Here is a 576,716-nt window from a genome sequence, read left to right as displayed (position 1 = left end):
ATTGGGGGAAAAAATAGTTTATTTCTCCCTTTCAGGTACATAACAGGATTTGTGGATAAAGCAAATAACACTGAAATGCCACAACACCTCCTGTGCTCTCTCCTCCAAAGGAAACAGTGACACAGAAGCTATTAAGAAATCGAAAGTTTCTGTATGTTATCATCTTTCAATTAGTACAGATAGGAAGAAAAGAATGAGATCCTTGCCAAAATGCACTCCTGACCATTAGAACCATCATTATTACTAATACGCTACAATAACCAATAAGATCTCTAACACTGTGTTCATCCCTCCCTCTTCCCCTCTCAATCTCTTTATAATAGTGAAAATGAAAAGTGTGAAATAAAGGTAAACCAAGAAAGACTTACTGGTTTTATCTTTCTGGTCTGGTGAGAGCAATGTTCTGACCAACTGACAAGGGTCAACTGTCAGTCAGCCAACTGACAACCAAGGGACTATGATGTCAGAGTGTGATGTCACAAGAAGACCATCACACCACCATGATAACCACTGCTGAATTCCAACACAGTGGGTCCAGGCCAGTCTGGGACAGTGATTTTCAACGTTTTTCATCTCATGGCACACTGGCAAGGGACTAAAATGGTCACGGCACACCATCGGTTTTTTGACAATTGACAAGGCACACTGTGCTGCCAAGGGCGGGGGGGGCTCACATCCTCAATGGCCCTACTAATAAATGACCCTCTCCCAAATTCAACTGGCACACCTGGGGACCATTCACAGCACACCAATGTGCCATGGCACAGTGGTTGATAATGGCTGGTTTAGGCCATCATACTACCAGGACACCTGCAAAATCCCAACACAGTGGGTCCATTAGACTAGCGCCCTATTTTGCACAATGACTAATCAAAGGCTTCTCTGGAACCCAGGAGATATCAAGGCAAAAGAGCAAGTGCTATTTAGGGGCCTCTGACCCAAGAGGTTCCACCTGGCCGTCTTGATTAATAGCCATTGATAGGCCACATCTCCATGGAATTGTATGCTCTCCTTCTAAAGCCATCAAACTGGTAGCCATCTCCACTTTTTGTAGCAGCAAATTCCAGAGGTTCACTTTGTTCCTTGTCTTTGTATTTGTTTCATTTGTTTTATTCATAAGGACAGTTGGCAACACACTAATAACAAGATACTGTACATCAAATTCTTATCCCAGCAAGAAGTCTGGGAGCATAATGAAATCTTATAACCAATAAGATGTCTAATGTTCTCTTCATCCCTCCCTCTTCCCCTCTCAATCTCATTATAATAGTAAAAATGAAAACTGCGAAATGTGACTGCGAAGTGACTGCAAAGTGAGTCACAGAACTGCAGTCACAGAACTGCGAAGTGACTGGCCCAAGGTCACCCAGGAAGCTTTGTGGCTGAGGGGGGATTTGAACCTGGATCATCCAGGTCTAAGTCCACCTCCCAAACCACTACTACTATACTACAATAATCAATAAGATCTCTAATAATCTCTCCCTCTCCCCCCACAATCTCTTTATAATAGTAAAAATGAAAACTGCGAAATGTGGGTAAACCAAGAAGGACTTACTGGTTTGGTCTTGTCTACTCCTTCTGGTCTGGTGAGAGCAATGTTCTGACCAACTGACAGTTGGACCAAGGGACTGGGATGATGTCACAAGAAGTTTGATGTCTCAAGTAGGCCATCACACTACCATGACAACCCCTGTAAAATCCCACCATAGTGGGTCCAAAAGCCTACCATCCTGTTTTACTTGGCTGAAATATTTCTACCATAGCCTTGCAGCCCCATAGGGGCCAGCAGGGTGCCTCTCAGCAGATATTAAGCAAAGGAGCGGCAGCCCATTCTTCATATGATCAAGGCCTTAATTTCCTACTATCAATTCCCCTCCGATCTCTGGCTTCCTTTCCTTTGGCCCTGAATGTTATCATATTTCAATCAGTACAAAAACAATGCGATCCCTGTCAAAATGCCCTTCTGATCATTATTTATTTATTTATTTATTTTATTTTTCACATTTTTATACCGCCCTTCCTCCAAAGAGCTCAGGGCGGTTTACACAGCTGCTCCACCCCTCTTTCTTGTCCTCACAACAACCCTGTGAGGTAGGTGAGGCTGAGAGAAAGTGACTGGCCCAAGGTTACCCAGGAAGCTTTGTGGCTGAGGGGGGATTTGAACCTGGATCATCCAGGTCTAAGTCCACCTCCCAAACCACTACTACTATACTACAATAACCAATAAAATCTCTAACCATCTCTCCCTCTCCCCCCTCAATCTCTTTATAATAGTAAAAATGAAAACTGCAAAATGCGGGTAAACCAAGAAGGACTTACTGGTTTGGTCTCATCTAGTCTTTCTGGTCTGGTGAGAGCAATGTTCTGACCAACTGACAGTTGGACCAAGGGACTGGGATGATGTCACAAGAAGTTTGATGTCTCAAGTAGGCCATCACACTACCGTGACAACCCCTGTAAAATCCCAGCATAGTGGGTCCAAAAGCCTACCACCCTGTTTTGCACAACGACTAGTTTAAAGGCTTCTGTGGAGCCCAGAAGCAAGGTGTCAAAGGAACAGCAAGTGGCATTCAGGGCCTCTGAACTGAGAGGTTCCACTTGGGAGTCTTGATTAGGCCACCTCTCCATGAAATTGTCTCCTCTCGTTTTAAAGACATCAAACTGGTAGCCATTGCCACTTTTTGTAGCAGCAAATTCCAGAAGTTAATTTTGTTCCTTGTCTTTGCATTTGTTTCATTTGTTTTATTCATAAGGACAGTTGGCAACACACTAATAACAAGATACTATACATTAAATTCTTATCCCAACAAGATGTCTGGGAGCATAATAAAATCTCTGACTCGTTCCAAAAAAAATTATATGTTGTGTGATTAATTCCTCTCTTCTGAATCAACTTCATTGTGTCACCTGGAATTATGGGAGATGGAGGAAAACTCCAGCCACTTTCTCCATAGCATGTGTGCTGAATCCAGGTATTTTCACTGGGATCCCCACATCTTTTCTGTGCCTTTGGGTCTGTTTTCTCATATTTTGGGCAAATTGGACTCACCAGCAGCTCCTGCACATTCAGCAGCTGAGAGCATTACAGTTAGCTTTTGGCCCTTTCTTTTATAAGTGCCATTTTATACGCTCTTTCTCTTCTGTTTGAACCAGAGAACCTGCGAGGGACTGGGATATACCTGCTAATTGGCACACTTTTCAATTTGTCCAACTCCAAAGGGGAATAGACAGGTATCTTTCCACTAATCAGGTAAACCAGTGACATCATCATAGCCAAATCTTAAAACTTGCAAGCCCACCAGGAACTGAGTGGTCTTCATGCCAGTTTCCTGAGAACCCAAACTGTGGGTCTCAGAGAGAAGTACCCACTCACAGGCAGCAAGAGAAAGTGGTCTGGAAGTTCCATCTTCCAGGTAATTAGGACAGGGACTAGCAGTGTAGCAGAGATCTGTCATGTTCTGATTCATTTCAGTTCTGTTTTTCCACTGGTTTACAAAATTTTCCTAAATGAGGCAAGCAGAATAGTAGCCAGAGCTCCTTCTGCACATTTTTATCTAGTTGCCTTGTTCTTTTTTGTTTACTCCTCTTATTTAATGTTTTAATACAACTAGTTACATTTGAACCCTTGATCTGCCTGGAACTTGTTTCATTCCTGCATTATCAGGTTTGCTTCGAGCATATTAAGCTCTCTTTTATTCCTTCCTTTCATTCTTACATTACCAGGCCAAAATTCACCACTACCTACCCATATCTTATTCCATTTTTTTCTTCCCATCAATGAGCTCTTCCAGCTTTTTGCCCTACATTATCAGGCTCAGGCTCATTCATACCTCTCTTTTATTATTTCTCACATGTTCTGGTTCAAATTGGCCATAGATTGCCTCTATAGCAGTCCTGTTTCAATTTCGTACCATCCTCCTCCCTTTATTTCTTCCTTATGTGTTTAGTTGAAATATTTCTGCCACAGCCTTGCAGCCCCATAGCAGCCAGCAGGGTGCATTTCAGCAGACATTAAGCAAAGGAGTAGCAGCCCATTCTTCATATGATTGAGGCCTTAATTTCCTACCATCAATTCACCTCCGATCTCTGGCTATCTTTGGCACTGAATGTTATTATATTTCAATCAGTATAGATAGAAGGAAAACAATGAGATCCCTGCCAAAATGCCCTTCTGATCATTAGGACCATCATTACTACTACGCTACAATAACTAATAAGATGTCTAATGTTCTCTTCCTCCCTCCCTCTTCCCCTCTCAATCTCTTTATAATACGTAGTAAAAATGAAAACTGCGAAATGTGGGTAAACCAAGAAGGACTTACTGGTTTGGTCTGGTCTGGTCTTTCTCGTCTGGTGAGAGCAACTGACCAACTGACAGTTGAACCAAGGGACTATGATGTCAGAGTGCGATGTCACAAGAAGACCATCACACTACCCTGACAACCACTGCTAAATCCCAGCATGGTCGGTCCATTAGACTACCACCATGTTTTGCACAGTGACTAATCAAAGGCTTATCTGGAGCCCAGAAGGTATCAAGACAACAGCAAGTGGCATTCAGTGGCCTCTGAACTGAAAGGTTCCACTTGGCAGTCTTGATTAATAATCATTGATAGGCCACATCTCCATGAAATTGTCTCCTCTCCTTTTAAAGCCATCAAACTGCTAACCATCACCACTTTGTGTAGCAGCAAATTCCAGAAGTCGATTTTGTTCCTTGTCTTTTTATTGTTTTATCTGTTATTTTCATTGCCTTGTATACTGACCTTTAATACAAATCATTAGGACAGTTGGCAACACACTAAAATATGTGGTCCCCACATCTTTCCTGTGCCCTTTGGTCTGTTTTCTCCAACTCTGGGAGCAGCGCAGGTAGCTTTTGGCCCTTTGTTTTGTAAGCGCCAAAAGCTCTGTACCTTCCATTTGGGTTACGTTCCTGTCAGGGACTGGGATGTGCCTGCTAATTGGCTCACATTACTATCTGACTCCAAGGGAGGACTTACTTGGTAATCCCTTTCGACTAATCATGTAAACCAGTGACATCATGATAGCCAAATGTTAAAAACTGCAAGCCTACCGGGAACGGGATGGTCTTGATTCCTGTTGCCTCTGTGGGTCTTGGAGAAAAGTACTCACTCACGGGGCAGCAAGAGAAAGTGGTCTGGGAGTTAAGTAATTGGGATTGGGACACAGTCTAGCAGAGATCTATTAGGCTCTGATTTATTTCAATTTTGTTTTCCCTGTGAGTTAAAAAACATTCCTGAATGAGTAAAGCGGAAAAGAATCCAGAGCTGCTCCTGGCCATTAGCAGTAACCTTCCATTAATGTTTTATATCACACATTTTTATGTAGTCACCCTGTTCTTTTTCAATTTTATTTACTTCTCTTATTTAATCTTTTAATAAAGCTGGTTATATTTTAACCCATGAACTTCCTGGTCCCTGGATATGGGAAAAATAGAGTGGATTGTCACATTCCCTCATTCTGCAGGCACTGCTGTGAGAGTGATTGTGATAAGAATCACTAAGGTTCAGTATTCTCCTGGGAGGGGAGTATTGGTCAGGTGCCCTTCGCCTAGTCTGATTGGGCTGGTGGCAGCAGATATATTCTACTAAGGTTTTACCATATTCTGCTGACTGTTCAAAATAGAAAAGAAGGGAACAGGAAGGGAATGAGCCTGCTAACCACTAGGCTCTACTTCCCTGGGTCAACCTGCAGTCCCTTGGGGAGTCCCATCTTCTTCTTTGACAGTTAGTATAGTTTTAAAGACCTCACTCATGTTCCCCCTACATGCAGCTCTCTCTCTCTCTCTCTCTCTCTCTCTCTCTCTCTCTCTCTCTCTCTCTCTCTCTCTCAATTAAGAGATCATAAAGACTTTAATTTCCTCAGAAGCAAGATGCTCCAGCCCCTTGATTATTTTATTTGTCTTTTTCTGCATTATTCTAAATGTGACCACACCATAATTTGTATAAAAGGTATTGCAATACTGGCAGTTTTGTTTTCAATTATTTTTTTCTCAATAATTTCCTAGCACGGAATGTGCCTTCTTCCCAGCATCCCTCATACATGATCAAAATGGTCATTGAGATATCCACTGTGACCCCAAATTATTCTTCTTCCATAGTCATCACCATTTTGGACCCCATCAGTGCACGTGTGGCGGTTGGATGTCTTGCCCCAATACAAGTCACTTTATGTACTCACAATGAACGTCCTTTGCCATTTTGTTGATCATTCACCCAGTTTGGAGAGGTTTGCCAGAACTCACTGCTGTCAACTTGAGACTTCTGTGGGAGAAGTGACAGCATGTGAGTGGACACAGAAGTGCTTTGCGTCTGCTTGCCAGGGCTGGGCAGGGCTCCTTGCACCTCCTGCAGGCCTACATTGTCAAAAGTAAGTGCAAAGCACCCCCCTCGCCCCCCTTAGTGCCTCCCTCCACTTCCCCGGCTCTTAAATGGACGGGAAAGTGTTACACAAACTGGTGGGTCACAACCAACCAGTTTAAGAATCACTGATCTGAAGTGTCACTCACAATAACCTCTCTGAATTCCCTGTTAATAAGTTTAATACCATTCACTCACACTCTTAACAGTAAATCACAAGATAATACAAGCAAATGCTTCTAGTTGCTTGGTCTCTCACCTGGTTCCAACCGACTCCTCTTCCCCGACACTCCTTAACTGCCTCAGAATGCTCTTGCCCATCAAATGCAGCTCCGCAACAACAGCTGAAGATGTGACAAGTTCCAATTCCAGTTCCATGATATCCTCCCAGCAGCCCTAAGAAATATTTAGGCAGAGGACTAAACATACATGCAACTGTCCAGAGGGACATAGGCTCAGTTCTGGTCCCAGCCCTTAGCCAACCAACCACTGGAGGATGCCTTGTTTAAAGTCTCAGGTCAGCTGCCTCTGGACCTCTTGATTCCCCCTGCCATCCTCATGTTCCAGTTAGGAAGCCCCGATAGCACCTTTCATCGCCCAACAGGAAAAGGGACTGTGAAATCACAGAAACCTAATCTCCAAGAGCCTTGTCGAAAGGGCAGGGACTTTGTGTAAGCATGTTGGAAAAATGAGGTTCAACTGTATGAGTTGGGCAGCCTGCCCAGTTTAGGAGGTGAACTTGTTCCTTCTAAGTGGAACTTAGTGCAGGGACTGTTGAGTTATAAACTGGCTTTCTTTTCTTTTACTTGGCCTGTAAAATCAAGTACTATATTTGATTTTGCTGGTGTCATCCTATGCCCGTTCTTTCAATCTTATAATACATCTTTTCTATATTTTGAAAGCATCTTGCCTATCTGGTAAAAGACAAGAGCCAAGAGCTATTTACCTCCTTGTTTACCAAAATACTGTTTTGGCCAAATGCTACAAGATCTCAGAGTGTGGCCACGAGCAGAGAACAGGCATTAGCACCTCTTTCTCACCCCAGCAACACGTTCAGTGCTGAGAGATGCATAGGTCAAAGGGCTGCTCACATACCAGTGGAAAGACATGAGAGGAAGTCTTAACCCATCTCTGCTGGCAGTGAATCTACCTGCCCCCTGTACTGTCGTCGTCGTCCCCACTACTGGGGCGGGACATAGCCATGACAGCCAGAACAGGTGTATGCTTCAGTCTTCCTTTCAGAAACCCAAGAGTGACTGCAAGGTGAGACACACAGGCCAACTGGCAAATATCCCAAGTCATTCTGGCCTGATGTCCTGCCCTCTCAACTAGCTTGCAGTCTCTCAACTTAACATCAGATCCTATATGGTTCCTGCAAATGATCTGCTAATCTACTTATGTCCTTACCTGCAGGCTGCTGCACTGTTTGCTTGTGTTATATTCACTCTTATTTCCCTGCCTCAAGCTGCACAAAAACAAATACATTTTTTTTTGTTTAAAGATTGATCCTTGGTGTGAGAACAGGTGTCAAATATAAATATAGACCTGGCCTCCCTGTCAGTGTGTGCCTTTGTCCAAGGGGCCAGGTCTGCTTGTCTAGGGGGCTCACCCACAGGCATGGCAGCTGTACCCATGGCCAAGGTCTCCCCTCCTCCTCTGTCGACTGCAGCAGAAGAGGCTCCAGAGCCCTGGTCTACCAGGCTTCCCAAAGCAGAGTCCAATCTACCTGCCTGGTAGATATGGCCTCCTTTTTGCATTGGCAAGGAAATGTCCAGCTCCCCTTCTTTGATGTCACCCCCTTCATATGTCACCCAGTGCAGTCTGCACTCCCACTGTGATGTCACTGGTCACCACACAGACAGGGTGATCAGATGTCATAACTGCAAAAGAGGACCCCAAAATGTAGGATATCCAAGAAAAATGAAGGACATGACAAAATAAAAGCTAAAAATACTCGTATATTGATTTTGCATGGTTAATTTAAACACTATATTGCTTATTATTTAAAACTCTATTACATACAACTTATGACATATAATTTATTCATCACAAGAAGGCTATGTGCTACCTGCAAGGGTCATTCACAAGGAAAAGGAGGACATTTAAGTTCTTTTCCAGGACATGAAGCTAAAAACATGTCCTGGAAAATGAGGACATCTGGTCTCCCTGCATACAGATCCTTGGGGATCCCCACTACTGTCCCTTTTCTCCTACCTCCTGCTTCCTGATGAAGACCTTTCCTCTTATCCCATGATGGCTCAGTTCACTCAGAAGCTTTTAGAGCCTGAGTCCTGTAGCTATGAACGTTTGACCCATCTGAGGAAGAAGCGACACTTTGGGCGCAGTCCTAACCAACTTTCTAGCACTGACATAGCTGTGCCAATGTGGCATGCACTACAACCTGCAGTGGGGAGGCAGTTAAGGGGACCTCCTCAAGGTAAGGGCATGTTTATTACCTTACCTTGGGGCTGCATTGTGGCTAAGTCAGTGCTCAAAAGTTGGTTAGGATTGCACCTTTTGAGGTCCACTCCATTGGCTTGGTTGAAACCAATGGCAGTTTCGCTCCTTCCCTCCAGACTTGTCTTCTTTAGCAGCCCTTCTTACCTGGCTGCCTCTGAGAGAGAGGCAGACAGCAACACTTACTCCACCAGCGGTCATTTGACCCCTCCCTCTCTCAGAACCTTCATCCTCAGTGGACATTCCATCTGGGCATTAGAACAATTGTGTCACATTATTTAAGAACTGATAATTGCATTTGCTTGCTTCCATATAGGGCTGAGGAATGAGATACAACATTGGTTAACACAGTGCCAAATCTTGGAGGAAACTCACCTGCTACAATAGCTCATTGGCTTGTAGATCTGCTTACCATGAAGGAGTGTATAGGAGCTCAGGGACACAGCTGTGGGACTACAGCTGCAGCAAAAGTGTGTTTTGGTACACATAGGACACTTTCCATTCTAATGTGAGCCTAAAATATGATTCTGCAACTATTTTGTATATTTAATAGATTTTAGAGAGACTTAAGAGTGTGTTTTCTGTATTACTGTATCTAGCTGCCGATGCTGTGGGACATTGGGAAGCCCTGTAGACCTGGGCCCCTAAAGACTTTTCTGGCTGTCCTCATCCTCTCCCTGCTCTGTTCTGCTCCCTCCCACCCTTTTTGCCCACCCCTGTCACCACCCTTCCATTCCCCCTTTGCAATGGGGTCCAAAAGAAACTTGTATCCCCTGATAAAATTCCTCTCGGAGGCCCTGTTCCAATGTCTTTGTCTCTGCTGAAAAGCAAAAGCGGGGAGTTCACTTTAGGCTGGGGCATGTTGTGATTAATCCACTTCCTCCATGAAGTTTCAATTTAAATCACCCCCAAGCTGTTAAGATTGGAAGGGGAGAAAGCATTTTATAGCACCTGTCCTCTCCACTACCAACAAGTGATCAGAGTGGGTCTGATCCTGGCTTTCGAAAACATGGCAATGGGAAAGCAAAATGGGCCTTTTCAGGCCCAAATGACAAGACAGATCGGGAACATCACTACAATCTGCCAAATCAATGTTTAGTAGTGGTATATGGCTAGTGTGTAGAATCAAGTTGGGTTAGGGAGGTCCATAAACATATACGGTCCTTGATACACACACACACACACATATATAGCGCCTATATATGCCTTTATATATGCCATGTAAAAGTCTTTGCTGGGGGGGGTGAGCCTCATTTGCAAATGAAATAAAATGGGGTCTGATTGAACTGCTGCCAATGTTCGGTGCCTCTCTGAGATCCTAGGGTTGTTTGAGTCATGCAGAAACAATAGGGTTCAGCTTAAGTGACCCCACCCCACTTCCCTGCTGCCCACCCATGGGCTCACCTGCCATCTGCTCTTCCCCCACCCTAAAACGCCTCCCTCCCACCCTTCTCATGCTCCCAGGCCCCCCTGTGCCTGCTGAGCTCTGCAGGTGTGGACTCACCTGTTGCCCCGGCCAGGCAGGTCCTGCGTCTGCCTCCAGAGGCCGCCACACTCCATGCGCTGGCCTCCCTCCTCAAGCAGTGGCGCAAAAGTGATTTACGGCACTTTTGTGACACCGGTGGGCTGGCGCCCTTCATATTATATTTAATTATATTATATTAAATATTATATTAATATTATATAATTAATATTGTAAGATTTTGCAGAAGAACAAAGCCATTCAGATTCTGAAATCTGCACTTGCTACACAACTTTCAATATCTGCTTTTATTTTTATTTCTATTTTTCTGAGTTTGTGTTTGTTAATTTTTGTTGTTTTAAAAGTAAAAAAGAGGGGAAAAGAGGAAAAAAATGTGGAAAATCGCTGGTCTATGGCAATGGGACTTGCCAGCAGGCTGCATGGAGGGATGGGGTTCCTCCACCCCAGACCACGAGTTGCTAACCAGAGTCTGCCCAGGCTGCTCCCAAATCATGGGCAGCCCGATCCAGGGGAGTCAGTTCTGCTGTTGCCAGGCAACCTGGACCCTTCCTAGGCCTCAGAAACAGACTTGGGGCAATGTAACCTCTTTGCTTCAAGGGAAGTCCACATCTTGGAGCCCAGACAATTGGTTCTGATAAAGCTCTTACCTTGGTAAAATGGAAGCGGATGAAGCCACCTTGAAATGAGGTTGTTATAGATGCCTGCCTGTTTCCACATACCCCTGTTGCGTGGGTGACATTGGGATCAACATTAAGATATTCAGAGTTCTGCTATGGAAGAGAAAGATCAGAGCAAGAATTGTAACACAGACCAACACAAAAGGTGTCCCTTTGATTGCTTCGGAGTCCCACTCTTATGAAAGGCCTCACTTCCAGCTGCACTTTCAGGAGCCACTCCACACGTAGCATGGATCAAGGCTGACCCAAAAAATTCATGGACACTTCCCTCCACACATTGCCATGGTTAGAGGCTGGTGCAGGCAGAGTAGTATGAAGTTGACAATTAGTAAGTGGTTTTATTCAGCATACGGGATGTGTTGCTAGTTTGCCTCCTCAGGGTGCACCCTGGATAGCACGAAAGTGTGAGCTAATGACCTAGCAATCAGCTGGCAGCCAGACCACATCGTAGATTTCCTGGCTTTCGAAAACATGGCAATGGGAAAGCAAAATGGGCCTTTTCAGGCCCAAATGACAAGACAGATCAGGAACATCACTAGAATCTGCCAAATCAATGTTAAGTAGTGGTACATGGCTAGTGTGTAGAATCAAGTTGGGCTAGGGAGGTCCAGGTTCGACTCCCCCACTGAGCCACAGAGCTTGTTGGGATACTTCAACACCGAGGCACCATCTTTCACCCTAATCTACTTTACAGGGTTGTTGTGATTATAAGAAGGGTAAACCTTCATCCTGAGGTCCATTAAGGAGGGGTAGGAGGATCAAAACATAATGAATAAAACAAGGGATCAGGAACAGACTACAGAATCATGTTTCTCTTTACACACAAATCCCTTTCCATTTTTCCCAATTTAGTATCTGACCTGTACATCCTGACAGACTAACCCAAACTGAGGGGTGCTTCTAGAGTAGCTTTCAGGACCCAGAATTAAAATTCCAGGTTTAATCCGATTGCTTAGACCTGTTAAGAGGGGCTGGAGGGGAAAGAAAAGTTGATCCTCAGTCTCTGGCTGTTTCTAACCATCATTGTCAAGCCGATCCGCACTTTAATACACTGTGCAGTTCCATTATGTTCCAGTTGTGGCTGGTGATGGTTTTGGTGCCAGGACTGGCCCAACCGGGGCTGTTGGCTTGGGAGCCATGGTTTTCCTCTGTGCATGAACAGATGTCCTGTTGCTGTGGGCCCATGAATTTGTCATTCGGGCCGTAGTCAGGTGTGCAGTTTGCTTATCAGTTGTCTTAGCTGCATTTTCTGTAGTCGAAGACATAGCAGGAGTTGTCCTCTGTGCAGGCTCAGTCGTTTTTTATGGCCATAGGAATTCCAGTTTGATCAGCTGGTAGTTCAGAAGATGTGACAAGTGTCCTCCCAGCAGCGATTGTGGTGTTCACTACTCCATGTATTACAGCTTGTTTAGTTGTCTGTGTGAGGTTTGCCGGTTCGACCTTAGGAGCGACTGTCATTTCTGCCTGTGCATGGCCTGTGGTTTGATTGGCTGATGGTGTCGACTCTGCTGTTATCACCTCTGGGATTACTAGAATTGAATGAGTTGTTTGGTTAGCCAGTTGTGTGCTTCTGTGGCCTAACTGTGTGGTTGAGGGTAATGCCAATCCTAGGCATGTCTCCTCATAAGAACAGCCCCACTGGATCAGGCCATAGGCCCATCTAGTCCAGCTTCCTGTATCTCACAGCGGCCCACCAAATGCCCCAGGGAGCACACCAGATAACAAGAGACCTGCAAGGCCTCCTGGGAATTGTAGTTTAAGAACATAAGAACAGCCCCATTGGATCAGGCCATAGGCCCATTTAGTCCAGCTTCCTGTATCTCACAGCGGCCCACCAAATGCCCCAGGGAGCACACCAGATAACAAGAGACCTGCAAGGCCTCCTGGGAATTGTAGTTTAAGAACATAAGAACAGCCCCACTGGATCAGGCCATAGGCCCATTTAGTCCAGCTTCCTGTATCTCACAGCGGCCCACCAAATGCCCCAGGGAGCACACCAGATAACAAGAGACCTGCAAGGCCTCCTGGAAATTGTAGTTTAAGAACATAAGAACAGCCCCACTGGATCAGCCCATAGGCCCATCTAGTCCAGCTTCCTGTATCTCACAGCGGCCCACCAAATGTCCCAGGGAGTACAAAAGACAACAAGAGACCTGCATCCTGGTGCCCTCCCTTGCATCTGACATAGCCCATTTCTAAAATCAGGAGGTTGTACATACGCATCATGGCTTGTAACCCATAACATATTTTTGCTCCAGAAACTTGTCCAATCCTTTAAAGGTGTCCAGGCCAGATGCTGTCACCACATCCTCAGAAGTAAGTCCCATTATAGTCAATGCAGCTTATTCCTAAGAAAGTGTGGATAGGATGGCACCCTGAAAATTCTAACCTACTGTACAGAAAATCAGGGATTAGGTAATTGGAAGCGGGAGATAACTGTGGACACCTGGTTCTCTTCAGTTATGGTCCCAGACCTCCTGGTGCCTGAGGGAGTGTGCCTAATGCTGCTTCTCCTTACCTGGTGATGTGCCAGTCTTTAATTCTCCCATTTCCTGGATTGGAAAAGGAAGGAGACAGAGCAGAAGGGGAAGTGTGGAGGAAAGGGATGGGTGCCAATCCATCCTTGCCATTCTGCCTACCTTCTTCTACTAAGTACCCCCTTCTACAGGAAAAAAAAAATTGCTGCAAATAAGCACAGGATGCACTTGCAGCACCATCCTTTGCATGTCTACTCAAAAGCCAGTACAATTGCATTCAATGGGGCCTACTTCCAGGAAAGTATGTATACCGGGTCCCCAAGTTACAGACTTCCACCCCCTTTGCAAAAGATCAATTCTCCATGTAACTGACTGTGCTACAGCAGTGTTTCTCAAACTGTGGGCCATGACCCTCTAGGTGAGTTGCAAGCCAATTTCAAGTGAATTGCATAGCACCTAGCTCAGCCACCATTAAAACTATAGAGCTGAAAATACAGGGTACAGAGTTGCTGGGCAGAGAGGGCTCCCGGAGGGAGAGAGACATGGTATGTTGACCTAAATAGATGGGAGATGGAACACTGGAAAGAGGGAAGGGCTGTGTGGTTGGAGAAGGATCCGTGTTCCACTTTGACTTCTGAGCTGGAATGTTTGAATTCTGAACTATGCAAAATAACAGCACTAACACCCTGTGCAATAGTCTTTTGGCTGGTTGCAGCTTAGCTTTGAAGCCTAAAATATGTCACCTCCAGCCATGACATCACTTTCAGGTTAATGACATCACCTTCTCCTGGGTGCTGACAGCTTATCATTCTAAAAAGTGGATCTAAAAACTTTGAGAATGCTAAAAACTTTGAGAATTACTGTGCAGTGGTATGGAAGTCCTTTCTCACAGGTATGTGCATCCTCCAGGTGCATCATTTAGGGCACAATGGTGAAAGCCAGAGGCATTTATCACAAAAACTCAAAGATGGGGTAGAATTTTTGAGCTGAATGTGGTCACTAGAGATGCCCATTAAGTTCTTTTTGACCAGATGCAGGCAGAAGTCTTCCTTTTTTCAGGAGGTATGTCACCTTGGCATGACAAGCCATAGCTGCTAAAGTTGTCTCTTCCACCCAGTTACTGCCCTTAATTTCACCAGAACCCTGCTTTCTGCAAGATTTGGTGGGCTCTCTACATAGATCTAACATGCAGCTGTAAGGTCAGATATCTGTCTACTTACCACCAGCTGCGATAAGGAGGAATTCCACCAGCAGGTTCTGCCAACTCATGGTGAAGAGAGACAAGAAGCTTGCGGCTGCTCCTTTCTGAAGAGCTTTGAGCAAAGAGGAAGCATAGTACAAGAATTGCAAAGTTTTGGACCGTGCAAGCAGACACATGCAGAGAAAGGAAGAGGCAGGGGGGCGGAGAAAATGGTCTTGAACCATATGTCACCACGGTGTGAAAATAAAAAATCAGTGGTACTCAGAATGGAAGCACACTTTGCTGAAGTTCTCAGTGCATTTAATTTTCTTTGAGGAGTTATCCTCAAAACCCTGCAGGCAGGAGTCTGGGACTAGCATAGGAATGGGGATTTGAAAACAGACCAGTCCATAGTCTCTGGATCAGTGGTTCTCAAACATTTAGCACCGGAACCCACTTTTTAGAATGAGAATCTGTCAGGACCCACCGGAAGTGATGTCATGACTGGAAGTGACCTCATCAAGCAGGGGAATTTTTCACAATCCTAGGCTGCAATCCTACCCACACTTAGAGCACAATCCTAACCAACTTTCCTGCACTGACATAGCTGTGCCAGTGGGGCATATGCTGCATCCTGCGGTGGGGGGGGCAGTCACGTAGGCCTCCTCAAGGTAAGACAATGTTTGATCCCTTACCTTTGAGTTGCATTGCCCTTATGTCGGTGCTGGAAAGTGGGTTAGGATTGCGCTCTTCTTTACTATCGTTGTTGAAAGATTATACATAGTAGCTTGTTAAAAGTACAGGTCTGTAACATTTCCCCAAATGCAGTCCCATACCATGGTAGCATCAAGTCTAATATATTAAGAATAAAATATTGAAATGAATGGGGACCCACCTGAAATTGGCTCACGACCCACCTAGTGAGTACCAACCCACAGTTTGAGAAACAGTGCTCTGGATCATCTTGCCATTGCAAGGGTGTAAATGACAGAAAGGAGGAGTCAAACCATCTCAGGGTGTAAAATGCCTTAGACGCCCTATTAGTGTAACCTCCAGAGTTTCACAAAGGAGAACAGGAACACTCCTGTATACTTATAATACACCTCTGCTGCCGTGGCAGCCCACTCTTCTGTGGGCTGCTGCCGCCAGCACAAAGCCCTGATCCCGTCACTGTTTCTTGTGCACACAGGTGACACCAGCCCACAAAACCTTGCAGCCCAAACTTGCAGGCCTGATCCTTCAATGATTTTTTTCACGGCTTATTTCCCCCATGGTTTAGTTTTTATGCTTTTAATGTTTGTTTTTAGATATTTGTTTGTACGCTATTTTTTGTTGCATTGTTAAGAAAGTGAGATATATGCTTGTTTTAAATAAATAAATATTAAATGTTAATTCATGTTACCAAACAGGTACTACGGTCTATCTCCCAAGAGATCTGCAGCCCTCTAGTGGACAATGTGTTATATTACAGAAATCATAGCAATTGTGTAATACGACTTGCTTGTTGATTCCCGGTAGTGCTGCAAGGAATCTTGAATACAGCTGTATCTTTAAAAGTTTGTAAGTTGAATTTTCATAAGCCTTAGGAATTTTGTCAGTTTCATTATCGTCAGTGAAACTGAGAAGTGTGTTTATCCTGTACTTAGGTGTGTTTATCCTGTACAGGAGATGTTGAAAAGTGGAGGAAAGCCATTCCCAAATATGGTCATCATTGGCATCATTCAGTCTCGGAAGACTCTGGTATCGCACTCTGAAAAGTGGTTCTGGAACAGCGTCTAGTGTGGCTGAAAAGGCCGATTTGGGAGTGACAATCCCTCCCACACTGGGAGCAAGTATAGTCTGTCCCTGATCTGTCTCCCTGGCTACGAGCCTTCCTTTTTTGCCTCTTTGCCTCAGTCTGTTGGGCAAGTGTCTCTTCAAACTGGGAGAGGCCATGCTGCACAGCCTGCCTCCAAGTGGGATGCTCAGAGGTCAGGGTTTCCCACCTGTTGAGGTCCATTCCTAAGGCCTGCAGATCCCTCTTGCAGATATCCTTGTATTGCAGCTGTGGTCTACCTGTAGGGCACTTTCCCTGCACGAGTTCTCCATAGAGGAGATCCTTTGGGATCCACCCATCACCCATTCTCATGACATGACCAAGCCAGCGCAGGGGTGTCTGTTTCAGCAGTGCATACATGCTAGGGATTCCAGCTTGTTCCAGGACTGTGTTGTTTGGAACTTTGTCCTGCCAGGTGATGCCGAGGATGCATCGGAAGCAGCGCGTGTAGAAAGTTCCTCTCCTGTTGTGAGCGAAGAATCCATGACTCACTGCAGTACAGAAGTGTACTCAGGACGCAAGCTCTGTAGACATGGATCTTGGTATGTTCCATCAGCTTCTTGTTGGGCCAGACTCTCTTTGTGAGTCTGGAAAACATGGTAGCTGTTTTACTGATGCATTTGTTTAGCTCGGTATCGAGAGAAAAAGTGTCGGAGATCATTGAGCCAAGGCACACAAAGTCATGGATAACCTCCAGTTCATGCGCAGAGATTGTAATGCAGGGAGGTGAGTCCACATCCTGAACCATGACCTGTGTTTTCTTCAGGCTGATCGTCAGTCCAAAGTCTTGGCAGGTCTTGCTAAAACTATTCATGATCTGCTGAAGATCTTTGGCAGAGTGGGTGGTGACAACTGCATCATCAGCAAAGCGGAAGTCATGCAGACATTTCAGCTGGACTTTGGACTTTGCTCTCAGCCTGGAGAGGTTGAAGAGCTTTCTGTCTGATCTGGTCCGGAGATAGATGCCTTCTGTTGCAGTTCCAAAGGCATGCTTCAGCAGGACAGCAAAGAAAATCCCAAACAAGGTTGGTGCAAGAACACAGCCCTGCTTCACTCCGCTTTGGATGTCAAAGGGCTCTGATGTGGAGCCATCGAAGACAACAGTGCCCTTCATGTCCTTGTGGAAAGACCTGATGATGCTGAGGAGCCTGGGTGGACATCTGATCTTGGGGAGAATCTTGAAGAGGCCATCCCTGCTGACCAGGTCGAAAGCCTTAGTAAGATCTTCGAAGGCTATAAAGAGTGGCTGTCGCTGTTCCCTGCATTTCTCCTGCAGTTGTCTAAGGGAGAAAACCATATCGGTGGTGAACCTGTTGACTTGGAATCCACACTGCGATTCTGGATAGACGCTCTCTGCAAGTACCTGGAGCCTCTTTAGTGCAACTCGGGCAAACAGCTTTCCTATAACGCTAAGGAAAGAGATGCCACGGTAGTTATTGCAGTCACCCCTGTCGCCTTTGTTCTTGTACAGCGTGACGATGTTTGCATCCCTCGTGTCCTGTGGTACTCCACCTTCTCTCCAGCAGAGGCAGAGGATTTCATGCAGCTCAGTGGCGATTATCTCTTTGCAGCACTTTAGGACCTCAGCAGGGATGCTGTCTTTCCAGGATGCTGTCTCTCCCCCCTTTTTGCCCTCCCCTATGCCAAGAAATGTCTGCTTCCTGCCCTCCCATCACCCTCCCCCTGCCCCACCACTGCTTGGCACATACCTGCTCACCACCAGTGGCTGGGGGTTGATCTGCGGCATTGATGGGGTGACACAGGCCTTCCGCTGGTACTGCTTCCCCTCCAGGTGGCACAAACATGCCTTACAGCATGTTTGCAACACTCACAACCAGTGCTGGGGCTAAGGCACCAGTGGTAGGGCAGCCTAGGATTGGGCTGCCCATCATAGATGCTTAATTAGTCTAAGGCTGCAACCTTATACATACTTACATGGGAGTAAGTTCCATTGAGCTACTTCTGTCCACATGTGTAGGACTGCTCTGGGATTCTTGTGTGTGAAAAATGCCACTCAATGTAAACTGAGTTTATGCTTCTTACTCTTATGTGTGTTAAAAAAATTATGCAGGTAGTTTTGTAATACAGTATTTATATTTTTATAAAGTCCAAACAAAGGGTTGGTTTTACACAGTCCATAGTGGTCTATTTACAGAAAGTCCAGCTCCACACACACACACATATGTAATACATTCATACATTCGGTCCTGATACAAGAAAGGAGGAAAGAGAAAAGAGCAACTTTTGTGGTTCGTCATCCTCTGTCTGTCTTTCACCTGCCATATTTGTAATCATCATTGACCTCAACATGGAAAATGGGTAAAAATTATACTTTAACCAAATAGTAGCTAATTCTAGCAGCGGCTGCAGTACTAGCTGCTAAAGGGAATACAGGACAAATTGGATTATTTTAAATACTATAATCTTCAAAAGTGAATCAACTCATGAGCATTTTTAAAGAGATCATCTATTCTTAAAACCCCTTTCATAGTTTTTTTTCTGTCTCCCTAAGACATGGAGCTGAGAGTCTGTATGTCATATCTGAAGTTAATTCAAAATAAAACATTTTTATTTGGGGCCCAATCCTCTCCAACTTTCCAGTGCTGATGCAACCATGATGCAGCCTCAAGGCAAAGGAATAAACATTCTCTTACATTGAGGAGGCTTCCATGATTGCCCCCACACAGCAGGATGCAGTGTGAGCTCCATTGGCAGAAATGCATCAGCACTGGAAAACTGAATAGGACTGGGCCCTTAATCAGGAAACGTGTAACAGGGCAAAAAGTGTATTTCCCAACCATACTGAGATTTTGATTCCCAACACTTAACCCTCTAGCCGGTAGTTCTATACCACAGAGCTGGTGGAAAGGGCATGGAGGAAAAGTTAAGAGAGTACTACTCTCTACTGAGTTTTAATTTCATAACGGACGATGTCAAGTTCATCTTGTGCAGAGCTAGCCCAAGACCTCGTGGTGTCAGAGGTGACTTGTCAAATGCTGCTCCACATTCCCTGGTGACCTCTGTCCTGCCCACTCCTTGGATTGGAAAGGCGTGGAGAAGAAGAGAGTGGCGGGCTACAGTATCCTGCTGCCTGAAGCAGCAGCCTCAGCTGGCCTCATGGATGGCCGAGTCCTGCAGCTGTGCTGCAACTTATCATGGTGTGTCATTCATGATGCTGCAAGTGGCATGGCAGGGGTGGATCAGCCCCTTTTGCATGCATTCACTGGCAAGTGCTGCAAACCTTAGGATGGACCCATCACATCAATGAGTTTTTAAATGCATTTTCTAGAACATGATGAACGTGTGAAAAAATTGTTTGGAAAATGTACCCAAAACCTGAAGTCCCGGGGCCTACTCCTGCTCTAATTCCAATGCACAAGGATGACCACAGCAATAACTACTGGCCCATCAAAAACTTCATCTATCCTTTGGCACTCTGAAGAACATCACAATGTGGAAGCGAGTGGCATTGGCTACGGGCACAGAAGCCAGCTTCTGCACATGACTCTCCCTTGCTGGATTGGATTGGGGTGGAGGTTCTCTTCCTTTCAAGCCATCTCAAAATTATTCTCTGCTTGAATTCTAAAGCAGAAAAGGATTTGTAAGTTAGCTTGCAAAATAAACAGCACCGGTGCATGCGGACACAAACAACAAAGCTACTGAAATAATGTATAATAATAAATTATGATGAGCACGAAACAAGACTGTCTACACTCAGCTTGACTTGGCTGAGCATCAGGAGGACTGCGGTAACAGATAAAGTGGTTGAAATGAGCACCAATGGCAAAAAAAAAGCTCATTCAAAAAAGCCCCGTCACAAAGAAATCCTATTGACTTCTTTGTATACAAAGGGGCAGAGTTCTCAAGAACATTAATCTCCTGTCCCGTCCCACCCCCCAACATGCAAATGCACTTACACTTACCATTACTGTTTAGGGAAGAGGAAGCAACATGGATATATATGATTTTAGCTGAGTTTTTTTTGTAACCAGGGCACAAAACTTTGCCACTCATAGAAGAGAGACCTGGAATATGAACTGATGCAGTCATGTGCAATCAGTTATGTACTATGGCTTTATGGAACATCACTAGAGAACAGAGGGGGTGTCAAAGGCTGTCCATGGTGGGCACTACTGAGGGCCCATGCCCATCAAAGAGTCCTAATGCTTGCTCAGGACAACCCTTGGAACCCTCAGTAGTGGTGTCAGTAATACAGTGCAATGCACCATTAAAGGATAAGCAGGGGGCTCCATGGGCAGTTCAGTGCAGGGCCGCAAATATTACTGGCATTCTTGAGAGAATATGCAGAGCAAATGGTTTTCGCACAAACTCTCAAATCAGTTTCTACTCAAACGACATCTTCTTTGATCTAAGCTCTTTAGGGTTAGCGATTTTCAATCAGTGTGCCGCAGAACATTGATGTGCAATGAAAGGTGTGGCACAGGAGTTTGGAGCACAGCGGTTGAAAATAGCTGAACATCTCTTCTGGGTTCTGTGGCTCTGGTTCTAGGGCAACCGTCTGTCATAACAAATTGTCTTTCCCTCTTCCTCCGCTGGCAGACAATTCGTTACTACAAATAGTTGCCCTACAAACAGAGTCACAGAACCTGGAAGCGTTTCCTGGAAGCCAGAAATGACATCAAAAGAGGCAAAGACCATTGAGGTCAGAGTGCCGCGAGAACAAAAATGCTGAAAGGTGCTGCTTTAAGGTTATGAGGCGAAACATGGCAATAGCCTTAGCGTTTATGAATAATCAGAAATGTCAGTGTAATTCCCAGTAGTCTGGGGGTGAACTATGTCGATTTTCATAACCACCTCCTCAACAACCACAATTTAGAAGGTGAGCTAATTCAAGACATTTGGCCACTTGGCTGAACTTGCCACACAAATCATCCTTTGATTCGGACTTCATGGCAGGCTTTTTGGGAGGAAGTAGCACCTGAATTGGAAGCACACCAATCCCTGCTAATATGGTCTCTGAAAAATTATGTTGGTGTGATCACAGCAATTGCTTTCAACTGGATAGGCATGTGCTTCAAGTTTACAGGCTGTTGCCTTCACATGAATGTGGGCAAATGTGGATTAGACAAGATCAGACAAATTAACAATGTACTGTGATAATGTCAGTGCGAGCCAAGTTACAGAGTACAGTACTATGCTCCAGAAGCTACACTCAAATTCCTTCCCATATACTGTATTGACTAGCTGTGGGAAGTCCTCATGTCTGAGACACCTGAGCGCAGGTTGACAGAGCAATTCATTGCTGGGCTCTACCACTTTGGACTTCTAGTTTGGGACTGAATGTGTGAACGCTGCCCAAAAGCTCACTGCACATACAAAACTTGTTAAGAAAAAGGGTTTTTGGCTAGCATTCTTCTTGCTGTGTTAATTTTAGGCGTGTAGGGATTTTAAACACCCTTCTTCCTAACCAGTTTTATATGTGCAATGAGTGCATGTTTTATATGTGCAACGTTCCCAGAAGCCCTGTGGAGAGCGCAAACCACAGATAAAGAAATCTGTGGTTTTCTGAGCCAACCTGATCTCCAAATGCAAACCATCCAGAGCTGTTCTGAAGCCCGCAGAGGCTGTGCATGTCCACTCATGGCCTCCAGAATTCCTTCTAGAGGCAAAAAAAAGTCTTTTCCAGTTTTTTTTTTTTGTTAAAACCAGAAGTGATGTTTTTAAGGCACAGCCTCTGCAGGCTTCAGAAATCCCTCAGGAAGCAAATGGAGTGCAGCTCTGGTTGCCTTCAGAGGGCTCAGGTTGGGCCAAGTGTGGCTCGAGTCCATTGGGCCAGATCTGTGGATGGAAAAACTGTGGATGAATAGGACCAACCTGTACATAGGAAAATATTCAAGCTTTCAGTCCTTCACCTGAAATTTAAAGTAGGACTCTCCAGCAACGGGCACATCACATGAAGCTGCTGCTGATATAGTGTAGGTCTTGAATGAATTTTCCCCTCTGTAAGGTAGCCTCCTTTGCAGGAAGGAAGGACTGTAAGAGATTCTTCAAGACACATCAGAAGTGGAAGCAATCACTCTGAATTTGAATCAACATGTTGATGAGTTGATGAAAACAGCCCCTAGTTTCAGATACAGCCTTGCTGTGTGAAGGAGCATTTCTGCAAAGCCCTACCATAACTGAAACACTTGCATAAATTCTGGGTTTTTTCCACTGCACAGCAAGGGCCAGCCCAACCGTGCAAGGAACCCATGGGGTGATAATATTTTTGGGAGTGCCAATCAAGCAGCATCCAACTGGAGAGGGACATCCCAGCATCCTTTGCATGATCACTAGGGATCCTGGGGCTCACCTAGGGATAATGTGGCGTAGTTGCTTTGGGGATGGCAAAATGCCAAAATGCAGGGGGAGGTTTGCTTTATTTGGATTTTTCTCCATTTGCCAGCCTTTCATACAGCATTCCTCACTGCATAGCCCTATTCCTAGATCAAGTTTCATTTAGCACATTACATTTCTAGCAGCTTTATAGGATCTAACTTTCCCATTCACCATCGTTTCCATCATGCAAAAAAACCTTTATATATTTCTCATTCCCTCTGGAACTTGCATATGTCTTGCATCCCACAAATCAGAAGTTGCAATATTGTAGTAAGGGATTGGTATACTCTTTCCTAAAATATCACAGCAGCAACCCTTTGACATGACAGGTGATCATGTCGACTGTAGATCCATTTGGAAATACCTACGCAGATCGGGGACATCAGACAGGGATGCGTTAAATCTTGGGGCAGGCGGGGACACTGTATCCTGTTTCACCATCCAGCATATGGGTGTCTAACATGCACTCAGTCAAGTGCAGAACATTGAACAGCAGCATCAGACAAAATGGTCAGCACCAAATGCAAAGGGATGAGTTCACTCAATCATAAATTGGGGAAAACAGAGGCAGCCTCCTAATACCACAAATAACCCTCTGAAATTGACCCCACAGTACAGCAGTTGTCCCCGCTTCTTGGCCTAACTCATCCTGTTTTTCACCCCAAAGATGCCTATCTGTTTCTAGTTACCCTCCAACACAGTCTGCAGACAGAAAGTCATGGCCAAAAATATGTCACTCCCTTTGCTGTTGTACACAGGCATAATGGTTCACTATGGCCCAGGGTCAGGAATTGCATCTTCTCGATTGTCACCCAGCCTGTTTTTGCTGCTCTTGCAGTTGATGATTGTCTGGAGATAATCAAGCCCGCAATGACAGAGCCACAGACCCTGGGCAGCAGAGCTAAAGGAATGGTGAAATCTGAGATGGTCTCTGCACCGACGATCATCTGGAAGTTCTATTGATCAGTCCTTAAATAATCCAGCTTTCAACCGGCTCTGCCAGAAGGCTGAAGGCAAAGTAACCTTTCACTGCCGTCAGTCTCACTTAGTCAACATCCCTTCCAATGGCAGAAAACGGGTTAAAAAAAGAAGCAGCATACCGCAGGTGTATTTGTCAAATACTAAGACAGTTTTAATGCCTTTGCATTTCCCGTTGTCCTTCAGTCTTTCTACCTCATCAAGATTTGTTTTTTTTAAAGACTGTATTCCATGCTGATGAAATTTCACAGGATTCTGAAGTTCAGAGCTTGCAAGAAAGGCGATTCGATCCAGCATCTGTCAGTAAACACAAATAGGAAGGAGTCCTGAGGAAAAGTTTCAGGGTATGTTCAGCTCCCAGCTTTCTGTTCAGCTGTTAAACTTCTGGCCAGCTCACTCTCCTTCATTTCGGAGTTGGTGGATGTGGTGCTGCGGGTACCACTGTAGATGTCTGAAAGAGGAAGGCACCTGTGTTAATGACTTAGAGCTCAGTTCTACTGTGTGTGTCCTCCCGCTGATGCAGTGGTGCCAAAATGGCTACTGCTGCATCCTGTGATGCAGTCTAGGAGGCAGCCCAGTGGTCTAGGTGGGTACTCCAAAAGTGGCTACAACACAGATTTGTTTACAGAAGTCGGGGCCCCTCCCAGATGCCCTGACCCCCGACTTACCTGGGAGCAGGCACCCCATGCCCAGGGTAGGGAGGCTTCCCTGCCCTTGAAGGGGGGCAAAGAAGGTTGGCTCACCCCAACCAGCCAGAGGGGGCTGGCAGGGCAAACAAGGAAACAAGCCAGGAACAGGAAAGGCCTTTTTTGCCCCACCTGGAGGAAAGGGAGGGGCCAAAGGGGGCGGGCTTGCTCCATAAAACAGGGAGGCCAGGGATGAGAGGCAGTCAGTGTGAAGCAGGGAGCTGTGAGGTGAACAGCCCCTGCTCCTAGGCCGGGTTTGGCAGCTCTGCTAGGGAGGAGGACAAGGGTGCTGGAACCCCCTCCCCCTCCAGCCAATCTGAGGCCTCCCTGGGGAGGAACAAGCCTGCTCCAGGCCCCTCCAGGGGAAGGCCCCTGCAACGGACATTATCATAACAACAGTTTTAGGACCTAGTCCTATTTGACTTTCCAGCACGGATGCAGCCAAGCCAAGGGGCATGCGCTGCATCCTCCGGTGGGAGGGTAGTCATGGACAGGGCCAGCTTCAAGCCATTTGGACCAAATGCTCGCACTTGGGCCCCACATCTAACAGGGCCCCTTGTGAGGGTAATCCAGTCTTGTCAAATACACACAACACATTGCGATGGAGATCTAACATCGCATTGCAGGTTTTACAGCAACAATTTTAATTTTCTTCTGAATTTTTAAAAAGTCAGTAGCGTTTGTTTATATTGTTTATACTTTGAACTTTTTTCTTCCACTGTACTTGAATTACAGAATATGTTAATTAGTTATAGAACTCTAGGATTCTACAGACCATGGCTGGGAATGCAGGGCCCTGCCAAAAATGTTTCCAATAGAACCCTGCAGCTCCTGAGGCTGGACAGAGGCCTCCACAAGGTAAGGGAACATTTGTTCTCTTACCTTGGGGCTGCACTGTGGCTGCATCAGTGCTGGAAAGTTGGTCAGGACTGGGCTGTTATATTTTCTACCCCTTTCCTAATGATCCCTAACATGGAATTTACCTTTTTCACACTTGCCACACAGTGGGTCAAAATTTTCTCTGAGCCATCCACCATGACCCTAGAATCTCCCTCACCAGCAGCTCAGATCCCCTCAGTGCGCACGGGAAGTTGGGATTTTTTTTTACCTCTTTAGGCTTATTTATACTGAAATGTTTTGCCAACTGTGGGTCTTGTTGATGAAGATATAGGGAAATGCCTGCATATGGTTTTATGCCACATAACCATTTCCCACCCACCCATTCACCAGGTGGTAACTTTTACCTTTCAGCCTTGCAATGAAGACTTCCACACATAATCCCCAGACCTTGTTAATTATTGAAACCAAGCCTAATATACATGTAACTGCATTTACTCACTAATGTCCCTTATTGCCCTCATCTTTCCCTTTACTCTTCTCATTCTGTTGTCTTGTTACTGTTGTCTCTCCTTGCAACTGAAGAAAGAGCCCTTGCTTCTTAGCCTCTCTCATGAAGAGCAGGTGCTTCCATCAGGACCCTTAATAGCCAAACAAGCTCATTTTGATCTAATAAGCCTCTGGGGAAGGAATTTCAATGGGTATCTATTTGGGTGGTGGGTGCTGAAAGGGACAGTTTGCCCAGTTTAAATTCAGAAACAAAGGGCGCAATCCTAACCAACTTTCCAGCACTGGCATAGTTGTGGCAGTGGGGCATGTGCTGCATCCTGCAGTTGGGGAGCAGTCACGGAGGCCTCCTCAAGGTATGGCAATGTTTTGTTCCCTTACCTCGGAGTTGAATTGCTCTTATGTCAGTGCTGGAAAGTGGGTTAGGATTGCGCCCAAAGAGAAAGGTTTTAGAGCCTGTGGGAGAAGTAGTTTGGACACGGGGACTGGAAAGGAGCTACTACAACATGCAGGAATTGCTGCTATTCCAGAACCACCAAAACCACCCTATGTGTGTCTGCTTCCTTCCTTCTGGCTCCACCTGTATATTTGTAAGCACATTAATGTCACAAAACACCACAAGTCTTCAGTACTTTCTCCTCGCAAAGAAACTGCGGCTGCAAAGGTGAATTGGAACTTCCTATTACTTGGGGGGAAAGTTGAAAAAAGGAGACAACACAACACTAAGAATAGATGTGTCTGTTTAGGTTACCTGTGTTGCTTTTTCTGTGGATGTTGTTGGTATCCCCTTCTGCTGGCTGCAGCAAACTGGAAGGGACCCAGTCAGTTTTCTCAGAAACCAGTTTCTTCACTAGCCTGAACATTGAAAGGAAATCATCACTGCCTTTTCCCCATTTCTGAAGCAAAGGCAGTGACAGTACAGAAAATTCACACAATGAAGCCAATTTCTTCATGTGGACACAGGGCCAGCGTGCCTGGGTTAGGAGACCGAAGTACTCATCATAAATACACTGTAGGCAAGGACAGTGTGGATCTGATCAGCAGTTTTTCCAGCTTTCCAGGACAAATCTGAGAATGTGGCGTCTTGCACAATTTTAGTCCACATTTATTGTCTAGGACAGCCATTTTCATTGGTGCACTGCAGCATGTTGGTGTGCCACGAATGGTCCACAGGTGTGACGCAGGAGTCTGGAGCACAGTGATTGAAAATAGCTGAAAACTCTTCTGGGTTCTGTGGCTCTGTCTGTTGTAATGAATTGTCTGTCCCTCTTCCTCTGCTGTTGACTGACAATTTATTAGTCCAGACAGTTGTCCTAGAAACAGAGCCACTGAACCCAGAAGTGACATCAAAAGTGGCAAAGACCTTAGATAAAGACCATAGAGGTCAGCGTGTCGTGAGATGAAAAACATTGAAAATCATTGGTCTAGAACAGGGGTGCCCAAAGTTTTTGGCAGGAGGGCCACATCATCTCTCTGACACTGTGTCAGGAGCTGGGGGAAAAAAGAATTAATTTACATTTAAAATTTGAATAAATTTACATAAATGAATATATTAAAGATGAACTTATACGAATGAATGAAGGTCTTGCAATAGCTCAAGGCCTATAAAAGACCTTGCACAAAGCAAGGCCGGCCTTTCCTTCTCTGCCACTGCTGCATCACAGACGTGAAACAGCAAGCAGTGGAGGGAGCCCTCATCCCACAGCTCATGCAAGAGGTCACAGTCACCCTCACGCTGAGAGCAGTTGCGTTGGGCCAGTGCGGGCTCCAACAAATCTCCGGAGGGCCAGAGGCTCATTGGAGACTGGGGGCTCCCTGAGGGCCGCATTGGGAGGCCTCAAGGGCCGCATGTGGCCCCAGGGCTGGGGTTTGGGCACCCCTGGTCTAGAAGGTAGCAGGGATTTTTCCTATGCTACATTTTGCTGCATTGACCTTAAGTAATGATGAGCTAAGGAGACCTTTGGCCAAATCCAGACCCCGGAGAGGGGCTATCTTTCCCCAGTTCCCAACCTAGAGACAAAAGCAGAATGTGAGGAAGTGGTAGATCTGGAATCGGAAGTTTTGCTGGAAAGCCACAGTCTGGGTTGGAGTTAAGGAGGCGGCCCCATGGCCGCCCCTTAGCTGATATGAATGATGCAGATTTTGTCAAGCAACGGATTGCAGGGAGTGGCGCGTGGACCCAGGATGCATTTAACCCTGAGTATGCTGCTGTTGCCTCCTTCCCATCCACCACAGATGGAGATTCAGAAGTTGTGAGATGCCCTGAGAGAGATCCCAGTATGGTCCATACTTCCTGTTTATTCAGAGGGACCATACACAAATGCTGGGTAGGGAAGCCAATGGGTGCTCTCTGCGTATGTTTTTTCTTACTACTGCCGCTGCTTGAAGGCAAGGGGATGGGGTGGGTGAGGTGGTGGCAACAGTGAATTTTCTACACCTCAGGCACAACCTGCCCTCAGACTGGCCCTGGTACGCAACACTCTTTCCTCCCTTATCAAACTGCCCTATCAGGAAAACTAGTTGCTGTCCAGAACCATCTAGTAAACTCAGCCTCCTCTGCACTGTTTCACACAAAATGTGGCAGCAAATGTGTGAAATTGTTTGCTATAGAATGTATCCATCATGGAGCCACAGCTAGTCCTTGATCACTGATGTCTACTGGGATGATACACGTGCTTGGGGGCGAGGGAGGGTGGTGACAGGGGAGGGGGCGGGCAGTTTGGACCCAGGAAGGGGGCAGGATTGGCAGTGCCAGCACAAGCCATATCTTATCCCTTTCCCTGGGCACAGAGGAACTCGAACCTGCACCAGCAATATCACTGGCGACGTCTGAGTTGGCCCATTGCGGTTGCTTGGGTTTACCCTGGGGAAATGGGACAAATGTCCCCTTAACCTGAGGAGATCTCCAGCAGCCGAAACTGTGGGATGCAGCAGAGCCCACTCCAGTCCCTCTATGCCTGCCTCTGCTTCTCCAGTTCCTCAACCAAGGCTTCAAGGCAGCAAATCTATTCCCTGAGGGCCTGGGGCTCCTTTCAATGAGGGCATGCCCATGACTTATACCCAAGAGGCATATAGTCATACATATGACCCTCTGTGCAAAACACTGAATAGTCCCCACCCTGCTACCAGCTGCCTGACTGCATAGCTTTGTTTGTTTTGGTAGTTTGCTGCCTTTCTTCTCAAGGGCAGTGTTTGGGGCACTCGCTGCCTTGCCCTGCTGCTAAACTTGCACAGATGCTTAACTTGTTGATCTTGGCACTTCGTCCCAGGAAGCTACTTGCAGCTTGTGATTACACAGCCCTGATTCAGGCACCCGGTTCAGTTATGTACCACCATGTCATACGCTGCCGTGGAAACTGTGATTGTAAGGCAAGGAATAAATATTTTCTTCTTTCTAGCAAAGGGTTGGACTAGATGGCCATGAAGGTCCCTTGCCAATTCTATGGTTCTACCATTTTAAATAAATAAATAAACTGAGTGGCATAGACCATCACATATGTGGAAGGACAAAGGCACCCAATTCTTCCCCTTCAAAGAGGGAGAAAGTTCACATTGTCTAGAGCAGGGGTGCCCAAACCCCAGCCCTGGAGCCACTTGCGGCCCTCAAGGCCTCCCAATGCGGCCCTCAGGGAGCCCCCAGTCTCCAATGAGCCTCTGGCCCTCCGGAGATTTGTTGGAGCCTGCACTGGCCCGATGCAACTGCTCTCAGCATGAGGGTGACTGTTTGACCTCTTGCATGAGCTGTGGGATCCCTCCACTGCTTGCTGTTTCACATCTGTGATGCAGCAGCGGCAGCAAAGGAAAGGCCAGCCTTGCTTTGTGCAAGGCCTTTTATAGACCTTGAGCTATTGCAAGACCGTCATTCATTCATATAAGTTCATCTTTAATATATTCATTTATGTAAACTTATGTAAATTTATTCAAATTTAAAAGGTAAATTAATTCTTTTTTTCCCTGGCCCCCAACACAGTGTCAGGGCGATGATGTGACCCTCCTGCCAAAAACTGAACTATCAGAGGCTACAGAATGTTGATTCCCACCCCTCATTGCTGGGGAAATCCCAGTGTTCAGTTCTTCTCTTCTCATGCCACACAATTTATTCTCCTTTGTTTCAACAGTTATCAAATACTTTAAAAATTACCATTAACCTCTTGGATACAGCTACAGTGTGTTTATGTGTGTGTCTGTTCTCATGAGCTGCCACACTTACCATTGTCCGTCTTCACCTTCCTGTAAAAATTGCACTAAATCTCCATCTTCTAGAGTGAGGGAATCTGGATAACAGGTGTCATAACCGCCTTCCACCCGGTAAAGATTGGATCCCTAAAAATGAACGAAACAATTATTATTGCAATTATTGTGCAATTATTCTGGAGGGAAAGGGCAGGTAGTAGGGTAGGGGAAGGGGGGCATTCTACTAGCAGGCCCAAAGGATGCATTTCAGACATTCAAAATTATATGGTACAGGTCCTTCCTTTTTATCCGCGAATTCGGGATCCATGGATATAACCCACTGTGACTTCCAAACCCATGGTGGAGGACCAGACCTGAGCTCCTGGACATCATCAGAGGTGTTCTCTAGTTGCATCTAGGAGGCTTTAGGAGGCCTGGAGAGGCCACCAGAGATCATTTTCAATTGTGTCCAGATGCCATCTTGGACCAGACCCGTGGATTTGCTTATCCATGAGTTTCGGAATTCACGGGAGACCTGGAACGGATATCGAGGTATAGCTGCTTACACTCCTAGAAAAACTGTGTTTTTTAAAAACTAAAACCTCCAATCCTCCTTGGGCCCGTGTTTAGGGCTATGTGCGTTCTACTGTACTGCACAATTACAGAGTAAGTGTGGAATTTGATAATGGGCAAAGAATTCTGCATCACGAGAATAACTTTTGTGACTTAAACAACAAATGTACAACCTCTTAGGCTTAAAAAGCAAGCCATTCATCTACAGTGGCTCAGTTCAGACATAATTCTAAATCATGTTTTTGCATCAGGAGAAGGAGCAATGGGTTCCTACTCGCTCCTTCATGTGTCAGAGGGTATGGAAAGCTTCTGCTTTTACTTTGGAACAAGCCAGTTCACTGTTATGCCCAAGCCTGGGGAACCTTCGTTTGTTCTAACTGTAGTTCAAACCAGAATCTAACAGCAATTTAGACATGAGAAGAAACTGCGGTTTGTTCAAAAGTGAAAGTGGGAACTTTTGACTGTCCTCCAACAGGACAGAAGATGAGAGGGGAGGGAGGGAGCATGTGAGTCTGCAGCTTGGCAAAGCTCAGTCTTGGAGCAGTAAACCACAGTTCATCTTATGTTTGAACTGGGTCAAGTCTATTTTTGTGTTTTTATATATTTATTCACAAGGATTTTTTTAGTAACTTTACAGCAATTTAAGTGCTCAATGTGACACACAAAATTTAAAAACAGCCACAATAAAATCCAGTGGAACAGATTAAAATCGGATTTAGCAGCATAAACAAGAGTCAGGCAACAGACTCCAGTAAATGCAGGGCTGGCCCATCCATGAAGCCAACTGAAATGTTTGTGTGGAGCAACACCCATGGGCATCATTAGTTAGGCAGCCTCCAGTCGATCAGTCTATCACCTGCTCCAGCCAGCTACTCCACTGGACGCTCCGATTCTCTTCCAACTTGCTGAGAGCAAGCTGGAAAAGAATTGCTGCAGCAGCAGCAGCCTCCTTCTCCATCCAGTGCTGCTGGAGGAAGGAGAAAAAAACCTGCAGCTCCAAATCACGTAGCCCCCCCCCCCCAGTCTCCTGGTTGCTTCTGAAGCACCAAGAAGACAGGGATAGGCAATTTGGAGCCCACCCAATACCTGCCTCTTCCCCGTACTTGGAAAGATTGCTGTGTGCAGCCTTCCCACTCCGCCCCCTTCTGTTTACATCGGGCACAGGCAGGGGATGGGGATGGGAGGTTCTCAGCATTCCCTGCACCAATTGATTTCAAGAGATGCAGGCAGAGGAGGCTGCGCAACATGTCCTATGTAAGTAAAGGGAAGGCAGGATGGGAGCTGTTTGCTCATCAATCCTCCCCTCACAGGAGGGGTGCACACAGGCATGTACAAGTGGGGTAATGGAGCAGCCAATTCAGGCAGCACAGAAGCACATGCTGCCTCTCAGTGGCAATGAAAGATAGAGACAGAGTAGGAAGGGGGCATATCCGATCTGCGGGCTCTCCGAAGCATGGGTGCCATGACAGAGAAGGCCCTGAGATGCAAAGCAAGGTGATGTAATGAGTTTAGAAGAGCACATGGGAGAAGGCTCTTTCTGATGGATGCCAGATCCAGGCCCGAATGGATACAAAATGTGTGTGTGGAAAGAGAGAGAGAGATGGGGGCTGAGGATGCTGAAGGCTGCGCTCAGTGTCAATTTCTGCACTTGCACTGTGCAACCACACAGACTGCTGCCTTTGGGATGGTGCAAGCTACCAGTTAAAATAACAGAGACCATCACCAAGATGACTGCCCTCTGCCCTGCCATGTGAAACTATTCAGAACATTTAAGAATGCAATTTCGCCAGTGACTCCCGTCTGCCATTCAGGGCCATGTTTCGAAACATGCCTGCAGTCTGAGAAAGAGCAAAGCAAAACGGTTTCATATCCGAGCCCAGCTGGCTGCAGCTTTGGTGAAAGGGAGATGGCGAAAGGAGCAGGATTAAAGCTTCCAAGGCTGTTACGTACATTGTTTGGCTGGTTCTCTTCCTCCATATCGGAAGAATTTGAGAGCTCCTCAGCACTGGATGGGATGACTTCAAAATCCTCAAACGTATCTAACGATGGCATCTGCCGGCTTGGCCAACCTTTGCAAAGGAAGCAAAATTATGGAGTTTAAATACAAACCAGTGATATTTTCATGGCAGTGTGGGGGGAAAAAACTCGTCTTTTGAAAACAATTGCCCTCAAGCTTAATTTATTACATTTGTATCTCATACTAAAGAGCTCAATGTAGCTTCACACTATCCCAGTGAGGGAGACCATGCCAGGAGGATCCAAAGGGCTGGGGCCAGGGGAGGATCCCTGCTCAGACTCAGAAAGGCACTGTTCCTCCATGTAGTGGGCTCAGGGCCCAATCCTATCCAACTTTCCAGCACCGGTGCAGCCACAATGCAGCCTTCCCTTACCTTGAGGAGGCCTCTGTGATTGCCTCCCCACCAAAGGATGCAGCTCGCATTCCACTGACACCACTGCACCAGCCCTGGAAAACTGGATAGGATTGGGCCCACAGTTGGCTCCTCTTAAGGAGGTATTAGTGAACTGTTCCCCTGTTTATCCCGGCCAGTCTTATGGAGCAGCCCATTTTGATCCAAAGGCACATGATATCATGACTTTGCTGAAACTAAGCAGGTCTAGGTCTGGTCAGTGCCTAAATGGGAGACTGCTTAGGAACCTCATAAATACTGCCTTGATTCAGAGCACCAGTTGCCCCACAAATCTGTTTGTGTGGAAGGACAGTCAGTGACCTGCCTGTTTAATGACTGAGTGGGAAATCAGAACCCCCCGCCAAAATCAGCCCTCTAGCCAGGGCTGAGGTGACATGTGAAATGTTGCCCCCTCTCACCTAGTGACATCCCAGCCTCTGCTCCTCCAGGGCCCAATCCTAGCCAACTTGCCAACACCAATGCAACTGCAATGCAGCCCCAAGGTAAGGGAACAAACATTCCCTTACCCTGAGTAGGCCTGCTTGACTGCCCTACCGCACCACAGGATGCAGGGCATACCACATTGGCATGGTTGCATCAGTGCTGGAAAGCTGGATTGGATTGGGCCCTGGGTGGAGCAGGGTTGGAAGAACACAGACAGTAGCATATATGACAACAGCAGATATTCAGTCAATGCCCGAACAAGAGGCAGAAAATAATTTAATATGGCCTTGTAAAAGGTAGAAACTACAAAGCTTAGCTCAGGTAACAAGTTTTTCTTCTCACACCCACATTAAGGGCAGGGCTTTTGGCTTATCTTACAGGCCAGGAGTTATCTCTGGGCTTCCCTGAGCTTTCTGTGTGGGGCTTAGGAGAAAACATGCGCAGGTACACCCCGCCAGCCTCTATCTGCTTTTCAAATGCCTTGACGTTTTTGCAGAAAGAGAGGCTGCACTCCCATCAGCTCTTGCCTGCTCTGACGCCCCACAAGAGATTGTGTGGGCTAGCAAGGGTTGCGGTGAGAGAGGTTTAACACTGCTCCGTTCCCAAAAGGGGCTGTTGGAGAATAATGAAGCAGTGCAAGCCTAGCCACTGTATTCTGAGGAGCCAGCGTGAAGGGAGTCTGATCACTTGGGAGAGAGGTGCCCGCCCTTGGGCAGCTGGCAAGGCACACTGTAGAACCCTGATGAGGAGGAACTTCAGTTATTTCCATTTTACAGATGATGGATGAAGACTGAGGCCACAGTTGCACTGCACATGTTCAAAACATTTTTTTTTTTAATTAAGGCACACTGTTATTTTACAAGAAAACAACACAGGGGGGAAAACAACAACCAATCACTGGTCTCCTTGCCATACACATACTTCATTTCTTTTTGACCCCTCTCCCTGCCTAACCCCAATTATAACATTGTCATGTTGAAGAATACAAAGGGAAAAGGAAGGGGGGATGAGACTGATTGCTGAACAATTAAAATAGAACTCTAATCCTGCAACAAGATATCATAAGACGCTTCCAGATATTCTCTCCATTTTTTTAAGTGTCCTACAGATCACTACCTTCTCAGGCAGTGCTTCTTTCAGCGTGTTCTGCTTCCACTCGTGCATCAGGAGGATTTCCGCCTCCCATGCCAAGTGCTTGGCACTCAGCAGGTGCTTTCAAAAACAAACCAAAAACCCTTATGATGTTCTCTGTAATACCAGAGCTGTATACCAGCTCTGTAATACCAGAGTATGTCTAGCCTTTGGAGGTCTCCACCACCAGCAGTATACAGTTTCCCATTCTTGCAAATCTTTGGAAGTCCCATAGGTACAATCCTAAGCAGGTCTACTCAGAAGTAAGTCCCATTGTGTTAAATGGGGTGTACTCCCAGGAAAGTGAGGTTAGGCTTGCAGCCATATTTCAATTGCAAGTCCAGTGAGGACTTCAGCTACCACCATCACCCCACGCCCACGCCCGCCCCACCCCCACACGGCCCTTTGAAGAGTCTGGAAAGCAACCTGGAAGGAAAAGGGAGGACAACAACTAAACCTCTTGCCAGCTCTTGACCAGCAGGTGTTTCAGCCGCCATCACCCCCTTTGGATTGCTTGCGATGGCCTTGCTGCACAACATCTTCAGCCACAGAATTTATTAGCCTACAAATGATTTTATTGCCTGCCTGCCCTTACATGTTAGCCATGTGGAGCACAACAACAGCCTCAGAGGGGGAAAAACAGACAAAGAGCGTCATCCAAGTTACACAAGTTTGTACAAGAATCTCCTAGAAGTGATCCTTCCCCATAACTGGCAACCAAGCGGCTGTGAACAAGCCCAAGGAGACCTCGTATCAGGTAACATGGGGACAAACTACACATGCATGTACTTTGTCAAGAACAGGATCTCTCCCCCCCCCCCGCCACGCAGCATCAGCATCTGCAAACTAGAATGGTCGATGGTCATGGAAGGCTCTCACCCTGCTTCCCCTTGTGCCATTTTCCAACTGAAAATCACTCCCGAACTGCATTTTTTTCCCCTGTAGGAAGAAGATACAGCTACTTGTATTGCATGAGTATCTTGTGTCATTTGGCCCTTGAAGAATCAAAGTTTATTCATGAACACTACTGAAAAAGTGCAAGTATTTAAAATAACTTGTGGCCCAATCAGTGGCGTGCCTAGAGGGGGTGGAAAGAACTAAGTTCAGCAGGAAGCCTCACCGCAGCATGCAAGCGGCCCCTCCCCCTCTCCTTCAGAGCCACTCCAAGCAGCAGGTACAAAACACTAGAATGCTCCAAAAGGGAGGGGAAGGGGCCACTTGTACGTGGTGGTGAGACTCCCTGCAAAACTTAGTGCTTTGCACCCCCCTAGCTACACCACTGGCCCCAATCCTATGGGGCATCTGTGCCACCAGAACTAGCATAACGGCAGCACAGCATGCGCAGGGCACAGCCAGGCCACTGTTGCAAGCAGTGAGCAGCCACAGCCACCCACCAGTTGATCAAGGAACAGCCCCAGTTCTGGAAAGTCAGTGCAGGCTTAGGTAGAGGTGGGCAGGTGGGCATGGAATAGGGTGGGATGGGGTGGAGAGGGGGCGTGTTGAGGTTGGGAAGGGGGTGGTATTGGCATCAGCAGCACCACCAATATCCTACCCTCCTTCCCAGCTTTCATCTGTACCAATCCACCTTCCTGGGTCCACTCCGGCTTGCTCCCCAAAAATAACTAGCACAGGTCTGAGTAGACTCATTTGGGAAGTAGAGACTTATAGCTGGGAACAAATGTTCCCTTTCCCAGAGATCTCTGGGACTCCCCCCCCCCCCCCCGGTGCAACAAGCGCTCCGGTGGCACGGCTGCATCAGCAGGGCGGTTTAGTTAGGATTTGGCAGTTATTTTAAAACCCCCCATCCCTTGCTTTTACTTGATTCTGTTTTTATGTTTCCATGTAATCAATGGTAAATTCAATACAGATTTTGAATTTAAAATTGATTACATGGAAACATAAAAACAGAATCAAGTAAAATATTTCAAATATGGGGAAAGAAGGATTCTGCTCATAGCTGGAAACCAGTAAAATGTTGAGACTTTAACCCACCAGAAAGTGTTCCTGCACAAGCCCCAATAACATGAATGGTGCGCACAGGCATCTGCCCCTATTCCATTCATCCAGAGCTTCATTTCACACAGATCAATGGCATAGCTAGAGGGGGTGCAAAGCACTAAGTTTTGCAGGGAGCCTCACTGCAGCATGCAAGGAGCCCCTCCCCCTCGGAGCCATTCCAGGAGGTAGGAGCAAAATGGAGGCGTAAGCCAGGCTCGGAAGGGGAGGGGCCCCTTGCACGCTGCGGTAAGGCTTCCTACAAAACTTAGTGCTTTGCACCCCCTTGAGCTACACTGACACAGGGGCTCTTTTTCCCCTTTGCCTGCTATGACACTTTGAACAGCATAAGGACTGCATCTCAAATATGACATTTTCATTCTTTTTACCTGTCTGTGAAGCAGATCTAGGGACCGACCTTGTAGAAGGAACAGCGCTGCATTTAGCTTGAGCCAAGAAGTTGGTTTCAAAGGCATCTGTGATAGGAAGTAGGACATTTGGGGTTGATAGTTGGGATGCACCTTAAACTGGCTAAACCGATGAGCTCTCTAAGGTGACTTTGGGCGCAATCCTAACCAACTTTCCAGCACTGACTTAGCTGCAATGCAGACCCAAGGTAAGGTAACAAACATGCCCTTACCTTGAGGAAGCCTCCTTGACTTCCTCTCCACTGCAGGATGCAGCGCACGCCACAGTGGCACAGCTATGTCAGTGCTGAAAAGTTGGTTAGGATTGCGCCCTTCCCTTACTAAGTGGACTGGAGACCTTCCATGCCACCACCTACTCTGGCTTAATTAACTTAGCGACCCAACTGGCTGTCTCATATAGTCACATGAAGAGTGAAGGCAGATGTACTGTTCTAAGTGTGGTCACAAAGGTTCTTTACCTGCAGGGTAACCTCAGCTTTTAAACCTGCATTTCGGACATACATATTAGCAAGCTGAACACTAGCTCAAGGAATTGCTTCCCAAGACTAGGGAGGGTGTCAGTGTCAACCATGCTGTTCATCTTTTTCTTAAAGTATTTAAAGTGAATCATATACATTTATAATCCCCTCTCTGTGTACAGACAGGCAGATGACCTGTGTCTTATTTTTAAAAAAAACAAACACACATTTTCTTTAACTACTGTAAAATTACTTCAGAATGGTGTGTGTGTTTGTGTGTGTGTGTGTGTGTGTGAGAAAAACTGTTCTAATTCCTCAGGCACTAACCAACATAAGTTTCCCATGCTACATTTCTTTTTCTCAGTTCAGCTGAAAGAGTTTCTTCAGAGTTTGTCACAGGATTGAAAAATTTATTATTAATTATTATTAACAGTATTTATATACCGCTTTTCAACGGAAAGTTCACAAAGTGGTTTACAAAGAAAATCAAACAAACAACTAATGGCTGCCTGTCCCAAAAGGGCTCACAATCTAAAAGGATGCAAAAGAATACCAGCAGACAGCCACTAGAAAAGACAGTGCTGGGGTGAAGCGGGCCAGTTACTCTCCCCCCGCTAAATAAAAGAGCACCGGCTTAAAAAGTGCCTCTTACTCAGTTAGCAGGGGTAACTGTGTACCTGTGTACACAGGGGTAAAAATGTACTTGTGTTTGGACTGCAAGGTCAGCCTTATGCAACAACCTCCACCATCCTTAAAATGCTACATCTGCCTTCACTCTAAGCAGCTCTCTAAAGTGGCATAATCGGACAGATACTTGCCATACTGGGGACTGCTTGCAACTCTGGGTTTGGCCTCTGCTTTTGACATGGCCAGCTCCGCCTGCTAATAGAGGGTGCACCCCTGAAACCTCTAAAACATGACAATGGGTGCTGGGTGCACTTGCAGCTTACAGGAGCAGCCAGCTTTGAGACAGCAATGAGACAGCCCCAGCTCTGAAACCTTGGTTCAGCTCTGTCTGGATTAACTACCCCCCCTCCCCATTCTGCTTATTAGAATGCCCTCCTCCTCCCACAAGCATGCAACACTGACATCATCACCAGTTACTTCTGAGTTTGGGAGGTCAGATGAGATGTGACAAATACCAGTAAGAGGCGAGGGGTGGATGGGAAAGCTTTTCTGAGTGTGGAAAAGCATGCTTTGGAGCTCTGTCTGCCGAGCTGAGGCTCCTACCGCTGTTTGTGGTGTCACATTCCTGGTCTGGCTGCCAGGTGGCAGGTGTCCAGGGTCCCGTAAGTGCCACCAGACACCACCTCAAGTACCACTGGTGGTACCCATACCACTGGTTGAGAAACACTACAGTAGTATATTAGCATGCAACGAATCATGCACAGAAGCAATAGAAAAGTAGCAATCAGCAAACTTGAGAGAAGAAGGAAAAATATGCATTCACAGAGATAAAACAACTGAAATGAAGAAATGGACGGAGTGATGACAAAAGAGCTGCAGATGAATGTGGACGGCGCTATAGTATACTGGGATATCGTCTCCTTAAGATTAATTCTGTCGCAACAACAGAGGGCCTAATTTTGACCCCCACAGTGTAGGGCCAAATGACACATTTTAATACATGTGTGTTTTACCCTCCCCCCTTTTTAAACAGCAGCAGTGTTTTACCCTCCCCCCTGACCAGCAGTGCATGTAAAGCATGATGGAGTGGGAAGCTTTAGAATCTAGCCCCCTAGGCCACTCACATCCCTCCCAACATGCCATTAAGAGCCAAAAAAAAGAACCCTATAAAAAGCACGAGGAGAGGCACAAACTGGATAGGAGCTGCAGGGAAGGCTAAGTGCAAAAGTCCCACCCCCCTGCCAGAGTCAGACCATTTGTCCACACTGTTTAAAAATACACAGGGGGGGATGGACGGACGCCAAGGGCTCAGCACATAATTTTATTGCAAAATAGTTTGGTCCTTATACAGTTTCGCAAATGATGCTGCTATGAAGGCCTTACAGTCATCTTATGTCCCAGGCAAATGGAGCACAGAAAGCAGAACGGGGGCATTTTTAAATCAAATGTAATGAGGCAGAAAGGAGGGCTGCCTCACATCAGTTACTGCAGTTATCAGTACTTGTATTAACAATAACACTTTAAAAAAAAATTGCTATGTGATTGAACAGGCAGCCACGTTTCAGTCTAATCAGCCAATTAATTTAATGGTGCAGCCTGAGGATTAAGGAAGGTGAGTTCTGACTGGAACCAGAAGCAGAGCCAGGGGGGCGGTGTGCTAAGTACGCCAGGCGCCACCATGTGGCTGCCCCTCCCACTCGCCTTGGGAGCCACCTGGGGCAGCTGTTGCTCCAAACGGCTTCAATGGTTGGGGAGGGGCTGCTTACTCAGCGTGTTGCGGCACCTGCCATACTTAGCATGCTGTCCTTGTCCCCTGATTATGCTACTGACGAGAACCATTTTCAGGCGTGAAACTTCAGTCGCTTCTTTGCAGTTCTGCATTTAAACAGAACGTGAAAGTGTCCATGACTGAAAAGTACATTGTGCCTGGTGTGCAAAACATGCAGTGGACATATAAAAGTGGCTTTATGTACAGACAGTTTCATGTGCATGGGCATTTCATACAGTCAGGAACCTTGCAATTCCAAATGCTTGTACAATGGTAGGGGCCACCCGGAGCATTTTCACGCTTCTGCTCAGTGTGTGAAGGGTGGGGAGCGGTCCCGCAGCCATGATCCCACTCGTCCATCTATGCGTTCAGTGAACATGTGGACAGAATGTCTGCAAAGATCTAATGTGCGTAGCCTTGCCCAGAGTCCATCCATAAATGGAATCTGGCAGACAATTCTGAAGTATGTAGATCAAGCATTGAAAGGATGACTTAGGAGTTTTCCAAAAACCAAAAATTATTTGATATGCTGACTCATAAGTTCTTATGGATTAATATAATGTGCTGGTGATGATGAAAATACATGCATTCCGTGAGCAAAACCAAAGGACTGTTGTGAAGAAACTCCATGCAGTGAGTCAATACATATACATACAATATACATGTACATATACATACAGTACATATACCTTCGAAACCCAGAGGGGTTGGATCACTTTTTATTTCATGTCTCTTGACTTTAACTGCAGGAACAAAGGGACCTGTGTGAAGTTTGCAGATAACAAGGTTGGAAATAGAGTTAGAGGTTCACGCTTCGTGGCCAGGCATGGAAGGTAATGGGGTTGGCAGGCAATGGGCAGCGATTTTAACCTTTTCAGAAATCGGCTTAGATGGAAGGGAAAGCAATTTGTGATATATAACTAACAGCACAATCCTAACTTGCGCTGGAACAGGGAGGCTGGCAGGCCTACCCCTCACCCAGTGAGAGTTTCGGGCTGCAAGCGGCTCAGCCTGGGACAAGGGGCAATACTTCCCCTTACCCTGGGGAGAACTGCCACAGCCTCAGTGGTTCAGCTCGAATCTGCGCCAGGATCCAAGCAGCCCAGAGACGCGCCACGCTGTCTAGGAATGAGGACAGGGCCTGGCCACACAAGTGCCAGGTCCTGGCCCCACCCCTTGCTCTCCCACTGCCCACCCAGGGGCCCGCCTGCCATCCACCCTCCTTCTGCCCCAGAACGCCTCCTCCCACCTCCACACCCTCAGCCCCCCCCCCCCGATCCCCATGCCGGCCAAGGTAGGCCGGCGCAAACCTACCTTGTTTTGCCAGTGTGGAGGCTGGAAGCAACCTCGGTGGGCCAGCACACATCCTTGCACCAGCCCGGCCAACACTCAAGGAGGCACAAACATCCTTTATGGCATGTTTGCAACCCTCCCAGGCCCGCGCAAGAGACTTGTGCCAGCTGAGCACACTATTAGGATTGTGATCGGAATTGTAGCAATTCCAACCTTGTTTAATGGAGTTTTTTTTGTTTGTTTGTTTGTTTTTGAGAACAGACTTGGGACCAATTGTGCCGTTACCAATTTGACTGAAACAACTCACTTTTACTGTACAAATGTTTCATTTTTTTCTGCATTTTTTTTTGTAACCAAGGTTTACACAATGCTCATTTGACATCACGTGAGATGACTCTTTTCTGAACTAAAATATCTTGATGCAACAAGCCACCAAGAACTGCTGTCAAGTCTCCTGCAATAATCGTAAGTTACTCAGTAGTAGATTGCCACAGCTGCAGAACCACTCACCTGATTAGTGAAATTATTTAGTTGCTAAACTAAATAATTTCTACGTAATTACGTAAGATCACTGAGGAGTCCATTCCTTCAGGATGGCCCATGGGCCACAAAGGGGCACATCAGGTCCACCCTGTTCCCTTCTATTCTTTCTCTCCCGGCCATTTCATTGTATCTTTCTCTGAGGTTTCATAAGCACTAGACTGCCAGTTCCCAGCATGTCTGTTCCATATGATGCTGCCCATTCTATATAACAAGGAAATATAGCTAGAACTGGTGGCAGATCAGGGACAGGCACTGGCTTGCCTAATCACACCCTTGGCCAACACAACCTTAGACCATGTTTGCCCAGTGCAAATCCCCGAGCCGTACCCACATTAGGTGCTTTCCTGTGCTTGCCTATCTGCAATGTATAGCATGACCACAGATACACAAATGCTGCAGTTTAAAAAAAAAACAAACTTCAAAATTCTGTGCCAGGGTAACTCAAATTTTGTGACTGGCATATATCATGCTGGCGATGCATTTTTGTGGTCTGAGTAATTTATTCCTCATTAATATCACATTCTCCTGCCTTATACACAGTCTCTAATGCGCAAAAGTGTTCTACAGTCCTCAGAGTGGCTTCATTCACAAAAACCAGGTGAGTACGATCAGCTTCTCTCTTATAGAAGGAGAACAAAGTTAGAGAGACATAAGGCAACCCGGATAGTTTGTGGCACCAAACTGTAGAGACCCACTTTTTCAAATGACACTCTATCGGGACCCACCTAGGTTTACTAGACTTTTAAAAAAGGAGATCTAGAAAGACATTTTTTTATTTATTTATAAGTAATAATAACCAGAAAAAAAGAACCTCAAATATTTATCTCCCTATATTTACAAATGCTTGCAAACTGTAGGAGCTGAACTCTTTGCAGGGCAATTAGCAGCTACAGTATCTGATTTTTGAAAAGCCACAGGACTTGAAGCAATTAGTTATCTAATCTTTCCATCATGCTTAGGTGACCCACCAAAAATCAGGCTGCAATCCACCAGTGGGTCCCAATCCACAGTTTGGGAACCACTGATCTACTCCAAACCGGAAGGACAGGTTCCCCTGAGAACAATCCAGGCAAGAAGACCGTTCTTGTGTCAGAAAAGCTGTGAGTTGCATTTCCACAGTGGGCTTACTGCTGAATGCGTAACTGAGACCAAAGTGTATGCACTCTCTGTATGCACAACTGAGACCAAACTGCCTCAAGCTATAGCTGCACTGGAGCAACTCCACAGCTCATAGGTTTGAACCAGCTTTGCACCTCTCCCTGTTTCCTCTTTGCTTTGCAAGAGGACAAGTTTGGGCTAGAAGATCTCAAACACCATGGAAAGTGTACCAACTTCAGTAGAGAAAGAGAAGGCGCTCAAGCGTTAACTGTGACTGTACCTTTGGTTAGAGCAGATGTGTTAGTTGTGGTGCTGATGGAGGAAGCTAGGGAAAAGCGGCGGGTAACATCTCTCTCTTTAGAGTCTGGATCTGGGAGGACAGATAGATGCAGGTCAAGGAAGGGTTAGAAGCCAGCAACCAAAGAAGGGTAGACAGGAGAGATTTCAGCTGGGAGAGGAGTCAAAAAATAGTAGCACATTCCCTTTAAAAACGGTCATTAAAGTGTGTTATGGTTTTGTTCACATGAAGTGGTTTGACACATTGATTCATATCTTGCCATACTGAGGGTGCAATCCTCACCCACTTTCCAGCACTGACATAAGGGCAAGGGAACAAACATTCCCTTAGTTTGAGGAGGCCTCCATGAGTGCCACCCAACTGCAGGACTCGGCACACGTCCCATTGGCACAGCTATGCCAGGGCTGGAAAGTTGGTTAGGATTTGGAGCTGAGCCACACATTCTTGTTCACTTTGAAACAGCTATCAATTACCTACGAATGAATTAACATGTCCTGAATCTAGGTGGCTTTTTACAAAACAAAAAAACAAAAAAACAACTTGGCAAGCAGTAGGTTGGTGTGCTGCTAACATCAAAGCTCCTGTCGGTCCAGGGAATCCCTGCAAGACTGAACCACACACTCATGTTCGTTCACTTTGGAAGAATCCAGACACCTGGGGCAAGAAGGAGACAGGGGAGGTAGAGGCGTCAGGTTTTGATTGCTCTTGGAGTGCTGTGCCCCTTCGTTGTTTCTTTCTCTAGTGCTCCTGCTGTGATGGCTTGTGGCAGCTGCACTGGAAGAAAAGGTGAGCTGCCACTACCCCAGTAGCGTAGCTACAAGGGGCGGCAGGCTACGTATTACAGGCACTGCAATGTACTGTGTAAGCGGCCCCTCCCCCTCGCCATTGGAACCATTTTGGGCATCAACAGCAATGGGCATGTGCACACTGAGTGTCTGCATGTTGCTGTCACTGCCCCAAATGGTTCAGTTGATGACAGGGAAGGGCCTCTTACACAGCACATTGCAGTGCCTGCAATACATACCCTGCTGTTCCCCAGAAGTTATGCTACTACACTACCCCACTCCTCCTCTGGCTCACTTTCAGTAAACAAGGTCAGAGGATCAGAGAGCACCATGAAACGGCTCTTTGGGCAGCAGACTGGAAGAGGCAGCAGGCAGGCATGGAGGGAGGGAGGCAGTGCATCCCTCATCAGTTCACTGCCTGCTCCCACCTGCAGTTTGAAGAAGTCGCTTCAGTCCACCGTAGAGCTGGTTTGGTTCTGTTGCTAAGGACTACCTTCTCGCACCTGATTGTGTCCATCCACTGCCAACCCATCCAGGCGGTCACCTGGTTGTGTGACCAGGTTGTGTCAGCAGCGGATTGTGAGGGGTCTGAGGTGGCAGTGGATTCAGGGTGCCACCCAAAGTCTGCCACTGCTGCTGCCTCCCTCCAACCTGCCACCAATGCAAGCCTCAGTGCCTCAAGCTTGAGCAAGAAGCAGACCATTCCCCTTCATATTGTGCTTCTTGCACACTCCTGTGCAACCCAGAAGTGAGGACTTCCGGTTTCACAAGAACAGCCCAGGAGGAGCATGGGAAAAGTTTTGGCCTTTTTTGTAGGGCAGAGGCAGAAGACCCGAGACAGCATCAGGCCAATGGCCCAAGTTGCACCACCCTCAATTTCACCTGTTAAGATCTTTTGGTAAGACTCTTCTACGCAAGCCAACACAGCTGGAAGTTCAACTGGCAAGCACACACAACAGGCCCCCCTCTGTACCTGTGCCCGGACTCTGGAATTTCTTGCCTTGGGACATTCATGTGGTCTCATCTCTCCAGGTCTACCAACGCTTAGTGAACATGTTGTAGCTATCTCACTGTGCTTTTGACTTCACTTGAGTGGAAAAAGAGGGGTTCTATCTGCACTTATGGGAGCCTTTGCGGGCTCCTTTGTGGGAGCCATTATTAAACTGTTTTGGATTTGCACAAGTTGCTGTGATGCTGAAAAGTAGGGTGAAGACATGACACAAACAGACAGCTCCAGCAGGTGTAGCTTTTTTCACCACTTCTATCTCCATACAAGGAAGCAATTTCTCCTGGGTGGCTTCAAACAACTTTGAACAGTAAAGAAATAAATTTGTCCGTGTCTGGCTGCTGTTACACTGCCTGCAAGCGATTCCTTTTTTTAAAAAAAAAGACTGGAGGAGATTGGGGCTGTGATGGAATGTGGCCACACCTGCAGAGAAGTAATGTATAGCGGGATGTGGAATGAGGACAGCATTTCAGAGACAGGTGGCTGCCAACCAAATGCTGCAAGTGGTGATCATTTTACCTTTGGGTGGAGCTCTGCGGTTGGAAAGCCCTTGCAAAGTAAACCGCTTTCTAGCAAGAGCTGAGCGCTCAAGATTAAGGCTGGTGGCAGAATCAGCTAGGAGGAAGAGAGAAGTAAGGCAGGAGGGGTCAAACCTTGCAACTTATGGAGAAAGCAAAGGTCAGAGAGTGAGAGAATGGGAGGAAAGGGAGAGGGGAGACAGTTAAAAAGGTAAAAACTCGAGCGGCTGCAGCCCATGCATTACGCAGCAGGTAAGCAGTTAGAAAGGGGATCATGAAATCATGAAAATCAAACTAGCTGAGCCAAACTGATCTCTCTCATCCAAGGGATGAATTTGACTCGCTAAGTTTCAACTCAGAGCAAAATGGAACCAGGAAGGGCTAGGGGAAATGAACTCTTCTGAAAGGAAGACAAGCTGGCAGCAAAGTAAGGGAAGATTAATGTTCTAGTGCCATGTGCCCAGAAAATGCCCCAACGCCTGCTGCTGGGAAGGTGGGCAATTGAGCTCAATGGCACTCTTCAAAAAATATCAAGAGCTGGTTGGTATGCAGAATATGTTTTAAGTAGAGCCTCAGGTGTAGTTCAAGGCATTACCCTTTCAGATAAATAAACCCCCCTAGAAGTGGCGTAGCTAGCCTCTGTTTTGCTCCCACCACTCCCAATGGCTCCAAAGGGGAAGGGGAGAGTCGCTTACACACTGCAGTGAGGCTCCCTGCAAAACTTTGAGTTTTGCACCCCCTCTAGCTATGCCACTGCCTCATCGAAAGAAATAACCCCTCCTTACATGATGCTCTCATTGTGGCTAGTAGCCTTCTGCATTCACTCCAAAACATATATTTGTTTCACAGACCACTTTTCAATTAAGAAAAGCTCCCAATGTGACTTTCAAAAAGAAGCAGCATATTAAAAATCTCTTTTTAAAAAAGAATCATTACAAACGACACTGTAATTCAAACAATGTATAACATACCAGTTAAAGATTTAAAAACCAAACACAAGCACACAGAGAGACAACGGCAGCATCTCTATCAAGTGTGGAAAGTTTTCAAATGCGAACATTTCCTTTTTGCATGCTGGTGGAAGGAAAACAAGGAATTGAATTTTGTTGGGCTACAATAATCTCTATCCGTATACTGAGCTCAGGGTGGTTTGCCTGGTTCCTTCCTACCTTCTGCCCTCACAACAACCCTGTGAGGTAGGTTTGTGATCGCCCCCCCCCCCCCCAAAAAAAAGCTTTGTGGCCAAGTGGGGATTTGAACCTGGATATTCCAGGTCTAAAACCAACACCAGAACCACTATGCCATGTTAGCTCTCCAGGATCTGGAGAGATTATCCACAGAGAGGCCATCATAACCTTTCTGCTGCTTGAGGCTGTGCTTATATAAACTGTGCATATAGCGCAGTTTCTTGGAATTCATGCTCTATGGTAGCACCTGGGAGGGCATTGCTCTTGTTGCCTTTCAGGCCATATGTGATCATTCTTCAAATGTAAATATATTTCTGGCCAACTCATTATTCTTATATGCACTGAGTGATTTTCATTATGAAGAATTCAATGGGCCCATGTGCTAGATACGCACCCAACAGAGGCATTTCTTTGCTTGAAAAATAAAATAACAAACCAGGGCTGACTGTTTGGGTTTGACTTGTGTTGATAATGTTGCCAAAGATATATTAAACAGTAACCACAACAAAGGTCCTTAAAATCACTGCAGTTTGAATATATTCACAGATAGGCCTTCAAACCTTGGTAAGGATCTCCATCTCCCATACAGAGAAACGTCTTTCCCTTTCCCTCATTTTTGAAATCTACCATAGCACTCATCTTGGTGAGTGTCTCCACGTGGCAGGTGTAGTGTGAAAAAGGCTTCCCTGGTCCTCCCTCCTTTTGTACAAGGAATAGGTTATCCAGGCTTGAACAAGGCGCTTCACCCTCTAAAAATATATTGTTTGTCTTTATGATGCGTCTTGAACTCAGTCATTCTTCTGCAAACCATTTGTTTCTTGACTTCAAGAGACTGTGTCACAAACACCACTGAGGATCCCTGACATTTCAAAGTAAACCTAAATCTCATGATAGCCAGTAGATGGCGAAAAAGAGGCACCATGCAAGCAGTTGGAAGTATGAAACAGCACATGAAGCAGCAGTGTTAACACCTCTCCCACCACTGCGAACTTCTGAAATATGTCTTCAGAGACCCCAACCTCAATAGAGTAAAACAACTAGTTGTCCAAATGCATGATGTACAGCTCACATTAAAAAAAAAAAAAAGGCTTGTTGCAACAGAACTTTTCAGTTCTATTTCAGAAGTATTGAAATATTTTGCCATACTGAATATTTCAGCTTTCCAGGTTGATGAAATTGCTGTGCGTGTACTGGGGAACAAATGGAAGATGTAGACAACTTTGCTTTTTTCATATGGGGTTTGGTTTATCCTGTGCCAGCTCTACCCATAATAGTCTTCTCAACAACGGGAGCTCTCTATCGGAGAGGGCTTTGCTTGTTGTGAACATATTGCCATGGGAATGAGCTGTCAGTTGAATTTGCTCCCTGACACCTCCAATTAAAATGATTTCAGGTAGCAGCATTGGGGAAAAATCCCTGCCTGAGATTTTGGAGAGTCATTGTCAATGAATGGAAACAATACTGGTCGAGGTAATATAGACCATTGATGGTCCATACTCACTATTCCAGCTTTGTACCATTGCAATGGGCAAGGGCCAATCCTCACAAGCCAAAATTATAGCTTGGCTTGACTGAGGAGGAACCATGCATCTCCTCCATGGAGAGGAAGAGTAGCCATAGATCAGTGGCAGAGTACATGTTTTGCATGCATCTCTTCCACTTTGCTTTTGCAGCCACAAATAGCTCTGAGGATGAGGGGGAGGGACTACTTTACATAGGCATTCGGGCTCCTGTAAAACTTAGCATTTTGCCCCCCCCCTTCCAGGAATGCCAGTGTTTCCTCATCAAGGGGAAGAAGTTTCAGCTTGCAGTTTCTATGTACCTCTCCCACCACTGCGGGAGATCATTGTTCTTTAGCTGCTTGGATCTTTAGGGGTTTTCTCCCTCTTGCCAAACTGCCAGTGTTCAAAAGGGAAATACTCACAGGAGAGAAAAGCAATGTCCACACCATCTCCTCCACCCTCTCCCAGACTCTGCCTATGAGTTGTCCTTCCATACCATCACAACATCCTACCTCTTTTCTGTCTGGCGTTGGGACTGGTGTTCTTGTCCCGATTGCTTGGTGCCTCCAGGCTTGAGAATTCAGATTTGTTTTCACACAAGCTCATAGACTTTCTGCTGTACCTTTAAAGACAAAAAGAATGGAACAAGTATTAGGTGGCAAGCAGAAGGCATGAAAAATATATTTCATAGCTCCTGTGTAGTACAACTGAAAACCAGTGCTTTGGACCACTGCTGAATAAAGACAAGTTGGGAAGGATTTTTAAACGTCACTATTCCTATTCTACAAGGAACAACCGGGATACAGAAGGAAACTTACCTGTACTGCAGGTAGCACTGCAGGTGAGCAAGCCACAGATGCAACTGCCCTGAGGAGAGAGCCAGGCAGTAAGCCCACATAAGAACATAAGAACAACCCCACTGGATCAGGCCATAGGTCCATCTAGTCCAGCTTCCTGTATCTCACAGCGGCCCACCAAATGCCCCAGGGAGCACACCAGATAACAAGAGACCTCATCCTGGTGCCCTCCCTTGCATCTGGCATTCTGACATAACCCATTTCTAAAATCAGGAGGTTGCGCATACACATCATGGCTTGTACCCCGTATTGGATTTTTCCTCCAGAAACTTGTCCAATCCCCTTTTAAAGGCGTCTAGGATAGACGCCAGCACCACATCCTGTGGCAAGGAGTTCCACAGACCGACCACACGCTGAGTAAAGAAATATTTTCTTTTGTCTGTCCTAACCCGCCCAACACTCAATTTTAGTGGATGTCCCCTGGTTCTGGTATTATGTGAGAGTGTAAAGAGCATCTCCCTATCCACTCTGTCCATCCCCTGCATAATTTTGTATGTCTCAATCATGTCCCCCCTCAGGCGTCTCTTTTCTAGGCTGAAGAGGCCCAAACGCTGTAGCCTTTACTCATAAGGAAGGTGCCCCAGCCCCGTAATCAGCTTAGTTGCTCTCTTATGCACCTTTTCCATTTCCACTATGTCTTTTTTGAGATGCGGTGACCAGAACTGGACACAATACTCCAGGTGTGGCCTTACCATAGATTTGTACAATGGCATTATAATACTAGCCGTTTTGTTCTCAATACCCTTCCTAATGATCCCAAGCATAGAATTGGCCTTCTTCACTGCCGCCGCACAGTGGGTCGACACTTTCATCGACCTGTCCACCACCACCCCAAGATCTCTCTCCTGATCTGTCACAGACAGCTCAGAACCCATCAGCCTATATCTAAAGTTTTGATTTTTTGCCCCAATGTGCATGACTTTACACTTACTGACATTGAAGCGCATCTGCCATTTTGCTGCCCATTCTGCCAGTCTGGAGAGATCCTTCTGGAGCGCTTCACAATCACCAGTGCTCCCACCAGTGACAGCAAAGTGCCTGGAGGCACCGATATCACATTACAAGGACAAGGTAGGACACAAGGGAGGCCACAATACATGACCAAACTCTCCTAGTCAGTCTCCAGGTAGTTCCTGCAGCAGCACACAGGTAGTTTAATCCTCTGACAGGAGGAGTGAGGTGAGCCTCCACTCAACAAGAGTGAATTGAGCAGGGGACAGCCTAGAAAGGTGGGCTCCTCAATCTCTCCAGCTTTGGTAGGTTATAAGGTGAGAGGCCTTAGTAGTAAGTGACTGGCACACCAGGGAAGTCTGATTAGAAACTTGTTGATTCTTCTTTTAAACGATGTTATCTCTGATCTCAAGTACAGAATCTGCCAATTTGTCTTCTGTCTTCCCTTTTGTGTCTTAATGCAACAATCCTCTTAAATCTAGGGTTCCCAGCCCGTGGTCCGTGGACCACTAGTGGTCTGCAGCGTCCCCCCAGGTGGTCCGCAGCGTCCCCCCAGGTGGTCCACAACGTCTCTGGTGAAAAAAGAAAAAAATATGCCCTTCCAGGTAGAAAAAAAGCCTCTGCAGTGCCAGCAGCCAATCAGAGCAGCTCAGAGCCAATCAGAGCATAGCCTTTCTCCATCTCCTGCCTCCCCCCTCCACCTCCCTTCCCTCCCTGTCTGTGAGTGCCCAGACAAGCAAAAAAGTGAAGCGCACGCGCCTTGTAAGGTGCGCGCGTTTGTGCAGCCTCGTGGCTCAGCTGCATGCAGAGGAGAGGTGCCCTGCCGCCCGCTGCCTCCAGCCTACTGCCTCCATTCCTTGACCCTGTGCGTTCAGGTGAGCCCTTGTAGCCTGGTTTCGCAGATTAGGGGGGCCTGGGGAGGGGGGATCCTGGGGAGCGGAGGAGGTGGGGGTCCTGAGGAGGGGGAGGAATGAGAGAGGAGGAGAAGGAGCAGGCTCCCAAAGGCATGGCTGGCTGGCTGGCTGGCTGGGGGAGTTTCTCTGGGAGTGGGTTTCTCTGGATGTGATTTCCCTGGGAGTCTGGACTCCAGTTGGCCAGGGTAGGGAGTCAGAGGCAGTGTGGCAGCAAGAGAGGGGAGAAACAGTATGCTCAACCCCCAACCCCCAGTTGGCAGGATTGGGCTCCTGGATGTGCTCTTCTAATGCCCAGGGGTGGAGCAAGGGATCCAGGCAACCAGGTTTTTGCACCCTTTTTGGAGAGAGAAACAGGCAGCACCTCAGCTGTCTTACTACAAGCTGCCCACCTGGGGAGAAGCAATCCCAGAAGTTGCAGAACAGGCACCACCATAGCCAAGTACAGCAGGTGTAACCCCTGACTCTTCCTCCTCAAAGAGTAGCAGCAGCAACTTTGTCCATGGGAAGCCCTCCTCCACCCTTGGCCAGTTCCCCGATCTCCTCAGATTGCAATCCTATGTATGCTTACCTTGGAGTAAGCCCCATTGACTATAATGTGACTTACTTCTGAGTAGACAGGCCTAGAATAGGGCTTTTAGTCACACTGTGGCTGTGATGAACTTCTCCAGAAATTTCTCCAATCCCCTTTTAAAGGCATCTAGTCTAGACACCCTCACCACATCCTGCAGCAAGGAGTTCCACAGACTAATGGCAGAGTGGGCAGTTGCTGTTTTGTGGCTGCAGCCTATCAGCTTGCTCATGCTCTCTTTGTCCTAACCAAAGTAGTCCACAGCTAGAGAATGACAGCAATTAGAATAGGAAGTGAAGAGAGGCTCTTTTTTCCTCTAAAGACCTTGCAGTGCACACCAAAAGGACTTTTCTTCCTGGGACATGCAGCAGCCATTCTGAGACATTTCTCTGAGCTGGTGTTTCCTTCACATGTCTCTTCTCCTTCAGGACCGACCTGCCTAAAGTGTGCTGAACACTTTCCTAAAGACTCTGGACTCACAAGTAAATTTGGGTGGTGTGGAGAGGGGGGAGCAGGGCCAGGGCTGTGCAACAAAAGGACCTGTGGAGGGGTGTGTGCGCTTTTTGTTGGCTCATTTAACTACCTTGCATGACTTGTCTATAATCCCCTTGTGCTCACCCTCTCCCTTTTTGGGATGTTTTTCCACACTTAAAAGAGGCAAGGGCTGTGCGTAATGTGGTCTGGTGTGGAGAAAAAGAGACTGGATTGAATTGGGTGGGTGGGTGTGAAAACCTCTGAGTTGGGGGGGGATTATTTGTGTTCCATGTATTCCTCTGGATTCATGTAAAAATGTTCCAACAGCTAGCTAATGGTGAAGTTTTCTATGTGTTGTCTTTTAGAAAATGGCACCAAAGAGGAAACATGACAGCAGTTACATCAAGTTTGGATTCACTGCGGTTGAAGTAAATCGAGAAACAAGACCCCCAGTGTGTGATCTGTGCCATTGTTCTCAGCAATGAAGCGCTACAACCTACAAAGTTAGAATGTCATTTGAAGACCGCCCATCCTAATTTGAGTGATCGACCACCAGAATTCTTTGCAGGAAAATTGGAGACTTTGAAGGAAGTGAAGCCTGGAACAGGTGGTGCAAGATACACAGCGTATGAAAAATTACTTTCTGCGTCATTCAAAATGGCACAAATAATTGCAAAAACCAAAAAACCACACACACTCAGTGAGTCAGTAGCGAAGCCTTGCTTGCTGACCACTGTTGAAGATGTTCTTGGTGAGGAAGCAAAAAAAAAAAAATGCAAGAAATTCCATTGTCAAACAACACAGTGAAGGTACGAATTGAAAAAATGTTGCATGATATTGAAGAGCAGCTTCTGGCAAAAATTAAAAATTCACATTATTTTGCTCTGCAGTGCGATGAGACTACTGACATGGAACAGTGTTGCCAATTACTAGTCTTTGTCCTATTTTTAGACAAGGACAACACAATCAAAGAAGAATTACTACTGCCGCGAGAACTAGAAACTACATCAAAAGGATCCAATGTTATGAAAATAATCAGTGATAATCAGTGATAATCAGAAAATAATGTGGGAAAAGCCTGCTGGTTTTTGTACAGATGGAGCTCCTGCTATGCTAGGATCATGCTTGGGTCTAGCAACATTGGTGAAAGAGAAGAACTGCTTGATGTTGACAACACACTGCATCATTTATGGCCAAGTGTTAGCTTCCAAAACATTGCCAGAAGACTTGGCTAATACAATGAAACTGGCCATAACAATGGTGAACACTGTCAAAAGCAGTTCACTTAATACATGTGTGTTCAAAAAATTGTGTGCTGATTTAGACGCTGAGCATAAAATACTACTTTTTCACGCCAAAGTTCGTTGGCTTTCCAAAGGAAACATGTTGGGACGATGAGCTCAGGAAGGAACTGAAGGTAATTTTAATTGAGAAAAACATGAGCAGTTGGAGCAGTTTTGTGATCCAAAATTCCAGATGCGTCTGGCCTATCTTGTGGATATTTTTTCCACATTTAAACAAGCTAAATTTGCAGCTGCAAGGTTCTGGAAATAAAACATTGGAAGGCACTGCAAACATCTTCATGTTTCAAGACAAACTTCGCTCATTTGTTTGCAAAATTGAATTATGGATAGATAAAGTCAAGGCAAAACTATTTCTTTTTTCAGACGCTGAAAACCCTTGTTGACGACAAGAGTTATACTTCTATCATAGCAGAAGTCCAAGGAAGCATTCTGCACCACATGCAAACACTTAAAGATGAATTCATTCGATACTTCCCAGAATGCTACAGAGTTGAAGTGGAAGCGATCTGGAAAGTGATTCGAAACCCTTTCACCCTCAAAGTTGGGGAACTGCCTGATAAAATTCAGGAAGAGGTCATCGAATTACAAACTGACAGCAACCGCAAGGAAGCTTTTGAATTTGGCACAAACCTCGAGGAATTCTGGTACAAAAAGGCAGTTTCTTATTCTCAGCTTGGGAAAATCGCCTTGTGGTACTTTGTTGTGTTTTCAGCAACTTTTTTGTGTGAACAGGCATTTTCTAGTCTGCTAATGATGAAAAATAAGCAGAGGAATCGGTTGGACCCTAGCGATGACGAGCAGCAGTATAAAGCCAAGAATTCCACAACTAGTGAAGCAAATGCAAGCACAACCATCACGTTAATTATGAAATAATCTTATGTATTACAAATTTAATTGTATTTTTTGTGTGTGGGGGTGCGGGGGTTGCATGTGGTCCCTGCTGTCTCCAAATTTTGCTTTAGTGGTCCCTGAGCTCCTAAAGGTTTGGAACCACTGCCTTAAATAAACAATTTGCCTTCTTCTTCAGCCTAGGCAGCAGTTTCTTGCATGGTCAGAAAGAGGAGCCCAAAGAGCCAAAAGTCTGTTGGCCTCAGAAGTTTCCCCGACCCTCTCCGAAGGGCAGCACTGGGAGGAATGCATTGAATGTCACCTTTGGTTTCATCCTCTCCCCCCTCCTTTCCCTACATGCTCCTGGTAGCAGCAACCCGTGAATTATCATTTCATGCATGGTCCTGGCAAGTGGTGTGTTCTTGAAGGGAATCCAAAGGTGAGGGACAAGTCAGGTTCATGGAGGTGAGCCAGACCCCTTTTCAGTTTTGGATCACCGCACATTATTAAACAAAATGCCCTCCCAGCATGGGCAAACCTTCTCCTCCCAATTTACTTACTGAGTGTTTGCAGAGGCACACCCAACTTGTTTGCATAGAGGTTGCCTGAAGTCTATCACTTCACCCAAACATGGCATTTATGCAAGCAGCAGTAAAAATTCTTGCAGAAATTCCTCTGAGAGCCCTTCAGCCCTTTTGGGATTGTACTCAGTGGGTCACGGTCAAGTTACATGTGAAGGGGAAGTTTTTTTAGAGGACTGCCCCATTTTGGCACACTGTATAAAGCAACAGGGGGTGGGGAATCTGATCCCTATAAATAAAGTTGCAAACCAAGCTCAAATCCTGCCCTGCCCATACTCTGGTTACTTAATGCATTTTTTTTTCACCAGCCTAGTTCCATTCCAGTATTTGAGACAGGCTAGAACAGGGATGTCCAAACTTTATGGCAGGAGGGCCACATCATCTCTCTGACATTGCGTCGGGGGCCGGGGGGAAAAATAATTAATTTACATTTCAAATTTGAATAAAATTATGTAAATGAATAAAATTATGTAAATGAGATGTAAATTATGTATTAGAGAGGGAACTTACATGAATGAATGAAGGTCTTGCAATAACTCAAGGCCTATAAAAGGCCTTGCACAAAGCAAGACTGGCCTTTCCTTCTCTGCCACTGCTGCATCACAGACGTAAACAGCAAGCAGTGGAGGGAGCTCTCGTCCCACAGCTCACACAAGAGGTTGAACTGTTGGCCGTCATTCTGAGAGCAGTTGTGTCGGGCCAGTGTGGGTTCCAGCAAGTCTCCGGAGGGCCAGAGGCTTATTGGAGACTGGGGGCCCCCTGCGGGCTGGATTGGGAGTCCTTGAGGGTTGCAAGTGGCCCCAGGGCCGGGGTTTGGGCACCCGTGGGCTAGAATAATGATTTTTGAAGTTTTTTATTTTCCCCTCACAGCACACTGATCTCTATGGTCTTCACCTATTGTGATGTTACTTCCAGCTTTGGGGAGATTCTTCCAGGTTCTGCAACTCAGTTTCGAGGGCAATTGTACATAGTAACAAATTGTTTGTCCCTCTTCCTCTGCTGGAAAAGGGGCAGACTATTCTGGACTACGGACAGTTGCCCTAAAAACTGAGTCACAGAACCCAAAAGAGTTTTTTCAGTGATTTCCAACTCCAAACTTCCAAGACACACTCGGGGATCTTTCATGGCACATCAGTGACACACTGGTTGAAAAATCGCTGGGCTAGAAAGAAAGCGCCTTTAGCGACACCATGAAAGAAGAGACATTTCAGCTCCCATCGTCTGTACATATCTTCTGTGGTAAAAATGAGACCCCTTTCATTCTGCTGCTTTATAAGCAGATTGGACAGATGTGTAGACAACAAAGGCAGGTGTCTAGTTTCACCCTTCAGCATACAAGAAGAAAGCCCTGCTGGATCAGACCACGTGCTAGGGAGGAAGTTCCCTTGAATAAGTGGGTAGAGAACAGTGGTTGGCAGTTGCAAGGCGCTAAAGAGGAACATTCTGCAGCTACCCACACTTTTCTTTTGTAGGAAACTGACACAGGTGTCAACATTCAATGACAGGCCTGTATGTCTTGTGACTCACCAAGCTAGACATGGCCACAGCTGCTGTGTATATATATGGAGCCAGGGTGAATCATGAGCTTGCATCACTGGGCAGCTACCAAGGCCCTGCTGCTGATCCCTGAGACCACCTCTGTGCCTAAAGCCGTTGCGAAGTTGTGGCAGAGTGACTCTGTCGGGGCATGCCTTTGGAAAAAGGTGCCCACTGAAGGCAGTTTGTCCAGGCCTTTCACACTGGAGGCCCACAATGGGCTCAAGTTTCCTGTTTTGATTGACTGCCTGGGTTTGTAAAAACAGTGGTGCATCAAACATCTGGCAACCATAATCCAGGGCAGGAAGTCTGTGTTCAGCTTGGTGGGTCACAAATTATGCAGACCCCTTCTATAACACTGCCAAGATAAAGAAGACATAGGGGAGCCGTGATTGTGTATGGTGAAGCATTAAAAATTCCAGTCCCTTGCAAATATTGCTTAGGTGGAGTCCTTTATAGTAAACCTGATCTTCCGCTACTCATATTTAGAAAACCAATTACACATTGCTCCGGGCCTCAGTTTCTTTGCACACATTTCCTAAATAAACAAAAGTACATCATCCACGCAAATGGACATTTTGTTACGTGAAAATCCCCCTTTTTGCCTTTTAGCTGTGATTTTCTCTATATATATCTGGTTATGCTATTATGGATTATAATATCATACAAGCTAAACTGTTCTCCCAGCATACAGGGCACATTTCCAGGACTCTGGTCAAGCCACAAGCTCATGGTTACACAACCACAACCCCACCCCCAATAGTCACACATTATGGGAGGAAGTCTTGTGTCTAATCCAATCACTGTTTAAGCATCTCCTACATTACTGTATGCAAACTTGAAATGCCTTCCAGCTTTTGGTGTTGAAATTCTGTTGATAAGTGATAAGTACATCCTGATCCCCATTCAAATGTATAAGCATTACTCCAAGCACCCAGCATTGTGTTCGGATGAAGCTACCTTCCAGCTCCGTCTATCTCCCAATCTCTTATAGGAGAGGTCTTGGCCCTCTCACAATCCTGCTCGCTCTCTCTCTCTCTCTCCAAGGCCCAACACATGGCCTGTGCTTCACCCCATGTAGTGGGCGGGGCAATGCCCCAGGTGGTGGGTGTGGTGATGTACCATCGAGACTTAAGGCATTATCCCTACATACCTTTGGGTTTCTGCCTTATAGGTAGATGAGATGAAGGAGACTGAGTGCTAACTTGCAGAGATATAAAGACCTTTCCTGCCCCTCAGCAGAGGCAAATCAGTAATATAGTCCTTTTTCTCTTCTCACTCAGCATTGGCCCTGATCATATCTAGTATATCCTATTAGAATGGATGTTTCATAATTTCTTAGGGATGTGTCAGGATTTATTTGGACAATGTAAATAGTGGCATTAGGATGAGTCACTACAAGATTAGTCCGATCCACTTGTTTACTTTCACATGAGCCTGCCTGCTTTGTTGAAAACTACCAACTTGCAGCTCAGAAGTCACTGAGTTAGTGAAGGGTGAGACTTTGCAGACTGATGTGACTCCTGGGCTCCTCAGCCCCATAACATCCCAAGCCTGTACCTCCCCTGCCACGACACATAGCCCTTCCTTGCCACAGATCTTACACGAAGTCCTACACTAAGAAGTCTGGGTTAGAACCAAAGCATGGTAGTTACCCAGAGTCCCAAATAAAGATGGGATAGTGTTCCTTACACAGTGCAAGGAACAGCTCAGCCAAACTATCAAGACAGGATCCCACAATGGGTTCTGTAGGAAAATACCTTCCTGACTTCCAGCTGAACAATCTCAGTCACTGGCTTGTCTCTTGTCACAGCAATCTCTGATAGACCTTGTGGTGACGTTCATTTCGCATCACCTGTGTTCTATCACAACACTCCCTACAACAGTGTCCTGGGAAAAGTAGCCATTGAAGGAGCAATTACCTGGAGGAGTTGGATGAATTCATAGGTGCATGATAAACACTCTCAGTGATTCTTTGGTGCAGCTGGCTTGCCTCTGTTGAAGAAAACAAGAAAAGGTGGCATCTGTATTAGCATTTGGGCAGGTGCATGAGACAATAATGTAGACCAGCAGTTCCCAAATTTTGTGCTGCAACATCCTGGGACACTCCCCTGCATTGAGACATACAAAATTATACAGGGGATGGACAGAGTGGATAGGGAGATGCTCTTTACACTCTCACATAACACCAGAACCAGGGGACATCCACTAAAATTGAGTATTGGGAGAGTTAGAACAGACAAGAGAAAATATTTCTTTACTCAGCGTGTGGTCGGTCTGTGGAACTCCTTGCCACAGGATGTGGTGATGGCATCTAGCCTGGACGCCTTTAAAAGGGGATTGGACAAGTTTCTGGAGGAAAAATCCATTACGGGGTACAAGCCATGATGTGTATGCGCAACCTCCTGATTTTAGAAATGGGTTATGTCAGAATGCCAGATGCAAGGGAGGGCACCAGGATGAGGTCTCTTGTTATCTGGTGTGCTCCCTGGGGCATTTGGTGGGCCGCTGTGAGATACAGGAAGCTGGACTAGATGGGCCTATGGCCTGATCCAGTGGGGCTGTTCTTATGTTCTTATGACACTGCAGTGAACTCAAAGGGATGCCACAGGATATTTTGCAGGAAGTTCCTGCTGCGTCTCTAAGATTGCAGGCTGTACAGCAACAGAACTGTAGGGCCTCTGTGAAGGAACTACTCTAAGGGTGCCAAGAACAGTGTAAGTTCGGGACACTCTGCACTCAAGTACTTGGAACCTATGAGGTACATTCCTCATACACAGAAGCTTGCATAGATTCCTTTGTCTGGGGTGCAAAGCAGGAGGTATACACAGTAGCCAGCACCAAGACAGGACAGGTCAGTGACAATCTAATGAGTGGTGACTGGGAAGGCCATTCTGTTAAAAGCCTTTAAATGTGGTTGTTTCACTTGATTCCTTCCATGTGATGACTACAATCCTCAGTGCTTTAGAAATTATAGGTAAGGGAGAAATGATTACCTGAATTATTATTATTATTATTATTATTATTATTATATCCAACCATACTTGTGACTCTGGCCAGGCAAACCACAAATCTGGTTCACATCGCCACCCCAGAGCTTTCATTTGCACTGAGGACTAAAGGAGATAAAAAACACAACAGGAGTATCTCCCTCTACTTCTTAACATTTCGAAACCACAGTGTAAAAACCCCGTGTTTTTCTTAAACTTGTGCCAGCTCATTTATTGGTGGAGCCTTGAGGAGCCTTCTGGGAGCAGGGGTTCTGATCCAGGTCATTCAGATATGTCGGGTGACACTACCACCAAGATCTGCCCTCCAACCTGCTTCTGATCTGCCCCTGTCCCAGTCCGATCCCCACTCTAATCTACCACCACTCTGCCAGTCAGGGCCTAGGAGAGGGGGGTAAAGGGGGTAATTTGTACCCAGGTCCAAGGTCAGAAAGGGGGCCCAGGAGCCAAAGGTGGGGGCCCAAAAATTTCCCGGGATCTTACGTTTTCCTATCTCATCCAGACTCACTGCCCACATGGGGTGCACATGGCACATGGCAGCAACTACTGCCAGAAGCCACATGCAGCAGGGCCAGGAATGCATACATTCCTTAACAGTGTCACGTCTGGGAGGAAGCTGGCTTGCTCCAGGAGCTCTTTGGCTTGTGGATCTGCTTACAAATGAAGGAGTGGATGAGAGCTCGGGGACACAGCTGCAGGGCTACAGCTGCTGCAGACGTGGTGCCCACCCCCATTGCCCCCCCACTCTGTTTCCCCTCTTTGGGAAACGGCCCTTAAGAAACTTTGTACCCCCTGATAGAATTCCTCTTGAAGGCCCTGCTGCCAGTAAAACCATGCTAGCAGTCAATTTGTGGGGTGCTGTTGGCAGCACACAGCCTTCTGGGCCCTGCATTGGTGGCAGTGCTCTGCAGACTGGCAAAGAGACTACTGTGGATGAGAGTGGGCCATTAATCTTATTTGTGCGATGGGTTTGCTCCTCTAACTGGGCAGAGGCTCCTCTTTAAATTGTGAATCCCTTATATTGAGCAGAGGAAGAACAGTAGCACCCCATTGTTACGTGAAAATCTCCTTTTCCCTTCCAAGTTGTGATTTTGTATGTATTATGGACTAAAACTCATGCAGGTCAAGCCTCAGAATACAGGACACCCTTCCCCCCAGTACACTTTTCCAAGGCCCTGGTAGAAGTCACAAGTTTGCACAACCTCTAGCAATGCAGGGATGCCTCCTGATTCAATCACTGTTATGCAAAACAAGCATGCACCTCCGGAGGAAGAAGTCTATTGTTCTATTGTTGTAGCTTTATCACTCTTAAACTCCTCATGCAAACTGCCTCCCTCCCCCAGTCATGGCTGATACCCAGTCTTCATGTTCTTGCATGCTCCACGTGTCCTACTGTGTGTAATGAGCATGCACATCTAGGACAGCTCTAGGTCACATCCGGGTCATTCACATCCAGCTTCCAGGTCAGCCAAGCCCCTTTTAAGAGAGAACTCCGCCACATGGCTCTCTCTCTGGCTGCCCCCTCCAAGGCAAAAGGTCCTCCACGGGACTCTCCCCTCCCCAACTGCTCCTCAGGACAGGTAACTATCTTGCGTTTCTGAAACTCTTTCCCTTCTTCCCCATCTATTCCTCCCTTCTTTCCCCATCTTTAGTTAGCAAACTGGGTTTAGCAGATTAAGGGACTCCTAAAATCCTTCCCTACAACCTATCCATTTCGGATTCCTTCTCGGATGCACCAAATACATAGCACATGCAACCACCATAAAAGCTAGGTACATTTTTCAAGTACTAGAACCAAGAAATGTATTATGTTTACCTATGTGTTTTTGTAATAAAAATATTACATAAAATAACGTTATCTTTCTCCCAGTCTCCTCTTTAAGCTATACAAGGGATTTTCTCTGTATTACGCTGTTTTGTTATCCAGCCTGCAATCCTATAAAGTTTCCAAAAGGGGTAATATAATAATTCCCCTTAAAACATAACAGCCCTTTTTGGTAACACCATCCAAGTGGATGCTGTGAGTCTCCTCTTGTGCCTTGTTAAGACTGTCCATTTCTTTGCAGAATCAACCAGTTGCTCATTCTTTTTGCACTTGAGAACTTTATTTTTAATGTGGAGAAATGGTTTATAATTATTCTAAAAATAACACTGATTATGGTGTTTTGGGTGCTCTGTCATCCGCTGGCCATTTTTAATTGCTGTTTGTATATTTTTAATAGTTATGTGTTTTAAACATACATATATTTGCATTTTATAGCCTGATTTTGTCTGTGTTTTTAACACAGTTGTAAGTTGCTTTGGGTGATTTTGGGAGAAAAGCAGAAAATCAATGCAGAACCCATTTTAATTCCATACATGATGATCTAACAAAAACTTTGAAAAAAAAACAACAACACAACTCCATTGAATGATGAATACCTTGGCAGCTAGGTTTGGCCTAGATACCAAATTATTTCTAAGGGGAGTGCTCCAAAGGCTAGGAGGGAACAACAGATAATACAGAAACAATGAACAGCAAACTTAGAAAGTACTTGCTAGGCAATATCCTAGTATAACAAACCACATCCTGCATCACTGGGGAAGTGTAGCAGTGCTAGAATATTCCTCCCACCCTTGCAGCATTGCCTTGGAAAAAGCACTGCACTGAAGCTAGCCCAGTTGGGTATATGCCCTTGCCTAAACATCTCTCTGAGAGTATGCATGTGTGCTTCATTTCTCAATCTGAAACTATCAGAGGGTCCAGAGCCAGCGGGAGATTCTGTGCCTCCACTGAGTCAGAGCCCAGAGGAGGGACGGCACAGTAAGTACAGCAGGTGATGCCTATGCATTGCCAGCACTGGCTTTGGGAATGGCTTGGATGGTGAGTGATGGTGTGCTTACATGGCACATTGTGGCGCCTGCTGTACTTAACACACCACCACCCCTCTGGCTATGCTACTGTCTGCCTCTGTGGGGTCCTTGAATACATGGCTGACCACTGTGGATTACATTACAGAAAACCATTGGACAGCAAAGACGGAAAGTTACGTTTTGGTCTCCAATCACATAACTTTCCCCCAAGAAGGTCTATCGGGTTCCACCTCATCCTTGGAATAATCATGGCATAGCATCACCCGATTGTTGACTTTACCTCAAAACAGGTAATTTTTGTCTCATGCTCATTTGAGGATGTCCTCCTTGATAGCATACTGCAGACATTTAATTATGAAGGCCTGTAAGTGATTACCTTCAAATGGTACAGGATTTGGAGATCTGTGGATGTGTTCTCGGTCAAGCTGCTACCCCTCTGGGAGTTCATGTATAGAGAGGGACAGGGTACTAATAAATGCTATTATGTTGGAATGGCTGTTGTTTTGCTGTTGCAATCTGCCTCTGTGAAATAATAAGCTTTTACGCCACCCTGAGATCCTTGGAGGAAGGGCGGTATAAAAACGTGAGAAATAAAACCAATAAATAAAAACATTCAGAATTCACTGGTGGGTCCCAATGGTGGGTGGCAGCAGATGACCAGATTTGATTTGGTGGGTCATAAATTACAAAGGTTTGTTTTAACAGCTGTGTATGCATGTGTGTGTGAGAGAGAGAGGCAGAGATTTGATAGAGGGAGCCTAGCCTGGCAAGCAGGGAGAGTGATAAACATAGCTACATATGTTGTGTTTCTGACTCAGAGGAAAGACACAGGAGGAAAAGGAAAGGAAAAAGATTCTTCCAAGGAAAAAGATTCCCGCTAAGGGAAGGGAGGGAAGCCATTTGTTATCTAGCTACCTGCCAATCTTAATTTTTTTTTCTTTTTATTTCCACAGCTTCCCACCCCAATGAATATGGTGTGCAATAACGCGAACCTGGCATGGACTTTCACAGCTTGATAAGGAAGGAAATCCAGCCACTGCTGTACCACCTGTACAGAAAGCCTAAAGGAAGGATGAGCACACTTGCCTGGCCCCCCGGTTTGGAAGCTCCAGGACACCATACATTTCAGTTTCCTTACAAGGGATGCCTGCCCCGTGGGGCTGCACAGGCAGAGGAGAGCAACAAGGAGCCCTACCTCAAGTCAAGCCTGTGGTCCATCCAGGTCAACTTGGACTGGCAGCAACTTGTCAGGATCTTCTTTACCCTACCTGGGGTCTACATGGTAGGCCTATGCGCCATCCCTCAGCCAAGGCCTTGCAGGCATGACAGACAAGCCACTGACAGCAAAAAGACTTCTCTTTTGCTGGCAGGTGCTACTGCTTGCTTGTACAATTTAGGAGATCAAATCTACTCGTTTATTGCACAATTCCTTTTCAACAACACACAAGATCTGGCATAGAGTTCCGCCTTTTGGGAAGGGTGAGAACATACAATAGATTGACATGATTTCCCACTTTTGAACTGCTTGAGGTTGCATCCGGTGTCTGCACTGACAGCAGAAACATTTGGCAATTTCAGAACTGCTGCTGCCCCACAGAGCTGTAGCCCTTCCCTCAGTCAGCCAAAATTACTAGTTATCAGTTCCACTTAGCATCAGAACTCCTATCCCCCTTCCTGGCCTCAGTCCACCTTCCTGCATCCAAAATTGCCACCGCACATCTGAGCAGACCCATTGGGACAGTAGAGGTTTATTCCCTGCACAAGGGAACAAGTGTTCCTTTTTCTGTAAAAGACTTCTGGGACTGCCTGCTCCTGCAGGATGTAGTGTATGCTCTGGTGGTGCAGCTACAGTGGCAGGGAGGGGTTAGGTAGGACTGGGCTGTTTGTGCGTTTAGCCAGTTCTCTTGTGACACATGGATTCAGAACTATTGTAATCAGTGCTTAGCAAAATGGGGATGGGGGAAACGGCTGTAATTTACTAATGCGCACCAGTTCCTCCTGCAGCATCCTACCTCTGCAAGCTTCCAGTTGTCCCGTCAGGACTCTCCTAATTTCGGAAACCCAGGTGTTTTTCAGCTCCACAGAAGCAGCCTGTAAAAACAGTGTGGATGCAAATTGCAAATCAGGCAGAGATCCAGGGAGTCACCCTGAACATTCAGATGTCCATGTGGAATTATTTTTGCTGCCTTATAGCCTGTTTCATGAGCCTATTGCACTGTAGATATCATTCTCTCCTGCTGGATCCTGAGCAAAGTATGTTTGTTGTCAGACAAGGAACAAAGGCAAAGAAAAGCACAGCTTGCCTAGCAACAGAAGAAAACACACGCGCGCACACGCACGCACGCACGCACACACACACACTATCTCCTGCAAGTAGATACAGGTGCATGCATCACAATGTCTGTGAAGCAGTCAAGAAATGGAGTATAAATATTAACTTCTACATCTCAAATGTGGAATCCCAGATCTGAGCAGCTAGGCTCAGAGTTGGGGAAGGGGAGTGGCAGGTGGGGGAAGGACTAAGCACTTCCTCTTTCCACCTGCTGCCTCTCCAATGTAAATCATTCCCTCCCAACACTCCCCCTGAGATAAGAAGTGCTGCCAGGGGTGTCAACATGTAGTTCTATTCTGAAAAGATAATTGTTTGGCCATCAAGCAAGTTGGTGGCTTAGGCAATTGTTGAACCAGGAACTTCTTAGCTCCCAGCTCACACCCCTATGCACTGAGGCAGCGTGATATAATGGTCAGCATGTTGGACTATAACTGGAAAGTCATCCCCACTGTACTATGATGGTCACTGGTTGGCCTGAGGCCAGTCACTAACTGTCAGATTAACCCACCTCAAAGGACTGCTGTGATGGGGAGAAGTATGTCTTCTGCCATGAACTCCTTGGAAGAAGGCAGCACATGAGTGTAATAAATAAAATTTACCCCAAGACAGGGACAAGCAAAGCACAATTTTTCATGGAGTCTCCCTTTCACAATTCAGTACAGTAACATATACATAATTAAATACATTTTTAATTTATAGATTCCAAAAGGAAAAAAGAAGTAAGCCAGCAGGAATGTAAAAATAGGGGTCTATAAGTACCTGGATAATATATACTTCTTCTCTGCCATTGTACCAAATCTCAAATTTCTTGTTATCGCCTTTGACATTTTCAGTTATCCCAACAGTGCTCATCTGTTAAAAAAGAGGGTTAATGTAAATATGATATTATGTCTTCTTCACAATGTATCCCACTTCTTTTAGTTCACTTCATAGAACACATAAATCCACTACAACACAGACCGCTTTTATAAAGCCTCAACCCATCTGTCAGAATGCCAGACACAAGGGAGGGCACCAGGATGAGGTCTCTTGTTATCTGGTGTGCTCCCTGGGGCATTTGGTGGGCCGCTGTGAGATAGAGGAAGCTGGAGTAGATGGGCCTATGGCCTGATCCAGTGGGGCTGTTCTTATGTTCTTATGACACACATGCTTGTTGCTCTAGTAACCATATGTTCCCAATCCCACCATGTCCCAATCATGCAATCCTTGTCATTGACTCAGCTGCTGTGATGCTATGAAACATTCACAAACAACACAGGTTTCGTCAGGATAGTGAAGGGTCAGTTTGGATTCAAGAAAATGTTCATATAGGCCCATGAGACAGGAGGAATTGTGTGCAATTGTTAGGAAGCTGCTCAAGAAGCAGGCAGTTGAACAGGCATTGCGCGTGAAGAGGGCTGGAGACCTGTGGTGATTTCCTGCTTCCTAGCAGTCTCTCAACCATAATACCTAAAGTTTGGGCAAGGGGGATGAAAACTGCTGCACATTCAGAAGTACCCACTGCAATCCTGTTTTCACAAGGATTGGTGGAAGTCTGTATATTAGAAGCTGTTTTCTATGGAGTCAGATCCATCTAGCCCAGCACTGTCCACTCCGCGTGGCAAAAACTGGCCAGGGTCTCAAAGCGGCATACACCAGACAAGGAGTCACAGCCAGTTCCAGCTCCTTCCCCCAGCAAATTCTTCCTCGATTGCATTCACTCAATTTTGAATCCTGAAACCCTTTTAACTAGCGACAACAGAAATTGAATTTAAACCACATACACTCAGAGCATGTGATCTGCCCATTGTAGGCATCAATGCTCCTGGTCTGGGAACTGGATGTGAGATGACTATATCTGTTAGGGATCCAGGAGGACAGAACTTTTCCATTTGCAACTCTTACCAATTCTGTAATTATTTACTGGTTTAAACGTGAGTTTAGTTTTCATAGATATTGTATTCATTGTGTGTGTTTCATTTAATTCTTATCATCTTCACTCTCATCAATGTCACATGCCGGATCTTATCCCCTCCCTTTCAAATCTCTTTGCCCCTTTTCTCTCCCCGGACATTTTTTTTTTTTTTTTGTATTGGCAACCTTCAGTCTCGAAAGACTATGGTATCGCGCTCTGAAAGGTGGTTCTGGCACAGCGTCTAGTGTGGCTGAAAAGGCCAATCCGGGAGTGACAATCCCTTCCACACCGGGAGCAAGTGCAGTCTGTCCCTGGTCTGTCTCCCTGGCTATGGGCCTTCCTTCTTTGCCTCTTAGCCTCAGACTGTTGGCAAAGTGTCTCTTCAAACTGGGAAAGGCCATGCTGCACAGCCTGCCTCCAAGCGGGCCGCTCAGAGGCCAGGGTTTCCCACTTGTTGAGGTCCATCCCTAAGGCCTTCAGATCCCTCTTGCAGATGTCCTTGTATCGCAGCTGTGGTCTACCTGTAGGGCGCTTTCCTTGCATGAGTTCTCCATAGAGGAGATCCTTTGGGATCCGGCCATCATCCATTCTCACGACATGACCAAGCCAACGCAGGCGTCTCTGTTTCAGCAGTGAATACATGCTAGGGATTCCAGCACGTTCCAGGACTGTGTTGTTTGGAACTTTGTCCTGCCAGGTGATGCCGAGGATGCGTCGGAGGCAGCGCATGTGGAAAGCGCTCAGTTTCCTCTCCTGTTGTGGGCGAAGAGTCCATGACTCGCTGCAGTACAGAAGTGTACTCAGGACGCAAGCTCTGTAGACCTGGATCTTGGTATGTTCCGTCAGCTTCTTGTTGGACCAGACTCTCTTTGTGAGTCTGGAAAACGTGGTAGCTGCTTTACCGATGCGCCTGTTTAGCTCGGCATCGAGAGAATGAGTGTCGGAGATCGTTGAGCCAAGGTACACAAAGTCATGGACAACCTCCAGTTCATGCTCAGAGATTGTAATGCAGGGAGGTGAGTCCACATCCTGAACCATGACCTGTGTTTTCTTCAGGCTGATTGTCAGTCCAAAATCTTGGCAGGCCTTGCTAAAACGATCCATGAGCTGCTGGAGATCTTTGGCAGAGTGGGTAGTGACAGCTGCATCGTCGGCAAAGAGGAAGTCACGCAGACATTTCAGCTGGACTTTGGATTTTGCTCTCAGTCTGGAGAGGTTGAAGAGCTTTCCGTCTGATCTGGTCCGGAGATAGATGCCTTCTGTTGCAGTTCCAAAGGCCTGCTTCAGCAGGACAGCGAAGAAAATCCCAAACAAGGTTGGTGCAAGAACACAGCCCTGCTTCACTCCGCTTCGGATGTCAAAAGGGTCTGATGTGGAGCCATCGAAGACAACAGTGCCCTTCATGTCCTTGTGGAAGGATCTGATGATGCTGAGGAGCCTGGGTGGACATCCAATCTTGGGGAGAATCTTGAAGAGGCCGTCTCTGCTGACCAGGTCGAAAGCCTTTGTGAGATCTATGAAGGCTATAAAGAGTGGCTGTCGTTGTTCCCTGCATTTCTCCTGCAGTTGTCTAAGGGAGAATACCATATCAGTGGTGGACCTGTTGGCTCGGAATCCACACTGCGATTCTGGATAGACGCTCTCTGCAAGTACCTGGAGCCTCTTTAGTACAACTCGGGCAAACAGCTTTCCTACAACGCTAAGGAGAGAGATGCCGCGGTAGTTGTTGCAGTCACCCCTGTCACCTTTGTTCTTGTACAGCGTGATGATGTTTGCATCCCTCATGTCTTGAGGTACTCCACCTTCTCTCCAGCAGAGACAGAGGATTTCATGCAGCTCAGTGACGATGATCTCTTTGCAGCATTTTAGGACTTCAGCAGGGATGCTGTCTTTTCCAGGTGCCTTGCCAAAGGCAAGGGAGTCCAGGGCCACGTGAAGTTCTTCTAGGGTTGGTTCACTGTCAAGCTCTTCCAGCACAGGCAGGCACTCAATGTTGTTCAGTGCTTCTTCGGTGACTACATTTTCTCTGGAATATAGCTCAGAGTAGTGCTGCACCCAGCGTTCCATTTGCTGCGCCCGATCCTGGATGACCTCGCCTGTGGCAGACTTCAGAGGGGCAATTTTCTTCTGTGTTGGACCTAGGGCCTGCTTGATACCATCATACATCCCCTTGATGTTGCCCGTGTCAGCTGCTATCTGTATCTCGGAACAGAGCTGGAGCCAGTAGTCGTTAGCACATCTCCTGGCAGTCTGTTGGACTTTGCTGCGAGCAGTTCGGAGGACCTGCAGGTTGCGCTCACTGGGAAAGACCTTGTATGCTGCTTGAGCTCTCCTCTTTTCCTCAATGACTGGTGTCAACTCCTCAGAGTGGGCTTCAAACCAGTCTGCCGCCTTGTTGGTCTTCTTGCCGAATATGGACAAGGCGGTGTTGTAAACGGTATTCTTGAAATGTTCCCATCTGCTGGATGCGTTTGCGTCGGCCGGGCCTGGAAGAGATTCCTCAAGCGCTTGTGCAAATTCCTCCACTTTTCTCTGATACCGGGTCTTGCTGGTATCAATGCGAGGTCTTCCTTCCTTTTTCGTGTGATACAGTCGCTTTGTTTGCAGTTTCACTCTGCTGCACACCAGGGAGTGGTCAGTGTCGCAGGCAGCACCATGATAACTGCGTGTGATCTTGATGCTGGGAAGGCTGGAGCGTCTGGTGAGGATCAGGTCGAGCTGGTGCCAGTGCTTTGATCTTGGATGTCTCCAAGAGACTCTATGTTGGGGCTCTACCCCTGGGGGCTGGGGGCCAAGAATAGGCCCTCAGTTTGGCTGTACTTGTCGTAAGAGGCGACTAAACAGCCACCGGGTAGATGGGACTCGTCAGCCTAGGAAGGCAGCTCATCTAAGAGAAGGAAACTCTGATCCCAAACCTCCACTGCCTTGTGGCTACATCCAGTTCTGGAAAAGGCTTCAGGAGTCAACCTCGAGGCAAAATCAGGAGCCGGAGTCCCTTAGGCAGTTCATGGCTGAACACAGTCACGTTCTGGCAACTCCTGCGACGCCGCTGGAACCAACCGTATTGGCTTCTGCCTTTCCATTGGACCATTCCAGCGACGTGGAGAGGGGGGATTTGCTGCATGGGTAACAGCCTATCCTCCATACCTTCTTTACCCAGGCTTCGCGCACTGGAGAGGACACTCCAACTTCGCCATACGGCGTCGGCACAACACGGGAAGCAGCAGTTTACCGGTTATAAGTCTTTGCTCGATTGGCGTAGAGCATGACGCCAGGGGCTGCTTCCGACGGTGGGAGAGATCATTGCATCTCATTGGGCAGCTACCGCCCGCCTTAAGCTGGGCAGTCCCCAGCCAGTAAGGTGTTGCCTCGCCACGGTCCGTTAACCTCATGGGGTGCGTGGGGTTTAGGGTGAAAACCGACAAGCGGATCGACAACTCTGCACCATGCAACAGAAAACAGAAAACTACTGCCCTAAAGCTGGGCACCTGGAACGTTAGGACAATGACACCTGGCTTCTCTGATGACCTGCAAGAAATAGACGACGCACGCAAAACAGCTGTCATCGACATGGAGCTGAGCAGACTGCAGATGGACATCGTCGCCCTTCAAGAGACTAGGCTGCCAGATTCCGGATCTGTCAAGGAGAGAAATTTCTCATTTTTCTGGCAGGGAAAACCACCAAACGAAACCAGGGAACATGGCGTTGGCTTTGCGGTCAGAAATACCCTGCTGAAATCCATCATCCCACCTACTGTGGGAAGTGAAAGAATTTTGTCCCTGCAGCTCCAGTCATCAGCAGGACCTATCACTCTCATCAGTGCTTATGCACCGACTCTGTCGTCTCCAGCAGAAGCCAAAGACAAATTCTATGATGACCTGGCCACCACTGTCAAGAAAATCCCTGTAAAAGAGCCATTGTTCATCCTCGGCGATTTCAATGCTAGAGTTGGTGCTGATAACAGTTCATGGCCCACTTGCTTAGGTCAGTTTGGCACTGGGAGGATGAACGAAAATGGCCAACGCCTGCTAGAGTTTTGCTGTCATCACGGTCTCTGTGTCAGCAACACATTCTTCCCCGGACATACGCCACCACCAAAATAGGTGGCAAAGGAGACCCATTGGCACTTGGGCCAGGATTTTAAGTACAAAATGTTTGTACTTTCCTCCTTCAAGCTATCTGATCACCCCACCACCACAGAATGCTGCATGCACCTTTTGGGTGCATGTGCACTGGGGGAAGCTGTTATGGACAGGATTGGGGCCAAAGTAACTTTCCAGCACTGGCATAGCAGTGCCAATGGCACGTGTGCTGAATCCTGCAGTTGGGTGTCACTCATGGAGGCCTCCTCAAAGTAAGGGAATGTTTGTTCCCTTACCTCAGAGCTGCATTGCCCTTATGAAATGAATATACACTTATTCAATTTTGCTGTGAAATGTTTTGCATCTGCTTTAAGATTCTTGGTAGTCTATGGATTTCTATGTCTCTTTTCTTCAACTACAAAAAGACACTTACCTTTAAAGAGTTTTTAAAGCTGTATGAAGGAGATTTTTCATGACTATCGGTATTTTCTTCCCGCTTCTTGCAGAAAAGCAGAATTTTCGCATAAAGAAAGAGATGCCTTTGCATTGGCTTGAACCTGGCCAAATCTTTAACTTTATTGTGTCCCTTCTTGTGATCTGTCCAAACATGGAAGGAGCCTTGTAGCAGCAATTTACCAAGCTCATGAACATCTCCCTAGAGAAAGAAAAAAGAGAAACAAATAAAAGCAAAGTCCTAGCCCTTACTGACCCCATTATACTTCAGTTACATCTCATTCAGTGTCAACATCAGTTATTTGGGGGCCCTGGGGATAAAGTCCTGCATTGGACTCCCCATAATGCCCCCAAACCCCTCATGATGATGCATTGGGCACTATCACCGGCATTGGTACAAAGCAGTCAGAGGTTAGCACTACCTAACGTGGCTGGCTCACAGTACCAGCACTGATCGCATTAATTTTAATTGCAATTCTTTCCTTAGTGCTTATATTGAAAAGTGATTTTTTTTCTCCTTAGGTGGTTACTGGCTCTTGTCAATTTTCTTGTCAATTTTCAGAGTTGCACTTTTGACAGTAACTGATTCCTCTTACTGTTTTGCCATCCAGCAAATGTGAACATTGCACTGATCTGAGATGCTGTTGTCTTCTAGGTGCCCAAAGCACTTTGACCAAAGTAGAATGCTATGTGATTGGCTAAACACATACCTCATAGCCTGTAATCGCAATCTGGTGCATGGAGTCATTGGCTGACTTGATGATGTCCAGCACTGTGGCAAGAGCTTCTTCGAGTTCAGCAGTGCCTTCTGAATTCTTGCTGCATTTCAACATCTCCTGTTTTTTGTTTTTTTAAATGGACATAAGATGTGAATTATGAATCAGAAGACCTGCATTTATGCCTTGTGTAGAAATGATGGAAATTTGTCTTATAAGTATTTTATTTTGTTATGTCCGATGGTAAATTCCACCATAGTAATATATGGTAAGAATCAGGGATATTACAAGAGTAAGGAGGGGCTATGTTTATATTTATATAATATAAATTATATGTAATACAGTTTTAAATGTAATATTATAGTATTATTAATTACAAGAAAACCATGCGCTGCCTGTTCACGGGGAAAAGGAGGATATTTCAGTTCTTTTCCAGTACATGAGGCTACAAAAGAGGACATGTCCTGGAAAAAGAGGATGCCTGGTCAGCCCAGGCAAGAGAAAAACGGAGGCTAATGTTTTGCTCTTGCTGCTCCGAAGGGGAAGTGGAGGGGCCCCTTGCACGGTGCATCCAGGCGCCTGCAAAACTTAGTACTTTGAGCCCCCTCTAGCTATGCTACTGGTCTGGCCCTGCAGTATTATGGCCTGCATAGTCTTCTAATTCACACACAGCAGTTGCTGAAGGTCTGTTGAATTGTTGGTAATACAGTATTGAACAATGGTTTTTTTCTAATATATTTTACCAAAAGAAGCGTTGGCCTCGCAAGTTTTCAATCAGCAGATAACAGACTATTCTACAGTAAACAAGCAAAAGCATACAGCAGGTGGTGAAAACCTTTCTGTCATGTGAGATGGCAGGACTTGCATTGTGGACCTTGGCATAGGAGTGTCACAAGCAGCACACTCCTGTTTTCATCTGCGAAATATTGGAAACCGTGGCTGTTGAGGCAGAGCGCATAGCCTTAGCCGTCTGTTGTCTCATGCTATGCTTAAATCTCATAGGTCTCCATTTCCCATGTACTTAAAACATCACAGAAAGCACACGCAGTTTAAAAATTATTCTTGCATATGTTTTTTCTGGCACCGTATGAATAGTTGGGTGTTTATACAAAGGGTGTTGAAAACACTGCAGGTGTCACTTGGAATAAATGGCCCAGAAGATAGGTTCACCATTTTCTGGACTTCTACAGCCCAGGCCAGCGCATACTTTTGCACGAACCTTGCCTTAAGGAGAATGGCACCACAAATGGGGGTCAGGAAGTTGGAGACGTAGCTCCCGTGCTGTTCATAGATCTATCTCATCAGTAAGTTGTCCCAGGGAAGTGAAGACATACCCCTGCTTGACAAGCAAGTCCTTGGATTTATATGTCATTTTACGGTAATGGGAGGAGGCATGGAGATGCAGGAGAAGGTTACCTGAGAATCCTCAGATCAGGGGCCCAGACCTTTGGCATGAACATAGGTGGCTCAGTGTGCAGTTTAATACTCCAGCAAGAATTAAACTGATGCATAGCTACTGGCTCCTATTGAAAAGCGTTGTAAGGATTCGCAGAGAACAAGACAGAAGCAGCATCTAGAAGTTAATGACCAGCACTTACCTACCTACTCACCACTTCACCTTTCTGCAATGGTGTAGCTACAGGAAGGGTGCCATTGGAGTCATTCTGAGCAGTGATGGGAACGTGCAAGTGCTCCTGCAACTGCACAGAATGGCTTTGATGGTGAGTGGGAAGGCAGGTTACACAGCACATTGCAGTGCTTGAAGAATTTACCATGCTGCCCCCCCTTGTAGCTATACCACTGCCCTTCTGACTGAGTAAATTGGGCATGAAGTGGGAAAAGGTCACTCTTACTACAACCACCCAAAGCTAGAGAGTCCAGATAGGAGACCATCCTGAGAAAATCTCAGTTAACGGTGAGCATCCTTAAATTCAAACAGTAGCAGAACAGCTGGTCTGAGAGATGTTGCAACCTGCTCTTGCCAAAGTAAACAGAGATCAAGCAGTTAAAACAATAAAGCTACAGGCTGCAAATGATATCAAAAGCAATAAAGAAGAAAATGCAATGATGAAAAAGGTACTGATAAGGGGAAAAGATAAGAGGGGTAAATGGTTGACAAGGACATGTCTGGCCTGTGCATGACATGGGCTATGTGACCCACATTGAGTGAGAAGTTGTGGGGAGTAGCAAACACTCAGGATGCCTTTGATCTCAAGTCTGCCATTGACTCCCTCCAGCCCACCAGGGGCAGAGCTGCTCCAATCAACTTCCCACTTGCTAAAAATGCGCCGGGAGTGATTGGAAAAACAGCAGTCCCCTACCCCCTCACACTGCTCCTTCCTTGAACGGCCTCTTTAAACAAAACAGGAGGTGCAGGACTTGACTCCTGGCATATCCCGCACTTTCTGTTTGTTAAAAGAGACCACACAAGGAAGGAGCAAGCTGGGGACACAGGGGTCAGATGGATTTCCACCTTCTGCAGTTTTTTTGGGAAAGCAGTGGCAGAATTGATGGAAGGATTTTAAGATGCAAGCAGCAAATAAAATAAAACCTGATGTGACCTCTCTGGGTAGTTTCTTTATCCTACATGTTCATGCTATTCCAGGACCTTGGCCCTTGCCTTCTTGCACAAGATGGGCAGGAGAGATCTCCTTGAAGCATCAGATGCTCTCAATCAAGGACTCAGGCAAATGTGTCAATGGACATGATGACCTCACTTTTTATAACCTGCAGATGATAAATTAGTTGTACCAGTGAGATGGATACGGAGTTATCTGAGCCACTGACATTTCCTGCTCCTGGAAATCAGGTGAGCTCATGGTCTAATCCTTTGTTTAGCTGCTAACTGGGGAAGAAAGAGAAGGTCAACCAAATGATAAAAGAACAATGGCTATATCTGGATGACTCAGAAGCCCATGATGTGATAGAAAATTTCAAATTGTTCATGTGAACAATAGGCAAAAAATAGGGTGGAGACTGATTTTTATGCAAGGATGTGAATTTGGATGAAATTTGTATGGACCATTGATAGCACTTCATGAAATTAACCTACACCAGAGGCTACATTACAAGACTGTAATACTATACTTTCTTTCTTGGGATTAAGGACTCAATCCTAATGAGACACAGCACTGGCGCTGAGCTCCAGTATCATAAACATCATATCATAAACTGGGTATCATAAACATGCTGAAAAGCACATTTACAACACTCCCGGGGGAAGGAGCCAGCACCTCTCAGTGCTGGGACAAGCACCAGAAGGAAGCCACCCAGAGGAAGATAAGAGCTCAGGGTGGTGGTGCAGTCTTTTGGAGCAGGGGCAGGTGTTCTGGGGCAGGGGAGGGGAGGGTGGGGGAGGACCTGACCCAGGAAGGGGTTGGGATTGGCATACTCCACCAGATCCTATACTCCTCGTTTGGCTAAAGAGCCCAACATGGAGGTTCCCTCATCTGAGCTGGCAAAATAGCCAATGCAGATGTGAGACACCCCATTGTGGGACCTGAGGCATTCCTCAGGGGAAGGGAACAAAAGTTCCCTTCTCCTGAGGAGACCTCCAGCAGCTTCCTGGCACCCATGGGATAAAGTGGTCGCCATTTTGGCACCACTCCTCCTCTGGGCACCGTAAAGGATAGAATCGGGCTGCCCATTTCATTGAATTCAGTAGGTTTTACTTCTGGTTAACTATGCATACGATTGTGCTGTAAGGCTACAATCCTATTCACCTTTGTAGAAGTAAGTGCTATTGAACTGAATTGGGGTACTTCTAAGTAGACATACACACAATTGTGCTGCGCATAAGTTAAGGATATCTGCTGGTAAAGAAAACATTGATTTAGTGAACTGTTTATTAGCCACAGCTATGTTACTGCTTGCAAAGTGCTGGACATCAATGAAATTCCTACAAGAGAGGGATAGCTCAGGGAAACTGAAAGGATGATGATCATGTGGAAATTGAATGCATTAATTAAAGTAAGAAATGACAATGTAGAGTGTATGCATATTTTGCTAATATTTTGGGAGCAAATTCCTGACATATTGGAACAAAGAGTATGTGCAGGAAAACTTACACGTGCAAGTACTATCTTTCAGTTCAGCATCTGACATGTTTTACTGGTTAATGATTAAATGATAGGTCTGAATAAGTGAGAACAACATGACATGACGTGGTATGGTCCTTAATCTGCATTTATTGTACATTTCCATTCAGGATATAAAGTTTAGTTCATATGATTTGTATTACAATTGTTTTCAGTGGGAAAAAAGAGATAATGAACTCTTAGTAGCAGGTAAGCTTGCATCCTGGAAGACCCCAATATGGACTTGTGCCAGTTACATTATTCAAAAATAGCACAGAGGTATCCTGGAAAGTTTTGTGTAAACAGATCCCTAGCACTCACTGAAGTTGGCTGAGACCTGGATGTAGATGAGCGGTGGGGTAGCTAGAGGGGTGCAAAGCACTAAGTTTTGCAGGGAGCCTCACCGCAGCGTGCAAGGGACCCCTCCCCCTCCCCTTTGGAGCCATTCTAGCATATGCTCTCCCCACCCAGAATGGTTTCAAAGTGGAGGGAGAGGGGCTGCTTGCATGCTGTGATGAGGCTCCCTGCAAAACTTACCACTTCGCACCCTCTAACTATGCCACTCTAGATGAGCAATGCTTAGCAGCTAATTCTAGTGAAAAAACCTTAGCAGTGCAATCCTATGCAGAAGGGTCCTACTGTGTTAAATGAGGCTTTCTCCCACTTAAGCATGTATAGGACCATAGAAGTTATGGGATTTCTCTAAAAGAAACAAAATATACTGTATATAGATGGTAATTTTTTTAACACATCAAAGTTATTGAGACTATTGACACACCACCAGCTGTTGGCAACCTTCAGTCTCAAAAGACTATGGTATCTTGCTCTGAATGGTGGTTCTGGAACAGCGTTTAGTGTGGCTGAAAAGGCCGATTGGGGAGTGAGAATCCCTTCCACACTGGGAGCAAGTGCAGTCTGTCCCTGGTCTGTCTCCTTGGCTATGAGCCTTCCTTCTTTGCCTCTTTGCATCAGACTGTTGGCCAAGTGTCTCATCAAACTGGGAAAGGCCATGCTGCACAGCCTGCCTCCAAGCGGGCCGCTCAGAGGCCAGGGTTTCCCATCTGTTGAGGTCCACTCCTAAGGCCTTCAGATCCCTCTTGCAGATGTCCTTGTATCGCAGCTGTGGTCTACCTGTAGGGCGCTTTCCCTGCACGAGTTCTCCATAGAGGATCCATAGAGGATCCTTTGGGATCCGGCCATCATCCATTCTCACAACATGACCAAGCCAATGCAGGCGTCTCTGTTTCAGCAGTTCATACATGCTAGGGATTCCAGGACTGTGTTGTTTGGAACTTTGTCCTGCCAGGTGATGCTGAGGATGTGTTGGAGGCAGCGCATGTGGAAAGCGTTCAGCTTCCTCTCCTGTTGTGTGCGAAGAGTCCATGACTCGCTGCAGTACAGAAGTGTACTCAGGACGCAAGTTCTGTAGACCTAGACCTTGGTATGTTCCGTCAGCTTCTTGTTGGACCAGACTCTCTTTGTGAGTCTGGAAAACGTGGTGGCTGCTTTACCGATGCGTTTGTTTAGCTCGGTATCAAGAGAAAGAGTGTTGGAGACAGTTGAGCCAAGGTACACAAAGTCATGGACAACCTCCAGTTCATGTGCAGAGATTGTAATGCAGGGAGGTGAGTCCACATCCTGAACCATGACCTGTGTTTTCTTCAGGCTGATCATCAGTCCAAAGTCTTGTCAGGCCTTGCTAAAACGATTCATGAGCTGCTGGAGATCTTTGGCAGAGTGGGCGGTGACAGCTGCATCGTCAGCAAAGAGGAAGTCACACAGACATTTCAGCTGGACTTTGGACTTTCTTGAAGGGCGACCATGTCCATCTGCAGTCTGCTCAGGTCCATGTCGATGGCAGCTGTTTTGCGTGCGTCGTCTATTTCTTGCAGGTTGTCAGAGAAGCCAGGTGTCATTGTCTTTACGTTCCAGGTGCCCAGCTTTAGGGCAGGAGTTTTCTGTTTTCTGTTGCATGGTGCAGAGTTGTCGATCCGCTTGTCAGTTTTCACCCTAAGCCCCATGCACCCCATGAGGTTAACGGACTGTGGTGAGGCAGCACCTTACTAGCTAGGGACTGCCCAGCTTAAGGCAGTCAGTAGCTGCCCAATGAGATGCAATGATCTCTCCTACCGTCACTGTATAATTTAGTAATCATAGTGAATCATATAGAAGGCTGCTTTTCATTATTCTATCACCTCTTCTAAGACACTGTAAATGTTTGTCTCTTGCTTATGGCTTTGATATGCATTGGCTGGAGCATAATTAAGAATTTAAAATACAAAAACAAAGATTCAAGAGATGCGCTTGATCCTAGAACATGACCCAAGAATCTTCCTATTCAAAAGCAATGTACATCTGAACTGAGCCATGACTAGGGTGGAGCCTGAGGGGCACATAATGGAGGGGTGCTCCATTTTGCGGGGGTGCATGCCCGCCCCCAGGTTCCACCCTATTTACAGAGGATGCAACTTCGTACACCTCGTAGTTCTTTCCAAAGGAAGTACACCCAGTTCCTTCTCCTCCCAGAAGTGACTGCCTTGCACCGCTCAGTCACTTCTGTGCTCTCCCCAGAGGAGGAGTGCTGGTGGCTTCATGCATCCTGTTCCTTCTCTTCTGGAGTCTCCTAGCCTCCATGGAGAAGGAATGGAGCATAGAAAGCGGCCACGACAAGCACCCTCTCCTCCACCACAGTTGTCCCCTGCTATTTGTTCTCCAGCCTGGTTTTCAGATGCAGAGTCTGGAGCAGTGACATCATGTGAGGCCAAGACAAGTCTCTGCGCCTCCTTCCTTTTTTCCTACATGTGGTGATGGAGGGGCAGGCGACCAAACTTGCTGGCAATGAGCAGCAGGGGGATGAAGTGCATACAGAAGCTGAGCATCTCAGAGCCCAGTCCTGTGCGTGTCTGCTCAGGTTAGCCCCATTACAGTCAATGGGGCTTACTCCCAGGACAGTGTGGCCTTAGAGCCCAATCCTAGGCATGTCTACTCAGAAGTAAGCCCCATTATAGTCAATGGGGCTTACTCTCAGGAAAGTGTGGACCCGTGATCCAGCAGGCTGGTTCTTCAAGGCCCCTACCCCTACTACGAAATGCAAATGAGTCCAAGTTGCCAGATTTGCAAAGAAATGAAATATCAACAGAAAGAGGTCAACAAGTCAATTTCGGGCAGGCTGTTAAAACTGAATGGAAACACTTCTGTTTCCAGCTGAAGGCATTCACCTGCTCACCTGTTTACTGAAACACCATAATTGCTTGTTGCCAGGAGAAAAGACAAAGACATTCATGTGTCATCTTTGGCCGGTTCAATAAATCCATTTCTCTTCAACTTGCTCACTGGTTGCTGTGGTATGAATCTATTGTAGCCCCCAGAATAACCCATAGTGGAGAGAGACCCCGCAATGCCCACTTCACTACAGAAGCACCAATTGCCTAAGGGGAAACAACAAATAATGTTTTTTACCCAACACTGTTGGAGCTTATCCTTTCCTTATGAGCTTATCTTTCCTTATGAGGAAAGCTTTCCTTGGAGCTTATCTTTCCTTATGAGGAAAGGCTACGGCGTTTGGGCCTCTTCAGCCTAGAAAAGAGACGCTTGAGGGGGGACATGATTGAGACATACAAAATTATGCAAGGGATGGACAGAGTGGATCGGGAGATGCTCTTTACACTCTCACATAATACCAGAACCAGGGGACATCCACTAAAATTGAGTGTTGGGCGGGTTAGGACAGACAAAAGAAAATATTTCTTTACTCAGCGTGTGGTTGGTCTGTGGAACTCCTTGCCACAGGATGTGGTGATGGCGTCTAGCCTAGACACCTTTAAAAGGGGATTGGACAAGTTTCTGGAGGAAAAATCCATTATGGGGTACAAGCCATGATGTGTATGCGCAACCTCCTGATTTTAGAAATGGGTTATGTCAGAATGCCAGATGCAAGGGAGGGCACCAGGATGAGGTCTCTTGTTATCTGGTGTGCTCCCTGGGGCATTTGGTGGGCCGCTGTGAGATACAGGAAGCTGGACTAGATGGGCCTATGGCCTGATCCAGTGGGGCTGTTCTTATGTTCTTATGTTCTTATTCAATTCTGCCCTCCTAAACATAAAGACATTTATCCAAATCCATTTGTCTTTTAAAAATTAATTTCCATGACTGAGTATTTTATTCTCCAGACAAACGAAACAGAAATTTTACCAGTGAAAAGAGGTAAATGGCCTCATCCAACACCACCAACCTGGATTTATAAACAACTCCATTTATTGAACATCTGATGTAGTCTGAAGCACCAGTTCTTGAAATGTCCCCAGAAACGTGGAAAGAGTCATCCTGTATCTGAAAAACCATGTACAGGTTTTAATCCATTGGTCCGTGTATTGCTTTAGAGCAGGTAAGCTTGGGACACATGTTGCATTCAAAGCTGTAGCTGTACAACCCTGCAGGCATTCATACATGTACTCCCAATATGCACACACTGGCCAGGACCCAAAGAACTATGCAACTAGGACTTCTGTTTCTCAAACAGCTACTCCCCACACTGCCAGAAACTTAGTGTAATTTCTAAGCCAGTTTGCCATAAAACAAGATTTTGATGTTTCCTCTTCTAAATTTCACACAAACACACAACCTGGTTAATGCCTCAACATATTGATATACTACACGTATGTGTACTGGAATCGTGGAAGATCTGGCGAGGAGGTAGATGTGGTGTCAGCAGTGGTCCCTTTAAGGGTTAAGGCCTGGACATTAAAGCATGGAGTGTGTTGCACAGCTGCAACCACTAGAGGCAATGAGGGCCCTCAGGCATAAAAGCACCCGATGAAGGGAGAGTTTGGTGTGAGTAGCAGAAGGAGGAAAGCTTTAGGAAGGACACTGGATTAATGGTGAATGGACTTTGGAGACTGCTGGAGACACTGAGATTGGTGTTGGGCTGCCATGCCCAAGGCCTGCTGAGGATCAAAGGCAGGAGAGGGAGAAAGGAAGACCTCTGTAGGTTAAACAGGCAAGCTACCCTGGTGGTGGGGTCCAGCAGTGCTACAAGGCTGAGCTAGGGTCATTTTTAGGGAACAAAGGACAGCTAATTAGCTGAAAGTGGGCATAATTCTCTAGGCAGAGCTCGGCCTTGAAATCTGGCAGAACAGTATGCAAGCAGGCTCATTTCTTCTGCTGCGTAAGTCCTGCAGACACCCTACAAAAGGAAGCACTAAAGTGAAGTGCAAGAGAAACCTCAGCTCCTCTCTTTTGGGCAGGAGAAAGCACCACATCAAGAGCCATTTTTTTTCTCCTTTGCCCCCACCCCACCTTGGGAAGTTGCAATTATTGTAGTGGGTCTGGCAAGATTCCAACAACAGAACCCACCCCACTGCTTCTATGGTAGAATCCCCCAGACTTTCTCAGACAGACAGACAGACCCTTTTAGCTTGTGAGTACTGCTTCATTTCGTAGAAACTCCATTCTGGGGGAACAGGGTCAAATAATTAATGGCCAAGAGTCACACAGAGAAGCTAAGACTGCAGCGATGACCTCTAAATAATTCAAATTATATATGATAGAGAAGCTCACCTGCATGTCATATGGCCCATCATGCCGACAGGTTATAGTCATCTTTATTTCTGTTAATAAAAAGACAGGATACTTAGAAGACTTGAAGTAACCTATGCTACAAGCCTCATAATTATATGACAGTCCAATTGTGCCTCATTTAAATCTTCACCTCTATTACCCCCATTCTTCTCTCTGTTTTGCACAGCTTATGTTGTCAGCCCCCTCGTTTCTAAGCAAGCATGTATAGGATTGCACTGTAAGTCGTGTTCAGCAGGCTTACACCCAGGTAACTGTGTAAAGGATTGCAGCCTGATTTTCTTCCACAACCATCTCTCTGTCAAGAAGAATTTTCTGCTCTCTGTTCACCAGTTTTGTGGTTGGTCCATATGGAGATTGGAAACAGATAATACAGTGGGCTCTCAGTATTCATGGGGGATCTATTTTTAGATATTATCAGAGGTGGTTTGAAAGAGGGATCTCTATTCATCCCATTCCTGATAATAAACACAATATTTTATTAATAATCTAATCCTGGGCATAAACAGGTTTGGTAGATTTTGCGCTGCTTCAAAACCTTGCTTGACCAGAGATGACAGTGAAACAAAAGGAATACTTTATTATGCCAGGAGAAATGTTGCCTTTCTCAAATCATACAGTGGGCCCTACTTATTCATGGGTGCCGAACCTGCAGTAGGAGGGCCTCAGAGTACTTTCCAGACGTGCCCAGAAGTTCATTCCAGTTGCATCTGGGAGGTCAACCTCCCTGTGCCTCAGAAGGTCCCCCAGATGCTGGCCTTCCAGGAGCATTTAGGAGGCTTCTGAGGAGGCTGGGAGGCCACATGGACCTCTGGAGGGCTGAGCGTAGATAGGTATAATTATAGTGCCACATGGACCCCCCCCCCCGCCCCAGATTTCATTATCCATGGAATTTGGTATCTGTGGGGGTTCCTGGAACAAGGAAATTCACAACTATCTCCACTACCCAGACTTTCTTACAGATACAATTCCTCGGCAAATAGTGTACCATCCTTTCTCCAATAGTCACTTAAATACTTTTAACTTCTCCTCTCCTCTATCTTGTCCAACTAATGCAGGGGTCAGCAACCCATGGGCCCGATATGGCCTGCTACCTGAAGCCATCTGGCCTGCCAACCAAAGCCTGGCCCTCTGTGAACTGAGGCAGGCAGCTCTATTATTTCCCATCCAGCAAGCCACAACTGTAGGAGACTTTGTCTCGCAAGCCAAGCACTGTGTAGGTGACTTCCTGGTGCTTGGTAATTAAGACGTTCGACAGCAATGTCATTGTCAAATGCCTGGCCCCTTTAAAGGGAAAGACTGCCGATCCTGATTTAATGCAAGTCCTCAGCAGCTCACTGAAAGTACAGTTGAGTGTTTGAATATGGATGTAATAGCACCTGCAGGACTGGGGGGCGGTGTGCTCTCTGGCTGCCTGAGACTCCTTTGCCTGCCCTCTAATGGTACCTGTAGGAGGGGTGCCCCTTTGTGCAACTTCCTTTCTCACACATATTTCTCTCCCACGCTCCTGGCCATCGAAGGGCAGCACGCAAGCCTGTTGCGTTCCATCCCCAATGGTAGGCTGCCATGGCTGATCAGTGTCCGCTCACACCCACACAAAGAGAAGTGCTAAAGATTTCTCTGTTCCCTAAGTTACAGAAGCCTCTGATAGCTCAGAAGATGGATACATTTGAGAAGTTTTTGAACCTTAACTGCCTCTGCTCCTGTGAGTGTTTACTGAAAGCAGCAAACATGCTGAGTGGTGAAATTTACTATGGGAAAAAGTTTCTTCTGCAGATTGCCCTGCTTGCTACAATCCCCTAACCCCCTATTCCAGGGGTGTCAAACTCATTTCATACAGTGGGCCGAACAGCATTCATGATGCCCGCTGAGGGCCAGAAGTGATGTAAGTAGGTAAGAAGTGATGTCATTAAACAGGTCATAACCTTAAATAACCCATTTTTCCTCACTTAGGAACTCAATAGCTGCAAATGACGGAAGAGAAAATACACAAATCTTGAGCATATTTCAAGATATGGGAAAGCCCAGTTATCCTGCAGGTTGCTCTTTCAGCAGTCACACCTCAACACTAATCAGCAGCTGAGAGCCTGAGGGCCAGATAAAAAGTTTCTTCGGGCCACATATTTGACATCCCTGCCCTATTCCAACACTACATAAGCATGTAGCTCAAGATCCCTAAAGTTGGGCAACATCAACTAAGTAGGCCTTTGCAGAAACAACAAGGGGCAGCTTTGATGCAACAGTGGACCAGACTCAGCCTAAGGGAGGTTTCTACATTCCTCTTGGTTTCTTCAAATATACACAAGGGGAATAAAAACTATTATTCAAATTCTCTTCGAGTCACTTACTATTTTCACCATCTAGGAGAGTCAGGTTTCTGCTGTAGAGTATATTTAGTCTTCTGCCACTGCTGGATGCGAATGGAGAGAACTTATCTAGAACATCAAAAAACGTACAAGAAGAGATGTTGTTAATTCTGTATATTGCTTCCATTTATTAGATGAAGTTAACAACATTCATCCCCAATGCATGTGCCCTGATCACACTTCAATATGTAAGCAGGGCTCTTGCAAGCAGCACTTTCTCAATCCACCTGTATACTGTGGTGTGCATGCTCCACTGAAACAACTTGTAGGCAGATAACTCTGCGTGCATCCAGAGTCTCAGTGACTGCAACAATCACTGGATCAGAAACACACATTGTTAATGACCGTGAACCAAAAAAAACAACCAGGTTACACATTGGATACTTTCGCAGTCTTAACAAGTAACGTATTCTCACAGGAAAAAGACAGCAGAACCTTACCTCTTGATCGGACTCTAAAAGCCTCTGTCGCAATTTTCTCTTTCAGCAGGAGTCCAAGGGCTGCCTGACATAAGGCCACTTTCGATATCGCCTTTTTGGGTGGAAATAACTCATCATAGTACTGAGGGATAAAATTGGTGTGAACATTTCCAGCCTCAAACTCCCGGTGGCCCGAAAGGCTCAGTAAGAAATCCACATTGGTGCTCAGTCCTACGATCTGTGGAGAGAGAAGAACAAACACATCTGATGAAATGTAAGAAAGAGAGAAATCAGCCACAGAGCTTCATGCTAAATGTTCAGATAGGCAGATATGCCTTTTAACAAGGCGGTGGTTCTGACAATGCTGCACTGGAATGAGGAAGTTAAGTGTATTTTAAATTTATTTTGGAAATATGGCAAGGGTAGGAGTTTCCAAGAGTGTTCAGCTCTGACTGAACAACATGTGTTGAACTAGACAGTAGAATAGCTGGGGGGGGCAGTACAGTAAGTATGGCAGGCATCACAATGCGTCATGTAAGTGGCTCCTCCCCCTTCCTGTTGGAGCCATTTGGGGCAGTGAAGGCAATGCACAGGTGCTCGGGTGAGCACCTGCGCATTGCTGTTGCTGTCCCAAATGGCTCCAACGGCAAAGGGGAGGGGCTGTTTACATGGCGCATTGCAGTGTCTGCTGTACTTAAATGAACACGTGGGCCCTCTCTGGGTTACAAGAAGCTCTGCCAGCACTGGGGAGGGGAAGCCTAAGTTAGCAAATCTTGGAGATTACATTAGACGCTGGACCCAAATGAAATCATATCAAATCTTACTTGAAATATCCAAAAGGATAACTTTGGAATTTTAGGGTTGCTATTCTGCGCTAATCCTGCAAGTTCAATACTAGGACAGAAGATGGTTCTGGAACAACGTCTAGTGTGGCTGAAAAGGCTGATTCGAGAGTGACAATCCCTTCCACACTGGGAGCAAGTGCAGTCTGTCCCTGGTCTGTCTCCCTGGCTGTGGGCCTTCCTTCTTTGCCTCTTTGCCTCAGTCTGTTGGCCAAGTGTCTCTTCAAACTGGGAAAGGCCATGCTGCACAGCCTGCCTCCAAGTGGGCTGCTCAGAGGCCAGGGTTTCCCACTTGTTGAGGTCCACCTGTTGAGGTCCATATTGAGGATTTCAATAGCTCTCAGCATATAAGGACAGCTACTGACATAACTAACTCAGAGCCCAATCCTGTGGTCTGCACTGCACCTCCATGGCATGGACCATAGTCGCAAATGTGCCATAAGGCACATTTGTGGGGCTTACCGCCAGGCTCCCACCGGAGGTGGCTCAGCTCCGGCCAGTGCTGAGCCACTGCCCGGTGGGTGCCTGCGTTCCGCAGCTTGGCGGTGCCTGCGACCACTGGGCTGTGGAACGGCAAATGCGGCAAGGACGGGGGCGTTCCAGGGAGGGGGGAGGCCAGCGTGAAGCAGGGAAGGGGGCGTGCCAGAGGCGTGCCTGGGAGGGGGGTGTGCCAGAGGTGTGCCTGGGGGTGGGTGGGAGGAGGATCTGCGGAGCTCTGCACCGCGGGATCCTAAGCGCTCGTGCAGGCTGCGTGCCTTACACGAGTGCCTTTACTTTAGCGGTGCCCTTTGGGCACCAGTAAAGAGAGTAGCCCCACTGCGGGGCTGCCTCCCTTACCCAGGGGAAGGGGACGAATGTCCCCTACTCACGAGGTGTCTCCCGCGGTAGCGCGGAAGGCGCTGGATTCTGTGGCAGCCCTCGTGGTGCCACAGAGCAGGGGTGCCCCGGGCAGCTCAGGAATGGGTTGCCTCTTAGGACTGGGCTGCCAGACACTGAAAAACATTTGCAATAGCATTTACTTACTGTGTACTCTCCATTAGACAGACTCAAATCCTGCTAGACTTCTTATACTTACATTATACTGTTGAAGGCAGTATCTTAGTCTCCTCAACGCAGCTTCACGATCCTCTGCCCAGACAACCAGTTTAGCAATCATTGGGTCATAGTAAATAGAAACCTCATCTCCTGCATTAGGAATTTATGAAAAATAATTAGAACTTGTTGCCAGCATTAGCAACACACACACACCCCATCCATCCTTGTCCTTTTGTTCAGGTGTGAACAACCTGGTCTAGGGAAGCAGCAAACTAACCAGCTCATCAAAAACCAATGCAAAGCCCTTCCCATTTTGACACTATCAGACAGACCAAAGAAATTTATTTTCCTTGGTTCTTGGGGACCATAAGCAGAGCTTACGGCCCAATCCTATTGGGCTCCACCACCAGTAGAACGCATGTTCCACTGGCAGCGTCTGTTGCAAAACGGCCAAAAAGTTAACTCCAGCAGCACGCTGAGTAGCGCTGGCAAGAAGGGCAGAGCATTCCCATGTGTGCTGCCAAAACGCTGGCCACCCACTGAAACAAGTAAGTCAGCAGGAGTGCTGGAAAGGGGTGGAGGACACCATGGAGGGAGTGGGTCTGGTGACGACAGCACATGCCGGATCCTTTCTCTCCTTGAACTTTTGCCAGAGAAATAGCTGGTGTAGGTCTGAGGAGACCAACTGCAGAGCAGGCAGCTTATGGAGTCATAAAGGGATTTAAATCCCCTTTAAAAGCCTTTCAATTGCACACCCCACACACACTCTGGATACAATGCACCTGTCTTTGTCACAGCTGCACCTGCAAGGGGGAGAAAGGACAGGATTGGGCTGTTAGTCCACCACATTTGCCACTGCAACCATCTCAGCAGAGTAACCTGTCGGGGTTCCCCTCTTCCCACAAGTCCCCAGCTTACCCAGGGAGAAGGCTTCTGGGCCAGAGGATCAGGGAGGAAGCCGGTAGAACATGGGGCCACCTCCCCATAGGCTGCCTGGGCACTCCTGTAGGCGGCAAACTGCAGCAGAGGGACACGGCGCACTGAACCCCCCGCTTCTCCCTCTGCCTTGGAGGAGGGAGGAGGAGACAGGACGCAGGTCATACAGCTGCTGGGCAATCGCCCCTCCCCTGCCTCGGGGGAAAAGGGGAGCACTCCCTCGCCCAGTCAGCCAGGACCTGCCTTACCAGTCAGGGCACCTGGCTATGACATCGGGGGACCACAACTGGACCTCCCGATGTCATCTGCAGAGCTACAGGGCCAGCCCAACCCCAAAGGCAGGGACCAGAGCAGAGGCAGCAGCCTTCCCAGCCCTCTCAGGAACAACCCTGGCAGCTCCAGGTGAGAGAAGGTGGGAGGGGAACAGAGAGAGGAAGAGGAGGAGTTGTGGTAATCCCAGGGGAGGGCAGTCCCAGAGACAGGCCCTTTTTGTACCATCCCTGTGAGGGAAGGGGGAGGGGTCTGCCCTACATAAACCTGGAGGCCAGGGATGACCAGGCAGTTGGGAGTCAGAAGAGCAGCCAGGAGGATCTGCTGCTAGCAGCCCCTGCTCCTGACTGGCAAATGTTGCCAACCCAAAGAGGGGGAACCGGGTGGCACAACCCCCCTTCTTCTGGTGAACTGTTCTGAAGCCTCCACAAGGGGTTCCCCCTCAGAAAGGGAGGGCGGGCCCTCCCCTCCCCTCCCCCCACAGGGAGGCCTCACATAACCATAAAAAGATATTTGGTGCCATGCTGTGACAATACAGCTATACAGATTAATATGGAGGGGAAAGCCAGTAAGAATGCAGAATTGCCTTGTTGGATAAAACCAAAATGTCCATGTAGCCTAGTGCTCTGTCTCCAAAAATGGATCACTAGATGCCCCTGGAAAGCTCACCAACAGAATATGATTGAGATTGTCTCCAGCATCTAGTCACCAGTTTATAAGGAATCCTACAGTAGATTTGTAGGATTATTAAAGCGTTATTATTGTAACGCGCTTTATGTGGGGCTGCCCCTGAAGACGGTTCCGAAACTGCAATTAGTGCAGAATGTGGCGGCCCGTGTGGTCACTGGAGGTAGGCGGTTTGACTCTGTCAGCCCGCTTCTCCGGGGGCTGCATTGGCTGCCCATTCATTTCTGGGCCCAATTCAAGGTGCTGGTTTTGACCTTTAAAGCCCTATACTGCTCTGGGCCAGGGTATCTCAGAGATCGCCTACTTCCGTACAATCCAGCTTGTCCTCTTAGGTCATCAGAGAAGGCCTTTTTACAAGTGCCGCCGCCTAAGGAGGTATGTGGGGCAGCGGCAAGAAATAGGGCCTTCTCAGTAGTGGCACCAACGTTATGGAACTCCCTTCCCCTTGACTTGAGAATGGCTCCCTCTCTTGAGACTTTTCGGCGAGGCCTGAAGACCTTTTTGTTTAAACAAGCCTTCTGAGTTCATGGCCTTTTAAACATCTTTTTTATATCTTTTAGTATTTTTACAGGCCTGATTCCTCTATGATTTGCTGTGTTTTGCTCTTTTTATCTGACTTTTTATCTGACTACTGTTTTTATGGTATCTGTTAATGTGTTTTAATATGTTTTTATTCGCTGTTAAATTATGTTTTGAATCTGTTTTTAACATGTTGTAAGCCGCCCTGGGTCCCTTTCGGGGAGAAGGGCGGGATATAAATAAAGTTTATTATTATTATTATTATTATTACTATTTGGGGGTTGCCATGCAACGGAGTTCAGGTCTCTTCTAGTATCACAATTCTATTCCAAAAGCATTCCTTATGCCAAATCCCAGATACAATGGATGAGACAGAAGGAATTCAATACATATACAGATAAATTTCTAAAGAGAACTTCAAATAGAGATTTATCAATAGACATGTCTAGGGTTTTTCCAGAACCAAATGCTTCCTAAAACTACTTTAAAAAGAATCTTCTGTGTAGTATATGAAATCCTAAAACAGTATTCCTCATACATATTTGTAATGCCGAGTTTTGGTTTTACCTTGTCTTACCCCAGTTTCAATCCGAGTGCAGCTGTCGGCAGGCGGTGTGGACAAATGCAACAAGGGACCAGCTCCTGGCATGAAGTTGTTGTTGGGATCCTCAGCATAGATCCTAGCTTCAAATGCATGCCCCTTGAGCAAAATGTCTTCCTGCGTTAAAGGGATCCTCTCTCCTGCAGCAACCTGTAAAGAAAAGCAGTTCTGCTTATTTCCTGGGATCCAGAGTGCCATCTTTATGATATCGAGGTATCACTGGTTAAAAAAATATATATAAATAGAGAAAAATCCTGAATATACTGGCTAGTCTTTACATAATGGCTTGAGGTTCTCTGTTCCTAGAAGAGCACATTTCAGCTCACCAAATAAACTTACAATGTTGAAAACCATTCCCACAGTGAATCATATTGATCACATCTTCTGTTTAAGAGACCAGGGCTTTTCAATCTATCTATTTTTCCAAGTGTCTGTTTTCTAAGTGTCACCTTTTGTGGGTATCACTTTTGTGGTGTACCACCTATGCCATCAAGGAAAACAGTTCTGCCCAGGAATGGGCAAAGTACCTGATCCTTCAGAAGAAGCATGATTTGGGGAAGGAAGATGCAGAGCAAAGTCCCAACCTTAATGCAACTGTGCGGTCACATCATACTTGCTGGTTTACTTTGCCAATCAGTCATCTCCACTTCAATTGAGGACCAGGCAGGTGAGTGCTCACCAGAGCAGCAGGGCCAATGACCACTTGCAACATTGTGGGGTATCGCTAGTGGTACATAAGAACATAAGAAGAGCCCCACTGGTTCAGGCTACAGGCCCCACTAGTCCAGCTTCCTGTGACTCACAGTGGCCCATCAAATCCCTCAGGAAGCACACAAGACAACAAGAGACCTGCATCCTAGTGCTTTCCCCTGCATCTGGCACCACTGGTTGAAAAGCACTGCTCTAAACCTTCCAATCTCAAGCCCAGCTTTTTGCTCTTCTAGTTTTAAACCGAACCTCTCTCGAGAGCTACCCAGATGCAACCAGTACTGAGCTTCACTGACAGGCTACAGGCAGCAGTGCAGGTGCATAAGCTCTGTATACCATGCAGGCAGCTCACCACAGCCTCTCAATTACAGTCCACTTCCTAATCAGGTCAGACAAAAAGACTGAAGATTCAATATTTCAGGTACTGGATTTTCTGCACAGGTAGCAAAGGGTTTTGCCACCCAAGATTCAAACTGATGGCCTCTGCCCCTTATAAGTCCTTACCCGAAGCTGCCACTCGACAAGGTCAGTCCCCGTGACCATCTCTGTAACTGGGTGCTCCACTTGCAGCCTGGTGTTCATCTCCATGAAATAGAAATTATGTTCACTATCCATGATAAATTCCACTGTTCCTAAAACATTTAGAGGACATTACATTCCACAGATGTGGGGATGCTTTGTCTAAACAAGTCCCAGAAAAACTCAGGATTCCAGCATAACCTACAGCATCCCTATCACAGGATTCAAATTGAATTTTTTCAATAAACCACCTCAGAATATCACGAAACTGCTTGATGATCCTTCAGAATGGCCAGACCCTACCCTGGTTCCAATATTTCTCTTTCTAACTATATAACCTTAAAAAGTGATTCAGATGTGTTAATTTTTTTTGAAGCTGTTTCCAATCACTACTGTATGGCACTTGGGACCTTTTTTTTGTGCTCTTCAGCTTGCCTATTAACAGAGAAGCTGGGTACAGGAAAGTCTTCAGTTAGTGGTGGTGCCACTCTGGTTAGGAAAAGGGGGCATTCAAGGAAACTGAGACCAACATGCAGAAGTCGGAAGTGACTGATTTTAAAAGTTGTGTTTGCTGATGAAACAATTTTTTTCCACTCAAGGTGGAACTAAAATCAGTTAATTTCCTCACACTGCCTATCATTTTTGGGCAACACTCATGCCGAAGCGCTAAACATGACAAAATGTTAGAAAGCCACAATCAGATCTTTTGTAAATCCTAGCTAGGGTGGGGCTGAAAAGGACTGGGACTGCAATGTTATGAGAGGTGGTGCATGTAGCTTTTCTCTTGGACTGTTTTCCTGGTGTCAATGCCCCTCAAGTTGCTGCTTGCCTCAAAAGGGCAAACAATAGCTTGCAGGGGGATTTAATTCATATCAGGCAAATGTTATGTGGGAAACCCTCCTCCAGCTGCATGGTCCTGATCTAATCCTCCCCTGGCTCCAGTCCTCTCTTTCACAGAAATCTGAACACAGCATCAGAAGTAACCAAAGTTTGCAATACCTGCTCCAACATAGTTCACGGCTTTAGCTGCCCTCACAGCTGCTTCTCCAAGTTTCCTTCTCACTTCAGGTTTAATCCCTGGCTAAGAAGGTTTGAAATAATGTTACATTTATTTAAAATATTTATATCCCATCTTTCCTCCCCTAAAAGTGGGATGCTCAAGGCAACTAACACAGTAACAGCCCAATCCTAGGCATGTCTACTCAGAAGTAAGTTCCATTAGAGTCAATAGGGCTTACTCCCAGGAAAATGTGGATAGGATTGGGCTGTCAGCCTCCAAGCCCCAACCCAGTCAACTGGCCCAGAAGGAGACCACAGTCGCTGATACTGAAAGCCACCAAGAGGTCCAAGTGGATGTACTCTCCCTGTCAAGTCCTTGGTGCAGATCATCTACAAGTTCTTTATGCAATGCCAAAAAGGTATCAGCACCAGCTGAGCCTCATTGGGAAGACCATTTCAATGCTAGGACACCACAACCCTAAAGGCCTCTCCCCATCACCATCTGCTTCACCACAAAGGCAAGGAATCCTAGAGGGGATCGTCCAAGGATAATCTTAATATTCAGGTGGTTCATGTGAGAGATCCCAAGCTGTTCAGGGCTTTCAAAATTTATAGTATTTGAATTAGTATTAAAAATACTTTAAACTTAAAATATTTACTAGTTTACTTTAAGTAAACTTACATACTAAATAAAAGTAAACTTTAGTTAAATTAGTATTTTGAACTGTGTCCCCAAACAGACTGGGAGCCAACACTGCTACTTTAAGATTTACACAAAATATGCCCTAGATTAAGTCTTTTTTATTCCCCTCACACACACACACTCTGGGGGATTTTGGCAGTGTCAGTAGTCCCACAGAACCACATTCAAAAAATAAGTTTTTATATCCGATTTTCCAGGGTAGATAGTATTTAACTGTCATTTATTGGCTGCGCTACTGTTTTATTAATTGCTTTGTTTTAAAAGACTGTAAAACTCAATAAATAAAACAAATGCATAAGCATTCTGGAAGCGGTTCTGGAGCTGAACCAAAGGGTGATATCCAAAGGGTGATAAACAAATAGTTTAAGTGGATATCTAAAGATAAGGCCGAGCTTACACGGTGATCTGCCCCAGACCACAATCGCTGAACATCCCTGCCATGGTGAAATCAAGTACTTCTATAAGTACATTTTAGACTTGTTTAGATGCCAGGAAATGCCACTGATAGGGCAGTTCTCAAGAGGTAGACCCCATCAGGTTAGAACAAATAGCTCTCCCTGATGTTTCAGAAAAAGGAAGGAAATACTGAGCACTGCCTGAAGACAGAATACTAGGCTAGATGGCATGCTAGAGTGGTATGTGTGTGCATGTATAACCTGTATATTCTGAAGTCTTTGAAATTAGTATAACTTTACACCAGCACCACGTGAACCCCGACCCGGGGGCCAGATCCACTCACCAAGTGATGGACCTTTCAGTTCCACCCAGGAGCCACACAGTCCCCCTTAATTGGGGAATAGGAACGCTCTGGGTAGTCATGTCTGCCCAGATGTCCTGGCATGTGGCCTTCTGGGACGCTGGGCAGACAACGTGACTGCCCAGAGAGTCCCTGTCCTCTGAAACGGGCCACTTACCCCTGGAGCTTCCTCAATAATTTTCTGGTGTCTTCTTTGTACACTACAATCTCTTTCAAACAAATAGACTGCATTGCCATGTTGATCACCAAATACCTGGACTTCTACGTGCCTGTTTTGGATTGAAAAAACAAAACATGTATGACACAAGGCCTACTGATGTACACAACCTGTTACACTAAGCCCCTACTTAAGTACAGGTCAGGTCCCAGAGATCTGTACTTAAGTCAAAACATCCAGTTCTTGTTGCTCCAGCATTATCGTGTCTGTGCGAAACCACCACCAAAGTGCACTGAGCCTGTGTGAAAGCACCAACACAAGCATCTTTCACTTGGGGAGCCAGTGTAATGACAAAGACTTGCCTATGAGCAAAAGCAAGACTCCTGGGTACACACTGGGCCAAAGCAATTACAACACAGAACAGCGCTATCATGTTCCTCTGGCCTTAATTTTAGTCACATTAATCATAATTACACTGTAAGATTTAGGCTGCAATCCTATGCACACTTTCCTAACAGTAAGCCCTACGGAATATATTGGGACTTACTTCTGACCAGAAAATCCCGGGCTCGCGTTCTGAGACTGTAAAGTTTTTCTCAGTGTTTGCTCTCTAAAGAGAGTAGATGCCAGCTGTAGGGTGCTTCGATCAAACTCAGCTTTAACCCTCACCTTCCTCCTTTCCTGCTTCGTGATGGTAAAATGTGGCTTTGTTTTATTATTCTGAGTTGCCTCCTTTCAGGGCCCACTTTTTATCTTACAGTACATCAGGGCTTTTCAGACTGGGGCGTCACAACACCCCAGCCTGTGGGCCCTGGCCTGTTTCCCCTTAAGGGCGGGGGTAGCCAGGGAGGATGTAGTGGCTATCTACACAGGCACAAGCCTTACCCTTGGTATGTTGGCAATGAAGCAAAGCACACATTGCACATGCGCAAGAGCAAACTCGGCGCGGCCTTGGTGACATGCTAGGTCTGAAGCTTTGTAGCCTGTCAACAAGGCAATGTTATAAAGAATCATATCTAGGAATGTGTTTGTGGTTAAGCTAGAAGGTTACAGCCAGTGTGAGTCTCATCATCCTCTTGGAAATTTCCCTGTTACGTAGACTGTTGACTCATGGTTTAGTATTGTAAACAAGATCAGAGAATGGAAAACCCCAGCCTGTTGTGAATTGTATGAGAAGGAATGAAAGGCAGAGAAGGCTGAATCCCAGAGCTCTTCTTCTGCATCTGGCCTTCCTTCTGCATCTCACTACTATACTTGTCTGTTGTTTTATTCATTGCTCTAACGCTTTGCTGCCTCAAGATCTAACTTTCAAACCCTCAGAGTGCTTCTGCTTTTAGCACTCTCCCATCAGGCCACAAAATATAGTCTTGTGTGTCTCCCACCAAGCACCAAGGCCCTCAAAAGCCTTGGGTGCTCCCCAGAGCAGCATCTTGCGCTGCTACAGGAGGAGGCAGCGGCACGATCCCCAGCATCGCGCTGCTCAGGGGGGATGCAGGGGCTTGGGTACACTTACCAGAGCCTCCTGCAGCCTCCCGGGGGTGCAGGGAGCCCTGCGTGGCTGTCCGCAGGGCTCCCCGAAGCTTCACAAGTGAAAGTGGAGTGATCGCTCCACACTGACTGCTTCCTTCATCTCCTCCCTCCCTTCTGCACCCAGGAACCCTCAGATTTTCAAAGTTACTGAACTGCTTGGGTTGCCTCCAAACAGTTTCTGTTGTGTTAGGGGCACTTACATCAAAGCTCTGACTGAGCCTATTCATAAGTCAGATGTCCTTAATGTGAATGTCTGTAAGTTGGGAACCTTCTGTACATGGCCAGAGAAGCCCTGAGAAGGTGTACCCTTGACTAGCTGAGGATCATAGCTGAGTGGGTAAACACTGACAGCCTTACTCCCCCATTTCCTGCACAACTCCTAAAAAGATTACAGATACACTGATGTTCTTGTCACCTTGGTTTATCTACAAATTTCTCTATCAACATGGCATCATCATTGAAAGATTTTTTTGCTTCTCTCCTGGCTGATTCCAGTTGCTCCTGAAATTCTTTATCCGACAGAGCAATACTCATGCCCTAGCATAAAGGAAAAAAGCAATTTGTTAGGGGGGGGGGAAAAACAAGAAAATAAGTATAGAGAGAAAAAAAGCAAACAATTAAGATCTCAGTAACCTTCTCATTATAAATCAAACTAACAGGGAACACCGTCCAGGCTACCTTCAAATCAGTTACTGCTAAGAACATCACAGTGAAAGTGTCCCCAAGTACATCATATGGATATATCTGCTACAATTATGGAGAAACCCCAAACTGGCAACTACAGTTTTTAAGTTGACCTCCTTAGGTATCTTGTGACCTTATGGAAGACACAGTAAGATGAAGTTTGAAAAACCAGATCCTTCATGCTTGGTGCCCTGATCTAAAAACAGGACAAACATACACTGGTGCCTTAAGTGATAATAAAGGCAAGTTCAGAATGAAACCATGATTTGAGTTGTAGCACTAGCAGAATGAGATCACATTCTATGTGTTTCTTTACCAGAGCAGCAAAACTGTGGAGTGTGATATTGTTTAGGAATATCAGATAAAGAATACATTTCTTTGTCCCTACCTTTCCTCCACCTCCACGAACAGCTTTGATCATGACCGGATACCCGATTCTTTGGGCTTGTTCTTGCAAGCAACTGTCAGACTGATCTTCACCATGGTAACCTTCAACCACAGGGACTCCAGCAGCTGACATGATGACCTTGGAAGTGCTTCAAAAGAATATTATTTTATACTAGCAATGATTAACTAATTAACTTTTATTGCACACCTCAAGGTCTACAAGCATGTGCTTCATTTTACTCATGCAATGTGGCATTGTTTCAAATTTTACAGTTTTCTTGTGTGGAAACAACCAATCCAGGTGTGATCAGCACATGATGCTTATCTATGCAGTTTTAACATATTTTTCCATTTTCTTATTATTCTCTGACCTATGAAAAGCCTATAAAATTAGCTCTATGTAAATTGCTGCACGCATTTTCAAAACAAAGTTCAAACTCACAGTCAGGATACAAAATACACTGTAAAGCTTAACATTTCCACTAAGCGACTAGGTACAATAGACATGGCCATGCAACAAAACTGGGTACCTCTTAATGCCCATATCTCAGATGGCAGATGAAGGTGGACCTATAAAAATGATTCCATCTTGGTTGCACAGTTCTGCAAACTCTGTGTTTTCTGACAAGAAGCCATAGCCCGGATGGATAGCCTAAAATAGAGAACACCAATAACATATGGTATGAGACTTGCCTGCCGTAAGGTGATGTAACATGTAATGGTCTGACCCTGGAGCCTGTTCAGAAGCTGTACTTGACTTGAAAAACAGCAACCTTTTCTCTGGGGGATGCAGCCTACTAGGACTGCATTATGTGGGTAGTCTACAGTGTGCCCTGGTTTCTCGTAGTTTCTTAAGAAAGCCCACATAGAATTAAACATGGGAAACGCAGTCTTGTTAAGTGTTTACAGTGCATGATGCCCCATATTCCTGTAACAAGAATATGCATATTTACAATTGCTTTCCAGAGTGCTGAGTCATGTTGGTGAAACTAGAAAGTTGGGTGAGTTTATTCAGCCTAGCGAGATCCATCAGCAATTAAAAAAACACAACTTTTCCCAGTCTATGTATTTGAATCCTTAGTAGATGGAAATAAATGCCTATGAAACAAATACATAGCTAAAAATATAAATGAACATACAATCCACACTAAAAGTTTTTAAAAATCTAAAACTAAAGCTAAAATACCAGCAAAAGTTTAAACCAACAAAACCACTCAGAATGTCAATCAAAAGAAGACACAATATTTTAGCTAAATGAAAAGGCTTGTAAAAACTAACACGCTTTTGGTTAGCCCCGAAAAGACAGCCCAGAGTGCGCTGGGTAGATCTCACACAGAAGCAAATTCCACAGTGCAGGGGCCACCATGGAGAAGACACTGCTCTGCACCCTCACTGAAGGATAGGATATGAAGCAGGTCCTCTCCAACTGATTCGCGCTTATGGGAAGAACACATGTGGGAAGGAGCACTCCCCATTTAGTTCCGACAAGCCACTCGGGAATATTGGGGAAAAAATCAGGAGCAACAAAAGCAATGAGAACTGGGGCCTAGGTTTGGTTCCAAAAGGACATCTGGAATTTTCAAAATGAAAAACACAAAGCTGAAGTAGCATGTAGGACTCAGATGCAGCTATAGGCTGCTACTTCAACAGTAGTAGAACAAAACTCCATACCTGCAAGAGCTTCAGTTGCTGCTAAAGACATGTCCGTCCAACAGAAACTCAATTTTGAAGGCCAGGCAGACTTTGCTCCAAGGTGACCTCTTTCAATGATGTATAAGCACCACAGAGGTAGTTGTGGCCAGTTGAGTTACAGTCCCAGCCACCTGAGCTGCTGATCATACCTGAGCTGCTGACTTTTTGGCCACCTGAATGATCTTTTCCATGGCCAAGTAGCTTTGCTGAGATGGTGCTGGGCCAATGTAATATGCTTCATCAGCCTGTAGTGAAAGAAGCAGACACACTATTGTATTTACGTTACTACTGGACTTTACATCAGGAACAGAAAGGACAGAATAACTCTAGAATTCCATTCCAAAACAACTTTAGTGTTCACAAAAAGCAGAACTTCATTGGCTGGACAAATAGTACCACAATTTACAGCCTATTCTTACATGTTTACTCAGAAGTTATTCCCAATGAATTCAATAAAACTTAAAGCGAGTAAAAACGTGCAAAGGACGGTAACCTTATGAAACAGTTTAATATGTCCGCCCCTGCCCTTCACCAAAGACTGGAATAGCCCTTAATACAGCATGACTCATATCCAACTATCCGGGCCTGCTGCACTGCTGGAACCCACATTCCAGCAGCACAGCATTCTTTGCAGAGATCACAAAGCATGACCCATCATTCTGTGCGGTTAGGCCACCACTGCAACTAGCCATGGCCACGCACAAGCAGGAAAGCCCTGGTGCTGGTAAGTCAATGTGGGGACGGGCGGTGTGTTGGGGGTGGGCGGAATGGGGCAGGAAGGGGGCTGTGTTGAGGCCAGGAAGAGGCTGGTAGCAGCGGCAGCAGCTTCACTAATATCCTATCCCCCTTCCCAGGTCCAGCTTGTGCCTGCTGACAGTAAGTACACCCACCACCACTAAGTACACCCACCACAGCAGTGGAAACTTACCCTCAGCCAAGGGAACAAACATTCCTTTACCTAGAGGAGACCTCCAGGACTCCTCCTGCCCCACGCAGGATGCTCCTGTGGCACAGCTACATTGCCGTAGAGGTGTTTAGGTAGGATTGGGCTGTAGATCTGTAGATTGGTTTTCCAATAACTACAGGGACCCAGAACAAATCTAAATCCACTCCGCTAGACAAGCCACACTTTCCCAGATACAGAATTCTTTTGCATTAACGAATGCAAACCTTCACAGCTCAGCTAAGGCGTTCATTAAAAAGCGATTTTCATTTAGAGTTCAGGAGTCCTAGTCCAGCAAACCCTTCTGTAATATCTGTGAAAACTCTGCCACATGGGGGGAGGGGGCGCAGCACAGCTCAGTGGCAAAGCACATGCTTTGCATGCATGAGGACTCAAGCTCAACATCTCTACTGAAAGAATTGCAGGCTGCAGAGCCTCCAACCCAAGACATAATAATAAATAATAATAAACTTTATTTATACCCCGCCCTTCTCCCCAAAGGGACCCAGGGCGGCTAAGACCAGAAAGATGAGAGTGGACCAGACAGTACAACAGTCTGATTTAGCGCAAATCACGTAGGCACAAATGTGTAGTTCCACACCTGGCCTTAAAATTCTTAACCAACATTTTACCATTGCTACGTGCATTGCATTCCTGTCGGCATCACTGTAAACAGCCACAGACTTCACCCCCATCTTCCTGGCAGTCCGCATCACCCTGCAGGCTATTTCTCCTCGGTTTGCAACAAGGACCTTCTCAATATTTCTTTGTTCTGTGTTTTGGTTTATTTTTAAAGTAAAATAGAAAAGAAACTGTCAAAGGAACAGGACATTATTTTTACAGCTTATAACTAGTAGATTAGAATACTGGAGCATACCTTTCTAAGGGCACAATCCTAACCCCTTACGTCAGTGCTTCCCAGCTCTGGCATAGAGGTGCCAATGGGACATGTGCTGCATCCTGCAGTTCTCATGGAGCCCTCTTCAAAGTAAAGGTATGTTTGTTCCCTTACCTCATAGCTGCATTGCCCTTATGTCAGTGCTGGAAAGCACTGACATAAGGGGTTAGGACTGCGCCCTTAGATTATCCTTTACATGTTCTTCACAAAATAAATCAGACTCACGCAGAGGTTACAAAGTGGAATTGGTACTCAAAGTACATAACACTTGTTGCCCTTTCATCTCTACTAAGCAAGATATTTGCAGGTTTGCAAAAACATCCAAAGCAATTCAAGCAAAAGTGACAGAAGGAATGCGTGTGTACAACAAGAGAAGTGAAACCTCTCCCAAATTATTTATTTTTCGCATTTTTATTCTGCTCGTTCTCCAAGGATCTCAGTGTGGTGTACATGCTTCCTCCCCTCCTTTTGTCCTCACAACAACCTTGGGAGGTAGGTGAGACTGAGAGTGAGAGGCCCAAGGTCACCCAGAAAGCTTTGGGTCTGAACCTGGATCTTCCAGGACTAAGTCCAACTCCAGAACTGGTATACCATCTTGGCTCTCAATAATACTAAAGGAATCATTTAACAGCTAATGTTCCAAAAAAGTTGGCACTAAAAATATTTTCTATGAAGAAAATAACCAAAACCACTTACTTGTTGTAGAAGCATACCTCTTGCCTTCAAGTGCCCAAATCCATTTTCTGCATGGAAAGGAAAAATAACAGTATGCAGTTGTAGTGAACAAAGGTACACATTCATCAAATGAAGCTTTTCCTGAGATGGAAATAGTTATTAAAGACAGGAAACATTGTTTAAAAAAAAGTTGGCCAATCTACCATAACAATTTTATACTTGTTATCTGGTGTGCTCCCTGGGGCATTTGGTGGGCCGCTGTGAGATTCAGGAAGCTGGACTAGATGGGCCTATGGCTGTTCTTATTTTCTTAAGGATTCTCAGACTGTGGGTCCAAGGCCCACCACTGGATCGCCACCCAATTTTTGATGGTTCACGAAACTGACAGGGTGAACTCACATGGTTTACTCTTTACAGACATTACCAGACACTTGGAACTAGCACCAGTGGCACTGAAGTAACGGATGAATCCACTTTGCACACATAGTAAGTGGCTTGTAAAATTCTAGCTGTGTGGCAGTCTGACCCTTGCAAGCCATTCATGCGCTGCAGTTCAGCACTCAGAACAGTCACTGTCACCACTTCTGGGCAAGCAAAGTTTCTCTGTGGCATTGTTCGGTATTGGTAAACTGTGCCATTTGGTAAAGGATGACTCTCTGCTGGCAAACACCAGACACACAAATTCTGCCACCCCAATCTCAACACTGCTGGCTGTTCTTGTGAACACTGGATCACACATACACACACACACCCTAGGCTGCCATTCGATGGTGGCTCATACAGTACATAGATTTCCATGATACTTGCCTTGGCTATACTTGGCAGAGTTTCTGGAAAAGGCTTCAGGAGTCAACCTCGAGGCAAAATCAGGAGCCGGAGTCCCTTAGGCAGTTCATGGCTGAACACAGTCACGTTCAGGCAACTCCTGCGACGCCGCTGGAACCAACCGTATTGGCTTCTGCCTTTCCATTGGACCATTCCAGCGACGTGGAGAGGGGGGATTTGCTGCATGGGTAACAGCCTATCCTCCATACCTTCTTTACCCAGGCTTCGCGCACTGGAGAGGACACTCCAACTTCGCCATACGGCGTCGGCACAACACGGGAAGCAGCAGTTTACCGGTTATAAGTCTTTGCTCGATTGGCGTAGAGCATGACGCCAGGGGCTGCTTCCGACGGTGGGAGAGATCATTGCATCTCATTGGGCAGCTACCGCCCGCCTTAAGCTGGGCAGTCCCCAGCCAGTAAGGTGTTGCCTCGCCACGGTCCGTTAACCTCATGGGGTGCGTGGGGTTTAGGGTGAAAACCGACAAGCGGATCGACAACTCTGCACCATGCAACAGAAAACAGAAAACTACTGCCCTAAAGCTGGGCACCTGGAACGTTAGGACAATGACACCTGGCTTCTCTGATGGCCTGCAAGAAATAGACGACGCACGCAAAACAGCTGTCATCGACATGGAGCTGAGCAGACTGCAGATGGACATCGTCGCCCTTCAAGAGACTAGGCTGCCAGATTCCGGATCTGTCAAGGAGAGAAATTTCTCATTTTTCTGGCAGGGAAAACCACCAAACGAAACCAGGGAACATGGCGTTGGCTTTGCGGTCAGAAATACCCTGCTGAAATCCATCATCCCACCTACTGTGGGAAGTGAAAGAATTTTGTCCCTGCAGCTCCAGTCATCAGCAGGACCTATCACTCTCATCAGTGCTTATGCACCGACTCTGTCGTCTCCAGCAGAAGCCAAAGACAAATTCTATGATGACCTGGCCACCACTGTCAAGAAAATCCCTGTAAAAGAGCCATTGTTCATCCTCGGCGATTTCAATGCTAGAGTTGGTGCTGATAACAGTTCATGGCCCACTTGCTTAGGTCAGTTTGGCACTGGGAGGATGAACGAAAATGGCCAACGCCTGCTAGAGTTTTGCTGTCATCACGGTCTCTGTGTCAGCAACACGTTTTTCAACACAAAGCCCCAACATAGAGTCTCTTGGAGACATCCAAGATCAAAGCACTGGAACCAGCTCGACCTGATCCTCACCAGACGCTCCAGCCTTCCCAGCATCAAGATCACACGCAGTTATCATGGTGCTGCCTGCGACACTGACCACTCCCTGGTGTGCAGCAGAGTGAAACTGCAAACAAAGCGACTGTATCACACGAAAAAGGAAGGAAGACCTCGCATTGATACCAGCAAGACCCGGGATCAGAGAAAAGTGGAGGAATTTGCACAAGCGCTTGAGGAATCTCTTCCAGGCCCGGCCGACGCAAACGCATCCAACAGATGGGAACATTTCAAGAACACCGCCTTGTCCATATTCGGCAAGACGACCAACAAGGTGGCAGACTGGTTTGAAGCCCACTCTGAGGAGTTGACACCAGTCGTTGAGGAAAAGAGGAGAGCTCAAGCAGCATACAAGGCCTGTCCCAGTGAGCGCAACCTGCAGGTCCTCCGAACTGCTCGCAGCAAAGTCCAACAGACTGCCAGGAGATGTGCTAACGACTACTGGCTCCAGCTCTGTTCCGAGATACAGATAGCAGCTGACACGGGCAACATCAAGGGGATGTATGATGGTATCAAGCAGGCCCTAGGTCCAACACAGAAGAAAATTGCCCCTCTGAAGTCTGCCACAGGCGAGGTCATCCAGGATCGGGCGCAGCAGATGGAACGCTGGGTGCAGCACTACTCTGAGCTATATTTCAGAGAAAATGTAGTCACCGAAGAAGCACTGAACAACATTGAGTGCCTGCCTGTACTGGAAGAGCTTGACAGTGAACCAACCCTAGAAGAACTTCACGTGGCCCTGGACTCCCTTGCCTTTGGCAAGGCACCTGGAAAAGACAGCATCCCTGCTGAAGTCCTAAAATGCTGCAAAGAGATCATCGTCACTGAGCTGCATGAAATCCTCTGTCTCTGCTGGAGAGAAGGTGGAGTACCTCAAGACATGAGGGATGCAAACATCATCACGCTGTACAAGAACAAAGGTGACAGGGGTGACTGCAACAACTACCGCGGCATCTCTCTCCTTAGCGTTGTAGGAAAGCTGTTTGCCCGAGTTGTACTAAAGAGGCTCCAGGTACTTGCAGAGAGTGTCTATCCAGAATCGCAGTGTGGATTCCGAGCCAACAGGTCCACCACTGATATGGTATTCTCCCTTAGACAACTGCAGGAGAAATGCAGGGAACAACGACAGCCACTCTTTATAGCCTTCATAGATCTCACAAAGGCTTTCGACCTGGTCAGCAGAGACGGCCTCTTCAAGATTCTCCCCAAGATTGGATGTCCACCCAGGCTCCTCAGCATCATCAGATCTTCCCACAAGGACATGAAGGGCACTGTTGTCTTCGATGGCTCCACATCAGACCCTTTTGACATCTGAAGCGGAGTGAAGCAGGGCTGTGTTCTTGCACCAACCTTGTTTGGGATTTTCTTTGCTGTCCTGCTGAAGCAGGCCTTTGGAACTGCAACAGAAGGCATCTATCTCCGGACCAGATCAGACGGAAAGCTCTTCAACCTCTCCAGACTGAGAGCAAAATCCAAAGTCCAGCTGAAATGTCTGCGTGACTTCCTCTTTGCCGACGATGCAGCTGTCACTACCCACTCTGCCAAAGATCTCCAGCAGCTCATGGATCGTTTTAGCAAGGCCTGCCAAGATTTTGGACTGACAATCAGCCTGAAGAAAACACAGGTCATGGTTCAGGATGTGGACTCACCTCCCTGCATTACAATCTCTGAGCATGAACTGGAGGTTGTCCATGATTTTGTGTACCTTGGCTCAACGATCTCCGACACTCATTCTCTCGATACCGAGCTAAACAAGCGCATCGGTAAAGCAGCTACCACGTTTTCCAGACTCACAAAGAGAGTCTGGTCCAACAAAAAGCTGACGGAACATACCAAGATCCAGGTCTACAGAGCTTGCGTCCTGAGTACACTTCTGTACTGCAGCGAGTCATGGACTCTTCGCTCACAACAGGAGAGGAAACTGAGCGCTTTCCACATGCGTTGCCTCCGATGCATTCTCAGCATCACCTGGCAGGACAAAGTTCCAAACAACACAGTCCTGGAACATGCTGGAATCCCTAGCATGTATTCACTGCTGAAACAGAGACGCCTGCGTTGGCTTGGTCATGTCGTGAGAATGGATGATGGCCGGATCCCAAAGGATCTCCTCTATGGAGAACTCGTGCAAGGAAAGCGCCCTACAGGTAGACCACAGCTGCGATACAAGGACATCTGCAAGAGGGATCTGAAGGCCTTAGGGATGGACCTCAACAAGTGGGAAACCCTGGCCTCTGAGCGGCCCGCTTGGAGGCAGGCTGTGCAGCATGGCCTTTCCCAGTTTGAAGAGACACTTTGCCAACAGTCTGAGGCTAAGAGGCAAAGAAGGAAGGCCCATAGCCAGGGAGACAGACCAGGGACAGACTGCACTTGCTCCCGGTGTAGAAGGGATTGTCACTCCCGGATTGGCCTTTTCAGCCACACTAGACGCTGTGCCAGAACCACCTTTCAGAGCGCGATACCATAGTCTTTCGAGACTGAAGGTTGCCAATACAATATACTTGGCAGGAACCCTCACTGAACAAAGAGTAAATATGCACAGTATGGCATTATTAGGATCCTCCAAGAGGTCAAAACGCCTCCTTACTTAACAGAGGGTGAAGGGAGTAAAATCTTTCCACTGCCCTCCTTCCAGAATGTATTGGCAACCTTCAGTCTCGAAAGACTATGGTATCGCGCTCTGAAAGGTAGTTCGAGCCCTTCCTCTGCCTGTCTACGCAGGCTGCAAGGCTATGACATTTTCCTGGGAGTAAGCCCCATTGAACACAATGGAACTTACTTCTGAGTAGACATGCTTGGGCTCTCAGGCTGCAAGGCTATGCACCCTTTCCCAGGAGCAAGCCCCATTGAGCACAATGAGACATACTTCTGAGTAGACACACCTAGGCTCGTGCTGCATACTGGCACGGGGGCTGCACCAACCAGCTTCCTTCCCCTCCTCCTCCGCCAAGCCAGTACCTGGGCGTTGCGTGGGTGCCGCAGCCCATCTCCTTGGTTGGCTGGCTGGCTGGCTGTCCGTCCTCCTCCTTGGCATTGGCGCGTGTCCCCCGCGCCCTCCACCGGCTTGGAAGCTGCGCTGGGAAGCAGAGCGCGGGGGAGGGAGGCAGGCTGGGCTCAGGCAAGAGCTTGGAGATGGGGGCAGGAGGGGGTCGTTGTGCAGTCAGGCAGGGGCCAGACAACCGCCCACCCTGCACCCCCCAGCACATTCCTCTATTTTGCTCCACCCCTTCCTGGAATGCCTCCAAAGGGGAGGGGCCCCTGCAAACGGTGCCGGAACTCCGCCCCCCCTTCCATTAGAAAAAAAGCCCTGCTTGGGGCACACCGCTTTTCACTTCTCTCCATTGTGAAAATTGCCCATTGACACCCACTCTCTGTTTCCTGGGCTTCAACCAGTTCTCAATCCATGAGAGGACCTGTAATTCCCTGACTGTGGAGTTTTTTCAGTAGCCTTTGGTGAGGGACCATATCGAACGCCTTCTGAAAGTCCAGATATATAATGTCCACGGGTTCTCCCGCATCCACATGCCTGTTGACCTTTTCAAAGAATTCTAAAAGATTTGTTAGGCAAGACTTACCCTTACCTTACAGAAGCCATGCTGATTCTCCCTCAGCAAGGCCTCTTCTTCTATGTGTTTTCCTATCTTTGATGAGGCATTCCACCATCTTACCCGGTATAGATGTTACGCTGACCGGCCTATAGTTTCCCGGGTCCCCCCTCTTTCCCTTTTTAAAGATAGGCGTGACATTTGCTATCCTCCAATCTTCTGGCACCGTGGCTATTTTGAGGGACAAGTTGCATATCTTAGTCAAGAGATCTGCAACTTCATTCTTCAATTCCTTAATAACTCTTGGGTGGATGCCATCAAGGCCCAGTGACTTATTGGTCTCTAATTTATCAATGAGGTCTGAAACATCTTCTCTTTTAACCTCTGTCTGACTTAATTCCTTGGTCAGGAGGGGCTGTTCAGGCAGCGGTATTTGCCCGAGGTCTTCTGCCATGAAGACAGATGCAAAGAACTCATTTAATTTTTCTGCCATCTCTAAGTCTCCTCTTATTTCTCCTTTCCCTCCCTCACCATCCAGAGGGCCAACAGCTTCTCTGGCAGGGTTCCTGTTTCTAACATATTTGAAGAAGCTTTTATTATTCCCCTTAATGTTGCTGGCCATGCATTCCTCATAGTCTCACTTGGCCTCCCATATCACCTTCTTACATTTCTTTTGCCACAGTTTATGTTCCTTTTTATTCTCCTCATTAGGGCAAGGAAACTAAGGCAGCTGTTATCAATCCCCTCCCCTCCGTACTCAGCCTTCCCCTTTGCCAGCTGCCCGGCTTCTTTCACAGTTGGGATGCTGATCTTTAGTGATGAGTCCAGCACTATGCATTTCTACTCAGAAATAAGCCTCATTGTAGTCAATAGGGCTTACTCCCAGGAAAGTGTGGAGAGGATTGTAGGCTATATCTCAAGCTTTGCTTGGTGGGAAGGCTTGCTTGTAGTAGCCTGCACCATGGGGGGGATGGGGGTTGCTTGTGTCAGTGATTGCCTGCACCATCTCAGGGGGGGGGGGAATTTGGCAAACACTCCCAGGGTTTTTTAAAGCAATCCCCTCTGTTGCTACCACACCTGCCCCTGTGTGAGTGAGTGAGAGCACATGTTCTGGCTACAGAGATTTTCACCCCCCCCCTTACCCTCTTCAGCCTCTTTGCTGGCTCAGGGGCTCCAGGAGTGTTACTGTTCCTTTGCAAGGGGAACCTCTTCCAGGGCTATTTCCCTGCCTGGGCGAGACAGAGCTTTTTTGCAGTGTTTTGGGCTGCCTGGAAATGGAGCAGCCCAAAACACACACCTTTTGCAGGGCAAAGGTGTGTGTGACTTTCGATTCCCCCACCCCAATGATTTGTTGAGACAAATCTGCAGATTAAAAAATCCGTGGATAAATAGGCTGCACCTGTAGTCTGTGGAACTCTTTGCCACAGGAAGCAGTGATGACAACTTGCCTAGATGCCTTTAAGAAGGGACTGGACAAAGTTCTAGAGGAAAAGTTCATTACAGGTTACAAGTAATAGTAGGTAAAAGATGTTAATGTATGACAGACCAATCCTATGCATGTCTACTCAGAAGTAAATCTCATTAGAGTCAATGGGGCTTACTCCCAGGAAAGTGTGGATAGGATTGGGCAGTGAGTTGTTTTTTCTAAACTAAAACCTCAGTATTCAGGTGAAATAGCTGTGTTGGCACTTTGCAATAAATAAGTGGGTTTTGGGTTGCAGTTTGGGCACTTGGTCTATAAAAGGTTCGCCATCACTGGTATAGACACTATACTGTGGTAATTATATGCACAGGTGCTGGGCTTAGTATTTGTATGTGGCAACAACGACAGCAGGCCCGCCTGCGTCTGTTGCGCCTGTGCAAGAGCAAACTCTTGGCCTTGGTAATATGCTGAGTGTCTGAAGCCCAGTGCAGTAAACAATGGGAGGTCTTTATCTCAAGAATATGCTTTGTGGTTAGCTCAGGCCCAGCTAGCTGTAACTAGCCTCTTATCAAGTATTGCCTCATGTGTTTTGAGATTCAATAAAAAGCTTGGTGGAGGCGGGTGAGGAACTTAGATCTGTTCCTGCTTCAAGCCTCCTTGATGCATCTCTACATTCAAACCTGTCTGCCGTTTCTCTTTCATTGCTCTGCTCCTTGCTGTTCATGTTCATAGTCTCAACTTTTTCAGTGCACTCTGCACTCCCTCAGGCATAAGGCCTTAAGCCTTGGGTGCCTCCCAAGCAGTGTAGCGCTGCTACACTGCACCTCATTCAGCCACTAGATGGGGGTGAATAATGGAATCTATTGAAATCATTAACAGCCCAAAGCTGGGAAATTGAATTTTGGTGTTTTTCCCCTTGTTACAAGGCATTTAAAGGTGGACCTCGGTATCAGTGGTCAGTCAAATCAGTGGATACCAAATCAGTGGATACCAAGTTCCCACCTATATTTCATATTTCATGTCTATAAAGTTTTGAGCCCTTGACGTTTGTGAAAATTACTTTGAGAATCTGTTTTAAAGGAAACCAAATCAGATGGCAAACTGTTTCCTCCACAAAGTCCATCTTTCAAATGCCATGCTACTTAAACCCACGTTGATGTGCGGATCCATTGTTTTGCTCATATGCCAATCAAATGTCAAACCATTATGCACGTTCTTTGTTTTACTTAAATGGTAAAAGTTATCTTTGGAGTTATTTTTGGGCTTAAAAGTTATCTTTGGGCTGTCACATTCGTCCCTTTTTTAATGGATCAAAATTAAGTTACAGAACAAGTCTATGCATGTCTATTTGGAAGTAAGTCCTATTCAACCCAATGGGACTTTGTTCCATGAAAGTGGATTGTATACTTAGTGTTGGAAGCAATCAACGTGACAGTGAAGTATTTTCACACCCTTTTGTTGCTGTCTTTAAAAAAAACAACCTTTCACTTTCTGTCATTCCATTTGGAAGAAAACCTATTTAACAGTGACATAGTTACATCTGTTATCAGTTATGGTCTGTAGAAATCACTTTCACTCTTATCCAGGGTGACCAGATCCAATGGAGGACACAGTGCCTATGCCTTTAACTATTGCGTAGAAAAGAGAATTTTGGCAGGTGTAGCTAACATGGAAGGGTTTAAAAAGCAGCACCTGCCAAAATTCCCTCTTCTATGTGATATGTGCAGAACTTGGGCTCAGTTGACTGTTGTAAATTGGCCCGAGGGGATCGTAGCCTGTGCCTTTCATGAGCCAATAGACAGTCAGTCTGAGTTTGTCTGGGGAGGACCAAATGGAAAACTGCTGCAGGAGAGAAGGCTGCAGTACCAGTGGAGGAAAGGTAGAGGCTGCTGTGTGCAGAGGAACTGAGGCTATAAAAGGGGCTGCACCAGCAAGAGCTCAGGACCACCAGGGAAGCTCTGCAGAGAAGGAGCTAGAAGAGCTCTGGAGTGAGTACCAGGGACAGAGCTGCAGATTGGAGCTGAACCCTGAGCTCTGCAGGAGAGCTGAGAGAGCTGTTGGAAGGAGCCCTGAGAGAGAGTGCCCCTTACCGGAGCTGAGAACCAGAGAGGAACTTCCATTAAGCTTCCAGCCCTTGGCCTGCCTCAAGTCCTGCTGCCTCCTGCCTGCCAAGTGCCTGCCTGCCTGAGGTCTCTTCTCAATTGGAGGAATTTGGAACAAGATCATTTTGTTTTGTTTGGTTCAGGTTCCATTCCTCCTAATAAAAGCCTTAAACTTAAGTTTGGTGTCAGTGGTCTCTTTTGATCCTGCATAACATATGCAGTGGTTAAAGGTATAAACACTGTGTCCTCTGTTGGATCTAGTCACCTTGCTCTTTTGTCATACTCACCTCTGTGTGATCAGTCGGGACGGAAGTGGGATTGCGCTGGTTAGTTCCATTCCTGATGTTTGTGTGGCCTCTGGATCCCAGCTCTGCCTCCATACAATGGGTAGGGTTCATTCCTAGCTTCCACTCAGTGAGCTCAATCCTACCCAACTTTCTAGTGCCAATGCAGCCAACGGGGCACGCACTGCATCCTGTGGGGTATGTGTGTGTGAGAGAGTCACCAAGGTCTCTTTAAGATAAAAAAATTTTGTAAGTTTGTTCCATTACCTTGGGAGAGCACTGCAGCTGCATAAGTGCTGGAAGGCTGAATAGGATTGGACCCAATGTGTGAGAATAGAATGTGGAAGTAGTAATCACATGCTGATGGGCAGTGGGGACTGGCCAGTACAAATATGCTCCCTTTCACACATTGCTGGAACTCATGAACGAGAGAATGAGAAGTGGGGTGTTGGAGTATTTTCCTCACACTCACACGCATTTTGGACAAAATGAAATATTCGGTCATTTGAGAGACTGATGATTCTCAAAGTCAGTATCTCTCTCTCTCTCTCTCTTGCGCGCGCGCACACACACACACACACAGGGGGAGAGAGAGAGAGAGAGAGAGTAAACCTTCCACTTACCTACTACTTTCTTCCCCATCCAAGCACTTTTCCCCTACCTAGTGTTTAGCAATGTACAGTGTTAGCTTAATGCTAATTCATTACAGCTCTCTTTGTGGGTTCTAGAACAGTTCTAGAACCCACAGGTGGGTTGTGACCTGATTTGTGGTGGGTTGCCAAAGGGTGATGGAAAGATCAGATAACTAATTGCCTCCAGTCCTGAAGCTATTCAAAAACCAAATACTGTAGCTGCTAATTACCCCAACAAAGAGCTCAGCTCCTGCAGTTTGCAATCCTGTGTAAATAGAGGGAGTTAAATGTTTCAGGTTCTTTTTTTCTGGTTATTCTTATTTCTAAATAAATAAAATATTACAGTATTTCTTTTTAGATCTCCTTTTTAAAAGGTCTGGTAAACCTAGGTGGGTCCTGATAGAGTGCCGTTTAAAAAAGTGGGTCCTGGTGCTAAACAATTTGGGAGCCACTGTCCTAGAATGATTGACTGCTATTCCAGCCAATGGGAGAAGTGCATGCAGGGCTACTCAGCTCTTGTTTCCTGCCTCACAAATTAACAATGTGTTCTATAGCACTGTCTTGTACAGTGCTTAACTTTCTGGAATGGATTCTCTGCATCGAGAGGTGTTGCCGTACTTGATGTGGGGAAAAGCACCCAGTTCATGAAATTGGATGACCCAAGGCAAAATCAGCTGCTTTTATGGAGTCATCAACACCTGAAAGTTTTATTTGTGAATCAGGAACTAACGAATCCCGCCACAGTCAAGGCTCATGAATTGAACTTTGAACACTGCAGGGAATTATATGCAAGAGTCACTGGTTCTGCTGTCGTTCCCCACTTTTATGCATGTCCGTATCAGCCCTGAAGTGGATGCCGCCTGTGAGAGAACCAATGGAACATGCAAACCGGGCACATTATTTTTGCTGTTTTAACTGCCATTGGCATTTTTATAGCTTTGAACTACATAACAATGACTTTTCATGGAGAATTTTCTCTTTAATAAGCTGATTAATTCTGGGAATGAAAACTATCAAGTGCTTTCTCTCAGCAAGACAGGTTGTGGGTGCCATGAAAGAGAAATACTACAAGGGGCAGTCAGAGGCATTCAGTATATATTTCTGAGATAGCATCTGGAAGAGAGAGAAACATTGCAGCTCAAATATGCAGAGCATTGGGTTTTTGCTCAGAACTGTTCCTGAGCATATATAGGGCACAACTAGACGTGCTGTGGCAGCCGGTAGACCTGGACTCCAAGGACTATTCTAGCTGTTGCCACCTGTCCCCTCCCCCGGTTCTGTTTCACCTGCTTCCCCTTTGAGAAGGGACCCAAAAGAAACTTTGAACACCCTGATAAAACTCATGGAAATGTGTACCCCAGGCTTCACAAATCCTTTCTTTCAATAATCATCTTTCAGGCAGAAAGCAGACTTGACTATAGTTTGCTGTGGATCTTAACTCCATTGAACTCTATTCCCATAGCTTTGTGGGATTAATAGCCCCATGGGCAAAGATAGGAAGAGTCAATCACATCTTCCAAGTAAAGCAAGTCCTCTCCTGCTTGCTCTCTTCTCTGCATCAGGGGTAAGTCAGTTCTTATGACAACTTCTTGTGTGCCTGGGCAGAGATGTTGAATGGAACAGAACATGCCAGATGAGACCATCTTTTCTCTTTTGAGTGATCCATTGTACTGGAGAAGTTAGTGTTCTGTGATGGAAAGGTAGGAACAATCTAATAAGACAACAAGCAGTGTAAAAAATAATCACTTTTGATTAAGATTTAATACAGGAGTTTCCATTCTAAACCAGAGTACGTTTGTCTATTTTTATCCAACAGCACTGTTGCTAACTTTGATAGAAGGCCAACTTGAGATTGTGTGTTGTGACAACTGTTGTCCTTGCAGGAATAAAGTCTCTGGAGGTATACACTGTTGAAAGTGTCTGTTCAAATATGCGTTGAACCAATTCCTGATCAAATGGGAATGACTGGATTTCTATAATCCCTCCATGCTTTTCTTCAATCGAATCAGAGGAGTCAATGAAACTATATGGATGCTGGTCACATAGACCTGCTGTAAATTTTTCCTCTCTCATCTGCTGTGCATGGACAAAGCTTTGCAAGAAAGAAGTTAGGATGGAAGCAGCCAGAGATTGCTCAGACTGCCATCCTTGATGTCTTCCAGCTGGAGCAATGGTAGTCACCCTATAAGAATATTGTATTGCAGGCAAGGGGAAGTTGGGCATGAAGGGCCCAATCAGTAGGGCCTGCAGGCCTGGCTGTGTTTGCCTCTGTCCAAGAAAAGTACCAATGTCTAAATAAACACAAACTCCTTCCCACAATTGGGAAGGCAAGGACTCCATGAAAACAGGAGTGTACCTGTTGCCACAATATTACTATAGGAAGATAGAGGAAGAATGGAAATGGGACATGAGAGTAGTTTTGACAATGCTCTAATTCTTGCACTGCTTATTCTCTTTTCCACCTTACTTTTTTGTTTGGAAAGAATTGAAAATCTTGAAGTTGTGTTAAAAGTTTCTCTGCACATAAAGGTGTTCTTTTCTTTTCCTCCCCATTTCACTCTCCTATCACTGCCTCTGTAATCTCAGATATGAATTTTTTAGTCTTTCTTCTGACTTCTGCCTCAGTTTCCCCAATACCCTTTCTTTCCTTCCTTCCAGTTCGGCTCTCATTCTCCCATACACAGTTTCTGATCACCCCCCTCAGTTTTTTTCCCCCTTTCCTTTCCATTTCTCTCTTATTCATTCTTGCTTTCATGATCACACTTTTCTACTCCTTGGCTTTTTAATTCCCTTTCTCCACTCTCTCCAACCTCCTCCCTAAATTCACCACTGTCATTCTCTTTTATTCCTCCTCCTCTCTTCACATTGAGATGAGCTTAACTTGGCCACCCTGAGCTATCTTCTTTCAGCATTTTCTTTCTTAAAGTATCAGGCTCAATCTTGTACATCTTGGGTCTATATTCTTTCTTCTTTCCTGTCTCTAATTATACAGGCCTACAAAACTGAGGGCCAGAAAAGTTTTACCCAAAATGTATGGTGGTTTGATATGAACTTGGGGTGCCAATTCCAAAAATGGCATCTATTTTGCCCTATCACCTCCAGTTTTGGAGATACAGTATAGCCTCATTAGTGAATGGTTCAAGCAGCTTCCTCATGAGGTGAGGAAAGGGTCAAAGTGGCCACACTGAGCTCTTTTTTCTTCCTTCTCTTTACATTATCAGTCTCTATTTGGACACTAATTATCTCTCCTTTATTCCCTTTCCCCCCCCTTTCCCACCAGTTCACTCCGTTTTATTCCTTGTCTTCAATCTTTCATTGCCACGTTTGATTGGGCCACTACTTACCTGTGTCTCAATCCCCTTTTCCCCTTTCCACTGAGCTTTCCTTATTCCAACTTCCCTCCCCATGTTATCAGGCTCAAATTTGCCACACTTAGCTCTCTTTTATTCCTCCTTTTCTTTCTTACCTTATCAGGCTCAATTATTAGGCCAACACTTACCTGGGTCTTACTTATTTTTTTTCCTACTGAGCTCTCCCTCATTCCATGTTTTATGAGTTTCCATTTCTCCCCACTTACGTCTCTTTTATTCCATCTCCTTGCACTATGAGGCTCTATTAGGTCACCACTTAACTCTCCCCTTTCTTCTTTCCAACTGAGAGATTCTGTTCTCCTTCTCTTTTTTCTTACTTTACTTGAACATTGTACATGGAACTGCACATCTGTTCGCTGTGCTTGATCAGTTCTGGAGCTCAATCTTCCTTGCAAATCAGCCTCCTAGCCCTTTTTCTGTGTTGGCGCCAGATGGCTAAGCCCATGGGCAGGGAGAAGTAATGTGTTGGAAAGGTCTCGTGTTCCTCGCAGTGGCAGGAAGTCGTCAAGGGAAGGAGCTGGTCGTGTTGGGGTCGGGGCTACTGTCCGAGGGAGCTGGACTTGCGTCTGGGCTCTGGCGCAGCCCCCTCTCCTGCTGTGCGCCGGGATTCGTTCCTTTCCCTTGGCCAGGACAGATGGCTTAGCCTTCCTGGGCCCTGGTCACTGAACCTGCTCTTGGACAGTCCTGGAGCTCTAGAACAGGTTCGTCCTCTCCATTTGACCTCCTGACCCTTTCTGATGCAATCAACAACCTACCAAAACCCACCTGCCTCTTTTGCATCCTGCTCACTTTTATGTAAGCCCCAGGAAACCAATGGCAGGATAAATCATGTGTTACAATATGGTGAAATAATAATATAGTAATCATGTGAAGTGATTTCTCTTATTCTCAGCATATGGGGAGTGAACTGTCCCAGTCCAAGGGGGTATAATGGCCAAGCCCAAATTAAGAAGTGGATTTTTATTAAAGGCCGGAGCCAAGTGTTTGCTCCAGGGAGTAGGAACCGGACCCGATGCAATCAGGTTATTCCACGGGAGGAGAAGCTGCCAGTATCGGGAACAAGAGAAATCATTTCACATGATAACTATATGAATATTTCACCATAATATAACACACGATTTATTCTGCCATTGGTTTCCTGGAGCATACATAGAAGTGAGAAACATGCAAAACGGGTAGATGGGTTTTGGTAGCTTGTTGATAGCCTCAGAAAGGGTCAGGCGGTCAAACGGAGAGGAGGCACCGGTTCTAGAGCTCCAGGACTGTCCAAGTGACCAGGGCCCAGGAAGGTTAAGCCATCTGTCCTGGCCAAGGGGAAGGAAGGAATCCCGGCGCACAGCGGGAGAGGGGGCTGCGCCAGAGCCCAGAGGCCATGCCAGGTCCCTGGGTCAGCAGCCCCGCCCCCAAGACGACCAGGTCCTTTCCTTGAGGGGTTCCAGTCACTGCGAGGAGCAGGAGAGCTTTCCAGCACATTAGTTCTCCTGACCCGTGTATTTTGTGGGGCTGGGGGAGCGGTCAGGAACGATGTGGATTTGCCATCTGGCACCAACTCTGAAAAAGGGCTAGGAGGCTGGTTTGCAAGCAGGATTGAGGAATGAGCTCCAGAACTGGCCTAGAGCAAGCACGGCGAACAGGACAGCATATGGGGATTGAACAGTCCCAGTTCAGGGGGAGGAAAATGGACTAGCCCAGATTAGGAAGTGGGTTTGCACTAAAGGCCAGAGCCGAGTGTTTGCTCCAAGGGAGTGGGACCCGGACCCCAATTCAATCAGTTTTTCCCCAGGAGGGGGCGCTGTCAATCTCGGGAACAAGATAAATCATTTCTCATGATTGATATATTATTATTTCGCCTTCATGTAGCACATGATTTATTCTGCCAATGGTTTCCTGGGGCATACATAGAATCGGGAAAGATGCAAAATGGGTAGCTGGGTTTTGGTAGCTTGTTGATAGCCTCAGAAAGGGTCAGGCGGTCAAATGGATAGGTTACTGCCTCCGCGAGGAACAGGAGAGCCTTCCAACACTTTAGTTCTCCCGACCCATGTCTTTTGTGGGGCTGAGGACTGAGGGAGCGGTCAGAAACTATGTAGTTTTTCCATGCACATTGAACGTTGTACATGGAACTGCACATCTGTTCGCTGTGCTTGGTCAGTTCTGGAGCTCAATCTTCCTTGCAAATCAGCCTCCTAGCCCTTTTTCTGTGTTGGCGCCAGATGGCTAAGCCCATGGGCAGGGAGAAGTAATGTGTTGGAAAGGTCTCGTGTTCCTCGCAGTGGCAGGAAGTCGTCAAGGGAAGGAGCTGGTCGTGTTGGGGTCGGGGCTGTTGTCCGAGGGAGCTGGACTTGCGTCTGGGCTCTGGCGCAGCCCCCTCTCCTGCTGTGCGCCGGGATTCGTTCCTTACCCTTGGCCAGGACAGATGGCTTAGCCTTCCTGGGCCCTGGTCACTGAACCTGCTCTTGGACAGTCCTGGAGCTCTAGAACAGGTCCGTCCTCTCCATTTGACCTCCTGACCCTTTCTGATGCAATCAACAACCTACCAAAACCCACCTGCCTCTTTTGCATCCTGCTCACTTTTATGTAAGCCCCAGGAAACCAATGGCAGGATAAATCATGTGTTACAATATGGTGAAATAATAATATAGTAATCATGTGAAGTGATTTCTCTTATTCTCAGCATATGGGGAGTGAACAGTCCCAGTCCAAGGGGGTATAATGGCCAAGCCCAAATTAAGAAGTGGATTTTTATTAAAGGCCGGAGCCAAGTGTTTGCTCCAGGGAGTAGGAACCGGACCCGATGCAATCAGGTTATTCCACGGGAGGAGAAGCTGCCAGTATCGGGAACAAGAGAAATCATTTCACATGATAACTATATGAATATTTCACCATAATATAACACACGATTTATTCTGCCATTGGTTTCCTGGAGCATACATAGAAGTGAGAAACATGCAAAACGGGTAGATGGATTTTGGTAGCTTGTTGATAGCCTCAGAAAGGGTCAGGCGGTCAAACGGAGAGGAGGCACCGGTTCTAGAGCTCCAGGACTGTCCAAGTGACCAGGGCCCAGGAAGGTTAAGCCATCTGTCCTGGCCAAGGGGAAGGAAGGAATCCCGGCGCACAGCGGGAGAGGGGGCTGCGCCAGAGCCCAGAGGCCATGCCAGGTCCCTGGGTCAGCAGCCCCGCCCCCAAGACGACCAGGTCCTTTCCTTGAGGGGTTCCAGTCACTGCGAGGAGCAGGAGAGCTTTCCAGCACATTAGTTCTCCCGACCCGTGTCTTTTGTGGGGCTGGGGGAGCGGTCAGGAACGATGTGGATTTGCCATCTGGCACCAACTCTGAAAAAGGGCTAGGAGGCTGGTTTGCAAGCAGGATTGAGGAATGAGCTCCAGAACTGGCCTGGAGCAAGCATGGCAAACAGGTCAGCATATGGGGGGTGAAAAGTCCCAGTCCAGGGGGAGTATAATGGCCAAGCCCAAATTAAGAAGTGGGTTTGCACTAAAGGCCAGAGCCGAGTGTTTGCTCCAAGGGAGTGGGACCCGGACCCCAATTCAATCAGTTTTTCCCCAGGAGGGGGCGCTGTCAATCTCGGGAACAAGATAAATCATTTCTCATGATTGATATATTATTATTTCGCCTTCATGTAGCACATGATTTATTCTGCCAATGGTTTCCTGGGGCATACATAGAATCGGGAAAGATGCAAAATGGGTAGCTGGGTTTTGGTAGCTTGTTGATAGCCTCAGAAAGGGTCAGGCGGTCAAATGGATAGGTTACTGCCTCCGCGAGGAACAGGAGAGCCTTCCAACACTTTAGTTCTCCCGACCCATGTCTTTTGTGGGGCTGAGGACTGAGGGAGCGGTCAGAAACTATGTAGTTTTTCCATGCACATTGAACGTTGTACATGGAACTGCACATCTGTTCGCTGTGCTTGGTCAGTTCTGGAGCTCAATCTTCCTTGCAAATCAGCCTCCTAGCCCTTTTTCTGTGTTGGCGCCAGATGGCTAAGCCCATGGGCAGGGAGAAGTAATGTGTTGGAAAGGTCTCGTGTTCCTCGCAGTGGCAGGAAGTCGTCAAGGGAAGGAGCTGGTCGTGTTGGGGTCGGGGCTGTTGTCCGAGGGAGCTGGACTTGCGTCTGGGCTCTGGCGCAGCCCCCTCTCCTGCTGTGCGCCGGGATTCGTTCCTTACCCTTGGCCAGGACAGATGGCTTAGCCTTCCTGGGCCCTGGTCACTGAACCTGCTCTTGGACAGTCCTGGAGCTCTAGAACAGGTCCGTCCTCTCCATTTGACCTCCTGACCCTTTCTGATGCAATCAACAACCTACCAAAACCCACCTGCCTGTTTTGCATCCTGCTCACTTTTATGTAAGCCCCAGGAAACCAATGGCAGGATAAATCATGTGTTACAATATGGTGAAATAATAATATAGTAATCATGTGAAGTGATTTCTCTTATTCTCAGCATATGGGGAGTGAACAGTCCCAGTCCAAGGGGGTATAATGGCCAAGCCCAAATTAAGAAGTGGATTTTTATTAAAGGCCGGAGCCAAGTGTTTGCTCCAGGGAGTGGGAACCGGACCCGATGCAATCAGGTTATTCCACGGGAGGAGAAGCTGCCAGTATCGGGAACAAGAGAAATCATTTCACATGATAACTATATGAATATTTCACCATAATATAACACACGATTTATTCTGCCATTGGTTTCCTGGAGCATACATAGAAGTGAGAAACATGCAAAATGGGTAGATGGATTTTGGTAGCTTGTTGATAGCCTCAGAAAGGGTCAGGCGGTCAAACGGAGAGGAGGCACCGGTTCTAGAGCTCCAGGACTGTCCAAGTGACCAGGGCCCAGGAAGGTTAAGCCATCTGTCCTGGCCAAGGGGAAGGAAGGAATCCCGGCGCACAGCGGGAGAGGGGGCTGCGCCAGAGCCCAGAGGCCATGCCAGGTCCCTGGGTCAGCAGCCCCGCCCCCAAGACGACCAGGTCCTTTCCTTGAGGGGTTCCAGTCACTGCGAGGAGCAGGAGAGCTTTCCAGCACATTAGTTCTCCCGACCCGTGTCTTTTGTGGGGCTGGGGGAGCGGTCAGGAACGATGTGGATTTGCCATCTGGCACCAACTCTGAAAAAGGGCTAGGAGGCTGGTTTGCAAGCAGGATTGAGGAATGAGCTCCAGAACTGGCCTGGAGCAAGCATGGCAAACAGGTCAGCATATGGGGGGTGAAAAGTCCCAGTCCAGGGGGAGTATAATGGCCAAGCCCAAATTAAGAAGTGGGTTTGCACTAAAGGCCAGAGCCGAGTGTTTGCTCCAAGGGAGTGGGACCCGGACCCCAATTCAATCAGTTTTTCCCCAGGAGGGGGCGCTGTCAATCTCGGGAACAAGAGAAATCATTTCTCATGATTGATATATTATTATTTCGCCTTCATGTAGCACATGATTTATTCTGCCAATGGTTTCCTGGGGCATACATAGAAGTGAGAAAGATGCAAAATGGGTAGCTGGGTTTTGGTAGCTTGTTGATAGCCTCAGAAAGGGTCAGGCGGTCAAATGGATAGGTTACTGCCTCCGCGAGGAACAGGAGAGCCTTCCAACACTTTAGTTCTCCCGACCCATGTCTTTTGTGGGGCTGAGGACTGAGGGAGCGGTCAGAAACTATGTAGTTTTTCCATGCACATTGAACGTTGTACATGGAACTGCACATCTGTTCGCTGTGCTTGGTCAGTTCTGGAGCTCAATCTTCCTTGCAAATCAGCCTCCTAGCCCTTTTTCTGTGTTGGCGCCAGATGGCTAAGCCCATGGGCAGGGAGAAGTAATGTGTTGGAAAGGTCTCGTGTTCCTCGCAGTGGCAGGAAGTCGTCAAGGGAAGGAGCTGGTCGTGTTGGGGTCGGGGCTGTTGTCCGAGGGAGCTGGACTTGCGTCTGGGCTCTGGCGCAGCCCCCTCTCCTGCTGTGCGCCGGGATTCGTTCCTTACCCTTGGCCAGGACAGATGGCTTAGCCTTCCTGGGCCCTGGTCACTGAACCTGCTCTTGGACAGTCCTGGAGCTCTAGAACAGGTCCGTCCTCTCCATTTGACCTCCTGACCCTTTCTGATGCAATCAACAACCTACCAAAACCCACCTGCCTGTTTTGCATCCTGCTCACTTTTATGTAAGCCCCAGGAAACCAATGGCAGGATAAATCATGTGTTACAATATGGTGAAATAATAATATAGTAATCATGTGAAGTGATTTCTCTTATTCTCAGCATATGGGGAGTGAACAGTCCCAGTCCAAGGGGGTATAATGGCCAAGCCCAAATTAAGAAGTGGATTTTTATTAAAGGCCGGAGCCAAGTGTTTGCTCCAGGGAGTGGGAACCGGACCCGATGCAATCAGGTTATTCCACGGGAGGAGAAGCTGCCAGTATCGGGAACAAGAGAAATCATTTCACATGATAACTATATGAATATTTCACCATAATATAACACACGATTTATTCTGCCATTGGTTTCCTGGAGCATACATAGAAGTGAGAAACATGCAAAATGGGTAGATGGATTTTGGTAGCTTGTTGATAGCCTCAGAAAGGGTCAGGCGGTCAAACGGAGAGGAGGCACCGGTTCTAGAGCTCCAGGACTGTCCAAGTGACCAGGGCCCAGGAAGGTTAAGCCATCTGTCCTGGCCAAGGGGAAGGAAGGAATCCCGGCGCACAGCGGGAGAGGGGGCTGCGCCAGAGCCCAGAGGCCATGCCAGGTCCCTGGGTCAGCAGCCCCGCCCCCAAGACGACCAGGTCCTTTCCTTGAGGGGTTCCAGTCACTGCGAGGAGCAGGAGAGCTTTCCAGCACATTAGTTCTCCCGACCCGTGTCTTTTGTGGGGCTGGGGGAGCGGTCAGGAACGATGTGGATTTGCCATCTGGCACCAACTCTGAAAAAGGGCTAGGAGGCTGGTTTGCAAGCAGGATTGAGGAATGAGCTCCAGAACTGGCCTGGAGCAAGCATGGCAAACAGGTCAGCATATGGGGGGTGAAAAGTCCCAGTCCAGGGGGAGTATAATGGCCAAGCCCAAATTAAGAAGTGGGTTTGCACTAAAGGCCAGAGCCGAGTGTTTGCTCCAAGGGAGTGGGACCCGGACCCCAATTCAATCAGTTTTTCCCCAGGAGGGGGCGCTGTCAATCTCGGGAACAAGAGAAATCATTTCTCATGATTGATATATTATTATTTCGCCTTCATGTAGCACATGATTTATTCTGCCAATGGTTTCCTGGGGCATACATAGAAGTGAGAAAGATGCAAAATGGGTAGCTGGGTTTTGGTAGCTTGTTGACAGCCTCAGGAAGGGTCAGGCGGTCAAATGGATAGGTTACTACCTCCGCGAGGAACAGGAGAGCCTTCCAACACTTTAGTTCTCCCGACCCAAGTCTTTTGTGGGGCTAAGGACTGAGGGAGCAGTGAGCTCCCTTCTATTCCTTTATTGTTTCTTATATTAGGCTAATTGGGTCTATTTATCACTTTTTTACCTCATTAAGCTCTGTTAGACCACTCCTGGTTCTCACTTTTTCTTTCTTTTCTATCTTGCATTATCTGTCTCATTTTGGCCACTTCTTATTCCTTTCCCACTGAGTTCTTCCTCGTTCCTTGCTTCTTTCCTACAGGCTCAGTTTGGGCACACTAAGCTCTCTTTTATTTCTTCCTTTCATTCTGACATTACCAGGACAAAATTGACCATCACTTACCCAGATCTAATTCCATTTTTCTTTTCCATCATTGAGTTCTTCTGCCTTTTTGCCCTACATTATCAAGCTCAGTGTGGACACAATGAGTTCTCTTTTGTTCCCTCATTTCTTTTTTCAGTTATGAAGCTCTGTTTGGCCATTCCTGACATGTGAATTATTCTTTCCCCCCCCCCTTCCCATTGACTTCTTCCTTATTCCACCTTTTCTTTCTACATGAGCAGGCTCATTCAATGTGGCCTCGCTTAGTCGCTCTTTTTCTTTTCTTTCTTGCATTATCAGGCTCTGATAGTCATACAGCTATGACTATATCTATGTTACTCTTTTTTCCTTACCACTGAGCTCTCTCCTTTCCTCCCTTTCACCCTATGTTTTCAGGGTCTGTTAGCTACACTGAGCTGTACTTTATTTCTTCTTGCATTATATGCATCATACATCCATGCTTAGCTCTCTTTTATTCCTTCTTTTCTTTCTTACTTTATTAGGCTCTACTTGGCCACTGCTCACCTGGATCTTATTCTTTTTTCCTTTCCCACCTGTTAGCTCCCCTTTGTCTTGTCCTTTCTTTTTTACATTACCAGGCTCCATTTGGCTACTGCTTACTTCTCTCTCATGTCTCTTTTTGTCCTTTTCCTACTTCAATTTTGCTTCTGCTCCCCACTGCTTAGCTCTTTCCCCCCTTTCCTTCTTCAGTCCTGTTTCAACTTCCCACCACCTTCCCCTCTTTTATTCTTTCTAACATGTTCACGTTCAAGTTGGCCACAGATTGCCACTGTATCAACCCTGATCCAATTCTCTACAATCTGCCTCCCTTTATTCCTCTTTATTATGTGTTTATTTAGTGAACTATTTCACTAATTTAATTGAAATCTTTCTACCACAGCCTTGCAGCCCCATACGGGCCAGCAGGGTGCCTTTCATCAGGCATTAAGCAAAAGAGCAGCATTTTTTTTTTTTACCCATTTTTCATATGATCAAGGCCTTAATTTCCTACCATCTATTCACCTCCTTTCTCTGGCTTCCTTTCCTTTGCATAGCTTCCATTTCCCAGCACTTGCCCCTCTTGTCTTCCCTTCTTTCTTTCATCCTGCCTTAATTTCCCACCTTCTAACTCACTTGAATTAATTTTTCTTCCTTTCTCTCTTGCAAGTTTTGACATGGCCTCTTTCTTTCTCTCTTTCTTCCATTTTTATTTCCAAAACCCTGTGTGTTTTCCTCCCCATTTGCCCTTTTCTCTCTGTCACTGTATTCTGTTTTACTTTTTCTACCTCTTTCTGAATTTCTCCCTATTTTTTCAGTTGTTCTCTAGTTCATTCAATGTTCTTTTTAGTTTTTTTTCCTTATGGGGAGAATTGGTTTCTTGGACAGAGGAAGAACAGAGTCTGAGCTTGCCACCTCTAGGCTGTGAGAACTTCCAATTTTTCCCTGATTTAAGGAAATCCTAATTGCCTACTTGCTAGATGGTAGACTTAAAGTCTTCGTATTACTCCAGCTGGAAGATCTGAGGTATGGCAGTCAGCTTCTGGATGTTGGCTCATATCTCCTTCTTCTTTTTCATCAATGTCTTTTTATATAATGTCATCTGGGGAGAAGAGAATTGAAGAGAATAATTACTTATGCTTTTCTAAACTTTAATTTGGAAAAGGAGCTGGGGGGTGTCACCAGAGAAGTGGAGGAGGCTGAGTTTGATGGGTCAGGGTTGTGTGCTGGGGTTCCCAGAACAAATGATAATGTCTCCTTCTGTACTTGCCTTCTGGCTGTGAATTCTTCCCAGAATGGGCCATATTTGTTCTATGGCACAGTTGGGATTTTGGGAGACAGGACATTGCTACCTGGACCCAAACAGGCATGACTTTGATCATTTTATTGGCCCCTACATATTGGTATCCACATGGATAAATACCATGTGGGCCGAGGACAATCCAGAGAAGGGTTGCAGTGAAAGGCAAGGGAGGTTTTAAGCCTAACTTCTGTTGCAGTTTCTATCAGGGCCTCCCTGTGCATGTTCCTTGTCCTAGGAAAAAGAAGCTTCTATTGACTTCAATGGGTAAACAGCATGCATAGAACGCCCGGTTACTATACAGATAACAGTGGTAAGTAAGGCCTAAAAAATGACCAGCCCTCTCCACAGTCCCACACAAGATCAGAAGGACCAGAAGGTGAGGTTGAACCCTTCTCTTTGAATATCTTAATAACCCATGTCCAAAGATTTCCATTTCCACATGCAGCTGAAGGGGAACAGTCCCTGGGGAGACTTTCTCCATCCCTGCTTGAAATGGAAGGCACATTTGCTACGCCTTCTCCTCTGTGCGCTTACCTTGTCAGTTCCCACAAGGTGTTCTGTCATTGGGTCCTGTAGAATGCTGAACGTCCCAAAAAGGAAGCTATCGTCCTGCCACTTTTCTTAGTCTCTTCCTTCTCTGTCTGGAGCACACAATGCCCCCTGGCCAGCCAGATTGTTTTTTGCAGTGCTGATGAGAGATGTCCTGGTTAAAGTCACCATCAGGTCTTGAGAGGATGGGAAGGAGCATCCTTAGAATCAATCAGAGGAGTGCAAGCTCTGTTCCCATTCGAGGGAAGGCTGGAAGGAAGGGAAAAGAGGACATTGTGTGAGGAGCAACAGTGATCCAGGTGCTAGTTTAGTGTTTCTCAAACTGTGGGTCAGGGCCCACTAGGTGGGTCGTGAGCCAATTTCAGCTGGGTCCCCGTTCATTTCAATATTTTATTTTTAACATATTAGACTTGATGCTACCATTTGGGGAAACATTACAGACCTGTACTTTTAACAAGTTACTCTGTATATGTTTTTAACAATGATAGTCAATGGGACATACTCCTGGGTAAGTGTAGGTAGGATTGCAGCCTAAGGGCCCAATCCTATCCAACTTTCCAGTATCAGTGTAGCTGCTATGCAGCCCCAAGGTTAAGGGAACAAATGTTCCCATACCTTGAGGAGGCCTCTGTGACTGCCTTCCCACCACAGGATGCAATGCACACCCCATTGGCATGGCTACACTGGCACTGGAAAATTGGATAGGATTGGGCCCTAAGATGGCTAAAACTTTTCCTGCTTGATGATGTCACTTCCAGTCATGACATCCCTTCTGGGAGGTCCCAACAGATTCTCTTTCTAAAAAGTGGGTCCCAGTGCTAAAAGTTTGAGAACCACTGTGCTAAGTGCATTGAGCAGTGGCAGGGGATTGTGAAACCCCACCTGCAGGTAGACTCTCTGGTACAAACCTTTAAGCTCCAAACACCGAGAAGTGGTTAGATCAGCAGTGAAGTTTCTTTGATTACAGAGGATTCCCTGGTACAGATGAAAAGGAAACAAAGTTAGATTTTTAGACACTCAGGAATGGGGGAAATTAAATGCTCTTCTCTTGCCCTCTCAAAGTCAACATTTCCCAACTCTTTTCATTATTATTATTATGGCCCCAACCTATCCAACTTTCCAGTGCCAGTGAAGCCACAATGCAGCTCTGGGGTAAGGGAACAAACATTCCCTCCCTTGAGGAAGCTTCCATGACTGCTCCCCCACCGCAGAACACAGTGCACACATTGGTGCCACGGTTGCATTTGTGCTGGAAAGTTGGATAGGATTGGGCCCTTACTTACTAAACTGCCTGTGTAGAAGCCAGGGCATAGAGACAGCCCATCCTTTCTTATAGGGTGCTAGTTTCCTCAATGCCTTTTCCCATAGCTTGAACTGATCTTTTGCTAGGCTGCAGAATGAAACATTCCTATATGCTGGTTCATCCTTTACTCCATCCTGATAATGCCTAATTGCTGTGAAGAGATATTCACTAGGGACTAAGGACCCCTTCTATACTCAGACTATAGAGGCTATACTCAGACCCCACAGGATGAACATCATGGTATAGGGGAGGTCAGCTGCCCCCCTCCCCATGGCCAGAAGTTCTAGCTGCAAGTAACTCATCCCCTCTACCTGAAAAGAACTCTGTTCTAACTTCCAATTTGCCCAGTGACTGGCAAGGGGAACGCAACAGAACCACAACCTCTGGCATCTGTCACTGCTCAGAGGACTAAGAGGCTCCTGGTTTGCTTTATATTATTATAAGCTGCCATAGGAATAATTTTGATTGAAAGGCCAGGTATGAAGCTATACATAATGAACTGCTCCTCAGCCTCTTTAAAAGAGATATTTCACCTCTGCTCACATGTGATGATCCTTGCAGCCAGGATGGTGGGTGCAGACTCGGATCTCAGCAGGGTATCTTTCATCACTGCCTGATGATGAACTGGAACTGGAACAGCGTCTACTGTGGCTGAAAAGGCCAATTCGGGAGTGACAATCCCTTCCACACCGGGAGCAACTGCAGTCTGTTCCTGGTCTGTCTCCCTGGCTATGGGCCTTCCTTCTTTGCCTCTTAGCCTCAGACTGTTGGCCAAGTGTCTCTTCAAACTGGGAAAGGCCATGCTGCACAGCCTGCCTCCAAGCGGGCTGCTCAGAGGCCAGGGTTTCCCATCTGTTGAGGTCCACTCCTAAGACCTTCAGATCCCCCTTGCAGATGTATCGCAGCTGTGGTCTACCTGTAGGGCGCTTTCCTTGCACGAGTTCTCCATAGAGGAGATCCTTTGGGATCCGGCCATCATCCATTCTCACAACATGACCAAGCCAAGGCAGGCGTCTCTGTTTCAGTAGTCATACATGCTAGGGATTCCAGCTCATTCCAGGACTGTGTTGTTTGGAACTTTGTCCTGCCAGGTGATGCCGAGGATGCGTCGGAGGCAGCGCATGTGGAAAGCGTTCAGTTTCCTCTCCTGTTGTGAGCGAAGAGTCCATGACTTGCTGCAGTACAGAAGTGTACTCAGGATGCAAGCTCTGTAGATCTGGATCTTGGTATGTTCCGTCAGCTTCTTGTTGGACCAGACTCTCTTTGTGAGTCTGGAAAACGTGGTAGCTGTTTTACCGATGCACTTGTTTAGCTCGGTATCGAGAGAAAAAGTGTCGGAGATCATTGAGCCAAGGTACACAAAGTCATGGATAACCTCCAGTTCATGCGCAGAGATTGTAATGCAGGGAGGTGAGTCCACATCCTGAACCATTACCTGTGTTTTCTTCAGGCTGATCGTCAGTCCAAAGTCTTGGCAGGTCTTGCTAAAACTATTCATGATCTGCTGAAGATCTTTGGCAGAGTGGGTGGTGACAACTGCATCATCAGCAAAGCGGAAGTCATGCAGACATTTCAGCTGGACTTTGGACTTTGCTCTCAGTCTGGAGAGGTTGAAGAGCTTTCTGTCTGATCTGGTCCGGAGATAGATGCCTTCTGTTGCAGTTCCAAAGGCATGCTTCAGAAGGACAGCAAAGAAAATCCCAAACAAGGTTGGTGCAAGAACACAGCCCTGCTTCACTCCGCTTCGGATGTCAAAGGGGTCTGATGTGGAGCCATCTGCGATTACAGTGCCCTTCATGTCCTCGTGGAAAGACCTGATGATGCTAAGGAGCCTGGGTGGACATCCGATCTTGGGGAGAATCTTGAAGAGGCCGTCCCTGCTGACCAGGTCGAAAGCCTTCGTGAGATCTATGAAGGCTATAAAGAGTGGCTGTCGTTGTTCCCTGCATTTCTCCTGCAGCTGTCTAAGGGAGAATACCATATCGGTGGTGGACCTGTTGGCTCGGAATCCGCACTGTGATTCTGGATAAACGCTCTCTGCAAGTACCTGGAGCCTCTTCAGTGGAACTCGGGCAAACAGCTTTCCTACAATGCTAAGGAGAGAGATGCCACAGTAGTTGTTGCAGTCACCCCTGTCGCCTTTGTTCTTGTACAGTGTGATGATGTTTGCATCCCTCATGTCTTGAGGTACTCCACCTTCTCTCAAAGGGCTTTATCCTTCTTCAAACTGCTACTCTCTGACACTACAAAGACAATCCTTGAATTCCTTTGACAGAGGCAGGATTCAAGAAGGCTCACATCTAGAACAGAGCAATGGGGAGAAGGTAAACCATGGAACTGGCAACTTCTTCTTTCGCTGGGCTTGCTGGCCATCCAGAGCTTGTGTTAACATCCTGAGACAAAAATCAGATGAGAAGTGCTCTTCAGAAGAGATTCCTCACACAAGCATCTCCATTGCTTAGGGCTGAGAGACACATCACACTTCAACAGTATGTCTGATAACACCTCAGAGTGATACACTGTCTGGGGAACATGGGGAATGAGGAGGCCAAATATGTCCCAACACCCATGCAAAGCTGTAGAACACAAGTGAATCTTAGACAACAGCAATGAAGAGTTGTGATACCAGAAGGTAGCACTTGCAAATTTGAGACAGACCCCCCCCCCTCCATTTTGATGGTAAACTATTGGGGGGGGAATCCACATCTCCCTTTCAGGTACTTAAAAGGATTTGTGGATAAAACGAATGCATCTGAAATGCCACAACATCTCCTGTGCTCTTTCCTTCAAAAGACACTGAGCGAGAGCAAGTTTGCCATCAAATTTTCTTGCTGCTCAAGAAAGTGGGGAGCCTGTCACAGTGCAGAAGAAAAGCCTCTTTCACCACCACCTTGCCTCACCTGATGGGATTTGGAAGATGCCCACAAAGGAAAGGTTTGACTGCCTTGAAGCGTTTAATCTGGTCTTGAGCATCACTTTTCAGATAACTCTCCCCTGGCTGCCAGGAGACGACTTCCTGAGAGTGCCTGAAATATCAGAGAGATTCAGAAGCCATTAAGAAATAATTCTTAGACGTTTCTGTATGTTATCTTTCAATCAGCATAGACAGGAGGAAAAGAATGAAATCCCTGTCAAAATGTACTCCTGATCATTGGAACCATCGTTATTACTTCTATGCTACAATAACCAATAAGATTTCTAATGCTCTATCATCCCTTCCTCTTCCTCTCTAAATCTCTTTTAAAATAGTAAAAATGAAAAATGAAGGTTAACCAAGAAAGAATTGCTGGTTTGATCTGGTCTAGTCTTTCTGGTCTGGTGAGAGCAATGTTCTGACCTGCTGACAGTTGAACCAAGGGACTATGATGACAGAGTGTGATGTCACAAGAAGGCCATCACGCTGCCAGAACAACCCCTGAAAAGGCAGTCACAGAGATCTCCTCAAGGTATGGGAACATTTGTTCCCTTACCTCGGGGTTGCATTGCAGCTGCATCGGTGCTGGAAAATTGGATAGGATTGGGCCCATAGTGAGTCCATTAGTCTAGCATGCTGTTTTGCACAGTGATTAGTCAAAGGCTTCTGGGGAGCCCAGAAACAAGGTATCAAGGCAACTGCAAGTGCTATTCAGTGGCCTCTGAACCGAGAGGTTCCACTTGGGAGATTTGATTAATAGCCATTGATAGACTTCCTCTTGAAATTGTCCCCTCTCCTTTTAAAGTCATCCCAACAGAGTGGGTTCATTAGTCTAGCATGCTGTTTTGCACAGTGACTAGTCAAAGGCTTCTGTGGAGCCCCGAAACAAGGTGTCAAGGCAACAGCAAGCGGCATTCAGTGGCCTCTTAGGTAGCACTTGCAAATTTGCGACAGACCCCCACCCATTTTGATGGTAAACTATTGGGGAAAAAAATAGTTTATTTCTCCCTTTCAGGTACATAACAGGATTTGTGGATAAAGCAAATAACACTGAAATGCCACAACACCTCCTGTGCTCTCTCCTCCAAAGGAAACAGTGACACAGAAGCTATTAAGAAATCAAAAGTTTCTGTATGTTATCATCTTTCAATTAGTACAAATAGGAAGAAAAGAATGAGATCCTTGCCAAAATGCACTCCTGACCATTAGAACCATCATTATTACTAATACGCTACAATAACCAATAAGATCTCTAACACTGTGTCCATCCCTCCCTCTTCCCCTCTCAATCTCTTTATAATAGTGAAAATGAAAAGTGTGAAATAAAGGTAAACCAAGAAAGACTTACTGGTTTTATCTTTCTGGTCTGGTGAGAGCAATGTTCTGACCAACTGACAAGGGTCAACTGTCAGTCAGCCAACTGACAACCAAGGGACTATGATGTCAGAGTGTGATGTCACAAGAAGACCATCACACTACCATGATAACCACTGCTGAATTCCAACACAGTGGGTCCAGGCCAGTCTGGGACAGTGATTTTCAACGTTTTTCATCTCATGGCACACTGGCAAGGGACTAAAATGGTCAAGGCACACCATCGGTTTTTTGACAATTGACAAGGCACACTGTGCTGCCAAGGGCGGGGGGGGGGCTCACATCCTCAATGGCCCTACTAATAAATGACCCTCTCCCAAATTCAACTGGCACACCTGGGGACCATTCACAGCACACCAATGTGCCATGGCACAGTGGTTGATAATGGCTGGTTTAGGCCATCATACTACCAGGACAACACCTGCAAAATCCCAACACAGTGGGTCCATTAGACTAGCGCCCTATTTTGCACAATGACTAGTCAAAGGCTTCTCTGGAACCCAGAAGATATCAAGGCAAAAGAGCAAGTGCTATTTAGGGGCCTCTGACCCAAGAGGTTCCACCTGGCCGTCTTGATTAATAGCCATTGATAGGCCACATCTCCATAGAATTGTATGCTCTCCTTCTAAAGCCATCAAACTGGTAGCCATCTCCACTTTTTGTAGCAGCAAATTCCAGAGGTTCACTTTGTTCCTTGTCTTTGTATTTGTTACATTTGTTTTATTCATAAGGACAGTTGGCAACACACTAATAACAAGATACTGTACATCAAATTCTTATCCCAGCAAGAAGTCTGGGAGCATAATGAAATCTTATAACCAATAAGATGTCTAATGTTCTCTTCATCCCTCCCTCTTCCCCTCTCAATCTCATTATAATAGTAAAAATGAAAACTGCGAAATGTGACTGCGAAGTGACTGCAAAGTGAGTCACAGAACTGCAGTCACAGAACTGCGAAGTGACTGGCCCAAGGTCACCCAGGAAGCTTTGTGGCTGAGGGGGGATTTGAACCTGGATCATCCAGGTCTAAGTCCACCTCCCAAACCACTACTACTATACTACAATAATCAATAAGATCTCTAATAATCTCTCCCTCTCCCCCCACAATCTCTTTCTAATAGTAAAAATGAAAACTGCGAAATGTGGGTAAACCAAGAAGGACTTACTGGTTTGGTCTTGTCTACTCTTTCTGGTCTGGTGAGAGCAATGTTCTGACCAACTGACAGTTGGACCAAGGGACTGGGATGATGTCACAAGAAGTTTGATGTCTCAAGTAGGCCATCACACTACCATGACAACCCCTGTAAAATCCCACCATAGTGGGTCCAAAAGCCTACCACCCTGTTTTACTTGGCTGAAATATTTCTACCATAGCCTTGCAGCCCCATAGGGGCCAGCAGGGTGCCTCTCAGCAGATATTAAGCAAAGGAGCGGCAGCCCATTCTTCATATGATCAAGGCCTTAATTTCCTACTATCAATTCCCCTCCGATCTCTGGCTTCATTTACTTTGGCTCTGAATGTTATCATATTTCAATCAGTACAAAAACAATGAGATCCCTGTCAAAATGCCCTTCTGATCATTAGGGCCATCATTACTACTATGCTACAATAACCAACAAGATCTCTAATCATCTATCCCTCTCCCCTCTCAATCTCTTTATAATAGTAAAAATGAAAACTGCAAAATGCGGGTAAACCAAGAAGGACTTACTGGTTTGGTCTCATCTAGTCTTTCTGGTCTGGTGAGAGCAATGTTCTGACCAACTGACAGTTGGACCAAGGGACTGGGATGATGTCACAAGAAGTTTGATGTCACAAGTAGGCCATCACACTACCATGACAACCCCTGTAAAATACCAGCATTTGTTTTATTCATAAGGACAGTTGGCAACACACTAATAACAAGATACTGTACATTAAATTCTTATCCCAACAAGATGTCTGGGAGCATAATGAAATCTTCGGCTCATTCCAAAGAAAATTATATGTTGTGTGATTAATTGCTCTCTTCAGAATCAATGTCCATCAAAATCATTGTGTCACCTGGAATTATGGGAGATGGATCAATCCTGTTTCAATTTCAAACCAATCATCTCCATTTATTTTTTCTTCTTATGTGTTTACTTGGCTGAAATATTCCTACCATAGCCTTGCAGCCCCATAGGGGCCAGCAGGGTGCCTCTCAGCAGATATTAAGCAAAGGAGCGGCAGCCCATTCTTCATATGATCAAGGCCTTAATTTCCTACTATCAATTCCCCTCCGATCTCTGGCTTCCTTTCCTTTGGCCCTGAATGTTATCATACTTCAATCAGTACAAAAACAATGCGATCCCTGTCAAAATGCCCTTCTGATCATTATTTATTTATTTATTTTATTTTTCACATTTTTATACCGCCCTTCCTCCAAAGAGCTCAGGGTGGTTTACACAGCTGCTCCACCCCTCTTTCTTGTCCTCACAACAACCCTGTGAGGTAGGTGAGGCTGAGAGAAAGTGACTGGCCCAAGGTCACCCAGGAAGCTTTGTGGCTGAGGGGGAATTTGAACCTGGATCATCCAGGTCTAAGTCCACCTCCCAAACCACTACTACTATACTACAATAACCAATAAAATCTCTAACCATCTCTCCCTCTCCCCCCACAATCTCTTTATAATAGTAAAAATGAAAACTGCAAAATGCGGGTAAACCAAGAAGGACTTACTGGTTTGGTCTCATCTAGTCTTTCTGGTCTGGTGAGAGCAATGTTCTGACCAACTGACAGTTGGACCAAGGGACTGGGATGATGTCACAAGAAGTTTGATGTCTCAAGTAGGCCATCACACTACCATGACAACCCCTGTAAAATCCCAGCATAGTGGGTCCAAAAGCCTACCACCCTGTTTTGCACAACGACTAGTTTAAAGGCTTCTGTGGAGCCCAGAAGCAAGGTGTCAAAGGAACAGCAAGTGGCATTCAGGGCCTCTGAACTGAGAGGTTCCACTTGGGAGTCTTGATTAGGCCACCTCTCCATGAAATTGTCTCCTCTCGTTTAAAGACATCAAACTGGTAGCCATTGCCACTTTTTGTAGCAGCAAATTCCAGAAGTTAATTTTGTTCCTTGTCTTTGCATTTGTTTCATTTGTTTTATTCATAAGGACAGTTGGCAACACACTGATAACAAGATACTGTACATTAAATTCTTATCCCAACAAGATGTCTGGGAGCATAATGAAATCTTCGACTCGTTCCAAAAAAAATTATATGTTGTGTGACTAATTCCTCTCTTCAGAATCAATGTCCATCAAAATCATTGGGTCACCTGGAATTATGGATCAATCCTGTTTCAATTTCCAACCAATCATCTCCATTTATTTTTTCTTCTTATGTGTTTACTTGGCTGAAATATTTCTACCATAGCCTTGCAGCCCCATAGGGGCCAGCAGGGTGCCTCTCAGCAGATATTAAGCAAAGGAGCGGCAGCCCATTCTTCATATGATCAAGGCCTTAATTTCCTACTATCAATTCCCCTCCGATCTCTGGCTTCCTTTCCTTTGGCCCTGAATGTTATCATACTTCAATCAGTACAAAAACAATGCGATCCCTGTCAAAATGCCCTTCTGATCATTATTTATTTATTTATTTATTTATTTATTTTTATTTTTCACATTTTTATACCGCCCTTCCTCCAAAGAGCTCAGGGCGGTTTACACAGCTGCTCCACCCCTCTTTCTTGTCCTCACAACAACCCTGTGAGGTAGGTGAGGCTAAGAGAAAGTGACTGGCCCAAGGTCACCCAGGAAGCTTTGTGGCTGAGGGGGAATTTGAACCTGGATCATCCAGGTCTAAGTCCACCTCCCAAACCACTACTACTATGCTACAATAACCAATAAGATCTCTAATCATCTCTCCCTCTCCCCCCTCAATCTCTTTATAATAGTAAAAATGAAAACTGTGAAATGTGGGTAAACCAAGAAGGACTTACTGGTTTGGTCTCATCTAGTCTTTCTGGTCTGGTGAGAGCAATGTTCTGACCAACTGACAGTTGGACCAAAGGACTGGGATGATGTCACAAGAAGTTTGATGTCTCAAGTAGGCCATCACACTACCATGACAACCCCTGTAAAATCCCAGCATAGTGGGTTCAAAAGCCTACCACCCTGTTTTGCACAACAACTAGTTTAAAGGCTTCTGTGGAGCCCAGAAGCAAGGTGTCAAAGGAACAGCAAGTGGCATTCAGGGCCTCTGAACTGAGAGGTTCCACTTGGGAGTCTTGATTAGGCCACCTCTCCATGAAATTGTCTCCTCTCGTTTAAAGACATCAAACTGGTAGCCATTGCCACTTTTTGTAGCAGCAAATTCCAGAAGTTAATTTTGTTCCTTGTCTTTGCATTTGTTTCATTTGTTTTATTCATAAGGACAGTTGGCAACACACTAATAACAAGATACTGTACATTAAATTCTTATCCCAACAAGATGTCTGGGAGCATAATAAAATCTTTGACTTGTTCCAAAAAAAATTATATGTTGTGTGATTAATTCCTCTCTTCTGAATCAACTTCATTGTGTCACCTGGAATTATGGGAGATGGAGGAAAACTCCAGCCACTTTCTCCATAGCATGTGTGCTGAATCCAGGTATTTTCACTGGGATCCCCACATCTTTTCTGTGCCTTTGGGTCTGTTTTCTCATATTTTGGGCAAATTGGACTCACCAGCAGCTCCTGCACATTCAGCAGCTGAGAGCATTACAGTTAGCTTTTGGCCCTTTCTTTTATAAGTGCCATTTTATACGCTCTTTCTCTTCTGTTTGAACCAGAGAACCTGCGAGGGACTGGGATATACCTGCTAATTGGCACACTTTTCAATTTGTCCAACTCCAAAGGGGAATAGACAGGTATCTTTCCACTAATCAGGTAAACCAGTGACATCATCATAGCCAAATCTTAAAACTTGCAAGCCCACCAGGAACTGAGTGGTCTTCATGCCAGTTTCCTGAGAACCCAAACTGTGGGTCTCAGAGAGAAGTACCCACTCACAGGCAGCAAGAGAAAGTGGTCTGGAAGTTCCATCTTCCAGGTAATTAGGACAGGGACTAGCAGTGTAGCAGAGATCTGTCATGTTCTGATTCATTTCAGTTCTGTTTTTCCACTGGTTTACAAAATTTTCCTAAATGAGGCAAGCAGAATAGTAGCCAGAGCTCCTTCTGCACATTTTTATCGAGTTGCCTTGTTCTTTTTTGTTTATTCCTCTTATTTAATGTTTTAATACAACTAGTTACATTTGAACCCTTGATCTGCCTGGAACTTGTTTCATTCCTGCATTATCAGGTTTGCTTCGAGCATATTAAGCTCTCTTTTATTCCTTCCTTTCATTCTTACATTACCAGGCCAAAATTCACCACTACCTACCCATATCTTATTCCATTTTTTTCTTCCCATCAATGAGCTCTTCCAGCTTTTTGCCCTACATTATCAGGCTCAGGCTCATTCATACCTCTCTTTTATTCTTTCTCACATGTTCTGGTTCAAATTGGCCATAGATTGCCTCTATAGCAGTCCTGTTTCAATTTCGTACCATCCTCCTCCCTTTATTTCTTCCTTATGTGTTTAGTTGAAATATTTCTGCCACAGCCTTGCAGCCCCATAGCAGCCAGCAGGGTGCATTTCAGCAGACATTAAGCAAAGGAGTAGCAGCCCATTCTTCATAAGATTGAGGCCTTAATTTCCTACCATCAATTCACTCCGATCTCTGGCTATCTTTGGCACTGAATGTTATTATATTTCAATCAGTATAGATAGAAGGAAAACAATGAGATCCCTGCCAAAATGCCCTTCTGATCATTAGGACCATCATTACTACTACGCTACAATAACCAATAAGATGTCTAATGTTCTCTTCCTCCCTCCCTCTTCCCCTCTCAATCTCTTTATAATACGTAGTAAAAATGAAAACTGCGAAATGTGGGTAAACCAAGAAGGACTTACTGGTTTGGTCTGGTCTGGTCTTTCTCGTCTGGTGAGACCAAGAAAGACTTACTGGTCTGGTCTGGTCTGGTCTTTCTTGTCTGGTGAGAGCAACTGACCAACTGACAGTTGAACCAAGGGACTATGATGTCAGAGTGCGATGTCACAAGAAGACCATCACACTACCCTGACAACCACTGCTAAATCCCAGCACGGTCGGTCCATTAGACTACCACCATGTTTTGCACAGTGACTAATCAAAGGCTTATCTGGAGCCCAGAAGGTATCAAGACAACAGCAAGTGGCATTCAGTGGCCTCTGAACTGAAAGGTTCCACTTGGCAGTCTTGATTAATAATCATTGATAGGCCACATCTCCATGAAATTGTCTCCTCTCCTTTTAAAGCCATCAAACTGCTAACCATCACCACTTTGTGTAGCAGTAAATTCCAGAAGTCGATTTTGTTCCTTGTCTTTTTATTGTTTTATCTGTTATTTTCATTGCCTTGTATACTGACCTTTAATACAAATCATTAGGACAGTTGGCAACACACTAAAATATGTGGTCCCCACATCTTTCCTGTGCCCTTTGGTCTGTTTTCTCCAACTCTGGGAGCAGCGCAGGTAGCTTTTGGCCCTTTGTTTTGTAAGCGCCAAAAGCTCTGTACCTTCCATTTGGGTTACGTTCCTGTCAGGGACTGGGATGTGCCTGCTAATTGGCTCACATTACTATCTGACTCCAAGGGAGGACTTACTTGGTAATCCCTTTCGACTAATCATGTAAACCAGTGACATCATGATAGCCAAATGTTAAAAACTGCAAGCCTACCGGGAACGGGATGGTCTTGATTCCTGTTGCCTCTGTGGGTCTTGGAGAAAAGTACTCACGGGGCAGCAAGAGAAAGTGGTCTGGGAGTTAAGTAATTGGGATTGGGACACAGTCTAGCAGAGATCTATTAGGCTCTGATTTATTTCAATTTTGTTTTCCCTGTGGGTTAAAAAACATTCCTGAATGAGTAAAGCGGAATAGAATCCAGAGCTGCTCCTGCTGGCCATTAGCAGTAACCTTCCATTAATGTTTTATATCACACATTTTTATGTAGTCACCCTGTTCTTTTTCAATTTTATTTACTTCTCTTATTTAATCTTTTAATAAAGCTGGTTATATTTTAACCCATGGTCTTCCTGGTCCCTGGATATGGGAAAAATAGAGTGGATTGTCACATTCCCTCATTCTGCAGGCACTGCTGTGAGAGTGATTGTGATAAGAATCACTAAGGTTCAGTATTCTCCTGGGAGGGGAGTATTGGTCAGGTGCCCTTCGCCTAGTCTGATTGGGCTGGTGGCAGCAGATATATTCTACTAAGGTTTTACCATATTCTGCTGACTGTTCAAAATAGAAAAGAAGGGAACAGGAAGGGAATGAGCCTGCTAACCACTAGGCTCTACTTCCCTGGGTCAACCTGCAGTCCCTTGGGGAGTCCCATCTTCTTCTTTGACAGTTAGTATAGTTTTAAAGACCTCACTCATGTTCCCCCTACATGCAGCTCTCTCTCTCTCTCTCTCTCTCTCTCTCTCTCTCTCTCTCTCAATTAAGAGATCATAAAGACTTTAATTTCCTCAGAAGCAAGATGCTCCAGCCCCTTGATTATTTTATTTGTCTTTTTCTGCATTATTCTAAATGTGACCACACCATAATTTGTATAAAAGGTATTGCAATACTGGCAGTTTTGTATTTTTTTTTTCTCAATAGTTCCCTAGCATGGAATGTGCCTTCTTCCCAGCATCCCTCATACATGATCAAAATAGTCATTGAGATATCCACTGTGACCCCAAATTATTCTTCTTCCATAGCCATCACCATTTTGGACCCCATCAGTGCACATGTGGCGGTTGGATGTCTTGCCCCAATACAAGTCACTTTATGTACTCACAATGAACGTCCTTTGCCATTTTGTTGATCATTCACCCAGTTTGGAGAGGTTTGCCAGAACTCACTGCTGTCAACTTGAGACTTCTGTGGGAGAAGTGACAGCATGTGAGTGGACACAGAAGTGCTTTGCGTCTGCTTGCCAGGGCTGGGCAGGGCTCCTTGCACCTCCTGCAGCCCTACATTGTAAAAAGTAAGTGCAAAGCACCCCCCTCGCCCCCCTTAGTGCCTCCCTCCACTTCCCCGGCTCTTAAATGGACGGGAAAGTGTTACACAAACTGGTGGGTCACAACCAACCAGTTTAAGAATCACTGATCTGAAGTGTCACTCACAATAACCTCTCTGAATTCCCTGTTAATAAGTTTAATACCATTCACTCACACTCTTAACAGTAAATCACAAGATAATACAAGCAAATGTTTCTAATTGCTTGGTCTCTCACCTGGTTCCAACCGACTCCTCTTCCCTGACACTCCTTAACTGCCTCAGAATGCTCTTGCCCATCAAATGCAGCTCCGCAACAACAGCTGAAGATGTGACAAGTTCCAATTCCATGATATCCTCCCAGCAGCCCTAAGAAATATTTAGGCAGAGGACTAAACATACATGCAACTGTCCAGAGGGACATAGGCTCAGTTCTGGTCCCAGCCCTTAGCCAACCAACCACTGGAGGATGCCTTGTTTAAAGTCTCAGGTCAGCTGCCTCTGGACCTCTTGATTCCCCCTGCCATCCTCATGTTCCAGTTAGGAAGCCCCAATAGCACCTTTCATCGCCCAACAGGAAAAGGGACTGTGAAATCACAGAAACCTAATCTCCAAGACGCTTGTCAAAAGGGAAGGTTGGCAGGGACTTTGTGTAAGCATGTTGGAAAAATGAGGTTCAACTGTATGAGTTGGGCAGCCTGCCCAGTTTAGGAGGTGAACTTGTTCCTTCTAAGTGGAACTTAGTGCAGGGACTGTTGAGTTATAAACTGGCTTTCTTTTCTTTTACTTGGCCTGTAAAATCAAGTACTATATTTGATTTTGCTGGTGTCGTCCTATGCCCGTTCTTTCAATCTTATAATACATCTTTTCTATATTTTGAAAGCATCTTGCCTATCTGGTAAAAGACAAGAGCCAAGAGCTATTTACCTCCTTGTTTACCAAAATACTGTTTTGGCCAAATGCTACAAGATCTCAGAGTGTGACCACGAGCAGAGAACAGGCATTAGCACCTCTTTCTCACCCCAGCAACACGTTCAGTGCTGAGAGATCCATAGGTCAAAGGGCTGCTCACATACCAGTGGAAAGACATGAGAGGAAGTCTTAACCCATCTCTGCTGGCAGTGAATCTACCTGCCCCCTGTACTGTCGTCGTCGTCCCCGCTACTGGGGCGGGACATAGCCATGACAGCCAGAACAGGTGTATGCTTCAGTCTTCCTTTCAGAAACCCAAGAGTGACTGCAAGGTGAGACACACAGGCCAAGTGGCAAATATCCCAAGTCATTCTGGCCTGATGTCCTGCCCTCTCAACTAGCTTGCAGTCTCTCAACTTAACATCAGATCCTATATGCTTCCTGCAAATGATCTGCTAATCTACTTATGTCCTTACCTGCAGGCTGCTGCATTGTTTGCTTGTGTTATATTCACTCTTATTTCCCTGCCTCAAGTTGCACAAAAACAAATACATTTTTTTTTTGTTTAAAGATTGATCCTTGGTGTGAGAACAGGTGTCAAATATAAATATAGACCTGGCCTCCCTGTCAGTGTGTGCCTTTGTCCAAGGGGCCAGGTCTGCTTGTCTAGGGGGCTCACCCACAGGCATGGCAGCTGTACCCATGGCCAAGGTCTCCCCTCCTCCTCTGTCGACTGCAGCAGAAGAGGCTCCAGAGCCCTGGTCTACCAGGCTTCCCAAAGCAGAGTCCAATCTACCTGCCTGGTAGATATGGCCTCCTTTTTGCATTGGCAAGGAAATGTCCAGCTCCCCTTCTTTGATGTCACCCCCTTCATATGTCACCCAGTGCAGTCTGCACTCCCACTGTGATGTCACTGGTCACCACACAGACAGGGTGATCAGATGTCATAACTGCAAAAGAGGACCCCAAAATGTAGGATATCCAAGAAAAATGAAGGACATGACAAAATAAAAGCTAAAAATACTCGTATATTGATTTTGCATGGTTAATTTAAACACTATATTGCTTATTATTTAAAACTCTATTACATACAACTTATGACATATAATTTATTAATCACAAGAAGGCTATGTGCTACCTGCAAGGGTCATTCACAAGGAAAAGGAGGACATTTAAGTTCTTTTCCAGGACATGAAGCTAAAAACATGTCCTGGAAAATGAGGACATCTGGTCTCCCTACATACAGATCCTTGGGGATCCCCACTACTGTCCCTTTTTTCCTACCTCCTGCTTCCTGATGAAGACCTTTCCTCTTATCAGTTGGCTCAGTTCACTCAGAAGCTTTTAGAGCCTGAGTCCTGTAGCTATGAACGTTTGACCCATCTGAGGAAGAAGCGACACTTTGGGCGCAATCCTAACCAACTTTCTAGCACTGACATAGCTGTGCCAATGTGGCATGCACTACAACCTGCGGTGGGGAGGCGGTTAAGGGGACCTCCTCAAGGTAAGGGCATGTTTATTACCTTACCTTGGGGCTGCATTGTGGCTAAGTCAGTGCTCAAAAGTTGGTTAGGATTGCACCTTTTGAGGTCCACTCCATTGGCTTGGTTGAAACCAATGGCAGTTTCGCTCCTTCCCTCCAGACTTGTCTTCTTTAGCAGCCCTTCTTACCTGGCTGCCTCTGAGAGAGAGGCAGACAGCAACACTTACTCCACCAGCGGTCATTTGACCCCTCCCTCTCTCAGAACCTTCATCCTCAGTGGACATTCCATCTGGGCATTAGAACAATTGTGTCACATTATTTAAGAACTGATAATTGCATTTGCTTGCTTCCATATAGGGCTGAGGAATGAGATACAACACTGGTTAACACAGTGCCAAATCTTGGAGGAAACTCACCTGCTACAATAGCTCATTGGCTTGTAGATCTTCTTACCATGAAGGAGTGTGTAGGAGCTCAGGGACACAGCTGTGGGACTACAGCTGCTGCAGAAGTGTGTTTTGGCACACATAGGACACTTTCCATTCTAATGTGAGCCTAAAATACGATTCTGCAACGATTTTGTATATTTAATAGATTTTAGAGAGACTTAAGAGTGTGTTTTCTGTATTACTGTATCTAGCTCCAATGCTGTGGGACATTGGGAAGCCCTGTAGACCTGGGCCCCTAAAGACTTTTCTGGCTGTCCCCATCCTCTCCCTGCTCTGTTCTGCTCCCTCCCACCCTTTTTGCCCACCCCTGTCACCACCCTTCCATTCCCCCTTTGCAATGGGGTCCAAAAGAAACTTGTATCCCCTGATAAAATTCCTCTCGGAGGCCCTGTTCCAATGTCTTTGTCTCTGCTGAAAAGCAAAAGCGGGGAGTTCACTTTAGGCTGGGGCATGTTGTGATTAATCCACTTCCTCCATGAAGTTTCAATTTAAATCACCCCCAAGCTGTTAAGATTGGAAGGGGAGAAAGCATTTTATAGCACCTGTCCTCTCCACTACCAACAAGTGATCAGAGTGGGTCTGATCCTGGCTTTCGAAAACATGGCAATGGGAAAGCAAAATGGGCCTTTTCAGGCCCAAATGACGAGACAGATCGGGAACATCACTACAATCTGCCAAATCAATGTTTAGTAGTGGTATATGGCTAGTGTGTAGAATCAAGTTGGGTTAGGGAGGTCCATATACATATATGGTCCTTGATACACACACACACACACACACACACACACACACACACACACACAGCGCCTATATATGCCTTTATATATGCCATGTAAAAGTCTTTGCTGGGGGGGGGGTGAGCCTCATTTGCAAATGAAATAAAATGGGGTCTGATTGAACTCCTGCCAATGTTCGGTGCCTCTCTGAGATCCTTGGGTTGTTTGAGTCATGCAGAAACAATAGGGTTCAGCTTAAGTGACCCCACCCCCACTTCCCTGCTGCCCACCCATGGGCTCACCTGCCATCTGCTCTTCCCCCACCCTAAAACGCCTCCCTCCCACCCTTCTCATGCTCCCAGGCCCCCCTGTGCCTGCTGAGCTCTGCAGGTGTGGACTCACCTGTTGCCCCGGCCAGGCAGGTCCTGCGTCTGCCTCCAGAGGCCGCCACACTCCATGCGCTGGCCTCCCTCCTCAAGCAGTGGCGCAAAAGTGATTTACGGCACTTTTGTGACACCGGTGGGCTGGCGCCCTTCATATTATGTTTAATTATATTATATTAAATATTATATTAATATTATATAATTAATATTGTAAGATTTTGCAGAAGAACAAAGCCATTCAGATTCTGAAATCTGCACTTGCTACACAACTTTCAATATCTGCTTTTATTTCTATTTCTATTTTTCTGAGTGTGTGTTTGTTAATTTTTGTTGTTTTAAAAGTAAAAAAGAGGGGAAAAGAGGAAAAAAGTGTGGAAAATCGCTGGTCTATGGCAATGGGACTTGCCAGCAGGCTGCATGGAGGGATGGGGTTCCTCCACCCCAGAACACGAGTTGCTAACCAGAGTCTGCCCAGGCTGCTCCCAAATCATGGGCAGCCCGATCCAGGGGAGTCAGTTCTGCTGTTGCCAGGCAACCTGGACCCTTCCTAGGCCTCAGAAACAGACTTGGGGCAATGTAACCTCTTTGCTTCAAGGGAAGTCCACATCCTGGAGCCCAGACAATTGGTTCTGATAAAGCTCTTACCTTGGTAAAATGGAAGCGGATGAAGCCACCTTGAAATGAGGTTGTTATAGATGCCTGCCTGTTTCCACATACCCCTGTTGCGTGGGTGACATTGGGATCAACATTAAGATATTCAGAGTTCTGCTATGGAAGAGAAAGATCAGAGCAAGAATTGTAACACAGACCAACACAAAAGGTGTCCCTTTGATTGCTTCGGAGTCCCACTCTTATGAAAGGCCTCACTTCCAGCTGCACTTTCAGGAGCCACTCCACCCGTAGCATGGATCAAGGCTGACCCAAAAAATTCATGGACACTTCCCTCCACACATTGCCATGGTTAGAGGCTGGTGCAGGCAGAGTAGTATGAAGTTGACAATTAGTGAGTGGTTTTATTCAGCATACGGGATGTGTTGCTAGTTTGCCTCCTCAGGGTGCACCCTGGATAGCACGAAAGTGTGAGCTAATGACCTAGCAATCAGCTGGCAGCCAGACCACATCGTAGATTTCCTGGCTTTCGAAAACATGGCAACGGGAAAGCAAAATGGGCCTTTTCAGGCCCAAATGACAAGACAGATCAGGAACATCACTAGAATCTGCCAAATCAATGTTAAGTAGTGGTATATGGCTAGTGTGTAGAATCAAGTTAGGCTAGGGAGGTCCAGGTTCGACTCCCCCACTGAGCCACAGAGCTTGTTGGGATACTTCAACACCGAGGCACCATCTTTCACCCTAATCTACTTTACAGGGTTGTTGTGATTATAAGAAGGGTAAACCTTCATCCTGAGGTCCATTAAGGAGGGGTAGGAGGATCAAAACATAATGAATAAAACAAGGGATCAGGAACAGACTACAGAATCATGTTTTCTCTTTACACACAAATCCCTTTCCATTTTTCCCAATTTAGTATCTGACCTGTACATCCTGACAGACTAACCCAAACTGAGGGGTGCTTCTGAAGTAGCTTTCAGGACCCAGAATTAAAATTCCAGGTTTAATTCATAAGAACATAAGAACATAAGAACAGCCCCACTGGATCAGGCCATAGGCCCATCTAGTCCAGCTTCCCGTATCTCACAGCGGCCCACCAAATGCCCCAGGGAGCACACCAGATAACAAGAGACCTCATCCTGGTGCTCTCCCCTACATCTGGCATTCTGACTTAACCCATTCCTAAAATCAGGAGGTTGTGCATACACATCATGGCTTGTACCCCATAATGGATTTTTCCTCCAGAAACTCATCCAATCCCCTTTTAAAGGCGTCTAGGCTAGACGCCAGCAGCACATCCTGTGGCAAGGAATTCCACAGACCGACCACGCGCTGAGTAAAGAAATATTTTCTTTTGTCTGTCCTAACCCGCCCAACACTCAATTTTAGTGGATGTCCCCTGGTTCTGGTATTATGTGAATTCGATTGCTTAGACCTGTTAAGAGGGGCTGGAGGGGAAAGAAAAGTTGATCCTCAGTCTCTGGCTGTTTTTAACCATCATTGTCAAGCCGATCCGCACTTTAATACATTGTGCAGTTCCATTAGAAACACTGTAAGTTCCAGTTGTGGCTGGTGATGGTTTTGGTGCCAGAACTGGCCCAACCGGGGCTGTTGGCTTGGGAGCCATGGTTTTCCTCTGTGCATGAACAGATGTCCTGTTGCTGTGGGCCCATGAATTTGTCGTTCGGGCCATAGTCAGGTGTGCAGTTTATCAGTTGTCTTAGCTGCATTTTCTGTAATCGAAGACACAGCAGGAGTTGTCCTCTGTGCAGGCTAAGTCGTTTTTGTGGCCGTAGGGATTCCAGTTTGATCAGCTGGTAGTTCAGAAGATGTGACAAGTGTCCTCCCAGCAGCGATTGTGGTGTTCACTACTCCATGTATTACAGCTTGTTTAGTTGTCTGTGTGAGGTTTGCAGGTGCGACCTTAGGAGCGACTGTCATTTCTGCCTGTGCATGGCCTGTGGTTTGATTGGCTGATGGTGTCGTCTCTGCTGTTATCACCTCTGGGATTACTAGAATTGGTTGTTTGGTTAGCCAGTTGTGTGCTTCTGTGGCCTAACTGTGTGGTTGAGGGTAATGTCAATCCTAGGCATGTCTCCTCATAAGAACAGCCCCACTGGATCAGGCCATAGGCCCATCTAGTCCAGCTTCCTGTATCTCACAGCGGCCCACTAAATGCCCCAGGGAGCACACCAGATAACAAGAGACCTGCAAGGCCTCCTGGGAATTGTAGTTTAAGAACATAAGAACAGCCCCACTGGATCAGGCCATAGGCCCATTTAGTCCAGCTTCCTGTATCTCACAGCAGCCCACCAAATGCCCCAGGGAGCACACCAGATAACAAGAGACCTGCAAGGCCTCCTGGGAATTGTAGTTTAAGAACATAAGAACAGCCCCACTGGATCAGGCCATAGGCCCATCTAGTCCAGCTTCCTGTATCTCACAGCGGCCCACCAAATGCCCCAGGGAGTACAAAAGACAACAAGAGACCTGCATCCTGGTGCCCTCCCTTGCATCTGACATAGCCCATTTCTAAAATCAGGAGGTTGTACATACGCATCATGGCTTGTAACCCATAACATATTTTTGCTCCAGAAACTTGTCCAATCCTTTAAAGGTGTCCAGGCCAGATGCCGTCACCACATCCTCAGAAGTAAGTCCCATTATAGTCAATGCAGCTTATTCCTAAGAAAGTGTGGATAGGATGGCACCCTGAAGATTCTAACCTACTGTACAGAAAATCAGGGATTAGGTAATTGGAAGCGGGAGATAACTGTGGACACCTGGTTCTCTTCAGGTATGGTCCCAGACCTCCTGGTGCCTGAGGGGGTGTGCCTAATGCTGCTTCTCCTTACCTGGTGATGTGCCAGTCTTTAATTCTCCCATTTCCTGGATTGGAAAAGGAAGGAGACAGAGCAGAAGGGGAAGTGTGGAGGAAAGGGATGGGTGCCAATCCATCCTTGCCATTCTGCCTACCTTCTTCTACTAAGTACCCCCTTCTACAGGAAAAAAAAATTGCTGCAAATAAGCACAGGATGCACTTGCAGCACCATCCTTTGCAAGTCTACTCAAAAGCCAGTACAATTGCATTCAATGGGGCCTACTTCCAGGAAAGTATGTATACCGGGTCCCCAAGTTACAGACATCCAAGTTACAGACTTCCACCCCCCTTGCAAAAGATCAATTCTCCATGTAACTGACTGTGCTACAGCAGTGTTTCTCAAACTGTGGGCCATGACCCTCTAGGTGAGTTGCAAGCCAATTTCAAGTGAATTGCATAGCACCTAGCTCAGCCACCATTAAAACTATAGAGCTGAAAATACAGGGTACAGAGTTGCTGGGCAGAGAGGGCTCCCGGAGGGAGAGAGACATGGTATGTTGACCTAAATAGATGGGAGATGGAACACTGGAAAGAGGGAAGGGCTGTGTGGTTGGAGAAGGATCTGTGTTCCACTTTGACTTCTGAGCTGGAATGTTTGAATTCTGAACTATGCAAAATAACAGCACTAACACCCTGTGCAATAGTCTTTTGGCTGGTTGCAGCTTAGCTTTGAAGCCTAAAATATGTCACCTCCAGCCATGACATCACTTTCAGGTTAATGACATCACCTTCTCCTGGGTGCTGACAGCTTATCATTCTAAAAAGTGGATCCCGGTGCTAAAAACTTTGAGAATTACTGTGCAGTGGTATGGAAGTCCTTTCTCACAGGTATGTGCATCCTCCAGGTGCATCATTTAGGGCACAATGGTGAAAGCCAGAGGCATATATCACAAAAACTCAAAGATGGGGTAGAATTTTTGAGCTGAATGTGGTCACTAGAGACGCCCATTAAGTTCTTTTTGACCAGATGCAGGCAGAAGTCTTCCTTTTTTCAGGAGGTATGTCACCTTGGCATGACAAGCCATAGCTGCTAAAGTTGTCTCTTCCACCCAGCTACTGCCCTTAATTTCACCAGAACCCTGCTTTCTGCAAGATTTGGTGGGCTCTCTACATAGATCTAACATGCAGCTGTAAGGTCAGATATCTGTCTACTTACCACCAGCTGCGATAAGGAGAAATTCCACCAGCAGGTTCTGCCAACTCATGGTGAAGAGAGACAAGAAGCTTGCGGCTGCTCCTTTCTGAAGAGCTTTGAGCAAAGAGGAAGCATAGTACAAGAACTGCAAAGTTTTGGACCGTGCAAGCAGACACATGCAGAGAAAGGAAGAGGCGGGGGGGAGAAAATGGTCTTGAACCATATGTCACCACGGTGTGAAAATAAAAAATCAGTGGTACTCAGAATGGAAGCACACTTTGCTGAAGTTCTCAGTGCATTTAATTTTCTTTGAGGAGTTATCCTCAAAACCCTGCAGGCAGGAGTCTGGGACTAGCATAGGAATGGGGATTTGAAAACAGACCAGTCCATAGTCTCTGGATCAGTGGTTCTCAAACATTTAGCACCGGAACCCACTTTTTAGAATGAGAATCTGTCAGGACCCACCGGAAGTGATGTCATAACTGGAAGTGACCTCATGAAGCAGGGGAATTTTTCACAATCCTAGGCTGCAATCCTACCCACACAATCTTAGAGCACAATCTTAACCAACTTTCCTGCACTGACATAGCTGTGCCAGTGGGGCATATGCTGCATCCTGCGGTGGGGGGGGGGCAGTCACGTAGGCCTCCTCAAGGTAAGGCAATGTTTGATCCCTTACCTTTGAGTTGCATTGCCCTTATGTCGGTGCTGGAAAGTGGGTTAGGATTGCGCTCTTCTTTACTATCATTGTTGAAAGATTATACATAGTAGCTTGTTAAAAGTACAGGTCTGTAACATTTCCCCAAATGCAGTCCCATACCATGGTAGCATCAAGTCTAATATATTAAGAATAAAATATTGAAATGAATGGGGACCCACCTGAAATTGGCTCACGACCCACCTAGTGAGTACCAACCCACAGTTTGAGAAACAGTGCTCTGGATCATCTTGCCATTGCAAGGGTGTAAATGACAGAAAGGAGGAGTCAAACTATCTCAGGGTGTAAAATGCCTTAGACGCCCTATTAGTGTAACCTCCAGAGTTTCACAAAGGAGAACAGGAACACTCCTGTATACTTATAATACACCTCTGCTGCCGTGGCAGCCCACTCTTCTGTGGGCTGCTGCCGCCAGCACAAAGCCCTGATCCCGTCACTGTTTCTTGTGCACACAGGTGACACCAGCCCACAAAACCTTGCAGCCCAAACTTGCAGGCCTGATCCTTCAATGATTTTTTTCACGGCTTATTTCCCCCATGGTTTAGTTTTTATGCTTTTAATGTTTGTTTTTAGATATTTGTTTGTACGCTATTTTTTGTTGCATTGTTAAGAAAGTGAGATATATGCTTGTTTTAAATAAATAAATAATAAATGTTAATTCATGTTACCAAACAGGTACTACGGTCTATCTCCCAAGAGATCTGCAGCCCTCTAGTGGACAATGTGTTATATTACAGAAATCATAGCAATTGTGTAATACGACTTGCTTGTTGATTCCCGGTAGTGCTGCAAGGAATCTTGAATACAGCTGTATCTTTAAAAGTTTGTAAGTTGAATTTTCATAAGCCTTAGGAATTTTGTCAGTTTCATTATCGTCAGTGAAACTGAGAAGTGTGTTTATCCTGTACTTAGGTGTGTTTATCCTGTACAGGAGATGTTGAAAAGTGGAGGAAAGCCATTCCCAAATATGGACATCATTGGCATCATTCAGTCTCGGAAGACTCTGGTATCGCACTCTGAAAAGTGGTTCTGGAACAGCGTCTAGTGTGGCTGAAAAGGCCAATTCGGGAGTGACAATCCCTCCCACACTGGGAGCAAGTATAGTCTGTCCCTGATCTGTCTCCCTGGCTATGGGCCTTCCTTTTTTGCCTCTTTGCCTCAGTCTGTTGGGCAAGTGTCTCTTCAAACTGGGAGAGGCCATGCTGCACAGCCTGCCTCCAAGTGGGATGCTCAGAGGTCAGGGTTTCCCACCTGTGGAGGTCCATTCCTAAGGCCTGCAGATCCCTCTTGCAGATATCCTTGTACTGCAGCTGTGGTCTACCTGTAGGGCACTTTCCCTGCACGAGTTCTCCATAGAGGAGATCCTTTGGGATCCACCCATCACCCATTCTCATGACATGACCAAGCCAGCGCAGGGGTGTCTGTTTCAGCAGTGCATACATGCTAGGGATTCCAGCTTGTTCCAGGACTGTGTTGTTTGGAACTTTGTCCTGCCAAGGTGATGCCGAGGATGCATTGGAAGCAGCGCGTGTAGAAAGTTCCTCTCCTGTTGTGAGCGAAGAATCCATGACTCACTGCAGTACAGAAGTGTACTCAGGACGCAAGCTCTGTAGACCTGGAACTTGGTATGTTCCATCAGCTTCTTGTTGGACCAGACTCTCTTTGTGAGTCTGGAAAACGTGGTTGCTGTTTTACCGATGCATTTGTTTAGCTCGGTATCGAGAGAAAAAGTGTCGGAGATCATTGAGCCAAGGTACACAAAGTCATGGATAACCTCCAGTTTATGCGCAGAGATTGTAATGCAGGGAGGTGAGTCCACATCCTGAACCATGACCTGTGTTTTCTTCAGGCTGATCGTCAGTCCAAAGTCTTGGCAGGTCTTGCTAAAACTATTCATGATCTGCTGAAGATCTTTGGCAGAGTGGGCAGTGACAACTGCATCATCAGCAAAGCGGAAGTCATGCAGACATTTCAGCTGGACTTTGGACTTTGCTCTCAGCCTGGAGAGGTTGAAGAGCTTTCCATCTCATCTGGTCTGGAGATAGATGCCTTCTGTTGCAGTTCCAAAGGCATGCTTCAGCAGGACAGCAAAGAAAATCCCAAACAAGATCGGCGCAAGAACACAGCCCTGGTTCACTCCGCTTTGGATGTCAAAGGGCTCTGATGTGGAGCCATCAAAGACAACAGTGCCCTTCATGTCCTCGTGGAATGACCTGATGATGCTGAGGAGCCTGGGTGGACATCTGATCTTGGGGAGAATCTTGAAGAGGCCATCCCTGCTGACCAGGTCGAAAGCCTTAGTAAGATCTACGAAGGCTATAAAGAGTGGCTGTCGCTCTTCCCTGCATTTCTCCTGCAGTTGTCTAAGGGAGAAAACCATATCAGTGGTGAACCTGTTGACTTGGAATCCACACTGCGATTCTGGATAGACGCTCTCTGCAAGTACCTGGAGCCTCTTTAGTGCAACTCGGGCAAACAGCTTTCCTATAACGCTAAGGAAAGAGATGCCACGGTAGTTATTGCAGTCACCCCTGTCGCCTTTGTTCTTGTACAGCGTGATGATGTTTGCATCCCTCGTGTCCTGTGGTACTCCACCTTCTCTCCAGCAGAGGCAGAGGATTTCATGCAGCTCAGTGGCGATTATCTCTTTGCAGCACTTTAGGACCTCAGCAGGGATGCTGTCTTTCCAGGATGCTGTCTCTCCCCCCTTTTCGCCCTCCCCTATGCCAAGAAATGTCTGCTTCCTGCCCTCCATCACCCTCCCCATGCCCCACCGCTGCTTGGCACATACCTGCTCACCACCAGTGGCTGGGGGTTGATCTGCGGCATTGATGGGGTGACACAGGCCTTCCGCTGGTACTGCTTCCCCTCCAGGTGGCACAAACATGCCTTACAGCATGTTTGCAACACTCACAACCAGTGCTGGGGCTAAGGCACCAGTGGTAGGGCAGCCTAGGATTGGGCTGCCCATCATAGATGTTGAATTAGTCTAAGGCTGCAACCTTATACATACTTACCTGGGAGTAAGTTCCATTGAGCTACTTCTGTCCACATGTGTAGGACTGCTCTGGGATTCTTGTGTGTGAAAAATGCCACTCAATGTAAACTGAGTTTATGCTTCTTACTCTTATGTATGTTAAAAAAATTATGCAGGTAGTTTTGTAATACAGTATTTATATTTTTATAAAGTCCAAACAAAGGGTTGGTTTTACACAGTCCATAGTGGTCTATTTACAGAAAGTCCAGCTCCACACACACACACATTTGTAATACATTCATACATTCGGTCCTGATACAAGAAAGGAGGAAAGAGAAAAGAGCAACTTTTGTGGTTCGTCATCCTCTGTCTGTCTTTCACCAGTCATAAACTACAAATATCATCATTGACCTCAACATGGAAAATGCGTAAAAATTATACTTTAACCAAATAGTAGCTAATTCTAGCAGCGGCTGCGGTACTAGCTGCTGAAGGGAATACAGGACAAATTGGATTATTTTAAATACTATAATCTTCAACAGTGAATCAACTCATGAGCATTTTTAAAGAGATCATCTATTCTTAAAACCCCTTTCATAGTTTTTTCAGTCTCCCTAAGACATGGTGCTGAGAGTCTGTATGTCATATCTGAAGTCAATTCAAAATAAAACATTTTTATTTGGGGCCCAATCCTCTCCAACTTTCCAGTGCTGATGCAACCATGATGCAGCCTCAAGGCAAAGGAATAAACATTCTCTTACATTGAGGAGGCTTCCATGATTGCCCCCACACAGCAGGATGCAGTGTGAGCTCCATTGGCAGAAATGCATCAGCACTGGAAAACTGAATAGGACTGGGCCCTTAATCAGGAAATGTGTAACAGGGCAAAAAATTGTATTTCCCAACCATACTGAGATTTTGATTCCCAACACTTAATCCTCTAGCCAGTAGTTCTATACCACAGAGCTGGTGGAAAGGGCATGGAGGAAAAGTTAAGAGAGTATTACTCTCTCCTGAGTTTTAATTTCGTAACGGACGATGTCAAGTTCATCTTGTGCAGGGCTAGCCCAAGACCTCGTGGTGTCAGAGGTGACTTGTCAAATGCTGCTCCCCATTCCCTGGTGACCTCTGTCCTGCCCACTCCTTGGATTGGAAAGGCGTGGAGAAGAAGAGAGTGGCGGGTTACAGTATCCTGCTGCCTGAAGCAGCAGCCTCAGCTGGCCTCATGGATGGCCGAGTCCTGCAGCTGTGCTGCAACTTATCATGGTGTGTCATTCATGATGCTGCAAGTGGCATGGCAGGGGTGGATCAGCCCCTTTTGCATGCATTCACTGGCAAGTGCTGCAAACCTTAGGATGGACCCATCACATCAATGAGTTTTTAAATGCATTTTCTAGAACATGATGAACGTGTGAAAAAATTGTTTGGAAAATGTACCCAAAACCTGAAGTCCCGGGGCCTACTCCTGCTCTAATTCCAATGCACAAGGATGACCACAGCAGTAATTACTGGCCCATCAAAAACTTCATCTATCCTTTGGCACTCTGAAGAACATCACAATGTGGAAGCGAGTGGCATTGGCTACGGGCACAGAAGCCAGCTTCTGCACATGACTCTCCCTTGCTGGATTGGATTGGGGTGGAGGTTTTCTTCCTTTCAAGCTATCTCAAAATCATTCTCTGCTTGAATTCTAAAGCAGAAAAGGATTTGTAAGTTAGCTTGCAAAATAAACAGCACCGGTGCATGCGGATACAAACAACAAAGCTACTGAAATAATGTATAATAATAAATTATGATGAGCACGAAACAAGACTGTCTACACTCAGCTTGACTTGGCTGAGCATCAGGAGGACTGCGGTAACAGATAAAGTGGTTGAAATGAGCACCAATGGCAAAAAAAAAGCTCATTCAAAAAAGCCCCGTCACAAAGAAATCCTATTGACTTCTTTGTATACAAAGGGGCAGAGTTCTCAAGAACATTAATCTCCTGTCCCGTCCCACCCCCCCAACATGCAAATGCACTTACACTTACCATTACTGTTTAGGGAAGAGGAAGCAACATGGATATATATGATTTTAGCTGAGTTTTTTTCGTAACCAGGGCACAAAACTTTGCCACTCATAGAAGAGAGACCTGGAATATGAACTGATGCAGTCATGTGCAATCAGTTATGTACTATGGCTTCATGGAACATCACTAGAGAACAGAGGGGGTGTCAAAGGCTGTCCGTGGTGGGCACTACTGAGGGCCCATGCCCATCAAAGAGTCCTAATGCTTGCTCAGGACAACCCTTGGAACCCTCAGTAGTGGTGTCAGTAATACAGTGCAATGAACCATTAAAGGATAAGCAGGGCTCCATGGGCAGTTCAGTGCAGGGCCGCAAATATTACTGGCATTCTTGAGAGAATATGCAGAGCAAATGGTTTTCGCACAAACTCGCAAATCGGTTTCTACTCAAACGACATCTTCTTTGATCTAAGCTCTTTAGGGTTAGCGATTTTCAATCAGTGTGCCGCAGCACATTGGTGTGCAACGAAAGGTGTGCCACAGGAGTTTGGAGCACAGCGGTTGAAAATAGCTGAGCATCTCTTCTGGGTTCTGTGGCAACCGTCTGTCATAACAAATTGTCTTTCCCTCTTCCTCCGCTGGCAGACAATTCGTTACTACAAATAGTTGCCCTACAGAGTCACAGAACCTGGACGCGTTTCCTGGAAGCCAGAAATGACATCAAAAGAGGCAAAGACCATTGAGGTCAGTGTGCCGCGAGAACAAAAACGTTGAAAGGCGCTGCTTTAAGGTTATGAGGCGAAACATGGCAATAGCCTTAACGTTTATGAATAATCAGAAATGTCAGTGTAATTCCCAGTAGTCTGGGGGTGAACTATGTGGATTTTCATAACCACCTCCTCAACAACCACAATTTAGAAGGTGAGCTAATTCAAGACATTTGGCCACTTGGCTGAACTTGCCACACAAATCATCCTTTGATTCGGACTTCATGGCAGGCTTTTTGGGAGGAAGTAGCACCTGCATTGGAAGCACACCAATTCCTGCTAATACGGTCTCTGAAAAATTATTTTGGTGTGATCACAGCAATTGCTTTCAACTGGATAGGCATGTGCTTCAAGTTTACAGGCTGTTGCCTTCACATGAATGTGGGCAAATGTGGATCAGACAAATTAACAATGTACTGTGATAATGTCAGTGCGAGCCAAGTTACAGAGTACAGTACTATGCTCCAGAAGCTACACTCAAATTCCTTCCCATATACTGTATTGACTAGCTGTGGGAAGTCCTCATGTCTGAGACACCTGAGCGCAGGTTGACAGAGCAATTCATTGCTGGGCTCTACCACTTTGGACTTCTAGTTGGGGACTGAATGTGTGAACGCTGCCCAAAAGCTCACTGCACATACAAAACTTGTTAAGAAAAAGGGTTTTTGGCTAGCTTTCTTCTTGCTGTGTTAATTTTAGGCGTGTAGGGATTTTAAACACCCTTCTTCCTAACCAGTTTTATATGTGCAATGAGTGCATGTTTTATATGTGCAACGTTCCCAGAAGCCCCGTGGAGAGCGCAAACCACAGATAAAGAAATCTGTGGTTTTTCTGAGCCAACCTGATCTCCAAATGCAAACCATCCAGAGCTGTTCTGAAGCCCGCAGAGGCTGTGCATGTCCACTCATGGCCTCCAGAATTCCTTCTAGAGGCAAAAAAATGTCTTTTCCAGTTTTTTTTTTTTTTGTTAAAACCAGAAGTGATGTTTTTAAGGCACAGCCTCTGCAGGCTTCAGAAATCCCTCAGGAAGCAACTGGAGTGCAGCTCTGGTTGCCTTCAGAGGGCTCAGGTTGGGCCAAGTGTGGCTCGAGTCCATTGGGCCAGATCCGTGGATGGAAAAACTGTGGATGAATAGGATCAACCTGTACATAGGAAAATATTCAAGCTTTCAGTCCTTCACCTGAAATTTAAAGTAGGACTCTCTAGCAACGGGTACATCACATGAGGCTGCTGCTGATGTAGTGTAGGTCTTGAATGAATTTTCCCCTCTGTAAGGTAGCCTCCTTTGCAGGAAGGAAGGACTGTAAGAGATTCTTCAAGACACATCAGAAGTGGGAGCAAACACTCTGAATTTGAATCAGCATGTTGATGAGTTGATGTTGATGAAAACAGCCCCTAGTTTCAGCTACAGCCTTGCTGTGTGAAGGAGCATTTCTGCAAAGCCCTACCATAACTGAAACACTTGCATAAATTCTGGGTTTTTTCCACTGCACAGCAAGGGCCAGCCCAACCGTGCAAGGAACCCATGGGGTGATAATATTTTTGGGAGTGCCAATCAAGCAGCATCCAACTGGAGAGGGATATCCCAGCATCCTTTGCATGATCACTAGGGTTCCTGGGGCTCACCTAGGGATAATGTGGCATAGTTGCTTTGGGGGTGGCAAAATGCCAAAATGCAGGGGGAGGTTTGCTTTATTTGGATTTCTCTCCATTTGCCAGCCTTTCATACAGCATTCCTCACTGCATAGCCCTATTCCTAGATCAAGTTTCATTTAGCACATTACATTTCTAGCAGCTTTATAGGATCTAACTTTCCCATTCACCATCGTTTCCATCATGCAAAAAAACCTTTATATATTTCTCATTCCCTCTGGAACTTGCAAATGTCTTGCATCCCACAAATCAGAAGTTGCAATATTGTAGTAAGGGATTGGTATACTCTTTCCTAAAATATCACAGCAGCAACCCTTTGACATGACAGGTGATCATGTCGACTGTAGATCCATTTGGAAATACCTACGCAGATCAGGGACATCAGACAGGGATGCGTTAAATCTTGGGGCAGGCGGGGACACTGTATCCTGTTTCACCATCCAGCATATGGGTGTCTAACATGCACAGTCAAGTGCAGAACATTGAACAGCAGCATCAGACAAAATGGTCAGCACCAAATGCAAAGGGATGAGTTCACTCAATCATAAATTGGGGAAAACAGAGGCAGCCTCCTAATACCACAAATAACCCTCTGAAATTGACCCCACAGTACAGCAGTTGTCCCCTCTTCTTGGCCTAACTCATCCTGTTTTTCACCCCAAAGATGCCTATCTGTTTCTAGTTACCCTCCAACACAGTCTGCAGACAGAAAGTCATGGCCAAAAATATGTCACTCCCTTTGCTGTTGTACACAGGCATAATGGTTCACTATGGCCCAGGGTCAGGAATTGCATCTTCTCGATTGTCACCCAGCCTGTTTTTGCTGCTCTTGCAGTTGATGATTGTCTGGAGATAATCAAGCCCGCAATGACAGAGCCACAGAGGCTGGGCAGCAGAGCTAAAGGAATGGTGAAATCTGAGATGGTCTCTGCACCGACGATCATCTGGAAGTTCTATTGATCAGTCCTTAAATAATCCAGCTTTCAACCGGCTCTGCCAGAAGGCTGAAGGCAAAGTAACCTTTCACTGCCGTCAGTCTCACTTAGTCAACATCCCTTCCAATGGCAGAAAACGGGTTAAAAAAAGAAGCAGCATACCGCAGGTGTATTTGTCAAATACTAAGACAGTTTTAATGCCTTTGCATTTCACGTTGTCCTTCAGTCTTCCTACCTCATCAAGATTTGTTTTTTTTAAAGACCGTATTCCATGCTGATGAAATTTCACAGGATTCTGAAGTTCAGAGCTTGCAAGAAAGGCAATTCGATCCAGCATCTGTCAGTAAACACAAATAGGAAGGAGTCCTGAGGAAAAGTCTCAGGGTGTGTTCAGCTCCCAGCTTTCTGTTCAGCTGTTAAACTTCTGACCAGCTCACTCTCCTTCATTTCGGAGTTGGTGGATGTGGTGCTGCGGGTACCACTGTAGATGTCTGAAAGAGGAAGGCACCTGTGTTAATGACTTAGAGCTCAATTCTACTGTGTGTGTCCTCCCGCTGATGCAGTGGTGCCAAAATGGCTACTGCTGCATCCTGTGATGCAGTCTAGGAGGCAGCCCAGCGGTCTAGGTGGGTACTCCAAAAGTGGCTACAACACAGATTTGTTTACAGAAGTCGGGGCCCCTCCCAGATGCCCTGACCCCCGACTTACCTGGGAGCAGGCACCCCATTCCCAGGGTGGGGAGGCTTCCCTGCCCTTGAAGGGGGGCAAAGAAGGTTGGCTCACCCCAACCAGCCAGAGGGGGATGGCAGGGCAAACAAGGAAACAAGCCAGGAACAGGAAAGGCCTTTTTTGCCCCACCTGGAGGAAAGGGAGGGGCCAAAGGGGGCGGGCTTGCTCCATAAAACAGGGAGGCCAGGGATGAGAGGCAGTCAGTGTGAAGCAGGGAGCTGTGAGGTAAACAGCCCCTGCTCCTAGGCCAGGTTTGGCAGCTCTGCTAGGGAGGAGGACAAGGGTGCTGGAACCCCCTCCCCCTCCAGCCAATCTGAGGCCTCCCTGGGGAGGAACAAGCCTGCTCCAGGCCCCTCCAGGGGAAGGCCCCTGCAACGGACATTATCATAACAACAGTTTTAGGACCTAGTCCTATTTGACTTTCCAGCACGGATGCAGCCAAGCCAAGGGGCATGCGCTGCATCCTCCGGTGGGAGGGTAGTCATGGGCAGGGCCAGCTTCAAGCCATTTGGACCAAATGCTCGCACTTGGGCCCCACATCTAACAGGGCCCCGTGCGAGGGTAATCCAGTCTTGTCAAATACACACAACACATTGCGATGGAGATCTAACATCGCATTGCAGGTTTTACAGCAACAATTTTAATTTTCTTCTGAATTTTTAAAAAGTCAGTAGCGTTTGTTTATATTGTTTATACTTTGAACTTTTTTCTTCCACTGTACTTGAATTACAGAATATGTTAATTAGTTATAGAACTCTAGGATTCTACAGACCATGGCTGGGAATGCAGGGCCCTGCCAAAAATGTTTCCAATAGAACCCTGCAGCTCCTGAGGCTGGACAGAGGCCTCCACAAGGTAAGGGAACATTTGTTCTCTTACCTTGGGGCTGCACTGTGGCTGCATCAGTGCTGGAAAGTTGGTCAGGACTGGGCTGTTATATTTTCTACCCCTTTCCTAATGATCCCTAACATGGAATTTACCTTTTTCACACTTGCCACACAGTGCGTCAAAATTTTCTCTGAGCCATCCACCATGACCCTAGAATCTCCCTCACCAGCAGCTCAGATCCCCTCAGTGCGCACGGGAAGTTGGGATCTTTTTTTACTTCTTTATGCTTATTTATACTGAAATGTTTTGCCAACTGTGGGTCTTGTTGATGAAGATATAGGGAAATGCCTGCATATGGTTTTATGCCACATAACCATTTCCCACCCACCCATTCACCAGGTGGTAACTTTTACCTTTCAGCCTTGCAATGAAGATTTCCACACACAATCCCCAGACCTTGTTAACTATTGAAACCAAGCCTAATATACATGTAACTGCATTTACTCACTAATGTCCCTTATTGCCCTCATCTTTCCCTTTACTCTTCTCATTCTGTTGTCTTGTTACTGTTGTCTCTCCTTGCAACTGAAGAAAGAGCCCTTGCTTCTTAGCCTCTCTCATGAAGAGCAGATGCTTCCATCAGGACCCTTAATAGCCAAACAAGCTCATTTTGATCTAATAAGCCTCTGGGGAAGGAATTTCAATGGGTATCTATTTGGGTGGTGGGTGCTGAAAGGGACAGTTTGCCCAGTTTAAATTCAGAAACAAAGGGCGCAATCCTAACCAACTTTCCAGCACTGGCATAGCTGTGGCAGTGGGGCATGTGCTGCATCCTGCAGTTGGGGAGCAGTCACGGAGGCCTCCTCAAGGTATGGCAATGTTTTGTTCCCTTACCTCGGAGTTGAATTGCCCTTATGTCAGTGCTGGAAAGTGGGTTAGGATTGCGCCCAAAGAGAAAGGTTTTAGAGCCTGTGGGAGAAGTAGTTTGGACACGGGGACTGGAAAGGAGCTACTACAACATGCAGGAATTGCTGCTATTCCAGAACCACCAAAACCACCCTATGTGTGTCTGCTTCCTTCCTTCTGGCTCCACCTGTATATTTGTAAGCACATTAATGTCACAAAACACCACAAGTCTTCAGTACTTTCTCCTCGCAAAGAAACTGCGGCTGCAAAGGTGAATTGGAACTTCCTATTACTTGGGGGGAAAGTTGAAAAAAGGAGACAACACAACACTAAGAACAGATGTGTCTGTTTAGGTTACCTGTGTTGCTTTTTCTGTGGATGTTGTTGGTATCCCCTTCTGCTGGCTGCAGCAAACTGGAAGGGACCCAGTCAGTTTTCTCAGAAACCAGTTTCTTCACTAGCCTGAACATTGAAAGGAAATCATCACTGCCTTTTCCCCATTTCTGAAGCAAAGGCAGTGACAGTACAGAAAATTCACACAATGAAGCCAATTTCTTCATGTGGACACAGGGCCAGCGCGCCTGGGTTAGGAGACCGAAGTACTCATCATAAATACACTGTAGACAAGGACAGTGTGGATCTGATCAGCAGTTTTTCCAGCTTTCCAGGACAAATCTGAGAATGTGGCGTCTTGCACAATTTTAGTCCACATTTATTGTCTAGGACAGCCATTTTCATTGGTGCACTGCAGCATGTTGGTGTGCCACGAATGGTCCACAGGTGTGACGCAGGAGTCTGGAGCACAGTGATTGAAAATAGCTGAAAACTCTTCTGGGTTCTGTGGCTCTGTCTGTTGTAATGAATTGTCTGTCCCTCTTCCTCTGCTGTTGACTGACAATTTATTAGTTCAGACAGTTGTCCTAGAAACAGAGCCACTGAACCCAGAAGTGACATCAAAAGTGGCAAAGACCTTAGATAAAGACCATAGAGGTCAGCGTGTCATGAGATGAAAAACATTGAAAATCATTGGTCTAGAACAGGGGTGCCCAAAGTTTTTGGCAGGAGGGCCACATCATCTCTCTGACACTGTGTCAGGAGCTGGGGGAAAAAAGAATTAATTTACATTTAAAATTTGAATAAATTTACATAAATGAATATATTAAAGATGAACTTATACGAATGAATGAAGGTCTTGCAATAGCTCAAGGCCTATAAAAGACCTTGCACAAAGCAAGGCCGGCCTTTCCTTCTCTGCCACTGCTGCATCACAGACGTGAAACAGCAAGCAGTGGAGGGAGCCCTCATCCCACAGCTCATGCAAGAGGTCACAGTCACCCTCACGCTGAGAGCAGTTGTGTTGGGCCAGTGCGGGCTCCAACAAATCTCCGGAGGGCCAGAGGCTCATTGGAGACTGGGGGCTCCCTGAGGGCCGCATTGGGAGGCCTCAAGGGCCGCATGTGGCCCCAGGGCTGGGGTTTGGGCACCCCTGGTCTAGAAGGTAGCAGGGATTTTTCCTATGCTACATTTTGCTGCATTGACCTTAAGTAATGATGAGCTAAGGAGACCTTTGGCCAAATCCAGACCCCGGAGAGGGGCTATCTTTCCCCAGTTCCCAACCTAGAGACAAAAGCAGAATGTGAGGAAGTGGCAGATCTGGAATCGGAAGTTTTGCTGGAAAGCCACAATCGGGGCTGGGGTTAAGGAGGCGGCCCCATGGCCGCCCCTTAGCTGATATGAATGATGCAGATTTTGTCAAGCAACTGATTGCAGGGAGTGGCGCATGGAGCCAGGATGCATTTAACCCTGAGTATGCTGCTGTTGCCTCCTTCCCATCCACCACAGATGGAGATTCAGAAGTTGTGAGATGCCCTGAGAGAGATCCCAGTATGGTCCATACTTCCTGTTTATTCAGAGGGACCATACACAAATGATGGGTAGGGAAGCCAATGGGTGCTCTCTGCGTATGTTTTTTCTTACTACTGCCGCTGCTTGAAGGCAAGGGGATGGGGTGGGTGAGGTGGTGGCAACAGTGAATTTTCTACACCTCAGGCACAACCTGCCCTCAGACTGGCCCTGGTACGCAACACTCTTTCCTCCCTTATCAAACTGCCCTATCAGGAAAACTAGTTGCTGTCCAGAACCATCTAGTAAACTCAGCCTCCTCTGCACTGTTTCACACAAAATGTGGCAGCAAATGTGTGAAATTGTTTGCTATAGAATGTATCCATCATGGAGCCACAGCTAGTCCTTGATCACTGATGTCTACTGGGATGATACACGTGCTTGGGGGCGAGGGAGGGTGGTGACAGGGGCGGGGGCGGGCAGTTTGGACCCAGGAAGGGGGCAGGATTGGCAGTGCCAGCACAAGCCATATCTTATCCCTTTCCCTGGGCACAGAGGAACTCGAACCTGCACCAGCAATATCACTGGCGAGGTCTGAGTTGGCCCATTGCGGTTGCTTGGGTTTACCCTGGGGAAATGGGACAAATGTCCCCTTACCCTGAGGAGATCTCCAGCAGCCGAAACTGTGGGATGCAGCAGAGCCCACTCCAGTCCCTCTATGCCTGCCTCTGCTTCTCCAGTTCCTCAACCAAGGCTTCAAGGCAGCAGATCTATTCCCTGAGGGCCTGGGGCTCCTTTCAATGAGGGCATGCCCATGACTTATACCCAAGAGGCATATAGTCATACATATGACCCTCTGTGCAAAACACTGAATAGTCCCCACCCTGCTACCAGCTGCCTGACTGCATAGCTTTGTTTGTTTTGGTAGTTTGCTGCCTTTCTTCTCAAGGGCAGTGTTTGGGGCACTTGCTGCCTTGCCCTGCTGCTAAACCTGCACAGATGCTTAACTTGTTGATCTTGGCACTTCGTCCCAGGAAGCTACTTGCAGCTTGTGATTACACAGCCCTGATTCAGGCACCCGGTTCAGATATGTACCACCATCTCATACGCTGCCGTGGAAACAGTGATTGTAAGGCAAGGAATAAATATTTTCTTCTTTCTAGCAAGGGGTTGGACTAGAGGGCCATGAAGGTCCCTTGCCAATTCTATGGTTCTACCATTTTAAATAAATAAATAAACTGAGTGACATAGACCATCACATATGTGGAAGGACAACGGCACCCAATTCTTCCCCTTCAAAGAGGGAGAAAGTTCACATTGTCTAGAGCAGGGGTGCCCAAACCCCGGCCCGGGGGCCACTTGCGGCCCTCGAGGCCTCCCAATGCGGCCCTCAGGGAGACCCCAGTCTCCAATGAGCCTCTGGCCCTCCGGAGATTTGTTGGAGCCTGCACTGGCCCGATGCAACTGCTCTCAGCATGAGGGCGACTGTTTGACCTCTTGCATGAGCTGTGGGATGAGGGCTCCCTCCACTGCTTGCTGTTTCACATCTGTGATGCAGCAGCGGCAGCAAAGGGAAGGCCGGCCTTGCTTTGTGCAAGGCCTTTTATAGACCTTGAGCTATTGCAAGACCTTCATTCATTCATATAAGTTCATCTTTAATATATTCATTTATGTAAACTTATGTAAATTTATTCAAATTTAAAAGGTAAATTAATTCTTTTTTTTCCCTGGCCCCCGACACAGTGTCAAGGCAATGATGTGACCCTCCTGCCAAAAACTTTGGGCACCCCTGGTCTAGAGGAAAGGGTGTGCTCCCCTTTTTCACAGGCAAAAGTATCAGCCTTCCTAGGTAATATTTTGAACCAGGTCATAAATTCATCTTGCATCATTTCTACGTCAGAGTCAACTAGTTTGTTTTTTTTTGCGGGGGGGGAGGACAAACCTAGAACTATCAGAGGCTACAGAATGTTGATTCCCACCCCTCATTGCTGGGGAAATCCCAGTGTTCAGTTCTTCTCTTCTCATGCCACACAATTTATTCTCCTTTGTTTCAACAGTTATCAAATACTTTAAAAATTACCATTAACCTCTTGGATACAGCTACAGTGTGATTATGTGTGTGTCTGTTCTCATGAGCTGCCACACTTACCATTGTCCGTCTTCACCTTCCTGTAAAAATTGCACTAAATCTCCATCTTCTAGAGTGAGGGAATCTGGATAACAGGTGTCAGAACCGCCTTCCACCCGGTAAAGATTGGATCCCTAAAAATGAACGAAACAATTATTATTGCAATTATTGTGCAATTATTCTGGAGGGAAAGGGCAGGCAGTAGGGTAGGGGAAGGGGGGCATTCTACTAGCAGGCCCAAAGGATGCATTTCAGACATTCAAAATTATATGGTACAGGTCCTTCCTTTTTATCCGCGAATTCGGGATCCATGGATATAACCCACTGTGACTTCCAAACCCATGGTGGAGGACCAGACCTGAGCTCCTGGACATCATCAGAGGTGTTCTCTAGTTACATCTAGGAGGCTTTAGGAGGCCTGGAGAGGCCACCAGAGATCATTTTCAATTGTGTCCAGATGCCATCTTGGACCAGACCCGTGGATTTGCTTATCCATGAGTTTCGGAATTCACGGGAGACCTGGAACGGATATCGAGGTATAGCTGCTTACACTCCTAGAAAAACTGTGTTTTTAAAAAACTAAAACCTCCAATCCTCCTTGGGCCCGTGTTTAGGGCTATGTGCGTTCTACTGTACTGCACAATTACAGAGTAAGTGTGGAATTTGACAATGGGCAAAGAATTCTGCATCACGAGAATAACTTTTGTGACTTAAACAACAAATGTACAACCTCTTAGGCTTAAAAAGCAAGCCTTTCATCTACAGTGGCTCAGTTCAGACATAATTCTAAATCATGTTTTTGCATCAGGAGAAGGAGCAATGTGTGAGAGGGTATGGAAAGCGTCTGCTTTTACTTTGGAACAAGCCAGTTCACTGTTATGCCCAAGCCTGGGAAACCTTGGTTTGTTCTAACTGTAGTTCAAACCAGAATCTAACAGCAATTTAGACATGAGAAGAAACTGCGGTTTGTTCAAAAGTGAAAGTGGGAACTTTTGACTGTCCTCCAACAGGACAGAAGATGAGAGGGGAGGGAGGGAGCATGTGAGTCTGCAGCTTGGCAAAGCTCAGTCTTGGAGCAGTAAACCACAGTTCATCTTATGTTTGAACTGGGTCAAGTCTATTTTTGTGTTTTTATATATTTATTCACAAGGATTTTTTTAGTAACTTTACAGCAATTTAAGTGCTCAATGTGACACACAAAATTTAAAAACAGCCACAATAAAATCCAGTGAAACAGATTAAAATCGGATTTAGCAGCATAAACAAGAGTCAGGCAACAGACTCCAGTAAATGCAGGGCTGGCCCATCCATGAAGCCAACTGAAATGTTTGTGTGGAGCAACACCCATGGGCATCATTAGTTAGGCAGCCTCCAGTCGATCAGTCTATCACCTGCTCCAGCCAGCTACTCCACTGGATGCTCCGATTCTCTTCCAACTTGCTGAGAGCAAGTTGGAAAAGAATTGCAGCAGCAGCAGCCTCCTTCTCCATCCAGTGCTGCTGGAGGAAGGAGAAAAAAACCTGCAGCTCCAAATCACGCAGCCCGCCCCCCAGTCTCCTGGTTGCTTCTGAAGCACCAAGAAGACAGGGATAGGCAATTTGGAGCCCACCCAATACCTGCCTCTTCCCCGTACTTGGAAAGATTGCTGTGTGCAGCCTTCCCACTCCGCCCCCTTCTGTTTACATCGGGCACAGGCAGGGGATGGGGATGGGAGGTTCTCAGCATTCCCTGCACCAATTGATTTCAAGAGATGCAGGCAGAGGAGGCTGCGCAGCATGTCCTATGTAAGTAAAGGGAAGGCAGGATGGGAGCTGTTTGCTCATCAATCCTCCCCTCACAGGAGGGGTGCACACAGGCATGTACAAGTGGGGTAATGGAGCAGCCAATTCAGGCAGCACAGAAGCACATGCTGCCTCTCAGTGGCAATGAAAGATAGAGACAGAGTAGGAAGGGGGCATATCCGATCTGGGGGCTCTCCGAAGCATGGGTGCCATGACAGAGAAGGCCCTGAGATGCAAAGCAAGGTGATGTAATGAGTTTAGAAGAGCACATGGGAGAAGGCTCTTTTTGATGGATGCCAGATCCAGGCCCGAATGGATACAAAATGTGTGTGTGGAAAGAGAGAGAGAGAGATGGGGGCTGAGGATGCTGAAGGCTGCGCTCAGTGTCAATTTCTGCACTTGCACTGTGCAACCACACAGACTGCTGCCTTTGGGATGGTGCAAGCTACCAATTAAAATAACAGAGACCATCACCAAGATGACTGCCCTCTGCCCTGCCATGTGAAACTATTCAGAACATTTAAGAATGCAATTTCGCCAGTGACTCCCGTCTGCCATTCAGGGCCATGTTTTGAAACATGCCTGCAGTTTGAGAAAGAGCAAAGCAAAACGGTTTCATATCCGAGCCCAGCTGGCTGCAGCATTGGTGAAAGGGAGATGGCGAAAGGAGCAGGATTGAAGCTTCCAAGGCTGTTACGTACATTGTTTGGCTGGTTCTCTTCCTCCATATCGGAAGAATTTGAGAGCTCCTCAGCACTGGATGGGATGACTTCAAAATCCTCAAACGTATCTAACGATGCCATCTGCCGGCTTGGCCAACCTTTGCAAAGGAAGCAAAATTATGGAGTTTAAATACAAACCAGTGATATTTTCATGGCAGTGTGGGGGGAAAAAACTTGTCTTTTGAAAACAATTGCCCTCAAGCTTAATTTATTACATTTGTATCTCATACTAAAGAGCTCAATGTAGCTTCACACTATCCCAGTGAGGGAGACCATGCCAGGAGGATCCAAAGGGCTGGGGCCAGGGGAGGATCCCTGCTCAGACTCAGAAAGGCACTGTTCCTCCATGTAGTGGGCTCAGGGCCCAATCCTATCCAACTTTCCAGCACCGGTGCAGCCACAATGCAGCCTTCCCTTACCTTGAGGAGGCCTCTGTGATTGCCTCCCCACCAACGGATGCAGCTCGCATTCCACTGACACCACTGCACCAGCCCTGGAAAACTGGATAGGATTGGGCCCACAGTTGGCTCCTCTTAAGAAGATACAGCTACTTGTAGCATTTTCCTTACAGGGCAAAAAACCAGCCTGAAATGTGTGTGCAATTTTAGCAGAAAAATGAAATAAACTGAAAGGGATAAGTACACCGTCCTTCTCTGTACCACTTTCCCTCTATTGTTTGCAGCCTGTATTTTGGCAAACAGAAAAACATAATGTGCAAATTGCATGAGTATCTTGTGTCATTTGGCCCTTGAAGAATCAAAGTTTATTCATGAACACTACTGAAAAAGTGCAAGTATTTAAAATAACTTGTGGCCCAATCAGTGGCGTGCCTAGAGGGGGTGGAAAGAACTAAGTTCAGCAGGAAGCCTCACCGCAGCATGCAAGCGGCCCCTCCCCCTCTCCTTCAGAGCCACTCCAAGCAGCAGGTACAAAACACTAGAATGCTCCAAAAGGGAGGGGAAGGGGCCACTTGTACGTGGTGGTGAGACTCCCTGCAAAACGTAGTGCTTTGCACCCCCCTAGCTACACCACTGGCCCCAATCCTATGGGGCATCTGTGCCACCAGAACTAGCATAACGGCAGCACAGCATGCGCAGGGCACAGCCAGGCCACTGTTGCAAGCAGTGAGCAGCCACAGCCACCCACCAGTTGATCAAGGAACAGCCCCAGTTCTGGAAAGTCAGTGCAGGCTTAGGTAGAGGTGGGCAGGTGGGCATGGAATAGGGTGGGATGGGGTGGAGAGGGGGCATGTTGAGGTTGGGAAGGGGGTGGTATTGGCATCAGCAGCAGCACCAATATCCTACCCTCCTTCCCAGCTTTCATCTGTACCAATCCACCTTCCTGGGTCCACTCAGGCTTGCTCCCCAAAAATAACTAGCACAGGTCTGAGTAGACTCATTTGGGAAGTAGAGACTTATAGCTGGGAACAAATGTTCCCTTTCCCAGAGATCTCTGGGACTCCCCCTCCCCCCCGGTGCAACAAGTGCTCTGGTGGCACGGCTGCATCAGCAGGGCGGTTTAGTTAGGATTTGGCAGTTATTTTAAAACCCCCCATCCCTTGCTTTTTCTTGATTCTGTTTTTATGTTTCCATGTAATCAATGGTAAATTCAATACAGATTTTGAATTTAAAATTGATTACATGGAAACATAAAAACAGAATCAAGTAAAATATTTCAAATATGGGGAAAGAAGGATTCTGCTCATAGCTGGAAACCAGTAAAATGTTGAGACTTTAACCCACCAGAAAGTGTTCCTGCACAAGCCCCAATAACATGAATGGTGCGCACAGGCATCTGCCCCTATTCCATTCATCCAGAGCTTCATTTCACACAGATCAATGGCATAGCTAGAGGGGGTGCAAAGCACTAAGTTTTGCAGGGAGCCTCACTGCAGCATGCAAGCAGCCCCTCCCCCTCGGAGCCATTCCAGGAGGCAGGAGCAAAATGGAGGCGTAAGCCAGGCTCGGAAGGGGAGGGGCCCCTTGCACGCTGCGGTAAGGCTTCCTACAAAACTTAGTGCTTTGCACCCCCTTGAGCTACACTGACACAGGGGCTCTTTTTCCCCTTTGCCTGCTATGACACTTTGAACAGCATAAGGACTGCATCTCAAATATGACATTTTCATTCTTTTTACCTGTCTGTGAAGCAGATCTAGGGACCGACCTTGTAGAAGGAACAGCGCTGCATTTAGCTTGAGCCAAGAAGTTGGTTTCAAAGGCATCTGTGATAGGAAGTAGGACATTTGGGGTTGATAGTTGGGATGCACCTTAAACTGGCTAAACCGATGAGCTCTCTAAGGTGACTTCGGGCGCAATCCTAACCAACTTTCCAGCACTGACTTAGCTGCAATGCAGACCCAAGGTAAGGTAACAAACATGCCCTTACCTTGAGGAAGCCTCCTTGACTTCCTCTCCACTGCAGGATGCAGCACACGCCACAGTGGCACAGCTATGTCAGTGCTGAAAAGTTGGTTAGGATTGCGCCCTTCCCTTACTAAGTGGACTGGAGACCTTCCATGCCACCACCTACTCTGGCTTAATTAACTTAGCGACCCAACTGGCTGTCTCATATAGTCACATGAAGAGTGAAGGCAGATGTACTGTTCTAAGTGTGGTCACAAAGGTTCTTTACCTGCAGGGTAACCTCAGCTTTTAAACCTGCATTTCGGACATACATATTAGCAAGCGGAACACTAGCTCAAGGAATTGCTTCCCAAGACTAGGGAGGGTGTCAGCGTCAACCATGCTGTTCATCTTTTTCTTAAAGTATTTAAAGTGAATCATATACATTTATAATCCCCTCTCTGTGTACAGACAGGCAGATGTCCTGTGTCTTATTTTTTTAAAAAAACACACATTTGTTTTAACTACTGTAAAATTACTTCAGAATGGGGTGTGTGTGTGTGTGTGTGTGTGTGAAAAACCGCTTTTCAACGGAAAGTTCACAAAGCGGTTTACAAAGAAAATCAAACAAACAACTAATGGCTGCCTGTCCCAAAAGGGCTCACAATCTAAAAGGATGCAAAAGAATACCAGCAGACAGCCACTAGAAAAGACAGTGCTGGGGTGAGGCGGGCCAGTTACTCTCCCCCCACTAAATAAAAGAGCAGCCACTTAAAAAGTGCCTCTTACTCAGTTAGCAGGGGTAACTGTGTACCTGTGTACACAGGGGTAAAAATGTACTTGTGTTTGGACTGCAAGGTCAGCCTTATGCAACAACCTCCACCATCCTTAAAATGCTACATCTGCCTTCACTCTAAGCAGCTCTCTAAAGTGGCATAATCGGACAGATACTTGCCATACTGGGGACTGCTTGCAACTCTGGGTTTGGCCTCTGCTTTTGACATGGCCAGCTCCGCCTGCTAATAGAGGGTGCACCCCTGAAACCTCTAAAACATGACAATGGGTGCTGGGTGCACTTGCAGCTTACAGGAGCAGCCAGCTTTGAGACAGCAATGAGACAGCCCCAGCTCTGAAACCTTGGTTCAGCTCTGTCTGGATTAACTACCCCCCTCTCCCCATTCTGCTTATTAGAATGCCCTCCTCCTCCCACAAGCATGCAACACTGACATCATCACCAGTTACTTCTGAGTTTGGGAGGTCAGATGAGATGTGACAAATACCAGTAAGAGGCGAGGGGTGGATGGGAAAGCTTTTCTGAGTGTGGAAAAGCATGCTTTGGAGCTCTGTCTGCCGAGCTGAGGCTCCTACCGCTGTTTGTGGTGTCACATTCCTGGTCTGGCTGCCAGGTGGCAGGTGTCCAGGGTCCCGTAAGTGCCACCAGACACCACCTCAAGTACCACTGGTGGTACCCATACCACTGGTTGAGAAACACTACAGTAGTATATTAGCATGCAACGAATCATGCACAGAAGCAATAGAAAAGTAGCAATCAGCAAACTTGAGAGAAGAAGGAATAATATGCATTCACAGAGATAAAACAACTGAAATGAAGAAATGGACGGAGTGATGACAAAAGAGCTGCAGATGAATGTGGACGGCGCTGTAGTATACTGGGATATCGTCTCCTTAAGATTAATTCTGTCGCAACAACAGAGGGCCTAATTTTGACCCCCACAGTGTAGGGCCAAATGACACATTTTAATACATGTGTGTTTTACCCTCCCCCCCTTTTAAACAGCAGCAGTGTTTTACCCTCCCCCCTGACCAGCAGTGCATGTAAAGCATGATGGAGTGGGAAGCTTTAGAATTTAGCCCCCTAGGCCACTCACATCCCTCCCAACATGCCATTAAGAGCCAAAAAAAAGAACCCTATAAAAAGCACATGAGGAGAGGCACAAACTGGACAGGAGCTGCAGGGAAGGCTAAGTGCAAAAGTCCCACCCCCCTGCCAGAGTCAGACCATTTGCCCACACTGTTTAAAAATACACAGGGGGGGATGGACGGACGCCAAGGGCTCAGCACATAATTTTATTGCAAAATAGTTTGGTCCTTATACAGTTTTGCAAATGATGCTGCTATGAAGGCCTTACAGTCATCTTATGTCCCAGGCAAATGGAGCACAGAAAGCAGAACGGGGGCATTTTTAAATCAAATGTAATGAGGCAGAAAGGAGGGCTGCCTCACGTCAGTTACTGCAGTTATCAGTACTTGTATTAACAATAACACTTTAAAAAAAATTGCTATGTGATTGAACAGGCAGCCACGTTTCAGTCTAATCAGCCAGTTAATTTAATGGTGCAGCCTGAGGATTAAGGAAGGTGAGTTCTGACTGGAACCAGAAGCAGAGCCAGGGGGGCGGTGTGCTAAGTACGCCAGGCGCCACCATGTGGCTGCCCCTCCCACTCGCCTTGGGAGCCACCTGGGGCAGCTGTTGCTCCAAACGGCTTCAATGGTCGGGGAGGGGCTGCTTACTCAGCGTGTTGCGGCACCTGCCATACTTAGCATGCTGTCCTTGTCCCCTGATTATGCTACTGACGAGAACCATTTTCAGGCGTGAAACTTCAGTCACTTCTTTGCAGTTCTGCATTTAAACAGAACGTGAAAGTGTCCATGACTGAAAAGTACATTGTGCCTGGTGTGCAAAACATGCAGTGGACATATAAAAGTGGCTTTATGTACAGACAGTTTCATGTGCATGGGCATTTCATACAGTCAGGAACCTTGCAATTCCAAATGCTTGTACAATGGTAGGTGCCACCCGGAGCATTTTCACGCTTCTGCTCAGTGTGTGAAGGGTGGGGAGCGGTCCCGCAGCCATGATCCCACTCGTCCATCTATGCGTTCAGTGAACATGTGGACAGAATGTCTGCAAAGATCTAATGTGCGCAGCCTTGCCCAGAGTCCATCCATAAATGGAATCTGGCAGACAATTCTGAAGTATGTAGATCAAGCATTGAAAGGATGACTTAGGAGTTTTCCAAAAACCAAAAATTATTTGATATGCTGACTCATAAGTTCTTATGGATTAATATAATGTGCTGGTGATGATGAAAATACATGCATTCCGTGAGTAAAACCAAAGGACTGTTGTGAAGAAACTCCATGCAGTGAGTCAATACATATACATACAATACACATGTACATATACTTACAATACATATACCTTCGAAACCCAGAGGGGTTGGATCACTTTTTATTTCATGTCTCTTGACTTTAACTGCAGGAACAAAGGGACCTGTGTGAAGTTTGCAGATAACAAGGTTGGAAATAGGGTTAGAGGTTCACGCTTCGTGGCCAGGCATGGAAGGTAATGGGGTTGGCAGGCAATGGGCAGCGATTTTAACCTTTTCAGAAATCGGCTTAGATGGAAGGGAAAGCAATTTGTGATATATAACTAACAGCACAATCCTAACTTGCGCTGGAACAGGGAGGCTGGCAGGCCTACCCCTCACCCAGTGAGAGTTTCGGGCTGCAAGCGGCTCAGCCTGGGACAAGGGGCAATACTTACCCTTACCCTGGGGAGAACTGCCACAGCCTCAATGGTTCAGCTCGAATCTGCGCCAGGATCCAAGCAGCCCAGAGACGCGCCACGCTGTCTAGGAATGAGGACAGGGCCTGGCCCCACCCCTTGCTCTCCCACTGCCCACCCAGGGGCCCGCCTGCCATCCACCCTCCTTCTGCCCCAGAACGCCTCCTCCCACCTCCACACCCTCAGCCCCCCCCCCCGATCCCCATGCCGGCCAAGGTAGGCCGGCGCAAACCTACCTTGTTTTGTCAGTGTGGAGGCTGGAAGCAACCTCGGTGGGCCAGCACACATCCTTGCACCAGCCCGGCCAACACTCAAGGAGGCACAAACATACTTTATGGCATGTTTGCAACCCTCCCAGGCCCGCGCAAGAGACTTGTGCCAGCTGAGCACACTATTAGGATTGTGATCGGAATTGTAGCAATTCCAACCTTGTTTAATGGAGATTTTTTGTTTGTTTGTTTTTGAGAACAGACTTGGGACCAATTGTGCCGTTACCAATTTGACTGAAACAACTCACTTTTACTGTACAAATGTTTCATTTTTTTCTGTATTTTTTTTTGTAACCAAGGTTTACACAATGCTCATTTGACATCACGTGAGATGACTCTTTTCTGAACTAAAATATCTTGATGAAACAAGCCACCAAGAACTGCTGTCAAGTCTCCTGCAATAATCGTAAGTTACTCAGTAGTAGATTGCCACAGCTGCAGAACCACTCACCTGATTAGTGAAATTATTTAGTTGCTAAACTAAATAATTTCTACGTAATTACGTAAGATCACTGAGGAGTCCATTCCTTCAGGATGGCCCATGGGCCACAAAGGGGCACATCAGGTCCACCCTGTTCCCTTCCATTCTTTCTCTCCTGGCCATTTCATTGTACCTTTCTCTGAGGTTTCATAAGCACTAGACTGCCAGTTCCCAGCATGTCTGTTCCATATGATGCTGCCCATTCTATATAACAAGGAAATATAGCTAGAACTGGTGGCAGATCAGGGACAGGCACTGGCTTGCCTAATCACACCCTTGGCCAACACAACCTTAGACCATGTTTGCCCAGTGCAAATCCCCGAGCCGTACCCACATTAGGTGCTTTCCTGTGCTTGCCTATCTGCAATGTATAGCATGACCACAGATACACAAATGCTGCAGTTTAAAAAAAAACAAAACTTCAAAATTCTGTGCCAGGGTAACTCAAATTTTGTGACTGGCATATATCATGCTGGCGATGCATTTTTGTGGTCTGAGTAATTTATTCCTCATTAATATCACATTCTCCTGCCTTATACACAGTCTCTAATGTGCAAAAGTGTTCTACAGTCCTCAGAGTGGCTTCATTCACAAAAACCAGGTGAGTACGATCAGCTTCTCTCTTATAGAAGGAGAACAAAGTTAGAGAGACATAAGGCAACCCGGATAGTTTGTGGCACCAAACTGTAGAGACCCACTTTTTCAAATGACACTCTATCGGGACCCACCTAGGTTTACTAGACTTTTAAAAAAGGAGATCTAGAAAGACATTTTTTTATTTATTTATAAGTAATAATAACCAGAAAAAAAGAACCTCAAATATTTATCTCCCTATATTTACAAATGCTTGCAAACTGTAGGAGCTGAACTCTTTGCAGGGCAATTAGCAGCTACAGTATCTGATTTTTGAAAAGCCACAGGACTTGAAGCAATTAGTTATCTGATCTTTCCATCATGCTTAGGTGACCCGCCAAAAATCAGGCTGCAATCCACCAGTGGGTCCCAATCCACAGTTTGGGAACCACTGATCTACTCCAAACCGGAAGGACAGGTTCCCCTGAGAACAATCCAGGCAAGAAGACCGTTCTTGTGTCAGAAAAGCTGTGAGTTGCATTTCCACAGTGGGCTTACTGCTGAATGCGTAACTGAGACCAAAGTGTATGCACTCTCTGTATGCACAACTGAGACCAAACTGCCTCAAGCTATAGCTGCACTGGAGCAACTCCACAGCTCATAGGTTTGAACCAGCTTTGCACCTCTCCCTGTTTCCTCTTTGCTTTGCAAGAGGACAAGTTTGGGCTAGAAGATCTCAAACACCATGGAAAGTGTACCAAGGTCAGTAGAGAAAGGGAAGGAGCTCAAGCGTTAACCGTGACTGTACCTTTGGTTAGAGCAGATGTGTTAGTTGTGGTGCTGATGGAGGAAGCTAGGGAAAGGCGGCGGGTAACATCTCTCTCTTTAGAGTCTGGATCTGGGAGGACAGATAGATGCAGGTCAAGGAAGGGTTAGAAGCCAGCAACCAAAGAAGGGTAGACAGGAGAGATTTCAGCTGGGAGAGGAGTCAAAAAATAGTAGCACATTCCCTTTAAAAACGGTCATTAAAGTGTGTTATGGTTTTGTTCACATGAAGTGGTTTGACACATTGATTCATATCTTGCCATACTGAGGGTGCAATCCTCACCCACTTTCCAGCACTGACATAAGGGCAAGGGAACAAACATTCCCTTAGTTTGAGGAGGCCTCATAAGAACATAACATAAGAACATAAGAACAGCCCCACTGGATCAGGCCATAGGCCCATCTAGTCCAGCTTCCTGTATCTCACAGCGGCCCACCAAATGCCCCAGGGAGCACACCAGATAACAAGAGACCTCATCCTGGTGCTCTCCCCTACATCTGGCATTCTGACTTAACCCATTCCTAAAATCAGGAGGTTGTGCATACACATCATGGCTTGTACCCCATAATGAATTTTTCCTCCAGAAACTCGTCCAATCCCCTTTTAAAGGCATCTAGGCTAGACGCCAGCACCACATCCTGTGGCAAGGAGTTCCACAGACCGACCACGCGCTGAGTAAAGAAATATTTTCTTTTGTCTGTCCTAACCCGCCCAACACTCAATTTTAGTGGATGTCCCCTGGTTCTGGTATTATGTGAGAGTGTAAAGAGCATCTCCCTATCCACTCTGTCCATCCCCTGCATAATTTTGTATGTCTCAATCATGTCCCCCCTCAAGCGTCTCTTTTCTAGGCTGAAGAGGCCCAAACGCCGTAGCCTTTCCTCATAAGGAAGGTGCCCCAGCCCCGTAATCATCTTAGTCGCTCTCTTTTGCACCTTTTCCATTTCCACTATGTCTTTTTTGAGATGCGGCGACCAGAACTGGACACAATACTCCAGGTGTGGCCTTACCATCGATTTGTACAACGGCATTATGATACTAACCGTTTTGTTCTCAATACCCTTCCTAATGATCCCAAGCATAGAATTGGCCTTCTTCACTGCCGCCGCACATTGGGTTGACACTTTCATCGACCTGTCCACCACCACCCCAAGATCTCTCTCCTGATCTGTCACAGACAGCTCAGAACCCATCAGCCTATATCTAAAGTTTTGATTTTTTGCCCCAATGTGCATGACTTTACACTTACTGACATTGAAGCGCATCTGCCATTTTGCTGCCCATTCTGCCAGTCTGGAGAGATCCTTCTGGAGCTCCTCACAATCACTTCTGGTCTTCACCACTCGGAAAAGTTTGGTGTCGTCTGCAAACTTAGCCACTTCACTGCTCAACCCTGTCTCCAGGTCATTTATGAAGAGGTTGAAAAGCACCAGTCCCAGGACAGATCCTTGGGGCACACCGCTTTTCACCTCTCTCCATTGTGAAAATTGCCCATTGACACCCACTCTCTGCTTCCTGGCCTCCAACCAGTTCTCAATCCACGAGAGGACCTGTCCTCTAATTCCCTGACTGTGGAGTTTTTTCAGTAGCCTTTGGTGAGGGACTGTGTCAAACGCCTTCTGAAAGTCCAGATATATAATGTCCACGGGTTCTCCCGCATCCACATGCCTGTTGACCTTTTCAAAGAATTCTATAAGGTTTGTGAGGCAAGACTTACCCTTACAGAAGCCATGCTGACTCTCCCTCAGCAAGGCCTGTTCGTCTATGTGTTTTGAGATCCTATCTTTGATGAGGCATTCCACCATCTTACCCGGTATGGATGTTAGGCTGACCGGCCTATAGTTTCCCGGGTCCCCCCTCTTTCCCTTTTTAAAAATAGGCGTGACATTTGCTATCCTCCAATCTTCTGGTACCGTGGCCGTTTTGAGGGACAAGTTGCATACCTTAGTCAAGAGATCTGCAACTTCATTCTTCAATTCCTTAATAACCCTTGGGTGTATGCCATCAGGGCCCGGTGACTTATTGATCTTTACCTCCATGAGTGCCACCCAACTGCAGGACTTGGCACACGTCCCATTGGCACAGCTATGCCAGGGCTGGAAAGTTGGTTAGGATTTGGAGCTGAGCCACACATTCTTGTTCACTTTGAAACAGCTATCAATTACCTACGAATGAATTAACATGTCCTGAATCTAGGTGGCTTTTTACAAACCAAAAAAAACTTGGCAAGCAGTAGCTTGGTGTGCTGCTAACATCAAAGCTCCTGTCTGTCCAGGGAATCCCTGCAAGACTGAACCACACACTCATGTTCGTTCACTTTGGAAGAATCCAGATACCTGGGGCAAGAAGGAGACAGGGGAGGTAGAGGGGTCAGGTTTTGATTGCTCTTGGAGTGCTGTGCCCCTTCGTTGTTTCTTTCTCTAGTGCTCCTGCTGTGATGGCTTGTGGCAGCTGCACTGGAAGAAAAGGTGAGCTGCCACTACCCCAGTAGCGTAGCTACAAGGGGCGGCAGGCTACGTATTACAGGCACTGCAATGTATTGTGTAAGCGGCCCCTCCCCCTCGCCACTGGAACCATTTTGGGCATCAACAGCAATGGGCATGTGCACACTGAGTGTCTGCATGTTGCTGTCACTGCCCCAAACGGTTCAGTTGATGACAGGGAAGGGCCTCTTACACAGCACACTGCAGTGCCTGCAATACATACCCTGCTGTTCCCCAGAAGTTATGCTACTACACTACCCCACTCCTCCTCTGGCTCACTTTCAGTAAACTAGGTCAGAGGATCAGAGAGCACCATGAAACGGCTCTTTGGGCAGCAGACTGGAAGAGGCAGCAGGCAGGCATGGAGGGAGGGAGGCAGTGCATCCCTCATCAGTTCACTGCCTGCTCCCACCTGCAGTTTGAAGAAGTCGCTTCAGTCCACCGTAGAGCTGGTTTGGTTCTGTTGCTAAGGACTACCTTCTCGCACCTGATTGTGTCCATCCACTGCCAACCCATCCAGGCGGTCACCTGGTTGTGTGACCAGGTTGTGTCAGCAGCGGATTGTGAGGGGTCTGAGGTGGCAGTGGATTCAGGGTGCCACCCAAAGTCTGCCACTGCTGCTGCCTCCCTCCAACCTGCCACCAATGCAAGCCTCAGTGCCTCAAGCTTGAGCAAGAAGCAGACCATTCCCCTTCATATTGTGCTTCTTGCACACTCCTGTGCAACCCAGAAGTGAGGACTTCCGGTTTCACAAGAACAGCCCAGGAGGAGCATGGGAAAAGTTTTGGCCTTTTTTGTAGGGCAGAGGCAGAAGACCCGAGACAGCATCAGGCCAATGGTCCAAGTTGCACCACCCTCAATTTCACCTGTTAAGATCTTTTGGTAAGACTCTTCTACGCAAGCCAACACAGCTGGAAGTTCAACTGGCAAGCACACACAACAGGCCCCCCTCTGTACCTGTGCCCGGACTCTGGAATTTCTTGCCTTGGGACATTCATGTGGTCTCATCTCTCCAGGTCTACCAACGCTTAGTGAACATGTTGTAGCTATCTCACTGTGCTTTTGACTTCACTTGAGTGGAAAAAGAGGGGTTCTATCTGCACTTCTGGGAGCCTTTGCGGGCTCCTTTGTGGGAGCCATTATTAAACTGTTTTGGATTTGCACAAGTTGCTGTGATGCTGAAAAGTAGGGTGAAGACATGACACAAACAGACAGCTCCAGCAGGTGTAGCTTTTTTCACCACTTCTATCTCCATACAAGGAAGCAATTTCTCCTGGGTGGCTTCAAACAACTTTGAACAGTAAAGAAATAAATTTGTCCGTGTCTGGCTGCTGTTAAGGACAACGAGTCAAACACTGCCTGCAAGCGATTCCTTTTTAAAAAAAAAAAAGACTGGAGGAGATTGGAGCTGTGATGGAATGTGGCCACACCTGCAGAGAAGTAATGTATAGCGGGATGTGGAATGAGGACAGCATTTCAGAGACAGGTGGCTGCCAACCAAATGCTGCAAGTGGTGATCATTTTACCTTTGGGTGGAGCTCTGCGGTTGGAAAGCCCTTGCAAAGTAAACTGCTTTCTAGCAAGAGCTGAGCGCTCAAGATTAAGGCTGGTGGCAGAATCAGCTAGGAGGAAGAGAGAAGTAAGGCAGGAGGGGTCAAACCTTGCAACTTATGGAGAAAGCAAAGGTCAGAGAGTGAGAGAATGGGAGGAAAGGGAGAGGGGAGACAGTTAAAAAGGTAAAAACTCGAGTGGCTGCAGCCCATGCATTACGCAGCAGGTAACCAGTTAGAAAGGGGATCATGAAATCATGAAAATCAAACTAGCTGAGCCAAACTGATCTCTCTCATCCAAGGGATGAATTTGACTCGCTAAGTTTCATCTCAGAGCAAAATGGAACCAGGAAGGGCTAGGGGAAATGAACTCTTCTGAAAGGAAGACAAGCTGGCAGCAAAGTAAGGGAAGATTAATGTTCTAGTGCCATGTGCCCAGAAAATGCCCCAACGCCTGCTGCTGGGAAGGTGGGCAATTGAGCTCAATGGCACTCTTCAAAAAATATCAAGAGCTAGTTGGTATGCAGAATATGTTTTAAGTAGAGCCTCAGGTGTAGTTCAAGGCATTACCCTTTCAGATAAATAAACCCCCCTAGAAGTGGCGTAGCTAGCCTCTGTTTTGCTCCCACCACTCCCAATGGCTCCAAAGGGGAAGGGGAGAGTCGCTTACACACTGCAGTGAGGCTCCCTGCAAAACTTTGAGTTTTGCACCCCCTCTAGCTATGCCACTGCCTCATCGAAAGAAATAACCCCTCCTTACATGATGCTCTCATTATGGCTAGTAGCCTTCTGCATTCACTCCAAAACATATATTTGTTTCACAGACCACTTTTCAATTAATAAAAGCTCCCAATGTGACTTTTAAAAAGAAGCAGCATATTAAAAATCTCTTTTTAAAAAAGAATCATTACAAACGACACTGTAATTTAAACAATGTATAACATACCAGTTAAAGATTTAAAAACCAAACACAAGCACACAGAGAGACAACGGCAGCATCTCTATCAAGTGTGGAAAGTTTTAAAATGCGAACATTTCCTTTTTGCATGCTGGTGGAAGGAAAACAAGGAATTGAATTTTGTTGGGCTACAATAATCTCTATCCATATACTGAGCTCAGGGTGGTTTGCCTGGTTCCTTCTGCCCTCACAACAACCCTGTGAGGCAGGTTCGTGATCGCCCCCCCCCCCCCAAAAAAAAACAACTTTGTGCCCAAGTGGGGATTTGAACCTGGGTATTCCAGGTCTAAAACCAACACCAGAACCACTATGCCATGCTAGGTCTCCAGGACCTGGAGAGATTATCCACAGAGAGGCCACCTTAACCTTCCTGCTGCTTGAGGCTGTGCATATATAAACTGCATATAGCGCAGTTTCTTGGAATTCATGCTCTATGGTAGCACCTGGGAGGGCATTGCTCTTGTTGCCTTTCAGGCCATATGTGATCATTCTTCAAATGCAAATATATTTCTGGCCAACTCATTATTCTTATATGCACTGAGTGATTTTCATTATGAAGAATTCAATGGGCCCATGGGCTAGATACGCACCCAACAGAGGCATTTCTTTGCTTGAAAAATAAAATAACAAACCAGGGCTGACTGTTTGGGTTTGACTTGTGTTGATAATGTTGCCAAAGATATATTAAACAGTAACCACAACAAAGGTCCTTAAAATCACTGCAGTTTGAATATATTCACAGATAGGCCTTCAAACCTTGGTAAGGATCTCCATCTCCCATACAGAGAAACGTCTTTCCCTTTCCCTCATTTTTGAAATCTACCATAGCACTCATCTTGGTGAGTGTCTCCACGTGGCAGGTGTAGTGTGAAAAAGGCTTCCCTGGTCCTCCCTCCTTTTGTACAAGGAATAGGTTATCCAGGCTTGAACAAGGCGCTTCACCCTCTAAAAATATATTGTTTGTCTTCATGATGCGTCTTGAACTGTCATTTTTCTGCAAACCATTTGTTTCTTGACTTCAAGAGACTGTGTGTCACAAACACCACTGAGGATCCCCGACATTTCAAAGTAAACCTAAATCTCATGATAGCCAGTAGATGGCGAAAAAGAGGCACCATGCAAGCAGTTGGAAGTATGAAACAGCACATGAAGCAGCAGTGTTAACACCTCTCCCACCACTGCGAACTTCTGAAATATGTCTTCGGAGACCCCAACCTCAATAGAGTAAAACAACTAGTTGTCCAAATGCATGATGTACAGCTCACATTAAAAAAAAAAAAAGGCTTGTTGCAACAGAACTTTTCAGTTCTATTTCAGAAGTATTGAAATATTTTGCCATACTGAATATTTCAGCTTTCCAGGTTGATGAAATTGCTGTGCGTGTACTGGGGAACAAATGGAAGATGTAGACAACTTTGCTTTTTTCATATGGGGTTTGGTTTATCCTGTGCCAGCTCTACCCATAATAGTCTTCTCAACAACGGGAGCTCTCTATCGGAGAGGGCTTTGCTTGTTGTGAACATATTGCCAAGGGAATGAGCTGTCAGTTGAATTTGCTCCCTGACACCTCCAATTAAAATGATTTCAGGTAGCAGCGTTGGGGAAAAATCCCTGCCTGAGATTTTGGAGAGTCATTGTCAATGAATGGAAACAATACTGGTCGAGGTAATATAGACCATTGATGGTCCATACTCACTATTCCAGCTTTGTACCATTGCAATGGGCAAGGGCCAATCCTCACAAGCCAAAATTATAGCTTGGCTTGACTGAGGAGGAACCATGCATCTCCTCCATGGAGAGGAAGAGTAGCCATAGATCAGTGGCAGAGTACATGTTTTGCATGCATCTCTTCCACTTTGCTTTTGCAGCCACAAATAGCTCTGAGGATGAGGGGGAGGGACTACTTTACATAGGCATTCGGGCTCCTGTAAAACTTAGCATTTTGCCCCCCCCCCCTTCCAGGAATGCCAGTGTTTCCTCATCAAGGGGAAGAAGTTTCAGCTTGCAGTTTCTATGTACCTCTCCCACCACTGCGGGAGATCATTGTTCTTTAGCTGCTTGGATCTTTAGGGGTTTTCTCCCTCTTGCCAAACTGCCAGTGTTCAAAAGGGAAATACTCACAGGAGAGAAAAGCAATGTCCACACCATCTCCTCCACCCGCTCCCAGACTCTGCCTATGAGTTGTCCTTCCATACCATCACAACATCCTACCTCTTTTCTGTCTGGCGTTGGGACTGGTGTTCTTGTCCCGATTGCTTGGTGCCTCCAGGCTTGAGAATTCAGATTTGTTTTCACACAGGCTCATAGACTTTCTGCTGTACCTTTAAAGACAAAAAGAATGGAACAAGTATTAGGTGGCAAGCAGAAGGCATGAAAAATATATTTCATAGCTCCTGTGTAGTACAACTGAAAACCAGTGCTTTGGACCACTGCTGAATAAAGACAAGTTGGGAAGGATTTTTAAACATCACTATTCCTATTCTACAAGGAACAACCGGGATACAGAAGGAAACTTACCTGTACTGCAGGTAGCACTGCAGGTGAGCAAGCAACAGATGCAACTGCCCTGAGGAGAGAGCCAGGCAGTAAGCCCACATAAGAACATAAGAACAGCCCCACTGGATCAGGCCATAGGTCCATCTAGTCCAGCTTCCTGTATCTCACAGCGGCCCACCAAATGCCCCAGGGAGCACACCAGATGACCTCATCCTGGTGCCCTCCCTTGCATCTGGCATTCTGATATAACCCATTTCTAAAATCAGGAGGTTGCGCATACACATAAGGAAGGTGCCCCAGCCCCGTAATCATCTTAGTCGCTCTCTTTTGCACCTTTTCCATTTCCACTATGTCTTTTTTGAGATGCGGCGACCAGAACTGGACACAATACTCCAGGTGTGGCCTTACCATAGATTTGTACAATGGCATTATAATACTAGCCGTTTTGTTCTCAATACCCTTCCTAATGATCCCAAGCATAGAACTGGCCTTCTTCACTGCCGCCGCACATTGGGTCGACACTTTCATCGACCTGTCCACCACCACCCCAAGATCTCTCTCCTGATCTGTCACAGACAGCTCAGAACCCATCAGCCCATATCTAAAGTTTTGATTTTTTGCCCCAATGTGCATGACTTTACACTTACTGACATTGAAGCGCATCTGCCATTTTGCTGCCCATTCTGCCAGTCTGGAGAGATCCTTCTGGAGCTCCTCACAATCACCAGTGCTCCTACCAGTGACAGCAAAGTGCCTGGAGGCACCGATATCACATTACAAGGACAAGGTAGGACACAAGGGAGGCCACAATACATGACCAAACTCTCCTAGTCAGTCTCCAGGTAGTTCCTGCAGCAGCACACAGGTAGTTTAATCCTCTGACAGGAGGAGTGAGGTGAGCCTCCACTCAACAAAAGAGTGAATTGAGCAGGGGACAGCCTAGAAAGGTGGGCTCCTCAATCTCTCCAGCTTTGGTAGGTTATAAGGTGAGAGGCCTTAGTAGTAAGTGACTGGCACACCAGGGAAGTCTGATTAGAAACTTGTTGATTCTTCTTTTAAACAATGTTATCTCTGATCTCAAGTACAGAATCTGCCAATTTGTCTTCTGTCTTCCCTTTTGTGTCTTAATGCAACAATCCTCTTAAATCTAGGGTTCCCAGCCCATGGTCCGTGGACCACTGGTGGTCTGCAGCGTCCCCCCAGGTGGTCCGCAGCGTCCCCCCAGGTGGTCCACAACGTCTCTGGTGAAAAAAGAAAAAAATATGCCCTTCCAGGTAGAAAAAAAGCCTCTGCAGTGCCAGCAGCCAATCAGAGCAGCTCAGAGCCAATCAGAGCATAGCCTTTCTCCATCTCCTGCCTCCCCCTCCACCTCCCTTCCCTCCCTGTCTGTGAGTGCCCAGACAAGCAAAAAAGTGAAGCGCACGCACCTTGTAAGGTGCGCGCGTTTGTGCAGCCTCGTGGCTGAGCTGCATGCAGAGGAGAGGTGCCCTGCCGCCCGCTGCCTCCAGCCTACTGCCTCCATTCCTTGACCCTGTGCGTTCAGGTGAGCCCTTGTAGCCTGGTTTCGCAGATTAGGGGGGCCTGGGGAGGGGGGATCCTGGGGAGGGGAGGAGGTGGGGGTCCTGAGGAGGGGGAGGAATGAGAGAGGAGGAGAAGGAGCAGGCTCCCAAAGGCATGGCTGGCTGGCTGGCTGGCTGGGGGAGTTTCTCTGGGAGTGGGTTTCTCTGGATGTGATTTCCCTGGGAGTCTGGACTCCAGTTGGCCAGGGTAGGGAGTTGGAGGCAGTGTGGCAGCAAGAGAGGGGAGAAACAGTATGCTCAACCCCCAACCCCCAGTTGGCAGGATTGGGCTCCTGGATGTGCTCTTCTAATGCCCAGGGGTGGAGCAAGGGATCCAGGCAACCAGGTTTTTGCACCCTTTTTGGAGAGAGAAACAGGCAGCACCTCGGCTGTCTTACTACAAGCTGCCCACCTGGGGAGAAGCAATCCCAGAAGTTGCAGAACAGGCACCACCATAGCCAAGTACAGCAGGTGTAACCCCTGACTCTTCCTCCTCAAAGAGTAGCAGCAGCAACTTTGTCCATGGGAAGCCCTCCCCCACCCCACACTTGGCCAGTTCCCCAATCTCCTCAGATTGCAATCCTATGTATGCTTACCTTGGAGTAAGCCCCTTTGACTATAATGGGACTTACTTCTGAGTAGACAGGCCTAGAATAGGGCTTTTAGTCACACTGTGGCTGTGATGAACTTCTCCAGAAATTTCTCCAATCCCCTTTTAAAGGCATCTAGTCTAGACACCCTCACCACATCCTGCAGCAAGGAGTTCCACAGACTAATGGCAGAGTGGGCAGTTGCTGTTTTGTGGCTGCAGCCTATCAGCTTGCTCATGCTCTCTTTGTCCTAACCAAAGTAGTCCACAGCTAGAGAATGACAGCAATTAGAACAGGAAGTGAAGAGAGGCTCTTTTTTCCTCTAAAGACCTTGCAGTGCACACCAAAAGGACTTTTCTTCCTGGGACATGCAGCAGCCATTCTGAGACATTTCTCTGAGCTGGTGTTTCCTTCACATGTCTCTTCTCCTTCAGGACCGACCTGCCTAAAGTGTGTTGAACACTTTCCTAAAGACTCTGGACTCACAAGTAAATTTGGGTGGTGTGGAGAGGGGGGAGCAGGGCCAGGGCTGTGCAACAAAAGGACCTGTGGAGGGGTGTGTGTGCTTTTTGTTGGCTCATTTAACTACCTTGCATGACTTGTCTATAATCCCCTTGTGCTCACCCTCTCCCTTTTTGGGATGTTTTTCCACACTTAAAAGAGGCAAGGGCTGTGCATAATGTGGTCTGGTGTGGAGAAAAAGAGACTGGATTGAATTGGGTGGGTGGGTGTGAAAACCTCTGAGTTGGGGGGGGATTATTTGTGTTCCATGTATTCCTCTGGATTCATGTAAAAATGTTCCAACAGCTAGCTAATGGTGAAGTTTTCTATGTGTTGTCTTTTAGAAAATGGCACCAAAGAGGAAACATGACAGCAGTTACATCAAGTTTGGATTCACTGCGGTTGAAGTAAATCGAGAAACAAGACCCCCAGTGTGTGATCTGTGCCATTGTTCTCAGCAATGAAGCGCTACAACCTACAAAGTTAGAATGTCATTTGAAGACCGCCCATCCTAATTTGAGTGATCGACCACCAGAATTCTTTGCAGGAAAATTGGAGACTTTGAAGGAAGTGAAGCCTGGAACAGGTGGTGCAAGATACACAGCATATGAAAAATTACTGTCTGCGTCATTCAAAATGGCACAAATAATTGCAAAAACCAAAAAACCACACACACTCAGTGAGTCAGAGTGAAGCCTTGCTTGCTGACCACTGTTGAAGATGTTCTTGGTGAGGAAGCAAAAAAAAAAAAATGCAAGAAATTCCATTGTCAAACAACACAGTGAAGGTACGAATTGAAAAAATGTTGCATGATATTGAAGAGCAGCTTCTGGCAAAAATTAAAAATTCACATTATTTTGCTCTGCAGTGCGATGAGACTACTGACATTGAACAGTGTTGCCAATTACTAGTCTTTGTCCTATTTTTAGACAAGGACAACACAATCAAAGAAGAATTACTACTGCCGCGAGAACTGGAAACTACATCAAAAGGATCCAATGTTATGAAAATAATCAGTGATTATTTTGAGAAGCATGGGATGATGTGGGAAAAGCCTGCTGGTTTTTGTACAGATGGAGCTCCTGCTATGCTAGGATCATGCTTGGGTCTAGCAACATTGGTGAAAGAGAAGAACTGCCTGATGTTGACAACACACTGCATCATTTATGGCCAAGTGTTAGCTTCCAAAACATTGCCAGAAGACTTGGCTAATACAATGAAACTGGCCATAACAATGGTGAACACTGTCAAAAGCAGTTCACTTAATACATGTGTGTTCAAAAAATTGTGTGCTGATTTAGACGCTGAGCATAAAATACTACTTTTTCACGCCGAAGTTCGTTGGCTTTCCAAAGGAAACATGTTGGGACGATGAGCTCAGGGAGGAGCTGAAGGTAATTTTAATTGAGAAAAACATGAGCAGTTGGAGCAGTTTTGTGATCCAAAATTCCAGATGCGTCTGGCCTATCTTGTGGATATTTTTTCCACATTTAAAAATGCCTTTTAGCTGTGATTTTCTCTCTATATATCTGGTTATGCTATTATGGATTATAATATCGTACAAGCTAAACTGTTCTCCCAGCATACAGGGCACATTTCCAGGACTCTGGTCAAGCCACAAGCTCATGGTTACACAACCACCACCACCCCCCATAGTCACACATTATGGGAGGAAGTCTCCTGTCTTAATCCAATCACTGTTTAAGCATCTCCTACATTACTGTATGCAAACTTGAAATGCCTTCCAGCTTTTGGTGTTGAAATTCTGTTGATAAGTGATAAGTACATCCTGATCCCCATTCAAATTTATAAGCATTATTCTAAGCACCCAGCATTGTGTTCGGATCAAGCTACCTTCCAGCTCGGTCTATCTCCCAACCTCTTATAGGAGAGGTCTTGGCCCTCTCACAATCCTGCTCTCTCTCTCTCTCTCTCCAAGGCCCAACACATGGCCTGTGCTTCACCCCATGTAGTGGGCGGGGCAATGCCCCAGGTGGTGGGTGTGGTGATGTACCATCGCCCCAACCCCACTGGTTTTTTGGCTGTACCTTTTGTTAGAACACAGATATTTCAATGTGGTTTGTTTCATTGCATTCTGCATGAAATTACGCATGGATTGATATATAACATGATGGGATTATTCCTCCAAATTCTGATTTTAGTGATTTTGAAAACTTGTAGAGTCTCACACACACACACACACACACACAAACACACACACACACACACACACACACACGCACACCGTGTCAACTTACTAACAACTTATTGCAGCAGTTCTCAAACATTTAGCACCAGGACCCACTTTTTAGAATGACAATCTGTCCAGGACCCATTGGAAGTGATGTCATGGCCAGAAGTGACATCATCAAGCAAAATAAAAGAAATAATTAAATTAAAATAAAAGAAATAATTAAATAAGGGGGAGCCAGTCCTGTTCCACCAAGTGAATCCACTCTGAAGTAAGTCCCATAGTGGTTAATGGGGCTTACTCTCAGGAAAGTGTGGGTAGGACTGCATCCTGTGAGCCCAATCCTATGCATGTCTACTCTGAAGTAAGTCCCATAGTGGTCAATGGAGCATACTCTGTAGTCTGCCTGCAATAACCCCCCCCCACCAAGAATCAGTGAAATTTCAAGCCCTCCCCAGTGCCCAGTTTAAAGTCATGAGTTTCACAACTCATCCAAAGCTGCACAGGTGCCCTCCGCCAACCTATGCAGAAGATAGCAGTCCAACCCTTTATCTCTTCAGCTTACTCCTTCTTGCACACTCTTTGTCAACAAAATAGAAGCTCCCAGCATGTCCTGCACTTCGTTTTTTATTCAAGCAGGGTTTGGCAACCTACGATCAGTGGGCTGAATCTGGCCCACCACCCAAGGTCATCTGCCTGTGCAAGCGCAGCCTGGGTGGCTTGCTTCCTGCCCAATTTGCCATGTGCTGGACAGAGAATGGCAAAGCTACCCACCCAGGCCCACAGAGTCCCTGTTGCACAAAGTGAAGGGCATCCAGAGTCTGTGAGCTGCTCCCCTGGTCACTCGCCCACTTGATGTGAGCTGCATTATCAGTGGATAATGGATGGACCGGCACTGCTTACAAGCTCATTGTAAGGACCACGTCAAGATAATAGATTTGTAGCGCTTTGCACACTCAGAAAGAACAAATGTTAAATACTAAGTATTGCTAGTCATAGGAAGATTCGTGGAGCCACTCAGAGCCCTGCCACCCTTATCAGCTGACAACTCAAAATCTCATTCAGCTACTCTCTTGGCTCCTCAGATTCACCAGGCACTGCACATGCCTTTCAAGCATATCTTTGCAATCAGAAGTACTAGGGAGTTGCCTTTTTATTTAAAATGAAAGATGAGATACTTAGGAAACTGAATTCAATTGCCAGTGCTAACTGCTGAAGTGCATCATCAGGGTATACACACAGTCAAGCATTTGTGTTATTGAATTGAGGGGTGCTTGTGTGTGTGTGTGGGAGAGAACTCTGCTTATAGATTATTTTTTTAATCCATGAAGAACCAATGACTGGACTGGATGAACGACTAGTTTTGTGAGTTCTGACAGTCTGTTATTTTTGTGAGGCTAGGTATTCTCATGTGACTGTGTGCATAGGAGGCATTGTCTGTCTTCACTCTGAATGGGCTTCATTTTGCCTTAGTAATTTTAGCAGACTGATTTCCATCTCACACAACACTCTCTCACTGTGTGAGATTTCCGTCTCACACAACACTCTCACACAACAATTTCCCACTCACACAATACCAGAACCAGGGAATATCCACTAAAAATGAGTGTTGGAGAGTTAGGACAGACCAAAGAAAGCATTTCTTTACCCAGCTTGTAATTAGTCTATGGAATGCCTTGCCACAGCATGTGGTGATGGCACCTGGCCTAGGCATCTTTCAAAGGGGATTGGACACATTTTTGGAGGAAAAGTCCATCATGGGTTACAAGCCATGATGGATATGTGCAACCTGGTTTTAGAAGTAGGCTAGCTCAGAATGCAGATGCAAGGGAGAGCACCAGGGTGTAGGTCTCTTGTTGTCTTGTGTGCTCCCTGAAGCATCTGGTGGGCCACTGCTCATAGGAAGCTGGACTAGAAAGGCCTTTGGCCTGATCCAGCAGGGCTCTTCTTATGTTCTTATGGATATACTAGATTTACTTGTTCTGCATTTACTGAATTTCATGTGCTTGAACAAATGTGTTCCTCTTTCCCTGTTTCACAGACATGCTAAAAGCATTGCATCACACTCCCTTTTCTGTTATCTTTCCAGACTTAAGGCATTATCCCTACATACCTTTGGGTTTCTGCCTTATAGGTAGAGGAGATGAAGGAGACTGAGTGCTAACTTGCAGAGATATAAAGACCTTTCCTGCCCCTCAGCAGAGGCAAATCAGTAATATAGTCCTTTTTCTCTTCTCACTCAGCATTGGCCCTGATCATATCTAGTTTATTAGAATGGATGTTTCATAATTTCTTAGGGGTGTGTCAGGATTTATTTGGACAATGTAAATAGTGGCATTAGGATGAGTCACTACAAGATTAGTCCGATCCACTTGTTTACTTTCACATGAGCCTGCCTGCTTTGTTGAAAACTACCAACTTGCAGCTCAGAAGTCACTGAGTTAGTGAAGGGTGAGACTTTGCAGACTGATGTGAACTGCCTCTGTGACTCCTGGGCTCCTCAGCCCCATAACATCCCAAGCCTGTACCTCCCCTGCCACGACACATAGCCCTTCCTTGCCACAGATCTTACATGAAGTCCTACACTAAGAAGTCTGTGGTTAGAACCAAAGCATGGTAGTTACCCAGAGTCCCAAATAAAGATGGGATAGTGTTCCTTACACAGCGTAAGGAACAGCTCAGCAAAACTATCAAGACAGGATCCCACAATGGGTTTTTAATCTATAGGAAAATACCTTCCTGACTTCCAGCTGAACAATCAGTTGACCCAATCTCAGTCACTGGCTTGTCTCTTGTCACAGCAATCTCTGATATACCTTGTGGTGAAGTTCATTTCGCATCACCTGTGTTCTATCACAACACTCCCTACAACAGCGTCCTGGGAAAAGTAGCCATTGAAGGAGCAATTACCTGGAGGAGTTGGATGAATTCATAGGTGCATGATAAACACTCTCAGTGATTCTTTGGTGCAGCTGGCTTGCCTCTGTTGAAGAAAACAAGAAAAGGTGGCATCTGTATTAGCATTTGGGCAGGTGCATGAGACAATAATGTAGACCAGCAGTTCCCAAATTTTGTGCTGCAACATCCTGGGACACTCCCCTGCATTGAGACATACAAAATTATACAGGGGATGGACAGAGTGGATAGGGAGATGCTCTTTACACTCTCACATAACACCAGAACCAGGGGACATCCACTAAAATTGAGTGTTGGGAGAGTTAGAACAGACAAAAGAAAATATTTCTTTACTCAGCATGTGGTTGGTCTGTGGAACTCCTTGCCACAGAATGTGGTGATGGCGTCTAGCCTGGACGCCTTTAAAAGGGGATTGGACAAGTTTCTGGACGAAAAATCCAATACGGGGTACAAGCCATGATGTGTATGTGCAACCTCCTGATTTTAGAAATGGGTTATGTCAGAATGCCAGATGCAAGGGAGGGCACCAGGATGAGGTCTCTTGTTATCAGGTGTGCTCCCTGGGGCATTTGGTGGGCTGCTGTGAGATACAGGAAGCTGGACTAGATGGGCCTATGGCCTGATCCAGTGGGACTGTTCTTATGTTCTTATGACACTGCAGTGAACTCAAAGGGATGCCACAGGATATTTTGCAGGAAGTTCCTGCTGCGTCTCTAAGATTGCAGGCTGTACAGCAACAGAACTGTAGGGCCTCTGTGAAGGAACTACTCTAAGGGTGCCAAGAACAGTGTAAGTTCGGGACACTCTGCACTCAAGTACTTGGAACCTATGAGGTACATTCCTCATACACAGAAGCTTGCATAGATTCCTTTGTCTGGGGTGCAAAGCAGGAGGTATACACAGTAGCCAGCACCAAGACAGGACAGGTCAGTGACAATCTAATGAGTGGTGACTGGGAAGGCCATTCTGTTACAAGCCTTTAAATGTGGTTGTTTCACTTGATTCCTTCCATGTGATGACTACAATCCTCAGTGCTTTAGAAATTATAGGAAAGGGAGAAATGATTACCTGAATTATTATTATTATTATTTTTATTATTATTATTATATCCAACCATACTTGTGACTCTGGCCAGGCAAACCACAAATCTGGTTCACATCGCCACCCCAGAGCTTTCATTTGCACTGAGGACTAAAGGAGATAAAAAACACAACAGGAGTATCTCCCTCTACTTCTTAACATTTCCAAACCACAGTGTAAAAACCCCGTGTTTTTCTTAAACTTGTGCCAGCTCATTTATTGGTGGAGCCTTGAGGAGCCTTCTGGGAGCAGGGGTTCTGATCCAGGTCATTCAGATATGTCGGGTGACACTACCACCAAGATCTGCCCTCCAACCTGCTTCTGATCTGCCCCGTCCCAGTCCGATCCCCACTCTAATCTACCACCACTCTGCCAGTCAGGGCCTAGGAGAGGGGGGTAAAGGGGGTAATTTGTACCCAGGTCCAAGGTCAGAAAGGGGGCCCAGGAGCCAAAGGTGGGGGCCCAAAAATTTCCCGGGATCTTACGTTTTCCTATCTCATCCAGACTCACTGCCCACATGTGGTGCACATGGCACATGGCAGCAACTACTGCCAGAAGCCACATGCAGCAGGGCCAGGAATGCATACATTCCTTAACAGTGTCACGTCTGGGAGGAAGCTGGCTTGCTCCAGGAGCTCTTTGGCTTGTGGATCTGCTTACAAATGAAGGAGTGGATGAGAGCTCGGGGACACAGCTGCAGGGCTACAGCTGCTGCAGACGTGGTGCCCACCCCCATATCCCCCCCACTCTGTTTCCCCTCTTTGGGAAACGGCCCTTAAGAAACTTTGTACCCCCTGATAGAATTCCTCTTGAAGGCCCTGCTGCCAGTAAAACCATGCTAGCAGTCAATTTGTGGGGTGCTGTTGGCAGCACACAGCCTTCTGGGCCCTGCATTGGTGGCAGTGCTCTGCAGACTGGCAAAGAGACTACTGTGGATGAGAGTGGGCCATTAATCTTATTTGTGCGATGGGTTTGCTCCTCTAACTGGGCAGAGGCACCTCTTTAAATTGTGAATCCCTTATATTGAGCAGAGGAAGAACAGTAGCACCCCATTGTTACGTGAAAATCTCCTTTTCCCTTCCAAGTTGTGATTTTGTATGTATTATGGACTAAAACGCATGCAGGTCAAACCTCAGAATACAGGACACCCTTCCCTCCAGTACACTTTTCCAAGGCCCTGGTAGAAGTCACAAGTTTGCACAACCTCTAGCAATGCAGGGATGCCTCCTGATTCAATCACTGTTATGCAAAACAAGCATGCACCTCCGGAGGAAGAAGTCTATTGTTCTATTGTTGTAGCTTTATCACTCTTAAACTCCTCATGCAAACTGCCTCCCTCCCCCAGTCATGGCTGATACCCAGTCTTCATGTTCTTGCATGCTCCACGTGTCCTACTGTGTGTAATGAGCATGCACATCTAGGACAGCTCTAGGTCACATCCGGGTCATTCACATCCAGCTTCCAGGTCAGCCAAGCCCCTTTTAAGAGAGAACTCCGCCACATGGCTCTCTCTCTGGCTGCCCCCTCCAAGGCAAAAGGTCCTCCACGGGACTCTCCCCTCCCCAACTGCTCCCCAGGACAGGTAACTATCTTGCGTTTCTGAAACTCTTTCCCTTCTTGCCCATCTATTCCTCCCTTCTTTCCCCATCTTTAGTTAGCAAACTGGGTTTAGCAGATTAAGGGACTCCTAAAATCCTTCCCTACAACCTATCCGTTTCTGATTCCTTCTCGGATGCACCAAATACATAGCACATGCAACCACCATAAAAGCTAGGTACATTTTTCAAGTACTAGAACCAAGAAATGTATTATGTTTACCTATGTGTTTTTGTAATAAAAATATTACATAAAATAACGTTATCTTTCTCCCAGTCTCCTCTTTAAGCTATACAAGGGATTTTCTCTGTATTACGCTGTTTTGTTATCCAGCCTGTGATCCTATAAAGTTTCCAAAAGGGGTAATATAATAATTCCCCTTAAAACATAACAGCCCTTTTTGGTAACACCATCCAAGTGGATGCTGTGAGTCTCCTCTTGTGCCTTGTTAAGACTGTCCATTTCTTTGCAGAATGGACCAGTTGCTCATTCGTTTTGCACTTGAGAACTTTATTTTTAATGTGGAGAAATGGTTTATAATTATTCTAAAAATAACACTGATTATGGTGTTTTGGGTGCTCTGTCATCCGCTGGCCATTTTTAATTGCTGTTTATATATTTTTAATAGTTATGTGTTTTAAACATACATATATTTGCATTTTATAGCCTGATTTTGTCTGTGTTTTTAACACAGTTGTAAGTTGCTTTGGGTGATTTTGGGAGAAAAGCAGAAAATCAATGCAGAACCCATTTTAATTCCATACATGATGATCTAACAAAAACTTTGGAAAAAAAAACAACAACACAACTCCATTGAATGATGAATACCTTGGCAGCTAGGTTTGGCCTAGATACCAAATTATTTATAAGGGGAGTGCTCCAAAGGCTAGGAGGGAACAACAGATAATACAGAAACAATGAACAGCAAACTTAGAAAGTACTTGCTAGGCAATATCCTAGTATAACAAACCACATCCTGCATCACTGGGGAAGTGTAGCAGTGCTAGAATATTCCTCCCACCCTTGCAGCATTGCCTTGGAAAAAGCACTGCACTGAAGCTAGCCCAGTTGGGTATATGCCCTTGCCTAAACATCTCTCTGAGAGTATGCATGTGTGCTTCATTTCTCAATCTGAAACTATCAGAGGGTCCAGAGCCAGCGGGAGATTCTGTGCCTCCATTGAGTCAGAGCCCAGAGGAGGGACGGCACAGTAAGTACAGCAGGTGATGCCTATGCATTGCCAGCACTGGCTTTGGGAATGGCTTGGATGGTGAGTGATGGTGTGCTTACATGGCACATTGTGGCGCCTGCTGTACTTAACACACCACCACCCCTCTGGCTATGCTACTGTCTGCCTCTGTGGGGTCCTTGAATACATGGCTGACCACTGTGGATTACATTACAGAAAACCATTGGACAGCAAAGACGGAAAGTTACGTTTTGGTCTCCAATCACATAACTTTCCCCCAAGAAGGTCTATCGGGTTCCACCTCATCCTTGGAATAATCATGGCATAGCATCACCCGATTGTTGACTTTACCTCAAAACAGGTAATTTTTGTCTCATGCTCATTTGAGGATGTCCTCCTTGATAGCATACTGCAGACATTTAATTATGAAGGCCTGTAAGTGATTACCTTCATATGGTACAGGATTTGGAGATCTGTGGATGTGTTCTCGGTCAAGCTGCTACCCCTCTGGGAGTTCATGTATAGAGAGGGACAGGGTACTAATAAATGCTATTATGTTGGAATGGCTGTTGTTTTGCTGTTGCAATCTGCCTCTGTGAAATAATAAGCTTTTACACCACCCTGAGATCCTTGGAGGAAGGGCGGTATAAAAACGTGAGAAATAAAACCAATAAATAAAAACATTCAGAATTCACTGGTGGGTCACAATGGTGGGTGGCAGCAGATGACCAGATTTGATTTGGTGGGTCATAAATTACAAAGGTTTGTTTTAACAGCTGTGTATGCATGTGTGTGTGAGAGAGAGAGGCAGAGATTTGATAGAGGGAGCCTGGCCTGGCAAGCAGGGAGAGTGATAAACATAGCTACATATGTTGTGTTTCTGACTCAGAGGAAAGACACAGGAGGAAAAGCAAAGGAAAAAGATTCTTCCAAGGAAAAAGATTCCCGCTAAGGGAAGGGAGGGAAGCCATTTGTTATCTAGCTACCTGCCAATCTTAATTTTTTTTCTTTTTATTTCCACAGCTTCCCACCCCAATGAATATGGTGTGCAATAATGCGAACCTGGCATGGACTTTCACAGCTTGATACGGAAGGAAATCCAGCCACTGCTGTACCACCTGTACAGAAAGCCTAAAGGAAGGATGAGCACACTTGCCTGGCCCCCCGGTTTGGAAGCTCCAGGACACCATACATTTCAGTTTCCTTACAAGGGATGCCTGCCCCGTGGGGCTGCACAGGCAGAGGAGAGCAACAAGGAGCCCCACCTCAAGTCAAACCTGTGGTCCATCCAGGTCAACTTGGACTGGCAGCAACTTGTCTGGATCTTCTTTACCCTCCCTGGGGTCTACATGGTAGGCCTATGCGCCATCCCTGAGCCAAGGCCTTGCAGGCATGACAGACAAGCCACTGACAGCAAAAAGACTTCTCTTTTGCTGGCAGGTGCTACTGCTTGCTTGTACAATTTAGGAGATCAAATCTACTCGTTTATTGCACAAACCTTTCCAACAACACACAAGGTCTGGCATAGAGTTCCGCCTTTTGGGAAGGGTGAGAACATACAATAGATTGACATGATTTCCCACTTTTGAACTGCTTGAGGTTGCATCCGGTGTCTGCATTGCAGCAGAAACATTTGGCAATTTCAGAACTGCTGCTGCCCCACAGAGCTGTAGCCCTTCCCTCGGTCAGCTAAAATTACTAGTTATCAGTTCCACTTAGCATCAGAACTCCTATCCCCCTTCCTGGCCTCAGTCCACCTTCCTGCATCCAAAATTGCCACCGCAAGTCTGAGCAGACCCATTGGGACAGTAGAGGTTTGTTCCCTGCACAAGGGAACAAGTGTTCCTTTTTCTGTAAAAGACTTCTGGGACTGCCTGCTCCTGCAGGATGTAGTGTATGCTCTGGTGGTGCAGCTACAGTGGCAGGGAGGGGTTAGGTAGGACTGGGCTGTTTGTGCGTTTAGCCAGTTCTCTTGTGACACATGGATTCAGAACTATTGTAATCAGTGCTTAGCAAAATGGGGATGGGGGAAACGGCTGTAATTTACTAATGCGCACCAGTTCCTCCTGCAGCGTCCTACCTCTGCAAGCTTCCAGTTGTCCCGTCAGGACTTTCCTAATTTCGGAAACCCAGGTGTTTTTCAGCTCCACAGAAGCAGCCTGTAAAAACAGTGTGGATGCAAATTGCAAATCAGACAGAGATCCAGGGAGTCACCCTGAACATTCAGATGTCCATGTGGAATTATTTTTGCTGCCTTATAGCCTGTTTCATGAGCCTATTGCACTGTAGATATCATTCTCTCCTGCTGGATCCTGAGCAAAGTATGTTTGTTGTCAGACAAGGAACAAAGGCAAAGAAAAGCACAGCTTGCCTAGCAACAGAAGAAAACACACGTGCGTGCGCACACACACGCATGCACACACACACACTATCTCCTGCAAGTAGATACAGGTGCATGCATCACAATGTCTGTGAAGCAGTCAAGAAATGGAGTATAAATATTAACTTCTCCATCTCAAATGTGGAATCCCAGATCTGAGCAGCTAGGCTCAGAGTTGGGGAAGGGGAGTGGCAGGTGGGGGAAGGACTAAGCACTTCCTCTTTCCACCTGCTGCCTCTCCAATGTAAATCATTCCCTCCCAACACTCCCCCTGAGATAAGAAGTGCTGCCAGGGGTGTCAACATGTAGTTCTATTCTGAAAAGATAATTGTTTGGCCATCAAGCAAGTTGGTGGCTTAGGCAATTGTTGAACCAGGAACTTCTTAGCTCCCAGCTCACACCCCTATGCACTGAGGCAGCGTGATATAATGGTCAGCATGTTGGACTATAACTGGAAAGTCATCCCCACTGTACTATGATGGTCACTGGTTGGCCTGAGGCCAGTCACTAACTATCAGATTAACCCACCTCAAAGGACTGCTGTGATGGGGAGAAGTATGTCTTCTGCCATGAACTCCTTGGAAGAAGGCAGCATATAAGTGTAATAAATAAAATTTACCCCAAGACAGGGACAAGCAAAGCACAATTTTTCATGGAGTCTCCCTTTCACAATTCAGTACAGTAACATACACATAATTAAATACATTTTTAATTTATAGATTCCAAAAGGAAAAAAGAAGTAAGCCAGCAGGAATGTAAAAAATAGGGGTCTATAAGTACCTGGATAATGTATACTTCTTCTCTGCCATTGTACCAAATCTCAAATTTCTTGTTATCGCCTTTGACATTTTCAGTTATCCCAACAGTGCTCATCTGTTAAAAAAGAGGGTTAATATAAATATGATATTATGTCTTCTTCACAATGTATCCCACTTCTTTTAGTTCACTTCATAGAACATAAATCCACTACAACACAGACCGCTTTTATAAAGCCTCAACCCACATGACACACATGCTTGTTGCTCTAGTAACCATATGTTCCCAATCCTACCATGTCCCAATCATGCAATCCTTGTCATTGACTCAGCTGCTGTGATGCTATGAAACATTCACAAACAACACAGGTTTCGTCAGGATAGTGAAGGGTCGGTTTGGATTCAAGAAAATGTTCATATAGGCCCATGAGACAGGAGGAATTGTGTGCAATTGTTAGGAAGCTACTCAAGAAGCAGGCAGTTGAACAGGCAGTGCGTGTGAAGAGGGCTGGAGACCTGTGGTGATTTCCTGCTTCCTAGCAGTCTCTCAACCATAATACCTAAAGTTTGGGCAAGGGGGATGAAAACTGCTGCACATTCAGAAGTACCCACTGCAATCCTGTTTTCGCAAGGATTGGTGGAAGTCTGTATATAAGAAGCTGTTTTCTATGGAGTCAGATCCATCTAGCCCAGCACTGTCCACTCCGTGTGGCAAAAACTGGCCAGGGTCTCAAAGCGGCATACACCAGACAAGGAGTCACAGCCAGTTCCAGCTCCTTCCCCCAGCAAATTCTTCCTCGATTGCATTCACTCAATTTTGAATCCTGAAACCCTTTTAACTAGCAACAACAGAAATTGAATTTAAACCACATACACTCAGAGCATGTGATCTGCCCATTGTAGGCATCAATGCTCCTGGTCTGGGAACTGGATGTGAGATGACTATATCTGTTAGGGATCCAGGAGGACAGAACTTTTCCATTTGCAACTCTTACCAATTCTGTAATTATTTACTGGTTTTAACGTGAGTTTAGTTTTCATAGATATTGTATTCATTGTGTGTGTTTCATTTAATTCTTATCATCTTCACTCTCATCAATGTCACATGCCGGATCTTATCCCCTCCCTTTCAAATCTCTTTGCCCCTTTTCTCTCCCCGGACATACGCCACCACCAAAATAGGTGGCAAAGGAGACCCATTGGCACTTGGGCCAGGATTTTAAGTACAAAATGTTCGTACTTTCCTCCTTCAAGCTATCTGATCACCCCACCACCACAGAATGCTGCATGCACCTTTTGGGTGCATGTGCACTGGGGGAAGCTGTTATGGACAGGATTGGGGCCAAAGTAACTTTCCAGCACTGGCATAGCAGTGCCAATGGCACGTGTGCTGAATCATGCAGTTGGGTGTCACTCATGGAGGCCTCCTCAAAGTAAGGGAATGTTTGTTCCCTTACCTCAGAGCTGCATTGCCCTTATGAAATGAATATACACTTATTCAATTTTGCTGTGAAATATTTTGCATCTGCTTTAAGATTCTTGGTAGTCTATGGATTTCTATGTCTCTTTTCTTCAACTACAACAAGACACTTACCTTTAAAGAGTTTTTAAAGCTGTATGAAGGAGATTTTTCATGACTATCGGTATTTTCATCCCGCTTCTTGCAGAAGAGCAGAATTTTCGCATAAAGAAAGAGATGCCTTTGCATTGGCTTGAACCTGGCCAAATCTTTAACTTTATTGTGTCCCTTCTTGTGATCTGTCCAAACATTGAAGGAGCCTTGTAGCAGCAATTTACCAAGCTCATGAACATCTCCCTAGAGAAAGAAAAAAGAGAAACAAATAAAAGCAAAGTCCGAGCCCTTACTGACCCCATTATACTTCAGTTACATCTCATTCAGTGTCAACATCAGTTATTTGGGGGCCCTGGGGATAAAGTCCTGCATTGGACTCCCCACAATGCCCCCATACCCCTCATGATGATGCATTGGGCACTATCACCGGCATTGGTACAAAGCAGTCAGAGGTTAGCACTACCTAACGTGGCTGGCTCACAGTACCAGCACTGATCGCATTAATTTTAATTGCAATTCTTTCCTTAGTGCTTATATTGAAAAGTGATTTTTTTTCTCCTTAGGTGGTTACTGGCTCTTGTCAATTTTCTTGTCAATTTTCAGAGTTGCACTTTTGACAGTAACTGATTCCTCTTACTGTTTTGCCATCCAGCAAATGTGAACATTGCACTGATCTGAGATGCTGTTGTCTTCTAGGTGCCCAAAGCACTTTGACCAAAGTAGAATGCTATGTGATTGGCTAAACACATACCTCATAGCCTGTAATTGCAATCTGGTGCATGGATTCATTGGCTGACTTGATGATGTCCAGCACTGTGGCAAGAGCTTCTTCGAGTTCAGCAGTGCCTTCTGAATTCTTGCTGCATTTCAACATCTCCTGTTGTTTTTTTTTTTTAAATGGACATAAGATGTGAATTATGAATCAGAAGACCTGCATTTATGCCTCGTGTAGAAATTATGGAAATTTGTCTTATAAGAACCTAAGAACATAAGAACATAAGAACAGCCCCACTGGATCAGGCCATAGGCCCATCTAGTCCAGCTTCCTGTATCTCACAGCGGCCCACCAAATGCCCCAGGGAGCACACCAGATAACAAGAGACCTCGTCCTGGTGCTCTCCCCTACATCTGGCATTCTGACTTAACCCATTCCTAAAATCAGGAGGTTGCGCATACACATCATGGCTTGTACCCCATAATGGATTTTTCCTCCAGAAACTCGTCCAATCCCCTTTTAAAGGCGTCTAGGCTAGACGCCAGCACCACATCCTGTGGCAAGGAGTTCCACAGACCGACCACGCGCTGAGTAAAGAAATATTTTCTTTTGTCTGTCCTAACCCGCCCAACACGCAATTTTAGTGGATGTCCCCTGGTTCTGGTATTATGTGAGAGTGTAAAGAGCATCTCCCTATCCACTCTGTCCATCCCCTGCATAATTTTGTATGTCTCAATCATGTCCCCCCTCAAGCGTCTCTTTTCTAGGCTGAAGAGGCCCAAACGCCGTAGCCTTTCCTCATAAGGAAGGTGCCCCAGCCCTGTAATCATCTTAGTCGCTCTCTTTTGCACCTTTTCCATTTCCACTATGTCTTTTTTGAGATGCGGCGACCAGAACTGGACACAATACTCCAGGTGTGGCCTTACCATCGATTTGTACAACGGCATTATAATACTAACCGTTTTGTTCTCAATACCCTTCCTAATGATCCCAAGCATAGAATTGGCCTTCTTCACTGCCGCCGCACATTGGGTCGACACTTTCATCGACCTGTCCACCACCACCCCAAGATCTCTCTCCTGATCTGTCACAGACAGCTCAGAACCCATCAGCCTATATCTAAAGTTTTGATTTTTTGCCCCAATGTGCATAACTTTACACTTACTGACATTGAAGCGCATCTGCCATTTTGCTGCCCATTCTGCCAGTCTGGAGAGATCCTTCTGGAGCTCCTCACAATCACTTCCGGTCTTTACCACTCGGAAAAGTTTGGTGTCATCTGCAAACTTAGCCACTTCACTGCTCAACCCTGTCTCCAGGTCATTTATGAAGAGGTTGAAAAGCACCGGTCCCAGGACAGATCCTTGGGGCACACCGCTTTTCACCTCTCTCCATTGTGAAAATTGCCCATTGACACCCACTCTCTGCTTCCTGGCCTCCAACCAGTTCTCAATCCACGAGAGGACCTGTCCTCTAATTCCCTGACTGTGGAGTTTTTTCAGTAGCCTTTGGTGAGGGACCGTGTCAAACGTCTTCTGAAAGTCCAGATATATAATGTCCACGGGTTCTCCCGCATCCACATGCCTGTTGACCTTTTCAAAGAATTCTATAAGGTTTGTGAGGCAAGACTTACCCTTACAGAAGCCATGCTGACTCTCCCTCAGCAAGGCCTGTTCGTCTATGTGTTTTGAGATCCTATCTTTGATGAGGCATTCCACCATCTTACCCGGTATGGATGTTAGGCTGACCGGCCTATAGTTTCCCGGGTCCCCCCTCTTTCCCTTTTTAAAAATAGGCGTGACATTTGCTATCCTCCAATCTTCTGTAAGTAAGTATTTAAGTAAAGTAAGTATTCTGTAAGTAAAATAAGTATTTTATTGAATGAATGAATGAACCTTTATTAGGCATAGAGAAATCATAAAAGCAAACATAATTAGTCCTAATCCTGTTTATCAAAAACGGAGTTAAGATACTAAATTACTAATAAAACATTTACAGTTCAACATAAAATATCAACATTTTTGACAAATTACATTAAGAAGGCTTGGAAATCACCAAAAGTAAAAATTTAGAAATTCCCTCTAGCACATCTGGTGAGCAGTCATTTAGGAGACACTTCAGTTTTGCCTCATCCGAAAGCCCATTCATTTTGCCGAGAAGTGGAGTCATGTAAGTGTGGCGGGATCTAGTGTGCCGAGGACAATAAAAAAGAATGTGTATGATTGATTCAACATTTCCCAAATTACAAGGGCAGAGGTGTTCTTTATATGGTATTGGCCTATATCTGCCTTCTGTGACCTTGGATGGAAACACATTGAATCTTGCCAAAGAGATTGCACGACGTTCAGAGGGGTTGATCAGAATACTCAGGTAAGGAGCCATTTGCCCATACTTTAGAGAGAGAGAGAAATTAAGAGGGGAGCAAATTCTAGAAGCAAGTTCAAAGAGGTTTTGTGCCTCAGTGTCTACCATTCTTTGCTTTACCCTTTGATAAACTTCAGGGAATGGATAGAAACTTAAAAAATCCAATGAAAAACCAGTTGATTCGATTTTTGATTTAATTTGGCTATACCATTTAGAAGAACCAGACTCAGATAGCATTCTGCATAGGAGACCGCCTGGTTTCACGTTATAATGTAATTGCAGCCAATAGCGTATGGTTAAAAGCCATGCTCTTGATACTAAGAGCGATTGTCTGGTCTCCAAACATAATGCAGAGTATGGGACAGATTTAGGTAAACCCAGGATAGCCCTCAAAAATTTAGCTTGGATACTCTCAAGGGTGTGATTTATAGAGCTAATCCAGATAGGGCACCCGTACAGGAGCTGTGCCGATACCTTGGCATTAAATACCTTGAGAGCAGCTGGTATATAACGATTGCCCTGACTAAAAAAGAATCGATTGGTGCTCTGCAAAGTGACACGGGCCAAGTTGGTAACTAATTTTTGATGAGTACCCCAGCAAAGATTGTAGTGGAAGTGAATTCCAAGGTATTTAAAGCTTTTGACCTGTTCCAGTTTCTCCCCTCCAATAGACCAAGTACCTGGGCTCCATGATTTTGAAAAGACCATAACTTTGGTTTTCTGAGAGTTCAGTTCAAGTTTGTTACATTTCAGATAGTCAGAAGTTCTATTTAAAAGTCGCTTAAGTCCAATAGGTGTACAGGATACCAGCACTGCATCATCTGCATAAAGCAATGCTGGAATATGCATTGAACCTAGTTTGGAAAAATGTCCATCTATCTGAAGCAAAAAGGGGGTAAAATTGTGTAGAAAAAGATTAAAAAGAGTGGGTGCTAAAATGCACCCCTGTTTCACTCCCCTTTCAACCTGAATTTTGGGGGTCAATTTCCCCGAAGATGTAAATTTAATTTGGCAGGTGGTGCCTGTATAAAGTTTCTGAATAAGAGTTAGAAGTCTAGGGTCTATATTGAGTTTAACTAGTTTATCCCATAGCAGCGATCTATTAACGGAGTCAAAGGCTCCTTTAAGATCCAGAAAAGCAACATATAATTTTTGATTTTTTAGCCTTGTGTACTTGTCAATCAGATGAGCTAAAACAGCACAGTGATCAATTGGTGAAGATCCTTTTTGAAATCCTATCTGATCCCACCCTGGAAGGCCCAGATCTTCCATCCAGGATAGCAGCTTGTTTAAGAGATGTTTTGCATAAAGTTCCCCCCCCCCCCACTGATAAAAGGCTTATAGGTCTAAAATTGGAGGGATCACAATGGTCGCCTTTTTTGTAAATAGGCACTATAGTAGCATTTGTCCATTCAGCTGGTATTATACCTGTTTGGTCCACCACTGTGAATAATGAGGATAGAATAGGGGCCCACCATTCGGGGTCCACTTTCAGGATCTCTGACAATACCAAATCTGGCCCAGGAGCTTTCCCTTGTTTACTTCGAGAGACTAGCTCTATCATTTCTTCAGTGGATACAGGAGGCCATGGGGTGGTTGCTGAAGGATTTAAAGTAAAAGATGCTAAGCCACTTTCACCCTCTTGGCAATATAAGGTGGAGAAAAAGCAGCACCGCTCGTGTGGGGAGATGACCATCTGAGAGCGAGGTGCAGTTTTCTGAGCTGAATTGGTGATTATACCCCAAAATTGCTTAGAATTTTTATGTTCTATGGCGGCTAGTAGTTTATACCACAAGCGGGAAGCATAATTATGTCGCTTTTCTTGGATCAGTTGTTTCAGCTGCATCTTTAGAATAAAATATATATCGGGAATTTGAATAGCCCCTGAATAGCGGTATTGCTGGTAAACGGATCTAATCTGATTTTTGAAATCCATACAATCCCTATCAAACCAAGGGGATATTGTTTGGGATCCCTCCCCTGAACCACCTTTAGCAGAGGGTATACTAGTGTAGGAGACCGTGGCGAGCTGCCTCTCCCCGTCCAAGCTGCTCCGAGACCGGTCCCCTGCTGGAGCTCCGCCAACGGCTTGGCACGGGAACGCTGTGCAGCTGTTGTTTGTCATTTCTGTGCCTCACAGCCCAACCTCTTGCACCCCCGACGACAAGGAAGACTCAGAGGCAGACGTTCTCCTCCACACTCCTCCTTTACTTATGTACAGATAATATTTACAAGTCCAAAGTAGTACAAACAGTACACGATCCACACTTTCAACTAACGTAGCCTCCGGCTCACAATGCTCTGCTTCTCCCACTCACTTGCTTGCCTCTGCTGGATATTTATATATCTTACAGCCAATCACATCATTGAGGATTACTGCACAGTCATGCTGACTATGCTACTGCTGCCACACACACACGCACTCACTTGAGATCTCCTGCTGCACATCACCTGATGTTGCATCAGCTTGAGACTCCCAGGATGCTGTGCACTCCTGGTTTGGCCAAGGCTTCAGGCCTGATACTGTGCAGCCAGTAAATTATCAGTCAGGCTGGGGTTCAGCCCGTGACAGAGACTAAAGTGGATGAAACCCTAGAGATTAATAACTCATATATCTTAATTAGTTCTATCGGATCTGATTCATTTAAAAGTTGGATTCTATAGCTCTTGTACGGCTCCGTGTAGAGCAGTTCGCTCATTTTCTGATTAATTGTAGTATTCCACATGATTTTAGGCCTAATTTCATATTCATTTTCAAGCTCTACATCAGGGGTGGAGTACTGGAAAGAACCTAAATCTAGCTTGAGTATTAAAGGAAAATGGTCACTCATTCCTAGATCATCAACCAAAAAATCAATAATATTGACCTTGAGGTGAAGTGGAACCAAGAAATAATCTATAACACTGGAACTAATGGCTGAAGCATAAGTGAATTCACTGAATTGGGGAAATCTACAAGGCCATTTAACCATATTGTATTAAAATTGACACAGAATCTTGCCAAATAGAGGCCAGCTGCATTCGTTTTATTATCTTTGGAAAATCTTTCTAAAGAAAATAAATCAAGGAGAGATGAATCAGGATCTAAGTTTGCGGCAGTACTGAGCAATGGCTCTGAATTTCCAACCCTGGCGTTGAAATCCCCACCAATAAGACAATGGCATGAAGGAAATTCCATGTCTAACTCCGTGACAATTTTAGAGAAGGTGCTCCAATTCTGGGATAATAATTGGTTGTTCAAGCCAGGAGGAAGATAAACATTTACAATTATTAACTGGAGATTGTTAAGAATAAGCTTGACTGCATGACATAATTTGCTAGTTGTCTTGGTGACCAACAGTTCTGAATTTAGCTGGGAAGAGACAAAAATTGTCATCCCCGCTTGCAAACGCCCCTTGGAGCTTATTCTATAAGCTGGAATGTTGTAGGAATTAAAACCTTGAAGGTGTAAAGGAATTTGAGACCAGGTTTCCTGCAAAAGGATTATGTGAAAATCACATAAATATCTCTGGAAAGTCTCATCATTAACCTTGCTAAGCCATCCCGCAATATTCCAAGAAAGAAGTTTCAAATATGTCCTTGATGTGAGATCAGGTGTTGCAGATGTAAGTCAATCTGATAGGAGAGCTTGAATGTTTTCCTCTCCACGTCCCAAAGAAATAAGCTTCTGTGTTTTAGACGGTTGAACAGCAGATGGTCGGTGGGGAACGTTAGAGTTCAACTGAGCAGTCCTTGTTCCAATAGCAGTTGAGGTCACGGTCATCTGTCCAGCCATAGCGTCTTTAAGTTGGACTCTAATCTTATCCAAATTATCAATAACTTTGGCTTGCTCTCCAGCAGACAAATTTTTAAAGGCCTCCAAAACCTCTGAGGAAAGAGATCCCTCCTCAGCCTCCAGTTGGAACAAAAGTTCTCTAAAATCTAGGTCTTCTTCCTCAGTGTTGTCTTGGGTGCGTATAGTTTCCAGTCTCATATTACTTCCATTGACCACGCTGGATTTCTGGAGAGCAGCGCTAACGCCAGATGATTGTAAATAAGCTGTTGGTTGTTCTATGTTGGGTGCCTTACCAGCAGTATTTATTGGCTCCCCAAAGAGTTCAGCAGGAGGGGATGTTTGTTCAGCTGTTTCTCCTCCACCTTCTTGTGTAGAGACCAGTAGAAGTGCCAAGTCCTGAGAGTCATCCAGCTCTGCCAATTCTCTCTCAGAGGGGGGAGCTGTATCCATGTCCTCCACATGGCAAACCTGACTTGAATGGACCATAGCCTCTGCTGCCACTGTGGGAAGTACCCTAGGCGTTCTGGGCGTTAGCCTTGCCAAGGAGGCTGTCATCTCTTCCAATTCATTTATGGCTGTATTCAGAGGGTTTTCCAAAATATCTTGTGGATTTTTAGCACTGCTCCTCTGTGAATCATTAGCAGCACAAGTCCAGGGCAGATTTTTCAAAGTATTTTGAGAGTTAACTACATAGCTCTCCAGCGGGTCATTAGCAGCAGCAATCGTAGGCTCCATGCCAAGCCTCTCAAACCTTGACCTTGGAATGATAACAGCTGGAGGAGCTGCAGATAAGCGTTTAGAAGGCAGCATTGGTGGCCGGCTTATATCTGTAAAAACTCTCATTGCTCTTATTTCATAGGAGTTCAGAAAACCCCGCATTCTGAAAAGCATCAGGGGGATGGTCGGGCTTGCAAATTCCAGCCTCAATTTTGTTCTATCTGGAGGGGCAGCCAATCTCTGGTAATATTTTAAATCAATACATCTGGGTTTCAATCTAAGTAGTCTAGCCAGCGAATCCACAATTTTAAATTTATTTAGCCATTTACCAACATTATACACATTCTTTTTTAGTTCAAGGGTCACCTGTTTCACTAGAAGATGCCGAGATACAGTTGGATTCTCTATCTTCTCCATGTTCTCCCTTTCTCTTCCCCCACTCTTAGACTTGGGAGTTAAGCTTTTTTGCCTTTTATGCCTCTCAGGTTTAGGAGTGAAGCTTTTATGCCTCCCATGTGTCTGCTGTTGCGGTGGCTGGGGGTCAACAAAATGTTTACAAAACAATTCTCAGAGGGAGTTAACTGACTCCTGGAGGGTGCTAACACGGGAGGCTATACATTTTATTTCTTGAAAGAAAATCAAGGCGGTCCTCCCTGATATCACACACTGCTCCGCCATAAGAGGCAACAAGGGACTGTTAGGTGGAAACATACCCTCCTTACCCTCCTTTGAGTCCGCGTCAGTGATATCTTCCAGGAGGCAGTCAATAAGAATAGTATTTTCCTTTGTTGGAGAGGAGGGTGTAGAAGCTGTGTTGTGTCTCCCAGCTTGCAGAGATCTTTCATAAACAGGTTCGGAGGCATTCTCACAGCACTCCCCATTTTCCTTTCCAACAGCAGAAGGTGATGATTCCAATACAGAGAATTCGTTTGTAGAAGCAGGGATGCAAGTCTCAATTGCTGTCTCAGTCCAGCCTGATAAATCCTCTAAGCAGAGTTGCTTGGCAGCTTTCGTTGGAGAGCCCCGACCCGGGGAAACTCTTTGGCGTTTCTTTTTCCTCCCCATGATTCTTTATCTGTTGAATTCCCCAGCAGTCAGAATCCAATCCAAAGCAATCCACAGCTTGTCGATTATAAAATCAAGTAAAAAATAGCAGAGCCACAAGAGGGATCCTTGTCAATAAAAGAAAATTAGATATGCTGAGAAAGTGGACCAAAAACTGGCACACAGAAGTTGTTTTAGGAGCACTCCAACAGAAGAGCTGTTAGCCAGAAGCCATCTTGAATCTCTCTCAGTATTTTATTTTGTCATGTCCGATGGTAAATTCCACCATAGTAATATATGGTAAGAATTGGGGATATTACAAGAGTAAGGAGGGGCTATGTTGACCCTGATAATATAAATTATATGTAATACAGTTTTAAATGTAATATTATAGTATTATTAATTACAAGAAAGCCATGCGCTGCCTGTTCACAGGGAAAAGGAGGATATTTCAGTTCTTTTCAAGTACATGAGGCTACAAAAGAGGACATGTCCTGGAAAAAGAGAATGCCTGGTCAGCCCAGGCAAGAGAAAAACGGAGGCTAATGTTTTGCTCTTGCTGCTCCGAAGGGGAAGTGGAGGGGCCCCTTGCACGGTGCATCCAGGCGCCTGCAAAACTTAGTACTTTGAGCCCCCTCTAGCTATGCTACTGGTCTGGCCCTGCAGTATTATGGACTGCATAGTCTTCTAATTCACACACAGCAGTTGCTGAAGGTCTGTTGAATTGCTGGTAATACAGTACTGAACAATGGTTTTTTTCTAATATATTTTACCAAAAGAAGCGTTGGCCTCGCAAGTTTTCAATCAGCAGATAACAGACTATTCTACAGTAAACAAGCAAAAGCATACAGCAGGTGGTGAAAACCTTTCTGTCATGTGAGATGGCAGGACTTGCATTGTGGTCCTTGGCATAGGAGTGTCACAAGCAGCACACTCCTGTTTTCATCTGCAAAATATTGGAAACGGTGGCTGTTGAGGCAGAGCGCATAGCCTTAGCCGTCTGTTGTCTCATGCTATGCTTAAATCTCATAGGTCTCCATTTCCCATGTACTTAAAACATCACAGAAAGCACACGCAGTTTAAAAATTATTCTTGCATATTTTTTTTCTGGCACCGTATGAATAGTTGGGTGTTTATACAAAGGGTGTTGAAAACACTGCAGGTGTCACTTGGAATGAATGGCCCAGAAGATAGGTTCACCATTTTCTGGACTTCTACAGCCCAGGCCAGCGCATACTTTTGCACGAACCTTGCCTTAAGGAGAATGGCACCACAAATGGGGGTCAGGAAGTTGGAGACGTAGCTCCCGTGCTGTTCACAGATCTATCTCATCAGTAAGTTGTCCCAGGGAAGTGAAGACATACCCCTGCTTGACAAGCAAGTCCTTGGGTTTATATGTCATTTTACGGTAATGGGAGGAGGCATGGAGATGCAGGAGAAGGTTACCTGAGAATCCTCAGATCAGGGGCCCAGACCTTTGGCATGAACATAGGTGGCTCAGTGTGCAGTTTAATACTCCAGCAAGAATTAAACTGATGCATAGCTACTGGCTCCTATTGAAAAGCGTTGTAAGGATTCGCAGAGAACAAGACAGAAGCAGCATCTAGAAGTTAATGACCAGCACTTACCTACCTACTCACCACTTCACCTTTCTGCAATGGTGTAGCTACAGGAAGGGTGCCATTGGAGTCATTCTGAGCAGTGATGGGAACGTGCAAGTGCTCCTGCAACTGCACAGAATGGCTTTGATGGTGAGTGGGAAGGCAGGTTACACAGCACATTGCAGTGCTTGAAGAATTTACCATGCTGCCCCCCCTTGTAGCTATACCACTGCCCTTCTGACTGAGTAAATTGGGCATGAAGTGGGAAAAGGTCACTCTTACTACAACCACCCAAAGCTAGAGAGTCCAGATAGGAGACCATCCTGAGAAAATCTCAGTTAACGGTGAGCATCCTTAAATTCAAACAGTAGCAGAACAGCTGGTCTGAGAGATGTTGCAACCTGCTCTTGCCAAAGTAAACAGAGATCAAGCAGTTAAAACAATAAAGCTACAGGCTGCAAATGATATCAAAAGCAATAAAGAAGAAAATGCAATGATGAAAAAGGTACTGATAAGGGGAAAAGATAAGAGGGGTAAATGGTTGACAAGGACATGTCTGGCCTGTGCATGACATGGGCTATGTGACCCACATTGAGTGAGAAGTTGTGGGGAGTAGCAAACACTCAGGATGCCTTTGATCTCAAGTCTGCCATTGACTCCCTCCAGCCCACCAGGGGCAGAGCTGCTCCAATCAACTTCCCACTTGCTAAAAATGCGCCGGGAGTGATTGGAAAAACAGCAGTCCCCTACCCCCTCACACTGCTCCTTCCTTGAACGGCCTCTTTAAACAAAACAGGAGGTGCAGGACTTGACTCCTGGCATATCCCGCACTTTCTGTTTGTTAAAAGAGACCACACAAGGAAGGAGCAAGCTGGGGACACAGGGGTCAGATGGATTTCCACCTTCTGCAGTTTTTTTGGGAAAGCAGTGGCAGAATTGATGGAAGGATGTTAAAATGCAAGCAGCAAATAAAATAAAACCTGATGTGACCTCTCTGGGTAGTTTCTTTATCCTACATGTTCATGCTATTCCAGGACCTTGGCCCTTGCCTTCTTCCACAAGATGGGCAGGAGAGATCTCCTTGAAGCATCAGATGCTCTCAATCAAGGACTCAGGCAAATGTGTCAATGGACATGATGACCTCACTTTTTATAACCTGCAGATGATAAATTAGTTGTACCAGTGAGATGGATACGGAGTTATCTGAGCCACTGACATTTCCTGCTCCTGGAAATCAGGTGAGCTCATGGTCTAATCCTTTGTTTAGCTGCTAATTGGGGAAGAAAGAGAAGATCAACCAAATGATAAAAGAACAATGGCTATATCTGGATGACTCAGAAGCCCATGATGTGATAGAAAATTTCAAATTGTTCATGTGAACAATAGGCAAAAAATAGGGTGGAGACTGATTTTTATGCAAGGATGTGAATTTGGATGAAATTTGTATGGACCATTGATAGCACTTCATGAAATTAACCTACACCAGAGGCTACATTACAAGACTGTAATATTATACTTTCTTTCTTGGGATTAAGGACTCAATCCTAATGAGACACAGCACTGGCGCTGAGCTCCAGTATCATAAACATCATATCATAAACTGGGTATCATAAACATGCTGAAAAGCACATTTACAACACTCCCGGGGGAAGGAGCCAGCACCTCTCAGTGCTGGGACAAGCACCAGAAGGAAGCCACCCAGAGGAAGATAAGAGCTCAGGGTGGTGGTGCAGTCTTTTGGAGCAGGGGCAGGTGTTCTGGGGCAGGGGAGGGGAGGGTGGGGGAGGACCTGACCCAGGAAGGGGTTGGGATTGGCATACTCCACCAGATCCTATACTCCTCGTTTGGCTAAAAAGCCCAACATGGAGGTTCCCTCATCTGAGCTGGCAAAATAGCCAATGCAGATGTGAGACACCCCATTGTGGGACCTGAGGCATTCCTCAGGGGAAGGGAACAAAAGTTCCCTTCTCCTGAGGAGACCTCCAGTGGCTTCCTGGCACCCATGGGATAAAGTGGTCGCCATTTTGGCACCACTCCTCCTCTGGGCACCGTAAAGGATAGAATTGGGTGCCCATTTCATTGAATTCAGTAGGTTTTACTTCTGGTTAACTATGCATATGATTGTGCTGTAAGGCTACAATCCTATTCACCTTTGTAGAAGTAAGTGCTATTGAACTGAATTGGGCTACTTCTAAGTAGACATACACACAATTGTGCTGCGCATAAGTTAAGGATATCTGCTGGTAAAGAAAACATTGATTTAGTGAACGGTTTATTAGCCACAGCTATGTTACTGCTTGCAAAGTGCTGGACATCAATGAAATTCCTACAAGAGAGGGATAGCTCAGGGAAACCGAAAGGATGATGATCATGTGGAAATTGAATGCATTAATTAAAGTAAGAAATGACAACGTAGAGTGTATGCATATTTTGCTAATATTTTGGGAGCAAATTCCTGCCATATTGGAACAAAGAGTACGTGCAGGAAAACTTACACGTGCAAGTGCTCTCTTTCAGTTCAGCATCTGACATGTTTTACTGGTTAATGATTAAATGATAGGTCTGAATAAGTGAGAACAACATGACATGACGTGGTATGGTCCTTAATCTGCATTTATTGTACATTTCCATTCAGGATAGAAAGTTTAGTTCATATGATTTGTATTACAATTGTTTTCAGTGGGAAAAAAGAGATAATGAACTCTTAGTAGCAGGTAAGCTTGCATCCTGGAAGACCCCAATATGGACTTGTGCCAGTTACATTATTCAAAAATAGCACAGAGGTATCCTGGAAAGTTTTGTGTAAACAGATCCCTAGCACTCACTGAAGCTGGCTGAGACCTGGATGTAGATGAGCGGTGGGGTAGCTAGAGGGGTGCAAAGCACTAGGTTTTGCAGGGAGCCTCACCGCAGCGTGCAAGGGACCCCTCCCCCTCCCTTTTGGAGCCATTTTAGCATATGCTCTCCCCACCCAGAATGGTTTCAAAGTGGAGGGAGTGGGGCTGCTTGCATGCTGTGATGAGGCTCCCTGCAAAACTTACCACTTCGCACCCTCTAACTATGCCACTCTAGATGAGCAATGCTTAGCAGCTAATTCTAGTGAAAAAACCTTAGCAGTGCAATCCTATGCAGAAGAGTCCTACTGTGTTAAATGAGGCTTTCTCCCACTTAAGCATGTATAGGACCATAGAAATTATGGGATTTCTCTAAAAGAAACAAAATATACTGTATATAGATGGTAATTTTTTTAACACATCAAAGTTATTGAGACTATTGACACACCACCAGCTGTTGGCAACCTTCAGTCTCAAAAGACTATGGTATCTTGCTCTGAATGGTGGTTCTGGAACAGCGTTTAGTGTGGCTGAAAAGGCCGATTGGGGAGTGACAATCCCTTCCACACTGGGAGCAAGTGCAGTCTGTCCCTGGTCTGTCTCCTTGGCTATGGGCCTTCCTTCTTTGCCTCTTTGCCTCAGACTGTTGGCCAAGTGTCTCATCAAACTGGGAAAGGCCATGCTGCACAGCCTGCCTCCAAGCGGGCCGCTCAGAGGCCAGGGTTTCCCATCTGTTGAGGTCCACTCCTAAGGCCTTCAGATCCCTCTTGCAGATGTCCTTGTATCGCAGCTGTGGTCTACCTGTAGGGCGCTTTCCCTGCACGAGTTCTCCATAGAGGATCCATAAAGGATCCTTTGGGATCCGGCCATCATCCATTCTCACAACATGACCAAGCCAAGGCAGGCGTCTCTGTTTCAGCAGTTCATACATGCTAGGGATTCCAGGACTGTGTTGTTTGGAACTTTGTCCTGCCAGGTGATGCTGAGGATGTGTTGGAGGCAGCGCATGTGGAAAGCGTTCAGCTTCCTCTCCTGTTGTGTGCGAAGAGTCCATGACTCGCTGCAGTACAGAAGTGTACTCAGGACGCAAGTTCTGTAGACCTAGACCTTGGTATGTTCCATCAGCTTCTTGTTGGACCAGACTCTCTTTGTGAGTCTGGAAACGTGGTGGCTGCTTTACCGATGCGTTTGTTTAGCTCGGTATCAAGAGAAAGAGTGTTGGAGACAGTTGAGCCAAGGTACACAAAGTCATGGACAACCTCCAGTTCATGTGCAGAGATTGTAATGCAGGGAGGTGAGTCCACATCCTGAACCATGACCTGTGTTTTCTTCAGGCTGATCATCAGTCCAAAGTCTTGTCAGGCCTTGCTAAAACGATTCATGAGCTGCTGGAGATCTTTGGCAGAGTGGGCGGTGACAGCTGCATCGTCAGCAAACAGGAAGTCACACAGACATTTCAGCTGGACTTTGGACTTTCTTGAAGGGCGACCATGTCCATCTGCAGTCTGCTCAGGTCCATGTCGATGGCAGCTGTTTTGCGTGCGTCGTCTATTTCTTGCAGGTTGTCAGAGAAGCCAGGTGTCATTGTCTTTACGTTCCAGGTGCCCAGCTTTAGGGCAGGAGTTTTCTGTTTTCTGTTGCATGGTGCAGAGTTGTCGATCCGCTTGTCAGTTTTCACCCTAAGCCCCATGCACCCCATGAGGTTAACGGACTGTGGTGAGGCAGCACCTTACTAGCTAGGGACTGCCCAGCTTAAGGCAGTCAGTAGCTGCCCAATGAGATGCAATGATCTCTCCTACCGTCACTGTATAATTTAGTAATCATAGTGAATCATATAGAAGGCTGCTTTTCATTATTCTATCACCTCTTCTAAGACACTGTAAATGTTTGTCTCTTGCTTATGGCTTTGATATGCATTGGCTGGAGCATAATTAAGAATTTAAAATACAAAAACAAAGATTCAAGAGATGCGCTTGATCCTAGAACATGACCCAAGAATCTTCCTATTCAAAAGCAATGTACATCTGAACTGAGCCATGACTAGGGTGGAGCCTGAGGGGCACATAATGGAGGGGTGCTCCATTTTGCGGGGGTGCATGCCCGCCCCCAGGTTCCACCCTATTTACAGAGGATGCAACTTCGTACACCTCGTAGTTCTTTCCAAAGGAAGTACACCCAGTTCCTTCTCCTCCCAGAAGTGACTGCCTTGCACCGCTCAGTCACTTCTGTGCTCTCCCCAGAGGAGGAGTGCTGGTGGCTTCATGCATCCTGTTCCTTCTCTTCTGGAGTCTCCTAGCCTCCATGGAGAAGGAATGGAGCATAGAAAGTGGCCACGACAAGCACCCTCTCCTCCACCACAGTTGTCCCCTGCTATTTGTTCTCCAGCCTGGTTTTCAGATGCAGAGTCTGGAGCAGTGACATCATGTGAGGCCAAGACAAGTCTCTGCGCCTCCTTCCTTTTTTCCTACATGTGGTGATGGAGGGGCAGGCGACCAAACTTGCTGGCAATGAGCAGCAGGGGGATGAAGTGCATACAGAAGCTGAGCATCTCAGAGCCCAGTCCTGTGCGTGTCTGCTCAGGTTAGCCCCATTACAGTCAATGGGGCTTACTCCCAGGACAGTGTGGCCTTAGAGCCCAATCCTAGGCATGTCTACTCAGAAGTAAGCCCCATTATAGTCAATGGGGCTTACTCTCAGGAAAGTGTGGACCCGTGATCCAGCAGGCTGGTTCTTCAAGGGCCCTACCCCTACTACAAAATGCAAATGAGTCCAAGTTGCCAGATTTGCAAAGAAATGAAATATCAACAGAAAGAGGTCAACAAGTCAATTTCGGGCAGGCTGTTAAAACTGAATGGAAACACTTCTGTTTCCAGCTGAAGGCATTCACCTGCTCACCTGTTTACTGAAACACCATAATTGCTTGTTGCCAGGAGAAAAGACAAAGACATTCATGTGTCATCTTTGGCCGGTTCAATAAATCCATTTCTCTTCAACTTGCTCACTGGTTGCTGTGGTATGAATCTATTGTAGCCCCCAGAATAACCCATAGTGGAGAGAGACCCCGCAATGCCCACTTCACTACAGAAGCACCAATTGCCTAAGGGGAAACAACAAATAATGTTTTTTACCCAACACTGTTGGAGCTTATCCTTTCCTTATGAGCTTATCTTTCCTTATGAGGAAAGGCTACGGCGTTTGGGCCTCTTCAGCCTAGAAAAGAGACGCTTGAGGGGGGACATGATTGAGACATACAAAATTATGCAAGGGATGGACAGAGTGGATAGGGAGATGCTCTTTACACTCTCACATAATACCAGAACCAGGGGACATCCACTAAAATTGAGTGTTGGGCGGGTTAGGACAGACAAAAGAAAATATTTCTTTACTCAGCGTGTGGTTGGTCTGTGGAACTCCTTGCCACAGGATGTGGTGATGGCGTCTAGCCTAGACACCTTTAAAAGGGGATTGGACAAGTTTCTGGAGGAAAAATCCATTATGGGGTACAAGCCATGATGTGTATGCGCAACCTCCTGATTTTAGAAATGGGTTATGTCAGAATGCCAGATGCAAGGGAGGGCACCAGGATGAGGTCTCTTGTTATCTGGTGTGCTCCCTGGGGCATTTGGTGAGCTGCTGTGAGATACAGGAAGCTGGACTAGATGGGCCTATGGCCTGATCCAGTGGGGCTGTTCTTATGTTCTGATGTTCTTATTCAATTCTGCCCTCCTAAACATAAAGACATTTATCCAAATCCATTTGTCTTTTAAAAATTAATTTCCATGACTGAGTATTTTATTCTCCAGACAAACGAAACAGAAATTTTACCAGTGAAAAGAGGTAAATGGCCTCATCCAACACCACCAACTTGGATTTATAAACAACTCCATTTATTGAACATCTGATGTAGTCTGAAGCACCAGTTCTTGAAATGCCCCCAGAAACGTGGAAAGAGTCATCCTGTATCTGAAAAACCATGTACAGGTTTTAATCCATTGGTCCGTGTATTGCTTTAGAGCAGGTAAGCTTGGGACACATGTTGCATTCGAAGCTGTAGCTGTACAACCCTGCAGGCATTCATACATGTACTCCCGATATGCACACACTGGCCAGGACCCAAAGAACTATGCAACTAGGACTTCTGTTTCTCAAACAGCTACTCCCCACACTGCCAGAAACTTAGTGTAATTTCTAAGCCAGTTTGCCATAAAACAAGATTTTGATGTTTCCTCTTCTAAATTTCACACAAACACACAACCTGGTTAATGCCTCAACATATTGATATACTACACGTATGTGTACTGGAATCGTGGAAGATCTGGCGAGGAGGTAGATGTGGTGTCAGCAGTGGTCCCTTTAAGGGTTAAGGCCTGGACATTAAAGCATGGAGTGTGTTGCACAGCTGCAACCACTAGAGGCAATGAGGGCCCTCAGGCATAAAAGCACCCCATGAAGGGAGAGTTTGGTGTGAGTAGCAGAAGGAGGAAAGCTTTAGGAAGGAGACTGGATTAACGGTGAATGGACTTTGGAGACTGCTGGAGACACTGAGATTGGTGTTGGGCTGCCATGCCCAAGGCCTGCTGAGGATCAAAGGCAGGAGAGGGAGAAAGGAAGACCTCTGCAGGTTAAACAGGCAAGCTACCCTGGTGGTGGGGTCCAGCAGTGCTGCAAGGCTGAACTAGGGTCATTTTTAGGGAACGAAGGACAGCTAATTAGCTGAAAGTGGGCATAATTCTCTAGGCAGAGCTCGGCCTTGAAATCTGGCAGAACAGTATGCAAGCAGGCTCATTTCTTCTGCTGCGTAAGTCCTGCAGACACCCTACAAAAGGAAGCACTAAAGTGAAGTGCAAGAGAAACCTCAGCTCCTCTCTTTTGGGCAGGAGAAAGCACCACATCAAGAGCAATTTTTTTTCTCCTTTGCCCCCACCCCACCTTGGGAAGTTGCAATTATTGTAGTGGGTCTGGCAAGATTCCAACAACAGAACCCACCCCACTGCTTCTATGGTAGAATCCCCCAGACTTTCTCAGACAGACAGACAGACCCTTTTAGCTTGTGAGTACTGCTTCATTTTGTAGAAACTCCATTCTGGGGGAACAGGGTCAAATAATTAATGGCCAAGAGTCACGAAGAGAAGCTAAGACTGCAGCGATTACCTCTAAGTAATTCAAATTATATATGATAGAGAAGCTCACCTGCATGTCATATGACCCATCATGCCGACAGGTTATAGTCATGTTTATTTCTGTTAATAAAAAGACAGGATACTTAGAAGACTTGAAGTAACCTATGCTACAAGCCTCATAATTATATGACAGTCCAACTGTGCCTCATTTAAATCTTCACCTCTATTACCCCCATTCTTCTCTGTTTTGCACAGCTTATGTTGTCAGCCCCCTCGTTTCTAAGCAAGCATGTATAGGATTGCACTGTAAGTCGTGTTCAGCAGGCTTACACCCAGGTAACTGTGTAAAGGATTGCAGCCTGATTTTCTTCCACAACCATCTCTCTGTCAAGAAGAATTTTCTGCTCTCTGTTCACCAGTTTTGTGGTTGGTCCATATGGAGATTGGAAACAGATAATACAGTGGGCTCTCAGTATTCATGGGGGATCTATTTTTAGATATTATCAGAGGTGGTGTGAAAGAGGGATCTCTATTCATCCCATTCCTGATAATAAACACAATATTTTATTAATAATCTAATCCTGGGCATAAACAGGTTTGGTAGATTTTGCGCTGCTTCAAAACCTTGCTTGACCAGAGATGACAGTGAAACAAAAGGAATACTTTATTATGCCAGGAGAAATGTTGCCTTTCTCAAATCATACAGTGGGCCCTACTTATTCATGGGTGCCGAACCTGCAGTAGGAGGGCCTCAGAGTACTTTCCAGACGTGAACAGAAGTTCATTCCAGTTGCATCTGGGAGGTCAACCTCCCTGTGCCTCAGAAGGTCCCCCAGATGCTGGCCTTCCAGGAGCATTTAGGAGGCTTCTGAGGAGGCTGGGAGGCCACATGGACCTCTGGAGGGCTGAGCGTAGATAGGTATAATTATAGTGCCACATGGACCCCCCCCCCCCCGCCCCAGATTTCATTATCCATGGAATTTGGTATCTGTGGGGGTTCCTGGAACAAGGAAATTCACAACTAGCTCCACTACCCAGACTTTCTTACAGATACAATTCCTCGGCAAATAGTGTACCATCCTTTCTCCAATAGTCACTTAAATACTTTGAACTTCTCCTCTCCTCTATCTTGTCCAACTAATGCAGGGGTCAGCAACCCATGGGCCCGATATGGCCTGCTACCTGAAGCCATCTGGCCTGCCAACCAAAGCCTGGCCCTCTGTGAACTGAGGCAGGCAGCTCTATTATTTCCCATCCAGCAAGCCACAACTGTAGGAGACTTTGTCTTGCAAGCCAAGCACTGTGTAGGTGACTTCCTGGTGCTTGGTAATTAAGACATTCGACAGCAATGTCATTGTCAAATGCCTGGCCCCTTTAAAGGGAAAGACTGCCGATCCTGATTTAATGCAAGTCCTCAGCAGCTCACTGAAAGTACAGTTGAGTGTTTGAATATGGATGTAATAGCACCTGCAGGACTGGGGGGCGGTGTGCTCTCTGGCTGCCTGAGACTCCTTTGCCTGCCCTCTAATGGTACCTGTAGGAGGGGTGCCCCTTTGTGCAACTTCCTTTCTCGCACATATTTCTCTCCCACGCTCCTGGCCATCGAAGGGCAGCACGCAAGCCTGTTGCGTTCCATCCCCAATGGTAGGCTGCCATGGCTGATCAGTGTCCGCTCACACCCACACAAAGAGAAGTGCTAAAGATTTCCCTGTTCCCTAAGTTACAGAAGCCTCTGATAGCTCAGAAGATGGATACATTTGAGAAGTTTTTGAACCTTAACTGCCTCTGCTCCTGTGAGTGTTTACTGAAAGCAGCAAACATGCTGAGTGGTGAAATTTACTATGGGAAAAAGTTTCTTCTGCAGATTGCCCTGCTTGCTACAATCCCCTAACCCCCTATTCCAGGGGTGTCAAACTCATTTCATACAGTGGGCCGAACAGCATTCATGATGCCCGCTGAGGGCCAGAAGTGATGTAAGTAGGTAAGAAGTGATGTCATTAAACAGGTCATAACCTTAAATAACCCATTTTTCCTCACTTAGGAACTCATTAGCTGCAAATGACAGAAGAGAAAAGACACAAATCTTGAGCATATTTCAAGATATGGGAAAGCCCAGTTATCCTGCAGGTTGCTCTTTCAGCAGTCACACCTCAACACTGCTCAGCAGCTGAGAGCCTGAGGGCCAGATAAAAAGTTTCTGCGGGCCACATATTTGACATCCCTGCCCTATTCCAACACTACATAAGCATGTAGCTCAAGATCCCTAAAGTTGAGCAACATCAACTAAGTAGGCCTTTGCAGAAACAACAAGGGGCAGCTTTGATGAAAGCAAATATAGGATGCCTATAATCATGCTGTAGAGATTGGACAAACAGTGCAATCCTATGCATGCCTACTCAGAACTTTGGGCACAATCCTAACCAGGTCTACTCAGAAGTAAGTCCTATTTTGTTCAATGGGGCTTACTCCCAGAAAAGTGTGAATAGGACTGTAGCCTAAGTGATCTTTACAATTTGTTATAATATATATTAAAAATAATTCAATTTTGAGTAAATTTACAGCTGGGGGCCATCACTCACTGATACAGCACATTTTGGTATATAGAATATTCCAGGTTCAACTCCCTGGCAGCATCTCCAAGACAGATTCCTGCCTGAAACCCTGGAGAGTCACTGCCAGCAACAGTGGACCAGACTCAGCCTAAGGGAGGTTTCTACATTCCTCTTGGTTTCTTCAAATATACACAAGGGGAAAAAAAACTATTATTCAAATTCTCTTCGAGTCACTTACTATTTTCACCATCTAGGAGAGTCAGGTTTCTGCTGTAGAGTATATTTAGTCTTCTGTCACTGCTGGATGCGAATGGAGAGAACTTATCTAGAACATCAAAAAACGTACAAGAAGAGATGTTGTTAATGCTGTATATTGCTTCCATTTATTAGATGAAGTTAACAACATTCATCCCCAATGCATGTGCCCTGATCACACTTCAATATGTAAGCGGGGCTCTTGCAAGCAGCACTTTCTCAATCCACCTGTATACTGTGGTGTGCATGCTCCACTGAAACAACTTGTAGGCAGATAACTCTGCGTGCATCCAGAGTCTCAGTGACTGCAACAATCACTGGATCAGAAACACACATCGTTCATGACCGTGAACCAAAAAAAACAACCAGGTTACACATTGGATACTTTCGCAGTCTTAACAAGTAACGTATTCTCACAGGAAAAAGGCAGCAGAACCTTACCTCTTGATCGGACTCTAAAAGCCTCTGTCGCAATTTTCTCTCTCAGCAGGAGTCCAAGGGCTGCCTGACATAAGGCCACTTTCGATACCGCCTTTTTGGGTGGAAATAACTCATCATACTACTGAGGGATAAAATTGGTGTGAACATTTCCAGCCTCAAACTCTCGGTGGCCCGAAAGGCTCAGTAAGAAATCCACATTGGTGCTCAGTCCTACGATCTGTGGAGAGAGAAGAACAAACACATCTGATGAAATGTAAGAAAGAGAGAAATCAGCCACAGAGCTTCATGCTAAATGTTCAGATAGGCAGATATGCCTTTCAACAAGGCGGTGGTTCTGACAACGCTGCACTGGAATGAGGAAGTTAAGTGTATTTTAAATTTATTTTGGAAATATGGCAAGGGTAGGAGTTTCCAAGAGTGTTCAGCTCTGACTGAACAACATGTGTTGAACTAGACAGTAGAATAGCTGGGGGGGCAGTACAGTAAGTATGGCAGGCATCACAATGCGTCATGTAAGTGGCTCCTCCCCCTTCCTGTTGGAGCCATTTGGGGCAGTGAAGGCAATGCACAGGTGCTCGGGTGAGCACCTGCGCATTGCTGTTGCTGTCCCAAATGGCTCCAACGGCAAAGGGGAGGGGCTGTTTACATGGCGCATTGCAGTGTCTGCTGTACTTAAATGAACACGTGGGCCCTCTCTGGGTTACAAGAAGCTCTGCCAGCACTGGGGAGGGGAGGCCTAAGTTAGCAAATCTTGGAGATTACATTAGACGCTGGACCCAAATGAAATCATATCAAATCTTACTTGAAATATCCAAAAGGATAACTTTGGAATTTTAGGGTTGCTATTCTGCGCTAATCCTGCAAGTTCAGTACTAGGACAGAAGATGGTTCTGGAACAATGTCTAGTGTGGCTGAAAAGGCTGATTCGGGAGTGACAATCCCTTCCACACTGGGAGCAAGTGCAGTCTGTCCCTGGTCTGTCTCCCTGGCTGTGGGCCTTCCTTCTTTGCCTCTTTGCCCCAGTCTGTTGGCCAAGTGTCTCTTCAAACTGGGAAAGGCCATGCTGCACAGCCTGCCTCCAAGCGGGCTGCTCAGAAGCCAGGGTTTCCCACTTGTTGAGGTCCACCTGTTGAGGTCCATGTTGAGGATTTCAATAGCTCTCAGCATATAAGGACAGCAACTGACATAACTAACTCAGAGCCCAATCCTGTGGTCTGCACTGCACCTCCATGGCATGGACCATAGTCGCAAACGTGCCATAAGGCACATTTGTGGGGCTTACCGCCAGGCTCCCACCAGAGGTGGCTCAGCTCCGGCCAGTGCTGAGCCACTGCCCGGTGGGCGCCTGCGTTCTGCAGCTTGGCGGTGCCTGCGACCACCGGGCTGTGGAACGGCAAATGAGGCAAGGACGGGGGCGTTCCAGGGAGGGGGGAGGCCAGTGTGAAGTGGGGAGGTGGCGTGCCAGAGGCGTGCCTGGGGGTGGGTGGGAGGAGGATCTGCGGAGCTCTGCGCCGCGGGATCCTAAGCGCTCGTGCAGGCTGTGTGCCTTACACGAGTGCCTTTACTTTAGCGGTGCCCTTTGGGCACCACTAAAGAGAGTAGCCCCACTGCGGGGCTGCCTCCCTTACCCAGGGGAAGAAGACGAATGTCCCCTACTCACGAGGTGCCTTCCGCGGTAGCGCGGAAGGCGCTGGATTCGGTGGCAGCCCTCATGGTGCCACAGAGCAGGGGTGCCCCGGGCAGCTCAGGAATGGGTTGCCTCTTAGGATTGGGCTGCCAGACACTGAAAAACATTTGCAATAGCATTTACTTACTGTGTACTCTCCATTAGACAGACTCAAATCCTGCTAGACTTCTTACATTATACTGTTGAAGGCAGTATCTTAGTCTCCTCAACGCAGCTTCACGATCCTCTGCCCAGACAACCAGCTTAGCAATCATTGGGTCATAGTAAATAGAAACCTCATCTCCTGCATTAGGAATTTATGAAAAATAATTAGAACTTGTTGCCAGCATTAGCAACACACACACACACATTCACACACACACACACACCATCCATCCTTGTCCTTTTGTTCAGGTGTGAACAACCTGGTCTAGGGAAGCAGCAAACTAACCAGCTCATCAAAAACCAATGCAAAGCCCTTCCCATTTTGACACTATCAGACAGACCAAAGAAATTTATTTTCCTTGGTTCTTGGGGACCATAAGCAGAGCTTACGGCCCAATCCTATTGGGCTCCACCACCAGTAGAACGCATGTTCCACTGGCAGTGTCTGCTGCAAAACGGCCAAAAAGTTAACTCCAGCAGCACGCTGAGTAGCGCTGGTAAGAAGGGCAGAGCATTCCCATGTGTGCTGCCAAAACGCTGGCCACCCACTGAAACAAGTAAGTCAGCAGGAGTGCTGGAAAGGGGTGGAGGACACCATGGAAGGAGTGGGTCTGGTGACGACAGCACATGCCGGATCCTTTCTCTCCTTGAACTTTTGCCAGAGAAATAGCTGGTGTAGGTCTGAGGAGACCAACTGCAGAGCAGGCAGCTTATGGAGTCATAAAGGGATTTAAATCCCCTTTAAAAGCCTTTCAATTGCACACCCCACACACACACTGGATACAATGCACCTGTCTTTGGCACAGCTGCACCTGCAAGGGGGAGAAAGGACAGGATTGGGCTGTTAGTCCACCACATTTGCCACTGCAACCATCTCAGCAGAGTAACCTGTCGGGGTTCCCCTCCTCCCACAAGTCCCCAGCTTACCCAGCGAGAAGGCTTCTGGGCCAGAGGATCAGGGAGGAAGCCGGTAGAACATGGGGCCACCTCCCCATAGGCTGCCTGGGCATTCCTGTAGGCGGCAAACTGCAGCAGAGGGACACGGCGCACTGAACCCCCCGCTTCTCCCTCTGCCTTGGAGGAGGGAGGAGGAGACAGGACGCAGGCCATACAGCTGCTGGGCAATCGCCCCTCCCCTGCCTCGGGGGAAAAGGGGAGCACTCCCTCGCCCAGCCAGCCAGGACCTGCCTTACCAGTCAGGGCACCTGGCTATGACGTCGGGGGACCACAACTGGACCTCCCGATGTCATCTGCAGAGCTACAGGGCCAGCCCAAACCCAAAGGCAGGGACCAGAGCAGAGGCAGCAGCCTTCCCAGCCCTCTCAGGAACAACCCTGGCAGCTCCAGGTGAGAGAAGGTGGGAGGGGAACAGAGAGAGGAAGAGGAGGAGTTGTGGTAATCCCAGGGGAGGGCAGTCCCAGAGACAGGCCCTTTTTGTACCATCCCTGTGAGGGAAGGGGGAGGGGTCTGCCCTACATAAACCTGGAGGCCAGGGATGACCAGGCAGTTGGGAGTCAGAAGAGCAGCCAGGAGGATCTGCTGCTAGCAGCCCCTGCTCCTGACTGGCAAATGTTGCCAACCCAAAGAGGGGGACCGGGTGACACAACCCCCCTTCTTCTGGTGAACTGTTCTGAAGCCTCCACAAGGGGTTCCCCCTCAGAAAGGGAGGGCGGGCCCTCCCCTCCCCCCACAGGGAGGCCTCACATAACCATAAAAAGATATTTGGTGCCATGCTGTGACAATACAGCTGTACAGATTAATATGTAGGGGAAAGCCAGTAAGAATGCAGAATTGCCTTGTTGGATAAAACCAAAATGTCCATGTAGCCTAGTGCTCTGTCTCCAAAAATGGATCACTAGATGCCCCTGGAAAGCTCACCAACAGAATATGATTGAGATTGTCTCCAGCATCTAGTCACCAGTTTATAAGGAATCCTACAGTAGATTTGTAGGATTATTAAAGCGTTATTATTGTAACGCGCTTTATGTGGGGCTGCCCCTGAAGATGGTTCCGAAACTGCAATTAGTGCAGAATGTGGCGGCCCGTGTGGTCACTGGAGGTAGGCGGTTTGACTCTGTCAGCCCGCTTCTCCGGGGGCTGCATTGGCTGCCCATTCATTTCTGGGCCCAATTCAAGGTGCTGGTTTTGACCTTTAAAGCCCTATACTGCTCTGGGCCAGGGTATCTCAGAGATCGCCTACTTCCGTACAATCCAGCTTGTCCTCTTAGGTCATCAGAGAAGGCCTTTTTACAAGTGCCGCCGCCTAAGGAGGTATGTGGGGCAGCGGCAAGAAATAGGGCCTTCTCAGTAGTGGCACCAACGTTATGGAACTCCCTTCCCCTTGACTTGAGAATGGCTCCCTCTCTTGAGACTTTTCGGCGAGGCCTGAAGACCTTTTTGTTTAATAATAATAATAATAATAAAACTTTATTTTTATCCCGCCCTTCTCCCAAAAAGGGACCCACAAGCCTTCTGAGTTCATGGCCTTTTAAACATCTTTTTTATATCTTTTAGTATTTTTACAGGCCTGATTCCTCTATGATTTGCTGTGTTTTGCTCTTTTTATCTGACTTTTTATCTGACTACTGTTTTTATGGTATCTGTTAATGTGTTTTAATATGTTTTTATTCGCTGTTAAATTATGTTTTGAATCTGTTTTTAACATGTTGTAAGCCGCTCTGGGTCCCTTTCGGGGAGAAGGGCGGGATATAAATAAAGTTTATTATTATTATTATTATTATTATTTGGGGGTTGCCATGCAACGGAGTTCAGGTCTCTTCTAGTATCACAATTCTATTCCAAAAGCATTCCTTATGCCAAATCCCAGATACAATGGATGAGACAGAAGGAATTCAATACATATACAGATAAATTTCTAAAGAGAACTTCAAATGGAGATTTATCAATAGACATGTCTAGGGTTTTTCCAGAATCAAATGCTTCCTAAAACTACTTTAAAAAGAATCTTCTGTGTAGTATATGAAATCCTAAAACAGTATTCCTCATACATATTTGTAATGCCGAGTTTTGGTTTTACCTTGTCTTACCCCAGTTTCAATCCGAGTGCAGCTGTCGGCAGGCTGTGTGGACAAATGCAACAAGGGACCAGCTCCTGGCATGAAGTTGTTGTTGGGATCCTCAGCATAGATCCTAGCTTCAAATGCATGCCCCTTGAGCAAAATCTCTTCCTGCGTTAAAGGGATCCTCTCTCCTGCAGCAACCTGTAAAGAAAAGCAGTTCTGCTTACTTTCTGGGATCCAGAGTGCCATCTTTATATCGAGGTATCACTGGTTAAAAAAATATATATAAATAGAGAAAAATCCTGAATATACTGGCTAGTCTTTACATAATGGCTTGAGGTTCTCTGTTCCTAGAAGAGCACATTTCAGCTCACCAAATAAACTTACAATGTTGAAAACCATTCCCACAGTGAATCATATTGATCACATCTTCTGTTTAAGAGACCAGGGCTTTTCAATCTATCTATTTTTCCAAGTGTCTGTTTTCTAAGTGTCACCTTTTGTGGGTATCACTTTTGTGGTGTACCACCTATGCCATCAAGGAAAACAGTTCTGCCCAGGAATGGGCAAAGTACCTGATCCTTCAGAAGAAGCATGATTTGGGGAAGGAAGATGCAGAGCAAAGTCCCAACCTTAATGCAACTGTGCGGTCACATCATACTTGCTGGTTTACTTTGCCAATCAGTCATCTCCACTTCAATTGAGGACCAGGCAGGTGAGCGCCACATGGTCACCAGAGCAGTAGGGCCAATTACCACTTGCAACATTGTGGGGTATCACTAGTGGTACATAAGAACATAAGAAGAGCCCCACTGGTTCAGGCTACAGGCCCCACTAGTCCAGCTTCCTGTGACTCACAGTGGCCCATCAAATCCCTCAGGAAGCACACAAGACAACAAGAGACCTGCATCCTAGTGCTTTCCCCTGCATCTGGCACCACTGGTTGAAAAGCACTGCTCTAAACCTTCCAATCTCAAGCCCAGCTTTTTGCTCTTCTGGTTTTAAACCGAACCTCTCTCTAGAGTTACCCAGATGCAACCAGTACTGAGCTTCACTGACAGGCTGCGGGCAGCAGTGCAGGTGCATAAGCTCTGTATACCATGCAGGCAGCTCACCACAGCCTCTCAATTACAGTCCACTTCCTAATCAGGTCAGACAAAAAGACTGAAGATTCAATATTTCAGGTACTGGATTTTCTGCACAGGTAGCAAAGGGTTTTGCCACCCAAGATTCAAACTGATGGCCTCTGCCCCTTATAAGTCCTTACCCGAAGCTGCCACTCACCAAGGTCAGTCCCTGTGACCATCTCTGTAACTGGGTGCTCCACTTGCAGCCTGGTGTTCATCTCCATGAAATAGAAATTATGTTCACTATCCATGATAAATTCCACTGTTCCTAAAACATTTAGAGGACATTACATTCCACAGATGTGGGGATGCTTTGTCTAAACAAGTCCCAGAAAAACTCAGGATTCCAGCATAACCTACAGCATCCCTATCACAGGATTCAAATTGAATTTTTTCAATAAACCACCTCAGAATATCACGAAACTGCTTGATGATCCTTCAGAATGGCCAGACCCTACCCTGGTTCTAATATTTCTCTTTCAAACTATATAACCTTAAAAAGTTATTCAGATGTGTTAATGTTTTTGAAGCTGTTTCCAATCGCTACTGTATGGCACTTGGGACCTTTTTTTTGTGCTCTTCAGCTTGCCTATTAACAGAGAAGCTGGGTACACGAAAGTCTTCAGTTAGTGGCGGAGCCACTCTGGTTAGGAAAAGGGGGCATTCAAGGAAACTGAGAACAAGAAGAGAGACCAACATGCAGAAGTTGGAAGTGACTGATTTTAAAAGTTGCGTTTGCTGATGAAACAATTTTTTTCCACTCAAGGTGGAACTAAAATCAGTTAATTTCCTCACACTGCCTATCATTTTTGGGCAACACTCATGCTGAAGCGCTAAACATGACAAAATGTTAGAAAGCCACAATCAGATCTTTTGTAAATCCTTGCTAGGGTGGGGCTGAAAAGGACTGGGACTGCAATGTTATGAGAGGTGGTGCATGTAGCTTTTCTCTTGGACTGTTTTCCTGGTGTCAATGCCCCTCAAGTTGCTGCTTGCCTCAAAAGGGCAAACAATAGCTTGCAGGGGGGTTTAATTCATATCAGGCAAATGTTATGTGGGAAACCCTCCTCCAGCTGCATGGTCCTGATCTCCCCTGGCTCCAATCCTCTCTTTCACAGAAATCTGAACACAGCATCAGAAGTAACCAAAGTTTGTAATACCTGCTCCAACATAGTTCACGGCTTTAGCTGCCCTCACAGCTGCTTCTCCAAGTTTCCTTCTCACTTCAGGTTTAATCCCTGGCTACGAAGGTTTGAAATAATGTTACATTTATTTAAAATATTTATATCCCATCTTTCCTCCCCTAAAAGTGGGATGCTCAAGGCAACTAACAGCCCAATCCTAGGCATGTTTACTCAGAAGTAAGTTCCATTAGAGTCAATAGGGCTTACTCCCAGGAAAATGTGGATAGGATTGGGCTGTCAGCCTCCAAGCCCCAACCCAGTCAACTGGCCCAGAAGGAGATCACAGTCGCTGATATTGAAAGCCACCAAGAGGTCCAAGTGGATATACTCTCCCTGTCAAGTCCTTGGTGCAGATCATCTACAAGTTCTTTATGCAATGCCAAAAAGGTATCAGCACCAGCTCAGCCTCATTGGGAAGACCATTTCAATGCTAGGACACCACAACCCTAAAGGCCTCTCCCCATCACCATCTGCTTCACCACAAAGGCAAGGAATCCTAGAGGGGATCGTCCAAGGATAATCTTAATATTCAGGTGGTTCATGTGAGAGATCCCAAGCTGTTCAGGGCTTTCAAAGTTTATAGTATTTGAATTAGTATTAAAAATACTTTAAACTTAAAATATTTTACTAGTTTACTTTAAGTAAACTTTAAGTAAACTTACATACTAAATAAAAGTAAACTTTAGTTAAATTAGTATTTTGAACTGTGTCCCCAAACAGACTGGGAGCCAACACTGCTACTTTAAGATTTACACAAAATATGCCCTAGATTAAGTCTTTTTTATTCCCCTCACACACACACACACTCTGGGGGATTTTGGCAGTGTCAGTAGTCCCACAGAACCACATTCAAAAAATAAGTTTTTATATCCAATTTTCCAGGGTAGATAATATTTAACTGTCATTTTTTGGCTGCGCTACTGTTTTATTAATTGCTTTGTTTTAAAAGACTGTAAAACCCAATAAATAAAACAAATGCATAAGCATTCTGGAAGCGGTTCTGGAGCTGAACCAAAGGGTGAGACACAAATAGTTTAAGTGGATATCTAAAGATAAGGCCAAGCTTACACGGTGATCTGCCCCAGACCACAACTGCTGAACATCCCTGCCATGGTGAAATCAAGAACGCAGTACTTCTATAAGTACATTTTAGACTTGTTTAGATGCCAGGAAATGCCACTGATATGGGAATTCTCAAGAGGTAGACCAGATCAGGTTAGAACAAATAGCTCTCCCTGATGTTTCAGAAAAAGGAAGGAAATACTGAGCACTGCCTGAAGACAGAATACTAGGCTAGATGGCATGCTAGAGTGGTATGCGTGTGCATGTATAACCTGTATATTCTGAAGTCTTTGAAATTAGTATAACTTTACACCAGCACCATGTGAACCCCGACCTGGGGGCCAGATCCACTCACCAAGTGATGGACCTTTCAGTTCCACCCAGGAGCCACACAAAGTCCCCCTTAATTGGGGGATAGGAACGCTCTGGGTAGTCATGTCTGCCCAGATGTCCTGGCATGTGGCCTTCTGGGACGCTGGGCAGACAATGAGACTGCCCAGAGAGTCCCTGTCCTCTGAAACGGGCCACTTACCCCTGGAGCTTCCTCAATAATTTTCTGGTGTCTTCTTTGTACACTACAATCTCTTTCAAACAAATAGACTGCATTGCCATGTTGATCACCAAATACCTGGACTTCTACGTGCCTGTTTTGGATTGAAAAAACAAAACATGTATGACACAAGGCCTATTGATGTACACAACCTGTTACACTAAGCCTCTACTTAAGTACAGGTCAGGTCCCAGAGATCTGTACTTAAGTCAAAACATCCAGTTCTTGTTGCTCCAGCATTATCGTGTCTGTGCAAAACCACAACCAAAGTGCACTGAGCCTGTGTGAAAGCACCAACACAAGCATCTTTCACTTGGGGAGCCAGTGTAATGACAAAGACTTGCCTATGAGCAAAAGCAAGACTCCTGGGTACACACTGGGCCAAAGCAATTACAACACAGAACAGCGCTATCATGTGCCTCTGGCCTTAATTTTAGTCACATTAATCATAATTACACTGTAAGATTTAGGCTGCAATCCTATACACACTTTCCTAACAGTAAGCCCTACGGAATATATTGGGACTTACTTCTGACCAGAAAATCCCGGGCTCGCGTTCTGAGACTGTAAAGTTTTTCTCAGTGTTTGCTCTCTAAAGAGAGTAGATGCCAGCTGTAGGGTGCTTCGATCAAACTCAGCTTTAACCCTCACCTTCATCCTTTCCTGCTTCGTGGTGGTAAAATGTGGCTTTGTTTTATTATTCTGAGTTGCCTCCTTTCAGGGCCCACTTTTTATCTTACAGTACATCAGGGCTTTTCAGACTGGGGCGTCACAACACCCCAGCCTGTGGGCCCTGGCCTGTTTCCCCTTAAGGGCAGGGGCAGCCAGGAGGCAGGGAAGAGGCAGCGGCAAGATCCCCAGCATCGCGCCGCTCAGGGGGGATGCAGGGGCTTGGGTACGCTTACCAGAGCCTCCTGTAGCCTCCTGGGCATGCAGGGAGCCCTGCGCGGCTGTCTGCAGGGCTCCCCGAAGCTTCACAAGTGAAAGTGGAGCGTTCGCTCCACACTGACTGCTTCCTTCATCTCCTCGCTCCTTCTTCCCCCAGGAACCTTCAGATTTTCAAAGTTACTGAACTGCTTGGGTTGCCTCCAAGCAGTTTCTGTTGTGTTAGGGTCACTTACATCAAAGCTCTGACTGAGCCTATTCATAAGTCAGATGTTTGTAATGTGAATGCCTGTAAGTTGGGGACCTTCTGTACATGGCCAGAGAAGCCCTGAGGTGTACCCTTGACTAGCTGAGGATCATAGCTGAGTGGGTAAACACTGAAGGCCTTACTCCCCATTTCCTGCACAACTCCTAAAAAGGTTACAGATACACTGATGTTCTTGTCACCTTGGTTTATCTACAAATTTCTCTATCAACATGGCATCATCATTGAAAGATTTTTTTGCTTCTCTCCTGGCTGATTCCAGTTGCTCCTGAAATTCTTTATCCGACAGAGCAATCCTCATGCCCTAGCATAAAGAAAAAAAGCAATTTGTTAGGGGGGAAAAAACAAGAAAATAAGTATAGAGAGAAAAAAAGCAAACAATTAAGATCTCAGTAACCTTCTCATTATAAATCAAACTAACAGGGAACACCATCCAGGCTACCTTCAAATCAGTTACTGCTAAGAACATCACAGTGAAAGTGTCCCCAAGTACATCATATGGATATATCTGCTACAATTACGGAGAAACCAAATGTCAAAAGGGTCTGATGTGGAGCCATCGAAGACAACAGTGCCCTTCATGTCCTTGTGGAAAGATCTGATGATGCTGAGGAGCCTGGGTGGACATCCAATCTTGGGGAGAATCTTGAAGAGGCCATCTCTGCTGACCAGGTCGAAAGCCTTTGTGAGATCTATGAAGGCTATAAAGAGTGGCTGTTGTTGTTCCCTGCATTTCTCCTGCAGTTGTCTAAGGGAGAATACCATATCAGTGGTGGACCTGTTGGCTCGGAATCCACACTGCGATTCTGGATAGACGCTCTCTGCAAGTACCTGGAGCCTCTTTAGTACAACTCGGGCAAACAGCTTTCCTACAAAGCTAAGGAGAGAGATGCCGCGGTAGTTGTTGCAGTCACCCCTGTCACCTTTGTTCTTGTACAGCGTGATGATGTTTGCATCCCTCATGTCTTGAGGTACTCCACCTTCTCTCCAGCAGAGACAGAGGATTTCATGCATCCGAAGCGGAGTGAAGCAGGGCTGTGTTTTTGACATTTGACATCATTGAAAAGGGATGTCCTTTTGACATCCGAAGCGGAGTGAAGCAGGGCTGTGTTCTTGCACCAACCTTGTTTGGGATTTTCTTCGCTGTCCTGCTGAAGCAGGCCTTCGAAACTGCAACAGAAGGCATCTATCTCCGGACCAGATCAGACGGAACGCTCTTCAACCTCTCCAGACTGAGAGCAAAATCCAAAGTCCAGCTGAAATGTCTGCGTGACTTCCTCTTTGCCGACGATGCAGCTGTCACTACCCACTCTGCCAAAGATCTCCAGCAGCTCATGGATCGTTTTAGCAAGGCCTGCCAAGATTTTGGACTGACAATCAGCCTGAAGAAAACACAGGTCATGGTTCAGGATGTGGACTCACCTCCCTGCATTACAATCTCTGAGCATGAACTGGAGGTTGTCCATGACTTTGTGTACCTTGGCTCAACGATCTCCGACACTCATTCTCTCGATACCGAGCTAAACAAGCGCATCGGTAAAGCAGCTACCACGTTTTCCAGACTCACAAAGAGAGTCTGGTCCAACAAGAAGCTGACGGAACAAACCAAGATCCAGGTCTACAGAGCTTGCGTCCTGAGTACACTTCTGTACTGCAGCGAGTCATGGACTCTTCGCTCACAACAGGAGAGGAAACTGAGCACTTTCCACATGCGCTGCCTCCGACGCATCCTCGGCATCACCTGGCAGGACAAAGTTCCAAACAACACAGTCCTGGAACGTGCTGGAATCCCTAGCATGTATTCACTGCTGAAACAGAGACGCCTGCGTTGGCTTGGTCATGTCGTGAGAATGGATGATGGCCGGATCCCAAAGGATCTCCTCTATGGAGAACTCGTGCAAGGAAAGCGCCCTACAGGTAGACCACAGCTGCGATACAAGGACATCTGCAAGAGGGATCTGAAGGCCTTAGGGATGGACCTCAACAAGTGGGAAACCCTGGCCTCTGAGCGGCCCGCTTGGAGGCAGGCTGTGCAGCATGGCCTTTCCCAGTTTGAAGAGACACTTTGCCAACAGTCTGAGGCTAAGAGGCAAAGAAGGAAGGCCCATAGCCAGGGAGACAGACCAGGGACAGACTGCACTTGCTCCCGGTGTGGAAGGGATTGTCACTCCCGGATTGGCCTTTTCAGCCACACTAGACGCTGTGCCAGAACCACCTTTCAGAGCGCGATACCATAGTCTTTCGAGACTGAAGGTTGCCAATACTATGGAGAAACCCCAAACTGGCAACTACAGTTCTTAAGTTGACCTCCTTAGGTATCTTGTGACCTTATGGAAGACACAGTAAGATGAAGTTTGAGAAACCAGATCCTTCATGCTTGGTGCCCTGATCTAAAAACAGGACAAACATACACTGGTGCCTTAAGTGATAATAAAGGCAAGTTCAGAATGAAACCATGATTTGAGTTGTAGCACTAGCAGAATGAAATCACATTCCATGTGTTTCTTTACCAGAGCAGCAAAACTGTGGAGTGTGATATTGTTTAGGAATATCAGATAAAGAATACATTTCTTTGTCCCTACCTTTCCTCCACCTCCACGAACAGCTTTGATCATGACCGGATACCCGATTCTTTGGGCTTGTTCTTGCAAGCAACTGTCAGACCGATCTTCACCATGGTAACCTTCAACCACAGGGACTCCAGCAGCTGACATGATGGCCTTGGAAGTGCTTCAAAAGAATATTATTTTATACTAGCAATGATTAACTAATTAACTTTTATTGCACACCTCAAGGTCTACAAGCATGTGCTTCATTTTACTCATGCAATGTGGCATTGCTTCAAATTTTACAGTTTTCTTGTGTGGAAACAACCAATCCAGTTGTGATCAGCACATGATATCTATGCAGTTTTAACATATTTTTCCATTTTCATATTATTCTCTGACCTATGAAAAGCCTATAAAATTGCTCTATGTAAATTGCTGCACGCATTTTCAAAACAAAGTTCAAACTCACAGTCAGGATACAAAATACACTGTAAAGCCTAACATTTCCACTAAGCGACTAGGTACAATAGACATAGCCATGCAACAAAACTGGGTACCTCTTAATACCCATATCTCGGATGGCAGATGAAGGTGGACCTATAAAAATGATTCCATCTTGGTTGCACAGTTCTGCAAACTCTGTGTTTTCTGACAAGAAGCCATAGCCCGGATGGATAGCCTAAAATAGAGAACACCAATAACATATGGTATGAGACTTGCCTGCCGTAAGGTGATGTAAGATGTAATGGTCTGACCCTGGAGCCTGTTCAGAAGCTGTACTTGACTTGAAAAACAGCAACCTTTTCTCTGGGGGATGCAGCCTACTAGGACTGCATTATGTGGGTAGTCTACAGTGTGCCTTGGTTTCTCGTAGTTTCTTAAGAAAGCCCACATAGAATTAAACATGGGAAATGCAGTCTTGTTAAGTGTTTACAGTGCATGATGCCCCATATTCCTGTAACAAGAATATGCATATTTACAATTGCTTTCCAGAGTACTGAGTCATGTTGGTGAAACTAGAAAGTTGGGGGAGTTTATTCAGCCTAGCGAGATCCATCAGCAATTAAAAAAACACAACTTTTCCCAGTCTATGTATTTGAATCCTTAGTAGATGGAAATAAATGCCTATGAAACAAATACATAGCTAAAAATATAAATGAACATACAATCCACACTAAAAGTTTTTAAAAATCTAAAACTAAAGCTAAAACACCAGCAAAAGTTTAAACCAACAAAACCACTCAGAATGTCAATCAAAAGAAGACACAATATTTTAGCTAAATGAAAAGGCTTGTAAAAACTAACACGCTTTTGGTTAGCCCCGAAAAGACAGCCCAGAGTGCACTGGGTAGATCTCACACAGAAGCAAATTCCACAGTGCAGGGGCCACCATGGAGAAGACACTGCTTTGCACCCTCACTGAAGGACAGGATATGAAGCAGGTCCTCTCCAACTGATTCGCACTTACGGGAAGAACACATGTGGGAAGGAGCACTCCCCATTTAGTTCCAACAAGCCACTCAGGGGAATATTGGGGAAAAAACCAGGAGCAACAAAAGCAATGAGAACTGGGGCCTAGGTTTGGTTCCAAAAGGACATCTGGAATTTTCAAAATGAAAAACACAAAGCTGAAGTAGCATGTAGGACTCAGATGCAGCCATAGGCTGCTACTTCAACAGTAGTAGAACAAAACTCCATGCCTGCAAGAGCTTCAGTTGCTGCTAAAGACATGTCCGTCCAACAGAAACTCAATTTTGAAGGCCAGGCAGACTTTGCTCCAAGGTGACCTCTTTCAATGATGTATAAGCACCACAGAGGTAGTTGGCCAGTTGAGTTACAGTCCCAGCCACCTGAGCTGCTGATCATACCTGAGCTGCTGACTTTTTGGCCACCTGAATGATCTTTTCCATGGCCAAGTAGCTTTGCTGAGATGGTGCTGGGCCAATGTAATATGCTTCATCAGCCTGTAGTGAAAGAAGCAGACACACTATTGTATTTACGTTACTACTGGACTTTACATCAGGAACAGGAAGGACAAAATAACTCTAGAATTCCATTCCAAAACAACTTTAGTGTTCACAAAAAGCAGAACTTCATTGGCTGGACAAATAGTACCACAATTTACAGCCTATTCTTACATGTTTACTCAGAAGTTATTCCCAATGAAGTCAATAAAACTTAAAGCGAGTAAAAACGTGCAAAGGACTGTAACCTTATGAAACAGTTTAATATGTCCGCCCCTGCCCTTCACCAAAGACTGGAATAGCCCTTAATACAGCATGACTCATATCCAACTATCCGGGCCTGCTGCACTGCTGGAACCCACATTCCAGCAGCACAGCATTCTTTGCAGAGATCACAAAGCATGACCCATCATTCTGTGCGGTTAGGCCACCACTGCAACTAGCCATGGCCACGCACAAGCAGGAAAGCCCTGGTGCTGGTAAGTCAATGTGGGGATGGGCGGTGTGTTGGGGGTGGGCGAAATGGGGCAGGAAGGGGGCTGTGTTGAGGCCAGGAAGAGGCTGGTAGCAGTGGCAGCAGCTTCACGAATATCCTATCCCCCTTCCCAGGTCCAGCTTGTGCCTGCTGACACAAGTTTAAGTACACCCACCACAGCAGTGGAAACTTACCCTCAGCCAAGGGAACAAACATTCCTTTACCTGGAGGAGACCTCCAGGACTCCTCCTGCCCCACGCAGGATGCTCCTGTGGCACAGCTACATTGCCGTAGAGGTGTTTAGGTAGGATTGGGCTGTAGATCTGTAGACTGGTTTTCCAATAACTACAGGGACCCAGAACAAATCTAAATCCACTCCGCTAGACAAGCCACACTTTCCCAGATACAGAATTCTTTTGCATTAACGAACGCAAACCTTCACAGCTCAGCTAAGGCGTTCATTAAAAAGCGATTTTCATTTAGAGTTCAGGAGTCCTAGTCCAGCAAACCCTTCTGTAATATCTGTGAAAACTCTGCCACATGGGGGGGGGGGGCGCAGCACAGCTCAGTGGCAAAGCACATGCTCTGCATGCATGAGGACTCAGGCTCAACATCTCTACTGAAAGAATTGCAGGCTGCAGAGCCTCCAACCCAAGACATAATGATAAATAATAATAAACTTTATTTATACCCCGCCCTTCTCCCCAAAGGGACCCAGGGCGGCTAAGACCAGAAAGATGAGAGTGGACCAGACAGTACAACAGTCTGATTTAGCGCAAATCACGTAGGCACAAATGTGTAGTTCCACACCTGGCCTTAAAATTCTTAACCAACATTTTACCATTGCTACGTGCATTGCATTCCTGTCGGCATCACTGTAAACAGCCACAGACTTCACCCCCATCTTCCTGGCAGTCCGCATCACCCTGCAGGCTATTTCTCCTCGGTTTGCAACAAGGATCTTCTCAATATTTCTTTGTTCTGTGTTTTGGTTTATTTTTAAAGTAAAATAGAAAAGAAACTGTCAAAGGAACAGGACATTATTTTTACAGCTTATAACTAGTAGATTAGAATACTGGAGCATACCTTTCTAAGGGCACAATCCTAACCCCTTACGTCAGTGCTTCCCAGCTCTGGCATAGAGGTGCCAATGGGACATGTGCTGCATCCTGCAGTTGGGTGTCACTCACGGATCCCTCTTCAAAGTAAGGGAATGTTTGTTCCCTTACCTCAGAGCTGCATTGCCCTTATGTCAGTGCTGGAAAGCACTGACATAAGGGGTTAGGAATGCACCCTTAGATTACATGTTCTTCACAAAATAAATCAGACTCACACAGAGGTTACAAAGTGGAATTAGTACTCAAAGTACATAACACTTGTTGCCCTTTCATCTCTACTAAGCAAGATATTTGCAGGTTTGCAAAAACATCCAAAGCAATTCAAGCAAAAGTGACAGAAGGAATGTGTGTGTACAACAAGAGAAGTGAAACCTCTCCCAAATTATTTATTTTTCGCATTTTTATTCTGCTCGTTCGCCAAGGATCTCAGTGTGGTGTACATGCTTCCTCCCCTCCTTTTGTCCTCACAACAACCTTGGGAGGTAGGTGAGACTGAGAGTGAGAGGCCCAAGGTCACCCAGAAAGCTTCGAGTCTAAACCTGGATCTTCCAGGACTAAGGCCAACTCCAGAACTGGTATACCATCTTGGCTCTCAGTTATACTAAAGGAATTATTTAACAGGCCACTGCTACAGCAACTGTTACCCTGCACATGCCCGATCTCGGAAGCTAAGCAGGGTCAGGCCTGGTTAGTACTTGGATGGGAGACCGCCTGGGAATACCGGGTGCTGTAGGCTTATACCATAGTCTTTCGAGACTGAAGGTTGCCAACCAACCATTAACAGCTAATGTTCCAAAAAAGTTGACACTAAAAATATTTTCTATGAAGAAAATAACCAAAACCACTTACTTGTTGTAGAAGCATACCTCTTGCCTTCAAGTGCCCAAATCCATTTTCTGCATGGAAAGGAAAAATAACAGTATGCAGTTGTAGTGAACAAAGGTACACATTCATCAAATGAAGCTTTTCCTGAGATGGAAATAGTTATTAAAGACAGGAAACATTGTTTAAAAAAAAGTTGGCCAATCTACGGTAACAATTTTATACTTGTTATCTGGTGTGCTCCCTGGGGCATTTGGTGGGCCGCTGTGAGATTCAGGAAGCTGGACTAGATGAGCCTATGGCCTGATCCAGTGGGGCTGTTCTTATGTTCTTACAATCAAGCTAGTAAAATGGCCGAGTAAACTCAGCCTTCAGAATGGACATCTGAACCCATTCAGAAAATGGAGAAGGAGAAGCAAATAGGATTCTGGCTGAACATGCAACAAAATGACAAATTTTCTGCACAGTCCACAGGTGGACACATTTGATCCCTGTTGCGTATATGCAACGTTGGGCAGAATGGCTTAAGTGTAAACCACTTGGAGTCAAAAATTCCAACTTCCCACATACACTGAATTGATGGTGGTAATTAAGAGAGAGAGAGAGAGAGAGAGAGAGAGATAGAGAGATCTTGGGGTCATTCTATATCAGGGCTTTTCAATTGGGGGGGACATCCCCCCAATACCACTATTTGCTGGTCTCTCTTCTGTGAGTACAACCACTACTGCCTCTGGAAGTGGTAGCCATGCAGAGGAGTGGGTGGCTTGCCCCACAGTTAGTATCCCCCCCCGCACCCTCCTTCCTCAAATCATGCCTCTTTTGAAGGACCAGGCCATTGTACAGCTACCTGTGACTCACTAGTGCACCCCTAATTCTTCTCCATTTTCAACAGGGTCAAGCTCGACAGGGCAGTGCCACGTGGTCATCATGACAGAGGGTTTACGTTCCACCTGCTCTACTGTGAATCAGTACTACTGGTTGAAAAGCACTGTGCTAGATTGTTCAACGAAAATGGAGCTCAGTGTGCAGCGATGGTAAGAGACAAATTTCATGCTAAGAATTATTGGGAAAGGGGAGGAAAATAAATCTCATATGGACTTTTTAAAATTTGTCATGCAACTACATCTGCGGAATACTGCATTCTCTTCATTCTCATCTCAGGAGAAAAAGCTGCAGAAAAGGGAAACCAAAATGATCAAACCCAAAAGGTTTGGGGTCTCTTGCCTGTGAAAACATTGGAGGCTTCTTAGTTTAGCTATTAAGTTGGTTTTTAAGATGACTAAAGGGGAAGTCGAGAAGGTTATAAAATGGTGCATGGTGTGGAGAAAGTAGAGAGAAGAAAAGTTTTTCCTGCTCTCACAATGCTAGAGCAGTGCTCTCAAAGAAGCTGACTGACAGTTGATTTAGGACAAAGTATTCCCCCAAGTATAATTATTTACGCCGCAATTGGCAGCCGGTAGACCTGGACTCCAAAGACTATTCTAGCTGTTGCCACCTGTCCCCTCCCCCGGTTCTGTTTCACCTGCTTCCCCTTTGAGAAGGGACCCAAAAGAAACTTTGAACACCCTGATAAAACTCATGGAAATGTGTACCCCAGGCTTCACAAATCCTTTCTTTCAATAATCATCTTTCAGGCAGAAAGCAGACTTGACTATAGTTTGCTGTGGATCTTAACTCCATTGACCTCTATTCCCATAGCTTTGTGGGATTAATAGCCCCATGGGCAAAGATAGGAAGAGTCAATCACATCTTCCAAGTAAAGCAAGTCCTCTCCTGCTTGCTCTCTTCTCTGCATCAGGGGTAAGTTAGTTCTTATGACAACTTCTTGTGTGCCTGGGCAGAGATGTTGAATGGAACAGAACATGCCAGATGAGACCATCTTTTCTCTTTTGAGTGATCCATTGTACTGGAGAAGTTAGTGTTCTGTGATGGAAAGGTAGGAACAATCTAATAAGACAACAAGCAGTGTAAAAAATAATCACTTTTTATTAAGATTTAATACAGGAGTTTCCATTCTAAACCAGAGTACGTTTGTCTATTTTTATCCAACAGCACTGTTGCTAACTTTGATAGAAGGCCAACTTGAGATTGTGTGTTGTGACAACTGTTGTCCTTGCAGGAATAAAGTCTCTGGAGGTATACACTGTTGAAAGTGTCTGTTCAAATATGCGTTGAACCAATTCCTGATCAAATGGGAATGACTGGATTTCTATAATCCCTCCATGCTTTTCTTCAATCGAATCAGAGGAGTCAATGAAACTATATGGATGCTGGTCACATAGACCTGCTGTAAATTTTTCCTCTCTCATCTGCTGTGCATGGACAAAGCTTTGCAAGAAAGAAGTTAGGATGGAAGCAGCCAGAGATTGCTCAGACTGCCATCCTTGATGTCTTCCAGCTGGAGCAATGGTAGTCACCCTATAAGAATATTGTATTGCAGGCAAGGGGAAGTTGGGCATGAAGGGCCCAATCAGTAGGGCCTGCAGGCCTGGCTGTGTTTGCCTCTGTCCAAGAAAAGTACCAATGTCTAAATAAACACAAACTCCTTCCCACAATTGGGAAGGCAAGGACTCCATGAAAACAGGAGTGTACCTGTTGCCACAATATTACTATAGGAAGATAGAGGAAGAATGGAAATGGGACATGAGAGTAGTTTTGACAATGCTCTAATTCTTGCACTGCTTATTCTCTTTTCCACCTTACTTTTTTGTTTGGAAAGAATTGAAAATCTTGAAGTTGTGTTAAAAGTTTCTCTGCACATAAAGCTGTTCTTTTCTTTTCCTCCCCATTTCACTCTCCTATCACTGCCTCTGTAATCTCAGATATGAATTTTTTAGTCTTTCTTCTGACTTCTGCCTCAGTTTCCCCAATACCCTTTCTTTCCTTCCTTCCAGTTCGGCTCTCATCCTCCCATACACAGTTTCTGACCACCCCCCTCAGTTTTTTTTTCCCCTTTCCTTTCCATTTCTCTCTTATTCATTCTTGCTTTCATGATCACACTTTTCTACTGCTTGGCTTTTTAATTCCCTTTCTCCACTCTCTCCAACCTCCTCCCTAAATTCACCACTGTCATTCTCTTTTATTCCTCCTCCTCTCTTCACATTGAGATGAGCTTAACTTGGCCACCCTGAGCTATCTTCTTTCAGCATTTTCTTTCTTAAAGTATCAGGCTCAATCTTGTACATCTTGGGTCTATATTCTTTCTTCTTTCCTGTCTCTAATTATACAGGCCTACAAAACTGAGGGCCAGAAAAGTTTTACCCAAAATGTATGGTGGTTTGATACGAACTTGGGGTGCCAATTCCAAAAATGGCATCTGTTTTGCCCTATCACCTCCAGTTTTGAAGATACAGTATAGCCTCATTAGTGAATGGTTCAAGCAGCTTCCTCATGAGGTGAGGAAAGGGTCAAAGTGGCCACACTGAGCTCTTTTTTCTTCCTTCTCTTTACATTATCAGTCTCTATTTGGACACTAATTATCTCTCCTTTATTCCCTTCCCCCCCCCTTTCCCACCAGTTCACTCCATTTTATTCTTTGTCTTCAATCTTTCATTGCCACGTTTGATTGGGCCACTACTTACCTGTGTCTCAATCCCCTTTTCCCCTTTCCACTGAGCTTTCCTTATTTCAAATTTGCCACACTTAGCTCTCTTTTATTCCTCCTTTTCTTTCTTACCTTATCAGGCTCAGTTATTAGGCCAACACTTACCTGGGTCTTACTTATTTTTTTTCCTACTGAGCTCTCCCTCATTCCATGTTTTATGAGTTTCCATTTCTCCCCACTTACGTCTCTTTTATTCCATCTCCTTGCACTATGAGGCTCTATTTGGTCACCACTTAACTCTCCCCTTTCTTCTTTCCCACTGAGAGATTCTGTTCTCCTTCTCTTTTTTCTTACTTTACCTGAACGTTGTACATGGAACTGCACATCTGTTCGCTGTGCTTGGTCAGTTCTGGAGCTCAATCTTCCTTGCAAATCAGCCTCCTAGCCCTTTTTCTGTGTTGGCGCCAGATGGCTAAGCCCATGGGCAGGGAGAAGTAATGTGTTGGAAAGGTCTCATGTTCCTCGCAGTGGCAGGAAGTCGTCAAGGGAAGGAGCTGGTCGTGTTGGGGTCGGGGCTGCTGTCCGAGGGAGCTGGACTTGCGTCTGGGCTCTGGCGCAGCCCCCTCTCCTGCTGTGCGCCGGGATTCGTTCCTTACCTTGGCCAGGACAGATGGCTTAACCTTCCTGGGCCCTGGTCACTGAACCTGCTCTTGGACAGTCCTGGAGCTCTAGAACAGGTTCGTCCTCTCCATTTGACCTCCTGACCCTTTCTGATGCAATCAACAACCTACCAAAACCCACCTGCCTGTTTTGCATCCTGCTCACTTTTATGTAAGCCCCAGGAAACCAATGGCAGGATAAATCATGTGTTACAATATGGTGAAATAATAATATAGTAATCACGTGAAGTGATTTCTCTTATTCTCAGCATATGGGGAGTGAACAGTCCCAGTCCAAGGGGGTATAATGGCCAAGCCCAAATTAAGAAGTGGATTTTTATTAAAGGCCGGAGCCAGGTGTTTGCTCCAGGGAGTGGGAACCGGACCCGATGCAATCAGGTTATTCCACAGGAGGAGAAGCTGCCAGTATCGGGAACAAGAGAAATCATTTCACATGATAACTATATGAATATTTCACCATAATATAACACACGATTTATTCTGCCATTGGTTTCCTGGAGCATGCATAGAAGTGAGAAACATGCGAAACGGGTAGATGGATTTTGGTAGCTTGTTGATAGCCTCAGAAAGGGTCAGGCGGTCAAACGGAGAGGAGGCACCGGTTATAGAGCTCCAGGACTGTCCAAGAGCCGGTTCAGTGACCAGGGCCCAGGAAGGTTAAGCCATCTGTCCTGGCCAAGGGGAAGGAAGGAATCCCGGCACACAGCAGGAGAGGGGGCTGCGCCAGAGCCCAGAGGCCATGCCAGGTCCCTGGGTCAGCAGCCCCACCCCCAAGACGACCAGGTCCTTTCCTTGAGGGGTTCCAGTCACTGCGAGGAGCAGGAGAGCTTTCCAGTACATTAGTTCTCCCGACCTGTGTCTTTTGTGGGGCTGGGGGAGCGGTCAGGAACGATGTGGATTTGCCATCTAGCACCAACTCTGAAAAAGGGCTAGGAGGCTGGTTTGCAAGCAGGATTGAGGAATGAGCTCCAGAACTGGCCTGGAGCAAGCACGGCGAACAGGACAGCATATGGGGATTGAAAAGTCCCAGTTCAGGGGGAGGAAAATGGACTAGCCCAGATTAGGAAGTGGGTTTGCACTAAAGGCCAGAGCCGAGTGTTTGCTCCAAGGGAGTGGGACCCGGACCCCAATTCAATCAGTTTTTCCCCAGGAGGGGGCGCTGTCAATCTCGGGAACAAGAGAAATCATTTCTCATGATTGATATATTATTATTTCGCCTTCATGTAGCACATGATTTATTCTGCCAATGGTTTCCTGAGGCATACATAGAAGTGAGAAAGATGCAAAATGGGTAGCTGGGTTTTGGTAGCTTGTTGATAGCCTCAGAAAGGGTCAGGCGGTCAAATGGATAGGTTACTGCCTCCGCGAGGAACAGGAGAGCCTTCCAACACTTTAGTTCTCCCGACCCATGTCTTTTGTGGGACTGAGGGAGCGGTCAGAAACTATGTAGTTTTTCCATACACATTGAACGTTGTACATGGAACTGCACATCTGTTCGCTGTGCTTGGTCAGTTCTGGAGCTCAATCTTCCTTGCAAATCAGCCTCCTAGCCCTTTTTCTGTGTTGGCGCCAGATGGCTAAGCCCATGGGCAGGGAGAAGTAATGTGTTGGAAAGGTCTCGTGTTCCTCGCAGTGGCAGGAAGTCGTCAAGGGAAGGAGCTGGTCGTGTTGGGGTCAGGGCTGCTGTCCGAGGGAGCTGGACTTGCGTCTGGGCTCTGGCGCAGCCCCCTCTCCTGCTGTGCGCCGGGATTCGTTCCTTACCTTTGGCCAGGACGGATGGCTTAACCTTCCTGGGCCCTGGTCACTGAACCTGCTCTTGGACAGTCCTGGAGCTCTAGAACAGGTTCGTCCTCTCCATTTGACCTCCTGACCCTTTCTGATGCAATCAACAACCTACCAAAACCCACCTGCCTGTTTTGCATCCTGCTCACTTTTATGTAAGCCCCAGGAAACCAATGGCAGGATAAATCATGTGTTACAATATGGTGAAATAATAATATAGTAATCATGTGAAGTGATTTCTCTTATTCTCAGCATATGGGGAGTGAACAGTCCCAGTCCAAGGCGGTATAATGGCCAAGGCCAAATTAAGAAGTGGATTTTTATTAAAGGCCGGAGCCAAGTGTTTGCTCCAGGGAGTGGGAACCGGACCCGATGCAATCAGGTTATTCCACGGGAGGAGAAGCTGCCAGTATCGGGAACAAGAGAAATCATTTCACATGATAACTATATGAATATTTCACCATAATATAACACACGATTTATTCTGCCATTGGTTTCCTGGAGCATGCATAGAAGTGAGAAACATGCGAAACGGGTAGATGGATTTTGGTAGCTTGTTGATAGCCTCAGAAAGGGTCAGGCGGTCAAACGGAGAGGAGGCACCGGTTATAGAGCTCCAGGACTGTCCAAGTGACCAGGGCCCAGGAAGGTTAAGCCATCTGTCCTGGCCAAGGGGAAGGAAGGAATCCCGGCGCACAGCGGGAGAGGGGGCTGTGCCAGAGCCCAGAGGCCATGCCAGGTCCCTGGGTCAGCAGCCCCGCCCCCAAGACGACCAGGTCCTTTCCTTGAGGGGTTCCAGTCACTGCGAGGAGCAGGAGAGCTTTCCAGCACATTAGTTCTCCCGACCCGTGTCTTTTGTGGGGCTGGGGGAGCGGTCAGGAACGATGTGGATTTGCCATCTGGCACCAACTCTGAAAAAGGGCTAGGAGGCTGGTTTGCAAGCAGGATTGAGGAATGAGCTCCAGAACTGGCCTGGAGCAAGCACAGCGAACAGGACAGCATATGGGGATTGAAAAGTCCCAGTTCAGGGGGAGGAAAATGGACTAGCCCAGATTAGGAAGTGGGTTTGCACTAAAGGCCAGAGCCGAGTGTTTGCTCCAAGGGAGTGGAACCCGGACCCCAATTCAATCAGTTTTTCCCCAGGAGGGGGCGTTGTCAATCTTGGGAACAAGAGAAATCATTTCTCATGATTGATATATTATTATTTCGCCTTCATGTAGCACATGATTTATTCTGCCAATGGTTTCCTGAGGCATACATAGAAGTGAGAAAGATGCAAAATGGGTAGCTGGGTTTTGGTAGCTTGTTGATAGCCTCAGAAAGGGTCAGGCGGTCAAATGGATAGGTTACTGCCTCCGCGAGGAACAGGAGAGCCTTCCAACACTTTAGTTCTCCCGACCCATGTCTTTTGTGGGACTGAGGGAGCGGTCAGAAACTATGTAGTTTTTCCATGCACATTGAACGTTGTACATGGAACTGCACATCTGTTCGCTGTGCTTGGTCAGTTCTGGAGCTCAATCTTCCTTGCAAATCAGCCTCCTAGCCCTTTTTCTGTGTTGGCGCCAGATGGCTAAGCCCATGGGCAGGGAGAAGTAATGTGTTGGAAAGGTCTCGTGTTCCTCGCAGTGGCAGGAAGTCGTCAAGGGAAGGAGCTGGTCGTGTTGGGGTCGGGGCTGCTGTCCGAGGGAGCTGGACTTGCGTCTGGGCGCTGGCGCAGCCCCCTCTCCTGCTGTGCGCCGGGATTCGTTCCTTACCTTTGGCCAGGACGGATGGCTTAACCTTCCTGGGCCCTGGTCACTGAACCTGCTCTTGGACAGTCCTGGAGCTCTAGAACAGGTTCGTCCTCTCCATTTGACCTCCTGACCCTTTCTGATGCAATCAACAACCTACCAAAACCCACCTGCCTGTTTTGCATCCTGCTCACTTTTATGTAAGCCCCAGGAAACCAATGGCAGGATAAATCATGTGTTACAATATGGTGAAATAATAATATAGTAATCATGTGAAGTGATTTTCTCTTATTCTCAGCATATGGGGAGTGAACAGTCCCAGTCCAAGGCGGTATAATGGCCAAGCCCAAATTAAGAAGTGGATTTTTATTAAAGGCCGGAGCCAAGTGTTTGCTCCAGGGAGTGGGAACCGGACCCGATGCAATCAGGTTATTCCACGGGAGGAGAAGCTGCCAGTATCGGGAACAAGAGAAATCATTTCACATGATAACTATATGAATATTTCACCATAATATAACACACGATTTATTCTGCCATTGGTTTCCTGGAGCATGCATAGAAGTGAGAAACATGCGAAACGGGTAGATGGATTTTGGTAGCTTGTTGATAGCCTCAGAAAGGGTCAGGCGGTCAAACGGAGAGGAGGCACCGGTTATAGAGCTCCAGGACTGTCCAAGTGACCAGGGCCCAGGAAGGTTAAGCCATCTGTCCTGGCCAAGGGGAAGGAAGGAATCCCGGCGCACAGCGGGAGAGGGGGCTGTGCCAGAGCCCAGAGGCCATGCCAGGTCCCTGGGTCAGCAGCCCCGCCCCCAAGACGACCAGGTCCTTTCCTTGAGGGGTTCCAGTCACTGCGAGGAGCAGGAGAGCTTTCCAGCACATTAGTTCTCCCGACCCGTGTCTTTTGTGGGGCTGGGGGAGCGGTCAGGAACGATGTGGATTTGCCATCTGGCACCAACTCTGAAAAAGGGCTAGGAGGCTGGTTTGCAAGCAGGATTGAGGAATGAGCTCCAGAACTGGCCTGGAGCAAGCACAGCGAACAGGACAGCATATGGGGATTGAAAAGTCCCAGTTCAGGGGGAGGAAAATGGACTAGCCCAGATTAGGAAGTGGGTTTGCACTAAAGGCCAGAGCTGAGTGTTTGCTCCAAGGGAGTGGGACCCGGACCCCAATTCAATCAGTTTTTCCCCAGGAGGGGGCGCTGTCAATCTCGGGAACAAGAGAAATCATTTCTCATGATTGATATATTATTATTTTGCCTTCATGTAGCACATGATTTATTCTGCCAATGGTTTCCTGGGGCATACATAGAAGTGAGAAAGATGCAAAATGGGTAGCTGGGTTTTGGTAGCTTGTTGATAGCCTCAGAAAGGGTCAGGCGGTCAAATGGATAGGTTACTGCCTCCGCGAGGAACAGGAGAGCCTTCCAACACTTTATTTCTCCCGACCCATGTCTTTTGTGGGACTGAGGGAGCGGTCAGAAACTATGTAGTTTTTCCATGCACATTGAACGTTGTACATGGAACTGCACATCTGTTCGCTGTGCTTGGTCAGTTCTGGAGCTCAATCTTCCTTGCAAATCAGCCTCCTAGCCCTTTTTCTGTGTTGGCGCCAGATGGCTAAGCCCATGGGCAGGGAGAAGTAATGTGTTGGAAAGGTCTCGTGTTCCTCGTAGTGGCAGGAATTCGTCAAGGGAAGGAGCTGGTCGTGTTGGGGTCGGGGCTGCTGTCCGAGGGAGCTGGACTTGCGTCTGGGCTCTGGCGCAGCCCCCTCTCCTGCTGTGCGCCGGGATTCGTTCCTTACCCTTGGCCAGGACAGATGGCTTAACCTTCCTGGGCCCTGGTCACTGAACCTGCTCTTGGACAGTCCTGGAGCTCTAGAACAGGTTCGTCCTCTCCATTTGACCTCCTGACCCTTTCTGATGCAATCAACAACCTACCAAAACCCACCTGCCTGTTTTGCATCCTGCTCACTTTTATGTAAGCCCCAGGAAACCAATGGCAGGATAAATCATGTGTTACAATATGGTGAAATAATAATATAGTAATCATGTGAAGTGATTTTCTCTTATTCTCAGCATATGGGGAGTGAACAGTCCCAGTCCAAGGCGGTATAATGGCCAAGCCCAAATTAAGAAGTGGATTTTTATTAAAGGCCGGAGCCAAGTGTTTGCTCCAGGGAGTGGGAACCGGACCCGATGCAATCAGGTTATTCCACGGGAGGAGAAGCTGCCAGTATCGGGAACAAGAGAAATCATTTCACATGATAACTATATGAATATTTCACCATAATATAACACACGATTTATTCTGCCATTGGTTTCCTGGAGCATGCATAGAAGTGAGAAACATGCGAAACGGGTAGATGGATTTTGGTAGCTTGTTGATAGCCTCAGAAAGGGTCAGGCGGTCAAACGGAGAGGAGGCACCGGTTATAGAGCTCCAGGACTGTCCAAGTGACCAGGGCCCAGGAAGGTTAAGCCATCTGTCCTGGCCAAGGGGAAGGAAGGAATCCCGGCGCACAGCGGGAGAGGGGGCTGTGCCAGAGCCCAGAGGCCATGCCAGGTCCCTGGGTCAGCAGCCCCGCCCCCAAGACGACCAGGTACTTTCCTTGAGGGGTTCCAGTCACTGCGAGGAGCAGGAGAGCTTTCCAGCACATTAGTTCTCCCGACCCGTGTCTTTTGTGGGGCTGGGGGAGCGGTCAGGAACGATGTGGATTTGCCATCTGGCACCAACTCTGAAAAAGGGCTAGGAGGCTGGTTTGCAAGCAGGATTGAGGAATGAGCTCCAGAACTGGCCTGGAGCAAGCACAGCGAACAGGACAGCATATGGGGATTGAAAAGTCCCAGTTCAGGGGGAGGAAAATGGACTAGCCCAGATTAGGAAGTGGGTTTGCACTAAAGGCCAGAGCTGAGTGTTTGCTCCAAGGGAGTGGGACCCGGACCCCAATTCAATCAGTTTTTCCCCAGGAGGGGGCGCTGTCAATCTCGGGAACAAGAGAAATCATTTCTCATGATTGATATATTATTATTTCGCCTTCATGTAGCACATGATTTATTCTGCCAATGGTTTCCTGGGGCATACATAGAAGTGAGAAAGATGCAAAATGGGTAGCTGGGTTTTGGTAGCTTGTTGATAGCCTCAGAAAGGGTCAGGCGGTCAAATGGATAGGTTACTGCCTCTGCGAGGAACAGGAGAACCTTCCAACACTTTATTTCTCCCGACCCATGTCTTCTGTGGGACTGAGGGAGCGGTCAGAAACTATGTAGTTTTTCCATGCACATTGAACGTTGTACATGGAACTGCACATCTGTTCGCTGTGCTTGGTCAGTTCTGGAGCTCAATCTTCCTTGCAAATCAGCCTCCTAGCCCTTTTTCTGTGTTGGCGCCAGATGGCTAAGCCCATGGGCAGGGAGAAGTAATGTGTTGGAAAGGTCTCGTGTTCCTCGCAGTGGCAGGAAGTCGTCAAGGGAAGGAGCTGGTCGTGTTGGGGTCGGGGCTGCTGTCCGAGGGAGCTGGACTTGCGTCTGGGCTCTGGCGCAGCCCCCTCTCCTGCTGTGCGCCGGGATTCGTTCCTTACCCTTGGCCAGGACAGATGGCTTAACCTTCCTGGGCCCTGGTCACTGAACCTGCTCTTGGACAGTCCTGGAGCTCTAGAACAGGTTCGTCCTCTCCATTTGACCTCCTGACCCTTTCTGATGCAATCAACAACCTACCAAAACCCACCTGCCTGTTTTGCATCCTGCTCACTTTTATGTAAGCCCCAGGAAACCAATGGCAGGATAAATCATGTGTTACAATATGGTGAAATAATAATATAGTAATCATGTGAAGTGATTTCTCTTATTCTCAGCATATGGGGAGTGAACAGTCCCAGTCCAAGGCGGTATAATGGCCAAGGCCAAATTAAGAAGTGGATTTTTATTAAAGGCCGGAGCCAAGTGTTTGCTCCAGGGAGTGGGAACCGGACCCGATGCAATCAGGTTATTCCACAGGAGGAGAAGCTGCCAGTATCGGGAACAAGAGAAATCATTTCACATGATAACTATATGAATATTTCACCATAATATAACACACGATTTATTCTGCCATTGGTTTCCTGGAGCATACATAGAAGTGAGAAACATGCGAAACGGGTAGATGGATTTTGATAGCTTGTTGATAGCCTCAGAAAGGGTCAGGCGGTCAAACGGAGAGGAGGCACTGGTTATAGAGCTCCAGGACTGTCCAAGAGCCGGTTCAGTGACCAGGGCCCAGGAAGGTTAAGCCATCTGTCCTGGCCAAGGGGAAGGAAGGAATCCCAGCGCACAGCGGGAGAGGGGGCTGTGCCAGAGTCCAGAGGCCATGCCAGGTCCCTGGGTCAGCAGCCCCGCCCCCAAGATGACCAGGTCCTTTCCTTGAGGGGTTCCAGTCACTGCGAGGAGCAGGAGAGCTTTCCAGCACATTAGTTCTCCCGACCCGTGTCTTTTGTGGGGCTGGGGGAGCGGTCAGGAACGATGTGGATTTGCCATCTGGCACCAACTCTGAAAAAGGGCTAGGAGGCTGGTTTGCAAGCAGGATTGAGGAATGAGCTCCAGAACTGGCCTAGAGCAAGCACGGCGAACAGGACAGCATATGGGGATTGAAAAGTCCCAGTCCAGGGGGAGTATAATGGCCAAGCCCAAATTAAGAAGTGGGTTTGCACTAAAGGCCAGAGCCGAGTGTTTGCTCCAAGGGAGTGGGACCCAGACCCCAATTCAATCAGTTTTTCCCCAGGAGGGGGCGCTGTCAATCTCGGGAACAAGAGAAATCATTTCTCATGATTGATATATTATTATTTCGCCTTCATGTAGCACATGATTTATTCTGCCAATGGTTTCCTGGGGCATACATAGAATCGGGAAAGATGCAAAATGGGTAGCTGGGTTTTGGTAGCTTGTTGATAGCCTCAGAAAGGGTCAGGCGGTCAAATGGATAGGTTACTGCCTCCGCAAGGAACAGGAGAGCCTTCCAACACTTTAGTTCTCCCGACCCAAGTCTTTTGTGGGGCTAAGGACTGAGGGAGCGGTGAGCTCCCTTCTATTCCTTTATTGTTTCTTATATTCGGCTAATTGGGTCTATTTATCACTTTTTTACATCATTAAGCTCTGTTAGACCACTCCTGGTTCTCACTTTTTCTTTCTTTTCTATCTTGCATTATCTGTCTCATTTTGGCCACTTCTTATTCCTTTCCCACTGAGTTCTTCCTCGTTCCTTGCTTCTTTCCTACAGGCTCAGTTTGGGCACACTAAGCTCTCTTTTATTTCTTCCTTTCATTCTGACGTTACCAGGACAAAATTGACCATCACTTACCCAGATCTAATTCCATTTTTCTTTTCCATCATTTTCTTCTGCCTTTTTGCCCTACATTATCAAGCTCAGTGTGGACACAATGAGGTCTCTTTTGTTCCCTCATTTCTTTTTTCAATTATGAAGCTCTGTTTGGCCATTCCTGACATGTGAATTATTCTTTTTCCCCCCCTTCCCATTGACTTCTTCCTTATTCCACCTTTTCTTTCTACATGAGCAGGCTCATTCAATGTGGCCTCGCTTAGTCGCTATTTTTCTTTTCTTTCTTGCATTATCAGGCTCTGATAGTCATACAGCTATGACTGTATCTATGTTACTCTTTTTTCCTTACCACTGAGCTCTCTCCCTTCCTCCCTTTCACCCTATGTTTTCAGGGTCTGTTAGCTACACTGAGCTGTACTTTATTTCTTCTTGCATTATATGCATCATACATCCATGCTTAGCTCTCTTTTATTCCTTCTTTTCTTTCTTACTTTATTAGGCTCTACTTGGCCACTGCTCACCTGGATCTTATTCTTTTTTCCTTTCCCACCTGTTAGCTCCCCTTTGTCTTGTCCTTTCTTTTTTACATTACCAGGCTCCATTTGGCTACTGCTTACTTCTCTCTCATGTTTCTTTTTGTCCTTTTCCTATTTCAATTTTGCTTCTGCTCCCCACTGCTTAGCTCTTTCCCCCCTTTCCTTCTTCAGTCCTGTTTCAACTTCCCACCACCTTCCCCTCTTTTATTCTTTCTAACATGTTCAAGTTCAAGTTGGCCACAGATTGCCACTGTATCAACCCTGATCCAATTCTCTACAATCTGCCTCCCTTTATTCCTCTTTATTATGTGTTTATTTAGTGAACTATTTCACTAATTTAATTGAAATCTTTCTACCACAGCCTTGCAGCCCCATAGGGGCCAGCAGCGTGCCTTTCATCAGGCATTAAGCAAAAGAGCAGCATTTTTTTTAACCCATTTTTCATATGATCAAGGCCTTAATTTCCTACCATCTATTCACCTCCTTTCTCTGGCTTCCTTTCCTTTGCATAGCTTCCATTTCCCAGCACTTGCCCCTCTTGTCTTCCCTTCTTTCTTTCATCCTGCCTTAATTTCCCACCTTCTAACTCACTTGAATTAATTTTTCTTCCTTTCTCTCTTGCAAGTTTTGACATGGCCTCTTTCTTTCTCTCTTTCTTCCATTTTTATTTCCAAAACCCTGTGTGTTTTCCTCCCCATTTGCCCTTTTCTCTCTGTCACTGTATTCTGTTTTACTTTTTCTACCTCTTTCTGAATTTCTCCCTATTTTTTCAGATGTTCTCTAGTTCATTCAATGTTCTTTTTAGTTTTTTTCCTTATGGGGAGAATTGGTTTCTTGGACAGAGGAAGAACAGAGTCTGAGCTTGCCACCTCTAGGCTGTGAGAACTTCCAATTTTTCCCTGATTTAAGGAAATCCTAATTGCCTACTTGCTAGATGGTAGACTTAAAGTCTTCGTATTACTCCAGCTGGAAGATCTGAGGTATGGCAGTCAGCTTCTGGATGTTGGCTCATATCTCCTTCTTCTTTTTCATCAATGTCTTTTTATATAATGTCATCTGGGGAGAAGAGAATTGAAGAGAATAATTACTTATGCTTTTCTAAACTTTAATTTGGAAAAGGAGCTGGGGGGTGTCACCAGAGAAGTGGAGGAGGCTGAGTTTGATGGGTCAGGGTTGTGTGCTGGGGTTCCCAGAACAAATGATAATGTCTCCTTCTGTACTTGCCTTCTGGCTGTGAATTCTTCCCAGAATGGGCCATATTTGTTCTATGGCACAGTTGGGATTTTGGGAGACAGGACATTGCTACCTGGACCCAAACGGGCATGACTTTGATCATTTTATTGGCCCCTACATATTGGTATCCACATGGATAAATACCATGTGGCCCGAGGACAATCCAGAGAAGGGTTGCAGTGAAAGGCAAGGGAGGTTTTAAGCCTAACTTCTGTTGCAGTTTCTATCAGGGCCTCCCTGTGCATGTTCCTTGTCCTAGGAAAAAGAAGCTTCTATTGACTTCAATGGGTAAACAGCATGCATAGAACGCCCGGTTACTATACAGATAACAGTGGTAAGTAAGGCCTAAAAAGTGACCAGCCCTCTCCACAGTCCCACACAAGATCAGAAGGACCAGAAGGTGAGGTTGAACCCTTCTCTTTGAATATCTTAATAACCCATGTCCATAGATTTCCATTTCCACATGCAGCTGAAGGGGAACAGTCCCTGGGGAGACTTTCTCCATCCCTGCTTGAAATGGAAGGCACATTTGCTACGCCTTCTCCTCTGTGCGCTTACCTTGTCAGTTCCCACAAGGTGTTCTGTCATTGGGTCCTGTAGAATGCTGAACGTCCCAAAAAGGAAGCTATCGTCCTGCCACTTTTCTTAGTCTCTTCCTTCTCTGTCTGGAGCACACAATGCCCCCTGGCCAGCCAGATTGTTTTTTGCAGTGCTGATGAGAGATGTCCTGGTTAAAGTCACCATCAGGTCTTGAGAGGATGGGAAGGAGCATCCTTAGAATCAATCAGAGGAGTGCAAGCTCTGTTCCCATTCGAGGGAAGGCTGGAAGGAAGGGAAAAGAGGACATTGTGTGAGGAGCAACAGTGATCCAGGTGCTAGTTTAGTGTTTCTCAAACTGTGGGTCAGGGCCCACTAGGTGGGTGGTGAGCCAATTTCAGCTGGGTCCCCATTCATTTCAATATTTTATTTTTAACATATTAGACTTGATGCTACCATTTGGGGAAACATTACAGACCTGTACTTTTAACAAGTTACTCTGTATATGTTTTTAACAATGATAGTCAATGGGACATACTCCTGGGTAAGTGTAGGTAGGATTGCAGCCTAAGGGCCCAATCCTATCCAACTTTCCAGTATCAGTGTAGCTGCTATGCAGCCCCAAGGTTAAGGGAACAAATGTTCCCATACCTTGAGGAGGCCTCTGTGACTGCCTTCCCACCACAGGATGCAATGCACACCCCATTGGCATGGCTACACTGGCACTGGAAAATTGGATAGGATTGGGCCCTAAGATGGCTAAAAATTTTCCTGCTTGATGATGTCACTTCCAGTCATGACATCCCTTCTGGGAGGTCCCAACAGATTCTCTTTCTAAAAAGTGGGTCCCAGTGCTAAAAGTTTGAGAACCACTGTGCTAAGTGCATTGAGCAGTGGCAGGGGATTGTGAAACCCCACCTGCAGGTAGACTCTCTGGTACAAACCTTTAAGCTCCAAACCCCGAGAAGTGGTTAGATCAGCAGTGAAGTTTCTTTGATTACAGAGGATTCCCTGGTACAGATGAAAAGGAAACAAAGTTAGATTTTTAGACACTCAGGAATGGGGGAAATTAAATGCTCTTCTCGTGCCCTCTCAAAGTCAACATTTCCCAACTCTCTTCATTATTATTATTATGGCCCCAACCTATCCAACTTTCCAGTGCCAGTGAAGCCACAATGCAGCTCTGGGGTAAGGGAACAAACATTCCCTCCCTTGAGGAAGCTTCCATGACTGCTCCCCCACCGCAGAACACAGTGCACACATTGGTGCCACGGTTGCATTTGTGCTGGAAAGTTGGATAGGATTGGGCCCTTACTTACTAAACTGCCTGTGTAGAAGCCAGGGCATAGAGACAGCCCATCCTTTCTTATAGGGTGCTAGTTTCCTCAATGCCTTTTCCCATAGCTTGAACTGATCTTTTGCTAGGCTGCACAATGAAACATTCCTATATGCTGGTTCATCCTTTACTCCATCCTGATAATGCCTAATTGCGGTGAAGAGATATTCACTAGGGACTAAGGACCCCTTCTATACTCAGACTATAGAGGCTATACTCAGACCCCACAGGATGAACATCATGGTATAGGGGAGGTCAGCTGCCCCCCTCCCCATGGCCAGAAGTTCTAGCTGCAGGTAACTCATCCCCTCTACCTGAAAAGAACTCTGTTATAACTTCCAATTTGCCCAGTGACTGGCAAGGGGAACGCAACAGAACCACAACCTCTGGCATCTGTCACTGGTCAGAGGACTAAGAGGCTCCTGGTTTGCTTTATATTATTATAAGCTGCCATAGGAATAATTTTGATTGAAAGGCCAGGTATGAAGCTATACATAATGAACTGCTCCTCAGCCTCTTTAAAAGAGATATTTCACCTCTGCTCACATGTGATGATCCTTGCAGCCAGGATGGTGGGTGCAGACTCGGATCTCAGCAGGGTATCTTTCATCACTGCCTGATGATGAACTGGAACTGGAACAGCGTCTAGTGTGGCTGAAAAGGCCAATTCGGGAGTGACAATCCCTTCCACACCGGGAGCAACTGCAGTCTGTTCCTGGTCTGTCTCCCTGGCTATGGGCCTTCCTTCTTTGCCTCTTTGCCTCTTTGCCTCAGACTGTTGGCAAAGTGTCTCTTCAAACTGGGAAAGGCCATGCTGCACAGCCTGCCTCCAAGCGGGCTGCTCAGAGGCCAGGGTTTCCCATCTGTTGAGGTCCACTCCTAAGACCTTCAGATCCCTCTTGCAGATGTATCGCAGCTGTGGTCTACCTGTAGGGCGCTTTCCTTGCACGAGTTCTCCATAGAGGAGATCCTTTGGGATCCGGCCATCATCCATTCTCACAACATTACCAAGCCAAGGCAGGCGTCTGTTTCAGCAGTGCATACATGTTAGGGATTCCAGCTCATTCCAGGACTGTGTTGTTTGGAACTTTGTCCTGCCAGGTGATGCCGAGGATGCGTCGGAGGCAGCGCATGTGGAAAGCGTTCAGTTTCCTCTCCTGTTGTGAGCGAAGAGTCCATGACTTGCTGCAGTACAGAAGTGTACTCAGGATGCAAGCTCTGTAGATCTGGATCTTGGTATGTTCCGTCAGCTTCTTGTTGGACCAGACTCTCTTTGTGAGTCTGGAAAACATGGTAGCTGTTTTACTGATGCATTTGTTTAGCTCGGTATCGAGAGAAAAAGTGTCGGTGATCATTGAGCCAAGGTACACAAAGTCATGGATAACCTCCAGTTCATGCGCAGAGATTGTAATGCAGGGAGGTGAGTCCACATCCTGAACCATTACCTGTGTTTTCTTCAGGCTGATCGTCAGTCCAAAGTCTTGGCAGGTCTTGCTAAAACTATTCATGATCTGCTGAAGATCTTTGGCAGAGTGGGTGGTGACAACTGCATCATCAGCAAAGCGGAAGTCATGCAGACATTTCAGCTGGACTTTGGACTTTGCTCTCAGCCTGGAGAGGTTGAAGAGCTTTCTGTCTGATCTGGTCCGGAGATAGATGCCTTCTGTTGCAGTTCCAAAGGCATGCTTCAGCAGAACAGCAAAGAAAATCCCAAACAAGGTTGGTGCAAGAACACAGCCCTGCTTCACTCCGCTTTGGATGTCAAAGGGGTCTGATGTGGAGCCATCTGCAATTACAGTGCCCTTCATGTCCTCGTGGAAAGACCTGATGATGCTAAGGAGCCTGGGTGGACATCCGATCTTGGGGAGAATCTTGAAGAGGCCGTCCCTGCTGACCAGGTCGAAAGCCTTCGTGAGATCTATGAAGGCTATAAAGAGTGGCTGTCATTGTTCCCTGCATTTCTCCTGCAGCTGTCTAAGGGAGAATACCATATCGGTGGTGGACCTGTTGGCTCGGAATCCGCACTGTGATTCTGGATAAACGCTCTCTGCAAGTACCTGGAGCCTCTTCAGTGGAACTCGGGCAAACAGCTTTCCTACAATGCTAAGGAGAGAGATGCCACAGTAGTTGTTGCAGTCACCCCTGTCGCCTTTGTTCTTGTACAGTGTGATGATGTTTGCATCCCTCATGTCTTGAGGTACTCCACCTTCTCTCAAAGGGCTTTATCCTTCTTCAAACTGCTACTCTCTGACACTACAAAGACAATCCTTGAATTCCTTTGACAGAGGCAGGATTCAAGAAGGCTCACATCTAGAACAGAGCAATGGGGAGAAGGTAAACCATGGAACTGGCAACTTCTTCTTTCGCTGGGCTTGCTGGCCATCCAGAGCTTGTGTTAACATCCTGAGACAAAAATCAGATGAGAAGTGCTCTTCAGAAGAGATTCCTCACACAAGCATCTCCATTGCTTAGGGCTGAGAGACACATCACACTTCAACAGTATGTCTGATAACACCTCAGAGTGATACACTGTCTGGGGAACATGGGGAATGAGGAGGCCAAATATGTCCCAACACCCATGCAAAGCTGTAGAACACAAGTGAATCTTAGACAACAGCAATGAAGAGTTGTGATACCAGAAGGTAGCACTTGCAAATTTGAGACAGACCCCCCCCTCCATTTTGATGGTAAACTATTGGGGGGGGGGAATCCACATCTCCCTTTCAGGTACTTAAAAGGATTTGTGGATAAAACGAATGCATCTGAAATGCCACAACATCTCCTGTGCTCTTTCCTTCAAAAGACACTGAGCGAGAGCAAGTTTGCCATCAAATTTTCTCGCTGCTCAAGAAAGTGGGGAGCCTGTCACAGTGCAGAAGAAAAGCCTCTTTCACCACCACCTTGCCTCACCTGATGGGATTTGGAAGATGCCCACAAAGGAAAAGTTTGACTGCCTTGAAGCGTTTAATCTGGTCTTGAGCATCACTTTTCAGATAACTCTCCCCTGGCTGCCAGGAGACGACTTCCTGAGAGTGCCTGAAATATCACAGAGATTCAGAAGCCATTAAGAAATAATTCTTAGACGTTTCTGTATGTTATCTTTCAATCAGCATAGACAGGAGGAAAAGAATGAAATCCCTGCCAAAATGTACTCCTGATCATTGGAACCATCGTTATTACTTCTATACTACAATAACCAATAAGATTTCTAATGCTCTATCATCCCTTCCTCTTCCTCTCTAAATCTCTTTTAAAATAGTAAAAATGAAAAATGAAGGTTAACCAAGAAAGAATTGCTGGTTTGATCTGGTCTAGTCTTTCTGGTCTGGCGAGAGCAATGTTCTGACCTGCTGACAGTTGAACCAAGGGACTATGATGACAGAGTGTGATGTCACAAGAAGGCCGTCAGAGTGTGATGTCACAAGAAGGCCATCACGCTGCCAGAACAACCCCTGAAAAGGCAGTCACAGAGATCTCCTCAAGGAGAACATTTGTTCCCTTACCTCGGGGTTGCATTGCAGCTGCATCGGTGCTGGAAAATTGGATAGGATTGGGCCCATAGTGAGTCCATTAGTCTAGCATGCTGTTTTGCACAGTGATTAGTCAAAGGCTTCTGGGGAGCCCAGAAACAAGGTATCAAGGCAACTGCAAGTGCTATTCAGTGGCCTCTGAACCGAGAGGTTCCACTTGGGAGATTTGATTAATAGCCATTGATAGACTTCCTCTTGAAATTGTCCCCTCTCCTTTTAAAGTCATCCCAACAGAGTGGGTTCATTAGTCTAGCATGCTGTTTTGCACAGTGACTAGTCAAAGGCTTCTGTGGAGCCCCGAAACAAGGTGTCAAGGCAACAGCAAGCGGCATTCAGTGGCCTCTTAGGTAGCACTTGCAAATTTGCGACAGACCCCCACCCATTTTGATGGTAAACTATTGGGGAAAAAAATAGTTTATTTCTCCCTTTCAGGTACATAACAGGATTTGTGGATAAAGCAAATAACACTGAAATGCCACAACACCTCCTGTGCTCTCTCCTCCAAAGGAAACAGTGACACAGAAGCTATTAAGAAATGGAAAGTTTCTGTATGTTATCATCTTTCAATTAGTACAGATAGGAAGAAAAGAATGAGATCCTTGCCAAAATGCACTCCTGACCATTAGAACCATCATTATTACTAATACGCTACAATAACCAATAAGATCTCTAACACTGTGTTCATCCCTCCCTCTTCCCCTCTCAATCTCTTTATAATAGTGAAAATGAAAAGTGTGAAATAAAGGTAAACCAAGAAAGACTTACTGGTTTAATCTTTCTGGTCTGGTGAGAGCAATGTTCTGACCAACTGACAAGGGTCAACTGTCAGTCAGCCAACTGACAACCAAGGGACTATGATGTCAGAGTGTGATGTCACAAGAAGACCATCACACAACCATGATAACCACTGCTGAATTCCAACACAGTGGGTCCAGGCCAGTCTGGGACAGTGATTTTCAACGTTTTTCATCTCATGGCACACTGGCAAGGGACTAAAATGGTCAAGGCACACCATCGGTTTTTTGACAATTGACAAGGCACACTGTGCTGCCAAGGGCGGGGGGGCTCACATCCTCAATGGCCCTACTAATAAATGACCCTCTCCCAAATTCAACTGGCACACCTGGGGACCATTCACAGCACACCAATGTGCCATGGCACAGTGGTTGATAATGGCTGGTTTAGGCCATCATACTACCAGGACACCTGCAAAATCCCAACACAGTGGGTCCATTAGACTAGCGCCCTATTTTGCACAATGACTAGTCAAAGGCTTCTCTGGAACCCAGAAGATATCAAGGCAAAAGAGCAAGTGCTATTTAGGGGCCTCTGACCCAAGAGGTTCCACCTGGCCGTCTTGATTAATAGCCATTGATAGGCCACATCTCCATGGAATTGTATGCTCTCCTTCTAAAGCCATCAAACTGGTAGCCATCTCCACTTTTTGTAGCAGCAAATTCCAGAGGTTCACTTTGTTCCTTGTCTTTGTACTTGTTTCATTTGTTTTATTCATAAGGACAGTTGGCAACACACTAATAACAAGATACTGTACATCAAATTCTTATCCCAGCAAGAAGTCGGGGAGCATAATGAAATCTTATAACCAATAAGATGTCTAATGTTCTCTTCATCCCTCCCTCTTCCCCTCTCAATCTCATTATAATAGTAAAAATGAAAACTGCGAAATGTGACTGCGAAGTGACTGCAAAGTGAGTCACAGAACTGCAGTCACAGAACTGCGAAGTGAATGGCCCAAGGTCACCCAGGAAGCTTTGTGGCTGAGGGGGGATTTGAACCTGGATCATCCAGGTCTAAGTCCACCTCCCAAACCACTACTACTATACTACAATAATCAATAAAATCTCTAATAATCTCTCCCTCTCCCCCCACAATCTCTTTATAATAGTAAAAATGAAAACTGCGAAATGTGACTGCGAAGTGACTGCAAAGTGAGTCACAGAACTGCAGTCACAGAACTGCGAAGTGACTGGCCCAAGGTCACCCAGGAAGCTTTGTGGCTGAGGGGGTATTTGAACCTGGATCATCCAGGTCTAAGTCCACCTCCCAAACCACTACTACTATACTACAATAATCAATAAGATCTCTAATAATCTCTCCCTCTCCCCCCACAATCTCTTTATAATAGTAAAAATGAAAACTGCGAAATGTGGGTAAACCAAGAAGGACTTACTGGTTTGGTCTTGTCTACTCTTTCTGGTCTGGTGAGAGCAATGTTCTGACCAACTGACAGTTGGACCAAGGGACTGGGATGATGTCACAAGAAGTTTGATGTCTCAAGTAGGCCATCACACTACCATGACAACCCCTGTAAAATCCCACCATAGTGGGTCCAAAAGCCTACCACCCTGTTTTACTTGGCTGAAATATTTCTACCATAGCCTTGCAGCCCCATAGGGGCCAGCAGGGTGCCTCTCAGCAGATATTAAGCAAAGGAGCGGCAGCCCATTCTTCATATGATCAAGGCCTTAATTTCCTACTATCAATTCCCCTCCGATCTCTGGCTTCCTTTCCTTTGGCCCTGAATGTTATCATATTTCAATCAGTACAAAAACAATGTGATCCCTGTCAAAATGCCCTTCTGATCATTAGGGCCATCATCATTACTACTATGCTACAATAACCAACAAGATCTCTAATCATCTATCCCTCTCCCCTCTCAATCTCTTTATAATAGTAAAAATGAAAACTGCAAAATGCGGGTAAACCAAGAAGGACTTACTGGTTTGGTCTCATCTAGTCTTTCTGGTCTGGTGAGAGCAATGTTCTGACCAACTGACAGTTGGACCAAGGGACTGGGATGATGTCACAAGAAGTTTGATGTCTCAAGTAGGCCATCACACTACCATGACAACCCCTGTAAAATCCCAGCATAGTGGGTCCAAAAGCCTACCACCCTGTTTTGCACAACAACTAGTTTAAAGGCTTCTGTGGAGCCCAGAAGCAAGGTGTCAAAGGAACAGCAAGTGGCATTCAGGGCCTCTGAACTGAGAGGTTCCACTTGGGAGTCTTGATTAGGCCACCTCTCCATGAAATTGTCTCCTCTCGTTTAAAGACATCAAACTGGTAGCCATTGCCACTTTTTGTAGCAGCAAATTCCAGAAGTTAATTTTGTTCCTTGTCTTTGCATTTGTTTCATTTGTTTTATTCATAAGGACAGTTGGCAACACACTAATAACAAGATACTGTACATTAAATTCTTATCCCAACAAGATGTCTGGGAGCATAATGAAATCTTTGACTCGTTCCAAAAAAAATTATATGTTGTGTGATTAATTCCTCTCTTCTGAATCAACTTCATTGTGTCACCTGGAATTATGGGAGATGGAGGAAAACTCCAGCCACTTTCTCCATAGCATGTGTGCTGAATCCAGGTATTTTCACTGGGATCCCCACATCTTTTCTGTGCCTTTGGGTCTGTTTTCTCATATTTTGGGCAAATTGGACTCACCAGCAGCTCCTGCACATTCAGCAGCTGAGAGCATTACAGTTAGCTTTTGGCCCTTTCTTTTATAAGTGCCATTTTATATGCTCTTTCTCTTCTGTTTGAACCAGAGAACCTGCGAGGGACTGGGATATACCTGCTAATTGGCACACTTTTCAATTTGTCCAACTCCAAAGGGGAATAGACAGGTATCTTTCCACTAATCAGGTAAACCAGTGACATCATCATAGCCAAATCTTAAAACTTGCAAGCCCACCAGGAACTGAGTGGTCTTCATGCCAGTTTCCTGAGAACCCAAACTGTGGGTCTCAGAGAGAAGTACCCACTCACAGGCAGCAAGAGAAAGTGGTCTGGAAGTTCCATCTTCCAGGTAATTAGGACAGGGACTAGCAGTGTAGCAGAGATCTGTCAGGTTCTGATTCATTTCAGTTCTGTTTTTCCACTGGTTTACAAAATTTTCCTAAATGAGGCAAGCAGAATAGTAGCCAGAGCTCCTTCTGCACATTTTTATCTAGTTGCCTTGTTCTTTTTTGTTTACTCCTCTTATTTAATGTTTTAATACAACTAGTTACATTTGAACCCTTGATCTGCCTGGAACTTGTTTCATTCCTGCATTATCAGGTTTGCTTCGAGCATATTAAGCTCTCTTTTATTCCTTCCTTTCATTCTTACATTACCAGGCCAAAATTCACCACTACCTACCCATATCTTATTCCATTTTTTTCTTCCCATCAATGAGCTCTTCCAGCTTTTTGCCCTACATTATCAGGCTCAGGCTCATTCATACCTCTCTTTTATTCTTTCTCACATGTTCTGGTTCAAATTGGCCATAGATTGCCTCTATAGCAGTCCTGTTTCAATTTCGTACCATCCTCCTCCCTTTATTTCTTCCTTATGTGTTTAGTTGAAATATTTCTGCCACAGCCTTGCAGCCCCATAGCAGCCAGCAGGGTGCATTTCAGCAGACATTAAGCAAAGGAGTAGCAGCCCATTCTTCATATGATTGAGGCCTTAATTTCCTACCATCAATTCACCTCCGATCTCTGGCTATCTTTGGCACTGAATGTTATTATATTTCAATCAGTATAGATAGAAGGAAAACAATGAGATCCCTGCCAAAATGCCCTTCTGATCATTAGGACCATCATTACTACTACGCTACAATAACCAATAAGATGTCTAATGTTCTCTTCCTCCCTCCCTCTTCCCCTCTCAATCTCTTTATAATACGTAGTAAAAATGAAAACTGCGAAATGTGGGTAAACCAAGAAGGACTTACTGGTTTGGTCTGGTCTGGTCTTTCTCGTCTGGTGAGACCAAGAAAGACTTACTGGTCTGGTCTGGTCTGGTCTTTCCTGTCTGGTGAGAGCAATGTACTGACCAACTGACAGTTGAACCAAGGGACTATGATGTCAGAGTGCGATGTCACAAGAAGACCATCACACTACCCTGACAACCACTGCTAAATCCCAGCACGGTCGGTCCATTAGACTACCACCATGTTTTGCACAGTGACTAATCAAAGGCTTATCTGGAGCCCAGAAGGTATCAAGACAACAGCAAGTGGCATTCAGTGGCCTCTGAACTGAAAGGTTCCACTTGGCAGTCTTGATTAATAGTCATTGATAGGCCACATCTCCATGAAATTGTCTCCTCTCCTTTTAAAGCCATCAAACTGCTAACCATCACCACTTTGTGTAGCAGCAAATTCCAGAAGTCGATTTTGTTCCTTGTCTTTTTATTGTTTTATCTGTTATTTTCATTGCCTTGTATACTGACCTTTAATACAAATCATTAGGACAGTTGGCAACACACTAAAATATGGGGTCCCCACATCTTTCCTGTGCCCTTTGGTCTGTTTTCTCCGACTCTGGAAGCAGCGCAGGTAGCTTTTGGCCCTTTGTTTTGTAAGCGCCAAAAGCTCTGTCCCTTCCATTTGGGTTACGTTCCTGTCAGGGACTGGGATGTGCCTGCTAATTGGCTCACATTACTATCTGACTCCAAGGGAGGACTTACTGTTATCTTGGTAAACCCTTTCGACTAATCATGTAAACCAGTGACATCATGATAGCCAAATGTTAAAAACTGCAAGCCTACCGGGAACGGGATGGTCTTGATTCCTGTTGCCTCTGTGGGTCTTGGAGAAAAGTACTCACTCACGGGGCAGCAAGAGAAAGTGGTCTGGGAGTTAAGTAATTGGGATTGGGACACAGTCTAGCAGAGATCTATTAGGCTCTGATTTATTTCAATTTTGTTTTCCCTGTGGGTTAAAAAACATTCCTGAATGAGTAAAGCGGAATAGAATCCAGAGCTGCTCCTGCTGGCCATTAGCAGTAACCTTCCATTAATGTTTTGTATCACACATTTTTATGTAGTCACCCTGTTCTTTTTCAATTTTATTTACTTCTCTTATTTAATCTTTTAATAAAGCTGGTTATATTTTAACCCATGGACTTCCTGGTCCCTGGATATGGGAAAAATAGAGTGGATTGTCACATTCCCTCATTCTGCAGGCACTGCTGTGAGAGTGATTGTGATAAGAATCACTAAGGTTCAGTATTCTCCTGGGAGGGGAGTATTGGTCAGGTGCCCTTCGCCTAGTCTGATTGGGCTGGTGGCAGCAGATATTTTCTCCTAAGGTTTTACCATATTCTGCTGACTGTTCAAAATAGAAAAGAAGGGAACAGGAAGGGAATGAGCCTGCTAACCACTAGGCTCTACTTCCCTGGGTCAACCTGCAGTCCCTTGGGGAGTCCCATCTTCTTCTTTGACAGTTAGTATAGTTTTAAAGACCTCACTCATGTTCCCCCTACATGCAGCTCTCTCTCTCTCTCTCTCTCTCTCTCTCTCTCTCTCTCTCTCTCAATTAAGAGATCATAAAGACTTTAATTTCCTCAGAAGCAAGATGCTCCAGCCCCTTGATTATTTTATTTGTCTTTTTCTGCATTATTCTAAATGTGACCACACCATAATTTGTATAAAAGGTATTGCAATACTGGCAGTTTTGTATTTTTTTTTCTCAATAGTTCCCTAGCATGGAATGTGCCTTCTTCCCAGCATCCCTCATACATGATCAAAATGGTCATTGAGATATCCACTGTGACCCCAAATTATTCTTCTTCCATAGTCATCACCATTTTGGACCCCATCAGTGCACGTGTGGCGGTTGGATGTCTTGCCCCAATACAAGTCACTTTATGTACTCACAATGAACGTCCTTTGCCATTTTGTTGATCATTCACCCAGTTTGGAGAGGTTCGCCAGAACTCACTGCTGTCAACTTGAGACTTCTGTGGGAGAAGTGACAGCATGTGAGTGGACACAGAAGTGCTTTGCGTCTGCTTGCCAGGGCTGGGCAGGGCTCCTTGCACCTCCTGCAGCCCTACATTGTCAAAAGTAAGTGCAAAGCACCCCCCTCGCCCCCCTTAGTGCCTCCCTCCACTTCCCTGGCTCTTAAATGGACGGGAAAGTGTTACACAAACTGGTGGGTCACAACCAACCAGTTTAAGAATCACCGATCTGAAGTGTCACTCACAATAACCTCTCTGAATTCCCTGTTAATAAGTTTAATACCATTCACTCACACTCTTAACAGTAAATCACAAGATAATACAAGCAAATGCTTCTAATTGCTTGGTCTCTCACCTGGTTCCAACCGACTCCTCTTCCCCAACTCTCCTTAACTGCCTCAGAATGCTCTTGCCCATCAAATGCAGCTCCGCAACAACAGCTGAAGATGTGACAAGTTCCAATTCCAGTTCCATGATATCCTCCCAGCAGCCCTAAGAAATATTTAGGCAGAGGACTAAACATACATGCAACTGTCCAGAGGGACATAGGCTCAGTTCTGGTCCCAGCCCTTAGCCAACCAACCACTGGAGGATGCCTTGTTTAAAGTCTCAGGTCAGCTGCCTCTGGACCTCTTGATTCCCCCTGCCATCCTCATGTTCCAGTTAGGAAGCCCCAATAGCACCTTTCATCGCCCAACAGGAAAAGGGACTGTGAAATCACAGAAACCTAATCTCCAAGACCCTTGTCGAAAGGGAAGGTTGGCAGGGACTTTGTGTAAGCATGTTGGAAAAATGAGGTTCAACTGTATGAGTTGGGCAGCCTGCCCAGTTTAGGAGGTGAACTTGTTCCTTCTAAGTGGAACTTAGTGCAGGGACTGTTGAGTTATAAACTGGCTTTCTTTTCTTTTACTTGGCCTGTAAAATCAAGTACTATATTTGACTTTGCTGGTGTCCTATGCCCGTTCTTTCAATCTTATAATACATCTTTTCTATATTTTGAAAGCATCTTGCCTATCTGGTAAAAGACAAGAGCCAAGAGCTATTTACCTCCTTGTTTACCAAAATACTGTTTTGGCCAAATGCTACAAGATCTCAGAGTGTGACCACGAGCAGAGAACAGGCATTAGCACCTCTTTCTCACCCCAGCAACACGTTCAGTGCTGAGAGATGCATAGGTCAAAGGGCTGCTCACATACCAGTGGAAAGACATGAGAGGAAGTCTTAACCCATCTCTGCTGGCAGTGAATCTACCTGCCCCCTGTACTGTCGTCGTCGTCCCCACTACTGGGGCGGGACATAGCCATGGCAGCCAGAACAGGTGTATGCTTCAGTCTTCCTTTCAGAAACCCAAGAGTGACTGCAAGGTGAGACACACAGGCCAAGTGGCAAATACCCCAAGTCATTCTGGCCTGATGTCCTGCCCTCTCAACTAGCTTGCAGTCTCTCAACTTAACATCAGATCCTATATGCTTCCTGCAAATGATCTGCTAATCTACTTATGTCCTTACCTGCAGGCTGCTGCACTGTTGGCTTGGTTGAAACCAATGGCAGTTTCGCTCCTTCCCTCCAGACTTGTCTTCTTTAGCAGCCCTTCTTACCTGGCTGCCTCTGAGAGAGAGGCAGACAGCAACACTTACTCCACCAGCGGTCATTTGACCCCTCCCTCTCTCAGAACCTTCATCCTCAGTGGACATTCCATCTGGGCATTAGAACAATTGTGTCACATTATTTAAGAACTGATAATTGCATTTGCTTGCTTCCATATAGGGCTGAGGAATGAGATACAACACTGGTTAACACAGTGCCAAATCTTGGAGGAAACTCACCTGCTACAATAGCTCATTGCCTTGTAGATCTGCTTACCATGAAGGAGTGTGTAGGAGCTCAGGGACACAGCTGTGGGACTACAGCTGCTGCAGAAGTGTGTTTTGGCACACATAGGACACTTTCCATTCTAATGTGAGCCTAAAATACGATTCTGCAACTATTTTGTATATTTAATAGATTTTAGAGAGACTTAAGAGTGTGTTTTCTGTATTACTGTATCTAGCTGCCGATGCTGTGGGACATTGGGAAGCCCTGTAGACCTGGGCCCCTAAAGACTTTTCTGGCTGTCCCCATCCTCTCCCTGCTCTGTTCTGCTCCCTCCCACCCTTTTTGCCCACCCCTGTCACCACCCTTCCATTCCCCCTTTGCAATGGGGTCCAAAAGAAACTTGTATCCCCTGATAAAATTCCTCTCGGAGGCCCTGTTCCAATGTCTTTGTCTCTGCTGAAAAGCAAAAGCGGGGAGTTCACTTTAGGCTGGGGCATGTTGTGATTAATCCACTTCCTCCATGAAGTTTCAATTTAAATCACCCCCAAGCTGTTAAGATTGGAAGGGGAGAAAGCATTTTATAGCACCTGTCCTCTCCACTACCAACAGGTGATCAGAGTGGGTCTGATCCTGGCTTTCGAAAACATGGCAATGGGAAAGCAAAATGGGCCTTTTCAGGCCCAAATGACGAGACAGATCGGGAACATCACTACAATCTGCCAAATCAATGTTTAGTAGTGGTATATGGCTAGTGTGTAGAATCAAGTTGGGTTAGGGAGGTCCATATACATATATGGTCCTTGATACACACACACACACACACACACACACACACACACACACATATATATATAGCGCCTATATATGCCTTTATATATGCCATGTAAAAGTCTTTGCTGGGGGGGGGTGAGCCTCATTTGCAAATGAAATAAAATGGGGTCTGATTGAACTGCTGCCAATGTTCGGTGCCTCTCTGAGATCCTTGGGTTGTTTGAGTCATGCAGAAACAATAGGGTTCAGCTTAAGTGACCCCACCCCACTTCCCTGCTGCCCACCCATGGGCTCACCTGCCATCTGCTCTTCCCCCACCCTAAAACGCCTCCCTCCCACCCTTCTCATGCTCCCAGGCCCCCCTGTGCCTGCTGAGCTCTGCAGGTGTGGACTCACCTGTTGCCCCGGCCAGGCAGGTCCTGCGTCTGCCTCCAGAGGCCGCCACACTCCATGCGCTGGCCTCCCTCCTCAAGCAGTGGCGCAAAAGTGATTTACGGCACTTTTGTGACACCGGTGGGCTGGCGCCCTTCATATTATATTTAATTATATTATATTAAATATTATATTAATATTATATAATTAATATTGTAAGATTTTGCAGAAGAACAAAGCCATTCAGATTCTGAAATCTGCACTTGCCACACAACTTTCAATATCTGCTTTTATTTTTATTTCTATTTTTCTGAGTTTGTGTTTGTTAATTTTTGTTGTTTTAAAAGTAAAAAAGAGGGGAAAAGAGGAAAAAAATGTGGAAAATCGCTGGTCTATGGCAATGGGACTTGCCAGCAGGCTGCATGGAGGGATGGGGTTCCTCCAGCCCAGACCACGAGTTGCTAACCAGAGTCTGCCCAGGCTGCTCCCAAATCATGGGCAGCCCGATCCAGGGGAGTCAGTCCTGCTGTTGCCAGGCAACCTGGACCCTTCCTAGGCCTCAGAAACAGACTTGGGGCAATGTAACCTCTTTGCTTCAAGGGAAGTCCACATCTTGGAGCCCAGACAATTGGTTCTGATAAAGCTCTTACCTTGGTAAAATGGAAGCGGATGAAGCCACCTTGAAATGAGGTTGTTATAGATGCCTGCCTGTTTCCACATACCCCTGTTGCGTGGGTGACATTGGGATCAACATTAAGATATTCAGAGTTCTGCTATGGAAGAGAAAGATCAGAGCAAGAATTGTAACACAGACCAACACAAAAGGTGTCCCTTTGATTGCTTCGGAGTCCCACTCTTATGAAAGGCCTCACTTCCAGCTGCACTTTCAGGAGCCACTCCACCCGTAGCATGGATCAAGGCTGACCCAAAAAATTCATGGACACTTCCCTCCACACATTGCCATGGTTAGAGGCTGGTGCAGGCAGAGTAGTATGAAGTTGACAATTAGTGAGTGGTTTTATTCAGCTTACGGGATGTGTTGCTAGTTTGCCTCCTCAGGGTGCACCCTGGATAGCACGAAAGTGTGAGCTAATGACCTAGCAATCAGCTGGCAGCCAGACCACATCGTAGATTTCCTGGCTTTCGAAAACATGGCAATGGGAAAGCAAAATGGGCCTTTTCAGGCCCAAATGACAAGACAGATCAGGAACATCACTAGAATCTGCCAAATCAATGTTAAGTAGTGGTACATGGCTAGTGTGTAGAATCAAGTTGGGCTAGGGAGGTCCAGGTTCGACTCCCCCACTGAGCCACAGAGCTTGTTGGGATACTTCAACACCGAGGCACCATCTTTCACCCTAATCTACTTTACAGGGTTGTTGTGATTATAAGAAGGGTAAACCTTCATCCTGAGGTCCATTAAGGAGGGGTAGGAGGATCAAAACATAATGAATAAAACAAGGGATCAGGAACAGACTACAGAATCATGTTTCTCTTTACACACAAATCCCTTTCCATTTTTCCCAATTTAGTATCTGACCTGTACATCCTGACAGACTAACCCAAACTGAGGGGTGCTTCTAGAGTAGCTTTCAGGACCCAGAATTAAAATTCCAGGTTTAATCCGATTGCTTAGACCTGTTAAGAGGGGCTGGAGGGGAAAGAAAAGTTGATCCTCAGTCTCTGGCTGTTTCTAACCATCATTGTCAAGCCGATCCGCACTTTAATACACTGTGCAGTTCCATTATGTTCCAGTTGTGGCTGGTGATGGTTTTGGTGCCAGGACTGGCCCAACCGGGGCTGTTGGCTTGGGAGCCATGGTTTTCCTCTGTGCATGAACAGATGTCCTGTTGCTGTGGGCCCATGAATTTGTCATTCGGGCCGTAGTCAGGTGTGCAGTTTGCTTATTAGTTGTCTTAGCTGCATTTTCTGTAGTCGAAGACATAGCAGGAGTTGTCCTCTGTGCAGGCTCAGTCGTTTTTATGGCCATAGGAATTCCAGTTTGATCAGCTGGTAGTTCAGAAGATGTGACAAGTGTCCTCCCAGCAGCGATTGTGGTGTTCACTACTCCATGTATTACAGCTTGTTTAGTTGTCTGTGTGAGGTTTGCCGGTTCGACCTTAGGAGCGACTGTCATTTCTGCCTGTGCATGGCCTGTGGTTTGATTGGCTGATGGTGTCGACTCTGCTGTTATCACCTCTGGGATTACTAGAATTGAATGAGTTGTTTGGTTAGCCAGTTGTGTGCTTCTGTGGCCTAACTGTGTGGTTGAGGGTAATGCCAATCCTAGGCATGTCTCCTCATAAGAACAGCCCCACTGGATCAGGCCATAGGCCCATCTAGTCCAGCTTCCTGTATCTCACAGCGGCCCACCAAATGCCCCAGGGAGCACACCAGATAACAAGAGACCTGCAAGGCCTCCTGGGAATTGTAGTTTAAGAACATAAGAACAGCCCCACTGGATCAGGCCATAGGCCCATTTAGTCCAGCTTCCTGTATCTCACAGCGGCCCACCAAATGCCCCAGGGAGCACACCAGATAACAAGAGACCTGCAAGGCCTCCTGGGAATTGTAGTTTAAGAACATAAGAACAGCCCCACTGGATCAGGCCATAGGCCCATTTAGTCCAGCTTCCTGTATCTCACAGCGGCCCACCAAATGCCCCAGGGAGCACACCAGATAACAAGAGACCTGCAAGGCCTCCTGGGAATTGTAGTTTAAGAACATAAGAACAGCCCCACTGGATCAGCCCATAGGCCCATCTAGTCCAGCTTCCTGTATCTCACAGCGGCCCACCAAATGTCCCAGGGAGTACAAAAGACAACAAGAGACCTGCATCCTGGTGCCCTCCCTTGCATCTGACATAGCCCATTTCTAAAATCAGGAGGTTGTACATACGCATCATGGCTTGTAACCCATAACATATTTTTGCTCCAGAAACTTGTCCAATCCTTTAAAGGTGTCCAGGCCAGATGCTGTCACCACATCCTCAGAAGTAAGTCCCATTATAGTCAATGCAGCTTATTCCTAAGAAAGTGTGGATAGGATGGCACCCTGAAAATTCTAACCTACTGTACAGAAAATCAGGGATTAGGTAATTGGAAGCGGGAGATAACTGTGGACACCTGGTTCTCTTCAGTTATGGTCCCAGACCTCCTGGTGCCTGAGGGGGTGTGCCTAATGCTGCTTCTCCTTACCTGGTGATGTGCCAGTCTTTAATTCTCCCATTTCCTGGATTGGAAAAGGAAGGAGACAGAGCAGAAGGGGAAGTGTGGAGGAAAGGGATGGGTGCCAATCCATCCTTGCCATTCTGCCTACCTTCTTCTACTAAGTACCCCCTTCTACAGGAAAAAAAAAATTGCTGCAAATAAGCACAGGATGCACTTGCAGCACCATCCTTTGCATGTCTACTCAAAAGCCAGTACAATTGCATTCAATGGGGCCTACTTCCAGGAAAGTATGTATACCGGGTCCCCAAGTTACAGACTTCCACCCCCTTTGCAAAAGATCAATTCTCCATGTAACTGACTGTGCTACAGCAGTGTTTCTCAAACTGTGGGCCATGACCCTCTAGGTGAGTTGCAAGCCAATTTCAAGTGAATTGCATAGCACCTAGCTCAGCCACCATTAAAACTATAGAGCTGAAAATACAGGGTACAGAGTTGCTGGGCAGAGAGGGCTCCCGGAGGGAGAGAGACATGGTATGTTGACCTAAATAGATGGGAGATGGAACACTGGAAAGAGGGAAGGGCTGTGTGGTTGGAGAAGGATCCGTGTTCCACTTTGACTTCTGAGCTGGAATGTTTGAATTCTGAACTATGCAAAATAACAGCACTAACACCCTGTGCAATAGTCTTTTGGCTGGTTGCAGCTTAGCTTTGAAGCCTAAAATATGTCACCTCCAGCCATGACATCACTTTCAGGTTAATGACATCACCTTCTCCTGGGTGCTGACAGCTTCTCATTCTAAAAAGTGGATCTAAAAACTTTGAGAATGCTAAAAACTTTGAGAATTACTGTGCAGTGGTATGGAAGTCCTTTCTCACAGGTATGTGCATCCTCCAGGTGCATCATTTAGGGCACAATGGTGAAAGCCAGAGGCATTTATCACAAAAACTCAAAGATGGGGTAGAATTTTTGAGCTGAATGTGGTCACTAGAGACGCCCATTAAGTTCTTTTTGACCAGATGCAGGCAGAAGTCTTCCTTTTTTCAGGAGGTATGTCACCTTGGCATGACAAGCCATAGCTGCTAAAGTTGTCTCTTCCACCCAGTTACTGCCCTTAATTTCACCAGAACCCTGCTTTCTGCAAGATTTGGTGGGCTCTCTACATAGATCTAACATGCAGCTGTAAGGTCAGATATCTGTCTACTTACCACCAGCTGCGATAAGGAGGAATTCCACCAGCAGGTTCTGCCAACTCATGGTGAAGAGAGACAAGAAGCTTGCGGCTGCTCCTTTCTGAAGAGCTTTGAGCAAAGAGGAAGCATAGTACAAGAATTGCAAAGTTTTGGACCGTGCAAGCAGACACATGCAGAGAAAGGAAGAGGCAGGGGGGCGGAGAAAATGGTCTTGAACCATATGTCACCACGGTGTGAAAATAAAAAATCAGTGGTACTCAGAATGGAAGCACACTTTGCTGAAGTTCTCAGTGCATTTAATTTTCTTTGAGGAGTTATCCTCAAAACCCTGCAGGCAGGAGTCTGGGACTAGCATAGGAATGGGGATTTGAAAACAGACCAGTCCATAGTCTCTGGATCAGTGGTTCTCAAACATTTAGCACCGGAACCCACTTTTTAGAATGAGAATCTGTCAGGACCCACCGGAAGTGATGTCATGACTGGAAGTGACCTCATCAAGCAGGGGAATTTTTCACAATCCTAGGCTGCAATCCTACCCACACTTAGAGCACAATCCTAACCAACTTTCCTGCACTGACATAGCTGTGCCAGTGGGGCATATGCTGCATCCTGCGGTGGGGGGGGGGGGGCAGTCACGTAGGCCTCCTCAAGGTAAGGCAATGTTTGATCCCTTACCTTTGAGTTGCATTGCCCTTATGTCGGTGCTGGAAAGTGGGTTAGGATTGCGCTCTTCTTTACTATCGTTGTTGAAAGATTATACATAGTAGCTTGTTAAAAGTACAGGTCTGTAACATTTCCCCAAATGCAGTCCCATACCATGGTAGCATCAAGTCTAATATATTAAGAATAAAATATTGAAATGAATGGGGACCCACCTGAAATTGGCTCACGACCCACCTAGTGAGTACCAACCCACAGTTTGAGAAACAGTGCTCTGGATCATCTTGCCATTGCAAGGGTGTAAATGACAGAAAGGAGGAGTCAAACCATCTCAGGGTGTAAAATGCCTTAGACGCCCTATTAGTGTAACCTCCAGAGTTTCACAAAGGAGAACAGGAACACTCCTGTATACTTATAATACACCTCTGCTGCCGTGGCAGCCCACTCTTCTGTGGGCTGCTGCCGCCAGCACAAAGCCCTGATCCCGTCACTGTTTCTTGTGCACACAGGTGACACCAGCCCACAAAACCTTGCAGCCCAAACTTGCAGGCCTGATCCTTCAATGATTTTTTTCACGGCTTATTTCCCCCATGGTTTAGTTTTTATGCTTTTAATGTTTGTTTTTAGATATTTGTTTGTATGCTATTTTTTGTTGCATTGTTAAGAAAGTGAGATATATGCTTGTTTTAAATAAATAAATATTAAATGTTAATGCATGTTACCAAACAGGTACTACGGTCTATCTCCCAAGAGATCTGCAGCCCTCTAGTGGACAATGTGTTATATTACAGAAATCATAGCAATTGTGTAATACGACTTGCTTGTTGATTCCCGGTAGTGCTGCAAGGAATCTTGAATACAGCTGTATCTTTAAAAGTTTGTAAGTTGAATTTTCATAAGCCTTAGGAATTTTGTCAGTTTCATTATCGTCAGTGAAACTGAGAAGTGTGTTTATCCTGTACTTAGGTGTGTTTATCCTGTACAGGAGATGTTGAAAAGTGGAGGAAAGCAATTCCCAAATATGGTCATCATTGGCATCATTCAGTCTCGGAAGACTCTGGTATCGCACTCTGAAAAGTGGTTCTGGAACAGCGTCTAGTGTGGCTGAAAAGGCCGATTCGGGAGTGACAATCCCTCCCACACTGGGAGCAAGTATAGTCTGTCCCTGATCTGTCTCCCTGGCTACGAGCCTTCCTTTTTTGCCTCTTTGCCTCAGTCTGTTGGGCAAGTGTCTCTTCAAACTGGGAGAGGCCATGCTGCACAGCCTGCCTCCAAGTGGGATGCTCAGAGGTCAGGGTTTCTCACCTGTTGAGGTCCATTCCTAAGGCCTGCAGATCCCTCTTGCAGATATCCTTGTATTGCAGCTGTGGTCTACCTGTAGGGCACTTTCCCTGCACGAGTTCTCCATAGAGGAGATCCTTTGGGATCCACCCATCACCCATTCTCATGACATGACCAAGCCAAGTCCTTGTGGAAAGACCTGATGATGCTGAGGAGCCTGGGTGGACATCTGATCTTGGGGAGAATCTTGAAGAGGCCATCCCTGCTGACCAGGTCGAAAGCCTTAGTAAGATCTGCGAAGGCTATAAAGAGTGGCTGTCGCTGTTCCCTGAATTTCTCCTGCAGTTGTCTAAGGGAGAAAACCATATCAGTGGTGAACCTGTTGACTTGGAATCCACACTGCGATTCTGGATAGACGCTCTCTGCAAGTACCTGGAGCCTCTTTAGTGCAACTCGGGCAAACAGCTTTCCTATAACGCTAAGGAAAGAGATGCCACGGTAGTTATTGCAGTCACCCCTGTCGCCTTTGTTCTTGTACAGCGTGATGATGTTTGCATCCCTCCTGTCCTGTGGTACTCCACCTTCTCTCCAGCAGAGGCAGAGGATTTCATGCAGCTCAGTGGCGATTATCTCTCTGCAGCACTTTAGGACCTCAGCAGGGATGCTGTCTTTCCAGGATGCTGTCTCTCCCCCCTTTTCGCCCTCCCCTATGCCAAGAAATGTCTGCTTCCTGCCCTCCATCACCCTCCCCATGCCCCACCGCTGCTTGGCACATACCTGCTCACCACCAGTGGCTGGGGGTTGATCTGCGGCATTGATGGGGTGACACAGGCCTTCCGCTGGTACTGCTTCCCCTCCAGGTGGCACAAACATGCCTTACAGCATGTTTGCAACACTCACAACCAGTGCTGGGGCTAAGGCACCAGTGGTAGGGCAGCCTAGGATTGGGCTGCCCATCATAGATGTTGAATTAGTCTAAGGCTGCAACCTTATACATACTTACCTGGGAGTAAGTTCCATTGAGCTACTTCTGTCCACATGTGTAGGACTGCTCTGGGATTCGTGTGTGTGAAAAATGCCGCTCAATGTAAACTGAGTTTATGCTTCTTACTCTTATGTATGTTAAAAAAATTATGCAGGTAGTTTTGTAATACAGTATTTATATTTTTATAAAGTCCAAACAAAGGGTTGGTTTTACACAGTCCATAGTGGTCTATTTACAGAAAGTCCAGCTCCACACACACACACATATGTAATACAGTCATACATTCGGTCCTGATACAAGAAAGGAGGAAAGAGAAAAGAGCAACTTTTGTGGTTCGTCATCCTCTGTCTGTCTTTCACCAGCCATAAACTACAAATATCATCATTGACCTCAACATGGAAAATGGGTAAAAATTATACTTTAACCAAATAGTAGCTAATTCTAGCAGCGGCTGCATTACTAGCTGCTAAAGGGAATACAGGACAAATTGGATTATTTTAAATACTATAATCTTCAAAAGTGAATCAACTCATGAGCATTTTTAAAGAGATCATCTATTCTTAAAACCCCTTTCATAGTTTTTTTTCCGTCTCCCTAAGACATGGTGCTGAGAGTCTGTACGTCATATCTGAAGTCAATTCAAAAGAAAACATTTTTATTTGGGGCCCAATCCTCTCCAACTTTCCAGTGCTGATGCAACCATGATGCAGCCTCAAGGCAAAGGAATAAACATTCTCTTACATTGAGGAGGCTTCCATGATTGCCCCCACACAGCAGGATGCAGTGTGAGCTCCATTGGCAGAAATGCATCAGCACTGGAAAACTGAATAGGACTGGGCCCTTAATCAGGAAACGTGTAACGGGGCAAAAAGTGTATTTCCCAACCATACTGAGATTTTGATTCCCAACACTTAACCCTCTAGCCGGTAGTTCTATACCACAGAGCTGGTGGAAAGGGCATGGAGGAAAAGTTAAGAGAGTACTACTCTCTCCTGAGTTTTAATTTCGTAACGGACGATGTCAAGTTCATCTTGTGCAGGGCTAGCCCAAGACCTCGTGGTGTCAGAGGTGACTTGTCAAATGCTGCTCCCCATTCCCTGGTGACCTCTGTACTGCCCACTCCTTGGATTGGAAAGGCGTGGAGAAGAAGAGAGTGGCGGGCTACAGTATCCTGCTGCCTGAAGCAGCAGCCTCAGCTGGCCTCATGGATGGCCGAGTCCTGCAGCTGTGCTGCAACTTATCATGGTGTGTCATTCATGATGCTGCAAGTGGCATGGCAGGGGTGGATCAGCCCCTTTTGCATGCATTCACTGGCAAGTGCTGCAAACCTTAGGATGGACCCATCACATCAATGAGTTTTTAAATGCATTTTCTAGAACATGATGAACGTGTGAAAAAATTGTTTGGAAAATGTACCCAAAACCTGAAGTCCCGGGGCCTACTCCTGCTCTAATTCCAATGCACAAGGATGACCACAGCAATAACTACTGGCCCATCAAAAACTTCATCTATCCTTTGGCACTCTGAAGAACATCACAATGTGGAAGCGAGTGGCATTGGCTACGGGCACAGAAGCCAGCTTCTGCACATGACTCTCCCTTGCTGGATTGGATTGGGGTGGAGGTTCTCTTCCTTTCAAGCCATCTCAAAATTATTCTCTGCTTGAATTCTAAAGCAGAAAAGGATTTGTAAGTTAGCTTGCAAAATAAACAGCACCGGTGCATGCGGACACAAACAACAAAGCTACTGAAATAATGTATAATAATAAATTATGATGAGCACGAAACAAGACTGTCTACACTCAGCTTGACTTGGCTGAGCATCAGGAGGACTGCGGTAACAGATAAAGTGGTTGAAATGAGCACCAATGGCAAAAAAAAAGCTCATTCAAAAAAGCCCCGTCACAAAGAAATCCTATTGACTTCTTTGTATACAAAGGGGCAGAGTTCTCAAGAACATTAATCTCCTGTCCCGTCCCACCCCCCCAACATGCAAATGCACTTACACTTACCATTACTGTTTAGGGAAGAGGAAGCAACATGGATATATATGATTTTAGCTGAGTTTTTTTTGTAACCAGGGCACAAAACTTTGCCACTCATAGAAGAGAGACCTGGAATATGAACTGATGCAGTCATGTGCAATCAGTTATGTACTATGGCTTTATGGAACATCACTAGAGAACAGAGGGGGTGTCAAAGGCTGTCCATGGTGGGCACTACTGAGGGCCCATGCCCATCAAAGAGTCCTAATGCTTGCTCAGGACAACCCTTGGAACCCTCAGTAGTGGTGTCAGTAATACAGTGCAATGCACCATTAAAGGATAAGCAGGGGGCTCCATGGGCAGTTCAGTGCAGGGCCGCAAATATTACTGGCATTCTTGAGAGAATATGCAGAGCAAATGGTTTTCGCACAAACTCTCAAATCAGTTTCTACTCAAACGACATCTTCTTTGATCTAAGCTCTTTAGGGTTAGCGATTTTCAATCAGTGTGCCGCAGAACATTGATGTGCAATGAAAGGTGTGGCACAGGAGTTTGGAGCACAGCGGTTGAAAATAGCTGAACATCTCTTCTGGGTTCTGTGGCTCTGGTTCTAGGGCAACCGTCTGTCATAACAAATTGTCTTTCCCTCTTCCTCCGCTGGCAGACAATTCGTTACTACAAATAGTTGCCCTACAAACAGAGTCACAGAACCTGGAAGCGTTTCCTGGAAGCCAGAAATGACATCAAAAGAGGCAAAGACCATTGAGGTCAGAGTGCCGCGAGAACAAAAATGCTGAAAGGTGCTGCTTTAAGGTTATGAGGCGAAACATGGCAATAGCCTTAGCGTTTATGAATAATCAGAAATGTCAGTGTAATTCCCAGTAGTCTGGGGGTGAACTATGTCGATTTTCATAACCACCTCCTCAACAACCACAATTTAGAAGGTGAGCTAATTCAAGACATTTGGCCACTTGGCTGAACTTGCCACACAAATCATCCTTTGATTCGGACTTCATGGCAGGCTTTTTGGGAGGAAGTAGCACCTGAATTGGAAGCACACCAATCCCTGCTAATATGGTCTCTGAAAAATTATGTTGGTGTGATCACAGCAATTGCTTTCAACTGGATAGGCATGTGCTTCAAGTTTACAGGCTGTTGCCTTCACATGAATGTGGGCAAATGTGGATTAGACAAGATCAGACAAATTAACAATGTACTGTGATAATGTCAGTGCGAGCCAAGTTACAGAGTACAGTACTATGCTCCAGAAGCTACACTCAAATTCCTTCCCATATACTGTATTGACTAGCTGTGGGAAGTCCTCATGTCTGAGACACCTGAGCGCAGGTTGACAGAGCAATTCATTGCTGGGCTCTACCACTTTGGACTTCTAGTTTGGGACTGAATGTGTGAACGCTGCCCAAAAGCTCACTGCACATACAAAACTTGTTAAGAAAAAGGGTTTTTGGCTAGCATTCTTCTTGCTGTGTTAATTTTAGGCGTGTAGGGATTTTAAACACCCTTCTTCCTAACCAGTTTTATATGTGCAATGAGTGCATGTTTTATATGTGCAACGTTCCCAGAAGCCCTGTGGAGAGCGCAAACCACAGATAAAGAAATCTGTGGTTTTCTGAGCCAACCTGATCTCCAAATGCAAACCATCCAGAGCTGTTCTGAAGCCCGCAGAGGCTGTGCATGTCCACTCATGGCCTCCAGAATTCCTTCTAGAGGCAAAAAAAAGTCTTTTCCAGTTTTTTTTTTTTGTTAAAACCAGAAGTGATGTTTTTAAGGCACAGCCTCTGCAGGCTTCAGAAATCCCTCAGGAAGCAAATGGAGTGCAGCTCTGGTTGCCTTCAGAGGGCTCAGGTTGGGCCAAGTGTGGCTCGAGTCCATTGGGCCAGATCTGTGGATGGAAAAACTGTGGATGAATAGGACCAACCTGTACATAGGAAAATATTCAAGCTTTCAGTCCTTCACCTGAAATTTAAAGTAGGACTCTCCAGCAACGGGCACATCACATGAAGCTGCTGCTGATATAGTGTAGGTCTTGAATGAATTTTCCCCTCTGTAAGGTAGCCTCCTTTGCAGGAAGGAAGGACTGTAAGAGATTCTTCAAGACACATCAGAAGTGGAAGCAATCACTCTGAATTTGAATCAACATGTTGATGAGTTGATGAAAACAGCCCCTAGTTTCAGATACAGCCTTGCTGTGTGAAGGAGCATTTCTGCAAAGCCCTACCATAACTGAAACACTTGCATAAATTCTGGGTTTTTTCCACTGCACAGCAAGGGCCAGCCCAACCGTGCAAGGAACCCATGGGGTGATAATATTTTTGGGAGTGCCAATCAAGCAGCATCCAACTGGAGAGGGACATCCCAGCATCCTTTGCATGATCACTAGGGATCCTGGGGCTCACCTAGGGATAATGTGGCGTAGTTGCTTTGGGGATGGCAAAATGCCAAAATGCAGGGGGAGGTTTGCTTTATTTGGATTTTTCTCCATTTGCCAGCCTTTCATACAGCATTCCTCACTGCATAGCCCTATTCCTAGATCAAGTTTCATTTAGCACATTACATTTCTAGCAGCTTTATAGGATCTAACTTTCCCATTCACCATCGTTTCCATCATGCAAAAAAACCTTTATATATTTCTCATTCCCTCTGGAACTTGCATATGTCTTGCATCCCACAAATCAGAAGTTGCAATATTGTAGTAAGGGATTGGTATACTCTTTCCTAAAATATCACAGCAGCAACCCTTTGACATGACAGGTGATCATGTCGACTGTAGATCCATTTGGAAATACCTACGCAGATCGGGGACATCAGACAGGGATGCGTTAAATCTTGGGGCAGGCGGGGACACTGTATCCTGTTTCACCATCCAGCATATGGGTGTCTAACATGCACTCAGTCAAGTGCAGAACATTGAACAGCAGCATCAGACAAAATGGTCAGCACCAAATGCAAAGGGATGAGTTCACTCAATCATAAATTGGGGAAAACAGAGGCAGCCTCCTAATACCACAAATAACCCTCTGAAATTGACCCCACAGTACAGCAGTTGTCCCCGCTTCTTGGCCTAACTCATCCTGTTTTTCACCCCAAAGATGCCTATCTGTTTCTAGTTACCCTCCAACACAGTCTGCAGACAGAAAGTCATGGCCAAAAATATGTCACTCCCTTTGCTGTTGTACACAGGCATAATGGTTCACTATGGCCCAGGGTCAGGAATTGCATCTTCTCGATTGTCACCCAGCCTGTTTTTGCTGCTCTTGCAGTTGATGATTGTCTGGAGATAATCAAGCCCGCAATGACAGAGCCACAGACCCTGGGCAGCAGAGCTAAAGGAATGGTGAAATCTGAGATGGTCTCTGCACCGACGATCATCTGGAAGTTCTATTGATCAGTCCTTAAATAATCCAGCTTTCAACCGGCTCTGCCAGAAGGCTGAAGGCAAAGTAACCTTTCACTGCCGTCAGTCTCACTTAGTCAACATCCCTTCCAATGGCAGAAAACGGGTTAAAAAAAGAAGCAGCATACCGCAGGTGTATTTGTCAAATACTAAGACAGTTTTAATGCCTTTGCATTTCCCGTTGTCCTTCAGTCTTTCTACCTCATCAAGATTTGTTTTTTTTAAAGACTGTATTCCATGCTGATGAAATTTCACAGGATTCTGAAGTTCAGAGCTTGCAAGAAAGGCGATTCGATCCAGCATCTGTCAGTAAACACAAATAGGAAGGAGTCCTGAGGAAAAGTTTCAGGGTATGTTCAGCTCCCAGCTTTCTGTTCAGCTGTTAAACTTCTGGCCAGCTCACTCTCCTTCATTTCGGAGTTGGTGGATGTGGTGCTGCGGGTACCACTGTAGATGTCTGAAAGAGGAAGGCACCTGTGTTAATGACTTAGAGCTCAGTTCTACTGTGTGTGTCCTCCCGCTGATGCAGTGGTGCCAAAATGGCTACTGCTGCATCCTGTGATGCAGTCTAGGAGGCAGCCCAGTGGTCTAGGTGGGTACTCCAAAAGTGGCTACAACACAGATTTGTTTACAGAAGTCGGGGCCCCTCCCAGATGCCCTGACCCCCGACTTACCTGGGAGCAGGCACCCCATGCCCAGGGTAGGGAGGCTTCCCTGCCCTTGAAGGGGGGCAAAGAAGGTTGGCTCACCCCAACCAGCCAGAGGGGGCTGGCAGGGCAAACAAGGAAACAAGCCAGGAACAGGAAAGGCCTTTTTTGCCCCACCTGGAGGAAAGGGAGGGGCCAAAGGGGGCGGGCTTGCTCCATAAAACAGGGAGGCCAGGGATGAGAGGCAGTCAGTGTGAAGCAGGGAGCTGTGAGGTGAACAGCCCCTGCTCCTAGGCCAGGTTTGGCAGCTCTGCTAGGGAGGAGGACAAGGGTGCTGGAACCCCCTCCCCCTCCAGCCAATCTGAGGCCTCCCTGGGGAGGAACAAGCCTGCTCCAGGCCCCTCCAGGGGAAGGCCCCTGCAACGGACATTATCATAACAACAGTTTTAGGACCTAGTCCTATTTGACTTTCCAGCACGGATGCAGCCAAGCCAAGGGGCATGCGCTGCATCCTCCGGTGGGAGGGTAGTCATGGACAGGGCCAGCTTCAAGCCATTTGGACCAAATGCTCGCACTTGGGCCCCACATCTAACAGGGCCCCTTGTGAGGGTAATCCAGTCTTGTCAAATACACACAACACATTGCGATGGAGATCTAACATCGCATTGCAGGTTTTACAGCAACAATTTTAATTTTCTTCTGAATTTTTAAAAAGTCAGTAGCGTTTGTTTATATTGTTTATACTTTGAACTTTTTTCTTCCACTGTACTTGAATTACAGAATATGTTAATTAGTTATAGAACTCTAGGATTCTACAGACCATGGCTGGGAATGCAGGGCCCTGCCAAAAATGTTTCCAATAGAACCCTGCAGCTCCTGAGGCTGGACAGAGGCCTCCACAAGGTAAGGGAACATTTGTTCTCTTACCTTGGGGCTGCACTGTGGCTGCATCAGTGCTGGAAAGTTGGTCAGGACTGGGCTGTTATATTTTCTACCCCTTTCCTAATGATCCCTAACATGGAATTTACCTTTTTCACACTTGCCACACAGTGGGTCAAAATTTTCTCTGAGCCATCCACCATGACCCTAGAATCTCCCTCACCAGCAGCTCAGATCCCCTCAGTGCGCACGGGAAGTTGGGATTTTTTTTTACCTCTTTAGGCTTATTTATACTGAAATGTTTTGCCAACTGTGGGTCTTGTTGATGAAGATATAGGGAAATGCCTGCATATGGTTTTATGCCACATAACCATTTCCCACCCACCCATTCACCAGGTGGTAACTTTTACCTTTCAGCCTTGCAATGAAGACTTCCACACATAATCCCCAGACCTTGTTAATTATTGAAACCAAGCCTAATATACATGTAACTGCATTTACTCACTAATGTCCCTTATTGCCCTCATCTTTCCCTTTACTCTTCTCATTCTGTTGTCTTGTTACTGTTGTCTCTCCTTGCAACTGAAGAAAGAGCCCTTGCTTCTTAGCCTCTCTCATGAAGAGCAGGTGCTTCCATCAGGACCCTTAATAGCCAAACAAGCTCATTTTGATCTAATAAGCCTCTGGGGAAGGAATTTCAATGGGTATCTATTTGGGTGGTGGGTGCTGAAAGGGACAGTTTGCCCAGTTTAAATTCAGAAACAAAGGGCGCAATCCTAACCAACTTTCCAGCACTGGCATAGTTGTGGCAGTGGGGCATGTGCTGCATCCTGCAGTTGGGGAGCAGTCACGGAGGCCTCCTCAAGGTATGGCAATGTTTTGTTCCCTTACCTCGGAGTTGAATTGCCCTTATGTCAGTGCTGGAAAGTGGGTTAGGATTGCGCCCAAAGAGAAAGGTTTTAGAGCCTGTGGGAGAAGTAGTTTGGACACGGGGACTGGAAAGGAGCTACTACAACATGCAGGAATTGCTGCTATTCCAGAACCACCAAAACCACCCTATGTGTGTCTGCTTCCTTCCTTCTGGCTCCACCTGTATATTTGTAAGCACATTAATGTCACAAAACACCACAAGTCTTCAGTACTTTCTCCTCGCAAAGAAACTGCGGCTGCAAAGGTGAATTGGAACTTCCTATTACTTGGGGGGAAAGTTGAAAAAAGGAGACAACACAACACTAAGAATAGATGTGTCTGTTTAGGTTACCTGTGTTGCTTTTTCTGTGGATGTTGTTGGTATCCCCTTCTGCTGGCTGCAGCAAACTGGAAGGGACCCAGTCAGTTTTCTCAGAAACCAGTTTCTTCACTAGCCTGAACATTGAAAGGAAATCATCACTGCCTTTTCCCCATTTCTGAAGCAAAGGCAGTGACAGTACAGAAAATTCACACAATGAAGCCAATTTCTTCATGTGGACACAGGGCCAGCGTGCCTGGGTTAGGAGACCGAAGTACTCATCATAAATACACTGTAGGCAAGGACAGTGTGGATCTGATCAGCAGTTTTTCCAGCTTTCCAGGACAAATCTGAGAATGTGGCGTCTTGCACAATTTTAGTCCACATTTATTGTCTAGGACAGCCATTTTCATTGGTGCACTGCAGCATGTTGGTGTGCCACGAATGGTCCACAGGTGTGACGCAGGAGTCTGGAGCACAGTGATTGAAAATAGCTGAAAACTCTTCTGGGTTCTGTGGCTCTGTCTGTTGTAATGAATTGTCTGTCCCTCTTCCTCTGCTGTTGACTGACAATTTATTAGTCCAGACAGTTGTCCTAGAAACAGAGCCACTGAACCCAGAAGTGACATCAAAAGTGGCAAAGACCTTAGATAAAGACCATAGAGGTCAGCGTGTCGTGAGATGAAAAACATTGAAAATCATTGGTCTAGAACAGGGGTGCCCAAAGTTTTTGGCAGGAGGGCCACATCATCTCTCTGACACTGTGTCAGGAGCTGGGGGAAAAAAGAATTAATTTACATTTAAAATTTGAATAAATTTACATAAATGAATATATTAAAGATGAACTTATACGAATGAATGAAGGTCTTGCAATAGCTCAAGGCCTATAAAAGACCTTGCACAAAGCAAGGCCGGCCTTTCCTTCTCTGCCACTGCTGCATCACAGACGTGAAACAGCAAGCAGTGGAGGGAGCCCTCATCCCACAGCTCATGCAAGAGGTCACAGTCACCCTCACGCTGAGAGCAGTTGCGTTGGGCCAGTGCGGGCTCCAACAAATCTCCGGAGGGCCAGAGGCTCATTGGAGACTGGGGGCTCCCTGAGGGCCGCATTGGGAGGTCTCAAGGGCCGCATGTGGCCCCAGGGCTGGGGTTTGGGCACCCCTGGTCTAGAAGGTAGCAGGGATTTTTCCTATGCTACATTTTGCTGCATTGACCTTAAGTAATGATGAGCTAAGGAGACCTTTGGCCAAATCCAGACCCCGGAGAGGGGCTATCTTTCCCCAGTTCCCAACCTAGAGACAAAAGCAGAATGTGAGGAAGTGGCAGATCTGGAATCGGAAGTTTTGCTGGAAAGCCACAGTCTGGGTTGGAGTTAAGGAGGCGGCCCCATGGCCGCCCCTTAGCTGATATGAATGATGCAGATTTTGTCAAGCAACGGATTGCAGGGAGTGGCGCGTGGACCCAGGATGCATTTAACCCTGAGTATGCTGCTGTTGCCTCCTTCCCATCCACCACAGATGGAGATTCAGAAGTTGTGAGATGCCCTGAGAGAGATCCCAGTATGGTCCATACTTCCTGTTTATTCAGAGGGACCATACACAAATGATGGGTAGGGAAGCCAATGGGTGCTCTCTGTGTATGTTTTTTCTTACTACTGCCGCTGCTTGAAGGCAAGGGGATGGGGTGGGTGAGGTGGTGGCAACAGTGAATTTTCTACACCTCAGGCACAACCTGCCCTCAGACTGGCCCTGGTACGCAACACTCTTTCCTCCCTTATCAAACTGCCCTATCAGGAAAACTAGTTGCTGTCCAGAACCATCTAGTAAACTCAGCCTCCTCTGCACTGTTTCACACAAAATGTGGCAGCAAATGTGTGAAATTGTTTGCTATAGAATGTATCCATCATGGAGCCACAGCTAGTCCTTGATCACTGATGTCTACTGGGATGATACACGTGCTTGGGGGCGAGGGAGGGTGGTGACAGGGGAGGGGGCGGGCAGTTTGGACCCAGGAAGGGGGCAGGATTGGCAGTGCCAGCACAAGCCATATCTTATCCCTTTCCCTGGGCACAGAGGAACTCAAACCTGCACCAGCAATATCACTGGCGAGGTCTGAGTTGGCCCATTGCGGTTGCTTGGGTTTACCCTGGGGAAATGGGACAAATGTCCCCTTACCCTGAGGAGATCTCCAGCAGCCGAAACTGTGGGATGCAGCAGAGCCCACTCCAGTCCCTCTATGCCTGCCTCTGCTTCTCCAGTTCCTCAACCAAGGCTTGAAGGCAGCAAATCTATTCCCTGAGGGCCTGGGGCTCCTTTCAATGAGGGCATGCCCATGACTTATACCCAAGAGGCATATAGTCATACATATTATTATTATTATTATTAACAGTATTTATATACCGCTTTTCAACTAAAAGTTCACAAAGCGGTTTACAGAGAAAAATCAAATAACTAAATGGCTCCCTGTCCCAAAAGGGCTCACAACCTAAAAAGATGCAAATGAATACCAGCAGACAGCCACTAGAACAGACAGTGCTGGGGTGAGGTGGACCAGTTACTCTCCCCCTGCTAAAAAAAGGAGCACCCACTTGAAAAAGTGCCTCTTACCCAATTAGCAGGGGTACCCTCTGTGCAAAACACTGAATAGTCCCCACCCTGCTACCAGCTGCCTGACTGCATAGCTTTGTTTGTTTTGGTAGTTTGCTGCCTTTCTTCTCAAGGGCAGTGTTTGGGGCACTCGCTGCCTTGCCCTGCTGCTAAACTTGCACAGATGCTTAACTTGTTGATCTTGGCACTTCGTCCCAGGAAGCTACTTGCAGCTTGTGATTACACAGCCCTGATTCAGGCACCCGGTTCAGTTATGTACCACCATGTCATACGCTGCCGTGGAAACTGTGATTGTAAGGCAAGGAATAAATATTTTCTTCTTTCTAGCAAAGGGTTGGACTAGATGGCCATGAAGGTCCCTTGCCAATTCTATGGTTCTACCATTTTAAATAAATAAATAAACTGAGTGGCATAGACCATCACATATGTGGAAGGACAAAGGCACCCAATTCTTCCCCTTCAAAGAGGGAGAAAGTTCACATTGTCTAGAGCAGGGGTGCCCAAACCCCAGCCCTGGAGCCACTTGCGGCCCTCAAGGCCTCCCAATGCGGCCCTCAGGGAGCCCCCAGTCTCCAATGAGCCTCTGGCCCTCCGGAGATTTGTTGGAGCCTGCACTGGCCCGATGCAACTGCTCTCAGCATGAGGGTGACTGTTTGACCTCTTGCATGAGCTGTGGGATCCCTCCACTGCTTGCTGTTTCACATCTGTGATGCAGCAGCGGCAGCAAAGGAAAGGCCAGCCTTGCTTTGTGCAAGGCCTTTTATAGACCTTGAGCTATTGCAAGACCGTCATTCATTCATATAAGTTCATCTTTAATATATTCATTTATGTAAACTTATGTAAATTTATTCAAATTTAAAAGGTAAATTAATTCTTTTTTTCCCTGGCCCCCAACACAGTGTCAGGGCGATGATGTGACCCTCCTGCCAAAAACTGAACTATCAGAGGCTACAGAATGTTGATTCCCACCCCTCATTGCTGGGGAAATCCCAGTGTTCAGTTCTTCTCTTCTCATGCCACACAATTTATTCTCCTTTGTTTCAACAGTTATCAAATACTTTAAAAATTACCATTAACCTCTTGGATACAGCTACAGTGTGTTTATGTGTGTGTCTGTTCTCATGAGCTGCCACACTTACCATTGTCCGTCTTCACCTTCCTGTAAAAATTGCACTAAATCTCCATCTTCTAGAGTGAGGGAATCTGGATAACAGGTGTCAGAACCGCCTTCCACCCGGTAAAGATTGGATCCCTAAAAATGAACGAAACAATTATTATTGCAATTATTGTGCAATTATTCTGGAGGGAAAGGGCAGGTAGTAGGGTAGGGGAAGGGGGGCATTCTACTAGCAGGCCCAAAGGATGCATTTCAGACATTCAAAATTATATGGTACAGGTCCTTCCTTTTTATCCGCGAATTCGGGATCCATGGATATAACCCACTGTGACTTCCAAACCCATGGTGGAGGACCAGACCTGAGCTCCTGGACATCATCAGAGGTGTTCTCTAGTTGCATCTAGGAGGCTTTAGGAGGCCTGGAGAGGCCACCAGAGATCATTTTCAATTGTGTCCAGATGCCATCTTGGACCAGACCCGTGGATTTGCTTATCCATGAGTTTCGGAATTCACGGGAGACCTGGAACGGATATCGAGGTATAGCTGCTTACACTCCTAGAAAAACTGTGTTTTTTAAAAACTAAAACCTCCAATCCTCCTTGGGCCCGTGTTTAGGGCTATGTGCGTTCTACTGTACTGCACAATTACAGAGTAAGTGTGGAATTTGATAATGGGCAAAGAATTCTGCATCACGAGAATAACTTTTGTGACTTAAACAACAAATGTACAACCTCTTAGGCTTAAAAAGCAAGCCATTCATCTACAGTGGCTCAGTTCAGACATAATTCTAAATCATGTTTTTGCATCAGGAGAAGGAGCAATGGGTTCCTACTCGCTCCTTCATGTGTCAGAGGGTATGGAAAGCTTCTGCTTTTACTTTGGAACAAGCCAGTTCACTGTTATGCCCAAGCCTGGGGAACCTTCGTTTGTTCTAACTGTAGTTCAAACCAGAATCTAACAGCAATTTAGACATGAGAAGAAACTGCGGTTTGTTCAAAAGTGAAAGTGGGAACTTTTGACTGTCCTCCAACAGGACAGAAGATGAGAGGGGAGGGAGGGAGCATGTGAGTCTGCAGCTTGGCAAAGCTCAGTCTTGGAGCAGTAAACCACAGTTCATCTTATGTTTGAACTGGGTCAAGTCTATTTTTGTGTTTTTATATATTTATTCACAAGGATTTTTTTAGTAACTTTACAGCAATTTAAGTGCTCAATGTGACACACAAAATTTAAAAACAGCCACAATAAAATCCAGTGGAACAGATTAAAATCGGATTTAGCAGCATAAACAAGAGTCAGGCAACAGACTCCAGTAAATGCAGGGCTGGCCCATCCATGAAGCCAACTGAAATGTTTGTGTGGAGCAACACCCATGGGCATCATTAGTTAGGCAGCCTCCAGTCGATCAGTCTATCACCTGCTCCAGCCAGCTACTCCACTGGACGCTCCGATTCTCTTCCAACTTGCTGAGAGCAAGCTGGAAAAGAATTGCTGCAGCAGCAGCAGCCTCCTTCTCCATCCAGTGCTGCTGGAGGAAGGAGAAAAAAACCTGCAGCTCCAAATCACGTAGCCCCCCCCCCAGTCTCCTGGTTGCTTCTGAAGCACCAAGAAGACAGGGATAGGCAATTTGGAGCCCACCCAATACCTGCCTCTTCCCCGTACTTGGAAAGATTGCTGTGTGCAGCCTTCCCACTCCGCCCCCTTCTGTTTACATCGGGCACAGGCAGGGGATGGGGATGGGAGGTTCTCAGCATTCCCTGCACCAATTGATTTCAAGAGATGCAGGCAGAGGAGGCTGCGCAACATGTCCTATGTAAGTAAAGGGAAGGCAGGATGGGAGCTGTTTGCTCATCAATCCTCCCCTCACAGGAGGGGTGCACACAGGCATGTACAAGTGGGGTAATGGAGCAGCCAATTCAGGCAGCACAGAAGCACATGCTGCCTCTCAGTGGCAATGAAAGATAGAGACAGAGTAGGAAGGGGGCATATCCGATCTGCGGGCTCTCCGAAGCATGGGTGCCATGACAGAGAAGGCCCTGAGATGCAAAGCAAGGTGATGTAATGAGTTTAGAAGAGCACATGGGAGAAGGCTCTTTCTGATGGATGCCAGATCCAGGCCCGAATGGATACAAAATGTGTGTGTGGAAAGAGAGAGAGAGATGGGGGCTGAGGATGCTGAAGGCTGCGCTCAGTGTCAATTTCTGCACTTGCACTGTGCAACCACACAGACTGCTGCCTTTGGGATGGTGCAAGCTACCAGTTAAAATAACAGAGACCATCACCAAGATGACTGCCCTCTGCCCTGCCATGTGAAACTATTCAGAACATTTAAGAATGCAATTTCGCCAGTGACTCCCGTCTGCCATTCAGGGCCATGTTTCGAAACATGCCTGCAGTCTGAGAAAGAGCAAAGCAAAACGGTTTCATATCCGAGCCCAGCTGGCTGCAGCGTTGGTGAAAGGGAGATGGCGAAAGGAGCAGGATTAAAGCTTCCAAGGCTGTTACGTACATTGTTTGGCTGGTTCTCTTCCTCCATATCGGAAGAATTTGAGAGCTCCTCAGCACTGGATGGGATGACTTCAAAATCCTCAAACGTATCTAACGATGGCATCTGCCGGCTTGGCCAACCTTTGCAAAGGAAGCAAAATTATGGAGTTTAAATACAAACCAGTGATATTTTCATGGCAGTGTGGGGGGAAAAAACTCGTCTTTTGAAAACAATTGCCCTCAAGCTTAATTTATTACATTTGTATCTCATACTAAAGAGCTCAATGTAGCTTCACACTATCCCAGTGAGGGAGACCATGCCAGGAGGATCCAAAGGGCTGGGGCCAGGGGAGGATCCCTGCTCAGACTCAGAAAGGCACTGTTCCTCCATGTAGTGGGCTCAGGGCCCAATCCTATCCAACTTTCCAGCACCGGTGCAGCCACAATGCAGCCTTCCCTTACCTTGAGGAGGCCTCTGTGATTGCCTCCCCACCAAAGGATGCAGCTCGCATTCCACTGACACCACTGCACCAGCCCTGGAAAACTGGATAGGATTGGGCCCACAGTTGGCTCCTCTTAAGGAGGTATTAGTGAACTGTTCCCCTGTTTATCCCGGCCAGTCTTATGGAGCAGCCCATTTTGATCCAAAGGCACATGATATCATGACTTTGCTGAAACTAAGCAGGTCTAGGTCTGGTCAGTGCCTAAATGGGAGACTGCTTAGGAACCTCATAAATACTGCCTTGATTCAGAGCACCAGTTGCCCCACAAATCTGTTTGTGTGGAAGGACAGTCAGTGACCTGCCTGTTTAATGACTGAGTGGGAAATCAGAACCCCCCGCCAAAATCAGCCCTCTAGCCAGGGCTGAGGTGACATGTGAAATGTTGCCCCCTCTCACCTAGTGACATCCCAGCCTCTGCTCCTCCAGGGCCCAATCCTAGCCAACTTGCCAACACCAATGCAACTGCAATGCAGCCCCAAGGTAAGGGAACAAACATTCCCTTACCCTGAGTAGGCCTGCTTGACTGCCCTACCGCACCACAGGATGCAGGGCATACCACATTGGCATGGTTGCATCAGTGCTGGAAAGCTGGATTGGATTGGGCCCTGGGTGGAGCAGGGTTGGAAGAACACAGACAGTAGCATATATGACAACAGCAGATATTCAGTCAATGCCCGAACAAGAGGCAGAAAATAATTTAATATGGCCTTGTAAAAGGTAGAAACTACAAAGCTTAGCTCAGGTAACAAGTTTTTCTTCTCACACCCACATTAAGGGCAGGGCTTTTGGCTTATCTTACAGGCCAGGAGTTATCTCTGGGCTTCCCTGAGCTTTCTGTGTGGGGCTTAGGAGAAAACATGCGCAGGTACACCCCGCCAGCCTCTATCTGCTTTTCAAATGCCTTGACGTTTTTGCAGAAAGAGAGGCTGCACTCCCATCAGCTCTTGCCTGCTCTGACGCCCCACAAGAGATTGTGTGGGCTAGCAAGGGTTGCGGTGAGAGAGGTTTAACACTGCTCCGTTCCCAAAAGGGGCTGTTGGAGAATAATGAAGCAGTGCAAGCCTAGCCACTGTATTCTGAGGAGCCAGCGTGAAGGGAGTCTGATCACTTGGGAGAGAGGTGCCCGCCCTTGGGGAGCTGGCAAGGCACACTGTAGAACCCTGATGAGGAGGAACTTCAGTTATTTCCATTTTACAGATGATGGATGAAGACTGAGGCCACAGTTGCACTGCACATGTTCAAAACATTTTTTTTTTAAATTAAGGCACACTGTTATTTTACAAGAAAACAACACAGGGGGGAAAACAACAACCAATCACTGGTCTCCTTGCCATACACATACTTCATTTCTTTTTGACCCCTCTCCCTGCCTAACCCCAATTATAACATTGTCATGTTGAAGAATACAAAGGGAAAAGGAAGGGGGGGATGAGACTGATTGCTGAACAATTAAAATAGAACTCTAATCCTGCAACAAGATATCATAAGACGCTTCCAGATATTCTCTCCATTTTTTTAAGTGTCCTACAGATCACTACCTTCTCAGGCAGTGCTTCTTTCAGCGTGTTCTGCTTCCACTCGTGCATCAGGAGGATTTCCGCCTCCCATGCCAAGTGCTTGGCACTCAGCAGGTGCTTTCAAAAACAAACCAAAAACCCTTATGATGTTCTCTGTAATACCAGAGCTGTATACCAGCTCTGTAATACCAGAGTATGTCTAGCCTTTGGAGGTCTCCACCACCAGCAGTATACAGTTTCCCATTCTTGCAAATCTTTGGAAGTCCCATAGGTACAATCCTAAGCAGGTCTACTCAGAAGTAAGTCCCATTGTGTTAAATGGGGTGTACTCCCAGGAAAGTGAGGTTAGGCTTGCAGCCATATTTCAATTGCAAGTCCAGTGAGGACTTCAGCTACCACCATCACCCCACGCCCACGCCCGCCCCACCCCCACACGGCCCTTTGAAGAGTCTGGAAAGCAACCTGGAAGGAAAAGGGAGGACAACAACTAAACCTCTTGCCAGCTCTTGACCAGCAGGTGTTTCAGCCGCCATCACCCCCTTTGGATTGCTTGCGATGGCCTTGCTGCACAACATCTTCAGCCACAGAATTTATTAGCCTACAAATGATTTTATTGCCTGCCTGCCCTTACATGTTAGCCATGTGGAGCACAACAACAGCCTCAGAGGGGGAAAAACAGACAAAGAGCGTCATCCAAGTTACACAAGTTTGTACAAGAATCTCCTAGAAGTGATCCTTCCCCATAACTGGCAACCAAGCGGCTGTGAACAAGCCCAAGGAGACCTCGTATCAGGTAACATGGGGACAAACTACACATGCATGTACTTTGTCAAGAACAGGATCTCTCCCCCCCCCCGCCACGCAGCATCAGCATCTGCAAACTAGAATGGTCGATGGTCATGGAAGGCTCTCACCCTGCTTCCCCTTGTGCCATTTTCCAACTGAAAATCACTCCCGAACTGCATTTTTTTCCCCTGTAGGAAGAAGATACAGCTACTTGTATTGCATGAGTATCTTGTGTCATTTGGCCCTTGAAGAATCAAAGTTTATTCATGAACACTACTGAAAAAGTGCAAGTATTTAAAATAACTTGTGGCCCAATCAGTGGCGTGCCTAGAGGGGGTGGAAAGAACTAAGTTCAGCAGGAAGCCTCACCGCAGCATGCAAGCGGCCCCTCCCCCTCTCCTTCAGAGCCACTCCAAGCAGCAGGTACAAAACACTAGAATGCTCCAAAAGGGAGGGGAAGGGGCCACTTGTACGTGGTGGTGAGACTCCCTGCAAAACTTAGTGCTTTGCACCCCCCTAGCTACACCACTGGCCCCAATCCTATGGGGCATCTGTGCCACCAGAACTAGCATAACGGCAGCACAGCATGCGCAGGGCACAGCCAGGCCACTGTTGCAAGCAGTGAGCAGCCACAGCCACCCACCAGTTGATCAAGGAACAGCCCCAGTTCTGGAAAGTCAGTGCAGGCTTAGGTAGAGGTGGGCAGGTGGGCATGGAATAGGGTGGGATGGGGTGGAGAGGGGGCATGTTGAGGTTGGGAAGGGGGTGGTATTGGCATCAGCAGCAGCACCAATATCCTACCCTCCTTCCCAGCTTTCATCTGTACCAATCCACCTTCCTGGGTCCACTCAGGCTTGCTCCCCAAAAATAACTAGCACAGGTCTGAGTAGACTCATTTGGGAAGTAGAGACTTACAGCTGGGAACAAATGTTCCCTTTCCCAGAGATCTCTGGGACTCCCCCCCCCCCCGGTGCAACAAGCGCTCCGGTGGCACGGCTGCATCAGCAGGGCGGTTTAGTTAGGATTTGGCAGTTATTTTAAAACGTACCCCCCCATCCCTTGCTTTTACTTGATTCTGTTTTTATGTTTCCATGTAATCAATGGTAAATTCAATACAGATTTTGAATTTAAAATTGATTACATGGAAACATAAAAACAGAATCAAGTAAAATATTTCAAATATGGGGAAAGAAGGATTCTGCTCATAGCTGGAAACCAGTAAAATGTTGAGACTTTAACCCACCAGAAAGTGTTCCTGCACAAGCCCCAATAACATGAATGGTGCGCACAGGCATCTGCCCCTATTCCATTCATCCAGAGCTTCATTTCACACAGATCAATGGCATAGCTAGAGGGGGTGCAAAGCACTAAGTTTTGCAGGGAGCCTCACTGCAGCATGCAAGCAGCCCCTCCCCCTCGGAGCCATTCCAGGAGGTAGGAGCAAAATGGAGGCGTAAGCCAGGCTCGGAAGGGGAGGGGCCCCTTGCACGCTGCGGTAAGGCTTCCTACAAAACTTAGTGCTTTGCACCCCCTTGAGCTACACTGACACAGGGGCTCTTTTTCCCCTTTGCCTGCTATGACACTTTGAACAGCATAAGGACTGCATCTCAAATATGACATTTTCATTCTTTTTACCTGTCTGTGAAGCAGATCTAGGGACCGACCTTGTAGAAGGAACAGCGCTGCATTTAGCTTGAGCCAAGAAGTTGGTTTCAAAGGCATCTGTGATAGGAAGTAGGACATTTGGGGTTGATAGTTGGGATGCACCTTAAACTGGCTAAACCGATGAGCTCTCTAAGGTGACTTTGGGCGCAATCCTAACCAACTTTCCAGCACTGACTTAGCTGCAATGCAGACCCAAGGTAAGGTAACAAACATGCCCTTACCTTGAGGAAGCCTCCTTGACTTCCTCTCCACTGCAGGATGCAGCGCACGCCACAGTGGCACAGCTATGTCAGTGCTGAAAAGTTGGTTAGGATTGCGCCCTTCCCTTACTAAGTGGACTGGAGACCTTCCATGCCACCACCTACTCTGGCTTAATTAACTTAGCGACCCAACTGGCTGTCTCATATAGTCACATGAAGAGTGAAGGCAGATGTACTGTTCTAAGTGTGGTCACAAAGGTTCTTTACCTGCAGGGTAACCTCAGCTTTTAAACCTGCATTTCGGACATACATATTAGCAAGCTGAACACTAGCTCAAGGAATTGCTTCCCAAGACTAGGGAGGGTGTCAGCGTCAACCATGCTGTTCATCTTTTTCTTAAAGTATTTAAAGTGAATCATATACATTTATAATCCCCTCTCTGTGTACAGACAGGCAGATGACCTGTGTCTTATTTTTAAAAAAAACAAACACACATTTTCTTTAACTACTGTAAAATTACTTCAGAATGGTGTGTGTGTTTGTGTGTGTGTGTGTGTGTGTGAGAAAAACTGTTCTAATTCCTCAGGCACTAACCAACATAAGTTTCCCATGCTACATTTCTTTTTCTCAGTTCAGCTGAAAGAGTTTCTTCAGAGTTTGTCACAGGATTGAAAAATTTATTATTAATTATTATTAACAGTATTTATATACCACTTTTCAACGGAAAGTTCACAAAGTGGTTTACAAAGAAAATCAAACAAACAACTAATGGCTGCCTGTCCCAAAAGGGCTCACAATCTAAAAGGATGCAAAAGAATACCAGCAGACAGCCACTAGAAAAGACAGTGCTGGGGTGAAGCGGGCCAGTTACTCTCCCCCCGCTAAATAAAAGAGCACCGGCTTAAAAAGTGCCTCTTACTCAGTTAGCAGGGGTAACTGTGTACCTGTGTACACAGGGGTAAAAATGTACTTGTGTTTGGACTGCAATGTCAGCCTTATGCAACAACCTCCACCATCCTTAAAATGCTACATCTGCCTTCACTCTAAGCAGCTCTCTAAAGTGGCATAATCGGACAGATACTTGCCATACTGGGGACTGCTTGCAACTCTGGGTTTGGCCTCTGCTTTTGACATGGCCAGCTCCGCCTGCTAATAGAGGGTGCACCCCTGAAACCTCTAAAACATGACAATGGGTGCTGGGTGCACTTGCAGCTTACAGGAGCAGCCAGCTTTGAGACAGCAATGAGACAGCCCCAGCTCTGAAACCTTGGTTCAGCTCTGTCTGGATTAACTACCCCCCCTCCCCATTCTGCTTATTAGAATGCCCTCCTCCTCCCACAAGCATGCAACACTGACATCATCACCAGTTACTTCTGAGTTTGGGAGGTCAGATGAGATGTGACAAATACCAGTAAGAGGCGAGGGGTGGATGGGAAAGCTTTTCTGAGTGTGGAAAAGCATGCTTTGGAGCTCTGTCTGCCGAGCTGAGGCTCCTACCGCTGTTTGTGGTGTCACATTCCTGGTCTGGCTGCCAGGTGGCAGGTGTCCAGGGTCCCGTAAGTGCCACCAGACACCACCTCAAGTACCACTGGTGGTACCCATACCACTGGTTGAGAAACACTACAGTAGTATATTAGCATGCAACGAATCATGCACAGAAGCAATAGAAAAGTAGCAATCAGCAAACTTGAGAGAAGAAGGAAAAATATGCATTCACAGAGATAAAACAACTGAAATGAAGAAATGGACGGAGTGATGACAAAAGAGCTGCAGATGAATGTGGACGGCGCTATAGTATACTGGGATATCGTCTCCTTAAGATTAATTCTGTCGCAACAGAGGGCCTAATTTTGACCCCCACAGTGTAGGGCCAAATGACACACTTTAATACATGTGTGTTTTACCCTCCCCCCTTTTTAAACAGCAGCAGTGTTTTACCCTCCCCCCTGACCAGCAGTGCATGTAAAGCATGATGGAGTGGGAAGCTTTAGAATCTAGCCCCCTAGGCCACTCACATCCCTCCCAACATGCCATTAAGAGCCAAAAAAAAGAACCCTATAAAAAGCACATGAGGAGAGGCACAAACTGGATAGGAGCTGCAGGGAAGGCTAAGTGCAAAAGTCCCACCCCCCTGCCAGAGTCAGACCATTTGTCCACACTGTTTAAAAATACACAGGGGGGGATGGACGGACGCCAAGGGCTCAGCACATAATTTTATTGCAAAATAGTTTGGTCCTTATACAGTTTCGCAAATGATGCTGCTATGAAGGCCTTACAGTCATCTTATGTCCCAGGCAAATGGAGCACAGAAAGCAGAACGGGGGCATTTTTAAATCAAATGTAATGAGGCAGAAAGGAGGGCTGCCTCACGTCAGTTACTGCAGTTATCAGTACTTGTATTAACAATAACACTTTAAAAAAAAATTGCTATGTGATTGAACAGGCAGCCACGTTTCAGTCTAATCAGCCAATTAATTTAATGGTGCAGCCTGAGGATTAAGGAAGGTGAGTTCTGACTGGAACCAGAAGCAGAGCCAGGGGGGCGGTGTGCTAAGTACGCCAGGCGCCACCATGTGGCTGCCCCTCCCACTCGCCTTGGGAGCCACCTGGGGCAGCTGTTGCTCCAAACGGCTTCAATGGTTGGGGAGGGGCTGCTTACTCAGCGTGTTGCGGCACCTGCCATACTTAGCATGCTGTCCTTGTCCCCTGATTATGCTACTGACGAGAACCATTTTCAGGCGTGAAACTTCAGTCGCTTCTTTGCAGTTCTGCATTTAAACAGAACGTGAAAGTGTCCATGACTGAAAAGTACATTGTGCCTGGTGTGCAAAACATGCAGTGGACATATAAAAGTGGCTTTATGTACAGACAGTTTCATGTGCATGGGCATTTCATACAGTCAGGAACCTTGCAATTCCAAATGCTTGTACAATGGTAGGGGCCACCCGGAGCATTTTCACGCTTCTGCTCAGTGTGTGAAGGGTGGGGAGCGGTCCCGCAGCCATGATCCCACTCGTCCATCTATGCGTTCAGTGAACATGTGGACAGAATGTCTGCAAAGATCTAATGTGCGTAGCCTTGCCCAGAGTCCATCCATAAATGGAATCTGGCAGACAATTCTGAAGTATGTAGATCAAGCATTGAAAGGATGACTTAGGAGTTTTCCAAAAACCAAAAATTATTTGATATGCTGACTCATAAGTTCTTATGGATTAATATAATGTGCTGGTGATGATGAAAATACATGCATTCCGTGAGCAAAACCAAAGGACTGTTGTGAAGAAACTCCATGCAGTGAGTCAATACATATACATACAATATACATGTACATATACATACAGTACATATACCTTCGAAACCCAGAGGGGTTGGATCACTTTTTATTTCATGTCTCTTGACTTTAACTGCAGGAACAAAGGGACCTGTGTGAAGTTTGCAGATAACAAGGTTGGAAATAGAGTTAGAGGTTCACGCTTCGTGGCCAGGCATGGAAGGTAATGGGGTTGGCAGGCAATGGGCAGCGATTTTAACCTTTTCAGAAATCGGCTTAGATGGAAGGGAAAGCAATTTGTGATATATAACTAACAGCACAATCCTAACTTGCGCTGGAACAGGGAGGCTGGCAGGCCTACCCCTCACCCAGTGAGAGTTTCGGGCTGCAAGCGGCTCAGCCTGGGACAAGGGGCAATACTTCCCCTTACCCTGGGGAGAGCTGCCACAGCCTCAATGGTTCAGCTCGAATCTGCGCCAGGATCCAAGCAGCCCAGAGACGCGCCACGCTGTCTAGGAATGAGGACAGGGCCTGGCCACACAAGTGCCAGGTCCTGGCCCCACCCCTTGCTCTCCCACTGCCCACCCAGGGGCCCGCCTGCCATCCACCCTCCTTCTGCCCCAGAACGCCTCCTCCCACCTCCACACCCTCAGCCCCCCCCCCCGATCCCCATGCCGGCCAAGGTAGGCCGGCGCAAACCTACCTTGTTTTGTCAGTGTGGAGGCTGGAAGCAACCTCGGTGGGCCAGCACACATCCTTGCACCAGCCCGGCCAACACTCAAGGAGGCACAAACATACTTTATGGCATGTTTGCAACCCTCCCAGGCCCGCGCAAGAGACTTGTGCCAGCTGAGCACACTATTAGGATTGTGATCGGAATTGTAGCAATTCCAACCTTGTTTAATGGAGTTTTTTTTGTTTGTTTGTTTGTTTTTGAGAACAGACTTGGGACCAATTGTGCCGTTACCAATTTGACTGAAACAACTCACTTTTACTGTACAAATGTTTCATTTTTTTCTGCATTTTTTTTTGTAACCAAGGTTTACACAATGCTCATTTGACATCACGTGAGATGACTCTTTTCTGAACTAAAATATCTTGATGCAACAAGCCACCAAGAACTGCTGTCAAGTCTCCTGCAATAATCGTAAGTTACTCAGTAGTAGATTGCCACAGCTGCAGAACCACTCACCTGATTAGTGAAATTATTTAGTTGCTAAACTAAATAATTTCTACGTAATTACGTAAGATCACTGAGGAGTCCATTCCTTCAGGATGGCCCATGGGCCACAAAGGGGCACATCAGGTCCACCCTGTTCCCTTCCATTCTTTCTCTCCCGGCCATTTCATTGTATCTTTCTCTGAGGTTTCATAAGCACTAGACTGCCAGTTCCCAGCATGTCTGTTCCATATGATGCTGCCCATTCTATATAACAAGGAAATATAGCTAGAACTGGTGGCAGATCAGGGACAGGCACTGGCTTGCCTAATCACACCCTTGGCCAACACAACCTTAGACCATGTTTGCCCAGTGCAAATCCCCGAGCCGTACCCACATTAGGTGCTTTCCTGTGCTTGCCTATCTGCAATGTATAGCATGACCACAGATACACAAATGCTGCAGTTTAAAAAAAAAACAAACTTCAAAATTCTGTGCCAGGGTAACTCAAATTTTGTGACTGGCATATATCATGCTGGCGATGCATTTTTGTGGTCTGAGTAATTTATTCCTCATTAATATCACATTCTCCTGCCTTATACACAGTCTCTAATGCGCAAAAGTGTTCTACAGTCCTCAGAGTGGCTTCATTCACAAAAACCAGGTGAGTACGATCAGCTTCTCTCTTATAGAAGGAGAACAAAGTTAGAGAGACATAAGGCAACCCGGATAGTTTGTGGCACCAAACTGTAGAGACCCACTTTTTCAAATGACACTCTATCGGGACCCACCTAGGTTTACTAGACTTTTAAAAAAGGAGATCTAGAAAGACATTTTTTTATTTATTTATAAGTAATAATAACCAGAAAAAAAGAACCTCAAATATTTATCTCCCTATATTTACAAATGCTTGCAAACTGTAGGAGCTGAACTCTTTGCAGGGCAATTAGCAGCTACAGTATCTGATTTTTGAAAAGCCACAGGACTTGAAGCAATTAGTTATCTGATCTTTCCATCATGCTTAGGTGACCCACCAAAAATCAGGCTGCAATCCACCAGTGGGTCCCAATCCACAGTTTGGGAACCACTGATCTACTCCAAACCGGAAGGACAGGTTCCCCTGAGAACAATCCAGGCAAGAAGACCGTTCTTGTGTCAGAAAAGCTGTGAGTTGCATTTCCACAGTGGGCTTACTGCTGAATGCGTAACTGAGACCAAAGTGTATGCACTCTCTGTATGCACAACTGAGACCAAACTGCCTCAAGCTATAGCTGCACTGGAGCAACTCCACAGCTCATAGGTTTGAACCAGCTTTGCACCTCTCCCTGTTTCCTCTTTGCTTTGCAAGAGGACAAGTTTGGGCTAGAAGATCTCAAACACCATGGAAAGTGTACCAACTTCAGTAGAGAAAGAGAAGGAGCTCAAGCGTTAACTGTGACTGTACCTTTGGTTAGAGCAGATGTGTTAGTTGTGGTGCTGATGGAGGAAGCTAGGGAAAAGCGGCGGGTAACATCTCTCTCTTTAGAGTCTGGATCTGGGAGGACAGATAGATGCAGGTCAAGGAAGGGTTAGAAGCCAGCAACCAAAGAAGGGTAGACAGGAGAGATTTCAGCTGGGAGAGGAGTCAAAAAATAGTAGCACATTCCCTTTAAAAACGGTCATTAAAGTGTGTTATGGTTTTGTTCACATGAAGTGGTTTGACACATTGATTCATATCTTGCCATACTGAGGGTGCAATCCTCACCCACTTTCCAGCACTGACATAAGGGCAAGGGAACAAACATTCCCTTAGTTTGAGGAGGCCTCCATGAGTGCCACCCAACTGCAGGACTCGGCACACGTCCCATTGGCACAGCTATGCCAGGGCTGGAAAGTTGGTTAGGATTTGGAGCTGAGCCACACATTCTTGTTCACTTTGAAACAGCTATCAATTACCTACGAATGAATTAACATGTCCTGAATCTAGGTGGCTTTTTACAAAACAAAAAAACAAAAAAACAACTTGGCAAGCAGTAGGTTGGTGTGCTGCTAACATCAAAGCTCCTGTCTGTCCAGGGAATCCCTGCAAGACTGAACCACACACTCATGTTCGTTCACTTTGGAAGAATCCAGACACCTGGGGCAAGAAGGAGACAGGGGAGGTAGAGGCGTCAGGTTTTGATTGCTCTTGGAGTGCTGTGCCCCTTCGTTGTTTCTTTCTCTAGTGCTCCTGCTGTGATGGCTTGTGGCAGCTGCACTGGAAGAAAAGGTGAGCTGCCACTACCCCAGTAGCGTAGCTACAAGGGGCGGCAGGCTACGTATTACAGGCACTGCAATGTACTGTGTAAGCGGCCCCTCCCCCTCGCCATTGGAACCATTTTGGGCATCAACAGCAATGGGCATGTGCACACTGAGTGTCTGCATGTTGCTGTCACTGCCCCAAATGGTTCAGTTGATGACAGGGAAGGGCCTCTTACACAGCACATTGCAGTGCCTGCAATACATACCCTGCTGTTCCCCAGAAGTTATGCTACTACACTACCCCACTCCTCCTCTGGCTCACTTTCAGTAAACAAGGTCAGAGGATCAGAGAGCACCATGAAACGGCTCTTTGGGCAGCAGACTGGAAGAGGCAGCAGGCAGGCATGGAGGGAGGGAGGCAGTGCATCCCTCATCAGTTCACTGCCTGCTCCCACCTGCAGTTTGAAGAAGTCGCTTCAGTCCACCGTAGAGCTGGTTTGGTTCTGTTGCTAAGGACTACCTTCTCGCACCTGATTGTGTCCATCCACTGCCAGCCCATCCAGGCGGTCACCTGGTTGTGTGACCAGGTTGTGTCAGCAGCGGATTGTGAGGGGTCTGAGGTGGCAGTGGATTCAGGGTGCCACCCAAAGTCTGCCACTGCTGCTGCCTCCCTCCAACCTGCCACCAATGCAAGCCTCAGTGCCTCAAGCTTGAGCAAGAAGCAGACCATTCCCCTTCATATTGTGCTTCTTGCACACTCCTGTGCAACCCAGAAGTGAGGACTTCCGGTTTCACAAGAACAGCCCAGGAGGAGCATGGGAAAAGTTTTGGCCTTTTTTGTAGGGCAGAGGCAGAAGACCCGAGACAGCATCAGGCCAATGGCCCAAGTTGCACCACCCTCAATTTCACCTGTTAAGATCTTTTGGTAAGACTCTTCTACGCAAGCCAACACAGCTGGAAGTTCAACTGGCAAGCACACACAACAGGCCCCCCTCTGTACCTGTGCCCGGACTCTGGAATTTCTTGCCTTGGGACATTCATGTGGTCTCATCTCTCCAGGTCTACCAACGCTTAGTGAACATGTTGTAGCTATCTCACTGTGCTTTTGACTTCACTTGAGTGGAAAAAGAGGGGTTCTATCTGCACTTCTGGGAGCCTTTGCGGGCTCCTTTGTGGGAGCCATTATTAAACTGTTTTGGATTTGCACAAGTTGCTGTGATGCTGAAAAGTAGGGTGAAGACATGACACAAACAGACAGCTCCAGCAGGTGTAGCTTTTTTCACCACTTCTATCTCCATACATGGAAGCAATTTCTCCTGGGTGGCTTCAAACAACTTTGAACAGTAAAGAAATAAATTTGTCCGTGTCTGGCTGCTGTTAAGGACAACGAGTCAAACACTGCCTGCAAGCGATTCCTTTTAAAAAAAAAAAAAAAGACTGGAGGAGATTGGGGCTGTGATGGAATGTGGCCACACCTGCAGAGAAGTAATGTATAGCGGGATGTGGAATGAGGACAGCATTTCAGAGACAGGTGGCTGCCAACCAAATGCTGCAAGTGGTGATCATTTTACCTTTGGGTGGAGCTCTGCGGTTGGAAAGCCCTTGCAAAGTAAACCGCTTTCTAGCAAGAGCTGAGCGCTCAAGATTAAGGCTGGTGGCAGAATCAGCTAGGAGGAAGAGAGAAGTAAGGCAGGAGGGGTCAAACCTTGCAACTTATGGAGAAAGCAAAGGTTAGAGAGTGAGAGAATGGGAGGAAAGGGAGAGGGGAGACAGTTAAAAAGGTAAAAACTCGAGTGGCTGCAGCCCATGCATTACGCAGCAGGTAACCAGTTAGAAAGGGGATCACGAAATCATGAAAATCAAACTAGCTGAGCCAAACTGATCTCTCTCATCCAAGGGATGAATTTGACTCGCTAAGTTTCATCTCAGAGCAAAATGGAACCAGGAAGGGCTAGGGGAAATGAACTCTTCTGAAAGGAAGACAAGCTGGCAGCAAAGTAAGGGAAGATTAATGTTCTAGTGCCATGTGCCCAGAAAATGCCCCAACGCCTGCTGCTGGGAAGGTGGGCAATTGAGCTCAATGGCACTCTTCAAAAAATATCAAGAGCTGGTTGGTATGCAGAATATGTTTTAAGTAGAGCGTCAGGTGTAGTTCAAGGCATTACCCTTTCAGATAAATAAACCCCCCTAGAAGTGGCGTAGCTAGCCTCTGTTTTGCTCTCACCACTCCGAATGGCTCCAAAGGGGAAGGGAAGAGTCGCTTACACACTGCAGTGAGGCTCCCTGCAAAACTTTGAGTTTTGCACCCCCTCTAGCTATGCCACTGCCTCTTCAAAGAAATAACCCCTCCTTACATGATGCTCTCATTATGGCTAGTAGCCTTCTGCATTCACTCCAAAACATTTATTTGTTTCACGGACCACTTTTCAATTAAGAAAAGCTCCCAACGTGACTTTCAAAAAGAAGCAGCATATTAAAAATCTCTTTTTAAAAAAGAATCATTACAAACGACACTGTAATTTAAACAATGTATAACATACCAGTTAAAGATTTAAAAACCAAACACAAGCACACAGAGAGACAACGGCAGCATCTCTATCAAGTGTGGAAAGTTTTAAAATGCGAACATTTCCTTTTTGCATGCTGGTGGAAGGAAAACAAGGAATTGAATTTTGTTGGGCTACAATAATCTCTATCCGTATACTGAGCTCAGGGTGGTTTGCCTGGTTCCTTTCTACCTTCTGCCCTCACAACAACCCTGTGAGGTAGGTTTGTGATCGCCCCCCCCCCCCCCAAAAAAACAACTTTGTGGCCAAGTGGGGATTTGAACCTGGGTATTCCAGGTCTAAAACCAACACCAGAACCACTATGCCATGCTAGGTCTCCAGGACCTGGAGAGATTATCCACAGAGAGGCCACCTTAACCTTCCTGCTGCTTGAGGCTGTGCATATATAAACTGCATATAGCGCAGTTTCTTAGAATTCATGCTCTATGGTAGCACCTGGGAGGGCATTGCTCTTGTTGCCTTTCAGGCCATATGTGATCATTCTTCAAATGCAAATATATTTCTGGCCAACTCATTATTCTTATATGCACTGAGTGATATTCATTATGAAGAATTCAATGGGCCCATGTCCTAGATACGCATCCAACAGAGGCATTTCTTTGCTTGAAAAATAAAAAAACAAACCAGGGCTGACTGTTTGGGTTTGACTTGTGCTGATAATGTTGCCAAAGATATATTAAACAGTAACCACAACAAAGGTCCTTAAAATCACTGCAGTTTGAATATATTCACAGATAGGCCTTCAAACCTTGGTAAGGATCTCCATCTCCCATACAGAGAAATGTCTTTCCCTACCCTTATTTTTGAAATCTACCATAGCACTCATCTTGGTGAGTGACTCCACTTGGCAGGTGTAGTGTGAAAAAGGCTTCCCTGGTCCTCCCTCCTTTTGTACAAGGAATAGGTTATCCAGGCATGAACAAGTCGCTTCACCCTCTAAAAATGTATTGTTTGTCTTCATGATGCGTCTTGAACTCAGTCATTCTTCTGCAAACCATTTGTTTCTTGACTTCAAGAGACTGTGTGTCACAAACACCACTGAGGATCCCTGACATTTCAAAGTTAACCTAAATCTCATGATAGCCAGTAGATGGCGAAAAAGAGGCACCATGCAAGCAGTTGGAAGTATGAAACAGCACATGAAGCAGCAGTGTTAACACCTCTCCCACCACTGCGAATTCTGAAATATGTCTTCGGAGACCCCAACCTCAATAGAGTAAAACAACTAGTTGTCCAAATGCATGATGTACAGCTCACATTAAAAAAAAAAGGCTTGTTGCAATACAACTTTTCAGTTCTATTTCAGAAGTATTGAAATATTTTGCCATACTGAATACTTCAACTTTCCAGGTTGATGAAATTGCTGTGCGTGTACTGGGGAACAAATGGAAGATGTAGACAACTTTGCTTTTTTCATATGGGGTTTGGTTTATCCTGTGCCAGCTCTACCCATAATAGTCTTCTCAACAATGGGAGCTCTCTGTCGGAGAAGGCTTTGCTTGTTGTGAACATATTGCCAAGGGAATGAGCTGTCAGTTGAATTTGCTCCCTGACACCTCCAATTAAAATGATTTCAGGTAGCAGCGTTGGGGAAAAATCCCTGCCTGAGATTTTGGAGTGTCATTGTCAATGAATGGAAACAATACTGGTCGAGGTAATATAGACCATTGATGGTCCATACTCACTATTCCAGCTTTGTACCATTGCAATGGGCAAGGGCCAATCCTCACAAGCCAAAATTATAGCTTGGCTTGACTGAGGAGGAACCATGCATCTCCTCCATGGAGAGGAAGAGTAGCCATAGATCAGTGGCAGAGTACATGTTTTGCATGCATCTCTTCCACTTTGCTTTTGCAGCCACAAATAGCTCTGAGGATGAGGGGGAGGGACTACTTTACATAGGCATTCGGGCTCCTGTAAAACTTAGCATTTTGCCCCCCCCTTCCAGGAATGCCAGTGTTTCCTCATCAAGGGGAAAAAGTTTCAGCTTGCAGTTTCTATGTACCTCTCCCAACACTGCGGGAGATCATTGTTCTTTAGCTGCTTGGATCTTTAGGGGTTTTCTCCCTCTTGCCAAACTGCCAGTGTTCAAAAGGGAAATACTCACAGGAGAGAAAAGTAATGTCCACACCATCTCCTCCACCCTCTCCCAGACTCTGCCTATGAGTTGTCCTTCCATACCATCACAACATCCTACCTCTTTTCTGTCTGGCGTTGGGACTGGTGTTCTTGTCCCGATTGCTTGGTGCCTCCAGGCTTGAGAATTCAGATTTGTTTTCACACAAGCTCATAGACTTTCTGCTGTATCTTTAAAGACAAAAAGAATGGAACAAGTATTAGGTGGCAAGCAGAAGGCATGAAAAATATATTTCATAGCTCCTGTGTAGTACAACTGAAAACCAGTGCTTTGGACCACTGCTGAATAAAGACAAGTTAGGAAGGATTTTTAAACGTCACTATTCCTATTCTACAAGGAAGAACCGGGATACAGAAGGAAACTTACCTGTACTGCAGGTAGCACTGCAGGTGAGCAAGCAACAGATGCAACTGCCCTGAGGAGAGAGCCAGGCAGTAAGCCCACATAAGACCAACCCCACTGGATCAGGCCATAGGTCCATCTAGTCCAGCTTCCTGTATCTCACAGCGGCCCACCAAATGCCCCAGGGAGCACACCAGATAACAAGAGACCTCATCCTGGTGCCCTCCCTTGCATCTGGCATTCTGACATAACCCATTTCTAAAATCAGGAGGTTGCGCATACATATCATGGCTTGTACCCCGTATTGGATTTTTCCTCCAGAAACTTGTCCAATCCCCTTTTAAAGGCGTCTAGGATAGACGCCAGCACCACATCCTGTGGCAAGGAGTTCCACAGACCGACCACACGCTGAGTAAAGAAATATTTTCTTTTGTCTGTCCTAACCCGCCCAACACTCAATTTTAGTGGATGTCCCCTGGTTCTGGTATTATGTGAGAGTGTAAAGAGCATCTCCCTATCCACTCTGTCCATCCCCTGCATAATTTTGTATGTCTCAATCATGTCCCCCCTCAGGCATCTCTTTTCTAGGCTGAAGAGGCCCAAACGCCGTAGCCTTTCCTCATAAGGAAGGTGCCCCAGCCCCGTAATCAGCTTAGTTGCTCTCTTTTGCACCTTTTCCATTTCCACTATGTCTTTTTTGAGATGCGGCGACCAGAACTGGACACAATACTCCAGGTGTGGCCTTACCATAGATTTGTACAATGGCATTATAATACTAGCCGTTTTGTTCTCAATACCCTTCCTAATGATCCCAAGCATAGAATTGGCCTTCTTCACTGCCGCCGCACATTGGGTCGACACTTTCATCGACCTGTCCACCACCACCCCAAGATCTCTCTCCTGATCTGTCACAGACAGCTCAGAACCCATCAGCCTATATCTAAAGTTTGGATTTTTTGCCCCAATGTGCATGACTTTACACTTGACATTGAAGCGCATCTGCCATTTTGCTGCCCATTCTGCCCATTCTGCCAGTCTGGAGAGATCCTTCTGGAGCTCCTCACAATCACCAGTGCTCCCACCAGTGACAGCAAAGTGCCTGGAGGCACCGATATCACATTACAAGGACAAGGTAGGACACAAGGGAGGCCACAATACATGACCAAACTCTCCTAGTCAGTCTCCAGGTAGTTCCTGCAGCAGCACACAGGTAGTTTAATCCTCTGACAGGAGGAGTGAGGTGAGCCTCCACTCAACAAAAGAGTGAATTGAGCAGGGGACAGCCTAGAAAGGTGGGCTCCTCAATCTCTCCAGCTTTGGTAGGTTATAAGGTGAGAGGCCTTAGTAGTAAGTGACTGGCACACCAGGGAAGTCTGATTAGAAACTTGTTGATTCTTCTTTTAAACGATGTTATCTCTGATCTCAAGTACAGAATCTGCCAATTTGTCTTCTGTCTTCCCTTTTGTGTCTTAATGCAACAATCCTCTTAAATCTAGGGTTCCCAGCCCATGGTCCGTGGACCACTGGTGGTCTGCAGCGTCCCCCCAGGTGGTCCGCAGCGTCCCCCCAGGTGGTCCACAACGTCTCTGGTGAAAAAAGAAAAAAAAATGCCCTTCCACGCATAAAAAAAGCCTCTGCAGTGCCAGCAGCCAATCAGAGCAGCTCAGAGCCAATCAGAGCATAGCCTTTCTCCATCTCCTGCCTCCCCCCTCCACCTCCCTTCCCTCCTTGTCTGTGAGTGCCCAGACAAGCAAAAAAGTAAAGCGCAGGCGCCTTGTAAGGTGCGCGCGTTTGTGCAGCCTCGTGGCTGAGCTGCATGCAGAGGAGAGGTGCCCTGCCACCCGCTGCCTCCAGCCTACTGCCTCCATTCCTTGACCCTGTGAGTTCAGGTGAGCCCTTGTAGCCTGGTTTCGCAGATTAGGGGGGCCTGGGGAGGGGGGATCCTGGGGAGGGGAGGAGGTGGGGGTCCTGAGGAGGGGGAGGAATGAGAGAGGAGGAGAAGGAGCAGGCTCCCAAAGGCATGGCTGGCTGGCTGGCTGGCTGGGGGAGTTTCTCTGGGAGTGGGTTTCTCTGGATGTGATTTCCCTGGGAGTCTGGACTCCAGTTGGCCAGGGTAGGGAGTCGGAGGCAGTGTGGCAGCAAGAGAGGGGAGAAACAGTATGCTCAACCCCCAACCCCCAGTTGGCAGGATTGGGCTCCTGGATGTGCTCTTCTAATGCCCAGGGGTGGAGCAAGGGATCCAGGCAACCAGGTTTTTGCACCCTTTTTGGAGAGAGAAACAGGCAGCACCTCGGCTGTCTTACTACAAGCTGCCCACCTGGGGAGAAGCAATCCCAGAAGTTGCAGAACAGGCACCACCATAGCCAAGTACAGCAGGTGTAACCCCTGACTCTTCCTCCTCAAAGAGTAGCAGCAGCAACTTTGTCCATGGGAAGCCCTCCCCCACCCCACACTTGGCCAGTTCCCCAATCTCCTCAGATTGCAATCCTATGTATGCTTACCTTGGAGTAAGCCCCATTGACTATAATGGGACTTACTTCTGAGTAGACAGGCCTAGAATAGGGCTTTTAGTCACACTGTGGCTGTGATGAACTTCTCCAGAAATTTCTCCAATCCCCTTTTAAAGGCATCTAGTCTAGACACCCTCACCACATCCTGGAGCAAGGAGTTCCACAGACTAATGGCAGAGTGGGCAGTTGTTGTTTTGTGGCTGCAGCCTATCAGCTTGCTCATGCTCTCTTTGTCCTAACCAAAGTAGTCCACAGCTAGAGAATGACAGCAATTAGAACAGGAAGTCAAGAGAGGCTCTTTTTTCCTCTAAAGACCTTGCAGTGCACACCAAAAGGACTTTTCTTCCTGGGACATGCAGCAGCCATTCTGAGACATCTCTCTGAGCTGGTGTTTCCTTCACATGTCTCTTCTCCTTCAGGACCGACCTGCCTAAAGTGTGTTGAACACTTTCCTAAAGACTCTGGACTCACAAGTAAATTTGGGTGGTGTGGAGAGGGGGGAGCAGGTCCAGGGCTGTGCAACAAAAGGACCTGTGGAGGGGTGTGTGTGCTTTTTGCTGGCTCATTTAACTACCTTGCATGACTTGTCTATAATCCCCTTGTGCTCACCCTCTCCCTTTTTGGGATGTTTTTCCACACTTAAAAGAGGCAAGGGCTGTGCGTAATGTGGTCTGGTGTGGAGAAAAAGAGACTGAATTGAATTGGGTGGGTGGGTGTGAAAACCTCTGAGTTGGGGGGGGGATTATTTGTGTTCCATGTATTCTTCTGGATTCATGTAAAAATGTTCCAACAGCTAGCTAATGGTGAAGTTTTCTATGTGTTGTCTTTTAGAAAATGGCACCAAAGAGGAAACATGACAGCAGTTACATCAAGTTTGGATTCACTGCGGTTGAAGTAAATCGAGAAACAAGACCCCCAGTGTGTGATCTGTGCCACTGTTCTCAGCAATGAAGCGCTACAACCTACAAAGTTAGAATGTCATTTGAAGACCGCCCATCCTAATTTGAGTGATCGACCACCAGAATTCTTTGCAGGAAAATTGGAGACTTTGAAGGAAGTGAAGCCTGGAACAGGTGGTGCAAGATACACAGCGTATGAAAAATTACTGTCTGCGTCATTCAAAATGGCACAAATAATTGCAAAAACCAAAAAACCACACACACTCAGTGAGTCAGAGTGAAGCCTTGCTTGCTGACCACTGTTGAAGATGTTCTTGGTGAGGAAGCAAAAAAAAAAATGCAAGAAATTCCATTGTCAAACAACACAGTGAAGGTACGAATTGAAAAAATGTTGCATGATATTGAAGAGCAGCTTCTGGCAAAAAATAAAAATTCACATTATTTTGCTCTGCAGTGCGATGAGACTACTGACATTGAACAGTGTTGCCAATTACTAGTCTTTGTCCTATTTTTAGACAAGGACAACACAATCAAAGAAGAATTACTACTGCCGCGAGAACTGGAAACTACATCAAAAGGATCCAATGTTATGAAAATAATCAGTGATTATTTTGAGAAGCATGGGATGATGTGGGAAAAGCCTGCTGGTTTTTGTACAGATGGAGCTCCTGCTATGCTAGGATCATGCTTGGGTCTAGCAACATTGGTGAAAGAGAAGAACTGCCTGATGTTGACAACACACTGCATCATTTATGGCCAAGTGTTAGCTTCCAAAACACTGACAGAAGACTTGGCTAATACAATGAAACTGGCCATGACAATGGTGAACACTGTCAAAAGCAGTTCACTTAATACATGTGTGTTCAAAAAATTGTGTGCTGATTTAGACGCTGAGCATAAAATACTACTTTTTCACGCCGAAGTTCGTTGGCTTTCCAAAGGAAACATGTTGGGACGATGAGCTCAGGGAGGAGCTGAAGGTAATTTTAATTGAGAAAAACATGAGCAGTTGGAGCAGTTTTGTGATCCAAAATTCCAGATGCGTCTGGCCTATCTTGTGGATATTTTTTCCACATTTAAACAAGCTAAATTTGCAGCTGCAAGGTTCTGGAAATAAAACATTGGAAGGCACTGCAAACATCTTCATGTTTCAAGACAAACTTCGCTCATTTGTTTGCAAAATTGAATTATGGATAGATAAAGTCAAGGCAAAACTATTTCTTTTTTCAGACGCTGAAAACCCTTGTTGACGACAAGAGTTATACTTCTATCATAGCAGAAGTCCAAGGAAGCATTCTGCGCCACCTGCAAACACTTAAAGATGAATTCATTCGATACTTCCCAGAATGCTACAGAGTTGAAGTGGAAGCAATCTGGAAAGTGATTCGAAACCCTTTCACCCTCAAAGCTGGGGAACTGCCTGATAAAATTCAGGAAGAGGTCATCGAATTACAAACTGACAGCAACCGCAAGGAAGCTTTTGAATCTGGCACAAATTCTGGTACAAAAAGGTAGTTTCTTATTCTCAGCTTGGGAAAATCGCCTTGTGGTACTTTGTTGTGTTTTCAGCAACTTTTTTGTGTGAACAGGGATTTTCTAGTCTGCTAATGATGAAAAATAAGCAGAGGAATCGGTTGGACCCTAGTGATGACATGAGTGTAGCTTTGAGCAGCAGTATAAAGCCAAGAATTCCACAACTAGTGAAGCAAATGCAAGCACAACCATCACGTTAATTATGAAATAATCTTATGTATTACAAATTTAATTGTATTTTTTGTGTGTGGGGGTGCAGGGGTTGCATGTGGTCCCTGCTGTCTCCAAATTTTGCCTTAGTGGTCCCTGAGCTCCTAAAGTTTTGGAACCACTGCCTTAAATAAACAATTTGCCTTCTTCTTCAGCCTAGGCAGCAGTTTCTTGCGTGGTCAGAAAGAGGAGCCAAAAGAGCCAAAAGTCTGTTGGCCTCAGAAGTTTCCCTGACCCTCTCCGAAGGGCAGCACTGGGAGGAATGCATTGAATGTCACCTTTGGTTTCATCCTCTCCCCACTCCTTTCCCTACATGCTCCTGGTAGCAGCAACCCGTGAATTATCATTTCATGCATGGTCCTGGCAAGTGGTGTGTTCTTGAAGGGAATCCAAAGGTGAGGGACAAGTCAGGTTCATGGAGGTGAGCCAGACCCCTTTTCAGTTTTGGATCATCACACATTATTAAACACAATGCCCTCCCAGCATGGGCAAACCTTCTCCTCCCAATTTACCTACTGAGTGTTTGCAGAGGCACACCCAACTTGTTTGCATAGAGGTTGCCTGAAGTCTATCACTTCACCCAGACATGGCATTTACGCAAGCAGCAGTAAAAATTCTTGCAGAAATTCCTCTGAGAGCCCTTCAGCTCTTTTGGGATTGTACTCAGTGGGTCAAGGGTCAAGCTACATGTGAAGGGGAAGTTTTTTTAGAGGACTGCCCCATTTTGGCACACTGTATAAAGCAACAGGGGGTGGGGAATCTGATCCCTATAAATAAAGTTGCAAACCAAGCTCAAATCCTGCCCTGCCCATACTCTGGTTACTTAATGCATTTTTTTTTCACCAGCCTAGTTCCATTCCAGTATTTGAGACAGGCTAGAACAGGGATGTCCAAACTTTATGGCAGGAGGGCCACATCATCTCTCTGACACTGCTTCGGGGGCTGGGGGGAAAAATAATTAATTTACATTTCAAATTTGAATAAAATTATGTAAATGAATATATTAGAGAGGGAACTTATATGAATGAATGAAGGTCTTGCAATAACTCAAGGCCTATAAAAGGCCTTGCACAAAGCAAGACTGGCCTTTCCTTCTCTGCCACTGCTGCATCACAGACGTAAACAGCAAGCAGTGGAGGGAGCTCTCGTCCCACAGCTCACACCAGAGGTTGAACTGCTGGCCGTCATTCTGAGAGCAGTTGTGTTGGGCCAGTGTGGGTTCCAGCAAGTCTCCGGAGGGCCAGAGGCTTATTGGAGACTGGGGGCCCCCTGCGGGCTGGATTGGGAGTCCTTGAGGGTCGCAAGTGGCCCCAGGGCCGGGGTTTGGGCACCCCTGGGCTAGAATAATGATTTTTGAAGTTTTTTATTTTCCCTTCACAGCACACTGATCTCTATGGTCTTCACCTATTGTGATGTTACTTTCAGCTTTGGGGAGATTCTTCCAGGTTCTGCAACTCAGTTTCGAGGGCAATTGTCCATAGTAACAAATTGTTTGTCCCTCTTCCTCTGCTGGAAAAGGGGCAGACTATTCTGGACTAAGGACAGTTGCCCTAAAAACTGAGCCACAGAACCCAAAAGAGTTTTTTCAGTGATTTCCAACTCCAAACTTCCAAGACACACTCGGGGATCTTTCATGGCACATCAGTGACACACTGGTTGAAAAATTGCTGGGCTAGAAAGCAAGCGCCTTTAGCGACACCATGAAAGAAGAGACATTTCAGCTCCCATCGTCTGTACATATCTTCTGTGGTAAAAATGAGACCCCTTTCATTCTGCTGCTTTATAAGCAGATTGGACAGATGTGTAGACAACAAAGGCAGGTGTCTAGTTTCACCCTTCAGCATATAAGAAGAAAGCCCTGCTGGATCAGACCACGTGCTAGGGAGGAAGTTCCCTTGAATAAGTGGGTAGAGAACAGTGGTTGGCAGTTGCAAGGCGCTAAAGAGGAACATTCTGCAGCTACCCACACTTTTCTTTTGTAGGAAACTGACACAGGTGTCAAAATTCAATGACAGGCCTGTATGTCTTGTGACTCACTAAGCTAGACATGGCCACAGCTGCTGTGTATATATATGGAGCCAGGGTGAATCATGAGCTTGCATCACTGGGCAGCTACCAAGGCCCTGCTGCGGATCCCTGAGACCACCTCTGTGCCTAAAGCCGTTGCGAAGTTGTGGCAGAGTGACTCTGTCGGGGCATGCCTTTGGAAAAAGGTGCCCACTGAAGGCAGTTTGTCAAGGCCTTTCACACTGGAGGCCCACAATGGGCTCAAGTTTCCTGTTTTGATTGACTGCCTGGATTTGTAAAAACAGTGGTGCATCAAACATCTGGCAACCATAATCCAGGGCAGGAAGTCTGTGTTCAGCTTGGTGGGTCACAAATTATGCAGACCCCTTCTATAACACTGCCAAGATAAAGAAGACATAGGGGAGCCGTGATTGTGTATGGTGAAGCATTAAAAATTCCAGTCCCTTGCAAATATTGCTTGGGTGGAGTCCTTTATAGTAAACCTGATCTTCCGCTACTCATATTTAGAAAACTAATTACACATTGCTCCGGGCCTCAGTTTCTTTGCACACATTTCCTAAATAAACAAAAGTACATCATCCACGCAAATGGACATTTTGTTACGTGAAAATCCCCCTTTTTGCCTTTTAGCTGTGATTTTCTCTATATATATCTGGTTATGCTATTATGGATTATAATATCATACAAGCTAAACTGTTCTCCCAGCTTACAGGGCACATTTCCAGGACTCTGGTCAAGCCACAAGCTCATGGTTACACAACCACCACCACCCCCCATAGTCACACATTATGGGAGGAAGTCTTGTGTCTAATCCAATCACTGTTTAAGCATCTCCTACATTACTGTATGCAAACTTGAAATGCCTTCCAGCTTTTGGTGTTGAAATTCTGTTGATAAGTGATAAGTACATCCTGATCCCCATTCAAATGTATAAGCATTACTCCAAGCACCCAGCATTGTGTTCGGATCAAGCTACCTTCCAGCTCGGTCTATCACCCAACCTCTTATAGGAGAGGTCTTGGCCCTCTCACAATCCTGCTCTCTCTCTCTCTCTCTCTCCAAGGCCCAACACATGGCCTGTGCTTCACCCCATGTAGTGGGCGGGGCAATGCCCCAGGTGGTGGGTGTGGTGATGTACCATCGCCCCAACCCCACTGGTTTTTTGGCTGTACCTTTTGTTAGAACACAGATATTTCAATGTGGTTTGTTTCATTGCATTCTGCATGAAATTACGCATGGATTGATATATAACATGATGGGATTATTCCTCCAAATTCTGATTTTAGTGATTTTGAAAACTTGTAGAGTCTCACACACACACACACACACACACACACCCCGTGTCAACTTACTAACAACTTATTGCAGTAGTTCTCAAACATTTAGCACCGGGACCCACTTTTTAGAATGACAATCTGTCCAGGACCCATTGGAAGTGATGTCATGGCCAGAAGTGACATCATCAAGCAAAATAAAAGAAATAATTAAATTAAAATAAAAGAAATAATTAAATAAGGGGGAGCCAGTCCTGTTCCACCAAGTGAATCTACTCTGAAGTAAGTCCCATAGTGGTCAATGGGACTTACTCTTGGGAAAGTGTGGGTAGAATTGCAGCCTGTGAGCCCAATCCTATGCATGTCTACTCTGAAGTAAGTTCCATAGTGGTTAATGGGGCTTACTCTCAGGAAAGTGTGGGTAGGACTGCATCCTGTGAGCCCAATCCTATGCATGTCTACTCTGAAGTAAGTCCCATAGTGGTCAATGGAGCATACTCTGTAGTCTGTCTGCAATAACCCCCCCCCCAAGAAAGTGAAATTTCAAGTCCTCCCCAGTGCCCAGTTTAAAGTCATGAGTTTCACAACTCATCCAAAGCTGCACAGGTGCCCTCCGCCAAGCTATGCAGAAGATAGCAGTCCAACCCTTTATCTCTTCAGCTTACTCCTTCTTGCACACTCTTTGTCAACAAAACAGAAGCTCCCAGCATGTCCTGCACTTCGTTTTTTATTCAAGCAGGGTTTGGCAACCTACGATCAGTGGGCTGAATCTGGCCCACCACCAAGGTCATCTGCCTCCTGCCCAATTTGCCATGTGCTGGACAGAGAATGGCAAAGCTACCCACCCAGGCCCACAGAGTCCCTGTTGCACAAGGTGAAGGGCATCCAGAGTCTGTGAGCTGCTCCCCTGGTCACTCGCCCACTTGATGTGAGCCGCATTATCAGTGGATAATGGATGGACCGGCACTGCTTACAAGCTCATTGTAAGGACCACGTCAAGATAATAGATTTGTAGCGCTTTGCACACTCAGAAAGAACAAATGTTAAATACTAAGTATTGCTAGTCATAGGAAGATTCGTGGAGCCACTCAGAGCCCTGCCACCCTTATCAGCTGACAACTCAAAATCTCATTCAGCTACTCTCTTGGCTCCTCAGATTCACCAGGCACTGCACGTGCCTTTCAAGCATATCTTTGCAATCAGAAGTACTAGGGAGTTGCCTTTTTATTTAAAATGAAAGATAAGATACTTAGGAAACTGAATTCAATTGCCAGTGCTAACTGCTGAAGTGCATCATCAGGGTATATACACAGTCAAGCATTTGTGTTATTGAATTGAGGGGTGCTTGTGTGTGTGTCTGGGAAAGAACTCTGCTTATAGATTATTTTTTTAATCCAGTGAAGAACCAATGACTGGACTGGATGAACGACTAGTTTTGTGAGTTCTGACAGTCTGTTATTTCTGTGAGGCTAAGTATTCTCATGTGACTGTGTGCATAGGAGGCATTGTCTGTCTTCACTCTGAATGGGCTTCATTTTGCCTTAGTAATTTTAGCAGACTGATTTCCATCTCACACAACACTCTCTCACTGTGTGAGATTTCCGTCTCACACAACACTCTCACACAACAATTTCCCACTCACACAATACCAGAACCAGGGGATATCCACTAAAAATGAGTGTTGGAGAGTTAGGACAGACCAAAGAAAGCATTTCTTTACCCAGCTTGTAATTAGTCTATGGAATGCCTTGCCACAGCATGTGGTGATGGCAACTGGCCTAGGCATCTTTCAAAGGGGATTGGACACATTTTTGGAGGAAAAGTCCATCATGGGTTACAAGCCATGATGGATATGTGCAACCTGGTTTTAGAAGTAGGCTAGCTCAGAATGCAGATGCAAGGGAGAGCACCAGGGTGTAGGTCTCTTGTTGTCTTGTGTGCTCCCTGAAGCATCTGGTGGGCCACTGCTCACAGGAAGCTGGACTAGAAAGGCCTTTGGCCTGATCCAGCAGGGCTCTTCTTATGTTCTTATGGATATACTAGATTTACTTGTTCTGCATTTACTGAATTTCATGTGCTTGAACAAATGTGTTCCTCTTTCCCTGTTTCAGAGACATGCCAAAAGCATTGCATCACACTCCCTTTTCTGTTATCTTTCCAGACTTAAGGCATTATCCCTACATACCTTTGGGTTTCTGCCTTATAGGTAGAGGAGATGAAGGAGACTGAGTGCTAACTTGCACAGATATAAAGACCTTTCCTGCCCCTCAGCAGAGGCAAATCAGTAATATAGTCCTTTTTCTCTTCTCACTCAGCATTGGCCCTGGTCATATCTAGTATATCTTATTAGAATGGATGCTTCATAATTTCTTAGGGGTGTGTCAGGATTTATTTGGACAATGTAAATAGTGGCATTAGGATGAGTCACTACAAGATTAGTCCGATCCACTTGTTTACTTTCACATGAGCCTGCCTGCTTTGTTGAAAACTACCAACTTGCAGCTCAGAAGTCACTGAGTTAGTGAAGGGTGAGACTTTGCAGACTGATGTGAACTGCCTCTGTGACTCCTGGGCTCCTCAGCCCCATAACATCCCAAGCCTGTACCTCCCCTGCCACGACACATAGCCCTTCCTTGCCACAGATCTTACATGAAGTCCTACACTAAGAAGTCTGTGGTTAGAACCAAAGCATGGTAGTTACCCAGAGTCCCAAATAAAGATGGGATAGTGTTCCTTACACAGTGTAAGGAACAGCTCAGCAAAACTATCAAGACAGGATCCCACAATGGGTTCTATAGGAAAATACCTTCCTGACTTAACTCCTAACCGAGGAGTTAAGTCAGATAGAGGTTAAAAGAGAAGATGTTTCAGACCTCATTGATAAATTAAAGATCAATAAGTCACCGGGCCCTGATGGCATACACCCAAGGGTTATTAAGGAATTGAAGAATGAAGTTGCAGATCTCTTGACTAAGGTATGCAACTTGTCCCTCAAAACAGCCACGGTACCAGAAGATTGGAGGATAGCAAATGTCACGCCTATTTTTAAAAAGGGAAAGAGGGGGGACCCGGGAAACTATAGGCCGGTCAGCCTAACATCCATACCGGGTAAGATGGTGGAATGCCTCATCAAAGATAGGATCTCAAAACACATAGACGAACAGGCCTTGCTGAGGGAGAGTCAGCATGGCTTCTGTAAGGGTAAGTCTTGCCTCACAAACCTTATAGAATTCTTTGAAAAGGTCAACAGGCATGTGGATGCGGGAGAACCCGTGGACATTATATATCTGGACTTTCAGAAGGCATTTGACACGGTCCCTCACCAAAGGCTACTGAAAAAACTCCACAGTCAGGGAATTAGAGGACAGGTCCTCTAATTGGATTGAGAACTGGTTGGAGGCCAGGAAGCAGAGAGTGGGTGTCAATGGGCAATTTTCACAATGGAGAGAGGTGAAAAGCGGTCTGCCCCAAGGATCTGTCCTGGGACCGGTGCTTTTCAACCTCTTCATAAATGACCTGGAGACAGGGTTGAGCAGTGAAGTGGCTAAGTTTGCAGACGACACCAAACTTTTCCGAGTGGTAAAGACCAGAAGTGATTGTGAGGAGCTCCAGAAGGATCTCTCCAGACTGGCAGAATGGGCAGCAAAATGGCAGATGCGCTTCAATGTCAGTAAGTGTAAAGTCATGCACATTGGGGCAAAAAATCAAAACTTTAGATATAGGCTGATGGGTTCTGAGCTGTCTGTGACAGATCAGGAGAGAGATCTTGGGGTGGTGGTGGACAGGTCGATGAAAGTGTCGACCCAATGTGCGGCGGCAGTGAAGAAGGCCAATTCTATGCTTGGGATCATTAGGAAGGGTATTGAGAACAAAACGGCTAATATTATAATGCCGTTGTACAAATCGATGGTAAGGCCACACCTGGAGTACTGTGTCCAGTTCTGGTCGCCGCATCTCAAAAAAGACATAGTGGAAATGGAAAAGGTGCAAAAGAGAGCGACTAAGCTGATTACGGGGCTGGGGCACCTTCCTTATGAGGAAAGGCTACGGCGTTTGGGCCTCTTCAGCCTAGAAAAGAGACGCCTGAGGGGGGACATGATTGAGACATACAAAATTATGCAGGGGATGGACAGAGTGGATAGGGAGATGCTCTTTACACTCTCACATAATACCAGAACCAGGGGACATCCACTAAAATTGAGTGTTGGGCGGGTTAGGACAGACAAAAGAAAATATTTCTTTACTCAGCGCGTGGTCAGTCTGTGGAACTCCTTGCCACAGGATGTGGTGCTGGCGTCTAGCCTAGACGCCTTTAAAAGGGGATTGGACGAGTTTCTGGAGGAAAAATCCATTATGGGGTACAAGCCATGATGTGTATGCGCAACCTCCTGATTTTAGGAATGGGTTAAGTCAGAATGCCAGATGTACGGGAGAGCACCAGGACGAGGTCTCTTGTTATCTGGTGTGCTCCCTGGGGCATTTGGTGGGCCGCTGTGAGATACAGGAAGCTGGACTAGATGGGCCTATGGCCTGATCCAGTGGGGCTGTTCTTATGTTCTTATGTTCTTATGACTTCCAGCTGAACAATCAGTTGACCCAATCTCAGTCACTGGCTTGTCTCTTGTCACAGCAATCTCTGATATACCTTGTGGTGAAGTTCATTTCGCATCACCTGTATTCTATCACAACACTCCCTACAACAGTGTCCTGGGAAAAGTAGCCATTGAAGGAGCAATTACCTGGAGGATGAATTCATAGGTGCATGATAAACACTCTCAGTGATTCTTTGGTGCAGCTGGCTTGCCTCTGTTGAAGAAAACAAGAAAAGGTGGCATCTGTATTAGCATTTGGGCAGGTGCATGAGATAATAATGTAGAACAGCAGTTCCCAAATTTTGTGCTGCAACATCCTGGGACACTCCCCTGCATTGAGACATACAAAATTATACAGGGGATGGACAGAGTGGATAGGGAGATGCTCTTTACACTCTCACATAACACCAGAACCAGGGGACATCCACTAAAATTGAGTGTTGGGAGAGTTAGAACAGACAAAAGAAAATATTTCTTTACTCAGCGTGTGGTTGGTCTGTGGAACTCCTTGCCACAGAATGTGGTGATGGCGTCTAGCCTGGACACCTTTAAAAGGGGATTGGACAAGTTTCTGGAGGAAAAATCCAATACGGGGTATAAGCCATGATGTGTATGTGCAACCTCCTGATTTTAGAAATGGGTTATGTCAGAATGCCAGATGCAAGGGAGGGCACCAGGATGAGGTCTCTTGTTATCTGGTGTGCTCCCTGGGGCATTTGGTGGGCTGCTGTGAGATACATGAAGCTGGACTAGATGGGCCTATGGCCTGATCCAGTGGGACTGTTCTTATGTTCTTATGACACTGCAGTGAACTCAAAGGGATGCCACAGGATATTTTGCAGGAAGTTCCTGCTGCGTCTCTAAGATTGCAGGCTGTACAGCAACAGAACTGTAGGGCCTCTGTGAAGGAACTACTCTAAGGGTGCCAAGAACAGTTTAAGTTCGGGACACTCTGCACTCAAGTACTTGGAACCTATGAGGTACATTCCTCATACACAGAAGCTTGCATAGATTCCTTTGTCTGGGGTGCAAAGCAGGAGGTATACACAGTAGCCAGCACCAAGACAGGACAGGTCAGTGACAATCTAATGAGTGGTGACTGGGAAGGCCATTCTGTTAAAAGCCTTTAAATGTGGTTGTTTCACTTGATTCCTTCCATGTGATGACTACAATCCTCAGTGCTTTAGAAATTATAGGTAAGGGAGAAATGATTACCTGAATTATTATTATTATTATTATTATTATTATTATTATTATTATTATTATTATTATTATTATTATATCCAACCATACTTGTGACTCTGGCCAGGCAAACCACAAATCTGGTTCACATCGCCACCCCAGAGCTTTCATTTGCACTGAGGACTAAAGGAGATAAAAAACACAACAGGAGTATCTCCCTCTACTTCTTAACATTTCCAAACCACAGTGTAAAAACCCCGTGTTTTTCTTAAACTTGTGTCAGCTCATTTATTGGTGGAGCCTTGAGGAGCCTTCTGGGAGCAGGGGTTCTGATCCAGGTCATTCAGATATGTCGGGTGACACTACCACCAAGATCTGCCCTCCAACCTGCTTCTGATCTGCCCCTGTCCCAGTCCAATCCCCACTCTAATCTACCACCACTCTGCCAGTCAGGGCCTAGGAGAGGGGGGTAAAGGGGGTAATTTGTACCCGTGTACAAGGTCAGAAAGGGGGCCCAGGAGCCAAAGGTGGGGGCCCAAAAATTTCCTGGGATCTTACGTTTTCCTATCTCATCCAGACTCACTGCCCACATGGGGTGCACATGGCACATGGCAGCAACTACTGCCAGAAGCCACATGCAGCAGGGCCAGGAATGCATACATTCCTTAACAGTGTCACGTCTGGGAGGAAGCTGGCTTGCTCCAGGAGCTCTTTGGCTTGTGGATCTGCTTACAAATGAAGGAGTGGATGAGAGCTCGGGGACACAGCTGCAGGGCTACAGCTGCTGCAGACGTGGTGCCCACCCCATTGCCCCCCCACTCTGTTTCCCCTCTTTGGGAAACGGCCCTTAAGAAACTTTGTACCCCCTGATAGAATTCCTCTTGAAGGCCCTGCTGCCAGTCAAACCATGCTAGCAGTCAATTTGTGGGGTGCTGTTGGCAGCACACAGCCTTCTGGGCCCTGCATTGGTGGCAGTGCTCTGCAGACTGGCAAAGAGACTACTGTGGATGAGAGTGGGCCATTAATCTTATTTGTGCGATGGGTTTGCTCCTCTAACTGGGCAGAGGCACCTCTTTAAATTGTGAATCCCTTATATTGAGCAGAGGAAGAACAGTAGCGCCCCACTGTTACGTGAAAATCTCCTTTTCCCTTCCAAGTTGTGATTTTGTATGTATTATGGACTAAAACTCATGCAGGTCAAACCTCAGAATACAGGACACCCTTCCCCCAGTACACTTTTCCAAGGCCCTGGTAGAAGTCACAAGTTTGCACAACCTCTAGCAATGCAGGGATGCCTCCTGATTCAATCACTGTTATGCAAAACAAGCATGCACCTCTGGAGGAAGAAGTCTATTGTTCTATTGTTGTAGCTTTATCACTCTTAAACTCCTCATGCAAACTGCCTCCCTCCCCCAGTCATGGCTGATACCCAGTCTTCATGTTCTTGCATGCTCCACGTGTCCTACTGTGTGTAATGAGCATGCACATCTAGGACAGCTCTAGGTCACATCCGGGTCATTCACATCCAGCTTCCAGGTCAGCCAAGCCCCTTTTAAGAGAGAACTCCGCCACATGGCTCTCTCTCTGGCTGCCCCCTCCAAGGCAAAAGGTCCTCCACGGGACTCTCCCCTCCCCAACTGCTCCCCAGGACAGGTAACTATCTTGCGTTTCTGAAACTCTTTCCCTTCTTCCCCATCTATTCCTCCCTTCTTTCCCCATCTTTAGTTAGCAAACTGGGTTTAGCAGATTAAGGGACTCCTAAAATCCTTCCCTACAACCTATCCGTTTCTGATTCCTTCTCGGATGCACCAAATACATAGCACATGCAACCACCATAAAAGCTAGGTACATTTTTCAAGTACTAGAACCAAGAAATGTATTATGTTTACCTATGTGTTTTTGTAATAAAAATATTACATAAAATAACGTTATCTTTCTCCCAGTCTCCTCTTTAAGCTATACAAGGGATTTTCTCTGTATTACGCTGTTTTGTTATCCAGCCTGCGATCCTATAAAGTTTCCAAAAGGGGTAATATAATAATTCCCCTTAAAACATAACAGCCCTTTTTGGTAACACCATCCAAGTGGATGCTGTGAGTCTCCTCTTGTGCCTTGTTAAGACTGTCCATTTCTTTGCAGAATGGACCAGTTGCTCATTCGTTTTGCACTTGAGAACTTTATTTTTAATGTGGAGAAATGGTTTATAATTATTCTAAAAATAACACTGATTATGGTGTTTTGGGTGCCCTGTCATCCGCTGGCCATTTTTAATTGCTGTTTATATATTTTTAATAGTTATATGTTTTAAACACACATATATTTGCATTTTATAGCCTGATTTTGTCTGTGTTTTTAACATAGTTGTAAGTTGCTTTGGGTGATTTTGGGAGGAAAGCAGGAAATCAATACAGAACCCATTTTAATTCCATACATGATATCTAACAAAAACTTTAAAAAAAACAAAAACACAACTCCATTGAATGATGAATACCTTGGCAGCTAGGTTTGGCCTAGATATCAAATTATTTCTAAGGGGAGTGCTCCAAAGGCTAGGAGGGAGCAACAGATAATACAGAAACAATGAACAGCAAACTTAGAAAGTACTTGCTAGGCAATATCCTAGTATAACAAACCACATCCTGCATCACTGGGGAAGTGTAGCAGTGCTAGAATATTCCTCCCACCCTTGCAGCATTGCCTTGGAAAAAGCACTGCACTGAAGCTAGCCCAGTTGGGTATATGCCCTTGCCTAAACATCTCTCTGAGAGTATGCATGTGTGCTTCATTTCTCAATCTGAAACTATCAGAGGGTCCAGAGCCAGCGGGAGATTCTGTGCCTCCACTGAGTCAGAGCCCAAAGGAGGGACGGCACAGTAAGTACAGCAGGTGATGCCTATGCATTGCCAGCACTGGCTTTGGGAATGGCTTGGATGGTGAGTGATGGTGTGCTTACATGGCACATTGTGGCGCCTGCTGTACTTAACACACCACCACCCCTCTGGCTATGCTACTGTCTGCCTCTGTGGGGTCCTTGAATACATGGCTGACCACTGTGGATTACATTACAGAAAACCAATGGACAGCAAAGACGGAAAGTTATGTTTTGGTCTCCAATCACATAACTTTCCCCTAAGAAGGTCTATCGGGTTCCACATCATCCTTGGAATAATCATGGCATAGCATCACCCGATTGTTGACTTTACCTCAAAACAGGTAATTTTTGTCTCATGCTCATTTGAGGATGTCCTTCTTGATAGCATACTGCAGACATTTAATTATGAAGGCCTGTAAGTGATTACCTTCATATGGTACAGGATTTGGAGATCTGTGGATGTGTTCTCGGTCAAGCTGCTACCCCTCTGGGAGTTCATGTATAGAGAGGGACAGGGTACTAATAAATGCTATTATGTTGGAATGGCTGTTGTTTTGCTGTTGCAATCTGCCTCTGTGAAATAATAAGCTTTTACGCCACCCTGAGCTCCTTGGAGGAAGGGCGGTATAAAAACGTGAGAAATAAAACCAATAAATAAAAACATTCAGAATTCACTGGTGGGTCCCAATGGCGGGTGGCAGCAGATGACCAGATTTGATTTGGTGGGTCATAAATTACAAAGGTTTGTTTTAACAGCTGTGTATGCATGTGTGTGTGAGAGAGAGAGGCAGAGATTTGATAGAGGGAGCCTGGCCTGGCAAGCAGGGAGAGTGATAAACATAGCTACATATGTTGTGTTTCTGACTCAGAGGAAAGACACAGGAGGAAAAGGAAAGGAAAAAGATTCTTCCAAGGAAAAAGATTCCCGCTAAGGGAAGGGAGGGAAGCCATTTGTTATCTAGCTACCTGCCAATCTTAATTTTTTTTCTTTTTATTTCCACAGCTTCCCACCCCAATGAATATGGTGTGCAATAATGCGAACCTGGCATGGACTTTCACAGCTTGATAAGGACAGAAATCCAGCCACTGCTGTACCACCTGTACAGAAAGCCTAAAGGAAGGATGAGCACACTTGCCTGGCCCCCCGGTTTGGAAGCTCCAGGACACCATACATTTCACTTTCCTTACAAGGGATGCCTGCCCCGTGGGGCTGCACAGGCAGAGGAGAGCAACAAGGAGCCCCACCTCAAGTCAAACCTGTGGTCCATCCAGGTCAACTTGGACTGGCAGCAACTTCTCAGGATCTTCTTTACCCTACCTGGGGTCTACATGGTAGGCCTATGCGCCATCCCTCAGCCAAGGCCTTGCAGGCATGACAGACAAGCCACTCACAGCAAAAAGACTTCTCTTTTGCTGGCAGGTGCTACTGCTTGCTTGTACAATTTAGGAGATCAAATCTACTCGTTTATTGCACAAACCTTTCCAACAACACACAAGGTCTGGCATAGAGTTCCGCCTTTTGGGAAGGGTGAGAACATACAATAGATTGACATGATTTCCCACTTTTGAACTGCTTGAGGTTGCATCCGGTGTCTGCATTGCAGCAGAAACATTTGGCAATTTCAGAACTGCTGCTGCCCCACAGAGCTGTAGCCCTTCCCTCAGTCAGCCAAAATTACTAGTTATCAGTTCCACTTAGCATCAGAACTCCTATCCCCCTTCCTGGCCTCAGTCCACCTTCCTGCATCCAAAATTGCCACCGTACGTCTGAGCAGACCCATTGGGGCAGTAGAGGTTTGTTCCCTGCACAAGGGAACAAGTGTTCCTTTTTCTGTAAAAGACTTCTGGGACTGCCTGCTCCTGCAGGATGTAGTGTATGCTCTGGTGGTGCAGCTACAGTGGCAGGGAGGGGTTAGGTAGGACTGGGCTGTTTGTGCGTTTAGCCAGTTCTCTTGTGACACATGGATTCAGAACTACTGTAATCAGTGGTTAGCAAAATGGGGATGGGGGAAACGGCTGTAATTTACTAATGCGCACCAGTTCCTCCTGCAGCGTCCTACCTCTGCAAGCTTCCAGTTGTCCCGTCAGGACTCTCCTAATTTCGGAAACCCAGGTGTTTTTCAGCTCCACAGAAGCAGCCTGTAAAAACAGTGTGGATGCAAATTGCAAATCAGGCAGAGATCCAGGGAGTCACCCTGAACATTCAGATGTCCATGTGGAATTATTTTTGCTGCCTTATAGCCTGTTTCATGAGCCTATTGCACTGTAGATTTCATTCTCTCCTGCTGGATCCTGAGCAAAGTATGTTTGTTGTCAGACAAGGAACAAAGGCAAAGAAAAGCACAGCTTGCCTAGCAACAGAAGAAAACACACGTGCGCGCACACACGCACGCACGCACGCACACACACACACTATCTCCTGCAAGTAGATAAAGGTGCATGCATCACAATGTCTGTGAAGCAGTCAAGAAATGGAGTATAAATATTAACTTCTACATCTCAAATGTGGAATCCCAGATCTGAGCAGCTAGGCTCAGAGTTGGGGAAGGGGAGTGGCAGGTGGGGGAAGGACTAAGCACTTCCTCTTTCCACCTGCTGCCTCTCCAATGTAAATCATTCCCTCCCAACACTCCCCCTGAGATAAGAAGTGCTGCCAGGGGTGTCAACATGTAGTTCTATTCTGAAAAGATAATTGTTTGGCCATCAAGCAAGTTGGTGGCTTAGGCAATTGTTGAACCAGGAACTTCTTAGCTCCCAGCTCACACCCCTATGCACTGAGGCAGCGTGATATAATGGTCAGCATGTTGGACTATAACTGGAAAGTCATCCCCACTGTACTATGATGGTCACTGGTTGACCTGAGGCCAGTCACTAACTGTCAGATTAACCCACCTCAAAGGACTGCTGTGATGGGGAGAAGTATGTCTTCTGCCATGAACTCCTTGGAAGAAGGCAGCACATAAGTGTAATAAATAAAATTTACCCCAAGACAGGGACAAGCAAAGCACAATTTTTCATGGAGTCTCCCTTTCACAACTCAGTACAGTAACATACACATAATTAAATACATTTTTAATTTATAGATTCCAAAAGGAAAAAAGAAGTAAGCCAGCAGGAATGTAAAAAATAGGGGTCTATAAGTACCTGGATAATATATACTTCTTCTCTGCCATTGTACCAAATCTCAAATTTCTTGTTATCGCCTTTGACATTTTCAGTTATCCCAACAGTGCTCATCTGTTAAAAAAGAGGGTTAATGTAAATATGATATTATGTCTTCTTCACAATGTATCCCACTTCTTTTAGTTCACTTCATAGAACACATAAATCCACTACAACACAGACCGCTTTTATAAAGCCTCAACCCATCTGTCAGAATGCCAGACGCAAGGGAGGGCACCAGGATGAGGTCTCTTGTTATCTGGTGTGCTCCCTGGGGCATTTGGTGGGCCGCTGTGAGATAGAGGAAGCTGGACTAGATGGGCCTATGGCCTGATCCAGTGGGGCTGTTCTTATGTTCTTATGTTCTTATGACACACATGCTTGTTGCTCTAGTAACCATATGTTCCCAATCCCACCATGTCCCAATCATGCAATCCTTGTCATTGACTCAGCTGCTGTGATGCTATGAAACATTCACAAACAACACAGGTTTCGTCAGGATAGTGAAGGGTCAGTTTGGATTCAAGAAAATGTTCATATAGGCCCATGAGACAGGAGGAATTGTGTGCAATTGTTAGGAAGCTGCTCAAGAAGCAGGCAGTTGAACAGGCAGTGCGCGTGAAGAGGGCTGGAGACCTGTGGTGATTTCCTGCTTCCTAGCAGTCTCTCAACCATAATACCTAAAGTTTGGGCAAGGGGGATGAAAACTGCTGCACATTCAGAAGTACCCACTGCAATCCTGTTTTCGCAAGGATTGGTGGAAGTCTGTATATAAGAAGCTGTTTTCTATGGAGTCAGATCCATCTAGCCCAGCACTGTCCACTCCGTGTGGCAAAAACTGGCCAGGGTCTCAAAGCGGCATACACCAGACAAGGAGTCACAGCCAGTTCCAGCTCCTTCCCCCAGCAAATTCTTCCTCGATTGCATTCACTCAATTTTGAATCCTGAAACCCTTTGAACTAGCAACAACAGAAATTGAATTTAAACCACATACACTCAGAGCATGTGATCTGCCCATTGTAGGCATCAATGCTCCTGGTCTGGGAACTGGATGTGAGATGACTATATCTGTTAGGGATCCAGGACGACAGAACTTTTCCATTTGCAACTCTTACCAATTCTGTAATTATTTACTGGTTTTAACGTGAGTTTAGTTTTCATAGATATTGTATTCATTGTGTGTGTTTCATTTAATTCTTATCATCTTCACTCTCATCAATGTCACATGCCGGATCTTATCCCCTCCCTTTCAAATCTCTTTGCCCCTTTTCTCTCCCCGGACATACGCCACCACCAAAATAGGTGGCAAAGGAGACCCATTGGCACTTGGGCCAGGATTTTAAGTACAAAATGTTTGTACTTTCCTCCTTCAAGCTATCTGATCACCCCACCACCACAGAATGCTGCATGCACCTTTTGGGTGCATGTGCACTGGGGGAAGCTGTTATGGACAGGATTGGGGCCAAAGTAACTTTCCAGCACTGGCATAGCAGTGCCAATGGCACGTGTGCTGAATCCTGCAGTTGGGTGTCACTCATGGAGGCCTCCTCAAAGTAAGGGAATGTTCGTTCCCTTACCTCAGAGCTGCATTGCCCTTATGAAATGAATATACACTTATTCAATTTTGCTGTGAAATATTTTGCATCTGCTTTAAGATTCTTGGTAGTCTATGGATTTCTATGTCTCTTTTCTTCAACTACAACAAGACACTTACCTTTAAAGAGTTTTTAAAGCTGTATGAAGGAGATTTTTCATGACTATCGGTATTTTCTTCCCGCTTCTTGCAGAAAAGCAGAATTTTCGCATAAAGAAAGAGATGCCTTTGCATTGGCTTGAACCTGGCCAAATCTTTAACTTTATTGTGTCCCTTCTTGTGATCTGTCCAAACATGGAAGGAGCCTTGTAGCAGCAATTTACCAAGCTCATGAACATCTCCCTAGAGAAAGAAAAAAGAGAAACAAATAAAAGCAAAGTCCTAGCCCTTACTGACCCCATTATACTTCAGTTACATCTCATTCAGTGTCAACATCAGTTATTTGGGGGCCCTGGGGATAAAGTCCTGCATTGGACTCCCCACAATGCCCCCATACCCCTCATGATGATGCACTGGGCACTATCACCGGCATTGGTACAAAGCAGTCAGAGGTTAGCACTACCTAACGTGGCTGGCTCACAGTACCAGCACTGATCGCATTAATTTTAATTGCAATTCTTTCCTTAGTGCTTATATTGAAAAGTGATTTTTTTTCTCCTTAGGTGGTTACTGGCTCTTGTCAATTTTTTTGTCAATTTTCAGAGTTGCACTTTTGACAGTAACTGATTCCTCTTACTGTTTTGCCAACCAGCAAATGCGAACATTGCACTGATCTGAGATGCTGTTGTCTTCTAGGTGCCCAAAGCACTTTGACCAAAGTAGAATGCTATGTGATTGGCTAAACACATACCTCATAGCCTGTAATCGCAATCTGGTGCATGGAGTCATTGGCTGACTTGATGATGTCCAGCACTGTGGCAAGAGCTTCTTCGAGTTCAGCAGTGCCTTCTGAATTCTTGCTGCATTTCAACATCTCCTGTTTTTTGTTTTTTTAAATGGACATAAGATGTGAATTATGAATCAGAAGACCTGCATTTATGCCTTGTGTAGAAATGATGGAAATTTGTCTTATAAGTATTTTATTTTGTTATGTCCGATGGTAAATTCCACCATAGTAATATATGGTAAGAATCAGGGATATTACAAGAGTAAGGAGGGGCTATGTTTATATTTATATAATATAAATTATATGTAATACAGTTTTAAATGTAATATTATAGTATTATTAATTACAAGAAAGCCATGCGCTGCCTGTTCACGGGGAAAAGGAGGATATTTCAGTTCTTTTCCAGTACATGAGGCTACAAAAGAGGACATGTCCTGGAAAAAGAGGATGCCTGGTCAGCCCAGGCAAGAGAAAAACGGAGGCTAACATTTTGCTCCTGCTGCTCCAAAGGGGAAGTGGAGGGGCCCCTTGCACGGTGCATCCAGGCGCCTGCAAAACTTAGTACTTTGAGCCCCCTCTAGCTATGCTACTGGTCTGGCCCTGCAGTATTATGGCCTGCATAGTCCTCTAATTCACACACAGCAGTTGCTGAAGGTCTGTTGAATTGTTGGTAATACAGTATTGAACAATGGTTTTTTTCTAATATATTTTACCAAAAGAAGCGTTGGCCTCGCAAGTTTTCAATCAGCAGATAACAGACTATTCTACAGTAAACAAGCAAAAGCATACAGCAGGTGGTGAAAACCTTTCTGTCATGTGAGATGGCAGGACTTGCATTGTGGACCTTGGCATAGGAGTGTCACAAGCAGCACACTCCTGTTTTCATCTGCAAAATATTGGAAACGGTGGCTGTTGAGGCAGAGCGCATTGCCTTAGCCGTCTGTTGTCTCATGCTATGCTTAAAACTCATAGGTCTCCATTTCCCATGTACTTAAAACATCACAGAAAGCACACGCAGTTTAAAAATTATTCTTGCATATTTTTTTTCTGGCACCGTATGAATAGTTGGGTGTTTATACAAAGGGTGTTGAAAACACTGCAGGTGTCACTTGGAATAAATGGCCCAGAAGATAGGTTCACCATTTTCTGGACTTCTACAGCCCAGGCCAGCGCACACTTTTGCACGAACCTTGCCTTAAGGAGAATGGCACCACAAATGGGGGTCAGGAAGTTGGAGACGTAGCTCCCGTGCTGTTCATAGATCTATCTCATCAGTAAGTTGTCCCAGGGAAGTGAAGACATACCCCTGCTTGACAAGCAAGTCCTTGGGTTTATATGTCATTTTACGGTAATGGGAGGAGGCATGGAGATGCAGGAGAAGGTTACCTGAGAATCCTCAGATCAGGGGCCCAGACCTTTGGCATGAACATAGGTGGCTCAGTGTGCAGTTTAATACTCCAGCAAGAATTAAACTGATGCATAGCTACTGGCTCCTATTGAAAAGCGTTGTAAGGATTCGCAGAGAACAAGACAGAAGCAGCATCTAGAAGTTAATGACCAGCACTTACCTACCTACTCACCACTTCACCTTTCTGCAATGGTGTAGCTACAGGAAGGGTGCCATTGGAGTCATTCTGAGCAGTGATGGGAACGTGCAAGTGCTCCTGCAACTGCACAGAATGGCTTTGATGGTGAGTGGGAAGGCAGGTTACACAGCACATTGCAGTGCTTGAAGAATTTACCATGCTGCCCCCCCTTGTAGCTATACCACTGCCCTTCTGACTGAGTAAATTGGGCATGAAGTGGGAAAAGGTCACTCTTACTACAACCACCCAAAGCTAGAGAGTCCAGATAGGAGACCATCCTGAGAAAATCTCAGTTAACGGTGAGCATCCTTAAATTCAAACAGTAGCAGAACAGCTGGTCTGAGAGATGTTGCAACCTGCTCTTGCCAAAGTAAACAGAGATCAAGCAGTTAAAACAATAAAGCTACAGGCTGCAAATGATATCAAAAGCAATAAAGAAGAAAATGCAATGATGAAAAAGGTACTGATAAGGGGAAAAGATAAGAGGGGTAAATGGTTGATAAGGACATGTCTGGCCTGTGCATGACATGGGCTATGTGACCCACATTGAGTGAGAAGTTGTGGGGAGTAGCAAACACTCAGGATGCCTTTGATCTCGAGTCTGCCATTGACTTCCTCCAGCCCACCAGGGGCAGAGCTGCTCCAATCAACTTCCCACTTGCTAAAAATGCGCCGGGAGTGATTGGAAAAACAGCAGTCCCCTACCCCCTCACACTGCTCCTTCCTTGAACGGCCTCTTTAAACAAAACAGGAGGTGCAGGACTTGACTCCTGGCATATCCCGCACTTTCTGTTTGTTAAAAGAGACCACACAAGGAAGGAGCAAGCTGGGGACACAGGGGTCAGATGGATTTCCACCTTCTGCAGTTTTTTTGGGAAAGCAGTGGCAGAATTGATGGAAGGATGTTAAAATGCAAGCAGCAAATAAAATAAAGCCTGATGTGACCTCTCTGGGCAGTTTCTTTATCCTACATGTTCATGCTATTCCAGGACCTTGGCCCTTGCCTTCTTGCACAAGATGGGCAGGAGAGATCTCCTTGAAGCATCAGATGCTCTCAATCAAGGACTCAGGCAAATGTGTAAATGGACATGATGACCTCACTTTTTATAACCTGCAGATGATAAATTAGTTGTACCAGTGAGATGGATACGGAGTTATCTGAGCCACTGACATTTCCTGCTCCTGGAAATCAGGTGAGCTCATGGTCTAATCCTTTGTTTAGCTGCTAATTGGGGAAGAAAGAGAAGGTCAACCAAATGATAAAAGAACAATGGCTATATCTGGATGACTCAGAAGCCCATGATGTGATAGAAAATTTCAAATTGTTCATGTGAACAATAGGCAAAAAATAGGGTGGAGACTGATTTTTATGCAAGGATGTGAATTTGGATGAAATTTGTATGGACCATTGATAGCACTTCATGAAATTAACCTACACCAGAGGCTACATTACAAGACTGTAATACTATACTTTCTTTCTTGGGATTAAGGACTCAGTCCTAATGAGACACAGCACTGGCGCTGAGCTCCAGTATCATAAACATCATATCATAAACTGGGTATCATAAACATGCTGAAAAGCACATTTACAACACTCCCGGGGGAAGGAGCCAGCACCTCTCAGTGCTGGGACAAGCACCAGAAGGAAGCCACCCAGAGGAAGATAAGAGCTCAGGGTGGTGGTGCAGTCTTTTGGAGCAGGGGCAGGTGTTCTGGGGCAGGGGAGGGGAGGGTGGGGGAGGACCTGACCCAGGAAGGGGTTGGGATTGGCATACTCCACCAGATCCTATACTCCTCGCCTGGCGAAAAAGCCCAACACGGAGGTTCCCTCATCTGAGCTGGCAAAATAGCCAATGCAGATGTGAGACACCCCATTGTGGGACCTGAGGCATTCCTCAGGGGAAGGGAACAAAAGTTCCCTTCTCCTGAGGAGACCTCCAGTGGCTTCCTGGCACCCATGGGATAAAGTGGTCGCCATTTTGGCACCACTCCTCCTCTGGGCACCGTAAAGGATAGAATTGGGTGCCCATTTCATTGAATTCAGTAGGTTTTACTTCTGGTTAACTATGCATATGATTGTGCTGTAAGGCTACAATCCTATTCACCTTTGTAGAAGTAAGTGCTATTGAACTGAATTGGGCTACTTCTAAGTAGACATACACACAATTGTGCTGCGCATAAGTTAAGGATATCTGCTGGTAAAGAAAACATTGATTTAGTGAACGGTTTATTAGCCACAGCTATGTTACTGCTTGCAAAGTGCTGGACATCAATGAAATTCCTACAAGAGAGGGATAGCTCAGGGAAACCGAAAGGATGATGATCATGTGGAAATTGAATGCATTAATTAAAGTAAGAAATGACAATGTAGAGTGTATGCATATTTTGCTAATATTTTGGGAGCAAATTCCTGACATATTGGAACAAAGAGTACGTGCAGGAAAACTTACACGTGCAAGTACTATCTTTCAGTTCAGCATCTGACATGTTTTACTGGTTAATGATTAAATGATAGGTCTGAATAAGTGAGAACAACATGACATGACGTGGTATGGTCCTTAATCTGCATTTATTGTACATTTCCATTCAGGATAGAAAGTTTAGTTCATATGATTTGTATTACAATTGTTTTCAGTGGGAAAAAAGAGATAATGAACTCTTAGTAGCAGGTAAGCTTGCATCCTGGAAGACCCCAATATGGACTTGTGCCAGTTACATTATTCAAAAATAGCACAGAGGTATCCTGGAAAGTTTTGTGTAAACAGATCCCTAGCACTCACTGAAGTTGGCTGAGACCTGGATGTAGATGAGCGGTGGGGTAGCCAGAGGGGTGCAAAGCACTAAGTTTTGCAGGGAGCCTCACCGCAGCGTGCAAGGGACCCCTCCCCCTCCCCTTTGGAGCCATTTTAGCATATGCCGCCATTCTAGCATATGCTTTCCCCACCCAGAATGGTTTCAAAGTGGAGGGAGTGGGGCTGCTTGCATGCTGTGATGAGGCTCCCTGCAAAACTTACCACTTCGCACCCTCTAACTATGCCACTCTAGATGAGCAATGCTTAGCAGCTAATTCTAGTGAAAAAACCTTAGCAGTGCAATCCTATGCAGAAGAGTCCTACTGTGTTAAATGAGGCTTTCTCCCACTTAAGCATGTATAGGACCATAGAAGATAAGGGATTTCTCTAAAAGAAACAAAATATACTGTATATAGATGGTAATTTTTTTAACACATCAAAGTTATTGAGACTATTGACACACCACCAGCTGTTGGCAACCTTCAGTCTCAAAAGACTATGGTATCTTGCTCTGAATGGTGGTTCTGGAACAGCGTTTAGTGTGGCTGAAAAGGCCGATTGGGGAGTGACAATCCCTTCCACACTGGGAGCAAGTGCAGTCTGTCCCTGGCCTGTCTCCCTGGCTATGGGCCTTCCTTCTTTGCCTCTTTGCCTCAGACTGTTGGCCAAGTGTCTCTTCAAACTGGGAAAGGCCATACTGCACAGCCTGCCTCCAAGCGGGATGCTCAGAGGCCAGGGTTTCCCACCTGTTGAGGTCCACTCCTAAGGCCTTCAGATCCCTCTTGCAGATGTCCTTGTATCGCAGCTGTGGTCTACCTGTAGGGCGCTTTCCCTGCACGAGTTCTCCATAGAGGATCCATAGAGGATCCTTTGGGATCCAGCCATCATCCATTCTAACATGACCAAGCCAATGCAGGCGTCTCTGTTTCAGCAGTTCATACATGCTAGGGATTCCAGGACTGTGTTGTTTGGAACTTTGTCCTGTCAGGTGATGCTGAGGATGCGTTGGAGGCAGCGCATGTGGAAAGCGTTCAGCTTCCTCTCCTGTCGTGTGCGAAGAGTCCATGACTCGCTGCAGTACAGAAGTGTACTCAGGACGCAAGTTCTGTAGACCTAGACCTTGGTATGTTCCGATAGCTTCTTGTTGGACCAGACTCTCTTTGTGAGTCTGGAAAACGTGGTGGCTGCTTTACCAATGCGTTTGTTTAGCTCGGTATCAAGAGAAAGAGTGTTGGAGACAGTTGAGCCAAGGTACACAAAGTCATGGACAACCTCCAGTTCATGTGCAGAGATTATAATGCAGGGAGGTGAGTCCACATCCTGAACCATGACCTGTGTTTTCTTCAGGCTGATCATCAGTCCAAAGTCTTGTCAGGCCTTGCTAAAACGATTCATGAGCTGCTGGAGATCTTTGGCAGAGTGGGCGGTGACAGCTGCATCGTCAGCAAAGAGAAAGTCACACAGACATTTCAGCTGGACTTTGGACTTTCTTGAAGGGCGACCATGTCCATCTGCAGTCTGCTCAGGTCCATGTCGATGGCAGCTGTTTTGCGTGCGTTGTCTATTTCTTGCAGGTTGTCAGAGAAGCCAGGTGTCATTGTCTTTACGTTCCAGGTGCCCAGCTTTAGGGCAGGAGTTTTCTGTTTTCTGTTGCATGGTGCAGAGTTGTCGATCCGCTTGTCAGTTTTCACCCTAAGCCCCATGCACCCCATGAGGTTAACGGACTGTGGTGAGGCAGCACCTTACTAGCTAGGGACTGCCCAGCTTAAGGCAGTCAGTAGCTGCCCAATGAGATGCAATGATCTCTCCTACCGTCACTGTATAATTTAGTAATCATAGTGAATCATATAGAAGGCTGCTTTTCATTATTCTATCACCTCTTCTAAGACACTGTAAATGTTTGTCTCTTGCTTATGGCTTTGATATGCATTGGCTGGAGCATAATTAAGAATTTAAAATACAAAAACAAAGATTCAAGAGATGCGCTTGATCCTAGAACATGACCCAAGAATCTTCCTATTCAAAAGCAATGTACATCTGAACTGAGCCATGACTAGGGTGGAGCCTGAGGGGCACATAATGGAGGGGTGCTCCATTTTGCGGGGGTGCATGCCCGCCCCCAGGTTCCACCCTATTTACAGAGGATGCAACTTCGTACACCTCGTAGTTCTTTCCGAAGGAAGTACACCCAGTTCCTTCTCCTCCCAGAAGTGACTGCCTTGCACCGCTCAGTCACTTCTGTGCTCTCCCCAGAGGAGGAGTGCTGGTGGCTTCATGCATCCTGTTCCTTCTCTTCTGGAGTCTCCTAGCCTCCATGGAGAAGGAATGGAGCATAGAAAGCGGCCACGACTCGCTATTGGATGCTGAATGTCCAGCGAATGCAGTGCAAAAAACCAAATTGAAATAGCTCCTTTCGTTCAAAAGTTATAGCCAAAAAACTGGAAAGAAAAAATGCATGGAGCCCTATGGAAAGTGAAAGTGAGCCTATATGTTTACTCACGAGTAGGTGTACTTGCCATAGTCCGTCGGAAAGGGCAGGATGAGAGGACTCCAACAAGGTCACAATGTTCCTCATCCAATGAATGCAGCCCCCAAAACACCTGAGAAGGAAGTTCCTCCCTCCCTCCCAGCTGCAGTCTATGGAGCTCTATGGAAAGCAAACTCTTAAGAACATAAGAACATAAGAACAGCCCAACTGGATCAGGCCATAGGCCCATCTAGTCCAGCTTCCTGTATCTCACAGCAGCCCACCAAATGCCCCAGGGAGCACACCAGATAACAAGAGACCTCATCCTGGTGCCCTCCCTTGCATCTGGCATTCTGACATAACCCATTTCTAAAATCAGGAGGTTGCGCATACACATGATGGCTTGTACCCCATAATGGATTTTTCCTCCAGAAACTTGTCCAATCCCCTTTTAAAGGCGTCTAGGCTAGACGCCATCACCATATCCTGTGGCAAGGAGTTCCACAGACCGACCACACGCTGAGTACAGAAATATTTTCTTTTGTCTGTCCTAACCCGCCCAACACTCAATTTTAGTGGATGTCCCCTGGTTCTGGTATTATGTGAGAGTGTAAAAAGCATCTCCCTATCCACTCTGTCCATCCCCTGCATAATTTTGTATGTCTCAATCATGTCCCCCCTCAGGCGTCTCTTTTCTAGGCTGAAGAGGCCCAAACGCCATAGCCTTTCCTCATAAGGAAGGTGCCCCAGCCCCGTAATCATCTTAGTCGCTCTCTTTTGCACCTTTTCCATTTCCACTATGTCTTTTTTGAGATGCGGCGACCAGAACTGGACACGATACTCCAGGTGTGGCCTTACCATAGATTTGTACAACGGCATTATAATACTAGCCGTTTTGTTCTCAATACCCTTCCTAATGATCCCAAGCATAGAATTGGCCTTCTTCACTGCCGCCGCACATTGGGTCGACACTTTCATCGACCTGTCCACCTCAACCACATGGTCGCGTTTACTCATGAGTAGGTAGACGTGCCTTGGCTTGTGGTCAGGCCAGGCAAAGGGGAATGTGAGGCCACCAGAAGGGTCCCGATCCAAAGGAGCTGGAGTGCAACAAATGCTCCAGAAGGCAGCCTCCCCCCCCACTAAAAAGGGTGAAAAAGTGGCTTGAACTGGTAAGGGGAAAGTTTTCTATTTTGCACTTGCAAAGCCAGGTGGGTCTTTGTATTGATGTGCTTGAAATAAAAGAACTTTAAACTGGGCACTGGGGAGGGCTGGAAATTTCACTGATTCTTCTTTTGGGGGGGGTTATTGCAGGCAAACTACAGAGTAAGCTCCACTGACCACTATGGGACTTACTTCAGAGTAGACATGCATAGGCTTGGGCTCACAGGCTGCAGTCCTACCCACACTTTCCTAGGAGTAAGCCCCATTGACCACTTGATTCACTTGGTGGAACAGGACTGGCTCCCCCTTATTTAATTATTTCTTTTATTTTAATTTAATTATTTATTTTAATTTGCTTGATGATGTCACTTCTGGCCATGACATCACTTCCAATGGGTCCTGGACAGACTTTCATTCTAAAAAGTGGGTCCCAGTGCTAAAAGTTTGAGAACTGCTGCAATAAGGTGTTAGTAAGTTGACACGGGGGGTGAGAGTGAGACTCTACAAGTTTTCAAAATTACTAAAATCAGAGTTTGGAGGAATAATCCCATCATGTTATATATCAGTCAATGCGTAATTTCATGCAGAATGCAATGAAACAAACCACATTGAAATATCTGTGTTCTAACAAAAGGTACAGCCAAAAAACCAGTGGGGGTGGGGTGATGATACATCACCCCGCCCACCACCTGGGGCGTTGCGCCATCCACTGCATGGGGTGACGCGCAGGCCTCCCGCACCGGGTGAATCCTAGTGATGCCACTGGCTACAAGGCGTGACATGGGGCTTCTCAAGTCTGCTGACCTCCCTGGATGCAGCAGTAGCCATTTTGGTGCTGCTGCACCCGGCAGCACCAGGGAGCTTAGGACTGGACTGCCATAAGAACATAAGAACAGCCCCACTGGATCAGGCCATAGGCCCATCTAGTCCAGCTTCCTGTATCTCACAGCGGCCCACCAAGTGCCCCAGGGAGCACACCTGATAACAAGAGACCTCATCCTGGTGCCCTCCCTTGCATCTGGGCACTCCCTTGCATCTGCCCCACACCATGGCTGCTAGCGCTATGCTGAAAAAAATGCCACACCAATGTAGCTTGGATGCCAGCACACCTTTACCAATAGGGAGGACAAAATGGGGAGGATATCAGGGCATAAAGTGGAAGGGATGACGGTGCGACGAGGAGGGGACCATGTAGCCATATCCTAAGTGTCCCATAGACATGCCCTCAATGCCAGAAAACTGTGTTGACAGAGCTGGCATAGGAAGAACTAACCCCATAGGGAACAGGGGGGAAGGGAAAACCTCCAGAACATCTCATCTCCCACTACTCCCCTGTGCCTCCCACTTTCCTACAAAGGAACATAGGATACAGGTTACCTTTGACAGCCAACCACAGCACATTGACTCCAGTATATAAATGCCTCCCAGGGAGACTACAGCTCAGATGAGAACATAAGAACGGCTCTGCTAGATCAGGCTATAGGCCCATCTATTCCAGCTTCCTGTAGCTCACAGCGACCCACTAAATGCCTCAGGGAGCACACAAGACAACAACAGACCTGCATCCTGGTGCCCTCCCTTGCATCTGGCATTCTGACATAGCCCATTTCTAAAATCAGGAGGTTGCACATACACATCATGGCTTGTAACCCATAATGGATATGTCTTCCAGAAATTTGTCCAATCCCCTTTTAAAGGCGTCTAGGCCAGATGCCATCACCACATCCTGTGGCAAGGAGTTCCACAGACCAACTACACACTGAGTAAACACACAGCACAGAGCTATTCCTCGCTGGTCCCTCAAAGGGTAATTTGGGTGATCGGAAACACAATGAAAGAGCAATTGGCACACAAAGTGAGCACTTGCACAATTTCTTGTCCCTCACTACATGTATGGCAAGTTAATGTGTTAACACTTGTCTTCTCAGAATTCTTTCTGCAGGTATTCTGCTCCAAGAGAATTCCATAGATACCCACCCAACTGGAACCTCTACCTCACCACCCCAACAGAGGAACACTGCTTATTTATTCCTTTTTCAGGTGTACAAAACAACTAAACCTAATCAAAAGAAGTCAAGATATAAAACCTCAATGAACTGTTAAGAGAGAACATCATTACAAATTGCGCCATCTTTAATAAACAGGAAAAGATACTTGTGTGGGATGGGTAGGAAGAATATTTTCTTATCGCAACTAAGCATGCAAGTCAATCTAGGGTTGCAGTTACATAATATAGGCTGCAATCCTAACAACTTTCCAGCACTGACTTAGTCGAAATGCAGCCCCCAAGGTAAGGCAACAAACATGTCCTTAGCTTGAGGAGGCCCTCTTGACTACTTCCCCACTGCAGGATGCAGTGCGTACCACATTGGCACAGCAGTGCTGGAAAGTTGGTTAGGATTGTGCCCATAGTGGACAAGGATTGGTTTCTCACAAATACAAGTCCCAAAAACTTTTGCTAAAAAATTATTAAACTATTAATATCCCACCTTTCAACTCCTAATGGATGGAATAACAATATGTTTTCAATAAAGGATGGAAAGGAAATCACACCCCCCCCAAAAAAAAAAAAATTCAGTGCATATTCACTGGTTGATTTTTGGTAGACAAATGTCAGGAGGAGGAAGAATTAAGTGCACATTAACTGCTCCTCCTTTCAAACAGGCAGCTTTCCACAGCTGCTTTTCATTCAAAAAGCAAACAGTAATGGAGACAAGGTATATACATGTACCATCTGACTTCCAGGCTCAGGTATGGTGCAAAGATTTTGGCTGGCTCCAACCAAGTTTGTTAATGCAGAATGCACACAAAATACTATTTTATCAAAATACCAGTGATAAAATGGGAATCAAAATTGAGAGGCAGATGGAGATCAAGAACCAAAGGCTTCAGCGGGAGCAGTAAAGGACACAGAAATTCAGGAGTACATTCCCACAATACAAATGGCGTAACAGCCCTGGGGGAATCTGTAACAGCCCAGGGTCAGCAAGGACCAACCAGCAGGGCCAGTCTAAAATTGCAGAAATGAAATATCATGAAATAATGCAAAATTGGGCTTATAAAATGATAAAACTTGATATCCTGTTTGATTAACTAAATAACACTGAAATTTATCTATTCAAGTGACCGCAGAGCGTCTGTGAACCATTCTGAGTGCTTCTGACAGTATTTCTAAGCCCCAAACTCTACACACAGCTCTGCTGTCTTCTCCTAACCCTATGTCTGCTGACAGACACAGGCATTAAACACATATATACCACCTATATGGCAGTGATTGCACTTAAAATGCTTTAAAATTGATTAAAATGTTGATTTGGAATAAAAATACATAAAACCACTTTTAGCAGTTTTTGTGTGTTTTTTTTTGGTTGAGGATAACATTGAAATTCACGAAAAAATAAAACCATTTTAGACTGCCCCAACAAATCAGTTTTTAAAGGACGAGCTATCTTGTGACCAATTGCCACGGATAGGAAAGTGCCAGCATGGTGGCCCAGGGGAGCACTGGGTTCAGCCTATAGATGCCAAATATTCACATCCCATCACCTCAAAATACCAGTACTTCCTGCACAGTATATATACTCTCCCCTCCCCATTCCTGCTCTGATGGTTCCCAAGTTGTTTCAAATCCATTCCAACATCCTGGTCCACCAAAAACTGATGTTTGCAGAACTGGTCTAACCTGACTACATCCCAATAGCTTTACTGGTCCTGTTGGAAACATCTTACTAGTCTGGCATCTAATCCTACATTTGTTTACTGGTATTTTTAAAATCACCAGTAGATAGAAAACCCATAAAATTTAACATGACTGTTAGTAAAGCTTGAAACCCAAGTTGCGTCCACATGTCATGATGCAGTGATGAGAGATTCAGACCTGCAAACCACTGGTGACCTGCAAACCACGCTTCAGGAATAACCCTTATTCTAACAGCTGTGAATCCATGTGGATGGGGAAGGAAAGTGATCATCACTCCTAAAACATGACAGTAATGTGAAACTGCCTCCAATAGGGAATTTCTCTTCTGTTTTGGGAGATGCCTTCCCACTCCTTCCCTCCTAACAGTGATACTGGGTGAATTCTCCCCAAAACACCACCCCGTCTGGGTCTGTGACTAGATGCTGTGCCAGAACCACCTTTCAGAGCGCGTTACCATAGTCTTTCGAGACTGAAGGTTGCCAATACAATACAATACTGGGTCTGTGTATAGACAATGTTTTTTGTGCTGCTGGTTGCACAGTTTAATGCTATATTGGACACATGGAAGGAAGAATTCCAGAGTGGCAGCAACCTTATAAGAACATAAGAACATAAGAACAGCCCCACTGGATCAGGCCATAGGCCCATCTAGTCCAGCTTCCTGTATCTCACAGCGGCCCACCAAATGCCCCAGGGAGCACACCAGATAACAAGAGACCTCATCCTGGTGCTCTCCCCTACATCTGGCATTCTGACTTAACCCATTCCTAAAATCAGGAGGTTGCGCATACACATCATGGCTTGTACCCCATAATGGATTTTTCCTCCAGAAACTCGTCCAATCCCCTTTTAAAGGCGTCTAGGCTAGACGCCAGCACCACATCCTGTGGCAAGGAGTTCCACAGACCGACCACGCTTAATCTTAACCTTAATCTGCTTTAATAGATTCAGCAAAAATAAAAACCATACCCACCAACATTACACAGATGGAAACAGAGCTATGCTTGTAACACTTAGGGCGCAATCCTAACCCCTTATGTCAGTGCTTTCCAGCAGTGCTTTCCAGCACTGACATAAGGGCAATGTAGCTCCGAGGTAAGGGAACAAACCTTCCCTTACTTTGAGGAGGCCTCCGTGAGTGACACCCAACTGCAGGATGCAGCACATGTCCCGCTGGCAGCACTATGCCAGTGTTGGAAAGCACTGACATAAGGGGTTAGGACTGCACCCTTTGTGGGCCAAGATTCCCACTGTTGGAGGAGCCAATAGGAAAAGGATAATTTTTGACTCCTCTGAACCCTGTAAAAGGAGAGAACTGGACTGAGAAGTTACACTCTTTGTTCCAGCACTTTCCAAGTTACCTGTACATTGTTGTCTGGCTCTTCCATAATCTAAGGAAACAAACCCCTTTATAAAAGATTGTGAGGATCCTGCAATACGGCATTAATGACAGCCGGGAGGTTATTCACAGGTACTTAAGCCAATGTGTGACAACCTCTAGGTAGGGCTGCATCAGTTGTTCTCAGTACCATCTTCTGGAGGAACAGTCCTTTAACAACCCAAAGCTACCTAATTCCCCCACCCCCGCATGCAGTACAGCAATGGAGCTGCAGCCTAGGGTGGGAAGGGCCTCAAGGGTCCCTCAGCATAAGGGAACTTTTGTTCCCTTGTCCTGGGGAAAGTCTCCACTTTCCTTATGAGTCTCCTTGATCCTGAGCCAGTGATATCCTTCAAGGAATAACTTATCCTTGAGACTTATCCTTATCCCGAGATCCAGGGTGGTGGAGTGGTTTGGGAGGTGGTCTTAGATCTGGAAGATCCAGGTTCAAATCCCCCCTCAGCCACGAAGCTTCCTGGGTGACCTTGGGCCAGTCACTTTCGCTCAGCCTCACCTACCTCACAGGGTTGTTGTGAGAACAAATGGAGGGGAGCAGCTGTGTACACCACCCTGAGCTCTTTGGAGGAAGGGCAGTACAAAAATGTGGAAAATAAATAAATAATCCAGAAAGGTCCATGATGGATTCATGAATTTGCAATGGGGTTCAGGTAGCAGGGGTTACCGGAAAAGGTTTATAGATTTATGATATTTTGTAGCGTTTAAGTGTATGGAAGGTACAATATTTGTCCAGTGTCATTGATGTATATATAATGTACTATCTAAGCCTCTGATGAAGACCATGGACTCAAAATGTGCCTGGCACAGATTTTAATTTCAGCTTTGACAGCAGCACTTGAGAGGCAACTGTCCAATTGGATAACGTACAATCTATGTCAAAGTTATGTCTGATATATTTTATGCATCACTGTATAGCATTAGCATTTCCAAAGCGCAAAGTGCATCTTGTCTAAGCCAAAGATTTTTTTTTATTGTTTTTTAATAAATTCTTAATTGCATTTTCTATCCAGATCTCATTTGTGTCCTGCATGTTTGTTGCTCAAGGAGCTGCTTTCCCTTTCTTTAACATACAATCAGAACAGGTTTATAACAAACAGAAATGAACTTCCTGGTTAAGTTCTTTATGGTGGATGATATGATCTCCAGCTTGGAATCTCTGAAGTCTGTGGCTCAAGCTGGAACCGGACGTGCAGCAGGCAAAACTGGTGCTCTATCTACAGACCAGGCAGCAAAGTGAGAAACCAGGCTCTTAGTGTACATACAAGGCCATTAACTCCTCAGGCTAGACTTGAACCCCTGATTCAAGTTCTGGATCCAGAACCCCCTGAAATCTGAGGTTGAGCTGGAATGGGCCTTTTTTGGATGCCATCCCATCTTTTTCAAATTGGTGGAAAGGAGCGGGCATAGCTGTCACCATAGGCCTGACACACATTTGTGACACTTCTCAGGACTTCAGCCTGAGGCTTAGGTTGCTACAAGCTCTATTGCTCTGTTGCACAGTCCCTTCTCCCTGCACTATGCCTGAGAAGGGAATGTGGGAGAGGAGAAAGGTAGTACAAGTTGGTGGCAACTCAGTCTGATCTAGACTAGTGTCAAGCTTTAATGAGCCAATCTGGGCCCGATTCAAATCAGGCTCCAATCTTTTATGTTTCGCCTTGGCACAGTCTGAATCAGGCCAGGGCAACTCTTGCATCACAATCTGTGAGTAGTTTGTGAATGTCATGCGCAATGTACCAATGCACCTGATTCACAGCGCAATCTGAATCTGCTAGTTTCTCAGCATTAGAATTTATGACACAGAAGTTAGGATCTAGAGGCCATTTTATCTACCGCACAGATAACCAGGGGAGGTTTCTTTATAAATCTAGATTAACATTCATGTTTCTGCTTGCCTACTTAGCAAAGACTTGATACAATGTCAAATGTAACTGGGATTACTCAAAACATTCTAAACTGCTGTGGTGTTGCTTGTTTAATTAAATCTATGCCTGTGGGTGCTGCCTGTAGGACGTGTGGGCAGGTATGAGTTAAAATCCTTGCTGTGTCATATTTTATCTTCTGTGTATGCTGAGGACAGTTGCTTTGAATATATGCAAAAGGTTTTCCTTCATCCTTGAAGAACAGGCACTGCATAGCTGGGGTGATGGGGCTGGATCTTCCAGCAAGCTTGAATATGGTACCTCTTCTTACACTAAACTAAGTCCAGCAAAACTCACTGGGGACCCACAAAAGGATTCAGTTACCTTTAAAAGCAACTGGTACTTGGTGATCCTCTGGACTGGCTTCAAAAGATAGGCATCTAGTGAGAGTTTATGGTCCAATTTCCGCTGACATTCCTGGAAAAGACAAAAGGGAAAGGGGGAAAAGAAAAGTTAATACTCTCCAAAATGACTACCACAGGAACACAAAGAACAGAATCAATATCATTTTTGAAGCTCAAAGGCTGGTTGCTTTCACAAGGCAAATATCCTTTCAGATCCACAAACAAAGGTAACCTCTGACAGTTTAGAAAGGGTGTTCCCTAATGCAATAATACAGTTCAAATATGTTCCTGGGCCTTTGAAGCAGAACTATAAATTTGATTTATTTCTACATTAGCCTCTCCTGCAATCTCGTCAATACTGGCCGCTCAGTCCGCTTTAGCACCATTCCTCACAGCAAATTAGTAACAAGTACACCTCAAGCCTCAGGCTAGCACCCCTATGGTGGGGAAACAGCGTTGGCAGCACCCAAGCCACAATATGTTCTTGCCAGGAAATAATAGCAGCTGTTTTCCCCCCTCTGAACACATCCATTGTTCTTGTGATTCCCATATGAAAATCTGCTGCCTGGACGTCACAGGCATCTATCGGGCATCACCAAAGGGATGCAGTTTTCTTCCTCACACACCTATAATTCGTTGTGATCTTTACAAGGTCAGGGCTGGTTTAGCAGTCCCTTGCTGTACTGCACAAGTGCAAGACTGACCACACTGCTCTTAGGAAAAAACCAGCAAGACACTCCCTCTGCCCACAATTTTGTTTATCAGCATCACACTAACAACACATTCCTATCTTATGCTGGAACAGGCAGACCAGGAGGCCTGCGCTGCATCCAGTACAAGATTGGGGCCAGAACTGACTCAGCCAGAGGTAACAGGACACTCTTCCCCTTACTCCCAGGTAAGCCACCGCAGCCCTACTGGGGCTCCTCGGACCTGTGCCACCTCAGGAGGTAACGCAAGTCCAAGGAGAGCAGAGCGGCTCGGAGCTGCACCGCACTGCTCGGGGAGCGGGGTTAGGATCCAGCATAACTGCCGGGTCCCACCCCTGCCTCCTGCCTACCCACCCCCTGGAACAACCTCCACTCACCCTCCCCCGCCCCAGAACGCCTCCCTCCCACCTCCTTCCCGCCACCCCTAGACCCCTGTGACAGCCAAGTTCAGTCGGTGCAGCCTTCCCTCTCTGCGTCGGCACGGAGACTGAATGCAACCTCTGTGGGCCGGTACGCTTCCTTGTGCCGGCCCAGCTGACACACAAGGAGGTGCAAATGTGCTTTACGGCACGATTGCGACCCTCCTGGACCTAATTGATAGTTAGGATTGCGCCCTAAATCACCTATATCAGCCTACCTAGTAAACTTTCGGTTTAAAATTAATAAAACCGATAACTTGGAAGAGAACTTGAAATAAAAACACGTAACACGGCTTTCTGCCTTTTTCATTTTTTTTTCAAATCACAAAATCTGCAAAAAATAAAACCATTTTCAAACACCCCTACAAATGGGCATTGCCTGTGCATTCCACAGAATGAAGGGGTAGCAGGGACCTCAGGCTTCAGGCAATAGCTGAGCCTCCCCCACCCCATTCAACGCCCTCCGCTACTGATCTGCACTGGCTCGTGTAAGGGAAAAGAGAGGACAAACCAGTCATAGTACCTAGTGGTTAGCGACTTGCAACCCCTTCAGAAAAAACCTTGACCCTTTAAATTGCACAAGCTGGGAAAAACTGAGAAATGGAGGCTGCTGCTACCACCCCAAACTGGGATGCCAGACAGAAAACCTGGGGAAAACCTCCCTCTAGTAAGGTCGAGAACCTCAGCAGATCAAGGCTCCTTGCAAACCAAACATAATCTAATAGCACAAACCACATAAAGGTCTGTTCAGAAGCAAACTCCATTGAGTTCAATGGGACTTACTCCCAAGTAAGTGTGTTCAGAAACTGCAGCCCAAGTCAGTTATCTGCATGATGAAACAAGCTTCATCAATCAATAATTCCAAGGGGAAAAAATATCTCTCCCTATACACGATGCATTATTTAAAATATTTATTGTTGCAACCATTATCATCATTATAGCAATCAAACAAAACAAAAGCAGATCATCAATGATGATTAAAATTAATCTCAGAGAATTGGGATGCATCTTGTGGCATCTTTACAAATTATGGCCCAGTCCTCTTGGGGCCTTTAACCTTCCTCCAGTACTTTGCAGCACAAGGTCCTCTACAGCTGTTGCAAACATCATCACACCATTCTGTGCAGCTGGGCCATTGCCACAAATGGCGAGTGGCCATGGCTGTGTGCCAGCAGCAGCCAACCAGCAACCCCAGGTGCTGATAAGTCAGTGCGAGGGGTGGGAGGAAGGCAGAACAAGGCAGTTAGGGGGAGGAATGGGGCAGAGACCAGGGAGCCGAGGAGGGCAGACTGAGGCTGGGAAGGAGGCGGTATCAGTGGCAGCAATGCCACCAATATCCTACCCCCCTTCCCAGCCTCAGTCTGCCTTTCTAGGGCCATTTGGACTTAGGCCAGCAAAATGGCTGGCTCAGTTCCTTCCCAAGATGTATTGCACCGTTCATTTTAGGTTGGGGGGGGGAGGAGGCAAGAGGGCAGCTTTCCGGGGTGGGGGGAGGGCAGGCGGAGGGCGCTCCCAGGGCGGGCAGGGGGAAGTGGGAGGCAGGGCTGGGATCTGGCTGTTCTGCCGGATCCAAAACAGCGTAGAGCGGCTTCAAGCCACTCCGCTCTCCTTGGACTTGGCACAAGTTTGAGGAGACCCATAGGGTTGCAGTGGCTTACCTGGAGGTAAGGGGAAGAGTTTCCCCTTACCTCTGGCTGAGCCACTTTGGGCACCTATCCTGCACTGGATACAGCACAAACCTCTTGGCTTGCCTGTTCCACTACAAGATAGGATTGCACCTTTAATGAATCTTGGGCAGGAGAAGCTCTTGGATAGCTTGACTGCTGGGCCCAACTAATTCCTACCTGAAAGAAGAGACTGTCTCCACACTGTCTCCACAGAGCTTCTGACCTTGGCTTGTTTTGACAGTATTTTTCATATATTTGGAGATCTTCCTTCTACAACAAAAAAAGAAATACAAAAAAAAAAAGATTAAAAAAATACAGGTTTAAGAAGACAAAATATCCAAATGAATATCATCATCTTCCTTCTAACCATGGCTAACAAACCAGGAGTCAGCCTTAAGATGCTGTACTTCCTCCCCAAAGCCCCTTCCTTCCCCGAATCAAATTCCCACTTTCCAAATTGCAGTTAAGTAATCTGGTGTTAACCATGGTTGGTGTTAACCAGGTTTCCCTTAAATAAGGGCATGAACCTCATTTTACAACACAGTTTCAGACGCTAGTTGAAGGGATATTCTGGTTAGACGTAATCATGGTTAATTTCTACACCTTACCAATGACTTCACTGCAGTTAAGTGGGAAAGAGAGAATTTGGTCCAGGAAATGAAAAAAAAGGCAGCCTATGAAAAGGTAGCCTATAAAAAGTAGGGAGGAAGCCTAAGAACCCAAATCTGGCTCTACATTTATCAATCATCGCATTTAATTGTGCTAACAGCATTACATTTGCACCAGCCCTATATTTTTATCTCACCTTTCCTCTAAGGCAGTGGTTCTCACACATTTAGCAATGGGACCCACTTTTCAGAATGAGAATCTGTCAGGGTCCACTGGAAGTAATGACATGACCAGAAGTGACATCATCAAGCAGGAAACTTTTTAACAATCCTAGACAGCAATCCTGCCCATGCTTACCCAGGAGTAACTTCCAATGACTATCATTGTTAAAAGAATATACATAGTAGCTTGTTAAAAGTACAGGTCTGTCACATTTCCCCAAATGCAGTCACATACCATGGTGTCATCAATTCTAATATATTCTAATATATTCTCGTAGCCTAAAATAATGAGGGATATTAGATGGCTGCTGGCAACACTGAACAATAAAACACACCACATGGGTTCAGTGAAAATGAATTTTACTTTCACTGAGATGCAGTAGCCAATGACTAAATGCTAAAGTAATGCATGCACACAAACAGACCTCAGCCTTCCTACTTGTCCCAGCAACTGCCTACTTGTCCCAGCAACTCCCAGCAACATGGTTCAGGAGTTGATGCCTCTCTTCCTGGCTGAAATTTTGCTGCATCAGGGAAAGCCCAAGAATCTGAGATAATTGCTTTGTTTGGCGTCTTGGGACAAGGAAGAGGTGCTGGCAGGGGTCCCAAGTTGATGGCATGTTTTAATGCTTCATGGAACATGAAGGCAAAAAACAAAGGTTTGTTTCTCCTGGGAGCCACAATCATTTTATATAAGCGTTTCACTCTCATTTCCTTCCCAAGAAGTATTATACTGTCCATTTTAGGAGGCATCAGCTCATTTGGAAATACTGTGTTGTTTTTTTCTCATGGACAAAAATGGCTGCATTTTTCTGCTTGCAGGGTTGAGACTATCTATTCTGATTTTAAATATGCTGCACATAAAAGTTAATCGCCTATTTCAAGAACGATTAACTGTTTACTTGTTATAGGACTCATCCTGCAGGCCCATGCCCGACAGACCATGAAAGTAACCAAAGCAACAGAAAAATGAAACCAAGGAAAGGCACCAGTGCAAAAAACAACACAAACCGGGTCACAGATGTGATCCACAAGCACACATGTGCGCCAATTGCATGTAATCTAGAATTTTTCTAAGTGCCATTTCCTCAACATCTGCCCCCACAAAAGAACCTAAATTGCTTTTGAAACTCCTTGCCACAGGATGTAGTGATGGCATCTGTCCTGGACGCCTTTAAAAGGGGATTGGACAAGTTTCTGGAGGAAAAATCCATTACAGGTTACAAGCCATGATGTGTATGTGCAACCTCCTGATTTTAGAAATGGGCTATGTCAGAATGCCAGATGCAAGGGAGGGCACCAGAATGAGGTCTCTTGTTATCTGCTGTGCTCCCTGGGGCATTTGGTGGGCTGCTGTGAGATACAGGAAGCTGGACTAGATGGGCCTATGGCCTGATCCAGTGGGGCTGTTCTTATGTTCTTAATTCTCATTGTCCTGTTTGTGAGGCTAGCTGCTGCTGGAAGCCAAATGCTAGACTTTTGATCTGATCCAAGATACATTCTTAAACAAGGATATGTGAATTGTACTGCTGGGTTAGATCAACATATGTTCATAAGAACATAAGAAGAGCCCCGCTGGATCAGGCCATAGGCCCATCTAGTTCAGCTTCCTGTATCTCACAGTCGCCCAGCAAATGCCTCAGGGAGCACACAAGACAAGATACTTGCATCCTGGTGCCCTCCCTTGCATCTGGCATTCTGACATGGGAAGGATAAAGTAGATAGAAAGATGCTCTTTACACTCTCACATAACACCTGATCCAGGGGACGTTCACTAAAATTGAGTGTTCGATGAGTTAGGACAGACAAAAGAAAATATTTCTTTACCCATCTTTCTTTCTTTACCAAAACAAAAGAAAATATTTCTTTACCCATGTGGCTGGTCTGTGGCATCTGGCCTAGATGCCTTTAAAAGGGGATTGGACCAATTTCTGGAGGAAAAATCCATTACGGGTTACAAGCCATGATGTGTATGTGCAACCTCCTGATTTTAGAAATGGGCTATGTCAGAATGCCGGATGTAAGGGAGAGCACCAGAATGAGGTCTCTTGTTATCTGATATGGTCCCTGGGGCATTTGGTGGGCCACTCTGAGATACAGGAAGCTGGACTAGATGGGCGTATGGCCTGACCCAGTGGGGCTGCTCTTATGTTCTTATGAAATTAAAAAAAGTTGTTGTTCTTTTTGTTTTGTTTTGCTTTTTTTGCTTTAGAGCAGCGTTTCTCAGGCTGGGGGTTGGGACCCACCAGGTGAGTTGCGAGGCAATTTCAGGTGGGTTGCGTAATACCGAGCTCAGTTGCCAATGAAAATACAGAGCTGAAAATACAGGGGGCAGAGATGCTGGGCAGGGTTGGCTCCCCGTGGGAGAGAGGCCTGGTGCTTTGCCCTGAGTAGATGGGAAATTGGGATGCAAGAAACGGGGGAGGGCTGTGTGGTTTGAGAAGGATCCAAGTCTATGTTCTGCTTTGATTTCTGAGCTGGAATGTTTGAATTCCGAGCCATGCAAAATAACAGCACAAATGCACTGTGTAATGGGAACTTCGGCTGATCGCAGCTTAGGTTTGAAGCCTAAATTGCTGATGTAACTTCTGGCCATGACATCACTTCCAAGTTAATCACATCACTTCTGGAAGTGATATTACAACAGATAGTAATTCTAAAAAGTGGGTCCGGATGTTAAAAAGTTTGAAAACCACTGCTTTAGAGAGTTGGTCTGAGCTCTCTTGGAAGAACTGTTACCGGTGAACTGATAGCAGCGGCATTGCTAAGGGAGATGGGGGGGCAATCTCCCTGGACACTACACTGGTGGGGGGCAACACTGCAAATCAGAATGTCCTGGAGCCTTTAAACTGGGACTTCCCTGTTTAAAGGCTCCAGGGCATTCTGAGTTGCAGGGTGTGATGTCACACCTGGAAATGATGCCACTTCCAGGTGTGACATGGAGGATGTAATTTTGAAATTTGTCCCTGGTGGCTAGCTATACAACTGGCTGCTAGTATCCTGGTAACCACATTAGTATTTGCATTGAAGCAGCTCATGTAGCTATAAGAGGCATTAAGCATTTTGTGATCTTTTTTCTTGATAAGTGACATATAAATATTTTAAAATAATGACTAGATGTTAATAATAATGTGAGTTGCGAGCCAATTTCAGGGGGGTTGCATAGCTACCACCTGCGTAGTTAGATCCGGTGCAGTTAGCGTGTCAGGCTAGCACTTGAAAAACCTGAGTTCAAATCCCTCCTCAGCTGTGAACTTCATTGGATGACCTTGGGCCAGTCACTCAATCAGTCACTCCATCTTGGGCCAGTCACTCTATCAGCCTAACCTTCCCCAAAGGGTTGTTAGTGAGAATAAAAAATGGGGATGGGTGGACAAGAGAAACCCATGGATGCCTTTCTTTGCTTCTTGGTGTGTGGGAGGGCTACAAATGCAATCAATAAATTAATGGCATTATAGTAGAAAGTTGGGATATACCTTCCTTAAATAAATATACCAGTCTTCCCATTGGTTTTTTTAACCTGAGTGAATGTAAAATGCAGTGTCATGTAGTAAATGGCACTTCCTCAGCAAAATGCTTTCATTGTTTATTGACAATGTTTAACAGCAGTCACGTCAGAGGGTCTGATCAGCAATGAGTGGAAAACCAGAAGAGCATGTATGCGCTTGGAGCATGCTCAGGGGTATTCATGACTTCATTACAGTGCTGTACTTCAAATGCTACACTGGGATGCTTTCCCATTTGCAGGTTCACATTCTTTAAACACTTTTTAACCTGTCATCACAACCCTGAACTGAAGGGATTTTGGAAGTCAACCTTTCTCATTACACATGAGCTTGGAGGTTAGAATCCCCAAGAAGTACTCTAATAATGCCCCCCGTGATTATATAATGCACTATTTGCACCATGGGAGAAAATCAGGGATACCACCATTTTTTTGAACAGGGCTCCTATGTGTTTCACCATTACCTGCATGACAGGCAGAACTCAGCTACTGCCACTTTCCTTGGTCCCCATTAACAGGCATTCCACGGCACACTATCTGGAACACGGAGCTCTCACAAGCGACTGTGGCTCCACATGGCAATTTCTAGGCCTGTCTTCCATGGATCTGCAAATCTTCCGTCAACACCATCTAAACTAGAAGTTCTCTCCACATCGTGTGGCAGCAAAATTACATAAATTAAATATGCACGGCAGAGCAAGCATTTTGCTGGGGAGTGTTTCAAAAGCAGAGGCAGCCGCAGCTTTGAGGCAAGTGCTCTAACCGAGAAACCGTCATGCACCTATGGGTTTTCAAGCTGACCCTAAACCTCTGTCAGTTTCCCACATTGTTTCTTGATCGGGAAAAGCACAGATCTCTTGCTTCTGTGAACAGGAAAGTTCACTGCAGGATGAATATTTGCATTCTGCTGGATCATCAGGAACACACTCGAAGCATCTCACTTCAGTGAAACAACAGCTGTGTGCAATCAGCTGCAGGTTTTTGTCCTGTTGGCACCCACAAGTATATCCTGTCAAACATTTTTCCCCCCTATTTTTTCATGTCCAGCTGCCTGTTTCCCAGAAAATGCATGGAGAAGTAGGAAAGAGAAGAAAGTAAAAATGCAGCTCCAACCAAGTAGGTGCATGATATTCTACCACCAACTGCAGAGGCTGCCAACTGAGCAGCAAAAATTCAGTTCAGACTGCTCTTGTGTCAATACAATACAATAATACCTTTATTGGCATATAATAAATAAACAGGTGACCAACTGCTCTTGTGTCCATAACAGCAGCTTATGACCCAAACCTATCAGCACTAGGCCTGAGCCAATGGTGCAGCAGCTGGATCAATGATGTGTGGTCCGGGGCTGCCTCTGTGAGTGACTGGCAGCCCTGGGCACTCATCAACAGAGTGGGTAGCCCCCACCAGTGCAGGTAGGTTTGCAGGGGGACAGTCCGGGAGAGGATCAGAGTGGGGATCGGGGCTTGCTGGCAGAGGAGAGAATGCCACAGATATGGCACCACCAGTGAAAAGGCACAGCTCTGATATCCATCAAACATCCATCAAATGTCTCAGCTAGATTCAGGTCAGTGAACAGGGGGCCTCTTTGCTTCCTTGAATCATCATATATTCACCTTAGAGTTGTCGTCCCACAACCTGCTCTCTGAAGCCAATCCAAGGGTTCAAGCAAGTGGTTTTCAAGGTAATGTGGTCCCAGACTGTCTAGGGCTCTCAAACTGTGAGCTGTGACTTCCTGGGTAGCTGCAGAAGCCTTGTGAAAAACCCACCGCCCTATACAACATATAGGATTGCAGCTCTAATGGGGTGGCACAGCCAATGGCCCAGTAGGTCAAGGAAGCTATCAGCTGAAAAAGTTTGGGAACCCACTAGTCTAGGGCTTTATCAATAAATGCCAGCACTTTGAATTCAGCACAGAAACAAACAGGCACCTTTTGTAATTGAGATGATATAGAAGTGTAATATGGGCTAGCTGTCTGGCTCCATTCAGCATCCTGGCCACTGCATTCTTCATGAACAGGAGTTTCCAAATTGTTATCAAAAACATACAATGAAAGGGCTCAGAAGAAAGACCTCAAAATGCTACACAGAAATACACAAAATGCTGCAAGACCATAGCTGCCATTCTGGAAGGTAGGAAGGCATTTTCCATGTTCCCCCCACATATGCCACATATGTGACCCTCCTGAGATTAAGGGTGCAATCCTAACCAAATTTCCAGCACTGCAATGCAGCTTCAAGGTAAGGTAACCAACATGCCCTTACCTTGAGGAGGTCTCCTTGTCTGCCTCCCCACTGCAGGACGCAGTGCTTGCCACATTAGTACAGCTATGTCAGTGCTGGAAAGTTGGTTAGAATTGCACCCTGACTGTGTTTTGTCGTTCTGAGAAAACTGTCTTGCCTTCTTTCTTTCCAAAGTCTTCTCATCCAAAAGAGAAAGAATGGGACAACCTGGATGCCTGGAGAGCCCTCGGGGTCTGTAGTTCCAGGGTCCTAGAAAGCCTGAAACTGTTTGTATCTTTTGGTACTCAAGGTTTCAATTTATGGGGTCTTGATGGAGAAGATGTTGCATTCGTGTGCATGATTCAGAGCTGGTCTGGCAGCAAGCCCTTCCCCTTTGTGTCATTCTTGCTGATGGATGCTGTCTATCAACCAAAAGAAGATACTTACTAAACCTAAAGACTGTCCCACTCCTGCAGCCATTGGAGAACATCCCCTTGCAGTCTCACAGGCCACTGAATACTGAGGCAAGTAGGTGACCAAATATTGAGGAAGAAAAGTTTGCCATTGAGAAACCAGATTAACCAGCCGACCATCATTCACTTACTCTTTTTAAAAAGCACCGACCAAGAAGTTCTGGATTTTCAATGCAATTTTCCAGCTCTTTGAGAAAGATTCTGGAATGGAGATAAAAAGAAAAATTGATTGGAGAAGAGATTATCCTATTGAACTGGTTCAGACAATAGCAGTTAATAAAAAAAAAGCCTCTCTATACATAAAGTCCTTTAGTAGACTGCACCAGAGAAAATGCATACCTGTTGTGAAATTCATAGATTTCTGAGAGGTTTCCAAAAAGAACTTCCTTCTTGTTCAAAATTGCTGTTGGGATCAAATGAGTTAAATCGGGGTTGTCCATTTCTGATGCATAGCCCTATTTAGAGAAAAAAAAAAGACAATATATTCCATATTTTATATATTAATGCTCGCCCTCTAAGGTCAGCTGGGGTGGGGGCTGCTATGAGGGCCACCACTGATAGAAGTTAGGGAAGAGGCAGCAAGATGTAGGGCCATCTCTGTGGTGGCACCGCAGTTAAGGAAAGCTCTCCCCTATGTTTTAAGAACTTTAGAGATGTCCCAGCACAAGTTAGACATTATTTTGGAAAGCTTTTTCGATGGTGAGCAGCCTGATCTCAACCCGCGCTGGAACAGTCAAGCCAGCTGGCCTGCCCAGTATCCAGTGCGGAGCTGAGGCTGGCTGCCATGCAACTTGGAATAAGGGGAATTAGTTCCCCTTATCCTATATTGCGCAGCAGCTGCCCCAATGGGGCTACTCATATCTGCGCCACTGAAATCAGTGGTGCAGATCCAAACAGCCTGGTATAAGTCCGGGCTGCTCAGGAGGAGGGTTAGGATCTGGTCTAACTGCCGGATCCTGATACCGCCCCCCTGCCAAGGCTAGTCCACTCACTGGACTGTTTGCCACCCACCCCAGGACGTCCCTGTTCCACCCTCTTCCCATGCTTCCCAAACTCCCACGCTGGCCTAGGGAGGCCAGCACGAACTCACATCTATCTGTCATCCAAGGGCCTGCGCACACCCCTTTTCCAGTCCAGCCCATTCACAAGCTGCTGCAGACATGCCTTACGGCACATTTGCGACAGTACTGAAACGGTGCAAGGGACTTCCACCGGTGCAGAGAGCACTCAGTCTTGTGCTCTGAGTGGATTAGGGTTAAGTGGGTCATTGTGGGTATTGGTTTATTGACTGATTACTGGGCTGCTTGGATGAACTGTTTTGATTTTTATGCTGCAAGTTTTTATGCAGCTTTTAAATGCAGTTTTTATGTTTAATGTTTGCTGAGAACATTTTTTATTTTATATTTATGTATTATGTCTGGTTTTTGTAAGCCATCTCAAGCATTGTTGGAAAGGTGAGGTATAAATATTTTAATCAAACAAATCCAAAATGAGATGGGGGAATGAAAGAGTAAATATATTGGTTGAGCTTTTCTAATTAAAAAAAGAGTGAAATTGCAGGCCTCAAGTTCCCTGATTCAGCTCTCCATGATAAATCATTTTGTAAAATTCTTAGGCCCAGCCTTCCTTTACACAGAAGGGGAGGATTTTGAAAGCTGCTACTTTGGCTTTGAATAAACTGCAGTTTCCTATTACCTCCGCATTCACGAAACTATGTTCTGTTCTATAGTTACTTCAAGCAAACCAAGAGCTCACTACGACTTCAGGGCTTGGTTTGCGACAGTTATTACAAACTATATTTCCCTTATGTTATTCAGAACCATAAGTAAAAGTTTTAAATCTCCTTCCCTTGTGCATAGGAGGGGAGGGGAGGTGGAATGCGCAGGCCTAACACTTGCCATGGCTTATTCTGAGACAGATCTGAAATGGGCTAGTGTCTTGCAAAAAACATGGATGCAAAACGTGATGCCATTTTAAATAAAACTCCGCTGGAATAAAAGTTATAGCAAAAAAACAGAAAACAGCATAAAATATTGCAAAACAAGGATTACTGTGCTTGGACAGATACATTTTTTCACGGATTCCCTTGCACACAATTACTTTGCAAGTTTCAAAAATGTACACATTCTGAAAGTTCTTTCTTTAGGCCAGTGTTTCTCAAACAGTGAAGGTGAAGGCCAGTGTTTCTCAAGCAGTGGGTCAGGACCAGACTTCTGATGAGTCCTGCAGAACAGTGAATGACTGCTAACCTGCAGTCTAGGCACAGCTCTTATACTGAGCAGGGAAAGAGCAACTTTCACTCATCACCCCAGTGCAGGACCTCTTCCCGTGGGTATTTGGTGGGCCCACTTCTGCAGCTTTTCAGACTGTGAGTCCTTTTAGAACTGGAAACCTAAATTATTTAACGATGTAGGCAGCTTTGTGAATGTAATTGTTGAAAAGCAGTACATAAACATTCTTAGTAATCATCAACATGTGCTGGAGCTGGTAAACCTGCTAGGAAACTGGGGAGAGGTCTGTAGCTGTATGACAAAGCATCTACTTTGTATACAAAGGGCCAGGTTCAACACCTGATCTCTCCAGGTAGGGCTGGGAGAGACCCTTCCCTGAAATTCTGGGAGCTGCTACTGGCCAGTCTTGCCAATACTGAGCTGGATATTTATTTATTTAAAACGGGGGCCTCCAAACCAAGGTCCGCAGGGCAGATCCAGCATTTGCAAAAAGCTGTTCAGGCGTGGCAAGTTCTGCTCCACGCTGCAGCCGCCTTTTTTCTCGCCTGAACAGCCTTGCGCTGGGCAGTCATGCCCGGTGTCTGCTGCCCCAGGTGCCTCTGCAGCCCAATTTTCTGTTTGGCAACTGGATGAGAAAAAAGTCAGTTGAGGCATGGAAAAGAAAGCACTGCACCCAGATGGCTTTTCATTAACATAGCAGGCCACAGTTTGGAGACTGCTGACATACAACATGGATATGCCACCTTTCTTGATTCAATGGCAGCTTAAAAGTGATCAAAAATACATATATTATTATGCATATGTATATATTATTATGTATATAATAATAATATACAGGCCTGTCCCCATATTCGTGGGGGTTCTGTTCTGGAACCCTGCAGTAAAGCAAAATCGTGGATATGGACAAATGGGTTCCCCCCCCAAGGTGAGGGGAGCTCTGAGGGGCGCCTGGGGGGATGGGCAGACTGTCATGGATATGTACAGTTCAGGCCTAGTAGCACTGCAAGGCCTGAACCAAGCTAAAACAGTAACACAGAAGTGGCTTGCATTTCCTGGCTGCTAGGATTTACATCTCAATGGATGGTGATTATGTAGCACCTAGGAGCCAGAAAGACGCCCATCAAGGATGGAATGCAGCTGTAGATCTCCAAGGGGGAGGGAAGAGCTGAGAGGGTGAGCTTCCAGCCCCACTTCCGGAGGAAAGGGTCTTTGTTCCTGGTCTCTGGGTGAGAGAGGTGGTGGGTGCACATCCTGCCCCGCCAGGACCATGTGGCCATAGGTAACTGGCCTGAGGATCTACAAAAGAGCTGACCCAGGTGAGGGTTAGAGAATAATAGAGTTAGCAAGTTAGCTTTGTTGTTTTTTGCTGATATTTCCTAGAAGTTTCTATGCCTCAAACTTCATAGAAGTTTCATTTGCTGCCTTTTGTAACCTTTTTGTAACCTTATGTATTTAATAAAGTAGAAAATCTTTTTACCATGTTGGTTCATTGTCTGTTGGGGACAAAGGTTCAGAATCCTGCCTAGCCATTCAGCAAGCTACCAAAAATCCTCATTGTGGACTAGAAACTTGAGGACTGAGACTTTAAGTAAAGAAAGTGCTCAGTGCCTACAAGAGATATAGTTAAGCCTAAAGGGTCTTGGTTTCTCTGGACTGAGGCACTGGCTCTTACAGGGTGGTGGCAGTACTACCGACCAGGGATCTTTGAGAGCTCTAGGGTTCAGAACCAACAACTCTGAGCACCCAAAACCCTGGGAGTGACACCCAAGTTTACGACACAGACCCAGTCCGCGGATAAGTGAATCTGTAGATATGGGATCTGTGGATGCAGGGGCCCCCTGTACAAGAAAGCAGTACAAATATCCCCAGCGACATCCTCACCCATCTGCAGGCAGCCATCACCCTTCTCCTCACAGTGGGCATGGATCAGTGGGCTGTCTCTGGACAAGGCGGTTCCAAATGTTCAACAAAACACTCAACCACTTTGTGTGACAGACAGGATTGGACAAACAAAATACAACATTTATGGATTAACATGTTGATATCCTGCCTCTCCATCCTAAAAGGTCGACAACCATCACGAAAACAGCTTCTATGAAATCATACTCCAGCCCAACAAAAATAAAAATAGCAGCAGCAACAATATACATAGCAGACCTCAAATGATCTCCAAGTGACGGACTGAAAACCAACCCAAAACAACAAAAGTTGTGATGCCTGATGGCGCAAAGGGAAGGAGCCACCCAGATCTTCCGCAACGCCTGCTTAATAAGACTGGCTGCTTTGCCAGCTATGCCAGCTCACAAAATTGAGTTTTGCACTTTTAAATGGAAGCCAGTAATGCGAAGCCGAGAGGCTCATCGCAGCACTCAGTGGTCTCCTGTGGCTGGGCATGGCTGGAGAAGACCATTAATGGGTAAACAAACTACCTTTGAGGGAAGCCAGTCTGCCATTATTGGACTTCTGACAGAAGAGCCTCAAATAAGCTTTTTGAGAAACCACAAAGGTCCTTTGGAACACAATTTTGAAAATTGGCTTCCATCAACCCAGTAAGAGTCCAGGCAGACACAACATTTTCGAGCACTGGAACCACTTGAGAAGCACCTTCCCTGCAATCTGGGCTGGCCCAAGACTTTCTGGCGCCTGAGGTGGCATGTCAAATGCTGCTCCCCCTTACCCAGTGATGTACCAGCCTTGGCTCCCCTGGTCCCGAGATGAGAGGAGGAGGAGGGGGGGAAGAGCAGAAGAGGTGTGAAGAGGAACACAATGCTTTGGCTCACCACTTTCCTCTCCCCCATTTTCACTCTTCTCCATCCCTCTCTTCCTTTTCCAATCCAGGAAATGAGAGAAGAAGAGAATGGTGGAGGCAGTGATGTAGCTACAGGGGAGGCAGTGTGGTTAGTTTTACAGACACCACAGTGTGCCATGTGAGCAGCCCCTTCCACTTGCCATCAGAGCCATTCCAGGCAGTGACAGCCATCAAGTGGGAGGGGTCGCTTACACTGCACATTGCAGCACCTGCAATACTTACCGCGCCACCCGTCCTGTAGCTATGTTACTAAGTGGAGGCAAGTTGGCAGATGGAGGGGGTGCCCCTGCCAATCTGCCACATGAGATGATCACTTCAGTCAGCCTCAAGGATGGGCAGACTCTGACCTTAATTCGTCCAATCTTACCTATTCTTCACAGTCAAACGCTGGAGGGGGGAGGGGGAAAGGACAGTTTCACAAGCCTGGTGTTGATTGGCTGCCTTTTAGGATGCGACCAAAAAACCTTCCTTCAACCCCAGAAGAGTCTACACATTTTTTTTAAAGTCCCTAAAAAAATTAAAGAGGTGGCAAATAAAAAGTGGCATATAAATATTCTTAATAATAATGTGCGTGAATATGCATGTGACGCTTTTAAAAACAAAAGGTTGGGATAGTCCGCCCGATGCATGGTGAAGGGGCAAGCCTGACAGCTGAGCCCACATCCAGTTCGCAGATACTGGACACATTTCTCTGCCATGTCAGCTGCGCAGCAAGGAGGAAGTCTCTGCAGCCAGTGGCATCTCTAAGGGAGTGTGGGGAGTGCAGCCCGCACCAGATGATGCGCACGGGGGAGGGGGGTGACACAATTACTGGCCAAAATTTTGAAAATCTTGGTACTTTTGAATAATAGAATTGTGTTATATATCAATCAATGCATAATTTCGTGAAGAATGCAATGAAATAAACCGTACTGAAATATCTCTATTCTTACAGTCATAGCAAAAAAACCCATTGGGGCAGGTCAATGGTACATCACCATGCCCACAACTCAGGTTGCTACTCCACCCACATCATGGGAGGAGGTCCCTCGTAGGGGCTACGCGTTGGCCTCCCGCACTGGGTGATGCAAACCTTAGTGATGCCACTGCCTGCAGCCAAGGGAGGCACCAAAAGCTTCCTCTTTCTCTCACACCCTTCTTCAACCTCCGTTTCCACAAAGACTCAGCTTACCTCTATTATGCTTTGGAGCTCTTCTACATACACCCGTTCTGTTTCTATCAGTTCATTTATTATGTGGCTAGAAAGAGAAAGAGAGCGAGAGATTAGTAGTAGCCTCTGCTGCTAAACTGGAGAGCTGTTCACATTTAGAAGACAAGTTTATTGACGGTTGACTGCTGCACAGCTTTTCATGCAAGCCTGTGAGAGTACTGTTATCACATTAGTTAACACAGAATCGTCCGCACATACGGTACTTTGCCATGTAACGTGAACAAAGACAGTTCCCTGCCCAAAGAGTGCAACCTAAATTCAAACTCTGTGGCTGAGAATAAGGCTCTGAACTCAGTGTGGCTTACAGCTGCGTAAACATGTCTAGGATTACACTGTGTGTGTGAACGCATGCGCGAGCGCACTGCGTGCACAGACACAAGGAATTTGAGGCAGCACAGGGGTGAATCGGGGGCACAGTAGCTGCATAACAAGGAAACAAAGTGGTCTGCTAAAGCCGCCATATTTCAGGGGTGCAGTGAGGGTGTGTGAGAGGCACACCTCAGAACCCTTTATAACACTGAAACACAGCTCCCATATTGGAACACATGTTTTATATCACACACAGTCATCACACTCAATCCAACATACTCTGCAAGATTCCAAGGAATCCTGGGTGCAAGACTGATCGGGGTGACGAAAGGCCCAATCCTATGGAGCAGCTCCCCACTGGCACACACTGTTGCAAAAGTGCTCAAAGGCACATTTGCTGCCTTCAGTGCCAGTGGACCACCGGTGCTCGCTCAGTGCTGGCTGGTGCTGAGCTAGTCCCAGTAGAACACCAGAGCTCCTCTGCTCGGCGGTTGCGCGGACCACCAAGCAGCAAAAAGGTAGGTGGGATGGGGGAGACAGGGAGGAGGCGTTCTGGAGCGGGGGGAGGTGGAGGGAGGGCAGGGAGGAGGCGTGCCAGGGAGGGAGTGGGGTGGGAGGGAGGTGGGACTGTTGCAGCTTTGCTCCACCAGATCCTGAGCCTCCGTTTTGGGCCACTGGCCCGACACAGGGCTCTAAATTCTACAGCAATCCTTGGGTTGCCGTAGAATCAAGTAGCACCATTGTGGGGCTCCTCGCCTTACCCGAGGGAAGGAGACAAAAGTCTCCTTCTTCTGAAGAACCGCTGGCACTGCCCACAGAGAGCACAGGATGCAGCGACAGTCATTTTTGGTGCTGCGCCGGGCAGCTCAAGATTAGGCTGCCCAACAGCTGGGACCAGACCTAGGTGGGGCCAACCCACATCATATGCTGTAACTCTCCCTATTTGTCAGGGACAGTCCCTGTTTTCCATATAAACCTTGCAAATCAATTGTCTCATTTTGGTTGACCTTTGGGGACATTATACTGGGTGCCGTCTTAAAACAATTTAAGTAGACTGCAGAGGTTGCCATTCATCACCATCATTCATTATTTCTGAAGCACTTAATGCTTATTAATTTTTTTACAATGCAATAATCACAGAAATTGGCAATGTTTATTTCAGAATGATAAATTACAAGATGATTTGGCCATAAGTGCCTATTTCCTTGATCTAATATCATTGCTTCCTGTTTTATGTCTGTACTTTTTTAATATTGTTGCTGTGCACTCCCCACTTCCCCAAGTGGAGAGATGTTCCGGGCAGGCGACAGTACTTGCTTCATGTGGTGGTCTGGGGCCTTCCTGGTCACTGCCCCAACCCCCTCCTCGCTCACTCTTATGCAGAGGGCAGGAAGATCTTCCCTCTTCCTCTTCCAGAACTGCTTCTTTTAAACCACTGAGAGTGGAGAGATTCCACTCCCAAGATCCTGCCTGCTGCCATTTTAGAAGGAGTGAAGGCGGAGGAAGTCAAGGATGGTGGTTGGGTGCTGGCTGGGCTGCCACACTGGTGCCGGCACTCCCTACTGCCAGTGCAGGTGGATGCTGTTTGGGAGTGTTGCTGCTCGTGTTAATACTGGTGCAAGGAGAGCTGGTGTGCACCTTTGTCCAAGCATACTGGTGAGGGAGGCAAAATCTAGTGGAAGTGGGCAGTGGAATTTGATGTCACCTTGGGCATCTGATTTCCTTGGGCCACCCCCTGGCTCCAGGTGCAGTGGAACTTGGATACCGGCGGCCTTTGAAGAAAAGATCACTAGAGATTCAGGGTGTTTTTTGTCATATTTCATTTTTTTTAAAAAAACTGAACAAAGGTGGGGTCATGTGGTGGGTTTGCTCCCACAAGCCAGCAGATCTGCTACCCCACATCAGATCCCCAGAGGCAGGTGGGGTACCCCAAGTGACTTTCAGCTCACAGTGCTGCTCTCCCCTGCAACCCCACTTTGCCCAAAACAACTGTTCTTTTTATATACTCACATTTACTCTTTTATAAACTCTTTTTATATACTCACAGGGACCAATGTAAGGAGGTACCTTACATTGGTCTCTCCTCATCACTTGGAACTCTTGGCTTTCTCTGGAAAATTTGTAAAATATCTCTAGAAGTTTCCCAACCTGTTCCCCTTAACAAATATCTACAGGCCATTAAGCAACATTAACTCAGTTTGTTGGCATCCTTCAGTCTCGGAAGACTATGGTATCGCACTCTGAATAGTGTTCTGGAACAGAGTGTCCTCTCCAGTGCGCGAAGCCTGGGTAAAGTAGATATGGGGGATACCCATGCAGCAAATCCCCCCTCTCCACGTCGCTGAAATGTTCCAATGGAAAGGCAGAAGCCAATACGGTTGGTTCCAGCAGCATCGCAGGAGTTGCCAGAATGTGACTGTGTTCAGCCATGAACTGCCTCAGGGACTCCGGCTCCGGATTTTGCCTCGAGATTGACTCCTGAAGCCTTTTCCATAACTGGATGTAGCCACAAGGCAGTGGAGGTTTGGGATCAGAGTTTTCCTTCTCTCAGATGAGCTGCCTTCCCAGGTTGACGAGTCCCATCTACCCGGTGGCTGTTTAGTTGCCTCTTACGACAAGTACAGCCAAACTGAGGGCCTATTCTTATCCCCAGCCCCCAGGGGACTCAGTAACTCAGTATCCTGGCTATTAAGTACGAATCTCCCTTTCCAAAAGTGGTAGTCCCATAAGGGCTGACAATCTATTCTTCAGTCTTTCCCTAGAGAAGTGAAGCTTGCAACCTTAAAACCCATTCGCTAGGGAGGAATCTCCATTGAGCGCAATAGATCTTACTTCCAAGTGAGCCTGTATAAGTTTATTCTTTAAATCTTTGAGAGGGGGCAAAATAATCTGCACTGTGTGCATAAGCAAGAGCACACGGAAGGGCGCAAAATGCCAGTGTGCTGTTTCCCTCTCATTCCCCTTCCCCCATATCCACTTTCTCCTGACTCAATGAAGCTCAAATTACATTACCCTGAAATGAGAACGACTAGATCAACTGTGAGATTCAAGATTCTGTTGAGCACTGAATTTAAAAATGAGTGAATTGTTATGGTCAATTGATTCTGTACTAGAAACCACAGCAAGGCAGGCTATAGCTAAGTACAGTTTCGGCAAGATGTAATTGGTGGGAAAGGACTGATCCCTGGTGTAAGACTAGAGGTCTTTGCAAGTACATAACCACAACAAAGCACCTGAAGACAAAGAGTAGACTTCTTACAGCAACTGGAGCCCATGTCATCAGACCACATCATGGACCAGAGAAGTTTATGCCAGAATAAATCTGCTAGTCTTTAAGGAGCTACCTACATTTTTTTTTTTATTTGGAGATGAGCAAGGCTGTGCTCCTGGAATGTGTCACAAGTAACCTTGTTTTGCTTATTGATTTACATCCCACCTTTGGTCCTTTAGAAAGTGGAATTCAAGGCCGCCTACACCAGGTTCCATCATCTCCCACCCAGATAATGACCAGATCGCTAGACTAGCTTCAGCAATGTGACTGCATTGTGTGTTCTCAGACCAGACCCTGGAACCATCAGTGAAATGTGTGTGTGGGGGGGGAAGGCCATATGAGTGTTTAAGGAGACATTCCCAGATATAGGGGCACAGAGAGCGCATTGGCAGAATTAAGAGAACAAGAGACCATCAGGATATGGGATTCAACCCTATTTTTACAGAGTATCAAGCAAAGAAAGAAGCAGGAAGAACAAAGAAGCAGCCCACAAAATTTCCATGGGCTCCTATATGTAAAATAATAAACCAGAATTAATGTGGGTGCACAGGCAAAACCAAGGCAAATTGCTTCTGTGGGTGTTATGGGAAGACTGGAGTCAGAGGGAGGGGTAGCAGTGAATGTCAACTGCAGCCATTGGCTCTGTCCTGGAATAAAAATATCACAAAAGGAAAAATCTCAGACACAAAGAGAGGGAAATTAAGATATATCTGTTCTCTCACTGCTTTTGTTGTCTGAATCAGGGTATACATAAATCAGCATAAATCAGGAACTACTGACAAGTGAAGTAAGCCAGCAAGGAGCTTGGCCACCCTGTGAGTTCACAGCCACAACAATCAAAAATCTTACCCATCTTTCAGTTTCGCTGCTGGACTAAAGAAAGGAGGAGATGTTTGTGCGAAGGGACTCAGCTCGGTTCTAGGTGGTTCTGGGTCTGTAAACAAAGCTCACTCTGAGCTTCAATTGGGATCCAGACTGCTTTCAACTCCTTGGGGAAAATTTATGGGTGCTTTTTTTGACTTACAGAGGGGAAAAACAATGTGGGGGGGAGCGGCTCTGGAGAGGGAAAACTGGTGGAGAGGAAAAGGTTATGAAGGTCCCCCCCTTGGATTCCACCATTCTGCTGCTGGAGACCGTGGGCTGGGTTAGTACTATAGCTCAAGAAGAAACCCTTGAGTAGGAAACTGCATGCCACGCATCGCTTGAGCCTTATTTGCCAAGGTTGTGTTGAATTCAGTACACAGATTCAAATGATAGCAGTATGTGCACAGCCCTTTATTTGTCTCCCGGTCGCTTAGTAACCCTGGCCTTGCTAAAACAAAAGGTTGGTAGTTTCTGAAGAGGTTAGTTGGAAAGCCCTGGACCGCAGCATAATATTGTCTTGTCACAGGGATGTGGACTTCGTACTCACATTTGTGAGTGTGCAGCTTCTTGCATTGCTTAGAGTTGAGTTGTATGGTCAGCAACATTGCAAGTTAAGCCCTTCCTGGACCGTACCTGTAGGGTCCCTGCCCTGGAGGGGCCTGGAGCAGGCTTGTTCTACCCCAGGGAGGCCTCAGATTGGCTGGAGGGGGAGGGGGTTCCAGCACCCTTGTCCTCCTCCCTAGCCAAGCTGCCAAACCTGGCCTAGGAGCAGGGGCTGTTCACCTCACAGCTCCCTGCTTCACACTGACTGCCTCTCATCCCTGGCCTCCCTGTTTCATGGAGCAAGCTCGCCCCCTTTGGCCCCTCCCCTTCCTCCAGGTGGGGCAGAAAAGGCCTTTCCTGTTCCTGGCTTGTTTCCTTGTTTGCCCTGCCAGCCCCCTCTGGCTGGTTGGGGTGAGCCAACCTTCTTTGCCCCCCTTCAAGGGCAGGGAAGCCTCCCCCACCCTGGGCATGGGGTGCCTGCTCCAGGGTAAGTCGGGGGTCAGGGCATCTGGGAGGGGCCCTGACAGTACCGTTTAAGTCTGCATGCTGGGGAGAAAAGACCTTTATGCCAAGGTGAGCTGAAGCTATTCTGCTGTCCAGGGATATACAGTGGGTGGGAGGCAGGTGAGGCAGAGCCTCCCCACTGGAGTCCTTTGAAAAGCTCTGCAACCTCAGAGCATGTGGGTTATGACTGCTTGCACACCTCACACAGCAGCAGTAGTGCTTTTTGAAGGACTCCAATGGGGAGATTGTGCTGCACCTGCCTCCCCACCCACTGCACGTCCCTGGTGCTGCCTGTCCTAGCACTTGCAAGTTCTTCTCTGGATTGTGTCCTTAGTCACTCTCTTTTGCACTTTTTCCATTTCCACTATGTCCTTTTTGAGATGTGGCGACCAGAACTGGACGCAATACTCCAGGTGTGGCCTTACCATAGATTTGTGCAACGGCATTATATTATCTGTCTTGTTCTCAGTACCTTTTCTAATGATCCCAAGCATAGAATTGGCCTTCTTTACTGCCGCCGCACATTGGGTTGACACTTTCATTGAACTGTCCACCACCACCCCAAAATCCTTCTCCTCTTCTGTCTCAAACACAGCACAGAACCCATTAACCTATATGTGAAGTTTTGATTTTTCTGCCCCAATGTGCATTACTTCACACTTACATTGAAACACATCTGCCATTTTTCTGCCTATTCCCTGGGCCAGAGGTTTTCTAACTCTCTTGGAGAGTTTGAGCTGCTCTAAGTTCTTGTGGGGGCAGGGGGGAGGCAGCGGGAGTGGGGGGAAGGCAGCAGCGTGACCCCCAGGATCGCGCTGCTCAGGGGGCTGCAGGGGCTTGGCTGCATGTACCCGAGCCTCCTGCAGCTTCCCGGGGGTGCGGGGAGCCCTGCGCAACCTTCTGCAGGGCTACCCCCAGCTTCAGAGATGAAAGTGGAGTGATGTGCTCCACTTCCACTTTAGCGGAGGTGGGGTGTGATCCCTCCACTTTCACTTTCAGATCATGCCGCTGCCTCCAGGCTGCCCCCACCCCTTAAGGTGAAAGTGGCCAGGGTCTACAGGCTGGGGTGTCTCGACGCCCCAGCTTGAAAAGCCCTGCCCTGCGTAATAGAGGCTCCTGAGCTACAGGGTGACTCTGCCTGACCAGGCTAGCCACTCGCTCACCTTACCTAAGGCAGACTTTGCCAGGCAGCAATTGTCCTTATGGGCTCTGGAATCCTGACCTGTGAACTTCTGCCCCACTTCTGCTTGTAGCACTGGTGGTCCTGGGTGTTCTGCACCCCCACGAGCAGGAGCAGGGCAGTGGTAGTAGCTGCAAAAGCAGACCTGATGGTGGTGGTGAGAGACCGAGGTGGAAATGCTTTGGATCTCAAGACAGAAAACACCCACTGGAGCAGTGCGGGGGCAGAGTGAAGGAGTGTGGGCAGGGTGATATAGGAAATCATAGGGAGCTGGGGAGACTGGCAGGGAGGCACTCACTGCGGCAAGCAAGAGCGGCATGCTGGAGGATGGAGCGGGGATCAGGTCACTGACGGACTCGGCAGCACTGGCAATGAGGGGGGCACAAACCAAAGGTCACTGGGTGGTTGTGCTGGTGATCAGAAGCAAGATTAGCTATTGGGAAAGTAACCGGTCAGAAAAAAGCCATGAAGGTGGGGCAACAAGAAACTGGTACAGTGTGGGGTGGGAGAGTGGATTGCGGCACCACCCTCCACTTGCCACCGGGGGCATTTGCATCCATTGACACCCCCCAGGTATGCCTGTGGCCTGCAGTTCTGCTCTGCCATTACCCTTCACCCCATGCTACCTCATCTCAGGTCAAGGTCCCATAATTCCCACCATGACAGGGGCTGATCTTCTGAAGGCAAATGCATCTCTACTACCCTCCACATTCCCATTATGAAGCCTGCTCATTCCTCCAAGAGCCACCCCACCCCACCTTGCATGGATGCTTTAGTTACAGTTCTGGGAAGCTCAGAAAAACTGCTACACTCACACATACAGAATGTGTCTAAACAACTAGATCACATCACATGTGATCTAGCTGTTTAGACATGTTCTGTGTCAGCTAGGGTTACTGCTAACAATAATTTTTAAAAAAACATTCTGTTCCTCAACATGTCTAATTAACCCTGCCAAGGCCAATATTGCTAACTCAGTTTTGCTGATAGTGCAACCTGCTTATTTGTTGTAGGAGTGAATGACAGTTGCCACCATTGTTACTTGCCCTGCTCCTGTGCCTTTTACAGCCCAATACTATTCCGGATTGGGCTGTCGGGGCAGGGCAGAAGAGTCTTTCAATGCCATAAAATGGCTGCCGACACAATGCGCAGCACTTCGTCAGTGACCATTTTGGGAGTGCTACCACAAGAAGTGGCAGTGCTCCCCAGACAGTGCCCGCTGAAGAAGGTAAGGCAGTGACGCGGGCAGGGTGTGGGCATACAGGGGCAAAACTGGGCAGAGAGGGTGGAGGAATGGGAAGCAGGAAGGCTTGGGAAGGGTTGAATCCGGCAGCAGTGTTGCACAGCGGATCCTATTCCCCTCTGTTGCAAGCCGCCTTTCTCTCCTTAGACTTGCGCCAGCTAGCGCAGGTCAGATGAGACCCACTGTGGAGCAGGAGGCTTATGGAGGGGTAAGAGGAAATAATTCCTCTTTCCCCTCTGAAGCTTCCTGATCTCCCCCCTCCTGCTGGATAGAGCAAGAATGAGTGCAGATGGAGGTGAGTACTCCCCACTAAACTGCTGCCGGAAGTGACTATCTCTGTCAAACTCATGGATTGGCTGGCCCTGTACAGACTCTTGGAATGCCAGCTTAGCTGAATGAATCGAGATGGAATAGAATTGCTGCCTACAAATAACTGTAGTCATAATCTTGCTAAACCTGATTTTTTGCATCACTCTCTTGGCATGTGGCGTATCATAGCAATGGAACTTTGTACAGAAAAGGTCTCTATGCTTCACTTCTATCTGTCTGAATGTCCGAGTTGCGCATGAAGGAACACTGCTGATGAAAATGTTAACGAGATGATCAGCTGCATAGCCAGAGGGGGTGTAAAGCACTCTGTTTTACAGGGAGCCACACCACAGTGTGCAAGTGGCCCCTCCCCCCCTTTGGAGCCATTCCAGGCAGGGGGAGCAAAATGGAGACATGTGCCTCCTGAAGATAATTCAGGACCTACCCTCAAGCAGAATTGCTCCTGGAGAAACAGCAAACAACAAGGATGGATTTCCAATTTTGGCCAAGGGAACTTCCATCAGATGCCCAAGAGTGCGAACAAGGCACCTGTGTGCTTCTCAACACAGAGTACTGCTGCTGTCCAGGATAAGAGATGAGGGTGACACCTGAGATGTTCCATGCAGGCAGAACATCTGCCATCACATCATTTCATTTGTGAGGCACTCAGCTGGGGATGGAATTTTCTTTGGTGTGAATGAGATGAGGAAATGAGTGTTGGGGGGATATCATGTTCATCAGCTGCTCACCACTGTTGTTGCTGGTTGTGGGGATAAAGGTCAACAGCAAACCATCTTTTTTATTACCAGTAGCTTCTGTTTGCCTTCCCTGTTCCAAACATTCAAGGTGGTTGATGAGCTACCATGAAAGCCAGAATACAAATAGCAGTGAAAACTGACTCCCAAAAACATATCACAAGAGCACCCATATAATTATTTCCACCTACAGAACTGCCTACCTCTCAAAGTAGGCCAAAACAGAACAACAAAACAAAACACAAAAGAGAAGTCATCCAATCCAGTAAGTCAGTCAAATCAGAGTATCCAAGTCAAAGTCAATAAGCCCAGTCAGTCTCCTCTCCAACCTGCACTCCTTCTACAACCCACACCCCCTTCCTCAGGTGCCCCTTATATCCCTGAGGGCCCTATTGCCTTTAAGTGGCTGCGCTGCTGGATGCCCAGGCCTTACCCTTAAAGGGGCCACTGCTACCACATTACCTCCTCACCAGATCTTCCAGGATTCCAATACATATGGTGGTTATGACATCTACTTATCTTACATGGATACTAAAGAACTCCCCCCACCTTCCAGAGGCACCCTGCTGGAAGGAAAAAAGGACACAGACTCCAGAGGTGGGGAAGAGAAGGGGGGGGCAGCCACAGGCCAGCTTCTGCCCTGACTGCCTGCCTGCCCTCCCTCACTCAGGCTGCAACCCTCTCCACACTATCCTGGGAGTAAGCCCCATTGGCTACAATGGGACTTCTGAGCAGACAAGTTGGTTGGAGCTCTCAGGTTGCAGTCCTCTCCACACTTTCCTGGGAGGAAGCCTCACTGACTACTTGTGAGTAGACCTGCTTAGGAGGGGGCTGAGGCTGCAGCCCTCCACACCTTCCTGGGAGGAAGCCTCACTGACTACAGTGGGGCTTATTTGTGAGTAGACCTGCACAGGAGGAGGCTGAGGCTACAGCCCTCCACACCTTCCTGGGAGTAGCCCAGGGACTACATCCAGGCTTACTCTTGAACAGACCTGCACGGGCTCCCACTCACCCGTCCTTGTGCTTGGCCTTAAGCAGGCTCCAAGGCTGCCATCCCAGGTACCCTTTCCTGGGAGTAAGCTTCATCTGCTGTAATGGGGCTTACTACTGAGTAGACACACAGGATGTCTCCTCTGCTATGGAGGAAAAGTCTCTCCTTGCACTGAGTGGGGACCTGCTCAAGGAAAGGCGGGCTGCAAGGACTTGTAATGGCTGAGGAGGAGGGCAGCTCAGGATTGGCTGATGGTCAGCCAGTGAAGGGCGCTGAGCCATTCCAACAGAAAAAGCCAGGAGCCTGCTGGATGCTGATTGGCTGAGCCTGCTGGAGAGTTGGGGAAGGGAAAAACAGGGAGCTTAAGCCTGCAGAGCAGGCAAAATTGAAAAGGGAAACCAATGCGGGGCAGGTGGGGGTGAAGGGAGAGGAGGGCAGTGAGCTCAGGGGGCAGAGGGAAGCAGCCTGCCCTCCCAACACAGGTACCTCCTGTTAACCCCTTTGCCACTTTCACCGGGAAGAGCCGCAGCAGACAGCTGAAAGAGCCACATGTGGCTCTAGAGCCACAGGTTGCCGACCCCTGCACCATGGGGTAACACTTCTGTATCGAACCTGTATCCATCCAAAAATCTCAAAATCTATTCCTAATCTGTAAATAGCATGTAAATAAACTTTCTATACGCTTTTAAAGGAGTCTGTGTCTGCTTAGCATTGACTCAGAGACTGAATTCCAAAATCTCTCTATCAGATAGAATTTGGTATCTTTAGGTTAAAAAAAAAAAGTGCATTGGGTAAGTGATAGAATGAGATAGTCAAGGGATATTAACTGGTAGGAGTAACACTGGTGCCACAGGTAGGGTCAGTCAAAGCCAGCCTACTGATGTGGGGAACTGAAAGGCTTGCCTCAAGCTGCAAGTTGGAAGGGCCATTGCAAGGGGTGCCCCATTGCTCTCACATCTGCCCCTCTGGCATATTGGTGGCTGACAGCCACAACCACCTCCTAACCCTCCTTGCCCATCCAGCTGCATATAGCAGCTTTCTTAAGCAGCTGGGTGGGGGCCTGTGGTGAGTGGCAGGGAGTGTGAGCACTTGGGGGGGGGGCAGAATTTGCATACTGCTTCAAGTGGTGATTTGACTTGACCTGGGATGTTAGGGATAGGTCCAGCAGCCCACACCTATCCATGCATCAATCCATTTTCTTTTTACCTTTCCCAAGCAAGCAATCAAGAAAGGCAGAAGGGTGGTGGGTTGGATGGTCTTCATTCAGTGTTGACACAGCAATAAAAAGCAGGCACTCATCTGCACATGCCATGGGAGGGACTGTGCAGGGCTTTGGCTCTGGGCCCTCAAGTACCTGGTACTGAATGGGGTAGGACAGGTCTTGTAGTCACACTGGCCACTATCACAGACTTAATCAAGCGAGTGAAAGTCTAAAGGTGAACTTCATTGTACAGCCTTTAGTTTAGGATGAAATCCATCTGTTTTTGAACATTGCTTGTATAAGCAAAGTTTTCATTTTGAGTTTTAATTAGGAGTTAAACAGAGTTCCATGGGTTTTAAAACAAGAACATGAAAAGAATAAAGATTTCCCATTCACTCTCTGGTTACTCCACTACTCTGAGGCACAACACAAAGCCCAAGTAACGCACTCTGCTACTTACCCATCAGGTTTTGTACCATTCACTCACAACCCACGTTTTTATCCCAGCTGCACGGGATATTTTGGCAAGGTGGGCCAGTCTGGGCTTGACCACACTTGCCAAACCCTGACTTGGCTCTATCTTCAAAAACAAAACTTACACCAGCCTGTTTCTCTGGAATGGCTATCCTTGGTTGACTCACTTTTTACAGAGCATCAGATGACAATGGACCTAGCCCTATCCAACTTGCCAGCACAGTTGCAGCCACAATGCAGCCCTCTGTGACCTTCAGAGCATGCCTCATTGGCATGGTTGCACCAGCACTAGAAAATTGAATAGGATTGGGCCCAATGTCATCAAAGTTTCAGGGGTTTTCTGATTTGTCCTATTGGCTGGAGTTTTTTTGGTGGCATTTTTTGGTAATAAAATGCAATAGTGGCATCAACCTATCAGTGTGGATAGGTAAAACTTAAGCTAAGGTTCAGTCAAGGCTTTTTCAGACTCCTGTGCCTTTCAATAAAATACTTCCTCTTTGTAGGTTCAACCCATTTTATTGTTTCCTAGTGATCACCATCACCGAATTCATGAAAAATGAATTTCTCCCTTGAATAGTCTGTTTCAATTCCTCAATATCAGTTCAAGGTGTTAGGAAGGATTTAATTACTTATCTTTTTCTTTTCTTTTATATTGAAATGATGTTATTAAAAGAAGAAGAAGAAGAAGAAGAAGAAAACCAAGAGGAATTAAATAACCAGAACTTCTCCCAGCTCCCTTGGGACCAGAAACAAACTTTGGGGTAATTCAGAGAGTCTACTGGGATGAAAAGGCTATTCATCACTAAACCACAGCTGAGCTTAACAGGAAGCAGTGGAACTTCTGAGCCTGCAAGAAACAAAATGTTCCTTAGCTGAGTGGGACTTACTTGGGACTAAACTAAATATTATAGATTAGGACCCTGGCCATGGGGAAGGGCACTTCTAGATAATATAGCACTATGTTAAAACACTGTTTTAATTCTGCTTGTGGAAGAGCAATGCTTCAGCAGCCCCATCTGGTTTCTCTGTAATCCAAACACTGCAAAAAGAATCCACAGATCTCCTTGAAGGTCTGCTTTTTACATCATGTTTTCAATGGAAAGGCTGCTCTTGCTCATTGTGTCTGTCATGCTAAGGTCAATTGTCCCTCTTATCAGAGCTGAAGTCTAAAGATCCAGGAGGAGAACAAACTGATAGCTGATCACAGGCATAATTCCTTGTATCTGATATACAGTATCACTGATACTGAAGTATTTATACAATCACCTTACATCAGTAGATGTCCAAATCCATTTAAGTTACATGGTTGTGTAAAAAGATACTGGACGATGTGAAACAACTAGACTTTGGCTGCAATCCTGCACTTACCTGGCAGAAAATCCCATTGGACGCAATGGGTTTTACCGCTGAGTAGACATGCCTAAGATTGCATTGTAAGTTAGTATTCTGTGTGTGCTCCGAAGTACACTTTAATAATGCTACTGAAACACACACAATTATCTAAAGCAGTTCTGTGTGCTCAATGGGAGTATCAATGACACTAGATTCTTCTTCTGTTTGTGTTCAAAGGAACATTCCGGGTGTATCTGGTAAACTGCAAGGCCCTTTGCTGCAGCCCTAATCTCTCTGTGCTGTTCTCACAAACAGATTTCTTTGGTAGTCTCATAAAAGGCTATCTTTGTAAAGTCAGATCACATTCCACAAACACAGAAAAAGATCTAGCTGGCTGTACCCCATGCGTGAGCTCAGGAAAATGACTGTTGGAGGTAAGAAAAGTATGGAAGATACCTCTACCAAACCTGAATACCCAAGGTACCAGATTCTCAAATTCTTTCATAGCAACCCCCCTTTTTTGTCAAAAACAAAAATCTTAACTTTTCTTATATGTGCTTGACACTTCTCAGATGTGACACACTTCAAAATATTGTGTTCTACATCATACTTACGGTGTACACTTAAGATGTGTTTCATACAGGTACATATGTCAGAAAGCTAGGACCGTGTATGTTCAGTTACAAACCTGGGTTTGCTGCTGTGTGATATGGAGAATGGCCCTATGTGACAAGGGATAATATCACATGACAACTGGAGGAAGAAGAGGTGTGTGTACCGACGTGCACAAACAAGAGTGATAACTGCACATGTACCTGTCTTATGGAAATCTAATTCACACTGCACCTGAGCCTCTAACACAGCGATTTTCAACCACTGTGTCATGGCACACTGGTGTGCCATGAATGGTCTGCAGGTATGCCATGGGAGTTTGGGGGAGGGTCATTTACTAGTTGGGACATTGGGGGATATGAGCCCCCCACCAGCCATGCAGTGTGCCCTGTCACATATCAAAAAAACGATGGTGTGCCTTGAAAATTTTAGCACCTTCTCAGTGTGCTGTGAGATGAAAAATGTTGAAAATTGCTGCTCTAACGTATGGGAAACTGAGTATGAACCAAGAGCTATGGGTGTATATAAATAGACAAGTCTCACCCATAGAAGGTCTCCATCAAAAGAAATGGTGGACCAGTTCCATGCATTGGGTGTATTCACATACAAATCTATACCCTCTCCAGTGCAAGCTACAGGTTTGGACAGGGAAACATTCCTGTTTATCCCCTTAAAATATGATAGCAATTTGGTGGCAGGCAGTGGCATAGCTAGAAGGTGTGTTGCCACCTTCCAGGGCCACCCTCTGATCTGGACCATCTGCATGCCCAATCTGAATGCTCCACTGGAGGGTGTTCTGAGGCCTCAAAATGTCACATTCAGTTTTGCAGAAAAACCGGAAATGACATTCTAAGGCAGGGCTGTTAAATACAAGGCCTATGGGCCTAGTGCGGCCCCTGGAATCAATTTATTTGGTATTTTGCCAAACAGATGGAGGTTGATGAAGAGCTTCTGCCTCCTTTAGAAATTGGTTGTTTTTCCATAGGACAGTGGTTCTCATAAACTCCAGGGGTTTGAGTCCTGCTGTAAGTTCTTGTGGGTGAGGGGGAAATGGTGCGAAGCCTGGATCGCGTTGCTTTTGAGGAGCGCAGGGGCTTTCCTGCACTCACAAGAGGCTGCAGCAAGCTCTCAGGGGTGCAGGGAGCCCAGTACAAGCCTGGGAAGGGCTCCCAGAAGCATGCAAACTGTCAAAATAACAATTGTGACCCACTTCTGGTTTCGTGACCGAAAACCAGAAATGGGTTGTGATCATTATTTTGAGTGTCTGCACACTTCAAGGGGCTCTATGGAGGCTTGTGCAGGGCTCCCTGCACTCCTAGGAGCCTGCTGCAGCCTCTGGTGAGTGCAGGAAAGCCCTTGTGCCCCTTGAAAGCAGTGTGATCCAGGAGATTGCTTCAGTCCCTCCTCCCCATCCTTAACAGCGCAAGAGGCCAAGGCCCTCAGGCTGGGGTGTCACAACACCCTAGTTTGAGAACCATTGTCATAAGAGAACCTGCTTATGAAAAAGGACCCCAAGTGGCTTCAGCCTCAGCTTATATAGCCTGCTCCTGGAATTACTTCCATATGGTGAGCAGTCTTGTACTGCGTGTGAGCTAAGCAGTTTTCATTCTGGTTCTCTCCAATTTTCCCACCTTAATCCTTGCTTTACCCTGTTACCCCCTCTTGTCCCTCAAATGCTTTGTGTTTTCTGAGGGCAAACCTTTTACTGTCAGGTGTTAGTCCGTGGGTTCAAAACAGACTAGAAAAAAAGCAGAATTATTTCAACAAGAGCTTATCACCTGTTCCAAATATGCCTTAGCAGCAAGGGAATGGGTAAACCTTTAAGCGAATGAGGACATACAGCCCAATCCTATGCATGTCTACTCAGAAGCAAGTCAGAGTCAATGGGGCTTACTCCCAGGGAAGTATGGATAGGATGGGGCTGATAGGCTGGAAACCTAGCCACATGTATTTGAAAGTAAAATCCTATTAAACACAAAAAATCCCAATGGATTTTTCTTCTGAGTAAGCATGCATTAGGGCTGATACAGCACAATCCTATCAGGTCTATTCAGAACTGAATGCCTTTGTGGTCAATGGGTAGCATTACCAGATAGAAAGGGGGGGCAAAGTGCCTATACCTTTAACCATTGTATAGAAGACCCTGGTGGGGTGGGAAGACTCTGCATCACCTGTCTCCCCATCCACTGCATGTCCCTGCTGCAGAGATAATGTACCTGCTCTTCATGCCAAAATTAAAAGTGCTAGAGCAGCTACGGTGGGAGCTGCACCTTCCATAAGAATATAAGAGCCCTGCTGGATCAAGCCAAAGGCCCATCTAGTCCAGCTTCCTGTATCTCATAGTGGCTCACCAGATGCCTCAGGGAGAAAGAGACGCCTGAGGGGGACATGATTGAGACATACAAAACTATGCATGGGAAGGATAAAGTGGATAGAGAGATGCTCTTTATACTCTTACATAACACAGAACCAGGGGACATCCACTAAAATTGAGTGTTGGGAGAGTTAGCACAGGCAAAAGAAAATATTTCTTTACTCAGTGTGTGGTTGGTCTGTGGAACTCCTTGCCACAGGATATGGTGATGGCATCTGGACTAGATACCTTTAAAAGGGAACAGGACAAGTTTCTGGAGGAAAAGTCCATTACGGGTTACAAGCCATGATGTGTATGTGCAACCTCCTGATTTTAGAAATGGGCTATGTCAGATGCAAGAGAGGGTACCAAGATGCAGGTCTCTTGTTATCTGGTGTGCTCCCTGGGGCATTTGGTGGGCCGTTGTGAGATACAGGAAGCTGGACTAGATGGGCCTATGGCCTGATCCAGTGGGCCTGTTCTTATGTTCTTAGGGACAACACAAGACAACAAGAGACCTACATCCTGTTGCATCCTGTTCCCCTGCACCTGGCATTCTGAGATAGCCTACTTCTAAAATCAGGAGATTGTATGTACCTCCCATGGACTTTTCCTCCAGAAATTTGTCCTGTCCCCTTTTAAAGGCATCTAGTCCAGATGCCATCTCCACATCCTGTGGCAAGGAGTTCCACAGCCTAATTACATAATGCAAGTCCAGTAACTCATGCACAATACTGCACTGAGAAAAAACCCCCAAAAGGGGGGGGGAATAGGGCCACTGATTTACTGGAACAGATCTTGGAAAACAGGGGCTGTCCCTGATACATAGTGGGAGGAGATAGAGGGCCCAATCCTATCCAATTTTCCAGTCCTGGTGCAGCCGTGCTAATGGGGCGTGCACTGCATCCTGCAGTGGAGGGGGGGCAATCATGGAGACCTTCTCCAAGTAAGGGAGTGTTTGTTCTCTTACATCTGAGCTGCACTGCGCCTGCTGGAAAATTGGATAGGATTGGGCCCTGAGGCCGCAATCTTAGCCACACTTTCCTGGGAGTAAATCCCATTGAGCTCAATAGGACTCACTTCTGAGTAGACATGCATAGGATTGCCCATTATGGGAATGCACACTCTTGGAAGTGGTGCCTTGTGGGTTAAGTGGAGAGTAGACGACCACAGGCCAAAAGGCCAACAAGCAGTTTGCACGCTTCCTGCAACACTTTTTACAAAGGAGCGCTCCTCTGGATGAGTGGAGCTTTACACGCTGACCAATCAGCTGCTGGGACAACCTCACTCAGCCTTGACGCAGGGCTGCATGTGAATGAGGCTGCTGGGCTTGGCAGACTCGCTGCTAGGAGCTGTTGCTGGGAGCGTGGAGGTTTTTGCCGTCCTTTTAGGCGTGCGCTATTTCTGTGGGGTTGGATGTCTGCGTGCAGGGAAGGCTGTTGGCTCCTTTTCCTCGCTGATGCTTTCTGGTGAGCATTTTTTTCCTTCTGCCTTATATACTCTTTTAGTGAGGCTGAGCAAGTAGCTGGTGGAACAAAGTGCATGTTGCTTGCATGTGAAGGGGGGAGAGAGATTTATCTGGGGGGAGTTTAGGCTCTAATCCTAGGCACACTTTCCTGGAAGTAAGCCCCATAGAACCCAATGGGATTTTTACTTTTGAGTAGACATGCCTAGGATTGTGCCCTTAGGAAAGCGAGTGACTTGATTTGAAATCTGGAGCTCCAGTCTGAACGCAAGTTACAAGTGACTAGTCGCAACTATTCTCCCCGTTTGATCCTGGCTGCATTTTACACCACTGTGGGATGTAGTCCTGTCCACACTTTCCCGGGAGTAAGCCCCACTGACTATAGTGGAACTTACTTCTGAGTAAGCATGCATAGGATTGGGCTGGAGTTCTCTGGGGAAGCAGCAGCCCACTCCAAAGTCGGTCTACTCAAGAGTAAGTCCCATTATGTTCAGGGGGCTTGGTCCCAGGAAAGTGTGTAGAGGATGGTAGCCTAAGTTCAATTGATCTTAGCTGGTAGCATTTGTAGGATTGTGTTGTGAAACTGCTGTTTCAGGGAAGAATGAGCTCTCTTCCATCATGAAGTGGTGCACCAGGAACCCTGCTGCTTTTTGATTCCTTCCTTCCTTCCAGGAGCTGGGCAAAGAAAGCACTTCTTTCCTCCTTCATTGCCTGGCCAGTGTTCTCCTCAGCTTCTCGGTAACTGGGGTTCCCGGAAGGTGGAATAACTGGCTGCTGCTTCCTGCCACGCTCATTGGAAACTTTGCTTGAAGTTATACCATGTCTGCCCAACGTTGCATCTACGCAACAGGGATCAAATGTGTACATCTGTGGGCTGGGCTCAGCGGTGGCCTGGCCCTTTTTTGTGCTTGCTGGCATCGCTATCTTCTGAGCCCCTTTCCTTCCCACCCCCCACCCCCAAGCTCTGTTGTAGTTAAGGAATAGCTTGCAGCAAAGGAATTCAAGGTGGCACTGAAGAAGAAACAGACTTTTGAAACAATGGAGAGATTGGAGTTTCCACCAGCCTGCCTCACAAATGCTGCTGCACTTTGGCTTCTCGGAGATGGTTCCCAGCCAGCAAATCCAGCTCCATTTGGTTTGCTGCTCCTGCCATTGGAGCAATGCAATGTAATGTCCCCATACCTGGATGAGAGCAAGAGCCGCTCTTCCTGCAGGCTGGTGAGGATGCATTCCCAGGTTGGGGAGGGAAACTTTTCTGGAACAAGCTTCCCAGACTCTGTCGCCTTGGCTTGGATAGGACTCTTGAGCAGTGGCATAGCTAGAGGGGGGTGCAAAGCACTAAGTCTTGAAGGGAAACTCACCTCAGTGTCCTAGTGGCCCCTCCCTCTCCCCTTTGAAGCCATTCCAGGTGGGGGGAGCAAAATGGAGGCATTGGCCTGGCTCCAAGGGGGAGGGGCACCTTGCATGCTGCAGTGAGGCTCCCTGCTAAACTTAGTGCTTTGCACCCCCTCAAGCTATGCCACTGCTCTCAACCAAGGCTTGGCTTCTCTCCTCACCCCTCCCTTGCTTTCTCTGCACCTTCCAGAACAGAATTGGAGAGGGGCGGTCACCAGCAGAAAAGGATATTCTGCTGGGTGCCTCCAAGGGGCTCTTGTGCAGGTAGTGCGATTTCCTTGGCCAGCAGGAGTCAATTAATTTATTGATATGATTGAAGACCAGCACAGACAAAACATAGCAGTATAAAAGCACCATTGCTTAAGTCACTAAGTGTCAAAATGAGGATTAAAAGAAACTAAAATTCTAACAATTAAAGTACTAATTCCATACAAAACAAGAAGAGGAAAAGTAGACATTAGAATTATCCTTCATTACTGATAATGGCCTGGAGAATTACACAGGCAGCTACTGAGAAACTTGCACTCCAAGTTGTAAATCGTGGATTAGATCCCATGAGGAGCTTCTTGGCAATCTCTGCATCAGGCAAACCAGAGAATTTCCTAATGGGTGGTAGTGATCTTTAAACGTATCCCCAAGCAAAATGTACAGTGAAACAGAAACATTCTTGATTGTTTCTACCTCACCTGAGGGTCTTTAGGGATGGGCTTGGCTCCCTGTGGCCCTTAAGCAGAAAAAAACATAATAACCCATCTGTGTTTGGGGGGTGGGGGTGGTGAGGATTAGAGTTTCAATAGCAGCCCCTCTCACACTTGTTCTGCATTGGGGGGGGGGGTGCTTTTGCTTTTCAGAGACTCCACTAGTCTCTTCTGCCCCCTGCAGCTGAACTGCAAAATAGCTGGCATGACCAAAGCTGCCAAGGCACATAGGACTCTTCTTCAGGTGGAAGGAGCTGAGTGTCATGTGGGTGACACCACAGCAGTGGCTGTAATAGGTTTTGTACATCAAGCAGCTCCTGTTTTCCTCTCTCACAGAATGTAACTGGTACCCATGATTGTAAACCTGAGCTCTACCTCTGGAGGGCTGTAGGCATAGCTGTATTTCTGCCACAGTGGCTGTTGAGCAAGGGGCTTTGCCCTCCCAAGTGTTGCCTTAGACTAGAATGGACATTTTGAATTCTGTATTCTCTTCCTACTGGTGCGTTACCCAATCTGGGAAGAGGAGAAGAGGTGCGTGTGGGAAGGGAAATGTCTCAGCATTTGCAGATATTTGCAGGCTTTGGCACAGTGAACCATCCCTGGCCTTTCAAAGGTTGGGGATGTAGCTTGGTGCTGGACAGCGAAGGTCCTATGTTCAGTCCTGTGCATTCCCAGGTAGGCCATGTGGAGACTTGCAAAAAAATAAAAAGTGGCATTGATATGTCAAGTGATATGTGTGGAGTAACATGCATAGCTGGTCACCCTGCATTCCATCACAGTGAAGACACTACCAGCTATGTGACCCTTTAGAGGAAGAGGTGGTGGCACTGTGAACCATTGCACAGGCTGTAATATGACCAAAGGTTTGCTAAACTGTCCCATGGTGTTCGATTTGCAAAGTGATATATGTGTTAATACTTGGGGTAATGAGCCGGGGGCTTGTGTCTTAATGACTTGTAGTAAAAGTGCAGAGGGGGAAAAATGGGAAGTGGTATTTAGCTGAAGCAGGCTATTGTAAAGTGCTGCTGAGGGATACATTTGGGCTTCTTTTCCCTTTAGTACTGTGGCTGATGGGTGAAATGTCACCCATTGAAGTCGCTATTGCTTCTAGTCTCAGTTCTTAGCTGCAAAATAGGGGTCATGCTAAGGACCTGTAAAGTAAATACCTTGATGTAACCTTGGGTCTTGTTGGTTAATACCCCATTTCTGCCCAGCCCACAGGTGTACATATTTGATCCCTGTTGCATATATGCAACATCGGGCAGAAACAGATTAAAGATGTAACATATAGGTAGTGGTTCCTAAAGAGTTCTGTGCTGCTCTGGCTAGTGTAAGTTTTGCCAACAGTTTCAGTTCAATGACAGATATTCTGTTTATAAGAATAAATCTTTTTATCAAGCATCGCAATAAAGATCTCCTGTACAGTATTGTATTGGCAACCTTCAGTCTCGAAAGACTATGGTATCGCGCTCTGAAAGGTGGTTCTGGCACAGCGTCTAGTGTGGCTGAAAAGGCCAATCCGGGAGTGACAATCCCTTCCGCACTGGGAGCAAGTGCAGTCTGTCCCTGGTCTGTCTCCCTGGCTATGGGCCTTCCTTCTTTGCCTCTTAGCCTCAGACTGTTGGCAAAGTGTCTCTTCAAACTGGGAAAGGCCATGCTGCACAGCCTGCCTCCAAGCGGGCCGCTCAGAGGCCAGGGTTTCCCACTTGTTGAGGTCCATCCCTAAGGCCTTCAGATCCCTCTTGCAGATGTCCTTGTATCGCAGCTGTGGTCTACCTGTAGGGCGCTTTCCTTGCACGAGTTCTCCATAGAGGAGATCCTTTGGGATCCGGCCATCATCCATTCTCACGACATGACCAAGCCAACGCAGGCGTCTCTGTTTCAGCAGTGAATACATGCTAGGGATTCCAGCACGTTCCAGGACTGTGTTGTTTGGAGCTTTGTCCTGCCAGGTGATGCCGAGGATGCGTCGGAGGCAGCGCATGTGGAAAGCGCTCAGTTTCCTCTCCTGTTGTGAGCGGAGAGTCCATGACTCGCTGCAGTACAGAAGTGTACTCAGGACGCAAGCTCTGTAGACCTGGATCTTGGTATGTTCCGTCAGCTTCTTGTTGGACCAGACTCTCTTTGTGAGTCTGGAAAACGTGGTAGCTGCTTTACCGATGCGCTTGTTTAGCTCGGTATCGAGAGAATGAGTGTCGGAGATCGTTGAGCCAAGGTACACAAAGTCATGGACAACCTCCAGTTCATGCTCAGAGATTGTAATGCAGGGAGGTGAGTCCACATCCTGAACCATGACCTGTGTTTTCTTCAGGCTGATTGTCAGTCCAAAATCTTGGCAGGCCTTGCTAAAACGATCCATGAGCTGCTGGAGATCTTTGGCAGAGTGGGTAGTGACAGCTGCATCGTCGGCAAAGAGGAAGTCACGCAGACATTTCAGCTGGACTTTGGATGTCTGCCTGTACAGTACAGAATAAATATTTGGTCCTATTCAAAGAGAAGAGAATGTGAAACTGTTACCCTTCCTGCAACAGCCATGTGATGATGTTCTCCATCTCCCCTGCTGTTGGAGTTCCTCTACGTGAATCTAGCCTTGTGACTTCTAGAGACTGAAGGTTCAATATCCCCAATGGCCAGAGAGAAAAGCACACACAAAATACATTCATGTCCTTTGATCTCAACTGCTGCTTTAGTCTGTGTGTCAATGACAATGTAGGAAAACATCTTCCCTAGAAAAAACTTCAAGTGAAAATAATTCTTTGTCCTTGGTATTGGGTCGAAGCATGCTGGACCTCTTCAGCTGTATCCTGGATCTTTGCAGAAAGGAGTATGTTGTCCTCTTCATGCTGTTCTACCTACACTACAGAGTAACACTTGCTTTTATATCAGTCTAATTTTCCATGGATTTTTTTCTCCCAAAAGAATCCTGTTAATTGGTGAGATTTCTGTTAGATTCTTGGACATGCATCTTTCACCCAGCTTTAGTTTGCAGGATTTCTTGAAGAAAGGGAGTAACAATTAAATCAGTTTGTCTTTACGGGTGTAGATTTGCCTTAGACTGAAGAATGACTCTTCTGTATGAGAACCTCTGGCTCCCATCCTGTAAATTCAAGAGGAACTAGGAACATGTTCAGACCACTTAGCAACTGCTTGTGCTTCTAATATGAAACAAACACTCCAGCTGGCAGACACTTGGACTTGCAAGAGTCAAATCCTTACTCAATTTGACCTGATTAGAACAATGGAGGTGACTTCTTGAATTGTGCTCTACTGTTTGGTGCAATATGGCCTAGGCTAGGGGCTGCTGCACCATAAGATCTCTGCACCATAAAACCTGGTCTTGTCTTTCCTATTTGGGTAAAGTTGCTGTCTCTGGGCTGCAGTTTCTATCTATGCTGTAAAATGCGAGTGGCTTCCTCCCAATGGAGCAACTATGTACTGCTCACAGTATGCGGTTAGTAGGGAAGCCTGCATCTCTGAGTCAAATGGGGAATCCCCATCTCTATGACATCTCTAGTAGGGAGAAGGAAGATGCCGTTTAGCTTGATTAACTGACCTCTTGGGAAAGAAGGGAAACCCCACCTCTCTCAACCCTGCATGTAACTTGATGTTTGGGGAGCATGAAATTAGGAACACCAAGAAAGTGTCACTGGTGTTTTGAGGCACTTGCTAGCTTAAGTGTGCCAAAGCAGTTAATGGGTTGTTGTGGTTTGTCTGGTCCTTTTCAATGCATGAGGAATACACTGTCATTTTTGCTGTATACTGAGAAACTGAGGGGCACCTGAACTAAAGGTGAACTAAAGAAGATAAAGGGTGTAAGCTTATTGTATAATTGCCTCCATTGTTAGCTATCTGTATTCATACCTGTTGTAGACAATGAACCCAGAAGAATCTAACTTGGATAACAGGCCATTTGCAATTTGCTATTCAAATAGTAGTAGGGCTTTTAAAACTTGAATTTTGGTTGTTAGCTATCTTTATTATCCATTCCTGCCTGTTATAGACAATGAACTGAGAAGAATGAACTTCAGAAGGCTGCAGCGCCAAGTCCCTTCAGATCCCTGCCTTATCTATAGAGCCAATTCACGCAAATGTGTCCATATGATACTAGTCTGGCAGCAGCAACACATGCTATCTCCAGCACACCCTGCAGCTGCTGCATGTGTAAAGCAGACCCATGATATGACTTTGCAAATAATTTTCATGTACAAGTCCTATGCAAAGGACTATGCAAAAGTCCTTTGAAATTTCCAAAGGACTGCAGGAATCCCCTCAGAAGGAGCACTATAGCTGTTGGAATGACAACAAAGGACATGGGGGGGGGAAAATACTTGTTCTGAAAAGTCTGCCCAGCAGTCATACTAAGCTACTGCACGTGGTTATGTTCAAGGTTAACATCTCGCTCATATCACTGAAGTTCATATGGTACCCAAGGAGAGGGAATTTGGGGAGGGGGATTGAGGGGAATCACATCTCAGTAAAGCAATTGGTAGGCGACAGGAGAAGGGCCCAGTGAATCTAGATTGAAGGGACTGAGGTAGTCCTGCCTCAGTCCCTTCAATCTAGGGATGGGTTGAGAGCTTACTCTTAGAATTTGTTTCGGCACGCCTTAAGTATGGCTCGTGTTGTTGAAAGCTGAACACCACACAGTGGTGGGTGAGTATAACCTGTTTGGCAATCACTGGTTGTCAAAAACTGGCTTATCCTGTGATCACTGCATCCTAAAGCACTTATAAAAAATAGATACTGGTTCTGAGCTCAACTTGGAAGGGCTGAGTCAGGTCCCCTCCCAGTTGCTATGGAAGGCTTCTGGGTTATAAGGGCACTGCTACTACCAGTCTCAAGGGATACCACTTCTATTTTTGGAAGGTTTGCTTTCTGGCAGGGATCCTTCAAAAATGCAAAATGGTATGACCCTTATTGCTAGCCTGTGTCTTTAGAGTTTGGTGTTAAAAGCTATTTGTAAAGCATGTTGTAACTCATTACAATTATGCCATGGATGCAGCCAGTTCCTGTGTGTAACATTAGCACCCCTACATCTTGCACTACAGATTTACAAAGGCTACAAATGACAATAGAGGTAGCTCCCAATGCAAAGCCATGGAGTGGCAGGAGTGCTCTGGGGCCCCCAGTGCAGGACTGTGCCTTAGGGCCTCCAGCAACCTGGCATTGAAAATGAGAACCCTGTTTAGTGCTAATCAGCATATAGGCCAGAGTTCCCCAAACTGTGCTGTGGCAAACTCACAGGGGTACCATGGGATGTCCTCGATGGCTTTCCTGGGCACCACCATCTTGGTCGGACCAAGATCATGAGATTCTTGTGCGTGGCACTGCCACAGCTGGGTTCCATGAAAGAAGAGTGCTTTGACCAGGGTAAATTTAGGAATTGCTGATATAGGTTGTTAAAATTAATGGAGACATAACCCTTAATCATGATTTAAAGCCATCATGGGGGTGGGTGCCAGAGGAAGGGAAAAGAGCATGGAATTCTGCAGCCCCCTTCTAACTCTTATCAATGTATTTATTACATTTATATGCCACCCCTCCTCCAAAAAGCTCAGGGCAGTGCATTGCTTTTCCCCTCCTCTGTATCCTCTTAACTCTGCAAGGTAGGGTCCAAAATCACCCAGCCACCTTCATGGCTGAGTGGGGAATTGCTCCTAGTCCAATGCTCTCTAGCCGCACTGGTGCTCTTAACTTCCCTGGTTAAAAGCATTCATGCCTGCATCAGGCCAAAGAGTCCTGATGCATGAATCCTTGTTTGTTTCTTAAAGTAACAAAACACTGCCTGCTAAACATACTGTCTCTGCAAACACTTAACAGGATTTATTGATCCTGTATATGATGGTACTAGGAACATTTGTTCTGAAGATGATAGTAATGAAAGATTCTGGGAAGCTGAATAGTACATATGAATTATACAAACAGACATTAACCCATTTCTGCCCAGCCCACAGGGAGAAATTTTAAAGTATGCTCTTCTTTCGGTTACATGTAGTATTGTAATTTGGTTTTAGTCTTTGGGGAAGCTGGGATTTTTTTTCTCTTTGTAAGGGGTCTGTGATAAGCACAGAAGTTGCTCTGTTGTTTTAAAATTCTGTTCAGTGCAAGAGCCTTTAAAGATGGGAACCCTGGTCCAGGAGCTGCTTAAATGTGGGAGCTCTTGTGTGCAGTTGGTAACCTCATTTCAGTGCTCCCCACTTATTTAAGTGTTGGACACCTGTGTGTATGAGTATCAGATTCATATGAAATAAGGAGAGGAAAGGGTGTATGTAAGAACAGGCCCACTGGATCAAGCCATAGGCCCATCTAGTCCAGTTTCCTATATCTCACAGCGGCCCCACCAAGTGCCCCAGGGAGCACACCTGATAACAAGAGACCTGCATCCTGGTGCCCTCCCTTGCATCTGACATAGCCCATTTCTAAAATCGGGAAGTTGCACATACACATCATTGCTTGTAACCCGTAATGGACTTTTCCTCCGGAAACTTGTCCAATCGCATTTTAAAGGCATCCAGGCCAGATGCCATCACCACAACCTGCAGCAAGGAGTTCCACAGACCGACCACACGCTGAGTAAAGAAATGTTTTCTTTTGTCTGTCCTAACCCTCCCAACACTCAATTTTAGTGGATGTCCCCTGGTTCTGTTGTTATGTGAGAGTGTAAAAAGCATCTCTCTAGCCACTTTATCCTTCCCATGCATAATTTTGTATGTGTCAATTATGTCCCCCCTCAGGCACCTCTTTTCTAGGCTGAAGAGGCCCAAACGCTGTTCCTCGTAAGGAAGGTGCCTCAGCCCAGTAATCATCTTAGTCGCTCTCTTTTCCATTTCCACTATGTCCTTTTTGAGATGTGGCATTCAGCATCTTAGTTGTACTTGAACCCCATATTGTTTTTTTAAACTTGCCAGAGTTTAAAACAGCTGGAGTGTGTGTGGAAGTAGTTGAGAAGCTGCTGTAGGAACAAAGACTAGCTGAAACAGTAGTTAAGCACCATAACTGTGCAAAAATACACAGCCTCTCTGGACTGAATCTGTGCCTGAAGTAGGAAGCAGACCAAGCAGAAATATGTGACTTTGTTGTGTGTTTATGCTGGTCTTAACATGCAACATTTTCCCCACATGCCAGTAACCCACACAGGAGTATTTGAGTCTGTACCTTTTAGCTCAGTGGTTCTCACACATTTAGCACCGGGACCCACTTTTTAGAATGAGAATCTTTCAGGACCCACCGGAAGTGATGTCATGACCAGAAATGACATCTTCAAGCAGAAAATTTTTAACAATCCTAGGCTGCAAAGTTAAACAACTTTTTTTCTCCCTATCTGTACTATAGGGGGAATAGATAAGTAATGACTTCCAATAATTTTCTGGAGAATATTCAGGTGAACATTAGATGTATTTTAAGGATAAAATACACAGGTGTATAAAATAAAATACACACAGGTGTATTTTAGGATGTATTTAAGGATTTATTTTAAGGATGTTATGGGGGCAACAGTGGAGACCTCCATTCTGGGCCAGTATTGCACATGAATGAAATGTGTTCCCAGGAACACTACAAATCTGCGGGATGCAGGGATTGCTTAATAGACTAGTCTGTGGAAAGAGCTTTATAAAGGTAGTAATGATTGGCTTAGGGAGAAAACTGCTGGGTTAGGATATGATTTACACTGTCAGTCAATATAGTAGGTAGTGAGATAGTGTTCTCCCCCTCTCTGACCCCCAGTTGAAAAAAAGGCAGCTAATATGTAGAGATTCAGTGTAATACTCTGGTTTCTCTCTCTTTCGAGTATTAGCTGACATTTAAGCTTGTAATGGCATTCTGTTGTAGGCAACTGCTGAGTTCTTAATTCATTTGATTGTGTAATTTACATAACCAAAATAATAGAGCTTGTCAAACTGCAAAAGAAAATGCTGATTTCATTTGTGTTAAATGTGCAGCTTTAAAAAAAAAAAAAAGTACTGCAAACCTTGGTCATGCCTATGCTCTAACTGGCAACACTGGTTCCATAAAGGAAATAAAACCAGTCTATCTTTTCACTTTCGATTTTTCTTCCTTGTGTTGGAGTATTGTTTGTACTGCATGGAGTATCTCAAAACTACTGATCCTCTAGCACAGGGGTCTCCAAACCCCGGCCTGGGGAGCCAGATGCGGCCCGCAGCAAGCCTCCTTCCGGCCAGCGGCCAACCTCTTGTACCCTGAAAGCCTCTGGCCCACTCAATGGAACATGACCAGAACTGTGCTTTGATTGTTTCTGGAGGGTGTTCTGAGGGCCAGAGAGGTTGGATGAATCAGCCCATTCATTCACTTGTTCACTCATCTAAGCTCCATCTCTAATTTATTTATTTAAATTTTATATTTAAATTTTTTTTCTGGCCCTCCACATCATGCCAGATATTTGATGTGGCCCTCTGGCCAAAAAGTTTGGAGACCCTTGCTCTGGCCCATATGATGCCTTAAAGATGATGTTTTACAGAGGCCAGCTTTCTGTTTTGACAATAGATCTGCCTTGGTGTGATATTTCCTCCATTGGGTAAACTCAGATTTATGGTAAAGTCACTTTCTCTATTGCTGGATACAGGCTAGGAGATGGCAAAAAGCTGCAATTAATATTACCTCGCATAAATGCTGCAATTGTCTTATGTTTCTGTGGTGGTTCAACCCCTTTAGCAAGTATGCCACTAATTATCTCATTAGTGACAGTTCTCTCATGCTTAAATAAATGAGCTGTGCTACTCATATATTTAAAAGATTTTCATATCCACCATTCTTAAAGGAAATTCATAGTGGCTTTTATAGATGCGCAGGAAAAGAATACCGATTCAAGCATATCCAACCAGAGAGACAGGTAGACATGGTGTCTGTATGGTGGTGGAAGGTAAGCCAGCAAAACCCTGCTGGAATTGAAGTCCTGCCAAAAGACTGCAAAGGAGAGCATTGGCATTGCCTCACAGGATAAGGCCCATGACCAAGAATGCATTCTCATTGGTCACCAGCAAACCTCTAATGCAGTGGTTCTCACACATTTAACACCAGGACCCACTTTTTAGAATGAGAATCTGTCAGGACCCACTGGAAGTGATGTCATGACCGGACGTGACATCATCAAGCAGGAAAATTTTAACAATCCTAGGCTGCAATCCCACCCACGCTTACCCAGGAGTAAGTCCCATTGACTATCATCATTAAAAGAATATACATAGTAGCTTGTTAAAAGTACAGGTCTGTCACATTTCCCCAAATGCAGTCACATGCCATGGTAGCATCAGGTCCAATATATTAAAAATAAAATATTGAAAAGAATGGGGACCCATCTGGAATTGACTTGTGACCAGCCTAGTGGGTCCCGACCCAGTTTGAGAAACACTGCTCTAATGGGATAGCGCGTGAGCTGTGGGTGCTTGGGTGCCTCACACGGTGGCAGCGCTTCTCAAAGGACTCTGATGGGGAAGCTCTGCCTCACCTGACCCCCCACCCACCTACCACATGTTCCTGCTAATAGGGCAAAACCACACCATAGTTCTTGTAAAGTGTCTGTACAACTAGGCAGCAATAGAGGTCAGGTCTCTGCTTGGCTTACAGTGTGGCTGATGGGTGAAGACAACACCATCTTGCCTGTCTTCTAGTGTGGTTACAGCCATTTTCAACCACTGTGCCGTGGTACACTGGTGTGCCGCAAGTAGTCCACAGGTGTGCCACAGGAATTTGGGGGAGGATCATTTATTAATAAGGCCAGTGGGGTTATGAACCCCCCGCTGGCAGCATGGTGTGCTTTGTCAAATGGCAAAAACCTGATGGTGTGCCTTGACAATTTTAGTGCCTTGTCAGTGTGCCATGAGATGAAAAAGGTTGAAAATCACTGGGTTGCACAGTGCATCTTTCTGTTAACCGGCTTCAAACATGGTCTCTTGTCAAGAGGGCCAACCTGGATGTTTGGGGCAACTCATGTGTGTGCTTGTCCTGTTTATCAATGGGGTGTGTGGCCTTATTTTTAGACTAGAAAGAACCTTCTGAGGAGGGAAGTGAAACCCACCACCTCAACCTCCCTGTAGTATTCTCCTTGCCACAGACTGTAAAGCTGAGGCAAGAAGCTACAAGGCGTAACTGCCACTTCTGTGGGTTCTTCCCTCCCTCCCTGGTTTCCAGAGAGGACCCTGGAATGTAGGGGGCAGAAAGGCGTGCTCCTTGTTGTATTCCCTCATGCAAAGGAAAATGGCGGCTGGAGTCTCTGCCACTCCTGTCTTGCCCTCTGTACCTCCATGTTGAGGTACAACCCTGCCCTTCCTGTCCTCCTTTTGTCTCTGTGCCTGGCCAAATGTGAAAGGGATTGACATGAGTACACTGTGGCAAATCCCTTCCTCAGGACTTCTCCTGAGGAAACTTGTTCTGGCTGTCATGGATAATGGTGGCTAGTAGATGAGTGTCATGAATGAAGTTGGTCATCCTTTGTGGTTAATAGAGGCCTATTGATCACTTTAGATCTAAGGGTGATAGCCCATTTGATTGTAAATGCTGTGTTGGATTATGTGGGCAAGTACCCTTGCAAAGGGCAAGAAGCCATATTGAGTTGCCTGAGGTTAAGGGAAGCTGCTGCTCACTGCCTCCTTCCCCCAGCTCCAAAATATATGGCCTCCCATGTGTCATTTTGCTGAAAGAAGGCACCCTTCGCACCAGGGGTAATGACTTCTTTCTCATCTCTTTCTTTGTTGACATAAGCATTCGTGTGGCTTCTTGTCCTTGGATGTCCAAGCTTTACTCTGAGGCAGGGATGTGCAGTGGGTGGGGAGGCAGGTGAGGCACAGCCTCCCCCCCCCCGGAGTCTTTCGAAAAGCACTGTGTAAGGTGCCCAAGCACCCACAACCCACGCGCAGAGCAGGAAGGGCAGAGGAGCAGGCAAGCAGAGTGCATGGGTTGTGAGTGCTTGCACACCTCGCATGGCGGTGGCACTTTTCAAAGGACTCCAGTGGGGAGGCTCTGCCTCACCTGCCTTCTGGCCCACTGCATGTCCCTGCCTCAGAGTAAAGTTGAGCTGCCCTGCTGCTGTTCAGTAGAGCCAACAGCTGCGGGGGATGGGGGGAGAGCTTCACACTGTTGAAGTGTGAAGTGTAAAATACACCATTTTAAATATGGGGGCCTGGCTATGAGGAGAATGACAATGAGTTCTGTTAATGCAAATTCCTTTCCTTTGGTATTGTACAGAGCCCTTCTGGCTGCAGGAGCATCTATACATAAACCTTCCCAACCTTTAAGGTGGTTGATTTTCTCCCAAGGAGAAAGGGCTGTGCATAGTGTGTGCAACTTGTAGGAATGAGGCAAAACTACAGGTGTATGTCACATAATGATGGGGGTACATTCTGTGATCTCTGTTATGTGATTAGGTTGTTAAGTGAACATTCAGCCCAATCTAGTGCTTTTGTTGTGTAAACAGACACTCACTACAAGGCACTAGCTGGCTGCACAGGGTACTGGAAATAGATTACCTCTTTTTTGCATTAAGAAACTCTATGTTAACAGACACTCTGCTTGTGCTTTGACCACTATCATATATGCTGTCTATCGTTAAGTAGAAGGTTGTTAAGCGACCCATAAGAACGACTGTACTTTCTCCCCCCCCCCATAGTGTTCTGTTGTATGACATCAAAACCAGGTACAGTGGAACCCTACTTTATGTTTGGCTCACAATGCTATCAAATCATGGATGGACTTGGCAATGCCAGGCTTGCTATACAAGTGGGTTATTTCCTGTATGATGGACTTATGATTGCTTCCAACAGAACCCCCAGGGTGATAAGCTGGTCAGTGACTGCAAGTCTTTGTGTTTTAACAGGGTGACTCTGTGTGCTGGAAGGAAAGAGCAAGCCTAAAAGCAAATGCAAACTTTTTAAGTAGTTTTCTGCTCCTAAGACCATACTTAACACAACAATAGCTCCTAAAGAGTACAGTAGGCCCCTTTAAAATAGCCTTTTAGAGAGGGAAATAGCTTAGTTAATAATGGCCAGCATTATTGAGTTCACATTACAATATTTTCACAATACAGTGGTGTTTATAGAATGGATTACCTCCTTGAAGTAGGGTGCTGCTATACTTCTAACTTTAATCCTGCTGTTTTCTGCAAATTTCAGATCACTTAAGTAATGCTAGGATTTTTAATTCGCTGACCAAGTGATGTTAATATCCAGTGTAAAAGATGGTTCAGATTTTATCTGTATGTATATATTGTATACTAGCCTTGTGAATTAGCAAGAGGATAATATTTTTCTTCATAGACAGTTTTTCTAGACTTGTCTGCTCTCTGGATTTTTTTTTTTAAATGGCTTCAGGAGGGAATTTGATAGGAGGGATAGCAAGTGGGGTCTGCTGAATCTTTTACTACCTGGCATTCTAAGCTGCTGTTCAAATTTTTTATTTATGCTACTGTGATTTTAATATGTGATGTGTTTTTATTATGTAAGTATGCTTTATGTTGTGAACCACCTTGAGCACTAGATTTTGTTACCTGGGGAAAGGCAGTATAGAAACTTGAAAATTAAAAAAGTAAAATATGTAGCTATAGGTTAGAACAATTTTTTTTCCAGAAAATTGCTATATTTCATCAATTCCCTATTCTGCAATGATGGCATAATACTGTTTGTTGTAAGGACTACTGAGTTTGTATGCAACATGCTATAGGAAAAATTTAATGGAACTACAAAACTTGGAACAATCATAGCAATGCCTCTCCTAATGCCGTTTTGCTTTAGAAAATATTTCATTATAGCACTCTTTGACCCAGGTGTGACTGACGGCTATTGCAGCCAGTGAACACAGGTAGCGCAGGACCAGTCAGTGCCAGTTTCTTGCATCATTGTCAATGGTACCTCCTATAGTGCTGTTTCACACAGTACTTGACTTTGGGGGAATGTATCCCTCATGCATTTGGAAGTATTGCTGTATACTGAATGGATAGCCAGGAACATGTCGACAGGGAGTAATGACTCTACCCTCTGTACTGGAGAAGCCGGGGTGGAAAAGAGCTGTACAGCTTACCCAGGTGATGGAACTTCTATTTGGTTCCAGAATGACATGGGTTCGACCCATGGGGAAGCAGCAACCATGTTACATATATTTGTTGCATACAGCTTGACCCTAAGATTGGTTTGTCTGAAAGATTTTCCTGTGTTTCTGGGTCTGTGTTTTATAGATTCCTTGGGGGCGGGGGTTATTAATTGCACTTAAAGGCAGAATAACATTTTGCTTAAACATGATGTTTCGTTTTTTGTATCTTGCAGATTATCCTGGTCATCTGTGTTCTGAAGATGTAAGAGAACATTTAATTTTGAGGTGATAGTTGGATCAGCTGCATCAGAAGCTGCAGATGCAACAGAAAGAAGCGTATTATTCGGCCAGGGCTGCTACGTAGAGTCTTCTGCACATTTTCAGTGCTAGCAAAACACTAGTTAAAGCAAGATGACTTGTGAAATCCTCATGCATGACTTTCATTAAAGCCACCATCCAAAAGATGCATCTACAATGAACACTTTCCCTGAAAGGGAGCCTGTAAACTCTTTCACAGAAACAAGAACTCTTTTTAAAAATACAAATCCTTAACTGGAATTGGAAACTGGAAACAAGAGACAGGATCAGAATGTATGTTAATCCCAGGAGAGTTAGAAAATGCCAGTTTGTGCAAATATGTGCCACTTGCTTTATACTCTCTCTCATGATGTTTTGGGGATCACTTGAGGAAAATATTATTGTAAGCCACATGAAGTCCTACTCTTACAGATACCTCATAAACAACTATGCTTTTGTGAATGAAAGCCTAACTCTCAACAGAGACAACTTGGACAGGATAGCAGGCTATTGGTACTTGATCAACCACAAGGAGAAGTGTCAAGATCAAGATGTTCTCCTTTTGCTATTTGTGAAGACTTCACCTGAAAACCGACACCGAAGAGACAAGATTCGCCAAACATGGGGTAATGAAAAATACATTCGTTCCCATCTTAATGCAAACATAAAGACCCTGTTTGCTTTAGGACAAGAGAGACACTCTGCACAGAGAGAACAAATGCAGAGGAGGCTTCAAATGGAAGACAAGCAGTATGGTGATCTGATTCAACAAGAGTTCTTGGATTCTTTTTACAACCTTACCCACAAATTACTCTTGCAGTTCAGCTGGGTAAACAAGTACTGCCCTCATGCCAGGTTTGTTATGTCAGCAGACGATGATATTTTTATCCACATGCCAAACCTTGTGGAATATCTCCAGAATCTGGCACAAATTGGTGTTCAGGATTTCTGGGTTGGATACGTCCATCATGGATCACCTCCCATAAGAGATAAGACAAGCAAATACTATGTTCCTTATGAAATGTATCCCTGGCCTGCTTATCCCGATTACACAGCTGGAGCTGCATATGTTATATCGGGTGATGTGGCAGCTAAAGTATATGACGCATCTCAGACTCTTAATACAAGTCTCTATATAGATGATGTTTTCATGGGTCTTTGTGCCAACAAAATGGGAGTTGTACCACAGTATCATCCATTTTTTTCTGGAGAAGGGAAAGTAATATATCATCCTTGTATTTTTAACAAAATGATGACATCTCATGGACATGTAGAAGACCTTCACTATCTTTGGAAGCAGGCTACAGATCCTAAAGTGAGAAACATCTCTTCCAGCTTTGGGGGTAGAATATATTGCAGGATAGTCAACATTATGCTTCTCTGCCGATTACACTACCAAGACACATATCCCTGTATGGCTGCATTTACCTAATACTTGAATACTTTAAAAAAGCCTTACTGAGCCAAAAATTAATGGAAAAAGCATAATTTTTTCTGAGAAATATGCAAAATGAATATGAAATGTTATATAAACTTAAAATGTGAAAACCTTTCCCCAAACTATTTCCTTAACAACTTCACCAAAGTTCTTGGTATACTACCTATAATAGTTTATGTCTCTGCAAGTGATTGAGCTACATATCCATTGTTGAGGACTTAAAATTTATAATTCTAAATGTTGAATTACCTGTAGGGGAGAAATTGAATGTAATTTGGAATACAGACTTTAAGCGCATATATTTCTCCCCCTGGTTATTATAAGTCTTGGCAATAGCAGATAAAGTAGGTAGGTGAAATAAATTACATGCAGCAAAGGTTACTGATACATCAGTTAAATAGCATCCCATAGTTTTGCGGTTTGCTGTAACAGGATGTTGATGGCTTTAAAAAAAACTTAAGAAATGATGCCATATAAGTGGTGCTAATGCTTGCTTCAGACATTGTTCAAATGAACCTTGCAAAACCATTGACAATAGGCAAACATGTTATTGCATTGTCAAACTGGTGCCTTTCATAAAAAGTGCTTTGCAGTAGGAATTGGGTTGATGGGAAAAATGCATACATCCCATAAACTATCTCACGTGACTATGAAATGAACTTGCATGAAAATTTGGTTTTTTAAAACCAGCCCTGTTAAAGACATGAGTGTCTGTGTTTTGAAGTGGACCTATCTAAGCATTCCAAGCCACTTTTGAAAGTGCACAAAATTATGCATAACCTCTGTCAGTCTTATCTCTGCAAATATACTGACCTCTCTGTCCATTGGTGGTAAACCTTCCTTCAGCCCTCTTATTTTCCAATGTTTCCTACTTCTCAGGTTTAAGAAAAATACAAATGGGAGTTATCCTCTGCAAAGACTATAAAAAAAGCTACATGTATGAAGCTCCAACAAAACCATGAATTTGGAAAGTGCAAGCTTACACAGCGTAAAGAAAGTGCTAAACTTTTAAAGTTTAGAAAGATTGAAAACACACATTATCTGTGACAAGTTTGTAAACCAGCATATACTTTCCCCTCCAGCATAGTTCTGATTTATGACTAAAGATTTGGCAACAGAAAATGTTTCATCCTAACTTGTTGGGAGAAATGCATGGGCACTAGCCAAATCTTCTGTTTTATAGAGTGGGATGGAACCATTTTATGGATTTGATCATGGCTTATGGCTTGTACAGCTCTAGGCAAACATCTTAGTCATGGTTTTAGACAAAGAGTATGACCGACATGCTCCTTATCAACGGGTTTAGTTCCAAATCCACATCTGTATCGATTGTGAGGTAAACTAAATATAGACTTGATTCATAAGATCTCCATACACTCTTATTCATTTCAAATTAACATGACATCAACAGTAACTAGCTGAAATTCCATCCAGTAAGTCAGAAAATGCTTGAATTGTGATTTTGCAAGTAGGCCCTTGAATTTTCCGTGGAATTTGTGTTGTTAAGTGAATAAGTCTTGCAAGCTATCACTTATAATTTTGTTTATTTGAAATGTGTGGTGTTTTTGTTTTTTTTACAGCAGGTCTGTGTTTTTAAAATATTTATTGGCTTTAAAGGACACTGAGAAAGCTGGTGCACTACTCTGGCATAGGAAGCATGTTTTACAGTTGAAAGAAATGATGAAGGCTCTCCCTTTTTTTCCCCCAAAGCAAGGAGAGCTAGACAGTTTCTTAAACTTCTGGGCTCTGAATATTCTGTCTCTGATTGGAAACTCGTAAAGGTTTGCCAGTGCTCCAAACGCAGGGCTGTTGTACAGCTTTTTTCCCCTCTCACCATCACAAGTAAAATTGCATCCACTTGAATAATCCAGTACCAGTGGTCCAGGTACCAGTTTTGACACAGTTGCACAAAAGTCTACTTTTTACCTGTTTGGTTTGCAGCTATTTGATTTTTTTTTTTTTTATAAAAAAAGTCAATTATTTATACTTGACACTTTGCTCTGTACCACATTTTTTTGTAAAGATTTGTTTTCAATAAACAGTTGTGAGTTTTTTTACATGCATTCTGTTACCTTTCTATTTCTGCACAAGTGATTTGGTTCGGTGCTTTATAGTGTGCCTACTTACCCCATGTCAGCATTTTCGACTGACAGATTACTGTAATGCTCTCTGCCTCTCAAAGTCTGTCCAGAAGCTTCAGCTGGCATAGAATGGTAGCCAGAGTTTTTTCTGGTGCTCTTGAGTGCATTGCAACAGTGTTTTACCAACTTCACTGGCTATTGTACTACCACAGCTCACAGTGTAACTTATGACCTGCCTGTGTTCAAGCAGGCAGTGAAAATTCTTATTGATTATATTGATGCCTGATTTATTATTCTCAGTTCCTTGATCATGTAGTGATCTCGCGTGTGTTAAACAGGAGGCATTAATTTAAATATTTTCTTTTCCCTCCCTTCAGCCTCTGGAAGGGTCATGAAACAGCTCACACAACTATAATTTTAAATCTCACAACAATTCACTAATCAAGCCAATCATAAAAAAGACAATAACAGCCAAAGAAAAACAGATCAACTCAGCAGGGGTAATTGTAGTGATATCTCTGCAACCCGAATAGGTCAGATTGGTCTCTAAGGCAGAGTTACACAGTCTGGGGGCCACAACCAAAAAGGTTCTGTTTTGTTTTGCACCCACTGAACCTCTGATGATATGAGAGCTGAAGTTCATAAACGGAGATGGCAAGCAGATTCTTACAGAAAGATGGACCCTCAAGTTAGCTGATCCTAAGCTGTTTAGAGCTTCAAAGAGTTAAAACCAACATCTTGAAGTGAGCTTAGAAACAAACTGGTAAACCAGTGCAGATGGACTGGTTACTCCCCAACTAGAACCAGTGCTGCCACATTCTGGACCAGTTGAATTCCCAGCATTTTTCAGGGGTAGCCCCATGCAAAGCACATTACAGTAGTCCAATTTCAATGTTACACTGGCTAGATATTTCACCAGAGCTGCAGCACTAGTCAAAAAGCACTCCTCACTATAATCAACTTTATTTTGTTTAGATATAGGTTTTGCTTCTTTAAATACGTTGTAACTTGCCCTGATGGTTCCTTCCATGGGGTTGAAAGGCAGTATAGAAGTGTTTAAAAAAAATAAATAAAAAGACAAGCAGAGAAGTGTGGAGTGTGGACCAAGCAGCTCTACTAGCTGTGGAAAACAGCTATTGCTGCTTTTTAAGCCAATATGAAGTGGAAATCTAGTAGCAACTCTTGTTAGATGGGAAGGTCCAGGAAAACTTGGAAAAAGTGAGTTCCACTAGGATTTTTTTCTAAAGGAAAAAATTGGAAGCTTGGGGGAAAACTAGAAAATCACTCTTGAACAACTTACACAACTTTCTTTTTCTTTGAGAAGGTGACATGCTAATCAGTTGCTTACTTCAATTATATTTGAGAAGTCGGTATTTTTATCCAGGAAGCATGACTTTATCCAGGGATATAAAGTACCTGAAGTACCCTTAGGAAAAAGTACTGATTGAAAAACTTTTTAGGCTTGGCAAAAGACTGTTCCTCTGTCTGTGCAGTGTTTTCACAATTGTGCCAGGAGCTTCATATGCATTTTGTAAGCCTTACAACAAGCCAATAAAAAGGGAGTGACTAGTATCCTTCCCCCATATTTCAAATGGAGACTGGGCTAAAAGAGGGTAGCTTGTCTAAGGCCATCCAGTGAACTCTGGGTAGAAGTGAGACTTGAATCAGAGACTACCGGATTCACTGCTCATATATTTGGTTTCTACACCACTCCAGTTCTTGAAAGTCTGTCAAAGTTCCCTATTCAATTTGAAATTGAAATTCAGTTTGGAATGCAGACCAGAACCTGACCTATGAAAACAATGGCAGGGATTATGCTGCCTGCTACTTTCTTTAAAGGTAAAAACAAGGTGATTGCAAGCAATGTTAAATGCATACATTCCATTTTGTGAACTCCTTTCACAGAACAGCTGTGAGGTGTCACTGAGTTGGTACGATATGCTAAAGGCTGCAATCCTATCCACATTTTCCTGGGAGTAAAATCTATTGACTATAATGGGACTTGCTTCTGAGTAGACGTGCACAGGATTGTGCTCAAAGACACAAACATGGTAAATGGTATACCATATTTAAAATGCAGGAACCTTGTTGTGAAGATATTAAGACATTTCACAAATGTCTGATAGAATTATGACTTACACCATTGTTGTAATTTATCAATGATTTACTGTACCAGTAAATGTTTTATGATAAACACAGAGCACAGTGCCACTGCAATTTAGGATTGGGATGCCAATTTTGTTTTGTTGTTTAAATAGCCAGTTATTTCTGCTGGTAGAAATTAGCTTCATCCTTACCTCCTCCTAGTAGAAAGATTCTCTTCACTTTCGCTCATCACCAAGACTCTGCTGGAACCGCCTTGGCTGGCTTCATGCATGACTTCAATCTGGATGATGATTTTGGAAAAAGCAACAAGAGGGTTTCTTACTTAAAATGTGTTCCTTTTTCAGTACTGTGTACAACACTAGCAGTCAGAACACTGACAATTGTCAATGTCATTTGTTTTTCTAAGCACCCAGGCCGACCAACATTTCTACTTGGCATATCTCCCCATGTGTACATTAGTTGTCATGTATGCGAATCACACGCATAGCGTTCTTTTGCTCTGGTTACTATGCATTTCTGTGCCAAATGAGGGTCCAATCCTATCCAATTTTCCAGTACCGGTGCAGCCGTGCCAATGGGGAGTGCACTGCAGTCTGTGGTGGGGAGGCAGTCACAGAGACCTCCTCAAGGTATGGGAACATTTGTCTCCTTACTTTGGGGTTCATTGCAGCTGCACCCATGCTAGAAAGTTGGATAGGATTGGGCCCTAAGTCTTAGAAAATATTTCCACCATCAGTGAACTCACATAGTGAGCAATCAATATTACTGCATAATGGCTCTGCTTGTTCATTGTCCTTCCTTGCAAAATATTGCAAACTATTTCAAACTGCATAGCTTTATCTACGGTAGCTGCTTAAGTTTTCAACAGAAACACATATGTTAAATGAGCTGACTTTGGGCCTGATTTCTTTAACTTCAATTCTAAGGGCCCAATCCTATCCAGCACAGGAGCAGTGACCCCAAATGGCTACTGCTAGATTCTATACTGAATCTGAGCAGGCAGGCAGATCTCTTGGGGACGCACACACATTCATCCCCTTACCCCAAGTAAAGCCCCAGCATACTCAAGGGGGCTTCTCAAGTCTGTGCCACTAAATTGCTGGGCTTCTGTTTGGCTTCTGACACATGGGGGAAAGGGTCCCCCCAGTTCCTCCTCTGTTCCACCTGAAACGCCTCCCCTATGCCCACTCTCCCCACTCCCCCACACTGCACAGTGCTCACTCTCTCCCCATCGATGGTTGGGGCTCCTGCGGCAGCATTGATGGCCATTGCAAGTCTCCTACCAGCGCTTGTTTGGGGACACAAATGTGCTTTACAGTAGGTTTGCAACACCCACCACTGGTGCTGCAACTCATTGGCAGTAGGGCAACATTGAATTGGGTTGTAAGTATGGTTATTGTAGGTCAGGGGTGTCAAACTCGTTTCATTCAGAGGGCAGAGCATTCAGGATGCCTGCAGAGGGCCGGAAGTGACATCATTTACCAGAAAGTGACATCATTAAGCAGCTGATGGCCAGAAATCAGCACTTTGTTCTCATTAACTGCAAATGACAGAAGAGAAAATACACAAATCTTGATCATATTTCAAGATATGAGAGAGCCCAATTTTCATGTGGGCTGCTGTTTCAGCAGTGAAACCTCAGCCCTGCTCAGCAGCTGAGAGCCTGAGGGCTGGATAAAAAGCTTCCAGGGGGCTGCATCCAGCCCTCCAGCCTTATGTTTGACACCCCTGTTGTAGGTAGTGGAGAGGGTCAAAAGTTCAATGATAAAGCTTTGCATGCAGTAGGTTCTGGGTTCAGTCCCTGGTACTTCAGGTAAAGCTAGAAAGACCTCTGTCTGAAACCCCAGAGAGGCACTGCTGGTCTGTATATGCAGTACTAGGCAGATTAATAGTCTGGCTTGGTATAACAACAGATTCCTTGAAAAGCCCCACTAAATTCATTAGGATTTGCAAATAAAAGCACTCTGGGATTTGTATGTAAAAACATGCACTGGATAAGGGTGCAATTCTATGCACACTTGGTTATAAAACCACTGAACTCAGTGAAGCTTATTTAGCACTATGTTGCAGGTTATGGGTCCCTTTAGGGAGAAGGGCGGGATATAAATAAAGTTTATTATTATTATTTTATTATGGGCGCTATATCATATTCTCAGCAGAAAATATATTAAGAGCACAATCCTATGCTTGTCAACTCAAAAGTAAGTCCCATTGTCTTCAGTGTGGCTTATTCTCAGGAAAGTGTGCATAGGATTGCAGCCTAAGTGTAGAAACAGTACATGGACTGTATTCGGGGATCTTGATTTAATCCAGTTTTCTAGAAGTGTGTTCCTGAGTATTCTTTGCAGCAAACATAACTGACAGGTTACAATCCTATCCACACTTTCCTGGGAGTAAGTCTTGTTGAATTCAATGGGACTTACTATTGAGTGGACATGCATAGGATTGTGCAGGCAGTGTCTTAACTATTCAGAACTGTGCTACACAGCTGCAATCCTCAATCACTGACAGGTGAATACTTCACGTTGTGTGACTTAAGAAGAAAAAATAAGCAAGTGTTTCATTTCCTTCGACATACGCTGAAGTGCTTTTATTTGAGAGAGGGTACTGGTTCCTCTTTCAGTTAAGACCTATTCATATATAAAAATCCATAATGGGAACAGAAGCATAATACTTTTAATAGGTCCAATTAAGAAGTCATGAAGTAGCCAGAAAACTTTCAGGTTCACCAGAATTCTCCAGACTGGATGATGAGCAAAAGGGGTGAAGTGGGTGTATGTGAGACATACTTTTGGTCATGATTCCAAAGAAGCCCCAGTTGTCAGTGGTCTGAAAACAGAATGGAGGATTTAACTTGGCTACACTGTACCTGATAGCCTGGCCAGCCCAAGACCTTCTGATGCCTGAGCTGGCAAGCCAAATGTTGCCCCCTTTCCTGATGATGTGCCAGCCTCTGCCCCTCCCACTCTCCAATGACACTTAGGGGCTGGTGTGTTTAAGAATCCTTGATGTGAAGCTATTCATCTAGAAGCTGTGTGCTCCAAAACAAAGAGTGGTGGTATTCACATTGTTTCTCAGCTAGACATTTGTATCCCAAATAAACACAAACACGACCTTCTTACCTTAATTCCGCTTTTAGTTTTCTTGACATTTTTCTTCTTTGCTAATTCTGCATCAGAAATGGACTTCGGAGGACTGGACATTTCTACTGATCTCCTGTTGGTAGCTGAAACAACACAAAAGGCCCACATAATATCAGGAAAATTCATCCTAAAAAGCAAAACTTTCAATGAAAACAAAAGTGGGAGTCTAGTAATTTCAGGAGCTGAAGAAAATATTTTAATAGTGCACTCAGGAAACATGTACAGAGATGGAGAAACATCAGCCTGCTGAACTTGAGCAAAATGTTCATGATAGATACTTATTCATAGAGCTATGGCTCTGTGAAAATAAGTACCGTATTTTTCGCTCCATAAGATGCACTTCCCCCCCCCCAAAAAAAGTGGGGGGAAAAGTGTGTGCGTCTTATGGAGCGAATACTGGAGGCAAGGTCTGCACCGGGGGCAAGGTCCTCATTTGCACAGGCGCCACAGGGGGAGGGCAGGCGGAGAACAAAGGGGGCAAGGTCCGCACCGGGGGCAAGGTCCTCATTTGCACAGGCGCCACAGGGGGAGGGCAGGCTTACTTTAAAAGTAAGTTTTCCTCCTCTAAAAAACTAGGTGCGTCTTATGGTCAGGTGCGTCTTATGGAGTGAAAAATACGGTAGATGTTGTACTAAGTAATTCAAGTCTTCAAAAAGAAAATCTGGTTTCTGTGACTGGTATAAATTTTTGTAGTATTAATTTGTTATTTAGTATTCCTTTTCTGGAGCTTTGACTTTAAATCTAATAAAATAGTGTTTAATTTCCTTTAAATTTGAGCTGCAACCTTTAGTCATCAGCTAAATATTATTCAATGTACCTCTTAGCTAAAAGTTGATACCTTGTTCCAGAACATAACTATAAACTAAATCTTCCTTAAAGCTTGCCATTTTCAACTCAGTCTAGACCTGACTGATTGGTTTATATGAAATTTAATTTCTAATGAAACCTAGTCACTCATCCCAGCTGATGAGACTGAAGATTCATCTGGAAATAGCTGGAAACTGGTAGCTAATTCTACAGTACAGTATTATAAAAATATGAATGTGGCATTGCCCTTGTACCAGTATTCAACACGAGAGTATAGAGGTTCCTTTTCCTCAATTAAATGTACGAAGGATGAAACTACTGGCCATGCTGGATAACTACTCTGAAAATAACTGTTCTTTGTGACGGTAAATAATGTAGTTAGTGTGCAAGTAGAATTTAGTTTTTAAATGAACAAAATGTTGTCCTTGCAAAGAAAAAATTTAAGTGAACATAGCCACACTGGCTGCAATTTGAATGTAAACAGCCAGTCAGTTTATGGCATTGCAAAGATGTTTGCAAAAACAATTAAGAGTGAAAGAGTATCCTAGTTGCCTTTAATTAAAAACAAAACAAAACTAACTTCCAGTCAAAATCATGGGCAGGAAGGCTAAATAAGAGATCAGTTTTTATGTTCAAGGGCCATTAAAATGATATAAGAACTTGTTTTTATGTGCTGCTATTCCCCAATTCAGCGTTCTACTCAGTAAACAACAAATGTGTAAATCACTAGCCCTTCCTTCCTTCCTTCCTTCCTTCCTTCCTTCCTTCCTTCCTTCCTTCCTCTTTTCTCCCTGTGCCATGTCCTACAGCAAAATAACACCAAGAAATGTATACATGCTGTTTAACATGTATAGTTTTCTACATGTATACATTTCTACATGAAAACACTGGGAGAGATTACCCAGCAGCTGGATATCACCAATATGCAGACAACACCCAGCAGTGTCTTTCTGTTTCAGTGAATGCTGATGAAGTAGTGGAACAGTTTACAGTTTTGGAATCCTCCTGGATTCTTCACTGTTCTTGGATGGCCAGGTATCAATGGTGTCCAGAAGGGCCTTTGCCCAGCTTAGGCTGGTGTACCAACTGCAACCATATCTGAATCAATCAGACCTGACAACAGTTGAACAGATGGGTGACATTGAGATCTGTTGAACAGATGGGTGACATTAAGACTTGATTACCGTAATTTGTTCCATGTGGGTCTGACCTTGATGGTTGTTCAAAAACTGCAATGAGCGCAGAATGTGGCTGTCTGTGTATTCATGAGGGCTAGGTGGTTTGACACCATGTGGCCACTACTCCTTCTAATGTACTGGGCAGCCAGTTTGTTTCTGGGAACAATTCAAGATGCTGGTTTTGACCATGAAGGACCATGGCTTCATGGCCTGGAACCAGGGTATGAAAGGACGCTTCCTCCCATATAATGTCATATAAGAAAGCCCTCCTGCACATGTCAAGTGCCTTGCAGCTTCCAGGTCACACCCCACAATGCAAGGTTGCAAGGCATTCTGAGGCGGGATGCACTAATGAAATGGGTCCTGTGCCAGCACTACCCGGAAGCTGCGAGATATTCTGGGTTTATAAAAGGTGCAGGATTAAAGGGTTATGCAGATATCCCCCCCCCCTTCCTGCTGCTACACACACATTAGAAATCTGCTGGGTGTGTTTCATTAACATAGAAGATCCAATTTCGGTTCTTTCACATAGCAGAAAGTTTTGAACCGAAAATCCAAAAAGCAATGGCAGGCACTTGAAGCAATAGCTCAGGTTCTGCTTAGCGACAGCCTGAACATCATTGGATCAGGCAGTTGCTGGGTTCACTGGCCATCTTCGCCCCCCACCCACTTCAATGCTCCATGACAGTCCAAGAAGTAAATGAAGTTCTCCCACATCCCTCTGGTTCCTGATAGGTGATGGGGATCTGGCAGGGACCTTTCCCTGGCAGCTACTTGTCAAAAGCGTACAAGCTTCTCTGTTCAGAGAGTAGTACTGCACAAAATTCTGTATAAATTTTCTCACACTCACAAAGGTTGCATTCAGGTGTTGTGGTTTTCGTCTTTAACGGATATGCAGCCACAAGGAACAAATGCCTTATTTTATGGTCTATTTATTCAGCCATCTAGAGCTGTCCATGAAACAGGTAACACATTTCAGGGTAAGTTCTGGCTCCACCTACCCTAATCAGATTTAACTATTCTGAAATTAGGGTTGTTAAAAACAGGAGTTGCTGCAGTTCTCTTCCTCCCTGCAAGCGGGGAAACTTGGCTCTCCCTCCCCATTTTCCTACTGGGGAAAGAAGTCTGTAGTCCATTGCAGGCTTTTTAGTTTAGAAAAAAGATGGCTGGGGGGTGTGTGATTGACTGAGAGCTCAATCCAAAGTCTGAGAGAGGCCATCGCAGGCCCAGGAATGTTTGTGGTTGCTCGAGAGCCAGCCAGGCCAGTGTGGAAGCTCGCATCAGCAGCCACAGACTGAATCCATCCCCAGACAAAGTGAGTTTGTGTCAGCCTGGACATGGGGTGGCGAGAGTGGCAGGAGGGCAGAACAGAGGCAGGGAGGGCCATTTTAGGGTGTGGGAGGGCAGACCAGGGGGTGGATTGGGCTTGAGAGAGGGGGTGGTCTCAGCTGCGACAGCGCAGGCCAAATCCCAACCCCCACTCCTGACCCAAACAGCCTTACGCAGGCTGCTCAGATTTGTGCCAGCGAATTCACTGGCACAGATCTGAATAGGCCCACAGGGGTGGAAAAATATTCCCTTACCTCAAATTGTCCTCCAACCACTTTCTAACCTGCGATGGATACAGTGCAGGCCAGTTGGCCTGCCTATCCCAGCGCAGGGTAGGACTTGACTGTGAAGCTCATAAAATTATTAAGGGCGGAGAAAGTGGAAAGAGGGAACTTTTTCCCCTTCTCTCATAACCAATGGTCATCCAATGAAACTGACTGGTAGGAGACTTAGGACAGACAAAAGAAGGTACTTGTTTATACGGCATGTGTGCTGTTACTGTGTGAGTTTGTTTCCACACAATGTGGTGGTGGTCACTAGTCTGGATGGCTTTAAAATGGGACTGGACAAGTTCATGGAGGCAAGTCTATCAGTGGCTACCAGTCCTGATAGCTATGTGCTATTGCCAGGTTCAGGGGCAGTATGCCTTCACATCCCAGTGGCAGGGGAGCAGCTATGAGAGCTAGGTCTGCCTTCATCTCCTGTTTGTGAGCTTCTCCATCACATCTGATTGGTCACTGTGAGAAGCACGAGGCTGGACCAGAAGGGCTCCAGCAGCTTCGTCTTATTGCTGGTAGTTCTTGCTGCTTCTTGTGCGCTAACCGACAGACATGCTTGCCTCCACTTTGAGCATTCAGTTAGTCTCTCCAAAGACTGGGAGGCAGAACTAGCTGCCTTTTAAAAAATATTGTTTGATATCATTTGTACATTTATGCAAACAGAACACCATATGGTGTCTCATACATATATTTTAAAAGCTATTCAATCAGGTGTTTTTTTTGTTTTTTTTAAGTTCTAACACAAATACAGTGAGAAGTGTAGAAGTAAAGTGAGCCAGGCTGAAAATGGTGATTAAATCCCTAGTCTAAAGGGCTTAATACACTGAGAGCCCAATCCTAGGCTCAATGCGCCGGCTTACCACCGGCGTGCACTGTCGCAAATGTGCCTTAAGGCACATTTGTGAGGCTTACCATTAGGTGAGCACCCGTGCTAACCCGGCACTGGGTGGGCGCCTGGCCTCCGCCACTCGGCGGTCGCACGGACCACTGAGCCGCAGTAAGATAAGCGGGGACGGGGAGGAGGCGGGAAGGAGGTGTTCCAGGGAGGGGGGAGGCAGGGAGAGGGTGGAGAGGAGGCATGATGGGGAGGTGAGAGGCGGGGAGAGGGCGGGCGGAAGACATGCGGAAGAGAAGCGGGGAGGGAGCAGCAAAGGTGCGAGGCGGAGCTCCACTGGATCCAGAGCGTTCTTGCGGGGCTTGGCGCCCTACACGAACGCTCTTCCCTGAATCAAGTAGCCCCATTGTGGGGCTACTTCCATTACTTGGGAGAAGGGGATAAAAGTCCCCTTCTCCCAAGGTGCCGACCACAGCTGCCATGGGTGTGCTGGATGCAGTGGCGGCCGTTTTTGGTGCCGCCACAGCTGTGTGCCACGGAGCGCAGAACTGGGCTGTGAGTGTGGAATCATCTTATATAGTTTAAATAATTGCAATTAAGTACTCTTGTCCTTCGTTTTACATGAGGATTACATTCCAGTCAGTGTGTAAAGCTAAAACCACATACACCCAAAACAGCTTGATCTCATTTGGTAACCATGGTTGCACTCCAACAGCTGGAGAGGATGAAGGCGGAGCATGGACAGGCATCTCCAAGGATAGCTCTCTCTCTCTCTCTCTCTCTCTCACACACACACACACACACCACCCCCCTTGGATTCAAAAGTGAGGGAGGAAAACCCTGCATACGTTCTGCTTCTGGTCTTACCTACTGTTGTAGGCCTAATGCTTTTTGGCGATGCTCGCTTTGGTGATGATTCAGGATGTGGGGCAACAGGTTGCACTGGCCGGGTCTGTTTTGCAGCCAGCTTCTTCAGACTCACTTGCCTCTTGTCGAACATTTCTTGGACATCTTCTAATTTTTGCAGAACTCTTTGGGCATTGCTCTGCAAGAGGAAGAGTTAAGCATGTGTTATAGGCCAAACACACCAGAATGAAATACTTTTTAAGCCCAAAGTATCAGCAACTGTGTCTTACCAGAACATAGGAACATTTACTTAGATGTGCTTGCTTAAAATCAGTGCGACTGACCTCCATGTAATGCACATGATCAGGGTTTTAAATGTTATACTGATTCATACTAACTAGGAATAGGTAGAATGTGTGCGGAGGAGGATGGAGGCAACGTGCCTCTGTAAAATTCTCCATGCTCTTACCTTGATCTCTGGAGTCAGGATCATATCAAACTGATTGTAGAAATCCTTTGCGTTCAACAGTTGGTGTTCCTTAGCAGTTTCCAGGAACCTCTCTATGTCACCAAGTGCTGTTTCAGCTCCTTCTTGTGTCTGGCATTTGTCTACAGCTTGGGAAGCTAAGAGGTAGATTCCCGCTTCACACCATTGATTAGCCTTGAAAAGGAGGGGGAAAAGTGGGACTATTAAAGCTTCAATTAATATAAGCTTCCAGTCTAACAATGCGTGGGCTAGCCATATTCTGGTCAGGACTGACACCGAGTCAGGACAGTGGGAGGCAGGTCCTCTGCAACTTCCAGGCTACACACGATTATTTTGCAGGAACACCTATGACTCTGGCCAGCTCACTTGTTTTATACACCCTTGGTGGTAAAGAACTAAATGCAAGAGTACAAGCAAAATGTCCTGATAATGGTGACGGGGGCAGGGAAATGATATGTCATAGGCCTGAGGCCAAGGGAGAGGTGTAGGTGGAGAATTTGCCTTTCCAGATGAGAGAACACTGAAGAGGTGACGTGAAAGAGTAAGCCAATCCAAATTGGAAGCACCTGAGTGGGAATCAGAGAGAAGATTACGGAGGCAACTTTGGGCAATAAGAAGCTAAAGGGCTTGACCAGCTGGTTCAGAAGACCCAGGAAGTCAAGGACTCCAAGGACAGGAGAAAGTGATGTTAATTTAATATTTCATTGAGGTTGGCTTCCAACAGCAAGAGGTAAGCCTCCATAAGGAGGTACAACCATTGCAGAGTGAGGCAAGGGGTCTCCCTGACTTAGTTTTGAGCTAAGAGACCTTTTACATCAGTCCTTTTACTTCCCAACTGCACCATAATATGACACTGGGACTTGATGCTTCAAGTTTTCAAATCGCATTTCCAGTTGCATCCTTGGAAGGTCCTTGAGGCCTTCCCTGCTGATTCCATTATCTGCAGATATCAGTATCCGCAGGAGGTCCGGGAACGCATCCTCCACGGATGCAGATGGTCAACTAAATTTACTTCAAAAAATGTATTCCCCAGTTTTTCTCCTACAAAGGGACTGAAAGCAGCTTTATTTAACCTAAGGGAGCATAAAAGCACTTTTGGGAAGACCTGGCGATAAAGGAGTGCTCTAAAGTGCATGGAATGCATTCACATTTATGGTGCTTTTCCTCCTTTTCACCTCACCAGAATGGGACAAGCATCCCTATCACAAAACTTGATCTATGATTTGCCAAGGAAGCAAAGAACCAGGTAGGTATTTGGATCATCATAAATATGCATCATTGCCATACTGAATCCACCGCTATCACACGTAGTGATGGACTCCAGCTTAGACAGCTCCCAAAAACAATTTGAATAAGGCTATCTATATTAATTTAAAATGTATATTCTGATAAATGTATGAAGCTGCCATATCCTGTTTCAGGAGATGGATCCATTTAGCTCAGCATTGTCCAGGCTGGCCAGCAGTGGTCCTCCAGCATTTCACTTATGGATGTTTCCTTGCTCTACCTGGAGACATTGTGTATGAGAACTGGCAGCAGCCCTTCAGGGTTTCAGGCAGGAACCTTCCCCAGCTCTACCTGCAGACATCAGGGGTTGAACCCAGGACCAGCTGCGTGCAAAATCTGTTCTGCCACTCAGTTTCAGCTATATCCCCAGTGCTTTCGGGGATCTATTTTATGCTTAGCTAGAACCTCAGGGTCCACTAACCAGAGCCAGGTGCAAAATAATGGCTCAGAGGGTTAAGCCAAGTACCTATTGCAAGCTGTGAGTCATATACTAGGATAACATGCATACAAAAGTATACACTACTAAATCTGAGATCAGGAATTCCAACAGCTTAATTGTTTGTGCACGGGCAATATTACTCTTATTGCTATTGTTAAAACATGAGAAGTTAGACTCCTGCTGATCTACCAACAATTATTCAGCAACCTAACAGTAGTCTCTGACCTACCTTCTGACCACCCCCTCATTCTAGACCTAACTGGAATTCAAGGGGAGAGCATTTGGCATAATCCATTCTTCTGTGAATTAATAAATCTTTAGTACAATCCTTCCCCCAAATTAATAGTCCCAGCCTCTATGTATCTATATTCACTAGTTGTTTGCAGCTTACCTTATCTAATTGTTTGTGCAATTCTAGGGACCTTCCTAAAATATCATATTTTTTCTTGGTCTCATTGGCAAAGTCAGCACAGATACGCCTGAGTTCAACGCACTTTGGTCTAATGGAGTCAATTGCATAATGGTTGTTTTGGATCAGCTGGTCTCCATGGAAAGACAATGACTGGGCTTTTTCTAAAGGTTCCTGTAAAAAAGAGAAGTAGTTTTAAATAATTTTTAAAGGATGAGGTAAAAAGATGACTCAAATGAACTAGGAACAAATCAAAGGCTCCATTTTGTATTGGCAACCTTCAGTCTCGAAAGACTATGGTATCGCGCTCTGAAAGGTGGTTCTAGCACAGCGTCTAGTGTGGCTGAAAAGGCCAATCCGGGAGTGACAATCCCTTCCACACCGGGAGCAAGTGCAGTCTGTCCCTGGTCTGTCTCCCTGGCTATGGGCCTTCCTTCTTTGCCTCTTTGCCTCAGACTGTTGGCAAAGTGTCTCTTCAAACTGGGAAAGGCCATGCTGCACAGCCTGCCTCCAAGTGGACCGCTCAGAGGCCAGGGTTTCCCACTTGTTGAGGTCCATCCCTAAGGCCTTCAGATCCCTCTTGCAGATGTCCTTGTATCGCAGCTGTGGTCTACCTGTAGGGCGCTTTCCTTGCACGAGTTCTCCATAGAGGAGATCCTTTGGGATCCGGCCATCATCCATTCTCACGACATGACCGAGCCAACGCAGGTGTCTCTGTTTCAGCAGTGAATACATGCTAGGGATTCCAGCACGTTCCAGGACTGTGTTGTTTGGAACTTTGTCCTGCCAGGTGATGCCGAGGATGCGTCGTAGGCAGCGCATGTGGAAAGCGCTCAGTTTCCTCTCCTGTTGTGAGCGAAGAGTCCATGACTCGCTGCAGTACAGAAGTGTACTCAGGACGCAAGCTCTGTAGACCTGGATCTTGGTATGTTCCGTCAGCTTCTTGTTGGACCAGACTCTCTTTGTGAGTCTGGAAAACGTGGTAGCTGCTTTACCGATGCGCTTGTTTAGCTCGGTATCCATTATCCATACGGAAACCCACAGACACAGTTTCTTGCTTTTAAGACACATCTTAGTTTCTTATGATTTAAAAAAAAAAGTTGACCTGTTTACCAAGCTTCTCCAAACCTTCTGATACCCACAACCTAGATCAATGTGCAGTGGCATTACTAGGAAAGTGCTATGTGTGTGGACTGGCCCGAGTGACAGCAGCAGGGGTTACTTTACCACAGGCATGTTTTTGCACTACTGGCCAGAAGCATGACTTGTCGATAAAGCATAGAGGGCAAAAGACAAACCTGTCCTCTCTCTTCTAGTTGCTTTCGCTCCTTCAAAATATGCTCCACACGGGAGACACTGTCTCCAATGTCTGTGAAAGCAGCCTGCATTTCCATCAGGTTATCCAGCGCCAGTTTGACCTACAAGGAAAATGTGCAGAAAAAGATGGAGCTGGTCAGCAAACTTACGAAAACCACCTTGCTGTTGCCCAACTCTAATCAAGACTATTTAGTGTTGGTCATAGGATTAAGGTATAGCTTCTCTTCTTGATAAATATGAACATGCTCTAGCCATGAATATAACGGAGTCAAGACTGAGCCAAAATAAGTCTCCCTATTTTTCGGCCCCATTCTCAGGTGACAAAAATGGTGATGGTAGGGCAGTATTATTATTATTATTATTATTATTATTATTATTATTAACAGTATTTATATACCGCTTTTCAACTAAAAGTTCACAGGTATTCAACAGGTTTGCTGGGGATGGGCTTATGTGAAATTCACGAGCAGCAATGTCATTACTTCTATTGGTCGCCGGCTGGTGGCCAGAGTTTTTCCCCATAGTCTCCTCTCCAAACAACACTATGTTATCATCCCAAGGGGGTTTCTGGGAAGAGAGATGGCAGCACTCCTGGCTGATAACTAGCAGGGATTTTCCAACACATTTATTACTGTTGATACATGCCTCCGACAGCATATATAAAAGACAATTAAATATTTCATTGGATTGAAAAAAGAGCCCATTCCAGATTGCAAAGAAAAAAACAAATATGTTTTATTACACTACTACTAATAAATCAGAAATACCTCTCTGAAATCTTGTTCAAAGTGTCGAAGCTGCAAACACTGTTCTAGTTTCAGGTGGTGCTTGGACCAGAATTGATCAAAAGCTCTTTCTGTTTCATCCAACTGGGCTAGCAACCTGTTGAGGCAACCAGAGTTTGATTTGGAGATGCATGGGTTTCTCTACTGGAAGAACAATCTAGAACGAACAATGACACACAGAAGAATTCATCATTGCCACTGAAGCGATGGGACAATTATCCAAGGAGAGACCAGATTTAAATGGGGCACCAGGTCATCACAGAGGAGAAAACTGAGCAGGCACGAGGCCAGCGCTTAATTTCCTCCATTCTTTGGCTCAGATCCTGGCTACACATTGCAGTCACCTCATGAACACATTCACTTCATGTGACGGCTCTGCCTGTTGATAATGCTGAAGGCTCTTCCACCCACAAACAGAGAAAACTGGAGTACATTGAATCACACACACAGTGGAAAAAAATTCTGCCAGCTGCCTTTTCCTTTCAATTAGTCATCCATGAGGCCAATTCAAATGTAACAGGAAACTGTAGTGTCCTGGTATGTGAACTCTTCCAACTCTTCTCAGCAACAGCTCTTCTTTGTTATGGAGCTGTGACACTGCTTGAAACCGTGGGTCCGCTGGTCATGCGAAACTAATAACTGGTTTAGCTTTGAAACCAGGATGTGAAGCAAAAAGCAAACTCTAGTTTTCCTTCCTAGTTTGGAATTCAGAGTTAAACCACAGTTACTAACTTCGCATAAGCTGCCGAACTATAGTTTAAAATAAACTGGAATGGTGAGGAGTGCAAGCTAAGTACATAAGGGGAGGGGGGAAGAGGAAGATGGACATGGGTTCATGAGTTTTTGAAGCTAAGTTTAGGTAGCAGGAAATCATAATTTCTCACATCTGTGTTAGCAAAGGTGTTTGTAAATGTTACTATATATACTATACTGCACACTGCGGTGAGACTGGTACAAACATGAAGCTCCAACAGTGTTGAAGGTTTCCACTATTGCGGGACCCACAATCACTCTTCCAACACTTTGAACTGGTCCACAGAAACTGGCTGTCATCAAGCTGACTGCACCAGACTCTGGCAGAAATGCCATTCAGGCCACATCTGATATCTTATTGTTCTATTTGTGTTTTGATAAGGTATGTAAGAAAACCATCTGCCCACTGCCAAAGACATTGCACCTTTGGCACTTCAGAAAATGCTGTCTTGGCAGCACTTTGCAGTATAGTAGCAACAGAGATGGGAACTGCAGAGGTGATCTTAGAGCTTTGCTGGAAGCGTTTCACACTCATATAGACAGAACAGTGACAGTTCTTGGTTCTGTCCTTACATTCATTGAAAACATAACCCTGAAAGCAATTTTCCAAGTCATAGATACAGAAAGACTGTAGTCATATATGCAGAGACTTCCACCATACTCTCTCACCTTAAGGGTACAGCAGCTCTGAAAGCTATTATTATTCGTATTATGTATTTCCTGCCTCATATGTTCAGTTTCACATATCCATGAGAATACAACTGGAAGTAATTTATCTGCTATGTTAGAACGCAACCCAGCTCAATTGTTTAAATGCCGAACAAGAGATTCTTAAAAACAATAATCAGTCACTGATTCTGTAGTATAACCAAACAACAAGTGCAGAGAAGTTTCACTGGGTTACTAACTGACCCTATGCGATCCTCCCTGACCCAGCAGGAATTTTGCCTGAAAGGACAAGTATCAGTCTCTTCATATTTACTATAACCTAGAGAAAAAACTGAAGCAAAAACAGGGTTGCAACACAACTTGTCTCTCTTGTCCAGTTTGTGAAGCATGAAAGCAAGTTGTCCCTCAATAAACCCACTGGACGTGATGTCATGACTGGAAGTGACATCATCAAGCAGGAAAATTTTTAACAATCCTAGGCTGCAATCCCACCCACACTTACCCAGGAGTAAATCTCATTTACTATAATTGTCAAAAGAATATACATAGTAGCTTGTTAAAAGTACAGGTCTGTAACATTTCCCCAAATGCAGTCACATACCATGGTAGCATCAAGTCTAATACATTAAAAATAAATTATTGAAATGAATGGGGACCCACCTGAAATTGGCTCGTGACTCATATAGTGGGTCCCGACCCACAGTTTGAGAAACACTGCTCTATCACATCTAGTTTAGGAGATACAGCATAGCCATGGTGTAGGCTTTTTCAAGAGGAAGCTGCTCAAACTATTTACTAATGAAGCTATACCGAATCTCTGAAACTAGACATGATAAGGCAAAACCGATGCCATTTTTGGAATCAGCAACCCAAATGTATCTAGAAATAGGTCTAAATTTTAAGACTACAAAATGCATGTTGGCCTGCATTATTGCTGGTAGACCCATCCTCTTCAGGAAACCTTTATGTATTGCAAGAACCTGGGCTGACAGCCTCTTCTCTTAAGCACTGTGTCACATTAGTTTTCAGTGTACATTTCAACTGCATTTTAGCTTTGATGCAATTGTTCCCAAGTTTATTTAAAGGACTTCAGCACAATATCCAGTCAATGAATAACAGAATGGAGAGGGAGATGATGTGCAGCAAAGGGAATGACTATATTAATGCTTACATCTTTTCAAAGTAATAATCAGGGGAGATGTGCACAGCCTGGAAAGAACCAAACCAAAAACAAGCAAAAGGCTCATGTGATGGCATGACATGGTAGCATGGAATAATACAATCTTGGAGGTGTTAACTCCCTTTATTTTTTCAGTTCTAAATCAGTATGTGCTCACATGCTAAAGATGTACAGAGCAGTGACCTTTACAGCATGCATAGTCAAATGAATGAGAACTTTTTGTATAGGAAATTCCCTATAATAGGTTCTGCCATAATATATTGTAACTGAACTTATGAAATAAGGTCAAAAGTTTAAGACCAACCCAGGCTTATCGTCTCTTGAGGCAGAGAGGAGAAAAAGTATCTGAAATCCTTGATTTGCAACATGGGATGGAAATGTAGTAAAATGAAAGAACTCCTTTGGCTTTGCATCTGGACATTCTGTATATCATGTTCATTCTCTAGGTAGGATTGGAAATGAACCCTGACTGAATACCTGGAGCAGTGCTACCACTTGGTGTAAATATTATTGAACTAGATCCAAGGCTTTAATCTTTTGTATCTTGAGCAACCTCAAAAGAGTTTTGAAATGTCTCTCCCCCCCCTCCCCATAGGATTTTTGTTTGTTTAATTTCAATTATTATTATTGGCTATTTTCTTGAAATTGCACTGAAAAACTCAAAAGTTCAAAAATTTTAGAAAACTCCCTAAGTCAAAAAATTAGCATCAAGGCAAACACTTTTCTTAATCCTGGGAGCATCTCACACACTGTCTGGACCCTCTTCATGCACTCCACAGCAGCATGGGCTCTCAAGTTAAGAATCTCAGAACTAAATGGACCAATGGTCTGACTCAGATAAGGTAACACCCAATATTTACCATGCCAACCAGGAATTTTTCAACCTCAAGGTTGTATTTCTGAGCTATCTTCTGCATCAACACCCTTCTTCTGTTCCCACACATTCCCATAGAAATAGCAGGGGCACTGCCCTCCCCTGCACCCCAGACCACATATGATTGTCCCTCAGAAGCACCTTACTACATTTCCACCTGAGGGCCCAATCCTATCCAACTTTCCAGCACTGATGCAGCTGTGCCACCAAGCTGTGCCAAGAAGGCACTGCGTCCTGCAGTTAGAGGGCAGTCACAGAGGCCTCCTCAAAGGAAGGAAACATTTGTTCCTATAGCTCAGGGCTGCATTGCAGCTGCACTGGCATTCAAAAGTTGGATAGGATTGGGCCCTAACTCATTTGCTCTACACACTTGGTGCCAAAGTAATGTGACATGGGCAGCCATGTTTGTTATTCTGCCCTGTTCACATGTAAGACATGAGTGGGAAAGGATTTGATTTCTATACTCAAAGGGTCGCAGATGAGGTTAAATGAGTGTCTACACCACATCACAAGTGATAACACAATAACTCTGTTTTATTACCATAAACTCTCTTAAAACCTACTGACTATCCCCACCCTGACTGACAGTTACGCTTGTGTATAATGGGTCACCTTGATTGATTTTTAGGACAGCTGGGATAACCCTTCCTCCCTCTTTCAAAGATAGGAGAGGACTACGAAGCTCTTCATGTGCAATTTTCCCCTTAGTTCTCTTCTCCTGACACTTCTGGTTTGATATGCAAGTGTGGGGTGACCTGGAGGTGCACTGAAAATTGTACTCATTCTGCAGAAGATGTGCTTTGGACACATGCTAAGATGAACTGACTTCTTTTTGTTCTTTTAAAGTAAAGACTACAATGCATATTACTGGCATTCAGAGGAAGACATGTTTATCCTTCTCAGGGCTTAATCTGGGCTCTCCACCAACCTTTCCACAGTTGCCACATTCTCAAGCTCATCCAGGCTCAGTTTGCTAGTGGCACTTCTCGTGACAGGCTCTCTGATACAGGTCAACAGTGTGGCCCCCTGCTTCACAGCTAGTTTCAGCTCATCCTGCAGAGAAGACAGAAAGGGAAAGAAAGGAAGTGAACTCATCTTAGCAGAATTAACGGCAACATTACTCAGGAGCTGTGGGGCTGGAATCAGGAGCGCTGTGTGTGCTGAGCCATTGGGAGCTCAGGTTAAAGCATTCGCTGAGTGATGAAGTCATGGAGGTCCCAGCCAGCCAGGCCAGTCACTGGCACCCTGTATTGTGTCCAGTTCTGGTCAGCACATTCTCAAAAAGGATATAGTGGAAATGGAAAAGGTGCAGAAGAGAGCAACCAAAATGATTCCTGGGCTGGGGTACCTTCCTTACGAGGAAAGGCTACAGTGTTTGGGGCTCATCAGTCTAGGAAAAAGGCGCCTGAGGGGGGACATGATTGAGACATACAAAAGCATGCAGGGGATGGACAGAGTGGATTGAGGGATGTTCTTTTCACACAACACCAGAACCAGGGGACTTCCAATGAAATTGAGTATTGGAAGAGTTAGGACAGACAAAAGAAAATATTTCTATACCCAGCGTGCACTTAATCTGTTGAACTCTTTGCTACTACAGCACCCGGTATTCCCAGGCGGTCCCCCACTAAAGTACTAACTAGGCCTGACCCTGCTTAGCTTCCAAGATCAGTTGAGATCAATGTGATGATGTACTAGATGCCTTTAAAAGGGGATTGGACAGATTTCTGGAGGAAAAGTCCATCACAGGTTACAAGCCGTGATGGATATGTGCAACCTCCTGATTTTAGAAATAGGTTACCTCAAAATGCCAAATGCAAGGGACAGCACCAGGATGCAGGTCTCTTGCTGTCCTGTCTGTTCCCTGAGGCATCTGGTGGACCACTGTGAGATACAGGAAGCTGGACTAGATGGGCCTTTGGCCTGATCCAGTGGAAATCTTCTCACATTCTTATGTAAAGGCTTCCCAATCAGACTAAGATTTGGGCTGGGCCACAATTGCATTCTGTGCCTTATTCCAGGCTTTCAATTCCTCCTCCTCCTGCCTCTTGGTTCCTGGCTCTGTCTCAGTGACTGCCCAAGGCCCATCACTGACATCCCCTCTTCTAATTCCAAAAAAACTTCCAGGTCAACCTGGATCTCTGCAAGAAAGCAACAATGAGAGTTCCTTCCCTTTGGCAAATAGCAGGTGCAGAGAAGGGGTAGATCCCAACTTTGACCATAGTAGGTCAAAGCCCATCACGTCCACACACATTGCGCCCTGATCTGCAGGGACACTCAAACTATTGTTTACCAAGGAAACTGAAAGCACATTAGGGTCAGTGCCACGTTTAACGTCACGTGTGACTTGACCCTCAGCTTGCTGTCTTTCCATGCCACAGACACACCCAGGAACTTGCCTTGCCTCTTCCCTCCTGTGGCCTTGCTCCAGATGGCATAGCTACGAAGGATGGTGTGAATACTGCAGGCACCACAACATACTGTGTAAGCGGCCCCTCCTGTTTGCTGTCATAGCCCTTCCGGGCAGTGACAGCAACATGCAAGAGCTCCTGCAGCATGCTTTGCACTCCTGTCCATTGCCATCGATGCCCAGAAAGGCTCCAACGGCAAGCAGGAGGGGCTGCTTACATGGCGTGTTGCAGCTCCTGCAGTACTTACTGTGCTACCCCCCTGAAGCTATGCCACTGCTAGCTCCCCTCACACCAGCCACAACATGACTAAAGCTGAAAATCCAATAATTCCTAAATGAAAAGAAAGCATCACATTATGTACTTTAAGAACCATAGGTAGTTGCCTTGACCTCTAGAGGCCATTTTGTGCCCTGGTCAAGATTGTTGCTGAAGTTATCACATCTGCCATCTCAAGCTGGCAAAAGGTTTTGGGAGGGGGGCATTTTATCAATTTTTAAAAGATGCATCAAATTGTCCTGAAATGCATGCTAAAGTCATAAGGCGATTTACTTGAAAAGGTTTTTGTCGTTTTCCCACATTAGCTTTGTGAGGCATTTCTACATTCAGTCCTCTCTCTGACCTTTTACAAGACAATGCAAGGAAAATCTTGTCTTTATTTGGAAGCGTTGGTGGTGACTAACTGTGATATTTTAATATCGCTTAGTCAAGAACTGCAACAGTGAGTGGGTGCAAGAAGGAACTGAAGACACTTCAAGGAGCTGCTGGAAGACCCCTGAGGAAAAAGGGACAATCACTACCTCAGCAAAAGGTCCCTTTCTGCTGATACAGCACTGCTTTTGTCACAATCAGTTGGACGGGCCCTCACCACTGCGTCACAATGGCTGGTGTGCTCCCTGGGGCATTTGGTGGGCCACTGTGAGATACAGGAAGCTGGACTAGATGGGCCTATGGCCTGATCCAGCGGGGCTGTTCTTATGTTCTTAAACTACAATTCCCAGGAGGCCTTGCAGGTCTCTTGTTATCTGGTGTGCTCCCTGGGGCATTTGGTGGGCCGCTGTGAGATACAGGAAGCTGGACTAGATGGGCCTATGGCCTGATCCAGTGGGGCTGTTCTTATGTTCTTATACAAGTCACAAGTGTCTGCAAGACCACAAGGAGAGTGGAACAGGTTCTTAGCCAGAGCATTTTAAAGGCAGTGGCTGATTGCTGGCTGGAAGCCTGACAATGCTTATGGCCAAGAGCCTTCTATAATGTTTACTCAGAAGTAAGCCCTACTTAGCAAGAGTTCCTTGCAACATTAATCAGCAACTAGATCCATGCAGCTTCTGCTTCTTTTATTGCTTCCAGTGTGGCAGAAGTATGACTGATCAATAGCCTATTTCACAATTTGGAAATGTAAATAAGAAATGATCATACATTATAGAATATATGATGTCAGTCCTATTCAGGGGCAGTTAAGAGGTTAACTAAAATAGGGACTATTTAATATTATCTTTAAAACAGATACTAATTCACTTTCAAGTGAATGCATATTTTGCAGCAATCCTGCTGTTTTTATTGTGTAATGTACAAAAAGGGCCTTAAGAGCAGCTTAGAAAGGGTTGCATTTGTATTAGCTGCATTTCGCAACAAGTATTTACACTGCACAAGAAGCTATAATTTGCATTTGTATTAGCTGGAGAGGAACATGTGCATTGCTAGAAGGGTGCAAAGCACAAGGTTTTGCCAGGAGCCTCAGCTCAGCATGCAGCCGCCCCTTACCCTCCCCTTAGGAGCCATTCTGGGTGGGGGGAGCAAAACAGAGGCGAATGCAGGGAGGCAAATGCTCCCCCTGCCTGGAACAGCTTTGAAGGGAAGGGGGAAGGGCTGCTTGCACGCTGCAGGGAGGCTTCCCACAGAACTTCGTGCTTTGCACCCCCTCTAGCGATGCCACTGATCACATCAGATAAGTCTGTGTCCTGAATCTTACAGGTAGTGCTTAAAACAAATAAAAAAATTTATAGTTAGGTACTGAGGCATAACAGATTGTATCTCATGACATAAAAGGGGAACGACGACAGAAAAAGCTTCCGGCCTTTAGTTCTTAGACGCCTTGCCCCAAGAAATCAAATCATGAATTGGAAGGTAATGACTGAGCAGGGCTGGAAACAACACCTTGCACAGTCCCTGAGTTCCTCTTTTCTCTCAGGGCAGAACTCTCACTTCACCTTCAGTTTTTTGTGCTGCTCCAGGTGGGAGGAGAGGAGCTCTTCTGTGCACTGAACATCGTTGGGAAGCTCCGTTTCTGCCAAGTCCGTCCCAAAGGTCTGCAACATCTGCGCAGTAGTTTTCACTGTCATGGCAAAATTCTCAATGGCCTGAAAAGTCGTATGGTTAAAAATATTTTTTTCTCAAAAATATAGCATTCAAGTGATCAAAGAACTATCAGTGCAAATGCTAAGCCCTTCTGAAACTTCCTTAACTCGGTGCTGCTATTTCTGGAGAAGGAAGAAGAGCACTGCAGGACCTGGGATTTAAAATCTAATGATCTCCTAGGCAGAGCTTCAGAAACTCCATCACACCTAGGGCTGTGCTCTGGCTCCCACCCTGCCCATTCTGTAGCACTTTTTCCAACCATCTCCACAGGCGGTAGGTGCTGCTGCTAGGGGTAAAAGACCTGTGAGCGGACATCTTCTTGCCTGCTGAACAGAGCTCCACACTACCACAGAGCTGAACACTACCACATTTGGGTCTAAACTAGGTTTTCCTCACCCTTTAAAATATTTACAGTGTCATTTTGATTTTATTTGGCCTCTTTAATCACTTTCAAACCATTAGGGAAGGCACCAGGATGAGGTCTCTTGTTATCTGGTGTGCTCCCTGGGGCATTTGGTGGGCCGCTGTGAGATACACACAACACACTCACAACAGGAGAGGAAACTGAATGTTTTCCACATGCGCTGCCTCCGACGCATTCTCGGCATCACCTGGCAGGACAAAGTTCCAAACAACACAGTCCTGGAACGTGCTGGAATCCTTAGCATGTATGCACTGCTGAAACAGAGACGCCTGCGTTGGCTTGGTCATGTGAGAATGGATGATGGCCGGATCCCAAAGGACCTCCTCAATGGAGAACTCGTGCAAGGAAAGCGCCCTACAGGTAGACCACAGCTGCGATACAAGGACATCAGCAAGAGGGATCTGAAGGCCTTAGGAGAGGACCTCAACAGGTGGGAAACCCTGGCCTCTGAGCGGCCCGCTTGGAGGCAGGCTGTGCAGCATGGCCTTTCCCAGTTTGAAGAGACACTTGGCCAACAGTCTGAGGCTAAGAGGCAAAGAAGGAAGGCCCATAGTCAGGGAGACAGACCAAGGACAGACTGCACTTGCTCCCAGTGTGGAAGGGATTGTCACTCCCGAATCAGCCTTTTCAGCCACACTAGACGCTGTTCCAGAACCACCTTTCAGAGCGCGATACCATAGTCTTTTGAGACTGAAGGTTACCAACTGTGAGATACAGGAAGCTGGACTAGATGGGCCTATGGCCTGATCCAGTGGGTCTGTTCTTATGTTCTTATGACCATTAATTGTGTTAATACAGGACATTTAGGAGAAATGTGCTGTTCTGAGCCCACATGATACAGCAGCGATTTTCAGTGTTTCTCTTCTCAAGACACACTGATCTCTATGGTCTTCTCTAAGGTCTTAGCCCCTTGTGATGTCAGTTCTGGCTTCGGAGAGACTCTTCTGGGTTCTGTGGCTGTGCTTCTAGGGTAACTGAATAGCATAGGTTCCCAAAATGGGGCGTCGTGATGCCTCAGCCAAGGAAGCCCCATCTCTGCCCCCTTAAGAGGCGGGCAGTGATGGCAAAGGCAGTGATTGTGAAATCAGAACTGGGTTGCAATAACTATTTTTAGATATTCTGAGGGCAGGAGGTCTGGTCTAGAGGGTTGAGCCTCCATTTGCCTGAAGATAACATCCACAAGGTTGCCAGTTCGAGGCCACCAGCACCGTGCGACCTTGAAGCAGCTGACAAGCTGAGCTGAGCTAATCCATCTGCTCTGAGCATGGGAGGATGGAGGCCAGAATGTGCAACCAGATCAAGAATGAAACATCTGAATGCTGTGGTTTCTTGAAAGATAGAAACCTTCTTTCAAAATTGTAAAAATCCCTACGGGGATTTAAAAATTGCCTGCCTATGTAAACCTTGAATAAAGTCTAAGGAGAAATCTGAGGACCAAGAAAGGCGGTATAGAAATACCTGTATTATTAGTATTATTATTATTCTGAGGTTTGGGGAGCCCTGCAGAGGTGTCCATGGGCTCCCCACATCCCCCAGAAGGTTGCACTGCCACTGCCCTCTGTCCCTGGCAAGGTCCTGATGACTGTGTCACTGTCTTCACCCCTCCCCCTCAAAGACTTACAGCAGTCTCCAAACTCCCTGAGAGTTCTACAGTAACGAATTGTCTGTCCCTTCTGACAGAGAATTTGTTACTACTAGTAGTTGCCCTAGAAACACAGTTGCAGAACCCATAAGAGTTTTTCAGCCATTTTCAACCACTGTGCTCCAAACTCCCATGGCAGACTTTTCATGGCTCATCCATGTGCCACAGCACACCAGTTGATGTGATAGAGCAAAATATTACATGAATACACATGCAACAGGTGCTATGTGCTCCGATTCACATATGAATACTATATGAACTAATTTACTGAATGTGTAACAATACTGTATACGACGGACCCCTGAAGGCATCAAGCCAAAATTCTGGGTCACACCACACCTTGGGCCAGGCACAAGAAGAAAAAAAACAGTCAATGCCGCTCCTGTTATGTCTGCTTCGGCCTGGAAATGTGTCTCATGCCCAGCACAAGACTGATCAAACTATTCGGAGGAAATAAAAATGAAAGCGCATTCATTAAATAAGATGCTATTTAAATAAATAACTACTCTTGGAGGACACAAAGCTTTGATCAAACTCAGCCGACATGCCAAAGATTTTTTGCTTTTTTGAAAACTTTATCACATCAAGAATGTGGGTATTAAATTTTTGTGTGTGTGTACACACGTGTTTGTTGCCCCAGTTTCTTTAACCACAAAAGGAGATGGAGAGTGATACTGCCGAATTTAAACTTAAAAAAAAAAATGCCATGGATTTTAATGGGAAAGTTAAACATGTCCCTAAATCTCTCCTTGTGGAGTGGTTTCAAAGCAGGAGGAATCTACCAATAAAAATATCCAAACAACATGATGAACCTTGGGTCAGCATATTGACTGGCAAACCATTCAAATACAATCCTGCTGTGTTCTGTCATGATTCTGACTTCTCCAAGTGGCCTTGACATGGACAAAGAGGGCAAGGCCAGGAGCGGAGACCAAGGAAGCACTGGTCCTAAGCCCCAACGCAGCCTTGTTCCCACAGCTAGGAACCCTCCAATTTCGAGACCACTGAACCTGGCAGCCCAGATTGCCAGCTTTTAAGCATCTGAACTTGTGCTTTACTGAGTCTTCTTGCCAACAGATCAACACGTCAGGCAACACTTCAAGATGTTGAAGTTCCAGGCTCCAGGCCAGACAGATGCATTCTTGTAACCATCAAGAGCCGGAGAGGGATGGTCAGGCCAGGGCAGCATAAAAGGCTCAGCTGACATTGAGCCCCCGTCAGAGCAATTTGTCCACTCTCTGGAACTGGTATAGGATTCCGAAGAACCCATCACCCTAGCTTCCTCATCTAGAAGTGAGCCCTGCCTTTCTGATATCTCCACCTACTCCATACTGCTCTGCAGCCGCCAAGCAATCTGTGAGCTCAGCCTTGACAGGTGTTAGGTGTTACTTCCGGGAGGACTATACCACATGCCTATTTCAATAAATAAGTATGTTCACAGCCCACTTTTCAACAGGAGTGTCTTGAGTCTTGTGTAGATGACATTCTACAGGGGGTTGGGAATTTCCCACACCCAGCCTCTATGTGTTGCAAGGCATGTCTACTTACATCATCATCTCACGTATTCAAGTATGAAAGGTGGAAGAAAACAAGGGACGTTACTTACTGTCCGATGGTGTATCCATTGACTGTGTCCATATTCCAAGGTTCCCCCTAACTCCCGGGTCAGCTGACTTTTGTCGATGTAACCATGTAGGTCAGAAACAGAATTTAACATGATGATCTGTGCCAAGGAAGCAAAAATAGTATTTTTTTTAACACCCTGAAAATTTTCTGTGCAACCCTTTATAGTGTACATTAAAGAATCAGTCCTTGAACTCAGTCTTTCCATGATTTGTAGAGAACAAATGTGGAGAGAAAAACTAGAATGCAGTCTTATGCAGACTTAGGTAGGAGTAAGTGATCCCCCAAACAGTAAGGCATACTTCTGAGTATGTATACATAGAATTGTGCTGCATGCCTAGCTGCTATTGCAGCACAGAATGATTATTAAAGTCTTCTGTCCAGTGGTGTAGCAAAAGGGGGTGCAAAAGCACTAAGTTTTGCAGGGAGCCTCACCACAGCGTGCAAGGGGCCCCTCCTCTTTGGAGCCAGGCATATGACTTAGTTTTGCTCCCCCTGCCTGGAATCGCTTCAAAGGAGAGGGGAGGGGAGGGGCCGCTTGCAAGCTACAGTGAGGTTCCCTGCAAAACTTAGTGCTTTGCATCCCCTCTAGCTACACCACTGCTTCTGTCTCTTATGGTAGCAGTGTCCAAACCTGGTAATATGTGAGATGTCAAAGATGAAGACAAGGGAGGGCACCAGCATGCAGGTCTCTCGTTGTATTGTGTGCTCCCTGGGGCATTTGGTGGGCCACTGTGAGATACAGGAAGCTGGACAAGATGGGCCTATGGCCTGATCCAGTGGTGCTGTTCTTATGGTTTTATGAAGGATTCCTCATGTTTCCACCCAATCTTCCCTTCCTAATGGAACTACTGCCAGTTATGTATTCTTCATATTCTTAATAACAACAACAATTGTAATCATAATATTTAACCTTTTCCCCATAGGCTGTTTTCCCAATCCAGTTGCTTTCCTCCCCATCAGAGAAGGAGCTGTAGCTCAGGCATAGAGCACATGGTTTGCATGCAGAAAGCCCCTTGAAATCTCTAGGTAGGGCTACGACAGACCCTTATATGGAACCGTGGAGAGTTGGTGCCAGTCAAGAGACAATGCTGACCTTGTCTCATTCAGCATAAAGCAGTTTTAAATGGGAACAAATCTAGTTTCTTTTGCCCGTGAATGGAGAAGCAATTTGAAAGCAGTGCTTCTTATCAGGAAAAGGGCCAAGTACCCCCTTATTCTGTTCTGCTGCTTTATCCGCTGTTTGCATTAAAGTAAGTCAAAAACTCTTTTACAAATCATCTATTCACCAAGAAACATTTGGTGAAGTTGCTGTTCCAAAATCACTCAATGAAAGGGTTTGAGCCCACATCTCTCTAGTCTAAGTCCAGGACTTATCTACTCTTCCACACCAACTTTCTGGGTGCCCTTGGTGACCAAAGAACAGAAGGAGCGCCCCAGATCTCTCATGCTATTCTAAGCAGAACAATCTGCCTTCTTAGACAGATGCAGTGCTGTCAAAGGATGCAAAGGATTCCTCGTTTCCCATCAGGAAACGTATCAGCGAAGCAACAACATGATGAAGGCCAGGCAGATGATCAAAAGAATGGCATCAATTTGGAAGACAGCTACCTCCTATGCAACTATTCCAGTTTTCTGGGGCTTGTGTGGTTCATAAACCTTTTTTTCCCTGTGTGTGTGCATGTCTGTGAGCACATGGATCACTTGGTAGAAGGAGCCCCACAAAAAAAGTTTTTGTTAAAGTCCAACACTTAATTCTTCCTTTAAATCTCTAGTTCCCAACCTGTGGTCCATGGACCACAGGTGGTCCATGAGACCCTGAGAAATGGTCCATGAGGTCTCAGGGGGAAAAAATCACCTTCTATCACTTCCACAACGAAAGCAGCAACCCACTAATCTTCTCTGTAATAAAAAATCTAATCAGTCTCTAATAATCTTTTCTAATTATTACAAATTTAATTGTATTTTTTGTGTGCAGGGGGTTTGGGGGTGGGTGGGGAGGTTACACATGGCCTACAATGATTCCAATTTTTGCCTCAGTGGTCTGCAAGCTTCTAAAGGTTGGAAACCACTGCTTTAAGTGGTTTAACCCCTGCTAATTGGGTAAGAGGCACTTTTTCAAGTGGGTGCTCCTTTTTTAACAAGGGGAGAGTAACTGGACCATCTCACCCCAGCAGTGTCTTTTCTAGTGGCTGTCTGCTGGTGTTCTTTTGCATCTTTTTAGATTGTGAGCCCTTTTGGGACAGGGAGCCATTTAGTTATTTGATTTTTCTCTGTAGACCGCTTCGTGAACTTTTAGTTGAAAAGCGGTATATAAATACTATTAATAATAATTAATAATAATTAAGTGAATCCAAACAGGACGAAGACCAGCTGCAGGTTCTCTAGATGTTTCCTGCTTCTCAGGCCTGCAGGTTTGGCATGTGTGTGCCATGCTTTCTAATACTCACTGACCAGAAACAAGAATGCCTTAGGCCGAGGAGGAGGTCATTGGAAAGAACTGGAGGAACAGTTTCAGTTTTGTAGCAGAAGCCTGTGTGACTAGTTGGGCCTCTATCACGTCTTCAGAAGTCTGAGCCAGCTTAAGCCTAGTGAGAGCACAAACAGTCCACAGGTAAAATAGGGATTTATCCCCACCAATCTGTTATGCCCTGGGATTTTCCAGTGACTTGTTAGTAATACACAGTTTTGTAATCAGAGACCTACTGTGTGCTGCTGTCCCCATAATGCACTACCCCACATGCAGAACGTGAAAGCACTGGGAGATGAGTGCTGTACCTGAAACCCTTTCCTGACATGATAGGTTTTTATACGCAGGGAGCATTCAAAAATATGACACACATATTTATGATACGCATCCCTTCAGTCCAAAATGGCACAGTCTAGAATTCTACCACCTCATTCCTCATCTGAGTTCCATTCAAGCCTCATGAAAATGTGGGGGGGGGGGGGAAGCAACTTGTGCTGGTTCAAAAATAGTCATAGGGGCTGATCTTTGCCTCCTGGATTACACAGTCTGGTAGGAATAACAAGGAGAAGAAAAGGAGAGAAAGGAGTCTGCTGACTGTTAGGAAGAGAAGACATACAAAATTATGCAGGGGATGGACAGAGTGGATAGGGAGATGCTCTTTACACTCTCTCATAATACCAGAACCAGGGGACATCCACTAAAATTGAGTGTTGGGCGGGTTAGGACAGACAAAAGAAAATATTTCTTTACTCAGCGTGTGGTCGGTCTGTGGAACTCCTTGCCACAGGATGTGGTGATGGCGTCTAGCCTAGACACCTTTAAAAGGGGATTGGACAAGTTTCTGGAGGAAAAATCCATTACGGGGTACAAGCCATGATGTGTGTGCGCAACCTCCTGATTTTAGAAATGGGCTAAGTCAGAATGCCAGATGCAAGGGAGGGCACCAGGATGAGGTCTCTTGTTATCTGGTGTGCTCCCTGGGGCATTTGGTGGGCCGCTGTGAGATACAGGAAGCTGGACTAGATGGGCCTATGGCCTGACCCAGTGGGGCTGTTCTTATGTTCTTAAGACTCAGCAACTGCCAAAGCACTCCAGAAACGACGACAAAAAGTGCTTACCGGTACCTTCATTTTAAAGTCATCACGATACAGTTTGATGCCGATGTCAGCGATTGCCCTTTGGATGAAACGGGACGGCCGCAGGACGAAGACCAACTGCAGGTTCCCAGGAAATGCTCCCTAGAAGAGGCATGAAAACATCAACAAGGGAAGGAACTGGGCCTGCAACTCCTGGCGAGGAAGGGGGAGGAGATGCTTCGGGTGTCCTGGAACAATGGAGCGTCTGTGACACCTCTGGAGAATCTCCCCCTTAGGAAGCACCACTGAAGCCAGGCCCACCAGGTGATAAACCCATAAGAAGCAGGGAACAGGAAGAACTTTAAGCATGGTGCTCCTGTCCCATGCTGCTCACAGTATTTAGAAAGGCTGATTCAGGTTCCATAACTTATTTCCTCTTACGTTGACACAGGCTGGCTTGCCCATGGAATGGACTGAAAGGCTGACAGTGAAGTTGACAAGGGGTGCCCCAGGCTTCACATCTCTCTGCCATCTCTTCAGGAGATGGAAAAGTGGAGCTCCCCCTCCCTTTGGCTGCTGTCAGTGATGTGGAAGAAGTAAACTGCTGCAAGAGTAGATGAAGGGATGGGAAGGGAAGTGAAGGGGAGCAAAGCTTCGTTCACAAGAGGCTGACGACACAAACAGTAGCACGCGCATGATTCTTATAAAACCACCATAAAACCATAAAGCCACCCATAAAACTTCATCAAAACATACAAGAAAAACCATGGGACTAAGCAGCTGTGAAACCAAAGCCATAAAAGCATAACAACTAGCAATAAAGCATGGCTTATCAAAATTGCAGGTGTCCCTTTCTTAAGGCTGAGCCACCTTTTTAGCTGCAAAGCTCACTGGTGTACTTTGACATCTCACGACAGGCTGCTTCACACCAGGGACATGCAATTGGTGGGGAGGCAGGTGAGACAGAGCCACCCCCTGGAGTCCTTCAAAAAGCACCCCCTGTGGGAGGTATGCAAGCACTCACAACCCATGAACTCTCACCCACTGCTTCACATGTTCATGCTCAGTGCTTGATTATTCAATGCCTGATTGGTATCTATCTGCTGAATGGCTAATCACCTGCGCTGAAATGTCAGAGCTGACACTGCATGTCATGAACTATCAGAGGCAATTAAGCCAGATGGCCCATTGCACACATACAGGTCACCACAAGGTGCAACAGCCCAGAAGTGAAACACATGCATGTGCAAACTGGTCCTATCGTTCAGCCCAAGCCTTTTTAGCATTTTTCTCATTGTTCGCACACACGTGATCTCATGGCCAAACCAGATTAAGTCATGGGGAAACACGTGAAATGTCTCCCAACAGTTTTTGCTTTTACTTCAAATGCTGTTGTAAGGAGCTCTGAATGTTTTTTGAGCAGTGGAATAGGGTGGGGATGTGGTGGTTCATTTTTCCAAACAAAATCGTTCTTCCCAAGCTGCTTTTAATTGGACCCAGTATTTCTCTTCAAAGTGGTTAGGCAGGGAAAATTTGATCAGGAAAATGCCTTGCAGGGAAAGAGTTAAGCATCTCCCCCCCTGTTACAATAAAATTCAGTGCCCCTCCCCGTAGTTGCATTAAAGTAAAAACTTGGGGAGGGCACTCCATATGCATCCAATGTCATGTCTAGTTTCTTCCTCAGTATCCTTACAATGCTGTAAGACTTCTCAGTGTTACTGCAGTGTTTGTGTGCTTGTGGGGGAGGGGGAGCTTGTGGAAACTGAGGTTGAGAGAAAGGAGCTTACCAAAGGTTACTTAGTCAGCTGGTATCGAAGATCAGAGATCAGACTTGAGCTGGGGACTTCCCAGGTGACATTCGCAGCCCCTGCACTGCCCCATTTCTTAATGAGATTAGAACTATGAAGCAGTTTGCACACTGCAGGGTGCTGGAGAAACAGTCATGCCCTTTTCTCTGTCCTGGATCAGAACAATCTCATTCATTAGGAAGAAACAACTGTTGGGTACCTCGCCATACTGCTGCCTTGGCAACCTCTGCTTGTTAGCATGCAAGGGTGGCAGAAATCTTTAAGGTAGGGAAGGGAGCACACTGCAGAAGTAACCAAAAGAGCATAGCTTAAATGAAAAAAATGCATGTAAAGAAAGTCGCAATTTGTGGCAGGTAAACAGCAGCAAAAAAATTAAATTCCAGGCACTTACTGCTATCCGTGTGAGGGAGGCCTTTACCGCACTCCATTTGTCCCGCCGTCTGTCTATGATGATGATGAATCCGATGCTGGCAGCCTCCAGACTGCAAAATATCCAAAGCAGGTATATGGGGTTACACGAAGGCAACCCTGTTCCAAGCAATGGTACTGCAGCAAAAACACATCCTCTACAGCACGCTCCGAGCTCATTCTTAACAAGCAGGAAAGCCAGGGACAGTGTGAATAAACTAGAGCCAGAGCTGTGCATGCAGGAAGATGCAAGCCAATCTGTCCCCTTCCTTTCTTTTTCCCCCCTTCCGCCCAAGCATCAGGTTAGCAGCTTCGACAAAACATGAATATTTTATCCACCATATCACTTTGACTGCTTTGCAGCTGCTGCCAGAAACCATGGCAATGTGAACAGTTTGGCATACGGCATAATTTGCTAGGTTAGAAGGAAAAGGCAATTGAGGAGAGACATGATTGAGACTTATAAAACTGTGCATGGTGTGGAAAGAGCAGAAGGAAGTCTTCTCCTCCTTGCACAATACAAGCACCAGGGGGAGTGCAAATAAAATACTAGTGCCAATGAAACTGATTGGTGAGAAATTCAGGACAGAAAAAGGAAAAAGCTGTGTCCTACATTTTTCTTAGATGTCCTACATTTGGGGGTGCCTTGTCCTCTTTTGCAGTTATGACATCTGGTCACCCTGGGGGTTCCCACAACCACCACCAGACACTACCTCAAGTATCATCAGTGGTACCACTGGTTGAGAAACACTGTCCTAGAATAATGGGTGATTGGACAAGCCCATGAAGGACAAGTCTATCAACAGCTACTAGTCTGTCTTCATAACACAGTCATAACACCTCCTAACACTGACTCAGTCTTCATAAAACTGCAATAGCCCATAGACTACTCTGTGGAAGAACTAGCTCTGTCTCGTGATATCATTTCCTGCCCCGATCAGCCCAGAAGGGGGCAGGTCAGCTCCAAATGTAAACCATGACACAGGGCAAGCTATTCCATGTGTTGGTGGGAGAAATTGCAGCTGAATATCAATTTTTAGCAGAAGTTTCATGTCACCTGTAATGTGTCACTCTACGCACCGATCAAAGTAAACTGATACGCTGCCCCATGTGGCTATGGAAACTGCAGATAAAAGGGGACCTTGTACGGAGAAGTACAATACTTCTCCACAGGCCCCCACCCACCCATTTCTTTTGTTATAATTGGTTATAATATATAATAATACAGGCCTACAAAACTGAGGGTCAGAAAAGTTTTTCCCAAACTTTATGGTGGTTTGAAATGAATTTAGGGTGCCGATTCCAAAAATGACATCCTTTTTGCCTTATCACGTCTAGTTTTGGAGATATAGTATAGCCTCATTAGTGAATGGTTCAAGCAGCTTCCTTATGAGGAAGCCATGGTGTAGGCTTCCTCATGAGGAAGCTGCTTGAACCATTCACTAAAGAGGCTATGCCGTGTCTCCAAAACTAGTTGTGATAGGGCAAAACAGATGCTGTTTTTGGAATCAGCACCCCAAATATACCCAGGAATTGGTGTAACGTTTAAGGAAGCAAAATGTATGTTGGCCTGTGTAATCTTTATCCTGGTGTCAAGCACATCTGTGTCTTCCTTTTACTGAATGCTAAAGCAGGAATGCAAAAGGTAGGCAGGTAGGCAGCCTGCACACTAGAGGAAGAGATATTAACAGGAAGCAGATTTGCTTCCTGTTATCTTTCTGACTGTGTACCCCTCAGTCTTCAGGCTGCCTGCCTTCCTGCCTTTCACATTCCTGTTTTAGCATTCAGTAAAAGGAAGACACAGACTTGCTTGGCGACAAGGTAAAGAAGATAAAGGTAATGGGTGGGGGGGGGCACAGAGAACCAGATCAGCGGATACCAGATATGCCTGTATTACACTGGTCAGACATTGTAGCTCCACAGCAGGTCAAGAAGCAGATACTGATGCTGTAATGTCAAAGCATGCAGTCAAGTCAGGGGCGGGAGGGCATCCAATTAGAACATGCAGAGATTTTATTATTTATTCATTTAAAAACATTTATATACTGCTTTTCCATATTAATTTCAAAAGGTTAAATTTCAGTATTAATTTCAGAAAAACTCATAAAACCACCATAAAATACAAAATAAACCAACCAACGATAAACGCAGAAACACAAGAGCAACAACAAACACAGCAATGAAATCCACTGGAAAATCAAGAAGAAAAAGCTGCTCATTTCCAAGGGCTAACAAAACAAAACAAACAAAAAAAAGTTTGATTCTATTTTCAGAATAGGAGAGACAAACCTCTCTTAGTGGTGAGTTCCACAATGCTGGGGCTGCTCTAGAGAAAGCCCTGCTCCTAGCAGAGGAGCAAGGATACCAGACTCCTTGTCAGCAAGACTTTGGCAGAAGGTCCTCAGTGCCCAAGAAAAGGGCTCATTCAAGCTGACTCCCACAATTGTCATGGTCAGACTTCCAGCCCAATCCGAACTAACTTTGCACTGCAACGCAGCAATGACAACATGATGCCTCCTTGGGGTAAGGGAATATTTGTTCTCTTGCCCTGGAGTAGGCACATGCTGAGCTGCCAAATCTATTTGAACCTGTGCCAGCTCTATAGTTGGCACAAATCTGCATGGAAGTGGGTTGGAGGATCAAGGCCAGGAAAGGGGATAAGATTTGATCGATGCCACCACTGCTAAAACCACCCCCTTCCCAGTCCTGATTGCCCTCCTCATTGAACACAAGAACATAAGAAGAACCCTTCTGGATCAGGACCACAGCCCATCTAGTCCAGCTTCCTGTAACTCACAGCGGCCCACCAGCTGTCTCAGTGAGCACACAAGACCACAAGATACTTGTAACTTCCTGCCTGCATCACTACCCCATTCTAAGGGGCCCACCCATTGCCTTTTTTTCTACCCTCTGTGCACACCTACCAGCGGCAGTGGGTGTTCAGAGGTTGCTAGTGCATGGAGCCAGCTGCGCATCGCTGCTTGCAGCAGAGGTCAGGCTGCATGTTCTGGCGCGTCACCTATTGCAACAGTTGGAAATGCTTTATGCCACCAGAACAGTTGTTCCAGTGGTGTATGGCACCAATAGGATCGGGCCGTTCAACCGTTCCAAATGTTGAATTTAAATACTTTACAGAGGAGGCTCATCAGTACTTATTTCTGCATTCACCTGTGCTTGCCATAAGCAAATATGTATTTGATCCAAGATTCATATACCCTGAAGATCTTCAAACAGTTTGAAGTTTGGTTGGACACACAATTCTAGCTTCACAAAAGTTAGGGACAAACTCCATCCATAATAAATGACTTTAAAAAAAATATATTTAGTACAGACTAAGCCCCCAAGATTTGAACAATGAATAAAATTCGGAATGGGTGTCACTCCGATTCCCACCACTTTATAAAGCTGATGGAACTGGAACTCCTTTTGACTGGAGACTCTCACAGTTACCACTGGGGTTGGGTACATATGTCATAATGGGAAGGGTGAGAAACTGCTATTTGGACTTGCCCCAAAGAAAGTGAATGGGGCCAAAAGCAAAGGAGAAGATAGCAAGAGGACTCAGACTTACCTGGGAACACTGGTTAAATATGTTACGACATTCAGAAAATCCTCGTCGGAGATCTCACTGAAACCTGCATACTCAGGAAAGGTGATGATCGGTGCCCCATCTATCCCTCTTCCTCCTGCAAGAGAAACAAGCTCTCAGCAGGCAAAATCATTTCATAGATCATAACCATCATTCTCTCTTATCAATGGGGTTTCAGTAAATTGCTACCATTCAGTCAGAAACTCCAAACGGAAGCAAGGTAAAACATCTTTGGTAACCAATTATTCAGTACTCTGTAACTGAGCTAATTGCTCCCAGTGTGCTTGATCCCTGCCCTGAGGAGCTTACATTCTAAATTTTCACCAGTGGGTCTAGTGGGGGAATCAAGGAAGGAAACAAGGGATGAATGGAAAGGTGTATACCCTTCGACTTCATTTAGTTGGGGATAAGGACTAAGGACCTACTACACTTCACAGAGAATTTTATTTACTTGCAACAAGAATAGCCACTTTGGGAGTGGGTGGTTGGAGAGGAAAGGGCTTAACCCCTTTCCCTGTTACTGCTTGGCATCAAATGACCCTCTCTCAAAGTGACTTTTCCTTGAAAAAAAATACGGGGTAGCGTCTGTCAGGTTTGGCTACACATGTAATGTGTATTTAGCCTCTTCAATAATCAGTGCAACACCTCAATGAAAAAGTAGGTCCTGCGTTGGGGTTTGCAGGAGAAGTGGAACTAGGTAGCAAGGAAGATAGGACAGGACTTTCGGAAAGAGTAAGAAATCTTCAGGTGGCTTAGAATCTTTCCTTTAAAAAATCAGTCTGGGGCAAGCCTGGTTTTGCAACTCAGGCTTGATGAGAGATAACGCCTCCCCCAACAGGGCAGATTCAGTGTTTGGAGGGGGCCATGAGCACTACTAACTCCAGAGCCCAGGTCAACCAGGCAGGTAGACCTGGGCTCAAGGTTGAACATATTGTCCTCCATGGCCAAGGTTCGCTGAGCAAGTAGACCTGGGCTCCTGTCTGGACCTAGGTAGACCCTGCCAGGTAGACCTAGGTTCCTGGTTGAACTGGCCTCTGTGGTCGGTTTGCTGCTCAGGTAGATCTAGCCTCCTGCCTGGACTTGGAGCCCAGATCTACCTGCCGATTAGACCTGGGTTCCCATTCCGCCTCTTCCAAGTGGTTAGACCTGGACTCCCAGCTGTGCTTGGGTTGTTTCCTATCCCAGTAGACGCCCTTCCCCTCTGGCGTCAGTTTGGGGGGGCACAAACCCATGGTCCCCCTCTTGGATCTGCCCTTGCCCCCAAATGGATCTCAGGTTGTGGGTGGTGGCCTGGTTGCCAAACTGTCTCTCTTCAGCCTTGGGTGGGCAGTTACTGTCTTGCTCATGTCAGACAAGTGTTCTGCTCTGTCTGCTTGATCAGACAGAAACCCACAGAAGGAACAGGAGGTTTCCTGTCAGCCAGTCTATATTCAGATGATTTCACAATGACTTTTGGACCCTAAAAATACAAATGCACACGTTCAGGAAGTGGGACTCGTCTATATCAGGACGGCCAGACTGCAACCCTAGGACTGTTCCTTTATCTCTAATCCAGCTGCTGAGCTGGGAAATGAAACAGGGCCATGACAGTTTCACTTGTCTGCAGTACCCTACTACCAGGGTCCTGATCCTGACACCAGGCGGGGGAAGGGAGATAGATGAAAGGACTGGGGTGGGAAACAGGAGGGAGAAACTGCAACCACCCAGTCTTCCAAGTTAGCAGAAGGGAAGGGTGGTGAATAGTCATTCCCTCTCTCCAGTGTACCCTGGGAGCTATACCTGTAGTTCTCAAAGGGGGCTAGAGATTCCAAAAAGTAATGCAGTTTCCAGGATTCTTTGCAGAAGACATGACAGTGAAACCGGTATAAAGTTAATATAAAATCCATGGATTTGCCCACAGATACAAATGACACATGGACAGCTCAATCCTACCCAAATCCCTTCCCCCACCAACGCAGCCACACCTTTGGAGCACACACTGCATCCTGCAGGCAGCAAATCCAGAGGTTTCTGTCAGGCAAGGGAACATTTGTTCCCTCGCCCAGGGTGAACCCTTGTTGCTCTCCAGGATCCACTCAGACCTATGCCAGCTACTTTGCTGCAGCAGGCCTCAGTGGACCTAGGAAAGCAGACTGAGGCCAGGAAGTGAGATAGGATGTCGACAGCAATGCAACTGCCAATACCACCCCATCCCTGGCCTAGATCCATCCCCTCCCTGCCCAGTCTCCATCCCATTCCTCCTCCTCCCTGCCCCTTTCTACCCACCCCCAACTCCCTCCTCCTTCCCACACTTACTGGAGACAGGGGTCATTGATAGGCTGCTGGTGCACAGCCACAGCCCAACTGCACTGCATGGCATATCATTTGAAACAGCCATAAAGGACCTTGCGGTGCTGAAACACTAGTTCTGGCAGTGCAAGTCCCCCATAGGACTGAGCCAAGTCCCCTACCTGTATACCAGTTAGGTCAGCGTTTCTGAAACTGTGGTGGGACATGACCTGATTTCTGCTGGGTCCCACAGAGCCTCCAATGAAAACAAAGGTGATGGTAACATTGGACAACTAATTGCCTCAAGCCCTGAGGCTATTCATAAATCAAAGAGTTGATAACTGCCCTGCAAAGAGTTGAGTTCTTGCAATTTACAAGCCTCCATAAACAAAGTAGATATTTGAGCATCTTTTTTTTCTGGTGTGTTTTTTCCAAGTCTGTCAATGACAGGTAGTGGGGACAGGTGACGTTTGGGTCACATAATAAAGCCTCCCAAGCCTGGACGCTATTCATTATGCCTGCCTCATTAAGAGAAATGGATCAGGCTTAGCAAATAGATAAAGACGGAAGACGGAAGACGGACGGACGGACGGACGGAAAGAAAGAAAGAAAGATTTTTTTCAAGATCACCTTTTAGGGAGCAACCCAAACCTGTGCTGGAGCAGGCAAGCCAGGAGGCTTGCGCTGCATCCAATGCAGGTTTGTGGGCAGCAGCAGCTCAGTCAGAGGCAAGGGGATACTCTTCCCCTTACCCCTGGGTAAGGGCTGCTGGCCCCAATGGGACACCGCGGACCTGTGCCACCTCTGGAAGTAGCACAAGTCCGAGGAGAGCAGAGCGGCTTGAAGCCACTGTGTTCTCTGTGGGGATGGGGATCAGGTATAACTGCCGGGTCCCAGCCCCGCCTCCGGCTCCCCACATGCCTGCCCCCGGGGCCGCCCATCACCCACCCTCCCCCCACCCAGAAACACCTCCTTCCCTCCTCCTCCCCGCCCCCCACACCTACCTTTGCTGCTTGTGCTGGCGCGAGTGCGCCGACACAAGCAGCTGCAGGGAAGCTGCGGCAGAGGCTTATGCCAGCCTCCGCAAGCCAGAGCTTCTTGGAGTGCCAGCCTGGCTTCCCCACGAGGAGGCGCAAACGTGCTATATGGCACGTTTGCAACCCTCTTATGCCGACCCAAGGGACTTGGGCTGGCATAAGGCGCACTTTAGATTGCGCCCTTTGTCTCATAAAGGCTCAAAAAAACTTAGTGGGTCCTGGTAGAGTGCCATTTAAAAAAGTGGGGCCTGGTGCTAAATCATTTGAGAACCACCGGGTAAAGTTCAAGGGGTCTGTACAGAAGTCGAAACGCACAGAGTTAAAACAGCCAGTTCTTGCTGACAATCACGCTTGTGCAAAAGCACCATCAAAGGATGTATTGCACCTGCACAAAAGTGCCAACGTGCTGTCTGTAACTCGGGGAGCCAGTGTACATGTGGAATATGAAAAAAATGGTCCACCCAGGTTGACTGTATTTGAGGACATCACTAACATTCAAAGCAGTTTTTACCTGGAGGCACTTCACATGTTTTGCTTTTACTAAACTTGAAATCATTTTCCATAGGAAAAAGCATACAAACCACATGTCGATTGTTGTGTATGCCTGGACACGTGTGTGCTTCACTGGGGTTATACGTGCTGGGAAACTGCAATTAGCTGCAACTTGCCACCATGTGTATAGTATGCCTGTGTGCAGTGAGATACACATGTATGTAACAAACTCATATGACAGTCTATCTGGTGGCTTAACACTATTTTCTTCACAGAAGCATTTCCCAAATTGAAAAATTGCAGTGTGACTATGATGTATGGTGCCTGGCCCAGAAATTCCTTCCAGTGGCATAGCTAGAGGGGGTGCAAAGCACTAAGATTTGCAGGGAGGTGCACCACAAGTGGCCCTCCCCTTCAAAGCCATTCCTGGCAGTGGGAGCAAAACAGAGGCAATGTCTTCATTTTGCTCCCTCAATCGGGAATGGCTTCAAAAGGAGAGGGAGGGGCCACTTGCACACCATGGTGCAGCTCCCTGCAAAACTTAGTGCTACACCACTGATTCCTTTCACACATCCCTTACTGGGAAGGAATTAGTGACACCTTGTGGACAAGACTGGTAATGTTCTGGGTCTAGAAAGAAAAGAACATGGAGAGCTGGAAATACCAGGCTTCTTGTGTGATCCCTCACAATAATTTAAGCAATCAAAGCAGAGTGATTTAATTAATCATTAAATTTTCAAAATGCTGGAACCCAAACTTCTGAGTTACTCAAATTGTAGATTTGGTAGATCCACTCTGGTTGTGGATCCCATCCTCCAAAGTTCCACATATGAGTAGAGTTTCACATACAGACATATTTGTGACACCCAAATTTTTGCACCCTTGATCATTCCTGAGCCTGCCCACCCTCTAGCTGTACTGAGGGTGAGGTTGAGGACTCTATTCTGCTGGGTATGTGTTGCATTCCTTTACGGAGCAATAGCAATTCCTCAACAAAAGTCAAGAAGCTGATTGCTCTTTAGGTGGAAGATATATGAGAAAAACATAACTGTCCTGCAATCTCTTGGTAACAGCTTCAAGTATTGTCTTGGCAGTGGCAGCATTTGAAATGGTTGGCTGCGCACTGAATGATACTTCAGTGTTCAGGTGTATGCCTTGACATGCAATGTGTGTTAGACACAGGATGTATTTGGGCCCCACTCAGTATACAACTGCTACAGTATGTCGGGAGGAAGCTGAATCCGGATGAATGAAAACTTGAGCAATTCACTCTGACGAACCCAGCCCATTACTTCCAGTGGTACCTCCAAGGACAGCACAATGACAAGTGGCATGTCGGGGGAACAGCGCTGAGCCTTGACTGTTGGCATTAGTACTAAAGGCCGAGCACCCACTCTTATCCACTTAAGGCTGCAGGTTCTCAGATCATTTTATGTACCCACCCAGCTAACAGCAGCAAAGGGAGGTCCATCAATGATAACTGGGAGGGGGGGAGTAAATAGCTATCATTGGTACTCTCTCTCTCTCTCTGGAGTGCCCCCCCCAATTAAAATAATACTTGCTACAGTGTTCATTGTGTTCGGATTATGCAAATTCTTGCAGGTTTCTCAGCAGTCAGGACACTGCAGTCAATCCTTTTCTTCTGGAAAGGGGCCTTTTGTTTAATTGGTTCTTAAAGCACATTGGAAATTTTTAAAACATTGCTTTTATTTGCTTTGCTCAAAGATTGACTGCAGATTGTTCAAAGTTGTAACTCCAATGCATTTTACTTAAAAAGGGACTTGCCAAAGGAATTCACTCTTTTAAAAAAAATGGCGTTTTGTAGGAAACAACCCTTTTCCTTTTGTCTTTTTATAAAGTGGAGTAACATACAGATACATAAACTATCAACAATAGTAATTTCTATTTGTCGCTGTAAAAGGAATGCAGGAATGGGAATCTTTGGGGAAATTAATTGTAATTTTGTATAAGCTTGTTGTCGGCAACCTTCAGTCTCAAAAGACTCTGGTATCGCGCTCTGAATGGTGGTTCTGGAACAGCGTCTAGTGTGGCTGAAAAGGCCAATTCGGGAGTGACAATCCCTTCCACACTGGGAGCAAGTGCAGTCTGTCCCTGGTCTGTCTCCCTGGCTATGGGCCTTCCTTCTTTGCCTCTTTGCCTCAGTCTGTTGGCCAAGTGTCTCTTCAAACTGGGAAAGGCCATGCTGCACAGCCTGCCTCCAAGCGGGCCGCTCAGAGGCCAGGGTTTCCCACCTGTTGAGGTCCACTCCTAAGGCCTTCAGATCCCTCTTGCAGATATCCTTGTATCGCAGCTGTGGTCTACCTATAGGGTGCTTTCCCTGCATGTGTTCTCCATAGAGGAGATCCTTTGGGATCCGGCCATCATCCATTCTCACGACATGACCGAGCTAACGCAGGCGTCTCTGTTTCAACAGTGCATACATGCTAGGGATTCCAGCACGTTCCAGGACTGTGTTGTTAGGAACTATGTCCTGCCAGGTGATGCCGAGAATGCGTTGGAGGCAGCGCATGTGGAAAGTGTTCAGTTTCCTCTCCTGTTGTGAGCAGAGTCCATGACTCGCTGCAGTACAGAAGTGTACTTAGGACGCAAGCTCTGTAGACCTGGATTTAATAGATAATCTATACCCCTCTCAAACTGTGGGACAGGAGGCACTAAGTGCCTTGCGAGCTAATTTCAGGTAGGTCGCATAGCACATAGCTCAGCGCCATTAAAAATACAAAGCTGAAAATACAGGTACAGAGCTGCCGGGCGGGGTGGGCGCCCGGTGGGAGAGAGGCCTGGTGCTTTGCCCTGAATAGGTGGGAAGATGGGACGCTAGAAAGGGGGGAGGGCTGTGTAGTTGGAGAAGGATCCAAGTCTGCATTCTGCAAGTCTCCAGTATTCAAACCCTACAAGAAAACCCAACCCTTTATAGCTGCCTCTGTGGAACTGCTTTCTTGTAGCAGAATGAAATGAGGTAGTAGCTCAGAGGTAGGCACATGCTTTGCATGCAGAAGGTCCCAAGATAAATCCCTGGCAGCTCCTTCCGGCAGGGCTGGGAAAGACCCAGTCTGCAACCCTGGAGAGTCACTGACTGTCAGTGCAGCCAATAATGGGCTAGACAGACCAATGGTCTGACTCCATGGAAGGATACTTCGTATGTTCAAAGAACATGAATATTTTGGTAAAAATTCAGCTCTAGTTACAACTGGATGCTTTACATGGTAGAACAGAACATATAACTGCATGCCTTCCTCCCACCTACCCTTTAGCAATTCCCTTCCATCTAGTTTTTGTGCTACGCCAGGTTCGACATGTGGAAAGCTTCTATACACACATTATTTTAGGCATCTTAGGGTGCAATCCTAACCCCTTATGTCAGTACTTTCCAGCAGTAGCAAAGCGGTGCCAATGGGATGTGTGCTGCATCCTGCAGTTGGGTGTCACTCACGGAGGCCTCCTCAAAGTAAGGGAAGGTTTGTTCCCTTACCTCAGAGCTACATTGCCCTTATGTCAGTGCTGGAAAGCACTGACATAAGGGGTTAGGATTGTGCCCTTCGTCTTAAAAAAAAAAAAAAAAGCAAAATGCCACCAGTTCTTTCAGAACAAACGGAGGCAATAGATTGAAATAATCAGAGTTGGAAGGAACCTGAAAGGTCATCTAGTCTCCAGTGAGGAAGAATCTCTCTGTTCCACTGCCAAACTACCTTTAACCTCAATGATTTCTCCCTGATGAAATAATAGTCCTTTGTTCTGTGTGTGTTTTTAAAGATGTTTCTTTCTTTCATTAAAGTAGAGAGGGCACTAAGTTGACTTCAAAGACATGGTAAAAGCAAGTCTTTAGCAAACTAAGGAAGTGAGATTCCCCTGAATATCCTTGGTGACCATTTGTCTTGCAAATACCTGATGCATATAATGGGATCAGTCATAGATGCAGGTTTCAAACAACACAGTCCTGGAACGAGCTGGAATCCCTAGCATGTATGCACTGCTGAAACAGAGATGCCTGCATTGGCTCAGTCATGTTGTGAGAATGGATGATGGCCGGATCCCAAAGGATCTCCTCTATGGAGAACTCGTGCAAGGAAAGCGCCCTACAGGTAGACCACAGCTGCGATACAAAGACATCTTCAAAAGAGATCTGAAGGCCTTAGGAGTGGACCTCAACAGGTGGGAAACGCTGGCCTCTGAGCGGCCCGCTTGGAGGCAGGCTGTGCAGCATGGCCTTTCCCAGTTTGAAGAGACACTTGGCCAACAGACTGAGGCTAAGAGGCAAAGAAGGAAGGCCCCTAGCCAGGGAGACAGACCAGGGACAGACTGCACTTGCTCCCAGTGTGGAAGGGATTGTCACTCCCGAATCGGCCTTTTCAGCCACACTAGACGCTGTTCCAGAACCACCTTTCAGAGCACGATACTATAGTCTTCCGAGACTGAAGGTTGCCAACATAGATGCAGGTAGCATACAGGCCTCCTTTGTACACGGCAGGGACATAATTATAAGTCATCACAGACCCTGATGAAACGGAAAGCTGGTGGACAGCAATTCCCTTTTTTCACGGGCATATTTTTATGATCTATCAAAGCATCAGTGACAGCCTTTGCTGTGGCTTTAGTAAGGGCACATGCCTTCCTATTACACCTTTTTCACACAATGAAGGCCTTGCCCACATTACATATTTATATCAGTTTTATGCCATGTGTTAACTGTTACAGCTTGAGAACTGTAGTTGGTGAGGATTATTTTCCCATCCAGTTGTTTGAGTTTGGATAACACACAGAGCTGCGGGTTTGTTTAAAATCAAAAGCAGGAGCTTTCAATCTCTTCCTCAGATGCACAAAGGATGAGCATTAAAGGAGTAAGGGAAGACAGACGGCAAGATGGGCACAGTGCCTAGACATTAGTAACTGGCACCCATATCCCTGCTTTTACAGGGAAAGCTGGGAAGGAATTAGGGAATAGTAGTTTTTGCCACTATCACCTACAGCTAGAGAGTCTGGACAGAAGGAGGCTGCCTTGCAGAAAACTTCTTCCCAGGTTAATAAGAAGCCCCAAAATACAAGAAGCCCCCTCAAAATCAGACAGTAGGAAAATGGGGTGGTCCAAAAGACATGGCAACCTGCTTTGTCTTAAGTAAACAGAGACCAGTAAAGGGAAAGAAAATACCAGAAGTTTCTTAAAAGACAATAAGAATATAAAAGCAATGGAGGTAAATGGCAATGGTAAACACAAGGCACTGATATCCAAAAAGGGGGAGATGGCAAGGGTGTTAGAATGCAAGTGGCAAAACCAAACAAAACAAAACCTGATGTGACTCCTCTGGGGATTTTGCCTACCCAACTTACTCACACTGTTTCAGGTTCTTGGTCTTCATACTCTTTAGCAGGATGGGTGGACATGCTCCTATGGAGCATCAGATGCTCCTGACATTTTACCTGGGCAAAATGTGCAAAAGGATGTACATGATCCTGCGGTTTATATCCTGTGGGCATTAACACAATTTAAACTGCAAGGTTGGATACTTGGGATCCCTTGAATTTCCCACACCTGGATATCTGGTGGACTTCACCATCGAATGAGCTGCCTCAAAGTTAAGTCCCCTTTTCTTACTGAGCAGCAGAGGAAGAAAAAGACGCTTAAACAGTAAACAAGAACAAAATAGGGCAAACGTAGCTATGGTCTTTGAATAACTCAACAACGCCTTCAGGATGCTGAGTCATCTAAGAAGCCCCTGAAGAGGACCTGAACAGGTGAACAATAGACAGGGGGGAAAAACAATTTGGGATTTTCATCACAAGAGGGGAAGAGAAATGCGCAAGGCCATAACCCTCCCACGCTCATTTGCAATAATCTAACAGCCCAGTCCAATCCTGTGTGGTGAGTCAGGAGCGCAAGTGCAGGCTATATACGTACATGGGGTATTTTGAACCTGCACCTGCGATTCCGCGTTGGCCCATGCAGGTGGATCAGGCCTTGGGATTCGGCTGAACCCACCCCTCCTGGACCTGATCCACTCATCCCCAACCCTGCTCAGTACCCTCCCCAATCTACTTGCTCCAGCGGGCCTCTATCACTCTGCCAGTGCTAGCAAGAAGGCTCTGGCCTTCCCACTGGCACACCTGGGCCTTGCACTGCCACAAAGCGCTTTACAGAACTTTTACAGCAGTGCACACTGGCAGAAAGCGTGTTCTGCTGGCACAGATCCTCAACAGGATTGGGCCGTAAATGTGGTTGTATCAGAGGTTGGCCAGATCTGGCACTGGTTAAGAGCCTACACCCATCAGAAGGCTAACCCAGCCAGGAACACTTGTTTCTTCAGTACTGGCGGCAGCATTGTTGTCCCCAAGAGGGCACTGTGAGGGACACAGAGCAGGGTTTTGTTCCAGGGTCCCCAGCTGCCTGATGCCAGCACTGATTTAAACTGTAGTTTACATCAGAGGTCCCCAAACTAGAACCATTGGATCACATCTGGCCCACCAAAACATTTTGACCCACTTAGATCCACTGAGACCAATGACATTATAATTATGTGTACTCCAATCTTTTTCTCCCCCCACCTGCCAACATGTACCTTCGCCCTTCTGCTGAATGAAGTGACTGCTGGGCTGGGTTGCTCTTGCTGAGAGGTCAAGAGACAGAAAGCACAATTCTACTGAGAAGTAAGTTCTATTAGAACCAGTGGGGCTTACTCCCAGAGAAGTGTGGCTTGGATTGCAGTCAGAAACAGCAAATAGCCCCTCGGATGCTCATACTCTGCAAATATTTTTTTTTTTCAATTGTGAAAATTCTTAAGAGTGATGCACACAGTGTATATATTATTTTCTATAATTGACCTGCTCCATTCCACTATTAGAGCAAGACTGATTGATGCAACCCTGGAGCTGAAAATTAGGGGATCCCTGATTTAAATTATTGTCTGAGAGCCCAATCCTATGCCTGCCTACTCTGAGATAAGTCCCATTATAGACAATGGGGCTTACTCCCAGGGAAGTGTGGATAGGATTGCAGCCTGAGGCTGCCCAGTAACTGAGAGCTGAACTTCAAGACAGGCATAAGAAATATGGCTTGTCTCAAAAGAAGTCTGGGCATGCACTGAAACTCCTTCCATGAACATTCAGAAATTATGCTAATTTCCCCTTCAAACTACAGCCCCCAGCACTGCTCTGGAGGATCCCATTAAAAGGGGAAGGGAACCCTCAAAAGGTCCAGTATAAAGCATATGTGTGGAAAGATGGGAATGATTCTGCACTGGAGATCAGAGGCTTGGATCTCAGTCTACCAGGCAGCACCTGGGAGGTCCATGGCTCTTTTGAGCCTCTGGAAACCTGGCAGCCCTAAAGAGCACTTGGTAGTCAAAGGAGGGCCTTCGTACCTTTAACAGGGAAATTAAGTGGGTGAGTTATACCCAATATAATGCAATTGAATCCCAATCCTTACCTGACAAGATGGCAAATTGCCGGTGAAGCTGCTCGATGATATCCACGGCAACGAGAGGCCTGATTTCCTGTTGCATGATTTCATCTGCGCAGGGAGGGAGAGAGATGGAGAGAATTAGAGAGATCTCCAATCATTTAACTGTGAAGCTCTCCTGCAGATCTCCACCAGGACACAGTCACACAAAGGAGCTACTCAGATGCCAAGAGTTGATTTACCCTGGTCATTGGCTCTCATCTTGTCACATGACTCTTCTCATGGTCAAGAGACTCTCACTGTGTTGTTTACAGCAAAGTCCCATCTCCAGTCCGGCTACTTTAAGTATTGTCTTTGTGTGTTTGCAGAAACAGGCTTTTCATTAAACTGATCTTCTCTAAAACGGATCAGTCTGCTGGGGGCAACTCACTTCCAATAGCCAACTTCAAGGTCTTTACTTAGATCCTGCATCAGGGCTCCTAGACAAAGCACCTTTTCAGTTCTTTAAAACTGCATTATCAATTTTTTGTCATGCTGGTAGGCATGACCTCACCCATGTAACAAGTGGGTCATTCTTTACAAAATTTAGAAGAAAACAGTGCTGATATCTCTCTCTTACTGAGCATCCAAAAAGTAGAGTGCATTCAAAAAAGTGGAGTGCATCCAAAAAGTGGAGTGGTCCTCTGCAGGGGCCAAGGAAGGTGAGATGTTCTCCATATCTCCTCCCATATTATATTAATTTTATGAATTAACTGCTCACTGTCTCCTTAAGGTCAACCCAGCTTCCAGATTCCCTTTTCTTAGGGGAAGTCCTGCTAAAGCCCTATGTTTCAAGACCTGCCAGTGAGCTGTTTCTAATAAATAAATCACTTGGATTACCCAAACCTGCATGGAGTCTGAATGTACGTATAAGCAGCACACTTCCCAAAATGCATCTCTACTAATCCACAAGACAGAAGCATGGGTCAAGCACAATGTTGATCCATGGTTTAGCAACATGAAAATGAGCTGCAGTGAGTCTTGGGCTCATAAGCCTCCTCTTTTTGTGCACAAGAGCAGAGGACAGAAAGATTCTTCCACCTTCACCTTTTAACCACTGATTTGGATCAAAAGAATGGCACAGGGGGAGGATTAAATATATACACAAAGAGAGCCCATGTTTTACTTAAGAGCAGAATCACCTGCAACTGCTTTAATGGAGAAAAGTCAGGAACTCTGATTACAGATGATGTCCCATCCTGTGTTAACATCTGTTTTGGCCCTCCGAGGGAGATGGCTGTAGAAAGTCTTGAGTTTCAGAATCGTTTTGTTGTTTCAAGAAATTAAGCAATTGTTATTTCATGAAGCCTCCTCTTTACTTACAGGCATTTGGCCCATCCATTTTCTGGTTTCAAATGTCCACTCCCTGGGTTTTGAATTTGAATTCTGGATTATCTGTTATAATCTGCTGTTTCCTGGTATTTTGATGTTTAATAATCCTTACCAGCCCTTCTCCCACTCCTTTGGAGTCATTGTGCGTGGCCTCCCTGGCTTTGTAAAGCTTTTGGAGGTTGAAAACCAGAAGTTAATATTTTCTGTCCCCAGAAGGTGTTCTGAGGGCCAGGGAAGCCCTTAGGGGGTGGCCCTCTTATCAGCATGATGATATCAAAGCGCTGAGTGCCATGGAGGGCCTGCTGGGGGGAGTAGATGGTGGCACAGCACCACCCCTAAGCCTGGCACCTGGGGCATTTGCACCCCTTGCCTCCCCAGGTATGCCACTGGGGTTTTTGTAGATCTTGCTAGAACATTCAAATAAATGACTCACTATCACTTATCCAAACTATACATTAAAAGCTCAAAAGGCAGCTCTCTCTCTCTCTCTCTCTCTCTGATTCAGTCCCACCTGGACTAAAGGGGATGACAGCACTTTAGAGCAGTACTGTAAGGATTACTGAGACACTGTAATATGAGAAGGGTATTAAGCACTGAGGGAAAAACCATGTCCTTCGCCCCATCCTCCTCCTCCAGGCTCAAGTTCATATAGCCAGGCATTTTGCTAGTTTTGCTACTCTTAACTAGGATTAAGCCCACATAATCCTTATCCCTGGCTGAAACCAAGCCAAAAGTATATGCAACTTGTATTAGTCTTCTCTCATCCTCTCTTCCCTTTGTTTTCTGCGGCACTGTCCACCTTTGGATTGCAAACTGTTTGGGACAGGGATCTGTCCTTTGCTGGCATAACTCTGCAAAGCGCCATGTCTGTGGATGATGCACTATATTAAATGATGTGCATTCCGGTCCATGTGCAAACTTCTGCCTTCCTTATTTCTCATCATGACAGCTGAAAGCAGGTGGCTACATAAAGGAGGCATCACCCTCTCTCTCTGACAAGCTCATTTACATTTCCCCAGTTGTGAATTTGTCCTACTATCCCACTCACCATATGACTGCAGAGAAAATCTGGGTCATTTAACACGGACAATCTTCTTCTGTGGCTGGATTATCATAATGCGGGCAGGAATTAACTGAGACCCCGGGGAGTGCAGGGAGGGATGATGCAAGGTGCCGTGATTTGTGGGCTTCAGTGTGATCTGTCAAGAACAGCACACTAAGGCCAAGCGTAAATCACAGCCTGCATACACAAGAGCACATTTGATGAATCCACAAACGTTATGTCAGTCGAATGATGGACTCAAGAACTGCTGAACGTGCGTTCAGCTGCACTAAATCTGGACTGCCAGCAGGCTTTTTGATTGTATTCGTTTATTTGAGGGCTGCTATTCTTGCCAGAAAGCACTCAAAGTGATGAGCATCAGCTAAAAGCACAAACCAGATAAAATAGCAACATTTTAATAAATCATTAAAAATGCCACAGTAGTAAAAAATGAGCAGTGCACAAACAAACCGAAACAAAACCAGAATGCAAACACATCAGCAGGAGCTCCCCAAACCTTTCGGAGAAAGGAAGGCTCTTCCCCAATAGGGAATACTAACCACAGAGGGGACCAGGTAGCCTTTCCTTTGCCATGGAGCCCCAGAAAACGGGTATGACTGCCAAGGATGCCCTCTGGCCCTCTGCAGTTTGCTACAATAAGCAAAGGAACGTGAAGTGTCTCCAGAAGATTTAGTGCCAGAGGACCACCTCATGGAGAAAACAAGTATGCAGGACTCAAGACCTTTAGTTGTTTAGTCCTGCCACCAGCTTCTGGCTATCTGCCAGAGAGACTGAGCTTCTTTGTCTGGCGGGCTGCTGGGGATTGGCATTGTCTCCCTGGCCCACCCACTATGCTGGTTTCCTTCCCTTCTCCCTATTCAATTATCTTCCATGGTCTCTTCTGAGCTTTCCTCTCTTTCTCTTCCCTCAATATGCAATCCCCTCACTCCTTCTCCAGGTGTGACATTGCTTTCTCTCCCTCTCCTCCACACTCTATCAGCTTTCTACTCAACCCTTATCTTGTCTCCCCACTTCCTCTTATCTCGTTCCCACTTTCAGCCCAGCCCATGCCCAGAAAGGCCATCAGCTGCTTGGCAGCACTCAAAGTCTGGGTGCTGAGGAAATCATCGAACCACGAGACTAAAGGCCCCCCTCTCGTCCAGCCATGCACCACAGCTCCAGTCAACCATAAGGATTCACACCTGTGTCCTGACAAATACATCATCAGCTGCATCAAGTAAGAAATCTGACTGTTGCCGTTCACACCAGCAAGGAGAGGGATACAAAGAACTTTGCTCAAGCCTCAACTCAGAATACAATCCCAGTTAAAAATTAGTCCTCAGCCAGATTCTGTCTGAACCCACATTCTTACCACAACAATTTGTTCTTATGAATGGACTCTGTGAGCAAACATAATATGATAAAAATTATAAAAGTTATTCTACCTTTCAGGTAGAATAAACGGAGGGCCCAATCCTTTCCAACGTTCCAGCAGTGAGGCAGCTATGCCCATGGGAGGTAGTGTGTGCTGCATTCTTTGGTGGGGGGCAGGTACAGAGGACTCCTGTAGGGGAACATTTGTCCTCTACCTTAGGCTGCACTGAGGCTGCACCAGAGCTTGAAAGTTGGATACAGGGATGGGATGATTTGGACACAAGTAGCGAAAACACACATTTTTAGTGACTTGTACGAACTTGAGTCATACATGTCAAAAACATGGACACTGACTTGTGACTCGGGGGTGTTACCCTAAAAATGAAAAGACGCAAAAAGACTCGAGTCAAAACTCGCTTCTGTGTGCTTGCAACTCTGTTTTGTGTGCTTGATGCTTGCTTTTTTTGCCACTTCCACAGCTTGACTCGCTTTTTGAAAAGACTTGGACTCTAAAAATGCCTCTGAATGAGTCGCAATAGCCCTCATTATGACTTGTTTACTACTCGAGTTGGGGGAGAGAGACTTGGGACTAAAGACTCGACGAAGTGGCTTTGGCACATTCCTGGTGGGATAGGATTGGGCCCTCAATACATTTAGGGGAGTTACACTCATGCAAAATGAATATATTTCATCAGATCCAACCAGACCTCATTTTTAGGTGTACAGCTAAGATTTTTCAATGTGTAATGTGTGAACGTGACCACTGTCTTACAGAGGTACTCATCACAGAGTGAGGATTGGCTGCAGCTCCTGGTTACATGCATAATTCTTTGCAAAGCCAGGCTTGTGACGAGATAATGTGTGAAATGGCCATATTTACTGCATTAATATGCTATACAACCTTTTTCTAAGGAGCTAGCGTGGTGTACATGGTTCAGTCTCTCCCCATTTATCCAATAATCAGTTAGGCTAAGAGATAGTGACTGGCCCAGTGTCACCACTAGCATTATTTGAAATGAACTTATTGAGTAATGCAATAAAAAAAAACTGCTTCTATTTAAAAAATGCAATTACTACCTCCATCTGTTTGATATCACTTTTCTCTGATTCTCTTAAAACCGAAGCTGCAGTGATACCATCTAATCCCTTGGGGAAAGATCTCTACAGCAGGGCTTCCAAATCCCCTACTCAAAATGAACTTAAACACATTATCATTTAATTCATCTCTCCCCCCCCCCCCATGTCATTGTGGAAAAAAGATTCAGGTTGTGGAGGAGTAGAAGCAGGTAAATGACTGGGATGAGGAGCATTTGTTCAAACTAACCGAAAGGATCAGTCATCAGCATGCTGCTTAATAAAGCACCAACCTTTAAACCTGCTCAGAAACAGATGAGCAACAGACACAGGACACAGAATGAAAGGGGGACTATGAAGGCACTGCAGTCTTTACAGGGGGAAATTACAGGACAATGAGCAGGTGCAGATGTAACCTGACGTGAGTCTTGTGTCCTATGAGTCATGAGTCCTATGACTGCAAAGGACTGAACTACAATTGATTTTCAGAGCTGCAACAGATACAAATCTCTTTTGGTTGTTGACAATGTTCCCTCTAATTTTGGGGATGTGCATGGATCTCTACTGTGGTTGCATGAGGGTAGCTTCAGAGTGCTTGTTGATGACATCATCATTGCCGAGCTCCGGATAGCTGAAAGGGAAGCTATGTGGGGCTTTGATTTCAGCTGCACAGCCATGCAGCTTAAGGGAAGGCTGGCTGTTGGCCTATTCAAAAATCTACATTAAGTGATCCTTCATTTCTTCCCTGGAGTTGGAAGATGTGATCCATTAGCTATTCAACTCCTTTCTATTCAACCTTCCTTTCTTTTGAACTTTAATTTTATGCGTCACTCACAGGGCACACCTGCTAGTCACAGTGCTACAAATGCAGCCACTATCCTGTGAAATCCTTCACTGCATATGAGTGCGCAATGGGGGTAACTAAACTTGACAGGGCAGATCCAAATCACCTACTTAAAAAAAGTAGCAAAAATTGGATTGGGACCATGCTGTTGGGGGGTTAACCCTTTCCCCATACCATTTTCCTGATTAGAATCCCCCCAGCTGCTATTTACTGCATGAGAAAATACGTAATTTTTGTAATTCATGTAAGTTTCTCCCACAGCACAAGTAGCAAATTTTGAGCAGAGACAATTTCAACAGCATAGAGAGGAAACAGCATAGAGGGGAAAGCTTGTCTGTAATCCCCCAGGCCCCCAGTCCTGATCTATTTCATTCCACAGTTGCTATAATATTTTTAAAGACCTTGGGAAGATCCTGAGTTTTTTCTGTGATGGGGCTACCAAACCTCTTCCTTGGGAATTTTGCTCCTTCCTCAATAATCTGGTCTTCTGCCACCATATGAAGATTGTGTTTTAAGAGAGCCTAATAGTTCTTGTTGTTAGTTTAAATTGCTGCCTTTATACATAATTGATTTATCTGGTGTGCTCCCTGGGGCATTTGGTGGGCTGCTGTGAGATACAGGAAGCTGGACTAGATGGGTCTATGGCCTGATCCAGTGGGGCTGTTCTTATGTTCTTATGATTTGTATGCACAGTACTTTTAAGGTTATTAATTATTATTATTATTATTGTTGTTGTTGTTGTTGTTGTTGTTGTTGTTGTTAGCTTACTGGGGTTTCTTGATGTTTATGCTAGCCACCTTGAATACCTCCATTGCTGGAGATGAATAGGCAGGGAAGACATATACGCATACAAACAAAACACCACTCTCCCACTATGCATCTCCCACTGTTGGCCCTATGATGGCTCACACTTGCTCAAAAACAGCAGTGCAACTGGAATTTTTGCTGGCAACCTCCTCCTCCAGTTCAAATGACCAGTCAAAGTAGTAAGAGACCGGGAAGGTCTGTAAAATTCTAGCTGGTTGGCAAGTGAAGAGGAGGAGGAGGAGGAGAAGAAATATTCTCTTCTTCCATGAGAATTCTCTTCTTCTCTTCTCTTCTCCCTATGAGAGTTTTCCCACCCACCTTCCGAAGGTTAAAATCCCATGTAGGTTCCGCAGTTCATATAAGGATCCCAGTAAGGGGTAGGGTTAGAGCTCCCATGCAATGGGACCTGTCAAGGACCTGATCCAGACTGAGGGGTGAGCAAACTGTTAATGGGGGTGCAGGAGCAAGCATATGAGAGCCAATGACATGGTTAAATTTGTATTTGGCTTATAGGAAAGAGGCCAGCCCTCCCAGAGGCATAACTTGGGTGCAGCCCAAGGGCATGTGCCCTAAGCACTACGCCACGGGGTGCATGAATGCCCCCGGGATCCGCCCAGTCACCTTCGAGTTCTCCTTGAGGGTGGGATGCTGCTGGCCTTGCATGCCCTGTTCCAGCTTCTATGAAGGTTCTACAGAAGCCAGAATGGGGCACACAAAGCCAGTAGCTCCTCGCCCTCTGGGGAGAACCCAGAAGTGACATTATGACGTCATTGCTCCAGGAGCTGGGGCGAAGCATAGGCCTCTGCCTCCCACAGTCTTGTTTTTCTCCTTGCCTGGCTCTGGGGGCAGAGAGACCAATGCCAGTCCCCCTGAAGCCGCTGCACGCCAGTAAAATGTGGCATGGTCTCCTCTACCCTACACATCCCCTCCTAACTAAACTCATGTATATGCTAATGCCCCCAAATGAGTGTCAAGAAGACGACCTGCTGGAGAGAAAAGCTGAACTGTCCCTAGCAGACGGACACATTCATGCCTTATTGCTTCACGACAGACCAGCTGAGGCAACCAGCCACAGCAAAGCACTGGGAGAGCTTTGTTTTGAATCTGACTTGGTGCAACAAGGGCCTGGCGGGCTTTCCTTGGCTCCTCTGGGAAAAGCTGCACTTAACTTTGCCCCGCCAATAGCTAAACAACCCATGATTGTGGCAAGCCTGTGCCTTTAAACATGGGCTGTCCAAATTGCCCTTAAAGCATGGGGGAAATGGGCATTCATTCATTCATTCATTCATTCATTCAACCAGAATGATTTCTATCCCATTTTGCCGCCCATACTGGTCTTCAAGCAGCTCTCCTCCTCCCGCTTCCTGAATTGGAAAAGGAAGAGGGCCAGTGCAGTATGCAGGAGAGGAGAGTGTGGCCTAGAGGGTTTCTTTTCTGATGCAGACCATGGGAGCCTGAGAGGCATACAGGCTGGCATACTATGTGGGAAGGGAGGCAACATTTGGCCTGCCACCTCAGGTGCCAAGGAGTCTTCTGCTGGCCCTGTGTGCATTGAGAAAAAATACCTTATTTGTCATGTCACAATGAATGCTTGTCTTGCCTACTGTAAAGAGGATACAGGACAGTATACCAAATAACTGTATCAGAATCTGTGTGGCAGTCAGGGACGTGGGGTGGGGGGGCAGGGAAGGCAGATGAGGCAGAGCCTCCCCACCGGAGTTCTTCTAAAAGCACCGCCGCCATGTGAGGCACACAAGCACTCCCAACCCCTGTGCACAGCATGTGGGTTGTGAGTGCTTGGATACCGCACACAGTGGTGGCACTTTTCAAAGGACTCCGGTGGGGAGGCTCTGCCTCAACTGCCTCTCCTGCTTTCCCACCAGAGTGACCAGACATCCTCTTTTTTTCCAGGACATGTCCTCTTTTTAAGCCTCAGGTCCTGGAAAAGAACTTAAATGTCCTCCTTTGCTTTGTGAGCAGGCCCCTACAGGTCATGCATAGCCATCTTGTAATTAATAAATTCTATGTAATATAGTTTTAAATTTGATAATAAGGAATATACTGTCTAATCACATGAAGTCAAAATACGAGTGTATTTAGCTTTCGTTTTGTCATGTCCTACATTTTTCTCGGATGCCTACATTTTGGGGTGCCGTGTCCTCTTTTGCGTTTATGACATCTGGTCACCCTGCTCCCCACCCACCGCACGTCCCTGATGGCTGCACAGTCTCAGTCACACAAGTTCAGTATTCATACAGGCAGAGAGAGGGGCAAATCATTCTGCAATTCCAGGAGCAGGAAGTGTGTTGCATGGAAAACATATTTGTTCTTGGAGAAGCAAAAGACAAAGGAGAAACAACATAAAATGAAACCAACTGCAGCAGTCTGGATGTGCCCTTAGTCTGGGAACAAAGAACATGCAGAATGAGATGGAGAGGAAAAAATCCTTTGTTGACCCATGGAAGATGTCACCTCCTAATTCCCCTTTGGCTTCAACTACCAGGGCAGAGAAATGAATGACCTTCAGTTTCACAGTCATTGCTCGATTCACATCACAGTGAGTTTCAGGATTGCTGACACAAGGGAGGAAAAATTTACTAGAAAGACACTCCATCTGGAGGACACAACACTTTCTAATCCAAGACACAGTGCAGTCTTGTGAACTGCCAGCCATGGACAAACAGTCCAGTGTTGTCATTGGGGTCTGCGGGGTAAGCAAGGATCAAGTAGGAAGCCCTGGCCACATGGCAACCACCATAGTCAACAAGACATAAACATGCAAATTGACACTTTTTGGCCCTCTTCCAGGGAGTCTCTTTGTTCAGCCTGTGCTTTGTAAATTGAGGGTATCAGAACTGATGCAAGACTGAGAAAGACATTTTTGTCTTCTATTCTGGGTGAGTTTGATATTCATTTTTTTTTTTTTAAGAGAGATTTCTGACAAGTTGCACTGGTGCTCTGAATAGGTTGATGTGTGTCCAAATGATGGCAGACCTTGGGAAATTTCGTTAAAGCAGGTTGAAAAAAATCAGACACAAAGACAGAGGATAAAACTAGAGACTGTGGCTGCATCCATAATGACACAGGAAACCCAGGATTAGGACTGCAGTTCTCTTTTGACTAATTAGCACCCCCCTTGCATTTGGACTTGCTTCAAAGTCAGGGAAGCAGCACACTGTACTTGCAGAGAGTGTTTAACCCCTTCCTTTCTCTAACCCCTCCCCAAGCGTAAATCCCTCTCTGGAGTTCCACTTTACCCTTGGAGTGGGTGCGAAGAGGACAGGTCTGACTATTGTTCTTTTCTCATTCACTTGGTGAAGGTAATGCAGTGGTGTCGCTAAGGAGGTGCAGGGGTGTGGGCCGCACTGTGTGATGCACATGGGGGGGGGGTTTGCAACCACTACTGGCCAAAAAAAAATTTTTAACCTTGGTATTTTCGAATACCATCAAGTGATGGTGTGATTTCATGCAGAATGTAATGAAACAAACCGTGTTGAAATATCTCTATTCTGTCAAAAGTTATAGCCAAAAATCCGGCAGGGGCAGGGAAACGGTACATCAGCACACCCACCACCCGAGATGTTGCCCTGCCCACTGCATTGGAGGAGGTCCAACATAGGGGTGACATGCTGGCCTCCTACCCCAGGTGATGAAAACCCCAGTGATGCCACTGGCTAATGGTGGGTGGAGGATTAACATTGTGGAGGGGAAGGGCATGGGAAGAAAGGGTTAAACATTCTCTCCCAGAGCACCACTGCCCTGAGCTTCAAAGACGGCTCAGTGGGGCTGCTAATCATTCAAAGGAAAGGGGGATCCCAAACACTGAAGGTACTATCAGTAGCATAGCAAACAGGGGGCTTCCGGACTGTTTGACCCCGATGACCCTTCTCCTAGTAAACCAGGGTCAAGATCACTGACTGTGGTCTGGGTCATAACAAACTAATTTGGATTGATGGACTTGTTGATAAGATCAGTAAAAATAATCTGATTGTCTGTCTGTAATAATCTGCAATTTCTAAGGAATTGTAGAGGAAAACCTCGTTTTCCATGTAGAATCATGGATTCTCTTTGTTGGAGCCAAGTGAAGAAAACATAAAAATCACCTTTAAAACAGTTACTTGGGACCAAAACAGCACTCAGGATTTTAATCAGTTTATAAAACAAGGGCCCTTTGAGTGTGATCCAACAAAACCTTTGGCAATTTTTCTAGAAACCCTGCACTGAAGTTTCTCATCTCAGTTGCTCATTGGGAACTGGACAGTTTTGCCCTCTTCTTGTGAGCTTTCTAGACTCACTTGGTTGGCCAGTTTGTGAAGTAGTAGATGGACCTGAACTAGATGGACCTTTGTTCTAATCAAGCAGCAGGGCTCTTCTTGTGTTCTCTACAGACCAAAATCCTCCTGGCTCTGGGAATTAGATGTTCCTAGAAAGCCAATCCTCTGCCACTGCACTCCCTCAGGTCTGGACTGAGAAAAGCCCACAAGCTACTGGCTATTTCTGTAGACTGCCTGCCGCCCTCTCTGCTCCATTACTTTGCCACCTCACCAGCCACTGGGGGCTAATTTTTAAAATGTTCCTTTTACTTTCTTGCTGCGGTTGTTTCAGAAATATACATAATGCTTATAATTTTCCCATTCATTTATGCATTGTTTTATGGCTGTTTTACATCCAGTTCTTGATCACACTGGAAAGGGATATGAACATTTCAATAAATAATTATCAGTATGAATTACACCAGGTAGCCCAGTGTGCTCTTTTACACACTGGAAGGCCCAGTTTCTGGAGGCCCAGAAACTCTTGTTGCAAAGATGCAGAGAAAAGGTGCATTGCAGAGGTGTAAAACAAGGGGGGGGGGACTTCCTGTAGTTGCAATTTCGGTTCATAGAGGAAAAGAAACCTGTACCCTGCTTGTAAGTGAACTGGGATGTCGTTCCTGCAATGGAGGGGGAGCTTCAATAACGTCTAGTTTGCCTGTTCTGCAGAGCTCTGAGACAGGGGAAATGTGACCCAGATTGTATTGTGGACAGAAGCTCATGTAATAGCTTGGCTATTTTTTTTAATCACAAGGAAAATCCTTTGCCTGGAATGCTGCATCTGGATCATTTGATCAGGCTTCTCACACAGAGCCTCAGCAGCTATCCTGTTGGTCTGGGGAAGGGGGAAAAGAGAGGAGGCAGTGGCGTAGCTACAGGGGATGCAAAGCACTAAGTTTTGCAGGGAGTCTCACCACAGTGTGCAAGGGCCAGGCCCCTCCCCTTCAACAACAACAACAACAGTATTTATATACTGCTTTTCAACAAAAAGTTCACAAAGCAGTTTACAGAGAAAATCAAATGCTTCAGAGCCATTGCCAGGAGCAAAACAGAGGTGAATGCCTCCAAAGGGGAGGGGGTAAGGCCACTTGCACACCACAGTGAGGCTCCCTGCAAAATTTAGTGTTCTGCACCCCCTCTAGCTATGCCACTGAAAGAAGGAGAATCTCTCTAGAAAAGAACTCTGCCAAGGGGAGTTTTTAGTGGGCTTTATTTTGCAATTTCCTCTTAGCTGCCTATATCTGGATGCTTGAACCAGGAAGATTTCCTGCTGTGTTACTACTGAGCCTGCTATGAAAATAAGGATTACCAGGTAACAAAAAGACCATTTAAAAGGATGAAAGAGTTGATACATGATGTTGCTCATCTTTCTCCTCCTCCCCATCAGTACTGAAATTACAGTGGAGGAAGAGGGGTCTTTAATGAAATCCACAAGGCTCACTCCTGACTCCCAATGGTAGCAAAATCATGGCCTCTCTGTAGCCTTCTCAAAAGCTAAGGAAGTCAACATAAAGGATCAGGGAGCCAGGGACCCACTGTAATTCAAGCATTGCCCCCCCCCAGCCCTTTTCTCTTTTATCTCATGCCTCTTAAACTGTAAGTAAGCCATTATTTGAAACTGAAGCTGCCTTGAGTGTTTTGGCAAAAAGGCAATATATAAAAGCACTCAATAATAAATAACTTATAAAATGGGAGAAGTATATTATATGCAAATCTGCCAATGGGTAATAGCACTTCGTATTTCTGGTTTTCCAAAAAGACTATAATGGAAACTAATAAGAAGTATTACACATTAGAAGATCCCACATGATCAAAAGACCATGTAATTCACATCAGTGAATGATGCTCCATAACCAAATGCCAGGTGCACTCAAAAGGGATGCCAACAAGTCACACATTTCAGCATATACTGGTTTGGAAGTATTTATGCCAGAGTGGTTGGCATGTTTCCTGGCACACTCCACCACCAACTTTGCCAAGTTTTGCCATGTTTTGCTTAACATGCAAAAACCCAACATGCAAGTTAAGCCATCATATGATGAGTTTCATCACCCCTATTGGCAACCTCCACTGATATGGGTCGGGAGTAGGGAACACCTGGGAAGTGAGTGGATGGCAGTGGCAGTGAGTAGGGGCAGCTGGTAGTAACAGTGGGGAGGACGAACTGGCACACCAAGAGGAGCACCGAAAGAAATGGCCACCGAGCATGACTTTCCTGAGGCCTTCACCTGGTTGCTCCTGTTCACATGGCGAGCAGTAGTGTAGCTGGGGGTGTGTGGCAAAACAGTAAGTATTGCAGGTGCCGCTACACGCCATGTAAGCAGCCTCTCCCACTCTCAGTTGGAGCCATTCTGGGCCGCAACGGCAGCATGCAGGAGCCGATCTAACCAAACGGCATCTCCTACATGTTGCCGTTGCTGCCCGGAATGACTCCAACAACAAGTGGGGGGGCCACTTAAATGGTGTGTTGTGGTGCCTCCAGTACTTACTGTTCCACCCCCCCCCCCAAGATACACTACTGATGGTGAGCTCCACGAGATGATATAGTTGGAAGTAGAAAATTTACCACAGGGTATTGATCCCATGGCACTACCTCTTCTTCATTAAGCCTCACAGTATTCCATTCAACAGATGACTCAATTCTGTCAAATGAATTGTGGATGCAAAAAGGATGCCCTCTATTTTCAGTCATTACTCAGAAGCCTTTAGCAAACAGGGAGGTCTTTTTGTTTTGAGAGATTAAACTAGAAAATAGCTTCCACAATTTTCTTTTAATTTAAAGAACCTTTTTCTTTTGAAAGTTGAGCCCTTCCCCCTTGGCCAACAACAGTTGCAGCCATGCAGTGATGTTGGCAGTTTTGGGGGAAGCCCCAGGCAAGGAACCCTCAGTGGGTCCCCTAGGAAAGATGTGGCCATCTCCCCTGTTACATGCCCAACCCTCTCCACCACCATAGGGAACCATATGCCCACTGAAAGAGCCACCCTACTCCCGCTACAGATACCTCAGTGATGGTGGAGATCTTCTCACCATGCTTGGTGTGAGAGACTGACCATGCCCTGTGCAAACTCAGTGATGTGCAGAAAACTCAGTATCTCTTGCTCGTTGAGCCAAACAGTCTGAGCCAAAACAGCACAAGTTTCTCTAACTGCCTCTGATCTTCCCATGAACCTGGAATAAAGGGCCTGATCCAGTGACATAGCTAGAGAGGGTACAAAGCACAAAGTTTTGCAGGGAGCTTCACTGCAGTGTGCAAGTGGACCCTCCCTCTCCCCTGTCAGAGCCAGGCATACACCTCCATTTTGCTCCCCCGCCCAGATTGGTTCTGAAAGGAAGGGGCCATTTGCAAGCTGTGGTGAGACTCCCTGCAAAACTTTGTGCTTTGCACCCCTCTAGCTATGCCACTGGCCTGATGTCTCATTTTGCTCCAGATGTTAGAGAATACCAGAAGCAGCACAGCTTCCAAAGCCTGGCAGAAAGTCAAAGAAAGACTTAGCCTCAAAAGTTTTCTATGTGCCAACAATGTTTGAGGAGGCAGAATTGATCCTCGCTTTTTGCAGGACACTCAAAATGTATTCAGTGTTGCCAAGTGCTCACAGATTCCAGAGATATTCCATAAAGTGGAGCGAACAAGCCTGCCTCCCATCCAATTCCTTTGGCATGTATAGTGTGCTTGGAAGAGGTCTTGCACTTTTCAACAGGATCATGGAAAGGAACTTACTCTGCCGGCTGACCTGTTTATGAGCACAAAAGAGCAGAACCATTGGCACTGTGGTGGACTCTCTGCCCATCTTTCAGCCCCAGCAAATACCCAACCTTGCTGATATTTGGCTTTAGGCATGAAGCCATCCATGCCCGTGAATTGTTTATGGGTTGCTGCTGTACTTTTTCGTCTGTTCAGGGTTTGCTCTCACAGTTCACATGCCAGCTGCTGAATTGGTTTTGGCTTAGCATATGCTTTTGTGGAAAGAAAGCTGCTTTGGTCACTTTTTCCAAATCTAACCACTTACAGTGAAAGACTTTTCCAGTGTCTGGGCTGACTCTCTCTGTGTGCACATGTGTGTGTTTTAGGAAATTCATTTTTTAAAGGTTCAAGGTATCTAGAAAAAAAAAAAAAGTGAGATGAAATGTGATTTTTTTTTCACTTATTCTTCGATGTACACAGTGGTGGAGCTCAAGGGGTCTGCAGCACTAAGTTTGCAGGGAGCATCACCACAGTGTGCAAGTGGCCCCTCCCCTTCCATTCCAGACAGGGGGAGCAAAACAGAGGTGAATGCCTGCCTCCCAAGGGTAGGAGAGGGGCTACTTGCATGCTGAAGTGAGACTCCCTGCAAAACTTAGTGCTTTGCACCCCCTCTAGATACACCACTGGATCAGGCCCTTCATTCCAGGCTCAACTGTAATTCCCCATTCCTCCCTGCAAGTCATAGTCCACCAGCCAAGTGTATGAACAAAGGTCCAACTGACAGTACTAGGCCACTAAGGCTTTGCATCCCATCAATGATGGGGCTGAGCAGCAACACTATTGATGTTAATAGAAGGGCAAAACCAGTGGTGGTTCAGGCTGTTGATCACACTGCTCTTTTTATTTATTAGTTTGATTGGCTCTTCAGAAGCTTGATAAAGGTCCTGGGTTTCTTAGTATCGGCAACCTTCAGTCTCGAAAGACTATGGTATCGCGCTCTGAAAGGTGGTTCTGGCACAGCGTCTAGTGTGGCTGAAAAGGCCAATCCAAGAGTGACAATCCCTTCCACACTGGGAGCAAGTGCAGTCTGTCCCTGGTCTGTCTCCCTGGCTATGGGCCTTCCTTCTTTGCCTCTTAGCCTCAGACTGTTGGCAAAGTGTCTCTTCAAACTGGGAAACTGGGTTTCTTACCTACTTGGGAATGCCTTGGTACAGTCCTGGGGGGGGGGGGTAAAAACTTCAGAATCCTGATGAAGAAACATATGATGACACTAGCAGATTAGCTAGTGAAGGAGGGAGGGGACACTTCCACACCATGGTGAGACTCCCAGCAAAACTGAGTGCTTTGCACACCCTCTAGCTACACTACTGGATGACACTTTTCTCATCCAAAACTCCCCCATCTGTGAAAAGCTAAGATGGCAGGACATAATGTTCTAACCTCTCTTCATTGTTTCATTCATCTGAGTGGGCAATGTTGTTTCGTTACATTTCTTAAAATTGATTGAATGCTGTATTTCATGACCACCACAAAACTGCATCTGGGGAACACATTGCCTTCTTCAAGAGCTTCTGAACTTTTTAAAAATTAAAACATATAAATGAATATATGCAAGCCCAGTATTCCCCCGTTCAATGTCCAAATTCTAGCTATGGGCCTGTTTCTTATTTAAATTTCTAACACTTCTACTCTGTCCTATTCAGCCCCATTCAAGTGAGCGTTATAACAAGCCACGCATGCATTATGACCAATGATGTGTACGAAAAACATGAATTGGGAACTGGAATATTGCTACTTGTGTCATAAGCATCTTTCCACCCTGCTCCCTCTCACTTGGCACTGAAACCGCATCTAGTTTGAAAAGGTGAACACAATCAGCCTCATGAAAGACACTGGGAGCTGTCTAAACTGTAACATTCTCTTTGCATGGGCTAGATTAAGAACATAAGAACAGCCCCACTGGATCAGGCCATAGGCCCATCTAGTCCAGCTTCCTGTATCTCACAGCGGCCCACCAAATACCCCAGGTAGCACACAAGATAACAAGAGACCTCATCCTGGTGCCCTCCCTTGCATCTGACATAGCCCATTTCTAAAATCAGGAGGTTGCACATACACATCATGGCTTGTAACCCGTAATGGATTTTTCCTCCAGAAACTTGTCCAATCCCCTTTTAAAGGCGTCCAGGCCAGACGCCATCACCACATCCTGTGGCAAGGAGTTCCACAGACCAACCACACACTGATTAAAAGCATTAAAAACACACAAGATTAAAAGATGCAAGCCAGGGACACAGCGGCAACTGTGCTGTTGACTGTATTACAGCACTATCTGGCCCCTGAAAGACCAAAAAAAATAAACTCACCCCATACCCTTACTGCAGAGGTTCTCAAACTTTTTAGCACTGGGACCTACTTTTTAGAACGTAAATCTATCAGGACCCACTGGAATTGACGTCATTAACCTGGAAGTGACATCATCAAGCAGAAACATTTCTAACACCCCCATATCAAATTAAGTAAGTAAATTAAAAGTTTACAATAAGTGTAAGTTTAAAAAAGTTTTTAAAATAAAAAAGAACCCTCCTAAGCCTCCCAAGCAGTTGCTGATCTGTTTAAAAAAAAATTCCACAACCATCCCAAAGGCTATCCACACTTACCTGGGAGTAAGCCCCATTTTCTATCATGACTAAAAGCATATACATAGTAGCCTGTTAGAAGTACAGATCTCTAACATTTCCCCAAATGCTATCATATACCATGGTAGCATCAAGTCTAATACACATTGAAATGAATGGGGACCCACCTGAAATTGGCTTGTGACCCACCTAGTGGGTGCTGACAAACAGTTTGAGAAACACTGCCTTACTGCATTCTTTAATGTTGCCGAGGGGGGGAAATAAATTATTTTACCATCTTGCCCAGAATCACAGCAATATAAAGAATGCTGACAACCTCAAAGAATTCCCTTCTTGAAATATGGGATATTACACTCCGCTGATGCTAGCATTTCTGGCCCATCCATTAAAGAATTCCTGGTGAATTCATCCTTCTTATATGGATAAAACACTCACAATCTAAAATGGCAAAGTATTTAGTAGTTAGACAACAAAATTGCAAATAGTTATGTGCCCTGCCATAAGAAAGGAATGCAACATACCAATACAAAACCAAAAGAACAAAGAAAACCCCTGAAGACAGCTTACAGAAAGATTTGTACTTACAATGTTCCCCTAAAGACATCCGACATTCTGATTTTACATCTCTCTTGCTTACTTATTATCAGGTTTCACTGACAACAGGGAGTAACTCCTATTGGACTCATCTCAACAGTAAACATGCATTTAGGCATGATTTTTATATACATAAAAATTGCTCATTTCAGTATCCTATCACACCATATGCATGCAAAGAGTCAGAGATGTAACTAGGAGCCTGGTGCGTGAGGCAGAGATGTCATCATGTCACATGACATTGTGATATCATTTCTGGGTTCTCCCTGGAGGAGGTGGTGCTGGTGGTTTCATGCCTCCCCTTCCTTCTCCTGGATCAGCATCTCCTCCTCCAGGGAGAACCTGGAAGTGACTGCCTTGCTACATGTTTTATCCCCTTGGCAAAGCACCTGGGGCAGGTGCCCCTCAGGCTCCACCCTAGTTACACCTGTGAACATAAGAACATTTCTTGAGCCTTGCTGGATCAGGCCCAAGGCTCATCTAGTCCAGCTTCCTGTATCTCACAGTGGCCCACCAGATGCCTGAGATATAGGCTGATGATATAGGCTAAAGATATAGGCTGATGGGTTCTGAGCTGTCTGTGACAGATCAGGAGAGAGATCTTGGGGTGGTGGTGGACAGGTCGATGAAAGTGTCGACCCAGTGTGTGGTGGCAGTGAAGAAGGCCAATTCTATACTTGGGATCATTAGGAAAGGTATTGAGAACAAAACGGCTAGCATTATAATGCCGTTGTACAAATTGATGGTAAGGCCACACCTGGAGTATTGTGTCCAGTTCTGGTCACCGCATCTCAAAAAAGACATAGTGGAAATGGAAAAGGTGCAAAAGACAGCAACTAAGCTGATTACGGGGCTGGGGCACTTTCCTTATGAGGAAAGGCTACGGCGTTTGGGCCTCTTCAGCCTAGAAAAGAGATGCCTGAGGGGGGACATGATTGAGACATACAAAATTATGCAGGGGATGGACAGAGTGGATAGGGAGATGCTCTTAACACTCTCACTTAATACCAGAACCAGGGGACATCCACTAAAACTGAGTGTTGGGCGGGTTCGGACAGACAAAAGAAAATATTACTTTACTCAGCGTGTGGTTGGTCTGTGGAACTCCTTGCCACAGGATGAGGTGCTGGTGTCTAGCCTAGACGCCTTTAAAAGGGGATTGGACAAGTTTCTGGAGGAAAAATCCATTATGGGGTACAAGCCATGATGTGTATGCGCAACCTCCTGATTTTAGAAATGGGTTATGTCAGATGTGTGCTCCCTGGGGCATTTGGTGGGCCGCTGTGAGATACAGGAAGCTGGACTAGATGGGCCTATGGCCTGATCCAGTGGAGCTGTTCTTATGTTCTTATGAGGGAGCACACAAGACAACAAGAGACCTGCATCCTGGTGCCCTCCCCTGCATCTGGCATTCAGAGACAGCCTACGTCTAAAATCAGAAGGCTATACATACCCATCACGGCTTATAACGGCTCTATGATGGACTTTCCTCCAGAAATCTGTCCAAGCCCCTTTTAAAGGCATCTAGACCAGAAACTACCACCAAGTCCTGTGGCAAGGAGTTACACTGACTAATTACACACTAGGGAAATAAATATTTTCTTTGGTCTGTTCTCTGCAAAGAGTGACTCCCTGGTAAAGCATGCTTAAGATTGCTGCCTGAGTATGGCATGGACTCCTGCTCTCTCATGAGAATTATCTCCACTATTAGCAGAACTAAAATGAATGATAGTGTGTCTTAGGAATGACAGAGGGGATGAAAGAGCCCTGAATTCGCAGTGTTGCCAGCAGCTTCTTTTATCTTACTCCTTTGGCATTGAAACACCAGGAAAGCAAGCAGCAGGCTCTATCCCCATCAATCTCCTCAAATCACACTGAGATGCAGAGATGGGATGTTTATGCCCTATCAGGAATCAAGACAACCATCCCCCCCACCACCACTGCCCAGTAGCGACCCCATTCCTTCTCTCCACAGTACATCTTTTGATTGGAAGAAAGCAGAGTTAGTCAGAACAGTAGAAATCAGGGAAGGGGGAGCAAAAGCAGGGATGGGTGATTAACGGGGGGGGGAGTCCCCCCAAGTGGCTGCCAGGTGATCACACCAGACAGAGAGCCTGCCCCCTTGCAGAGCCCATGCAGCCACCTGAAGCACAACTAGGAGGGGGGCAAAGCAGTAAGTCTTGCAGGGAGCACTAAGTCTAAGTGACATAGCTAGAGCACTAAGGGCACGATCCTAACCAGGTCTACCTAGAAGTAAGTTCTATTTTATTCAGTGGGGCTTACTCTCAGGAAAGTGTGGTTAGAATTGCAGCCTCTTACGGGGGCACGAAGTCTTAAGTGGCGCAAAGCTCGAGCAAAGCACTAAGTCTTGCAGCGAGCAGTAAGTCTAAGTGGCGTAGCTAAAGGGGGCAAAGCACTAAGTCTTGCAGGGAGCACTAAATCTAAGTGGCGTAGCTAGAAGGGGGCGAAGCACTAAGTCTAATTCGCCTCCGTTTTGCACCCCCGCCCGGAATGGCTCCGAAGGGGAGGCTCCCTGCAAGTGCTTCGCCCCCCCTCTAGCTACGCCACTGAACCTTTCCAAACTTGGGGAGCATCCAACCCCAGGCGGGCACCGCCAGCCCCGCATCCCTTCGGCCCAGAAGCCCACCTGTGAGCCTAATCAGATCCGGCTCTCTGCCCGGCTGCATCCTCCTCGCCGCCACCATCGTCGCGCACCCGCCCCGGCCAGCGCTGATGGTGTCTGGCCGGCTGGCTGGCTGGCTCTCCGCCGGAGAGGCGGAGGGAGGGGAAGGCGGCGGCGGCAGCATCTCTCTTCCTTGGGGAGGGCTGGGCTCGCCTCTGCTCCGGTCGAGCTGCCCCCCTTCCCAGCAATGGGCGTCTGCACACCCCCACCAACTCGCCTGGGGGTGGCTGTCAAGATGGCTTTGGGGATACTTGGCAGGTTGAAAGAGAGACCCCCCCAGCCAGCGGTCCCCCCCCCCGAATGCTTGCTTTCTGAGACCACAGCACCTCACCTGTAAGAAGGACCTGCTTGCAGAAAAAGCCCACCCTGCCTGATCCACTAGGTCAGTGTGGTTCCCAAACTTCGTAGCACTGGGACCCACTTTTTCAAATGACGTACTCCATGGGGGCCCACCTAGCTTTAAAAGCCATTGCTGCCCAACGTTGCATATACGCAACAGGGGTCAAATGTGTACACCTGTGGGCTGGCTGGGCAGAAATGGGTAAAAAAAAGTCTAAACTAAAAAAAGACCAGACTAAAAGGCTAAAAAAGTCTAGGCTTTTAAAGTTTTGTTTTACCAGCTGCTCAAGCCTGATTTTATCTTTTTTACCATGGTTTGGGGGGGGGGGGTGGACCGCCTTTGGAAGCATTTGTTGAGTTTTGTGTTGATTGGATTGGGACCATTCTGGTATCCTGGCATTCCCCTTTCCAATGGATGAGGTCACATTCACCTACTTGCAAGTAAACACGCACTTGTGTTTAAATTTCACTGTCCATAGGGCTCAATTCATTTTCCTTGTAAGCTAACAGCTTGTCAGTTTCACAACCCACCAAAAATTGGGGGGGTCTGACCCACAGTTTGGGAACCCCTGCAGTAGGTTAAGAGATGCTAAATTTGGCAGTATTGGTTAGTAGTAGTGCTGGTCTCGCTCTCTTTTTCTCACTCTCTCTCTCTCACACACACACACACACACCCTTGAGTCTCTTCCATGATCATGTCACCATCTTACTGTATCAACTACAGGAGCTGCAGTGCGCGCGCGCGGGGGGGGGGGATGTCTTGAGTTCCAGCAGTTGGGACCCATAGTTTTAGCTACTCATTATTAACCACCCTGATTTTCAGCATACGCAGGTATTCATTATAATTAAGAGGAGTTCGGATTGAGTTACTAACCCGTGTTAAATGATCCTGTGCCTGTGTTGTTCACAGATTGTGGGGTGCATTGATTCTCTCAAACTCAGATTTTGAATGCATTTGATGCTGAAGCATATTAAAAGCAAAGACCCCCCCTAAATAATCAGTGACTTATCTCAGGCTTCATCTTCACCCAATCTCAATCTTTTCTTTGTAAAACAGGGATTTACAAAGAACTGCTTCAGATAGTGGATGTCAAAATGAATGAGACATGACATGTGAGACACCATAAACAACTATCCGTTCTCAACCCAGCATGGCCTCTTTTCCAGTGGCTGTTGCTGGCATACTTTTTTTTGCATCTTCTTTAGATTGTCAACCCTTTGGGGGCAGGGAACCATTTATTTATTTATTTATTTATTTATTTATTTATTTATTTAGTTAGTTAGTTAGTTAGTTAGTTAGTTAGTTAGTTAGTTAGTTCACCTTGTGAACTACTTTTTGTTGCAAAGTAATTTATACATATTCTTATGATTGTGGTAATCTGATATATCGTGATATGCATAGGTGTAAACATACGGGTTGTGGATGAGTGTGTGGATATATGTCCTACAAGAACTGAAAAGAGAGAGCCTCTCATCTGAAGACTGAAACAAAAATGGCAAGACACACCTCTTACAGATACTGAAGGATTAATTCAGAATCAGTTGCTTAGTAAAACACACCTCCAAGCATGAACACTCCTTTCTATGGTGCAAAAAGTTATACCTTTCTAGCATTAGACCAACAAGCATGGATAGAGGAAGCAGATGAAACACAATGTCACAGTAGGGAGCAGGCATGTGCAGTAGCATAGCTACGGGGGGCACAGCACTAAATTTTGCAGGGCACCTCAACGCATCATGTAAGCTGCAGCTCCCCCTCACCATTGGAGCCATTCCCAAGGACAGATGCCTCCACTTTCACCACTGGGAATGGCTCTGACCACAAGAGGCAACATACATGGCACGTTGAGGTGCCCTGCAAAACTTAGTGCTGTGCCCCCTCTGTAGCTACTCCACTGGACATGTGTCTTGCATTGGCTGTGATGCCAAAGTGGTCACAAGATGGGGAAAAACACAATGCCTCTAAAATGCACAGTGCCTCTCAGTGCAAATTAATAAAGGAAAAATTAACGTAAGTGGCAGCACCAAGTCAGGAAAGAGTCCCATCTCCGATTAACTCCTCTTTGGATTTAAGAAGACTTCCTGGCTTCTTGGGCACTTTTCAGGATTTTTCTTTCTAAAAAGCCATAGCTTTGCTAGCAAAGCAGTAGGCCTGGCCATCAGGTTATGAAGCAGCTGGGGAAGAAACTGCATTCCAAAAGGCAAGGAGCGAAAGAATTCACCTCAAGGTTTCCTCCTGAAAAGAGAACTTTCCCATCACGAATGGCTTTTTAAAACTCATATGAAGTGGTTTTGTCTCCCTGCTCTAAATCTGCTTGCACTGCAGTTCTGGCCTCTCACAGCTGCTCATGTCTGAATGTTGAATTGCACACGCGGCCATGTTCACAGTCAGTTATTTCAGTTTTAACAGACCCTTCACATGCTTCAACCCTTGTTCTTTCCACTGTCAGAGAGAACACTGTAAGAGGAACACTGAGTTTGTTCTGTATGCCTCATCTCAACACATGAAAATCAACTGCTTCCAAAAACTCTCCTGAAAATTCTCCTCCGTACATTCAGACACTAAACACTCATTCAATAATGTGTGAATACTTGCCAATCATTTGATATTGGTATGTGACATCCTGTGATATTTGATGTTTAATGCCTGTTCTTTTATATCAGTATCCCACATCTGAGATGCATGTGCTTTCCTTTAGGAAATGTCAGGATGTTGTGTTTTTATGAGTAGATGGTCAGTGAGACTCTCCAAAAATTTTCTTCAAGGAGTCTCGGCCATAAGTATATATCCTCACTCACCCTGCCTGAGACCCCACTTTGCCACCTAGGTTGTCTGCAATTGGAATAACTTAAGTTGGCAAACTTATATAAGTTTAATAACTGAAACACAAAGTGTGAAAATAATAATAAGTGGATAATGTGTGTAATAATATTGATAATGATGCAGTGGGAAGATCTGGGACTCCACTATCCTATGTGTTTTTTAAGTTCCACTAAAAGGATTCATCTATGTAAGGAATTACATAACCCCGCATCAAACTCCTTACGTTCAGTGAAACCATGGAGGTGGCAGTGAGGCCTCTGGCCACACATGCCCATGACTGTGTTCAGTGTAACATATGAAAGGAGCCCCTATACACATACAGCTGTACTCACATAAAAGCTCTTTTCTCTCATTCAGCTGAAGGCACATGCTTGGGAGGTGCAAGCAGAAGGTTGTACCAATATCATAATCATGTCCATCAAGGCTGGTCTCCACTGCTCCCTCCATATATTCACTAAACTTGCAAGGGGTTTTTTGGAGAGACTTCAGTGTTCCTCAAGAATGCTCTTTGGCTGCCTCACAGGCTCGGAGCTGCAGCTCCTAACCTCATACTCTGTATCTTGAGTTGTAAATCTCAAGATTTCTGCTAAAAAGCACCCCTCCAACTTCTGAACTGAAACGGACATCAATGGATTAAATACTGTTTCATTGTCGTCCTTCCCCTATCCTGCAGCAGGGCTATCAGCTTTTTAAATTTTTAAACATCCTGCCTGAATATTTATGAGCCAATCTGTTCATTTGCCAAGTTATTAATTACAAAAAGAAAAGGCTTATCTTCAAATGCAAAACTGTTCTAGGGATGGGAAGGGGAAGGTTTGCAGGTGACATAATGGAGATCCAACCAATCAGCATCATACATAGCAAGCTTCTGTTTCAAATTTGAAGAAATCTTTTTTTTAAAAAAGCTACAGCGCAGAGAGGAACGATGGACTGAAGAAAGTGAGGCCACTTTGTGCTCCTCCTTTTCTAAAAATGTTGCATCTTTTTTACTCCATCCTTTCCCATTCTCCCTTTGCATTCGTCTCCAATATGCAAGGTTGTTGCACAGCTGAGAAGACATAAAAATGCCTTTACAATGCACTACTGAACATTAAAGGGCCCAATAATTTTGGTTAATGGACTCTCATTGAATTCCATTACTACCAAGCCAGACCCCAAAATAGACCTTTCTGTTGAATTAGACCTGCCAGGGCAAGGCATACATCACAAGGAAGGAGGGAACATTTTCTTTCTTGTTTTGTCAAACAAATTGCAAACCCCCCCCCCAGCGCAGCAACAGTTCTAGCAGTTCTTTGCTTTTGCCTCTTTGCTGCTGATGCCACATTCTTGTGTCCTGTTGCATGTGTGTGTGGTGTCCTCCCCATGGTTGAGGGTGCTGTGTGATTCATTGACTGGCAGGAGGTATCTCCCCTCATCTGGGCCACTCATTGACCTTACACCTGCCACCACCCCCTTGCTTAGTTCTCCCTGGCAGAGCTTCTCTGGCCCCCAATATTAGGGTCTATTGGTTGTGGGGATTGGCTCCTTGGACATCACATCAATGACATACAGTTGATGCACCAATGTCACAGTGATGACACAAAGATGATGTCAGGATGCTGCTCCACGGATAATGCGCTGTGTCAGTGTTTTCATAGATTCTGGGGTTTACTGGGAATGGCCACACAAGCATTGCTTTGCCATGACAGGATTGGCATCTGGCTCTTGTTGGGCTGAGTGCTGTCAGCATGGTGTTGCCAAGATGGGATTAGGATATGACAGACATCACCCTGGTTTCTGTGCACCATGGGCACGGCACGCAAATACAATTGGGCCATAAAGCTTTTGATAGTATTTGACTGTACAAAATAAAGCCAGTGGTGTAAGTAGTGTGGTTGACACCAACAGCAGGTTACTCAAAGCCACGAGTAGATCTGGCTTCTGCCTTGAGATCCCTGAAGGAGGCCAGGTCTACTGGTACTCAGTGGTGCATTTGACATTGTGGATGCATTTGACACCTGGGGTTGAACCTCTCCCCTGCCCTTAGTACACTACTGAATACAGCTTGTGTTTCTTTTTCTACATCTGGCCAACTGCTGTACAGGTTGTAAACCTGACAATGTGTGTGAAATTCAGCATTCTGAAAAACTCAACTTTCTTTTTTGAAGGGGAAAAAAAAACAAATTTCTAGCTCTCATAGCTATGAAGAAAAACTGAGCAAGTGGGACCTCATTCCCTTTTTAACCAGAAATAGCATCTTGACCCAATTCTCTCATTCACACTATGACCAGCTATTTTGAAGACAGCAGCTTTGTTTGTGGATTTGAAGGCTCTTTGGAAACTATGTAGAAAGTAGCTAGAATAATCTTCTGGGACATTGATTATTAACTGATGATGATGATGTTTGTGCTTCTTTTCGGATAGATTGCCAAGAGTATATCATACTGGTGCTCTAGTTCCAGAAACAAGATTTTGATCCAGGCAAGTATCCTGTAGCTGGGATTGAGCATAGGTTTCTATGCAATTTTGTGGGTTTGCTTTCAGTACACTGCTGTTTATCAGTTACTAGTAAATTGCTGTTATGATGGTCAAGGAGTGCAGAGAGGGGGCTTGTGGATTGCAAGGCCACTAAGGAGAGTTCAGTATGTCTCTGTACACTCAAAGTGCACAGAATCAAAATAATTTGCAATTAACTGAAATAATTTCCAAGTCCTTCATGAAATTAGGGTGTTTGAGCTCACAATGCTCCTGTAAGGCAGACCACTGTTGTTCTAATTTTACAGATTGGATAGTGAGACTGAAAGAGTGACTTGCCCAAGCCTACACTACCATTGTCTATTCATGAGATGGGGAATTAAGCCCAATTTCTTAACATGCAACAGACTGTCCACTAGGGCACACAGCTGGAAGACTTCAGTCCTAAACACACTCACTTGAACTCAGTGGGGGCTGTTTCTAAGCAAACCTGCTGGGGGTCAGACTGTACATTTGATTACATGTATTGAACTGATAATGCACTCTATTACCTCCATGAGCCATTATGGCCACAGTGAGCTGAAAATCCAAACCTTACAAAATACATAGCTAAACATGAAATAAAATATGGCTATACATTAACATAGTCTTGATAATCCTGTCTTTTAAAGCCTGTAAACATAAGTACTATGACTAAGGAATAGGTCCCATTGACCTAGGTCCCATCTTAGCAAACATGCTTCAGATCTCACTGTAAAAAGACTCCAACTTACCTGGTCCAGTCATCTTCACCAACTTTGTGCACTCCCTTAGAAAATTATAGTAAGACTTCATCTCTCCTTCCGTTATTCTGACAGTAGAGAAAGGAGGGTTTTCACAGTCATGCTTCCTGCATCTCTTGCACCAAGAAGCCATTGAATGAGCCAAGGCAGATCCGGCTGCAAGACATATGTCTCCTTACGAGGCTTCCCTGCAGTAGCCAGCTTTTACTCATGTTAGCTTTAAAATCCCTGCGAATGACTTATCCAGCTTAAGTTCATTCCAGGTCGTCCATAACGTGCAGAAATCTCCCACCGCCATTGGTCGAGACCTTTATAGGCTTATTGACTGCACTTGTTTCCTCTCATTTGCTTTTCATATCAATTTAATTCACATTGTTATTGATGGAAGAGAAATAAAGAAAGAGGCAAACCAGAGTACAACTCCTGCTTGGACCTAGTCAGTGGTGTCGCTAGAGGGTGTGGGGGGTGCGGACCGCACCGGGTGACGCACATGGGGGGGTGACACGCACTGGAGGGGTGAAACGCTAAAATCGCGGTGGTTAGGAGTAATACAATCATGTTATATACCGTTGGGTGTGGAATTTCAAGAGAAATGCAATGCAAAAAAACCAGAGTGAAATATCTCCTTTCTATCAAAAGTTATAGCCAAAACACTGGAGAACAAAAAAATGCATTGATCCCTATGGAAAGTGAAAGTGAGCCGTATCACTTGTTTACTCGCGAGTAGGTGAACATGCCTTAGACCATTGGAAAGAGCAGGCTGAGAGGAATCCAACAACACCAGAATGGTCCTGATCCAAATAATGCAGCCCCCAAAAATACCTGAGAAGGAAGTCCCTTCCTCCAAGCAGATGAATGTATTGAGCCCTATGGGAAGCGAAACTAAGCCGGTTTGCTCGTGAGTAAGAAGGAAAAGAACGTCTCTCTATCCAGCCCCTGCATAATTTTGTATGTCTCAAACATGACCCCCCTCAGGCGAATCTTTTCTAGACTGAAGAGCCCCAAACGCTGTAGCCTTTCCTCATAAGGGAGGTGCCCCAGCCCAGTAATCATTTTGGTTGCTCTCTTTTGCACCTTTTCCATCTTCACTATATCCTTTTTGAGGATATCCTTTACATGAAATGCTTTCTTCTATATGATTCATGAGAAAACTCTCCATTCCTCTTTCACCAAGGACATCTCATTATTTACTTTGGCAGCTCCTGGAAAATAAAACAAGCCTCTAAGAATAAGCTGGAGAATACTTGATTCATCACATTGAGTATACACAATCTGACCCCAACATTCTGCCATATACTGCTGTGACCAAGGAACAGAGGTAGGGCTGACCCAATACATCCTGCACCCTGAGGCAGTGTGTGAAATGCCCGCCCCCCCCTTACATGATGGTGTGCCAACCTCTGCTCCTTCCACACCATGGATTGGAAAAGGTAAGGTGGGCAGAGTGGAAGTTGATGTCGGAGAAGCTCAAGCCCACCACTCTGTTATTTTCCACTCTTGCTTTCCTGCTGCACCCCCCCCCTTTCCTCCAGGAAAGAGGATAAGCAGGGGAGGTGAGAGGACTGACAGGGATAGGCACTCCCTACCAATCTTGCTGCCCAAGTGACCACCTCAGCTGGCCTCAGGGATGGGCCAGCCCTGATCAGGCGGAGGCAACGGAAATGAAGGGCACAGTCCTATCCAAATTTCCAGCACCAATGCAGCTACAATGCATCCCCAACGTAAGGGAACAAACGTTCCCTAACCTTGAGGATGCCTCCATGACAGACCCCCCACTGCCTGATGCAGCGCACACTCCATTGGCACAGCTGCATCAGTGCTGGAATGTTGGTTAGGATTTGGCTGAAGAGGTAGAACTGTGCAGAGAGGACCAGGCTTGACTCAAAGGCTGGGGTCACCACCTCAGGGAGCGGGTTTAGCCCCCTCCATTCCAATGGTGCCTCCACTGCCTTTAGAATAAGTAGATTGCTGTCACTTGCTTCTTTGGGGGGTGGGGATTAAGAACTGAACTTGAAAATACAAGATAGTAAGGGCAAAATCCTCCAGTCATCAACCCCAGGCATAGCATGACTAAGTCTCTACTGGCAGGGATCCCACAGGGATCGCAGAGGGCTCTCCCAGTCCACACACACTCGCCTGTCATAACGATACTCATTTTGCTGGTTATTTACAACAGGAGCCCCAAGGCAGCATGAGTTGTTTGTCAGATGTGTAACCATCTGGACCCCATTCCAGATTCCTAAAACCTTAGGAGCTACCAGTTGCTCTTTTGGGCTACATTTCCCTTCTGTCCCCCTGCTGACCCTGATAGATTGCTACTTTTTTTAACTGGTCATGCTCCTCCTGTGCCTGTAACAGCAGTCAGACACATGGATATTAACCAATTGAAGCTTTTCCTGGCATGGAGATAAGTGTGGGGGAAAAGCTTCACCCTCATTTCCTGCGGATCTCCCTGCCTGTCAATAGTACAGGAGTGGAGACAGACAAATCAACAGCATTGATGAATGCCAGGGTGATGTAAGTACTTGGCAGCACGTGTATAATTAGAACATTTTCAAGCCACTCTTCCTCCAGAGGAGCACCCAGTGATATCCATGTTATCCTTGTCACAGCTCTGCAAGTTTGGTTAGGCTACATGGGAATGACTGGCCCCAGTTTAACCAGTGAGCTTCGAGGCTGAGCAAGGATTGAACTCAAGTCTCTGCAACCTACAGCAACTACTCTAATTGCTATGCCACACTTCTCTTAAAGCATGTGCCCCATGTTATGGGACAGGCCTGTCCGTGTGAGAGACAGCAAGGCAGTTCTCTCCACAATCCAACCACAATGCATGACACACATTTCAAAGGATTTCCTTAAGCTCAAATCCTTTTCCCCAGGCAGCAATGATGCTGGTGGTTTTAACATATATTACCACTCTGGTCCTCCAGAGTAGTGCAAACCTCCCCTTTCCTCTTTTCTCCTGTACCAGATAAAAACAGCATCAACTGGTTCTACTGTTTGCTGAAGTAGCAGGATTTAAGATGCAGATGGCACCCCCTTGTAAAACAAAATCTGCATAAGGGGGGTACAGATGGGTACAGAACATACTTCACCTGCCCTATATTTACAGCTGAATCAGGTGTTGGAATGCTGAGGTGGTAAAATGAACTGTATAGTACTGGATTGGGGGGGGGAGGATGCCGTTTTTGAATGCTCCTCTTTTGAAAACTCACTGCAACTTGTCAACCAACACAGCTGGCAAAGCCTGGGCTTGGCGCTTTCTCTCTTGGTAACGATAGCGCCTTTTTTGCTGGCAGGTGGTTTGAAGATGGGGGAGCATTCCAAATAATATCCTTCACATGAAGTCAAAAAGTGGTAAGATCCATTCTACCTTCTCAACATCTCACCACCTCACTGCCCCACATGCGCAGATCCACCCTTAGAAAGATGAACTATTGAACCTGGAGATGAAGGAAAATCTCAGTATTATAGAACGGAGGCTTAAAAGCACTAAGCCAGCATCATGGAAAGTTAACACCGCCCGATTTGTGCTACAGAGGGATAAGGTACATGACGCATGGGAGGGAACACACACCTTGCATGTGTCTAGAAATAGTTGCCAAGCAAATAATTCCCCCTTGACTGAAGGGAAGCAAAGGTTCAGTTTCTAAGGCCACTCTGAATATTTACCAGTTTTAATGTTTAGGATTTTAGTAGAGAAGCCATTTATTTGAAAAGCCATTCTTAGTGCAAATACTGTATTCACCTTTATTCAATCCCAACTGGCATGATTTTTGCTCTGAATGGGTGCTTCTTCCTGGATTCGTTGCACGGGTGATCTCACCTAGTCAGAGGCCAATTCATGAATAGGGTGATGTCAAGAGAGCTATTCTGATTACATCGCTGAGGACAATGGAGGACAAGCGGATGTCATGGTCCCAACCAGCAACCCAGAAGCTGACTTGGGAGGATGATGCCATCATATCCCTGACAGTGCTTGAATGACCATAAGGACAGAAGCTGCCATACGCATTATGACAAATACATAACATGGTCCTGTGTTTTTTGGTTTGTAAATACTCTGCCAGGGAGTGGGCATAAATCAGAGCGAAACCACAGTGCCTATGTCAGACATTCTCACTTTGCCTCCACTGGGGTTCCAACCCTGATTGTCCTCCTATAATGGAAGCTTTTTAACCCAATAAAAATAGCACAGGAGGGGAGAATCAGAATTGGAATGGCAGTGGGGCAAGCTGCTAAAGCCCTCCCCCCATTACTCTCAGTTTTATAACTCTCTTGGTCATTATTTACCAAAACAAAAATGCAGGGCCATGTTACATGTTCTTCCTAACGTGTAGGATTTCCTTGGTTTGTATCTTGCTGCTGCCACCTGCTAACTAGGTGGCCTTAAACAAGACACTCCCTCTCAGCCTCAGCTGCAATATGGGGATAACAGCACTTAGCGGCACCTTACAGGGTTTTGTAATGGCTGCATCAAGACAATAAAAAAGAAGCACTTTGCAGATGCAGAAAATACTATACAAATATGAAGCATTACTGCTGCTGTTGCTGCTATGATGACGACAACTACTACTACTCATACTACTGCTAGTACTACTACAACTACTACAACTACTACTACTAGTATATTACTCGTAGCTTAGTCATGAAGCTTCCTGGGTGTCCTTGAGCCTGTCACTATCTCTCAGTCTAACCTACTTCACATAAGAACATACAGAGAGCCAAAGGCCCATCTAGTCCAGATTCCTGTATCTCATGGTGGACTACCATATGCCTCAGGGAGCACACAAGACCACAAGATACTTGCATCTTTTTCTCACTCCTTTGCATCTGGCATTCTGAAGTAGCCCACTTTTAAAACCAGGAGGTTGCACATACCGATCACAGTTTTAAACCTGTGATAGACTTTTCTTCTAGAAATCTGTCTGATTCACTTTTAAAGGCATCTAGGCCAGGCCATCACTACATCCTGTGGCAAGGGGTTCCACAGACTAATTACATGCTGGGTAAAGAAATATTCTCTTTTGTCTGTTCTAATTCCTTGCCACTCATTTACTCCTAGCTCCTTGGAGGTAGGGCGGTATAAGAATGTGAAAAACACTCTAAAAAATATGCAAAAGAGACAGCAGTAAACAAACACTGGAAAAGGTGTGACTCTCTCTTTGCTAAATATAAAACACCTACTACTTAAAAGGTACCTCTTAAAGCCCAGTTAGCAGGAGCAGCCCAGACATGGATCCGGTGCTCACTTATTCTTACATTCACCTTTAATGTCATGAGTAGTAAACCTTTAAATATGTATATGTGAAAGGTGATTTGCAAGGACTCTGCTGGATCAAATGAAAGGTTCATCCACTCAAGCATCATTGGCCAGACTGGGCCTTCCAGCAGGGTCCTCTGACTGCTCTCCAGTCATAGGCATGAAGAAAGGAGAGAGAGTGAAAGTGCTGCCACCTAGCTGCAAGATGCTGTAGACAGTACAAGTGCAAGATGCAAGTGCAAGATGCAGTACAGTGCAAGATGCACCTAGACAGTAGATGCTGGTGAGACACAGTGATGGGCACATCCAGAGGAGAAGTCATGACCAGCAAGCAAACAGGCAGGCAGACATACCTTGTGCTGGTGCCACCTTCTTCCCTATTCACTCCCATGTGAATGGACACTCGATTCTTCCTCCCAGCCAGTGGCCAACATGGCAGTCACAGGCTCAGCCACCTATTCTTGGGCTGAGATCCTGATTGGTGCTGGTGACTGAAGGGAGCACAGAGTAGTTGGCAACCTTCAGTCTCGAAAGACTATGGTATCGCGCTCTGAATGGTGGTTCTGGAACAGCGTCTAGTGTGGCTGAAAAGGCCAATTCGGGAGGGACAATCCCTTCCACACTGGGAGCAAGTGCAGTCTGTCCCTGGTCTGTCTCCCTGGCTATGGGCCTTCCTTCTTTGCCTCTTTGCCTCAGTCTTTTGGCCAAGTGTCTCTTCAAACTGGGAAAGGCCATGCTGCACAGCCTGCCTCCAAGCGGGCCGCTCAGAGGCCAGGGTTTCCCACCTGTTGAGGGTCCACTCCTAAGGCCTTCAGATCCCCCTTGAAGGACAAGCCAAGCACTGCTCTCCCTCCAAGCTCCCAATCCCAGGCCTTCAGTGTGCAAAGTTCAATAGCTGCTTATCTGGCTTCTTAGTAGACTAGAAGATTTAGTTTGTTTTCCCACAGCTTAGCGGGATCCCTGAAGATCAGCTCCCAGGCTTCTTTTCAGGCAGATTCCCTTAACCATCACTGCAGCTACTCAAACAACTGGGATGTTTGGAGGGAGCTCTCATTGGAAAACCTGCAATACCAATTAAGAGGGTTTGTCTGGTGGGAGAGACCAACCCTCCCACTGCAAGGAAGTGAAGTGCTTTCATGGCCCGCAGAGGGGCTCACGACTGTCTGTACCTCTTGTTCAAGACACAGAGAACAAAAACTCAGCTATAGTCTCATGCCACCGCTAGAACCTTGATGCTTCCTTGACATCTTTCTTTTTCCTTCCCCTGTCTTTCTTTCTTTCTCCTCTCGCTGCTACAAAACCCCCAGTTTTCCAGTCCCTAGACTGGGGAAGACTAGGGGGTTTAACCGTCCTGATCACTATTCCCTGTAAGCTGCGCTACTGTGCAGCTCAAAGTCAAGATCCACACAACATGGAGCTCAGCAACCTAGAAGTTCAGCGATTATGTGTGACACAATCACAGAGAAGCCATAGATGGTGTCACCATACAGTTGTAAAGCTGCAGAGCTATGAAGAGGTTCGTGCACCAGTGCAGACCCATTACTGGGAATATTTCTCCTGGTTTCCTCCCCTCCTTGTCTCCTCACCTCCTTTCTCTCCTACTCCATTTACACATCACCTTTTCCTTGTATGAATTTCATCTCTTTCTCTCTCTCCCTCTTTCCCCACCTAAAAACCTACTGCATGAATAACTGTGGTACATACTGCATGGCATTTTATGTTTGAGTCCCCTTTCCAGTTATTGTAGTCTTAGCTCCTATTAAAAGCTACCTATTGTTGCTCTTTTAACCTTGCCTTCCTCCTCATTTCATGCCATTTCATTGAGCTGTGCCATGAGTCACTGTGCTGTGTCCCCACACACACAACAGATTTCCCATGTGAACATGTTCCTATGTCTTAAAACCAAGCCCACTTAGCACTGGGTGTGGATCAGGGTGTCCCCAAATCCCTATCCACCAGCTGCTGTACACACACCCATCATAGATGGGATGTGAAGAATTGATCCGTGGCACCTCAATTTACTGGGGTGAGCCTTTATGGCAGCATTCCAGCAAAAGCAACTGTCACAGACTTGACTGTGCTGCTTTCTGACTCAGTGCCATATGTCAGGTTTCAAAATAGCATTCGCCTGGTTTCCTTAACAAGATTTTGTCACTGGCAAGACAGAGCGGTTTGGCTCACCTACAATGCTGAAAATATACAACTGTCAATATTGCCATTTGAAGTACTATGGAACATAATACAGTTTGTCCTTCAGCTACTTGTGAAAGGATGAATTTTGACATGAGACAAACAAGTGTAGTGTAACTTTGCTATGTTCAACACTGACCTTCTAGAATAAGAACCATACTTTGCTGTCAATGCGCTCTCCCCATCCCAGGTTGCCCCCTCCTCACCAGACATGCTGACTTGAAAAATAATATCTTTTGAAGTGACCCAAATGTCTGAAAGAAAACCAGAAGACTCAAAACACGACATTTTTCCAGTTGTCCCCTGCTTTCTCTGCCACTGGGAACATTCTATCCATACTTCCCAGATTTTCTATATAAAGGGCTAGAATCTTGTTCATAAGACAGCTGAATTTCCACCAAAGGGAATGCGAATTCTGCCAATTAGCTGTAGGGAAGAAATAATGAGATTTGACAGCTTTTGAATAACACAGAGGGCTGAGATTTCAGTTGGTGCAAAGGAGAGGTGTTTAAACTGATTTATAGTAATCATGGAACTTGTTTCTGTGCTGGGGAAGTGGAGCTTTAATTACTTGCTTCCTCTTTGCCGCCAGAGGAATTGCTGGTCCATGTTTTAATTTTGTTTTTTACTATTGCAATTGTGATAATAAAAAACAAAATTAAAAAATGAATGAGCAACTGTGCTGGCTGCAAAAGGAGTAACTATAGGGAACAAGAACAAGGAACAGGCTAATAAAAGGGTGGTTGATATTATTATTAATAATAATTCAATTATTTAAATCATCAAATTATTACTTGATCAAATAATTAAATAATTATTTAAATAATCAAAGTAGCATTTATTTATATGGCATTTTACACAGAGTGAAGGACAGGTTCCTGCCCCAAAGGGCTTGCAATCTAGGCTATAATCTTCTAGAAGAACACAAGGGAAGCAACAGAGGGGTGATGGAGATGGGTCAGGCAGAAGAAGCGTGTGTGCTTGTGTCAGTTAGGCTTAATATAGCTACGGTAGGGCATGGAGATAAAAAGGTGTTGTGCCAAGGTCTTCGCGGGGAAGGCGAGTTTTGAGAAGGGCTTTGAATGAAGTGACTCAGTAGCTATGAATGAAACGATCAAGAAGTAGAAGTTACTTTCAAAGAAAGCAGAGAGGATGAAATGATGAATTGAATGACCACTGGCCAAGAGAGGCTGGACCTTCGATGCATGCAGTAAATTCTTGCCTGTGTGGATGTCCTTTGTAGGATTGTTGTAAGGATACAGCACTAAATTAATTGCCATGTGGAACCACTATTTTCATTCTGCTTCTTGCTGACTGCAGAACCACACACCAGGGGTCTTGAGTGTCCCCAGTAACCCTGCATTTTGCCACCACAAAGTTCAAATAATGGGGGTTTGTCTTACAACTAAGCTTTGCAAAATTCTATTACACATCACAGCTTCAAATTTTATGTTAATTGATAAGCAGCCAAATCCTAAGCGGCCTGGTGCCCAGAGGAGCAGTGGCAACACAATGGCTACCACTGTATCCTATGAGCACCGCGGCAGCCACTGGAGTCTCCTCAGCGGAAGGGGACATTTGCTAACGAGTGCTGGGCCAATGCCGATGGTCCTTACCTGGAGAGTACCGTAAATGTGCTTTACGGCACATTTTTGACACCCAGGGGTGCAAAAGAGTTCAGGATTGGGCTCAAAAACCCTGAGAAAGGGTTAAAGGGTTTTCTGGTTAAGCAAAGTTTACCTTACAAGGAATTATCATTTATAACTCCTCTTTTGCAAAGCTTATTTTGCATATCTATCTTGTAAATAAGGTTACTTAGGAAACTGAAAGGGTGAAATAAGCACTTTACAACACTGTAGATGAAACTGCCCAGAACACAAAACAAATTATAGAATTGGGGTTGGGGGGCAGGCTAGTAATTTAGACTTGGTCAATCTCGTAAGCTTAATGGAATGCAAGGCAATTTGTCATTTGCCTGCTGCAAGTTTACAGTGACAAGGATTGATGCCATTTTTCTGGTCCCATATAACCTTTTCTCTCTGCCATTCAAGATCAATAGGGCGGCTCTTATATATAACTCCGGCATCTTGTTGTCAGCTCTTGTGTATTAACAGCAGTATCGATTCACTTCAGAAATGTAAATCTGCCACAGCCTAAAAACTGTAGCCGGTCTCAACCTCATAATCCTGGAAAGAAAATATTTAGAGTCTCTCTCTGCTGCTTTGTGGCAGAGGCTTTTAATCAGTGAAGTGACATGTCTGGCTATAGTAAACTTAGCCAGAGCAGTCCCATTAAGATTTTGACTTCAGAGCCAACCAATTCTTTAAAAGCATATCTTAAGCAACGCTAAGGCTGCAGGATAGACTGCCAATTGTCAGCAAGTTTAAATGCTAGTGCACTGAGGACAGAACTGTGGACACAACAAAGTACACGGCACTACTACTGATTTGGGTCCCTGTCACCCCTTTCCTATAATCTCGTGTAAAACAAAATGCATAGCATGACTTCTTCATGCTTCCTGTAGCTCAATGTCAGAGCAAACACTTTGCCTGCAGAAGGGCCCAGGTTCAAACCCTGGAAGAATCTTCAGGTAGGGCTGAGAAGGACCAGTATCTACGAGTCCGATATTATCTACGATATCTACGAGAATCTACCAGTATCTACGAGTACCAGTATCTACGAGTCTACGAGTACCAGTATCAACGAGTATCTACCAGTATCTACGAGTCCGATAGTATCTACGATATCTACGAGTATCTACCAGTATCTACCAGTATCTACAAGTCGTATAACTGGTCCGGCTCGGGTCCGGGGTATTTGAGGGACCGCCTCCTTCCCTACAATCCTGCCCTTGCTCTTAGATCATCGGGGGGGGGCCCTTTTGACTGTGCCACCACTAAGAGATGTGAGAGGGGCGGAGGCCAGGAAGAGGGCCTTCTCGGTGGTGGCCCCAGAACTATGGAATACCCTCCCCTTAGAACTGAGAACTGCCCCCTAGCTGCTAACGTTTCGGTGTGGACTGAAGACCTTTTTATTTCAAAAAGCTTTTAATTGTTGACAGGCTGGCTGGCGTTCTTGCTTTTTATATGAAAATCCACGGGGTTTGTTTGTTTTTAGATTTTTTAATTATTGTAAATTGTTTTTTAATGTTGTATTTTTAAGGTGTTGTAAGCCGCCTTGTGTGCCCATTGGGCAAAAAGGCAGGGTATAAATTAATAAAATAACAATAACAATAACAATAACAATAACAATAACAACAATAACTCTGCCAGTCAGTATAGACAGAACCAGGGGCAAAGCTAGAAGTGGCGCAAAGCACTAACTTTTGCAGGGAGCCTCACCGCAGCTTGCAATGGCACCTCCCCCTCCCCTTCAGAGCCATTTGGGGTGATGGGAGCCTGGAATGACATCTGAAGGGGAGGGGCCATTTGCATGCTGCAGTGAGGCGCCCTGCAAAACTTAGTGCTTTGTACCCCCTGTAGCTACACCACTGGATAGAACTATGCTGGTGGACCAACCATCTGACTCATTATAAACAGAGGTGGGAGAAAATGGTGATAACAAAATAAAAACACATACCACATTCTGCACTTCTCATTTTTGTAAAACAATAAATAAATAAAACCCAAAATCTGCAAAAAAAACCACCCCATTTTATTTGATTTTTATTTATTATTTAATGCGGGGGAAGGGGTGCCTGGGTCATAACTGTGGCTGCATCTGCTGATACTATACCACCTATATAATCTGCCTAGTACATTTTTAAAAATTTATAATTATAATGTTAATTTTGAACAAAAACACTTAACGCCGCATTCTGCACTTCTAACTTTTGGAAAACTTTTGAAATCTACAAAAATAAATAAAATAAAACAAACCATTTTCTCCCTCTTCTAGTTATAAGAAAGCTTCATATGCCTCTTATGCATCCCTGCTCCCTGAGTTAAGGCCATTCGATTTGGTTATTGGATGTTCCTTCCACTGCCTCTCTCCTCCTAGCATATTAAATGTGGGGTTACCAACTGTGAATTTAAGGAGCACTGACACACACCCCTTTGGAAGACGTAGGAAAGGTGGAGCCAGGGCAAAGATGGTACCTCAGTGGCAGAGGTGGAGAAATCTAGGGTTAGGAGCAAAGCAAAGGTATAATGTGGTGGGCCATGGGCAGAGCTGGAGTGGACACAAATCTGTTGAGGGTAGACCTTACAGAATCAAGCGCATCATGGGCAGAGCCTGCCAGAATCTGCAGTTCACTGGCTTCTATAGGTCCTCTACAAGTTATATAATGCTGTTTTTCAGGGGTGGTCAAACCCCAGCCTAGGGGCCATTTGCGGCCTTCAGGGTCCCCCAATCTGGCCCGCAGGGAGCCCCCAGTCTCTAATGAGCCTCTGGCCCATCGGAAACTGTTGAAGCTTGTGCTGGCCCATGACTGCTGGTCACGACTGCCAGGCACAAGCCGTGGGCAGAGTTCGAGCAAGGCCTTTTATAGTCTCCTTGTGTTTTCTGCTTTTCCTTGGGCATTATTTTAACCTCTCCCCCCCTCCAATTACCTCTGAACAACTTATGTCTCCATGTGTTTCCGGCTTGGTATGTATTTTTTTTCACTTGCAAGAGGTGTGTGGCAAACAATTCATAGTTCTCATGTGGTTCTACATACCTGTATTCATCATCATTGGCATCCTTCAGTCTCCGGAGACTATGGTATCGCGCTCTGAAAAGTGGTTCTCGATTATTATAGTTCTCATTTTTATTATAAATAAACCCAGCAAAATCCACTCATTCATATAAGTTCCATCACTAATATATGTATCGTTTATGTAAATTTATTCAAATTTGAAATGTAAATTATTTTTTTCCTGGCCCCCAACACTGTGTCAGAGAGATGATGTGGCCCTCCTGCCAAAATGTTTGCCCACCCCTGGATCAGATGAATGAAATGCTAGATCAGGGGTCTCCAAACTTTTTGGCCAGAGGGCCACATCAAATATCTGGCATGGTGTGGAGGGCCGGAAAACAAATTTAAATATACAATTTAAATAAATAAATTAGAGATGGAACTTAGATGAGTGAATAAATGAATGAATGGGCTCATTCATTCAACCTCTCTGGCCCTCAGAACACCCTCCAGACATAATCAGAGCACAGTTCTGGTCATGTTCCGCTGAGTGGGCCAGAGGCTTTCAGGGGATAAGAGCTTGGCCGCGGGCTGAAAAGAGGCTTGCTGCGGGCCGCAACTGGCCCCAGGGCTGGGGTTTGGAGACCCCTGCGCTAGATGTTTGGCAGCCCTATCAAGCCTCCAGCAGAGCAGTTTTGCTAGAAGTCTCCTTCCTCCTTGCACAAGGTCCTATTACTCCAGACCCTGGAATTAGCTATCCACCTGGCTTTCGAAACCTTAAAATTTCTAAAGGTGGGGATTCCACAGTCTATCTATTCCGATGGGTTTGTTTTTCCATTGCTGAACTGCTCATTATTAATAAAATGCTCTTCCTCAGGTTTAACCTACAACCATTTTCCGGTTTCCTATTTAAGCACAATGCATCTTGCCCTTTATTCAAGGAATATGGAGGAACAATGATCAACCTTCTTTCAAAAGAAGCCCTTCTTACGCCTCTAGACACCATAGTCCTTGCTTCCCCCACACCCCAACCTCATATGTCTTGCCACTTCACCCTCTTTCAGATGGGAACAGAGCTCCCATTTGTGTCTGTATCAAGAAAAGCTGAGGTGTGCAACTTAAATGGATTGTGCAAACACAGCATACTGCACTGACTTGCATATTTTGCAAAATTTTATGTCCACACTGCTGTTGTGATTGGTTTGTTGATTGATTAATATTGCTATCACTGTTATTATTTTGCTTTTAATTATTACAAGCCATACTGGCAACTCCTGCTGATTTAGGAAGACATAATTTAAAAATTGTAAACAAATAAGGGCGCAATCCTAAGGCACCCTGGGCCAGTGCAAGCCCCTTGCGCCATCCCAGGAGAGTTGCAAATGTGCCATAAGGCATGTGTGCACCTCCTCGTGAGTGGGCTAGGCTGGCGCACAGAGGCGTGCTGGCCAGTGGAGGCTGACTTAAGCCTCTACTCCAACAGACACCAAGCCTGGTGACATCACCATGGTCACAAAGGTTTGTATAGTCAAAGCTATGGTTTTCCCAGTTGTAATGTATGGCTGTGAAAGCTGGACTTTAAGGAGGGCTAAGTGCTGAACAACAGACGCTTTTGAATTATGGTGTCAGAGATTTTTGAGAGTCCCCTGGGCTGCAAGGAGATCAAATCAGTTGATTCTACAGGAAATCAACCCTGACTGTTCATTGGAAAGACAGATACTGAAGCTGAAGCTTAAATACTTTGGTCATCTCATGAGAAGGGAGGACTCTTTAGAAAAGACCCTGATGCTGGGAAAAATTGAAGGCAAAAGGAGAAGGGGACGGCAGAGGATGAGATGGTCAGATAGTGCCACGGAGGCAATGAACATGAATTTGGACAAACTCCGGAAGTTAGCTGTAGACAGGGGGTCCTGGCATACTGTGGTCCATGGGGTCACAAAGAGTCGGACACAACTTAACAACTGAACAACACACAAAGCCTTTTTGACTATCATTGTTAAAAGCCTGTACACAGTAGCCTGTTAAAATTACAGATCTGTAACATTTCCCCAAGTGCAGTCACATACCATTGTAGCATCAAGTCTTAAAATAAAATACATATTGAAATGCAAGTGGACCCACCTGAAATTGGCCCGCAACCCAGTTTGAGAAACACTGAACTGTAGAATTCTCTCAAGGCTGCTGCCTGCACACTTGGAAGCCTAGACTAGAAACTTAGGATGTGATTTTAACTATGAAAACAGAATCCAGCATGCTCAATTCCATGCCCAGTTTCAATGTCTGTGTATTCACAATGCAACTGCAGAATGCACACAGCAGTGCTTATCATCCTTTTAGATTCTGACCCCTTTCAACTTTGCCTGCCGTTTTCCTAGAACTGTGGTGCCCTACATACTACAAATGATATCTTACCAAAGCTGGAAGCAGCTGCTATAGCTTCTTGCACAATAGTGCTGGAGGCCTTGCGTTTTCTTCTCTCTCCCAGCCAGAAAAACAGCTGCAGCATACAGGTCTAGGTGCAAACGATCCCTCCTCCCTCTAGCCATGCAGTAACTGGAAAATCATACAGCCCCCAGTCCTGTGTAGTAGGAATTAGCGGGCGCAATCAGATGCATTGGGTTTCCCTTGGCAACTGCCTGTTCTACATAACTCACCACTGCGCACATGTAGGCTTTGTCAGAAGGTTTTAAAATCTGGATCTACCCTTGAAAAGCCCTGGGCTAACCACAGCGTACAGCTTGAGCTGCTAAGATAAGGCAAGAAATGTCTAAATGACTTGTCTAGCAGGAAATGGAACCGATGCTAGTCCATTTCCCAGCCTGAATAGGAAAATCAGAAGGATGTGTTTAAACTTAGTAAGCCATGTTCATCTTGCAAATGCAGGTCCAGAACACCATGGGCGTTAAATCAGATTGAGGGGTTTGGGGTGCTTAGCCCTTCCCCTTTCTCAGACTGATTTAAGGGCTAAGCACCCCCTCTCCACCCTCCCTCCCCTTGTCCACTGGAAGCTGCTTCCCTTGAAAGGCAATTTGCCAGGTAGAAGCAGCCAAGGGCTAATGTGGTAACAGTTCAGTACAGTACTTTGGCTCTTAGGGACTTAAAAATAGCTTCTCTAGTACAGTTTTCTGGATCTGTGAATCTCACCAGGTTCAAGACCACTGGATAAACTTAAGGCTTGTTCAGATGCTAACATTTTCAGTAAGAAGGGGTTACAACCCTAATCTCAGGTGTACAAATTTGGGAGGAGGGGAGCACTTTTCACCCTGTGTTTCAATAATCACCATCGGTGACTTGCCTCTTGAAGTACATACATCTCCAGTTGTTATAAAGTAGTCATACTAAATGCTCTTAAAGTATGCTTGTAGGGGCCAACCCCTGGAGGGGCCTGGAGCAGGCTTGTTCCACCCCAGGGAGACCTCAGACTGGCTAGGGGGGAAGGGGTTCCAGTACCCTTGTCCTCCTCCTTAGCAGAGCTGCCACACCTGGCTTGGGAGCAGGAGCTGCTCACCTCACAGCTCCCTGCTTCACAATGCTCCCTCTCATCCCTGGCTTTTCCGTTTTATGGAGCAAGCCCACCCCCTTTTGGCCCCTCCCCTTCCTCCAGGTGGGGCAGAAAAGGCCTTTCCTGTTCCTGGCTTGTTTCCTTGTTTGCCCTGCCAGCCCCCTCTGTCTGGATGGGGTGAGCCAACCTTCTTTGCCCCTCCTCAAGGGCAGGGAAGCCTCCCTCCCCTGGGCAAGGAGTGCCTGCTCCAGGGTAAGTTGGGGGTCAGGGCATCTGGGAGGGGCCTCAACACAGCTTGTAATTTAGTCTTGAATAAATTCTAGAGCAGGCTTTGATCATTGCTGTGAATTTTGCCTTCTCTACCTGAAACTCTCTTACGGCCTAATTCTAATTGGCAGCACTGGGTGTCTCAGATGTGCTATAAAACACATATGCAGCACCTTACAAGTAAATAGCACTGGCAGGAAGGCCTGTGCCATCCCTGAATCCTGGAGCACCGCCCCACAGAGCAGGTAGGCGCCAGTCGAGCAATGCAGGGGTGGGGGGGGGCAGAATGGAGACAGGGGTGGTGTAACAGGGCAGGGGAGGACAGAGGGGGTGGATCGGGTTGAGGAGAGAGTGGGATCGGCGGAGCTGGCACACACCAAATCCTATTCCCCCCCTCCTTAAAGCCCTAAACTGAACTTCTCAGACTTGTGCCAGTGATTTTGATGGCACAGAGCTAAGAGTTAGCCCCTTTGAGCACCAGTCTGCTCAATCCCAGCATTGAATACAGTGTGGGCCATGTGGCCCTACTGCACCAGCACTGGATTGGACTGGGCTACCCATTGACCCGGCTCCTACTGAAACCACTAGTGCCGTTCCTGCCTAGGATTTCTGCTTCTAGAAAGAACATTGCAAGAGAGATATGTATTTCCTTAAAGAACAAAGGAAACACACCTATGCTTCACCTTTTTAGCATAAAACAAACCAGCTATTCTTCTTTCCCACAGGGTTACATCTCTTCTTATTGGATCTTCTTAATGGCATCCCATTATGCCAAAATTAAGCAAGTGAAGCTTTTCCCATTAAAAATGCATGCCAAAAAAAGCTAAATTTCTGAATGGCAAGCTGCTAAGACAGAGGAATGGGCCAGTAAAAAAATATTAGAAAAGAAAACATGGTGGCACCTTGCTAACATTTGTATGGTGAGTCTGAACAAAATGTCTCTCTAGTCTCCTGAGACATATGCACAGATCAAATGGATTATGACTTAGCACGAGAAGTTGTGATGAGTCACTGCTCCAAGATAATGGATTTAACTGGGATAATTGCTTTTTTCTTCAGTACCAGCTTTAACTTGGTGTTGCTAGAACCTACAGTACTTGAGGACCTCTACTACAGCATTGGGAGGAAATTACAGATGCAAAAAACAATACCTCAGCTGACTCAAGCATGTCCGGCTAAACACAAAAGCAGCACAATTTATAAAATAATGAGCCCACATTCATAATGTAAAGTACAGCCACTAACCAGGAAAGGAGGAAGTGCCCAGATACTATAAGCAGAGTTCAACTTGGCACCAAAATCTCACAAACCAACTTGCTGAATCACAGAGAAACAACAAGGCGGTGCCATTGTAAGCCGGACTTCATGGCGTGCAGGCAAGTTGGCAGCTTTGAAGTAAGGGTGAAGGGAAAGGACATATTTTAGAAGTGAAGATCGTTTGATAGCATTGCTGCTCCCCACTAAACAAATGTTTTCTGTCCTCAGTAAGACCAGCAATCACAATAAGAACATCTGGAAGAACAGATTTTCAGCATGAGTCAGTTGACCTGGATAAAAGCCAGTTATAGTAGACCCTTATTCAGTAGCATAGCTAGAGGGGGTGCAAAACACTAAGTTTTTCCCTGTGCAAGCGGCCCCTCCCCCTCGGAGCCATTCCAGGGGGTGTATGCCCAGAAGGACTCCCTGGAATGCTCCCAGAAGGCATACAGCTCCATTTTGCTCTAGTGGCCAGGAATGGCCTTGAAGGGGAGGAGCCAATTGCACACTGCAGAGTCTCCTTGCTAAACCTAGTGCTTTGCACACCTTCTAACTACACCACTGCACCCATTGGAGAGCATTGTGAAAACACCAACATGCACTCCTTCTGTGTCTAGATCAGTTTTCCAATTGTTTCCAAAATCTTTGTGATTGTCTTTTAAATGGTAAGATGTATATATGTATAAATGCAGTTGTGCCAGAAAAAATTTAAATACTTCTAAATTTAAAAATTCAACATTTAAAAATTAAATTTAAAAAAATTAAAGTTGGTTTCATGCAGATGGACTGGAGCAACACTAAGGGCTGACACGCCTTCTTAATATGAAATTCATCAATCTAATGTTCATCCTATGAATATGTCTGCCAGCCACGCAAGGCTCACAGCATGAGTGAGGAATCCTCTGTGACCATCCTCAGAATGCTACATCTGTCTGTATTCTCTGGTAATGCTCTTTTTCATATGCCTTGCGCAGTGACCTTTAGCATACTGCATGAACTCAGATCCTCTATGCATTCCTGTGCACAGGCCCGCACACAGAATTAAGCATCTCAGCTACTTTCTGAAGCTGAAACGCAAGAACTCTGTCACCCCTCTTTTCCAGAGCAAAAAACAACAGAAGCTCGGGCAGAGATCTTCCCTTCTGCCCCTCAGCTGCTCGTTCTCATGTCCATGCCAACACAGATGGTTAGCTGGCATGTGAAGCAAAATGAGGTGGTAGAATGAACTGCTGTCATCTCATACTGCAGATAGAGGATGACTTTTTGGAATGCTCTCAGATGTAAATGCTTTCCACAAATTGAAAACTTCTGTTTAAAAACTTCCAGGTCAGTAGAGAAATGTTCTAGTTCAGTGTTTCTCAACCAGTGGTACGGGTACCACCAGTGGTACTTGAGGTGATGTCTGGTGGTACTTGCAGGACCCCTGGATCCCTGCCACCCACCCGTGAGACCAGGACTGTGACATGACAAACAGCGGTAGGAGGCTCAGCTCAGCAGGCAGAGCTCCAAAGCATGATTTTCTGTGCTCAAAAAGGCCTCCCATGCACCCTGAGCCTCTAACTGGTGTTTTTGTGCTGAATCTGGTCTCCCAAACCAGAAGTAACTGGCAACTGATATCATCACCAATTACTTCCGGTGGTACTCTGAATAGTTGGACCATGTGAAGTGGTATGATGGAGGACAAACACTGCTGAGAAATACTGTTCTAGTCCAAGCTGCTTCCTGCTGTTCTATTTCCCTACCTGCTTTGTTGTTGTTTTTTTCATAGGGGGAACATTAAAAATTATGATTCTCCACCTATGTTCTGAAATGACATCATTCATTGTACCACCTCAGGACTCTGTAGCAGCCCATCCTACTCTAGGTGTGGAGCAGGCGATAGATAAAGCAAATGAGATACATAAAGGATAGAACTCTGTGAAAGGCAAGCCTTTGTTATAATTCTCACTGAAGGTGAAGAGGTTAAAGAGCCCTTTCCCTGCATTTCATGCAAGTTCATAGGCAAAGCTGGTGTTCCAGGCCTTTCAACACAGCCCCTCTGCTCAAGAACTGTTGCCTGCTGTTAACTCTCATTCCAGCCCTTTTGCTTAGTGAAAAGTCAGCATTGCCTAAACCAGTGTTTAAACCAGTGTTTAAACTGAAGGTCTCTGGATCATGACCCCAATGAGGTTGTGAAGCTTCTTTTGAAGGGTCGTGGCAACCTTTCAACACCTATGCAAGAGAGGGCTTGGATCCAATCCAATAATGTCACTGCATTAATCAAAACTGAGTTCTTGATAAAATCCTGCACATACTCTTCTCGACGCCTTGCCCTACAACTCCTAAGGCCGGCCCTGCTCAGGTTATCCCACAGGGTTGTGGTAAAGACACAAGAGTTAGGAGGAAACGGGGTAGTTGGATCGGGTCCTGGGAAGGGGGCAGAATCAGTGGTGGTCCCCAGTCTCATACTTTATTGATTCGGGCCATGGCATGAAAAAGGTTGAAGATCACTGAATTAAACCAAATTGAGAACATCACCTAAAACAGAACTGCCCAAGACAAAATGTGTGTGAGAAAACACTGGCTGTTAATTGCAACTGATTCTTTTATTTTATTTTTTTTCTCCTTCCAATCTGTGCAGGAAAGAGCAACCGGCTTTTCCTTAATAATAGCTTCACACCCACCCATTCACCAAAGAGATAAGGAAGGGGGAATTAATTCCAGTAAGTGAAGTGAGCCTTTCTCCTGAATGCTGGCAAGGGGGAAGGGAGACCGAAACAGCAACTGTTATTTTTAACTATACTATGTGTGCAGAGAAGGAGTGAAAGTGTTCACAGCGGTCTCTGCAAGCACTAGATTTCTAGTTTGCCTGCCAGGTTTGTCCTTTTGCCAATTGCCTGGAATGCTGAGTGTCTCTCTCTCCCAATCTTTCATTTCTTTAAATCAGTGGTTCCCAAACTTTTTCAACAGGCAGCTCCCTTGAGCTACTGGGCCATTGGCCGTGGCTCCCCATTAGGGCTATAATCCTATACATTGTGTAGGGCAATAAGTTTTTCACAAGGATTTTGTGGCTCCCTTGGATGGTTTTCATGACTCCCCAGGAAGCCACAGCTCACAGTTTGGGAACCACTGTCATAAATATTGAATATAAAAATAGTTGGCAACCTTCAGTCTCGCAAGACTATGGTATAAGCCTACAGCACCCGGTATTCCCAGGCGGTCTCCCATCCAAGTACTAACCAGGCCTGACCCTGCTTAGTTTCTGAGATCAGATGAGATTGGGCATGTGCAGGGTAACAATATACAAAACTGCTCTCCACTGAGTTAGTCCAACATTGGACTTAGCTGCCCCTCTCCTCGCCATCTGAGCCATTCTGGTCAGTGACAGCAACACAGTTGCTATCACTACCCAGAGTGGCTCCAATAGCGAGTCAGGGGGGCAGCTTACACAGAGAGTTACAGCACTTGCAATACTTACCACACCACCCTCCTGTGGCCCAGGAGCATGCAGAAACTAGGGGCTTTCTGCATGCAATGCCCATGCTCTACCACTCAACTGTAACCCCATCCCTAGTACTAGTTACCAACCAGAAACATTTTTCTTCTTGATGGAACCAATAAAATAAGGAGCAGTTGCTAACCCTGACTCAGTATCAGGAAGGAATGTTCTCCAAGTGAAACAGGACAGAAGCTTTTTTTCCCTGCAGCAGGGGTTGTAGCCCCTTCAGGTCTACGAAGGTGTACGAAGTCTTCAGGTGTACAAAGACTGAATCAAGGCTGCTGGTTAGTTTCAATTGAAGCTGCCTTTTGCAGAATCAGACTACTGGTCCATCTGACTCAGTATGGCCTATACAGTATTGACTGGCAGCAGCTCTCCAAGCCACACTGGAGTTTGCATCACCTGATTTTGAGCTCATTGTGTCATCCCCCCCCCCCCGGAATCTCCTCCTGTACCAGACCATACAGAATAAATTACAATATCATATGCATAGCCTAAATGCAGTGGCATCACTGGGGTGAGTTTCACCTCCATTAACTTTATTTAAATATATAACAGCACAGGTTCACCGAACTTATCAGTAACTAATTGAAAACCAGTGGCCAACTTGATGACACTCACACAACTGAATAAGAGTTCTGTTATTAGCTCAGATAGGTGGAAATGAGAGCTGACTCGTACAAACAGCAGTGATTTTCAACCTTTTTCATCTCACACTGGAAAAACACTAAAATGGTCAAGGCACACCAGCAGTTTTGGGACAATTGACAAGGCACACTGTGCTATCACTGGGGGGCTCACATCCCCCAATGCCCTACTAATAAATGACCCTCTTCCAAATTCCCACAGCACACCTGGGGACCATTCGCCGCACACCAGTGTGCCACAGCACAGTGTTTGAAAATGGCTGCCTTATTGGTTCCCTACTGTGTCATACTAACGTCTCATTGGCTCTTGGAACAATCAGTCTCATTGGTCAGTTCTGAGTAATGGAAATCCACTTTACGTAAGGCATTTTTTTCTTCTTTTTCTGGTTAATTGGCCATAACATTTAATAGAATACAGATAATTCAACAGTTTGTTTCATTACATTCTGCACGAAACTACCATTCTAATGATATATAGCATGATGGCATTATTCATAAGTACAAATTTTCCAAAAGGTTCTCCAAAATTTTGGCCCCTAGTGGAGTCACGCACACCCTGAGGGTGTCACCCAGTGCGGTCCGCATCCCCTAGTGATGCCACTGCTCCAAGCTTTCCGTCAAGGATTGTTCCCAGTCCCACCCAGCAATCCCAGGGACCAAACTTAGGACCACCTACATGCCAAGCATCTTCTGTACCATTGACCTACAGCCCCATGTGTAGTCTGGTCCTGACTCTCCCTACAAGTAGTCCTGGAAGGGCAATGGCATCTCAGAAGTTGTGGGCAGCTCTCCTTTGCCATTTTTGGCCTTGGCAGTGCCATTCCTACAGGACGGCACAGGGGCCTTTGGGATATCTTTACATGTTGTGCCAAGGGGAGTGCCCACTGGTTCAGAAGCAGTGACTCTCACAGTGCTTTCTTGCCTGGGTGGGAAGCAAAACTTTCTGAGTGCAGGAAGAGAGGACATGATGCCATTGCTAGACAGGGCTCTGGTCCACAGCAGCTTGGCTGGAGATGGCATCATAAGTTCCAAAACTAAATGGGAATGGGACTAGGAAGTGCAGGGCAGATAGTTTCAGGGATGAGCTTCCTGAGAGGAGACTTGTAAGAGCACAGCTAGACTGTAATGGAAGATCTTACATCTGCCTGTACTTTATGCCACCACCCCACTGAAGCAACCTTGGTGGATCTGTGTGTGCACTTAGCTGGCTCCATCCAGCTCCCTCTAGTGAGTTGCAGATTGCTTGTCCAGCCCAGATGGTGCACACGCCGAAGAGTTTACTTTTCCTAGTGACTAACTTAGAAAGCTTTTAAAAATACAATCATTGGGCACATTTATGGAGGAGAAGCATATTGATGGATATTGGTCATCATGGCTTTATGGCACCTCCACTGAGCAGGGGCCACATACTCTGAATCCCAGTGGCTGGGGGTTATTATTGCCTTCATGCCAGGCTTGTGGATGCTTCCTGGAAGCACTTGGCTGCTGACTGTGGGAAGCAGGATGCTGGGCTAGCTGGACCTTTGTTCTCACTGAGCAGGGCTCTTCTTCTGCAGTTGGCCATCACCATGGCTGGCTTCTGAAATATGAATCCATTGCAATGCCTCCATTTTGCTCCCACTGTCCAGAATGGCTCCAAAGCCGAAGGGGAGGGGCTTGCACGGCTAGTTCAGATGCCTGCAAAACTTAGTGCTTTGCACCCCCTCTAGCTACGCACTGCCCCAATGCAAGTTTTCAGCTGGAGGAATGGAAAGTCTACCTTGGGTGTGGAAAGGACATGTTAAAGCAGTGCTCTGGGTAAGCTAAAGGGGGAAAAAGAGAATTGTTATCTCAGACAGACCTTCTGCAGCCATGTGTCAAATTCATTTCATACCCCATGGGCTCAATAGCACATTCATGACGCCTGCTGAAGGCCAGAAGTGATGTCCTACAGGAAGTGACATCATTAAGCAAGTGATAATCACAAAAAAGCACTTCTTTCTTGCCTAGGAATTCATTAGGTGCAAGTGATAGAAGAGAAAATATGGAAAACCTGATCATATTTTCAAGATATGACAGAGCCCAGATATCACAGGGGCAGCCCTTTCAACAGCACCGCTTCTGCTGACACATCACTTTTCAGTTCAGCAGCAAAGAGGTGCTTTGCAAAGTGATGCCTCTGCAGAAGCGGTGGTGATGAAAGGGTAGTCCACGTGATAATTGGGCTCTCCCAGCACCTCAGCAGCATCTCCCTTTCTCACCCCTCCTGGTCTGCCCCTTTCCCTGTAATTCCTTTCCTTCCTTGCCTCCTTCTGTCTCTCCCTCCCAGTGCCTCAACAGCAGTGGTGCTAAGAACATAAGAACAGCCCCGCTGGATCAGGTCTAGTCCAGCTTCCTGGATCTCACAGTGGCCCACCAAATGTACCAGGGAGCACACAAGACAACAAGAGACCTGCATCCTGGTGCCCTCCCTTTTATCTGACATAGCACATTTCTAAAATCAGGAGGTTGCACATACCCATTATGGCTTGTAACCCATAATGGATTTTTCCTCCAGAAACATGTCCAATCCCCTTTAAAAGGCGTCCAGGCCAGATGCCATCATCACATCCTGTGGCAAGGAGTTCCACAGACCAACTACATGAGTAAAGAAATATTTTCTTTTCTCTGTCCTAACTCTCCCAACACTGCTGAAAGGGCAGCGCTGGAAGGGCCAATTATCACATGGGTCGTCCTTTCACTAGTGACACCTCAGCAGAAGTGGTGCCACTGAAAGGGTGAAAGTGGCATAATAAATAATTGGGCTCTCCCAGCACTGCCCTTTCAGCAGCATGTGCTGCTTCTGCTGATGCATCACTTTGCAGCTCAGCTGCTAAGAGCAGCTGATGGTGGTGGTGGGAGAGCCCAATTGCCACATGCGCTTCCGTATCCAGCCCAAGGGCTTTATGTTTGACATCCCTGTTCTACAGGGTCTCTTGGGGCAGAACTGCTCATTATAGGTCTGTGAGCCAAGGAGCTATACACTTCCTCTGTCACATAAAGCTATAGATAGGTCTATCTTCCAAACATCTATACAACCTTTTGTTATCTTTATTGTTATCTTTCTGTTATCTAACTTTGGGCACAACCCTAACTTAGCTGTGCCACTATGGAGTGCACTGTATCTTGCAATAGGGAGGCAGTCAAGGGGGCCTCCTCAAAGTAGGGCATATTTGTTACCTTACCTTGGGGCTGCATTGGGGCAGCCATTCAAGGACAGAGTTACCTTCATTGAAAAAGTCAGATCATGGGCTAGTATATGCACTCAGATTGCAGTCAGACACAATGAGGTATATGGTTTGGCAGGAAAACCCGCAATCACACTGTGGGGTAGATACTAGACCCCATTTAAACACTGAGTCTTGGCAAACACCATGTAGGGTACGGATCCTGTTCAAAGTTTTCCAGTGCTGGCGAGGCAAGTCGAAACCTGGCACCTTAAGTGTAGAATGGTCTATATATCTAGCAGTTTCTGGGCGTTCGTCTGCCCATTTAACTTTCCATTGGGCATTGATGTTCAAATTATTGTGCAGATGTTGTGCGAGTGCCAGAGAAGCCTTCCTGGATTTAAGCCTACCAATTGATAGATGAGGAAGATCGGCATGCACTGGTAAAAGTGGGTTGTTGGTGATTTTTCTATATATTTTCAATAAAGTCTCCGTACGGCTCGTGGTGCTATGTGGCTCAAAACGGGGAGCCAACAAACAGGAGTGGGCACAACCCTAACTTAGCTGTGCCACTATGGAGTGCACTGTATCCTGCAATAGGGAGGCAGTCAAGGGGGCCTCCTCCTTGGGGCTGCATTGTGGCTAGGTCAGTGCTGGACAGTAGGTTAGGATTGCACCCTTTATTTGTTAGATAAATTTATCTAAGCCAGGGATGAGTAGAAGGTGGCCAGTTGTCTACCAGTGGACCATTGGCAAAATTTCTGGGCTATCTGCCATCTGCTGGATTTTTGCAAGGACTAGGTGGATCTTCTTGTGAGCTATGAAGATACTTACATTGTTAAACAAGACTGCATAAGCAGGATTACTTGATACAGTACAGCGTAGTGATACCTTGACTCTGAAAAGATCCAGAGAATGCACCACAAGGACTTCAGCAGGCTATGCAGACTGAAGGTCATCTCATTGCTGGTCCTAAGCTAGCAGTCATCAGTGCATCATGTGGTAGTGAATTCTATGCAATTATGGAATTGCTGGGGAGTGGGGATTACGACAGACGTTTTAATATGCACTTTTATCACAGTGCTTTCCACTTCTCTAAAATTGCCTTTTCAAACACATCACATCAGCCACCATAAAAGGTGCTCTTTTTTCTGACCTCTAATAAGCTGGTGCTGATTCAGCTATAACATGATTCATAGCCGAGTGTGTCATTTGGGGGGGGTAGAAGCGTTATGTGTCTCAGTAGAGAATTGTTTAAAATTCAGGCAACTGGGACAGACAAACAGGGGAAAAAATAACTTTTGCAAAATGAATTCCGATTTTGCATAAAATGTTGTTGCAGTGCAGAAGGTTGAGGACACACACACGCCCCAGACTCAGCAAATGTTCACCCAGTCATCATGACAATGACTGATCTGAATAAACAACAACAAGAATGCTTGGACTGCCCTTGCCCTACAATTGCTTAGGAAGGCACAGTCCCAAGTCTGCAACTGCTCTCCTGCTGTCTTTCTGAACACCAATGAGGTGCAGTGCTTAAAGTAGTCATTTTCAACCCCTGTGCTGTGGCACATTGGTGTGCTGTAAATGGCCTCCAGGTGTGCAATGTGAATTTGGGAGAGGGTTATTTATTAGTGGGCCATTGGGGGATGTGAGCCCCCCACCAGCAGTGAGGAGTGCCTTGTCATAAAACTGATGGTGTGACTTGAACATTTTAGTGCCTTCCCAACGTACCATGAGATGAAAAAGGTTGCAAGTCATTGGCTTAAAGTGTCAGACAAGGACCATGGTGATGTGACTAACAGTCAAGTCCTCAGCCATGAAGGTCAGAATGACCTTGGACCAGACCTCACAGGGTTGTTGCTAGGACAAAATGAGGAGGGAACCATGCATGCCACCATAAGCTCCTTGGAGTAAAGATGGGATTCCTCTCAGCCCTGGAGAAGTCATGGGCTTCATGAGCAGAGAAGGCATGACTCACAAGTGTTTCAGTGGCACCACATCACATCCATCCCGGCTGAGTCAGTTGTCTGAACCACAAGTGGCACAATATCTGATGTACTTAAGCATACAGTAAGGCACAACAGCCTTGCATGCCTTTGTTGGGCTTGCAAATACCAGGTCTTTCAGACCACTTTTAAAGTGTCTGTTTCTGGAGGGGATGCCATGTTAGTCTGTTGTAGCAAAAATGATGGGCAGCCCTATCCTAACCTGTGCTGGAAAAGGCAGGCCACAGTAGCTTGTGCTGTATCCAGCGCAGGTAAGGTGCAGGCTGGAGATGTTGAGCCACTGACACTCCTATGAGCCTATTCGAATCCATGCCTGTTATTTAACTGCCAGAAAGCTGCTCAGATTACAGATTACTGCTCAGTGTAAGGCCGCTCAGGTCAGGGATGGGGGTTAGGATGCAACCTGTGCAGCCACGACCAATCCTATCCCCATTAAGTAATGTTAATAACATCACTTCTGGTGGGTCCCGATAGATTGTCATTGTTAAGGGTTCATCCCTGGGACTGAGAGAGAATTTACAGGCTGAATAGCAGCAGGCCTTGAAGCCTTGGCCTGACTCAGCCAGCACAGCATCCTGGGAGGAAAGGATGATGCAACATCAGGTGATGTAGACCAGGTGACTGCTACCTGTGTGTGAGTGTGTGTGTCACTCCATGCAGAGTCAGAGTGACTCAGCAGTTTCTTACCCCACACTGATTGGCTGACATGCATATAAAGTCCAGCAGGGACAAGCTGGGTTGTGGGAGATGCAGGGTGGAGTTAGCGCCGAAGGCTACGTCAGTGAGAACCGTGATTCGTGTGATATCTGGACTGTTGTTGTACATATTGTATATAGTAAAGAGGCGTTTGGTGGAGAACTTCTGCCTTGTGTCGTCTTGTTCCCGGGAGTGCCGGTGCTCTGGCCTTGGGAGATAGGCAAGCCAAGCAGCCGGGCAGCAGCTGGCGCTGAAAACCGTTCATCCAGCTCGCAACAGTCATTCTAAATTGTGGACCCAGTGCTAAAGAGTTTGAGAACCACTGACATTGACGATATTGGGCTTTGGTCAATCAAACCCCTGCACTGATGTAGCCATGCCATCAGAGTGCATGATGCATCCTGCAGGGATGGGCAGTCCCACAGCTCTCCTCTGGGTAAGGGAACATTTGTTCCCTCGCCTGGGGTTAAGTCTTTGCTACTTCAATGGGTCTACTCCGACCTGTGCCAGCAAGCAAGTCCATATGGAAAGTTTTCTGAAGGTAGAAAGTTTGAAAACTTCTGAATTAATCAATTATCTATTTAAAAAGAGGTGATTAATCAACTTAACTTTTTATTTAATTAACTGACAGCCCTAGTTAAAGAATATTTCCCAGTGTAAATATCAATTTGGAAAGGCTTCCAACCACTGTGCCTACTTTCTGTATTAAATGCTAACAAGGACTCATAAAATGACATCCTCGTGTTGGGATGCAAGTGGCACATTTTGTGGAAATAGTGCATAAAACTTGCAGTGTGTATAGCTCATGCACAGTGCACATCTTGCACAATGCATGATCTATGGCCAAGCTGACCAAAGGAAGGCATGGCTCCTTGGCATGCATGACATGCAACCTCTTAAATAGAGGGCTATTAAAACTGCTTCCATAGGGATTCTATTTTTTGATTTAAAGAGCTGTACCATGTAATTTAACATAATTAGGGTAAACTTTACCTAGAGAACGCATTTAATGGAAGTACCCAAACATTTCAGGATTGAAAGACTAACAGTGGTACTGATACGGTTGCAAAGGGGCAGAAGTGGGGAGATCACAAGCAAGGTCTTGTTATCCACGGAGGAGTCCTAGGGTGCATTCCTATCTTGCACTGGAACAGGCAAGCCAAGAGGCTTTTGCTGTATCCAGCGCAGGATAGGTGTTCAAAGTGGCTCAGACAGAGATGGGGAAACTCTTCCCTTTACTTCCGGGTAGGTCACTAGAGCCCCTATGGGTCTCCTCTGACTTGCACCACCTTCTGAGGTGGTACAAGTCCGAAGAGAGTGGAGCTGCTTGAAGCCACTCTGCACTGCTCAGGGAATGGGGTTGGGATCTGGCATAACTGCTGGGTCCCAGCCCTGCCTCCTGCTCTCTGCCCGGCTACCCCCGGGGCTGCCCACCGCCTGCCCTTCCCCCTCCCGGAACGCCTCCCTCCCGCTTCTTCCCCGCCCACCTCAGAGCCTTGCTTCGGCCCAGCTTGGCTGACAGAAGGCTCGGTGCCTCCGTAGGCGTGGAGGCTTAAGTCAGCTTCCGAAGGCCGGCGCGCCTCCACGCGCTGGCCTAACCAAAGCACGAGGAGGTGCAAACATGCTTTACAGCACATTTGCGACCCTCCTGTGCCAGCACAAGGAACTTGCGCCGGCCCAAGGGCGCCTCAGGATTGCGCCCTTAAAAACATCCTAGTCTGATGTAGCTTTGCAGTGTGAGTTCCGTTCAGCACTCTCCCACTTCCCTTTCTCCCTCCATGTGTGTCAAGTTTGTACAATTAGATGGAACTGTAAAGGCCAATTCATAAATGCGCAGACATTTCTTAATAAACTCTGTCACTCAAGAACTCTAGGCTAACATTCCATTGATAAATATTGTGTCTAGGTGATATGGGGAGTAGGAGATACAGGCAGCCCTGTCTACGATCAATGATTCATATGTCAAATAGCCAAATCACTTGAAGTCCTCTAATGAACAAAGGATACATGTGTGAATTTATCCTTGCAGCATGTCTACTATGTATGTCAATTGTGAACATCATTGTATATAGAGGTAAATATTGCCCAGGGCTTCTTGGCACACGTTTACCACATGTTTACAGATTTGTGTTGTCCCTTTAAACATTATAGGATTCACTGCAATGGCATAGTGCAAACTCCTTTATTCAATTGTTTGAAGTGCTCCGGAGTCCAACTGAAATCAATTTGTCTTACCCACAAACAGGGCCTCTGAGAGGAATTTTATCAGGGGGTACAAAGTTTCTTTTGGGCCCCTTTAGGAGTACAAAGTTCTCTTGGGCCCGTTCCCTTCTCCACTGGATCATAATTTTATGCAATAATTGGATCATAATTTCTACAAATTGCGATATATGAAAAACAATGCAGGCTTATATAAAATGTGAATGCTAGTCTTCACACAATATATGCAAACAATTTCTGAGATCCCAGGAAATTTCCAACATCCCTCCTTTGGCTCCTGGGCCCCCCTTTTTGACCCTAGGCTCAGGTACGATGTATCTTCTGCACCCCCTTTCATGGGCCTTGAGGAGATCAGAAAATGTAAGAGCCCAGGAAATTCTGGGGTCCCCTCCTTTGAATGGGATTTAGATGTGCTAGTTTCCCTTTGAAACAGGAAGGCATCACAAGGGTGAAACCAAGGGATCTGACAGCAGATTCCAGGCACTTTACTCCAGGAGCCACCAGGGTAACTCTCCAGCAGAGGAAGTTAATTGGTCTTTGCTGAACTGCAGTTCTACCCAGATGGTGGCCAGAGAGGGTAATGCAGCTCATCAGTACTAGCTAGTCAGGTGATCTGGGGAGCCAATAGGGACTTGACAGGTCCTATAAAACTGCTGTATTAAGCTTGGTTCCTCTGTCTGAACAACTTGTTGGGGTAGGCAAGCAGACTCCTGCACCTCACCCAGTGGTGTTGCTAGGGGTGTGTGGAGAGATGCCGGCTGCACCGGGTGACACCACTACTCACCAAAATTTTTAAAATCTTTGTTATATATCAATTGATGTGTAATTTCATGTAGAATAACCAAAAAACTAGGGGAGGCAGGATGATGTTACATCACCATGCTTACCGCCTGGGGCACTGCCCCGCCCACTGCATGGTAGGAGGTCCATCATAGTGGTTGGCTTTTCGTACTGGGTGATGCAAACCCTAATGAGACCACTGACCTCACCATCTCATGTCCTGGATTGCTGCTTTTTGGAACCTGACTGTCTTCCTGTTCCTGACTACACCTGACTTTGGTCTCTCTGGCCTTTGTTGCTCTCTAGATCAGCCATTTTCAACCACTGTGCCATGGCACACTGGTGTGCCACGAGTGGTCCACAAGTGTGCCACAGGAATTTGGGAGATGGTTGTTTATTAGTAGGGCCAATGGGTGATGTGAGCCCCCCACTGGCAGCATGGTGTGCCTTGTCAATTGTCAAAAACCTGATGGTGTGCCTTGACAATTTTTGTGCCTTTTCAGTGTGCCATGAGATGAAAAAGATTGAAAATCTCTAGATCTTTAATTTCATTCAACTAGATATACACATTTGCCTCTAGTCCTGCCATCTGACCATTCACTGGTTTCACTGTACAGGACCTTGGTACACCTGCTATTTATGGGCCCATTCACATGCTTTCTTTATACTCATCCTTTCTTTTTGGAGCTACCTATGCAAACAGAGTTTCCGCTTCACATAAACAATAAGCTTTTGTTTCCTGATGGGAACTATTAGTACTAGTTACTGGTAGAAAAAGAGAGAAGATTGTAAGTAGGTGAGCAGGGCATGTTTTTATTCTTAATTTTCTGTACAGCCACTTATGATGCTTTAAAAATAAACAATACCAATGAAACAGTTGGTCCAAAAGTTGTTTTTTCCCCTCCTGTGGTATCAGTATTATAATATGGTACTTATTTAACCCTAACTACACTCTTATGGGTGGAAACAAAATATCATCCCTATTGCTTTCCCTTTTCAATGTGCCAACCATGCCAGGGTTCCTTTTCAAATATGCCAACAGCAATATAGTACAGGTTCTTCTTGCATTCAGTAACCTCATTTGGATAACACAGAGAGCAGGGGAATAATCAATCAAGAATTCAAGGCTGGGGATTTGTCTCCTACTTATGTATTCCACAACCACTGAAGCAGCACTGGCAGTCAAAAATGTGCACCTGGGTTTGCTTTAATTTTTTAACTGGTTGCATTTTTAGTTGGATGAGATCATGATTTTGGACGTGCCGCATTTAACAATATCATCCACTTCTAGACTGCTTCCCCCTCTAGAATCGATCTGCAATAATTATGGATGTATGAACAATAATTATACAGCACATCTTGCAAATTTTGTACAAAGCCAATGAGAGAATAGTAAGTTCCAATGCCTTAAACACACATACGCACACCTTAGAATGATGCCAGCCTTGCTTAAATGCACCAACAATCCAATCTAGCAAAACTAAAATTGTATCCTCGGTCAAATGCACCAACCATATTTAACACCCTGGAGAAGCAAGCGCCCCCTTTTTTCTCTTGGCAATTTGCAAATGTGCTGTGATGCCACTTGGCCCCCTCCCTCCCCCAGGTGTTACACTGACACACAAAAGCTTTACAACCTGGTGGGTAACAGCACATCACCACCACAGCCTAGAGGAAAGAAATTCCAACATCTGTACAAAAAATATAGGGGGAGAAAGACACGGAAACAGATGCTTTCCTTACCCACATGAGTGATGACCGTGGCCAACCGCTGGGTGAGCTCCTGATGTGACATCTCTTCTTCTTTCAACCAAAAAAGCATTTCACACTGAAGAGATTGTACAGCATTAAAAAAAAAAATTAAGAAGCCCACCCCCAAGATGTAGCTGGAGTGGGAGGCAGCTCAGCCACACACACAATGCATGTGCCACTCCCACAGCACTGGATTCTTCCAGGCTGAGTGCCTGATTACACCTTATTTTGCATTGGCCAGCTCTGGCAACATGCTGAGTGCACTAGCCCTTCCTCCCGATGAAGTCCTTTCCCAAGCCATTAGAATGCATTTTGCACATCACCTCTTACAAAATCTGGAGACAATTCCAGGTACCACTGACTCTGCTGTGCTCTCATTTCTCTCCCTCTTTTAAATGAGACGAGGCTCTGGGAAACAGAGCAGCCAGCTACCTAATTTCCAAGGAGACTCTGAGATGCTAATGCTCCAAGGGAGGAAAAACAAATCCCAGAGCTGTGGCAGTGTTTAAAAAAAAAAAAAAAGCAGCAGTGATGGAAAGGAGCCCAGTTGCACAAGGAAATCCGACTATTTTAGCCGGAGGGACCCTGAACGCTCATTTTTTTCCCCTTTCTTTCTCAGGGAGAGCATCCCTCTCCACCCACCCCGCAGCTGCACCTTTGCTGTTAAGAACTGTGTGTCGGTTATGTTTGCAACGGCAATGGTTGGCAGAACTGGAAGAATGAAGCAACTACAAATCTGACCACGGAGATACACACCCTTGAGCACACACATATACACAGGCAACGTGCCAAAGGAACATTTCAGCACTCCTGTGGGGTATTTGCTGATGAAGAAAGACATGTGCCAGGAGCCATTTCGATCATCCATTCCTCTTGATGCATTAAACACACACACACACACCACTGCAGAGATACAAGTGGGTGTTTGGTGATGGAAGCAAAGAGCACAGGGAAACTACTCTTTCCTTTTCTCAGAATTGACATTGACTAAACCTTGGCTTTTTTCCCCAGAATCTCCTATTGATTCCCACTTTGACATCTTGCAGCCGTTAATCTGTGACTAGAAAGTGCCTGAACACCACCTCAGAATGTCTGAATGGCAGCCCAAGGATCAAAATGGTGGGGGAAAAGCGATAAAAACTTCTCTCTTGTCTACTTTCTCCTAATACTAGAACTTGTGGGTCATCCAGTGAAGCTGATTAGGAGTAGACTGAAAACAGAGAAAAGAAAGTACCTCTGCACACAGCACTGCGCATTATTGACTTGTGGAATTCACTGCCACAAGTTGTGGGGAGCGACCCTGGCTTAGATGACTTCAGATGGGGATAAAGCATGGAGGACACGTCTGTTATCAGACACCAGTCATTATAGCTAAACAGAACCTCTGCCTTCACAAACAGGTTCAGAGGTGGAACCCTGCACAAAATGCTCACTATCCCTCTTCCCCAGTGCACAGAAATTGCATGTTCTTGTAAGACCTTTGCGCCCAAGTATACTGCCTGTTCCTTATATCAAGGCCCCATATATCGTGACACAATACAGACTATGACTGTGCCACAGTCAGAAAGAAGAAACTAAAAAGGTGCCAGCATTGCAGATAACTTAAGAAAGTGAGCCAAACCAAGTCAGATCAAGTTGTCCATACATAGAGAGCGCAATCCTAACCCCTTATGTCAGTGCCTTCCAGCACTGACATAAGAGCAATGCTGCTCTGAGGTAAGGGAACAAACATTCCCTTACTTTGAGGAGGCCTCCGTGAGTGACACCCAACTGAAGGATGCAACACGCGGCCCATTGGCACCACTATGCCAGTGCTGGAGAGCACTGATATAAGGGGTTAGGATTGTGCCCAGAATGTGATTAAGGAACTATGAATATAGACGACATTCCAAGACACATTTTATAGGGAATCCTAAGGCTGAGCTTTGCACCAAGGACAACATATGAACCCACAGCAGAAAACATACAGGAGCAGAGCAAATAACCCAAGAAACTGAATCAAGCCATGGGCTACAGCACACATGTGCACAACAGGATCAAGAAAGTGGGAAACATTCTCAACAGCATTTAACCTGTTTTATAGCTGCATGTTTTTCTTCACACTCTTCCCCAGCCACTGTTGCACTCTTGGACATGTGCAAACCAGAAATTTTCCCAACACACATTTTGGGTGTGAAACAGAGACACAGACATGTAACCATTTAAAAATGAAATCTTCATGTTTCATCCTATTTATATTTACAGACATTTAGTTTCCACCCAGGGCCAGCCCAAGACCTCCTGAAGCAGCATGCCAAATGCTGCCCCCCTTTCCTGATGATGTGCCAGCCTCTGTTCCTCCCACTCACCAACGTTCTAGCTCAGCACTCTTTCCCTCTGCATTTCCTCTTGCCCCTTGACCGCTCTCTTCTTTTTCCAATCCAGGGAGTGGGGAGAGGAGGCGAAGGAGCAGTGGAGGCCAGTAGGTGGACAAAGGTGGGCACACCTCACCAATTTGCTGGCCTGAGACGATTGCTTCATTTGACCTCATAGATGGGCTGGCCCTAATCCCACCTCTCCAATTCCTAAGGAAACTTAAGGCGGTTTAAAAACATCAAAACAATAATTCAGAAAATTACACCCTAAAAGCGAAAGCAACAACAACAACTCAGGGCAAAAAACACCAGTTAGCACAACAGCTAGTGTGCAGGAGTACCAGTGGCACGCCACCAGGTAAGAGAGAGCAGTGGAGGTAATTTGCACAAGCAGGGTGCCCCAATCGATTCAACTCCCAAGGCAGCTGCCTAACCACATGTTCATAGGCCAGCCCTGCAGGCAAGAAATACTGCATCATTGAGAATGAGGCATTCTACACACAGAACAGACTTATAAAGATTCATAGATTTGTAATATGTGTTGAAAGCCTGGACCTCACTTCAGGAATCCCAAAACTTAGACCTCCACCAGATCCTCATTTGTAAGCACAATCAGACTACCAGAAAGTCAGGACTCTTTGTGGATATTCCCATACATATTAATGTGACGGTATTTTATTTGTAGTGTCATACTCTCAAACAGGTGCACTGATGGGTCTCCCACTGAGTTTTCAGCAATTACACATCAGGAGCATAGATTCTGTGTGAACCAAGTGCATGTAACAACTAGACTAGAGCCTGTTTGTGGTTTCAATACATTTTATTTTTAAAGAGATTTGGATGGTTTGTGCATCAAAATCTTGTATTCTTTTTTTTTAACACTTCTTGTTTTACTTTCATTGTTTTATTCTTATGCACTTCTTTGTTAAACATTTTTAAAAGCAGTGTATAAATATATTAAACCAATAACTATAAAATAAACAAGATAATATTATTTAAACTGCAAAGTATCTTTATCACTGGGGTGCTTTTTCATTCTGTGCAGATTCAATAGAATAAAGGTATTATTACCTTACTGTATTATAAGGTAATATTATTATTACCTTGGCAAAGAGGCAAAGAGGCAAAGAAGGAAGGCCCATAGCCAGGGAGACAGACCAGGGACAGACTGCACTTGCTCCCGGTGTGGAAGGGATTGTCACTCCTGAATTGGCCTTTTCAGCCACACTAGACGCTGTTCCAGAACCACTTTTCAGAGCGCGATACCATAGTCTTTCGAGACTGAAGGTTGCCAATACAATAATATTATTACCTTATTAGATTATATATATAATATATAATATTATATAATATAATAATATATAAGGATATTATTATCATCTTATTAATACCTTATTATATTAGTATAATAGCTTTAGTGTAATAGCTAAAGGGCACGCAAAATGGTAAGTACTGATGGTGCCACAGCATGCCATGTAAGCAACCTCTCCCATTCTTCATCTGAGCCATTCTGGGCAGTGTGCAGAAGTTGCTGTTTGGTTCAGTGAGTGCCTGCTCATTGTCCTCATTGTCCATAATGACTCCGATGGCAAGTGGGAGGGGCCACTTACATGGCAAGTTGCAACACCTGCAGTACTTACAGTTTGGCTTCCCCTCTGGCTATGCTACTGTGCAGATCGGTTATCTGAGCAATGTACCCACCTGTGCCTTCCACTGTTCAAATTTTCTCACAATGTGTTTTCATGGGGAGACAAGCAGAGGTAGGAAAAGTGACCTCCAGGTGTACAAAATGTAACCTGGGAAAAAATAATTCTCATAAATCATCAAGCTTTATTTGCTACAAATGATTGCTGTTCACTAACAGGAGAAGACATTATTTTATACACAATTCAAATTACTGGATACAACATCAAAAGGACCAGAGCAATTGTGAGCTCCCCCTCTTTGGTGGTTTACAAGCAGAGGCTGGATGGCCATCTGTCAGGGATGCTATAATAACCTGCACTGAGCAGCGGCTTGGACCAGATGATCTCCAAGGTTACTTCCGATTTATATATTTGTTGATTGAATACAGTTTATCATAGACAGAGTATCACTGGCACAGGCACCACATTTTGCAAGAGAATCTCATGCCAATGTCTTTGAGTTGCTAGGGCAAACCTGATAAGTTTGGTTATTAAATCCAGTCAGATATCATATTAATTTTTTTTATCAACACTTGAGAATAAACTGTATTAGCTTTTAATGGAGTAATGTAGGGCTACCGATATAAAGGGGTACAGAGTGCCTATACCTTTAACCCTTGTATAGAAGAGGGAATTGGGACAGGTGCAGCTTTTTAAAACCTTGGGCTGCACCTGCCCCAATTGCCTCTTCTATACAAGGATTAAAGTTATAGGCATTCTGTCCACCTTTGTATCTGGTAACCTTAGTAATGGGAAGGTAGACTGTTATATTTGTCTTGTTTTACACATTTCAGATTAATTTATTTTGAGCTCCTACCTGCCCAAATGGACATAAGGGGGGGGGGAGAGAGAGAGAGAGAGAGAGTGTGTGTGTGTGTGTGTGAGAGAGAGAGAGAGATTACAGAAAAGGGGTAGACATTTACTTTTGCCTGCTAGTTGAATAGTTGAGAGCATAAGTACCAAAACAGATAAGTAGGTCTCTGGAATTAGAGGAGCCTATTTTTCTTTCTTGTAATTCTCTTTTGTAAAACATAATAGCTATAAGAGTAGGAGGCTTTATTTTTATTGCCCATTGATTTAACAGTTCCATTTTAAATTTTTAAAAGATGGCATTTGAAGGATGAAGGAAATGACATCACACAGGTCTGATAACAATGCTGCTTGCAACAACAAAGAGCCACTGAATAGAATCTAATTGCTGGCATTGTAATTTGCCCTAAAAGAATCACTAAAGCTCATCATGTGGTCCTCTATGATTCAGTTTTTTGGGGGAAGAGGTTATTAGCTGTATTCACTTTGTATTTTGACAAAAATTGGTATTTGTTCATACTATGTTCTTTTGAATTTTCTGCCTTTATCATGTAATTCAACTGTAGGACAGCAGAAATGGATTCTTTGCGCCTTTACTGAACTTAAAAGAGTAAGGGCGCAATCCTAACCCCTTATGTCAGTGCTTTCTAGCACTGACATAAGGGCAATGCAGTTCCGAGGTAAGGGAACAAACATTCACTTACTTTAAGGAGGCCTCTGTGAGTGACACCCAACTGCAGGATGCAGCACATGTCCCATTGGCACCACTATGCCAGTTCTGGAAAGCACTGGCATAAGGGGTAAGGATTGCATCCTAATACCCTCACATTGGAAGCTTAATGCCCCCCCCCCGCCCCACCATTGCTCAATGGATTGAGGAGCTTCAACATTTGAACGTATGGCTTACAGACAACAATTATGCATGAATATATTTTTGGACATTTGGAAAACGTTTTTAGACAAGTTGCTTATTAATATTCTTAGTAATTTTATGTATTTTATTTATGCAATGTATTTTTTCCCTTTTTGTTTTGTTTTTTATTCACTAATAAAGGCAAAGGTGGAGAAAAAATAAACAATAAAGGCTGGATGGGATAAATCAGAGGCAAAATTGGCAAAATTAGAGGCACCCTGGGGTATGAATGACACCTTTATCCTATTCCTGGCAGTGCCACTGGGTGTAGTGACATCAAAATGGCTAGTGCTTTATCCAGCGGAACCACTGAGGCAGCCACTTTCTCCCCCTTCTCCCGGGGAAAGCCCCAGCCCCATAATGGGGCTTCTCAAGTCTGTGCAGGCTATTTTGCTTTGCAGCCTGACACAGAGGATAGGATACAGCAGTGTCAGTGGCGTAGCTAATGAAAGACTAGCCCGGTGCCGAGTGCAAAATGATGCCCCAGAAGTAACATCGCTTCTGGAAGTGATGTCACACCCAGACTTTTTTAAAAGTGAAAAATGGGGCAGAGGCATAGCTAAAGCATTTGTTTCAAAGAAGATTTTGTAGCTGCTCCCCTCCACAACGAAATCAAATTTATTAAGTAAATAAATAAATAAAAAGGTTTCTGGTTAATTGGCCATAACTTTTGATAGAATACAGGTATTCTTGTGCAGTTTGTTTCTTTGAATTCAGCATTAAATTACCTTTTCAATGATATATAATACAATGGTATTATTCATACATACCAACGTTTCACACTTTTGGCCACTAGTGTCAAGTTCAGCTTGTTGTCCCCTAAAGCTTGTTGCCCAGTGCAGTTGCTACTCCCTGTAGCCCCTTAACTACACCACTGAGCAGAGCAGGGCTCTATTGAACTCAGTGGCCTATTTCTGTGAAGACATTAACTATAGTGCTTTCTGAGCAATGAGATATAAGTGCTTTCTGCTTTGCAGCAGAATGAACACAGGATCTTTACTACATTATGCAGGAGCAAGGGTTGGAATAGTGGCCACCAGCATCACCCTAGGACTGAGCTCCCTATGCGTCTGTTAAAAAAAAAAAATCTGCTCATTCAGGGTTTTCACAATGCATCCTTCTTCTTTCACAAAAAAATCAGCCCGCACTAGATGCACTATAAGGAAAATAACTTCCCAAAAGCTCACCTGACAGTTCATTTATTACTAATAGTGCTGACTCTTTGATGCCCTTTACTTGTGATTTGGTGCGATTAACTGGAGGATGCCGCCACCATGCCCAATAACAGGAAGCTATTTATTTCAAATTGACCCAAACAAAATTACAGCCTTCCTTTCTCAGTAGAATGATGTAATTTCAGCATTATGCCTTCCTTGCAGCTTCCTTTTCAATAAAATGTTGTTGCTATAGAGACCGTCTCCAGGTCAACTCTCCACCCATGCATAGCTCCCCTCCCAAGTGGTTTTGCCTGTTGTTTTTTCAGTTTAGCTGCTGGCTGCACCTTTGTTTCATTCAATACTGCATGTGCAGAAACATTTCATCTACAAGTTGCTGCTCTGCAATGCCAGTCACAGCTATGAACACAGAGTAGATAAACACCTTGTGGTGGTGCTACCCGGGCAACAGGGCTGGAATGCATCTATAGCTGCCTACAGCAGAGTACAGAGTTGGCATGCTGCTTAGTCCCTGTGGAAAAGGCTTCATCAATGGCCAGGGGGCCATTCTAACTGACAGCTGCCTGAAGGGAAGGGAGAGACAGGTTAGTTCAATTCAACCACCAGTGGGCTCCCCCAGTGGCGTAGCTAGAGGGGGTGCAAAGCACTAAGCTTTGCAGGGAACCTCATTGCACCATGCAAACAGCCCCTACCCCTCCATGTTAAAGCCAGCTGAATGCCTCCATTTTGCTCCCACTGCCAGGAATGGCTTCAAAGCAGAGGGGCCACTTGCATGGTGCGGTGAGGCACCCTGCAAAACTTGCACCCCCTGTAGCTACTCCACTGGGCTCCCCACACCTGAACAGTTTCATCAGTGGCCATCTGTAAAGCAATTGTACTTGAACTCTGAATAATGTAAGTACCTCCTCGCTGCTACAGCACTTTTCGTACCTTTGTGAAAAAAGTGGTTGTCCGCACAGAGTAGCTTGCAACTGCTCTGAGTGCCTGTGAAGGTGGTGTAGAAGATACTTCAGCGGCAAAGAGGCATCCTTGCCACCACAGTATCTTCTCCTGCGCCCCCTCCCCCATATCATGGGCAGGAAGAAATGGAGGGCAGGCCAGCTCCACCTAGGTATCCACCATCAGGAATGCCAGTTGGCACCCCCTAAAAGCATGGTAATTGGGGCAATGTACCTCCCCTGCCCTCCCTTAGCTATGCCTCTATCTCAGTCCTTATGATGGGGATTAACCCTTGTGAGGGAAAGTGGAGATACAGATCCAATGCTACTTTTGCACCTTTTGCTCTTACTGACAAGTGATGGGGAGGAGATGGCTGCACTTTAAAGCAGAAAACTAGGAGAGGCGGAACTGTGGCAATGATGAGCTCCCCAGCATAAGTCTAGGATGCTGTCTCACCTACGCAACTCACAGCTATTGAGAATCACGTGAGTTTTGCGATAACACATTCAAAAACCAGATGGAAGACTCCAAACTCACAGATTAAGAGGTAAAAAAGTTGGAAAGAGGTTCTTGGATATTCTGGGGCAAAATACTCACAGATGTCTCATGGTCCCATGTGGGAAACCTTATGTGGGTTTTGCATCCAAATGCACAATTACTCCGTGGAAATTTCCATTTCCAACTGGATTTTTGCATGTTTTTGCTTGTTTGGTTTGGTGAGGAGCCCAGTCCCCAGTATGCAGTGCAGGAAAATTACATACTACTCTATAGGCTGTTTCTTATTCAGCTCTCTTCCATTTATGTTAAGCTCATAAGAACATTAAAAAGCCCTGCTAGACCAAGTCAAAGGCCCATTTATTCCTGCACCATTTCTGATAGTGGCCCATCAGCTGCCGCTGGGAAATCCACTAGCAGAACAGAAAGGCACACCTCTCTCCCACCATTGGAAGAAATGACAGATCCTTACACCACAGTGTAAAAAGAACCTCTATGGAGAACTCGTGCAAGGAAAGCACCCTACAGGTAGACCACAGCTGCAATACAAGGACATCTGCAAGAGGGATCTGAAGGCCTTAGGAGTGGACCTCAACAAGTGGGAAACCCTGGCCTCTGAGCGGCCCGCTTGGAGGCAGGCTGTGCAGCATGGCCTTTCCCAGTTTGAAGAGACACTTTGCCAACAGTCTGAGGCAAAGAGGCAAAGAAGGAAGGCCCATAGCCAGGGAGACAGACCAGGCACAGACTGCACTTGCTCCCGGTGTGGAAGGGATTGTCACTCCCGGATTGGCCTTTTCAGCCACACTAGACGCTGTGCCAGAACCACCTTTCAGAGCGCGATACCATAGTCTTTCGAGACTGAAGGTTGCCAATACGATCTCCCACCACTGCTACCCTGCAACTGGAAACTCAGCCAGGAGGGACCAAAATTACCATAAAACAGTTAATGCCCCAAATCCCAACCCAGACAGCCGACCCAGAAGACACCATGGTCTCTATTCTATGGTGTTACTAAGAGCTCCAGCAGGACCAAAAAGGTCGCATTTCTCTTGTCTTGTCAAGGTGGATGATCAGTCCCAAAACCAGGCCTGAAGCCAATCTGAAAGGGATTCAAAGAAATGGTTTCTTCCAGGAGGCTCTGGAACTGGGACACCATCACCAGTTCCATCACCTTGCTCAGAAGTAGGTTAGAAACTGACCAGTAATTATCTCATGCAATGAAGACTAAGGAGGGTGTCTTCAATAAGGGGGCACATCACTGACTGCTTTAAAGCCAGCAGCAACATTCCCTCCCTCAAAGGTGAATTTGCACCTTCACTGTCCACTCAGCCAGTTTCTCTTCCTGAGTTGATCTAAGCTGGGCAAGGATCCAGGGGACACATAGGTGCCCTCATGCTCCAAAAGACCCTGTCCACCCTCAAGTCATACAAGATGAAAATAAACCATATATCACTAGAATCAACAGGTGCAGAGGGAAATTGGAATTGTTAATGAGTTTCCTGCTGCTCTGGATCATTTTTATTGCTGTTTGATTTTACATGTGCTAGCTGTTTGTTGTGATAGGCTGTTTTAAATTTTTTTATATTGTTTCTATGTTGAGATTAACATCAGTCAGTTTCATTGGGTGACTCCTGCTTCTAATATTGGGAGCAAGGAGTAAAGGTTCTCTGTATCCACTTTCTCCAACCCACACATAATTTTATAGGTTTTACTGGGGTGGAGAGGGAAAGCTGCTCTCCCTCACCTAAATAGAGGACACCACTTAAAAGGTGTCCATTTATTTATAAAAGGTACCCCTCCCCCCCCCCCCCCCCGCCAGGAGTATCAGCAGGACAATTGCTTAAGGTTTTAACACTCACACTAGACTAGGCAAGTGGAAATCCCCCCCCCCCTTAGCAAGGGGAAGTACAGCCTGGTCCTCAATATCACCCAGAAAACAGAGAGGCTACAGGGAATCTGCTATCCCATTCCTGCCTGCCCAGAAAGGACTCTGCTCCAACCAACTGCCACAGTTCCCAGGGGGCCTGGAGAAGACAGCAGAAGTCTTCTGCTGATGGCTTTGGGTTTGTTCTGTATTGTTAGTGTAAGCTGCCTTGGAGATCATCTGGATCAAGAGGGGGCATACAGACATATAAAAATGAACAGTCAGTCAGCCCTGGATTTCTACGCTGTCTCCCTAGGCAGGGCCCATAAGAGGGGGGTGCGAGGTGCAAATTGTACCTGGGCCCACAGTAAAAGAGCCAAAGGGGGGAACAAATATTTCTTGAGAACTTACATTTTCAAATCTCCTAAGAACACAGGAACAGCCCTGCTGGATCAGGTCAAAGGCCCATTCAGTCTAGCTTCCTGTATCTCACAGTGGCCCACCAGATGCCTCAGGGAGCACACAAGACAACAAGAGACCTAAATCCTGTTGTCAATTCCTTGGACCTGGCATTCTGAGATCGCCAACTTCTAAAATCAGGAGGCTGTGCATACCCACCGTGGCTTGTAAACTGTGATGAACTTTTCTTCCAGATGAAATCTGTCCAATTCCCTTTTTAAAGGGCAGCTACGCAAGATGCTATCACATCCCATGGCAAGGAATTCCACAGACTAATTACACACTGGGTAAAGAAAGATTTCTTTTGTCTGAGCTAACTCTCAGTTTTAGTGGCTGTGCCCTGGTTCTACTGCTGTGTGAGAGAGAAAAAACCATTTCTTCATGCACACTATCACCATATCCTGTGGCCAAGAGTTCCACAGACACTCGGTTTCAGTGGCTGTCCCCTGGTTGTGGTACTGTGTGAGAAGGAAAAACGCATCCCTCCATCCACTGAATGCGTAATGATATCTTGTGGTCAGGAGTTCCACAGACACTCAGTTTCTGTGGAGGTCTCCTGGTTCTGGTGCTGTGGCAGAGGGAAAAGTGCACCCCCCACCCACTGTCAGCACATCCTGTGGCAGAGAGTTCCACAGACACTCAGTGTGAACGGCTCCCGCAGGGCTGGTGTTCTACGAGAAGAGCTTCCCTCAGTGCTTCCTCCTCTGCCTGGAGACGGCAGGGCTCACTGGACGGGCCGGGGCCGCCTGCCAGCGGAGCAGGGCTCCTGCCAGCCCCACATAACCTGCCGGGTCAACGACACCCGGACTGCAGTCCTTCGCCCGTCCAGGTGCCGCAGTGGCTGCACATGCGCGCTCCACTGCCGCGGCACTTCACCTCCCGCAGTGACGTCAGCCTGCATGGGGCTCGAGACAGCAGTGCGCACGCGCGGCGCTTCTCGCGAGCGGCTTGCCGGTGACGCTGCGAGCAGTGAGGCGCATGCGCACCATCTCTTTGCTCTCGCGCGCTTCAGCCCCTCCCTCGGACGGAGGGCGATCGAGTTACACGTATGCCCATATATGATGTATCACGTGACACGCGTAGTTCTCCTCTTGACCTCGCCTTTTTCCCGTCGTGTCTCCGCCTCTTCCTTCCCGCTCCTGGAGTCAGATCTCTATAGCCGGCCGGATTCCTAGCGCGGCTGGAGGAGGCTGCACCGGGGATGCTGGAGGATGGTTTTGGCGGGAAGAGCTCGCTGCCTGTGAAGGAGCGCGCGGGGAGGGAGCTGTGCGCCCGCCCGCCCGCAGGTGCTGAGGGGAGGGGAGGCTTTCTTCTCAGGGTGGGCGCAGCTGGCCCTTGTGCTGATCGCCTGGCCTCCCCGGGCGGGGGTGTGCGGCTGGTGTTCCCGGGACTGGCTCGGTGCTCGGGCTTCCGCCGCCGGCTCGTCGTCTCGTCCTGGCTGACGGGTGGGCGGGCTCTTCCCTGCTGAGGGTGCTCCTCACTCACTAAGAGAGGCGGCAGCGTCTGGGGCTGCGAGGCTGTGGAACTCTCTGCCACATGATTTGGAGAGGGCGTCCTGTTGGGGCTCCTTCTTCACTAAGAGGCTGCAGCGTCTGAGGCTGCGAGGCTGTGGAACTCCCTGCCACATGATTTGGAGAGGGCCTCCTGATGGGGCTCCTCCCTCACTAAGAGAGGCTGCAGCGTCTGGGGCTGTGAGGCTGTGAAACGCCTTGCGACATGATTTTGTGATGGCACCTGGCCTAGATGCCTTTCAAAGGGATGGGACAGGTTTCTGGAGGAAAAGTCTATCATGGGTTACAAGCCGTGATGGGTATGCACAACATCATGGTTTTAGAAGTAGGCTACCCCAGAAGGTCAGTTGCAAGGGAGGACACCAAGATGCAGATCTCTTGCTGTCTTGTGTGTTCCCTGAGACATCTGGTGGGTCACTGTGAGATACAGGCAACTGGACTAGATGGGCCTTTGGTCTGATCTAGTGGTGATCTTATGTTAGGTTTCAGTTTTGAAAAGTCTTTCCCTAGCATGTAGTTAGTCTTTGGAACGCCTTGCCACAGGATGTGGTGATGGTTGCAAGCAGTAAGGGCATAGGCAGGGAAGGCAGGAGAAGAATCATTTCTCTCATTCATTGGTCTGTGGAACTCCTTACTACAGGATGTGTGTAGATGGCATCTGGTCTAGATGCCTTTAAAAGGGGTTGGACAGATTTCTGGAGGAGTCCATTACAGGTTACAAGCCATAATGTGTATGTGCAACCTCCTGATTGCTGGGTTCTTATGACTGAGGATCTCTCTCCATTCCCTGAAACTGGGCACCCACCGGGGTTTAGAGGAATCAGTCCTCTGACTGGTGGGAAGAACCAAGAGTTGTCCAAAGAACGACCAGGAGAAAAGGAAGGCAGCTTCCAGTTTGACCTGAGTCTTCAGCAATAGAGAGTGGAATCCTGAAGGGGAGGGAATCTGCTGCTGCAGTTGCTCTTGGGGAGCTACCAATGGTGTCTCTATTCTTAACATAGGAACCTAGGCTTTTGTGGTCAAAATTATCACCATTTGTAAGTCTTCCTATGGGCCTTATGTTCCCATTCTTCAAATTTAGTTTTTTCCTTACATTCCACTGTTAAGTATGAAGGGCAAAAAGACTAAAATGCTACTTAAAAACTAAAACTACCGGAAGCAAAGAAGTAAATGACCCAAACACATGTGGATAGTAGGCCTGGCACTGAGGTTTCCCCAACCAAAGTACAAAAAGACCCTAAGTCTTGGCAATGCAGAATAGAATCTACTCCTGAGTTGAATGCACAAGTGTTCTAATTATATGCTTGAGGCCTAGCCTGCTGCTTCATATTACAATAAGCTCTTTTTTTTTCTCCATGCAGAAAGACTTTCCATGTGATCCATATGTAGATTATAGTGTAATTTGCTGGTTGGGTAAACTAATTGACAGTGGTTCAGATACATGGGGGAATATAATAAATATGAGTGATTATTTTGTGTAGTCTATGTATGGCTTGCATGTTTTTCTCTTGAAAAATTCCTCATTCAGATAATTGGAATGTATAGTACCCCTGCTCCTTGAGCAGAGATGTACTTTTTAAAGTGGGATTCTTTTATATTTATCAGGAAGAAAGCAACTGTTCATATTAATCTCAGTCCAGCATCAGTGGATATTTGCTAAAGCGTCTCATTGTCTGTCTGTCTGTCTGTCTGTCTGTCTGTCTGTCTCTCTCTCTCTCTCTCTCTCTCTCTCTCTCTCTCTCTCTCAAGATTTTTAATTTTTCTAGGGCAGCATTTTTATTTATTGCTACGTAAAGTACATTTAGAACATTTTTTATTGAAATACCATATCTAAATATTCTAAGCAAAGAAATGCATAATTCTGTACAAAAATAAATGATAGCAGTCCTTGGAGGGAGGGCAGAATCAGTGTCCCATTGTCTTCCAGCCAGGCATGTACCAAGGCCTGCTAATCTACAGCAATTTTGGTTTCCGTCTCCAATGGTGGTTACTACGTTTTTCTATTTTTAATTTGGATTTGTGTTTATAGAATATAAGTTTCAAAGAACCAGACCATTACTGTTGGAGGTGACTAAAAAAATCCCTGTCTACTTTGCAGTTTAAACACCAGGTCATATAAAATCTCCCTGTTATGTTCTGAGTATTACTGAAGGGAAATACAGTGGTGCCTCGCATAATGAAATTAATTGGTTCCGCGAGTCCTTTCGTTATGCGAGTTTTTCGTTTTGCGAAGCGCTTTTTCCCATAGGAATGCATTGAAATTTAATTAATGCGTTCCTATGGGCAAAAAAAGTCAGAACAAAGTCAAATTTGGTTTACAAAGTGTTTATTAAGTTCTCTTTAAAGACATACCGTATTTTTCGCTCCATGTAAAGTGAACAGCAGTCAACAGTGGCATTAAGAACCATTATCACTGTCATTAACAAATGGAGAGACTTAAAGGTTTGAGTACTCTAGTTCTCTGGAAACCCCAAGAACTCCTAATCGCTAGTCAGAATTTATGAAGCTCATTTGCTCACAATCACTGACATCACTTTCTTCGCTGTCTTCCTCCCCCTTCCTTAGGGTGAATGTGAGCATAAATTGGCATGAAGATCTCCCGCTCCCTAGGGTGAATGTGAGCATAAACTGGCATGAAGATCCCCCCCTTCCTTCGGGTGAATGTGATCATAAACCGGCATGAAGATCCCCCGCTCCCTAGGGTGAATGTGATCATAAACCGGCATGAAGATCCCCCGCTCCCTAGGGTGAATGTGATCATAAACTGGCATGAAGATCCCCCGCTCCCTAGGGTGAATGTGAGCATAAACCGGCATGAAGATCCCCCGCTCCCTAGGGTGAATGTGAGCATAAACCGGCATGAAGATCCCCCGCTCCCTAGGGTGAATGTGAGCATAAACCGGCATGAAGATCCCCCGCTCCCTAGGGTGAATGTGATCATAAACCGGCATGAAGATCCCCCGCTCCCTAGGGTGAATGTGATCATAAACTGGCATGAAGATCCCCCCCTTCCTTAGGGTGAATGTGAGCATAAACTGGCATAAAGATCCCCCCTTAAAACAAAACAAAACAAAATTCGTCTTGCGAAGCACGGGTCATAAAAATTTGTTGTGCGAGTCACCAAAAATCACAAAATGCTTTCGTTCTGTGAGTTTTTCGGTGCGCGAGGCATTCGTTATGCAAGGCACCACTGTAGTTCATTGTTTCTATAACAACAATGCTAATATAAATTGAATTGTTTGGAAAGTAATGATAATACCTGTTAACCGTTCTTCCTTTGTTCCTCTACAGTCTGGTAAAAGACAGTGGCAATGCAAGCATTTCTGAAAGGTCGCTCTTCAGTAAGCACCAAACCTTTATCTACCAAGGAGCGTGGAACAGCTACCACTGCAGGAAGCAGTGGAGAAGGCAAGAGAGTCAGACCCATCCCTTGGGTGGAAAAATAGTAAGTACTGATCTGTAGCTCTGGTTGTTGTAAATGTTTAGGATGAATGCAAGAGGGTGTAATGAAGGGGGAAATAACCAGGATGATTGTAACCACTGGATGTCTCCACTTATTTTGTTTTTCTCATTCCACTGGCCTTCTGTTTTATTTACAGCAGTAAGTACTGAAGACAGTGGCATGAGCCAGAAGTGCTTCAGGTCTTTGGAACCCTGCCTTGTAAGATTTAATTTCAACTTATCTGCTCTCATCCAGTCCCTCCCTGACTTCAGGCAATGATCTAGAACAGCGGTTCCCAAAGTGGTGGTTTGTGACCCACCATGGGAACCATGGGAACCATTCCCCCTTAAGTGGAGTGACTGCTCCAGTGGCAGTGAAGGCAGTGCAACAATTGCAGCTCTGTTGCTTCCGGGAGCTTGTTTTGTATCTGAGAGGCAGAGTTGGCCTCTTGTAGACTCCTGGAGGCTTGCAGCCCCCTCTGATGTCCTCCATGGCTGTGTAAATACTCCATGGCTGCGTAAACAATCCTTATATCTGATCAGCAGCTACTTCTGTTTTCATGTAAAAACCGGAAGTAACTGCTGATTGGTGATAAGATTGTTTACACAGCGACCAGGGACATAGGAGGGAGCTGTAATCACTGCAGTGCTCGCTGTGCCCCTCCCTGCCCACACAAACACTTACCTGGTTCCCCATTCCCCTGTAGGGTTTTGGGAACCACTAATATAGGACTTCTACAGCTTGCTCAGCGTTTGATGGAATTCCAGACCTTTGCATAAAACCATGTAGAGCAGAGGTGTCAAACATAAGGCCCAGGGGCTGGATGCGGCCCATGGAAGCTTTTAATCTGGCCCTTAGGCTCTCATCTGCTGAGCAGTGCTGAGGTGTTACTTCTGAAAGGGCAGCCCACGTGAAAATTGGGCTCTCCCATATTTTGAAATATGATCAAGATTTGCATATTTTCTCTTATGTCTTTTGCAGCTAATGAGTTCCTAAGTGAGAAAAAGTGCTTATTTTTGGTTATGACCTGTTTAATGACATCATTTTCTGCCTAATGACATCACTTCCAGCCCTCAGCAGGCATCATAAATGCTATTCGGCTCTTGGTTTGAAACGAGTTTGACACCCCTGTTCTAGAGGTTTTGTGCAGATGCTAAATAATACAGGGGACAGAATGGAACCCTGTGGCATGCTAGAGGTCGGGGTGCAAAACAGGAGTTACCCAGTACTGTCTTCTGGGATCTATCCGTGGAAAGGACTGGAACCACAGCAAGGTAGTCACCCCTCCCATGTCTGGCCAGATGACCTAGAAGGGCACCATAGTCAATGGTGTTTAAAGCTACTAAGAGGTCCAGCAGTTTCTTATCTGTGATGGGATAGCATCAGTTACCCATATTGTGATATAGCTGCAATAGAATGGGTTCTGAACTGGAGGAAAAATCCATCACAGGTTACAAGCCATGATGCGTATGTGCAACCTCTTGATGTCAGAAATGCATTATGTCAGAATGCCAGATGCGAGGGAGGGCACCAGGATGCAGGTCCCTTGTTGTCTTGTGTGCTCCCTGGGGCATTTGGTGGGCCACTGTGAGATCCAGGAAGCTGGGCTAGATGGGCCTATGCCTGATCCAGCAGGGCTTATGTTCTTCACTGTTTCAGTTAAAAAAAAATACAGTTTTTGGTGTATAAACTGAATATTTCTTAATAGAAACAAGTGAAAGTAGTGCACAATTAAAATTGAAAAGATCCCACATACTGTAAATAAACTCAGAAGCTGCAGAATATGAATTGTAAAACTGAATTGGCTTTATTGTTCATTTTTAAAATTTTATATGCTGCCAACCAAGTTTTGTGCTAACCAGTCAAGGAAGCTCACAAATCCAGAATAAAAACAGTACAAAAGGAATAAAATGGAACATTAAAAAACAAAGCACAGCACTAGCTGAAAAACAGCAGAGAAAGAAGCAGCTCAACTTAAACCAAGATATTACAGTAGAGAAACATTTTTGCAAGTCTATGGAAAAACAAATAGGGTGGGGGCTGCATGGATGTTCACTGTAATGGAGTTCCACAAGTTGGGAACCGCAACAGAGAAATTTCTCCATATCATTTAAGAAGCTTTCCATTGAAGAACAATTTGATTTGTGATAAAAAGAATACAGCAAGTGAGAACAAAACAGACATGCATTTTGCATTGAGTTATGTAGGAGGGGCACCACAGCAAGAGTCTTGTTCTTTTTCCTTCAAACACTCTGACTTTGGTAAAGGGGGATAACAAAGCATGGCTTTACTTAGTGATCTGAAAATTAATCCATCCTTTAGTTTTGATATTAGTATTTAGAAGGCTTGTCATTCAGTTTAAGAAATCTTAGTAAATTAAGGGCCCAATCCTATCCAATTTTCTAGCACCTATTTAGCTACAATGCAGCCCCAAGGTAAGGGAACAGGCATCTTGAGGAGGCCACTGTGATTGCCCCCCATATTGCAGAATGCAGTGCATCCCTGTTGGAACAACTGCATCAGTTTTTGCTAAAAGGTTGGTTAGGATTGACTCTAAGATTTGCTTAAGTGTGAGTTTAGTTGATTACAATGACAGTGCAAAAAATTGCATTGAAGCAACATGCCACACACACTTGGACTAAATGTTAAGTATGCATTAGTCATTGCCTTAGAGCACTGGTTCCCAACCCGTGGTCCATGGACCACAGGTAGTCCGCAAGACCCTCAGAAGTGGTCTGTGAGGTGTCAAAAGAAATGATTGCCTTCTATCACTTCCAGCATCTCACCAAGCGTGTGCTCTCCCATGGACCACTGAAGTGTCAGCTGTGGCTGTGGGTGGTCCATTCTCTGCCCTTTCTGGTTGTCCATGAGGGAATGCTAACTCGGGAGTCACTTCCCCACAAACCACCACAGAGGGCAGAGAATGAACAACCCACAACTGGCAACAAAAACGGCACATACATCTTCTCTAGAAAGAATAAGTCTCTAATAAATCTTCTGTAATTACAAATTTAAACATTTTTTTGTGTGTACAGGGGTGGGGGAGTTGCATGTGGTCCATGACAATTTCACTTTTTGCTTCAGTGGTCCATGGTCTCCTAAAGGTTGGAAACCACTGCCTTAGAGGGAGCATGCTTTTCTTCTAAGTTGGTGCTTTGCCATCTGAAGTTTTTATAGGTACTTGCATTAAAAATATGTTTAAAACTTCCTGCCTGATTAATTAGAGCACCTTTTGACTGATCAAAAGCTTTAACATTGACTGAATAGTATAGCCCTAGTAATATGTGTTACTGTTTTTCACTTTTCTCTCTCTTGAATCCAGCCGCCCAAAGCGTGTGGATGAAGTTGCGTTTCAAGATGAAGTTGTTGCTGTGCTGAAGAAGTCTTTAGAGGGAGCTGATGTGAGTACCGCTGTTCCCTTTAATGAATTTTAACATATGCAAGTTGAAATTTTCCTGGAACGATCCTTGAGTAGAAGAGAATTTGAGCTCTGCATTATTGCCTTATAAATCTTTCACAGTAGAATGATTGTGATGAGTAAGCCAGCTTCCTGAGTATCTTCAGTAGCATAGTGTTCTTACATTTTCAGTGCTGTTCATTCTATATATTCTATATATACCGCCTTTCTGGTCATCGGATTACTCCTCTGACTTTATTCAAGGCGGTTTACATAGGCAGGCATTTCTAAATCCCTCAAGGGGATTTTTACAATCATAGAGGTTCTCTCTTTCAAGAACCAACAACATTTCAGAATGGATCTTCCTGGTTTGGTCTCACTTCTGGCCTCCAGTTCTCCTATGCAGTCTAACAAGCAGCTCCATCTCACACATGGAGGGCAGCCAAGATGCTTCTTGCTCACACCAAGAGCAGGTGGAATCACTCAGCTCGGCTTGTCAGCTGCTTCAAGTTCTTGCCATTCTCAGCCGTTCAGGGAGCTGCCGGTGTCCTTGAATTGGCGACCTTCTGATGTTATCTTCGGGCTAACGGAGGCTCTACCCTCTAGACCAGGGGTGCCCAAACCCCAGCCCTGGGGCCACTTGCGGCCCTCGAGGACTCCCAATGTGGCCCTCAGGGAGGCCCCAGTCTCTGGCCCTCTGGATAGACTTGCTGGAGCCCACAATGGCCCAACGCAACTGCTCTCAGCGTGAGGGCAACTGTTTAACCTCTCACGTGAGCTGTGGGATGAGGACTCCCTCCACTGCTTGCTGTTTCACGTCTGTGATGCGGTAGCAGCAGCAAAGGAAAGGCCAGCCTTGCTTTGTGTAAGGCCTTTTATAGGCCTTGAGTTATAGCAAGACCTTCATTCATTCATATGTTCATCTTTAATATATTCATTTCTGTGAACTTATGTAAATTTATTCAAATTTGAAATGTAAATTAATTCCCCCCCAGCCCCCAAAACATTGTCAGAGAGATGATGTGGCCCTCCTGCCAAAATCTTTGGACACCCCTGCTCTAGACCAGAACTCCTGCCTTTTCTTCTTGTTTTTTTTTTTTTAAATTGTGGTTGTAATTTGTTTCCCTGTGTGAGGGAAGCACAAGAACAGGCTGCCAAGGGGGACAGGTGCGTAGCAGCATACACCTCTTCCTGCTTCCTGTTTTCCCTGTTTACTGGCTAAGCAGCTGAATGAGGTAGAAACACTGGTAATTCCTATGCAGTGTCACCATTGTAGGCTACAGAGACCAGGCAGGGGAGGGGAAAACTCGCCTTCCAAGAAAGTACTGACCCCCCCCCCCCCCCCCCGTGCATTGCATCTTTAAACCAATGAATTTGACAGGCTGGGCTTGGAATAAAAAGGGAAAACAAAGTCTGGGAATGCATCTAGTTAGGATTATAGGCAATACTTACTTTCTCCCAGGAATTCTCAGTCCCTGTGCTTACTGTAGAGTGAGAGTGCCTTCCATGTTACCAGCATTACATGCACCAAGTGCCATTCACAATAGACTGGCATAAAACTCTCTGAGCTTTCTTGTCCTTGGACTTAAGAAATCTAGGTTTGATTATGTCAGCAAGTTCCCAGACTGGAAAAGTGGAACCCACCTGGCCACTCGATTGCACCCTGGCTACTCGGTTGACAAGCACATGCCTTTCTCAGGACTCCAGACTGGCAAAAGTACTCTGAATCCACAAATGCATGTGGCTGGCTGATAATGGAGTTTCAAAGAACAAAGAGCTGCTTGCAGAAGGATTCCTAGCAGCTTTTTAGGTTGTTAAATTGGACCTTCACAGGAACTTCTAGGGGTGGGTGGGTTGGTGGTGGTTAGAAATTTCTAACAATAGACAAAAACAGGAGAGAGCAGGGCATTCATTGCACCGTGAGGCAGGCTTCACATCTTTCATGGTGAAGGTGAAAACAACTTGCATACTGTTTTGACAGCTGTGTGTTCTGTGTATGTGCTAACTGTCTCAAGCATAATAAAACTCCTTTAAAAATTGCACTAGAATATAAATTGGGGTGCCCAAACCCCGGCCCAGGGGCCACTTGTGGCCCTCAGTGACTCCCAGTCCAGCCCACGGGGAGCCCACAGTCTCTAATGAACCTCTGCCCCTCCAGAGACTTGCTGGAGCCTGTGCTGGCCGGACGCAACTGCTCTCAGCGTGAGGGCAACTGTTTGACACCTTGCATGAGCTGTGGAACGAGGGCTCCCTCCTCTGCTTGCTGTTTCACATCTGTGATGCAGCAGCAGCGAAGGAGAGGCCAGCCTTGCTTTGTGCAAGGCCTTTTATAGGCCTTGAGCGATCACAAGACCTTCATTCATTCATATAAGTTCCATCTCTAATATATTCGTTTATGTAAATTTATTCAAATTTGAAATGTAAATTCATTGCTTATGCTCCTGGTCCCCAACACAGTGTCCAAGAGATGATGTGGCCCTCCTGCCAAAAAGTTTGGACACCCCTGATATAAATGTAAGGACATTGTTGTCTTGCTGGGTTTTTTGCCTTCAAAAAGAGAGAAAGTGGCTTGTCATTTAAATAGTCAATTATAACAGTAACTCACCAAAGTGCTTGAGTTCATAAGAGATGAAATGCTGCTTCTGTTTAGTAGACCGATATTCAGTGCCTCAAATGACTCCTGAAGCTGGCTGGGCTGTTCTATTTTGAGTCTACTATTTTTGTCCTTATTGAGCTGAACCAAAACGTTTATGGAAATGATAATGTGCTGAGCTTAACTTTTATGTTTTTCCAAGTGAAGAAGATGTTAAGACGCAGGTTTGACTTGCAAATTAAGTTTTGTATATGACATGAATGAATAAATTATAATAATTTGTTTAGTTATTAGCTGAAAAAATACTATTGGCTAGAATCCAAAGAACCACACAACTAGTCCTGAATGCCTGAGAGGTTTGGGGCTTCAGTTTTTCATACATTAACCCCATTCTCTTTTTTCTTTTTCGCATTTTTATACCTCCCTTCCCCCAAGGAGCTCAGGGTGATGTGCATAGCTCCTCCTTTCCTTTTGTCCTCACAACACCCCTGTGAGATAGGTGAGGCTGAGAGATATTGCCTGGCCCAAAAGAGTGAACCACTTTTCAAACTGAGGGGACCAAGAGAGGCAGATTGCAATATGACGAGGAACTTTTTGAAGGCTGCATTTAGGTGCTTTGTTTACAAAACATCTTTGTTTTGGGTTTCATCCTGTTGCAGTTCCCTTCTTGCTTCTAGTAATAGGTTTGATTTCCTCAAGCTGTGATGCATTTGTGCAACCTCCTGATTTTAGAAGTAGGCTATCTGATAATGCCAGATGCAAGGGAAGGCATCAAGGATGCAGGTCTCTTGTTGTCTTGTGTGCTCCCTGAGGCATCTGGTGGGCCACTGTGAGATACAGGAAGCTGCACTAGATGGGCTTTTGGCCTGATACAGTGGGGCTCTTCTTATGTTCTTAAGAAACCCACATACAGTGGTGCCTCGCAAGACGAAATTAATTCATTCCGCGAGTCGTTTCGTATTGTGAAATTTTCGTCTTGCGAGGCATCACTGCAAACTGCAAAGAAAAAAGCAAAAAAATTCATCTTGCGAAGCACGGCCATAGAAAAATTCGTTTTGCGAGTCACCAAAAACATCGCAAAACACTTTCGTCTTGCGAGTTTTTCGTTGCGTGAGGCATTCGTCTTGGCACCACTGTATAATTATTTATGTGGGCTTGTTATCCTGAGGGCTCCTGAGAAGAATAATTAGCAATTAGAACATTTCTCTCTCCTTTGTTGTTAAGATATAGGATGCAAAACAGCTGAGATTAAGCACACTTGAATCACACTGAATGGAAGAACTGGGCATGTCTGCTGCCTGGATTTCTGCATCTCACCTCGTTCCTCATGCCTTAGGTGAGGGGAAACCCTGTGTGGGCCCTCGTTAGAAGTCTTGCCAGAAACCTATCCATAACTCTGTAACGGGCAACCCAATCCTATCTTGCGCTGTAACAGGCAGGCAAGTCGGCCTGTGATGTATCCAGTGCAGGTTTGGGGCTATCTGAAGCTCGGCCCAAGGCAAGGGGAAACTCTTACCCTGGGGAGAGCCACAGCAGCCCCAATGGCTCTACCTGGATCTGCACCACTGAAATCATTGCTCGAATCTGAGCAGCCTGGATCTGCACCTGAGAACGGGGTTAGGATCCAGCATAAGTGCCAGATCCTGGCCCCGCCTCCTGCTCCCCACGGAAATGCCCACTGCTCACCCTCCCTTGCCCTAAAACGCCTCCTCCCTGCCCACACCCACCCGACCCCTGCACTGACCAAGCTCAACTGGTTCAAACTTGCCCTGCCTGGGGCCTGTGTCAGCATGGGGAGGTGCGCTGGCCTATCTCCCCTTATGTCAGTGCAAAAATGCTTTACGTCACTTTTGCAGTGATGGGCCAGCGCAAGGGACTTGTGCCGGCCTATCTGCTGGTCTGGATTGCACCCTAAAGCAGTTAAGTTTACTGACACCTGCATGAAGGCTGTATTCAGTAGTTAAGATTCAAAAAGTTCTCAAGTCTGCAAATGCTTAGAAGACTTCAGACCATTGTTTAGAAGACTTTCAGAGTCCACTTCCTTCAGAAGCTGTACCATAGTCCTATGCCAGATCACACGTAGATCCCTCCGTCCAGTAGCAAATGAAATTTTTTGTAGCCCCAACTCCTGGTGTGATAAGTGCTTGTACATTTGTTTTTTGTTTCCTGAACCCTATGTTCTTATAGTTTAAACATGCCAGCTGTTAAAGAACATGGCCAATAGAAGCAGACAATGTGATTTAATTGGTGGGGAAGAGGACAGATGCTCTTAAAAAAGAGCTGTAGGGCAGAGGGTGCTTGCTGCTAAATGAGGTGTGAGACGCACACTTCTGTAGAACCTGAGGAATAAGGGAACCTTACTGCTGCCCTATTGCTGTCTGACACCATGATATCATCAAAAAAAGAAAAGAAAAGAAATGTTGGGCTGTTATACTTGTATAAGGGCATACTGGATTTCATGGAATAGTTGACCATGTTCAAATAGGTACCCAGGTGATAGGCAGAGTAGGGTCGAGGTGCTAGTTTTCTTATGGCTTGTTGAATCCACTTCCCTTGCAGAAATCTCTGTATACCAAATGTGTTTGCACAATGAGTTGTAAACTCCCAAGTAGTTGGAGCCTTCTTGTAATCGCAGTATGGTTCCTATAACCTATTGCTACTTAATGATGAGTAAGTGCTGGAAATAGTATGACTTGGTGATGTTACAAGCTTGGCTAAAAATACAGCCATTAAGTTAAAGGATTAGGATATTCGTTGTCAGACTATAGTGTAAATGCTGGTTATGAATTTCAGTGTGAAATCTGAGCATGTGGTTTTAGTGCATTAAATAAGCATATTTAAGTAGAAATAGTAACGTCTTCGGTAAAATTTCAGGACAATAGAAAGGAATAAAGTTGTGTTCCCTGTTATCAACACAAATCTGCAAACACTATAGTACTATATTCCTTTCATATCATTATCATCATACTGTGAAACCTGAAATTCAGACACACTGTTTGGCATGATCCCAGTATACTCCAAAAAATATAAGCTGGAACTGAAGAGGGGAACGACTAGATCTCTACTGGAGACTTTGGACTTGGAACAGCTCCCTATACCGCATGGCAAACAACTTTTAGAACTCAGTTCCGAGAGATAGTCGCAAAGCACTAGAAGCACTCAAATGAAATAAATCTGCAGGAGATTTAGGCCAAACAGGAGTTACTACACAGGACTGAATAACCTGTGGGATTAGATGCCACCAGATGTGGTGATGGTCACTTGCTTGGAGGACTTTAAAAGGAGATTGAACAAATTCATGGAGGAGAGTTCTCTTGGTGGTTACTGGTCAATACGGGTATGCCCTATTTCCAGGTTCAGCAGCAATGTGCTTCTGAATACCAGTTGCAGGGGTGCAATAGTGGGAGGGTGGGTGTCTTTAGCTTGTGGGCTTTCCAGAGTCACTTGGTAGGCCACTGTGCAAAACAGGATGTTGGCCTGATCCTATAGGGTTTTTAAAAAGATCATTTTCAGTACTGAGACAAGATAGACATTCCAATTCAAGTTTTAGTTTTGTGAAAAGGATAAAGGGAGGGAAAGCCTGGTGACTTTCAAAAACTGTTTGTGATGTGGCATGATGCCTATGGCTGAAAGAGAGTCATTGGACATAACCTACAACCTTTGGCATGCCTAAATGCTCTTTGGACCCCAGCCTGAATGCGTGGGTTTTTGTTTTGAGGCTTTAAAAAAAAGGAAAATTCATGTTTATTACTCTGCAGATCTGAGAAGCCCCATAAGGCAGGCTGGAACTTTCCTCAGCAAACATCTCCTTACCTGAGTAGATCCTCCTCCTCCTTCTAACTTGCACTGGATACAGTGCAGGTCATGCAGCTTGGCTGTGCCAGTGCTGGTTATGATTGGGGATGTAAATCTGTTAGGCCTTACTTCATTATACTGAAATGAGACATTCCTAGGTCTTGGTTCTGTTGCTCTGTTGGGTTATTCTGTTGGGTTATTCTGTCATTCTGTTGGGTTATGTCAGAATGCCAGATGCAAGGGAGGGCACCAGGATGAGGTCTCTTGTTATCTGGTGTGCTCCCTGGGGCATTTGGTGGGCTGCTGTGAGATACAGGAAGCTGGACTAGATGGGCCTATGGCCTGATCCAGTGGGGCTGTTCTTATGTTCTTATGCTCTGAAATGGCTCTGCTGCTTTGTGTGGAGCAGCACATGAAGTCTAGGAATTTGCAGGGTTGTTAGGGGAAGGGATGCTGAGATGCGAAGAATCTGTATCTTGTGAAGTAGACTGTAGTCAATGAAAGGTAATACTATAATAATTTATTAGCCTTTATAATGCCGCAAGACTGTTTATTGCTACAGACTGATATTGCTACTGTCCTGGCAGTGGTTAACATAATGATAGTCAACAGTTAATCTGGGTATGTAAATGGTGTGTGTTGTACAAATAGAGGTTAAATGTAGATGACTACATTTGGACACACTGCAAATAAAACAGAACCCATGAAATGCACCATAGATACTTGCCTATAAGTTGATCTCACAGATGAGTTGAGGGCAGGCTTTGAGCCAAAAATCATGGCATTTCCTATGACCCTTGGATGTTGGGGGGGGGGGGGAGTTTAAACTTGCAGGGGGGTCTGACTATAGTTTTGTCTGATTTTACCCAAGGTCATATCCTGAAAAATAACCTACTCGTAATCGTTACTGAAGAACTGTAGTCTCTAATTTATTAAATATATAATAAAAGATCATAAGATACATTTTTATTCTTTAACTTTTTAAATTCTGTACTCAATAACCATTTTGTAAACACTATCAAAATAAGTGCACTGTAAACAACATACAAGTAGAACAGTAGTTCCCAACCTGGGGTACATGTACCCCTGGGGCACTCGACAGGACCTTTAGGGGTACTTGAAAGAGAATTGAATAATGGCAGAAAAAGGCAGGTGGTGTTCCAGAATGCCTTGCAGAGCCAGCAAGGCAGGAAGGAGGGTAGCTAGTTGGTTGTGAAAGCCCTACCAATAGCTAGTTTTTGATCATCAATTCATGTATGAATCAGTGATTGAAAACCAGCACAGTAAAAAAACCGGAAACATAATATGGAAAGTGATCAATTACCAAGAATTTTTCAGGAGACTTTAGGACACAGTGAAAAGGCATAGTCTTCAGTTCTTCAAACAAATAAAAAGAGAAAATACTGTGATGAATACATAGTATGGGTTTTCATAAAGAGGAGATAAGGGCTTATATTCATATTAATGTCAAACTTTTTGCTAATATGAGGGTATAATATATGGAAATTGGCTACGCAAGTTCATATAATATATGGAAAGGGGTACGCAAGTGAAAAAAGGTTGGGAAGCACTGCAGAAGAACCATTAATCAAATCCTTCTTTAAGGTGCTGTTACCAAAAAGGGCTGTTTTGTATAGGGCTGGGGTCGGCAACCTGCCATTCTGGAGACGCAAGCGGCTCTTTCAGCCTTCTCCTGCGGGGCCAAGCCGTGGGGGGAGGGGCACGCCCCTCCCGTGAAGCTGCCGCTGCTCACCAGCCCGAGTGCACAGGCGCAGCTCCCTCACCTCCTGTGGCTGCGCCCCATAGGAGAGGGCATGAACGGCTGGCGGATCAGCTCCTGCCCAAAGAGCCCGCGCCGCCGCCGCCGCACGTTCCCTGCCGCCCGAGCTGCAGCGCCAGCCGCCTGCCCGTGTAGGGGAGGGTGCGTAAACCTGACCCCACGGAGCCAAGGCAAAAGCAAGCAATTGAGTGCAGCTGCTCTGTCCTCCTTCCAAGCTCAGGGCACAATCCTGTGCGTGTCTCCTCAGAAGTAAGTCCCATTGAACACCCTGAGCACACGGGCTGCAGCTGTGCCCCATTGGAGAGGGCGGAGCAGCTCCTCTGCCGAGAGCGAGCCCCGTCCCCGCACGTTCCCTCCTGCCGGAGCCGGAGCCCGAGCCTGTCTCCTCAGAAGTAAGTCCCATTGTGCTTGCTCCCAGGAAAGTGTGCACAGGATTACAGCCTTCAAGCTCCCCACTCAGCATCCCCCGGTCACTCACTCACACTCTCACTGCCCTATTTCCTTCACTTGGAAACTTGAAAGGGGTTTGGAGACCCCTGCACCAGATGGTAGTCTGTATATGTTTGTATACTGTACGTGTAACATACTGTATAAGTAGCACCAAAGCATATTTAATGGTTGGGAAGTAATTACCGTTAGTATGCCTTTTATTTTATGCAGTTTTGAACTCTTAGCTTGTTTGTTCAGGAGCACCTTTGTGAACAGTGTTAAGTAGTACTAAGTGTCTTGTTCAGAGGTAGTATTGTGTGGAAAGGCATTTACAGAAGTACAGAAGTAAATGACAGTAAAGAATGACAGTATCCTTCACAAGCAGTTCACCTGTGCACAATTTAAAACAGTTGTTCTCCAAATGTGGGTCTGGACCTGATTTTTAGTGGGACCTAGAAGAGGGAGGTGTATTATATAACTGTGACCTACAAGAGGGTAGCGCAAACTATATATGCAGTGTATATATACTCCCCTGGGAGTGAGCCCCATTGACTCTACTGGGGCTGACTTCGAGTAGACAGGGAGATGAGCCACTCGCAGGCTGCACTCCTGTCCATGCATCCCTGGGATGAAGCCCCGTTGACTCTACTGGGGCTGACTTACCTTTCCCCTGTTTTTGCACTGATATGTATGGAGATCTGCCCCCCCCCCAACTTCCATCTGTTGGTTCTGTGTGCAAGGGGTTTTGCACTGGTCTTGCTGTGATGTCTATATAGAGATCTTCCCTCTCCCACACCTTTCCCCTGTTTTTGCACTGGTATGTATGGAGATCTGCCCCCCCCCAACTTCCATCTGTTGGTTCTGTGTGCAAGGGGTTTTGCAATGGTCTTGCTGTGATATCTATATAGAGATCTTCCCTTCCCCCCCCCAACCTTCTCCCTGTTTTTGCACTGGTCTGTATAGAGATCTGCTCCCCCCCCCCCACTTGTATTGGAATCTAGGAAGATCTGGTGAGTAGGTAGATGTGGTGTCAGCAGTGACCCCTTTGAGGGTAAGGCCTGGGCATCCAGCAGAGTGTGCTGCACAGCTGCAGCCACTTGAAGGCAATAGGGCCCTCAGGGATAGAGCACCTGAGGCAGGAAGGGTTTGTGGGTTGTAGAAGGAGTGCAGGTCGACTTTGGAATCTGACCTGGCTTATTGACTTTGGACTTTGACTTGGATACGCTGACTGATTTGACTGACTTTGGAATCTGACCTTGGACTGTGACTTGGCTTATTGACTTTGGACTCTGCCCTGGATACTCTGACTGACTTTGTGACTAAGGGACTGCTAGAGACACTGGAGTTTGAAGTGCGGCTGCTGTGCCCAAGACCTGCTGACGATCCAGGGTCTGCTGTAGTGGTGGGAGGCTGCTGGCAGGAGAGAGGACCTCTGCAGGTTGAACAGGGGAGCTACCCTGGAGGTGGAGTCCAGCAGGACTGCAGGGAAGAACCAGGGTCATTTGTTGGGGGAAAGAAGGGGAGCTAATTTGCTTAAAGTGGGCATAATTCTCCAGGCAGAGAATGGCCTTGGAATCAGGCAAAACACCATAGAGGACCAGGTGTCTGAAAACACAGGACAAGAATGTATGACAAAACTAACTAAAAGCTACAAGAGGGGGCTACTTTATAAAAATGGGACCTATAAGAGCATAAAGGTAAAAAAAAAATATATGCAGTGTTATCTTCATTTTAGGTGTCAAAAGGGTTTTGTGGCTCCCGAGGTTTTTTTTTCCTCTGGAAAATGGGTCCAAATGACTCTTTGAGCATTTAAGGTTGCCGACCCCTGGTATAGGGAAATAATTACACTGCCCTTATTGGAAACTTCAGGACAATAGGCTGGATAACAAGACGGCGTAATGCAGAGAAATTCCCTTTTTAGCATAAGGAGGAGACTGAGAGAAAACTTTTAATCAAAGATTATATTTTTATTACAAAACACACAGGTAAACATAATGCACATGGAAAAATGGTAAGTATATGTTTCTTGGTTCCTAGTACTTGCATCTAGTGTACCTAGCTTTGTGGTGGTTGCATGTGAAAAGTATTTGGTGCATCCGAGGAAATTAGAAAAGGATAGGTTGTAGGGAAGGATTTTAGGGGTCCCTGATCTGCCAATCTCAGTTGCTAACTAAAGATGGGGAGAGAAGGGGAGGAAAAGAGGAGGGGGAGAGAAGGGAAAGAGTTCCAAACGCGATATAGTTACCTGTCTTGTGGAGCAGCTGGAGGGGGGGGGAAGAGTCCTGTGTGCAGGACTCTCTGCCTTGGAGGGAGAGCCAGAGAGAGGGAGCATGTGCCAGCCCTCTCTGTTAAAAGGGTTTTTGCTGACCTGGAGCTGACCTGGATGTACTTGCTTACTACACACAGTGGGGTACTTGGAGTATGTAAAACAATGAATGATCAGGAAGTCAGTTATCAGCAATGGCTGGCTTCCTGAGGGGGGGGGACTTACAACATGCAGTAAACAAGGAAGTTCAAATCTGCATACGTTACTTAAGCAGTGATTGAGTTAAACAATACAAAGAATAGAGACATTTAAACAATGATTAGCTATGCCAGACTCCTTGACCCTAGGGAGGAGAATGTTGTCACCATGAGCTTGTGACTTTACCTGAATTTGGCCTGTGTGAGAAGTTTAAATGTGTTTGCATAAACAGTGATTGGATTAGGAGACACTTTTGCATACAGTTCTTAAAACAATAGGAGACACTTAGACAATGACTTACTCTTCCAGACGTGTTCCTGGAGAGATGGATGTTGTAACCATGAGCTTGTGGCTTGACCAGTTTTTTTGGAAATTTGGCCTGTGTGAGAGGTTTTTGGCCTGCATGATATTTTAGTCCATAATAACATATAAAATCACAACTAAAAAGGCAAAAGGGCACGTAACAGTGCCTGGTGTGGTAAGCCAGAGGCTCAACATATAACACATAACTGAGAGTGTGCAATTCAATTCACAGCACAGAGACAAGCAACTAAAAATGACTGTTAGGAGAAGCTGCACATAGTTGCAATCCTATTAACTCAGAAGTAGACCCATTGCTTTCCATGGGTGTTAAGTAATGGTGCACTGAATTGTATCTTGGGACTTTGTTTGAAATGGAAATGAGGATTACATCCTGGTGTTTAAAAAAAACAAACAAATCTCTGTAAAATGCAAGAATTTGCAATGTGGAATGAGGCTGCAGCAGCATTTTCAAAATGGAATGAGGTTAGCTTGATTTCAATTTAAGCCTTTAACCCTTTACTCAGGAGGAGGATAAAAGGTTAACTTTGGCTGGAGTTTCCCAGGAAGTTTACCATGAAGTTTAACAGCCCTCTAATGATCGCTGCATTGCTTCTTCCTTGCCTTGAAAAGCAGGCTTGAAAAGCAACTTCTCTAGAGTTGCTTGAAAAGTCCTGTCCCCTGAGTGACCACCGAGATAAGGCAAGGTGATTATCGAAGCTTGACATATTGGCAGAAATTTCTCACCTTACCTATATCTATGGTAGTTATATATTTCCTCTTGCTTGTATTTGCAATTGTGAGAGATTGTTTCTTAAATATTTTATGATAGAACAGTCTTTCCTCCTGCTGTTACAGCTTCCCAATCTCTTGTTCTATGGCCCACCCGGAACCGGAAAGACCTCTACTATTTTGGCAGCAGCTAGAGAACTTTTTGGGTAAGTCTGAAGTTAAATTTCATTCATGAAAATTTCTGTTCCATTTCTAGTAAGACCTGTAGACTCCTGATAACTTGAGCGGCACACAAATTTAGTCAAAAACTAGTTCATAAGAATCTAGCAATATTTCTGAAGTGCTCAGGTATACTTGAAATATTAATAAAATGGAGAATGGAGTTGGAAGCAGAAGTATTAACAGCAAAAGACAATTAAAGATGTTTGAATGTTAAATGAGAGACAGAGATGGGGTTTTTTCCTGAGGGGAGCAGAATGGGATGCTACACTTCTGTCTCTAGAGAGAATGGTAAACTTGAACACAGTGGTCACTGATGACAAGGAACAAGCTGTTTTGGTTACTGACATGAATAACAAGCAATGTATTTGCACTGAAAAATCAGACTTGAGTACAATCAGTTCAGGAGACTTGGTTGAAAACAGTTCCTATATGTGAGAAAGGAAAATACAAAATGAGCTCTAAAACACAAGGTTGAGAAAAACACAGATACTTGTTTCTAATATAGAAGCCCCTCCCCCCCTTACTACTTCTTCAACAAAAGCAAAATACTGTTGGATTAATTGTAGGAGGTTATTGTCTTCGGTGTGCAGTTGGACACTAAGCAAATTAATGTATGTCTTTATCAGAGAAGCCTAAAGTAGCTTGTAAATCTGCCCTGTGGTGTTATAAGCTCTGCAAATATGCTAATCTTGTTCTGTAAACTTGGTGCCTTGGGCGTTCTGTTCTAATGTTCAAAAAAAAATTGGAACTACAACTTTACAAATTAGTCATGGAGCAAATCATTGAGCTGAAGCCTTAAGAGGGGGGGAAAAAAAGAAGTTAATGGTGGAAACCGAGGTTGTGGTTTTAAATATGAAAGTACTTTTATTATGGGGATAATTTTACAAATACAGCAAAAGGGAATCAAAACAGTGAAAAATAGATAAAAGCTTACATTCATGCATATACAGCACAGGCACAAAAGATAGAGGCACTAAGTATGTCATTAATTTGACTGCAGATGAGATGAGGTAAGATAGCCGGGAGTTTGTGCTTTGTGGGTCATGAGCTTTGGAGGCCTCTGTCAGTAGCAGAGCCATTTGAATTATTGCAGTAATTTTTGACTTGGTGCTTTGACCTAAATGCCAAATGCTTAATTCTGTACTCATGAATTGAAGTTCTGGGTACAGGATTGATTAAGGAATTTCAGATTTGATTGTCAGTTAAAGAGAAAGATAGAAGGGAGGTTTTTTGGATTAAGGCAAGGATTTTCAACACCCCAGCTTCAAAGGGTGAAGCCAAATTTAACTATTTCATGTCACAGATTTATTAAAAGACTGTCAAATGTCTCTTGCGTGAATAGGCCTGAACTGTTACGGCAGAGAGTCCTCGAGTTAAATGCATCCGATGAACGTGGAATACAAGTTATTCGAGAGAAAGTGAAGAATTTTGCTCAGCTAACAGTGGCAGGAAGCCGTACTGAGTAAGCAAACTGATCAGAGCCGCTCTTTTGGATTGTATTTCTTCCTGTGTCAGTTTTTTGTGGGTTAGCTTTGTAATACTAAAATAAGCCATGAATCAGCACTGAACGATGGCTTTTGGGCTCTAAAACACATGCCATTGTGAGTCACATAAGAACAGCCCCACTGGAACAGGCCATAGGCCCATCTAGTCGAGCTTCCTGTATCTCACAGCGGCCCACCAAATGCCCCAGGGAGCACACCAGATAACAAGAGACCTGCATCCTGGTGCTCTCCCTTGCATCTGGCATTCTGACATAGCCCATTTCTAAAATCAGGAGGTTACGCATACACATCATGGCTTGTAACCCATAATGGATTTTTCCTCCAGAAACTTGTCTATAATCATGTTCTATGACAATTTATCCTTCATTGACTTTACACATCTTGCAGTAATGTCTTTGGAGACTGTGAAAGGATGTGCCAGGTTAAGCTTTTTCTACAACAATGTCAGAATCTGGTTAAGGTTCTTGCTGTTATATACCCCGTTGCTTATCTGCCCATTGATCACAGTTGGTAAAAAGCTTCTGAGCTGAAAGTAAGAGCTATGAAAGTACTGCTTTTCCTAAATGCACAAGAGTCGGGCAATCCTGACAGCATTTGCAATGTCACAGAGAGAAAATATGGCAAAAGTTGTTGGGAGGAGGGTGATCATCCTTTGTTTGGCCTTATGGGGTCACTATGATCAACTCTGAGAATACTGCATTATACCTTTATCCATTCCCATGATTACTCATCCAGCCTCCTCTTCCTTTAGAAAGGAAGATTTCTTCAACTTTTATGGATAAGCTCTTCTATTGCTAACTGTCCTTGTTCAGTAGTGTTGGCCCTGAAATCTTATAGCTTGTCATCTCTTCAGCATTCCTAGTAAAGTTACTCAGGTCTGATTTAGGATATTGGACACAGAAAAAGCTTTTACTCATGCAAGCTTTCCACACATAATCAGTCAAATTTAGATGTACTTGTCGGCCCATGCTTGAGGAAGCATTTGCATTCTAGTGATCTATGGTTTAGGACAGGGGTGTCAAGTTTTTGGCAGGAGGGCCACATCATCTCTCTGACACTGTGTCGGGGGCAGGGGGAAAAAGAATTAATTTACATTTAAAATTTGAATAAATTTACGTAAGTTTATATAAATTAATATACTAGAGGTGGAACTTATATGAATGAATGAAGGTCTTGCAATAGCTCAAGGCTTATAAAAGGCCTTGCACAAAGCAAGGCTGGCCTTTTCTTTGCTGCCGCTACTGCATCACAGACGTGAAACAGCAAGCAGTGGAGGGAGCACTCATCCTACAGCTCACGCGAGAGGTCAAACAGTTGCCCTCACGCTGAGAGCAGTTGCGTCGGGCCAGTGCGTGCTGCAACAAGTTTCCGGAGGGCCAGAGGCTCATTGGAGACGGGTCTCCCTGGGGGCCACATTGGATGTCCTCAAGGGCCGCAAGTGGCCCCAGAACCGGGGTTTGGGCACCCCTGGTCTAGGATGGTGAACTGCTGAAGTGCTAGTGTTAATGTGCAAATGGGTTAGCTTATGCGTCAAGTGCATTTAAATATAACCAGTATACATGGAAAGTTTTCACTGGTGAGGCCTTTTTTGTGGCCCACGTCCTGTATGTATCAGGTCTTGCATGAGTTTTCCAAAGTTTAAATAGATCAGTTATTGGCACTTGCATCTACCTTTAATTTAGGAACTAAAAGATTCAAAGAAAAGACATGGGATGGAACTGTGAGAGATTATTATGCATCTTAGAACTATTTGAAGAAAATGACCTATGAAAACTAAAAGTCAGGTAAAAAATAGACACAGGAAAATAATGCATGCTTTTCCTGTGCTATACTGCGAGAGAGGATAAGAGTGGGCTTGCATTTTAAGTGAACACAGGAACACTGTGGAAGGTTTGGAAAAAGGCTGGGGCAGTTATTTGCTTCTTGTCTTTCTGAGAACCATTGATCACTATGTCTCTTTGGAACCACTGTCTCCTGAGACATACTTATGCTTCTTTCCTTCTCCACTGATTGCTACTCATTGGAAGCCAGCTGAGACATTGAAAACAGAGGGTTGCATCCAGAGTAACGCTTCCATGAACAGAAGCTTGCTCTCTGAACAGAAGGAATGTTTCACTCACGCAAGCACCCTTTGTGAGAGGAGAACACTCCTTCCACTAACAAAGTGAGCCTCCATTCACGCAAGTGTTACTCTGGATGAAACCCACAGATGGTCTTATCCTATGGGGTAGAAAGAAGGCAGTTCCAATTTGAAATTCTCCTTGGTTTTTAAAAAGCCATACAAGAACAAGTAGTTTATTTACCTTTTTTAAACAAAAACAAAGCTTAAGATGTTAATTGAAAGAAGGAATTCAGTTTGTTGTAAGACATAAAATAAGAACTTGAAAAAAGAACCACATACAGGTGAATGTCGCTTAGTGACGTTCTGACCAATGACGAGCTGCATATGCGATGGCTGCCGCTGTTCCTTGTTCACCCCTCTGAAGCCAAGGGCAGCTGTGCTCCCCTCACCTCTGGAGGCTCTTTTGAGCCCCACAGAGGCAACACACATCTGCACGCTGCCACTGCAAGGCTCAGAATGGCTGAAGCCAGCGAAAAGACACAACTTTGGAAAACCGGAAGTGACTTTATTTAGCCTTATAAGGTATTTGGAGGCCCAGGGAAGCCTCCAAATATGCCCCTGAATGCCTTATAAAACAAAAAAAGTTACTTCCGGTTTCCATTGGAAAACTGGAAAGTTGCATCTTTCTAACAGTCTCGACCATTCTGAGTCTTGCAGAGGCAGCATGCAGATGTGTGCTGTGAGGCTCGGAAAAGCTGTTGGAGGCAAGGGGAATGCAGCTCCTGTTGGCTTCGGAGGCTTCACTTGACAACGAGGGTGTGGGAGCACATCCCTTTCGTTGAGTGACACATGACTGTATTCTGAGATGCATGTTTTGCATCTTGCAAGGAAGAAAAATTGCAGGCTAGAAATTCTGAAATATTAAGGCATATTTTAAAAAGTCAATAAACTGGCCAAGCACAGTACTAGTTTTGCAAAATATTCTGACAAAAACATAACTTGCACTATTACTTATTGATAATATCTATTCTCATAATATGTGTGTGTGTTTAGTGGCAAGCCATGTCCCCCATTTAAGATTATAATCTTGGATGAAGCGGACTCCATGACCTCAGCAGCCCAGGCAGCTTTAAGGCGCACCATGGAAAAAGAGTCCAAAACGACACGCTTCTGCCTTATCTGTAACTACATCAGCCGGTATGTAGGGGTTTTACTCTCTCCCCGGGTTCTGTTGCTTCCTTATCTATCAGATTCTTTTCTAGAAAGTCCAATAATACATTGTCTCTTTAGATCTGCTTATATGTTCTCTGGGAAAGATGAAAAGTAACAGTTGATGTGTGCTAACCTATATTTATCTGCTAAGGCTGGGTAGGAGTGGAAACTATTGTCTTGTACTATAGAAGCTGGAGAGGATGGATTCCTCTTTAAGCACCATTGCACAGACTTGCATAATCGTGTTTCCCTTCCTCTCCTTGACAGGATAATTGAACCCATTACATCTCGATGCTCCAAATTTCGTTTTAAGCCCCTTTCAGACAAAATCCAACAGCAGAGAATTCTGGACGTTGCTGAAAAAGAGAATGTGGCTATCACCAATGAGGTAGCATTTCTGTCAGTTTAGATATTTGTCATTCTAATGCTATGAAAAGAGGAAGAGATGCATGACTCTATTTTGGGGGCTACCACTGGATCAAAAGCATGACATAACTATTATCCCCACTTCACAGAAGGGTAATAGCTTCAGCAAACTAAATAATGATATTTAATGGTGCGATCTTGTGCATCTGTACTTGGAAGCAAGTCTCATTGAATTGAGTGGGACTTATTCTCAGGAAAGCTGTGTAGGATTGCAGCCTAAGCATAGTAAAAGAACTTCTGTGCTCACTCAATGGTGGCCAGCCTTTTTGGCAAGTATGATTTTTGCGAGTGGCCCATTACATATGCAGTTTCCCCTTGATGTAAGAGAATCTTCAGTTTGTTGAGCTAGGGATCAGACTGTAATGTAGTGCTGGAGAAGCAGGCTGGAGTATAGATCTGGCTTTCTTATTTACAGGTGCAGCTTGTTTATCCACAGAATTTTTATCAGTGGATCTGGCTCACAATGGGTCCGCATTGAGCCAGACTCAACTCCACTGGAAAGGCGGAAAAAACAAGCCGGAAGTGGCCTTTTCGTCTCTTCGAGCCATTCTGAAGCCCACAGAGGCAGCGGGCAGATGTGCGCTGCCTCTTCAGGCTTCAGAAAGCCCTCTGGCTCCGGTCCCCTTCGGAAGGTTCAGGCGGAGCCAAATCTGGCTCAGTGTGGGTCCAGTGCACTGCCATGGGGCTCTGTACTGCGGCAAGTGGACAGGTACAAAAACCAGTATACCCATTTGCGCCAATTACAGGGCTGTTGTTGCACTATACTGTGATCTTGTTTGGAGAAATATCAGTAGGCCTATTGCTTTGGATGGGAAGGACCATAGTTCAATGAGAGAGCATAAGCTTTATGTACAGATTACAGGCTCAATTTCCCGGTAGGAGAAACAAAAAGAGCCACAACCAGTCAGTGCCAACAGTTACTGAGCTGAAAGGGCTAATGGTCATAGTACAGGGCAGTTTCTGTATTCCTCCCTGCCAGAGAGAGCTCAGACATGGTGACAGTAAAGACAGTAAAGAGAGGGATAGCCTCCACAAGACTTACTTAGCTAGTTTTGCTGAAGAAAACATTCTGCATAACTTAAACTTGCAAACTGTTTTATCAGTAGGTCTGTCCAGTGAAATATGTCTTCTCTAATTGGTATCTTTTTATCTTGGATCCTTATTACAAGAGCTATCAATTCCAACAGTCTTTCAATACTATTCTGGACTGATAGACTTTCAGGGCTTGTAATTATGCTTTACTGCATACAGGTGTGTGTCAGGACATGCATTTTGGAGACTGCTTAATAAACAAGTGACCGTAGGAACATGAGATTAAACTTGGTACTTAAAAGAGCTTTCATGTTCCTCTTAAAATCTGTTTACTTTTCTGAGTTATTTAACATTAACAGGAGAAGCAACCCTACAATACAGGTACAGAAGTGGTTGGGAAGTGCTCTTCTTTGTAGCTTTCAAATAGATGTGTGTTCTGCCAAATTGTAATTGAGAAGGAAGTCTTGGAATTTATCCTGTTGTAAGACAAGAGGAAGATGAGTGCTGCAAAAAGAGATCTTCAACAGCCATTTCTGCTTGTCATTATTTATTCTGGTTCTGTTTTAAACCCTATTTCTTCCTGTATACTATAGGCAGTATCTTATCTTGTTCATGTGTCTGAAGGAGACTTGAGGAAAGCAATTACTCTTCTTCAAAGTGCTACACGATTAACAGGTGGGAAAGAGATTACTGAGAGAATCGTCACTGAAATTTCAGGGGTAGGTCTAGTTAAATGTCAGACTCTTACCTAATCATGTACCTGCTATCTAAACAGCGGTGACGAGAAATGGCAGCTTTTCAATAGTGGTATGCATAGTTGCTCTGAATAATAAAGGTTATGATTTGGGGATGCAAAATGAGGCATTCCAAAAGTTACTCTTTAGGAAACTTTGAACCAAAAGTTCTCATTCAAAAGTGAAAAGTTTCCATTCTTGTGGGTTTCTAGTTGGTGTTAGGCATGTACAGTATTTTGTTTTTTGGTACATTTTCCTTACTAAGATACCTGTTACTACATTACTAGGAGAAACCAGAGGAACTGTATCTCACAAAGGCGTATCCCTGCAATGCTACCCTCAGGTGGCATAAACCCAGTCTGATCTTGTTTCTGGTGTAGCACATTTAATCACTAATATTTTAGTTAACACTACAAAACGAGATGGTTAACCTTTAAAGAATTTACTCTCATCATCATTTAAAAGGCTGATGTGATAAACTGTACTGGGAATCAATCTGATTTGACCAAATTACACTAGTTATCTTAGTAACTTGTTTTAATAATTACATTCCTTTTGCTATGTAAACAATAATGAGAATATTTTGGTTGAAAAGTGATGTATAAATATTATTCATTCTTATTTTATTTTGATGTATCTTTTATGTGCCCTGCAAAGAAATCTGAGATAAGTTCAGCTTGGTTTTGTTCTGCGTATATATTTTTAATCACCTTTTTGTCATAGAAGCAGGATGGTTAGCATTCATGCTGCCACACTTCTCCTACATTGGAAGTGTAGCAGAATCAGTATGCTTCTCCCATTCTTGTTCTATCACATATTTATAAAAATATATACAGTATATAAAGAAGAATGAACTCCAGGGGTTGAACTGTGTGGTATAAGAGCAGAACCAAAGGAAAGTGTTCCCCCATTCATTCAGACATGAACAATATTTGTTGTTCTAGTTCATTCAGATGAATTTGGTTCTGTGCCTTTCAACTGGGCAGCATAATTGGCCCACCCACAAACAGTGTGCTGGATACTCAGGCTTGGATCCAAGAGCACAGGCATGCCCAGTGGAATCTTTTACTCAGTTTGGAAAATCAGCTTGTAATATGTCATGGGAATCTGCCCCTCAGAAGGAAGAAGTCAACGATTCCACTTGGTGTGCCCAAGCAGCTTTTTTGATTCAAGCCTTAGGATTTCCCAGGTCTTCAAGAAACTCTTAGTTTGTAAATTTGTTTTAAAAGAACTGAGAACCAAAACAGACCAACAAGATTTTTCCAAATAAAAAAGGTGTGAACCTAAGAACATTTGCTGCAGTCCATAGAAAAGAGGTGTTCTGGTCATGACCTCTGAAAGAAGGCAAAAATCCAGAAGACCTTCACATTAACAAAAAATGCACACCTTTTCTTCTGCAACTTTCTGTTCTAGGTTGTCCCTAAAGAAATATTGGATGGATTACTACTTGCCTGCCAGAGTGGTGCATTTGAAAAACTAGAAGTCGCGACAAAGGTAGCTTACTTAAGATTTTGAAAGCACAGTAGGCAGGTTTCGTGTTTTTAATGATTTCACTCTGTGTTGGTAGATTGTACATGCTATGAGAGGAGTGGTTATGTAAGCATTTTGAAACTAAAAACTACTTACCTTTAAGTCAATTGGGGTGTAAATGTAACATGAACTCCCTGACATTTATTAGTTCTGTGACCTTAGGCAGCAAAGCTCTCCTAAGAGGAGAAGCAGCATTCCCTGCTACAGATGTCTCAAGAGGTAACACTGATCAGCATAACTTGTGCAGGAAGGATCTGTGCAGCTCAGTTTCTTCACTGTTCTTTTTAACTCCTGAGATTTCTATGTCTTAATATAACAATACTCTGTCCAAGTGCTTGCCTAATTTTTTTTTAGATATTTGAAGGGTGAACTGCTCCAGCATAGCATATTTAAATAATTGAATGTGGCAGGGGCTGAACTTACATGATCTAAATTTCAGTTGGGTTCTTATACCTCATCTTGTTGCCCTCTAATTCCTGGTATCCTTACACATCTGCAACATGTAACCAAAACCTGTGAACTAATACCAGTTCTCACTTTTAATGCAGCTCAGCTGACACTTTTGGGTCCAGGTTTGCCAAACAGAACCCCTATTTGTGAAGTTTGCAAGACAGCCCAAGCATTCACAGGAAGTGGAGAATATAAGTGGGTCTTTCTGCAGGAAGACCTTTAGTTTTCTGAACCTTGGTAAAATATTTTGGTAAGATAGCAGATAAGACATCTGCTTGTGAAATAGGACATGATACTTTATTTCGTCAGAGCAAGAATATACAACTTTTATATTTACAGGCCAATCTATCCTCCAGATAGCAGTCAGGCTCCATAATGTTGGTGGCACCTAGTTAGAATGTGTCACACTTTTTCGATACACACACACGCTCTGAATTTTTTGGGTATAGCACACAAAATTTTAGAGATGAGACATTTGAACTGTGGAATCTCTTAAGCAAAAGGAAAAATGTTTGAGTGAAACTGGGAACTCCCACCGTGGCTTGAAGAAGGAACGCTAGAAGCCAAATAAAATTGGTTTGGGGACCATATCCAGCCGATGCTTCCACTGGAAGGTCCTTGTATTAGAGCAGTGGTTCTCAAACTCTCAGGGAGTTTGAGAACTGCTCTAAGTCTTTTTTGAAGCACAGGGAGCCCTGAAGTCTGCAGGGTTCCCCCAAATCTCCCCCCCATGACTGGCGCAGGCTGTGGTAAGTTTAACAAAACCCTCTGTCCCCAATGTAAGCTCAGTTGTGGCAGTTGCATAACCACCACTGCCCAACCCCTTAAGGGGGCAGAAACAAGGCTTCCCAAGCTGGTGGGTCATGACCTACCAGTTTGGGAACCACTGCTTTAGAGTATATAAAGTGATGGATATTTTTATAGTAGCAGGGAGTAGGGGTCAATGCACTGTGAAAGTCTTCTCAAATTATATTGGTTCGTTGGAAGTTATTTGCCAGCAGTGCAAAATTCTCCAAAAGGGAGCAGACCTGGCTGTGGGCATGTGACACACAGACATATTCTAAAACACTTGGTGAGGTATTCAGGCTCTGGTTAACTCTAGACTTCACTAAGCTGCTAATTCATTTGTATTTAAAAGCTGCTCTTAAACAATGGCATAGTACTTGTACTTAGTACACTATAGTCTCTTGTTGTCTAAACCATCAATTAATCTTTTGGGTGTTAGATAAATCCCATTTAAGCTACCTTAAAAAGGAATTGGACAAATTTCTGGAGGAAAAGTCCATCACAGGTTACAAGCCATGATGGGTATGTGCAACCTCCTGATTTTAGAGTTAGGCTACCTCAGAATGCCAGATGCAAGGGAGAGCACCAGGTGCAGGTCTCCTGTTGTCTTGTGTGGTTCCTGAGGCATCTTGTGGGCCACTGTGAGATGCAGGAGGCTGGACTAGATGACCTGATCCATCCAGGCTTGTCTTATGTACCTTTTTGTTGATATTGTTTGATATGCTTGTATTTTGTAATATAATTCTCTGTCAGCACACCTCATGCAGTTTATGGGGCATGGTGAGTTAATAATCCAAGCTTTATAACTTGTGGTTATTTAAGTCATGGAGTACAGGTGAGACCTCAGTATCCACTGATTTGACTCACCATTAATACCGAGGTCCACCTTTAAATAAATGCCTTGTAACAAGGGGAAAAGCACCAAAATCTAATTTCCTACCTTTGTGCTGTTAAATAATTGTAATTTCATGCCATTAGATTCCATTATTCACCCCATGTAGTGGCTGAATAGTGTCTCTCAATGCACTGAGGTGACAACAGAGGAGCAAGAAACCTGGAAGTGGGTCTTTAAAGCTATTTTTCATTGATTTGGTATCCACTGATTTTTTTTATCCAGTGGAGGTTCCTGAATGGAACCCCAGTGGATAATGAGGCAAGAGACTTGTACTGCTATCCTGCATTACCAAAAGGTATTTAGTGTAAAACAGTAACAATCTAGTTAAGCTGTTAATGTTAGCTTCATTTACTTTTGTTCTTCCACACATTTAGAACTTAATCAATGAAGGTTATGCAGCTTCACAACTCATAAACCAGCTTCATGATATCATTGTTGAGAGAGAGAATCTGAGTGACCAGCAGAAATCTATTATTGCAGAGAAACTTGCTGTAAGTCTTGGTTATTTGTATTTTGTTTCTGTTTATTGCAGTGGTTAGTCATGTATACACAATTAAAAATAAACACTTGGTCAGCCATGGCGAAGCACTCAATTTTGAGATATGCATATCGGAGGCATCAGTTTCATACGTACACGTTTGTTTCTGAAATCTGGTTACGTCAGACTGATAGCATAGTGCAGCAGTTCCTAAATTTACCATGGTCATGGTGGCACCATCTTGAATTATGTGAGATCTTGCAAGATCACTTGTGATTCAAGATAGTGGCACCTGGGAAACCCAGTAAGAAGAGGCCACTGGGGACATCCTGCAGCCTCTGTGTGCTGCAGCACAGTTAGAGAACCACTGGATAGTGTACAATCAGTAAAAAGATGCTCAAGCATGCTTGTGGGTAAATAGTCTTCTCAATTGTGTAGTTTATACCCAATTTCAATTATGTGTCTTGGCTTTTGCATCTGGTTCACATACATTGAGCAAGACTGGATGCCAGTTCAGAATGTTCTTTTTATTCTTGAACTTAATGCTCTACGCATGTATGATGTGTCAGAGTTGTATCTGATAGTCATCCTTGTGGGAGATTGTGTGTTTTACAGACCATGGGAAATCTTTTACTGTATTTGTACCTGCACATGTTATTAAACTCCTCATAAGCAGTTGCAGGCAGATGAGGGGGGCACTTTCTGCATGAGGCAGGCTTCCTTTTATGGTAGTAGTATAGTAGCTGAGAGAGCATGAATAATAGGCTTGCAAATTTGTCAGGTGAAAGTTGTTAGCTCATTTGTTTCAGCATTCTCCACCCCCTCTATGCATGAGAGCAAAAAAGCTTTTTGCATTGTACTCTTTCTGTAGTGGTCATGGGGTTTATTTGCCCCAATTTAAAACAAATAGATTTTGCATAAATGTCACACTAGTCCTATCTCATAGTAGTCTACTACTACTAAAGATGGCAGCTGCTGATTCTCCCTTTTCTGTTCCTGTCCTTCTCCTGGAGGGAGGAGAGGTGGGGAAAGTATTGAGTAAATCACCAGCTGGCCTGGGGGTGAGGTTTTAGAGGCAACGAGAAGAGTAGCAATTTGAAAACTTGGCTCCAAAACATATTAAGATGCCCCTGCTGCAAATAAAGGTTATACTCAAAGTTGATAAGTATGAGTATCTTGCATACATTCAAGGTCTTTTTTTATTATAAGCTTCATATGAGTGCATGAGGAAGTTCAAATTTATGGAGTCTCAACAGCTTGAAACTCCTGTTGTATATGCCTGAAAGCTATTGTATGCAGAGGAAGATGTGCAAAAATATTGAGACTGTTTCTCTAGCTATTGCTCACCTGAAAATGAGAGCACTGTTGAACCAGGCCAAAGGTTCAGCACTCGTATTTCCTGGTGGCCAACCGGATGTCCCTAGATGCTGTCACTCCTCTGACTGGTTCATGTTGTGTTTGACCATTTAGCCACTGCTAGCCTTGTTTTCCATGACGATTTTTACCTTTTCTGTACCTTGTCTTGCAGGAGGCAGACAAGTGCTTGGTGGATGGTTCTGATGAGTTCTTGCAATTGATCAGTGTCTGTGCAGTTGTGATGGAGCAGCTAACTCAAAACTGAACAATTTCATTGTGATGGCTGCAGGAAGAACCTACATCTGGTCATTTGCACTTTTTGTAATAAAATACTATTTGGGTAATTACTACTGCTTATTGTCCCCTTTTTATTACAATTTCTGCTCCAGGAGGCTTATGTAAGTCACATTTGGGAAGGGGGCAGATGAAGGGTGAGAGAGACACTGCTTAGAGCAGCCATTTTCAACCACTGTGCCATGGCACACTGGTGTGCTGTAGGGTCATTTATTAATAGGATCATTGGGCATATGAGCCCCCCAACAGAAAGGTGTGCCTTGACAATTTTAGTTACCTTGTGGGTGTGCCATGAGACAAAAAAGGTTGAAAATCACTAGCTTAGAGCCTGGTTTTCATACAGGCTGCCCTTTTAGCACTGCTTCTGCAGTGATGCCTTGGCTGAACAGGCAAACTGCAGGTGGGCTCTCCCTCATTTTGAAAAAAATGATCAAGATTTGCATTTTATCTAAAGTGCATAGTTCTGGCCATTAGCTGCTTAATGTCACTTCCAGCGCTTCACTTCAACAGGTACTATGAGTATTATGTGGCCACTACATGAAATTAGGCTGCCATCCCCAGATATTGAAGGATCTAGAAGACAATGACTTGGTATATGTGACATTTATTTTCACTTTGCTCCTAATGGACAGTATGGGCAGGTGCCTGGCATTACTCATAGCTTTTTCTAATTATGTGCTTGTCACTTAATTACTTCTAGAATGTCTTACTGCAAGCACCAAATTCCTGTAATGACTTGGTTTGCATGAGCCAACCCATTTGAATTCATGGAAAAGATTGCATTTGACATTATCTGTTCCTGTCAACCCACTACTGGCTTGACAATGAGACTGTAGTGCTCCAGGTATTTCCCAAAAGAGAAAATATATAGTCTACCAGTAGCCTTTTAACAGCTTGTAACTACCACCCCAGAAGAGTTCTGAATTACTGCAAACTAGCCTCAATTTATAACATTTACCATAGCTTGGATTAAATTTTTTCATCATTTTCTATAGTAAGAGGAGCCAGAAAACACTTTACTTGTGGCCTAGAAGCAAAAACTCTAGTTTACAGCCAGACTGCAAGCTGAACAGTCTTAAGCATTCTGCATTTAAAATAAAGGTCTGTCTGTGCAGTGTAAGAGCACAGAACACCCTGAGAGCTAGGAAATTTACTTCAGAGTAAACATTCAAAGCACTAAAATTGGCACAAGTATAGCAGCTCTATTGCTCCAAGCTGCAGAATAAAACAGCTGATCCTAACCAACCTTCCAGCACAATACAGCCCAAGGTAAGGGAACATTTGTTCCTTAGCCCCTGAGAAGGCCTCCCCCCCCCATAGAGTGTGTTTGTTAGGATTGGGACTATAAAATTTGCAATGGTAAGAGATCTAAGTATAGGCCAGTGGTACTTGAGGTGAGGTGTGGTTTATTTGCATATCTCCCAGACCACCTACAGCAGTGAAATCAGCAATGCAACATAAGCAGCAGAAAGCTTGCCAGTATACACTTTTTTACACACTCAAAATTTCATCTGCCCTGTGCTTCTTACTAAAGTTAGAAGCCTCATGCAAAACCTGCCCCCCCAATGTATAGCATTGTAGCCTTAATGAGGAGCAGTGGCCCAGTAGGTTGAGCCACCAACTGAAAATGTTTAGGAACCACTGGTCTACTCTGTATTCTTCAACAACCCTACTAGGAGGTCATGCTCCATGCACCTTAATTTCCCAAGCAATGGAAGTGTGAACTTTGACAGCAGGCACTATTCTTCCAAGAAGCAATTCAGCTCACCCACTGAAGTGAATATATAAGTATTTTATTAACATTCAAACTTCATTAAGACATGTGCAATATGGCAATTTTAATGGGTTTACCCCTAACTAAGACAATTAATGATTGCTTGCTGGGGTTTTAGCAACAGGGTCCAGATCACACTTAACACTAATTAAATACTTTATTCAATAAATACATAGCAAACAAAAAATGCATTTTAATGCTCTTATAAAAGTTTAGTCATTTTGAAAGGCCTTTCCAATTAGTCTAATATAGAACTATAACACAATAAAGGTAGGTATGCCAGTTTAACATAATTGGCTGATTTTATACAGCACTTATACCTTTTAGTCCATAAGTAAATTATTAAATGATAAAGAACATCTAGCACAACCACTTCTAAAGAACTAGGAAATAAATTTCTAATAAAGAAAAAATTTACAGACCCCATGGCTTTCCACCCAACCCCAACAGTCTAAACCCTAAAGAGGAGAAAGCCAAAGGCTCTCCCCACAAAAGCTCACGACAAAATGTCGCTTTGCTTATCAAAAATCTGTATTTCTGATCCGTAATGAGCATTGAGACAAGATTCAGTGTATCCCAAGAAAGAAGCACAATGCGCGTCGTGGATCGCCTAGTCAGCAACAGCGAGCACTGCATTCCAAAAACATCTCATCCCAGGGATTAAATGAGGTCAGCCACATTCATGGGCATTTCCTCCACTGTAGTATTGTAGAAAGTCTCAATATCCCGAAGGATCCGCTTGTCCTCCTCAGTGACAAAGTTTATAGCCACACCTTTCCTGCCAAAACGACCACCTCGGCCAATCCTGCATAGAACAGGGGAAAGATTGTGAAGAGCCTATTTTATGAATTTCGGTGACCTGTTTTCAGGGTCAGAAACTGTTATTAGTACTCATTGTAAAGCTTACTTTTGTTGCTACAAACCCATAATCAGTGGTAAAGATTTTGCACAGCTCTATTTAGTGAGTATTGACAAATGGCCAGACTACAGAAAGGTTATTAGATTTAGTGACTTAAGCCATTATACTCAACATAAACCTCCACTTGGAAATCAATTCCCACCTTGATCTCTAGAGAACTTTGGCCAAAAAAAGTTCTCATCTCTCAACACCACATCCTTCTGAACATGGGCAGAGCTTGATGTCAGCTTGCAAATTACATAACTTTAACCATCAAGACTGAATGGACCAAACAAAATCCCTTAGAGCCAGACATTATGCTATGATTAATTTTTCAGACACAACAATCTTGTTCAGTGGGAAAACTTAGCAACTTTTTGGCAGGAAACCAAACAACTCGTTTTTACAAAAACATTTACAGGGCACACATTAGATGTACAGGTTGACAAACCCACAACTCCTGCCTCCATCAGGCCAGGCCAAACCATTAAGAGCTTATAAGACAAAACATCGCTCACAACAATTACAAAAGAAAAGTATATAAATACCAACTCGCTCTTTATTCAAACAGTGTGCCGCTTACGAATCCACGTCCTAAATTACGCCGTCGTTTCTGAGCACCATCTCGTCATCAACTGGACTAGCGACTCCTGTATTTTTTTACATCAAGTAACAAGGTACAGTTTACTTCATTTAGTGACAAAGCCACTAAGAAAGTTAACTAAAGCCTAGGGAGATAAAACTGAAAGTTCTACTAGAAGACAGAGAAAGAATCCCACTGTAAGAACCAAAAAGCAGCAGGGAAAGCAAACAGGCTTCCAAAGCAACATCAAACAAGCTGAAAGAGGCAAATATTTACATCTAATTCTAATAAGAAACTACTAGCAACTCTGGAAACAGCCTAAGTCTCTGGAAGCTGGTTTCCTAAAATCACCACACAATACCAAAGCTGAATTTCTCCAGACTTTTAACAGCAGCTGGTAAATTGTACTAGAACCTTAGCAATGTATCAATACAATATATCAAGCTATCTTTAAGTTTTCCCACTGTTTTGTTTCATTGGCTAACCAAGAAGCTCTGCCCCTCCCATCTTCTCCACACTACATACACACAGGTAATGCAAGAAAGCAAAGAATGCAGATTCTAACACCACTGAATACTGGAACAGTGAGAATTCCAACTAACCTGTGAATGTAGTTCTCACGATTGGTTGGCAGGTCGTAATTTATAACCAATGATACTTGTTGCACGTCAATGCCACGAGCCTGTACACAGAAAGCCAACAAATTACGATAAAACAAAACTTACTGTGTGCTTGGAATTAAGGCATCTATTTTGTTGACCATGTTATAGTAATGAACTACAATAATGCAAGTCCATAGTGGAGCATGGCCTTTACTCTTCCAACAGCTTTAGCAGTTCAGGTTACAATAACCTGAACTATATGAAACAGCTTTGGGTAAGTACACACAAGACCACACTGATACTTACCAACAAGTCAGTAGTGATCAAAACACGGCTTGATCCTGATCTAAACTCTCTCATGATAACATCCCGCTCCTTCTGGTCCATGTCACCATGCTGCATAGATAGAACACCTTGTTATGACACATTAAGCATCCATAAATTTATTGACACATGCAGACTTGACTAGTTTCATAAGCCGCTTGGGTTTTGCTAAACTGCTCCTTAATATAGATGACTTCTAATAGGACAACCACCTTTATTATCACGTTATGTGCCTCAAGCACGCTATAATCCAAGAAAACTCATTTAGGATGGGAGGTTAAGGTTAAGAATCCGCACTTAAACTTGAGGGAGTCTTGTGTGAACCCCCCCCCCCCCGCTTGTCCTGAAGTCTTTCCTAGCCTCCACAATTCTGCTACTAAAATTAGGTCAGAAACAGTCACTGGGACTAGGAAAGCTGCTTCCTACTAATAGCATCGTTATTAATAACATCACAGAACTTCTCTTCAACATCAACTCTTACCAGAGCAGAGACCGTGAAGTCCCTTGCATGCATTTTCTCTGTAAGCCAGTCTACTTTCCTCCTTGTATTAAGGAAAATAACAGCCTGTGTAATGGTCAAGGTTTCATACAGATCACAGAGAGTATCCAGCTTCCATTCCTGTGAAATTAAGTAGTGGACATGAGCACACAGTTACATCTTAATGAGGCTAAACATCAAATGACACATCACACTGAATATGGATTTGCAACTATAGGTGACTTCAAGATTTAAGTGAGGAAGGAATGAATGCTAAGTGGAAACCAGATCAATATTTGGACATTTGTGCATAGAAACAGGGTATTGCAAACCTTTTCTTATGCTTATTACAACCCTTTGATTCTAACACAATCTCACCCTCCCAAGTTAGAGTAACCATAACAGCAGCCCAACTCTGATCCAACAGCCAGGGCAGCTGTTGTTTAAATGAGTATATGCACTGAAACAAAATATTTTAATGCAATGTGTTTGGCCCTTAGTCAGCAGCTCAACTGGAAACTAAAGCCAAATTTCCAGACCTAATAGTGTTGCACCAGGTCTCCAGACTAGGACACTGGACATTAAGAAAGAGGTCCATCCAAGTCATTTACTGATCCAATGCATTTGTTATTCTTCTTGTGTGTACCCTGCTATCACTACTACAGAAGCCAAGGTATAACCCCAGCTTTTGTAGTTTTAGCACAGTGCTTGAACAAGAAGACCACATTTCAATGTTCAAAATGAGCAAACATCTCCCTTACCTCTCTCTCCACATTAATGTAGAATTGTTTGATACCTTCAAGGGTCAATTCTTCTTTCTTCACTAAAATACGAATGGGATCTCTCATGAATTTTTTGGTCACTTCCAAAACATCCATTGGCATAGTGGCAGAAAGCAACACAACCTAGAAAAGGAATACTTTGTTAAGTAATTTGATATGAAACTGCTTGGACATTGGCCAAAGTAAAGCTAATGTATGAAACCAAGCGTCCCTGTCAGCTGTGGAATCGAAACAGACAAGGATAGTAAAGAAACAATTTTGTTTTGTGCAGGGGGAACGACAATATGGCACTTCACAGCTATATTGTAACTTTACCTGCATAATTTGAATAGCCAATATTACTGCATCACATTTAATTTTACCTGAATGTTTGTGCTCAACTTCTGAAAAATTTCATAGATTTGATCCTTAAACCCCCGACTCAACATTTCATCTGCTTCATCCAAGACAAACATTTTTATCCATTTAGGCGCTAGAAGAAAAGGAAACATCTTAAAAGCTGGATATACAAGTGTGCTTGTAAACTAAGCTCTAACCACTTCAAGCAGAAAAACAAACTATAAAATACTAAATTACCAATTAATCAGTGTGTTTATATTACATATGCATCAGTTTTGAAATCCCATCTTTAAAATGATTAATTTTTACTTTTTCTAACTGCTTCCCCCCCCCACCAATTTATTGCTTTCACTACTTACATAGGTAGCGCCTGTTTAACATGTCAAATACACGCCCTGGAGTTCCCACCACAATGTGTGGAGCCTCTGCCTGCAGCTTCTGCATTTCATTTCGAACATTTGTGCCACCAATGCAAGCATGGCAAGTTGCACCCATATAATCTCCAAGTGCCAGAATAACTTTTTGGATCTGCAATAACAAATCTCAATTAGAATATTAATGCTTTCAAGCTCCACTGGCCACAGCTTCCCAATGAAAGGGAATATACCAGGTATGCACAGCAAAACAGACACGCAACTCATACTGGATGATTTGCATGCAATTTGTAAAGCATTTCCTACCCTCAAGTTCCATCTGCATAGGGAAACTCCTCTTTCAAGCTGCTTTCAGACTGAGGCAGTCTCTATTACAGAACAGAGAAGCTGGCTCTTTCCATTCAAGGGAGCCTTGACTTGCAAAGAAACACAGCAAAATATTGCCAACGAATATCTACCAACAGGTCTTAGCTTCAGGTCAGAATAGGAAATAGCTACTGGCCCCTAAACAAGCCCAATTCATCTTTCTGGACTGTGAAAACATGGCTACTTTTTATGATACCTACATAGTCACTTTTTAAATCGACTAGACACAACTGGCTATGTCAGCATAAGAACTGCTAACACCAATCCATTTTAGATGCATGCTTCCTCCAAGTATGTAATGCATTTTACATTTTCCTAAAGGAGAATCTATACAGAATTGAATTTTAAAACAAAAGTATGTGAACAATTTTCTCCCCAGAAATGACTTGCACTTATGATAATGTTCACAAGAACACAGTTTCATGGAAATGTGTAATGTTGCAAAACTACAGCTCAAAACAAAAAAAAGAAAAGACTTAAGCACACAGGATAAAAGTTAACATACATAAAGAAAAATCAACTGATCACATGTGCATTGCAGTTTCCATGTTGCACAACTGCATGCATTTAAGAGTGCCTTTTCTCAAAGAGCATGATGTTTCTGTCAGATTAAACTGTTTTATGCTAAGTCTTCTGGATATGCCCCTTTATCACTCCTACAGAGCTGTTTATCCCTCTTCATCCCAGCATCACTGGCCCACTGTCACATCTGACCTCTCTCTGTGAATTTAAAGGAGAAAAGCTAGTGTGACAAAAGCCTGCTTCCATATTTACAGCCCAAAGACAAGTAGTTATGAGACTTGCAGTAAATCTGTTAACTACTCTACAGTTGTGTAACCTGAAACCTATGCAACATGTAAGCAGCTTTTTAACTACACTATCAATACCTGTTGAGCCAGTTCTCTGGTAGGAGCCAATACTAGTGCTTGGGTCTCCTTGAGATCAATCTCCAACTGTTGCAGGATGGAAATAGCAAATGTGGCAGTCTTGCCAGTACCTGACTGAGCTTGAGCAATCACATCATACCCTAAAAAAAGGATAGATATTTACTGCTCCCACAAACACCACATCAAGGATTCAGTTTTAAACTGCAATTTCCTTTAAGTGATCAGCAATTCAATAATTATCTCCATTTCAGGTCAGTCCCGAAAGATGGTATACCATCATCTCACTTTCAAGGAAGATTTGATGTGTTTCACTTCCACCCCAATGCTGAAGACTTGGGACTGAGAACAGTACTTCACCAATTCTTAATAACTGCTAATATTAAGCACATAACTATTTGCCTACCTTTGATACATGGAATAATCGCACGTTGCTGAATAGCTGAAGGCTTCTCAAAACCATAAGCATAAATGCCCCTGAGGAGGGATTCTTTTAAGTTCATATCATCAAAATTGTCGACAATTTCATTCCAATTGCTCTGCAGGGAAAAAAATATATTTTTACTCCACTCATCAAAATATATTTCCATAATACTTCAGATTGTATTATTTAAATACTAACCTCAATGACACCATCGGGGTCCATTCCCTCCGGGCCATGGTCTCTGTTAAAATATAAAAGACATTGGTGACATCCCCTTCAGCTACAGTGTTCTTTTCTATGGATGCAACTCTACAAGTGCAATGGTCGATTATTTCAAAGCAGACATTTGCCATTATGGAAACTGCCATCCCATCAGTAGTGAGCAGCTATTAAACAGCTAGCCAGTAAGGTGAGATCCTCAAGTAAAACAGTACTATAGAAACCCATCATGTTTTGCCTGCTTTGAAAGTCACTCAGCATCCAGGGAGAAGTGCTTTCTCTTCAAATGCAGGATTTCTACCCATTAACAACAGGTGGCAAAGAGTGCAAACTGGATGGAGAAGATGTGTATTTCAATCTCTGTTTAAGGATGACTAGGTGGGAAATCATCAATAAACCTATTTTACATGCAAGAAGAATTAATGCCAAGTACTAATATAAAACACTTTGTAAACCATAGCAACAAAATATCTATACACTAGTCTTGCTTAGTTAAGTCTCTGGAAGATTACTGCAAGGGAGGACACCAGGATGCAGGTCTCTTGCTGTCTTGTGTGCCCCCAGAGGCATCTGGTGGGCCACAGTGAGACACAGGAAGTTGGACTAGATGGGCTTTTGGCCTGAACCAGTGGGTCTCTTCTGATGTTCGGTTTCAGTTGGGAAAAGCCTTTCTTTACCCAGAGTGTAATTAAGTCTGTGGAACTCCTTGCCACAGGACCTGGTGATGGCACCTGGCCTGGGTGCCTTTAAAAGGGGATTGGAAAAATTTCTGGAGGAAAAAGTCCATCACAGCTTACAAGCCATGATGGGTATACACAAGCTTCTGGTTTTAGACAGGCCACCTCAGAATGCCAGGAGCAAGGGAGGGCACCAGCATGCAGGGCTCTTGTTGTCTTGAATGCTCCCTGAGGCACCTCTTGGGCCACTGTGAGATACAGGAGGCTGGATGAGATAGGTTTTTGGCATGATCCAACAGGTTTTTACGCTAGATTTCAGTTGGGGAAAGTCTGTCTTTACCCAGCGTGTAGTTAAACCTGTGGAACTCCTTGCCACAGGATATGGTGATGGTATCTGACATAGATGCCTTTAAAAAGGATTGGACAAACATATTAATTGTAGGTTGCAAGCCGTGATGGTTATGTGTAACCTCCTGGTTTCAGAAGCAGGATACCTCAGAATGCCAGATGCAAGGGAGGACACCAGGGTTCAGGGATCTTGTTACCTTGTGTGTTCCTTGAAGCATCTGTCAGGCCCACAGGAAGATGAACTAAATAGGCCTGATTTTAGAGCTCTTCTAGATGTTAGGTTTTAGTTGGGAAAAGACTGTCTTTATCCAGCATGCAGATGGAAAAGCCTTTCTTTACCCAGCGAGTGGTCAGCCTGTGTAACTCCCTGCCACAGGATGTGGCGTGGCACCTGGCCTGGGTGGGCCTGGTGCAGCAGGGATCTTAGGCTCTGTTCCCCTCCTACAGCTCTGCAGCGACGGCGCAGGGGCTGCCTACTTCACGGGCGGGGGCCACTGGACAGGCCTGCTGCGCACGTGGGGCCGGGGCGGCCATGTTGGCCTTCCTCGGCTGGGTGGAGACCGAGCCCTGCGGAACCGCCAAGCCCCTCCTGCGCGTCAGGCGGGGAGGCGGGGCGGCGGCGGAGGCCGCGCTGCGATCTCAGCAACGGTGGGTTGTCAGGGAGAGACGAGGCCTGGCTGCTGTTCTCGGCCTTCTCCCAAGTGTCGCGAGAGCTCCACCCCCCCCAGAGGCCCGACTGCGCAAGCCGAGGACACACCGACTGCCAGAAAAAGCTGCCGGCGGAACGGCCCAGGAGCCGCGCCCGCCCCTCCCCCCGCGGGGGTGGAAAATGGACTCTTCCAGAGCTCTGCGGGGGCTCTGTTCAGCGCTTGGACGGAACCACGTGCCCTTTCCGGGAGGGAATCGGTAGACAGGAGCGGCCCCCCTCCGAAGGCGACATGGTCTCTCCTACCCACTCCGGCCAGGGAGGAAGAGACCACGTCGCCCTCACGAGGGGGAATCGACGGTTCCAGAAGCCAACGAAGGAGAGGCGGCGCGGATAATGGCGGCGCCTGCCGTCAGCGCCCCGCTTGTTGCCCCCTCCCGCGTCACAGCCGCGCTGGCGCGTCGCCCGCCGGCCCCCCATTCCGCCAACGAGCCGCCACCCCTCCTCGTTACCTGCTATAGTCCGCGGAGCCGCCTGACATGTTCCGATGAACGCCACTCTCCTCAACTGAAAAGGCAGCGCCTCCGCCGCACCCGCCTTATATAGCCTCCGCTTGGCCGGCACTACTTTTACTCCCCTCCTCTGCTCCTGGCGGAGGGATACGCAACACTGGGACGTGTTGCAGCGGCTGCGAGGCCCTCTCCCGCCCCTTCCAGAAAGGGGGAGGCCTCGGAGTCAGGATTGGCCGGGTCTGAGAATTCCCCAAAGAGAGGGCTGGAGGGGCGGGTGGCGAAGTAGAAGGGCTTCTGTGGCGGGACTACTTTACGCTCTGTGAGGCGCGCAGGGATATTGCAGCAGTTGAGAGAGGACTGCTGCGTCCCGCTTTCTGCCGTTCCCTCGCTCGCTCACCCTCCCCCCGCCTGGCTGGAGAACGGGGTTTCCTTGTTGCCCGTGCCTGGCTGGGAAGGGGGCGGGGCGGAGGAAAATGGCGGCCGTTGGTGCCTGAGGGGAGCTCCTGAGGGAGGAAGGGGAGAAGCAGGGCGGGCTCAAGCATCAGGACTGGGGAGGGGCGGCCAGGGGACAGCTGGGGGATGGGACAGGAGGGGGCAAGAAGGAGGGAAGAGGTGTCAGCTGCAGGTGCTATTTAGGGGATGGGTAGAAAGAAGGGTGCTCCTTCCCCCTCACACAGCACCAGGCCACAGCCACTGCGACTGAGTGTCTGTGGAACTCCTGGCCACAGGATGTGGTGACAGAGTGGATGGGGGATGCTCTTCTCCCTCTCACACAGCACCAGAACCAGGGGACAGCCACTGAAACCGAGTGTCTGTGGAACCCCTTGCCACAGGATATGGTGATAGAGTGGATGGAGGATGCTCTTTTCCCTCTCCCACAACATCAGAACCAGGGCACAGCCACTAAAATTGAGTGTTGGGAGAGTTAGCTCAGACAAAAGAAAACTTTCTTTACCCAGTGTGTAATTAGTCTGTGGAACTCCTTGCCATGGGATGTGATGGCATCTTGCGTAGATGACCTTTAAAAAGGGAATTGGACAGATTTCATCTGGAAGAAAAGTTCATTGCAGTTTACAAGCCATGGTGGGTATGCGCCAGGTATCCTGGTTTTAGAAGTAGGCTATCTCAGAATGCCAGGTCCAAGGGATTGACAACAGGATTTAGGTCTCTTGTTGTCTTGTGTGCTCCCTGAGGCACTGGTGGCCCACTGTGAGATGCAGAAAGCTGGACTAGATTGGCCTTTGGTCTGATCCACCAGGGTTCTTTTAATGTTCTTATTATTTTGGAACTTATTTAGTGCCATATTCTTGGAGCAGTGGCTAAATTCTGAACTTCAAAAACGTGAACGTGAATTTCATAAGGCAAGCTGCCCTCTTGGATGTGACAGTGCAAAGCTATGCATGTCTACTCAGAAGTAAGTCCCATTGTGCTTAATGGGCCTCATTCCCAGAAAAGTGTGTGTAAAGGTTGGATTGTTGCTGATCTTGATCACTGTTATCAAAATAATGAGTGAGGACAGGTAGCTGCTGAGTGGTAGAGTATCTGCTTTGCATGCAGGTGGTGGCCGGTTCAATCCTTTCTACCTTTGGATGCGGCTTGGAAAATCGGACAATCCAGAGGACTGCTGCTAATTGCTATGGATCAGATTGGTAACCTACGGCCAGGGCCAGATCTGGCAAGATAATCTGATCTGCACAGAGCTCAACTTGGGAGGCTTCGCCTCCCACTAAATTTGCTGCATGCTGGACAGGTAACTGCAGAGCATAGGGACTCTGTGAGCCTGGGCAGGCAGCTCTGCTATTCCTTGTCTGGCATGCAGCATATTCAGCAGGAGGCAATGCCTCCCAAACTGAGCTCCACATAGATGCTTCTGGGCGCTTTGGCAACCTGGAAGTTCGTTGGTGACATAATTATGTTACTGCCAAACATCCGGCCTCTTTGCCTGAAGGTTGCTGACCCCTGCTGTAGGTGGTACTTTGTATGTGGACTAAAAGTCTGACTCAGGATAAAGTGGCTCCATAAAAGCACTAAAAATACTATATACAAGTGTTAGGGGCCGATGCAGAACATAAACATGATGTGGTTGTTGAACAGCTTAAAGACTGCATTGTAGAGTTGAAAGCTAACCAGATCAGTGGGGAAAAATGAAGATTTTGGCCCAAACTGCACCTGCAGAAATCCATAAGAAAAATCATGCTGGATTAGGCCAAAGGCCCAGTCCATGCGATAATAGGCATTTTCCACAGAATACGTTGACATTGCAGTGCAAAATTCAAATGGGTTTCCTTCTCCGATGGGTTTCATGCCATGGAATATCCAAGTATCTCTTTGCCACATTGTTTTCCTAATCAGTGATTTCCAATTCTTCCACATGAGTTTTGAATGTGTGGTTGCAAAACCCACGTGATAGTTTATATCTGTGAGTTTGGGAGGTTAGAAGACATCCTACAGTGGCTGTTTGAAGAGCATTTCTTGCCCCATGTCCTCCTCTCCTTGTTTTTGACTTTAAATGGCAACTATTCCCCCCCCCCCCCATTTGTGGTGAGTAGGAGATACAGCAGTGTATTTCTTTAGGCTACAGCAGCAGAGTAGCAGCAGATTCTTTACTCAGTGTGTGGTTGGTCTGTGGAACTCTTTGCCACAGGATGTGGTGATGGCGACTGGCCTGGATGCCTTTAAAAGGGGATTGGACAAGTTTCTGGAGGAAAAATCCATTATGGGGTACAAGCCATGATGTGTATGCGCAACCTCCTGATTTTAGAAATGGGTTATGTCAGAATGCCAGATGCAAGGGAGGGCACCAGGATGAGGTCTCTTGTTATCTGGTGTGCTCCCAGGGGCATTTGGTGGGCCGCTGTGAGATACAGGAAGCTGGACTAGATGGGCCTATGACCTGATCCAGTGGGGCTGTTCTTATGTTCTTATGTTCAGTGAACAGTGTTTACTTGATCTCTTGCTTGGTTTTCTTAGGATCTGGAGGGGGAAGCCAACAGTACTTTGATCCTCTGGGGGGGGGGGGGGAGGTTCTGTCTGCTTGTATTTGTCTACTCAAAAGGAAGTCCTATTGTGTTCCTAGGCTTACTCTTAGGAAACTATAAGATTGCAGTCCAAGTCATGGGGAAGGAGGCTCACACCTTGTCTGGCAAATTACTGCTTCTCCGCTTGAATCAGTCTTCTTGCTGAAATTGCCTGTATTAAAATGTGACTTCCTTCCATCTAGCAAGTCTTATCCCCCCCCCCCCCCCCGAGAGGCCTTCTTCTAAAACAGCGGTCTCCAAACTTTTTGGCCAGAGGGCCGCATGAAATATCTGGTGCAGTGCTGAGGGCCAGAAAAAAAAATTAAATATAAAATTTAAATAAATAAATTAGAGATGAAACTCAGATGAATGAATTAATGAGTGAATGAGCTCACTCACTCAGCCTCTCCAGCCCTCAGAACCCTCTCCAGATGCAGAGCACAGCTCTGGTCATGTTCAGTCAAGTGAGCCAGAGGCTTTCAGGGGACAAGAGGCTGGCCACAGGCCGGATAGAGGCTCACTGTGGGCCGCATCTGGCCCCTGGGCCGGGGTTTGGAGACCCCTGTTCTAAAACATGGCTAAAGACACTGGCAGTTGTTGGTGCTTCTCTTGGGAGTGGCAGCGTGGGGGGGATTGCCAGAAGTGCTGCACTCCTTTACTACATGTGTACAACAAATTAAAGGTTCATCAAACAAAAGGGTTCTACCTGACAACCCACCCACCCCCACAGAAGACAACTTTCTCATTCTTTCCCTCAATATAAAAAGAAGGGGGCAGAATGAAAGACGTAGGGGGAGGGCAGAGGCAGGAAAGGAGCCTTTGACACTAGTCTATCCATGTCTACTTAGAAGGAAGTCCAATTGTATTCAATGGCTCTTACTGCTGGGAATGCATGTACTGTATGTTAGCATCCCAGGCAGAGAGAGAGAGAGAGAGGAAAGGTGGTTGAAATCTTTCCTGCCCCACTTCCTCTTAGTTTTCTCTCTTGCCTTCCCTGTTCCAGCCAGGGGAGGTCAGCTGTCGTTGCTTCGATGATCCTATCATGATCAACCAATGCTTGCTTACTCCTGGGAAAGTGTGTATAGGATTGCAGCCAATTCTTGTAGGATAAAACTGGAATATACTTGTCTGGGTGTGGGGATGAGGCTAGGAGGGTGCCTGCTTTGGAGCACAGTCCTGTGTCTGCTTTTTTGGAAGCCTTAGTGGAGTGCCTGGCAGCTTGTTCCTGCTCAAGTGGGTAAGTTCTGCGCATGCTGGCATAGAAAATGTCATTGTCTGAACTTGTAAGGGCCTGCGAGGAAAACACTGAAAAAGTGGGGAACTCATGTTCAGTAGACTGGGTGTCAGTGCCCCAGCAATGTTGCCTGTGACACATTAGCTTCTTTGCAATACCCTATCCTTGCATGACCTGTCCTTACTTCCCTAATTCCTTCAGAATATTGTGGATAAAACTCTTTCTGCTTTCTCCCAGTAATCTCTCATTGTAGTCCTCTTCAGCATAGTGTAGTACTATTGCCTTTGTATAGTACTATTGACTCTTCAAACAGCCCAATTCTAATGCATGTCTGTTCAGAATAATATCCCATTATAGTCATTAGGACATACTTCCAAGTAAGTGTGCATAGGATTGCAGCCTTAGTGCATGACCTTGGGCTAGACATTCTCAACCTAATCTACCCAACAGGGTAGTTGTGAGAGAAACACATGTATGCTATCTTATCTCGTTGGAAGGAAGGGTGGGATTAAAATTATATATTTTAATATATCAAGTGAACATTGTGAGGAAAATGCACTCTGCACCTGTTCAGAGTCATTATTTCCCTCAACTTTGCAAATCCTTGGCATTCAAAATGGGTTTTAATGCAGTTAAACTCCCACTGAGTTGTAAATTCCGTTGGCTGTTGTTACTCACATCCTTGCAACTAGGAACTGCAAACCACTTCTCTGTTACTGCTTTACTTTGGTTCAGGCTGTACATGCTATTAGGCCTAAACTGTACATATTCATGACAGGGCCCTATAAAAGCATTTCCAATTGGGCCCCACAGCTCCTAAATCTGGCCCTAACCCTTCTTGTTGCCTTTGTTGAACTGAGAGTTTGTTTGAACATACACAACAGTTCCCTGTGACTGAACATTGCAAGGGAAGTTTGGTAGCCGTGATTTCCCAGAGCACTGTTTGAAAATCACTCTTCTATGTTTATATCGGAGAGACGATCAGCCTTAAGAAAACACAGGTCATGGTTCAGGATGTGGACTCACCTCTCTGCATTACAATCTCTGTGCATGAACTGGAGGTTGTCCATGACTTTGTGTACCTTGGCTCAACGATCTCCGACACTCTTTCTCTCGATACTGAGCTAAACAAGCGCATCGGTAAAGCAGCGACCACGTTTTCCAGACTCACAAAGAGAGTCTGGTCCAACAAGAAGCTGACGGAACATACCAAGATCCAGGTCTACAGAGCTTGCGTCCTGAGTACACTTCTGTACTGCAGCGAGTCATGGACTCTTTGCTCACAACAGGAGAGGAAACCGAACGCTTTCCACATGCGCTGCCTCGGATGCATTCTCAGCATCACCTGGCAGGACAAAGTTCCAAACAACACAGTCCTGGAACGTGCTGGAATCCCTAGCATGTATGCACTGCTGAAACAGAGACGCCTGCTTTGGCTCGGTCATGTCGTGAGAATGGATGATGGCCGGATCCCAAAGGATCTCCTCTATGGAGAACTCGTGCAAGGAAAGCGCCCTACAGGTAGACCACAGCTGTGATACAAGGACATCTGCAAGAGGGATCTGAAGGCCTTAGGAGTGGACCTCAACAAGTGGGAAACCCTGGCCTCTGAGCGGCCCGCTTGGAGGCAGGCTGTGCAACATGGCCTTTCCCAGTTTGAAGAGACACTTGGCCAACAGTCTGAGGCAAAGAGGCAAAGAAGGAAGGCCCATAGCCAGGGAGACAGACCAGGGACAGACTGCACTTGCTCCCAGTGTGGAAGGGATTGTCACTCCCGAATCGGCCTTTTCAGCGCCACTAAATGCTGTTCCAGAACCACCATTCAGAGCGCGATACCATACTCTTTTGAGACTGAAGGTTGCCGACAATAGGAATAGAATGTTTATATGTACATCATATTTGGTGGAGTCTACTGTATACAGGTCAGTGTGGAAATTAACAGAAAAGGAAAATGGACTCCCCTCCCCCAAAAGGAGATGCCGAGTCTTATACAAACTGAGCATGATCAGTTGCTCCCAGGAACCATGGAATGTTCAGATGTCCATTGGTGGTGGTGGTGGTGGGGGAAACAGCAGAACATGAAAGCAGGTCAAGGGCCCAGCTGACACTGAAACCCCCATCACTCAAGCAAGTGACATGCTATTGCTGCCTTTGCCTGCCTTTCACGTTTGCAATTGGGCTTCTTCAGAGTCTCCTGCAAAGGTGCTTGGACCTCTCTGGAAGTCCATGTTATGGAGTGCAGATGAGGCTGCTGGGATGCTGATGCAAGAGCATCCTCCAGTTGGTGTATGTGTTGCATATTTGGGTATACATGCAAGTGCTTGTGCATATACAAGCACCAAGTCCCCCCCCCCCGCCCCCCCGACTCTGGAGTCAGTGTTGGGGAAAGGAGATGGAATTGGCCTGTTTGAGCCAATGGAATTCTGGAGATGCTGCATTTTTTTTTTTTGCAAATGTCGTTATCTGTTAGCTCAAGTACATCAAGATTTATGAACTTTGGTGACATTGTGGTTTATAACTTCCATGCTGGACATGCAGCTAATTATTTATTGCTACTGGTATTGCAACAAGCTAGAGTTGGACTCGCCTATGCATTGGCAGCCATTTCAAAGAAGTGTGTCTGATGGCCTGTCATGCTGAGACATGAATAATAAAAGGTTAAATAGGATCTCATAAAGATACTGTGGAAAATAAAATCTTATATTATTTTTGCTTTCATAAAACCCTTATGAGGAAGATGATACTCATTTCTAGAGGAGAAAAGTGTCACCCAGTGTTTTCAATGGGATTTTTCTTGCCTAGCCAGCATATAGAGTTACCTAATGGGAAATTGCTATAGCATATTCGATGGGAGGTGGTGTGCACGTGTGTGAGGGCAGAGTTTGTCCTTCAGGCTGCAGAAGAAGGTGGTAGCTGCTGATAAACTTCTGAAATAGTGTTGTATTAGCATTTCATTTAGGAGGCCAAAAGTCTGCTGCAGTACACTGTATTTCATTTCATGGAGGACTGTCAGCAAAGCAAAAGTACAGAGAAAGTTTCTTTGCACTCACAAGAAAGATTGATTGAGCATATTTTATTCATCTCAACTCTTTTTGCATTGTCTCTTTTTCTTACATTGTTTTATGAGCTCATTATAGTACGTAAATGTTTTTGGATTCTGTATATGACGCATACAGGCCATAATCCAGTTGGCGTTTGTATAGTTATACAAGAGATATTGTATGCTAGGGCCCTGTTCCTTATGTTGTGAACTGTTTGTAAGCTCTTCAAAGTTTCAAGAGCAGTTTGCAGTGAAGGATGGTAGAACAGTTGTTCCAGAGCAGGGGTGCCCAAACCCCGGCCCTGGGGCCACTTGCGGCCCTCAAGGCCTCTCAATGCGGCCCTCAGGAAACCCCCAGTCAATGAGCCTCTGGCCCTCCAGAGATTTGTTGAAGCCCGCACTGGCCCGACGCAACTGCTCTCAAAGTGAGGGCGACTGTTTGACCTCTCACGTGAGCTGTGGGATGAGGACTCGCTCCACTGCTTGTTGTTTCACATCTGTGATGCAGTAGTGGCAGCAAAGGAAAGGCCAGCCTTGCTTTGTGCAAGGCCTTTTATAGGCCTTGAGCTATTGCAAGACCTTCATTCATTCATATAAGTTCATCCTTAATATATTCATTTATGAAAACTTATGTAAATTTATTCAAATTTTCAATGTAAATTAATTCTTTCCCCCCCTGGCCCCCGACACCATGTCAGAGAGACGATGTGGCCCTCCTGCCAAAAACTTTGGACACCCCTGTTCCAGAGGTATGAGGAATCTGTTGCGTGACCAGACCTATCCTTGTGACATGAATCATTGGCCACCCTTGAGATCCTGTACTGGAAACCTGATTCTATACAGTTGGGTTGAAGTTATCTGCCTGCAAACATTAATCTTCTGCAAATGGAACATTCTTGCAGCATCCATTTTTAATGCTGTGTTGGTGGCCTGGTACCTTATCCACAGCACATCGAGTCTTGAGGTTATGTTCTGAGATGACTATTTCAAGCAGATTTTCAGAAACAGCTATAATATTAATAAGACCCTAGTGTACTGTGTCACTGTACTTTGTGCTCTGGTCGAGAGACAATAACTGCCTTGAAATCACTGGAAGCCTTTGCAAGTCATGCAGATCTGCTCCTTTTCTTTCTTGCAAGGAAAGCCAGAGAATGGTGCCTGCTTTCATAATTCAACCTCCTTCATTAGAAATTCATACTTGTACAGAGTATGATCTTTGGAAATTATTCTTTGTGGAAGAAGAAATAGCTCTTATAAGGGGTACTTTTGTTTTGACTTTAAAAATCAATTTCCAGCTGCAGCTCTGCGGTTTGAGCTCTCCTGGGGTACAGCATGTCAGGGCAGTCTGTAGTAACTAGATGCTATCACTCCTTGAACAACAAGAACTAGCATCTAACAACTTGAACTAGATTGCAGAAATGTATTTATTAATCTTGTTGTGTGTATGCTGCTATTCGGAATAATAGCTAGAGGGGTTTGTTTCCAGTAAGATAGGATTACAGCCTAAGTCTAACTGAACACAATGGGCTTCTAAATAAAATAAATATAGTTTTCAAACACCTCTTATAGCAAATAATTTTGCTGCTGTGATCATCCTTGGGCCACAATAATATCGTCTTGTAGGACTTCAATTTACTAAAATGGCTTGCCTTTTTCTTGACATGTGGAGATGCTGATATTTTTTTTCATAGGGTGCCTACAAAAACTAGATACTTTATCAATAAAAAGACACAGACTCTGCCCTCAGCATTGCTTATCAAGTAATACAAGACACAGAAGGGAAAGGAAGGTAAAAGATAGGTGTGCAAGATCTATTAATACCAGAGTGAAGAACTGAGTTCCAGTGACAAGGAAGGGAGGATGTAATATTGGGTTTATGGAGGACAAGTGGAAAGAAGAATGCATGAAGGGGTTTGGAAAAGTGAGAGTGAGACCAAGAACATGAAGAGATTTAACAGTCATTAAAAGCTCAATAAAAATACTAGAAGAACCAGTATAAAGAACACGGGGAAAAGGAGTCATAGCGACAAGTATGCTCTTTAGGTGAGCTGACACCTATTCAAGAGCAGACAAGAATTCAAGACAGGGAAAGGACATTGAGAGAAGAGGCAGGAAAATGAAGTAAAATAAAGCTGCAAGTCAATGTGGAGTGAGTTTTAGTTTCATTAACAGATCAAAGTGGCAACTGACTAGATATATAGTATAGAGAGAAAGACAAGAATCTAAGATAATAGTTTTGTTAGGACATGAAACTTGAGGACTGGAAGAAACAGTAGCAAACAGTAGCCTCCTACTAGGAGGCAAAATTAGAGGAAAACTGTGGGAAAAGCATATGTTCTGTTTTTATCAAAATTCAATTTTAGGAAATGTCAAAGAAAATAATAGAAAAAACATCAGAAATTCTATATGAGGAAACAAATCAGGGAAAGAATAGTAGAGTCTCCAGCACAGAGATGAGAGTGCGGACCAAAGGAATGAAAGAGCCAAGAGGAAGCATATTAAGTATAAAAACAACTTGACAGAATCTGTGAGAATACTATGGGAAGGGGTTGGAGAGAGAGAGAGAACAGTTATAATCTGTGATAAGTCTCTCTAAAAGCATTTGTTTAAGGCTATTGTCCAACGCTGTCTTGCTCAGGCAGTCAATGAATTCAGTAAGAATGTGCTTAAGACTACACTGCACAATATATTTGCTACTTATGAATAGAAATGCCCAAATCAATAGTTGCTGGGATTTAAGAATCAACCTAACATTGAGTCTGAATAAAGGTTTGTCTAGTCTGAGGATCTCAATTCTGACTGACGGTGCTGGGATCTCATCCTTTAATAGAAATTGCTACAGGCAGAACTTGGAATCTCTTGCATTGGCTCTTGCAGCAGAGGGGAAAATTTGAGTCATGATCTTTTGTAAATAATTCCATCCTTGGACCTGCAAAATTAATGTGCTTTTTGCTGGGAAATTGGTTTGTATAGGACTTTCTGTGATTTAGTGCTCCAACTGCTTGAAGCAGGTTGTTGTCTGTCGGGAATGGATGACCATCATTACTACAGAGATCCTGCACACATCATGATTGTATAACTGGCATAGTCTCCATTACATCACTGAGTACAATGTATTGGCAACCTTCAGTCTCGAAAGACTATGGTATCGCGCTCTGAAAGGTGGTTCTGGCACAGCGTCTAGTGTGGCTGAAAAGGCCAATCCGGGAGTGACAATCCCTTCCACACCGGGAGCAAGTGCAGTCTGTCCCTGGTCTGTCTCCCTGGCTATGGGCCTTCCTTCTTTGCCTCTTAGCCTCAGACTGTTGGCAAAGTGTCTCTTCAAACTGGGAAAGGCCATGCTGCACAGCCTGCCTCCAAGCGGGCTGCTCAGAGGCCAGGGTTTCCCACTTGTTGAGGTCCATCCCTAAGGCCTTCAGATCCCTCTTGCAGATGTCCTTGTATCGCAGCTGTGGTCTACCTGTAGGGCGCTGAGTACAAGACACACAAGTATATGTAAACTTTAATTTTCATCATGTAATTAATCACCATATAATCTTCTCATCTCCAAGCTGAACGGCTTCTTTGCTACCTCATAGAAGTGATTGTATAGGCTCCCAAAAGGGGTGCAAACTAGCAAAATAACTTCACTCCTGCCACAATTTCTCCCCCCCCCAAATTCTTTTCTTTCTCTTTAAAGAATGTGTGTATCCTCTTCTTGACTGGTGTGCATGTTTTTCAGTTGAGCGCGCTCTCTCTCTCTCTCCCCCCTTCAGTTTGATATACATGCATCATGCATTATCTTGGCTAGGTGGAGTACAGTGCTTTGGGAGAGTTTGCTCCCATGGCTGTAAAAGATCTTTAGCAGTATCTGGAGAGGACTTTCTGTGCCAAGCACTTGTGTTAAATCAGAAACTAGGAAAGGTCCCACAAAGAAAAATGTACTTAGTGGCCCAGAGAGTATTGTGGTGGCACAATTGGTGCCACCACACCGTTACTTTGGGTGTGCTAGTTACGCTGATCCTGTTTGACTCTGGTCTGCTATTTTGGGCCAAACCTGATATTCTGTGCACCATAACTGCTATCTCTTCACAGCCCAGTGTACCAATTTTTTTAGAATGTGATGTTCCCAAGCCTTTGCCCCAGGCAAACAAGTCATCATCAGGTCGGAATGCCTCAGAATGCCAGATGCAAGGATGGCACCAGGATGCAGATCTCTTGTTGTCTTGTGTGCTCCCTGAAGCTTTTGGTGGGCCACTGTGAGATGCAGGAAGCTGGACTAGATGGGCCTATGCCTGATCTAGCAGAGTGTTCTTATGTAGGTCTACAAAGTCATCTTTATATGTTCTCGATTATTGTATCACCTACTACTAGGAGCCCCACTGCCAGAGAACGATCCTTGTCAGCTTCCAGCTAGGGGGTTCTTCCTGAATTGTCAGGTAGCAGTGGTAACTGGGGGCAGGGGGGGGGCTTTGCCCAGCTAACACTGGTGCACCAGCCTTGGCCATACTTGAGTCAAACTGACCTAACCAGAGTGGTTACTGTTGACCGCCAAAGAACTTAACTATTGTAACATACTCTATGTGGGGCTGCCCCTGAAGAGAGTTTGGGAGCCTTGGTGCAGAATGCAGCAGCTGGTGTGGTGGCTGGGACTTGGTAGTTTGATTCTATTGAGCTGCCGCTCTGGCAGCTGTGGTGGCTGCCGATTCATTTCCAAACACAGTTCAAAGTGCTGGCTTTGACCTTTAAAGCCCTTTACAGTTTGACACTGGGGTAGCTAAAGGATCATCTTCCATATCAGTTGGCTTATCCTCTAATCCAGGGGTGTCCAAAGTTTTTGGCAGGAGGGCCACATCATCTCTCTGACACTGTGTCGGGGGCCAGGGAAATAAAGAATTAATTTACATTGAAAATTTGAATAAATTTACATAAGTTTACATAAATGAATATATTAAAGATGAACTTATATGAATGAATGAAGGTCTTGCAATAGCTCAATGCCTATAAGAGGCCTTGCAAAAAGCAAGGCTGGCCTTTTCTTAACTGCCGCTGCTGCATCACAGATGTGAAAGAGCAAGCAGTGGAGGGAGCTCTCATCCCACAACTCACACGAGAGGTCAAACAGTCGCCCTCACGCTGAGAGAAGTTGCGTTGGGCCAGTGTAGGCTTCAACAAATCTCCAGAGGGCCAGACGCTCATTGGAGACTGGGGGCTCCCTGAGGGCCGCATTGAGAGGCCTAGAGGGTCGCAGGTGGCCCCCGGGCCGGGGTTTGGGCACCCCTGCTCTAATCATAGGAGGCTCTGCTGAGTACTGTCTCTGCTGAAGCTAGGTTGGTGGCCACATGGGGCAGGGCCTTCTCTTTTTGACACCTGAACTCTGGAGCTCCCTCCTTTTGACAGTTAAGATCAGCACCTTCTAGATTAGAATTATAGTGGAGGCTAAAGATGTTCCCTTTTCATTTGGTGTTCACCTGCCTTCTAATGCTGTTAAAAGCATTGGAAATAGGATTGTTAACTGCTGCTGCTTTTATTGTTCGACTGTCTTGCAGCTTTTTGCTGCTTTTATTATTTCTGTTTTATTATTTTTTTTGTATTTTATTGTGTATTTGTAGTTTAAATTATTGCAATGAGCCTTTTTGAATGTCCCACTTTTGGGGGAGAAAAGGCGAGATTTAAATATTTTAAACAAATAAATGTGGTTCACCATTTAAGGAATAGCTCCCTTCTAAACAGTTATTTCTGTTAGAATGATGTCCTTCCCTGAGATGTTTGCTCTCTAGTGAAGCTGTTGGTCCAGGAGTGGGACACATCTGTCATACCCCGGATGGTCTCAGTCACATACCTCTCTGACTTGTCCTGCTTCTCCAGGTCGGCTACTTTGACTTCAAGGGAATAATAAGAATCATAGATTTGAAAACTACCTACAAGGTCATGTAGTCCAGCCTCCTGCTTGTAGCAGGAAATCTTCCAGGTGCCTGTCAAACCTCTTCTTGTAGATCTCGAATGAGGGAGAATCTGCCACCTCCTTTGGCAAACTGTTCCACTGTCAAACCACCCTTACTGTCAAGTATTTCTTCCTGATGTCCAACCAGAATCTCCTTTCTTGTAGTTTGGATCCATTGGATTCAGATACATCTTGTCAGAGGTAGTTGAGAACACTTGTGTTCCTTCTTCCCTATGAAGCCCTTCAGGTATTTGAAAAGTGGTTTCATGTCCCCTCTTGGCCTTCGCCAGGTGAAACATACCAAGTTCTCTCAACCTTTCCCCATAGGAAATGAAGCTGTTCCCTGAGAGTCCAGAGCTTGCTGCACGGAGGGTGCACTCACGACTTGTGCCCCAACAGGCACATACATAACTGTCGGCATCCTTCAGTCCCGGAAGACTATGGTATTGCGCTCTGAATGGTGGTTCTGGAACAGAGTGTCCTCTCCAGTGCACGAAGCCTGGGTAAAGTAGATATGGAGGATAGGCTGTTACCCATGCAGCAAATCCCCCCCTCTCCATGTTGCTGAAATGGTCCAATGGAAAGGCAGAAGCCAATACAGTTGGTTCCAGCGGCATCGCAGGAGTTGCCAGAACGTGACTGTGTTCAGCCATGAACTGCCTCAGGGACTCCGGCTCCAGATTTTGCCTCGAGGTTGACTCCTGAAGCCTTTTCCATAACTGGATGTAGCCACAAGGCAGTGGAGGTTTGGGATCAGAGTTTTCCTTCTCTCAGATGAGCTGCCTTCCCAGCTAACGGGTCCCATCTACCCGGTGGCTGTTTAGTCGCCTCTTACGACAAGTACAGCCAAACTGAGGACCTATTCTTATCCCCCATCCCCCAGGGGTGGGCACATACATATGGCACTCTATACAAGTCTAAAGTGCCCACCTGCTGGCTTTTTGCCTTCATAACTATTTACTGTATGTGTTGGTTCCTGTGGGGGCTTTTACAGTTTTGTTTACTTGGAGTGCTCAGTCTTAACTTTTATTTCTGTGATTTTATTTTAGGAGTTTGCAGGCATCTGGCACACTGACCACCCCTGCACCTGATACTCCAGCTATCTTTAGCTATCTTAGTCTATAGCTGAGATATAGCTGAGATATGCACTTACATCTTTTGTAGGAATTTTAACAGTCATGTTTAATGTAATAAGACTGATCAAATGGTGACCAAATTCTGTTTCATTTGTTTAGGAGTGGTGTTGTGTATCTATGAATTCTAAAGCTGCAGAGGTACTCATATATAGATTCCTTCCTCTCCTGTTCACAGAGGCAAAGTATGCAGTTCTCAGCTTACTTGGGAGTAAGCCCCTTTGAACAAAGAGGATTTCTGAGTAAACATGCATGAGGGTAGTATTACAAATACTTGTAATATTTGTTAGTATTACAAATTATTTTTTTCAAATGGCTTTTGTTTGCAAGCAATTACAGCAATTGAACTTAAATCTAAAATGCATTTCAGTACCGTTGTGGTGCTTTTCCTGGGAGAGAAGGTGAGTGTTCTGGAACGAAAGAGTCCTTGTGTTCCTTGGGAAAATATTTGCACAAAAAATGTACAATGGAACGGTGTCTGTTTTAATACTGCATTATGCAAACAGGCCATTCCCCTCCATGTTACAGTCAGAGCATAAATGCGAGGGAATTGAGGAAAATGCAACTCTGAAAGTGCTGTTGCCTTAGGGCTGTAGCTTAAGGAAGGAAAAAGCTGCAGTCTGAGCTTCCTGTTCTGTGGGAAGTCAAGGATTTGATGAAAACTCAAGAGGCGCAGGTGATGAGTTGAATCTATATCTTTGCTGCTATCTAAGGATTTTGTATTTGAGAGAGATGCCCAACAGATTTTTGGTTCAGCTGCACAGGGTGGCCAAAAATTATGAGCATGCAAGGTTTATCATACCCCAGTTTACGGAGGGAATACTGTGAAGAAGGAATAAGTTGCTTTTGATTATTTCCAGCTCTTTGCTGCTCAGGGAACAGTCTTGGCACTGCTACGTCCTGCTGTGTGGAAAGCAATTGACTCTGGAAAGCTATGCAGGGTAGTCTGGCTGGCTGGCTGGCAATTAGGAAAATGAGAAAGTAGTGCTAAATATACCTGAACTGACTTCATTTGGCAAATGTTAGCACTTGGGCATATCTTAGGGAGAATCTGTGAATGCCTGCCAATACTCATCCTGTTATGTCACCTGATATAGGTTGAGACAAAAGTTGAGGAGACCCTGGCCTATGATCCATGAGTCATAACTGTGGGATGTAATCATAACTGGTGTTTCACTGTTAAACATTGTGAAATGCAGCCTCCTAAAATACTTCCCACAGCAATTAAATATCCAGGTGAAATTGTTTAGGTGACTATGAGCAGAATGAGGCCCAAAATGGCTTGGGATGGGGGGGAATATAATATGCTTCCTATGTATTTTGGCTGGCATTCTGCATGCCTGTTTCTCCCATCTCTTGACTAGAATTCTGTGTAGCAGAATGGTCATTGCCACAAGCTCTCAGTCCCTTTTTGTTGCTTTTTTTTTTGTTCTCCTGTCCAGTCATTTCCCTTTCAGTGTTGTTGGTGGAAACTGTTTGCATCTGTTTGCTAGCTTTGATATACTGGCAATCTTGGGCTGTGGGTAATACTGTAAAGCAATGGTTCTTCAGATGCCCTAGCTTCATGTCATTCTTTCCAGATCAACTTGTCTTTCATAGAACCTCTACACCAGTGTTTTCTCAAACTGTGGGTTGGGACCCACTAGATGGGTCCCAAGCCAATTTCAGGTCGGTCTCCTTTCATTTGAATATCTTATTTTTAATATATAAGATTTGATGCTACCCTGGTAAGTGACTGCATTTTGGGAAATGTTTCAGTCCTGTACTTTAACAAGCTACTATGTATATTCTCTTAATGATAGTAAATGGAACTTACTCCTGGGTAAGTGTCTGTAGGATTGCAACCTAGGATTGTTAACATTTTTCCTGCTTGATGACATCACTTCTGGTGGGTCCTGACAGATTCTCAATCTAAAAAGTGGGTCCCGGCGCTAAACGTGTGAGAACCACTGCTCCACACATTGCAGTGAATGTGGGGTATGTTCTAGGACAGGGGTACCCAAACCCCGGCCCTGGGGCCACTTGCAGCCCTTGAGGACTCCCAATCCGGCCCTCAGGGAGCCCCCAGTCTCCAATGATCCTCTGGAGACTTGCTGGGGCCCACACTGGCCTGATGCAACTGCTCTCTGCATGAGGGTGACTGTTTGACCTCTCGCGTGAGCTGTGGGATGAGGACTCCCTCCACTGCTTGCTGTTTCATGTCTGTGATGCAGTAGTAGCAGCAAAGGAAAGACCAGCCTTGCTTTGTGCAAGGCCTTTTATAGGCCTTGAGCTATTGCAAGACCTTCATTCATTCTTATAAGTTCATCTTTAATATATTCATTTATGTAAACTTATGTAAATTTATTCAAATTTGAATGTAAATTAATTATTTTCTTCCCTGGCCCCCGACACAGTGTCAGAGAGATGATGTGGCCCTCCTGCCAAAAACTTTGGACACCCCTGTTCTAGGACACACACAAACCATTCCTACTGGCTATTTCCCAGGCCTACTGGGCCTCACCGTCGCCTCAAGTGGACTGTGTGTGAACTCCAGGACACACTGCACATTTCTTCATATCTCCTCATGATGAACCCCCAATAAGCTTCCAAAGTTGCCTGAACTTGATTTGAAAACTTCTGCAGTAGGTAATATGACAGGCTTTGATATGTACTGGGAAATTTCCTTCCCTCCATGAAGCAGATAGAACCTGGATACATAAGCTGCAAAGTAAGCTGTGGGTTTAACAGCATGTGTGGCCTTGCTCAGGCTGGAAAGTTGTAGAATCTTAGCCCTACAATGGAGAGATGTAGCTCAAGTCCACTCAGCTTTTGCTTATCTTTTCCTGAATGTCTGAACCACTCTGTTATTTGACATGTCTGACAGCTTCTGCCACAATTTATGGGAAAACAGTAACATTGGAACCATAACTTCCAAATTTTATCAACTTTCCCCACGTCCCAAAACCACAGTCTGTAATTAGAATGTTAAGATGTTTCATGTAGGATTTCATAAGATGTCATAACATGAAGAAAATTTTCATTGAATTAGCTTTCCCTGCTCAATAACAGTGGAGCGAATTGTCCTTGAGGAGATGATGTGCAGCAATTTTCAGCCAGTGTACCATGGCACATTGGTGTGCTGTGAAATGTCTGCAGGTGTGTCGCAGGAGTTTGGAGCACAGTGGTTGAAAATAACTGAAAAACTCTTCCAGGTTACGTGGCTTTATTTCTTGGGCAACAATTTGTTACTACAGACAGTTTCTCTAGAAACAGAGCCACAGAACCCAGAAAGTCTCCTGGAAGCCGGAAGTTCTCAAGAGGTGAAGACCATAGAGGTCAGTGTGCCTTGTGAAGAAAATTGCTGATGGAGAGAAATGCAGAACCAGAGCCCCCAGCTGTGGGAAAAGGGAGGGTGAAGAATATTCCTTTGACAATTTACAGAGCCACCTAAGATCAGTAAATATTACTGATTGTATGCTGCTTTTCAACAAAAAAAGTTCACAACATGGTTTACATAGCTAAGTAGAATTCTCAGTAGTCCATAATTTACAGAGGAGAGGCATTTAATATTCTGCCCAGGTGTGCCAAAATGAGTGACGATCCATGCCATCTTCTGTTAGCAAGCTGTGTTCAAGCCTTTGTGCAAGCCATCTTTCCTTGTGTGAGGTGTGGGGGTTAGCCACCTGTGAGAGGAAAGCCTTCTACAGAGTCTTGAATGGCATTCTCTTCCTTAATCTGTATATCAGGTGTTCAGTGGCTTGAAACTTTTTGCTCACGCTGAGCTCCTGCTGTTTTCCACTTATTCTTTAAGGTGAAATAATGTTTCTGCTTTGCTGTGGCAGGTGGTCTCATTTCTTGATGAAGAAAAGCTCTGTGGAATATGAAGGTCTGGCTGTTCTCTCCAGCACTTATACAGGCTAGTGTGTGTGTTTCTCTCTGAAAGTTATTGCAACGTAACTTGAATAGATTCCCCCCCCCCCCAAAGTCCTCTGTGGGTTGAGTGAACCAAAAAAGTGCCCTGTGTTCCCTATCTTGAATGGCCTTGTCAGGCTCATTTTCTCAGTTTTCTGTGCTACCCATGCATTTCTTTCTCTGAGGTGATGGCATCTTGCCTAGATGTCTTTAAGAGGGGATTGGACAAATTTCTGGAGGAAAAGTCCATCATGGGTTGCAAGTCATGGTAGGTATGTGCAAGCTCCTGATTTTAGAAGTAGACTACCTTGAAATGTCAGATGCAGGGGAGGGCACCAGGACACAGGTTGTGTCTTACTGTCTTTTGTGCTCCCTGAAGCATTTGGTGGGCCACTGTGAGATACAGGAAGCTGGACTAGATGGGCCTGATCGAGCAGGGCTCTTCTTATGGATGGGGATTGTCTTTGACAGTGGAAAAATGTTTTTTGGGCCCCCTTAGTAACTCGGCACAATCCTAATCTAGTTTCCAGCACCTACATAAGGACAATGCAGTTCCGAGGTAAGGGAACAAACATTCCCTTACTTTGAGGGTGCCTCCATGAGTGCCACCCAACTGCAGGATGCAGCACACGTCCCATTGCACAGCTATGCCAGTACTGAAAAGTTGGTTAGGATTTGGGTCTCAGTAATTTGGCTAGTGACTTACTGGGGGTGGGGCAGTGTTTGTTTGTTTTTAACAGCAGCTTCTCACAAAAAACATCTGTTTGGTGTGCTGGGTTCAAAAAAAGTTATAGTGGGGTGGATCTGGTACAGCCTTTTGTGGGCTGTTCAGAGGCACCAGGTTGCATTTATCACAGCACCCAGTCGCTATGTACCTGTGACAAGGTCCAGTTGTCATTTCTCAGCCTGGTCTACCTTACAGGATTGTTGTCAGAATAAAAAGGGTGAGGGCCGAGGGAGCACCATGAATTCTGCCCTGCTTGTTGGAGGAAGAGCAGGGCAAAAATTTAATGATGCATAAATGAGGGCTACGTGATCTAGAACATGCCCTTGTCCAGTGTCGGATTCGCCTTACTCCAGAGCAGCTGGCCTCACTGATGAGCCCATCAGCAGCCGGCAGGCCCCCTGGCAGGTTCAAGAAGCAACCACATCCTTGGAGTGGCAGGAGCACTGCTCACCGATGAGCTCAGACAGTGCAGCCCCAGCCAGGGTGGCAGGGCCCAATGAGAGCAAGGGGGGAAAGGTGGCCCCCTCCCCAGAGCCGGCAGGAGCACCTAGGGAAGCTACATTGGGGGGGGGGGAGGCAGCAAACCGGGTGGGGTGGTTTATGGGACCTCATCAGGCCTTGAGGGAAAGATAAAAGGGGCAAACCTGGAGACTTGTCAGGCTATCATGGAGAGAGCAGAACCAGAGGTGGCTCCCTCTCCCTGTGCTGCAAACCCAGCACTGGTGGGAAGAGGAGCGTGAACTAAACCCCCTTCCCACCTGCTCTCTGAGACCAGGCTGTCTGCAGTGGGGTGACACCATAGCCCCCTTAGGCGACTTCCCTGAGCATGGCCCCTGAAAGCCGATATTGGGCTTGGGGCAAGACTCATTAGGAGACAATAAAAAGAATGAAGAAGCCAAGAGGGATCCAGGGGCTTGAGGGCTGATGGGCCTTTCAGGGAGATAGAGCGTTGGTGCCTTTGGCAGGATGTGTTGGGGGGGGGCCAAAAGAAGCAAAAGCCTACAGCACCCAGTATTCCCAGGCAGTCTCCCATCCAAGTACTAACCAGGCCTGACCCTGCTTAGCTTCTGAGATCAGGCACATTCAAGGTAGTCTGACCATAGACACTGCATGGCCTTGCCACTTCTCCTTTAAGCAGGGCTCTCAGCCTCCCCCGCCTGCCTCCCCCCCCCCCCGCACAGACACACAAGCACCTTTCCTACTCAGCCACCCACTTCCTCTGCTAGTCACCGTGCACATGCCACCGCGCTCTCCCTGCCCCCCCACTCCTCCCACCGCTCCCTGCAGAACGCTGCTACCCACACCTTCCTCCTGGACAGCATCCCATAACTCACCGCCTTCTCCTGCATCCAAACTCCTGTCCTGCCAAACACCCTCCGCCTGCCACCGTGGCCCGGCTGCCAGGCCTCACGTGCACAGTGGCCCTGTGGCCCCCACTCAAACCGCTGGGCTCTCCCTGGAGTCATGTCATTCCCACCCAGGGACAGTGAGCCACAGCTGCCACCCCTTGGGAAGGACCCTCAGTCGCAACCACCAGGAACTCCTAAGGGCCCCTGACAACAACGACAACCTGTCTGGCCAGCCTTCCAGATGCACCCTCAGGCCTCACTCCCTGCTTCACCTGCAAGCCAAATGGGGCCCAGAGGACCAACCACAGACTGACTTCCTTCCATCTGGAGACCGGTTTCAAGGAATCATGGTGGGAGAGAGCCCACCAGTTCGTGCAACGCTTCCCCGTCACTTTAAGGGCTGCTGGCAGTGCAGGGAGCCCTGCGCAGCCCTCCGCAGTGCCCCTAAGGCTGGGAATGTGCAAGCAAAGGCAGGCACAAAGCACTCCCTGCAGAACTGAAGTGCTTTGCGCTCACTTTTACTGAAGATGCCAAGTCTCGGGGAGTGCGGCACAGGGACCTGCACCTCCAGCAGCCCTAGCAAGGGCACTCATAAGAACATAAGAACAGCCCCACTGGATCAGGCCATAGGCCCATCTAGTTGAGCTTCCTGTATCTCATAGCGGCCCACCAAATGCCCCAGGCAGCACACCAGATAACAAGAGACCTCATCCTGGTGCCTTCCCTTGCATCTGGCATTCTGACATAACCCATTTCTAAAATCAGGAGGTTGCGCATACACATCATGGTTTGTACCCCATAATGGATTTTTCCTCCAGAAACTTGTCCAATCCCCTTTTAAAGGCGTCTAGGCTAGACGCCAGCACCACATCCTGTGGCAAGGAGTTCCACAGATCGACCACACGCTGAGTAAAGAAATATTTTCTTTTGTCTGAACTAACCCGCCCAACACTCAATTTTAGTGGATGTCCCCTGGTTCTGGTATTATGTGAGAGTGTAAAGAGCATCTCCCTATCCACTCTGTCCATCCCCTGCATAATTTTGTATGTCTCAATCATGTCCCCCCTCAGGCGTCTCTTTTCTAGGCTGAAGAGGCCCAAACGCCGTAGCCTTTCTTCATAAGGAAGGTGCCCCAGCCCCATAATCATCTTAGTCGCTCTCTTTTGCACCTTTCCATTTCCACTATGTCTTTTTTGAGATGCGGCGACCAGAACTGGACACAATACTCCAGGTGTGGCCTTACCATAGATTTGTACAACGGCATTATAATACTAGCCGTTTTGTTCTCAATACCCTTCCTAATGATCCCAAGCATAGAATTGGCCTTCTTCACTGCCGCCGCACATTGGGTCGACACTTTCATCGACCTGTCCACCACCACCCCAAGATCTCTCTCCTGATCTGTCACAGACAGCTCAGAACCCATCAGCCTATATCTAAAGTTTTGATTTTTTGCCCCAATGTGCATGACTTTACACTTACTGACATTGAAACGCATCTGCCATTTTGCTGCCCATTCTGCCAGTCTGGAGAGATCCTTCTGGAGCTCCTCACAATCACTTCTGGTCTTTACCACTCGGAAAAGTTTGGTGTCGTCTGCAAACTTAGCCACCTCACTGCTCAACCCTGTCTCCAGGTCATTTATGAAGAGGTTGAAAAGCACCGGTCCCAGGACAGATCCTTGGGGCACACCGCTTTTCACCTCTCTCCATTGTGAAAATTGCCCATTGACACCCACTCTCTGCTTCCTGGCCTCCAACCAGTTCTCAATCCACGAGAGGACCTGTCCTCTAATTCCCTGACTGTGGAGTTTTTTCAGTAGCCTTTGGTGAGGGACCGTGTCAAACGCCTTCTGAAAGTCCAGATGTATAATGTCCACGGGTTCTCCCAAATCCTCATGCCTATTGACCTTTTCAAAGAATTCTATAAGGTTCGTGAGGCAAGACTTACCCTTACAGAAGCCATGCTGACTCTCCCTCAGCAAGGCCTGTTCATCTATGTGTTTTGAGATCCTATCTTTGATGAGGCATTCCACCATCTTACCCGGTATGGATGTTAGGCTGACCGGCCTATAGTTTCCCGGGTCCCCCCTCTTTCCCTTTTTAAAAATAGGCGTGACATTTGCTATCCTCCAATCTTCTGGCACCGTGGCCGTTTTGAGGGACAAGTTGCATACCTTAGTCAAGAGATCTGCAACTTCATTCTTCAATTCCTTAATCACTCTTGGGTGGATGCCATCAGGGCCCGGTGACTTATTGATCTTTAATTTATCAATGAGGTCTGAAACATCTTCTCTTTTAACCTCTATCTGACTTAACTCCTCGGTCAGGAGGGGCCGTTCGGGCAGCGGTATCTGCCCGAGGTCTTCTGCCGTGAAGACAGATGCAAAGAACTCATTTAATTTCTCTGCCATCTCTAAGTCTCCTTTTCTCTCCCCTTTCCCTCCCTCACCATCCAGAGGGCCAACCGCTTCTCTGGCGGGTTTCCTGCTTCTAACATATTTGAAGAAGCTTTTATTATTCCCCTTAATGTTGCTGGCCATGCGTTCCTCATAGTCTCGCTTGGCCTCCCGTATCACCTTCTTACATTACACTCCCCTTGCCCTCCTTAGCGACGCGATCCCCAGGGCCCTGGCCACTCCCGCAGAGTTTGAGAAGCGCTGGGTTATAGGATGCAAATAACCTTGGATATTTCTCTCCTGTCCTGTACTCATCCCCCAGGTGGTGCCCAAAGCGGCTACTTAGAATTCATACCCCTCCTTTCTACCCCGCTCAGGGCACTCCAGGCAGGCCACTATAAAACAATAGTAAAACATGGACATATATAAGAAAGACAGTTATGTTCATTTAGTTTCTTTTACTCTTTAATCATTAATGCCCTTGCATAGCCATAGTTGGCAACCTTCAGTCTCGAAAGACTATGGTATTGCGCTCTAGCACAACTGTGGTATTTCTGTGCCAGGAAACAGATGCAGGCTGAGTCTCATCATCTGCAAGGGTCCCATTCTCAGAACTCACCTGGATGGCAAAATTCACATTAAAGGCAATCCATTTCAAGAACAATGTCCCTTTACAGGTGATTTAAAAACAGCCTTGCTGAGCTTTGTGATGTGAGACAGAGTCATTAGGCAGACAGTCCATCAATCAGTCTCTCCCCAGGCGCTTAGAAAGGCTTCACTCTGAGCCAGAGTAATTATCTTTCTTTCACCTGCTCAGGGGAAGGGAGGGGTCGCTTGCCTGGGAGTGAAGCCCTTTTAAGTGCCTGGAGGGAGAATGACTGACTGACTGTCAGCCAGCTGCCCACTCTCAGGTGAATGAGGCTATTGTTAAAGGACTGTTTTCCTTTAACTTAAAGGGCCATTCTCATCAGGTTGAGATAGAAATATCCATGGATAATTAGGCTATACCTGTAACTCCTTCCATGACTGTCTTCTACAACAGGAAGAAAAGCAGTTTTTAAGCTGTGATGTTAAAGGGATGCGTCTTTCCCCTTCTGAAGAATGAGCACATTCCTTCTCATTGGCAGTGGGAACTCACGTTGAGTCAAACACGTGCATAAAAGATCCGAGTGTGACAAGGCTGGACCTGTAGGAGAGGCAGTTGTCTTGTTTGGGATGGTAAAAAGTAAGGTGTCTAAAACAGGGCCCTTGAATGGTCAGGTCTGCACCCCTGTGAGGTCTGCGCCCTGGGCAGCTGCCGAGTTGCCCTAAGGCCAGCACCGCCCCTGAGCAGTCCCCCGTTTTGTCCCTGAAAGAGTATCTGTCAGCGGGCGGACTCATGAGGACAGAAGGGGAATAGTGAAAAGAAGAACCGAAGCAGGACGCGGGCCGGCTGTGCCCTGGGGGGAGAAGGCGTTTGGTGGGAAGTGTGGGAGGGAGCGCCCCAAAGAAGCAAAAGCCTACAGCACCCGGTATTCCCAGGCGG

The 576,716-nt window shown here is 45.8% G+C and overlaps 4 protein-coding genes, 4 non-coding genes and 4 pseudogenes across 9 annotated transcripts in view; 2 read left to right on the top strand and 10 right to left on the bottom strand.

The window, feature by feature from the left end:
* Positions 1-24,140: 24,140 nt before the first annotated feature.
* LOC136645323 (methylcrotonoyl-CoA carboxylase subunit alpha, mitochondrial-like) lies at positions 24,141-99,451 on the bottom strand (annotated as a pseudogene).
* A 62,492-nt stretch (positions 99,452-161,943) lies between these two features.
* On the bottom strand, positions 161,944-232,266 carry LOC136645322 (methylcrotonoyl-CoA carboxylase subunit alpha, mitochondrial-like; annotated as a pseudogene).
* Positions 232,267-276,201: 43,935 nt separating this feature from the next.
* Positions 276,202-498,197, bottom strand: LOC136646006 (guanine nucleotide exchange factor DBS-like). The gene is made up of 34 exons (XM_066622524.1): positions 498,119-498,197; positions 439,471-439,554; positions 428,221-428,335; positions 424,633-424,723; positions 422,476-422,595; positions 418,871-418,987; positions 415,051-415,200; positions 411,361-411,485; positions 406,939-407,053; positions 406,153-406,272; positions 404,837-405,028; positions 402,702-402,893; positions 402,254-402,431; positions 396,939-397,042; positions 394,008-394,096; positions 355,322-355,388; positions 349,450-349,565; positions 349,242-349,311; positions 342,257-342,349; positions 339,264-339,356; positions 323,880-324,005; positions 323,150-323,371; positions 321,418-321,510; positions 320,334-320,412; positions 314,367-314,433; positions 300,892-301,001; positions 297,699-297,794; positions 295,352-295,441; positions 292,828-292,899; positions 289,248-289,334; positions 284,829-284,947; positions 282,345-282,457; positions 278,633-278,736; positions 276,202-276,302 (listed from the first exon to the last, which is right to left on the bottom strand). The coding sequence occupies exons 1-34, from the start codon at positions 498,195-498,197 to the stop codon at positions 276,202-276,204; spliced, it is 3,789 nt and encodes a 1,262-aa protein (XP_066478621.1).
* Positions 372,692-391,629, top strand: B3GNT5 (UDP-GlcNAc:betaGal beta-1,3-N-acetylglucosaminyltransferase 5). Its single transcript, XM_066622525.1, has 2 exons — positions 372,692-372,770; positions 388,128-391,629. Exon 2 carries the CDS (start codon positions 388,484-388,486, stop codon positions 389,621-389,623), a length of 1,140 nt encoding a protein of 379 aa, XP_066478622.1. The 5' UTR covers positions 372,692-372,770; positions 388,128-388,483; the 3' UTR covers positions 389,624-391,629.
* LOC136646706 (5S ribosomal RNA) lies at positions 486,531-486,649 on the bottom strand (annotated as a pseudogene).
* Positions 498,198-509,961: 11,764 nt separating the features above from the next.
* RFC4 (replication factor C subunit 4) lies at positions 509,962-542,299 on the top strand. Its single transcript, XM_066620584.1, has 11 exons — positions 509,962-510,107; positions 513,624-513,777; positions 517,097-517,175; positions 529,391-529,470; positions 530,829-530,948; positions 534,107-534,250; positions 534,533-534,653; positions 536,317-536,442; positions 537,871-537,951; positions 540,493-540,609; positions 542,125-542,299. Exons 2-11 carry the CDS (start codon positions 513,644-513,646, stop codon positions 542,215-542,217), a joined length of 1,095 nt encoding a protein of 364 aa, XP_066476681.1. The 5' UTR covers positions 509,962-510,107; positions 513,624-513,643; the 3' UTR covers positions 542,218-542,299.
* Positions 542,300-544,023: 1,724 nt separating this feature from the next.
* On the bottom strand, positions 544,024-552,546 carry EIF4A2 (eukaryotic translation initiation factor 4A2). Of its 2 annotated transcripts, XR_010794072.1 has the most exons (12): positions 552,477-552,546; positions 550,273-550,315; positions 550,057-550,189; positions 549,654-549,793; positions 548,386-548,554; positions 548,050-548,159; positions 547,667-547,810; positions 546,909-547,046; positions 546,410-546,499; positions 546,104-546,183; positions 545,467-545,568; positions 544,736-544,825 (listed from the first exon to the last, which is right to left on the bottom strand). XR_010794072.1 is itself a non-coding variant. In XM_066619540.1 (11 exons), the coding sequence occupies exons 1-11, from the start codon at positions 552,503-552,505 to the stop codon at positions 544,681-544,683; spliced, it is 1,221 nt and encodes a 406-aa protein (XP_066475637.1). In that variant the 5' UTR covers positions 552,506-552,546; the 3' UTR covers positions 544,024-544,680. The 2 variants fall into 2 exon arrangements, 1 of the variants encoding a protein (XP_066475637.1); XM_066619540.1 differs by lacking the exon at positions 545,467-545,568 and having other exon boundaries at positions 544,024-544,825.
* On the bottom strand, positions 547,449-547,627 carry LOC136647111 (small nucleolar RNA SNORA81). Its single transcript, XR_010794269.1, has one exon. It is a non-coding gene; the product is annotated as a small nucleolar RNA SNORA81 (small nucleolar RNA).
* Positions 547,879-548,008, bottom strand: LOC136647075 (small nucleolar RNA SNORA63). The gene has a single exon (XR_010794243.1). It is a non-coding gene; the product is annotated as a small nucleolar RNA SNORA63 (small nucleolar RNA).
* Positions 549,869-549,940, bottom strand: LOC136647112 (small nucleolar RNA SNORD2). Its single transcript, XR_010794270.1, has one exon. It is a non-coding gene; the product is annotated as a small nucleolar RNA SNORD2 (small nucleolar RNA).
* Positions 552,547-572,440: 19,894 nt separating the features above from the next.
* LOC136646929 (5S ribosomal RNA) lies at positions 572,441-572,549 on the bottom strand (annotated as a pseudogene).
* A 4,138-nt stretch (positions 572,550-576,687) lies between these two features.
* Positions 576,688-576,716, bottom strand: part of LOC136646750 (5S ribosomal RNA) — a 119-nt gene continuing 90 nt past the window's right edge. Inside the window, exon 1 of the ribosomal RNA XR_010794208.1 lies at positions 576,688-576,716. This exon is cut by the window's right edge and continues 90 nt beyond it. This is a non-coding gene — a ribosomal RNA (5S ribosomal RNA).

The sequence above is a fragment of the Tiliqua scincoides genome, chromosome 3 (assembly GCF_035046505.1).
Source record: "Tiliqua scincoides isolate rTilSci1 chromosome 3, rTilSci1.hap2, whole genome shotgun sequence".
NCBI lineage: Eukaryota > Metazoa > Chordata > Lepidosauria > Squamata > Scincidae > Tiliqua > Tiliqua scincoides.
The sequence above is the reverse complement of the archived record's forward strand: the minus strand, read 5'-3'. Positions and strand labels throughout refer to the sequence as shown.

Bases quoted from the DNA above. Each gene is read 5' to 3' on its own strand.
- B3GNT5 (XM_066622525.1), top strand. From the start codon at position 388,484: ATGTATGTTAATCCCAGGAGAGTTAGAAAATGCCAGTTTGTGCAAATA.
- EIF4A2 (XM_066619540.1), bottom strand. From the start codon at position 552,505: ATGTCAGGCGGCTCCGCGGACTATAGCAG. The intron at 547,047-547,666 runs GTAAGGGAGATG...TTAATTTCACAG, and splicing joins ACATTAATGTGGAGAGAGAG to GAATGGAAGCTGGATACTCT. The intron at 546,184-546,409 runs GTAAGTATCAGT...TTCTGTGTACAG, and splicing joins TGATCACTACTGACTTGTTG to GCTCGTGGCATTGACGTGCA.
- RFC4 (XM_066620584.1), top strand. From the start codon at position 513,644: ATGCAAGCATTTCTGAAAGGTCGCTCTTCAGTAAGCACCAAACCTTTA. The intron at 530,949-534,106 runs GTAAGCAAACTG...GTGTGTGTTTAG, and splicing joins GTGGCAGGAAGCCGTACTGA to TGGCAAGCCATGTCCCCCAT. The intron at 537,952-540,492 runs GTAGCTTACTTA...CCACACATTTAG, and splicing joins AACTAGAAGTCGCGACAAAG to AACTTAATCAATGAAGGTTA.
- LOC136646006 (XM_066622524.1), bottom strand. From the start codon at position 498,197: ATGCTTTTTTGGTTGAAAGAAGAAGAGATGTCACATCAGGAGCTCACC. The intron at 349,312-349,449 runs GTATGCATTTTC...TCTCCATTCCAG, and splicing joins ATCTATGAATTTCACAACAG to AATCTTTCTCAAAGAGCTGG. The intron at 339,357-342,256 runs GTAGGAATTAGT...TGTCTTTTCCAG, and splicing joins GAGACAGTCTCTTCTTTCAG to GAATGTCAGCGGAAATTGGA.